The sequence below is a fragment of the Emys orbicularis genome, chromosome 1, assembly GCF_028017835.1.
Source record: "Emys orbicularis isolate rEmyOrb1 chromosome 1, rEmyOrb1.hap1, whole genome shotgun sequence".
Lineage (NCBI taxonomy): Eukaryota > Metazoa > Chordata > Testudines > Emydidae > Emys > Emys orbicularis.
In genome coordinates, this window is record NC_088683.1 from 137,408,652 (window position 1) to 137,985,367 (window position 576,716).

Genomic DNA, 576,716 nt, shown 5'->3' on the forward strand with positions numbered 1-576,716 from the left:
GTGTGGGTTGGTTGGGTCCCTGACCCCTTTTCTGCAACTGCCTACAGGCTTCCTGCCAAGAGTGCTGCTTGATGGAGCTCAAGAGAGGCAGAAATATTGACAACTTTAGCTGCTACCTGAAGCCCCAGCCCTAGTTGTATCCACAGCCAGTGGCCCCCTGCACCTCAAGAGAAGTTTGGTGCATCATTGCTGCCCCCCTCCCCATTTCACTGTATTCACACCGGCATGACAGATGTTCCCAGGTACCCGATACAATTGTCCTGTGTCCCATCCCCCTCCGCCCCCCGTCAGCCCCCCCCCCCCCGCTGACAAGCGCATCGCGGGCTGGGGAGGGACGTGACAGGGGTGTTCGTCCGTCATCTCCCGAGTCACGTGCTTTAGCTGGGCCCGCAGCGCTGCCCGGCAGGGAGGCGACGTGTCCCGCGCTACCCCGGCTGCGGGGGGCCCCAGGTGACACGAGCCTCACCCCACCGGCCTCGGAGGCGCCCAGGCGTCGACTGAACCCCGCCTTAGCGGGCCCCGCAGGCAGCGGCTGCCCGTCATCAGCAGACCGCGGCTGGGGAAACGGGGGGGAGGGGCTGTCCGCGCGCCCCAGGTACAGCCCGCCGCTTCCCTGGGCCCGCCAGCTCCAACCGGCTCAGAAGGCGCGCGGGACCGGGAGCCGCACTCGCAACCCCACGTGACCGGCAGGAGGCGGAGCAGCATGAAAGCCACATCCGGGTGAGACGCTGCTCTCCCGGTGCGTGACTAAGGGTGAGAGCGGCTCGCCCCCGTGAGAGGGAGGGAAGGTGGGCGCCGCAGCAGTAGCGTTACCTGCGGTGGCTGTGCGGAGTAGTGACGTACACACGCAGATACGTACGCCCGGCCCAGGACAGGGGGAGGGGGCGGGGCAACTGGATTGAACCACCCTCGGCGACAGGTAATAGAACGTTCGGAACGTTCTAAACACCAACGGTTTCAGCGGCCCCGGAGGTGGGGGACGGTTGTTTCTTAGGCGGACGGTTGGGCGGGGGTGAGGCCAGACTCTGCGTCTTGGCTGGGAACCTGTTGGCCCCCTGGGTTGGCTCTGATGAGTTCAGGTTGCCAGGCGCTTCACTGGGAGAGTCTAACAGCTCCCTGAACAGCCTGGCTGAGCCTGAAGGGGGTGTGAGGTACCCCAACTCCCTGGCCCCCTCCCTCTCCCACACCCGGGGCAGGGGTTGGGGAGACAGCTGCAGGGCAAGAGCCTAGCTGCTGTTGCAGGTGATGACCTCATAAGGGCTGGCCTTCTGTTCCTGTCCATTTCTATGACAGGATGCTGCACTCCTCACCTACTAGTGCTGCCAACGACCCCACGCCAGGGCATGCACGCCCCTGGTTCTCACAGACCACATGGAGGAAGGGAGGTTACCCAATGAGGTTGACAGTATTTCACTGGAACTGCAAAATCCTTCATCCCCTGTGCCTTAAAATTAATATTCCTCAGTGTGGCTGAGTGGTTACAGTGTTAGTCTGGGAGTCGGGAGACCTGGGTTTAATTTCCTGCTCTGCCACAGTCTTTCCTGTGTGACCCGGTATGAGTCCCTTTGTCTTTCCGTGCCTGTGTTCCCTCTCTGTAAAGTGGGGATAATTGTATGTACTTCACAGACGTATTGCGAGGATACATGTTAAAGGCTGTGAGGTGCTCAGATACTGTGGTAATGGGCCCTTCTTCCTCCCCACTCAGATTACTGATGGCTGGCAATGTGTCTGTTTCCTTGAAATATTATTTCAGTGGCCTAGAGGCATCAGTTTCCCTATTGGTGGAACGGGTGGGGCTAAATGAGTGAAAAATCTACTTTGGCAAATAGGGAACTTCCCTGCCACATGGTGAGTAGGATGGGAGGTGCTAAAGCCATCAATTTATGAAGACTTTGTGTGTGTTAAAGAAGTAGATTTCTAGAGCGTAAGGTAGAGAACCATAACTTGCCAAGGTGTCTGCTGACAGATGTTTATAATACCCCAGTCCATAGCAGCAAAGTGCAGCTAACAAGATCCTGGTCAGTTTTGCTCCTGTTCACAATAGCAGTGAAACTGCCAGTGATCATGTCGATTTCACTTTGTTGCTAGTTAGCACTGCTACCAGTAGCAGAGAGCTTCCCTAAAGATTGCAAGCAGTGGCAAACGGGGCCTATGGGAGTGGCAGAATAATCAGGAGGTTCTGGTTGAGGAAGATGAAGTCAATTCTATGTAATGCTTCAGCTGACCAGTATTTTCACTTCTGAGTGTTGGCTTCCTAATGAAGTGAATCTCAACAGACTGGTGATGATTTTTGGTCCCTAAAGGCAGAATTTGCCAGTCCTTTACTTACATTTACGTATCAATGTCTGACCTTAACTGCTGCCCTTGGAATTTCCCTCTCACTTCTATTTTACTCTGGCCGTGGCTACACTCGAAACTCCAAAGCGCTGCCGCAGGAGCGCTCCCGCAGCAGTGCTTTGAAGTGCGAGTGTGGTCGTGCGCCAGCGCTCTCCCAGCGCTGCAGGTACTCCACCTCCACGAGAGGATTAGCTTACAGCCCTGGGAGCACGGCTTACACTGGCGCTTTACAGCGCTGTAACTTGCTGCGCTCAGAGGGGTGTTTTTTCACACCCCTGAGCGAGAAAGTTGCAGCGCTGTAAAGCGGCAGTGTAGCCACAGCCTCTGTCTTCAGTCATGGCTCGTCTCTGTGGACTACTTTGCTTGCCTTGTGGGTATTCTTTACAGTGTCTCTGTCATCCAGTCCGGTCCAGATTAATAATATATTGTTTGGCAATTTGCCTCAATGCTTCAGTGTGGTTTTGGTCGGCACCCATATTTCAGTGCTTTTGTGCCCAGTTTTCAGCACTTCAGTTCTTGTCTTTGTGCTTCAGCGCCTATTTTTGAGCACTTTGGTGCCTGTCTCCATGGTTATTTCAGAGTATTTTGATGCCAGTTTTTCCCCAGATGTTTTGCACTCAGGTCCTTGTATTGTTGATGTTTCCATTGTTGGCTTCATCACATCCGTGCCTGTGGGTAAGTACTTAAACACCAGTTGGCACAAGTGGCTTTGGTATTTGGTTGCATTGCTTTTACTAAACGGTTTCCTCAACCATTAAGGCAGAAAGAAGACTATTTAGCAGGTTCAAAGGATATCTGAATGGTAGAACCAGATCAGTAGTGAATGAGTATGACTGCTGTGTTGCACGTACAGTCTAACCAGCAAGTACAGAGGTGTTCAGTGTGCAAGCATCTGCCTCTTTGGTAATGAGGAGACATGGGGAACATCTTCTTTTCAAGGCATCGTAGGGAAACTCCCCAAAGTCTGGCACAAAATCATCTTAGACTGCTTCAAAAGGGAAGCTGCTGAGTACAGTGTGTGTGTACCCTCTGCATCAACACAAACCTAGCTTCCTCCTGATATGTTCTTGGGAGTAAAAAAGCCCTGTGCTGTTACTCTTATATGCCAGAATTTTGAGACTTCAGGTCTCAGTGTTGAAATCTTTGATGCTGAGTTCTCATGTACCTCATGAGGTGGATCCTTGACACAAGAGATTTAGGTAGGGGGTATTGAAAGAGAACCCACTACTTTCTTCTGACACATTGCAATCTTATCCCTGTAATCCAGTCAGTTCCACTTCTGGAATTCCTGCTGATGCATATTCTCAGCTTGGGGCTAAAAACTGATTCATGATATTACTATATGCTAGGAGGCTGACATTTTTCCAATAACAGCTTTGAGGCATTCCTCTTATCCGCCACTTGTCTGGAGCGCTCAGAGCAGTTTGAATCCTTTTTGTATGAAAGTTGATACCTGCTCCCTTGAAGTTTCCTCCTTGGCACATAAAGCTCTGGCTTTGATGCCAGCCCCTTTGTGCCTCTTATGTAGGAATTCCGGCACAATGACTGCTAGAACTTCATGAAGCCTTTGTGATGTTCCAGGTCCTTCCATTGAGTAGACAATTTCAGATGCTTGTGTGGTGTAAGTTGAGGTTCAGGAGGAAAATGTAATTAGATGGAGTCATAAGTGCCAGAGGATTGCATTGATGCTACATGTAAACCAAGGCAGAGAAGCAACTGGATAACAATCTGCCGGGCATGATCCAGCATTCTCCCAACTTTTACAGAAGCTGCTAAGACATCTAAGTTTGGTGTGTCTGAGGAGTTTGTTGATTCCCACAGGCTTTGTGAAAGTCATCTACCAGAAGGACTTAAAACAGCAACTGGAAAAAGTTTGTGGTGTGGTGCAGACAAACCCCCATCAACCTCCAAACTTATATTGCATACAAATTTCTTGACACATTCTTCAACCGAGTCTATCCAAATTTATTTGACAGCTATTTCAGCCTATTGTGCACTGGTAGATAAGTGTTTCTGTAGACTTTTATTGTCAGATTCTTCATGCAGGGCTTGATCCTTTTTCAAATACCTATATTAAAAAGCTCTTTCTGTCATTGAGTATTAATGTGGTGCTGATGAAACTCCTTTTGAACTTGTTTCTTACATGAAGAGTCTTATTCCTGGTGCGTGAGAATGAGCTTAATCCACTTTGTCATACATTTGTTTCTTTTAGAATAGCTAAATTTATGGATGTTTTGTATTTGCTTGCCTCTTTCAGGCATCGTGCATAACATCTAGAATTGTGGAGGAAGTATCTTCTCCCTCCACTGTGTTTGCAAAATAAATACAGAAAAGCTTATTGGCATTGGCCGTATTGTTTCTGCTTCTTGGAGTTTTATTTTCATTTGGTTTTTCTCTTGGACATCACTCGAGCCATGCACCTGATCCCCAGAATTGAGAATCTTTGAGGGATGTTATTTTTATCTTCTCTTAAGATATCATTCCAATAGGCTTTCTGTTCACCTGCTCACTACCCTCAGAGTTTGGGAGTAATCACTCTAGAAAATGATGCTTTTGTGGTTTTTCTTGAAGCAATAGTTTTTGTTTTGTTTTGTTTCCAATGTTTTGTTTTAATTTAGTGGCTTATTTAGGGAGACTGTGCCTCCAGCTCAGTAAGAAACTGACTTGGAAGAGAAATGGTTAAACTCGGAGAGTTGCATGGGCAGGAGAGCCATCAGAAGTTGGGTGCTGGCTTAGATTCCATCCTGCTACTGCTTGCCTTATGGACCAAAAGTTGTTAAGACCTTGAGGAGTTCTGCATATCTCATCCTAGGGAATTAAGATTTAGGAGTGTGAATCTCATTGGAATGGTATCTTCAGAGAAGCCGACTTAAATATCTATAACTTTCCCTTCCAGCAACCAGAGCAGTCATTTTGAATTTTGGCTTCATAATTTATTACGTCTACTTGCTAGAAGCTTATTAAACAGATGAAGTTCCTAGGCAATGTTTAGGGAAAGCCCTCTGGTAGAATTTCTAGCACTCTACAGTTTCCCAGCAGTTGTGGGAGCTGCTTACCAGGACCTTGCTTGTAGGTCTGACAGTAATCTTTCATATTGGCCTCAGGTTAGTGAGTGTCATTTAGTAAATTTTTCAAGCCATGGAAACAGGGTTAATAATAATGACTTATGGAACTGATGAGCCCTAATATTAATAAATCTCTTTGGGAGTGGTATATAGAAGTGAGAAGTATTATTTAGATTACTATTGTTATCTGTTTCTTTGAGATGGACTTTCAGATCATCATAATGGCACTATATATGCTAAGTGATATAAGTTGCAACTTAATTCTAAAAGTCAGGCTGACATTCCCTCAGAAAAAAGTCAAGCTAAGCTTAAGAGAATATTTTTGTTCTTAGTCTATGAAAGTGATTAAAACGTTGAGGAAAATCAGCACAGGAAGGATAACAATCTTTCTTTCCCCCAGATGATTCAGTTGTCTCTAGGTTATTGACGGAGACAGCCTGGAAAAAGTGGCTAATAGCTGTTAATTTCTTGACAGTACAAATATAGCTAACAGAAAACACATTGTAGATATGCATTTTCAGGTTTTATGTGATTTTTTTTTTAAAGTATGAAAATCTTTTTTGTTTTAATCTGAGGTATCTTCAAGCATACCCACATTATTGTGACAATTGGGAATCTAAAATCCAAAATCTTATGACAGTCATGCAAAACTAACTTTCCACTGATACTATACAATCTTTGATTTCTCAGTCTAGAAGGATTAAAAATCTGACTTTGAGGTCCTAAATAAAATCCAGAGGTTGTAAAACTATTGTTATAGAATGCTGATGATGTGTTTAGTGCTGAACAAGGAGACAAGGTTTGAGACCTTTTAGTCCACTAGTTCTCAACCAGGAGTACACTTACCCCTGGGGGTACTCGGAGGTCTTCCAGGGGATACAACAACTCATCTAGATATTTGCCTGGTTTTACAGCAAGCTACATAAAAAGCACTAACACAGTCAGTACAAATTAAAATTTCCTACAGACAATTACTTGTTTACGGGGTGGATTTGATTTAAATCATGATTTAGATCACTAGTCAGGAAGACTCAATTTAATCATGGATTTCTATATAAAAGTGCATTCTTGTTGGTTGTTATAACCTTAATACATATTCCTCACAACTCAGAGATGTAGGTTTCATTTTTAGAAGACACACACTATACATTTTTAAAGTGATTTATTTTGAAAACTTTTCAGATTAGTTTTACAGCTATATCAGAAAATGAATGATTGTTTGGTTATTTCATTTACCAAAGGTAATTGAAGCAGATAGTTCACCTGCCAATGACTTCATAAATATCACCAATTCAACAGGTTAATCATTAATATTTGGAGGATTTTCTTGCCATGCTGTATTAAGAGAACATTGGGGGAGGGATAGCTCAGTGGTTTGAGCATTGGCCTACTAAACCCAGGATTGTGAGTTCAATCCTTGAGGGGGCCACTTAGGGATCGGGGCAAAAATCAGTACTCGGTCCTGCTAGTGAAGGCAGGGGCTGGACTCGATGATCTTTCAGGGTCCCTTCCAGTTCTATGAGATAGGTATATCTCCATATATTTATTTATTTATTTAACATCACCAGACAGACATTTAAAATTGTTTTATTTAATTAAAACAACAACATTATGTATTCTGGATATTTTTCTTCAACAGCAAACATAATATTTTAACAAAACAAGCATATGAATTTTTGAATTTAAACATTCAAGTTTTTTTTAATCGTGTTTTTATTAAAATTGTTTATAATGAAATATTAAAAAACAACAACAAAAATTAAATCGACTATGTCAGCCAGGTCAACATGAGAAACTTTAAAATATTGGCTTCTGCAGTTAACTCAGTCGTCTTCACCTTAATTTTTCTGTTTGTTCATAATCTGGAAAAGAAAAACAAGCTTTCCTGCTTTTTCAGGACCCAAATGATTTCTCAATTTGGAATGAATTAGTCCAAAGGAAGAAAATATTCTTTCTACACTGGCAGAAGAAGCTACTACTGTTAAAAGTCAGATTATCACTTCAACAGTCTCTGAATCCAAGTGCTTAAGTGACTTCCACCAGTGTACTGGTCTCACTTTCTTTAAAACATCATCAACAAACATATATTTCTGGAATGGTTCTTATTCCCAAACTGGGTCTCTTTTACGGCCTGCTGCCATTATAGGTTTTCCCTTCTAGTGAGAGAATGGTTTGGTAGATCTCAAATCAAGGAAGGCTCCACTCAGAGAGACCTCAAGACTTCTGGAATATGCTGCTCAAACAGTTTTACTTTTGATTCTACTGCCTGTCCCTTCCTTCTCACATTTATCTCCAGACTTCTTCTCCTTGTCCAGATCTGTTCTGCCCCCAACAATCTTCTATTCATTGAACTTTTTGAAACTTTGCACTTTTAGAGAGAGGTAAGGGATTGACTCTGTGTACACAAATCTGCAGAAGGACAATAGGGTTGAGGTCTGTTATTTTCCACCTCTCTATATTATTTATTTATTTACTAAAAAAAAATTTTTTTGCTGTTAACAAGCATGTTATCTCTGGAGACACAAATACACAGTTTAAGAACTGCAAAAGTAAGCATCTCTGGTGGTATCTTCTAGACTGAGCCCTGAGTCCCATTGGGTAGTTAGAAAGATTAACCTAAATAATCTGTACAGAAGCCCCTGGAGCCCTATAAGATTGGGTCCCTAATCCATGAACTATTGGAACTCATTTACAAAACTTTTCTTAAACAGTACGTGAATATATGGTCTCTGTAGAAATAGAATTTATAATCCCTATTCCATGATGAGATATCTTTGAGCTATAATGTATCTTAATTAAAACTTTTTCCCTCAAAAAGAATTTTATCAAAAAAATCTCATTTAAATAAAAAAATTGGGATTTTTTTTGTTTTTATTTTTTTAAAATAATTGATTTTTATCCATCCTGTTGTTTATACTGCTCTATATACTGGAATGTAAGTACAATATTAATATTCCCATTGTTTTGTTTTATAATTGTATGGTAAAAATGAAAAAGTAAGCAATTTTTCAGTAATAGTGACACTTTTGGTAGTTTTATAAGCATTTTGTAAGCAAGTAGCTTTTAAGTGAGGTGAAACTTAGTACACAAGACAAATCGGACTCCTGAAAATAGTCTGGAAAGGTTGAGGCTACAACAATGACTCTATCTGTGTAAAGCGACTTTTCCAAGGATATGTGGCTTGATGACCCTTAAATTCCTAATAATGTAGTGTGATTTTAGGGCTAATCCATTCAGACTTTCAGGTGTAGTCAAATATAAGACAACTCATTCATGTTGCAGCCCACATCTTAATAGAGAACTTGTCGCCAAGATCACTACCTTTCTGAATTGCAATTCCATAATGTCACTGTGGCAAATATATCAGCTGCTTATACATGAAAGTAATATTAGGAAATTATTTTTAGGTGTCTTTAGTGCAATGTTGTGTTGTCCTTTATGAGAGAGTTAATCACACTGTCTACTCTTGCTCTTAATTTTGTTTCTTTCTGTCCCAAAATCTATTTTCTCTTTCCTTTTGTCCCCTGCCCATTCCTTCTGCCACCTGGATTTCTCTTCTCCCTCTGCATCCTTCTTTGTTGCTCAGGTCCCTTCTGTGAGCATGCCTGGTTGCCTTGTTTCTTTTTCCCATGGCCCATGGATATTCTTTTACCACTAGCTGGCATTTCCAGTTCCACAGGTGGCAATGGCTGCTATGATGGCTTCTGTTTCCTCTTTTTCCTTTTATACAACAGTAGCCCCAGTAGAAATGGAGAAGAGCCAGCATCATGTTATCAGCCAGCAAACTGCAGACCCTTAGTGGTCCATAGACCACAGTTTAGAAAAAAGGCAACAATATTAACAGTTTTATTCTCTTCATTGGAAACAAAGCATGTGTGCATATTGAGATGGGAAAGGATGCCCTAAAAGCAAACTCTTAGTTAGGAAAAGGATCGGGTCAGAAAAATACTAATTTTGAGAGCTGTGACATGTTATTGGGACCATTGCCTGTGCTTCCATTAGGTGTCAGTGGATTTATGTAGGGACTTTTCTTAATGTGTTGGGTGTGTTCATTTTGGAAAGCTGGCCCTCTGCGACATTGCAATAGGGAACATCTGTTTGAACATATTTACCCGAAGTATTTTACACTGATGCTTCATATCTCTCAAGACCCACTTTTGTCAAGATGCCTACAGGAAGTTACCCAACTAATTTTGGCTAGGGTGAGAGTCTCTTAAGGATTATTTATTTTCCTTATTTTTTAAAAAGTATGTGTGATTGTATGTTTTATTCCTCTCTTTCACTCTTTTGTATATTGCTTGGTTTCTTAGATTATGAACTTTTCAGGTTAGATTGTGTGGATGGCACTTAATTCAAGGTGGATACTACTGGAATAATGATGATTAGGTCACCAGGACTGAAGATAGCACTGTTGAGTTTATAGCTTCAACACTATTCCACATTAAGCCCCCCAAAACACTTATGGGCATGGTGAAGTGTAACCAAGTAATTCCTTTGCCTTCAGTTAAGCATGTCCATAAGTATTTGTAGGTTCTGGACCAAAACCTTTTTTTTTTTTTTTGGGGGGGGGGGTGGGGAAGGGGAGGGTTTCCACATGGCAGTTTCTTCTGTCTGTTGCTTTCTGTACTGGCTTAGCTTAGTTTTTTGTCACCATTAAATGGCATTTACTGGTCTAGTCCTTTAAAATGCCCAAGTCCCTTTGAAATCGAGTCACCTTGGTTATATGTTCAATTTTTTGTATTTGATACCATTGTCTTTGTACTCTGATTAGAAAGCAATATATTCCAGAAAGCATTTATTCAGCTCTTCTAGTATGTACTAGACAAGTCATAACAAGCTGTTCTCTCAGTAACGTAGGTAAAAGGAGAATATTTAAATTTTCTGTCCTCCTCTATGCTTTCATGTATAGATAGATGTATGGAAAGTAATGCAATCAAACCTTCAGACAGTTAGGATATTTCATTTTGCTTTGTGGTCTCATTAACTCAACAGTATAAATTTTATGAAATAACAGACACCGGGTTTATAAATTTTTAAGATTGTCTGTAGTTAAATAGCTTTTAAGAAGTTTCGATCCTGCCTTTTACACAGTACTGTGTTACTCACATACTGACATGTACTGCTGTTCACTCTTGACGCTTGTCATCATTGCATTGTTAGCTCAAGCTATAAACTTGAGTTTTACTATTAACCTGACTCCTGTCCCCACACACATTGCTAGCTCAAATTAAGTGGCATTGTAAACTTGAACTAGGTAAAGGGGGTATGAAGTGCTGCTGATGCTGGAGCTAATAATGCAGTGGGGATATAGCAGCTCAAGTTGTGACTAAATCTCAGTAATTAACTGATTTTTCAGTTTGGTGGCCTAACTGAAAAATCAAAACGTTCAGTTTTAAGATGGAACCAGAACAGAAACTTGTCAGATTTCTCATTGAAACAAAAGTTGAAAAATTTGTTTGGGGTTGAACAAAATGTTTTGGGTGGTTAAATGGGTTTTTTTTTCTTCTTCTTTTTTCTTTTTTTTAAGAAAAGTAAGGGAATTCCAAAATGAAACTTCTTTCCAAAACAAAAACATTAAAAATGAACCAGTTTGACATTCAATTTTTTTATTTGATGGAAACAATTTGCCAAAATCGACCTGAATTTGCAAATTGTTTGGTCGTGCAGAATCTGCGTTTTTTCCGTGAAAAAACTATTTGCACTAAAAAATTCACCCTATTCTAGTTACAGCTCCCTATTGGCTGCTAATCCAATCACTCTGTGCTTCTAATTCAATCATTCTGTGTAGCTCCAATGTTGTTTCACAATGTGGTTACTCTCACTTGAGCTAAGCTCCAGTGTACTAACTTGAGGTAACTGTTGCAGTGAAGGTAAGTCCTTAGACATAAGTTTTCCATTTGTTGTATTAGGACTAATGCTTTTGTTACAGAGACTTCCTGCTCAGTAGAAGTCCAATTCTTTCACTAGCGTTAGAGCACATATGGTCCTTAGGAATTTTTTTGTTTCCTATGATGCTGTTATTACCAGCATGTAAATGAAAGCTAATCTTAAAATTTTAGTTGGTGGTCTCAGAATCAGAAGCAGTCACTGTTGAATGATTAACCATATTATAAGATGAACAGCTGGATAAAATGTGAATGCAAATAGCTCTGTTGTTTGATTCAATGTCACTCTAGTAAAATTACCAAAAATTTATAAATATGCCAAGTATGAAATATGAAAACAAAAAAGCAGCCCTCAATCAAAATAAAATAGATGAATCCTTAGATTTAAAACAAAACAGACAAATCCACACTGATATTGTCAAAGGTATTGTTGACTCTAATCTGATACTCTTAAATGTGGATCCTGCAAACACTTCTGCATTTGTTTAAACTTGTTATCATGAGTGGTCTCATTGAAGCCAGTGGGACAGCTCATGGTAGTAAAGTGAAACATGCATACAAGTTTGTGTAGGATTCAGGCCTACTCTAAGAACATTGCCTTTAAAAAGATCAGGAAGTTGAGACAGCAGCTGCGGCCAGCTCTTTCTGTCCTGAGTCCTGTTGTGTCTCCCCCCTGCTCTATATGGAGAAGGGGTAAGCGGGGGGTGGGGGCAGGAGTAGGGGAGAGGGGGACACCCTGACTTTAGCCCCCTTCTTCGCCCCCCCCGCACAGCAAGCAGGAGGCTCCCGGGAGCAGCTCCAAGGCAGAAGGTAGGAGCAGCACATGGCAGTGGGGGGAGAGACAGCTGAACTGCTGGCAATTGGTAGTCTGCTGGGCAGCTGCTGCACAGGGAACTTAGGGGGGCTGCCGGTCCACCCTGGTTCCAAGCCCCCACCAGCTAGCTGCAACGGGCTGCTCTTTCTGCAAGCAGTGGACAAAGCAGGCGGCTGCCAAACAATGTTATAAGGGAGCATTGCGCAACTTTAAATGAGCATGTTCCCTAATTGATCAACAACATAACAACGAAACAACGTTAACAGGACGACTTTAAGTGAGGAGTTACTGTAGTCTTGTAAATATGGAATCATAGAAATGGTAGTGCTGGATGGGCTTCAAGAAGTCAAGTCCAGTCTGTTGTGCTGTGACAGGACCAAGTAAACATTCCTGACAGGTGTTTGTCCAGCGTGTTTTTAAAAGTTTCCAATGATGGCGACTTCACAGCCTGCCTTGAAAGCCAGAGCTTAACTACCCTTATACACCGCTACCTCGATATAACGCCACCCGATATAACACGAATTCGGCTATAACGCGGTAAAGCAGTGCTCCGGGGGGGCGGGGCTGCGCACTCCGGTGGATCAAAGTAAGTTCAATATAACGCGGTTTCACCTATAACACGGTAAGATTTTTTGGCTCCCAAGGACAGCGTTATATTGAGGTAGAGGTGTAGTTAGACAATTTTTCCTGATATCTAACCTAAATCTTCTTTACTGCAGATTAAACCCAATTACTTCTTGTCCTACCTTCAGTGGACCTGGAGAACAATTGATCACCGTCCTTTTTATAACAACCCTTAACATATTGGAAGACTTATCAGTCCCCTCTGTCTTCTTTACTCAAAATTAAACAGGACCTGTTTTTTTTTAACCTTTCTTTAAAGGTCAAGTTTTCTAAATCTTTTATCATTTTTGTGGCTCTACTTAGGACTCCTACCCATTTGTTCACATCCTTTCTAAATTGTGGTGCCCAGAATTGTACACAGTACTCCAGTTGAGGCCTCACCAGTTGTCCTTGTGCATCAATGGGTCATAGCTGAGAATGCTAGATTCAGGACAAACTGCTGAGAAATAGGGCAGACTCACTGGTGGTTATTCTATCATAAGATTATACCAAGCCAGTAACAAAAGTAAACTTCTGTTTCACCAAACTGGTTAACAAGAAGTCGGAAAAGCAGTCTCCTTAGGCATCCCAGCCCTTATCTCAGCATCCAGACACTGGACCTTCTAATCTCAAGAGATCAGCCATTTAGCCAGGTCAATATATAACTCAGACCTTACCCAATAATCATGCTGCTGCCAATCCTTTAGTAACTAAAATGTAAAGGTTTATTAATAAAATAAAGGAAGAAGAGAGTTAAAAATGGTTAATAGATCATATACATACAATAATGGCAGTGTTCTTATATCAGGTTTGTAGTAGTGAAGTTATAGAGACTGCTGGCTTGTAAAGTCTTTGGTAACTTCCAAAAGATTGGAAGGTCCTCAGTCCATAGTCCAGTATGCTCCTTTTAGTTGTAAATCCACAATCCAGAGAATCAGAGGAGGAAAAAGGCAAAATGTAGTTATTCTAGGGGTCTTTTATGCCCTTTGCCATGTGCCTGGACATTTTTTGTTTCAAATAAACCTCACAGTCCAGTCTGAAAAGTTACAAGCACAAGATGGAGTCCAGGGTCACATGAGCATATCACATGTCCTTACATGGCTTGATGCCTCACAGGGAGTAGCCATTGTCCCCTGGGAGGCTGAGGCATCAGCAGGAAGAGATAATGGGGGGTGGGTGGGGGGAAATGACTTCTCAAGCTCGAAAAGTCCATTCACAATGTGCTGGCTAGACTGGATGTAAACTACCTTGTGGCTGTTGAACAAACAATGGTGATATAGGTATATAGGCCATTTTTATAATTTCAGTCACAAAAATGATTCCTGCATATAAACAGGACAATCTCTTATTTAGGAAATCACAACTTTTCCATTGACACCTTACATTACATACTTTATACCAGATTTGTTGCAATTGTCTAACAGTGCAATATTATTGATATAAATGGTCATATTTCAATCATACAGCATTAACCAGTGCCGAGTAGAGCAGGACAACTATCTCCTGTGTCTTACATACTACACTCCTTTTGTTAACTCCAGAGTCATATTAGCCTTTCTTTGCATCTGCATCACATTGATCACTCATACTAAGTTTGTGGTCCACTATAACGCAGAGATCCTTTTTAGCAGTACTACCACCTAGCCAGTGATTTCTCATTTTGTAGTTTTGCATAGGATTCCTTCCTAAGCAAAGTGTACTTTGCATTTGTCTTTATTGAAGTTCATCTTGTTGAATTCACACCAATTCTCCAATTTGCCATTGTTATTTTGAATTTTAAACCTGTCCTCCAAAGTGCTTGCGACCCCTCTCAGCTTGGTGTCATCTGCAGATTTTATAAGCATACTCTCTACTCCATTATCCAAGTCGTCAATGAAAATATTGAATAGTATCAGACCCAGAATTAATCCTGCAGGGTCCCATTAAATATATTTCTCCCAATTTGACAGCAAACCATTGATAGTTACTGTTTGAGTATGGTCTTTCAACCAGTTGTGCACCCACCTTATAATAATTTCATCTAGATCACACTTCCCTAGTTTGCTTATGAAAGTGTAATGCAGAACTGTGTCAAAAGCCTTACTAAAACCAAGGTATATCACATCTACTACTTCCCCACCCCCCCATCCACTAGGTCAGTAATTCTATCAAAGAAGGAAATTAAGTTGGTTTGACATGACTTATTCTTGACAAATTCATACTGACTATGCGTTATAACTGTGTTTTCCTCCAGATGCTTACAAACTGATTGTTTAATAATTTTCTCCAGTATCTTTTCAAGTATTGAAGTTAGGCTGACTGGTCTATAATTTCCCAGGTCTGTCTTGTTTCCCTTTTTAAAGATAGGTACTATGTTTTCCCTTCTCCTGTCTTCTGGGACCTCTCCTATCCTCCAGGTGTTCTGAGATAATTTCTAATGGTTCTGAGGTTGCTTCAGCTAGCTCTTTAAGTACCCTAGGATGAATTTCATCGGGCCCTGTTGTCTTGAATACATCTAATTTACCTAAATATTCTTTAACTCATTCTTTTCCTTTTTGGCTTGCATTCCTTTCCCCGTTTGTCCATATTAATTGTGTTGAGTATCTGTCATAATTAACCCTTTTAGTGAAGACTGAAGCAACATAGGCATTAATCACCTCAGCTTTCTCGGTGTCATCAGTTTTAGCTCTCCTTCTCCGCTAAGTAGAGGACCTACACTTTCCTTCATCTCTTCATCTTGCTCCGAATGTATTTAAAGAATCTCTTCTTATTCCCTTTATGTCCCTTGCAAGGTGTAACTCATTTTGTGCCTTAGAATTTCTGATTTTGTCCCTACATACTTGTGCTGTTCTTTTGTACTCCTCCTTAACAGTTGTCCATGTTTCCACTTTTTATAGGATTCCTTTTTGATTTTCAGGTCATTTAAAAAGCTCCTGATGGGGCCATATTGGTTTCTTATTATTCTTCCTGTCTTGTCTTTGCATTGGAACAATTTGCATTTGTTCTTTTAATATTGTCTCCTGGAGGAACTGCCAGCAGTCGTGAACTCTTTTCCCTTAGATATATAACTGGATGTTTAAAATAAAAGGTAAGGCTGAAAGGTACAACTTAGTGGCCCTTTTTATATTTGAAAAATGAAAATGCCTTGTATAATTAATGAAAATTAAATGGACAATGTTCCCTTTTAATGTTATCTAAGTCTTTTTAGCTTTTCATTCTGTAATCTTCTATTAGAAACTAAAAATAGTGAGCATTGATATTTTTTTTCTTCCTCTTCATTCCCTTGTGTTTCTGGAGCTTTTATCCAGACAAAATTATAGATGGTTTTGTGGATTCTGCAAAGCCTCATGTATACTACCAGACTTCATAGACCTAATTCTCCACTGGTGTAGATCCACGGTTTGTCGCTATAGTGTGGATGACACTTAGGATTAAATGTCATGATGGTAAGAACATCAAGTCTTATCTATGCTACAGCTTCCAGTGTTACCACCACCAGTGGAGAACACTGATTATGAATTATACCTTTGGAAGTTGAGCAGAAGCTTGAAGATCAGCTGTATAATGGAGGGAGACATGAAATACGGACAATCTTATTTGGCTTGTGTATATACTGTATAAACAAAACAATTGTTGTTCTCCCTCCCTAATCTCTGTCTGTCTCAGACTGAGAGAACCTGGGACATTCTTTCCTTAAACTGCCTAGCCCATCATAGATGCTACCATAATCAAATTGTAAATCTGATAGAGGATGATCTGTCAAAGGCTAAAGAAGATAAAGTTCAACCCTTTGTTCCCTCAGATATGTTATCCAGACTTCCATCTTATCTAGGCAAAGGAAAAGCACCTGCAAAGAAGCTAGCCTACACTTCGGTATCTGTTTTCAAGAGTGCTCAGTATAAATAAGGACAGGATCCAACTTGCATTTACTTCAGTTGGAGGTGATTGGGACTTGAGACTGCAGTCTAGTACTCTCTTCGAACAGAAATCCAATGGTTCTAAACCTGCTAGTCTCTATGCACCTGGCAGGAGAGGAAAATTATGATCATGGACAGCCAGAAATAAGTGAATGGTTCCTGGCACAGAGGATAATGGATTAAAGCGGCTAAGTAGTTACAAAATATTGATCTGAGTTTATGCTTCTGAACAGCAAGCTGTTGGTGGTCTACGCAGGGAATTATGAAGAACTCTTTCTCCATGGGGGAGGGAAGCTCACTTGTGCCTTTCCAGCAAAATTTCTAAACAACCTAAGAGAGTTTGGTCCTAATAGCCATCTATTGGAGGAGGCTGATAAGGTTCTCAACTTTGCTAGTACTTTGCTAGCTGGTGGTGGCAGATTCTATCTGACTGAGATAGACACCTGATAACCCAGAACCAGGGCCCATATCTACATCACAATCTGGAGCAGTCTTCCTGTCAACATGAGAGAAATTTAAAAGTTTAGTGTGTTTTAGAAGTTGGCTGAAGTCTGTTTTGTCTCAAGGTTTGCTGTAGTGCCCATTACTAACTGTTTCACCATACTATTTAGAAGTCACTAAAAGAGCATATAAATTTGTTTGGTTTTAAATAGGCAAACTTGTGTGTGTGCGTGGATGTGATGTATAGATGCCATTGCTGAGTCAGGATTCAGGAAGCATTTGGTCCACTGTGGAGCCACTCCTCCATGGTTCTGTTGCAGAGGGCCTGTAGTATGGCTTATTTGTAGGTGTTTGAGCCAGAAGAACAGTAGATCATTAGAACATAAGAACAGTCATACTGGGTCAGACCAAAGGTCTATCTAGCCCAGTATCCTGTCTTCCGACAGTGGCCAATGCCAGGTACCCCAGAGAGAATGAACAGAAAAGGTAATCATCAAGTGATCCATTCCCTGTCACCCATTCTCAGTTTCTGGCAAACAGAGGCTAGGGATACCATCCCTGCCCATCCTGGCAAATAGCCATTGATGGACCTATCCTCCATGAACTTATCTAGTTCTTTTTTGTATCCTGTGATTCCCCATTGGCTGTGGGATTTTTGTGCAGTGCTTTGCCACAATTTAGTCTCTTGTAAAGAAAGTAAGTACAGTTTATTAAAGTCATTTTAGGGATAGGAAAATAACTGGTGAGGAATATGAGAATAACTAGGGAAAATACACCTCAAAACCCTGATTATAATGCTGATTTTGTTTTAAAATCTACCATTTGGTATAGTGAAGATGGTTTTTCTGTAAAAGACTTTTAATTATCTGAAAATCACATCTTTTTAACTAGTGTTTAGTTTATCACAGAATTGCGATATTAAAATATTTCTAGATATTACTGGGAAAAAGACACTTGGGGACTGATCCAAAGAATGGAAAAATACTCCCATTGATTTCAACGGGCTCCGAATCACTGTTGATTCTGAAGTAACTATGGCTAGTAAATAAGTACCACATAATGGTAGATGACAATAAACCCAGTTCTTATTTTTCCTTAGAATGTTTGAAAACAAAACAAAGAAATATATCATCACATTCTAGGAAACAATACAAAATTCCATATACTGTTATTGACACTTAGCCTCAGCATAATATTTTGAGGTGTTGAATTTTTCTCATGAAAGATATTACTAGTGATTGTTCCATTCAAAGGATGGATACATTGCTAGAACTGATTTCATTAATTTTAGAAAAGAAAATTAGAATAGTATTACCTGTGGATTTGTTTTAATATAGGTAAACTTTATATGGTAAATACTTAATTTCTCAGTTAAAATATCTGGTATTTACTGTAGGATACAGAATTGTGTGTGGTTTTTTTTTAAACTGATCAGGAACAGAGTCCTACAGTAAATTTCTTTGCTCTAGGTTTACTGTTACTGCAAAACTTTTTAACAACGCTTTCCTATGTTATAATTTTGGTTTTAGTACATGTGGTAGAGAGAAATAAACTGGAAATCCTGTCTCTGTGGGTTGGAATCTGGTGTAGTTTTTGAAGGAAAACAAAATATTTTAGCGTACACTTGCCAGTTAAGCTTTTAAATGGACTTTCCATAGGATGCAACTTCTAAAATGAAAATAATGCAGAGCTTCTAAAGCGGTTTCTGTGCTGATATACAGACCATGGTCTACTTGCATTTGGTTTTATAAGCTGCTGGTGGTAAAATGAGTATCCTGGCCCAAGATGACAAAAAAATAATAATCCAGTACATTAAAAAAACACAACAAAACAAAAAAAACCCAAACCCTAGCTTTTGGGCACTTCTGACAAGTTGGTGCAGAAAGCACTGAATTTTAGTCTCAGCTATTGGTTTCTGTGAAGTCTCATGCTTTGTCAAATGTATTGCCAATCTATTTACAGTTTTCTCAGATTTCTAACTGTTGCAGTGGAAACTTAAATTATTTTTCCTTTAGACAATATGTTACGCTACTTTGCAAGTATATTTTTGTTCTTTTTGGTTAAGATCAGGAATGTTACCCTGAATCAGAATTTAGAAGCACCTATGTAGATTTAATTACCATTAATTTGCAGTAAGGCTACTTAGTTAATATGGATATGTTTTCAAAAGGTGTAGGAGTATGTAAAGATCTTCATTTATAGGATATAATCACCTTAAGAATCACTTATGTTTTACCTACTTTCTATAAGTGACACCCAAGCTCCCACTCCTGCAAACACTTATAAATCAATTGATTTCAGTGTATTTTCAGGATCAAGATTTAAGATTACTGTTGGAGAAAAAAATATTTCTTTTGTGTTTTTTGGCTTTTTGACAGCACTTTGTGTGTATTCTTTGTCCCTGAATAGTTGCTTAGCCCCTGATCCTACAAAACCATGTAACTTTACTTATGTCAAAGTCTCATAAGATTCATTTGGGCTACTCACATAAGTAAAACTCCACGTATGCTTAAGTAACTGCAGGACTGGATCTTCACTTTCTGGTGTTGTTCATGTGAGTCTTTCAAATAGCAACAGGGGAAAGAGAGACTTTTTTAAATGGGTTAATATGATTGTAAAATTAAATAGGCAGGTGGGCAGATTCATAGGCAAGTGAAATAGCTGAATCTTCTTTAATTTTTTTAAATTACTAACTTTCAAGCTGACTGTTTCCATTTTAGATTTTAGAATATGTAGATCCCCTTTTGTTTTACTATCTTACAATAGCTATTCTGTAAGACCTGTTTATTGATTTTACTGTAATAAGTTTGTTTCCATGCTATAAACAAGCAGGTAAGTAAAGAAAATAATCTTTTCATAATTATCAACACTTACTAATGTCAGAATACGGAAAGTTCATGTAATGTACATGGTGAAATCTTGTACAAGTATGTTTTTATGATAAGATAAAGCTACTTAATTTCATTTAAAAAAAAAAAAAGAAAAAGGAAAAAAAAGAAATGCAGCTGAAAGATACCAGGTAGAGGGCACAAGAAAATGAAATGTTTTAATAGTTAAGAAGGGGTACAACATGTTCTACAGGCATAAAGATACTGCTATGCCGATATACTTTAAAATATTCTTGCGGTACTAAATCTAGGGAGGATTTAGAAGGTTAATTCAGACTGTTGCCTCCCTTTTGAGATTGGCAAAGAATTTGTGGATTGCAATTGTAGTTTTTGTCAGGAGGACATATTTTTATAATGTGAATACCTATTAGCGGAACTGAATGGACAGCACCAGCTTCATCTTCAGAAGCCTGAGTGGTCAAAAAATAGTAAGTATTTTGGTCACTACTGATCTACATGGGATATAAAACAGTGACCTAGAAATTAGGCATGGGACAAATTTTATGCTTTATCTCCTGAGCCATCCTTTTCTTAAAATAATTTAAAAAAAAGCAAGAAATCTACAAGATTGTTATAGAAGTAAAACTCATTTTTATATTAAAAGACCTTTATCGTGTAACAGCAATTCAACAGTCTACTTGACTTTTTCATAAACAGTAAGTATATTCATACCACAAAGTGAAATTACAGTTCCTGGTTTAAATTTCTTAGATAATTAATGGCAGTTTTTATTTTAAAAAGCTTGACAATATTTTTGATGTATGGAAGAATATTAGATCCTATGGAAGAATACACAAATCTATATTTAACCAGGTTAAACTGTAAATGATTATGAAACATCTGGAGTTAGTAAAACTGATGAAGGATAGAATGCTGGCATAACTTTATTGCAGTAGAGGTTACTGTGTAGCTCTTATTAATAGAGTCCTTGTTCCCTCATTAGGTTTGAGTTACAGAACCATAATAATAATTAATAGAGAGAAACCCAACAATGTGCATAGTTGAATTTAGCTTTAATCTTTTGGTAGACAGCTCCCATTCAGTACCCTGGTGACAGACATCCAGACTACAATATGAGCTGATCTTAAATGGGCTGGGCTTGAATTCCCTTTTCAAAAAGGGCAACATCTTAAAAAGAATTAACAGTTTGGGTATGGGGGAGAAGTGGTGTGTTTTTTGTTTTTTGTTTTGTTTGTTTTTTTAAATTTAGCAAGATGTTAATGACTTAGGTAATTTTTGCATGTATGGTAAATTGTGTAGTCAACAATATTTGTCCGTGGAAAGTAGTGGTTTGATTATGGAAACAGCTCATAGTATTACATATGATGATTGAAGGAAAGCAGTTGCGATCTGTTCAAAAAGTTAATAAAAAATCTGGTATTTTAGCAAATGAATGGATGTGTCAGTGTTGTCATTTTAAAAAATACATTTGTTAATTAAAGCCTCTACAGAAGAATCATGTATTTAATTTATATATGGTAATTGCATGCAACTGATTGTTATATGTAATGGCTTTTATTATTAGTATCAGGTGTAAATGAAGGGATATTAGTGCTTATTGTTGAAGAACTTAGGCTTTAATCTTGCAGTCTTTATTAAAGCAAAGCTTTCTTTGACTTCAATGGGAAGTTTGCCGAGTAAAGACTACAGAATTGCCCACAATTAACTTAGTGAGGATAGAAGATGTTGCTCTACTTGTAGTTATTCCCTGGACATTGAATGTTCTATCTATTTTTCACTGTTGCCAAGAGGGGATTACTTTCACTCTATAATTTTAGTGTAATTTCCAGTGGTTCTCTTTAAACAAAGTCTGGCTGTTTCAAAAGCTATACAACTCTGTTAAAGGGAATGACTTGTTAATTTACTTGTGAACTTCTGTGTTATTACATAACTCATATAAATAAACTTTTATATTACTGTTCACACATTTTTTCCTGTGTGTATATGAGGTTGGCTGCTGCCCCAAAATTCACCAGTGCCCACTGTGGGGGAATTCAATACAGCTCCTCTGGGATAAGGAGGCAGACGCAAACCTGAGAGAATATCTCAGTGGGGAGTAGGGCAGGTGCTTTACCTCGGCACTCACCCAGGCTAACCCCCTCTACCGACTCTGGGTGTGTTCCTTTCCCAAATTGGATTGTGCTGGATTTTGTCATGTTGAAGTTCATGATAGGCAATTGGCGACAGCATGGCTGGATCCTCCACAGTAGAGACATGCTGTGCTCCTTTTCCTCAGTGGTGACATTATGGCAGGTATATCAGCTGCATGGGTTTGTGTTCTGGGTCAGAGATGGGTACCTAAGACCAGTGGTCAGGTGGTGGCACAGATCCCTTCCTTTCCTTTCCACTGTTGGAGGCTGTTGCTGATGTTTCTGTGCTGAGGTTGACAAAAGCATCTAGGTTGGTTGGGGCATCCACATGAGCTATATCATTCTTAATGTCCTCATGTAGTCCCCACTGGAACTGGTAGAGCTGGGCCGCTTCATTCCACTTGATGCCAGAGACTAGTTTCTGAAAGTGAGCAGTGGTGGAGAAGGCCATTCCCTGCCCCTGCTGGAGTTGCTCAGGGCTGCCTCCATCAAGTGGGCATGGTGGGGGCCATTGAATATGGCGGAAAATGCCTGGAGGAAGGTATTCCAATCAGATAGATAGTGTTGGATTTCTCATTCAAGCGGGGAAGAAGTCCAATCCAACATGTTTCCTGTCAGGAGACTAATAACGAGTCCTACTTTTTCTTGATTGGTGGGATAGGACCGGGGACAGAACAGAAACAGCAGGAGACACTGGTTAAGAAACTCCCTGATTTTTGGTGGTCCTCATTAAAACATTCTGGGAGGGGGACTGGTGGCCATGGGTCTGGGTGTGTGGCTTCATGTGTGCCCGGAGCACAGTGTTGTCATCCCATAGCCGGGCCACTCGCGCTGGTTATCTTTGGCGTGCTATGCCAGTTGAGCCTGCAGTGCCACATTTTCAACATGGAGCTGTGTGGATTGTCTGTGCAGAGCTTAGTTCTCTGTTGTGAGCTGTGATGCTTGGGCTCGCAATGTAGGGAGTGCCTCATGGGACTGGTCAGCCCAGTAAGTACACTCTGGGGAATGCTGGTTAGGGAGTGGCCTGCTGTCTCCTTGCTCCCACAGGGTAGGCCTTCCCCTTGGGCTAGGGTTGTCCAGGCAAAATGTCAGAATACTGCAGAGTGCAGTTAGGACCAGTGATAAGAGCAGGGTCAACTTCCAGGCAGAGGTCGTCACCAAGAATCAGAGTCCTAGTCAGGTTTCAGGGTCGAGGTGAGGTCCAAATCGACATGAAGTCGAAGCCAGGAGCTCAAGAGAAGAAAGTAGGAATGACTGTGGCAGCTACAGAAGATCCATGATGTTGGCTGGATCCCTTCTGGAATGCCCTTTGCATTTATGTAGGGCAGGGAACCAATCAGGAGCCATGAAGCTACTGCCTGTTGAACCTTGCTGAGTGGCAGAGTGTGGAGGTTAGCTGTCTGGCAGCTCTGCAGGGCCCGGGTTTTAGACCTGCCGGGCCTTGCAATTGAGGGGTGTGTTGGCTAGAAATTCTTTCCGTCTCTAATGAAAGATATTTATAGTGATGGGATCTGCTGATACCCTGTCTTCTGGAATCTGGAAAGTGTTTGTTTCTTACTAAAGGCTTGGCAAGCCCCTATTAAATATATCAGTAGGGTTTTGCAATTGCAACCTCCTTCTCTGCTGAGGGCAGTAAAGGGATCCTCTTCTTTCCAACAAGGAGGCTCTGCAGACGCTGCTTCTCCCCTTCGCCCCCATATTCATCTGTCCACAAGATGGTGCTCTTGTGCCTGAAAAACCCAAGTGCAAGTTGACTCTGGACAGATGCGGGGAAGTACTAACAGTTTAAAGTGGAAGATCATCTTTCTCGTTCCAAATCCCCAAAAGTAGATTTTGCTGTTGCAGCCTGGACAAAGTCTGCTTCCATTCTTCTGGAAGTCAGCATTTGTTTTAAATAATGCCCTTTTCCAGAAAATTTAGGGAGTGGATTACTCTGATTTATGAGCTTTAGACCACAAACTTCAGTATGGCCACTTACAGCTTCAACGTTTCCACCTGAAGTCTGGATATTGGACCATAATAAACAGATGAAGAGACACAGTATCCTACAAAAAATTAGAAGAAACATATCCAGATGCTTTCTGGTCCTCAACACTATCAGTGACCTGCATCAGAACGTCATAAAACTGCAAACCAGCGTTAAATCTTGTTCAGACCAGGTGGGGGGTGCAATCTGATTATGCTTTGGAAGCAGAAACAGGGTGAATAAAAAAATCAAAGATTTAAAAAAAAAAATCAAATCGGATTTTTTATTTAAATCCAATTTTTTTTATAAAAGGTTTTTGCCTCAAAAAGCATATCTAAAGATTAGTTTTAATTAAGATACATTATAGCTCAAAGAGATCTCATCATGGAACAGGGATTATAAATTCTAATTCTATAGTATGAGACAATATATTCATGTAATGTTTAAGAAATGTTTTGTAAATGAGTTCCAATAGTTCATGGATTAGGGACCCAATTTTATGGGGATCCAGGGGGTTCTGTATAGATTATTTAGGTTAGTCTTTCTATCTACCTAATGGGACTCAGTGCTCAGTCTAGAAGATACCACCAGAGATGCTTACTTTTGCAGTTCTTAAACTGTGTATTTGTGTCTCCAGAGATAACATGCTTGTTAACAGCAAAAATGTTTTTAAATCAATAAATAAATAATATAGAGAGGTGGAAAATAACAGACCTCAACCCTATTGTCCCTCTGCAGATTTGTGTACACAGAGTCAATCCCTTACCTCTCGCTAAAAGTACAAAGTTTCAAAAAGTTCAATGAATAGAAGATTGTTGGGGGTGGAATAGATCTGGACAAGGAGAAGAAGTCTGGAGATAAATGAGAGGAGGGAGGGACAGGCAGTAGAAACAAAAGTGAAACTGTTCGAGCAGCATATTCCAGAAGTCTTGAGGTCTCTCTGAGTGGAGCCTTCCTTGATTTGAGATCTACCATGCCATTCTCTCACTAGAAGGGAAAACCTATAGTGGCAGCAGGCTGTAAAAGAGATCCAGTTTGGGAATATTTTAATGAAGTTCCTCTACCCGTGGGTAAAACAGGCATGCGTGCAAAATGCATGGCAACAAAGAAATGCAAGGCCTGGTTGCCCGAATGAAACAACATCATGAGAAGTGTTCCTTCTCAGGAGGAAGATGTGTTGAAGATGATTGAAAGGAACATGTCTGAACATGCAGGATCTTCAGGTTGGTAAACTCTCTTTTATTTCATACTTTCTTAAGGACCGCCTGTCTTTCTTCTGGACTATTCTTGAATTCTCATGTTTTGAGCAAAAAATATAGTTGTTACTCTATGGGACTATCATTTTACATGCAGTTGTGATAAAAAATAAATAGCTGAAATAGGCAGATTTTCTTTTTACAATTTCACCTTTAAAATAGTACTATAAGTGAATGCAATGAGTAATGCTAAATGAGAAGTATGGTAATAATAATTAAATAACTGCATTGACTTATTCTGTTTAGGAGAATCCATCCTCAACATACAGGATTCTGAAGACTATCCCCCTTCATGATCACCATCATTTTCTATGGTTTCAGAGTTATCTGCCAATGATAGTGTTTCAGTCACATCATGTATGTCACATAGCCACAGTATATCACCTGTAGCAAAAAAAACCAACAAACCAAACAAAAAAACCCTCCATCATCCAGAAACAACCATAGATAAGTTTGTGATAAGAAGTAGCAGATTACAAAAAGAGGTAATTGATGAAAAAATTGCCCGGTTTGTTTATGCAACAAACTCTCCTTTCCGTATGATTGAGAACCTACACTTCATTAACATGGTTCAGTCATTAAGACCAGGATACAGTCCACCCAAAAGAGCAGATGTGACAGGCAAATTGCTGGTAAAGTGTATGAAAGAGAAATTGAGCAGTGTGCAAAATGTCTAGAGGGTGGAGCAATGTCCACAATGATCCTGTTGTATGTGCTTGTGTGACAACAGAAGAAGGGAATGTCTTCCTTGCAGAAACAATTGATATATCAGGAAATGCACACACAGCAGAATACTTTCAAGAAGTAGCAGTAAAAGCTATAACAAACTGTGGGGAAAAAAAATCAAATGTCTAGTATGCAGCTTGGTCACAGACAATGCTGCAAATGTATGCAAGATGAGAAGAAATTATTTAGAAGAGAGTGAAGAGTGTCCCAAGCTAGTAACATATGGTTGCAGTGCTCGTTTGATGCACTTCCTAGCCAAAGACTCAGTGTTCCAGAAATAAAGGCTAATGTTGTTGAAATTGCAAAATACTTCCGTAACAACCACTTTGCAGCAGCTGCTCTGAAAAAAGTGGGAAGAACCAAGCTAACTCTCCCACAAGACGTGCGATGGAACTCAGTAGTGGACTGTTTTGAGCACTATATCAAGAACTGGCCTAATCTGATGACAGTTTGTGAACAAAATTGTGAAAAAATAGATGGCACTGTTACTGCCAAAGTTCTCAACATTGGGCTTAAGAGAAATGTTGAACACAAGCTGAATACCCTGAAACCTATTTCTGTAACCTTGAACAAAATGCAGGGAAATAGCTGTTTTGTTGCTGACGCTATTGAAATTTGGAAGGAACTGAGTGAGATCTTAAAAAGAGAAATATGCAATGACAGAGTTAAATTACAAGCATTAAAAAAATGAATGGGACAAGCACTATTTCCAGCTCATTTTCTTGCAAATATTCTCAATACTCGGTACCAGTGTTAAACCTAACTGCTGAAGAAGAAGAGTTGACTATGATATGGACATCCAGCAATCATCCCTCCATAATGCCAACTATAATAAACTTCAGAGCTAAGGGTGAACCATTCAAGAAATATATGTTTGCTGATGATGTTTTAAAGAAAGTCACACCAGTGAGCTGGTGAAAGTCACGAAAGCACTTGGATTCAGAGACTGTTGAAGTGATAATCTGACTTTTAACAGCAGTAGCTTCTTCTGCTGGTGTAGAAAGAATGTTTTCTTCCTTTGGACTAATTCATTCCAAACTGAGAAATCGTTTGGGACCTGAAAAAGCAGGAAAGCTTGTTTTTCTTTTCCAGAGTATGAAGAAACAGGAAAATGAAGGTGAAGAGGACTGAGTTAGCTGCAGAAGCCAATATTTTAAGTTTCTCATGTTGACCTCGCTGACATAGTCGATTTAATTAAAAAAAATATATTTAATTTAACTGTTCTAGTTAAAAACAATTTTAACAAAAACAAACCTGATTTTAAAAAACTTGAATGTTTAACTAAATTCAAAAATTCATATGCTTGTTTTGTTATAATATTATATGTTTGCTGTTGAAGAAAAAAATCCAGAATACATAACGTTGTTTTAGTTAAATAAAACAATTTAAATTTCTGTCTGTTGATGTTCTCCTCCTAATACAGCATGGCAAGAAAATCCTCCAAATATTCATGATTAACCTGTTGAATTGGAGATAGTTCACCTCCCAGTGACTTCATAAATATCTGCTTCAATTACCTTTTGGTAAATGAAATAACCAAACAATCATTCATTTTCTGATATAGCTGTAAAACTAATCTGAAAAGTTTTCAAAATAAATCACTTTTAAAATGTATAGTGTGTAGCTTCTAAAAATGAAACCTACATGTATCTCTGAGTTGTGAAGAATATGTATTAAGGTTATAACAACCAACAAGAATGCACTTTTATGTAGAAATCCATGATTAAATAGTCTTCTTGACTAATGATTTAAATCATGATTTTAATCAATTTGATTTAAATCAAATCCACCCTGAGCAGAAATATTCCTTGAAAAATTTTATAATGCTTATTTTTAAGATGCGTAAGGTATTTCTACTATTTCATTTTCCTCAGAGAACTTGGAGTAAATTGTTTGGTCCTTGACCAGAAATGGGACAGTTAAATGGGGACTTTAAAATCAGTTTTACCTTGGACTAGGGCAAGGGTTCTCAAACTGGTGGTCTTGATCCCTCAGGGGTATGCGAAGTTATTACTTGGGGGTCGCAAGCTGTCAGCCTCTACCCCCAAACCCTGTTTTGCCTCCAGCATTTATAATAGTTTAATATTAAAAAAAAGTGTTTTTAATTTATAAGGGGGGGGGGGGTCACACTGCTGTGTGAAAGGGGTCACCAATACAAAAGTTTGAGAATCCCTGGACTAGGGTGACTTTTTTTAAAAGCAACACTTGAGCTTGGGGATGTGTCTCTCCATATTTTAGTCACAAGAAACATATTGGTGATTCTATTGCTCTAAGAGCTTTGGAACTGTGAGCAATGCTTCCAGAATATTGAGAAGTATTTCTAAGTCATTGTTCTATCTTTCATCCTGGACACCAATAGATAATTTAAGAGAGTGATTGTGATGTCTGAGGCACTTTGGAGAGAAGTTAAACCCAATCTACACTGGCTCATCCAGGTTCCTTTAGAGCAGAACACAGTGAGAGTTGTCTATAGGTGCATGTAGACTGTTCAAGAACTGGGTCTAGTGATATTGTAGAAATGAACTCTACTGGAATAATGGATTCTCTCATCTTGGATCCTTTTATAGGTATAGAAAATAACAGTTACTGCCTTCTGAGAAGTGAATCTCTAAGGGCTGGTCCACACGGGCGGGGGATCGATATAGGAAACGCAACTTCAGCTACGAGAATAGCGTAGCTGAAGTCGACGTTTCCTATATCGAACTAAAAATACTTACTTCGGGTCCACGCGGCGCAGGCAGGCTCCCCCGTCGACAGCGCTTCCTCCTCTCGGCGAGCAGGAGTTCCGCAGTCGACGGGGGAGCGCTTCTGGGATCGATCTATCGCGTCCAGATGAGACGCGATAAATTGATCCCAGAAGATCGATCTCTACCCGCCGAATTAGGCGGGTAGTGTGGACCAGCCCTAAGACTGGACAGGCTGACAAGAGATCTGGGGCAGTTGAAGGAAGGGCATGACTTTTGTCAAGATTTAATCTTCTGGATTTAAATCCATCCGCACCCTTTTACAGTTGTTACTCCTGGCAGCAGATATTCCAGCAATCTGAAAACTTGGAACTTCCCAAACCAGGCCTTTTTCTCTTCATGGCTGAACAGATGAAACGTTCATAAAACTGCCACTATGGTAGCTCCAGAAGCTACTTTTATGCCGGATGTCAGCCTTTGAGTGTTAATGGTTACACGTGGAGTCCCACGTTGGTCAAGGTGTGCGGTCTGGCATGGGGAGAAAAGTGGCACGTGGTTGGGCTGAAGGTAGTTTAGATCAGGGGTTCTCAACCTTTTTCTTTCTGCCCCCCCGGACGTGCTATAAAAACTCCACAGCTCACCTGTGCCATAACAACAATTTTTCTGCATATCAAAGTTAAGGGTTAGCAAGCAGGGCAATTACCTGGGCCCCCATGAAGCTAAGTTGTTCAGGCTTCAGCTTCAGGCCTTGGATGGTGAGGTTTGGGGCCCCAGACTACAGTTCTGCACAGCAGGGCTTTGGATTTCTGTCCTGGGCCCTAGCAAGTTTAATGCAGGCCATGCCTGGTGGACCCCCTGAAACCTGCTCGTGGCACCACAGGGGCCCTGGACCCCTGGTTGAGAACCGCTGGTTTAGACTGCTTTTCTCTACAAGTTACAACTCTGCCTCAGGAAACATACTCCTAAGTCAAGCATAGCAGCAGCTACCTCTGTGAACTGCCAATACAACATGACTAGATGTTGACTCAGGATCCTTTCTTGTCTTCTAATGGGGCAGAAGAAAGCTATATTCTCTCTCTTTTGGTTCTCCATAGATTTTGATGAGAAAATGAAATATCTGCCTGGTTTACAGCGGTGATATTTGGGGGGTGGGGGTGGGGAAACAAGAAACACAATTCTACCTCTTCCTCATATCCCACATCTCTTCCTATGAGCTTTATCCCACGATATCCAATTTCTCTCTGCTCTCTTCTACCCCTCACTCACAGACAAGTATGCAAAGTTGCTCCAATGCGTGCACTAGTACTTGCCTCTTCAATTACACCTCATGCTCATGCTGTAGCTATGCCCTAGTTCCTGCCCTCAGCAGCACCTCCAGGACCAGCCAACACAGAAGGCAGGTTGCTATCTTCCTGAATCTTCTTTGGAGAACTCCCTGTTGTTAAATGCTTTTCCCTAGTGCTCAAATAGAGATGATATCCTCTCTTTCCTTGTCTTACAGAGGATGGCAGGGGAGCCAGTGTGTGTCCTAGAGGGAGTTATCAGAACCTCTTTCTCCCTTTGCTCAGGGGCGGAAGCAGAACTATTCCTTTTTCCTCTCCCCATGTGAGAAGCCAGGACAGGGGTGAGAGCAATGTTATTTGAGCTGGCAGAGTGGAATGGATTTACACTTTGTCGTCTGTTGGCCCTTGTGACAGGGTGTGCATACCCCACACTGGACAAGAGGGGGTTAACCCCACACTATGGACGGCGAAAGTTCTGCCCCTCAGACTGAGCTGGGCATGCTCCAGCTACTGCCTCAGTATAAAAGGGAGAAGGCCAGCTCATTCTAGGCTGACCGCCGGAGGGGAAGGACCTTGGGCGGAGGATCCAGCTGAAGAGCCATCACAGCCTTTGCCTGCAGGAACCGGAAACCTTGAGAGCCAGACCGGACGGCTGCGGCCGACGGAGCCGCAGGGAGTACCCGCGCTGAGGAGTCCGGGAACTCCAATGCTCAATGGACTATGACGCCTGGAAACGTGGTAGGAAGTGACTTAGGGAGAGTGCACGAGTGGTACCTCCCACCTGAGAGAGGTCAGCGTGTTTTGGTGGGAGTCCCCGCTGACCCAGTGGCGGACCACTCCGCCATTGTCAGGGGCTTCGGTCGAGGCCTGGTGGAGTTGCCTGGGCCCGGACCTCCCTACCCAGGCCGCCACCCCTAGGGATGGCCCCTTCATCCTCCCTGGATACTGGCCATTGGGCCTCACTCACTCCTGCACCCAGGCTCTGTGATAATGACTCCGGCCATTGGGTTGCACTGCCATGTACCCGAAGGCAGTTATATTGACAGTGGCCATTGGGCCTCACTGCCCTGTGCCTAGGGTCTGTGACATTGACTCCAGCCATTGGGCTGCATTACCTGTACCAGAGGGCTGTTATGTGGACCCTGGCCACTGGGGCATATTGCCCTGCGCCTGAGGGCGGTTATATTAACTCTAGCTGCTAGACCGTGTTGCCCTGTATGCAAGGGCTGCTGGAATTGACTCTGGCCACTAGGCTGCGCTGCCCTGAATGCAAGGGCTGCTGGAAGTGACTCTGGCGGCTTTTGGCCTAAAGGTGGTTGGGGAGACTGTAGCAGTGGTGGTATCACAACCCTGCCCCACCCTGAAAGGGGGACGGGGTGTGCATACCCCATGACATGTGGTGGTGAATGCAGGCAGCAATCAGGCCTTGCTTGAATGGCCCCGGGGGAGGAGATTATTATTAGAGTAACCCTCTGTCACCTGCCTACTCGTCGCTTTGCCCAGGATGGAGACTGAGAAGATTTTGAAATGGATGCTGGAAAGTCAGCAGCAGCAGGCAACCCAGCAACAGCAGGCCCAGCTGATGCAGCAGATCGCTAGTCAATACCAGCTCCAGATGACCTAGCATCAGGAGCAGCAGCAGCAGCTGCTTTGAGAGTTGGTTATCCAGCACCAGACCCAACAAGAATACTTAATCCGGCAAATGGCTGCGTTGATGCGCCGGACCGGTGCGCCGAACCCCATCCCAGTTGGACAGGACTGGGGGGCTCTTCCCCCAGGTTTGCCAATATGACTGTCAAAAATGGGACCTAGTGATGACCCCAAGGCGTTTTTGGTGACTTTCAAACAGGTAGCCACCACCACCAGGTGGTAACCAGAGCACTGGGCTACCCTATTAGTGCCCTACCTGATGGGGCCAGCCCAGGCAGTCTACCGGAGTTAGACCCGCAAGACGCCCTAGTATATGAGAGAGTGAAGGCCGCCATCCTGGACCAGACAGGAGTCAACCCCAACATGTACCGATGGCACTTCCGCCAACAAAAGTACCTGCAGGGGAATAGGCCCCGGGCGGTAGCCCGACATCTGAGGGACAAAGCCTGGCAATGGTTGGCGCCAGAGAAACAGTCGGGGCTCAAGTAGCGGAGCAGTTTATCCAGATCCTCCTGGGTGAAGGGAAGGAGTGGGTACAGCGGCACCGGCCGACGACGCTGGCAGAGGCCGTAGAACTAATGGAGGACTACTTGAAGGCTGATGGGCTGGAGACATGGCCGCGGAAGCCTGGGAATCCGAGAAGGAGGGACGGACTGGCTGCGGGGAGCTTTCGCAAAATAGACCCAGGGGAATCACGACTTCTCCCCTGACCACCAGCTAAGCCTCCAACCCTCGAATGCTGGTGCCTGATCAGCTGGACCCAGACTAACAGGGAAGAAGACCCTCAGGAGGGACAGAGTCCACTGAAGGCAGACCCCGGGACTTGGGGAACCCGTGACTGTTGCTGGGAGTGTGGCCAAGAGGGGCACTTTTGGCAAGACTGCCCCTATATGGATTGTAGTTATGGGCAGGTCTGCATAGCCAGTGCTCAGGCCAGGAGAAAGGGTCCAGAAAAACTCATAGTACCAGTTCGGGTGGAAGGAATCCCCACAGTAGCCTTAGTAGACTCGGGCTGTAGTCAGACAATTATTCAGGAGGGACTCATTCCCGATCTTGAACTCTCCGGGACAAGTATACAACTTCAGTGTATCCATGGCGATATACAGCCTTACCCCACCGCCTGGGTAAGACTTGAGATCTATGGCTGGGAAGAAACCCTCTAAGTTGGTGTGGCTCCCAGGTTAGCCTACCCTGTGGTGTTGGGATGAGAGTGGCTGGAATTTCGGGAAATCTTGCGAGGCCACAGCCAACAACCTCCAGGAGGAGGAGATGCAGGATCTACAACAGGGGAACTCTTCAGCCACTCCAGGAAACCTGACCCCAAAGAAGGACCATCTCAATCCCCTGAGCCACCCGCCGAGTCCCCCCCAGGTACAGAGCACCCTGTCGAAGATGCCCAGTGGGAATTGGAGCATAACGGGGACTTCATACAGGAACAGAGGGAAGACCCATCTTTGAGTCGTGCCTGGGAGCAGGCAGTGACCCCAGACAAAGAGAGATGATACACCTCACCCCTCACAAGAACCACGGTTTGAGATTCAAGGGGACTGCCTCTACTGATTTGTGCAGGACCCCCAAACACGGGAAGTCATCCAACAGCTCTTGGTGCCCCGGAGCCCGCGTTGGAGCCTTCTGCATTTGGCTCATGCAGTACCTTGGGTGGGACACTTGGGTAGAGAGAAGACTCTCCAGAGGATAGCCTGTCAGTGTTTCTGGCCTGGCATATACCAGGAGGTGAGGGATTACTGTGCTTAATGGCCTGAATTCCAGCGGGCCGGACCGAAAGGGGCCCTCCTCGTACCTCTCCCTGTGGTTGGCGTACCGTTTGAACGAATTGGCATGGATCTGGTGGAACCACTAGAAAAGAGTCAGACAGGGAATTGGTTCATCCTCGTACTGGTCTATTATGCAACATGCTATCCCAAGGCCATTCCCTTATGCACGGCTACGACCCCTAACATCACGACGGAGCTAGTGAAGGTTTTCGCTCTGGTCAGGATACTCAAGGAGATCCTAACTGATCAGAGCACCAATGTGTCCTCCAAACTGATAGCAGAGTTGTCGTCATGAACATTTGGATCCTTGGGACTTCGGTGTACCACCCAGAAACCGATGGGTTAGTCAAACGCTTTAATGGAACCCTCAAGTTAATGCTCCACAAGTTTATAGAAGATGATCCCTGATGTTGGGACGCCTTATTGCCGGCTCTACTGTTCGCTATATGGGAGACTGTTATATGGTTCCTCAGAAAAGGTTAATTATCATCCGGTATATTCCCTTCAATTTTGTGTAATCAGTTGTGTATTTCTGCTATAGCAGGGATAAACTGAATAGAAAACCCATGGGAAAGGATGAGCAAAACTACAAAAAGCTGCAAAATTCACTCATTTCTACTTCACCGACAGAGGGGATGAATTTATTATTTGCATTGATGTAACTGGACCACAGAAGACAAGGGCTAAGGGCTAGATTCTGATACCATCTCTCACAATGAATAGTCACACTGATTTCAATTGACACTGCTTGTGGAGTAAGGTAGGTGGGTAGGAGTATCTCAATGTGACCCTAAAAAGTTTTGTTTCCCTTTTCTTCTCCAAGAGTGGCAATGAATATAGAAAAATATTCCTGATGTAAAAGAGCAAAATGCAGCTGCTGCATTCTTAAGGTTGCCTCTTATACAGGTCCACAGTCACCTTCTACAGGAGTTGGCATGCACAGTCATAAAGCTATGAGATTAAGGAGCTTCAGTCAAAAAAGAGCTTGTAGTTGGAGCTTTATATATACTCTCCCCACTTAAAACCCCAGTCGAAAGTTCCTATCTGCCTTGTCAAAAAAGGAGTTCTAGACATCTTCAGCTCACTTAGGGCTGGTCCACACTAAGCCCCCAGTTCGAACTAAGATACGCAACTTCAGCTACATGAATAATATAGCTGAAGTCGAAGTATCTTAGTTCGAACTTAAAGGTACTTACCACGGGTCCACACGCGGCAGGCAGGCTCCCCTGTCGACTCCGCCTACTCCTCTCGCGGAGCAGGATTACCAGCGTCGATGGCGAGCACTTCCGGGATCTAGACAAGACGCGATAAATCGATCCCAGAAGATCGATTGCTTGCCGCCGAACCAGTGGGTAAGTATAGACGTACCCTTAGAGCAATGCTGATGCTACACACTATAGGCCACAGACCCCAGTAGTGCCAATAGATAAAAAGCAAGTGACCAAAACAGCAATTTAATTTTCTCTTTTCTTGCACATTTTAATGTGCAGTATTTGAATAATACCCTTTTGTGTAATGATTAAAAAAACCTTCTGAAACTTGAAGAGTTTCCAGGTCTAAATGCTCGTTGAGTAAGTCTCCAAAATGATAAAAAGCCTACGTTTATTCCTAAAGGGTTTTTACAATGTTTAGCTTTGGCTCTAGTCAGAAATGTTACAGGTATCTTATTCAAAAACTGTAGCTTATCCAATATTCATTAGTGAGGAGCACTCAACTTTAAGTACTATAGTTCTGAATAGTAGAAGAGTTTAGACTATCTCTCAGGAAATAATTATCCCCATTTCCTACCTCATACGTTCTATTTTGGCACAAACTCAGAAGTTGTTAATGGAGATTTTGTATAAATTCTGTGAAAGCAATTTTTGTAAAAGGTCACATAGAAGTATTATAATTAGTAATGTAGTCTCATTTTTCAAATCGAAAACAATACTAGTTTCCCCTCTTTTCCCCTGTACCCCTGATTTTGTGATGCTGACCTTTGGTGAACTTTATACCTTCCTAGGTGATAAATACTGAATAGTTAAACTTGAATTTTAGGCCTGGTCTACACTAGGCGTTTGTCGAATTTAGCGCCGTTACATCGAATTAACCCTGCACCCGTCCACACCACGAGGCTATTTAGTTCGACATAGAGGTCTCTTAAATTCGACTTCTGTACTCCTCCCCAACGAGGGGAGTAGCGCTAAATTCGACATGGCCATATCGAATTAGGCTTGGTGTGGATGGAAATCGACGCTAATAGCTCCGGGAGCTATCCCACAGTGCACCACTCTGTTGACGCTCTGGACAGCAGTCCGAGCTCGGATGCTCTGACCAGCCACACAGGAAAAGGCCCGGGAAAATTTGAATTCCTTTTCCTGTCTGGGCAGTTTGAATCTCATTTCCTGTTTGGACATCGTGGCGAGCTCAGCAGCACTGGCAACGATGCAGAGCTCTCCAGCAGAGATGGCCGTGCAATCCCAGAATAGAAAAAGGGCCCCAGCATGGACTGATCGGGAAGTCTTGGATCTGATCGCTGTGTGGGGCGATGAGTCCGTGCTTTCCGAGCTGCGCTCCAAAAGACGGAACGCAAAGATCTATGAGAAGATCTCTAAAGCCATGGCAGAGAGAGGATACAGCCGGGATGCAACGCAGTGCCGCGTGAAAATCAAGGAGCTGAGACAAGGCTACCAGAAGACCAAAGAGGCAAACGGACGATCCGGATCCCAGCCCCAGACATCCCGTTTCTACGAGGCACTGCATTCCATCCTAGGTGCGGCCGCCACCACTACCCCACCACTGACCGTGGACTCTGAGGATGGGATATTGTCCACGGCCGGTTCCTCGGACATGTTAGCGGACGGGGAAGATGAGGAAGGAGATGAGGAGGACGAGGCAGTCGACAGCGCTTACCAAGCTGATTTCCCCGACAGCCAGGAGCTCTTCATCACCCTTACAGAGATCCCCTACCAACCCTCCCCAGCATTTAACCCGGACACAGATTCAGGGGAAGGATCAAGCAGTAAGTGTTTTAAACATCTAAACATTTATTTTTAACAAAACTGGAATATTAAGAATAAGAACAATGTGTTCTTCATGATTTCTTTACCCTGGGCGCTTAAGTATTCAGTTCCAACTATTTAAAAAAAATCTAACAGTGTCCGGTTGTGCATGATTCTGCTGCCCAAGCTGCTCCACTCTTTAGTCCCTGCCAGTGCAGCTATATTAAAATGCGGTCTATATGTCCGGGGATAGAGCTGAAATCCTCCACGGACATCTCGAGGAAGCTCTCCTGGAGGTAATGGGAAAGCCTGTTCATCAGGTTCCTGGGGAGAGCGGCCTTATTGGGTCCTCCGAAGTAGGAGACGTTCCCGCGCCAGGAGATCCTCAAGTACTCCGGGATCATTGCCTTGCACAGCATGGCGGCATAGGGCCCTGGTCTTTGCAGGCTTTCCCGAAGCATCCTTTCCTTATCGCTGTCCGAGATCCTCATTATTGTTATGTCGCTCATGATGACCTGCTTTGAATTAGGTAGGGGACTGTTAGTATTGGGACTGCTTGCAAGTTCCTTTACAGAACTGTAACCGCTGGTTTACAGCCACGCGGTGGAGGCGGGAGAGGGGCAGCATACAGGGATCTTTCCCTGGGACATCCGCGAGGGGGTGGGACAGGGCCAGAGTTCATGCTTGGCCGATTGCTGGCAGCAGAGACTGGCATTGCTTTCAATGTGAAAGGAGGCCAGTGGTACTATTAAAGTTTTAAGCAGCCACAAGTCTACGGCTTACCATGTCTGCCTGCTACAGAAATTCCGGTGTCCTGCCCCGCTTCCCAGATCGGCAGTGCAAGACCCCAGGCACTGAAGGCGAGGTCCGAAAATTCGACCTTGTCCTGAGTGCGCATGTGATAGGTGCGGTGCATGGGCTTGTTCACAGAGAAAGACTATGTTCTTTGTTCACAACTACATTTATCTTTTCGGAGGAATTCACTACCTTTTTCTCATTCCCACAGCCACATCTGCGACTGTCTCCCAACCCAGCCTGGCATCACACTCCCAGAGGCTAGCGCACATTAGGCGGAGGAAGAAGACGACGCGAGAGGACATGTTCTCAGAACTAATGGGCTGCTCCCGAGCCCAGGCAGCACAGCAGAACCATTGGAGGGAGAATTTGTCCCAAATGCACCGGACACACACATGGAACGTGAGGAGAGGTGGCGGCAGGAAGACCAGCAGGTGACTCAAACGCTGCTTGGACTTCTGAGGGAGCAAACGGACACGCTCCGGCGCCTTGTTGATGTTCTGCAGGAACGGAGGCAGGAGGACAGAGCCCCGCTGCAGTCTATCAGTAACCGCACTCCCCCGCCACCAAGTCCTATACCCCCCTCGCCCAAAGTCCAAAGAAGGAGGGGCGGCAGAGTCCGTGAAAACTCTCACTCGACCCCTGCAGACTGCTCAAGCACCAGAAGGCTGTCATTCCGCAAAATTTGAAAAGTCCTTTCCTGCCCGCCTCACCCAAGCCCCCGTCCAAGTTTCACCCCCCAGTTTCATGTGTGGTTGTTAATAAAAAATACGTTTCTGTTCATTTCTGTTTCAATCATGTTCTTTTGTGGGAGAGTCTGTCTGAAGGGGGGGAAGGGGCTTGTTAATTGGACAGGACAGTCACCGTTAGCAGGGTACAGAGGCGGGGGCAGGTCCAGAAGCAGGGCACATACACAGTGCAGTGACTAGTTACCCTGGTCAGTCTGGGAGGTGGTTTTCATGTTCTGTGCGGGGGGGGGGGGTTGCTCTGTGACTTTGTGGCGGGGGAGGGCAGTTACAGATCTTATGCAGCGGTCCTTGTCCTGGATCACAGAGCCACGCAGCAGGGGATCTGTAACCCTCCTCCCCCTGCCATAAAGTCACATAGCCCCCACATACACGCAGTCCCGCTCAGGAGGGCTGGCAGGCTCCGTTGAAACAACCAGTCCGCCACTGCGAATCCTGTCATTCCTGGAGTTTAGAAGGATCATTTGCATCAGTACACTACACCCGCTCCCCACCACAGTCTGCATCCCAGGTTTAAAACATTCCCGCGAAAACAGTAATCAAGACAACGGTGTTCATTAACAAAATAAAACTGATTTTATTTTTTTGGAAGGGGGTGGAGGGGGTCTGTAACTGGAGAGGATAGTCAACATTAACTGGGTAAAGAAACTGGGGCAGGTTCAGCTTCTCTGTACAGAAACTTAAAAGTCACTGGTTACCCTGCTCACTGTGGAACCTAGCTTTCAAAGCCTCCCGGATGCACAGCGCGTCCCGCTGGGCTCTTCTAATCGCCCGGCTGTCTGGCTGGGCGTAATCAGATGCCAGGCTATTTGCCTCAACCTCCCACCCCGCCATAAAGGTCTCCCCCTTGCTCTCACAGAGATTGTGGAGCACACAGCAAGCTGCTATAACAATGGGGATATTGGTTTCGCTGAGATCACAGCGAGTCAGTAAGCTTCTCCATCTCCCCTTGAGATGGCCAAAAGCACACTCCACCACCATTCTGCACTTGCTCGGCCGGTAGTTGAACAGTTCTTTTTCAGTGTCCAGGGCGCCAGTATAGGTCTTCATGAGCCAGGGCATTAGCGGGTAGGCTGGGTCCCCAAGGATCACTGTAGGCATCTCCACATCCCCAAGAGTTATTTTGTGGTCCGGGAAGTAAATACCTTCCTGCAGCCGTCTAAACAGACCAGAGTTCCTGAAGACGCGAGACAGTCAGGGCTGCTCGCATCTGGGTGTCATTGCGCTTCAGGGCAGGGGACAGCAACTCACAAAGTTCAAGGAAAGTCCCCTTCCGCATGCGAAAGTTTCGCAGCCACTGGGATTCGTCCCAGACCTGCAGCACTATGCGGTCCCACCAGTCCGTGCTTGTTTCCCGTGCCCAGAATCGCCGTTCCACAACATCCACATGACCCATTGTCACCGTGATGTCCTCGGCGCTGGGTCCCGTGCTTTCTGACAGGCCTGTGCTACTCTCAGACTTCAGGCCCTCACCGCGGTGCCGTAGCCTCCTCGCCTGGTTTATCTGCATCTGCCTCTGGTAAAGGTGGATGATAACCTGCGAGGCGTTGACAACGGCCACAACTGCAGCGATGGTCGCAGCGGGATCCATGCTTGCAGTGCTGTGGCGTCCGCGCTGGCACTGACCGGAAAATTGCGCGAACTGATTTCCCGCCGGCGCTTTCAGGGAGGGAGGGAGGGCGGTAGTGACGGACGGATGACGACAATTACCCAAATGCACCCTCGACCCTTTTTTTTTTACCCAGAAGGCATTGGCGGCTCGACCCAGAATTCCAATGGGCAGCGGGGACTGCCGGAACTGTGGGATAGCTGCCCACAGTGCACCGCTTCCAATGTCGACGCTTTCCCCGTTAGTGTGGACTCACAAAGTCGAATTACTGTCCTTAGTGTGGACACACACGTTCGACTTTGCAATATCGATTCCACATATTCGATTTAAGAGAAATCGAACTACCCTCGTAGTGTAGACATAACCTTAGAAATGCAAAGAAGCTTTACTTTGAAAATCGACAGAGAACACTTTACTTTTCAAACAAGACTTTGAACCCTGCTCTTTTTGTAAAAAAACAAAACACAAAAGAAAATCTTAAATATTCTCTTTTTATCAGATCTTTTCATGTAAGTTTTACTGCACACTTTACTTAATTTTTTTAATGAACTTTGCATCACAAACATGAGACAATGTATATAACAGAATAAAATATTAGAGTTCAACTCTCCAGCAACTTCCTAGGTTGAGAGTCTCTACAATATATCATTGTATTCTTGTGGAGCTAAAATTAGTATGTCTCCACATTTTATGTCTCATTACATCCACCATTTTTAGAAGAGGAACTGGCAGATATGCCACCAGGAATCTCTAAACTCACTCCTAAAGGGAAATTAGAAATTAGAAAGGGAAATATGCAGTAATATCTGTCTTGCTTTTAGCATTCCTTAGTTTGTTTTTAATTATAGATTTTAATAACAAACTTCTATAAAGCGTCTTTCGTTCAATTGGATCCCAAATCGCTATAAATGTCAACTTTTATGTGAACTAGTGGTGTTCCCCAAGGGTCAGTCCAAGGACCAATCCTATTCAACTTATTCATAAATGATCTGGAGAAAGGGATAAAAAGTGAGGTGGCAAAGTTTGCAGATGATACTAAACTGCTCAAGATAGTTAAGACCAAAGCAGACTGTGAAGAACTTCAAAAAGATCTCACAAAACTAAGTGATTGGGCAACAAAATGGCAAATGAAATTTAATGTAAAGTAATGCAAATTGGAAAAAATAACCCCAACTATACATACAATAGTTAGCTACAACGAATCAGGAAAAAGATCGTGGAGTCATCATGGATAGTTCTCTGAAGACGTTCACGATGTGCGCAGCGGCGGTCAGAAAAGCAAACAGGATGTTAGGAATCATTAAAAAGGGGATAGAGAATAAGACGGAGAGTATCTTATTGCCCTTATATAAATGGACGGTATGCCCACTTCTTGAATACTGTGTACAGATGTGGTGTCCTCATCTCAAAAAAGATATACTGGCATTAGAAAAGGTTCAGAGAAGGGCAAATAAAATGATTAGGGGTTTGGAATGGGTCCCACATGAGGAGAGATTAAAGAGGCTAGGACTTTTCAGCTTGGAAAAGAGGAGACTAAGGGGGGATATGATAGAGGTATATAAAATCATGAGTGATGTGGAGAAAGTAAATAAGGAAAAGTTATTTACTTGTTCCCATAATACAGGAACTAGGGGCCACCAAATAAAATTAATGGGCAGCAGGTTTAAAACAAATAAAAGGAAGTTCTTCACACAGTGCACAGTCAACTTGTGGCACTCCTTGCCTGAGGAGTTGTGAAGGCCAGGACTATAACAAGGTTTAAAAGAGAACTGGATAAATTAATGGAGGTTAAGTCCATTAATGGCTATTAGCCAGGATGGGTAAGGAATGGTGTCCCTAGCCTCCGTTTGTCAGAGGGTGGAGATGGATGGCAGGAGAGAGATCACTTGATCATTACCTGTTAGGTTCACGCCCTCTGGGGCACCTGGCATTGGCCACTGTCAGTAGATAGGATACTGGGCTAGATGGACCTTTTGGTCTGACCCAGTACGGCCGTTCTTATGTTCTTATGTTAACTACTGCAAATTGATAGATCACTTGCAGCTCAAGTGACAAAGTTACATATTGTGACAAAGTTCCTCCTCTATCTTGGTGGGTCCTGCGCTTATTGGCGGATTTTCTTTCCTCAGAGATCCACCATGTGGGTTGGGGAACAGCCCAGAGACCTTCCCCTCTGGAAGAACCCACAGTCCAGGTCAATTGGGAGGTTTGGGGGGAACCCGGGCCCGTCCTCTACTCCGGGTTCCAGCCCAGGGCCCTGTGGACTGCAGCTTTTGAAAGGGCACATCCTCCATCATTTGGACTTCTCTGCAACACCGATCCCTGAAGCCAAGAGGCATGTCATATAACAGTCATCATTGCCAGTGACCTGGCAGCCATGGCCACTGCATCAAATGCTGCTTGTAGTCTCACTCTAGCCACTAAATGGCCCTCACTGACTAGCAACATAAATTCCTCATGAGCCTTGATTGGTCCATATGACCTTGTCACTGGTCATTCAGAATGGTAGGTTCAAAGAGTAGGTTATTCAGCCAAATAAATCCAGACTCTTTGGCACTCTCTCTCTCTCTCTTTTGTCGTGGGCCTGAAATTTGCCATTTCATTTGTCACTGTTGCCACAAGTTAAGATGGGGCAGGGTGCATGTAAAATAATTCCACTCTTTTGGAAGGCACTGGTTTGATTTTTATCTACTTTGCAAAAGTCAGGTGGTGCCATGGCCACAAAGTTTTGGAAGGGTATATAATTGCCTTCCAAGTTAATGAGACCATCTTTCCTGCAGAGGACTCCAGGAACATGCCCTCTTCAGTGGGAATTTGGAAGGTCTGACCTACTCTTTTTAATAGGTCTTGAAATCACTTGTAGTCATCCAACTGTGGGACCATTAGGAGGCACTACAGTCTCAAACTCATAGACTTTAAGGTCAGAAGGGACCATTATGATCATCTAGTCTGACCTCCTGCACAACACAGGCCACAGAATCTCACCCACCCACTCCTGTAACAAACCCCTAATCTATGTCTGAGTTATTGAAGTCCTCAAATCATGGTTTAAAGACCTCAAGGTGCAGAGAATCCTCCAGCAAGTGACCTGTGCCCCACGCTGCAGAGGAAGGCAAAAAACCTCAAGGGCCTCTGCCAATCTGCCCTGGAGGAAAATTCCTTCCCGACCCCAAATATGGTGATCAGCTAAACCCTGAGCATGTGGGCAAGACTCACCAGCCAGACACCCAGGAAAGAATTATCTGTAGTAACTCAGATCCCACCCCATCTAACATCCCATCACAGGTCATTGGGCATATTTACCGCTAATAATCAAAGATCAATTAATTTCCAAAATTAGGCTATCCCATCATACCATCCCCTCCATAAACTTATTAAGTTTAGTCTTGAAGCCAGATATGTCTTTTGACCCCACTACTCCCCTTGGAAGGCTGTTTCAGAACTTCACTCCTCTAATGGTTAGAAACGTTTGTCTAATTTCAAGTCTAAACTTTCTAATGTCCAGTTTATATACATTTGTTCTTGTGTCCACATTGGTACTGAGCTTAAATAATTCCTCTCCCTCCCTGATATTTATCCCTCTGATATATTTATAAAGAGCAATCATATCTCCCCTCAGCCTTCTTTTGGTTAGGCTAAACAAGCCAAGCTCTTTGAGTCTCCTTTCATAAGACAGGTTTTTCATTCCTCGGATCATCCTAGTAGCCCTTCTCTGTACCTGTCTAAACACATTATTTTAAACTTAACATCTATTTTAACAATACTAATACATAGGTGAGCTCGTCTGGTCTCCAGCTATTGGTGAGTGTTCAGTTGAGGCCTAGGAACCTTGGTATGAGTTGGCAGCAGGTTTGACAGCGTCACAAATCCCATCCCAGAGATAGGTGGTAAAATCTAAAGCTAAGGGTTGCAAAAGACAAGCAGTCAACTATAAAACATTAACTAAGAACTATTGATTAAAAGTAGAAAAGCTAACTATAAAAAATATCTAGTTAAGAAAGAGCTGGCAGTCTCTTGAACAGGCTCTGTTTCCAAGCAAGGAGACAATGAGAGGAACTGAATGGTGGTCAGCACACTTTGTCCTTCTATTTATATGCCCTTAATGCAGAGCACAAGGACTGAAGAATACATGTGCAATTTATGGATACTGCCGGCCAAAAGAGTCCAATCTCTGGCATGAGGCATGTGCGCACCATTATCAGAATGTGCATATGGACAAGTACTCCAAGGAAAATATGCAGTTTTAACACTGTTGAGATTACTCTTCAATAGTTGTCCTAAACCAGTTGTTTCTAAACTTTTTGTATTGGCGACCGCTTTCACACAGCAAGTCTCTGGGTGCAACCCCCCCCTTATAAATTAAAAATTGGGGGGGGGGGGTAATTTGATTTAAATTTAATTTTAATTTGATGGGGATTCAGGGCTGTCCTGCCCCCACTCATGGCAGAGCCTGGGGCGGACAGCTCTCTACTCCCACGTAACCACCTCATGGCCCCCTGAGGGGTCACAACCCCCAGTTTGAAAACCCCTGTCCTAACCTGTTTCACAGAATTGCTGTGCACTGTTAGGCCCAGATCCTGCAAAGATTTACACACATGCTTAAACTTCAATCCCATTGATTTAATGGAAGTACTCATAGCATGTAAAGTTAAGCATATTGTGACAGACCCAGACCAGTGGGGTACAGGAGTCTGGTAGAGGGCAAATATACTGGTCACTGGATGAGTAGTTTTCTGTTCCCTGAGTGACCAGAGCAGGGGCTGCACTAGAGTAATCAGGAACCTGCCAGAACCAGTTAAGGCAGGCAGGCTAATTAGGACACCTGGAGCCAATTAAGAAGAAGCTGCTAGAATCAATTAAGGCAGGCTAATCAGGGCACCTGGGTTTTAAAAGGAGCTCACTTCAGTTTGTGGTGCGAGTGTGAGGAGCTGGGAGCAAGAGGTGCAAGGAGCTGAGAGTGAGAGGGTGTGCTGCTGGAGGACTGAGGAGCACAAGCGTTATCAGACACCAGGAGGAAGGTCCTGTGGTGAGAATAAGGAAGGTGTTTGGAGGAGGCCATGGGGAAGTAGCCCAGGGAGTTGTAGCTATCATGCAGCTGTTACAGGAGGCACTATAGACAGCTGCAGTCCACAGGGCTGGAACCCGGAGTAGAGGACGGGCCCGGGTTCCCCCCAAACCTCCCAATTGACCTGGACTGTGGGTTCTTCCAGAGGGGAAGGTCTCTGGGCTGTTCCCCAACCCACATGGTGGATCTCTGAGGAAAGAAAATCCGCCAATAAGCGCAGGACCCACCAAGATAGAGGAGGAACTTTGTCACAATATGTATAAGTCTTTACAGGATCAGGGTCCTAAACAACTGTTATGTTGCACCCCAAAAGGTGTCTGCACTTGAGCTGCAAGTGATCTATCAATGTGCCCTTTCAAAAGGGCAGAACTATTCAGTTTCAAGTTGGATGAGACTTTCCATATTTTTGAAGATCTCATGAGTCATCCTGAGTTTTCTCAGAGCATACACACCAGCATCTAAAACTATGTATGCACATATAGAGAGCTGTGTAGGGTATACACCCTGGTGTTTAAGGCATTTAGGGCACTCTACTGTATCTGCCTATGCTGTGCTTCACAGTGAACCCTGCTGTTTATACCCTTGCTAGCTGGGTGTGCAATGTCTGTACTCTACACTCCACTGTAAGTGCAGACATACTTTAAGAGGAAACATATTAAACAGCCTTATCCTTTTCTGAGATCAGTTTCTCCACCTTCTATTATTAAAGGTCAACAGAACCACTTGGGGGAAATACCAGCATTTCCATCTCCATCCCATACCACCCAGCTCTGCCTGTCCCAGAAACATTCATTGGGATGGGGCATTCGAGAGATGTCTTGTAGCTCCATTGACTTCAGAATTCAAGACCTCCCTTTTGGGAAATCATTTAGCTCACTTCAGGCTAGATTGGTCCCTTGTCACCACTGACCATTGGGCCACAGACATAATATCATATGAATATTCCATTCACTTTTCTCCAGTGACTACACCCACCTCCCCTTCCCCTTCTCTCTTCAGGGACCCCTCTCTTCAGGATCTCTTAAATAAAGAGGTCCTCATGCTCCTTTCTCTCAGAGCAGTAGAAGTGGTACCTCTGCAATACAGTGTTCACCAAAAGTGTACACCAACATGCTATCTATTGTGGAAGAGGGTTGTCAGTGCAGAATATGACCGACAATATGACCACAGTGGTTTATATCAACAAACAAGGTGGTGTAGGCCTTTCTCACTCTGCTAAGAAGCTGTCAGGCTCTAGAATTGGCGCATCAAACATAAGATTTGCCTAACAGCTTTACACTTTCCCAAGTTGCAGAACTTGCTAGTGAACAACCTCAGCAGACACTTCCTTGCAAATTGGGTGTAGTAAATCAAAGACAAAATTCTGTCTGACATCTTTGGGGACTAGGGCAATCCCAAAATGGACCTGTTTGCCACTCAGCACAAGAAGTGGTGTCAGAAATTCTACTCAAGGGGAGGAATGAGTCCCTGGCCCATAGCAGATGTGTTCTTGAGACCTGATAATGCTTACCTCACAACCCTTGTGATTCCCAGGGCGTTCTGCAAACTCAAGCAGGACTCGACCATAGCTTCAGCATGACCAAGGCAGTTTTTGTTGTTGTTGTTGTTCACAAACTTTCTGAACTTGTTCATATCCTCAGCTCAAACCCTGCTTCTGTTCCCCCATGCTGGTACAAGGGACATATTCTGCATCGGAGCCCTGCATCTCACAACATGGTGGCTGGATGGATGTCATTGATAGAGCAGGCCTGCTCCTCTCCAGTTAGGGAAGTCCTGAAAAGCAGCAGAAAAGAATCAAGAAGATAAACTTGAAATGAAATGAACAAGATTTTCTTATTCATGCTACTGGTAATCAGTGATTCCACATCACTTCTTGATTCCTCAGATGCTTAACTATTTACTTGAACTGACACAGAATAGTCTATCTCTCAGTTTGGTCAAGGTGCCCATGTCCCTAATCCCAGCTCATTAGCTGCTGGTAGAGGACTACATCCTTTTTTTTCTCATCTAACGATAATTAGGTTCCTGGAAGGTCTAATCAAGATGTTCCTACCAATCAAGGAAACTGTTCCCCCATGGGATTTAAATTTGATACTCTCAGCCCTCCTGGGGCCACCCTTGGAGCCCATTGCCTCTAGTTCTCTATCACATCTATCAATGCAAATGACATTTTTGATTGCCATAACTTCTGCCAGAAGAGTGGGGGAGATCCCAGCACTTGTGGTTGTCCCACTGTACACTGTGTTATACCCAGACAAGGTGTCCATGAAAAGACACTTGAAATTTCTCTCCAAAGTAGTGACAGTATTCCACCTGAACCAGCAGATACTGCTACTGGTATTGTTCTGGAAACCTCATGCAGCTAGAACTGAGGCGATAATTACAGCCATTAGATGTCAGGAGAGGCATGGCTTATTACTTAAACAGAACAAAACCTTTTAGAACATCACCAAGAGTGTTTGTCTCCATTGTGGAGAGAATGAAAAGCTTTGCCATATCATCTCAAAGACTATTAAATTGGATTTCTGACTATTGGAACCTTCCATGAGGTAGTCAGCATAGATCTCCTGATCACACTTAAAGGTCATTCCACCAGAGCTCAAGGCATATCAACATTTCTATGAAATGTACCAGTATCTGACATTTGCAAAGTAGTCACCTGGGAATCAGTATGTACATGCATTTGGTAAAGCGGTTCTTCAGTTGTTATTTACTAACATGTTCTGAGCTCCCGCCTCCTTAACTGGGCCACTCCTTGGGAGTCACCATTAGTGGAATGTGCATATAGACAAGCACTTGAAGGAGAGAGAGAGAGAAGTTTGTACAGTCACTGGAGTTCAGGATGTGTTGTCCATACTCCTATTCCATGATCCATCTTTCCATTGCCTCTATCTTGGAATCTTTAACTTGGGATTCTACAGTGAGTAGGAACTGAATGGTCGTAGGGCAAAGCACACCATATATGCCCTTAGTGCGGAGAACAAGGACTGAAGCGCACATTCACGCCAAAAGACTGATCTCTGGCACATGAGATGTATGTGCATCCTTAGTGAAATGTGCATATGGACAACATATCTCAAAGAACTCCAGTTACAGTACATGGTAAGTAATTTCTTGTAGTATGAAAAAATGTAACCCAAGAACTTAGGTGCCAAAAAAGGAGCTAGTGCAGATTGGCATTAACATAAAAGTGAAACTTTACAAAAGTACAAGTCATAGAGTCATAGACTTTAAGGTCAGAAAGGACCAATATGATCGTCTAGTCTGACCTCCTGCACAAAGCAGGCTGCAGAATCTCACCCACCCACTCCTGCAACAAACCCCTAACCTATGTCTGAGCCATTGAAGTCCTCAAATCATGGTTTAAAGACTTCAAGGTGCAGAGAATCCTCCAGCAAGTGACCCGTGCCCCACGCTTCAGAGGAAGGTGAAAACCCCCCAGGGCCTTTGCCAATCTGCCCTGGAGGAAAATTCCTTCCCGACCCCAAATATGGTGATCAGCTAAACCCTGAGCATGTGGGAAAGACTCACCAGCCAGACACCCATTAAAGAATTATCTGTAGTAACTCAGATCCCACCCCATCTAACATCCCATCACAGGCCATTGGGCATATTTACCGCTAATAATCAAAGATCAATTAATTTCCAAAATTAGGCTATCCCATCATACCATCCCCTCCATAAACTTATCAAGTTTAGTCTTGAAGCCAGATATGTCTTTTGCCTCCCCTTGGAAGGCTGTTTCAGAAATTCACTCCTCTGATGGTTAGAAACGTTTGTCTAATTTCAAGTCTAAACTTCCTGATGGCCAGTTTATATCCATTTGTTTTTGTGTCCACATTGGTACTAAGCTTAAATAATTCCTCTCCCTCCCTGGTATTTAGCCCTCTGATATATTTATAGAGAGCATTCATATCTCCCCTCAGCCGCCTTTTGGTTAGGCTAAACAAGCAGAGCTCTTTGAGTCTCCTTTCATAAGACAGGAGACTCATTCCTCAGATCATCCTAGTAGCCCTTCTCCGTACCTGTTCCAGTTTTAATACATCCTTCTTAAACATGGGAGACCATAACTGCACACAGTATTCCAGATGAGGTCTCACCAGTGCCTTGTATAACGGTACTAACACCTCCTTATCTCTACTGGAAATACCTCACCTAATGCATCCCAAGACCGCATTAGCTTTTTTCATGGCCATATCACATTGGCGGCTCATAGTCATCCTGTGATCAACCAATACTCCAAAGTCCTTCTCCTGCTCTGTTACTTCTAACTGATGAGTCCATGGCTTATAACAAGAATTCTTGTTGTTAATCCCTAAATGCATGACCTTGCACTTTTCACTATTAAATTTCATCCTATTACTATTACTCCAGTTTACAAGGTCATCCAGATCTTCCTGTATGATATCCTGGTCCTTCTCTGTATTGGCAATACCTCTCCCAGCTTTGTGTCATTGGCTCCAAATATTTTTATTTAGTTCGGCATTTTTCTTTTAATAATTGTTACTTATATTTTGATTTGACACCAGAGCTGCTTCCTTAAAGCACAGTTCTGATTCTATAGGCAAGTGTGTGGTACCAGACAGTAGAACGTATATTCTTATCTGACATAATAGGAGTAAATCAATGCATATATATATATGTGTGTGTATAATTATTTATATATTGATAGATGTACGTATCCTGTAGTAACTCAGTACAATTTTTCCTGAATATAAATTATAAATATTTTTAAATTATTTCAGAAAATAGCATGACAGCTTATAAAATACAATAACTTGTCAGTCTAGGACAGAATATTGTCCATCCTGAAATTGAGTGTAATTCTGGAAGAAAATTCCACATTTGGGAGTGGAAAGAAAACTTTTTTGTAATAACGTTCCAGTTGTCGTGGTTGCTCGGAGATGTGAAGTGTTAAAAGTCGTATGGATTAATGGATTTGAGGGCCAAAGTACAGGTGAGGTGGTCAGGGATGTATGATATTGAAATTTATCAGAGGGATATCAGCACCACATAGGTGGTGGCATAAATAGATATTATTTTTGGTTGCTCATACCATATTTAGGGTAGGCTTTTTGGAGCCTGCAGTTTCAGCCAAAGATTTATTCTTTAAATAATGCGGTCTATGTTATGTCCGGTAAAGAAACAGCTAAGAATTCCGTCCTAGATTGAACAGATGGAATGAGTCATTTAGTAAGCAAAAACACATAAGTAGAAACGCATACGTTGTCATAGGTAGGGGCTAACCACTACTGTATTTGCCAGAAATACAAATATGGCAATGCCACCCACAGCCAGATCAACACATACAGTTCTGACAAAACAAACACAGCAATACACTGTGTAAGTTGTGCTTCTCTTAGAAGGCACACAATTCCACACTAAGGTAGTTGCTTGCTAGAATTGATAGAACAAGTTGGTTATAAAGCATGTGCTAGTATGTCTCTGACAAAAAGTGGGTTGTAAAATATGTCTTACTGCAGAAAACTTACAGTAACTGCTTTTAAATCCCAGTCAGCTAATAGACCAGGGCTTGAAAAAGATGTAGTGAGCATCTACTAGCCAGAGGTAAGATTAAAAAATGGATGAGGAGACCCCTAAAACAAGATTGGGGCAACACCAGATCAGAAGTTCAGTTCCCCTGACATTCTGAACTGCTGGAAAAGTACAGGATGCTGAGCTTTCTAGTAGGGATTTCACCCTGAACCTTGCTAGGATAGGGGTTCCATGTTCTAGCTAAAATGAGTCAGAAAAATCTGAATTTCCACCCCGTACTCCCAAACTGCTGGAAGGAAGAAGGCACTTTCTCTCTTTCCTTTCCCTTTTATGGTCTCCAGGTGTTTGCAATGGGAAAGGGACTCCATTACTCTGTGCCTCCTCCACCCTTCTTCTTCTTTTTTTTTTTTGGGGTATCTTTTTTTCTCTTTGAATAGCTAGCTTATAGTTACTCTTTGTTGAGGCAGAGGCAGGTCTTCAATGTAAAATTGACAGACTATCGTCACTGTCAGTATGCTCACAAAGTTCTGAATAGCTTTGTTAAAGGTGACCAGACTCTTACTAATTTCATGTTGTTTGGCAAAGCTATAAGCATCTACAAAAACACTAAACTGTCTGAAGACACAGGAAGGCAGCACTGCCTTGGTTTACAGTTGGTGTACACTGGAAGGCTATATTCTCAATTATAAGAGATAGAAACTTATTTTTTTATAATGAAAGCCTTAGAAATTGATGGCTTTGAGCCCCACAATCTGGGAAATTCTTCCTGCTTGACACTGAGATATTGGGGGTGTGGACTTCTCTAAACAATAACTTATTACAGGGCTTGAGAACAATCATATTTTGTAATTGGCTTGGACTAGGTGATATAAGAGATCTTTTCCATCCATAATTTCTATATTTTTATGAATCTATAATTTGAGGTCAACTACTTATCCAATTCTGTTACAATTATTTATTATCGAGTAACAGACATGTTGTATAGTCCATATGTAGTTAGGGTGAGACAAGTCTCCTAGTTACTCTTTGAAGACTAAGCAGTTAATTACTACTTCTGTCTAAGGAGCCACAAATAATGTTCTTGTTGTAAGGAGAGAAGAGCTTTTTGAGCCCTTTAGAATACATGTTTAATAAAAAACAAAACCAAAGCTGGAGAATATTGCTGGTTCAATGTAAAGGATGAGATTAATGATAGTATATATGTATGCTGCACAAGGTCTTCCATCTTATCAAAATATAAATCTTTTGGGAGTTTTAAATCATTTTATATTGGGTCACTTTTTTCATGTTAAGTAATTGTGGAAAGATGTATTCAAACCTTTTAAAAACTAAATGTATGTAGACTTGTTTAGGTTTGAAAGTATTTTTCACTGTCAGCAGGCTTGATTTCAATTCTTGAAAGGTGGGTGCCTAGTTAAGCTTTGATTATCTTCAGCGATGGTGCTTGTACATCTTCTCATGATAGTTTGCTATATTGCCTATTGTTCTAAAATTCTTCCTAATATTAAACATGCTTTTTTCGTACAGGAGTTTATGCCGATTACTGCTTGTTCTGTCCTTTATGATGAATGAAAATCCTTTTACATATTTTAGTCAGTTATCATGTTTCTTCTTAGGTTTTTTTTTCTTTAGAGAAATGGGCATGTCCAGTTTAAACTTTAGTTTCTCTTCCAAACCTGTTTTAGTTCCTTTTTCCATCTCTGAACTTGTTCCAATTTGTCTGCCTTGTTTAAAATCCTGTGCTCAAAACCGAGTGAGTGCAGTTCTCCAACTGAGATCTAACCAATGCTGAATAGAGTGGAATAAAAATTCCCTTTCTGGTTTTGGTGAATAAACTGCTTAATTCAGATTCTCAAACTGTAGTCCATGGACTGCCAGTGGTCCATGAAGGACTTTTTGTTCATCTTTGGAACCACAGGCCACATGGTGCTGGAGTTCCTTATTTCTAGTTGATATATCACATTAGACTGATAAACTACATTGCATGCTTTTCTGTTACTTTTCCACATAAGCAATTGCTGTAGATGGCACAATGATGCTATGGGGTTGTGAATGTGTAGGCATGGTGGACTGTATAATTGCGAATGAGAGAGGAGGGTTGTCCACAAGGTTTTTAACAAGATGCGGTCTACACTATGGCTACATCTACACTTGGAGCTGGAGGTGTGATTCCCAGCTTGAGTAGACATGCTTGCACTAGCTGTCATTGCGCTAGCATACTAAAAATAGTAGTGTAGCTGCCAAGTACAAACCTGCCCGCACCCCATGGGTGTGTACTTAGGGCAGCTACTGTGTGCCACCACCTGTGTTATGATGGCTGCTGCCTGTGCTATCATGACTACACCGCTGTTTTTAGTGTGTAGCTTGATCAGAGCTAGAGCAAATATGTCTGTCATGCCCAGGTCATGGGCGAGCAGACCTAGTAGTTGGAGTCAGAGTCCACAGTCATGAGACAGAGTTGTGTCGACTGGGCCAGGATACCGGGCGGGAGCTCAGAGGCAGGAGACAAACTGGAATTTGGGAACTGCAAATCAGATACCAGGAGTCAAACCAGGATGACATGACTGGAAATCAAGCCAGGGAAGCAGGAGCCAGGTAGTGGGTTGCATGAGCAGGAAGCACAAGGCATCCAGTTGAGAGCAAGGTGGAGTCCAGTTGTTTGGACAGCTTCCTGTTCCTGCTGCTGGCTTAAGTAGGACCAGTGGGACTGTGCCAGTTGGACCATATGGTGCAGCCTCACACTGGAGCTGGGCTTTTTGGGTCTCAGGTAAGCCATTGTCAGCTGCCTGCTAGATGTAGGGTGGTTGTGTGGCTGTTCCCATGAACCTTGCAGGCTCAGGTTTGAGATCTGCGAGTCATGACAGTGTCTGTTTCAGCTGGGAATCACACTCTCAGCTTCAAGTATTAATAGCCTAAGAAAGCATGAGAATCCTCACTATCCTTTGTAGAAATCACTAAATTATTCGTATGCTTCTGTTAGGTGTATATGCAAGAGTCTATGTATCAAATAGGTAAACTAAAAAAAGTACAGTGGTTATTTCAATAAGGCTTACAACAAATGCTATCAAGTGACTAAAGAGTGAGTTTAAAAGTATATGAAAGCAAAATAATTTATTTTATGGAGTAAATAGGTTAATTTAGGTACTACACTTAATTAAGCTGAAAATAATTTGATAATTGCTAGGTTTATTTTGTGTGTATGTATAAAGTTATAGTTGTTTAATTATCGGTATCTTTATTGCTCTTTAATGTAACTTTATTTTATTATTAAAAAAATTACATTAACATATTGACTTCCATTTTCTTTCAAATGTTCTTTATGGGTCTGTTCCAAAGCCTATAGTCAGTCGAAAGACTTACATTAACTTTAATGACCATTGAATCAGGCCCTAAAGTATTAACTTAGTTTGAACTTCTTTTCAAACTATCATAAGTTTCTGAAATATTTTTGAATGCTTTATGTAGCTGGATAGCCGTCCTTTATTTTTGGATACATGGTAATGATGTGCAATGATGATAGTGTTTCGTCACATGACTTATTTTGATTCCCTTTCCTTCAGTAATGCGTTCCTGTCTACATATTTTCTATATATATCGTTTCACATCACATTTCTGTGACAAGAAAACAACTCTTTATCACAATTTTCTTAAAAATGCTGTTTTATTTTTTATTTTTGGTGTAGTGTGTTTAAGCTATTAATGTTAATTGAGTGTGCAGGCATGAATGAAGGATTAGTGTTTGGTCACTTAAGGCTGGATTCATAGACCTGGCATCTGTGCTGCGAAAAATATCCATCTGGCATCTTGGCTGCAAAAAGCTGTGCGAACCTTGAGAATTTGATTTGTCTTTTTCAGGCTTATGTGGAAATTGGGCAACATTTTTTATTTAATTGAATTCATTTCTTATTAGGCATAACAATGCTCATTCAATTTAACGTTATCAGTAATAATTAATTAATAGCAAATTTGGTAAGCCCTGGAAGAGAGAGTTTTCTGTGTCGCTAATGATTTTCAGCAGCAGATCGACACTTGTGTCTGCCTCTAACTTTGGAGAAATTGCTCTTTTATAATGTTCTAATTCATTGGGATTTCTTGCAAACCACCTGCATCTTTTTATTTCTGTCCATATGTTACTGAAATCTTTGCAGCCAGCCATTTAGTTTAACTGGAAAATAATACATTTTATAAATTTCTTACCTTTTTGTTACATTTATTGAGATTTGTTGGTTCATCCTTACCCTTAGTCAAATATCAGGAGGAACTTTGGGGATATATTACTGGTTTAGCTGTATTCTTTCAGGAGCAACCATACATAGCTTGATTTACCTTCATTAGCTGAGTAACTTACTCCACGTGTTTCAAAAGAAACAAGACAGTTTTAGCTAAAAATATATCAAAATGCCACAGAAATCATGGCTGCAACTCAAAAATGCTGATCAGTTTTGAAAATCTAAATCAACGCCTGCCATGAAACCTAGGGAAGAACCTTTGTGGTGACAGAGAGACTTCCAGAAATTCACCACAGTCCTGTTCTGAGTTGAAGTTTGTGCTGATGTTGCCAGACAGCTAAGAGATGTGAAAAGCAGGAAATATTATTGAATTGAGCCACAGTGCCAATTTGGAAAAGAAACTTAAAATGTAAAAATATTTTTTCCATTCCTGGCAGATGAACATAACTTCAGAATATATAGCAGATGAAGAAATACAGAAAATTTTAATTCTGCTAGAAAGTGCTACTGGAAAGTAAAACAAACAAAATCTTAGCTTTTTTTTTTAATGAAAAAGTTGAACAGATCCTAGTTTTACTAGTAACAAGGAACCATTTTATTTTATTTAGATCAGAAATAATATGGTGTTCTATTATAAATCCAACCACTCAAATGTCAAATGAAGATATGATATAGAAACATTTGTTACTATAGGTGATCTCAAGTCATTTAGTGATGGCGTGATGTCCAAGAGACTAGGTAATTCGGCAGCCTTTAACACCATTGATTATGGGGTGCGGTGCGCTTCGCTGCTGTGTCTATTGGTAGACAGAATCACCTTTAAAATGGCTACTTTTAGTGAAGAGATCTTGAACAATATTGCTCTTCCTCACCAGGGGAGCTCCACTGTTGAGTCCCACATGACTTAATCTTGTAATTCTTCTTAATCAACATATAGGAAGCTCTAGAGAGATTTTGAAGCACTGTTGGCTACAGTGTGGTGGGGGAGTAGTAAGTCTCCAGTTCATCTGAATTGGATAGACCTGTTTCCTGTCTTTCTCAAATATCTTGTGGAGATAAGGACTATTATGAAAGCACAGTAGGCTTATGCTCACTCTGGATGAAAAGTCAGTGATAATAGCTGGGACTGAGAAGATAATTTGGATGAACTAGCAAAAGACTGTAATTTCTCTTGATTGAGTGAGTCTGCTTGTCTGATATCACTCATTGCTTTCAGATTCAGAGTCTGCTGTGGTTATCTATGCCTTTGTCTCCTTGAGTCTTGGCCACTGTAATGTGTTCTACTTGAGGCTATCTTTGAAGGCTGCTTGAAGCTTTTGCTGTACAGAATACATCTTCCCACCTTTGGGATACAGCAGACTGCAAAGAGCTTAGATTTTTGATCAATATTATTTTATACTGTCTTGTAGGTGCCAACAGGAAAATGGATGACGACGAATTTGGAGGCTTTGAGGTATGTCATGTTCCTGACCTTGAAAAATGGTTAGCTGTAGAAACTTTTGAAATTACATCATTTGGAGGGGCATGCTTTATTTTTTGATTAGTAATTGTACAGATGTTAACATGAAAATTGTGCCTAGTTGTCAACGTTAAAGCAAAATTTACTAACCAATACATTTAATAATCAAGCGAAATAATTTATTTTTCTCTCTAGATAGAACATAAATTAGGGATGGTCAGCATCTTTGGAAATCATGCCACTTAACTAAGTGTCTGTGTATTTAGATACCTAACATTCGGCATAAAATTGTAAAAACTTTGGCTTAGGTTTTAATATTTAGCCGGTGTTTTAATATTAGGTTTTAATATTTAGCCGGTGCCGGGCAGGTGTTCTTTTGTTTTGTTTTGGTCAAGTAATAAGTATAACACACTCCTCTGCACATTGCGTAAAAGTTGTTTTGTATTCAGTTTAACAATTGTGAAGTTAAATCAAAGATGTTACAGTGTGTTTGCATAGTTGTGCTTGTGATCATATCTGTATTTCATATCCAGTTTATTGAGGGCTTTTTCCTAAGTATACCTGTGCATTTTAGCCCCAACGAAGCAGCCAATCCTAAGCAAGTGCTTAACTACTTTGCTGACTAGTGATGCACTTAAATGATTTCTGTAGTGTTTTTTGTGTGTGTGGTGCATACTCATTACAGTTGGACAAATACAGTTAAAAAAAAAAGTTATTCCACTTGCGCTAGTGCAGTGCAGTATAGGTCAGTGTTAAAGGAATATATTTGAAATGCTTGATAAGTTGTGATGAATGTGATCATTAGAAAATGCCTCCTGGAAAATCTGTGCAAAAGTTTTTAGAAGTCTAACAAAACAGTATTTTCCATATTTCTAGGCAGCAGTGACCTTTGAAGGTGAAGATGGTGAAACACAAACTATTTCTCCTGCTATTCCTTGGGCAGCATTTCCTGCAGGTACTGTTAATTAACAATTATAATCAATCACAGTTCTTCTCTTCAGCATGTGGGACTGTCACTTCTCCTTCCTACCTATGCAACAGCTCTCTGGCACCTCCCAGATATTCCCAGTAAAGTTGTGGTTGCTTTCTTGTAGCAGCATGAGACTCGCTTTCAGAATGTTCTTGTATTGAGGAACTGTTTTGGGATGCTCCAAAATTTTCTTGAGAAATGGATGATTTTTAACTGTTCAAAAGACGAGTGGAATTTCATGAGACAGAGAAAAGGCTCTTCCCTTGTCTGAGTGTGTTCTTCTTGATGAATATCAAAGGTCTGTTTCAAACAATAGAAAGGTGCTGAGAAATTCCCAAAGAAAAGATTACAAAAAATCAGTTAAACAGTTTTTCTTGTGGCTATTTTTGCATCCCTTCATTTGTAAAGCTAGAGTTCTTTTCTAACGTAAGTCCTATTCTGCAGAGTTGTAAGGTACAGAAAAAAAAAATTGGAAACTTTAAAGTGACATTTATACAAAAAGTATTTTAGGAAATTTTTAAAAGTCTGATAGCTAATGATATTCTAGGGCCAGAAGCAATTGCCACCTGTCTCTTCAGAAAGCCTAAGTATCTTTCCTTTACAATGGTGCTATCTAGTTTTGTAGAGTTACAAGTTATAGACCTTAAACTTGACATGGATACAGTACTGAATATTGCTTGATCTAACCTCAGAACAGTATAATTTAGGGGGAAATGCCACATTTTCAGCTGAAAGAAGGAAACCTTTCTCTAGCAATGTGATTTTAAAAATGGTGGGAAGGGAAAGTGAATGTAGTTGTTCAGAGAAGTTCATGTCAGCATTTCCTGTAGGGATGGATTAGCTAGAGATTGCAGGAGACATGGGCAAAAGTACATAAGAAATGCAATGTATCACAGAGTATAACAATAATCAAAGAATCCTACGCTCGGATATCTAATTTTGATAAATTACAAAAATCCATACCAAAGTCTCAATGGATGGCTTAGATCCAGCCTACTCATTTACACAAGTATGAAACAGAATGTAAACTCAAAATTATGTGGTATAGAAGTGGTGCTAATGTGATTTAAGGAGGTTTATAATCTGTAAATGTTACCACCAACTTCCATATCTTCTAGCTCCATTGTAGGCTACCCTTACTTTTTAAAGCAACAACTAATATGCAGAACTGCGGATGTCTGTGGTTTGTGTCTCTTGGACAACCGTAAAATAATACTGTTGCCTGTACCAAAACACCCTCCTCTTCTCCCCCAGTTTACCAGCTTATGAGATTTGTACTGTTGTCTTGGTAAATGGTTGGGAATGAGTGGAGGAAGCAGGTCACATCTTGCAGCTTTGCTTCCCAGGCCAAAGATTCACAAAACAGAAAGGACAAAGGAGCCAGACCTATGGGTCTTTGCTGTTTTTATAGGACATATGAGAAGAATGAAGCTGTAGGATACAGTTTTCAAAAACGCATAGGTGATTTAGGTGCCCAAGTCCCACTGAAGGTGAATGGGACTTGGGTGCCTAATCATTTAGGTGGATTTGTAAATTTTACTTTTAGTTCTTTCTTCAGAGTTTTTTGAGTACATTAATTCTATATGTGTAACAGTGTGGACTGGATGAGATTTTTACCTTTTGGGGAGAAACTCTGACTGCACAAGAGATAAGCCGGGACCCCTATCATAACTACATCTTTGCCTCTTCTGTGTCTGGGACAGGAGATTCAGAAGGGTAGAGGGATAGGTTATAGGTATTTGTGTTGGAGGAGGAAATCTTGTGGTAGAGAAATCTAAAAACTCATTTGGTTTATGGTTGATCCTGTTTTGTTTTTTGGTCCCTTTAATATTAGTTCATGATCACTGTTTAATTTTTGTTATTTGTTAAAACTTTCCATTGACAAAGAGGATGTTATCTTCGTAGTTTGTCTCTCCAAATCTTTGGTCAAGACCTTTGTCAAGGCTGCTTCCCCACTCTGAACTTTAGGGTACAGATGTGGGGGCCTGCATGAAAACTTCTAAGCTTAACTACCAGCTTAGATCTGGTCCGCTGCCACCACTCCCAAAGTGCTAATTCCCTTCCCTGGGTAGCCTTGAGAGATTCTTCACTAATTCCCTGGTGAATACAGATCCAAACCCCTTGGATCTTAAAACAAGGAGAAATTAACCATCCCCCCTCCTTTCTCCCACCAACTCCTGGTGGATCAAGATCCAACCCCCTTGGATCTAAAAACAAGGAAAAATCAATCAGGTTCTTAAAAAGAAGGCTTTTAATTAAAGAAAAAGGTAAAAATCATCTCTGTAAAATCAGGATGGGAAATAACTTTACAGGGTAATCAAACTTAAAGAGCCCAGAGGGACCCCCCTCTAGCCTTAGGTTCAGAGTTACAGCAAACAGAGGTAAACACCCTAGTAAAAGGTACATTTACAAGTTGAGAAAACAAAGATAAAACTAACACGCCTTGCCTGGCTGTTTACTTACAAGTTTGAAATATGAGAGACTTGTTCAGAAAGATTTGGAGAGCCTGGATTGATGTCTGGTCCCTCTTAGTCCCAAGAGCGAACTCCCCCAAACAAAGAGCACAAACAAAAGCCTTCCCTCCACCAAGATTTGAAAGTATCATGTCCCCTTATTGGTCCTTTGGGTCAGGTGTCCGCCAGGTTACCTGAGTTTCTTAACTCTTTACAGGTAAAAGGATTTTGGAGTCTCTGGCCAGGAGGGATTTTATAGTATTGTACACAGGAGGGCTGTTACCCTTCCCTTTATAGTTATGACAACCTTGTGTTCTCACTTACCTCACATAGTTCCTCATGGGTACCGGATGTTGGCTGGGGCAGTGCATCAAGCAGTGTTCAAGTGATTGTCTACGCCAGCGATACTCAGACTGAGGCTTGGGAGCCACAAGTGGCTCTTTAATGTGTCTCCTGTAGCTCTTTGCAGCACATGATATTAAAACACTGTGTGATTTAATTAACCAGTCAGGATGCTTTTATACTGTGTTATTAACCAACTGTAGAATATTTGGTCAGTCATTGTATTGTGAGAATAATGTATTGTATAGTATACAGTAAATGAAACAATGCATTCACACTACTGTCACTCTTTCGGGTAATATTGATGGCTAAGTTGGCTCCTGAACCACTGAGGTCTGAGTATCACTAGTCTAAGCTCTCCACATTCCCATTTGGCATCATCATTCCTCAGCTTCTACTTCGTCATATTGTCACCAGTCTTTTGCCACCCCAGCTCTTGCTTGATTTAGAGTGTACCAATATTTTTGTCTGAAGGGTTATTGTTCTGAAGGAACTACTTTCTCCAGGATCATCAGCATTTCTTGCCATTTTGTTACTCTGTAGCTTTCCACAGTGGTATTTTTGGGTAAGGGATTTTAAGAGGAAAGGCTCTTTCTGGACTCAGGTGGTGGAATCTTTCTGGACTCAGGTGGTGTCTTGGATCATCCACCTGTTTTTTGTCTCTGTTTTACTGAAGGCATTCCGCTTCACTGATGGTGGTGCTATCCCTATGAGATAGCATAGCAACAGTGTGGGGGTCAGGTTCAGAGACCCTGTGTTGATCGTACAAGTTTGCTTGAGTTCAGTATCAATTTTGTGCGCTTCATTTGAACGTGACCATACTGGGGCATAATAGTCCTCAACTGAGTAACTCAATGTGAGACTAGTGCTTGGAGTGTTTTGGAGTTAGCTCCCATTTTGTATTGGCCAGATTCTATAGTATACAGTTCCTGGACTTCACTTTTTTCCACTGCTTGATGTGCTCTTTGTATGTCGGCATTCAATTTGTTACCCCAAGGAACACTGGATGTTCATAGTGCTCAAGAATTGTACCATTCCATGAAATCTGGAGATTTTGCTTGGCCAGATGAAGTTTCAGATGGAAGGTGTGCACTTATGTTTTGCTGGATTGACATTCAGGGACCTGTGATAGTATTCTCTAAATATGCTTAGGGAGTCTGTTAGAATGCACTTGATGTCCCTAGTTCTCTCCAGTTTGGTGGCAATGCAAAGGTCATTTGCAACAATGAATCTTCACATGGTGGGGAATTCTGATTGGTCATTTGTGTAGACATTATATCGCAAGGGTGCGGGCACTGAACTTTTAAGCAACCCATTTTGTTGAATTCTCTATCAAATTTTCTGGTGATAACCATTGATTCTCGAGCACCTACTGTAACACTATTTAATACTCGTGCACTCAGTGTTGGTGCACAATTCAATTTCTTGATGTTAGTACATTTCAGTTATTCTTAAAATTTAAAAAGTTTCTATAAGCTTAGAGGAAATGAATATTTTTATTTGAATATATATGACATGAATAAATACAGATCCTAGCGTGCAAATTTATTGTCATATATGACTGGGATAAATCATGCATGCAAATCGTGCATCAAAGTTGTGAAATAGACTACAAATGCAATAAAATAAGGTATTCAAAAGATTAACAAATGATGGGGGAGGGGGGCACTGAAGACGCTGCTCACCTGAGGCGCCATTTGGTCTAGGCCTGGCCTTGTCTAGGGATGTACCTTGGGGCAGTCTTCCACACTAGGGAGACACATACTCCATAGTGCTTGTATGTTGGAGTAATATTACAGGTGGATTCATTCATTTCCCCTTGCTCTTCTCTTGCTTCGGCAAGTGAATTAGCAGTGCCTTACACGCTGTACATAGTTAGTTTCCAGTAATTAGTATAGTTTAGTAGTTCTTTTATAAGTTTCAGTTACAGGGGGTTCCCCCTGTTGTCCCCCCCCCCATTTGTTGACAGTGCATGCCATGGCTTTAAGACTTGCCAGATTTGCGTGAAGCGCGTACCAAAATGTGACCCCCACATAGGGTGATCAGACAGCAAATGTGAAAAATTGAGACAGGGAGTGGGGGGTAATAGGAGCCTATATTTAAAAAAAAAACAAAAAAAGACCCCAAAATCAGGACTGTCCCGACTGTCTTCGTGGACATTGCAGCCTTTGGCACCGGTCCCAATCTCCGGCGCAGAGGGCCCATCTCGCTCACTGCACCCACCGGAGCATCTACTGCTCCCGTCCACCCCAGAGGCTTTCAACGTGGTGCAGGGCCTATTGAGGCTCACAGCGCCATTCTTGCCGCCGAGACAAGAGAGCGTCCCGAAACCACAGGTTCCGTCCCAGCACCCCATGCGGTCAAAGGGAAAGCTGGCAATGATGGCATGCCGATCCCCATAATTTTGGCACCCTTCTACTCCAGCACCGCCATCCAGGGAGCACAGTTGGTCCCCTGCTTCTCGACGCTCTACCTAGAGAGGAGCAGGGCCACCCTGGTCCTGCTACTCAGAGTCGGAGTCGGACTCATACCGCTCTGACTATAGCAGGAGCAGAAGATCCTCCTCACGGCACCATAGGTGGTCCCGACTGATGCAGTGGGCCCCTCAATGGCAAAATCCACTGCAGTAGCCCTTTTGGACTCTGTGGGCTTTCCATCAAGCCCAGGGTCCGAGTCAGGGGTCCCGCTCAGGTGCAGCATCAGTGGTGTCTGCGACCTTCGTTCCGCCACCGACTGCAGCACTGACATTGACTGCTTTGGCACCGGAGGCATTAGTGGCCCCGATTGCGGCTATGGCACATGACGGACCTTCGGTACCGATGACGGTACCGGCACTGACACCGCCTCAGTCATTGGCGTTGGCTGCGACGGTGCCTACGGGAACCCCGGAGCACATGCTGCACCAGGCGCCGGCACTGGTGTAGACCCCGATGATGGCACTGGGATCAGGCCAACTTACTGCAGTTCCCACAGGGTCAAGGGATCCCTCAGGTGGGGACGGTAGGGAGCAACCACTTCCCCTGGTGGTCTCCTTCTCACCAGATGAGGCCCTAGCAGGCACTTCAGTAGCCCCAGCTCTGGAAGACTCCAAGATATTGCAGCAGCTATTGCGCCGGGTCACCCAGGGTCTGGGCATTAAGCCGGAGGAAGTTGTGGATGATGCGGACCCTATGGTGGACATCCTGCCTCCCTCCGGCCCTGCTTGTTTTGCCTTACTGCTGATAAAGACCATCACAGACATGACCAAGACCCTTTGGCAAACCCTGGCCTCGCTGCCACCTACAGCCAAGCGCAATAAGTGCCGGTACTTCTTGCCATCCAAGGGCTATGAGCACCTCTATTTCCACCCTCAGCCTGATTCCCTGGTGGTGGACGCCGCTAACCAGCAAGAGGGGCAACAATTTCAAGGCCCTTTGCCCAAGAATAGGGACGCCAAAAAATTAGACCTTTTCGGGCAAAAGGTTTACTCCAACGGCGGGACTGCAACTCCAAATATCCAACCAGCAGGCCATCGTCAGCAGGTACTCCTAAAATGCCTGCTCGGTGATGGCTAAATTTATGGAGTTGCTCCCCTTGGAGTCGATCACGGTTGTCTTCAACATCCGAACCTCGAGTCGCTTCATCTCATGGCATGGAAGCTCCATGGTTGAATCCAATGGAGCTTTCCTGTTCAGACTAGGTTAGACAGGTCCTCCTTGGCAGCATAAAACCCTCTACGAAAACCACATACCTTGCCAAGTGGAAGAGCTATTCAATCTGGTTGGCGCAGTGCCAGTTGTCACTGACACTAGCATCAGTGCTGCTTATTCTGGACTACCTCCTGCATCTGAAGCAGCAGGGGCTTTTGTTATATTCGATAAGGGTGCACTTAGCCACCAGCTCGGCCTTTTACCTGGGTGAGGAGGGCCGCTCTGTGTTTGCTAACTCGATGGTCAGCCGGTTCTTAAAATGGCTCGACAGGCTATAACCTAACATCAGTCAGCCTGTCCTGGTCTGGGACTTAAACCTGGTCCTTTCTAGACTCATGGGACCACCTTTTGAGCTGTTGGCGACATGCTCCCTGCTCTGCCTCTCTTACAAGGTGGTGTTCCTGGTGGCAATAACCGCGGCCAGGAGAGTGTCTGAACGCAAGGCCCTAACCTCAGAGCCCCCTTATACCATGTTCTATAAGGACAAGGTGCAGCTCAGACGTCATCCTACTTTCCTCCCAAAGGTTGTATCACAGTTTCACATTAACCAGGACATCTTTCTCCTGGTGTTCTACCCTAAGCCGCATTCTAGTGGCAGGGAGCAGAGATTCCACTCACTAGATGTCCGCAGTGCGCTAGCTTTCTGTATTGAGAGAAAAAAGCCGTTCAGAAGTAGCCGTCAAGAAGGAACTGAAGGGGTGTAGGGTCGGCAGGGCTCTATAATGGGCGCTATGAAAGGCGCAACTCCAGGGGGTGCCCAGGCCGACCCTAGGGTTGCTACTAGGGGAAAAACCTTCCAGCTACTGTGCACGTGCGCATGCGCACACACTTGATTGGAATGGACGTGAAGAATGATAGTTACGAGAAGGTGAGTAACTGTTTTTTCTGTAGGTTCCTAGGGTTTCCTGAGTTGTAGCTTCTGTTGTTGCTTGCGCTGGTGTATGTTGCAATCTTGGGATTGGTGCCATGTCTCCCTTCTGAAGTTGCCTTTCATTTTCAGAGATGAGAGAGGCTAGGTCAGGGCTATACTCCTTGTTCCATTTTGCACTATGGAAGGTACGTTGGTCCTTGGTGGGGTCTGGGGAAGTTCATAGAGCAGGATCAGTTTCTTTTGCCATCTATTTCTCAACTTTTTTCCCCACTGTTTTCATTGTTGGGGTATCCCCATATGGTGGCCTGACTGTTGAAGTTGCCAGTGACCAGGCATGTTCTTTCTGGCAGTGTTTAGTCGGTTGGCCATGCAAGCTGCTCACCTGGTGGTTTGTAAAGAGACAACTGCTATCATGTTCAGCCATAAGTTCCATTGTACCATAGTGTTTCCCACTAGTCTTCTGTTGTATACAAGTATCACGCTGCCATAAACGTTGCTTTAGATGTTCGCAGCAATATGCATACCAGGGATGTTTCGTGCTGTTGTCTCTGTCTCTCTTACAGGCATGTGATGTCTACTTTCATGCCAGACAGAACATCAGCCTTCTCTTCAGAGAATTCCTCTACATTGGAACTGATCATTTTACGTGCCATCTTTGACTGAGGCCCTAGGAAGGGCTACTTATGTTGCATCTGTTGGGTCTGTCTTCTGTCCTGGTCTGTGTTGTCAACTTTGGATTCTCCCATGGTTTGTTGCAATGGGAGAATAACTGGTGATGACATGAAAATCTCCGACTCAGCCTCCACAGAGGATATTATTAAATAATAGAATTGGGCCTTATTTACACACAACTTGCACTTGTTTAATAGGTATGTGTATTTAAACTAATTTAGTTAACCAGTGCAAGTTTGTGTGTGAGTACTCTTAAAAATGTTTAAGAATGCTTTATTTAATTATGTAATCTGTTTATAATCAATTATGCTAAATAAATGACACTCTTAAACTGAAATAAGAAAAGCTACACACAAACTTGCATTAATTTAACTAAACTGTTTTAAAAATACACTTTTAGTTAAACCTGGTGCATCTTTGTGCGGATAAGATCTTAGATTTCAATTCATATCAGAAGGGGGAGGGTAGTTTGGTCGGTCTTTGTTTTTCCAATCTCTTCCACCTTTTTTTCCCCAATTTCGTCCTGGCCAAATTAAAAACAAACAAACAAATCCACCCACAGCAAATTGAGGGTTCCTCCTGGACCCTAAGAGTAGTTGCAGACTTTTTTTGTTTTTTGTATTTTATACATTGACAATATATGGGCAAAACTTTCAGTGATCTCTACAAGTTCCTGAAACTACAGGTCCGCTATTGTGACACAAAAAACAGATAATCCAATAGCCAACGGTGTCTTCAACAGTGACAGTAGCCTTTAGGATACTGGGACTGTTCCTCATTTGGGAGTGTCAGGAAGGTCTGAGTAACTTGACAATAGAAAACGTCAGGAATTCTGATTCTGTATTTCTTATGCAAAACTCTCATGGGTGTGTTGACTGAATAACGATTAAACTCATATTAAAACACTGTATGTACTGTTACACTTAACGTTAATGATAAAACTTTTCTTAAATCTGAGCACAGCACCCCACTGCAGCCACAGGGTTTCTCTGGCTATTTCACGGAAAACATATTATACTGTTTTTAGTAGTTTTTCTTTGAAAAAGTTCTTTAAGTCTCTGAGCATGTTACACGTCTTTTTTGTCAAAGGTGGAAGCTGAAATGTACTGTGGAGTTACCCTTTATTTGTATTTATGTGTTTGGCTGGTGACTGTTTGGATCCTTATTACTCTATATAAAATAGATCACAGGTAAAGATAAATAATCAGTATTACATTAGATTAAGGACACATTATGGTTTGGTGGTTATTTGGTTGTTGGGAGTGAGTTGGGTTTCCAGTGTAAGCCAAAATAATGCATCTTTTTCTATGTTTTTAAGAAAATGTAATCCTTATGTGAGAAACTAAAAATTTCCACCAATTATTATAGTATTTTACTGAATAAATCACATAAACTAATTATAGCTATAAAATCCCACGTAATGTTGGCATAGTTTTTGTGCCTATACAAAAGTTGCCCTCCTTAAACTTGCTTCCAACGTTGTGTTTACTTGTGTTACTCTATTGGCTTCCACTCAGTATATATTATAATTTGCTTTAGTTAAGTGTCATTGAAACCAAAATAAAATAATTAGGAAAACATATTTGACATGTTGTCTGGAATGGCTCCCAACCGAGCGTGCCAACCTCAGAGCAGACTGTCAAAAGCAGGGCAGACACCCCAAACTGGTGGTATGGTCTATAATTAGATTTCAACAACTCAGTAACAAATGTGAACTCCTGGATTGCTGTAACAGTCTTATCCTGGAGTCACAGACAGTCCTCTTGGGCACTCCTCTATCTTGCCACTCAGGCAAGCTGAACTTAGGATATCGTGTCATAAAGGGGGCTGCGTGCTCCCCCCACCCTCAGTTCCTTCTTGAAGGTAGTCGGAACTTGCTCCAGCCTTGGCTGCAGTGTTTATAGCCTTAGTGGCATCTAGTTCACTGAACATTTCCTTTGCTGAACTTTTCTTTCGTCAGTGCCTGGCTCGGGGCATGCCCCGTGGCCCAGGCTTCAAGTCACGCGACTCTTGTCGCAACTCCATGCCCAGAAGCGATCCACACTCAGTGTCTTCGCTGTCTGGGCGAGGCTCACATTAGTGAGCGCTGTAAGATTTGCCGCTCCTTCAAGCCTCGGACGAAGCGTGAGCGTGAGATCTGACTCCGTGCTTTGCTAATGGAGTCGCATTGGCCCCGGCACCGGCGCGTCGACCCGACTCCGCGCCCGGCACCACGTCGTCGGTGCGCAGCGAGGCACCATCGTCATCTTGGCACCGCTCCCCCAGTAAGAATCAAGGGAAGACTCAGCGGCGCCAAGAGAAGGAGAAGGGTGAGGCCAGACCCGAGTTGGGCAGCCCATGATCCCTGTCGGGACAGAGACCTCCGACTCGAGCTGAGCGGAGTAGTCCGGTCCCGTCCGTGCGAGCCTCGCCTGAAGTACTCATGCCTTCGACGCCAGAGGCAGCTCAGGCCGTGCGTGACATCCTAGCCCTTCTGGTGCCGGGAGCGCCACCTCAGTCCGGCCCCCGGTCCCGTGGAAAGCCGCCTTTGGGCGCCCATCAGCCCTCCCTGGAGGTATCGGAGGTTGAGGTACCTTCCCGGGTCGAGGTGCCGAGCAGAGGCCCGCGACGCACTTCGACTCCGCGTGCCGGCTCTTCTGTGAGCGAGTCCCACTCCTCCGGTCTTGGGCGCCGTAGAGGAGGTGACAAGAGGCGACGCCGTTCCTCCTCGAGTCAGTCTGACAGGAACAGTTCCCGATGCCGTCGGCACCGGCGCTCGTACTCTAGCGCCTGCCGTCAGAGACGCCGTGCTCGGAATGCGTCCCGAGAGTTCTCGGCACCGAGGCGCCGTGGCCACAGGTGCCGCGGGGAGTACAGAGACAGCTCCTCGGACATCTACCTGTCCACGTCATCCAGGTCCAAGTCTCGTGGCAGGAGCCGTCACGATAGAGACCGCTCCAGTCATTCCCATGGCACCGTGCGCTCCTCGAGGACTTCGGCGTCGGCGTGCAGCCGTCTCTCCCCGGGTCGCACCGCACCACGCCGCAGCAGCAACCAGTGCTGCCGGCGCTCCATGCATCTCAGTGCCAGGCTGTTCCTGGCAAGGACAATGGTGCCAGTTGGCACCGTGGCCTCAGGCACCTGCACAGCCGGGACCTCGCTCCGTGGCGGGAGCCTCTCAGGGCCACCCTGCGTCGCCTCCTCAGCACCGGGATCGGGCTGCGGGCGCCGAACCTCCGGCACCGACCCTGGGACAGGACCCGGACGTCGAGCCTACGATGCCGTCGGTTCCTGAAGGCACCGCACCATCTACCTCCTCGGCACCAGGCGATTCAGTCGCGGTACCACCTCCGGCCTCTCAGGAGGACTTTAAGGCGCACCAGGAGCTGCTTAGGAGGGTGGCAGCAAATCTCGAGCTCCAGGCCGAGGAGATGGAGGAGCCCTCTGACACATGGTTTAATGTCCTCGGCACCGGGGCGTGTGGCCCTCCCGTTCCATCAGGGAGTGGCCAACATCACCACCGGCCTGTGGCAGACCCTGGCCTCCCTTGGCCCCATTTCCAAGAAGGCCGAAAGGAAGTATTTTGTTCCCACAAGCGGTCACGAGTACCTATACACCCACCCAGCTCCAAACTCTTTGGTGGTAGAGTCAGTTCACCACCATGAGCGGAACAGCCAGCCTGCGCCCACACCAAAGGACAAGGACGCTCGGAGACTTAATTCCTTTGAACTTACAGCTCAGAGTGGCCAACCACCAGGCACTGCTGAGCCGTTATGATTTTAATCTCTGGGGTTCCCTCCCCAAGTTCGAACCCCTCCTTCAAGACAAGGACAAGAAGGAGTTCCGGGCTTTGGTCGACGAGGGTGCGGCTGCGGCCAAAGCAGCTCTCCAGGTGGCTTCGGATGCAGCGGACACAGCCGCTCGTTCGATGGCTTCGGCAGTCTCCATGCGAAGGGCGTCGTGGCTCTCGCTCTCGGGGCTGTCCATGGAGTCCCAGTCTATAATGCAGGACCTGCCATTTGATGGCAAAGCATTATTTGCTGACCAGACAGACACCCGTCTGCACGGGATGAAGGACTCCCGCACCACCCTGCAGATGCTAGGCCTGTACGTCCCACCCTCTAAGGACAAGCCCAGGCCTCAAACCTCTGCTCCTCCGGCTCGGGGCAGATACGAACCCCCGCCTAAGCGGCAGAGAGAGCAGAGGCGTTGGTCCCAACGCCAATCCCGTTCGGCCCCAAGACCTGGGCCTTCGAAGGCCAAGAGGCCAGGGAAACGGCGTTTTTGACTCGTTGAGGGGGGTCACGGGGCCTGCTGCCAGTGTACCCCCTCCCCCAGTTAATAAAGTTGTGTTTTATCAACCGTTTATCAGCCTTCCGGCTGCAATGGTCCCGTATAACGTCGGACCGATGGGTCCTCAGCACCATCTCCCAAGGGTACAGGTTGCAGTTCGTTTCAATTCCTCCCAACCATCCCCCGTCCCGGGAGCTGGCCGGGGACCCGGACCATGCCCTCCTCCTCCGTCTGGAGGTAGAGCACCTTCTCTCCTTGGGAGCTGTGGAAAGGGTACCTCGGGAATACCAGGGCAAGGGATTTTACTCCAGGTATTTCCTCATCCCAAAGGCGAAGGGCGGGTTTTGGCCCATCCCCGATCTGCGGAATCTCAACCAGTTCCTGGTGCGTTGCAAATTCCGCATGGTGTCCCTGGCCTCTATTATTCCATCCTTAGACCAGGGGGATTGGTTTGCGGCGCTGGACCTCCAGGATGCGTACTTCCACATCCACATTTTCGAGGGTCACAGGCGCTTCCTCTGTTTCCTGATAGGTCAGGACCACTTCCAGTTTATGGTCTTCCCCTTCGGCCTCTCTACTGCCCCCAGGGTATTTACAAAGTTCATGGCGGTGGTGGCGGCCCACCTCAGGAGGAAAGGGCTGCAGATCTTCCCCTACCTCGACGACTGGCTCCTCAAGGGCCGGTCTCGGTCTCTAGTGCAGCAGCAGATGAATTTCCTGCTGGACACCTGCGCAGCTCTAGGCCTACTGGTAAACGAGGAGAAATCCACGTTAATCCCGGTTCAGCGCATAAGCTTTATAGGGGCGCTGTTAGATTCCCGGGTGGCCACAGCCTCCCTCCCACGGGACAGATTCGAGACGCTCAAAGCGCTCATCGCCTCGGCCACGGCCTTTCCGGTCACCACGGCACGGGTGTTCCTCCAAATCCTAGGCCACATGGCAGCATGCACCTATGTGGTGCGACATGCCCGGCTTTGGATGAGGCCCCTTCAGCTTTGGCTGGCCTCCCGGTACTCCTAGGCCAGGGACGGCCTGGACAAGGTCATCACAGTGCCGCCAACGGTAGTGGCAGACCTCCAATGGTGGTCCCTCCCGAGCAACATGCTCCGGGGTATCCCCTTCCGAGAGCCCTCTCCCTCGCTAGATCTAGTGTCGGATGCCTCGGACCTGGGCTGGGGAGCCCGCGTGGGGGACTTCAGGACCCAGGGTATGTGGTCACCCGAGGAACTGACCCTGCACATAAACGTCAGGGAGCTCAGGGCCGTACGCCTGGCGTGCATGGCCTTTTGCCACCACATACAGGGGAAGGTGGTCAGAGTCCTCACAGACAAGACGACCGCCATGTATTATGTCAACAAGCAGGGGGGCACGCATTCTTGGGCTTTATGCCAGGAAGCCCAGCTCCTGTGGGAGTTCTGTATAGCCCACGACCTACTCCTGCGGGCCTTTTACCTGCCCGGCAAGAGCAACACGCTCGCGGACCGCCTGAGCAGGGTTTTCTCCCAACAGCACGAGTGGTCCTTGCACAAGGAGGTGGCCAGGTGGATCTTCCCCAGGTAGACTTGTTCGCCACCGCCCAGAATCGCCGGTGTCCCCGATTCTGTTCCAGGGCGGGAGAGGGCGACAGGGCGCTATCGGATGCGTTCCTGCTTCCATGGTCGGGGCCCCTGTTGTACGCCTTCCCGCCCTTCCCCCTAATAGGCAGGGTCCTACAGAAGGTTAAGTCAGACGGGACGCAGGTTAACCTCATAGCCCCGGACTGGGCCCGTCAACATTGGTACGGGACCCTACTGCAACTCTTAGCGGGCCCCCCTCGCAGGCTGCCACTCTGCCCAGACCTCCTCTCCCAGGAGGAAGGTCGTCTCCTCCACCCCAACCTCGCCCCGCTCCACCTGACAGCGTGGCTGCTCCATGGTTGAATGAAGAGGAGGGGAGGTGTTCTGAGGATGTTAGAAGGGTCCTGCTGGAAAGTAGGAAACCCTCCACGCATTGAACCTACCTGTCTAAGTGGTATATGTTCTCTATGTGGGCGAGGGATAGACGTTCCTCTCCCTCTTCCGCGTCTATCCAGCTTGTCCTCAATTACCTCCTCTCCCTTAGGACCCAAGGGCTGCCGCCCTCCTCCATCAGGGTGCACCTGGCAGACATTTCGGCTTTCCATCCCCCGGTGCAGGGCCTTTCGGTGTTTTCACATCACATGACGTCCCGGTTTCTAAATGGCTTAGATCAGGCATTCCCTTACGGCAGACTCCCGGTCCCACTCTGGAACCTGAACCTGGTTCTCTCCCGCCTCACAGGGCCTCCTTTTGAGCCCTTAGCCACATGTTCGTGGTCCCACTTTTCGTGCAAGGTGGCGTTCTTAGTGGCTATCACCTCAACCCGCTGGGTCTCCGAGCTCAGGCCCCTGATCTCTGAACTGCCGTATACGGTCTTCCATAAGGACAAGGTTCAGCTCCGCCCTCACCCCGCCTTTTTGCTGAAGGTAGTCTCTGCTTTTCACATGGATCTGGATATTTTCCTCCCGATCCTCTGTCCTAAGCCCTATTCCTCCAATGAAGAGTGCCGCCTGCACATGTTAGACGTGCGCAGAGCGCTGGCCTTTTACCTGGACAGAACCAGGTCATTTAGGAAGTCCCCCCAGCTTTTTATTGCTTCGGCCGAGCACATGAGGGGACGACCGGTTTCCACCCAGTGGATCTCCCACTGGATCACCTCGTGCATTCGCACCTGTTACGACCTGGCAGGGTTTCCCCCGCCTCCTATTGTGAAGACTCATTCGACGAGAGCCCAGGCCTCGTCAGTGGCCTATGTGGCTCATGTCCCTATTCAGGACATCTGTAGGGCTGCTACGTGGTCCTCTGTCCACACCTTCTCATCGCACTATGCGATCATCTCCCAAATGAGGGATGATGCCGGGTTTGGTAGGGCGGTGCTCCGCCCGGGTAACCCTTAAAACTTTACACTTAAACTCCTACCCGCCTCCATCAGGTATAGCTTGGAGTCACCTATAGTGGAATACACATGAGCAATCACTCGAAGAAGAAAGGACAGTTACCTGTTCCGTAACTGGCGTTCTTCGAGATGTGTTGCTCAGGTGTATTCCACGTCCCGCCCTCCTTCCCCTCTGTCGGAGTTGTCTGGCAAGAAGGAACTGAGGGTGGGGGGAGCACCGCTGCGACCCTTGGGGTGGTGCCGACATATCGCGCCATAAAGGGGCCTTACGGCGCGATATACCGGCGCCACTCCAGGGGTCGCAGCGGTGCTTCCCCACTACGGATACTGCTAAGGGAAAAACTTCCGGCACCGGTGCACGTGGCGAGCATGCACACCTATAGTGGAATACACCTGAGCAACACATCTCGAAGAACGCCAGTTACGGAACAGGTAACTGTCCTTTCTTGTACGTAGCACCTTCATGTGTGTCGGGCCATTAAACCAGCCTGTGTGTTGTGATGTCCCACGATGGCCCATTTAAACTAGATAGTTCTTCTGGATGGGCAGGGGAATCACTTTTCCTGCCTAGGTTTACAAGTTTAGAGTAGGCATTTTAACAATTACAAAGCAAAACTAACATATTATGTTATAGCATGGGATGCAAACATCACAAGTAAGATTAATGCATGCAGCAACTTACATGCATTTTATAGAGACTAAACACATTCTCACAAGTTTAATACCCATGTTGAACAATATTAACATACAGGTGAGCTGATCTGGTTTCCAGCTATGAATTTGTTAGTGAACACGTGACTCCTGTAGCCTTGGCAAAAGCTGACACCTGGTTTACTAGCGTCACGATATTTTCACAAATAATTTTACATCCATCATGTTATTCGTAGAGTTCTTCAAATCTATTTACTTGAATGCAAATCAGATGTGCTAGTGACTTTCACAAAATTAAAACTTTTTGGCTTACCTATATAGTATCTATTTTCTAAAGTCTGATTTAAGCCAAATGTTACATCCACATAATTAATTTTAAAGGGTATTTAAAAGTTTTGTATGACTTATAAGCAAGTCTGGTTTTTTTGTTTTTTGTTTTGTTTTGTTTTTTGCAGTGGTTTATATCCAGCTGTTTAAAAAAAAACAAAAAAAAAAAACAAAAAACCTCCCTATGTATTCAGGTATAAGATAATAAGCTTAAACTGGTAATACTGCTCATTCTGTTACTATTTCATACAGTTCCGGTGCACTTAAATCCTGGCAAATATTTCATGAATAAAGTGGTTTATTGCAACAAACAAGATTTTGTGGGACTGAGCCAATGTTTTATGAACATTGCCTTGTAAGTTACCTTTTGTTTATTGGGAAATTGTGGCTTTGCCTGGTCAAGGTTTTTGGATAGAACTATTTTTGCATCATCATCTTCACATTGAGCGATGGCAATCTCAAGTCTTTCTTTTGTTAAAGCTAAGCTACACTGTTTTGTTGAAATAGATTATTTTGGGGAGCATCATGTCCCCTGCAAAGAGTCCCAGTACATTTTCATTATTAGCCTTATACTGGATGAAGAACAGGTTGTTAAAGGTCCCATCAATTTCTTGAAAGTGTTACATTCATAAAATTTAAAGTTGACAAAGCAAAAAATTGGCCTATTCATTCTTCAATATTTAGGTTTAATACAGTATATCAAAAGTTAAGATGTCAGGATTTGGTTTTACATTCCTTTATAAAACTTACATTAAGGACTTTTGCTATTGATGATTCACTTGAACTTGCATCTTGGATCTGCACCATTTTTTCCTCAGGTATTTACAACATGAAAGGTTAGGCTTATGAATTACACAGTGCTTGATTAGAAGAATGAGTTCTCAAAATGGGGGTGTATGTTGATGGTAATGCTATGTTCCATGTTTCACTGTTGGTTCATATAAAAAAGAGAAAATGCAAAATTTTTATGGGGAGGATGCCCTTCAGACAGAGCTTTGGACTAATTTATCCATAAACTGGAAATGGACAAAAATATAAATAAGCATGATGGAGTTTTTTTGCTGGTATAAGGGAAAAAGACAAGATACAGTAGTCAAAGTATACACACTATTTTTCCACAAAATCTTCCTCCAGCAGCATGTAATGCTAAAGAAATACTTGTATTATGCAGACTGGTAGCAGGAGGTAGAACTGCTTTCTTTTTAAAATTACACTAATGTGTTCCTATCAGAATTAGGGACCCATTGTGTTAGGTACTGGGTAAGCACAGAATAAAAAGACAGAGCTGATGCTGCAAAGAGCTTGTACTCTTATTTAAGGGCAAGATGCAATAAAAGCAATATGAAGGAATGAATGCGGAAACACTAGGGAAAACAATAATAGTATGTATTTGCATAGGCCAGCAATGTACACAGCTGTATCTGTCTTTGCTGTTGCTACTGTTTATAATGTCTCAAAAACTGCTGACTCCTCATACACTACTTTTTCTGACTGTTTTATTGAGGGAGGCACAGGGAGTATTCTTCAATATAGTACCAGAATAAGAGTGATAGATTTCAGTTCCTTTCTCTGTTCCCTCTGTATCCATATAATGGAAATACTTATGTAAAAGCATCTGCTCTGTGCTCAATAACTGGACCTCAGAATAAATTTTCAAATGAAAGGAGGTAGGAATATGGTACAATATTTTTTTTATTATTATTATTTTTTTTTAGGTACCTTTTGAGGGATGTGCAGGGGAGCTACTTAAACATTGATAAATGATGGGCTTTACTATGTATTCAGTAGATGTTTGTAAAAGAGAACAGGAAGGAATTCTGAAGAAAAACCTATTTGTGCCTCAAGATTATTTAGGAAGAGTTCCTGTATGTGAAAATATGATCCCTGTAATACTACCAAGGTCAGTGAGACCTATGGTGAGCTATTACAGCTCAGCATATGTCTATTTCTTTGGTTTAAGTCTCAGACTTACAAAAAGTTGTGTAGTTTCTGCCTTTTAGCAGGATCTTGACAAAATCTGACATCCTTAAGTGCCCTGTGCTTGTATGTTGGCGCATGACTCTGGTTTTTCTTGTGCTCTTCTAAGGCTCAGAATGACATGCATCCTGATGGAAGATTGAGAATGAGTGACTCAGATTGGCAGGAGTTATATATGGGCTTCACCCTGGCACATGAATGCTTCATATTGGCAGGAGCTGCAATAGAGCTTTGGAAAGCAGGAGAATCTCACATGTTGGAGCAGCTGAAAAGGGAACTGTGTACATCCGTGCTGGCCAGGAGAGGACTCTTTGGCGATGACTAAGAAGAGCTGCATGATTCTGGCCTGCTGTAGGTTGCACTATCAGAGTAAAAACTGGATCTTTGAGAAATGCTGAGCAATAGATGCTGTCTCAATGAAATCCAAGTAGAAACTGCTGACTCTTGAATGTGAGAGTGAGGGTGCAGTCTGGGCAGGAATTGCTGATTCAAGCTGCATGGGTCAGGAACTGCTTTGTTTATAAGTGCTGGCCAAGACTAGATTCCTCCACTATGTATCTGACTAATGCAGGGCCTTGAGATAAGCTGTGAGGTTCTAGTGTCCAAAGGCATACCATAGGAACCATTACATAGCTGCTTTATACTGACTGCTTGTTGAATACATTGTTACTGTTCTTCATTCTGATGCATCAAGATTGAGACCGTTTTTAACTTGCTTCTTTTCCCTCTGGACAAACTGCTGTGTTAAGATTAGGATGGCATTCTCACTCTTCCAGTAAAGCTTGGGGAAATGGGACAACTTAAGTTACGTTCAAGGAGGAATTTGGGCTGACTCATAGCATCTTATTAAGTCAGTTCTTTTTAGTGATGGTTGGCCTTTTGTTCTCCAGAATCTAACCTATTTTAAACAAAAGGTCTCTAGTTGTAAAGAAAATCTTCAGTATGTGAACCAAGCATAAATTCATTCTGTAATGTCTGCCTCAGTCTTCAAACAGACTGAAACAGTTGCTCTGAGAAGTGTGAACTGCTTGTGTTCATCCAGTCGGATGTTGACACCTGCGTTAATGGCCCATCAAGAAGAATCCATTATCCCAGAGACTTCTTAGAGAGGACACATACAAAAAGGGGGCTGCTTGACCCTCACGTCACAGGATCTTTCTAGCAGCAGGAAGAAAGTATAAAAGAGAGACCGTGATGACATCACTTGGTGTCTCTCTCCCCCATCTTAACACTTGGAAGATCGCTTGGAAGTTCAAAAGACTTTGAACTAGGGAGATTGGTCCCAGGCTGGAAAGGAGTTCAGTCTTCATATAGAGGACTGTAAGCTGCCTGTAACATCCAATGGAGTGAGACTGATTCAAATCTTGCTTAGTCTGTTAAAGTTAGAATTTAGACTGTGTTTCTATTTTATTTCTTAGGTAACCAACTTTGATCTCTATACCTACTACTTATAGTCACTTAATATCTGTCTTTCTGTAGTTAATAAATCTGTTTTATATTTTATTTAAAACAGTGTGTTTTTGGTTGAAGTGCTTGGGGAATCTCAGCTCAGATTACAAAGGCTGATGCATGTCCATTTTCCTTTGTAAAAGTGGTGAACTAATTAAGGAGCTAGCACTGTCCAAGGGAGACTTGAGCAGTGTAAGATGGTATATTTCTGGGGTGCAAGGCTGGGGGCTGGGGTTATTGGCTGGTGCCTCTATCTGTATGATTCATGAGTGGCTCAGGGAACATTCATGCAATTTAGCTGGTTGTGTGGCTCCAAATGCTGATGGCTGAGTGATCACAGCTCCTGGAAGGGTTTTGCTGCTTATCGCTGGTATAGCACTGTGTGAGAGAGCTCAAATTGGAGAGTTAAGAGAGAATAGCGGTCCTACAGTTCCAGGTTGTACCCTGGGGATACCGTCACAGTGGGCCTCACTTTTTTGCCACTCTGCCAATATATCTATAGGATGTGGTACACTCTAATATTTTCGGATCTCTTTGGCTTATATGAATTTTTGACAAATGAATGTATTGAAGAATGAGATTCTCTTTTGTTCGTGTGATGTACAGATGAGTTGGAGATTTTTTTTAAGCTTCCGCTTATTGGCATCCTTCCAACACATGGATAGATCAAGGGATTCTCTCACTGCATTTATCTTTCTCTGTAGCCTTTCAGTCTTGACTGGTCTGGGGCTATTTTTTTTCCTGACATGTAGTTTCGGCATCTCTTGGTGCAAGGATATATCAGAGAAGCTCTTTGTTCATTTATTTTGATACTTTGAGAATCTTCCATGTGCTGTCTTTGCTTATTTCAGTGCACTTTCAACATGCTATACATGAAGGGACTTGGAAACTTATCTAGTGTGGATGCCCTTGGCATACCTGTAATGAGAATTTGGCAAAAATTTTTGATCAAGCCCAATACTGAGCATTTTCAATGCCTGCTCAAATTACAGAGCTCTCCAAACGCCTAGAGAAGAGTATTCTCCTTGTTGTTAGTTTTATTTTCTTTCATGCTGTGGAATGCAGAACTACAGTGGTAGGCAACCTATGGCACGCGTGCCAAAGGCAGCATGTGAGCTGATTTTCAGTGTTACTCACACTGCCTGGGTCCTGGCCACCGGTCCGGGGGGCTCTGCATTTTAATTTAATTTTAAATGAAGCTTCTTCAACATTTTAAAAACCTTATTTACTTTACATACAGCAATAGTTTAGTTATATATTATAGACTTATAGAAAGAGACCTTCTAAAAACGTTAAAATGTATTACTGGCACACGAAACCTTAAATTAGAGTGAAGAAATGAAGACACGGCATACCACTTCTGAAAGATTGCCGACCCCTGGAGTAGATGTTTTGAAGCTGGTGTGATAATTTGCAAATGACTGTTGCTTAACTTGAAAGAAACTTGCTCTTCTCAGTTGAAAAACACAACTTTTCCATATTTCCTATCAGTTTGTGAAAGATTTCAGGTGCTGATAAGCTCTGATGTTATGGCTCAGTACAACATTTTAAAGTATTTTTGCAGAGATCTAAGAGAACAGTCTGAATTGCTTCCATCCCTCTCTAGTTGCCGTGATTTGACAGACTTTCTGTTTTGATAAGTGTGTATAGCCCAGTGGTGTTCAACCTGTTTGTCATTGTGGGCTGCATATGCAGTTCTCTGTGTTATGTGGGCCGCATCTACACAATATGTCCATACTATCTGTATGGGCCAGAGGATGTCACATGGGCCACAGCTGTGTGCTGATTGGACCACAAGCGGGCTGAGGGTTGAGAACCACTGGTATAGTGTCTTGTAATTGGGGCATAGTCTTTATTTTCCATCTTAGTACTTTTTAAGTGTTTGGGACTGTACTTCAGAATTGGGTTATAAACACAATTCCTTGTATTTGCTAGTAGTCCAAAAGAGATGGCTAGTTACATGATGATGGCTCTTTTCATAGTTTGCACAAAGACAAGTAAAATACACTAAATATCTGATTAATTTTCCATCTAATAATTGCTTTAGTTCTGTGATTTTTAAATGGAAGATCACGTGACTTGTGAGTTGTTAAAGACAGTGGAGGGTAGTTCATGAAACAAATCTCTATTGAGATATGCACTCTAAGGAAAAAAAATGAAGACTTGGGATTTGTATACATCATACACGTATCATGGAATTATGTGAGAAATTGCAGAGCCATGTGATAGATAAATATATGCCATAGAAATGAGAGTATCTATATGGTAAATTTGAAAGGCATACCTGCCAATTCATGTTCCCAGGACTTTAACATTCTAACCCTTGAGCAATTTCAAACAGTTTTCATTTCTAGTTAAAAAGTTAACCCTCCACAGAAATGTTTAATCTTCCAGACAAATGTAGAATAACTCTCCAACACCAAAATAATACCTATCTGAGGCCTAGGATGGGCATGATCTAGTCTTGGGCCAGGGATAGCTTTTTTTATATGTAACACTGAGGATTTTAAAAAGCTAGGATTTATATGATTTGTAAAGGGGAGATTCCAAGCTTCTTCTTCAAGTGCTGTCCCAGTGGGTGCTCCACTTCAAGTGCCGGTGTGTCCTGGCGCCGTCGATCGGAGATTTATGGTAGCAGTGTCCGTGAGGGTCGCATCTGCGCAGTAGGCGTCTCACGGTGCCATTGCTGCCATGTCTAGCATGCGCATGACCTGAGCCCTCCAGTTCCTTCTCAACCTTCCTCAGCTGAAGAGGGAGCTCTGGGGCAATGTTCACCACTCTTCCCATATCTTTAGAAACAATAGTTTAGATAGTTAGCCAGTTAAAAAAAAAAAAAAAATCCACAAACATAACTTTCTAAGTTTTACTTCTCCCGGTTTTACCCTCCTCGTAAATTCCCTGCAGTGGGGTTGGTTAACCGTTCAAGATGCCTGGCTCCCTGGGCTTTAAATGATGCGGCTTTTGGTGCGAAGCAATGCCCGTTTCTGACAGGCACTCCTTTTGTGTCCAATGTCTCGGTGAGGCGCATATTCCACAAAAATACACCCACTGTAGCAACCTGAAGGCGAGAGCCCAGTGTGACTGGGATCTCTGCCTCAAAATGATCTTGATGGTGAAATCTCTCCAACCAGAGATGGATCAACGGACCTCCTCTCTGGACACCCCCGCCTTGAGGGGCAGGAGGCATGTCTTCCTCTAAAAGACTGAGGAAAAGGGCATAGCCGTCTCAGCAGAGAGCACCGCAAAAACATGGGCGGTCCCCTGCCAGGTCGCTACCCCCGATGCCGATATATGCTCGGGTGAACACCTATAACGCTCCGGGCACCTCCAGCACCGCTGAGACGGAGTCAAGGCACGGACGGAGACGCATCTCCTCCATGGCACTGGACTCGCCTGTAAAGGACTCTGTACTGAACGTCTCCTCAGTCACCATGCATCCACCTTGGCACTGGTAGAGAGAGCCAACTTGGCACCGACCGCCCCCACTAAATTGCCATCACATCTGAGGGCACCAGCGTTGGCATTGACAAGAATGCCCCCATCAGCACCAATGGTACCGACATCAAAAAAGCCACTGAACCTGCTGCAACAGAGAGACTTAGCTACCTTGTCCCCTTGCTTGGTACCGAGGACTCTCCTGAACACTGCAGCGGGGATCCCCATACTTCTCAGGCTCCTGTACATTTGTCCAGTGAAAATGATGTGCAGGGGCCATGCACCTTCTCAATGCATCACTCATCACCAAAAAAACCCAAAGACCACCCTGGACCCATATGGGGTCCAAACATCCTTATAATCAGATGAGTCAACCATGGTATGAATCACCGTGGATGTAACCACTGATAGCCTTCCCAATCCAATGGGCACATTGGGAACTCTGGGCAGCTTATAGGGGCCCTCACTCTAAACCACCCACAGCTCAGAGGAGAGCTGAGATCTCACCCTTGGTCCCCCACCCCGCAGCCAATGGAGGCTCAGGACATTGGGGAGGACACTGAGACAGACAGGAATCAGGAAGCAAATTCTCCTGCACACAACTCTTCCTCCTCACTGGAAGAAGCAATTATGCCTCCGCTGCCTATCTCGGTGGATGACTTCAGACAGTTCCAGGAACTGTTTAAGCGAGTCGCCCAGAGCCAAGACCTCCCGTTGGAGGAAGTTCAGATGAGCCAGCACAAACTGGTAAAAATTCTGCAACCTTCCTCCACTTCCAAGATCACTGTGCCCATTAACGATGCGATTCTGGAACTGGCAGAGACAGTCTGGTAGACACTGGCCTCAATACTGCCGACATGCAAAAGGGCAGATAGGAAGTATTACGTCCCCACCAAAGGGGTAGACTTCCTCTTTTCCTACCTGCCTCTCAACTCCTTGGTGGTTGATGCCGTCAATCAACACAGCAAACAACAACCGTTTAGATTGACCTCTCAAGATAAGGAACAAGATAAGAGGCTCGACCTCTTTGGACGAAAAGTTTACTCCTCGGCGACATTTCAGAGTCGCCAATTATTCTGCTCTGTTAGCAAAATATGATTATGATAACTATGGTAAATTGAGTTCTTTCACTGAGGAGCGTCCAGAGGAGAAACAAGCATAATTCAAGGCCTTTCTAAACGCAGGACAACTTGTGAAAACAGCCCTCCAGGCGCCTTTGGACGTCGTGCATACTGCAGCCAGAACCATGGTCATGGCTGTAGTGGACTTCATTTGAGGACTTACCTTTTGACCGAGAGAAGTTGTTCTCGATCAAGACGGACCAGGTGCTCCATTTGCTGAAAGATTCCCGAGCCACTCTGCGCACTTTGGGGATCTACACCCTACCTACAAAGAGAAGGAGGTACCAACCTTATCAGAGGCCCAGAGACGACGACTCTAATTGACAGCAGCAACACCCATACGAGAGCCAAAGACAACGTCAACGTTTGCAGTGACGGAGAGCACCTCAATCTCAACCATTGACTTCTCGATCGGCTCCGCGCAAACCACAATTTTGAAGTTTTGATGATGGGTCTGGACAACCTCCCTCACCAGGCAGTGCTTACACCCAATTTGTCCCCATGCTTTGGTCACCGCCTTCTCTCATTCTACCACCTCTGGGCATCAATAATCACTGACCAATGGGTGATGGGGATGGTATATCCCGATCGTACAATCTCTATTACCTCCCGAACACCTACCGTACCCCCCGACCCCATCCTCCTTCAGGGACCTTTCTCACGAGCACCTGTTACAACAAGAAGTCAATCATACCTTCGCACTACATGGGGAAAGGGTTCTACTCCCACTACTTCTTGACTCAGAAGAAGAATGAGGGATGGAGACCTATCTTGGATCTCAGGAAGCTCAACAAGTTCGTATGCATTCAAAAGTTCAGGATGGTCACACTGGGTACAGTACTTCCAGCGCTGCAAAAGGGGGACTGGTTTTCAGCCTTCAGCTTCCAAGATGCTTATTTTCATATTACTATACATCCTGCTCACAGGAAATTCCTGCGATTCACAGTAGGACATAAACACTTCCAATACAGAGTACTACCATTTGACCTATTCACTGCACCAAGAGTTTTCTCCAAAACCCTAGCGATAGTAGCGGCACATCTATCCACACAGGGAATAATGATTTTCCCTTAACTGGATGATTGCCTTCTCAAAGGCCGAACTCAACAAGAAGCACGGGACACAGTCCAGACGATCATACTGTTTAGGGATCTAGGGCTACAGATAAACGACTGAAAATCCACTCTAATCCCTGTCCAGCAACTGGACTACATCGGGGCACATCTCGATGCCATAAAAGCCAAGGTATCCCTGCCTTTGAACAGATTCACAACTCTGACAAACTTTATCGCAGAGGTAAGAGTCAGCCCCCAAACACTGGTTTGTACTGTCCTGCAGCTACTTGGAGACATGGCCGCCACAATGTTCGTGGTATGACACGCAAGACTACATATGCATTGCATACAGGGCTGGTTGAGCTTGGTATACATACCCAGCAAGCACAGCCTGCACAAATGACTTACAGTACCACCTCATGTCCTGGACTCTCTATAGTGGTGGACAAGACCAGAAAATATATGCGTGGGCATCCCATTCCAACAGGAACCCCCCCATCAGTAGTAATCATGACAGACGCCTTGCTGATAGACTGGGGTGCCCACGTGCATCAGCACACGGTTCAAGGAAAATGGTCTCTTGTGGAGATTCAGTTACACATCAATCTACTAGAGCTACGCGCAGTACACAATGCCTGCAGACACTTCCTACCTCACGTAAAGAACTAATCAATTCACATAACGACCAAAAACATTGCATGCATGTTTTACATCAGTTGCCAAGGGGGCGCTCAATCTCACTCACTATGCACCAAAGCCATGAAATTGTGGAACTGGTGTATACACCACAACATAAACATTTCAGCCTCCTACTTTCCAGGCTGTCAGAATGTTACGGCAGACACACTAAGCAGGTACTTCTTTCGAGACCACGTATGGGAAATGAACGAGGGAGTCCTGCTATCCATATTCCACCGGTGGAGCATTCCACTCATTGACCTGTTCTCATCCCTGATGAACCACAAATGTGCAATGTTCTTCTCGAGAATGGGAATGGGACTATGAGCACTGGAGGATGCCTTCCTCATCACATGGGATGCACAACTCATGTACACGTTCCCACGGATTTCCCTGATACCACCTGTGATGCACAAGATGCGCCTAGACGAGGCCAAGGTCATCCTCATATTCCCAACCTGGCCCAGGCAAGCATGGTACCCTTACCTGATGCGCATGGTGATATGCACCCCTCAAGCTCTCCCTCGCCATCTGGACCTTCTGTCTCAGAAAACAGTCACACTCTTTACCCCAATCAAATATGGCTCCTCCATGGTTCTAGTATGGTGAACTAGCCTGCTTGGAACAAGTCAAACACGTATGTGACCGGGGTCCCAGTGGGGGCCAGCTGAGGTCACTCAATTAGGGTGAACTGCAAAGAATGGGTCAGATAATCCCCAAAGCTGGTGGATATTTTCAATACTTAGATTTAGCAAGCCATCATAAAACAGCTTCTTTATTACCTGACTGGTTGTTCAGAAACCAACACCACAGTTCCCTTAAAGTAACCCAGCCTCAGGCCTCCATCCAGGTACCCAACTCAGATATGATCAAGATTTCTGAAAATCTTATTTCATCATATAAAAGAAAAGGTTGTACCAATCCCAAAGGATTGGACACATTACCTCCCAGGTTATTGAATAGTCCAGATCTTACCCAAATGCATGCTCAGAGCCAATTCTTATTAACTAAACAAAATTTTATTAAAAAAGAAAAAGGGAGAGAGTATGGTTAAAAGATCAATATTCATACAGATATGAGTTCAGTTCTTGAGGTTCAGATACGTAGCAGAGATGGTGAGCTTTGTAGTTGCAAAGAGTTTGTTTAGAATTTAGTTAATAGGTTATAGTACAATGTCCAATATCATATCCAGGGTGTACCAGCTTAAATGGGATCTCATCTTGCGACTCAAACTTCCCTTGATGAAACTTAAGCAGATCTGAGATAAAAAGGATCAGGACCCAAGCATCTTTTATACAATTTCATGTCTTCTCTGACAAGTTGGAGTCCCTCGGGGAACAATAGGCCCTTATTTCCTAAGCATCGTCGTTAATTATTCACACAGATTAATATAAGGCAATTTATCCATTAGGCAGTCTATCACCAGTACTTAGCTATGCGAATTAACATAAGACAATCACCTGTTCCTCCACCATTCACCGATGATTTGCTATACATTTCAAAGAGAGCTGAATACAGAGAGATCCCGTGTTTACACTTCATTGAAATGCTAGGATGTTCTTTTGATCTTTGAATTATCAGAATACAGCATAGACAGGGACTGTTGATTACATTGTTGACCACTACCCATACATATGTAAATAAACAAACGTTATCTCCCCACATGTCTTTGAGGGTTGAATTGAAGTCATTCATCCTGCAGGATGTTTAACCCTTTCTCGACATGCGTCACAACATATTACTAAACAGCAGGAAAGTGACCATGCATAATACTTACCTTCAAAAATGGAAGAGATTCTCCTCCTGGTGTTAAGAAAAACATGTGACGGCCTCCACAACACCACTACCATTAGTGCTGGAATACCTACTAGAGCTGAAACGGTCGGGTTTAGCAGCAAACTCGATCAAAGTTCACCTTGCGGCCATTACAGCATTCCATCATGAGACTGACAGGACCTCGATCTTCACACACCCCATCACTAAACGCTTCCTCGCGGGTCTCCAGAACATTTACCCAGAGGTTCGTCAGCCTACTCCGGCCTGGGACCTCAATCTGGTATTGAAATGCCTCACCAGAATGCCATATGAACCCCTACCCACCTGTTCCCTAGTACATTTATCCATGGAAGTGACCTTTTTGGTCGTTATTACTTCTGCCAGACAGGTGAGTGAGATGGGGCTCTCATGACCGATCCTCTCTACACCAGTGGTTCTCAAACTAGGGCCGCCGCTTGTTCAGGGAAAGCCTCTGGCGGGCCGGGCCAGTTTGTTTACCTGCCGCGTCCGCAGGTTCGGCCGATCGCAGTTCCCAGTGGCCGCTGTTCGCCGCTCCAGGACAATGGGAGCCGCAGGAAGCGGCGCGGGTCGAGGGACATACTGGCAGCCGCTTCCCGCAGCCCCCATTGGCCTGGAGCGGCAAACCCCGCGGCCACTGGGAGCTGCGATCGGCCGAACCTGCGGACGTGGCAGGTAAACAAACCGGCCCGGCCTGCCAGGGGCTTTCCCTGAACAAGCGGCGGCCCTAGTTTGAGAACTACTGCTCTACACAATATTCTTCAAAGACAAAGTCAGCATTTTTACCGAAGGTGGCATCATTCTTTCAGATGAACCAACAAATCCATCTTCTTACATTCTATCATAATCCTCATGAGACTCCAACAGACACCGTCTTGTATACATTGGACGTCAGGCGGATGTTAGCGTTTTACCTGGAAAGGACCAAACCTTTCTGGAAATCTCAGACTTTTCGTTTCTACTACTGAGCGTTCGAAAGGCTGTGCAATATCCGTTCAGAGATTGTCTGAATGATTCTTCGCATGCATTCAACATTTCTATCTTATTCGTAACGCGGACCCTCCTTCACACATCAGAGCGCATTCCACACGATCAGTTTCAATCTCTATAGTGTTCCTAACAATGTTCTGATATTAGAGATTTGCAAGGTGGCCACTTGGGTCTCTGTCCACACATTTACTGAGCACTATGCTGTAACTCAACTCTAGCTCTACCCACCCTCCTCTCCTCTACTTTGGAGTTTGCCATTAGGACTCTGCGGTAGAGAAGGAACTGGAGGGCTCAGGTTCTGCATGCTAGATGCGGTACCAACAGTACTGCAAGGTGCCTACTGCACATGTGCGACCTGCGCGGACACTGTTACCATAAATCTCCAATTGGTGGTGCCGGAACACACCGGCACCTGAAGTGGAGCACCCATAGGGACACACATCTCGAAGAACCTCAGTTACTGCACAAGGTGAATAACCTTCTCTTCCTATTGGACTTTTATTTTATGAAGAGCTCAAGAATAAAAAACTTTAAAATGGAGACATTTTTAGGCATAGGAAAGTTATTTTAAGTTATGTTAAGAGGTTTTTCATTACTCCTTCTGAGCTCCATTGTGGTTGGACTCAGTTACTGTTAGGGAGCCTGGCTTTATAGGATGAAAAATAGTCACAGGTGCCCCCCCCCCACTCTCTTTCACTACTATTTTAAACACTCGGCCCGTATGCTGAAGCAGGCCTACCTCATGTTCATATGTGGCCAAAATGGCATTTTCAGATTTTGCAGAATCTAAGCTTTCATTTAAAAAAAAAATATTTTGAATCCTTGTGGATGCAAAAATGTGTTTGGTTTATGTTCGGAAGGTTAACTGATGTAGAGATTTCTTCCTGAGTTTGCAGACAGCTTGAAACAAGGTTTCCATAGAAGTACTGATGGAAAAGGTTCTCCAAATCTTCAGTTAAGAGAGTCCAAAGGACTGTTACTCTTTTCACATGCACACATACTGTACTTTCTCTGGTACTTTAAAGGGATGCAAAATACACCTCAGAGAACAATGTTAGTGGAACAAGTGGATTATATCAATGCCTTTTCTGTTCTCTGGAATAGCAAGCTGAATTTTGAATGGTATCTAATACTAGTGGCACATGCCCTGAGAATTCAGGAAGACAGCTATGGTTCTGTCTTTCCTCAATGGCACATACCCCTCAATACCTGTTTTCCAGTCATGACTGCTATTCCACCATGTTTTCATTATTCCTATAATAATTGGTTTCAATTCCTTTACCAGTAGTTCTAGTTCCTCTATTTTGTCACGCAGGCTCCTTGCATTGGTGTACAAACATGTTGTTTCTGCTTGACCTCATCCAGATTCCTTGACAGATTAGATAGTCATTTTACTATCAGCATCACCTACCTGACTGTTACTGTCATTAGTATTGGCACTGTCCTTCCTCTTGTTGTCCATTCTTCTACCCTCTGCTGTTCCTGTCTCCATTGCTGTATCTCCTTTTATTTCATTTTCCTTCTGCTCAGTATTAGAATCAAGCATGGAGATTACATGAGCATCCCCCAACTGTCTCCCCCAAATTCTAATTTAAAGCTCTTTTAATGAGTTGTGCCAACCTTCATCCCAGATATCCCTTACCATCTCTACTCAGGTGGAGTCTATCCCATGAGACCAGTTCTCTGTCCAGAAATGCCTCCCAGTGGTTGAACATCCCAAAGCCTCCTTATAGCACCACTGCCTGAACCATCTGTTGATCATCATCATCTTGCCTTGCCTTCACTATCCTCCTTCAAGGACAGCTAGACTCCCACTGAAGATTGTCTGAGCCACCATTTCTTTAAGCATCTTCCCCAGCCTGGTGTAGTTTTCCCTGATGCATACCAGTGAGAATCTACCAGTATCATTTGTTCCCACATTGACAGTCAGTGGATTCTTTCATGCTCCCATTAGGATCCTCTTCAGCCTTGTGTCCACAATCTGTATCTTAGCATGTGACAGACAACACATCCTTCTGTTCTCCAGATCACCTCTGGTGACAGGTCTGACTGTTTTTCTCCCCATTCATGTAGAACTGCCTCTTCCTGGTGTTGGTGCAAGTCTCAGGCCTTTCCTCTTCTGTTTTTTGGCTGCAAGTCATCTTGTCTTCTGTTCTCACTTGCAGTCTTCTGTGAGTCTTCCTCTGTCCTCCTCAGACACTGAAGTCTGGCTATCTCTATTGTCTCTCACAACACACTGCCTCCCCTACCAGACTTTGCAAACTGAAAACAAACTAACACTCTCCAAGAACTCACTTACTGCCCCTAAGTAGCAGGGGCTTGCCTCCCTTCTCCTCCAACAGATCTCCACTCAACTTCACCTGTTTTCAGCTCAAAAGAAGGGCCTTGTTTGCAAGAGAGGTTCAGTTGTGGGATTTTATCTGTTGAACTGTGAAAATGACTAACATGAGCCCTTCTAAATAGTTAAACGGCCAATATTTTGTAACGCAAGACAGAAAATAAGTTTGTTTCAGGTTGCTACAATGTTTGCGGTGAGAGGATTTTTAAAGGGGTTACCTTCTCTTGGGATCTCTGACTGGGTTGAACATTTACACTCAAACAAAATGGTGCAAATTTTTTTTTTGGCCATCTTATTTTGTAATGGTAATTTGCACTACCATCAAAGATCCAAGAATGCTGTTTTAATAGGCTTTGTCTGTTACTAATGCCTCTGTCGAAGATATTTAAATAAAAACCTACTGAACAGCACACAATGTAGCTTCCCTCAGTTGTCTTTTAGAGGACTTCTTTACAGCTTGGTGCTAAGCAAAATTCTATTCGGTAATTATGGAATACAGTTCATAATACAAGCATTGTTCCATACACAAATATGGGCCATATTGTGACACCCTATGTGATCTGAGAATTATTTTATGACTAATTGCAGTGGATTTACTCCTGGAGTTGGGTACTACTCAGTGGAAGTAGGATTTTGGAATTTAGGCATCTATTAGACATTTTAGGTTGCACACTTAAACACACTAAAGTCAAGAAATGGTAAAGTTAAAGTTGCACATGCAGTCTAGGCATTCAGATTATTAGCATAGTACATGTGAATATCATAATCCTAGAACCATTTGGCTAGATGCCATTGTAATGCACCTTAGGATGTATTACAGAAGAGATCTTTTACTGTGACCCTTAGGACCTGCACAACCCTTAAGTTGCATTACAATGGAACTTCATCTTGTACACCTCTACCCAGATATAATGCGGCCCGATATAACATGAATTCAGATATAACGCGGTAAAGCAGCGCTCCAGGGGGGCTGCGCACTCCGGCGGATCGAAGCAAGTTCGATATAACGCGGTTTCACCTATAACGCAGTAAGATTTTTTTGGCACCCGAAGAAAGCATTATATCTGGATAGAGGTGTACTTCTTACAAGCAGCATTCCCTAACCTCTGTGTATTTTTCATGGCCCCCAGAGACTGAACCAAGGGCTCCTGCTGCTAGAGATATTTTCCTGCTGTTGGATAAAATCCTGGCTCCATTTAAATCAGTTAGTGTTTTTCCATTGACATAAATGGGGCCAGTATTTTACCTCTCAAGCCTACATTTTCCTTTTCTTAGTTTCATTCATTAATTTAAGCTGTTCCCCTTAGAATCATCCCAACATTGTTCTTTAGCCTTCTTGGTGTTTGTTTCCTTCAAATAATTGTAGGTATTTATCCTACCACAGTGAATCAGTGATATTATTTACAATATTTATTTAAAAACTGCAAGAAACCCATCCGGTTTATTTTGGTGGGGGGTAGTGGTGAGAAATTGGTAAAAACCAGCCTTGCAGAACTGGAGGTATGGTTCATCTGAGCTTTGTGCAACATCTACTATAGTACAGTGGAAGTCATGTGCATGTCTATTAATGTATCCATCAACACATACTTCGAACAATTTCAATATCTTATAATAAGCATCCTTTATATAGAGTTTCACTAAGCTGAAAACTGCAGTGAAGAGTTATAGGAAAAACTAACTCTATTTTGAATCACACATTAGCTGTTGCTATTTGTTTAGCTGGAAGAAAAGAGAATGGACTTTGAATAGATTCCATTTTTCTCCAATAAATTTTAAAAGATTTTTCCACTGGCAGTGGTTGATAGAGTTCATTGAGTGCTGGTGATTTTTTTGTTTTTTATTTATCTTTGTTCTGCTGTGTGCAAATTTTCTGTTTAGTTTATTCATTTGGGCCAATAACTATAATATTGTCTGTACTAAGTCTTTCACCATCTTTCTGTGTCTATAAGTAACTTTACAATTTTTAGGACTGTTTTTCCATGTCCTCCTTATTATTTTCTCTCCTTTCCCCCCTCCCCTTGACTATTCTCTTTTATTCCTCTTTCTTCATTCTGGGATTTTTCTGAGTGGAAGCACTTGTTGGTCGGTGGGATTGACTGAATAGAAACAGTTAAGATGGTAAACCTGTCTATGTTTCTCCATCTGTTCTGTGTTATACATTAGGCTCTTGAGTTGTGAAGGGTCATCCATTTGCTGGGCATGCTTCATTGATCGGTACCAACATGTGAAAGGAAAGAGTGGACTTGACTGCAACAAGCTACTGAAATAAAATTGTACTATAGAATTAATTGTTGATCTTGGTTCGAAGGATTATTCTAATGTCAATAATCCAATGGCTGAAAGTTGAAGCTAGTGAAAATAAGGTAAATATTTAGTAGTGAGGGTAATTAACAATTGGAACAATTTACCAGTGGTCATAGTGGATTCTCCATCACTACCATTTTAAAATCAAGATTGGATCTTTTTTCTAAAAGATAAACTCTAGGAATTATTTTGGGGAAGTTCTATGTCTTGTTTTATACAGGAGGTCAGACTAGTTGATTGCAATGGTCCCTTTTGGCCTTAGAATCTATTGATCTGTGAATCCTGACAAAAAGTTTATGGATCTAGGCAATGTCAAACTGGTAATACTGGATCCTGATTGTTTCTGTTAGTATTTACAAACCTATGCATTGCTTCTGCGGCTCAAAACAAAGACCACTCATATAGAGTGTGGTGCCATTTAAATTGTCAGTTCTAACCCAAGTGGTTTTGTTTAAGAATATGTGATCCCCTAGTGACTCTTAAATTATATTGTATTATTTCCATTTGGGAGTGAAAGAACTGTAGGATTTATTTTATTTGATTAATGAAGATGCCAAGATTGCAGCCTGGGGTGTCAGTCTCTAATTCTATTAATAGAATCTCTAATTCTGTGAATTTAATAACACTAGTTAGTCTCTAGTTCTTTTAGAAATGCATTTTAAATTAGGATTTTAACTTGTTTTGTGTGGCCCTCTGTAGACTATATGCTAGTAACCTGACCTTTTCTTCCCTCTACTGGAAAATCATATCTATGGCTGGTGTATCCTAGGGTACAGGCTTCCTAGGACCAATTTAAAAATGTTATTGATGCAATCTCACTGTTTTTTCCCCATGTGGTTTCTAAATTTATTATTATTATTATTTATTTAGTGTATTTTTGTTTATTCTCCTAAAAACTACCTATGTCACTGTAATGTAGAAATTACGATGACCCACATACAGGATCATAGCTCAAAATAGGAAACTCCTTCCTCTGGAATGTAATGACTATGGAAGAGATCCGTACATGCAACAATAATTATTACACCTGTGTATTGTTGGATATAGGGTCATTTTATTTGTTGTCTTTTCTTTGTTCACCATTGTAGATTTAATGTATAAAACGTGTTTAACACATGTAAAATTGCTTGTCTCCATGTTGCTTGGTGAGATGTTTATCTAAATGTCCTTATATAAAAGCTGTCTTTTCTTTCTTTTTTTAGATTTAAATAACAAAAATTACCCATCCAAAATGCCCTACGTGCCCTAACAATTGCATACCATTAGAAATGACTACCTAGTAGCAAAAAATAATCTCATATAAATAATGAATTATCTAAGGCAGTCAATAATTCAAAGAAGCAAAAGAGCCACTTTTAGTCCTCCTCCGCCATCTCTGCCACAAAAGAGCATATTCTCATCTGTTCCTGAAAACCTTGTCAAATAAATGGCTTTTGCAGTGTGTCTCAAAGGTTCTCAAGTTCAGGCAATTTCAGAGGAAGGGGCATATCACTAGCTGGTGATATCTTTGAGCACAAAGGTAAATCGTACAAGCATGGAGAGTATGTCAATAACATTATTCAAGATATAAAACTATGGCAGGCTTAACTTTTATAAAGTCAAGCCAAACTTACACTAGTGTAACGACAACATATTTTTATCTCTTTGTTTGTATTGTATGATGTTCCTTTAATAACAAAAATTATTTCTGTTAGGTTCACTAGATGTAGATTTCAGAAACATGCACATAATCTTCTAATATTGGAAATTTTTTCATGTCTTTTTTCTTGCATTAGTATCTGAAGTCCATGTACCACAAAATGTTTCTTCAGATGTTCTTCTGGAGCATTCTCTGTCTTCTGCTTGCCTTGTGCCTTCTGATTCATTCATCTTATCAGGTGATGATGTACTGACAGCTGTTCAAACAGCCAACAGTATTTTAAACCCAGCTGTTCTTAAAGAACAGGTAAGCACATAATCTTAATTTTATTACAGGAAGTTGATGTATTTTATCCCTTGCATTGTATTTTTTCTTATCAAATTAGAGATTTTTTTTTTTCTTAAGGGACAAAAGTTGACTCTTGAGTAGTTTCTACAGGTGTAATTTCAAAACAAAGATATCAGTTACCAGTCTCTGAATATTCATTGTGAAGATGAGTACCTTTGAATTCTTTGAGATGGCAGAATATAATTAAGCTACAAAGCAATGTATGTTTTAGCATGTATATATAATATTAGATAAAAATGTAGTTTAAATCCACAGTGAAATGCTTCTCAACCTCAAAACAGTAATTTCAGTATATAATTACTCTTTCTTAAATAAAAGATTTTTTTAAAGTAATTTGTGAGACATCACAATACTTTCATATGGTCCCCAATTAAGCTGCGTACATTAAAACGTGCTCAATTTTAAGCAATTTAATATGCTTAAATACTTTGCTAAACTGGTACCATAATGCTGAAATACGGGAGGCATTGGCAGGAATGTTCTTTGGAAAAAGTATTGCTGTTAAAGCTACCAAAAATTTCAGAAATACTCCCTGCTTAAAAATGTCTTTTCTAGCAGCTTTAGAATTAGACAGTTACCTTAAGATTTACAAGCTCCCTCACTCAAAATTAATAGTATCTTACTCTTCAAGTATTCCCATTAACTTCAGTGCGGCTACTCATGTGAAGTACAATCCAAAGTGAATTAGGGGTAACCATCTGGCTGTTGGCAAACTGTTATTTTAATGGTATTTCAGATGCAAATGTTTTGATGGTAGCGCTTCAGACACAGGTCTGCTAACCATTATGTAATGTATGTGTTTTGGCAAACTGGCATTTAAATCTTCTACTGAAAGTAAAAAGCAACAGAGAATCCTGTGGCACCTTTAAGACTAACAGATGTATTGGAGCATAAGCTTTCATGGGTGAATGCCCACTCATCCGACGAAGTGGGCATTCACCCACGAAAGCTTATGCTCCAATACATCTGTTAGTCTTAAAGGTGCCACAGGACTCTCTGTTGCTTTTTACAGATCCAGACTAACATGGCTACCCCTCTGATACTGAAAGTAAGGTTTTCATAGCTCTTATATGAAATATAATTTCAAAATGTCTGTCATATATTTATGATGAAATAATATAATTTGTCTCTCTTATGAATTAGGTTCAGTTATCAGCCAGTTCTTCCTTGGATATCTCAATTCCTTCTTTGAGTTTAACGGAAGGAAAACCTTCAGAAAATTCAACCATCCCTGTGGGTGACTCTGAGAAGCCGGGGATAAATGGATCAAAGAAGCATCTTCAAACAACAGTTGCAAGTCTAGAGATTAAACTTAAAGATGCTGAAGAAGAAAAATGTAGAATTAAAAAGGTATGGCTGCTCTTAAATGCACGCAGAACTTAATGGTAGCAGGAGCTGGCACTGGCACCCATAGCTAAGGTGTTTAATACTTTCCGTTACGAGACCTTGTTTTCAGTTACTTATAATTTTGTCAAACTTTAGCTATTCAGACTTAAATTTTCCATGTGGGGGTCTGCCTCAGGCTGTGTTTTTTTTTTTTTTTTTTTTTTTTTAGATTTAAGCAACAAATGGTTCAACTTATTCTAAGAATTTGGTTAGGGAAAAGTATTGTCTTTCCAGTGTGAAAATATACTTAGAATCATTTTGTTGAGACTTTTTAGCACCTCCTTGCTGTGGAACAGGGACTTGACATTTTGAAATTGGGGTTGCCCTGGGGTCAGACAGGTGCCTTTTGCTGTCTCTGTGGAAATCATGTTCAGTACAGCTTTGTAAGAGACTGGCAGTCAAATTCTTCTAATTACACATACAATGAATACACTACTGCCCAGGGCTGAGCAGTTCTTTCTTTGCAATTGCTTCTCCCAGCTATTGAGGGTACCAGGGCACTGGATATTGGAACTGAGTGGGCACACACTGGCTCCTGTGCTCTCAATGCCTTGCTGCCTGATGCCCAGGCAGTATGGACAAGAAGGAGGAATTTAGTTTTATTGGAATGTGGAGGTGTTAAGGAACAGAAGCAAGGACAGTGACAGACTAGGGGTGATAAGGGCTGAGGAGGACAGGGATAGGCTTGAAGGGCAATAGAAGCAGGTTGGCATAGACTGAGATGGAGACATGTTAGGCAACAGGTGCAGAAATACTGGGATAATGCCAGCTTACCTGACACCTCTTTAATTTGAGCCAGGGGATATTTTAGCTTCAGTAATCCCCCAGGATATGGGTGTGTGCTTTGGATTCCCCGTGAATCTAGCGCACAATTTTTTTAGATGTTGTTGTTCATTTTTGGGAGATGCTTAGTGTGACCCAGAGGCCTCTGTGCCAACTGGCAGAGGGGTGTATAATGGTTACAGGGATCCCCTAGGTCTGTGATCTGCATGGTAGTTTGCCAGTGTGTGGCATTTGGGGTCTCATGAGACCCCAAATGCTGTCTATTTTTGCATAATAGCAGGTGTCGTAAAACCATCAGTAGTATAGCTAGTTTGGAATGATTTCCTGAAGATTGTACTTTCACATTTAAAAATAAAAACAAAAATCTGTGTAACTTTTTCTATTGTTAGGAGTTAGAAGATTTGATGGAAAAGCATAGTATCCTGCAAACAGATTTCTTGAAAGAAAAGGAAGGTGAATTCATCTCACACCAAGATAGCTACAAAAAGCTGCAGGTAATTCTGCTTCTTTTTCGCTGCTTGTCCTTCTGGCAAAGATCATGTGTAATATATGTTTAATATTCCATAAGTCCTGCATCTATGTATCTGTGGGCCTGATCCACAGCCTGTTAAAGTCACTGAGAGAATTTTGGTTTATTTTTATGGCCTTTTTGGAGCAGTCTTGATATTCTTTACTGGCAGGGGCATGGACTTAATGACCAGACTTTTTTATCTTAAATTGTTACACATATGAATGATTATGCTTAAAAGTTGTTAGCTGACTTAAATAGGAAGTAAAATAGTTTGAGCATCACATCAGAAACATGTGGATCAAAAATAAGTGTAACTAGGTAATTGCCTGACAGCAGGATAAAAAACACTTTCATCACATCAACGTCAAGTCATTGCATTAGATACATGCCCAAATCCCTTGACACCAGAAAGAAAGGTTATTTAATTTCTTTTATTTAAAAAAGTTTTCAGTATCATTTAGTTACCTTGGAATGGACTTAAAAAACCAAAAACTCTCAAAGGTTTCTCCTGGGGCTCCAACATTGCTTGACTCTTGACATTCCTAAATGGTAATTGTGTTGTTTTCCATTACAATTAAGGTTGGCTGCAATAAAATATATCCTCCATCAGGTAGGAGTGAATTCTTGGCTGCTCTACCTTCAAGCCATATGGTGATATTTTTTTCTACCTCTCTATGCAACTAGCCTCTTGAAATCAGGAGTCTTTGCCTAATGACAGAACTGGATATAGTGGATCAGTTTGCTAACTACATTTTAAAAATAAAGTTCGCTTAAAATCCTTTCTTATTTACAAAGTCATAGTATATATCGATTATAAGGTTAATCACCACATTGTTCATAAACCCAGACATTTGAATTACCAGCTTTACTTTTTTAATACTTTGAGAGAGGCTTTCTTTTGGTGCATGAATAGAGTTTAAGAAAAGGGACTACTAATCAGGCTAACAAGCATTGGAGTGTCTGTATTGTACATTTTCACTGTCAGATTTTACGGCTTTCAAGAATGCCAAATGAAAGGGTCATAGCCTTTAACTTACTTTGAAGAAAGACTCATGTACTTCCTCCTTCCCTCTTCTGTTGTCTTCAGGGTATAGTCTGAATCAAATCAGAGAAGAGAAGTAGTCCTACTTCTAGGAGCCGACAGCTAAAATTACTTTCATGTAACTTGAATATTGGACTCTTTCTGTTAGTACAGCTATTAATGCCAATTCCTTTTGTCTTCCTCCTTTGGCTTCATAGCACTTAGGTCAACACCTGTGGCCACACACTGAGTAAACTTGGCTGCTGCAGAATACAGATGTCCGGCTTGCCAACAAATCTTTTTCCAGCAGAAACAGCTGCTTATTAGTCTGTTGACTTGAGTAGCTTAAGAATGGACTATATTAGAGACTGGAATATCCTTGGGAGTTCTCAGACTCAGCCTATGACTGATCCTGTCTTCCCAAACAATAATTTTCATTGATTTACCTCCTGTTATAAGAAGTTTGTTTATTCTAATGTTTGAATATAATAGCCAGTACAAATACATCTCAGGATCCTTATACAAGCTCATTTATGTGAAAATGCATTGTTTCAGATGGCCTTATATATTTGTTTTATAAAGCTACTCATGCTATCTATAATGACCACCCACATCTCAATGAGTAGATTCTTTTCATACCACTGAATACTACCATCCACAAATTTATGTGCTGTTTATAAAAAAAAAAAAAAAAAAGAGTTTTTATCCAACACTTGTAACATAAAGAATCCTCAAGATGACTCAACTTACTTTCAGTGGAGAACTAGTGATTTACAAAGTTGTTGGGAAGTAACAATAGATCCAAACTGCAGGCCAAATCTTGAAACAATGTAAAATTAAATGTTTTTTAGGCTAGGAAATATTTGAATAAGTAGACAGTTCCTTTACTGCCAGCAGCTACCTGTGTTGAGGCCTGAGAGGATGTCAGCAGTATGTAGACACATACATAGACATTGATAGGTACAGTATATAAATCCAAAGAATGAATAAATGATAAATCTCCTGTTTTACAAGGCATGCAGGAAAAGTAAAGAAGTGTAATGGAGATTCCTCTGTCTTGACACAGTTACTCATTTAAACAACCTTAATGATGGTACTCCTTTTGAACCAAAGGAAGTCACAAGTTTTAATCATTCCAGTTCCTTTTTCTGGTGGCAGTTGTTTGCCCTCCAGGTTTCTGAGATGATACCCATGCTTTTAAAGTCTTCTGTTTTCAGTTTTCCACAAAAACAAAATAGATCTACATATGGTTCCATCCACTGCTAACAAGTACCCCACTGAATATCTGATTCAAGATATTGTCCTTCGTGCTTTTCTTATGCACATCTCCCTCCAACAAGGATGACTGTTGTTTTTGTGCCTTAGTTGACAGTATTCAAATAGAATTTCATATGTATAAGCTTTTTAATTTTTTGTTTGTTCATTTAAATATATTGAAAGACTAAGGAAAGAGCATAAAGCAAATAAAATTGTGTTCTGTAAATGGATTAGTGTGTGTTACTGAGGTAAAAGCTGCTTAGGCTACCAGGACCCACAAAAAAGAACCCCCCACAACTGCAAAGCTGACGTGTGGTCTTATGAACACATACTGATGGAGAAGCTGAGACAGAGAGGTTACGGTATTGAGCCACAGAGATAATTATTGTTATAGCTGGGACTAGAATTCAGAGATTGTATGCTTTAATACCGGCACTTCACCTAACAGATGACAATACAGTGCTCTCTCACTCATCTGTATTATCTATAAAAGAGGGAAATAAAAATTTCTCAGACTAGTGTTTCTCTAAAAATTCAAGTATAAAAAGTCAAGTGTGAACATAGCATGTGGTATTCTCACATTCTTAATGTTTTTCTCACATATTTCTGCAACAACCATAAAAGGGCAGAGCAGAACATTCATAAATTGAGTGGACAAATTGCTCTTAATTGATATTATATACTTTATCCAATATTTAATGCGAATTTATGGTTGAGATTTCACATACACAAGCTAGTAAATTGAGTTATGATTCCCACATTCTCACTTGAGTATTTGTAATATTTTAAAATACAGAACAACATATTGTAACTTTAACTTCTTTGCATATGAAATGTGGCCAGGTTACAACTGCTGTGGGAACCATAACTTTGAATTTCCTGAGTTTTCTGTATGCAGCCTCTCAACCATAAAATTGCATTAATGCAGTTTTATCCATATAATTTCCTTGGTTACTTAAAGAGAAAGAAAGGAAGCAGGTGCCAGTATTTGTGTCTGATTTTCTGATCAGTCAAATGTATATTCATCTCAAATTTCTCATGCTCTGTCTCTCTATGCCCCTGAATGCCCTGTGCTGGACCTTTTCTAATGCTTTTTTTGTGGATACATATGTCTGTCTCTGCAAATGAAAGTTATCATTTTAAACTTGAGAAAATAAAACTATGGCATATTTTGTATTGATATTCTGTAGAACTGAATATTAACTAAATTTTGCAGATCTACACTCAGTGATAAGGAGCTATTTCTAATAAAGATAGATATTACAGTGATACTGAAGACAATTGTCCATTATTAATAGATGACATTCTCATATTAAAAGCAAAACAAACAGTTAATATTTAATTTGAGAAGGAGAAAACATTGCATTTCATGTGTTGCTGTAAAACTAGACTCCAAAACTATGAAGTGGAAACTAATTCTTTTGATACATTCTTTATCTGATATGACTTCTGATATTTGATCTGTTTGCAGACAACAGCATTAGATGGTTCACTAAAAAGTGGATAATTATTTTCCTCTGCCTTTTCTTTGATTTACCACACAGATTTATTTGAAGTGATATAGCCTCACTGTTGGAAAATTCTAATTGCAGCTATACAAATTTTCCCCGTCACCAACCCTTTTAGAAGTTGAGTAGGTCTTTTTTCCCCACAGAACAATGTAATTGATGTGGGATGATCTTTCCTTTGAAACACAGTTTCAAGATTTTTCTTTTGGCAGCCCTCTTTTGTTTTTAATTTAAAAAAAAAAAGCATATAGTTGTTTTGGAAGTCTTTTTTTTTTTTTTTTTTTTTTTTATTAATCCTTGTTCTCATTGTTTTTCCTTTTGTTTAGGGAATGTCTTTGCAACTTACTTACTTCCAAAGTTGATTTCATTCTGTCTGTTTAAGTTAACAATATTCCAATTGTGGTAATAGTCATGAGCAAAAATGATTTCATTTTGATGACATTTAGGCTGAAACAGCTATTGTTTTTCTCTTTGTATTCATAACAATAGTGTAAACTGGAGGGTAATCAGCAGGTCAAGTAGACTCCATGATATCAAAATGTTCTATAGATATAAGAATAAAAGGAAACTGGTGCTTCAGAGGGAAACATTTTCAATGCAATACATAATGAATGTTTGAGTTACACAAGGTCCGTTGTCATTAATGGGACTTGTATCTAATTTCCTGTGTACTTTATCAAACATTTAACATAAATTGGGATTGAATTGGGAGCCAACACTTCATGTAGGAATACTGTTCTTGTTGCTGTTAGATGACAAAATTCATATGTATTCTTACATTGCTGTGTTTGATATTATAGGGGATTCAAAGAGTGCCTGTTAAACTCACATTCTTCTTCGAGTGATTTCTTAGGTGTGCGTTCTTGCCCCGTGCACCGGTGCCGGAAGTTTTTCCCTTAGCAGTATCCATAGTGGGGGAGTACTGCTGCGACCCCTGGAGTGGCGCCGACATATTGCGCCATAAAGGGGGCTGCATGCACCCCCCACCCTCAGTTCCTTCTTGCCGCCAGTGAAGGTAGTCGGAACTTGCTCCAGCCTTGGCTGCAGCGTTTATAGCCTTAGTGGTATCTTGTTCACTGAACTGCTTCTTTGCTGAACTTTTCTTCGTTAATGCCTGGCTCGGGGCATGCCCCGTGGCCCAGGCTTCAAGTCGTGCGACACTTGTCGCAACTCTATGCCCAGAAGCGATCCACACACTCAGTGTCTTCGCTGTCTGGGCGAGGCTCACATTAGTGAGCGTTGTAAGATTTGCCGCTCCTTCAAGCCTCGGACGAAGCGGGAGCATGAGATCCGACTCCGTGCTTTGCTAATGGAGTCGCATTGGCCCCGGCACCGGCGCGTCGACCCGACTCCGCGCCCGGCACCGCGTCGTCAGTGCGCAGCGAGGCACCGTCCTCGACTCGGCACCGCGCTCCCAGTAAGAAGCAAGGGAAGACTCAGCGGCGCCAAGAGAAGGAGAGGGTGAGGCCAGACCAGAGTTGGGCAGCCCACGATCCCTGTCGGGACAGAGACCTCCGACTCACTCTGAGCGGAGTAGTCCGGTCCCGTCCGCGCGAGCCTCACTTGAAGTGCGCATGCCTTCAACGCCAGAGGCAGCTCAGGCCGTGCGTGACATCCTAGCCCTTCCGGTGCCGGGAGCGCCACCTCAGTCGGGCTCCCGGTCCCGTGGAAAGCTGCTTTTGGGCGCCCATCAGCCCTCCCCGGAAGTATCGGAGGTCGAGGTACCTTCCCGGGTCGAGGTGCCGAGCAGAGGCCCGCGTCGTACGTCAACTCCGCGTGCTGGCTCTTCTGCAAGTGAGTCCCACTCCTCTGGTCTCGGGCGCCGTAGAGGAGGTGACAAGAGGCGACGCCGTTCCTCCTCGAGTCAGTCTGACAGGAACAGTTCCCGACACCGTCGGCACCGGTGCTCGTACTCTAGCGCCCGCGGTCACAGAGGCCGTGCTCCGAGTCCATCCCGAGAGTCCCCGAAACCGAGGCACCGGGACCACAGGCGCCGTAGGGAATCCAGAGACAGCTTCTCAGACATCTACCTCTCGACTTCATCCAGGTCCAAGTCTCGGGGCAGGAGCCGTCATGATAGAGACCGCTCCAGTCGTTCCTACGGCACCGTGCGCTCCTCCAGGACTTCGGTGTCGGCGCGCTGCCGTCTCTCCCCGGGCCGCACTGCACCGCAGGAGCAGCCAGCTCTGCCGGCGCCCCAGGCGTCCCAGTTCCAGGCCTTGCCCTCCCATTCCATCACCACCGGCCTCTGGCAGACCCCGTCCTCTCTTGGCCCCATTTCCAAGAAGGCCGAAAGGAAGTATTTCGTCCCCGCAAGGGGTCACGAGTACCTATACACCCACCCAGCCCCGAACTCTTTGGTGGTAGAGTCGGTCCACCACCGTGAGTGGAACGGCCAGCCCGCGCCCACACCAAAGGACAAGGACGCTCGGAGACTTGACACCTTTGGTAAAAAGGTTTATTCGTCTGCCAGTTTCCAGCTCAAAGTGGCCAACCACCAGGCACTGCTGAGCCGATATGAGTTTAATCTCTGGGGATCCCTCCCCAAGTTTGAACCCCTTCTTCAAGATAAGGACAAGAAGGAGTTCCGGGTTCTGGTCGAAGAGGGAGCGGCGGCGGCCAAAGCAGCTCTCCAGGCAGCTTCGGACGCAGAAGACACCGCTGCTCAGTCAATGGCTTCGGTGGTCTCCATGCGAAGGGCGTCGTGGCTCTCGCTCTCGGGGCTGTCTGTGAAGTCCCAATCAATTAATGCAGGACCTTCCGTTTGATGGCAAAGCGTTATTTGCGGACCAGACAGATACCCATTTGCATGGGCTGAAGGACTCCCGCACCACCCTGCAGACGCTGGGCCTCTGTGTCCCGCCCTCTAAGGACAAGCCCAGGCCTCAAACCTCTGCTCCTCCGGCTCGGGACAGATACGAACCCCCGCCTAAGCGGCAGAGAGACCAAAGGCGTCGGTCCCAACGCCAATCCCGTTCGGCCTCAAGGCCCAGGCCCTCGAAGGCCAAGAGGCCGGGGAAATGGCGTTTTTGACTCGTTGAGAGGGGTCACCGTGCCAGTTGCCAGTGTACCCCTCCCCCAGTTGTTAAAGTTGCATTTTATCAACCGTTTATCAGCCTTCCGACTGCTCCAGGGCGGAACATGCCGATGGGCCGATATCGGACGCGTTCCTGATCCCGTGATAGAGGCCCCTGTTTTACGCCTTCCCGCCCTTCCCCCTAATAGGCAGGGTCCTACAGAAGGTGAAGTCAGACGGGGCGAGGATTATCCTCATAGCCCCGGATTGGGCCCATCAACATTGGTACCGGACTCTACTGCAGCTCTTAGCGGCCCCCCCTCGCAAGCTGCCGCTCCGCCCGGACCTCCTCTCCCAGGAGGAAGGTCGTCTCCTCCATCCCAACCTAGCCGCGCTCCACCTGAGAGCGTGGCTGGTGCATGGTTAAATGAGGAGGAAGGAAGGTGTTCTGAGGATGTGAGCAGGGTCCTGCTGGAGAGTAGGAAGCCCTCCACGCATCGAACCTACCTGTCTAAGTGGTATAGGTTCTCTAGGTGGGCGAGGGATAGAGGTTCCTCTCCCTCTTCCGCGTCTCTCCAGCTTGTCCTCGATTACCTCCTCTTCCTTAGGACCCAAGGGCTGGCGCCCTCCTCCATCAGGGTGCACCTGGCGGCCATTTCGGCTTTCCATCCCCCGGTGCAGGGCCTGTCTGTGTTTTCACATCACATGACGGCCCGGTTTCTGAAAGGGTTAGATTGGACATTCCCTTACGCCAGACCCCCGGTCCCGCTCTGGGACCTGAACCTAGTGCTTTCCCGCCTCACAGGGCCTCCCTTTGAGCCATTAGCCATGTGTTCGTGGTCCCACTTTTCGTGGAAGGTGGCGTTCTTAGTGGCTATCACCTCAGCCCCTCGGGTCTCCGAGCTCAGGGCCCTGACCTCTGAACCGCTGTATACGGTCTTCCATAAGGACAAGATTCAGCTCCACCCTCACCCCGCCTTTTTGCCGAAGGTAGTCTCGGCTTTTCATATGTATCAGGACATTTTCCTCCTGATCCTCTGCCCTAAGCCCAATTCCTCCAATGAGGAACGCCGCTTGCACATGTTAGACGTGCGCAGAGCGCTGTCCTTTTACCTGGACAGAACCAGGCCATTTAGAAAGTTCCCCCCAGCTTTTTATTGCTTCGGCCGAGCGCATGAGGGGACGACCGGTGTCCACCCAGCGGATTTCCTGCTGGATCACCTTGTGCATTCGCACGTGTTACGACCTGGCAGGGATTCCCCCACCTCCTATTGTGAAGGCCCATTCGACGAGAACCCAGGCCTAGTCAGCGGCCTATGTGGCTCATGTCCCTATTAAGGACATCTGTAGGGCTGCTACGTGGTCCTCTGTCCACACCTTCTCATCGCACTATGCGATCATCTCCCAAACGAGGGATGACGCCGGGTTTGGTAGGGCGGTGCTCCGCCCGGGTAACCCTTAAAACTTTACACTTAAACTCCTACCCGCCTCCATCAGGTATAGCTTGGAGTCACCTATAGTGGAATACACATGAGCAATCACTCAAAGAAGAAAGGACAGTTACCTGTTCCGTAATTGGCGTTCTTCGAGATGTGTTGCTCAGCTGTATTCCACGTCCCACCCTCCTTCCCCTCTGTCGGAGTTGTCTGTCAAGAAGGAACTGAGGGTGGGGGGAGCACCGCTGCGACCCTTGGGGTGGTGCCGACATATCGCGCCATAAAGGGGGCTGCGGTGCTCCCCCACTACGGATACTGCTAAGGGAAAAACTTCCGGCACCGGTGCACGTGGCGAGCATGCACAGCTATAGTGGAATACACCTGAGCAACACATCTCAAAGAACGCCAGTTACGGAACTGGTAACTGGCCTTTCTGGACATAGAGTGTGTAAAATTGTGAGAAGAGAAACACAGAATTGCTGTATCTGCATAAGTGCATTTGAAACAATATAACTGTAAATAATAAACTCTAAATTTTGTGGGGTGCAGTTCATGCCAATATAATCTTTGAGGCAAGTTGATGTGGTTATGTTTCTATTTTGATCAGTATCTGCTTGTTCCTTAATTTTGGGAGGTTATTTTTGTATATACATGATTGCAGTTAGTTATGGGTTTTGTGGCTGACTTTCTAAATTTTTTAATTTTTTGTATTTTTAAAAAAGAAATTAAACAATGGAAACATTTTCTGGATTTGTTAAAAATCAATCATCTGATTCTAATTTGACTTGTAGGGAATGGCACGCAATGCATTCCAAACAGAATAGTTTTCAGTAATTCATAATTTAAATATGCAATTTGGGAATGTTTATCATACTCTAAGAAGATAAGAATGGCCGTACTGGGTCAGACCAAAGGTCCATCCAGCCCAGTATCCTGTCTACCGACAGTGGCCAATGCCAGGTGCCCCAGAGGGAGTGAACCTAACAGGTAATGATCAAGTGATCGCTCTCCTGCCATCCATCTAGGGACACCATTCCTTACCCGTCCTGGCTAATAGCCATTAATGGACTTAACCTCCATGAATTTATCCAGTTCTCTTTTAAACCCTGTTATAGTCCTGGCCTTCACACCTCCTCAGGCAAGAAGTTCCACAAGTTGACTGTGCACTGTGTGAAGAAGAACTTCCTTTTATTTGTTTTAAACCTTCTGCCCATTAATTTCATTTGATTGCCCCTAGTTCTTATGTTATGGGAACAAGTAAATAACTTTCCCTTATTCACTCATGATTTTATATACCTCTATCATATCCCCCCTTAGTCTCCTCTTTTCCAAGCTGAAGAGTCCTAGCCTCTTTAATCTCTCTTCATATGGAACGCATTCCAAACCCCTACTCATTTTAGTTGCCCTTCTCTGAACCTTTTCTAGTGCCAGTATATCTTTTTTGAGATGAGGAGACCACATCTGTACGCAGTATTCAAGATGTGGGCGTACCATGGATTTATATAAGGGTAATACGATATTTTCCGTCTTATTCTCTATCCCCTTTTTAGTGATTCCTAACATCCTGTTTGCTTTCTTGACTGCCGCTGCACACTGCGTGGACATCTTCAGAGAACTATCCACAATGACACCAAGATCTTTTTCCTGATTTGTTGTAGCTAAATTAGCCCCCATCATATTGTATGTATAGTTAGGGTTATTTTTCCCAATGTACTTTACATTTATCCACATTAAATTTCATTTGCCATTTTGTTGCCCAATCACTTAGTTTTGTGAGATCTTTTTGAAGTTCTTCACAGTCTGCTTTGATCTGAACTATCTTGATCAGTTTAGTATCATCTGCAAACTTTGCCACCTCACGTTTTACCCCTTTCTCCAGATCATTTATGAATAAGTTGAATAGGATTGGTTCTAGGACTGACCCTTGGGGAACACCACTAGTTACCTCTCTCCATTCTGAAAATTTACCATTTATTCCTACCCTTTGTTCCCTGTCTTTTAACCAGTTCTCAATGCATGAAAGCATCTTCCCTCTTATCCCATGACAACTTAATTTATGTAAGAGTCTTTGGTGAATCTTTGGTGTCAAAGGCTTTCTGGAAATCTAAGTACTACTTCAGGCAAAATTTTACTTGTACTCTTAAATAGATGGTTAAGTTCCCTTGCTCTTAAGCTTGTCCTGTTGTTGTTGTTTTAATTATTATTTTTCCTCTTGTTCAGGAAGATAATCAGTTTTGTGCCTACAAATGTTATGTGTTTGCAGCTTGAGTCTTCCAGAGTGTGTTTTTTTTTTTTTTTGGTGTGCTCAAGTAATATACATTCTTTTAACATTTAGCTCTAGAGAACTGTCTTATCCAAAGAGAGACCCCTGCCTTTTCAGAGTTCAGCCTTTTCTTCTTTTATCTAAGATTCTGGTAATCTTTAATTTCATATTTAATCTAGGGAATTGGAACCAGAAAAGTACATAAAGATTGCAATTAAGAGTGACTGATCATCATTTCAGCAAAATGTCATTCAGGGTATGGAATAAATATACTACTGTATGTAATGCCAAAGTCCCATAAAACTTTAATATTTTGTTTATGAAACTAACCAGTGGGGAGCAACCTGTACATTAGAGAAATCTCTGTCATGCACATCTGGTTATGTGGTAAGGCTATTCCTTAGAATATCCTTGTTTACCTATTTGGTGATGGTTTTGACAGTCTTTCTCCTCTTCCCCTCCCACCCCCCCCCCCAAAAAAAAGGTTCACTGGTTTGTTTTGAAACTTTCTTATGGTAAAAAAATGCCAGCAGAGTAAAACAGGTATGGTGGTGTGGTTATACTGTAATGTCTTTTATAGGTGTTTTTATCAGCTACATGTGAATTTTTATTTCCCTTATGGATTCAAAATTTAGGAGTACAGAAATGCACTGATCTTTGGTTACTACCTGGCTTGTGTTGAATGAAGATCATTAAAAATGTCATGGTCACATGTCCAAGATATACATCTTATAGTAACTATAGACACTTGAAACACCAGTGAGCTATAGCATATGAAACGTTAACAATGAAGCCAAGGAAAAACTAACACGAATTTTTTAGGTTTCCCTTTTTTCCATCTAATGTAAATCAAATAAATCATGCATTCCTCAACGCATTCACATTTTAAATCAGTAAAACATAGCCTTGAGTTCGTCTGGGAGGATTTTATTGTGGGTGTGCAAGAGTATCCAAACTAAAAGGTCAAATCTCTGTAATGTAGCATTCTCAGCACGTTCAAGAAAAGAAAGTTTTGTACAAATTCCAACATTAGGTCATCAATCTTATTTCTACCCTGCAAGGTCATACAGCATGACCATGGATCCTCATTCTGCTCTGTATAGCACTACCCAGAATGAACTCTTGCAGGAGGTATTGTTATATTTCTTATCTGTTAGTAGCCAGAGGGAGACCTACTCTGATCTCCTATCAGATGAATTTATTTGAAGTTGGGCGATTTCTCTGACAAGGCCCAGTGTTGTACTTTTAATTCACACTGTCACAGCATTCATTTCTACATACATTCGTGAAATATTCCTTTTTTGGTTACCTATCAAAGTCCACTGCTTAAGAGCACAGACACTCTCAGGCCAGAGTAGTGATGTCTCCTGTATTAAGATCTGCCAGTTGGCCACATGGCCACCAGTGCATAAGTTCACTGAATTCTGCGTATTGGTCATCTAATCTTAGCCAATACTATGTCCTTTATTTTGGCAGAAGTCTTTCTCTGTGCCTTAGTGCTGGGGGGAAGACAGAGGAGTTACTTATGTATCATCTACCTCGTTTTGGATGTCCACATTTAAAGGATTATCCAGCTTCCTATGCTGGAAGCAACCTGTTATGAAAATCCCATTGTAATGAATTTGTGGATCTCAGAACAAAATACAGTAGGAAAATGCATCTGTGCTTACCTGAAAATTTCCTTTCTTTGAGTAGTAAAGTCCACAGATCCAGTCCATCATGGAGCCAAAAGAATAATCCAGAATGGAGATGGAAATGGACATCCAAGGATTTGGGTTATGGTGATTAGGTGGAATAAATAATGCTTTTGTCTTCAAAATATATTTAACACAGTCTGTAATTTAGGAAAGCAGATTTGAATTATCCTAGCTGCAGAAGTTATCTCAACCGAGGGGAACTTAAGGAGGTAGGGCAGGCATGGGCAAACTATGGCCCGCAGGCTGCATCCTGCCCACCAGCCATTTGAATCTGGCCTTTGAGCTCCCGCTGGGGAGCGAGGTCTGGGGCTTGCCTCACTCCGGCGCTCCAGCTGGGGAGCAGGTTTGGGGGCCACTCCGTGCAGCTCCTGGAAGCAGCGGCATGTCCCCCCTCCAGCTCCTACACGTAGGGGAAGCCAGGGGGCTCCACTCCGCACGCTGCCGCCGCCCCAAAAGCTGCCCCCGCAGCTCCCATTGGCTGGGAACTGCGACCAATGGGAGCTGCAGGAGTGGCGCCTGCAGACAGGGCAGCGCGCAGCAGAGCTTCCTGGCCGCACCTCCCCGTAGGAGCCGGAAGGGGGACATGCCGCTACTTCTGGGAGCCTCTTGAGGTAAGCGCCGTCCCGAGCCTGCATCTCTGAGCCACCCCCCCCCCATGCCCCTGCCCCAGCCCTGATCCCCCTCCCACCCTCGGTCCCAGCCCGGAGCACCATCCTGCACCCTAAGCCCTTCATCCCCAGCCCCACCCCATAGCCTGCACCCCCAGCCAGAGCCCTCCACCCCCCCATACCCCAACCCCAATTACATGAGCATTCATGGCCCCTCCATACAATTTATATACCCAGATGTGGCCTTCGGGCCAAAAAGTTTGTCCACCCCTGAGGTAGGGTATTCCCTTGTTCTAGTGACTGACAGGTCTAGTTTTTCTCCCGAACTATAAGTAGATTGAAGTACCCATTGTTAATGTTTCTGTGGACCTTATTTCTTGAAGAAAGCAAATGTATAAGAATGGATCATTTTTCCTAGTCTGTCAATCTAATCTTCTTGGTGGAAGAGTGGCTCTTAACTGATTCTCTAAATAGATGCAGAAACAAATAACAGAAATAAGAGAGTACTTGTTGTTTTATAACCGGTTTAGCAAAAGCAGTTCAGGCCAGGGGAGCCTGGTATATACTGTAGTTCCAACGGGTTTTAAAATTGATTCAGCTGAACTGTTTTAAAAATAGAATAGAATTTTTTGGGGAAATTTCTCGTAGACCCGGTTTGAGAGATCTGGTCCGAGAAACACCTGAGATACTGGTTCTCCTGTTAACTAGAAATTGGAATCTGAACCACAACTCCTCTGCCTCATCTGTCAGTGGGGACCTGGAGTTGAATGTAATTTTTGGGTCATAAACATGGGAAAGAAACGCCTACGTCTTCCATCCTTTAAGGAGTCCAAGGATGAGTCTAGGTCTGTACTATAGAATTGAACTGTGTGTATGTTAACTGGTTCAATAACAAATAGTTCTGTGTGTATACACTAGGGGTGCAGAATTGGTTTAAGAACAGTTACAGGTTTGCCCCACATTCAGTAGTAGAAATGTTTTAAACAGGTCTAATATATTTAAGCTGGGATTTTCAATTGGGTCTTGGTGTGTAACTCCCATAAGCTCCTTTTGAAAATCCCAGCCTTTTTTGTTTCTATTCTCTTCTCACCAGAAGCTGGAGGGTTATAGTAGTGGTAGCTCCTGCACTGAAGTGAATTGTATTCAGTGTGGTACAATGACTGAGTTGAATCACTTTATAGCATTCCGGGTGAAGTGCTTTTCATGCAGAAGCTCAATACTACTATAACTCTACAGCTGCTGGATCCCATTGTAAAGGGTATAACTGAAGGAAAAAGGTGTATTCCAGAAGGTTGGGCTAGCAGAATAGTCATGTGTGTTATCCTGGAGGTTGCAGTACTTTGTAATCCATTTATCACTTCCCTTTCATCCTAACTCTTAGTTTGAAAACTACTACTTAAAAAAACAACAACCCTGGAATAAAATAAGATGAAACATTTTGCTTCTTTCAGTACATGTAATGAATCTGAAAAAAAGTGTTTAAGGAGGATTGGAAGCCGGTCCTGGAGGTAGGTGCTGTTTGTGGCTAGAGTACTAGAAAATGTATGTTTTTTTACAAAACTAATATATGACTTACATCCTGTTAAATACCATCTTCTAACAAAATATTTAGGTTGGTTTTAGGTGCAGACATAGAGGAGACAGAATACTAATAATGAAAAATAGGTGTTTAAAAAAAATTGCCTACTATACCTGCAACTAAATTTATATACCAGATTCCAGGAACTTTCACAGGTCACAACACAGTGTGAAGTTTGTACAGTGTGAAAATTTCAGAATCCAAAAAGCACTTTCATAGTAGATACTAACCTGGCTTTTTGCTGAATGGTTAAATGTATTTATGTAGGTGGCTACAATCCCCTGTCCACCTCTTTCAAAATTGTGCCAGAGACCTCACATGTATTTCTTCACCTTTATTTTTTTTCATATTACTCTATGTACAGTTCCTCCTGACACGCATGTTTTGAAAGTCTATTATTCTTTTCACATTTGTTTACCTTTTGGCCTTTATATTTTTTCACTTTTGATGCCTTGTATCCTTTCTCTAAAATCATTTTATCATCATTATAAAACTCATTTTTTGTTTTAATTTTTATTTTTTTTTCTGTTTCAAGATGATTTCTTAAATACCATTACTGCCATGGCATAGAAACACTTAAAAATGCTAAGTTGGAAACAGGTCAGTTCTATACAATTGTTAGCTGTAAAAACAGCTACCTTGAGAAAAGGTTGATTGATTAAATGACCAAGATAGACAAGACACAATTACAGCTAATTTGGCATCCCACCACAATCCATGGTTACCATGTGATTTCAAGAACCTGATGAAGGGCAAGAAGGGGGTATGCAGTGTGTGTGGTGGGCTGGGGAGATGAAAGGTGAAAGTCAGCCCACCTCCTGTTGACCCATCTCTAAAAGCTTTTCTTGAATTAGCTATTACATCGTGTATGACTAAATTGTTTTACTGACTTGCATTTTTTTGCATGTGAATCATTTTGATTCAGTTTATATATGACCAAAGTGGTGCTGTAATAACTTTGTCCATTTACTGTTGTTGTTTTTAAAAAAAATATTTTGTAGCTGAGATTTATATAATTTTTTTTCCTTGGTAAATGTTTGCAAGCTCACAAAAATGATTAATTTGAAGATTTAAATCAAGGTTTGCTTGATTTAAACCAAGGGCTGTATGACATTTAAAATAATCATGTACTTAAACTATTAAGAACAATTTTTTAGTTTTCTTGGCTGAAGATAAGTTATGTCTGCATGCTGAGTTCATTTAGAGAAAACTGACACTAAACAAAACTAGAACATGTATTCTCAAAGTTGAAGGATATTGAGATAAATGAACTGCCCTTTCAAACAGACTTCCCTTGTATTACAGTACTTTAAATAACATACCTACAATTAATAATGCATGGAGTGTAGATTTAAATTACAAATTTAAGTATCCTCAAGCATAATACATTACTTAGGGTGAGCAGCCTTCATTGCCAGAACTAAATACCATAATGAGACTGTACTTAAAACCTCCGAACTGTGCTCAAAATAATGTTTTTAAAACATCTCTGTTCAGGATTTCATGATGGGAGAGTGCGAAAGAAATTTTGAATGTCATCGTGTTATAAATTTTGATTTAACCTAAAGAATGAGTTCAATGTAATTGGCTGTAGCTATTGTAACTGCAGTTACATATCTGTTTGGGCAGAGAAATCAAATTCACTCTGCTTTGCTTTGTGAAGGCTGGTCATAGTGCATGTTATAAGCTTTTAAATTCTTAAAGAAAGGAATGACAGTATCATTCAAAAGCACTCTTTCCTCATAGCTATAGGGTAAGGCAAATTGATAAGACAGAGCACATAACTAAAGAAAGGCTTAAAAAATAATGGTGGCTAGGAAGAAAGAATGGACCATTTTTTTTCTCAACCCCTTAAATTTAGCCAGTCTCACCCTTAAAAATAATTGAGGCGCAACTGAAGGAAATGGAAGAGCCCTTCTAATCAATCGGATTAAAAATAAATGTTCTCTTTCTCATATCTTCATTAACTAATAAAATAATGTATGTGAATGTTACACCTCAAGGGTTACTCATTTTTGTGGGGTTAATATTGTAAAGCGTTTTGGTAGGAGAAATGTATAGTATTTTGTTGACTGCTCCTTTGTTTTGACAATTTCATAAATCTAGCTTATAACATGGAGATATGTGAAATTGCTGTATGATGTCTTGCACCGTGATAGTTGAGCATCACTTCAAATTATAAAGCATACTCTTATTTTTACATAAGAATTGCCATACTGGATTAGATTAGTGTCCTATTTCTGACAGTGGGCAGTATCAAATGTTTGTTTTTAGGAAAATTAAACCTTCCTCATAGTTCCCTGCCATTAAGTCATTGTCCTTTGCTGAGACTGCCAACAAAGATGCTTATTGTGAAGGTATTTTATGTGATATGGACTTCTGTTCGCTTTGAGACCATTAAATGCTGGCTGGAAGTGGTAATTTTGTGATGTCATTAACAGGGTAACATTTGAACCAGCGATTTGGAAGGGAAATGCTCTCTCATATGAACAGAAAAAGCATATTTAAATCTATGTCATCATCTCAAAACCCCATTAAGGTGCTGGCATACATTTATATGTGCATAGTATTCTTCAAGTAACATATTTATGTAATTAATAAACCTGTCCATTTGTTAAGATACTTGGATTACATATCTTCACTGTAATAACCACACACAAATTAAAAACCATCAGGAAAACCCCACAGAACTAGAGTTTGTATTGACCAGCTGTGGCAAGATTCTAACCAATCCCCTAAATAGATACAGAAAAAGATGTCACCTTGTGCAAAATTATGGTTACACAAAATGAAGCACATTCAAAACATAATTTCTCCTTCGAGTGATTGTATACATACACATTTAACTCCAGATATGCATGCATTCAATTCAATTCACTCAAGTCAGAGACTTTTGCTAGCAGTACCAGTGGGCAGCACCTGCGCCCCTGCAATCCTCATGCTTGAAGCCAAGGGTGTAATGAGACCTGGCTGCCAACTTCCTTTGTTCCTTCTTACCACCCCGGGTGAAAGTTGGAGCACCCCACTGCTCTTTGAGCATAGGTTTTCCTATCTTGTCTAGCCAGCATTGTCTCATTCTGTACATAGTTCTTAGTGTTAAGTGTTTGTTAGGTTAGTGTAGTTTAGCTTAATTCTCCTAGGTTTCTCTCAAAATCAGGGATCTCCAATGTTTAAGCAGGGTTCAGCTTGCAGGGCAGTGATTCCAGCAAGTGATAAATACTTCATTTGCTAATTTTATTTTGGAGACGGGCATTTGAGGGATAAGTACTCTGCTTGCATGTTTTCCCCTAAAGGACAAAGAAACCTAGAGAGCCTCAGGGCCCCTTGCTAGAAAAAGCTATTTGTCCCTTTTCAGAACCTGACCCTGCTCATGAGACGGCAAAGAACTCACTGAACAAAAGGGCTACCCTAGCTACCTTGGCATCTAAAGCAAAAACTTGGGAGGAAAGGTGCTCTTCTCCTCCTGTGACTGCGTCTTCTTGAGGAACGGAGATAAGACCAATGAAGTCTGCATTCTTGACCCACAAAGATGATTAAGTCAAGTAAGACACATGCATCCCCCCGATCCTGATTGGAGTCCAAACAGAAGTGTCAATATTTGCCAGTACTATTAGAGGCAGAGTTTATGCTGGCACCTATGGGACCATCAAGACCAATGCCTTTGATGTCCAAGACATTGGCGGTACTGTCTTCATCCATGCTACCTAAGTAGACCCGCTCGAGGATTTCTACTCTGGCACCATAGGGACTGGTATGGGGTGTTTTAACTACTGATCTCTTACCTCCTGTCTTGATACTTTCTACATGTTTTTAAAGCATTTTTCACTACAAAGGACTTAATGCATCGTTCGGTACTGGATTCTCACATTCTGCATCATCTGGTATTGACACCTGGCAAGGTTTTAGCAATGGTACTGTCAGTGCAGTCTGTGGAACAGTCTGTTTCAGTCTGCTCTTTAGTCGTCTATACCAGCTTCTGCATCAGTACTGTCAGAGTCGCCATCGATGTAGAGGTTGGTATCACTGGTGCAACAGCATGCATCACTGGTACTGAGACGTTTTTAACTGCCATCCGAACTCCTCCACCCTTTCCTTAAGAAAGCTACACTTTTCTTCTTCTGATTCAGCGGGTAACAGGCCAGCTTCACCGTCCAAATTATTTGGTACACTTACTGTTTACTGCAGTCTCAATATGCTGCAAGGACCTGTGGTATTAAATAGAGGCATTACTTGTCTAAGGACATGTTCGCCACTATGGGCATTATGTAGGTTTGATTATCCACATTAGCCATGTTGGACCCCTTGGACTGGTTCAAGAGGCTGTAGATCTCAGTCAGCATCTCACTCAAGGTGGAAATCTTCATCACCAGTTACAGTTCTGCTCAGGGAAGAACCATTCCCTTTGCCTCAAGAACAATTGCCACCTCTAGACGTTACAGATGAGAACACATGGGAGGATGTCGTGGCTCAACCTTCTCAAATATCCTCAACTTTGCCAAATGAGGCTATTACCTCTGAATCTTCCTCTCCTGCACATGAGGTCTTTAAGATTTTCTAAGACCTAAAGAGGAGAGTAGCTGAACATTATGTATCCAGGCAAAAGTAGTTCAAGAAAATCCACATTAACTTTTGGATATTTTGCAGGCTGTGGCTCCAGAAAGGGTTGTCCTTCCAAGTGTCTGACCCTGACATCAATTCCTTCTAGTGCCTCAGCAGGAATTTTTTTTCATTACTCATCCTGCTCTGAACTTACTTGTAGCCACAGTGGCTAATGAGAGTTCAAGATAGTCTTGGTCCAAGTCTATCTTAAAAAAACAAGGAACACAAAAGACTCAGTCTATGGTAGAAAGGCTTATACTACAGTAAGTCTACAAATGAAAGTTGCAAATTATCAAGTTTAATGTCAATGTATGTTTCATAACTGGACATCCATTTTGGAGGTTGTAGATAAGCTGCAACCTTTATACGCTCTCTAAAGAACAAAAGAATTCATGGTTATAGGGGATGAGGGTCATCTTACAGCGAGAACATCTCTTCAAGCAGCCATTGACTTCTCAGATAGTGCTTCACATTTGATGACCAATGCAATCTCTATGAGGTTTTCCTTCTGGCTTAAGGCCTCAAGGATCCCAGAATAACTGCAAAACATGATTGAAGACCTTCCTTTTGAAAGATCAGAATTGTTTTCTGAAAAGACAAATGATGCTGTGCTCACATTGAAAGACTCTAGGGTGACTCTGCATTCTTTAGGAGTTTATGCATCTACCCAAAGAGAAAGCAATTCAAACCTCAATCACAACTCAGATTCTTATATTATCAATCTAGACTCCAGGCCACTACCAAAAGAAGGCTAAACCCCTAAGACCTTCAACTTCATCAGCTGTGAGATCCATTCAACAGACATTACCTCAGCAAAACAAGCTTTTTTTTTATGTTTTCATTGAGGGCAGTGCACCAGTTCTTTGAGACTCTGTACTTTCCTTTGGGAATAGTTTGTCCCGTTTTCACAGTGTGTGGGCCAATATATAACATCCGACAACAGATATGTCTTCCAGTTCAAATTTCCTTCCCTACCCTACCCACCTTTCCTGTCCCTATTCAGGGACTCATGGGATGAGAATGTTTTACTTCAGGAGACAGTCTCTTCCGGTCTTGGAAACTATAGTGGAAGTTCCCTCTCAACACAAAGAGAGAGGTTTTTATTCCTGATATTTCCTGATTCTCCTCCCCCCCCCCCCCCAAAAAAAAAACCAAAAAACAAAAACGTGGGTTATGACCCATTCTGAACTTGAGGAAACTGAACAAGTTTGTCAAGAAACTCAAATTCAGGATGGTTTCCCTTTCTTCAGTTATCCCTTCCTTGAAGGTTGGAGACTGGTACACTGCCCTTGACTTGTAGAACATTTATTTTCATGTGGCTATACATCCAGGCCACAGAAAATATTGGTGGTTTGTGGTTTGGCGTGTGCACTATCACTACATAGTACTACCCTTTGGCCTATCTTCAGCTCCAAAGATTTTTACCAAACGTATAGCAATGTAGCAGTCTAGCTATGTCATTCCAGCATTCAAATTTTTTCCTTACCAGCATGATTGCTTGGTCCAGGGGACTTCAAAAGAGCACATCCTGGACAGCATTATTCAAATCTTAGCATTGTTTGGTCATCTGGAACTGAAATTGCATATGGAGAAGTCCGTTTTGCTTCTGTTCCAACAAATAAACTGTATAGGTGCAGTTCTGAATGCCATGACAGCAGCTATCTACTTTCTGCAAGATAATTCCCTGACCGTAGTTAGCTTGTCTGAAAACCACAAAGCTGATCCAAGAACTACAGTTTGGTCTTTCCTCCAGCTCGTGGGACACATGATCTTGGCACATATGTGACTCAGCATGCCAGACTGTGCCTCGGGTGTTTTCAGGCATGGCTTCCTCTGCCATCCAAGCAGACATTCACTAGACATGCTGATTTGCATACCTGCATGAGTGTATGCATCCCTAGATTGGTGGATGAGTCCACAGAATGTTTGGAGTATGTAACCTGCCTACCCAACAATAACTCTTGTAACGGATGCCTACATCAAGGGTGTGCATCTCAGACAGGTCCAAGCTCCAGGCACTATGGACAAATCAAAAGGCTTCGCTACATATAAAAATCCTGAAGCTTCAGGACATTCATCATGCCTGTGAAGCATTTCTCAACATGATCAAGAATCAGGTTATTCAAGTATTTACTGACAACCACTGTCATATTTATTCTAAATAGGCAGGGTGGAATGAGTTTGACTCAGTTATCCCAGAAAGCGATTAATTTATGGAAATTTTCCATAAAGAACAAAATCTCTCTAAAGGCATTTCATCTGCCAGGAGTCAGAAATGCCATAGTAGACTCTCTCAGCAGAAGCTTCATTGATGATCATGACTGGTTTATGAAGTCTGAGTTTGCACCCAGTTTTTTTGCAAGTGAAGTACTCTCATAATACATCTTTTTGCAACAAAGCTGAACAACAAATGGTGGAAATTTTGTTCCGGGGTAGATGTCAGTCCAGACAGAATAACAGGTATTTTTCTCTTCTCCTGGTTGAGACAGCTCCTCTGTGCTTTCCCTTCAGTTCCCTTAATTCCAGGAGTAATCAGAAAACTGAAATAATGCAGAGCAACACTAATTGTCATAGCACCGACCTCTTTGAGGCAGTTTTGGTTTGTGGACCTTCACCAATGCTTGATATACTCTACAGCATTGGTTCTCAAACTTTTGTACTGGTGACCCCTTTCACATCACAAGCCTTTGAGTTCGACCCCCACCCTTGTAAATTAAAAACAATTTTTAATATATTTAACACCATTATAAATGCTGGAGGCAAAGCAGGGGTTGGGGTGGAGGCTAACAGCTCATGACCCCCCCTTGTAATAACATCATGACCCCCTCGGGTCCCGACCCCCAGTTTGAGAACCCCTGATCTACAATATTCTCTCAAAATCAAGGCAGAACTATGCATCCAAAGTTGCAAATCCTTCATCTCAGAGCTTGGATGGTCATTGACTGCTCTTGAAATGGGCTGTTCACAGGATGTTCAGGCCATCCTGGTGAACAGTAGAAAGGACTCAGCAAGAGCTAGGTATTCACAGAATTAAGACATATATTAGATTATTTAATTCCTAAAATCTGTAGATCTTTCTATTAGTTTGAGGGTTCATTTGATGGGCATTTCAGCCACTCATCCACCCATTGATGGGTCCTTTCCTAAGCCTCATGCAAGCAAAGCTGGAGAGAGAGAGAGACTTCATTCTTTGAACATCCAGAGGGCACTACTTTATTATTTAGATCAGACCAAACCTTTCCGAACATCTCCCATATGATTGGGATGTATGCTGAAAAGGGTTAAAGGACTATTAGTCTAACCTGAGAGATGACCTCACTGGATTTCTGAGTATACCAAATATTACTATGGCCTTGCTAAGATACCGCCTCCATTGACAATAACAGCCCATCCCACAAGGGCCCAAACTACATCATCACCCTTTCTATGGAACATACCTATTGTGGACATCTGCAGGCTATGCACACCTTCTCCAGGCATTATGCTGCTACCTATGCTTCCCATGCTGATGCGAATGTTGTCAAATTGGTATTATAGTCATTATTCAAGTAGCTCTGTGTCCCACCACTTGCAAGGGAAATGCTGGAGAATCGTGTAGAATGGAATGTATATGTGCACAGTCTCTCTAAGGAGGGAAAAATGGTTACTTACCTGCACAGTAACTGTTCTTCTAGATGTGTTGTATGCACATACACTTCACGACTCTCTCACCTTCCTCATTCCTTCGAAAACTTCTATGTTGGTGATAAGGAGTTGTTGGTGATGCCACTTTATACCCTCAGCTCTGAGCATGAAGATTGACAGAGCGCATATGTTGCCTATCGGCACTGCTGGCAGATGTCTCCAACTGAAGTTTGTTGGTCACATACACACCTAGAGTAGAATGTATATGTGCACAACATATCTCAAAGTACAACAGTTACTGTACAGGTAAGTACCTTTCTTTTTAGATATATGACAATGACACTTCAGGATATCCTTAACCATTTCTATTTTTTTTATAATCAAATAATTTGAGGCTAGATTCTGGACTGCTGTTGAGGAGTGCATAGAAGAGATTAGTAGTTGTCTATAAGCAAATTGGCCTTTAAAGCCACTTGTGTCCTCTCCTGGGACTGGGGCCATTTGGGTGCAAGTTTATTCCCTAGTGTAAAGGCCGCTCCCTTATTGGCCATGTCGTCCTCAGCTGCCCAAAGGATGGTGGCCATAAATGTAAATTGGGGGATATCATTCAGAGATTTTTGGGGCACTGCCAAAGATACAGAAGACTTCCCATGCACAAGGGGAAAGAAAGGAGACTTGACTATTACAAAAAAGCTTTCTCCATTGGGTCTAACAGCTCCTCATGTACCTCAGGAAGATACTTTGCTTAAACTCTCACATGGGTGAGACTCCACTAGCATGTGTGCCTTCTTTACTTCAAGATTATCTATCTTTACATGCACACTTTCTTTAGGAAAGGAAACTGAATTGTTAACATATTTAATGAATAAAAATAACAGGTCTTTACAGTGTGTTGTAATCCCTTAGATAGTATTTTGCAAACTTTCAACACATTCCCATTCTGTCACCACTGCTTACATTATTTTAGCAGATACTAATCACTGTTAGATTACAGTATAGAAGAAGATTTGGCAGGGGTAACTGATTAATCTTCCAATATACTATAGAAACCCAGTGCTACTGTTTTTTAAAAGAAAAAACATAGTTTTGTATTCAGCTTTTGAAATTCCATATTCTCAGGCTCTATTGCTTTCCCCAACTGCTTTTTAAATGTGACCTCCGAACTTGTATATTACTATGCAGCAGTTTACCAGATCTCAGACTACATCCACTTCAGGAAGGCTATATCCAGATCGTTTGATGTCTCTTTTTAAGAAGACCTTTAACTGAGTGTCCTGTCCCAATCCTTAACTGAGTGCCTATCTGAAGCATAAATCTAAATATTATTATTATTATTATTATTTGTATTAGCATAGCACCTAGGAGCTCCAGTCATGGACCAGAACCCAATTGTGTTCTATGCTCTATAAACACAGAACAAAAAGACATTCCCTTCCCTGTAAGAGTTTACAGTCTAAGAAAACCTTACTCACCATTGTAGGTTTGCCATCTGATGAGAGGCCCAATGCAATATAAAATATCAAAAAGCTTGAAACAATTGAAAAGTTAAAATAAAACTTTTCAGCCTAAACCCATCTCTATTACAACCATTTAAAACTATTTACAATTTGATTTATTTTTCTTTTACAACAGAGAGAGGTTGGTTCTGTGACTATTCCAGTTGTCTAAAGAGAGGAACTGAGGGTCCATTAGACCATTGGGGGGGGGGGAGGCAAATTTATGCTCTTGGTTTGTGGAATATAGGGTTTGAGGGAATTACATGCATCTCCAATCTGGAATTCTGTCATTGGTTCTCTGTACTTTTCTGCATCAAATTTAAATGCCTTCTGCTTACTTTCAAGGTTGTTTCTTCTTATTTCTGACCTTATATTGGAAAAGGAACATTATTTTAACTGCGGCATGTTGGGTAGCCTAAAGAGGGAAGAATCAGGAAAGCTGGAGAAAAGGAGATTACAAGCCACACTTCCAAGATGAGAACCAGAAGGAGTGGATTTTAGAAATGTTCTAATGGGAGAAAGGACAAGATTTGGAGAGAATCTGAGTGTTAGGAGAGAGAGAAAAGAAAGGGTCAACAATTACCTGAAGGTTGCATGTGTATGAGATTGGCAGGAAAGTGGCATTGTCAACAGTGACAGAGAATGAGGAGAGGAAAGTCTGTGTAAGAGGAAAGATGAAAAGTTAAATTTTATCTACGTACATTCTGTCTGTTTATGCCACTTAATCTCACTCCATGTCAGAAAAAGCATTTTCTATGCAGGTTCTTTCTCAGATCTTTCTTTCTACGTCTACTTGGAAAAGAGTTTACCAAGAAGGGGAAAAAATCATTCTTCAGATGTGCACCTTCAATTCAAGTGAGTTGAAGTTGCGCTCATACACATCTGAAGTCAGTTTGACCCTAAATGTTGGGGATTTTTTTGTAATATTGTTCTCTGTTTCCATGTTTTACCTTTCAACTACTGTTTTTCTTGCTCTTAAGGCCTAGTGACTCTAAAAGTACATTGCAAAGCGAAGGGCTTGTCTACACAAACAATTCAATTATGGCAAGCTGGGGTGTGAGTCTACCCTGTGCTACTAGCCTACTGAGGTCTAACTGGGTGCACCCTGATGACATGTTGTATCAGTTTGGTAGAACGCTTTGAGCTAGTCTTGTTAAAGTGCATCAACAGGGTGCACACAGAGAGACCACAGCAAACTGTATGAGTCACACCCCAGCTTGCTGCAATCTAATTTTCATATAGACAAGCCCTTAGTCATTTTTTTCCTCAAAATTTCACTTCTTTCTCATTTCCTGTTTATTTTTTGGAAGACTTTAGGTACTTTCCAGAAAAAAAAATATAAGGTGCTTTCCCTTCACTTCCTAAGCATGGACATTTATTTACTGTTGTTTCACTCGAAGTATGAATCTTGAAAAATATTAATGTATAATAGAAGCATGGATAAACTTGAGAATTACAGTATGGTTGAACACAAATATATTTTTGGTACTTTTTAAAGTAAATATTTAAAAGGACATTAACTTTGTGTTTTATTGTCATATCTCTTCCTTTAGTACATTTTTGAATTGACATGAAATTATATGATATGAAATCTTAAATATGAGGGAGTGAGTGGTGTGTCTAATTTATTATACTCTGGGAACTCGTTGCATTTTATTACAACCATTGACTGTCTGGAATCTGACTCGTGAATTTGCAATTTTTTTTCCATTGAAACTTTTGTATTTTGAAGATTAGCCTGTTTGAGTGTCTTTGCCATTACATCTCACAATTAGAACAGGATTACATTTTAAAACTGAGAAAAATGCAGGGTTTATTGATGATCTCTTTTAAAAAATGGTAGCAGATTTATGTTTATTTCAAAAATTTGCAACAAATTAAAAAGATTAAAAAAAACCAGAACAGCCTTAATAGTTTCCACTTAGCTACCAGTACTGGTGCTGAGTCTTATATCTAGCTGCTTGAAAATTGGTATGGGCATTTTGACTTATCTTTAATAAAATGTGATAAATGGTGTCTTAGAGTGCATTTAAATATATTAATTTCTCCCTTAATATTCCAGAAATTTGTCATTTATATATAACATGCTGTGGTGTAAATTAAAGATTGTCAACCCATTTGGACAAAATATTAAATGTTTAGATTTTGCTGGGATAGATTTGTTGGCTAAACATTGCTGCCTGCTCCAGATGCTTAAACAGATGTCTGTTTACACAGAGAGAAGAAACTAAAGATTGCCTGCTATTATGATCTTCACTTAATTGAGATTAGAGAAATCACCTGAAATAAGCTAGGGTGAAAGTCCTGACTCCATTGAAGTTGTGAAGTTTTTCCATTAACTTCAGTGGGGCCAGGATTTCATTCCTAAAGTATTAGGAACAACTCCTTTTGTCAGGCTTATATCTGACTTTTATTTTATTTTCCTTACAGATTGTTTTCATAATCTGTAAAAAAAATAATAATAATAATAATAATAATAATATATATATATATATATATATATATATATATATAAATCAAAAGGCCAACATTATCTCACCTAGGTTTGGCTTCTAAATCCACATTTAGGCACCTAAATTAAAAAGGGTCTTTTTTTCCCCCTTAGCACCTTTGAAAATCAAGTAATATTTATTTAACATAAATAAGGATTTAGGAGCTTCACTTTAGGCACTTAATTTTGACGGCTGTATGTTGTGGTTTAAAAAGGCAGAAAGAGAATCTTCCCTCAGATCTAAGTGTCGGACATCAGTTTATTATCAAGTAGAGAAATTATAGCCACCTCAAGGGTTGATTGTGGTAAAACAACCAACCAAACCACAGACTCCCACCCACCAAAGAAGACATAAATTGGATCATTTAATCTAATATTTTGGCCATTAATGGAGAAAAATAAATAGTCAACTCCCAGTCACTAGGGTCATAACTCAATGCATGGGATACTCCCATGAACTAGTTGGAATATTTTACTCTTGTCTGGCCTGATTAGCTGTTAGCAGAAACATATTAGCAATTTAGGGCAGGGCAGGAAAGATATGCTTGTACCAAAAATCTGATTCATACAGTATATGAAATATTATACTACTAAGAATATCGGTGGTTTTAAATTTGTCACAGCTGTACTGAATTGCTAAAGTTTTAGTGTTTTGAAATATATGTGCCCTGTAAGAACAAGAAGTCCTGCTGTGCAACATCTCTGTCTCCTGGATGAGTTTTAGTCATAATTAAAATGTAATCAGTTAGGTCACATTATTTTTTCTCTGTTTTGCTGTTATTGTTGCATGCATTTCTAAGCTGTCTCTAGCAATAGAATGTTGGTACATGTTATGTAAATCAGCAATACATCAAACATTCACTCCTCCCACCCACACAAACTGGATGCTGAAGATTAGTTTTAATTCTCAGCATATTTTTTTCATCATATCAGGAAACAAAAACTTAATTGGGATTTTTCTCCTATGTAAACACAAACAGATAAGGGCTCTAATTTAGAATATATGGCTGCATGCCAAGATAGGAACATGGAACAGTATTTAAAATTAAAACAAAAAACACACCACCATTACCCCCACTTTGGAACGACATGTCAGCATGCTGAATAAGGATGGTTTTGTCTGACCATGTACTAGAGTGAAGGTTGGAGTCAGTAACATTCTGCTTTAATACCAAATATATTGTTCCAAAACAAAGAGACCGCTTGTATATTTACTGCTTAAGCACCAACAGAGGGAGAGGACTTCATCAGACAATAGTCCATGTTTGCTTTTACATCTTTAACTGATACTTCTAATTCCCGAAAAGCTGCTGTCTCTGCCTCCTCTGTTGTTGGTCCCATGGCACACTCTGTACCTGCAGAAGCAATCCACTACAAATGTCTTCAAATCACGGTATTGGAAAGGTGTATTCAAAACTGCACTTGCAATCCTGTTGAAAGATTTATGCAGAGCCTTGCTACAGTTGGACAGTGTAGGTTTGGCAAAAACTTGTCACTGTTAACCAATTCTGTTGCCCAACTGATCTTACAACCATAAATGAACATGACAAACACTTTACCTCCTGTGATGGCATCATTCAGAAGTTCTTTGTTAGACATACTACTATTGACCAGCTAATTTTGAAGTGGTGTGTCTGATTCTGGATCTGTTTTATATTCCAAGTTATGTAATTGAAACTGAAATTTAAAAAAAAGGCAGAGTTGCTAGCAATGGAAACACTGAAGATTGCAACCATATTGATTTTAATATGCTCATTTGCTACTAGAGCATTATAGCAAGCCCCGCCAACCAAGGAAATAATTTGGGATTCTGGAATTAAGAGGGAAGTTCAAGTATATATTTTCTGTGAAGTCCACAGGTCAAATAAGGAAGGAATGTAGTTTGTTCCTTATATATTGGGGAATATTTTTCAGAAGCAGTTTCCTCTTGAGAAGAGGTTATTTCTGTAATGATGCCATGGTCAGTTAGCTAGAATCCTTCAAATTGAAATGGCTTGGGTTAAGATGCTTTTTATGTTTATCATACTTTCTCAAACTTTTACTATATTTTATATTTGTGAATTACTCTTTGTGCAGGCTGGGTAGATTTTTCTTTCTTTGCCTCTTTTTGACATTGTTTTACTCCACCCTACTAGAACATACTGGAAGAGTGTTCCATTGCACAAATAATTCATGTGGTTTTGGTGCAGTAAGTTATGTTGGAAAGATTTACTTGTGAATTCTTTGTGGAACTGTTTTTGTATTGCATGTTACAAAACTAGTGTTGGTAGGAAAAAACTGGACATGCATTTACCATGACAAAAAAAGTGCTGAAAATCACCCTGTCTTTTCTTCACCTCTTTTCTGTCCCACACCCTCTCCAGAAAAAAAAAGCCCAACATCATGTTTTTGTCAAAATAAACATTTTCTGAAATGTTTGATATGATAAAATAATGAGGAATTTAAATGTCTCATTTTATAATTGATACATTTATTTTGCCTTGACATAAACAATTAGGAGTTTAAAGACAGTATAGTGTTCTTTGAGCACAGTAATTACACTATCAGCTCTCTGGTCAAGTCTAGTTCAATGTTGGTTTCAGAAAATCAGGGTTTAAGAGAGGCATCTCTTGCCCTTCAATATTCTCCATGTCAAGTGCCCACACATGGTGTCATTTGCTTGGGAGAGACTCAGGCTCCAGACTGAAACTTAGTGTGCCAAGCCAGAGAGGATTGGCAGAGTACACTACAGGATTTCACTGAGAAGATCCGTGACCAGTTCTGAGAATTTTCAAGGTGGCAGCTTCATGCAGGGCTGTGATGAGGCATTCATTGGTTCCTAAGCTCTCTACTTCTGGCAAAGTAAGCACTTTGGTTCAGCATCACCATCACAGTCCAACCTTGGATCTGGTTCTGGGTAGGCTCTGGCACAGAAAATACTTTGAAATCTACACTGAAGTGGTAGTGGTGCTATGGTGCTATGAAGCCCTTGGTTCCAGAGCCTACTTCACCTTTGACGTTGACTACAGTCTCAGGTCCTGTTGAGTGCTAAGTACATAAGAGGTCCATACTTGTATAAAGGACTTGGGTTCATTTTCTTCCGTCTTTACATACAAAGGCAGAGTTGCCAACTTTCCCTAATTTTTTGCAATTCTCCTGATTTTTACATTCAATTACTAAATTACAAATTCAGGTCTTAAATCTAAAATTTTTGTATCACTCACTGCCACTCAAGTCTGACAAAATAAGCAATAGTGCCATCGCCACTGTGGATGGGGGTGTTCTTCACTGTCTCTTTGGCACATACATAGACTGTGCCATGATGATTTGAAATAGGCTTTGGGATCTTGGATTCATTGCCCAAGCCACAGGCTGTGTGTTCTTCTTTAACTGCCCTTTGTGGTCCCTGCTGGACTATGTTAATGTTGTCTAGGTACCTTTTATAGCACGCCAGCAGGGTCCACAGAAGGGCAGTTTGTGCAACACGCAGCCTGTGGCTTGGGTGATGAATATTGCACCCCAAAATCCATTCAGAATTTCCTATCAAACCCACACTGAGCTGTTTACAGGAGAGGAGAAGCCAGAGAGGCTGGAAGAGGTGGTGGTGGAGGAGGAGAGAGGGAACACCGTAGAAGAGGTAGATGAGGAGGATCATCATCCTGGTAAGGAGATACAGGCTCAGGATGGCAGCTTTCCTTGGAAGGTGAGGGATGCAACGTGTGTGTGTGTGGGGGGCAGCCTCCCCATAGCCATAGACCAAGAGGGAGGAAGGAGAGAGGTCAAGGTTATGCAAGGGGGGAATGCCATACACACGTACTTTCCTCTTCGGCTGCCTCCTTAGGAAAATTGTGGTATCATCCCTGGTGGGAATAGTGTAAAGGGGCCAGCGTGCATGATTTTTTTTACTGTGTCCCACTTGCCCCAGTGTTTACCAGCTTCCAATGTCGATCAAAATGGCTGATGCTGGTGATAAAAATGAGCCAAATATAAAAAAAAAAAAATACCAAAATGGTCTCAGAAGTTCAAAATATACTATACAACCAAATATAAAGTGATTAAACCATTGAGAGAGGTTGAAAATTATGCACACTGTGAACTACCTCACATGGATGTATCTGTTGGGCATGGTGGTCGTAATGATGTGTGTAGTGGGGTGGTCACCCGCTCCCTGTCCTGAAGGGCTTCAAATCAGCCCTGGGAGAGGGCTGAGACTGCGAGAGGGCTGCTGCTAGGAAAGCAGCAGGCCTCGGCTGATTGGGGAAACAGTCACAGCTGCGGCCATGTCCCAATCAGGCCCAGCTGGTCCCTATAAGAGGCTGCAAGCCAGAAGCCCAAAAGTCTCTCTCTGCTGGTAGAGAGAGAAGGGCTCGGCTGCTAGGGAGCCGAGCAGGGTACTGGGAGTGGAGCAGGGCTGGGGGAAGGCTAGAGGAGCTGGGGAGCTCCAGCCTGGAAAACCCTCAGGCTGCGGGCCTAGCAGAGGGCCTAAGGCAAGTACTGGGGTTGCAAAGGGGCAGCCCAGCAATAGGTGGAGGCAGCAGGTCCAGACCCAACCTTGCCTATGATGAATGGCTTACACTGCAGTCTGCCCCAGGGCGCGGGGGCGAGTTGGTGACTGGCAGTAGCCTACGACTGAGGTGAGGTGGGGGTAGTGGGTGGGGGTTCCCCTGAGTGGGGAGACCCGGAGAGACTGAGGGGTGTACGGCCAAGGGGCAGCACCCCAGATAACAGGGCACCGGGTCCGGGAGGGACACAGGAGCCACGCGGCAGTGGGACACAGGCCTGCAGAAGGCGCTCCGGAGGCTGGACGAGCTAATTCCCCGAGACAACCAGCAGGAGGCGCCGCAGGGGTGAGTCCCGCATCGCTACAATGTGAATGTTCACATCGGCATGAAAAAGCATGTTGAGGTTGCAAAAACAGCAACTAGGAGCATGCAAATAAAGCAGTTCTTCACCACAGATATCAAAAGTAACGTGATCCATGTGAAAGAGTTAGTAGTGGGATTAACTATGGAGCATAATTTGCCAATTGTGGCAAAAATCATATCTTGAAACTGCAGAAAACTGCTATTCCTGATTTGGAAGTCACCAGGAAATAAGTATGTCCATGCAGAAAGGTGACAGCCATTATAAAAGAGATGGAATGTGACAGCGTGAACCTTTTAGCAGAAAGCATGCGTCATTCATCATTTAGTCTAGCCACTGATGACAGCAATGATGTGAGCAACATCAGGCTGTTCCCGATAGTCGTTCAGCATTCTGATGACAGCAAAGGTGAAGCGATCACCTTGTTGCTATCGGTCCCAACGTGTACAGAAAGTGCCACTGGAGAGAATATTTTTCAGTTTCTGAATTCAAATATGGAGGCATGGAAAATTCCATGATCAAACTGGCTTTTGGAAGTGACACGGGACTTCTGTCACAATGGACTTTCACTAGCATGGACTTTCAACAAGTTGCAATTTTGGTGGACTGTCAGAGATCCCAGATACAATTGGATGCATTGTCACAATGTACTGCAGACGGGCCTGCCGACATCAGAGGACACGCATCCCCAGGGCGGCTTTGGCACGAACCCGTCATGTTTTCACCGAGGGGAGACAGCACCGACAAGGCATCTGTGGCTGAAAGTAAGGCAGGGGCTTTAACCCGGGTGCTGAGTACTAGGTTATTCATGGTCAAAAAAACAAGAGCGAATGATTATCCCGGGAAATACCTCATCCCACTGGGATGAGACAGAGGTGCAGTAACGCGACCCTTTTCCTGGTCTACCAGTACTGGCTTCACGCTGTGCAACCCGAGCCGTTGAGTCTCTCAGCAACTTCCTTCGCCTCAGGTAGCTAGGTGCAGATGCTGCCCTGCATCTTCATCACCTGTGTTAGCCATCGTTTTCAGGGTTCACGTTGGCTCTATCCGTCTCGCATAATGCCCAAGGCGATATTTTGGACAAGCCTTCATCTCTGATCGCATAGCTCCAACGAGCAATCCCCTACTTCAGATGTTACACCCCCTCCACCACGATGAGGTACAGGTCAGACTTGGGTGGGGGTAATTCTGCTAATTCTGCTCGTTACTATAATTTCAACCATTGTGCCTGGTACCAAAGTTAGGTTTATTGGCCTGTGATGTCTATCCATAGAGATTCTATGGTACTGTTTGATTTATTTAAGATGTTTACTATATTTGACACTCTATGCATTCTTTCACATATAGTGCCACTTTCCCACCAGGGCGACCTACTCTGTCATTCCTATATATTTTGCACCCTACTATTTCTGTCCCATTGATTATCATTTTTCGACGAACTCTCTGTGATGCCTGTTATATCAATATCCTCATTTAATACCAGGCACACAAGTTCACCCTTAGTATTTTTGACGTCTTGTATTTGCATACAAGCATTTATAAACATTTGTTCGTATTAAGTGTGTCTGCCTTCATGTGGTGTAATTGAATGGGCTCTTTTTCGTTTGACTTTCTCTTCAGTTCCTATCTGTACTTTTTTTAGAGTAGCAGCCGTGTTAGTCTGTATCCGCAAAAATAACAGGAGTACTTGTGGCACCTTAGAGACTAACAAATTTATTAGAGCATAAGCTTTCGTGGGCTACAACCCACTTCTTCGGATGCATATAGAGTGAAACATATATTGAGGAGATATATATACACACACATACAGAGAGCATGAACAGGTGGGAGTTGTCTTACCAAGTCTGAGAGGCCAATTAAGTAAGAGAAAAAAAACTTTTGAAGTGATAATCAAGATAGCCCAGTACAGACAGTTTGATAAGAAGCAAGTGTGAGAATACTTACAAGGGGAGATAGATTCAATGTTTGTAATGGCTCAGCCATTCCCTCGTCCCCTAACGCCCCTACTCTACTTGCGCTACATTGATGACATCTTCATCATCTGGACCCATGGAAAAGAAGCCCTTGAGGAATTCCACCATGATTTCAATAATTTCCATCCCACCATCAACCTCAGCCTAGATCAATCCACACAAGCGGTCCATTTCCTGGACACTACTGTGCTAATAAGCGATGGTCACATAAATACCACCCTGTACCGGAAACCTACTGACCGCTACACTTACCTACATGCCTCCAGCTTCCATCCAGGACACACCACACGATCCATTGTCTACAGCCAAGCTCTAAGATATAACCGCATTTGCTCCAATCCCTCAGATAGAGACAGGCACCTACAAGATCTCTATCAAGCATTCTTAAAACTACAATACCCACCTGCTGAAGTGAAAAAACAGATTGACAGAGCCAGACGAGTACCCAGAAGTCACCTCCTACAAGACAGGGCCAACAAAGAAAATAACAGAACACCACTAGCTGTCACCTTCAGCCCCCAACTAAAACCTCTCCAGCGCATCATCAGAGATCTACAACCTATCCTGAAAGATGATCCTTTACTCTCACAGATCTTGGGAGACAGACCTGTCCTCGCTTACAGACAACCCCCCAACCTAAAGCAAATACTCACCAGCAACCACACATCACTGAACAAAAACACTGACCCAGGAACCTATCCTTGTAACAAAGCCCGATGCCAACTCTGTCCACATATCTATTCAAGTGACACCATCATAGGGCCTAATCACATCAGCCATACCATCAGGGGCTCGTTCACCTGCACATCTACCAATGTGATATATGCCATCATGTGCCAGCAATGCCCCTCTGCCATGTACATTGGCCAAACCGGACAGTCTCTACGCAAAAGAATTAATGGACACAAATCTGACATCAGGAATCATAATACTCAAAAACCAGTGGGAGAACACTTTAACCTGTCTGACCATTCTTTGACAGACCTGCGGGTGGCTATCTTAAAACAGAAAAACTTCAAAAACAGACTCCAACGAGAGACTGCTGAGCTGGAATTGATATGCAAACTAGACACAATCAACTCAGGGCTAAATAGGGATTGGGAATGGCTGAGCCATTACAAACATTGAATCTATCTCCCCTTGTAAGTATTCTCACACTTGCTTCTTATCAAACTGTCTGTACTGGGCTATCTTGATTATCACTTCAAAAGTTTTTTTTCTCTTACTTAATTGGCCTCTCAGAGTTGGTAAGACAACTCCCACCTGTTCATGCTCTCTGTATGTGTGTGTGTATATATATCTCCTCAATATATGTTTCACTCTATATGCATCTGAAGAAGTGGGTTGTAGCCCACGAAAGCTTATGCTCTAATAAATTTGTTAGTCTCTAAGGTGCCACAAGTACTCCTGTTATCTGTACTTTATCAACTTCTCTCCTCTTTACTTGGATATAGAGTATCCCCATTAACAGATCCGCCCCTAAGGGATGTGTTTGTCCAAACCATGTGTTTCTCTGCACCTATCAGTTTTCCCCCAACCCTTGGTTTAAAATATCTTCTTCTACCTTTTTAATTTTACATGCCAGCAGTCTGGTTCCGTTTTGGTTTAGGTGGAGCGCATCCACCCTGTATAAGCTCCTCCTTTCCCAAAAGGTTCCTCAGTTCCAACTAAACTTAAATCCCTCCTCCGAACACCATTGACTCATCCACGCATTGAGGTCCTGCAGTTTTGCTTGTCTAACTGTTCCTGCACATGGAACTAGAAGTATTTCAGAGAATGTTAGCATTGAGGTCCTGGACTTTAACCTCTTACCTAGCAGCCTAAATTTTGCCTCCAGGACCTCTTTTCTACTTTACCATATGTCACTGTTACCTACATGTACCATGACCACTAGCTCCTCCCCAGCACTAAACATAAGTCTGTTTAGATGTCTCAAGAGATCTGAAATCTTGACACTCGGCAGGCAATTCACCATGCAGTTCTCCCGCTCATCACAAACCCAATTTTCTATATTTCTAGTAATCAAATCCCAGATTACTGTTACCTATTTCTTCCTAATAACAGGGGTCCAACCCCTGGAGAGGTATCCTCAGTGCGAGAAGATAGCATGATATCATCTGGAAGGAGGGACCCAACTAGGATCATTTCCTTCCGCTCCAGCTTGAAGTTTTCCTTCCCTGAGACTTTCATCCTCCTCAACAGCACAAAGACTATTAGACAGGATGGGACAACTCAACTATGTCCCAGAAAGTCTTGTGTATGTACCTCTCTGTCTCCCTTAGCTCTTCCAATTCAGCCACTCTGGTCTCAAAAGCCCATACAACTATCTTGAGCAGTTTAGTGTCATCTGCAAACTTTGCCACCTCACTGTTTACCCCTTTCTCCAGATCATTTATGAATAAGTTGAATAGGATTGGTCCTAGGACTGACCCTTGGGGAACACCACTAGTTACCCCTCTCCATTCTGAGAATTTACCATTAATTCCTACCCTTTGTTCCCTGTCTTTTAACCAGTTTTCAATCCATGAAAGGCCCTTCCCTTTTATCCCATGACAACTTAATTTACGTAAGAGCCTTTGGTGAGGGACCTTGTCAAAGGCTTTCTGGAAATCTAACTACACTATGTCCACTGGATCCCGCTTGTCCACATGTTTGTTGACCCCTTCAAAGAACTCTAATAGATTAGTAAGACACGATTTCCCTTTACAGAAACCAAGTTGACTTTTGCCCAATAATTTATGTTCTTCTATGTGTCTGACAATTTTATTCTTTACTAATTTGTCTGGTACCGATGTTAGACTTACCGGTCTGTAATTGCCGGGATCACCTCTAGAGCCCTTTTTAAATATTGGCGTTACATTAGCTATCTTCCAGTCGTTGGGTACAGAAGGACAGGTTACAAACCCTAGTTAATAGTTCCGCAATTTCACATTTGTGTTCTTTCAGGACTCTTGGGTGAATGCCATCTGGTCCCGGTGACTTGTTAATGTTAAGTTTATCAATTAATTTCAAAACCACCTCTAGTGACACTTCAATGTGTGACAGTTCCTCAGATTTGTCACCTACGAAAGCCGGCTCAGGTTTGGGAATCTCCCTAACATCCTCAGCCGTGAAGACTGAAGCAAAGAATTTGTTTAGTTTCTCCGCAATGACTTTATCGTCTTTAAGCGCTCCTTTTCTATCTCGATCATCGAGGGGCCCCACTGGTTGTTTAGCAGGCTTCCTGCTTCTGATGTACTTAAAAAAAACATTTTGTTATTACCTTTTGAGTTTTTGGCTAGCCGTTCTTCAAACTCCTCTTTGGCTTTTCTTATTACATTTTTACACTTAATTTGGCAGTGTTTATGCTCCTTTCTATTTACCTCGCTAGGATTTGACTTCCACTTTTTAAAGGAAGTCTTTTTATCTCTCACTGCTTCTTTTACATGGTTGTTAAGCCACGGTGGCTCTTTTTTAGTTCTTTTACTGTGTTTCTTAATTTGGGGTATACATTTAAGTTGGGCCTCTATTATAGTGTCTTTAAAAAGCGCCCATGCAGCTTGTAGGGATTTCACTTTAGTCACTGTACCTTTTAATTTCTGTTTAACTAACCCCCTCATTTTTGCATAGTTCCCCTTTTTGAAATTAAATGCCACAGTGTTGGCTGTTGAGATGTTCTTCCCACCACAGGGATGTTAAATGTTGTTATATTATGGTCACTATTTCCAAGCGGTCCTGTTATAGTTACCTCTTGGACCAGCTCCTGCGCTCTACTCAGGACTAAATCTAGAGTTGCCTCTCCCCTTGTGGGTTCCCGTACCAGCTGCTCCAAGAAGCAGTCATTTAAAGTATCGAGAAATTTTGTCTCTGCATTTCGTCCTGAGGTGACATGTTCCCAGTCAATATGGGGATAATTGAAATCCCCCACTATTATTGAGTTTTTAATTTTGATAGCCTCTCTAATTTCCCTTAGCATTTCATCATCACTATCACTGTCCTGGTCAGGTGGTCGATAATAGATCCCTAATGTTATATTCTTATTAGAGCATGAAATTACTAGTTCAGTTCCCAGGTGTGCCACAAGCTTCTTTTTTGGCTTTGGTTAAGTAATGTGTGCCTCAGTTACCCCTGTGTAAAAGGGATAATATTGCCTTACAAATCCAATAGGTCACACTATGGTGCTAGCAAAATATAAAGTAGTAGTAGTAATAATAAAACGTGTCCTTAGAGTTCTGTGCTGAAGGACAGGAGATGAGTTAACTCATCTCTTTCCTTTCTCTTCTGTGCTCTGCTTCTTCACTGGAGATACTCTGGATTCCCAGCACTGTACCGTATGTGGGAGTAGAATTCATCCATAGTCTTTTTGCATGTAATAGTTTAAGGGATTAATGCTCACACATTAGAGAGCCATATAATATACTACAAATGCTGAAGGGGTTGAGTTACTATGGCTGTGGGAATTAGAACCTTATATTTCCTTACTTTTGGGCATGTAAAATCTCCACCATAGCATTGCATTAACATAGTTTTTCACATTTAATCAATCATAATCTGTCCCAGCAGACTGGTACATTCACACTTGCTCAGCTCCAGCAGAAGTTGGAAGTGTCCTAACCAGTATATTAAGAAATTTCTCATGGAAGTCAATTCACTACCTTATTGACTTAATTATTCTTTGTAAAGTCAGCTATTGTAGTACACTATGAATACAAATAATGGTCTTTTTGGCTTACATTAAGAGCCAGAGCAATCCTTATAATTGGAAGAATTAGTAAAGACTGCTTCTGGGACACAGTGTGTGAACATTGTAAATTTTGTAATTAACATGAAGAAACATGATTTATTTATATTTATTTTTGCTGCTTTCTAGAGAAATATCTTTTCACCTTATTTTCCATGTTCTCTGTTGCATATTTCACAAATGCTACATACCTATCTCAACTGTTGGGGGAACTTGATGGGTCTGGCAGTGAAGGGGGGACAGCCCCAGCAGCGAGGGAAGGAGACACTTGCTGAGGGGGCACCAAGTAGCTCCTCCCTGCTTTTAGAGACTCTGGCACCCATTGGGCAGTTGTGGGGGAGCGGTGCTGATTAGCCTACATTCCCTGCTTTAGGGATTTAACCTGGAGCACAGGTGATGAGGAGCCTGTTTTGGCTCCGTTCCAGCAGCACAAAATGTTTGGTTTTCTTACAACCTGTTGATCTGAAGACACTCTTGTGCCCTAGCTCTTATAATAACAGAATATACATTCTATGATAAACAAAAATAGTTACCGGTACTTATCTGTATCTGGTATAATAGCATGCTCTAGTGCAGAGGTGGGCAAACTACGGCCCGTGGGACCATCCTGCCTGGCCCTTGAACTCCCGGCCAGGGAGACTAGCCCCCGGTCCCTCCCATGCACCCTTAGCTCGCTGTGCCACCAGCGTTCTGGGCGGCGGGGCTGTGAGCTCCTGCTGGGCAGCGCGGCGGCAAGAGCCGCCGGCCTGCCTCAGTACTCCTAGACTGCGCGGCAGTGTGGCTGGCTCCGGCCAGGCGGTGTGGCTGCCAGTCCTGGTGCTCTGAGTGGCATGGTAAGGGGGAGGGGAGTAGGGGGGGAGGTTGGATAAGGGGCAGGGAGGCGGTTAGGGGAGAGGGGGCGGTTGGACAGGCCTGGGAGTCCCAGGGGCCTGGGACCAACATGTAGCTGCCATTCTATGTGGTAACACTGATCTTTTCCCAGCCATTATAGAAACATGTATTGAGCTTATTATAACATGGATTTGGTTTAATATATTACTGACATGTTTTTAATATGTTTCATGACTAGTTTTATGTAAACAACATAGAATGTCAATTGTCCTGAGGGGGCCTAAGATGTTTCATTATGGATTATTACTACTCCATTATACACCTCTACCTCGATATAACGCTGTCCTCGGGAGCCAAAAAATCTTACCGCGTTATAGGTGAAACCGCGTTATATTGAACTTGCTTTGATCCACCGGAGTGCGCAGCCCCGCCCCCCCGGAGCACTGCTTTACTGCGTTATATCCGAATTTGTGTTATATCGAGTCGCGTTATATTGAGGTAGCGGTGTATTTTAATAATACCAGGCAATATTTTAAGGACTTTATCCTAATCAGTATTTTCTCCATCCATTATATTATTTCTCCCAAATAAGTGCAGCCTCATACTGATTGCTGCTGCAGATTTCCAAACTTTGTCCATTCTAACATTATTACTTTTCTGAATTCCTTTCCAAATGATGATTACTGATATTCTCATGAAAGATTTTTCCATCTTCCTTTAATTTCAGTTCTCTGCCTGATCACAAGAGCAGAATAGTTGGGAGACCAGGCCTCTTTCACCAGCTTAATGGCAGTATTATTAATTATTCCTTCATTTATGTAGTGCAGGATGTACTGAGTGCTCTGGATTTGTGTGTGTTGTTTGCACAGCCTAAGAGCTGGGATTGTAATATTATTGATGCATTCATTTTGGTGGGCTGATCGTTGTTGTTGTTGTTTGAAGGCTATTTTGAAATAAAACCTCGTTTCCCTTTTGAATTGGTATGTCTGGTCCCTTCATTGGTTGTGACAGTTGGTAACTGAATCTGCAATTCAGAAGGGCGGCCATTGGATGACATTCCCACAGGTTTCTATTTGGACTTGTCTGTGAGGCAGTTCAGGAAGTTCCCACTTGTTCATTCAGATTCCCTTTTTTCTTCAGATATGTTCATCGGTATCCTCCTTTCACTAAAATTTTCTTCTCCTGGTCCTTCCAGCTTTTCATGCTTCTATCTTTCTTCCATATGGAGTGCAAACCTAAACAAAGACAACAGCAGTCCATTGGCTGCAAAACTAAGGAGCAGTAGTTTTCCCATACTTACTGTATGTTCAAGGCATCCTACCCATAACCAGTGAGGGTACTCTAGTTGCCTTGTCTGCTCTTGGGTACAATAAAAGGAGTCAGCTTGAACTAGATGAAGAGGAAAAGTTCAGCTCAGTTGGTATCCTTTCTCCCTTGCCTACACACAATTCTGCCAGCTGCAATTACAAAGAACACTGTCTGGCTGTATGCCACGGGAAAAAATCTCTTTAGCACCAGTGGGTTCCACCATCCAAGGAAAGGTCCAGAGGATCAGTCTCATTATAAGGAAGGAGGAAAAAAGTCACAGTTCAGATAAAAGCTTTTAAAAACGTATACATTAAATTCTATGTTCTCCTTACAGAACTCCAGAGATCCCAAATCCTCCCAGTGTGCAATCCTCCTGTGATGAGGCACAAACATCACATTGTGCCAGATCATGAAGGGGTTGGCACTTTAATTTAAATCCCCATCTAAAAGACAGTCTCACCTCTAACACCTGCCCGGAGGAAGAGCCCTCCAACTTCAATATTGAGGAGGGAACAGAATAGAAAGGATAGGAGGCAAACTTCTGATGCAGCTGTACTAACTAGGCAACATACATCTCTAGAGGCTTAGTGGGAAACTGGGTTCACAGGCTTTTATGGACTTCCCTGGGAAGAGAAGGCTCAGTCAAGAAACTGTTTGACTACTTGGAAGTGGTAGAGATTGTGCAGGTTTCCTTGAGGGAAGAGAATACCTAGAAATGTGGATTAGAAATTTTCCCTACATGGAACTGACCACAGCCCATATATTGGTTCGATGTAAGGTACTTGTTAATTGTTTTGCTTGTTTTGAGGGGAAAAGCTATTTTTTGAATATTGCAATGAAAAGGATCTTCCTTTTAGGCCTCAGCTGCAGCCAGTTGGCATTCTGTTGACATGGCAACTGCACACTTTGTCACTGAGGATCAATATCTAGTTGCTGAGCATCTCTCTCTCTTTTCTAGCTAGCTTGGGAAAGGTCCACCTCCAGTCTATAGGTCCTCAACTGAAAGAACACATGACTAAATGGAAAAGAACACAATTAGACTGCTCTGTAAATTTAAGTATATCCTTATCTATTCAAAAGAGTGATAACCAGTGCCACAACAAGAGAGATTAATATTCATCTGTTTGATGTTCTTTTCAGTTCTTGAGAGTATGAGGGGGTCAGAACAGTGCTCAACCTAATGGCCCTGAATAAGCACATGAGAGAGCAGAAATTCAGCACTTTAGACACACATTCTATACTTACTTGAACAGGTATAATCTCAATAGATGTCTCAGAAGCCTGCTGCACATTCTGAAAAGATACAATATTGTTTCTCAAGCTGTGGGTCAGAACCCACCCAGCCCCTCCCAGGCACTCATGAAAGGCAAGCAAGGAGGTCATAAGGTATTGAAAATTTTATTGCAATCTAAAGAAAAAACAACAACACTTGTGCCCCCATTGCCCACACACATTTGGCCATCAAAGTCATGATTCTGTGTCAACTTCATGAAATAAACACAAAATCTATGTAGACTTATAATTGTTACATTCTTGTATTACTTTTGTAGTAAATATAAGGGGATCACTTTTTTTTTTTTTTTTTTTAACTTTGAACAAGGGGTCACTAAACTGAAAGGGCTGAGAAAGAGCCATTGTACAATAACTTCCTACAGTTTGCTTCTGTATGTTTTAACTTTCAGTACAAAATGCCTCCTCTTCAGGCTCTCAGTGGCACCCAGCGCATATACAAAGGTTCTAGTTAGAACATCATAACAAGCCTATGCCTTCACTTATTTATGAACATCTTGGTACGGGTCTCCAGCTGTGAGAGAGCAAAAAGAGTCACATGAGAGCATCCAGAAGACAGGTTTGTTTGTTAGTGACATTCTAAATCTCAGTCTTCCTTGGATCATTCCCTCCATTGAAGTAGTGATCAAATAAAGGAATGGAACAGCAAGAGTCTCATCAGAGGTTTGCCAAAACTTACAGAAATTGGTCCCCAAAGTCAGGCTGATCACACTTAAAGATCTTTCAGGAGGCAGAAAATATAAAACCACCTAAAATCCTCATATGCCTGAGATGAAACCTCAGAATTATTCTTGAGTCATTTTCAGACCCACTTTCCAATTTCCCTATATTTCCTTAAAATCAAATTAGTATTTCTGATACACACTGTGGATCAACATAAGTGCTATCTTCCCTAGGGGCAAATTCATATGAAAGAAAAAACCCTGTATTCCATTGATCACCAGATGTTTCCATTCCACCCTTCTGTCCACAACACACACAAAAACCAAACTACTTCGGCATAACTTGTTTGTTAGATGATCAGTCAAGATCTACCCTTCCAAAACTCAGAATTTCAGAAAGTGTAATTTCCTATTCCTCTGTTTTTCATCTGAAGTGGTGAGGTCAGAAGACACTAAAGAACACTGTATCCACGAGGATATTAAATTGTATTTGACAAGCCTAAAAAATAAAAGGCCTGCCACCATCAGAAGGAATTAAAGCACATTCTTACATATTTGCAGCCCATGTTGTGAGCTAAATCTAAAGTGTTGGTTGAAAAAATATGCGAGGTGGCACGCACTCACAAAGCATTACAAGCTTGACCTGCAGGGATGCCTGGATACAGCTTTTGTCTAGGAGGTACTCAGCTTTGTGGGTTCTACCTATTTTTGTCCCCATTATACTTGTATTCCTATTGTCCTTTCTTCTTCACCACTAGCATGTCCAGTGATCCATCTCTTCTTGATTTTTGTGAAAAAATTATTCATAATTTTTTTAAGTACCGTATATACTCGTTCATAAGCGGGGGTTGGCTTATAAATGGGTCTACACCAAAATTTGAATATTTTAAAACTCTATGGCAGTGGTTCTCAAAGCCGGTCCGCCGCTTGTTCAGGGAAATACCCTGGCAGGCCGGGCCAGTTTGTTTACCTGCCGCGTCCGCAGGTTTGGCCGATCGCGGCTCCCACTGGCCGCGGTTCGCCGCTCCAGGTCAATGGGGGCTGCGGGAAGGGCAGCCAGCACATCCCTTGGCCCGCGCCGCTGAATAATACATTGTTGTTGTTTTGTTTACCTGCAGCGTCTGCGGGCATGGAGCTCTTCAGCTCCTTGTGGCCGCAGTTAGCCGTTCCCAGCCAATGGGAGCTGCAGGAAGTGGCGCCACTTCCTGCAGCTCCCATTGGCTGGGAACGGCAAACCGCAGCCACTGGGAGCTGAGGGGCTCCGTGCCTGTGAACGCTCCAGGTAAACAAAACGTCCAGGCCCGCTAGCGGCTTACCCTAATGTAAGCCAGGAGCCAAAGTTTGCCAACCCCTGAAATATAGGGTCGTCTTATGAAAGGGTCATACAGTTTTTGCTATTTTTATCTATCCATTTTAGGGGGTCGGCTTATAAACGAACGGGCTAATGAACGAGTATATACGGTACTCATCTGCTTAATCTGGCATTTTCATATTACTATTTATAACCTAATCTGAATGTAATAATCCCATGGGCATGAGTTACTAGTTTAGATTTAGCATGTATTGCTTAGATGTGGGTATGAACAAGTTATTTTATATTAAAACTTGAAAGATTCACTATGAAGAGAAGTTTACAGGGCACACATGGTGGTCATCCTTCTGTTTTGCATTTTTCAGATGCCTCCATTCGAGCCGAAGAGGGGACCTGATCTTTTAAACTAAAATCAAATGTTCTCACAGTGAAACTAACATTTTTAATCCCATCAATCTTGGTATTGCTCACTTACATTTGAAATGATCTTTGAAAAAATATTTTCCTGTCTTGACCCTTTAACTATTTTTATTTTAAAGCTTTTTCAATTCATAACATTTTCTCTCCAATGCTGTTCTGCCAGAATTGTTACTGAAAATGATCTTTACCCGCAGTCCCCTTCTCCATATCTATGATCAAAGATATAGTGGCATGGAAATGCTTGCTTTCTGCACTTTCCCATGTTCACTTCTTACAGCTAACTTAATTTGCTAATGACTTGTGAAGTTTTGGATATTAAGCTCTGGACCATATTTTTCCCATACAGTAGATTCTATTCTTTTGTACTTAAAAAAGTTGCTAGTTCTCAGCATATCAAGTGTGGGTTTTTTTACAATGTCTGAGTTAGCATGTGGTGTCATTGATATGAGTTACATGATGTGACCTGACTTATACAACCAGATGTTAACATCACACGAGGACTATATCTAAACATAGTAGTGTATTTGCATATTAAAATCCTCCCCTGCCCCGGCCGCAATTAAATCTTCTGCTTTGAGTCTGATATTCAATATTGCTCCTAAAATTCTTACAGGTGATTACCTTCAAGTAGCCAAATACTTTTGCTGCATATAGATCAGGAGGTATGCCAATGTAAAAAGCTGTGATTCAGACTCATTGTTTATTGAAAAATCTAGAGATGTAGCAAACAATTAAAATGTTTAAATTTCATTAAATACTGCTTTCACTTACTATAATCTGTTATCACTTGGGTACATAAAGTATCTGTATTAAATTATATTTTAATTTCCATACTTATTACAGTTCTTTAATTTGAAAAATAGTTTGTTGTGTAGGATATTGTTCTGCAGTGGAAGAGGATGATGTGTGTTAGTTGGGCATTCATGATGTACTATCTAACTGATGAAATAAACATTTATTAGGCAATAAAATGTTTCATAAATTTAAAAATACATAAAATACATCCTATTCTAGGGTCTAGGGCCCAGGATTTCAAAGGTATTTATTTACCCATATGACTTCAATGGGAATTAGGTGCCTAGGCTCATTTGAAAATCGCACTTGACAACTATCTGCATTTTTAGGTACTTAAATATCTTTGAATATTAACCCTAGGTTCTTAAACAATTTCTACAATTACAATACAACTGGGAAATAAAAAATCAACAGTAGTTTTCACATCAAAAAAGTTTCTAACTAATTAAAATGAGCAAAACATCCCCATTCATCATCTTTCCAAAGATCACAACCCCACAAAAACATTCTAAGAAGGGAGATTCCAGAGTCAAGGTGGCACTGGGGAGAGTGATTGGCCAGTAGACCCTTTCTCTTAATGTATGAGGGCTCCCAATTAAATGCTTTTGCTAATAGCAACTGTGGCATATTGCACATAAGAAGATTTGGATCTCAAGTAAATATGTCTCAAAACATTTAGAACTTTATAAATTGAAACCAACTCTTCAAATTCTGCCCAGAAAGCAATAAGTAGCAGTGCAGGTCATGTAGCACAGGTTGTCGTGTACTCACTGCAAAATATCCTGCTTGACGAGTGTTCTTCTGCATTGGAGGTCAGGTTTTCAAATGGATTTAAAACGTGTCTTCAGGTACAACTGTGATGATTTGGAGAATCTGCATAATTTATATTCTGTGAGATTATGAACACTGTGTGCCAGACTGCAAACTCCATTTTGAGTGTAAACCAGGTGTTTGCTTTTGCAGTCTTTTACTTCTGTGATGGATAGAAGTTCCAAAGGACAGTAGTACAGGGCTGACAATAGACGGTTGTTAAACTTCAATGACCACCTATTCAAATTTAGCACCCTTAGACAAAGAGAGGGCTGTCACCCAGAGCTTTTCAAATCTGACCTCCAGGGGGAGGTAAGTAGGCAATGGATCATCTCGTCAGGGACTGTGGTCACATGTTGAGGCTGAATAGAATCAGCTAACAGAGGGGACTGCAAGGTTATAAAAAGGGAAGAATCTCCTCTATTTGTTGTCTCTCTTCAGCCATTTTTATTAGCTGAGAGGAACTGCATATACAAATTTGGGGAGCTTTGCCTTCCTGAACACAGATTACCCCCCCCACACACTTCAGAGGTGTAAAACCCTAATGGGAGCCCAACTGGATCTGTGAAACAGCACACTGTAATAGCTTAATCTCAAGAGTAGACCAGTGTAGCAAGACCCACATTTGGGGGTGGGGGAGAAAGGGTTTCAACCTCCTTAACAGGCACAGATGGAAAAAAATGCGTTGATCCCGGTTACTATCTCAAAAAGCAACAGAAGATCTAACAAGATGCCCAAATTGCAAACTCAGGTTACAGAGAGCTGACAGATGCTTTAGATACAGTGAACATTATACTGTTCCATTTATCTTCTAGTGCTTCCCCCAATTCACCAACATTTCTTTTTGTTAGAATTGTTAATGTATGAAGGGAATGCAGAAGGTGTAATATTTCTATGTGAGTAAAGTATTTGGTATGGTCTCTAAATTTTAATTGAAAATTAATTCAGATTGGCTTGGAGAACATCATGTGCTGAAAACTGGCAAAATAAGAAAAATAACAAAAAAACCCAATGTATTGAGTTGGGGAGAGGTGTGTACTAAGGGTTCAACATGGATTACAGACAGGTCTGTTTAATATTTTAATTTATGATATAGGAGTAGTAGTAAATAGCATGACAGTGAAATTTGAAAGTAATTGTGAACACCTGCCATTAGTGAGAAATAATGCAAAGTAACCCAGAGAATTCAGAACAATGTACAGAAAATAACAAAATAAGATTCAATTTAGAAAATTGCAAGCTAATGCAATAATGTGGTATATAATACTTCAGAATGTATAATTATTTAAAGGAAGAAAATTGGGAAGCAGTAATAGTAATATCTAGGGGTGATAGTGGACAGTAAACTAAATATGAATTCACTGAACATTATGGCACTTAAAAAAAATGTATTTTCGTGCCGTATAATAGTCCTTTGTGACTGGGTACCTGGATGGGCCACATTGATAATGCCTTACTCAGGGCAGACTGCAAGAAATGGGGCAGACAATCCGCAAAAACTGGTGGTTTATTTTATATTTAGATTCACCAAGCCAGTAACAAAACAGCTGCTCTGTAATACCACACTGGTTACCAAGAAGTCAAACACAGTCCCCTTTAGGCATCCCATATAGTGAGAGGTTACTGAAAATCTGATTCACCAATCCCAAAGGACTAGACACTTATCCCCAGGTCAATGAGTCTCAGATCTTACCCAATAATCACGCTGATGCCAATCCTTTAGTAACTAAAACTAAAGGTTTAATAATAAATGGAAAAAAGAGAGTTGCAAACAGTTAAAAGACATACATACATAAATATACATACAAGTGACTTCTAGTGTTCATAGTTCAGGATCACAGCAGTAATAGAATAAATAGATTCTCTGGAATCATCCCAACAAGTCAGAATTCAAAGGCAGCTTAGATGTAAAGTCTGTTAAGGTCTTTCCAAGCATTTTCCAGGTTACTCCAAATGAATGTTTGAAAGATCTCCATCTTACGACTTATACTTCCCCTGTTCAAAGTTTAAGCAGACTAGAGATGAAAGAATCAGGCCTGAAGCTTTCCTTTATAAGTCTTCTAGAAGGCTGACAAGACTCCTTACAGAAACTGTCATAGCAAGGCCTTTCCCTGAGTTAAAAAATAGGTAATAAAAATAGTCATGGGGTTTGAGGGATTAAATTGAGGTAAGTCATAAAGTTCTGATCCAGAGAGATACTGACCACCCCAACTCCTTTTAAGCCAAAAGAGAATCAAAATTTAAAACATCTTAGTCACGAAACTACAAAGGCATTAGGGTAATAGATATAATAATAACAACAACAAAAAAGACAATAGGTATACAGATATTTAAAGGGTATAAATATAAAGAATGGAGAAGTATTTAGTATGGCACAAAGAGAACTAATAGGAAGAAATGGAAAACTTAAGCTGAATATTAGGAATGACTTTTTAGCACTGAATTGAGGTGGGCAGGAAGATAGTATCTAAAGACAAGTGATAGAAACTCTGTTGCTTGAGACTTTTAAATCTAGTTTGCACAAAACATCAGAAAATATGAGGAACAATCTTGTACTAGGAAAGAGGTGTACTTGGTTGACTGGATGTTGCATCTCAATTTATGTGATTCTGTTAACCCCATGTAGTTATTGTATAATATTTGTAACATTTTTTTTTTTTTTTAAACAGGAGAAACACAAGCTTGAGTTAGAAGACATGAGGAAAGCTGGACATGAAGCCCTGACTATTATTGTGGAAGAATTTAAGGTGAATTGCCCCATCGGGACAGTTAATTTGATATTGTTTTTAGTTTCATATTTATATTTAGATAATTAGGACCTCACCCAGTAATTCCTTATTGTAGGTGGTGCTGGTAGTATTGCCTATTATTAAGGTTACACAACTCTTCCCATTATAAGACCCTGTTTAAGTTGCTTATAACTTTGCCAAACTTTGACCATTTTGTTGAAATTTTCCATGTCTGCCTCAGGCTGATTTATTTTTTAAACATTTCAGCCAAAATGGTTCAACCATTTCTGACCATGAGGCTAAAGAAAAATACCGTGTTTTGCCAATTGTTAAAAAAAATTCTGGAAACCCTTTTTTTTTTTTTTTTTTTTAAATAGCTCTAATGCACCTATGCTATGGAGCAGAGACTTGAAATGAGTGTGGCCTTTGTATCAGGGATGCATATGCCTTTTGCTGACTCATGAAAAATCTGCCCAAATTTGGCCAAGTTACAAGCTTTTGAAAAATTGTAGTTCTCATATGCTCAGTCGGGACTTCATTTGTAGCAGCTAAAATCTCTGAAGATTCTGCCTTCATTGACCAAGGTCGAGCTCTCCACTCCTAGTGCTGACGAGACTGCATATGTGCTATCTCCACAGAGCGACTGAGCATGATCTCTGCAGCTAGGTGAAGCTGGATTTTCCCTTTTAATGGCTACTCCCATTCAATTGCCACTCTAGGCCAGGGTGGATCCAGGCACTGGAACTAAGAGCCCCTCTCTTCTGTGTTGTCAATGACCCCTATGCTGGCTTCTAGGCAGCATGGAGGAGGATGCGGTCTTATTCAAATGCACAGGGGACAAAAGCTGTATAAGAGGGGAGGGAAAGGAATAAATTGGAACAAGTAATCTGGTGAAGGTGGGGAAGAAACTGGGACAGGTTGGGCAAGAAGACTGGTACTTAGGGGTGGGGAGTCTGGGACTGAGAGCTGTATTGAGGGAAATGAGACGGAGGGGCTGGCAGCCAATTGGCTGAGGGTGGGGAACCCTGGGATTGGAATTAGCAAAAAGAGGGGAAACTGGCACTGGTTAGATAAAGACACTAGGACTAGCAACCAGTGTGGGGGGAAATGGAGGTGGGGAGACAGATCTGACAAGGAGCTGGGATACAGGGGGGAAAAATGGGACTGGCTGAGCAAAGGGCTTGGGACAGTAAGCCACGGATGAGTGAGACTGAGGCGAAGTCTCAGTGGGGGGAGAAACTGAGTTTGGTTGAGGAGGCTGGGAAGGGAGACTAGGAATCGCTGTTGGTTGGGGGAGGGGAGAGACTGATTGGATGAGGAGCCAGGATGGGAGAATTGAGACTGGCTGGGCAAAGAGATTGAGATTGGATGTGGTGAGGGGGATAGAATGGGAATGGAGGAGAAATTGGGACTTGGACAGTGAGCCCAGTGGGGTGACACTAGGACTTGCTGGGCAAAGAAACTGTGACAAGGAACTAGGGGTGGGGAAGAGACAAGACTGGGACAATGCAGAAGGAGGTCAGGCTTGTGGGGAATGGGCAGAAGTTTTTACCCACTAGAGTACGCTTCTCTCCAGAGTCTGGAGTGGAATCCAAGATTACTGAGTCACAACATTCCTCTGATGTCATCAAATATCTGTGAAACCTACTGGCAAAGTGCGTGTCTCACCGCCTCTAATGCTGCTCCACATTAAGGATAACAATCTACTACTCACCATCAGTTGTTCTGTTAGCTCAAGTGCTAGAGGTGGTGAAGCTAAAGGGTCCAAACCTGCCGATGAACCATGTAGATGTTACTCTGGTGCCACATGATAGAATTTGTTTTATTAGTTATTTTTTCTAAAAACCTAGAAACATCTTTATACATGTGGTATTTTAAGCTGTTGAGCAGCAAGTAATTTTATTCTAAACATATATAATGTAGAGAAACAAAAAATGATAGTCCAAATCTTAATAATTCTCTCTTAATCCCAATTCAGGGATGTCACTCCCACTGTTTGTCACCTGGTTTTTTTTGCCTGGCCTTAGGGGACACCACAGTTAAGAACAAGTAAAATTATCACATCTATTAAGTCTTTCTTTCTTTCTTTCTTTCTTTCTTTCTTTCTTTCTTTCTTTCTTTCTTTCTTTCTTGTTGGGGAGGAGTGTTGGGCTAGTGGTTACTTCTTGATGCTATGTTGTTGCTCCTTTGTTCTTCTTGGGGTTGTCTGGTTGCTGCTGTTTTTTTTTTTTTTTTTTTTGCTTGTAGAGATGCTGAGCAGGCCGAGCTTAGGAGACTATTGTGAGGAGAGTGTTACTGCTTGCTTGTGCAGTTCAGATAGATTTATACTTTTCTCTTTCCATAATTTCACTAAAGAAGGAAGGCATGCCTCTTTCAGGGTTTGCTAGATTCAGATATCAGCCACTGCCTTTCATTGGCTAAACACCTTTATGGAATTGTCTTGGTAGTATCTCCAGCTCATGATTATGCAGTCTCCTAACATATATGCACCAGGAGTCTAATTACTTTTATCTTTGTGGCGGGAAATTCTCAGAACATCCTTAAAGTTAGTTTGAACTGTTTCTTTTATTTAGTCCATTTTCTGAAATATCCCTTTAGTTCCATCAGGGTTTAATAAGAGTTGAAATTTTGTCTCAAATGAGTCCAAAATCTCCTTATTTTCTCTGTAAAAGTCTTTCATCACTCAAAATAGTCTTTTTTTTTAAACATAAATAATTCTTAGAGAGTTTGTAAACTTTAATAGTTCTCAAATAAGTTATTGTCCTTTGTTCTTACCTTTCCTTGGAAAAGAAACTTTTGCTTTTGAGTTTGGTTAAGGAGTTAGTTATCTGGTAATGCTTAAGCAACTCCCAATTAATATAAATATTTCTGTACACAGATGGCTTCTTACATTAGTAATCGGTTATAGCATCAAATGATCTTGCTATGTTTGTACATATAAAAGTAGTAACATGTTTTAACAGTCTTATCAAGCAATTATATGAAGGCTTGCATTTAGATACAACACATTTGCAAGTATACATTTCCAGAGAAGGTTATTCCATCCTAAACATTTGAGGAACAACTGGGTTTTCACCTACAAGTGAAAATGAGTTAAAAGTAATTAATATCTGTTGTAAAAGATTTTCCAATCATAACTGTTCTTCCTTAACAATTGTAGAATGAAGACTTTAGAGTTCTTATTCTTATTAAAACTAATTTCTTTTATAATTCTAGAATCCTTTTGTGTGGGTTTAAACTGTCGACTTTTTTTTTTTTTGCAAGGGGGAGGGGTGAAAAGAACCCCACTTTAATGACTTAATTTATAGCTCAGATAACATCCTAAGCATCACTTCTTCGAGTGGTGTCCCTGTGGGTGCTCCACTCTAGCTGTCGGTGCGTCCCTGCGCCAGAGATTTCTCGCAGCAGTAGTTGGCCGGGGGAAGGGCGCGCACAGGAGTCGTCTCGTGCAGCTGTTCGCACCTCCTATAGTGCGCGCCCCCCACGACCATCCCCCCAGTTTCTTCTCAACCATCCTCTGCTGCAGACTGAGCTCTCTTTGATACTTTCTGAACAAACAAAACAAACAAAACAAACAAACAAAAAAACCCAACAAAGTTACAAAGGAACTTCTTTTTAGTCTATATTTAGTTACGTTGTTTAGTTAGTCTTAGTCTATACATAGTTACATAGTTTCCTTAGAGGTTTTTCTTTATTTAAAAAAAAAAAAAAAAAAAAAAGAAAGGGGGGAAAAAAAGAAAGAAAGAAACCGACTGGCGAAGAAGAAGGAGGAGGCTTTTTCTCCCCTTAACAGCCCAGTTTGGGAACAGTTTCTACAGTTTACCTTTACAATTAACTCCCACCCTTATCTCTTGAGAGGCGGTAGAGGCTTAACTGTAATCATGCCCGGCTCAACAGGATTTAAAAAGTGTGACTCCTGCTGTGAACTGATGCCGGTCTCTGACGGTCACACATCCTGCATTCGCTGTCTGAGAGAAACTCGTATCTCCCAGAAATGCTCACATTGCACCAACTTAACATCAAGGGCAAGATGTGACAGGGATCTCCCCTTGAAAATGCTTCTGCTGGAGAAATCCCTCCAACCTCCGCAAGAGACGTTCTCCGGGGAGTCTCAAAGACCGAGATCCCTGAGCTCTGATAAGGCCCCGACTTCCAAAACTGTCAGGAAACGAGCCTCGACCTCTCCAGCAAGGGTTTCTCAGAAAAAGAGAGCTTCCCCAGTGAGGTCTTTACCCTCAGTGCTGCACTCATCCAGAGTGAGCACTTACAAGGCACCGGGCTCCTCCGGCACCATTCCTCAGCGGACCCCTGCTGAGCCCCAATGCGCAGCACTGGAGTTGACACATCAAGTCTCCTCCATGGCACCGATGACTCCGGTGCAGAGCACGGCACAGGCAGCGGCACCGCGATCAATGCTGCCGCCACCAGCACCGACCCAAGACTTGATGCCGTCTAACAAGCCAAACCCAGCACCGGTCAGCGCTCCAACGGTCGACCACAACCCCAAGGCGGGACCAGCACAACTCCTGCGTCCTGCTGACATAGCAGTTTCTTCGTCACCGCAGTCACCACTGCTCGGCACCGAACATTCCCCGAGCTACCTAGCATAGTACCATCCTTCATCTCCTGCACCACCCTCCATGCATAGTGGCAAGGAAGGAGACATGCAGGACACCCGCTTCTCCTCTCAACATTCATTCCTGTCACAGTTGAGACCTACATGGAATGCTGTGAAGCCGAAGCCCCATCCCTCAGAGCATTCACAGCCCTGATATGCACAGCACTGGCCTTACCCATTACCACCTTACCTCATGCAATGGCCACAATGGGGTCCTTGGCCCACATACCAGAACCCCTATTCTGGTCCCCCTTCCCCAGCAACAAGAGGTTCCAGAGTACACCCATCATTACCACACAGAGAAACCTCTGACCCCCTGAGACCGAGATAGAAGAGGAAGAGATACTATCTCAGGCAGACCTGGATGATTCACCACCTGCCCCACACTCATCTTCTACACCAGACGAAGCAGTGACGCCGTCTACCCCTACGACACCAGATGACCTGGAACAGTTCCAAGAACTCTTCAAAAGAGTAGCAAACAACCAAGAAATTGCTTTACATGAGGTGCAGGAGAAACAACATAAGTTGTTAAAAATCTTACAACCGGCATCATCGACCAAGATTGCCCTTCCCATGGATGAGGCTATAACACTGCTCTACAGCCAAAATGCTTCTGAAATAAATGTAGTCAAACTTTAGTAATTCTGGGTCACTGAGAACGAAAATGATGCTTAAAATTGTTGATTGGCTCTAGTTTTCAAGATATGCTATTGGGTCAGTATATACGACCCTTGACTTGGGAATGGCAGAGGATAAGTGAGTTCTAAAGGGAAGGGATCTCAATTTAAACCAGAAATGACTAAAATACATCTTTGACTGGATCTATGAATAAATCTATGGCTGGGTTTGGACAGTACTTGCTTTTTAGGCAAAACAATGAATGATGCAATCTGAAGCTGGTATTGCGTCATACATGATATGAATTGCTTCATGTTATTCCTAGAAGTCATGGATGATGCAATCATAACGAAGCTTACATCACTCTGCTGAACAAATTGCCCTATATCAGCTCTAAAAATCATACAGTGTCATGCTCTCTTATTTGTCAGTGATTTTGCAAAGGGACACATTTCTGTTTAGCCAAAGTGAGCAGAGATGCCTCGTACTTGTGTGAACAGTGCAGATAACTTCTGCTATGTTTGTGGTGAAGTGACTTTTGCATCACAAAAGCGCAGTATAACCACTATGGTTAAGAAAGCCTATCACCTTTCTTTTGGCTGCAAAATTGGAGATCAGGACAAGAGGTGGGCCCCACACATATGCTGCAACACTTGTGCAACAAATCTTCGCCGGTGGTTGAACAGGAAAAGGAAATCTATGCCTTTTGCAGTGCCAATGATTTGGAGAGAGCCAACAGATCAGACCATCAATTGTTACTTCTGCATGGTGCCTCCAGTTGGGAAAGGTGTGTCAAAGAAGAAAAAGTGGACTGTGCATTATCCAAACATTCCATCAGCTATACGCCCAGTACCCCACGGAGAAGGACTGCCGGTTCCTGATGCACCAGAATCATTCTCACTTGAGTCAGACGAGGAAGAGGATGAAACTTCTGGTCCTGAACCATCAATGTCACAGGACCCACATTTTCTCCCATCCTCCTCCTCTGAACCACACCTCATAACACAAGGTGAACTGAATGACCTTGCCAGGGATTTGGAACTACCCAAGAGTAAGGCAGAGCTGTTGGGCTCCAGACTACAGCAGTGGAATCTCCTGGCAGGTGATGTTAGGGTTTCCATGTTCCGTGACCGTCAAAAGGATCTTGTCCCATTCTTCTTCATGGAAGGTGAACTTGTAGCCTGCAACAACATCGATGGTGTGATGGCAGCCCTCAACATCGTTCACGCTCCAGATGAGTGGAGACTGTTCATTGATTCATCGAAGATGAGTCTTAAAGCTGTTTTACTGCATAATGGCAATGTTTTGCCATCAATTCCAGTTGGTCATGCAGTCCATATGAAGGAAACCTAGGACAACATGAAACAACTTTTGAGGTGCATAAACTATGACCAACATCAGTGGCAGCTTTGTGGAGATTTGAAGGTTGTTGCTCTCTTGCTTGGTCTGCAGACTGGATACACAAAGTACTGCTGTTTTCTCTGCGAATGGGATAGTCGTGCAAGAGATTCCCACTACATCAAGAAAGATTGGCCACTCCGACAGTCATTGGAGCCTGGGAGGAAAAGTGTTCAGCATCCACCACTTGTTGAATCAAGGAAGATTTTGTTACCACCCTTACACATCAAGCTGGGTCTGATGAAGAACTTTGTCAAGGCCATTGACAAAACACAAGCAGCTTTCAAGTACCTCCGTGGAAAATTTCCAAGGTTAAGTGAAGCTAAGATAAAGGAAGGTGTCTGTGTTGGTCCTCAGATTCGTGAACTTCTTCGAGATGATGCATTTGACCATGCACTGCGTGGCAAGGAAAAGACGGTATGGAAAGCCTTCCAGCTAGTGGCAATAAATTTTCTTGGAAACAACAAGGCAGACAACTACAGGTTGTTGGTGGAAAACCTCCTCAAGGCATACAAAAGCCTTGGTTGCAACATGTCACTAAAGATACATTTTTTGCACTCTCATCTAGATTTTTTTCCACCGAACTGCGGAGCAGTGAGCGACGAGCACGGCGAGCGATTTCACCAGGACATTGCAACAATGGAGAAATGCTATCAGGACAAATGGAGCCCATCAATGCTTGCAGACTATTGCTGGACAGTGACAAGAGATGCTCCATTTAATGAATACAAGAGACAAGCCAAGAAGCGCCGAGTAGACACTGAATAGGACTAAACTATGTACATAATAATTTTTTGCCTTTTGTTTCATAATAAATTTTATTTATATAACCCTTTTGCTGATTTTTAAAGTGTTACATAAACAGGACAGGTGAAATATTATCATGTAAAGCAACCATAAACACATGAAAAGACCTAGGTTTACAATTTATGATTAAAACTCTACTATCTACACAATATACATAGACATAAAATGTAAAAACTTAAATATCTTAGAAACAGTAGCCAATCAGTTGTTTTAATTGTCATATTTGAATTCAGCACATCAAAATACATAATAAATAGCACATTTTATCACTGAAGCAGATGACTTCTCAAAAATTGTAGACCAGTGTAATAGAGCCTGCAGAGGTAATATGGCAAACACCATCATCGGTACCACCCACCAACAAAAGGGCTGATAGGAAATACTTCATTCCAGCCAAAGGCATAGAATTTTTGTTTTCACACCCTCAAGCCTGCTCTCTGGTAGTAGAGGCTGCTAATCAGCGCAGTAAACAGCCTCATTTCCACTCCTCACTGCAAGATATAAAGAACACAAGAGACTGGACCTCTTTGGGCGGAAAGTTTACTCGTCAGCCACCCTTCTGCTTAGAGTTGCCAACTATTCTGCTCTACTAGCAAATTACGACTACTCTAATTATAGTAAAATACAAGAGCTTGTGGAGGACCTCCCCGAGCATAAATGTCCTCAACTCACTGCCATTATCAACAAGGGTCAGTTAATAGCCCGCACAGCACTGCAAGCCTCAATGGATGTAGTGGACACAGCTGCCCGAATAACCGCAACAGCTGTGGTTATGAGGAGAACATCATGGTTGCAGGCTTCAGGAATTCCAAAAGAACTACATCTAAAAGTGGAGGACCTCCCTTTGATAGGCATAAACTATTCTTGTTGCAAACAGACGACGTACTCCATATCATGAAGGCCTCCCGAGCAACACTGCGTACACTAGGCATACACCCACCGTCTGACAAACGCCTTCGCTTTACACCATACCAGAGGTCACGAGACACCTCGTGTAACTGTCAACAACCACGATACTTCACTCAGAACAGACCCAAACAACGGGCTCAGAGACGACGAGCTCCACAGAACCAGGCCTCATCCACCCGTCCATCTACATCTAAGCCACAGTTTTGAAGTTTTGGTCGAGGGTATGCACAACCTCCCCACACCTCTAGCACCAACAGATACCCTATCCCACAATTTTGGTCACCGCCTATGCACATTTTACCATGCCTGGGCTGCGATAATCACAGGCCAAGAGGTTTTGGAGATCATACAATCTGGCTACACCCTTCCTTTCACAGCCATCCTCCCTACCTGCCCCGCTTCCCCGTCCCTCTTCAGGGACCCCTCTCATGAGCACCTTCTGCAACAGGAAGCAGACCACCTCCTACTGCTGGGTGCTATAGAACCAGTATTACATCAATACCAAAGGAGGGGGTTTTATTCCAAATATTTCTTGACAGAGAAGAAAGGAGGGGGATGGAGACCAATCTTAGATCTCCGAAAACTCAACTCAGGTTCGTACGCAACCACAGGTTCAAAATGGTCACTCTGGCCACAATAATCCCAGCGCTAGACGCGGGGGACTGGTTTGCAGCCCTCGACCTCCAAGAGGCATACTTCCGTATTACAATACATCCTGCCCACAGACGGTTCCTGAGGTTCACAGTAGGACCCAATCACTACCAATACAGGGTCCTTCCCTTCGGACTGTCCACTGCTCCCCCTGTATTCTCAAAAACGCTCGCGGTAGTAGCAGCACATTTACGATGCAATGGAGTCATAATCTTCCACTATTTGGACGATTGCCTTCTCCAGGGTGCCAACTGACAAGAAATGGCAGGCATGCTGAAGACCACAATAGACCTGTTTCACCAACTAGGTCTACAGATAAACGAAAAGAAATCCACCCTGTAACCAACCCAGCTATTGGAGTTTATCGGAGCCGACCTAGACTCCATACAAGCCAAGGCAATATTGCCAAACCACAGATTTACTACATTGACCAATCTTATTTCCACGGTGACCATTATCCCACAAACTTCATTGAGGACATATGGCAGCTACGACTTTCGTAGTAAAGTCTGTCAGACTCCATATGTGCTGTTGCAGCACTGGTTGAGCACGGTCTGTGCACCCAGCAAACACGCTCTCAACAGACGTGTGACACTACCACCAAGGATTATCCTCTCCCTATAATGGTGGATGCAGCCGGGACATGTATGCTCCGGGATTCCCTTTCAACAAGACCCCCCATCAGTGACTATTACAACAGATGTCTCCCTGACAGGTTGGGGCGCCCACTTGGGTCACCACAATGTACAAGGCAAGTGGTCTGCTATGGAAATCCGACTACATATCAATCTCCTGGAACTCCGCACGGTACATAATGCATGCCAACATTTCCTCCCACTCATACGAGAAACCTCAATCTCTATTCTCACCGACAATGTGGCATGCATGTTTTACATCAGTCGCCAAGGAGGAGCCAGGTCTCACTCGCTATGCGTAGAAGCCATGACTTTATGGAACTTCTGCATCCGCAACAATATAAACATCATAGCATCATACCTACCAGGGTGCCAAAACACTACAGCCGATAACCTCAGCAGGCACTTCTCACAGGAACACGAGTGGGAAATCAATGACAGTGTTCTCAACACAATTTTCCAAAAATGAGGTTACCCAGTAGTCGACCTTTTCACCTCAGTGACAAATCACAAATGTCCACTATTTTTCAGGGCAAGCCTGGCACCAGGATTATTAGGGGATGCCTTCCTCATCCCGTGGAACATCACTCATGTACGCCTTCCCGCCGATACTACTGATCCCACGGGTCAACCGCAAGATACAACTTGACAGAGCATACATCATTCTCATTGTTCCCAAATGGCCCAGACAGACTTGGTTTCTGTACCTCTCACGTCTAGCAGTCTGTGCCCCACAACCACTGCCTTTCCCGACGGACCTCCTGTCCCAGAACAAGGGCCTGACGCTCCATCCAGACCCAGCAAAACTCCATCTCAAAGTGTGGCTCCTCTCTGGTTCCAACATGGGGAATTGAATTGTTCAGAGAAAGTAAAACAGGTATTACTAAATAGCCGTCACCTCACCACTAGAAATACTTACCACCACAAGTGGAGAAGATTCTCCCTTTGGTGTCAGCAAAAACAGCTGGACGCGACCATGGCGCCTCTATCTATGATCCTAGACTACCTACTAGAACTGAAGGAAATGGGGTTAGCCATAAGTTTTATTAAAGTACACCTCGCTGCCATGACGGCCCTCCACGAACAGATAGAAGGGGCTTCAATATTCACTCACCTGATTACACGGCGCATTCTAGCAGGTATACAGAACATGTATCCAGAAGTACGCCAACCTGCACCACCATGGGATCTCAATCTTGTGCTCAAATGTCTCACAAGACCACCCTTTGAGCCTCTAGCAACCTGCTCACTCCTTCATATATCAATGAAGGTCGCATTCCTAGTGGCAAACATGTCTGCCAGATGTGTCAGCGAAATAGGAGCATTGATGGCTGAACCACCGTACACTGTATTTACCAAAAACAAAATCATGTTATGTTCCTCATCCAAAATTCTTGCCCAGAGTGGCTACAAATTTTCATATTAACCAAACCATACACTTACCTGCCTTCTCTCCCAAGCCACATAATGACTCCCGAGAAGCAACGTTGTACATGCTGGATGTCAGACGGGCTGTAGCCTTCTACTTGGCAGAACTAAACCATTTCACAAGTCACCAAGACTATTCATCTGTACAGCAGAGCACTCCAAGGGCTCTACAATATCAACCCAGAGACTCTCCAAATGGGTCTCTACCTGTATTCAAACTTGCTACCGCCTGCATCACAAAGAACCCCCCACCCCCGTGGGCATCAGATCCCACTCAACGCGAGCCATGGCGACATCGATTGCGTTCTTGAACAATGTCCCCTTAATAGATATTTGTAGAGCTGCAACCTGGACATCAGAGCACACTTTTGCAAAGCATTACGCTATCACCCAAGGCCTTGTCTCAGACTCTATCATTGGCCTTACAGTGCTCTCATCACACACCTATACATAACTCTGAACCCCTACCACCCCTGGTAGGGTACTGCTCTACAAGCACCTAGAGTGGAGCACCCACAGGGACACCACTTGATGAAGAAGAAGTTACTCACCTTGTGCAGTAATGATGGTTCTTCGAGATGTGTGTCCCTGTGGGTGCTCCACTCCCCACTCCCCTCCCCTCTAGTTCGGAGTTCACACAGCTGAGCTCTGCGGTAGAGAAGGAACGGAGGGGACGGTCGGGGGAGTGCGCGCTACAGGAGGTGCCAATGGCTACAGGAGACGACTCCTGTGCGCGCCCTTCCCCCGGCCGAGTACTGCTGCGAGAAATCTCCGGCGCAGAGACGCACCGATACCTAGAGTGAAGCACCCACAGGGACACACATCTCGAAGAACCATCGTTACTGCACAAGGTGAGTAACTTCTTCTTATCTTTGAATATCCTGAATGAAGAACATCCTTGCATTCTTTTACACAATCCGATCTTTTCCTAGTAACATAAAATATCTTAGATGGTTGTCTTGAGATAAGGATCATATCTATACCAAACTGGTACCTTATACAAGAGGGTGTGTCTCGGTCTTCGATAAGACACGCTTGTAGGTTTGTTTGCCTTTTGACTGAATTTACAACCTATCTTTTTGCATTTACAACCTGCAATTAGATTCCTGTCAAATATTCTATGTAAGGTAAATGTCACAATAACTAGTGCTGATTATACTATGTTTTGAAAGGTATACAAAGGAAAATCATATAGAATGTTAAAGCTAAATAGAAGCTATAAGGCTGCATTCCAGAGTTTGTGTGAATACACTTGGAAGTTTTATGCTGAGGTGTCATTTTTGATGCGTTTGGTCTGTCCCTGGTTGACAAAAAGCAGGTTCCTAGGAAGATTCCATATATTTAAATAACCAACTAAAACATAAGCATGTAAGCGATGATATTCTCTAAACATCATGTGAATTAAAATAATTGTATCCTAGAATTCAATAAGGGCTGTGGCAAGTTTGTAATAACCTAATGTTATAAGAACGAAGTATAATTATTTTCTTAATGACCTTTTGTGAATCTCATGTAAATGGGCAGATTGCAAGCACTGGAAACTGGAGGTTTCAGTCCACAGAGTAGTTACAGCATGGCCATTGGCACTGCCGGTTTCTCCAGACTTGCCCCACCAACGTACTTCAAGCCAGGTTTGGAGCAATGACCTTTGGGGGAGAGGAGTTGATTCTTTTTCCCCCACTTACTTCTTTCCATCTCTCTGGAGACTGTCAGAGAGGGTACAGTTATGATGGTAGTTTCTGTGGTGTCACTTGTCAACTAGGAACCTGACTGAGGCTACCTGCTCACTTTGCGTAGGCTATTGAAAACTATTGAAAATTTCCAGCATGAGCCAGATTTGAGCCACTGACCCAAGTGTGATAAAAGTTGTATCCCATAAGGCATCTGGTCATTTTAATTTAAAATTATACTTGTATGAATTAAGCAGATCTCAGTGTGTTTATCAAAGTGCACTGACTTGTTACAGCTAAATTTTATTCATTTTCATTTCTAAAAAAGGTTCTTTTGCAAAAATACAAGTTTTTTGTATGGGTTGTAGGAGATGTTTTGTAAACTACTGCCTTTGTTAATTTTCTGTATTTTGTACTTGATAATTGAAATTCCTTTGTTTGAGCTACAGTGTGTTTCCTATGATGAAAAGTATAGTTTTTTCCCCCTAAAAGATTTTCTCAAAATATGCACTATAAACTTAAAATTGCATGAGAACATGTCATTTTGTGATTCTTTGAAACCATTCTACTAAACAGCTGATGTGGAGATCTGTTAATCCATCCTCCCTTTAACTGATCTCACTAATTTGAATTTTTAGTTACTACTTCAGATCTATTTTAAAAGAGGAGTCAAACTTTCAGGTACTCTGATTTGGCACAAAACATTAGGGATCCAATCAAATAGTCTGCCCCTGCGTAATATTTATATTTAACATATCATTTCTTGTAGACTGTTTATGTTCAAGTCATATAAAGACATTCTTTTAGATCAGGGAGTCCTAGGATGAATACACCTCATACAAGTTTTCCTGTTGCCTCATTGGTTAGTTGCCACATTTTGGTCAATGAGATCACAGTACTCAGAGGAGGAATAACATCAGATATGCCAGCCTCCATTTAAAATACTGCAACCAACCTCTTCTACAAACATGCAGCGAGTCAATCTTCAAGGTAGCATGAGAAAAGCAAAAAATATTTTAGATAGAAAAAAAAAATTAGTCTTCTCCTATAGCTTTAATATCTTTTTAATATCCCTTTACCATGTGCAAAACAGGAGCAATTTTGGATTGCAGGGGACTCCAGTGAGGACAATACCCGTCTTGTGTGTGTGTTTTTTAAATTAATTTAATGTTAAAATATACATTAGTGGTTAATATTCCAGTATGGAACAAGTGTAAAGAATAACTTTCCCCTCAAATAAATAAGACAATGTGTATGTGATAATTGGTAAAGTATGTTCTACAGTTTTAAGATCATTTTCACTGCTCATTCATGTCTTTGGGAACTTACTTGATTATACTCTGCAGACATGTTAGCAGCAGTTCTGCTCAGTTAATAGCAACACAACCATGCAAGGAGTCAAAGTATAACATATTTGTTTAATGTAAAAAAGTAATGTACGTGTGATTATGGCTTTTGGTGAAATATAGAGTTGTCAAAGCAATTGAATCTCTTAATTCACTAATGTTTAGCCACTCTTAATGCTGTGTTGAAATATGTCTTCTCTAGATTTAAGACTTTGTAAAAATAAAAAAGTGTTTTCCATTTTCAGAGGACTTCACAAGCATTAACTAATTAAGGTAGGTAGATAAGTGTTTTTTCCCTCTATTTTAGAGATTGTGAAACTGAATCAGAAAGCTTAAGTGACTCACTGAAAGCCACAAAGAGAGGTTTCAGCTGTGAAATTAGAATTGAGGCATCCCTGACCATTAGACCTGTATTGGGACCATTAGATTGCTCTGAAATTGACTGGATTATGGCATGGGCAAGTTTATCCAGTATACGAGATTTAACCATAACTTCATTTCATGCTTGAAAATTGCACCTCCAATTTTGTGGTGCAATTAATTACAGCCATTTTATATAGCATGCTGCATCAGGACATCTTTCTATTTTTTTTTTAGGACGGATGTTCAAAAATTGGAGAAGGTTCAGAGAAGAAATCATTCCCTACAGTGAGAGCTTCTGAGCTCAGTCTGTGGAGTTTACCATAGCAAAGATTTAAGGGGTCATTTGATCACAGTGTATAAGTACCTATGTGAGCAACAGAAATTTGATAATAAAGGGATCTTCAGTCTAGCAGACAAAAGTATAACAAGAAGCAGTATCTGGAAACTAAAGCTAGCTGAATTCAGACTAAACATAAAGGTGCACATTTTTAACAGGCAACGTAATTAGTCACTGGAAAAATTTACCAAGGATTGTTGAGGATTCTCCATCACTGGAGATTTTTAAATCAACATTGGATATTTTTTTTCTGAAAGATGTGCTCTAATTCAATCACAGCTATTAGACTTGAAGCAGGAATTACTGTATATACTCGTTCATAAGCTGAATTGTTTTAGTAAAAAAGGGAAGCACCAGAGAAGGGGGTCGGCTTATGAATGGGTATAGAGAAGGAGAGGTGGGACACAGCCCCTCCCCCCAGCAGAGGGAGCAAGGAGCAGCAGCACAGCCAGAAGGGAAGAGGCGGGGCCAGAATCTCTCTGCTTCTGGCCACGCTGCTCTCCCCCTCAGCCTCCGAAGCAGCTGCAGCTCCGGGGCTGGCAGGCTGCAGCCGTGCCGCTCGGCCCTGCCCCACAGAGCAGGCTGTGGCCACGCCACCGGAGCATGCTGCGGCCGTGCCGCCTGGCCTAGCACACTGGAACATGCTGCGGCCGCGCCGCCCAGTCTGGCCCACCGGAGCAGGCTGCAGCCGCGCTGTCCAGCCTGCCGGAGCAGCTCCAGCCAGGTCAGAGACATCCTCCCCTGGCCCTCCCCAGATAAGTTGGGAAGGGATGGGATGAGGAGAGTGTGGGGGTCCTGGGCTAGGGGTGGGGTCATGTGGGGGATGGTCACGGGTTACTCCCCTGACTCCCAGCTTCTCCCCCCAAAAAAATTTCCCCACCAGTTGCTGTCCTGGCCCGTCAGGGTAAGCAGCTGGCATGCCAGGTCACTTTGTTTACTTAGGTTTACCTCTGTGCGTGCGGACGCTCGAGGTAAACAAACCATCTTGGCCCACCAGCAGCTTATCCTGATGGCCCGGGAGCCAAAGTTTGCTGACCCCTGAATTATAGGGTCAGCTTATGAACGGGTTATAAAAATTTTTCCATTTTTACTTATCCATCTTGCGGGGGGTCGTCTTATAAACGAACCAGTTTATGATCGAGTATATACGGTAATTCAGGGACGACCTGTGTGCTGTGTTATGCAGGAGATAAGACTAGATAACCAGAATGGTCCCACTGGCCTAAAATCTTTGAATCTATTAATTACCTTCATCACCTCTCATCTACACTGTTTTTACTGGCTTCACCCTTTTAACTGCAATATTGCATCCATACTACAATAATTACAGGTGCAAGTGTAAATGTATTAGTTTAGTAATCCTAATCTGCAAAAGCCTGTCACTATTCTGTTGTATTTTCCTGAAGACGTGAAGATAATTACAGATTTTTGGGGAGTGACAACAATTCTGTGATTTCTGATTAAGAATTCTACAGAATAATAAATATAATACCTCACTCTTATATAGCATTTTTCATCCCTAGATCTCAAAGAGCTTAGTAGCATTTTACAGATAGGGAAGGTGAGGCACAGAGAAGGGAAGTGTGACTTGCTCATGGTCACCCACAAGGCCAGTGACAGAATCAGGAATAGAACCCAGCCGTCTGAGCACCATTCCAGTGCTCTAGCTACTAGGCCACCTTCTTTCTCTCCCACTGCACACATTCAGCCTTAGAACATGTATAAGTATTTAGTGTGGACAATGAACATGTTAAAAAAAATCTTATCAGTAAGGACTGCATTCTTTATAACTCTAAAGCTATTGTAACTTCATAGCTTTCTTATGTCAGTATATTAAATGTGGAGTAAGGACTGTATTTGAATTGGTCTAATCTAAATAAATAAGGATATTTGAAATATGAAAGCAGAGTTTGCTAACAATGATTCAAGGCCATTGAACTACTAAACATACCTCATAACAGTAATTGGCTTAATAGCAATTTCAGACATGACTTTGACAAAACTAGTATACAATAGTGACTTATGCAGATGTCAAATCCTACTCCACAGATGACATATTCTGTGTATTTCTATTCTTGGGTCCATGCTACCAGTGCAGAAGGAGCTTAGAGCCTTAGCTCTTAAATTTTGGGACTTTGAGCTTCCATATCACTGTGCTTTGTTCATGCCTTAGTCAAGTACTTAGGCTTTCCCATGTGTTCCTTATTTGGTTCCTTTCCTGTGCAGTTAACGCAAGAGTTTCCGCAGGACTATTGTGCTTTTCTCCATGACACTTGATTGCTTTGCTGTTTCAGCCTCCTTTTTCCTATATATTTATATAGTACTTTTGTGATTATTGTCACATTTGAAGATTTTTGGTTTCTTCATCAATGATCCCCAGGATTACATTTTGCTGAGATGCTATCTTTGCCTTTGACGCCTCTGGATGTTGTGCCTGCATTTTTCCTTGCAGTATTACTTAACTTCAGCCATTGTGTCATGGATACATGCTGCTCTCTAATGCCTCTAAAGATACAACACTAGAGTTAACCCCGTACCAGTACCCACTATATTTTTTAATGGTTATTACAATTCTGTTTTTTCCAGAGCTGTTGGCCTGGCTCAGCTTTGTGTGCAGTCAACTTTCTCTGATGCTAGATTAGTTGTTTCTTTTTCTATTCTTGCTCATTGTAGGACTAGAGGAAGATGGTCAAATGACTTCTAGAAATGCTTGATTGTAACTGTATTAATGCCTTTTGCACAACATGACATTCATGACTAATGTACTATCTCTTTTGGGATGGGCCACAATAGTTTGTGTGCCACCTATTCTTGGATGTCATCCTGTGCCATTAGGCTCTGAAAAGAGCTCAGAAACCCTGTTATTCTCCTCCAGAAATTGCAGTAGTCTGGCATAGTATTTATCCAGGAACTTGAAATATAGACCAAGTTGAGCTCGCAAATGGAATGCTAAAGTTATATTCTCAATGCCTGCTTTGGCACAGGTGTGACAAAATTTCAGAGCATTGCTCAGTCTCTCTGTACCGACTTACACTATTTCATTGGTGCTGGACACCATCTTTTCCTCATCCAGTTAAGTATCACCAATTCAGATAATGGTCTGTCCAGTCTGTTCAAAGATGAGAACAGTTGTCTCCTGACTTCCAGTGACTCTGCCCTTGCAGCTTGACAGCCATTCCATGTGGAACCATGTGGAACTGCATAGTACCAGCGCAGGTGCCTGAAACTGTGAACTCCAAGAGGTAATATCCAAGAATATTTCCTGCTCTCATGACCAAGTTCAAAAAGATCACTTGGATTGTTTGACTGTTTGTACCACACTGAATAACTCAAAGCTCTTTCCTGATGTTTGGCCTAGTCTGAATTCTTGGTGTTGTGGAGCCAAAGTCTGCACCTTTGCTGGGATGTAGGTCCTTGACTCCATCATGTTTGATGAATTGGGCTTCAGTTCAAAGACAGTTATCTATTGGTGCTACCTGTGGTGGTAATTATGGCACAACTCATGTTGTATTCTTCAGCACCACTGGCTTTCCATATTGAGGCAGCATTCTGACACATCTTATCTGTATCATGAGTACACTGTTGGAATCAGCATGACACTTGGGACATGTTTGGAACAGAAGAGTACTGCTGATCAGGGGGATCAGCATGGGGGAGGTTGTATTTTGTACTCTGAAGAGACTGCTGATTCTTTGGAAGGCAAATATACATCCACAAGGTTAGATGACAAATTGAGTCATCCTGGGTGTGATGTGGTATATAAGCCCCACACTGGGGAACCAAGGGTTAACAAGCAGCTCTGGGCCCAAAAGGCCCCACCCAGTCATACCTGATGTCCATGCTCACAATAGAGGCAGAGCTCAAAAGGGAATGGCCCAGCTCAGTCAAGGTGGACAGAGCAGGGAGCAGTCCTATGCTGGTATATCTGGCGGAGAGGCCACAGGAGCACCGCACCACCTGGTCCAGACCCTGCTGCAGAGCTGCCAATGGCCCCCATTTAGACCAGAAACAGATGGCTGTGATTGAAGGAGAAGAGCCTCTAGATCACTGTCAATGAGAAACATCCCCTGTGAGGTTATAAGCTATAAGCCAACCCTTGTGACTTTGAAGGGGACTGAGAACATGATAGGAAGTGATCCAGGGAGCAGACTTGGTGGCGTCTTCCCCCGCACCCCCCCGCTGCATATCTGACCAGCCAGCCACAGGGCCCTGAGTTGGAACCTGCTGGAGCAGGAGGGGCCCAGGATCCCCTACTGCTGGCCGTACACTCTCACCACTGGGCAACACTGCTGGGCTTGGACACTGAACTCCCCAACATTTGGAGAACCCAGTTTTTTTCCAATTCTTAGAATGGATGACTAAAGTCACCAGCTTTTCTTTAGTCCCAGACTAGGAAACTCCAGTGACCCAAATTAGCAGGATCATGGACCACATTAATATTTCTAATAGAGCTGCAGCAGTTCTGTACAATCTCCTGGACCATTTGGTGGAGATGTGATGCCACCTTCATTCAACTCATGTTGTTGGTAAGGTGGTATAGTAGAAATATATCTTTTCTAATGTGTAGCTAGTGATTATTTTTATTTTCTACCCTTTCCATAAGTGTAATAAAGGAATCTGCTATCATCAGTGCTAAGACAAGAAAACGTGATACAGACCCACAGGCATGAATTGAGATGCCTGGTTGCATATATATATATATTAAAAAAAAAAAAAGACTTTCTAGTCTTCAGTTGTTGCCCCTTGTGTTCAAAATACTTGCTCTTCTCCCTTGACTGACCCTCCACATAGATTTCATTACTTGTGCATGTGAGCCTCATGTCAAAGATCAGATTCTTTTGTCCAGCGTCCTTTGGGGCCATGCTTGCACCCTGGATGCTCTCACACACCCTGAACCCTCCTGCACCTGAGGGCATAAAGGGCACTCTGGGTTCCTTCTTACCACCCATGGCAGTGAGATGGAACCTTTGGTAGTGTCCCCTTATCTGTGTGCTGTGCAACTTGATTCCATGTGTGTCTGTATGTGTGTGTAACTAGTTAGTAAATTTTAGTGTAGATATTATAGCTGTTAGTTAAAATAGTATAGTGCAGTGGTTCTCAACCAGAGGTCCGGGGCTCCCTGCGGGGATGCGAGCAGGTTTCAGGGGGTCCACCAAGCAGAGCCAGCGTTAGATTCCCTGAGGCCCAGGGCAGAAAGCCGAAGCCCCACGGCATGGGGTTGAAGCCCGGGGCCCTGAGCCTTGCCACCTGTGCCTGAAGCTGAAGCCTGAGCAATGTAGCTTTGTAGGGGTGCCTTAGGGTTGCCAACTTTCTAATTGCACAAAACCTAACACCCTTGCCCTGCGGCCCCACCCCTTTTCTAAGGTTCTCATAGAATCATAGAATATCAGGGTTGGAAAGGACCTCAGGAGATCATCTACTCCAACCCCCTGCTCAAAGCAGGACCAAAAGAGGCAGATTCTTCCTACACCAGGAGTCGAATCTGGGCCTCCTGGGTAAAAACCAGGAATCCTGACCGCTAGACCATGTTCTGCCCCTGCTCACTCCATCCCCGCTCCCTCTGTCACTCGCTCTCCCCCACCCTCACTCGCTCATTTTCACCGGGTTGGGGCAGCAGGTTGGAGTGCGGAAGGGGGTGAGAGCATCGGCTGGGGGTGTGGGCTCTGCGGTGGGGCCGGGGATGAGGGGTTTGGAGTGTGGGAGGAGGCAGCGGGGTGAGGCAGGGGGTTGGAGTGTGGGAGAGGGTATGGGTTCTGGGGGGGGTGAGGGGTTTGGGGTTTAGGAGGAGGCTCCAGGCTGGGGCAGAGGGGTTTGGCATGTGGGGGGGGGGGGCTCTGCACTGAGGCAGGAGGTTGAAGTGTGGGAGGTGGAGGGGAATGGGACATGGGCTCTAAGCTGGGGATGCGGGCTCTGGTGTGGGGCCAGAAATGAGGGGTTCAGAGTGTGGGAGGGGGGATCCGGGCTGGGCCAGAGGGTTGGGGTGCAGGGAGGTGAGGGCTCTGGCTGGGGGTGCAGGCTCTGGAGTGGGGCTGGGAATGAGGGGTTTGGGGTGCAGGCTCCAGAATGGGGCTGAGGGGTTTGGAGTGTGGGAGGGGGTTCCAAGGTGGGGCAAGGGATTGGGGCACAGGAGGGGGTTCAGGGTGCAGGCTCCGAAAGGGAGTTTGGGTGCATGAGGGGGCTCAGGGCTTGGTGTTGGGGCACAGAAGGGGGCTCGGGGTGTAGGCTGTGGGAGGGAGTGTGGCTGGGGCAGGGGGTTGGGGTGCAAGAAGGGTTTTGGGATGCAGGCTCTGGGCGGCAACCACCTTGGGCGGTTCCCTGCGAGCGGCAACATGTCCCTCGGTTCCCAGGCGGAGGCGCAGCCAGATGGCTCTGCATGGTGCCTCCGCCCCTGCAGCTCCCACTGGTTCCCAGCTAATGGGAGCTGTGGAGCTGGCGCTTGGGGAAGGGTGGGGGCAGCGCATGGAGCCCCTGTGGCCGTCCCTCTGCCTAGGAGCCAAGGGACATCACCAATTCCAGGGAGCTGCACAGAGCCAGGTAGGGAGCCTGCTGGACCCACCCCAACTGGACTTTTAGTGTCCCAGTCAGTGGTGCTGACTGGAGCTGCCAGGGTCCCTTGACGACTGGGTGTTCTGGTTGAAAACCGGACATCTGGCCACCATAGGGTGCCTGTGGCCCCAGGGAATTGCCCTGCTTGATACCTCCTAATACTGGCCCTGGCTTTTATATGCAGAAAAGTAGTTATTGTGGCACAAGTGGGGCGTGGAGTTTTTATAGTATGTTTGCGGGGGGGCTCAGAAAGAAAAAGATTGTGAACTCCAAGTATAATGTATAATATAGTGTGTAATATAGTATTATTTTACATCCTTTGGCTATCTCCCTGGCACTGGGATTTAGCTGAAATGCTGAATGAAATTCAGGATTCAAAACTTGCCCCTCTTATGATGCAGCTATTCCACTAAATGACAGGCACTTGAGGTGTCAATGACTGGGACGTGGGCAGTTGTGTCCAGTAGTTAGAGTAGGTGTTGGTAGTTAGGAATTGGAGTCCATGGTCATAACTGGCATCAGAAGTCAGGGATCAGAGCCAAATGTTAGGACCAGGTTACCTTGAATGAGACGAGGCAGGGGCAAGGCTGTTGACAAGCAGGCACAACAGCTATCATAGCCATGGGCAAATGTTTTGAGCAGCCACTGAACTGCTGCTGCTGGGCTTAAGGGCTGGTCTGCTGACTCTTCCAACCAATCAGTGGCTGTAGCCAATTAGGTAGCCTACTACAGGCCAGCTGCACTTGTAAGGTTGCCTGGAGACTGGCTGTGCTGCAGGCCTTGCTTCCAGACTGGCTCTGTTGGCGGTCCCAATTCCTGACAGTACCCTCACCCCAAGGTGCCCCCTGGGGGCCCAATTTCTCAGGATACTTCCAATGGAATTCTCACAGTAGGTCCAGGCATGGATGTTCTCTATTGGTACCCAAGATGGGTCGACTGAACCGTAACCTTCCCAGTCAACCGGAACTTGAGCCTTCCCCTAATTTGCCAAGAAATGAGGATTCGGTGGACCAAGTACTCCCCCTGTCCGCAGACTGTTATGGGTGGTAGTGATTTAGAGAAGTTTGGGTATAAGGTTCTGGATGTATAGCTTTAAAAGTGAGTTGTGTAAGATGGGGTGCATCTTCAAGGACACTGGCAGCTGTAATCTGAAAGCCATTGGGTTTACTGGTTCTGTGAACTTGAAAGGGTACAGGTATCGGCAGTCTGGTTTGGCAGATGGGCAGCTTGATTTAAGGTTTTGCTCCGAGTCACATCTTGTCACTTACAGCCAAATTAGGGGCAACCTCATGGTCTTGGTCCGCATGGTGTTCGTAGGCTTCTTTGGCAGAGGACAAGTGTTTCTTGAGCTCCTGGTGTACACTTGGTGCAGTTGGGAGGCTAAATCCACCATGGTCAGTACTGGCGAACTCATGAGTAAGTCTGAGCAGAAGAAAGGGTGAAAGTCATGGTGTTTGTGAAAAATGGGCTATATTGTGTCAAGGCATGGATTGCATTGCTATGTATGAATTAGGCATATCACAGCAAGGGAAGCCAGTTGTCTTGATGGTAATTCAAAAAGCTGTGAAGATACTGCTCCAAGATTTGATTTGACTCTCTCTGTTTGCCTATTAGTCTGCAGGTGATAGGCCGATGAGGTGAGGGGCTCGATGCCAAAGGGTCTGAAAAATTTCTTCCAGAATTGGGAGATGAACTGGGGCCCTGTAGCGGGGTTGGAAAAGCCCTGCCGAGGGCTGGGGCTGGGCAAAGTAAAACCCTGGCTGATTGGGGGAAGTGGCTGCAGCTGGGCCACACCCTAATCAGAGCCCAGATGGCCTGTATAAAGAGGCTGGGAGTCAGAAGCCCAACAGTCTTTCTCTGCTTTAGAGAGAGAAGGGCCTGGCTGCAGGGAGCTAGATACAGAGTACCTGAGTGGAGCAGGGCTGGGGAAAGGCTGAGGAGCTGGGGAGCTCCAGCCTGGAAAGCCCCAGGCTGCGGCCTAGTATTAGGCCAAGGGGTACTGGGGGTTGCAGAGGGCAGCCCAGGGCTAGGCCAAGGCAGCAGGTCCAAACCCCCCTTGCCAGTGATGAGTGGCTATACTGCAGTCTGCCCCAGGGAGCGGGGGCTAGTTGGTGACTGGCAGTGGCCTAGTGCTGAGGCAAGGTGGGGATAGTGGGTGGAGGTTCCCCAGGGTGGGGAGACCCAGATCTGTGGGGTACTGCCTGGGGGCAGCATCCCAGTAATAGGGGCACCGGGTCCTGGGAGGGACACAGGCGCCAGAAGAGGACAGGCGGATCACCGGCCTGCAGAGGGCGCTCCAGAGGCTGGTGAGCTAATTCCCTGGACGACCAGCAGGAGGCGCCGCAGGGGTGAGTCCGGAACCTGTACAGGCCCCTAGCCTGATACAATGCCTGTCGATAACCTGTGGTAGCAGAAGATGTTTTTCCAGTAATAGCCGAGCCGTTTCCCCTGTGGTAGGAACAGTACAGCATGGAATGAAGTGCACCATCTTTGTTAGGAGGTTGACGACGAGCAGGATTGCTGAGTGATACAAATGCTCATATTCATGTGCCTGTCATAATGGGGCACAGCAGATGCATGAGGGATCTCATAATGGAGAGAACCTTTTGCAGGTAAATAGTGGAGGATAGCCTGACAAAGAAGTCTTAAGGCAAACTTTTTATTCTTTTGGGTCTGTGGTACAGTCCTCCACCTTCCATAGAAGAAGGAAGGGGAAAGCACCAGCTAAGAAGCAAGCCAGCCTACAGCAATAAGAATAGAATCAAGAGTATCCATTTTCGATAGTCAGTGCATGTAGCATACAGCATGTATTACTCATCTCTTTGAAATTATCTTCCCATAATGTCCAGTTCCTTTCTCATACATATATACAACGTTGCAACAATGATTGCTGAACACTAAATGGGTCCCTCTAGTTTTGATAAGGGGGGAGGGATAGCTCAGTGGTTTGAGCATTGGCCTGCTAAACCCAGAGTTGTGAGTTCAATCCTTGAAGGGGCCACTTAGGGATCTGGAGCAAAATCAATACTTGGTCCTGCTAGTGAAGGCAGGGGGCTGGACTCGATGACCTTTCAAGGTCCCTTCCAGTTCTAGGAGATAGGATATCTCCATTAATTTAATTTTAATTTAATTTAATTGAGGTGCATAAACATTACACACATAATCATGTTGCAAAAATTGCCACTGTTTTATTATATTTTTCCTTTATGACCTACAATGGTTATCATTAACAGCATCAACATTAGAAAGTCCACATGCGGCATGAGTTTTTCCCCCTATGTTTAGAACAAGAAATAATGAGTATGAAGGATGTCACTGTAAGGGATTTTTATATCTTTTGAATCTCTTATGGCAGCTACTGTAAATGAGTAACCTCTCTACTGTGGTGACGTAAATATGTTGTTAATTTACTGGTTAAGTGACAAAGAAACATATTAGCCAGTTTTCACCATTTCAACATCTGCCTCACACTCATTTTGTGGTACAATGACTATCTTACTTGTGCGCAAACTGCTACATTTCCATTCCTGATATTGCCTGTCACAATCTAATGTTTTTATGAGAGTGTAATATGGGTTAATTTCTTCTCATTTTGAGGAATGATTCACTTAGGAAAGAGCATATTTTTCCAGCCTCCACAAAACTTTCCTTAATATATCAGTCACAGGCAGGTCGGGAACTTAAACATAAGAGTTAATGCATTTTATCGTATTACATTTGAAATTTCAGTTCCTGGATTAATTGTTAATTTAGCCTCTTTAAGGTGTCAACTCTGGAGAAATCAGAGTCTATGTAAAATGTCAGAATATTGTGTGATCTAATCCGGAGTACTTAAGTACATGTAAACCTTTAGTGGGATACCAGTCATCTTTGAAATTTAACTCATCAAGCAGGCTGGGAAATCTACTAGGGACAGACTGTTATACATTTTGTAGCTCAAAACCTCAGAAGATTTTGGCCATTTTTAGGAATCTGACATTCTCATGTTCATTTCAACAAATAAACAGTTTATAACACACTAGGGGGAAAAATGTGATATTTCTATTTAAAAGAATGAGAAAACAAATTAAAAATGAACCTAGTGTGCTATGTAAGCCAAGTTTCCCCTCTTATGTTTACGTAATTTAGTTTAATTTCTGTCTTTCAGGTCATATTTTTTTAAACTTTTATCCCTAATAATTAACTACAATAAAGAAAAGTAAATGTAGATCTTGGAAAGATTTTCATGGGATCATGCCACATTTTAAGATTATTTACTACAAGCAACATAAGGGTTTTTCCTTTGCTTGTTTAATCAGGCTTTTGTTCTGATATTGTCATAGTTCAGTAAATAGACCAGCTAAGATTTCTTAAGCTTTTTATTTGTATTTCTCCCTGTCTAAAGTATCCTCTAATTTAAACTTTAAAGAATATGAAATTACAGGCAGGTGTATTTATTTGATGATGTTTATTTGTCTGGATTATTTTACGCAATTATTAGCTCTGAAAGAAAGTTTGCATAAATCAGATGGATTTTTTCTTTCTATGGAGATCTGACTAAGATGATAAAGCTTCCAGACCTTTCTCCATTAAGGATCATGTCCGACAATCTTCACTATTGTGTATTTGAACTCCACCTTTTAACAGGAGACAGAACTGCAAGGTGAGGGATGTGAGATGGCTGTAGCAATACCCAGTCAGCTGTCTCAGAAATTTCTGCCTCATACAATGGATATATCAACAGAACAGCTACCCTTGTGGAACACAGTTCTGTGCATGTGAGGAGAAGAATTGAACTTAGATAAGATTTCAGTTCTTCTCTGAGATACATCACAGCTTAGGTTATTCCTTTTCCAAGATGACAGCCTCACTCAGAAAGGCCTCAACACATGTCTAGGAAATGTGAAGAATACTGCTTCAGGTTGGAGCCAGAAGAAAACTGAGAGTTGTGCAAGTCCTCCCCTCATTCAGACAGCAAGATAGGTATTATTGAGGAAAATTGCAATGATCAGTCTGTAGCCTCCTTCATGGTTTACCAAAACAATTCTGGTACACAGTAAGGGACAAATTCAGAGCTAAATCTCAGAGAGTCTGTCCCCCATCATCTTCTGTCCCCCTCAATGTGTCGATTACTCTAAGTATTGCACTCACTGATATGCAGCTTGCATGCCCTCATAAATTATCTGTGGATTGAGCCAGTGAGTCTAAAGTAATCTACATTAGTGTAATGTAGATTTGATGGGGCTGAAAGAGCAGCAGGAAAAGGCCTTGTTAAAGGAAGTCTGTGCTACAAAATCTGAGTCAGACCCCAGCCTGCCTTAGCTAGTGAAAGCAAATGAAGAGCATCCCGACTCCCCTTATCACTAATGCATCCCTCATGAAGGACATCTACTAGTATCCCTGAAGCCTATGATGATGAGACTTCTTAGCATATGCACAACATGCCTCAGATGGCACGTGACCAGGATTCATCACTGAATTTGGTCAGCTGGTTGGATCCTAGGCCAGACCGGGCCGGGTACTGACAGGGAGTGCAACGTGACCACTGATCCATGCTTCCCATGATGCTCAGAAATCCATTGATGGACCCCCAACAACATCACTAAGCTACTGTCTTGTCTTAAATCTTCTCATCCTGGACAAGTTGATCAAAAAGGTAGTTACAACCCCCATCCAGCAGCTCCTAACTTCTATCAGCATCCTGGCCCTCTCCCTGCTGGTTGGGACTTAGCAGTTGCAATGTCTGAGGAGAAGTATTATCTCTTTGATTCTGCCATGACTAAAGTGTAAGATTTTTGGATATTCTTGTGTTGAAATCTGTCTGCGTCTGCCTTAAATTTTTGCCATCAGTGTGCCAGTTTCCTTCCCTCCTGCTTGATCAGTCAACAGTTATCCAAGTGCTGAAATCCAACCTGGAAGGCCCTGGTATTCAGAGCTAATAAACATATAAACCAGAAGACCATGAAGAATCCCAATCCAAAAATATTTATTGTCTTGGGTCCTAACCTCCTTATATTTTTGGCTGACATCCTGGCTAGTCAAATAAGATTAGGAAAAAAATGATATACCGCTAAGTCTAAACACTAGTGCAGTTTACCATATGGTGTTCTACCATATGAAGTGTTTTTTGTTTTTTTTATAGATAGTATTTAAATACTGGTATAGAGTGAGGAACACACAACCAAATGTTGCAAAAATTCCTGTTATGCTAGTGATGTTGTCAATGTGTCTAGAAGTTGGCACGCTGTCATAGGCCAAGTACCATATTATGATAGTGGCATGTATCAAGGTTTTTAAAAACAGCTGCTCACCTAAATCTACTGTAGACCCACAGACCTCTCCACTAACAAACTTAATAGCCATAATTCACCAGTTGGGTAGCTGTGCAATCATGGAGACTGGTGCAGACAGTACTCAAATGATTTTTCCACTTGTCATTTAACACTGAGTTTCTACAGTTGCTACCACTGGTTGATTGCACTGATAGTCAGTTATGGCTATCAATACCACAAAAGTCCAACAAAAAACCTGAACATATTACTGACCAAAATCTGTCAGAATCCTCATTTGAACTGTTACAGATAGTGAACTTGATTTACCTCGGGGTACAAAAAGATAGAATTTCAACTACCTTGTGCCAGCAGAGAGTTTTAGGAAAGGAGTTTGTAATGCTGCCTCTCTACTTTAGGAGTTCTGCTAGGGGGGAAGCAGCCTTAAACCACATCAGCTGCTTTCTAGGAGCCTTGCTGACAGAAGCTTCTGAGAAGATGCACTGAATCAGTTATTTTCCAAAGCACCTTTGTTCTGTTGCCTCTTTGACCTGTCATATCCACATTTTGCTTTGGATGACAAGTTTTAGATTTGGAGTAGTGGGTCAGAATGGGGATAGAGTTATTGTGTATTCTGAAATCAGTGTAGGGGTGGTGTTCTGAAACTTATCTCAATCCTAACATTAAAATTTTGTAACTCTTCCACCGCTCTGGCCTTGTACCTAAAAAGAAAAGGAATGGTAAAAGATGGACATCAGGAGAACAGTGAAGAACTATAAAGAGAGGGCCAAATACTTTAGAAAATATTCAGCTTTATTTATATATTTTTTCCCCAAACATCAGAGGAAGTAAAGTATTAAAAGCATCTGTGGTTAAGAAAGAGTTTCTGTTAGTATAAAGAGTAAATGATATATCCTTCCCAGACTGTTGGAGAAATATCTTGATTAGTTTATAGTGATTTCCCCTCCCCCCCCCCTTTTTTGTTGTGTGTGTTTTTGGCTATGTGTATGTGAAGACGTTATTGAAGGAAAAAATGAGTAGAACAAATTGAGCTTTGCATTTTGCTCTGTAAATGATGCGATTTGTCGTCATTCTTATCGCTTGCAAAAGGGAGTTTCATAGTATAATCTGGGTTCAGTTCTGAGACTACTGTCTCCTGCACCTGACCTTCCTCTGTTTGTCGATATTTGCATTGTTCTGAAGGAACAGTAGGTGCCATGTGAGATCATGGTCACGGAAGGAGAGGTGATCTCTCAGGTAGCTAGTGTTTGGATGTTTTTCAGTATCAGGATGGAGACCTTGAATTTTCCTCTGAATTAAATGAGGACCAAAGCACTGTATTGCTAATAGGCAGCTTTGGTTTTGTACCAGTTGGAGCTCTTTCAGTGTGTGTAACTCTTTTGTTGATATAGGTTGCAGTACTCAAGCCTGGAGGTCACAAATTCAAGAATCACCATGGCCATGACTGTGTCTGATTAAAATGGGGAGCAATCTTCTGGCTGGTTTTAGACGGAAGTGGTCATTATTTCACACTGTGCCTATTTGGGCATTCAGTTACTCTGTGGAGTTACCAAAGGACCTCAGGGGTGTGGTCCAACTTATCAATATGAGGGCAGTTTTCTTCAATAGTGGGTACATGTTTATATAGGAGGCAAATTCTTCAAAATACTTGACTCTTGCTGCCAATATCACCTCAGCTTTTCCGAGTTTCAACTCTACCCAACTACTCTTCTCCCAGGTTCTGATTTTGGCTAGGCATTGGGAAAGCTGGGAGATAGTGCTGTTTATACTTGATATAAAGAAACTGTAGGCAGGATGTAATTCGCTGTATAAGGAGCTAAATATGAAAACAATACAAAGACTCTAACTTGCATAAAATGCAGCTTCCTGCTTACACCATAGGCACATCACACCTGTCATCTGGGTCCTCCACTCTCTTCCAGTCTGCTATTTCTGCCAGTTAATGGTTTTCAAAGTCACTAATGGATCAGGTTCCAGCATAGACAGAGATGTTGTTTCTGATGGAGAAACTGCCAAGATACTTGTGTTCTTGTGGATCAAAACAAAGCATATAGGGGTTTAGATGAGGCATTTCCTGGTCAACCATATGAAATGCTAGAGAAAGGTCTAGCAGGTGTATATGGATAAACAAACTTCCTTTTTTCTGTAGACAGGAGGAGAACATTCAACAGAAATATTAGTGCTGTCTCTATACCACGTCCTAGACTGCAACCTGACTCCAGGAAATTTAGCTACCAGGTGGCTTTAGAGACTGTCTTTTTTTTTTTTTTTTTTTTTTTTTTTTTTAAACTAGCTTTCTCAGTCCTGGTCTACATTGTAAACTTATGTCGGTATAACGACATTGCTCAGGGATGTGGGAAATCCACACCCCTGTGTGACATAGTTAGCACTGTCTACACCGGAGGTTAGATAGTTATATGTCAATGGCAGGGTTTATCCCATCGACATAACTACTGCCGCTTGGGGAGGTGGAGCACCTAACGCTGATGTGAGAAGCTCTCTTGTCGGTGTAGGTAGCATCTTCACTAAGTGCTACAGCAGTGCAGCTGCAGCGCTGTAAGTGTAGACAAACACTGATTAAAGGCAGGGTGGACACCAGGGATTAGGACTACAGCACCAGAAGAAAAACATACTCTCTTCCAAGTCTGCCACCACTTCTTGGGCTCTAATCACAGGCATCTTGAGGTGATCACTGCAAAGTTGCCACTTCCCTTAACACCAGTGTGCAATATCATGACACATTGCAATTTAGGCTTACCGTTGTCTTTATATTCAGTGTTTGGAAGATGGACTTTCCAAGCTGTGTACCCCAGTAGGAGTGCTGAGGTACACAGTATGCAGAATTCTTTTTCATATTAATTATTCTCCCCTGGTTATCATTTGCTACATCTCAATGATGAGCATTATTGATCATGAAGAAAGGAAAATTTGTTTTACTGATAACTTCCCTTTTATGAGAAGACGTACACAATTCTTTTTAAAAGCATACAGATTGTTGGTTATATATTTTCCTATTACAGTGTCTTTTGAACTCATCACACACAAGTTTATTGTTTGCTTTACATGTGAATCAATTTAAAACTCGTTAGCAGTTCAAGTTCCTCAGGTTGCTTTTTGCTTTTTATAATAATGGGAGGAGCAAGAATATGATTTTCTATTTTGCATTTACTGCGATTCTGTTGAAAGTCTATCTGGATTCTTTTAATGGCATCAATAATTGTAGTATCTGAGCACTTCTACAGAGTAAAAAATGGCAATAGTTATATTTATTTCTTCCTTCATTTGCCAGTAAGAAGTCGGTAGACTTTGGTATAGGTGTTGTTTAGCAGTGAACATAGGTGTGAAAATGATGACATAATTGAGGATGCTTTGATGGAAAAACTTGAGTGGGGGAGGGGTGGAACAGGAAGAATTTGAATGTGACAGGTGAATGTGACAGAGTGCTGGAAGTTAACAGATGATCATTTAGGCACCAATCGAACCCTAGAGAAGGTTGACTGGCTATATGCCGTTAAATAACTGATCAGGCTGGGAGTGCTCATAAACCAATTAGCCCATCACCTGAAGAAGACTGGAAGAAAGTGCAGGGGAGGACCTGGGCTAGTTGAGCCCTGTATGCTCAGAGATCTCAAGGAAGGGAGACCTCTATTCTTTCCAAGTTCCATGGGAAAGGGCTAAAAGGCAAGAAACACTGTTAAAACTTTGCTGCATGAGAGTGCGTTGGTGTTGGGAATGTAAATAAATTTACACAAAGTTGCAGCTTACTGGATGGAGTCTGAGAGGTTTCTGGGGCATCAGAGGATGGGGACAGAGGCTTGTCTAGGATTTTGTCTACCCCAGTCATGAAGGTTGAGAGACAGACGGGGAAGCTGCTGCAAGGATCTGGGTCTGGGTGAGGGAGTAGGCTCTGCAGTGGTTGGTGGAGCATCAGCAAGAACTGCAACAGACCATGCAGTTCTTCCAATAATCACACCAACTGGAGAGACAATCTCTGCTGGTGTGGTAGGAGGAGCAGCAGGAGAGCCTGCAAGAATTTATCAGGGGACAAATGCAAGTGCAGCAGCAGTTGGTTCAGAAACTGGTGAGACCTTGTACAGGGAACTGCAGTCTGACTCAGGAGGTAAAATGGGGCGTCGGATGCATTTCTAGTGACATTTGAAGGGGTAGCAATGGGAGCTGACTAGGACAGAGGAATGTGGGCCCTCCGGTTAGCATCTAATTTGGTGGGGAGGCTCAAGCGGCCTACATAGCCTTCAGCAATCAACAGGCCAGAGAATATGATGATGTTAAGGTGGTCAAAGCAGACTGAATGGCCTGCCTATAGAGAAGTACCTGCAGAAGTTTAGGCCGCTAGATGAGCTGGAGATGTACTGCCCAGGGCATTCCCCCACAGATGAATGGATTGGGCTACCTGATGGTTAAATTCAGATACACAGAGTGTGGCTGAAATTATGGATTCCATAATTCTAGAGCAATTTCTAAAAGGCCTCCCTGAGAACACCTATGTCTGGGTTAGGAGGCATCAACTCAAAATTCTAGAGTAGGTGGTCAAATTCAAAGAGGAGTTTGACAAAGCAGATTTTCCCCAAAAAGGGGATGCATCCTTTTAACAGACCCAAGCCAGGAAAGAAGGTTGGAGAATTGGCAGGGGTAAAGCCTGTAGAGAAGAAAAGGGAGGAGAGCAGAGGAACTATTTCATTGAAATGGGAAATTACCTGCTACCAATATGGGATACAGGAACATATAAGAAGAGACTGCCTCTATATGGACTGTGGAATGGCTGAATTTTGTCATTGGACTGGGATTGTGGGGGTGTGGTGGAGAAAAACATCAACCATCTCGGTAAAGGGTGAGGAGAAGATGGGAGAGCAACCTAGTGAACACTGTATCAGAGTGTTCAATGGCTAGGAAGGATGTGCTATTGGGAATGACAACATAGTTAGAAGTTCTGAGTAATGATGAAAATCCAAGTGAAGTTTTCTAAAAGAGTCATGATCTCTTATGTAGTTATCATGAAGATACTATATTGGATGAATGGTTTTGTATGCAGGAACTTGAGAAACCTCTTGATAGCCTCAAGAATACATTCCAGGTAAAGATAATATGTGAAACATAATGTTTAAATATCTATCTGAAAGCAGTTTGAGGGTTCTCTTGGAATTATATAATGATATGTGGGGGAGGAAGAAGGGGAAAAAAGCAATACTGGTAGGGTAGAAAGAGGCAGTAATAATTTCAATATGAAAACCAGGCAAACTGTCCACAAAAGTGGATGCCTATAGACCAATTGCCCTTACGTCCTGTCTAGGTAAAATTATGGAGGGAATGGTAAACGAAAGATTGGTTGCATATTTGGAAAACAATGGCATTATAGGTAAGGTGCAGAGTGGTTTTAGGAGAGGAAGATGCACCATTGATCACATTGTATTTCAGTTTCTAATTTAAGAAAAAAGTTTGAGTCACGAAGATTTCATGATGGCTGTCTTCATAGATATTCAAAAGACGTGTGACATGGTGTGTGGAGGGAAGGCTTGTTGTATAAAGTAGGTGTACTGGATGGAAAGTCACATGCCCATATGTGGATTTAGATATATTTTATAAATTTAAGGTGGGCGGAGGGAGGGGGGGGGCAAGGGAAGAGACAGTAGATCTTAAAAAAAGATGTGTACCAGTATATAGATGAAAAGTGGAGTTGGTTTTGTCAAATATATACAGATGGGTCCAAGAAAGGGGGGGGAGGGGTGGAACAGGAAGAGCATGGATGGCATATTGTATACCAAATTTGGGAATGAGTACATTTGAAAGAATATCCATTTATGTAGCTGTCATGACAGCTCAACTAGTAGCAATCATGCTAGCATTAAATTGGATCTGGGATGTACGCCCAGAAACGGTAGTCATTTTTTCAGATACAGTTTCAGGCATTATGGCAATAAAGGGTATTTTAGTATGTAAAAGTGATTTAATCAATTCAATTATATTTCTAATAAAAGAGTTAGTACAGATGGGGATATATGTAGCATTAACTTGGATCCAAGTGCATATTGGAATAAAAGGGAAGGAAATGGCAAACAAAGCAGTTAAAAACTCTGTAAGAAGTGGAAGGATTGATATAGTAATACCTTTGAGTAAACAGGAATTCAAAAGTTTAGTGCAGAAAACTTTAAAAGAGCAGTGGCAAAAAATTTGGATTAATGAAAAAAGAGAAGATTTTTTAAATTGTGCCCTAGAGTTGAGGATAACTATATAATTCAGAGCCTGTATAGGACTAATGAAGTACTTTTGTTTAGAATACTAACTGGCCATTGTCGCTTAAACAAACATCTTTTTTCAAATATATAGACACAAAAATGGACTATACGCGGCATGCACTCAGTAAGGTGGAAGAAATAATTGATCACCTTTTTATGGGTGTGTAAGGGCTTTGATAAAGAAAGGGAAAACCTTTATGAGGAATTAGAATATTGTAAGGTAGCAAAAATTACATTATTTAGTAAAAACATCAAGGAAATGGAATATTATTGAAAAGGTATTGTTACATTACCTGAAAGACATGGGGGAGGGTGAGAGAATATAAACTAAGTACTGGGGAATTATAATTGGCAGTAACTATTCAGTCAAGTCTACTTCGCTGTAAAAAGGAGAAAGAAAAGTGAGGGGGGGACTTGGGCTAACTGAGATCTCAGAGAAGGGAGACCTCCATTCCTCCCTGGCCCTGTGAGAAAGAGCTGAAGGTCAAGAATATACTTTGTCGCGTGAGACTGTATTGGTGCTTGTAATGAAAGTGTAAATACATGACATTGTAGAACCTAGAAGTTCCTGATAATTATGACAAAACTGATGACAGCTATAATATGAAACTGAAATTGTTTCATTAATGTGCAGTTTACAAAATAATTATTTTTTGTCATAATTATAGTCCTTTAAAACACCTGGCTGTACAATTTAGAGTACATACAGTTAAAATAAAAGCCAACGTTTAGTTCTTGTTAGGTTTTTAATTCCCTGATGCAAATAAAAATGGCTTTTCTTTTTGTCGTGAACAACTTCAGAGAAGAATTTTCCAAAGGAAATACTGATTGACTGAGTGTGTGAAAGTTCAAAGCAGGAACTTTGCTAAAGCTTTAGTGACATGCTATAACTGTGAGTGGAAAAAGTACCAGAAATTAACCTCAACATGTTGTTTCTATTTTATCTCAGTTAGAGCCCGCTTCATTAAAAATTCCAATGTGACCCAAATAGGAATAGAACTTTTTTTGTTTGTTTACAATTCTTGTTTAGCTGTACACAGAATCCCCTTTGTAATGGCACCTAAAAGGAGACATCTCATTTGTACTTCATAGAAGGCTTCCCCAACAAGGAACTTAATCTGAAAAATAGGCAGCTTCTATATCTGAAATACATAAAAAATACACATTTGAAAAAAGACAGTTATGAAATATTTTAATCTACATGGTGTTTAGTTTATTTGGAAATAGTTAATTTATGATAGGAGGTTAGTCAAATGATATGCTTCCTGGAATTAGTTGGTCAACTCTTGAGGCTGGGGAGGGAATCTTGACCTCTCCCTGTTTTATTATTGAAGAATTGGCTAGGCATGTTACTTAACACGTAACAACTAGCTACTGCTGGATACTGAATTAAATGGATCAATGTCTACTTGGGTACCAGTATAGCAATTCTGTTGCTGAAATCAGTGCTAAAATTCATTTATTTGTACATTTCAATCATTGTATAGCGAGTTGGGTAGACCTTATTCCATTTCAAAAGCTTTGTTTTGGCAGCATTGGCTTATAGCAATTTTGAAGTAAGTAGGGTGTTTGATGAGCTAATTTGTATATAATTGCCCAGGATGCTCTTTTAGCTACTTAAATATAATATGATATCTGAGCTATAGAAATAAACTACAAATTTGGTGTACTTTTGGATTCACAAAATTTTTTGTATGGTATATTTTTCAGTAACACCCATTAGTTAACATTCCAACTTGAGCATAATGTGGTATATACACTTACTGGTGTTTCGTGTGAATGTGTTATTTTTAATGTTTTCAGGAAATCTATATTCTCACAATTAAGAGACCGTTTTTCCCCAGAGTTGAGAATTATTTTTGTAACATTTCTCAGAAAAGGAAGGAGGTTGATAAACAGTGTTCTGTTCTCTTCCTTTTGTCTTGTTCTCTGACTGCTAATTAATTTGCTTTCCAAAAAGGAGGTGTATGTGAAATCTGGCAATGCTGCTGAATTGGCGTTCCACCATTTTTGCTCCTCCTAGGGAATGAAAATTAAAAAAAACACTACTTTTATTTAATTGAATGAGGGTTCTCATAAATTCCAGCTTTGGGGACACGTGATAAAACCTTTCCTAGGCAAACAGAACTGGTTCCCATTGTCAGTACAATTTAGTCTGACTGTGTGCTAGTAGTGTTGGGCAAACTGGTTTGTATTAGTGTGCTTGGGTGGTTGTGTTTTGGTTTTGGCAAATCCTTATTTATTATGTTTTGCCTTTCCAGAGACAAGAACAAACTTCAAAAAGTATAAATTGCTTTATATTCATATACTAGAGAAATACGGGATAGGTTTCTCCTCCTTACTTGTGGCACTGTTGTGACCAAAAGCACCTCTGTATTTACACCCTACAGATCTTTGTAATTTTGTGCTAAATATGCCTTGTGTGGTATCTTTTTAAAACTAACCCGCCGGTCAATAATATCATGGTGAAATGTATGCAGCCACATTATATGTAAAGTTACAAAATCCCCCTGTATGATGATGTTAGCACATGTTCAAAACCACATAGTCCTGCCTGGGCAAAAGTTGTTAAACAGGTCTATCCTAAACAAAGGAATATGTGTTTGCCTCAATTTGCATATAAGCAGTCAACTGTATCCTTGAGACAGCAGGGAAAGGAAATGGTAGGAGATAAAGCAAATTTGCATTTCAGCAAACACAGATGAGGAAAAAGAGCATGGAACCTCCTTCACCACCATACTCCATGTCACCTTCTTCATTGTTTGAATAAACTTTACTTTGAAGGGTAACCCTCAGAAGAACCCACTTCAAAGGTTCACTGAAATATAAATGAGTGAGGCAGAGAATCCCAAATTTTCTCTTTCACCTAAGAAGACATAGGCACCACAATGTTTGGACCTATGGGAGAGATCCTGACTAAGGAAAGGGTCACACTTGCATATACTAGTTCAAAATAAATTTTGCAGACACCAACATATAAAAAGGCTACATTTAAATTGACTCAGAGCCTTCTTCTGATCCTGCAAATGGACAGGGCCCTCTGTCCAAGGGGGGCCCCAACCTTTGCAGAAGGATTGGAAAGACTTTGGCCTAGTAAGCCCCATAAGATTTATGGGTGACCTCTGGTAAGCTTTTAGCATGCTCATAGGAACATGTGTGTGTGATTTTTTTTCCTCTGTAGTGCTTTTACCTGTAGAATAAATGTGCTTGTTTAGAAGGAGCAGCATGGTAACTTGAAAATGTTGGTAATATGCTAATCATGGTCCACTGAGAGAAAGCAAACCTAGTCTGAAAAGTTGATTGTCAGCTTCAACATTAGAAAAATTAGAATTAATTGATAAACCACAGCTAAACAACAACCCCCCCCCCCCCACCCGCAACTTGCTATAGTTCCCCATCTCCCGCAACCCAGGGGACATGTTACTTTGTGAGTATGCATTCCCTTCTCCATTTTGTTTTTCTGATGGTGGGTTGTATTTTTGTCAGTAACAGAGTATGTAGTTTTGTTCTTTGTTTGCTTCCCCATTGGTTATTTGAATCTTTTTTTTTTTAACCAAAAACCTAATTTATTTAGTGTATGTGCCAAGAAACATGGCATATAAACAACACTTGAGGTGCATTTTTAAAAGTCGAAAAGGAGGACATTTCATGGTTTCAGTAGCATGAGTTTAAAATGGTTGCATTACTCCTAAGCGGCAAAACCACAAGTAAATTAGGGAAATTGTCTCAAATGAATGCCAGAATTTACACAACACTATCAGATGTTTATGCCACTTATTTTTATGAAACTATTTTACAAGTGATTTAAAGCATTCTAACAACTTTCTACTATTTTTCATAGCCCTCAGCCTGTAAAGACAAGCTTCTTTAATCCCATGAATCCAACTATATAGGTCTTTGAAAGAGAAGAATTCTATCTAGCAAATTTTAGAAATTTCTAAAGACTAAGACTCAGTGTATCATGATCAAGGAGCAAATGCCCTACACCATTGAAAAGGGAGGTCAGGAGAACTCCTAATTCTCCAGTTGTATAAAGCTCTTGTTTTTTTAACACTAATGGCATGAGAGAGTTTGGAAATCTAAGTTTTGTCTTGTTGTTTTAGAGGGATCTAAAACCTCATGCATCCATCCATAATCCAGCCACTAACTAGTAGGGGTTAGCTTAAAAGTGAGTTATTCCACAATTGTTCATGACACGTTTCTGTATGGGCAATAAGACACCATGATACTGAACTTGATAGATCTGTAGTCTTATAAGGTTCAACAATTACTATATCTTTGACACTAGTCTGTGACCAAATATGGCCTATTCTGTACCTCCAGCCAGTGTAAATTTGGGGATCAATTAAATGTCTAGGGAAAACAAATATTTATGTGGCAAGCTGCCTTTTAAAATAAAACACTTCGTTTTGAAGTTGGTTTGTGGTTTGAATTGGTTTAGAAACCTCATTAGCGGGAGGAGACAGAGAGTAAGTAAGTGAGACTGTTAAAGTACATTACAAATAAATTTATCACATAGATATCTCCTCTATATCTGTGGTGTGTATGTATAATGCGTAGAGAAAGTGTATTTGTAAACTTAAATAGTGTTTGTGTACACTGCTCCAGTTCAATGCACTTTGACAATCAAGTGTTGTAGCTTCTATGTAAGTTTATTTGAAATATGTTTGTCACCTAAAGATGTAGGAGTCCAAGACAAAAAAAAAAAGTAAACAGATTATTCTCTTAGCAGTAGTGGAGATAAGTTTTGGATAGATAACAATATTACATATTTACATATATTATCAGAAAAGCCATCCATGCCACCTCAACTCTGCTCTTTATTATTCAAATCAGTTAACGTCTACTGTTACTGGTTCTAAAAAAGTTGCAAAATCCATAATCTTCATCTTTTACCCCTGAGCAGGTTTGGGTAAATACAGATCTAGAAGAGATGCCTTATCTTTTTTTATTTTTATATATATATATAGATATATAGATATATAGATAGATATATTTTTTAAACAAAAGGTGATTAAGCCACAAGAAATAAAGCAAAGACTGGGAACAAATTGTCTGCCACAAAACAACTAGCACAGTTAAAAGTGTTTTTTTGTTTTGTTTTGTTTTGTTTTTTTTAATTTGTAAACATACAAGATCTTTCAGCCCAGTCAGTGTGATTCTCATCTGAAAAGTGATTCTCAAATGGGATCTGAGGTTTCATTTTGATTGTTCCTGAATAATTTTTATCCCAATTTTGCTCAATTTATCAGAGCTCCTGGTGGTGGCGGCCATCATGGCCAACACTGGGGATTGAACTTGGGACCACCAGAGATAAAAGCATGAGTCGCTACAGTTTCAGCTTAAAAAAACAAACAGGCTCTGTAGCTGTAACTTATTCTCTGTAGTTTGGAAGGTTGGGGGTGACATATAACACACACTAAAATTGTGAGTTGTACATTTCCCCTGGACAGAGGAAGCTCATCTTGAGCATCTGTTGCTCACAGCAGTTGAATCTTGGATGAGACTAGATGACTCTTGCGGTCCCTTCTAACCTTATGATTCTATGAGCCTTGAGTTGTGTAACAGCCAACTTGACCAACACTGTAGACCTCCAGCTCTTGAAAGAGTGAGTGTCCACAGTCTGAGCTGAAGAGAACCAGGCTTTGTAGCTGGGCCCTGTGGACCAGACACAGAGGAGGATGCATAACACACACTGACCAGTGGATATCTCTTACTTTTCTTGTCTTTCTATCATGTGGTGTTTAACTGGAGAATGTTTGGTAATGTTCCAGTACAGGAGTTCTCAACCTTTTTTTAAATAGTTCATACCACCTTATAATAGAGAAGTGTGTCTTGTGGATCACTTCCCTTCCCATTCCTGATTGCACAGACACCCTGCCCCCAACTGACAATCAGTTAGCTTTCTTGTAGTAACTACAATAACATGGAAAAATAATATTTGAAAAGTAGGCAATATATTTTTGTTATTGTAATGCAATTTAGCAGCTGTAAGCAAGGAAGAGGACCAGCATTGTAAGACAAGCCAACTCTCCATGGACAGCTTTTAGTGGCCCGACTGCAATTGGGGGACCATAGCTCAAATGTATTTTGGAGTGCAGCATTGTGACTTATAAATAGATCAGAACATCCAGTTCTGGCAGACTGAAGCAGTTTGGCATGAGCAATGAGGGATGGAGATTATATACATTCTTAATTTATAAATGTACATGGCACAAAATATATTTACCCTGTGAGAAGGTTTTGGAGTTAACTCATTACTAGAATCCTTTGACAAGAAAGCCAGCAGTAACTCTTATCTCACTCTTACATACTTTCTTTGACTTCTAGATCCTCCTCCCTTAATAGCATTGTTACTGTAAATCAGGGGTAGGCAACCTATGGCACGCGAGCTGATTTTTCAGTGGCACTCACACTGCGTGGGTCCTGGCCACCAGTCTGGGGGGCTCTGCATTTTAATTTAATTTTAAATTAAGCTTCTTAAACATACAACAATAGTTTAGTTATATATTATAGACTTACAGAAAGAGACCTTCTAAAAATGTTAAAATGTATTACTGGCACGCGAAACCTTAAATTGGAGTGAATAAATGAAGACTCGGCACACCACTTCTGAAAGGTTGCCAACCCGTGCGGTAGATTATATTTAATTTCAATTTTTCGGATATACACCATAGTTCACCATATTTTCTTTTGAATTGGACTTCTGCACTGTAATTCAAACAGACGTTAAGGCAGAGGAGCAGAATAACTTAAAATGAGTGAGACATATGAGGAAAATTTTCAGTGCTCTCTCATTTAAATTAAAATTAAATAAAATTCCAATTCTTGGACATTTGGGTGAGTCCACATCCTGGGTCCCGAAGAGGATGGGACAAAAGGACTGGCTCCCTTTGGAGTTCATCAGTGCAGGAAATTGCATGTTGAGAAATATGAAACCTTAACGCTGTTGGAGCTTGTGTGTCTCAATCCTCACTATATAGGACAAAGTGTAGAAGGTGAGCAATAAGACTGAGTAATACCATAAAGGCACCCCATCTCTTACATATTAAAGGAAATATTTGTACTTTTAAAAATTTTAATTAATAGTTCAAAATAAATTTGTTTTGTTCTGAATCTTTTTCTTTCTGTTGTTTGTTCCCCCATTTTCTCCCCTTTATAATTTTTTCCACTATAAAAAGGTGTGTAAGGAGAATTATTTAAAAAGTTCAGAAAATAAGGGACAAAGGGGGGGGGGGGTTAGTTAATAGAAATTTCTGCAGGAAATTTCTATTTTTGTCAAAAAGCCCATTTTTATGTTGGTTTTTATCAATTTTTTTAACAAGTCTGGTAATGTGTAACACCTTGCATACTGCATCCCAAATTTATCTTAATTCATTGTTGCTATCCCCTCCCCCTCCATGGATGACTTTAAATTACAACTTTGTGTTCTATTTGAAATCCTACATAACAATCTTTCAACCCTTTTTTTCCTAAGATAGACCAATGGAAAGGCATCTCAGACAGCCAGTCTATTGTGTCCTTTCCCAAATGCACCAAATTAACTGCATTTTCTACCTCAGTTATAGCACTGGCATATTGATCAGAGGGTTTTGAGTGTGTGTTTTTTTTTTTTTAAATCAAACAACAAATCCAACTATCACTTTCTTTTTCTGATCTATAAGCCAACATAGCTATAGATTGAAGTCTGAGACTTAAAACTTGGCGAAATTGTATCTTTGATTAGCCAGCAAAGTTATTGAAGATTATGCCAAGTTGGAAACTAAGAGCTGTCTCATGAGCCAAATCTAGTCAGTTAAAATCAGTTTGGACATTAATTCTTAGTTTTCTCCGTCCTTATTTTTTTCCCAGTTTAGTCATGATAAAATGGAGCATTTGAATATAGTGGAAGAAGTAAATGTTACAAAGCCAAGTGTACAGGATATAGTTTAAGGAAGTATAGCTGATTGCCAATTAGTCGGTACTGAGATTTAATAGTTCTTGTTTTCAGGAATATGAGAAGATACAAATAAAGGCTTATTTTCATTTAATGCTAAGAATGAATATATTTTACACTGTCTCTACCCTAGAGAACCATACAGTTGCCTAATGAACTAGTGGGATTGCACCAGCACAAATAGTGGTGTAATTTTGTCAATGCTAGCTATTCTTTTCTGGGTCCATTTCTTCCCTATGTTCATGCATGGCTATCTCTTTTAAATGCAGGCACACTGCCCTTAGATACATAACCCACAGTCCTTTTCACAGTTCCCTGAAGCAGTGACTTGTGGGAGAGTTGGAAAAGATTTTAGGAGTCCGAGGGAATTATGAGAGAAAAAGAAAAGCTCTTATAACTCACTGGGAAGCTATTTCTGTACCATATTTTCCTAATGAAGACCAGGCTAAACGGCCAGAGTTCAGCTTTGGTTTAAAAAAAAAAAAAATCTACTAAAGGCACTTGAAGATTAGTTTTCAGGATCTCCTGCAGCCCAGGAGAGGTACTAGAAGGTGCTCTGACAATACATGTGGAGAGCCAGAAACTGAGACCAGTACTGCATGCTGCAGTTGTTTGTGGGGCTCCATTCTCCTCTACCCATGGCCTAACTGACTGTGAGCTATTGGAAGAAAAATATTACTAGTGGAGTGCCACTTTTACATCAAGACAGTGACAACAGATTGATGAAAAAGAGTTGTCCATGAGACTTGAGATGGGTCAAAGTGGAGGGCTGTCCTCACCATCAGTGTTAGGCCACCAGGATGAGAGCTTCGTCCATTGTGGAAAATGAGAGTTTAGACTATCAAAGCTGGCTACCCCAAATTATTTTTGGTCAATAGGGCACAAATTTGAGGTTGGTGCTGTTGTGCTGCAAGTATGCATTTAAATATATCAAGTAGGGCTTGATATCTATTAATTGCAGTTAACTCAACCGACTAACTCAAATAAATTAACCGTGATTAATTGCAGTTTTAATCACATTGTTAAACAATAGAATACCAATTGAAACTTATTAAATATTTTTGGATATTTTTCTACATTTTCAACTGTATTGATTTTAATTACAGCCCAGAATATAAAGTGTACAGTGCTCACTTGATATTATTTTTATTACAAATATTTGCACTGTAAAAATGATAAACAAAAGAAATAGTATGTATTTTTCAATTCACCTCATACAAGAACAGTAGTACGATCTCTTTATCGTGAAAGTGCAACTTACAAATTTAGATTTTTTTGTTTGTTACTTAACTGCACTCAAAAACAAAACAATCTAAAATTTTAGAGCCTACAAGTCCACTCAGTCCTACTTCTTGTTCAGCCAGTCACTAAGCCAAACAAGTTTGTTTACATTTACAGGATATAATGCTGCCCGATTCTTCTTTACAATGTCACCTGAAAGTGAGATCAGGCGTTCGCATGGCACTTTTGTATCAAGCATTGCAAGTTATTTACGTGCCAGATATAATAAACTTTTGTATGCCCCTTCATGCTTCGGCCACCATTCCAGAGGACATGCTTCCATGCTGATGACGCTTGTTTAAAAAAGTGTTAATGAATTTTGTGACTGAACTCCTTGGGAGAGAATTGTATGTCTCCTGCTCTGTTTTACCCGCATTCTGCCATATATTTCATGTTATAGCAGTCTTGGATGCAGGGCCGGTGCAAGGATATTTTGCGCCCGAGGCGAAACTTCCATCTTGTGCCTCCCATCCCCACCCCTCACCCCGGAGCATCGCTTATTATAAACTTTCAAAAAATGAATACTGCATAATACGGCATTGTTCATTAGAATGAATACATATTTGGCTTGAAAATTTATTAATTTAATTATTTAGACTATATATTTAATGAAAATAAATGAATAACCTGACAGGGTGTGGGGCTGGCTAGCTTGGGGCAGGGGTTGGCTGGAGATGGGGGGTGTGGGGTTGGCTGGCTTCGGGCAGGGCAGGGGATGCGGAGCTGGTTGGAGATGGGGGTGCGGGGTTGGCTGGAGACGGAGGGGCTGGCTGGCTTCGGGCACGGGGATGCGGCAGGGGTTGGCTGGAGACGGGGATGCAGGGCTGGCTGGCTTCGGGCAGGGCAAGGGGGATGCGGAGCTGGTTGGAGATGGGGTGTGGGGTTGGCTAGAGACGAGGGTGTGGGGCTGGCTGGCTTTGGGTACGGGGGTGCGGCAGGGGCTGGCTGGAGACGGGAGTGCGGGGCTGGCTGGTTTTGGGCAGGGCAGGGGATGCGGAGCTGGTTAGAGATGGGGTGTGGGGTTGGCTGGAGACGGGGGTGTGGGGCTGGCTGGTTTTGGGTACGGGGGTGCGGCAGGGGCTGGCTGGAGACGGTGGTGTGGGGCTGGCTGAGGGCAGGGTGGTGGGTACCAAGGCTGTTCCTAAATATTCTGGGGCCCTATGCCAGGCCTCCATGGGCATCCCAGACATTTTGGGCACCGCTTTTGGGCGCCCTCAAATCTTGGGACCCTAGGCGGCCACCTAGTTTGCCTAGTGGATGTACCGGCCCTGCTTGAATGATGACCCAGCACATGTTGTTCGTTTTAAGAACACTTTCAGTGCAGATTTGACAAAATGCAAAGAAGGTACCAAAGTGAAATTTTTAAAGATAGCTATAGCACTCGACCCAAGGTTTAAGAATCTGAAATGCCTTCCAAAATCTGAGAGGGACGAGTTGTGGAGCATGCTTTCAGAAGTCTTAAAAGAGCAACGCTCTGATGCGGAAACTACAGAACCGAACCACCAAAAAAGAAAATCAACCTTCTGCTTGTGGCCTCTGATCCAGATGATGAAAATGAACATGCATCGGTCCACACTGCTTTGGATTGTTATCGATCAGAACCCGTCATCAGCATGGATGTATGTCCTCTGGAATGGTGGTTGAAACATGAAAGGACATATGAATCTTTAGCGCATCTGGCACGTATATATCTTGTGACGCTGGCTACAACAATGCCATGCGAATGCCTGTTCTCGCTTTCAGGTGATATTGTAAACAAGAAGCAGGCAGCGATATCGCCTGCAAATGTAAACAAACTTGTTTGTTTGAGCGTTTGGCTGAACAAGAAGTAGGACTGAGTGGACTTGAAGGCTCTAAAGTTTTACATTTGTTTTATTTTTGAATGTAGTTTTTTTTGTATCTACATTTGTAAGTTCAACTTTTGTGATAAAGAGATTGCACTACAGTACTTAGGTGAATTGAAAAATACTATTTTTTTTTTGTTTTTTACAGTGCAAATATTTTCAATAAAAATAAATATAAAGTGAGCACTGTACACTTTGTATTGTGTGGTAATTTAAATCAATATATTTGAAAATGTAGAAAACATCCAAAAATATTTAAATAAATGGTATTCTATTATTGTTTAACAATGTGATTAATCGTGATTAATTTTTTAATTGTGTGATTAATCGCAATTACTTTTTTTTAATCACTTGACAGCTCTAATATCAAGTATTACTGTGGTTTATGATTGAATTGTGCTCGAGTTCTTTTAGCGATTTCAGGAAGTATAGCTGCATTAATGTGCTGAAGCTATAGACAGTTCTATATGTGCACTCTATATTCATCTCACCAAGCCAATGAATACCTTTAGTAGAAAAGGCTATCATTCCAAGATGATGCAAGCCTTAAAGGATCATTGTGGCACGTTTCTATATAATTACATAAGATGGTCAGGCAAAGAGTATGATGCCAAAATGTTTAAACTTTGGGCTTTTCAGGAGCATACAGAGGGGGCATATTCTTTCCACTTTGACACTATAGACAGTGAACACTGTAGTATCTGAGCGCCTACTATATCTATCTATCTGTCTGTCTCTGTCTGTAAACTAATATACGATGGGAAACATCTAATTTTTATAAAGTTTTAAGTCTCATCACAGAATTCATAGTATTTCCTGGCACTTTTTATCTTTATGAAACTTCTTTAACAGAGATAAATTACAAAGTAGAAGACTGCAATCTACATACTATGGGGAGGGATGTCTTACAACAGCCTATATCATTTGGGGGCAGGGCAAGATACAACTGTAGTATGTGGTATAATGCCATATTTCTGTGCCATCTTTTAAATTTAAATTAGAGTAGAATTAATATTTTATTGAATACACTTCCTTATTTACTGATACTAACAATTGTGATCATTCCCCACTAGGCTAAATTGAGTGTAATGTAATGCTAGTGTATTCTCTTATGAGTAGAACACATCCCCCAAAATCATTTTTCCAAATTATATTTAGAAATTATATTTTGACTCCTTGTATGTGTTTAAAATCACACTCTTGAGATTCTTGATAAAATCAGTCCTAAAAGAGACAAAGTTACTTTATTATCAGAACATACAATAACTTTCCATTGTGTAAAAAAAATATATATATATATATATGGTGGGTTGTTACTTTTTGCAGTCTAATACTTCTGGTTTTGTTTTCAATGACAGCTACTGAAAATAGACTTAGGCCACTGGTTAAATAATTTACACGGGAACTCTGTTAGCTCCTACATACTAAAGAGTATTCAGCTGAACCTGTACTAGAAGGCACGGTTTGGGGGTAAGGGAGGAACCTTATTTAGGACCACATCCTGCACTTGTTGAAGTCAATTGGGTCTTTCCTGTTGACTTCAGTTAGAGAAGAATTTGACCCTTTATATTTATCTTTGCTTTTATACCTTTCATGTTTTAATGTACTTCCTAAATTAATTCTAACAATTCTTATAACATTAGTCCAGAGGTTAAAAACGCAGAATGTTAGAACTGACATTCTGTTCCTGTAGTAAGCCCTTGAATAAGGTTTCTCATTGGTATATATCCATTTGAATGTATTCATTATGGGATTTTACCCCAAATAAAGTAGACTTTTGTGAGTTTTTCAGGCATAAATTGGAGTCTTGAGAAGTAAGTTTTTGTGATTGTCTGAATTTGTATCAATGCAGAAGATGAACAAACAATCTGCAAAACAACCTTTACATTTAAAGACAAGCATAAGCCAGTGGAAAAGCCAGTAAACTTATTCTTGCATTTTGATTAAACCTCATGTCGAGCACCATCTGTCACTTTTTTAATTTACAAGTATTTTTTTTCTTTTGCTTCAGTAAAACTGCTACTGAGTTACAGCAGTAGTCATCCTGAAGAACAGTAATGTTTGCAAAACAAAGCTAATTATTGGAAAATGTTGGAAGATAGACCAAAAGCTGTACAAATATTTTTGTCCCAGGGTTTTTTGCATTTATTCAACATCTTATTTAATGTGTATTGTTTCCCACCAAGCAAACTTATTTTCAAAACAAAACTTATCTAAATAATTTGGCCTTTTTTGCTTCTCTGCATATGTGTGCCAAAAATCTGTTTTCTATAAATTTTAAGTCTGTTTTAACTTACATTGTAATTGCAAGTAGTTTAATACACAGATTACTATTTAAAAATAGAATTTGCTGTTGTACTGTACTATTTATACTCACATATTCTAGAAAGAAGGGACATATAAATAGCATATACTATTGGAAACATGTATAGCACAGGAGTATGTGAAGTGAAGGTAAAAATACCAGCATCATCTTAAAGAAAGTAAGTGGATGTAATTCCTACAAATGGTGATTTGGCTACTCTTGTGATCTGTTTTAGTTTTTTCCCTTTGCATACAGATTCTTTAACCTTTGCACGGCTAAGATCAAATATCTGTATAATGTCCCTAATTTTATTATCTTTTTAATATTGTCTTGGCACTTTGACTTTTCCACACTTTGACTTCCACCTCTTCACATCAGAGTGTGAATTTCCTGGGGGGGCATTGCTTTTATGTTTTAAACTACTCAGAATTTCCATCTGCTTTTAGTTGAGTTGTGGTTGTGAAGATCATGCTTGGCCCATGGGATCTTACAGTGTGCCAAGAGGATGTGGAGTTTTGTCAGCCAGTGAAATATGTCTGGCTTTTTTTTTTTTTTTCTCAGCAGCTTTCATATGCTTCTCATCTTGTGTGGTCCCACTAAACTGAGTATGTTTAACAGGACTACTCACCCTCTCTATCTTCTTCTGTGAGTTGCCTTCTTTTATGCAAAAGGTGTGTGTAGGAAACATGAGAGCCAAAAAATATAATCCTGGCTAAAGAAAGATATATATCTAAAAATGAAAAGTAGTGTTATATAGAAAAGTACTTCAGTAGTTGCACATTTCTGTTCTGTGGGTGCAGCTGAATATCAGATTTCAGTTATATACAAAAGTTAGTTAATTTGCAGTGTGTCAAAAACATTCAAGTGTGTCTTCTGTTTTGAAATTGGTCTGCTGTATTTGTTTCCAGGCACTATTGCAGTCTACAGTTCAGAAGCAAGAAGAAGCCATTGAAAAACAATACGTAGCTGCAATTGAAAAACACTCATACAAGTGTGAGGAACTGCTGAATGCTCAGGTAATACAAGCACTTGTCCACACAGATACACATGTTCATAGACTATATGAATGTGTTTTGCGCTACAAAAAGCATTATGATTTTCATTCAGTTTCTGTTTTGTTTGTGTTGAAAAAAATCATCACAAAACATCAGTCTTCAGTATAATATCCTTGGGATAACAATTACAGACAAAAAGAGATGGGAACCTAACCATACCTCCTAACTCATTAGGGCCCAAATGTGCATTATGGCTTAACCAAGATCCCGGAGTGACACAGCACCAAAGAGAAGGAAGCTTGGAGTGTAAGATTTATTCCTTTATTAACTGTATAATTTTATATAGCTGAAAAGAAAAGATTCAATATTTCTTAAGCCTGAATTTTATTTACTATAATGGACTGCAAGCAAAGATCAGATTTCTATGGAACAGTCACAAATAAATGTGTGATGCAACTTATAAAATGATCATTCTAACAGCTACCGTCCAAATCTATTTTTATTTCAGTGAAATCACTGCAATTAATAGGACATCAATGATAAAAAGAAGATTATACAACAAGTATTTAAAGCTGCTGGTCCATGTTAATGGTCTAATGATTGTTTAAACTTTTGGAACTTGTTTTATTATTGGCAAAGTCTCGCTTGAGTTTATTTAAATTATTTACCAAATAAACTCTATACATAAGGTATAAATATAAAATTTTCTGTTGGCTAATCTTGAAAAGGCATTCTCAGGTTGTTTGTACTGCTAGGAACAATTCTTCTAAAATGACTAGTAGAAGTTTTTTGGTTTTTGTTTTTCATTTGTGTGTGATGGTAAATTAAAGACCTAAATATATGTAATGTACACTTGAAATATTATTTCACAGTAAATACAGAAAGGTAAAGATAATTGGATATTTAGTTGATTCATTTCAGCATTCTCTCAGGTATTTTACAACCGTCTCCCTGTTATGACCATATCAGCTGAAGAGTTTGCTACAAGCATGTAGTCATCTGTGTAAATAGTATAATGGAAAGGTACACAGCACTTTGGAAAAAGTAATTCATCCTTGGACAAGGGGCACATTGCACAGAACTACAGCGTTCTTGAATGCATGCCCTACAGCTCTGCCTAAAAATATACTAAAATGGATTCAACCTTTTTTATGAAATGTTTTGCCTTTTTCTGTCACAGTATCCACAATCGTTGCACTGCTGATTTAATATATTATTGTTGAATATTAGGGCTAGATGAACCTCAGAAAAGCTGGAAATTCTGTGAGAATAGGCTTTCTTGTAACATTGTTGACACTTCTTGATTCTAGTTGGGTCAGAAATATTGCTATCATATCTGATGTTTCCATCTCACACCAGGAAGTGGAAAGAAGCATCAAACCTTGGGGGACAGGAAGTTTTTTTGTGTGTGTTTTTTTGAACCTTAGAAAAGGATCACCTCTAGTTTGTTGTGGCAGTTCTCATCAGTTCTTATTTAATTCAAGCATGTTTTTACCATCCCTAATGGTAATAGTAGAGTGTGCAGAATAAGTACTAAAGTGAGGGGATGAAAGCAAACAAACACTGAAATTCTGTGATGGAAATTAGAAAACTTGTCTTAGAGCACCATTTCTCAAATGCAGCCCACAGGGGGTTTCCCCTGTGACCACCACAGCTTCCTGTGTGGTGATGTGTGTGGGGGGGTGGGGATGGCAAAGCGTCCGCCCCACCCTCTCCCTCCCTGTTGCTCCTGAATGCGCCACTCTGACCGTCTCTGGAGACAGGTGGGGCACAATGCTGAAGGAGCAAGGTGAGTTCTCTACCAGGTGCTGATCACTGTCCATGCGTTCCGACCCCAAGCGCCGACCCTGAGCTCCAGCAGCTGCCGGTTCTGGGTGCAGATCCCCGACGCTGGCCTTGAGCTCCAGTGGGCACTGGCTTTGGATGCCAACCCTTAGCCCTGACCATGCAGCAGCAGGCGCAGACCCCTAGTGCCAGCCCCAAGCCCCGGCGGCAACCAACCCCCAGCTGCACACTCCGACCACCAGCCCTGGCCACTGACCCCGGACACTGTTCCTGGATGTTTACCCTGGGTTCCGGCAGGTGCTGGCCATGGGTGCAGATCCCCAGCCCCAGGTGCCAGCCCTGGGTGCAGATCCCCACCCCCGGTCATGCAGCAGCGGGCACCAACCCCAGGTTCCGGCAGGTGCTGGCTCAGAACATGGACTCCTAGCCCCGGCTGTGCAGCAGCAGGCGCAGACCCCAAGCATCAATCCTGGGTGCCGACCCCCAGCCCCAGTCGCATAGCAGCAGGTGCCAGCTCTGGGTGCTGATCCCCGGCTGCATGGCAGTGGGTGCTGATCCCCAGCCCTGGCCACGCAACTGCAGGCACTGACCCTAAGCTCTCGTGGGTGCTGGCCCTGGGCACCAGTGCCAACACACATCTCTGACCACGTGGTGGCAGGCCCATCATCCATTGCCCCTGCCCTCTGCTGCCTCATCTCCCACCCCTCCATCCAGGTCTTAACTTGCCAGAACTTGCTGTGAAAAGTGATATTAACAAAAATACAAATATCACTTTTCACAGCATTATTTTTATTGAGCCCTACATAAATAAATTACAATGATCTGGGTGTGTATACATGCATATTTATTTGTTTTTCCTAAAGTTAGTTAAATATTTTAGGGGGAAAAGTGTCAGTGCGGCCACCAGCAAGTGTTGGTGGCCGCACTCTGAGGTCACCAAAAAATTGGTTGTGAGAACCCTTGCCTTAGAGTGATAGTCTCAAAGAACTCAGTCTATTTATCTTAACAAAGAAAAGCTTAATGGGTTATTTGATTTGTGTCTGTAAGTATCTACATGGGGAACAAATATTTAATAATGCACTCTGCAATCTGGCAGAGAAAGATGCAACAGAATCCAATGGCTGGAAGTTGAAGCTAGAATTCAAACTGGAAATAAGGCATAAATTTTTTAATGGTGAGCATAATTAACCGTTAGGATGTCTTAACAAGGGTCATCATGGATTCTCCATCACAGGCAATTTTTAAATCAAGATTGGATGTTTTTCTAAAAAATGCGCTCTAGGAATTATTTTGGGGGAGTTCTGTGGTCTCTGTTATGCAGGAGGACAGACTAGAGAATCATAGTGGTCTTTTCTGCCTTGGAATCTATTAAATGTTAGTTTTAGTAAAACAGCATTTACATTCACTAATGCTGTTGACTCATCAGTTTTTTTCAAGACCTGTGGGAGACATGAGTGTCTGTAGTTTCTATCCGTTATCAAGTTTATCCTCTACTTAGATATTTGTTTCAATTTTTTTTATTTTTGTGTATAGTATTTCCTGTACATGCGTTTGTGCCCAGCAAACATAATTAGCAGGACTACGTATTTATACAGCATGGTTATATTCTCTCAACGCATACAAGTTACATATGCATACAGAAAGGCCTGAAACAGCTCCAACTGAAGTCACTGGAAATTTTAACACTGACTTCAATAAGAGCAGGGGATTAGACTCTAAAAAAGAACATATCCCTTTTTCCCCTTAACTCTTTCAATTATATTTTATTTATATATATATGTGTGTGTGTGTGTGTGTGTGTATGTATGTATGTATGTATGTATGTATACATATTCATATATATATGAATTGTGACCTTGGGCAAGACACTTCACCTCCCTGTGTTTGTTTTTCCATCTGGCGATGATAATGGCAATAATAATGCTTACCCCCTTTGTAAAGAACTTTGTGATCTGTGGAACAAAAGTGCTATGTAAGATCTAATTATTATTTATTTATTTATAAAACAGCAACAGTGTGGTAGGAAGGTAGTGCCTCTGATAAACTGAAGGTTGTCTTAGAGTTGCTCCTTCCAAAATCCATTCATAAGGAACTAGATTGAGAACTGAATGTCAGATGGTTGTAACAAAAAGTTTTATAGGCTGATACTTTTACACTAATATCACTTAAGATGTTAGTGTTGTGGGGACGTTGGGGAAGAAAACGTAGGTTTAGCTGGAATGTTCCTGAATTTGTAAATGAGAGAACAAACTGTATTATGTTCTTGTTTGGAGAAGAGTGAGGGAAGGAAAAATGAGGGGGTGAGGAACATATATCATTACATAGAAATGATGACAAATATCCTTATTGTTTGTTACATTTTTATTTTTATTGCTGGTACAGTATATGTAATACTTCAGTGCATGTTTCTGATCTTGCTGAAATAATGGAATTATAAAAACACTGCATTGCAGCATGGTGGTGGGCAAACTAAAAGTTCAGTCTGGTTTTAAAGAGCTTACTTGTTCCATTAGACTCTCAATCTGTGAATGAAAATATTAAGTATTTAATAAAGTTGAGAAGGAAAGTGATAGAACATCATTTTTATTTTTATGCCTGTCAAGAAACAAATATATACCATCATCTGGAATCCTAGAAGGAAAGGGGAGTGGCTGGAATCCCTAATGATGGTGAAAGTTGCATAGCTAGTAAGTAGAATCGACTGTCATTGTGAGTTGAAAAGACAAGAGAGAGTGGAGTTGAAAATCAGTTTGCTAGAGTCTGGAAATTTCTGGAAAGCGGGAAGGGTATCTGATAATATGGTCCTATATAAAGCTGGTTAGCTCATCTTATTTTACAGTCTACAGTCTCAACTGTGTTAACGTTATTATTTCTCATTCCCTGCTGTAGAAAATGTGAGAACTGCTCATCATTACTGCTAAGTGATGGTTACTGTTTAATGTTACCAAACATCAGTGTATGAATATATTTCACTCAAAATGCTTAAAATTGAAAGCAGTGGTAGGAAATAAGTAATTGAATGACGTGAAATACTGGAAACAGATAAACTCCTTTGAGCAAAAGAACCCTATTGTTTGGTGTATTATGTGAAATGAATTTGTGTTAGGGTAGGTCCATATTACCCGCCCGATTCGGCGCATAGAGATCGATCTTCTGGGATCAATTTATCGCGTCTCATCTGGACGCGATAAATCGATCCCAGAAGCGCTCCCCCGTCGACTGCGGAACTCCTGCTCGCCGAGAGGAGGAAGCACTGTCGACGGGGGAGCTTGCCTGCGCCGCGTGGACCCGCAGTAAGTAAACTTAGTTCGATCTAGGAAACGTCGACTTCAGCTACGCTATTCTCGTAGCTGAAGTTGCGTTTCCTAGATCGATCCCCCGCCCCAGTGTGGACCAGCCCTTAGTCTAATTCCTGGTTGACACGTCTCTACAACACAACCCAATCCTCTAATTGACACTGTTTTGTGGTGTTAAAATATGTAATATTAATTTTATTAATGGTAGTTATGAATTATAGGCCTGAAAACCTGGTAAAGCATGCATACGTTGTTTTCTGTGCTTTGTAGATGATGATTTTAAAACTGAGAAAGAATCAAACTAATTGCTACAAATATCTATATTAATGGATGAAGATTTCTTTTTTCCTTTTTGATTTGGCTTACATTATAATATGTAAAGATAGTTATCATTCGATAGACTAATCAAGACTTAAGACATAAAAATCCCTTTTCATTGGAGATCTCATTTATATGAGGGAAAGGATTAGTATGAAAAACTGTATTGCATATAAAGATTATTGATAATACTTTGGCACCCATATATCTTGAATTACCTTATTACCGATCCTTTGTGAGGGGACCATAGTCACAAAATACATTTCTTATTTAAAATAAGAAATGTTAATTTAATTAACATCAGAGTTATCAAAGGTGTTTGTGTATTGTATCAAAAGCTGTAAAACATTTAAGTTGTGTTGAGAAGCTAAAGTGAAGTGATATCTTGAAGGCAAACATGACTAAAATATAAACCTGAATAGCCAAAAACTTAAGTGCTTGTTTAAAAGTGCACCAAGGCACACAACAAAAATAAGCACAAGCAATTCCAACCTCATAATTGAAGAAAGAATAAACAGGTGCTAATGTAGAGGTTAAAGATTTATACAGCTGTTTCATCCTTCTGGTGTTGAGCCAAGCTAAGACCGAAGGGGAACAGATAACTCAAGTAACATTTATATAGCTGTGTGATTGGCTGGATGATTGAATATATTTTAAAATATATCAGATAATGTGGAGAGATTTTTGCATGTAGCAAAGCAAATTACAAAATAGACATTTGAGTGGGGGGGAAAAAAAGTGGCTGATACAGAAATTTCAACCTGAGAAGAAATACCCATCTCTGTAAAGCTAACCAATGAGATTAACCAACGTTAACCTTCAGCAAACAGAAAGGTCTGTACAGAACCTTTAAAAAGAAACAAAACAAAAACAAAATCCAATCAAACTATGGATGTCAACACCAGAGACCCTAGAAAGATGTTCCAAACAGGTATATGTTGGTTGCTTTACACTGATATTTTGCAAGTGGAATTGGGATGTCCCAAGACATTTACACACACTTTTATAGGCTTTGGCTTCTGGAAACAAACCTCTAGTAATGATGTGCATTTTACAAGTAGGAAACCGTAGAAGAGAGACCCTGTTTTCTCTTTACAACACGGAAAAGATGTTGCATGAAGAACAGCTCCAAAAAATGGATTATAACCTGGTTGGTTCACATCACGTTTTTGAAAAGAAAACCAACCAATGGACTGTCCATCATAATTGAAAAGAATCTTCTTCCTTCAACAAAATATTTTCTACTTTTTTTCCCTCTGTTTGCATCTCCCTCTTTTCCTCCCAAAAGGGAACTCTCCCATCTCCCGGGGCAAGTTGAGAATCCCTGGAGCAGAAACTTAGCCTGGTTGCTGCAGAGTTGAGGGTGAAAGAGCACCAGGCCAGGATCCCCTACTAGCCTAATTTTTATTTTAAAATTTTGACTTGACTTAATGTTACTCCTGTTTCCCTATTCTGCCGAGGGAACAATAGTAAATAAAAGGGGTGCATCTAAACAGTTTGATAAATGTTCTTCTGCTTGGGTGTTAGTGAGGGGGAACCTATTATGATTATTGCCCTTAGCTTTTTCCATTTGGATATATTGCCTTTTTTAGGGAGTAAATAAAAACTTTCAAGGAACTAAATTGCAGTAATGAAGAACTAATTGAGACCCCTAAGCCTTTTAGCACCCATCAACCCTTAACCAGGGGGTGGGGCTACTCAGGGCTATTCAGGGAGACCAGGGCATTAAAAAGCCTGCTCCTAGGCGACCAGAGGAGCTAGCGAACAGGAGCAGCTAAGAGGGTAGTTTTGCAAGGGAGTTCTCCAGGTGAAGGAGTGATTACGTGACCCTTGGGGTAAGTTGGTTGTCTGTAGTGTGCTGTTTGCTTTGTTTGTTTGTGTCATAAACAGATAGTTAAGGGTTAATGCCTCTTTTACCTGTAAAGGGTTAAGAAGTTCACCTAGCCTAGCTGACACCTGACCAGAGGAACCAATGGGGGGATAAGATGGTTCAAAAGGAAGGAGGGAAGTTTCCTTTGTTTAGTTTCAGTTTAAGTTTTGACCGGACTGGGAAAGCTCCAGAATCCAGCCTCTTATCAAGTAGTGAGTATTAGTGAAGGAAATAAATAGGTTTATGTTTATTTCTTTGTAACTTGTCTTGGGCATTAGGGAATAATCAAATTGGGTATTTTTTGTGTAACTAAGTTTTTGCCCAGGGGAACATCCTCTGTGTTTTTAATCTGTTGTCTCTGAGATCAGCTGGTATGCTATCTCCCAGAGGGTTTTCTTTTACCTTTCTTTTCTTTAATTAAAAGTCTTATTTTTAAGAACCTGATTGATTTTTTCCTTGTGTTAAGATCCAAGGGAATTGGATCTGGACTCACCAGGAATTGGTGGGGGAAAGGAGGGGGGATGGTTAAATTCTCCTTATGTTAAGATCCAAGGGTTTGGATCGGTGTTAACCAGGAAATTGGTGAAGAAGTCTCTCAAGGCTACCCAGGGAAAGGAGTTAGAACTTGGGAGTGGTGGCAGCAAAACCAGATCTAAACTGGTAATTCAGTTTAGGGGTTCACATGCAGGTCCCCATATCTGTACTCTAAAGTTCAGAGTGGGGGTGAAACCTATGATTGTTTGTTTGTTTGTGGGACTGTGTGCTGACCGTGTGTGTGCTGAGCCTAGTGGCCTGCTAGGCAAGGCTGAGAGCTTCTTAATGAGGCTGTGATCCCTAAGCCTTTTAGCACCCATCAACCCTTAACCAGCAGGTGGGGCTACTCAGGGAGACCAGGGCTTTAAAAAGCCCGCTTCTAAGTGACCAGAAGAGTTAGCGAACAGGAGCAGCTAATGGGAGTTTTGCAGGGGAGTTTACAGGGGGAGTGTGAGCAGGGGCTAGAACTCAAGCAAGATTCTTTAAACTTAAAAACCAAAAACACCCCCTTGATATAAATAAAACAACAACAAAGGAACCAGCTGCAGGAGTAAAAAGAATGCAGACAGAAGTCCAGCAACAGAGTGGGGGTTACCCAGTTTATTGCACCCAATGCAGCATGTATGATTACCTTGCCCTATGGGTAGGTGGCGTATGTGTGCATTCGGTGCAAGGAGCTCCTGGCCCTCAGAGACCGTGTATGGGCTGTGGAGACCAGAGTGGCTGAACTGGAGGAGCTGAGGGAGACAGAGAGGTACATAGATGAGACTGTCCGAGACATAGTAGAACTGTCCCACCCCCGGTCTGACAGTCTCTGTGCTGTTGAGGAGGATGAAAGTCCCAGGGAAGGAGAGCATCTAACTGGAGCAGAGGGAAACAATCCCATAGTTGGGACCCTCCTTCTAGATGATGATGTAGTATCCTCTTGCACTGAGGATACGTCTCCAGGGAAGGGAACTCCAGCTATTAGAAAGAGACAGGTACTAGTAATGGGCGATTTGATCATTAGAAACATAGATAGCTGGGAGAACCGCATGGTGACTTGCCTGCCTAGTGCGAAGGTTTCAGATCTCTGGAGATATCTAGTTAGACTTATGTGTAGTGCTGGGGAGAAGCCGGTGGTCGTGGTACATGTAGGTACCAATGACATAGGGAAGGATAGAAGAGGACAAATTTAGGCTGCTAGGTAAGAGATTGAAGTACAGGACCTCCATGGTAGCATTCTCTGAGATGTTCCCAGTTCCACGCGCAGGGCCAGTTAGACAGGCAGAACTGCAGAGTCTCAATGCGTGGATGAAATGATGGTGTAGGGAGGAGGGGTTTAGATTTATTAGGAACTGGGGAAATATTTGGGAAAGGGGGAGCCTATACAGGAAGGATGGGCTCCACCTAAACCAAAATGGAACCAGATTGCTGGCACTTAACATTAAAAAGGTCGTAGAGCAGTTTTTAAACTAAGGGCTGGGGGAAAGCCGACAGGTGCGGAGGAGCACATGGTTTGGACATCCCTTAGGGAAGGATCTATTAATAGAGAATCTCTATGTCCTAGTGAGGCAAGAGGATGGAAAATGATAAAATACAGGCAGGGTCTGATCAGAAACAGTCAAATAAAAAAGAATCCCATTCCATTACATTGTGTAATGGCAGACAGCTAAAAGGAGACAAGTTTTTAAAGTGCTTATATACCAGTGCTAGAAGTCTAAATAATAAAATGGGTGAACCAGAGTGCCTCATATTAAATGAGGATATTGATATAATAGGCATCACAGAAACTTGGTGGAATGAGGATAATCAGTGGGATACAGTAATACCAGGGTACAACAGGTCGTGCTGGTGGGGGTGTGGCATTATATGCGAAAGAAAGCGTAGAATCAAATGAAGTAAAAATTGTAAATGACTCAAACTGTACTATAGAATCTCTCTGGACTGAAATTCCATGCTCTAATGATAAGAATATAGCGGTAGGGGTATGTTACTGACCACCTGACCAGGATGATGATAGTGACTGTGAAATGCTCAGGGAGATGAGAGAAGCTATTAAAATAAAAAACTCAATAATAATAATAATGGGAGATTTCAATTATCCCCATAATGACTGGATACATGTCACCTCAGGACAGGATGCAGAGATAGTTTCTTGACATCTTAAATGACTGTTTCTTGGAGTAGCTGGTCCTGGAACCCACCAGAGGAGAGGCAATTTTTGATTTAGTCCTAAGTGGAGCACAGGATCTGGTCCAAGAGGTGAATATAGCTGGACCGCTTGGACATAGTGACCATAATATAATTAAATTTAATATCCCTATGGCAGGAAAAACACCACAGTGGCCCAACACTGTAGCGTTAAATTTCATAAAGGGGAACTACACAAAAATGAGGAGGTTTGTTAAACAGAAATTAAAGGGTACAGTGCCAAAAGTGAAATCTCTGCAAGCTGCGTGGAAACTTTTTAAAGACACCGTAGTAGAGGCTCAACTTAAATGTATACCCCAAATTAAAAAACATAGTAAGAGAACCAAAAAAGAGCCACTGTGGCTAAACAACAAAGTAAAAGAAGCAGTGAGAGGCAAAAAGGCATCCTTTAAAAAGTGGAAGTTAAATCCTAGTGAGGAAAATAGAAAGGAGCATAAACACTGGCAAATGAAGTGTAAAAATACAATTAGACCAAAAAGGAATTTGAAGAACAGTTAGCCAAAGACTCAAAAAGTAATAACAATTTTTTTTAAGTACATCAGAAGCAGGAAGCCTGCTAAACAACCAGTGGGGCCATTGGACGATCGTGGTGCTAAAGGAGCACTCAAGGACGATAAAGCCATTGCAGAGAAACTAAATGAATTCTTTGCATCGGTCTTCACAGCTGAGGATGTGAGGGAGAGTCTCAAATCTGAGCCATTCTTTTTAAGTGACAGATCTGAGGAACTGTCCCAGATTGAAGTATCATTAGAGGAGGTTTTGAAACAAATTGATACATTAAACAGCGATAAGTCACCAGGACCAGATGGTATTCACCCAAGAGTTAGCAAGGAACTCAAATGTGAAATTGCAAAACTACTAACTGTAGTCTGTAGCCTATCATTTAAATCAGCTTCTGTAGCAGATGACTGGAGGATAGCTAATGTGACCCTAATTTTTAAAAAGGGCTCCAAAGGTGATCCCGGCAATTACAGGATGGTAAACCTGATTTCAGTACCAGGCAAACTGGTTGAAACTATAATAAAGAACAATATTGTCGGACATATAGATGAACATAATTTGTTGAGGAAGTGTCAACATGGTTTTAGTAAAGATTCTCACCAATCTGCTAGAATTCTTTGAGGGAGTCAACAAGCATGTGGACAAGGGGGATCCAGTGCATATAGTGTACTTAGATTTTCAGAAAGCCTTTGACAGGATCCCTCACCAAAGGCTCTTAAGCAAAGTAAGTTCCCACAGGATAAGAGGAAAGTTGCTCTCATGGATTGGTAACTGGTTAAAAGATAGGAAACACAAGGTAGGTATAAATGGTCAGTTTTCAGAAAGGAAAGGTAAATAGTGGTGTCCCCCGGGGTGTGTTCTGGGAGCAGTCCTATTCAACATATTCATAAATGATCTGGAAAAAGGGGTAAACAGTGAGGTGGCAACATTTGCAGATGATACAAAACTATTCAAGTCCCAAGTTAAGTCCCAAGCAGACTGCGAAGAGCTACAAAAGGATCTCTCAGAACTGGGTGACCTGGAAACAAAATGGCAGATGAAATTTAATGTTGATAAATGCAAAGTAATGCACATTGGAAAGCATAATCCCAACTATACATATAAAATGATGTGGTCTAAATTAGCTGTTACCACTCAAGAACGATCTTGGAGTCATTGTGGATAGTTCTCTGAAAACGTACACTCAATGTGCAGCAGCAGTCAAAAAAACGAACAGAATGCTGGGAATAATTAAGGAAGGGATAGATAATAGGACAGAAAATATCATGTTGCCTCTATATACAGTTGAATACTGTGTGCAGATATGGTCACTCCATCTGAAAAAAGATATATTGGAATTGGAAAAGGTTCAGAAAAGGGCAACAAAAATTATTAGGGGTATGGAACGGCTTCCGTATGAGGCGAGATTAATAAAACTGGGACTTTTCAGCTTGGAAAAGAGACAGATAAAGGGAGATATGATTGAGGTCTATAAAATCATGACTGGTGTAGAGAAAGTAGATAAGGCAGTGTTGTTTACTACTCCTCATAACACAAGAACTAGGGGTCACCAAATGAAATTAATAGGCAGCAGGTTTAAAACAAACAAAAGGAAGTATTTCTTCACACAATGCACAGTCAACCTGTGGAACTCCTTGCCAGAGGATGTTGTGAAGGGCAAGACCATAACAGGGTTCAAAAAAGAACTAGATAAATTCATGGCGGATAGGTCCATCAATGGCTATTAGCCAGGATGGGCAGGAATGGTTTGCCAGAAGCTGGGAATGAGTGACAGGGGATGAATCACTTGATGATTACCTGTTCTGTTCATTCCCTTTGGAGCACCTGGCACTGGCCACTGTTGGAAGACAGGATACTGGGCTAGATGGACCTTTGGTCTCACCCAGTAGGGCCATTCTTATGTTCTTATGAGATAACACAAATATGAAGGATAAATATTATTCTGAGGCTTGGTCTACACTAACCCCCCAAGTCAAACTAAGGTACGCAAATTCAGCTACGTGAATAACGTAGCTGAATTCGACATACCTTAGTTCGAACTTACCGCGGTTCAGACGCGGTCCACACGCGGCAGGCAGGCTCCCCGTCGACTCCGCGGTACTCCTCTCGCTGAGCTGGAGTACCGCAGTCGACGGCGAGCACTTCCTGGTTCGACTTATCGCGTCCAGACCAGACGCGATAAGTCGAACCCAGAACTTCGATCCCCAGCCGCCGAACTAGCGGCTGGGTGTAGACCAGCCCTAAGGATAACAACATAGATGGGAGTTCTTCAGGTAATTGTAAAATGATCAGTCACATTTATCATGTTTAGAGATAAATGGTCTGAATGTGTATTATATGGACACGAGGCCGTTGACTTCCCTACCCTTCTTTTTGTAGTTCTCATTATAGAATAGCAATTGCAATTTGCATTTACTCATGAATTCAGAATACTCTTTTCATTTCTAAGCATTCTCTTATGTCAAGGGTTTGCCTTTCCTCAGTTTTGAAGATTTTCCCTTCCCGGAGGGAAGGTCTAGGTTTAGGCCTTGTATTTATGACTTTCCATATGCTAGTTTTCAGTGCATTTCTCCTCTCCTAAAAAGTTGCATTTCTACATGCTGGAAACATACATGCAAGTTTTATTTGCTACTAAGACTTCCCCAATCTTAGATCTCGGTCATATGATTTTCTTGACCACTAATGTTTAGACCAGTCCACAGCCACAAACTGGTTAAGAGATGGTGTTGTAGTTGCTTCACTTTTTAGCATAAATGGGTTCAGCTAGGAATCTTTCAGAATCTGATCTGAGAATCTTATTCTTGGACAGTCACATTAGCTAAGTCAAATTAAACCTTTTCTGGATTTGCCAACCTCTGTTGGAAATAGCTCTTTGGCTTCTAGAGGTTCTATAGCAACCTTCCTCTTCAGTTTTATAACTTGTTATATGTGTATCTATATGATCTTACCTATCTAGTTATTCCTAATTTGCCCATCACAATAATATTATAACTTTCTTCTTTCCTATTCTTTTCTCACACAACCCTCAAGAACTCTATTACAAGTGGTGAGATTTTTCTCCTTTTGTGTTTTATGTTGCATTACTGAATAGTAGGCTTTTTATACTGCCCTTAATTTTCATTTTTTGTCTTGCCGCTTTACTGGTAAGTGGAGCCATAAGAACTTGGTTGTAGGGTGGGAGACAAGGAAAATTATTGCAAACAGAATTGCTGGTAGGTATTTTTTCGTTCTTTCCTAAAGAATTCCTTAACTCGTGTCTGCATCCATGAGTCCTCTAAGCCTTCCTGTAAACTCTCCCACATTGTATGTGTATATCTTTCTGAATTAGAATATAAGATCTGTGAAAACTGAGTCTGTCTTTGTGTATTCTGTAGAATATTGTGTACAGCTGGTGCTCTGCACATACGGCAACATTCAGCAAACTACTTTTAAGCATATGAGTAGTCCTATTAACATAGTCGAAACTACCATGATTCAAGTTACACACATGCCTAAGTAATTGCTGAATTGCAGTCTAAATGAGTATGTTAATTATTTTGTTACTCCAATTGTCATTTTGCTATGAATTCTCTTCCATTTAAATTTAATGAAGTGAGCTTTTATCGTTAGAGAAAACTTATACTGATTTTTTTTGTTTTGGAGTTTTCTCTGAGGGAGAAATCTTGCAGCCTTGGTTTAGAGGCCCCTCTGGCAATGGAGAAGGTGAACTTCAACTGTGCAGCAAGGGGTCATCATTTGAGGAATTTGCATAGGGTGGAAATGCTTACTTTTTAATAGAACCTACAGGAGCAAATTTTCTACCTTGCCCAAGTAGAACTGAAGTGTTGCAGAGGTGGGGGCAGAACAGGGAGTCAGTTGTAGTTCCCTGATCCTCAGTCACTTCATTCAGGCACATGTTGAAGTTGGCCAGGAGTCACTGTAACGTATCGGTGCAGGATTGGGCATACAGATACACCTATAAGGGAAAACGATAACTTATTTTAAGGTTAGAAAATTATCTTTCTCATAATAAGATTTGAATAGTGCACAAAAAGAGACCTATTTTCATAAATACAGTTCTACAATTGGTGAATTGCAATTAATTTGGTTTGGTATGTTTAGTATGACTGAAAAGTGAGTGTCCTGAAATGACCTAATTTATATTTAACCAGAGGGAGTCATCAGACCTGTAACTGTGTATTTTTATAATCTCAGTCAGTTCTCTCTGTAATAGGAATAATGAGGCTTTTCCCAGGACCTGTGTTATTTCCTCCTACAGTTGGATTCTTCTATGAAAAACTGAAATGAAAAGGAGAATTTCGTAAAGACACAAGAACACATTTTCATTAAAGAATCCTTGAAAAGTTGAGTCCAGTGGTATATTATTTCTGCTGATGAATGAAAGACTGGATTGTCAAGTACTGATGACCATTTCCATAAAACGTTTTTCCTGGGTCTTGTCAGGGGAAAGTGTAGGGTGTTTATATCTTTATTTCCGGGAAAAGTAGAGAATCTTAATTATCCACGGGTTAAAAAGAATAAATACTGCTGTGAATGAGTTTTCCTGGTCAGTTATTGAACCTGGTCCTTGAGATGAAGGCATTCAGCTGACTTATTACAGGGAAGGTTCGGTGATTCCCTACTGAAATGCCTAGTATTTAAATATCTTCGATTGTTGTATGCAGTGTTGTTGTGGCTGTGTTGGTCCCAGAATATTAGAGAAGGTGGGTGAGGTAATATCTTTCATTGGACCAACTTCTGTTGGAGGGAGAAACAAGCTTTCAAGCTACACAGTCTCCTCTTCAGGTCTGGGAAAAGTACTAGGAATGTCACAACTAAATACAAGATTGAACAGATGATTTAGCATAAGTAATTAGCGCACATTCCAAGGACTATTCAAGGTGAAGTGGCCTGTTTAACACGCCTGTAATCATAGGATGAAAAGGGGGGTTAGTGGATTATAGGTTGTCATAAGCCATAAATCCAGTGTCTTTATTAAGACCATGATTTTTTGTGTCTAGCATAGTTATGAATTTAAGCTCTCAGACTCATCTTTTGAAAGGGCTGTGTAGATTTCCTTTGAGGTATAGAGTCATTACTTTGTGAAAAGTGTTCACCCACCTCTTCAAAATGAGGCTTTTACTACATCTGTACTATTCATGGAGATATTGAGGCTTAATTCACGAGTGTTTGTAAAATGCTTCCTCAGATGGAATTGAAAAGTAGTCATCGATTAGTTACAACGAATCTATAAATAATTTAATATTTTGTTCTGTTGAGTTGGATAGCATGTGTATTAACTTTAGTGAATGTTGCAATTTTCATTGCAATTTTGTTCTTGAATGGGTTCTCCCACAGTTTACTATTCATACACCCCTCACATAGTCCAACATGGATGCATTGATTTTAATAGCTGTTATTCACTGATAATGTGAAGGTTAACTGTACTTAGACAAATACACCTCTACCCCGATATAACGCTGTCCTCTGGAGCCAAAAAATCTTACTGCGTTATAGGTGAAACTGCGTTATATTGAACTTGCTCTCCCATCGACTTACCTTACTCTTCCCGTTCTAGTGGAGTATCAGAATTGACCGGAGAGCACTCTGCCATCGATTTGGCGGGTCTTCACTAGACCCGCTAAATCGACACCCGCTGCATCGATTGCAGCAGCGCCGATCTACCAGTAAGTGTAGACATGGCCTTAGTTACAGAGTTGGTCTCCCATAGACAAAGAAGGCACAAGATATGGGCGTCAGGAGCTATTGTGCAAAACATTTCTACTACTACTTGTCCGGCCTTTTAAGTGAGCAAAAGTCAAGCTATTTATGTCTCATTACAGTTATGCCCTATGGAATGTTCTGAGTCCCAACCCAGAATCCTTGATTGAGAAACAGGAGGGGGCAATCCTGACCTTGTTCCCAAACTGTTGTATACTTGCTAAGCTGCTTACCAGTCAGCGCTGGTATCCAGATCTTTTGCAATTGACCAAAAAGATGCAGCAAGTAAGTTGTTTATCTCCAAACCTCCTGCGTCAACAGATAAGGACAGTTCTGCATTCCAACCTAGAGGCACTCCACCTTGCAGCATGGAGGAAGATAACCTGCTAACTAATGTGGACCATTTCTGCTCTGAGTGTTCAGTCCATCTTCCTCCAAACCAGTAGGAGCTCCTGCTGAACAAAAAATGGAAAAGTGTACTATCTGGACCACTGGTAAAGGACTCACTCCATCTCGACTTGGAGTCCTAAAGTACCTTCTACATTTTAAGAGACAGGGCTTAATCTTAGCCTGGCTAAAGATTCATATGAAAACAATATTTACTTATCATAATTACATTAAGGGCAAACTAATCTTCTTTCACCCTACAGTCTTCAGGTTCCTGGAGGGACTGGCAATTGCATTCCGTCCATTAGGAAGCTGCTGACGTGATGGAACCTAAGTCTTGTCTTAACAAACCTGATGAGCCCTCTTTATGTGGATCTTGCACAGGCCTTTCCAAAACATTTATCAATTATAAAGACTTTTGCAATACCAATTGCATCTGTTTAATACTTTGCTGGCCCCTCCACCTTTAAACTGTAAGTCCCTAAGGTCAAAGTCACCATGGGGCCCAATCCCAACTTGATACATAAGGTGATTTGAGATTTCCACCTATCCCAGTTTATTTCCCTCCCCATATGTTATTCCCCAGGCACCATTCCCACTCAGGGGAAGCATGCCTCTATAGCTTAGAGGTAAAGAGGATACCCATCCTGCTTTTATCTCAAAAAGACCAAGCCCTTTGTAGATGATCTAATAGGTTATTTGTAGCATATGTGAATAAATGCCAGGGAAAACTCATTAAACAGAGAATTTCACCCTGAATTAGTAAATGTTTGAAACACTGTTGCATATTAGTTAGGAAAGCAGTATCCCCTAGTTTAAAAATTCATCCCTCAAGTGCCACCGCAGCATCAGTGACATGCTCAAGGCCCTGGTGGAGATTTGCAAAGCAGTAATTTGGATTTAGGTGCACCCTTTCAATAATCACTACTACAGTAACTCCTCACTTAACATTTAGTTATGTTCCTGAAAAATGCGACTTTAAGCGAAACGATGTTATGCAAATCCAATGTCCCCATAAGAATTAATGTAAATAGCCGGGGTTAGGTTCCTTACTGCTAAATGATGAACAAGCAATCGGCTGAGCCCTCAAGGGTTAACATGTTGTTAATGTAGCCTCACACTCTACAAGGCAGCAGGAATGGAGGGAGGGGAGACAGCATGGCAGACAGACAGAGACAGAGACACACACCCTGTGTGAGAGAGAGAGATGTGCATCGCCCCTTTAAGTACGCTGACCCCACTCTAAGTACGTTGCCTTTTTAAGTAGATCAGCAAGTTGAGACAGCAGCTCCTGCCAGCAAGCACCCTCCGTCTTGAGCCCTGTCATGTCCATCCTTCCCCCCCCACCCGCTCTATGGAAATGGGGTAAGCGGGGTGCAGGAGCAGGGGGGACGGGGACTCCCTGACATTAGCCCTTCTCCCCTCCCCCCCACCCCCGCTTGCACAGCAAGCAGGAGGCTCCAGAGAACAGCTCTAAGGCAGAGGGCAGCACATGGCAATGGGGAGAAGGACAGCTGAACTGCCAGCAATTGATAGCCTGCTGGGCAGCTGCCACACAGGGAACTTAGGGGAACGGGAAGCTGATGGGGGGCTGTCAGTCCACCCTGGTTCCAAGCCCCCACCAGCTAGCTCCAACGGGCTGCTCTTCCTGCAAGCAGTGGACAAAGCAGGCGGCTGCCAAACGACGTTCTAAGGGAGCATTGCACAACTTTAAACGAGCATGTTCTCTAATTGATCAGCAACGAAACAACGTTAACCGGGACAACTTTAAGTGAGGAGTTACTGTACTTGTATTTAGCATTGCATTTTGATGGCCAGTTTTGGACAGCCATGCTACGCTCTATATTTAGCTAAGAACTCCTTGCTCACTGTCCTTCTGGTAGAGCTCTGCTTACTAATCTTCTAAGGATAGGAATGCAAAGAAGAAAGAGAGGTTACTTACCAGGAACTGATCTTTGAGCATCACTTCTATGTATTCACACCACCCACCCACCATCCCCTAGATCTTTGAGTTCTATATAGTATCAGGATGTTGTGCTTTGGGGAAAAAAGAACCGAGGTGGTTGGGAGATACGCTCCTTTTTATAGAGTAGGGCAGGGGTGGCCAACCTGTGGCTCCATAGCCACATGCGGCTCTTCATAGGTTAATATGCAGCTCCTTGCATAGGCACTGACTCTGGGGCTGGAGCTATAGATGCAAACTTTCCAGTGTGCCAGGGAGTGCTCAGTACTCAACCCCCTGCTCTGCCCCAGGCCCTGCCCCCACTCCACCCCTTCCCCCGAGCCTGCCATGCCCTCGCTCTTCCCCCCTCCCCACCAGAGCCTCCTGTACACCGCATAACAGCTGATCGCGACAGGCGGAAGGCGTGGGGAGGGAGCGGGAGGCACTGATTGGTGTGGCTGCCAGCGGGCAGGAGGCGCTGCAGGTTTGAGTGGGTGGAGCTAATGGGCTGTTAACATATTAGTGTGGCTCTTTGTCAATGTACATTGGTGAATTCTGGCTCCTTCTCAGGCTACGTCTTCACTACAGGGGGGGGTCGATTTAAGATACGCAAATTCAGCTACGCGAATAGCGTAGCTGAATTCGACGTATCGCAGCCGACTTACCTCGCTGTATGGACGGTGGCAAAATCGACCTCTGCGGCTTCCTGTCGACGGCGCTTACTCCCACCTTCGCTGGTGGAGTAAGAGCGTCGATTCGGGGATCGATTGTCGCGTCCCAACGGGACGCGATAAATCGATCCCCGAGAGGTCGATTTCTACCCGCCGATTCAGGCGGGTAGTGTAGACCTAGCCTCAGGTTGGCCACCCCTGGAGTAGGGTAACAACATCACCCTTGCATGACAGCTTTCTTGTACCTCCCAGCAGACACAGCTTTCAAGGCAGTTCCACAGTTTGACACCTGTGGTGACATATTCCCCTAAAGTGAAGACATGAAGGTGACTCTCAAAGAAGAATAGTTATTGTTAGTAATCTCTCTCCTTAATTCCATTAAATCTGTTATATTGATCCTCTTTATTATATACACCCTCATTTATGAAATATAAGCTCTGTGGCCTCAAGACCTACTTCAGAGAAAGAGACTATGCTGTATTTTATTCTGCAAACCCTTTCCCAATTACTTATTTCTCTTCAAATAATTTATGTAATTTAATAGCTGAAAATTCTCTCTACCCTGAAAAAGAAAACTAGTTGGCTGAGTGTAAACATTGAAGCCAAATAAACAGTTCTGCAAGGTATTTCTCTAAGGTATTTCTCTAGCTCTAATACAAGAGAATGTGCTTTCCTGGGTTGTATGGACAGCTGTTGCAACATTTGTGATGATCTATGAACTTCTGGAAGTTCAGATATGAAGGTAGCCTTTTATGGAAGGATTATTCCACATGAATAAACATTTACATTATAATAGGAAAGGATGTGCTAAGTTACTCACAAGAAGCTTCTGGCTTTGGCGAAGTTATGATATATTTCTCATGTAAATATTTTGGGATTTTTAAAAAATATTCTATTTATAATGTATTGGATAAAGTCTGAATGAAATCTGTCCATCATTAATCTGCATTTTGAATGAATGCCAAGTACATACAGAAAAGTAATGTGTTTTCCAATATATAGCCAAGTTAATGTACAAAATGATCCCCACAGTGTTATATTCACAAAAGATTGATAATGATTTTTTTTAAAGTGTTTTATACATGGAGAGAAAAATAATGTTCAACATAAAAAGCCCCCAAAGCTTACCAACTTTACAGGAATTCTATAGAATTATACGAATATAAGAATGGCCACACTGGGTCAGACCAGTGGTCCATCTAGCCCAATATGCTGTCTTCCAACAGTGGCCAGTGCCAGATGCTTCAGAGGGAATGAACAGAATAGGACAAATATAGAATGATCCAACCGTGTTGTCCAGTCCCAGCTACTGGCAGACAGTTACAGTAATCAAAGATTTTAAGTCATGTGAGCAATAGCTTTTTACATACATGGTTTAATCTCTCTTACTTATTAGGTAGATTGCTATTCTTTATTTACAAGGCTTTGTTTAGACTGGCTGCTAATATTTTCTTTCTTTGTTTTGCTACATCTGAATAGAATTGGTGGAATTTGGTAAATCTGTGTGGGTATTTTTAAACCACCTGTCACTGTAGTAGCCAATCACTAGCAATTCAGTGTAGTAACAAACTGAACACTCTAGGGATTAAGTTTGCACTGTCTTTTGTGGGGGGAAAAGTTGTTAGTTTTCAGAGATCATCTCAAGGATCAGTATCTTGCAAGTTGCTCTTATGATAGAGATCTATTCTTATTTTCTTTTTTGGTATCTTGCATGATTGTAATCTTGGAACTGTTTTCTGAACAATAAATTCCAATTCTCATGCAGTGAATTGAATCAATGCATACTTCAGTATCATTTCAAAGGAATGATTTATTTATTTTTTAACATTCTATGTATTTGGGTCCAGTCTGATGCTGTTAGAAAAACCTGTGGTATTTCTGTATTTGAAACATGACAGTTGGTGCCAAACAGTAACTGTCTTAGATTTTAATGCTGTCCTAGAGATTATCATCTAGAAGAATGAATTTTGTCATTCTATATACAGTAGATATTATATGAATCAGAGGTGGTTTCCTCAGTTGACTACTGTATCCAAGAAAATCTTCTATATGGATCTGATCAGAAGCTCACTGAAGTCAATAAGGGTCTTTCCGTTGACTTCAGTGGGCTTTGATTCATGCCCTATATTTGAGTCAGATGTTCTTTTAAATGAACTCAGACTAACAGAAGTTCATTTTGGGCGGGGGGGGGGGGCATAAAAAAGACTTGTTTTCAGCCCCACTGTAGTCAATTAAGGAAGCATAAAGCAGATTGTCAAATGGTCTTTGCTTGTGGGGCAGTCTATCCAGGGGCATATGCACTTGGACTTGCAGAAGGGGGCTTTTGGTAGAGGAGCGCAGGCCCTCCCACTACACCGGGCTCCATCCCAGGGCCCTGTTAGAGTGACAAAAGGGTCTGGCACCCAGGAGTGCCTTAAGGCTGCCTTCCCTGGGCCACTTCCCACCACCCTGCCATAGTTCAAATCTCGCAGTCTATACCAGAAAAGAGTGGAGGGGATCAGCTCACCACTTGGCATTTTTTTGTGGCTGGGCATGGTGTGCTCTCTCCACCTACGGGTGGTAGCTGCATCCTCTCAGGCCTGGGCCTTCCATCTAGGTCAGTTCCAACTCTGTCCCCTTCAGGGGTAATCTATAAACAAAACTTGGGGAATCAACACAAATAAACTGGGTGGAAAGGGAAAATGCCTTCCTCTTTGGGTCTATCAGAAGCAGGTCCTACTTTCCCTCAGAGAGGGACCTTCAGATAGTCGCTGATGGGGAAGATCTTGCTCTCCCTCAGGCCTTTCCTCAGCAGCTGCAAGGTAAAGATCCTATCTTTTCCCTGGCCTTCCCACAAGTGAGCTGTTCTACTCCCTTTTACTCCTCCTCTTATCTGTACGTCTCTTGCAGGTGTGGCAGGGCAGTGCTGTCTGAGCCCAGAGCAGCTCCTTAACCCCTTGTCACCCAGGCTGGAGTTTGTATACACCATCACACTAATAAACAACATCTACTTATTGTTTCATTTTGAATACTGAGCATTTGTTATTGGAAAAAATAAAAAGTAATATTTTTAAGATAGCCTGGCGATAATATCTGAAAATATGACCCTGCAGTGAAAGTTAGAATACATATCATAAATCTATAAATTACATAGGGAGGTTGTGGAATTTCTGTCATTGGCGGTTTTAAAGAACAGGTTAGAAAAATACCTCTCAGGGATGGTCCAGATAGTATGTAATCCTGTCTCTGTGCAGATGACTGGACAAGATGACCATTTGAGTCCCTTCTGGTCCTACATTTTTATAATTCTATAAATTAAATATAATCTTTGTGAATTTCACTGCTGGGACAGGTGTTTCCCATTTAAATATGTCTGCTTCACTCAGAACTGTTTTAAGTAAGTTGACAAAGAAATGCCTTCTTGAATGTTTGTGCTGTAGAAATTGCATTTTATTTTGTTTTATAAAGCAGTCAACATTTTTGTATTCTCTTCTCCAGATATAAAAATGTCTCATAATACCATTGCAGTTTGAAAATAGATTTCATGTTGATATTAGAGAAATTCATAAATAAAGGATAGTAGTTTTCATGCTGTAGAATAATACATTTTAGTATATGTAGTCAAAAGGACTATTCATGCTTAAAGGTAAGCATGTGTTTATGTATTTGCAAGGTGGGGGCTTTATAGTCTATATATTTTAACTAGTATATTGTTATAAATTTATTTCATGTATTTGTTTTTGATCTTATGAAATGTTATTTTTTACTGATACTGTACATGTGATTTCAAGTTACTATAATCATCACTTAAACAGCATGTGCTAAGGTTTACTGATTTGCTAGCCAGTTGTCTTGACAAATACACATGGCATCAATACTTTCCATTAATAACTTTTAGATTCCCATCACAGCTCAGACTTTTTAAAAGGCAAACCGCATCTTGTGCATGCTTTACTTGGTTTCTTGGGAAAAAAAAGAGATGAAAGGATTATAATTAGAAACAGTGATGACAGATTATATAAGCAGACATAAACTACTTGGTCACTTATTGTCAGCATTCACTGTCTCCTTGAAAAATGTTTTAAATTACAAGAAAATTGGAATAAAGCAGCAATTTTTGCTCTCATCTTCTGACCTTAAAACTGTATGGTGTCTAAATTGGTTGTATAGATATGAGTATTTATATTTACTCTTTCACATAGATTTATATTCAAATTAAAGTTAGTACATCCACACTTCGTTAAATTCCACATATGTATTTAAATGAATACTCGTTAAGTAATTTTGCCATGGCTATGTTCATAGGTTTTGTAAGAATAATGATTATCTGGGTGGCATAACCCAACTTATTAATATATTTTTTATTTTATTTTTTGTACATTAGATTGAGGAAAAAAATAATAGAAAATTATTAATTTATCAGATATATCTCATGTTACTTGCAGTGCCCTTCATTGCTGCTGGTATTAAGGAACGAATCTGTATGTAGTTTAACCAATTCTAGTTTTTCCATTGGTCATATAAGCAAAATTCATGTCTAGTTAACAGTGTTTCACCAACTTCTTTTCCTTGTGGTACTACGAGGCTATAGTTGCAATAATACGATTATTTTCTCTTATAGCATCAGAGACTTCTTGACATGCTGGATACAGAGAAAGAAGTGTTAGCACAAAAAGTAGAAGCAGCCTTGATGCAACAATCACAAAAACATAAGGTAATGCGTTGAGTACATCAAGTGCTTGATCCTATACTACTGAAGTCAATAGGAGCTTTGCCATTTCATTTAATGGGAGTGGGGTCAAGTTCTAAATATTTTGAGTGTTTGAACCAAATTCTACCCACTCCTCATATGTTGTGTTACAACTTTATTTTACATATTATTTGCAGGAAGCCCTGGAAAAATGTTTGGAGGAACAAGAGAATAGAAGTAAAGAGGCTTTAGCAGCTGCTGCTAAGGTAATTCTAGTTAAATAGTAGATATACAACATAAATACCATGCATTTCATTCAGGAGTGTCATGTTCAGGAATTTGGCTCTGATTCAAAAACTAGATCCATGAAAGTCCAGTTCCACTAAATATATATCATTTCAACTATGTTTAAAAGGGGTCATAATTATACAAATCATGAGGACTCCTACGAGATTTAGAGGCTATCATGGAAATCTGCTAACTGCTGATGCAAAATGTAATTTCTTATATTCTACTAATGAAAATAGCACCAGTATTAATTTGCCTTTTTCATGATGTTGAGTCCTTGGGTTATTACAGTGTAGTTATTTGTGGTATCTAAACAAAACAATCTGTTTTCATAGTCTCCAGCTGACCGCACTGGTGTTTTGTTTTTTATTTCAAGAACAGATACCAGAGTTGTCATTGCATTTGTCGAGACACTTAACATTGTGTTTTATTTAATATTTTACAACAGAAAGGTCATTTCCAGAAGAAAAACCTAAGTATGTGTGAGTTAATACTCTAATACATATTATATATCCTTAGTAGAAAATTTGTAAAAGTATTGACAAAATATTTCATTCAATTAAATTTAATCAATTTAAACTGTCCTAAGTGATTCAATATAGATTGTTTTTAATAAAAAGTTTAAATTTCACCTTTTCTGTCTGATTTGTTTAGTGCTTTTCATTCATGAATGCCTTGGACTCAGTAAAATTATTATTCGATAAGGGAATTAGGTGATAATTTCTAGGCTATATTTGCATATCAAATCTTGGTATATAATCCAGCACAAAAGTCAGGTAATATTATGTACAGAATAATTACCGTACCTATCTTTTAAGACTCTGGGAAAATCTGTAACACCATATGTCAAGAAACAAACAGGCACAATTGATTTGGCCCCACTCTATTACAGGATCAAAAACATCTGGTTTTCTCCAATGAAAACTGTGATCCATATATGTAATTTGCCTTCTGGTTGATAGTGGTATATCTGTGGCTAGTTGTCAACTTTCTTGAATCTCAAGGCTGTGGAGCTTAATGTTTGGGTCTGGGAGGTTAATAAGACGCTCTTGAACGCCTGTGCCTTTATCCCACTATTAGGCCACTTCTTTTTCTTCATACTTAAAATAAATATATCTTTCCCTATATCTTTAAATTATTTTTAAGTTAATAATTGGAAAAGACTGAAGTGTTATATTTAACCAGAGAACAAACATGCATATGCAAGCTTCTTCCACATTGCCCTACTAATATGCCTCAACCCTGGCCTGGAGACACCGCCTCTGGGGTTGAGAGGCTTGTTTAGTCCCCATTCTTCTTTGAGTAGTATCCCTATGGGTGCTTCACTGTAAGTGTCTCTATGCTTGCTCCACGGTAAGTGTGTGTGTCCATCCCTCTGCTGCTGATTGGAGAAATTTGGTAGCAGGGTCCATCCAGCCTGTGCATGCGCTGTTCCCCGGGCTGTGCCACGAGATTAGTCAGCGTGCGTGGGCGAACCCTCCTCAGTTCATTCTCAATCACTCCTGGTTAGAGACAGTGCTTTACCTGTTCGTTAGCAGATTGTTAACCTCTTTAGAATTGTTACCCGTTAGCTACGTTTGAAGCTTCTTTTTTCTTTTCTTCTTCGTTTATCTTTTATTTGGCTGTTGCCTTTTAAAAAAAAAAAAAAAAAAAAAAAAAGGGAAGGAAAGGAGAAAAGGACTTGGTTCTTTCTTCAACCCCCGTCAGGAGACACCACCCCACCCCACCCCCGGACAGGGCCCGGCTCCCTGGGCTTCGAGAAGTGTCTCAGTTGCAAGGAATCTATCCCAGTGACTGATGGACACTCAGTGTTACCGCTGGCTGGGAGAGAAACACATCCAACAGAAGTGTGGTTTGGTCCAGCAACTGAAGCCCAGATCCAGAAAAGACAGAGAACTGAGGTTCAAAGTCCTACTCATGGAGGCAGCCCTTCAGCGGTCCCCTGGAGAGTGAGAAACCTCACCACAACCTTCTACTTCAAAGGGAGGTGAGCCCAAGTAGATGTCCATGAGCCACTCACGTAAGGCCTCTAAGAAAAGGGCCATGAGTCCCCACAGTGAGCCCTGATCAAGCTGAAAATGATCTCCGGCTCAATCAGTATCATCAGTACAGATGGCACCAAAGCCATCTAAATCCAGAACCCAAGGCTCTCGCATTACTGTCCCAATAGAGCATTCTGGGTTGCTTAAGGAACCAATGGGAACAGGAAAGGAACTCTCAGGGGAAGGCTCCTGCAGCACAGACATTGACATTGGTATTGCTTGTGGCACACCAGGCACCAACAATCTGCATACTATCAGGTCCACATCACCGACTCCTTCGGAACAGGCACCTCAGCACCGACTACCACCACTGGTATTGACACCTTCCAGTACACGACAGATCTTCCAATGTCTGACACATCGTATTCGCCTCTGCTCAGTACTTGGGACCCGGTACCGAGTTCACTCGGAACTTTTGACTCTCCGACGACCTGTTGTCATGCACCACCCTTTTCATCCTCAGATTCAGAAAGTGAGCAAGAGGACGCAGTCTCCTGTTGCTCTTCTCACCCGCCGTATGGTGCCCACATTCACTGTGATGGGTTCCCCCTGGGGTGCCACCTGGAAATGGGGTACCACTGAGCCCCCCTTAACCCACCAGACTGTGCTCCCTTTACACTGTACTGCTGTGACCAGCCTGCCAAGCCTTCTCCCAGGCTCCAGCACACATACAGGTAAGGACACACCCAGCTGCAGTACATACAAACTGCTGTGATCAGCTCTGCACGAGGCGGTTACAGCTAAGGAACTGCCCAGCTGCTCAAGTGCACCCCCCCTCTGGAGTGTAAACCCAAAATTATACCATCTTATGCTGCAAAGAGATCTGTACAGTGTAAGCTCATGACATTTGCCCCCTCCGTCAATGTGGAGAGGAAATATACAACAGCTTTTTGTCCCAAGTTATGACTCCCACACACTGGTTTCTGATAAAACAAAAACAAATATATTAACTACAAAAGATTAAGTGATTATAAGGGATACAAACAGATCAAAGCAGATTACCTAGCGAATCAACAAAAACACAATCTAAGCTTAATATACTAAAGAGATTGGATATGAGTATCAGATTCTCACCCTAAATGATGATTCAAGCAGGCCTCAGAGATTCTTAAGTGGCCAGCTGCGCTTGCTAACAGCTTAAAAACCCCAGGTGTTCCTTTCACAGATTAAAAAACTCGTTTAGCCTGGGTCCAGCACTTCCACACCCAGTTCAGTCTTTGTTCCTCAGATGTTTCCCAGAGTCTCTTTGGGTGGGGAGTTAGTGAAGAACCACAGTGATGTCGCTCTCCTGCCTTAAATAGCTTTTGCATATGGTGGCAGCCCTTTGTCTCCAAGTTTTGTTCCCATGCCAGTCAGTGGAAAACATTGGTATTCCAAGATGGAGTCCAGTAACAGGTGACTTGGTCACCTGACCCCATAGTGTCATAGCAGCCCTGAGTCAGAGGCTGTTTACTGTGTCCTCAGGAAGACCTCCCCAGGTGGGAGATAAGATCCTTCTAAGGCCTGTTGTTCTCCCTAATGATTCATTAACTTGAATGGGCCCTTCCCAGCCAGCCATCTAGACTGACAGTCTTTTGCTAGTGGGCGTTCCCCAGGTGTAAATATATTTGTAATACAGATACATTGTCAATATTCCTAACTTCAGATACAAAAATTATACATGCATACAAATAGGATAATCATATTCAGTAAATCATAACCCTTCCAATGATATCTCACATGATCTATCTTGCATAAAATACATCAGAATTATCCCATAATCACATCATCATATTATCACTGTGAAGACTATGGGGTGCAGTGTCACACTCCCTATTAACAAGGCACTCTTGAACCCAGCCAAATCATATGGCAGACCCCCATGTCTGTCCCACCAACATGTAAACGGGCTGAGGAAAAAGTATTGCATGCTGGTGAAAGACATGGAGTTTCTCTTCTCCCACCCACCTCCCAGTTGATCCTAGTGGATGCAGTCAACTCAAAGGGCCGCCAACACCAATTTAAATTCACCCCCTATGACTGGAACTGGAAGGTCGGGATCTTTTTGGCAGGAAAACATGCTCCTTAACCGCTCTCCAGTTCTGCATTGCAAACTGTGAAGCCTTACTGGCAAAATACAATTATCAGAATTACTTAAAACTGAACTCCTTTATTGAGCAGTTCCCAGATTCTCATAAGGAACAATTGAAGGCCAATGTCGATGAAATCCAACTGGTGGCTAAAGCATCTCTCCAGTCTGCACTTGATGCAGCTGACCCAGTGGCATGTTTCATCTTGACTGCCATTGTGATGAAACGAGATTCTTGGTTTCACCTATCCAGCTTCCCAAATGAGGTTCAAACGACTGAACAGGTCCTTCCTTTTAAAGGGACAAAGCTGTTTGTGGAAAAGACTGACACCTCCCTCCACACCTTAAAAGACTCCAGGGCTACTCTTCAATCCCTCAGGATCTTCACACCTGGGTTTAAGAGAAAATATAGCCTTCAGCCATCATTTAAACCCCACTCATCACAATATCCATCTCAGAGGTCATATGAACCTCAGAGGAAGAAGTCCAGGTTCCCTAGGTGGAAACCATTGTGTTCGCAACCCACTTCCTCTCAACCTTCCACCTCAAAGCAACAGTTTTGACAGGTTGGTCGAAGTGCCCATAGAACATTCTCCTCAACATCACCTGATCCTGGAAAACCTCACCCCTCCCTTTGGATGCTGTCTCGCCCCATTCCGCAACACCTGAGAGTGGATAACCTCCAACAAGTGGTTGTTGGAGATCATTCGAGATAGGTACTCCATCCATTTCACCTTCCCCGTCCTTCTTCAGAGACCCTTCTCACGAGAGCCTATTAGGAGAGGAGCTATAGAGCCAGTGCACACACATCTAAGAGGCATATCTATTCTTCCTACTTCCCGATACCTAAGAAAAAAGGAGATTGGAGACCCATCCTAAATCTCAAAGTACTCAACAAATTTGTCAAGGCTCAGAAGTTCAAGATGGTTACAATAGCAATAATTATTCCAGCGTTAGAAAAAGGAGACTGGTTCTCAGCCCTTGACCTTCAAGATGCATATTTCCACATCTCAATCATACTGAGTCACAGATGATAACTCAGGTTTCCATTAGACCAAGACCCCTACTAGTGCTCCCTTTTGGCCTCTCATTGGTCCCCAGAGTATTCTCCAAGGTCCTTGCAGTAGTGGTGGCCCATTTACACTCCCAGGGCATTATGATTTATCCTGACCTGGATGATTGTCTTCTCAGAGCATGTTCCTTTGCCAAAGCCCAACAAATCACCATTCCACACTGGATCCATTCTAGAATCTGGGCCTTCAAATCAATGCATGAAAATCAACATTAACTCTTGTACAGAGGCTAGAATTTAATGCGAGGGCACTCCTCCCACATCACAGATTCCTCAGCCTCTCCATGCTTCTAGAGACAGTGCAATCCAGCCCACAAATTTCAACCAGACACTGCCTCCAACTTCTGGGGCATATGGCTGTGGGCACATTGGCTATAGCTCATGCCAGACTGCACATGAGATGCCTTCAACCATGGTTCAGTTTACAGACCAAACAGAGACAACATAAACAAACTACTATTGATGCCCATCAAGGTCAAACAATCCTTGGATTGGTGGAAAGACCCAAAAACAACTGCATGGGAATCCCATTTGTTCGGCTTTCCCCATCGTTACTCCTGACCACCAATGCATCCCTCGTAGGATGGGGCATACATCTCGACGGTCTCACACTACAGGGCAAATGGTCTCCATCAGAGATGTGCCTTCACATCAATCTACTCGAACTGCGAGTGGCCAGAAATGTGTGTGCTCACTGTCTCCCGCTGATCAAAGGTGCACATACAAAATTCATGATGGACAATATGGCCTGCATATATTACATAAACCGACAAGGAGGCAACAGATCACCCTCTCCGGGCGTGGAAGCACTAAAGCTATGGAACTGGTGCATTTCCCACAATGTCACAATATCAGCGGCCTATGTACCGGGAGCGCACAACATGCCAGTGGATAGTTTAGCCACAAATTACCACATGACCACAAATGGGAGATTTGATGATACTCCACGACACATTCTGACAATGTGGGCCACAGACAATAAGCTTGTTAGCCACTTACCAGAACAAAAAATGTCCACAGTACTGTTCCAGAGCAGGGATCGGATGCACATCATGGAAGACATTCTCTTCCTCTCGTGGGACAAGGGCTTTCTTCACACCTTTCCCCCTTTCCCTCTATTACTGAAAGTTCTCTTGAAAATAAAGAAAAAGCAAACATCATACTGATTGCTCTCACCTGTCCCAGACAGACATGGTATCTTTACCTGTCACAACTGGAGCTATGTCCACCAATGACTCTTCCAATCACTCCTTATCTTCTATCGCAGAATGAGAGGTGCACTCTCCATCCCAACCTGAGAATACTGCACATCTGAGGACGTTCAGAAAGTGTTACTACATAGTAGAAAAGTAGCTACCTGTTGTACCCACCTACCAGACGGAGACTAGATTTTGAATCTGGTGCCAGCCCTAAGGTATCACCCTAGATATAGCCCCTCTACCTGTAATCCTAGATTATCTGTTGACTCTCAAGAAATCGGGACTCTCTATTTACTTGCTGAAAGTACACTTAGCAGCAGTTGTGACCTTCTACCAGCAGATAGAAGGGTACTCAATTTTTCCCACCCGACTACAAAGAGGTTTCTCAAGGCATAGTGAATGTGTTTCCTCAACCCAGGCATCCTACCCCCACAATGGGATCTCAACCTAGTGTTAAAAGGACTGACCAGATTGCCATTTGAACCCATGGCCTCTTGTTCTTTAACTCACCTTTCCATGAGAACTGCATTCCTGATTGCCATCACCTCTGCAAGAAGGAAAGAGGAGATAGCGGCTCTGACAGAGCATTCCCCCTTCACAGTGTTTTTCCCTGACAAAGTCGCGCTTAGACTACATCCGAAGTTCACTCCCAAGCTGACTTTCATATTTCACATGAACCAAATCATTCACCTTCCGACCGTTTATCTCAAACTTCATCAGGATAATAGGGAAGCCATCCTCCATACACTCGATGTGAGGACAGGACAAGAATTTTTAGAAAACCTCTGAGACTCTCCATTGCAGATAGGTTAAAAGGCACATTGATTTCAGCTCAAAGACTCTCCAAATGGGTATCTAACCGTATCAAACTATGTTACACAATTCACAGCACAACACTCCCATCTTCAATGTGCACTCATTCTATGAGATAGGTCTCCTCGGCAGTCGCCTTCTCCAACGGTATTCCTATATCAGAAATCTACAGAGCAGCTACCTGGGCATCTGCGCATACCTTCACAGAACACTATGCCATCCTGGGGGACTCTACAATAGATGACAGTTTCAGTACTATCATCTATGACAGACTCAACTCCGAAGCCCCAACCTCCGGTGGGGAGCACTGCTCAGGAGTCACCTACAGCGGAACACCTATAGGGACACTACTCAAAGAAGAGGAAGTTACTCACCTTGTGCAGTAATGATGGTTCTTCGAGATGCTCCTCCCCATCCTCCTCCCCTCTATTTCTGAGTTTCTTGTTATTGACTCTGTGGTAGAGAAGGAACTGAGGAGGGTTCACCCGTGCACGCTGGCTAGCTTCATGGCAGAGCACGGGAGCAGCGCATGTGCAGGCTGAACGGACACTGCTACCAAAGTTCTCTAATCAGCAACTCATTTTTTATTAACTAACAAATAGCCATGGTAATATTTTGGGGGGCATTACCATCCTGGGTCCAGATATGCACTAGTGATATAGAAGTGAAAATATCTGTTGTTCTTATATCGCGTAAGCCTGCCAATCCTTCTAAATGAAGTGATTCTAACGATTCAGGCATTCAGTATTTTTTGTCATTCACTTTTGCTTTATTTGTTTCAAAGATTGAAAAAGAAGTAATGCAAGAGGCCATTTTAAAAGCAGTCGAAGAGGAAAGGAGAAACATGGAGAAAATTCATGCAAAAGAAGTAGAAATATGGCAGGCCGAATGTGTCAAAGACAAAGAAAAGATTGCTCAGGCTCTGCAGGAGGCTGTGCAAGAGCAAAGAAAAACCAGTCAAGTAAGTACATTTTACCTTTTCATAGAGCTGTTCGTGTTCTTTATTGTTTCAAAAGCCATGTTTAAACTCCTCTGAATGACTACATAATGTTTAGTTAGATCCTTTAAAAATGTAAACATTAAGTTTTTATCAAAACATGTAAAGGGTTCTAGGCACTTTAACAGCATATTAATTACCATAAATATGTCTGTCTTTTGTATTCTCAGGACATGAAGTATCTTTTATTTATACTTAAAATTCAACATCAAATTTCTTTCTTTTACAATGGGTTAGAATTCCAGTGTCTCGTTATTTATACACCAATTATTCTAAGATACCATATAGAATGAAGACCGAGAAAGCAATGGAGATTGGATGGATGAAAAAAACAGTGAATAGTGAAACTTTTCTAGAGAAATTCTTAAGCAATATTAATGCTCCGATGAGGGTTGAGTGTGCGTTAGTTATACAAGTTGAAACAGAGTCTTTCCCAACCATGCTTTAAAGGAGATAATAGCAACTACAAATTAAATATGTTGCAATAATGGTTATACGTTCTTCCAAAAAACATGTTGTCTCGTCCATTATAACAACCTCTTTTTTTCAGTAAGCAGCCAAGAAATATACTGGATTTTTGGCATCCTATTTTAATATTGGTCCAAAATGTCCAAAGAATAACTTTGAGCAATTCAGATGTTGAATTTCTAACTTTTTACCATGATTTTGTAAACCCTACATAAGCAAAAACAAAAACATTAGCTTTTAAAGTGTGATAGACATACGTAGCAAGTTACAGCAAGTCTACAGAACATATGTTAAGAAACAGGCTGCATTTTCCCTACATACATTCTCCTCTTTCAGTTTAACTAAATACCGTATTCTTCTTCATCTCCTGCCCTAAAGTTGTGCAAAATTATGTGCTATGTTATTAAATAAGCTGGTAAATAAAGTGATTCCTGTAGTATATGTACATAATTTGTATGTGTTTGGATAAACAACACTAGTAAATAAGATCACTATAATAAAATTCTGGAAGTCAAACGAAAACATTTTTCCTGCTGAACTAATCTGGGTGTGTCACACATAAATTGACAGTTTATAATCAGTAGATGTTAGATGGAGCTTTAGTTTATCATATTGGTCAACTGAAAGTCAAGTGGTAGATCTGGCACATCTTGCAGATTACCTACTAGGACAGGCAATTAGTCTGCTAACATTATGTGTCTGAGTACAGGCTTCGGAACCAGAACCGTATTTGACATTCAAATTATTCCATCATTATGCTTTATTTTTTCGGCAGATACAAGCTAAATTTTATTTTCTTGCAATTGCTGTTTACAAAGGATAACCACACTTAAGTCCTTTCAAAGATAGTAAAACATATAAACAATCTGTGAGCACCTAGATCAGAGGGCAAACTACATCCGGCCTGCCCCCTGAGCTCCTGGCCCGGGAGGCTAGCCCCTGGCCCCTGCCCCGTTGCTCCCCCTCCCCTGCAGCCTCAGCTCACTGTGCTGCTGGCGCAATGCTCTGGGTGGCCAGGCAGCGCAGCTGCAGAGGCGCGGCCTGACCCAGTGCTCGGGGCGGCGCTCCAGGCAGCGCGGTAAGAGGGCGGGGGAGTTCGGGGTGGTGGTCAGGGGGTGGGGGTGTGAATGGGGGGGTCAGAGGGCGGGGAACATTAGTGGTTGAATGGGGGCAGAGGTCCTGGGGGGGCAGTCAGGAAGGAGAGGGGGGTTGGATGGGCTGGGGGGGGCAGTGGGGGGGGTCTGGGGGTGGACAGGGGACAGGGAGCAGGCCGTGATGTATGGGGTAGGCGTCCCAGGGGGGCTGTCAGGGGGCGAGAAGCAGCGGGGGTCGGATAGGGGTCGGGGGCCAGGCCACGCCACGCCTGGCTGTTTGGGGAGGCACAGCCTTCCCTAACCGGCCCTCCATTCAATTTTGGAAACCCGATGTGGCCCTCACGCCAAAAAGTTTGCCCGCCCCTGACCTAGATAAAGAAATGATGACAACTGGCATATGATTTAATTGTTTACACTCTGTTATAAAGTAAGGGCATCCTTAAATCTTTTCAATACAGAGAGAATATTTATGTTGAATGTTGCTTCATGTGCATCCGTCCTCATTGGTTCGGGGTCATCACCTCCAGGCTTGTTTTTATTATTATGCTTTGTATCCTGGAAAGAAACTGCTGAGCTTGATAAAATAAACAAAAAACATCACCTCTATTTGGTTACAGGCTGCTCAGAGTATAGTACCAAAGCACTCTGCCTCTTTTCATTCCTAATTAATACTGGGTCAAATTCAAAGTTTTAGTCCTTCTCTTCAAAGCCTACCAAGGATTCATCTAAGTTACCTTAGATACTACCTCACTTGGTGTGATGTTGACTTCTGCCAGGAGCTACCTTCCTTTGGAACAATGGAACTGTCCGCCTCAAGAGTGAGACTTGTAAGTGGAGGAGACAGAACTTTCTCTGTGACTGGCACATATATCTAGAACTCAATACTAGGAAAAATCAGCAGGAATATCACTGACAAACCCACTTCTTTTGCTTAGCTTTCTGAAATTAACAGCAAGGGAAAGAAATAACCTAACCTATCTGTTGGGAAATACAAATATATTTGAGTACACTTTTTCATAAATTTGGAAGGTGTTCAAATATCCTGGTGGTAAATGCGATATGAAAAACCTAGATATATATAGACATAGAGATTTTTGTGTTATAATTTAATATGAATAAATGGTCCAAACTGCAAACTACAAGGAAGAGAAATGAAGCATGCCAGTTAAGGAGGTGGAGCATTTCTGCTCTAGCACAATAGTCTGCAAAAATAGAAGAAAAAGAGCCACTATAGACATCTCCTGTATTTAAGTTGAGTAGCAATGAGACTGTATGGCAGGGGTCTCAAACACGCGTCCCGCGGGCCACATGCGGCCCGCAGGATGATTTTCTGCGGCCCGCGAGCCCCTCGCAGCCCCCCCGCCCTCCCCCAGTGTTTACCAGAGCTGCGGACGGACGTGCACCGGGGGCAGGGCAGGCTCCCTGCCTGCCTGTCTGCCCTGCCCCCGCAAGAGTCTGGAACGTGGGGAAGGGGGGGCGGAGGGGCTGTGTGTGGCTGTTTCTTTAGGCAGCGCCCCCAGCAGCTCCCATTGGCCGGGAACGGGGAACCGCGGACAAGGGGAGCTGCTGGAGGAGGTGCCTCAAGCAACAGAAACACACAGCCCCTCCGTCCCCCCTTCCCCACGTTCCACCCTCTTGCGGGGGCAGGGCAGACAGACAGGCAGGCAGGGAGCCTGCCCTGCCCCCGGTACGCGCCAGGCCAGATCCTGCCCCCCGAACCCCTCCTGCAGCCAAACCCCCTGCCCTGAGTCCCCTGCTGCACCCCAATCCACTGCCCTGAGCCCCCTGCCGCACCCTGCACCCTGACCCCCCGCCTCACCCCGCACCCCTCCTGCATCCCAACCCACTGCCCTGAGCCCCATGCCGCACCCTTCCTGCACCCCAACCCCCTGCCATACCCTGCACTCCTCCTGCACCCTGAGCCCTGCTCTGAGCCTCCTGCCGCACCCTGCACCCCGACCCCCTGCCCTGAACCCCCTGCCGCACCCCGTACTCCTCTTGCACCCCAACCCACTGCCCTGATCCCCCTGCTGCACCCCTCTTGCACCCCGACCCCCTGCCATACCCTGCACCCCGACCACCCCGCACCCCTCCTGCATCCCAACCCACTGCCGTACCCTGCACCCCTCGTGCACCCTGACCCCTGCCCTGAGCCCCCTGCCGTACCCTGCACCCCGACCCCCTGCCCTGAATCCCCTGCCACACCCTGCACTCCTCTTGCAGCCCAACCCACTGCCCTGAGCCCCCTGCCACACCCCACACTCCTCTTGCACCCCAACTCCCTGCCCTGAGTCCCCACCACACCCTGCACCCCTCTTGCACCCTCTGGGGGTAGGGAGGGGGCAGAGCTGGGGTGGGGATTTCGGGGAAGGGGTGGGAAGAGGCGGGGCAGGGGCGGGGCCTCATGGAAGGGGTGGAGTGGGGGCGGGGCCGAGGACGGCGGTAGGGGGGGAAGATGTCAGTAATGCGGCCCTCGGGCCAATGTACTAGTCCTCATGTGGCCCTCATGGTCATTTGAGTTTGAGACCCCTGCTCTATGGCATGGAAGCATGATCCTAGCAGTGATGACTGAAAACAACACAAGAAGCTGAAGACATTTGTAAATCTCCCAAACTTCCCATGGGATAAAAATCCACCTAGAAGTAGAGGATGGCTGAAACAAATTTTGGTGTCATAAAGTTAACCCAGAGCAAGACAATAGAAGCAAAAACCCAGAAAAATCCACAACTAGCCATGAAGACCAAGGAGATTGTGCAGTTGGGTGTAGACACAGGATTAACAGTGGAAAAACAGGAATTCAGTTTTATCTTAAAACTGCCAAGGACCAAGAAAAAGAACTTCAGTCAGTGCCAGGCAAGTTAAAAGCTGAGAAGATATATACAAATGTGAAATGCTTAGAAGCAAAAATAGATTAACTAGAATGTCTGGCAAAGGAAAAGACCCTTGTCATAAGACATTTCTGAAACATGTTTGAATGCTCCAAAAATCAATGGGATATTGTAGTACTGGAGTAGAAACTATATAAGAAAGATGTATTAGATTGTATATGAGGGGGAGTAGCTCTATGCAGTACACCTCTACCCTGATATAACGCGACCCGATATAACATGAATTCGGATATAACGCGGTAAAGCAGCGCTCCGGGGGGGCGGGGCTGTGCAATCCGGCAGATCAAAGCAAGTTTGATATAACATGGTTTCACCTATAACACGGTAAGATTTTTTGGCTCCTGAGGACAGCATTATATCGAGGTAGAGGTGTATCTGTAAAATTCCAGAAAATCTAATGAAGTAAAATTTGAGTGGTGAGGATCATCCAGTATGGGTATAAACCTCAAGTCCAACTATGTTGGTAAGGTTGTACTATTGGTTTCAGGAAAAAATATACCAAGGCCCTGGATCCTTGTATCTGTCTGTCTTTGTTTTGAATGGGGAACTGAAGATTAAATAGTTTATTACATAGGAAATCAAAAAGTTGTTATATTTAAAGTGTGTGAAGTATTGTATTCAGAGAATTCAGAGGAAATTGCAAAAGTTCAAAGAATTCATAGAAAACCTAAAATAAAGTCAGTCAGTTACTGTATTTATTCAAACTGCTAATTTTCACTTAAAGAAGAGCTCTGTCTAGCTCGAAAGCTTGTCCCTTCCACCAGCAGCAGTAGGTCCAATACAAGATATTGCATCACCCACCTACCTTGTCTCTCTCATATCCTAAAACCAAACTCAGCTACAACGTCACTGCAGTTTTCACATAATAATAAAGCACTTAGGATTCCAGTTCTGCTGAACTCAAGATAGTTATGTCCAAAGCTGACTGTGAAGAGTTACAAAGGGATCTCACAAAATGGGGTGAATTGGCAACAGAATGGCAGATGAAATTCAATGCTGATAAGTGCAAAGTAATGCACATTGGAAAACATAATCCCAACTATAGATACAAAATGATGGGGTCTAAATTAGCTGTTACCACTCAAGAAAGAGATCTTGGAGTCATTGTGGATAGTTCTCTGAAAGAAATCTGCTCAATATCCATTGGCAGTCAAAAAAGCTAACAATGTTAGACACCATTAGAAAGGGGATATATAATATAACAGAAAATATCAAAATGTCATTATATAAATCCATGGTATGCCCAAACTTGAATATTGTATGCAGTTCTGGTGGCCACATTTTAAAAAAGATATATTAGAATTGGGAATAAAAAGTACAGAAAAAGGCAACAAAAATTATTAGGTGTATGGAACAGTTCCATGTTAGGACTGATTTAAAAGACTGGGATTGTTCAGTTTAGAAAAGACATGACGAAGGTGGGATATCATAGAGGTCTGTAAAACCGTAAATGGAGTGGGGAAAGTGAATAGTGAAATGTTGTTTACCCCTTCATGTAACACAAGAATGAGGGTTCACTCAATGAAATTAATAGGCAGCAAGTTTAAAACAAACATAAAGAAGTACTTCTTCCCACAAGCAGAGTCAACCTGTGGAACTTATTGCCATGGTATGTTGTGGAGGCCAAAATATAACTGGGTTCAAAAACGAATTAGGTAAATTTGTGGAGGATGGGTCCATCAATGTCTATTAGCCAGGATGGTCAGGCAGCTGACCCCATGCACTGGGTGTCTGTAAACCTCAGACTTCCAGAAAGTGGGGCTGGACAACAGGATGGATCATTCAATAATGGCTCTGTTCTGTTTATTCCCTCTGAAGCATCTGGAAACCAGATCCTGTCGGAGGACAGGATGCTGGTCTAAATGGACCATTAATCTGACCCAGTATGATCATTCTTATGTTCTTATGCTGCATCATCTAGTATGAATTCTCACGTTAGTTTCTAAGCAGGTTACCTAAAAGAAAACAAAAGTGTACATAAATGGTAATGACAGAAAGGGACATAGGACTGACAGGGACTTCATCAAGACCAGTCCCCTGCTATCCCAGGCAACACCATCAAATGATCCATTAATAATGTAATCTTTTTGTAGATTCATAAAGAAAGTTTTGTGTGGGTTTTTAAATAATTTTACGCAAATTAAACACCCATTGAATAAAAGCAAATTTATTTAACACAACTCACTCATATTAAATTGTTACTCTCCATGTTTCAGACCTCGAGAGAGGTGTAGAGTCTGTAGTTGAAATCAGAGTCTGCTTCTCAGTTTACATGGTGTTTTTTTTTATTTATGTATTCTTGTCAGCTAATAGCTCTGACAACAGTCTCGGAAGCTGGTTGGGGTGACCAGCATCATTTGGTGTCCAAATAAAAAATAGTAAATTAAAGTAAAAGTTCTCCACAATTAAGTCAACTATTAAAATGTAACCTGGTTTCAGCATGATAAAGGACCTTTCTGGGGAGGGGGGTACCATTAAAACATTATCAACACTCGCTTTGTTTTCATGAACATATTCACTTGGGCAACTGAGATTTTTATATTAAACTGGAGATACTGTACCTTGAGGCCTCATAAGTCTGACAGGGATAAATGAGATATATTACATCACCAAGGGAATGTCAGGCTTTTTCTGTAACAGTATCTCAAGAGGATGTAAGGTATTAGTAAGTCCAAGAGACTGTTTGTTTCCTTTTAGTAAAGTATCCTGAGATTTTCAGTTTTCAAACATGTGTTATCCAGGTGGATAATCAAATTTATAAAAGAGGACCTGTTTTATTCAGGAGAGAGTTTCTCTGTATTCTTCTTTTTATTTTTGGAATGCAGTATGGGAAGAAGACGCTCTACTTCCTAAAATAAGTAGAGTCTTGATTACAGAGATACTGTAGTGTTTGCACAGTGGCCTCATGGTCTTTGTACCACACATTGAAATGTCATTATGGGTGAGGAAGTCATATGCTCAGTAGGCTAGATGTATGCTGGCATAACTCCAGTATTTTTGTTCTATTTTTGGTACACTGTATGCATCTTACACTGGCAACTTCCATGCAAACAAAAGAAAATATGGGGACATAGGATGAGGCTATCCAAAATATTTTAGATAAAGTACGGAGGGTGTGACAGTCTTTTAGCAGCGTAGTTGGTAATATAAGCAAAGTAATGCCATGAATTTACAAATTTGCAAACCTAATTACAAGCAAGGTGGACATAGAAACTTCAGATATTAAGACTTGGAAAACATAAGAGAAATAGATGAAACAATTGAGCAAAATTTTTCTTACACCAATAAAAGACAGTAGTGAATTAAAATTAAAGTTGAAGCCCTGGAAAGTCAGGTCTACGTTATAGTTTGAGTTTCGTAGCCCTCCCAGAGAGCTGAAGGCAAAGTATCTCCTCCTATCATTTTCTAAAATTTTAAGGTCAAATTTGTGATACTGCATTGTGGATGATTCACAGTAGTTTACCCTGAATATTAAGGGAAAGAACCCAAATCTGCCACAACTATATTCCTCACAGCAGGTAATTTAGGGACGAGAAGAGAGTTTTGATGTCTGCAAATAACTAAAAGAACCAACATAAAATCTGCTTCCTCTTGGACATGAGCAAAAGGACCAAAATGCAAAGATCATAGCACTGGGAAAGTATTTCAGGAAAATTGAGGCTGCAGTACTTCACTCAGCCAAGCCACAAGTGAGATATACTGAGATATACGAAGAAAATATATTTTGGAACACGTTTAGCCAAATAACTTATGGAAAAAATGTGAACTTCTCTGTAGTCTCTCCCCAGTAAACCTCTGAGCAATCAAGACAACTGAATATGTTCAAATTATTGAGCGTTCATGTAGTGTAGCTCCTTGCAGAACTATGATTATAATTTATTATTTTGGAAAGTCCCATGTAATTTTATTGGCAAACCAGTAAATGTCTTAATGGTTGAAACAACTTGATTAATTAGAAATTCTTAAGATGGTACTCCCTGTGCTTGAAAGTATTTCATCAGTTTATGAATACCAGTGTGATATTGTTGCTCAGAAGGTAAAACTAAATGGCTAGGACATACAGTACTTAGTCCTGGAAAATGAGTGGCTACCTCCCTGCTGCTAAATGTTTTTTGTTTTGTTTTTTAAATTGGTATTTATACTTGTGCTTGAGGGAGTGCTTCTTTCAATAGACTTGGCAAGCCTGAATCAATTTTGGACTGAATCTCTGGAAGGACCTCTACTCCCCTCCCCAACACTGCATCCAATATAAATGAATGAAGGCTATATAGTGAAATGCATAAGGAACTAAACATGGATTAAAAGAGCACTTTTTTTTCCTTTTTGTTGTTTAAGTCTGCTGTAAATGTCTCAACTGAATGGTAATATTAGTCTTGTCATATTTTTCCTCATTGCCCTACCTGTGGTTTAAAACACAATAAATTAAAAGTTTGTCCAAAAATTATTATGGATTTATTAATCAAATTTCCAGTCTTGTTTATTACAAACACAGTGGCCTTTTCTGATCCCTAGATTTAAAATAGCTCAATTTCACCCATCTCTTCCCATTTTCTTTATTGCTCAGGATCAGTAGGTTTCTATAGGAGATTAAGGAAGCTAATATGAGGGAGAGGAAAATGTGTGGGTGTCGCTCTTTTCTTTTTTTATTGCCAAAAATAACTGCTCTAGCAGATAGTTCTCCATCGAGAAGTGCTTCTGCACAGCCCCCCACTCTTGGGAGTTCATTAGTTGGCACCATAGTTCCCAAAAGCATTACGAAATCAGCAACTATTGGGTCCAAGTGCACTCACTCTCTCTCAGATCTTGTCATTTGGTATGAATTTCACACTGTAAAACCATGGAAGTCTGCTCTCACTTCCTTTCATTTTGGTGCAGGCAGCAGTTTTTTGAACCATCATCGCATCTTTTTATACCCCTCTCCACAGTATTTGTTAGATGCAGTAGGTTTTCAGTAGTCACTCTTTAGTTAATTTTAAGCTTTTTTGAAAAAAATAGTCAAGTATATAGCATTGTTTTATGATAGGCCTGCATCATTGTGGTGTCTTATTGTTCAAGTCCACAATCATATGGATCCAGACAAGTAGTTCTGGCTTTTGGCAGCGTTTCCTAGCAAAATGGGATGTCAGTGATAGACCACTACTCACTTCATAAAGTGCTTGAGAAGAACTCACTCTTCAAGGGACATCTCCACTTTCTACTGGCTTTAAACTTTAGCCCACTTTGACTGAAACATCAACTAATAGAGGATGTCTTACAAATCCATCCAGCGTTTATTACACTGCAGTCTTTAGTTACATCCTGTCTGGACCTGAAGTACTCCAAACTGGTTCCTCCACTGTATTTTTAATCTTTAACTATTCCTGAGTCCTCATCTAAGGTTTGTTACTGCCATTCTGCCTTCCAGGATTGGGCCGCTGCAGAGATGATTCCCAATGGAGAAGGAAAAATTACTCACTTGAAATTGAAGTTGTCAAAGTACACTGCCTCTACAGATCCACACTCACTGCCTTCCTCCATTGTTTGTTTTGTTTTGTTCATGATTCTTGGATTGTATTTTAAAAAAAACATAAAAATTAACTGAAGGCTTTGACCTAAATATAGTTTTACAACAAATGTTCAGAGCCTGGAGGAAATTTGGACGTGGCTGCAATAGATACTGTCTTCTAGATAGATCTAGAGCTTACAACAGCAGTGTGTATGCAGAGGCAACATACTATTTTCCGGTGAATAAGCTGCCCAGCCTTCTTTCTTCTTTCTTATCTTTTTCCAATCCATTGGTTCTTGCTGCTCAAAAAAGGAAGAAGCATAAAGAGAGGAAAAGCAGATTAAATGGCATAGGCTTTTGAACTGTATCCCAGATGAGGGGACAAATATACTCTCCATCATATCAGTTGGACTTTTACTATAGGTTTCTAAGGACACAGAACTGGGCCCTTCATATGGTGTTCTTGGTAGACTTTTTGTGAACTCTTTGATAATTATCTATCAGAGAGATTTGCACTGGATGGAAACAAAACTCCACTATTACCATGCTTTTCTTATTATAATTGCAGGCCAAATCCTGAGGTGGTTACACTTTTTATTTTCTACTCCTTCTTCTAGTCAAATTCTCATGGAGGTCAATGGGAGTTTGGTGCGAGAAATAACTAAGTATAAGTTGACCTACAACTTCAAAATAGCTGCATGCAGAGATCACTAATAGGAGAGTTTTGGAGATCATAACTGCAGACTCTGTGCTTAGAGATAGTGGGACTCGGTGAGTGGTGTGTTTGGGCCATCTTTGGTTGTTTCTTTGACTGCTTGCTCTCTGTGTACATGTGCCCCTGAGTAAGCAGCTAAGACAGGTCTGTTGTTGGTGCCTTGGTAAAGACTATGAGGTTGTGACCCATTAGAGCTTTGATCAGCCCTGCCATTAGAAGTCTCTGGGTGGTTAATTGCTCTCTGGTGGGGAGGGCTGGAGCTGAGCTGAGTTTAGCAGGGAGACTTGGTATAAAAAGTCACTTGCTAGGTGAACTCAAGTTTGGAGAGAGTGTGAGAGGCTTTCCTTCCAGATTCAGCCAGTGTTGAAACAGTGGAGGTGACTGCAACAGATGTATCATGTTTTCTGTCCTGTGTGAAACTAGAAGGGACTTCCTGTGCATGAAGTGCAAGGTGGTGGCTTTGATGGAGTAAAAAGATTCTTGGACTGGAGGTACAAGTAGAGAGGCTGCTGAGAATCAAGAAGCTGAGGAGTTCTTTGACAGGTTAAGGGAACACCAGTACCCCAGGTTAAAAGAAGAAAGGAGCTGACCACCAAGGAAACAGAGAGACAGGAAGTCAGAGAAGAGATCTAGCAGTTCATAACCACCAAAGGCAAGAAATCATACTGGCATTCTTCAAGGCTGAAGACAGATGAGGTTGGGTAGGCTGTGGCCACCAGAGAGAAGAGGACCAGGAGGAATTCCACACAGCTAGAATTTTCCCATTGATACCAGGTCTTCAACTCTGAAATTGTGGAAGATACTTCTAAAGATCCAGCTGGTTCAAGTGAACAGAGAGATGCCATGGATGGCAGCTCAGTCCAACCTGTAAGAAAAGCAAGCTTGCACATAGAGTTCTCCAGCCATCCAAGGAAAACACAGTCCTTGCAGGGGATTCATATTGACACTAATGACACTACATTGTTGGAGATTTCACAGGTAATAAATTACTTCAGGGAACTCGAAGCATGCAGAAGAGGAATGTCCAAGCAATCTTCTCTGAGATCCTTCCTGTCCTGCGAGCAAAGGAAAGGCAGAAGCTTCTGGAAGTCAACTGACGGCTAAGTAAGGGGCTAGGGTTTTGTGGAACATTGGTCCACCTTCTATGGGGAAAGAGGGTAGTAGAATTTGGATGGCCTACACCTCAGTAGGAAGGGGACAAATCTTTTCTGGGACAGACTGGCCAGAGTAATCAGGAGGACATTAAACTAATAACAAAAAGGAGGGCAAAAAGAGGAAAGATCTGAGCACTCATTTAGCATAGAATCAAGATGTTGAGAACAAAATGAATCAAGGAAGCAAATGACATGAAGAGAAGAAGGGAATCTTGAGTAGGAGTAGAAAGGTGATTTTTGTATTATATTTGGCACTGGTGCAATCCCTGTGGAATATTGTGTCCAGTTCTGGTGCCCACAGTTCAGAAAGGATGCTGATAAATTGGAGATGGGTTAGAGAAGAGCCAACAGAGTGAACAAACGAGTAGAAAACCTGCCTTAAGTATAAGGGGTGACTTGATTCAGCCTCTAAGTACCTGCATGGGGAACAAATATTTGATAATGGGATCCTCAGTCTAGTAGAGAAAGGTATAACATGATCCAGTGGCTGGAAGTTGAAGCTAGACAAATTCAGACTGGCAATAAGGTGTAAATTTTGAACAGTGATGGTAATTAACCAGTGGAACAGTTTATCAAGGGTTCTGGTGGATTCTTCTTCACTGGCAATTTTTAAATCAAGACTGGATATTTTTCTAAAATATACACTGTAGAAATTATTTTGAAGAAATTCTATGGGCTGTATTATACAGGAGTCAGGCTAGATGATCACAATGGTACTTTTTGGCCTTGGAATCTAGGAATTCTGCCCTAAATTATTCATTTATTTTAGGTGTTCAGATAAGTTGATGATGAACACCATAGAAATGCTGATAAGTAAATAATTAAAGATAAATATTGATGGCATAATCACACTTCCAAACTTAGTTGCTAAGAGTTAGGTACCTAAATCTATATGTAGGTACCAAGTAACTTGATGAATAGATAACTATCCCTACTCAGGTACCTAAATACAATTTTGGGTGCTGAACGTTTGCCAACCAGATTTAAAAATTTGACCTAAGTTGTTATATAAAATGTAGTAGTGGGGGAGTGATTCTTAGATTACTTTAAGTGATTAATTTGGCCTTTAGCTATGTAGATAATAAATAAACTTGTAATATTTGGTGTGTATGGAGGGGTGTGGGTGCGGGGAAGTGTTATATAGCACTAGAGATTTACTGTACAGAAAGCTTGGAATATCAGTAGGAAAATACAAAGAAAAAAGTAGGAAAGAAACAGGACATATTTGAAAAATATTAAGATTAACTTTTTTTCCAGAAACCTTATATTGCATATGATTAACAAGTGAGTCTTAGGAGTCCGTAAGTACGTTGATGGGCATATTGCATTTATCTGATGTTCTATGAATGATGAATGCGTAAGAAAGAAAAGTGCTGATCTTACTGACACTTGGTCAGAAGAGATGCCTATCACTAGATAAGTTTATTTTTGCTGTACTGGCAAAGTTATGGAAAAGTAGTATTCCATTGCATACAGGCTTTAACCACGTCTGATCTTGGAAGCACTTTGTAATAGTTTACCACCACAAACATTATAATTTGAGGATTACTTTTTCTGAATAACCACAAACATTACAGTCAGGGGTTGCTTTTTTTTTTCTTTTTTCTTTTTTTCTTTTTACATAAAATTTACTATTGCCACCTGATCCTTTCAGGGAAACAAAGAATTTTCCTGTGAAGCTGCAAAGTATGGTATGGTTTATGGTTTTCTTTTTAGATTATTAGCCAGAATGTTCCAGTACATAAAGTATTGTATGTTTTGCCTTCTGTCCTCCGTGTGTGTGTGTGTGTGTGTGTGTGTGTGTGTGTGTGTGTGTGTGTATTCGTTTGTAATTTACTTATCCAGAATTCTCCTTATTTTTGTTTGAAAATGGCTTAATGCTTCACTGGAGTGGGGTTTGTCAATCAGGGTTTAACGTATTATTTTTCTCTTAGTTTATCATCTTAGCCTTTTAAATGATGTCGGGTGAGTGTTTTTGCTGAGATCGTAATGGTCAGAAGTTTTCAGTAGCCCTTCCTATAAACAGGGCTACCTTCTGTTCATGGCTGAGTCTTTTTTCCCCCTCAACTGATGTCCCTGATGATGACTGTAAGGAGAAGTTGCTCTTCTCAGATGCAACGTGTGGCTCGTTTCTTCCTCAGACTTTGTTTGCCTTGTCAGTTTTCTCAAATAATAATTATTTTTTTTTATTACAGCAGCACCTGGGGCATCAACAGAACCAGGTCCCTGTTTAACTAGACACAGAAGAGGGGACAGTTCTTAGAGCAGTGAGCTCACAATCTAATTTAGGACTAAGTCTAATAGAGGGTATAACAAACATTAGCAAGGGGTTAAAGAGGGAGACGGGAGGGAAGATAAGAGCATGCACTGACATAAGACATACATACAGCTAAAGTTTGATTGATTGATTTTTATACACTAGGATATAAACACCTTAATATCACAAGTCCCTTCTAGTCTTCATCCAAACCATTATCAATTGGTAATTTAGTGTGGTAATTAATTGTGGCTGAAGTTGGTCTTGAAGAGAGGGTAGTGTTTTCATGAGTAGTCAAAGGACAATGTTACGTGCAGAATGGGCAATATGGAAGAAAGCATGAAGATGCTTGTGGGATAAAGAAGGAATAGAAGTTAGCATCCTTATAGGCATAAAAGGAGCAGGAGTGCACATATGATACAAGAGTAGAAAAGTAGGGAGGGGGTTGGATTGTATATTTGCTGACATGTATGGCCTACATCAGCTGATTTTCAGTGGCACTCACACTGCCCGGGTCCTGGCCACCGGTCCGGGGGACTCTGCATTTTAATTTAATTTTAAATGAAGCTTCTTAAACATTTTAAAACCTTATTTACTTTACATACAATAGTTTAGGTATATATTATAGACTTATAGAAAGAGACCTTCTAAAAACGTTAAAATGTATTACTGGCACGCGAAACCTTAAATTAGAGTGAATAAATGAAGACTCGGCACACCACTTCTGAAAGGTTGATGACCCCTGGCCTACATATTATCTCAGAGTAGTTCATATTTGCTCTGGGGTCCATCTTAGGCCTCAATTTTTGGAGAACAGCTACACAGTAGTGCTTCTGTCAGGGTAGTGATGGGAGATGCTGCTGCCTTATTGGATGATGGCCTACTTGTGCACCCCACCACCTGCTGTCAGTTCAGGAGTATGGTAGGTGGTAAACTCCAGAGAGAGGTAGGGTTACTTCCTTACTGTTGGCACCTCAAAGTGAACCTTATTTTCAGGAAGCATTGTAATTCTCTTATATAAAGGCCTCAACTCCCAATGTCCATCCACTGTTTGATTCTTTTCCTGCCCCTGTTACCTGGCATGTCACTTCCATCAAGCAGGACCTCACTAGCAGTGCAAGCTGTCTCATTGAAGCCTGTTACTCTGGCATAGGTGTCTTTGGATAACCTCTGACCCCTTGCAGTTTGCTGAAGAATGACTGGAGAGATGAAACAGGCTACATCTCTCAACTCTGACAGTACAGCAAAACTATCTCCTGACAGCCTAGCTTAGGCTACTAGAAGACAGACCTTTTCCAGTGCAAATGATGAGCATATGGACTACCCAGATGAAATCAGTTATATCTCTCTCCAAACTGCTAATGACAGTCTTCTGCAGCCTAATACTGGTTAGAAAAATGAGTGCGTTCTGGTATCCCTTGTTTGGAGTGTCTCTGAACTCTAAATTTAGAGGTGAGATTCTTTAAGTTTAATTGAAAACTATACATTCAAAGTTTTGAGCAGTTAGGGCCATGTTTTCAGGACAGTTCTTTGGAAAGTACCTGATACAGTTGGTCCTCTGATAAGAAAGAAAAACTCTAAAACAGGACCATAAATCTGGTAAATGGGACACTCTGAATGAAACCCAGCTAAGAATCAAAGTGCTGCCTGTAAGCCAAGGTACACATAAGTGTGCCAAGGTATCACACGTGATGGCTAGATGACCACACTGTGACATTAGAGTCATGGCAGAGCATGAAGGGTCATGCTGTTTTCATGTCATTAAATATTACCTTGGATAATGAACTCCATCATAGTTAAGGTTCTAGCTAGAGTTCCATTAGGAGCCCTATATTAGTTCCCTTTATAATTCTGTGAAGGAGAATGTTTATATTATTACGTTCAGTGTACACAAGTACTTTCATTGGATAACTGGAAGGCAGTTAACAAAACAAGTATAAGTTATGGATGCTTACAAATTAAACTTTTAAAACTTTTACTCGGGGTCCTCTACCTTAAAAAAAATTGTAAACTTTCATAGTGTTAAAATCTATGGCAAAGGCTATTTAAAAAAAGCTAAAAAACCACATGTACAAAACTGGTTTTATCATCATTTAGCATAGCATTTTGTGTTTTATTAGAGTTTGTGTAGTCCATTGTGCACATTATTTGAAGTCTGTTTAGGGACAAAGATAAACTTATGATGAATGGAAATGAATGAAAGACCTGTAACTCTACAAGGTAGAAGTATCTTGGAGGAACCAGCAGCCTTTGAGTGCTGAGAACATTGTGAGCCAGTGGGCTCCAGGGTCTCTGTAGAAAACCTAAGCTGTACATTTTAAGGTGAGGCAGAGGGGCCAGATATACTTCTGACTTCCTAAGACTTACATTTCAGGAGGTGCTAGGACAGCTGAGGATCCTTTGGAATTGAAGAGCTACTAGCGGGCCCCATTTAAAGACACACCTACACATGGAAATTTACAAAAAACTTTTACTTGACGGTATGGTTGCTTCTATGTAACTGTACCATAGAGAATTAGAGAGGGGAAATAAATATTAAAAATAAGGAAATTAAAGCCTTTAAAAGCATGGAAATGAACAGTGGAAAATAATTTGTAATTTTTTGTTTTGTTGGGGCAAATCAGATATGAATATACAAAGCTAGGAAATAATGTTTGTTTTAGCAGCAGCCCTTGGGGGGGGGGGGGCGGAATTGAGCAGTGTTCAAACGTCTTGATAATGCAGAGTAAAACTCCAGCACGTCTATGCTATGGCATTAATTGAGTTATGTACTTAAATCCTCCCCATATAAGTGGGATATTATACCACTTAACTTTGCCAACATTTATTCTTTCTTTCTTTCTTAGACAAGGTAAAGAAAATTAATGCAGTTCTTAATGGTTTTTTTCAGTGACAATGCAAAACAGTTCCTCACCCTACTTTTTTTTCTGTTGTGATCATAATTTTACAAAAACAGCTTTTCATAAATATAGTTCTCAGTTTTTTGTGTTAATGTGTGTGAACTCTATAGAAACATGGTTGAATTTCATTGGTCTATGCCTTCATTCTTTACTTGTCTAGCTTGCTTTTTAAAGTATGCAATAACATGGCACCAAGATACTTAAGTTCATTCTCGAATGGAGTCTTCTGTACATCCTTTAGTGTTTGCAAACAATTGATCAATGCAGCATTTTTTGCATCTTCAAGACAATGCTGCCGTGCCACATCTGTGTTCTGTTTTAAAGAATTTATTATGGAGTTTGATCAGCTTTCTTTCCATTATAATGCAAAACATGGTATTTTGGTCTTTTCACAAATTAAATTGGCATGTGAATATAGTTATGTGAGCAGCATATTTCTATAATGTGTAACTTTCTGCTACATCTGTGGTTAGTCTTGCCAGGGCTCCCTAGTCAAAGAGACCTTTGTCTCAGGGTTTGCTCCCTGGTAAACTAAATTAAAATAGAATAAAATAGTAATCATCCTTCACAACTAAGATGTTCATATTTGCTAGGCTCCAGAACTGAGAAGATTGTGGAGATGGGCGTTGTGAATTTGTGATTATGGAGTTTTTCTGTTACTTCTGCTATGTAAATAATAAAAATGGCATCATTTTGCAAAGGTTACTTCGTGATGTTTGAGAAGTAACTAATTTGCTTACAGGAGAGGGGAAAAGAATATCCTATTGAAATCCATGGAAAAACTCCCATTGACGTTTAATAGAATCAGGATTTGGCCCAAGAAGACACAATTTTTTGCTTCATCAATATTTTACATTATGGAGGTGTGCTAGTCCCACTATACTTGAGGATGCAGTATGATCTAATTCTATCTAATATTTTGTGCTCCTGGAGTCTTAAAATTCCACCTGTCCAACAGGGTGAACTCCATTTAATAGCACTGAGTTCCCTTAAAAATATTTCCTGCAGGACAGTTGGAATTTTAGGGCTTTGAGACTTTGTAAGTAGGTGGGAAGTGTGAGATACTGTTCTTAAAGAAAAGATCACTGTATAGTTGAAAAATGTTGTTAGCATTACAAAACACTTGCTTAAATTTGTAGTCAAACAAAGCAAGCAAATGTTTAGAGGTGGCCATGAACAGAGCTCACAAAAAGCTTTAGAACTGAATTATCTCTCCTTATATTGATTCTTTTGTCTTCATTCATATATGAATAACCAGTGTGCTTTAAATGAATACATTTTAAGTACTACAATAAAGTGTGTGGGTTTTTTTCTTTTTTGCCTGACAATATTCAGCACACAATTTAGTGGTGTTCCCTCTGGCATTATTTGATTCTAATTTTAGAAACATAATTCTGTACGATTGTGAAAAGGGAAAAAATATTTACATCTTGAATGATTTCCAGAAGAAGGCTGGAGTTTTTCTTAACTTTGAATAACTTAGTTTTTCAGTACTTTTGGGATATAGATGGATCATTCATATCACCCATACCATTTCAAAATAGATTTATTTTTCTGGAGGAAAGATCTATTGTTTAGTCAGTTTGTAATGAGATAATGGCCACGTATCTCATAAAGAGATAGTTATATTTATTTCTCGTATGCAATCAAGTTATGTTGTGGCTTATAACCCACAGGCAAATGGTGGTTTGCTTCAGATTTTTGTTTCTCATAAACAGTTTAGCTGCAATAGCATGTTTACTCTATATTACAAAAAATAGGAGTGGTGAAACAATAACTAACTTTAGGCTCTTCAGTGGTTTTCTAGTCTTTCGATTAAAATACAACGTGAGTTTAGCAAATTGACTTAAGAGTCGTAGTGTATCACTTTCAGAACTGGTGGTTTCCCGTTATTGTCCCATCGCCCTGATGCAGGGAGGCATTTAAACACGTTTAAAGCCCATTCAAGTCAAGATGGGATTTAAGCAAGTGCCTCAGTGCTTTCCTCAGTAGGGATGAAGTTAAGCATGTGCTTTAAATGGTTTTCTATATTGGGACCTATTTGAATGGCTTTCTGAATATATCAGCCATGAGTATTTTTCTACCTTGAATGGTATCAGAGATTTTACAGTGGAGAGAGGATTCAGACGAGAGATCTCTCCAATACTTAAATCCAATTACAATACTTAAAAGAAGAGAATCAGAGATATCTGAATTGCCCGGTCATCCCTTTAGGTGATCCTTCCAGAGCAGGGTTGAGAGACACTGGCAAGATAGTGTGGGGATATTGTCACTACTGCTGTGACACTGTGCCTGTTTTGTGGCTAAATAGAGAACTTCTGTCTCCAACACACGCAATCTGGCACCTTTCGTTATCATTACATTTGTATGAGGTTATAAAAAAGTCTACTACAAATTACTCGTTACTGCAGGTGTGTCAAACTTATTTTGTGATGAAGGCTGAATTATATTTTTAATTAGTCTTCAAAATAAGAGGCCTCTGTTTACTGTGGACCTCCCATGTTCAGGGTAAAATATAGCCAAGTTCAAGGGTAGAGTATAGCCCTTGTGTAATGATTTTATGTTGTAGTTAGTAAGTTTAAACTGTTGCATTTATCATCACTCAGTGGAAAATATTGTGTGAATCACCATTAGGACCACCACTGTTTCTGCCCTCACAGTTCTCTCTCAGCCTTTCTCTGCTTGTCTCTCCCAGAGTCTCTGCTGCTTGGAGGTATTAATGCAGCCATCACAGTAATTTAAGATTGCACTTATATTTGGTCCTGCCAGCCAGAGTAACTGAAACAGTGCTCCAGTGAGTTGGCTGCAAAGGGAAAACGACTAGAATGGTGTGATTCTAGTCAGTTTCCCTTTCAGCCAACTCTGTGTGTAAAGAACTTCTGCACTTGCTGAAACTATAAACACAGAATATAGTTAGTTTGCCTTTGAATCTAGCTCTTTATACATAGAGCCAGCCAAAAAGGGAAACTGTCAATGATCTTAGGATCCTCCTTAGTAGATGGCATGCTGAAGTGTTGTGTCTGTAGCTACAAATGAAGCCTAATTGCAAGGCAATCCTAAATTGATTTGAGAGCCAGGTGAATACATCCATTGTGACATGAGTCCAGAAACCATGGATAACTTCATCTGAAAAAATAATTAGTTACCTATTCGTGATTCTTTTCTGATAGAAGTGACAAATGTGTTCTTTACTTCTAGATTATTTTTGCTTGTGCATGCAAGTTGCACAATGCATATTGAATCTGTCTTGAATGGATGCCATGAATGTTCTGATTTCATGATCAGAGTAGGAATGGCAAGAGAAGTAACAGAAAATAATCCATCACTTTTCAGTCTGAAAAACTAATTGGTTTGCTCCTCAGGTTTATATTTTAAAATAACAAATTTCTCAGATTATTTTAGAAGTTACTTTAAAATATAATGCTTATATATAAAGCATTACTGTAGCTACTTCAACAGCCTTGGGAAGTCCCCCCAAAACTAAATATTATCCTAACTTTTTTGCATCCATGCCCTCAGCAACACTAAGTGATTGTGATTCTCTACCAAAATCAAGCACTGCCCCTTGCTATGCATTATCCAGTAACCTAAAATAAACGGGCACTATGAAGCCATGTGCCTCAGGATACATTTTTTCATATTTTTTCCTCTGCCATAAGATTCTTTTAAATAATTCACTGTTATATTTTTCAGCAGAATTTCAAGGCAAATACATTTCAACAGAGCAGCTAGAGGGACAATGTCTATATGGCAGTTAATATGAAATGTTGCTCACAGGATGAGGTAATTTCAAGGTCTCAGGTACAGAAATGACTTCTCAGCTTCCGCTTAGAAATTCTGCACTTCTGCCTTTACATTCGTCTTCAAATGCACTGCATGGATTATAATGGGGGAAATTTTCAAAGGAAGAAGTAGCAGTAGGTGCCTAACTCCCATTGACTTTCACTCTGTTGTGTCTGTGTCCATGGGCAGAGAGAGAGAGAGACTGGCCAAGATTTTCAAAAATAGATGCATAAAAGGCTCCTAAATTCATATTTAGGCACCTAATTAAGTGTCTGTTTTTCAAAAGTGCAGGCACTTGCATTTCCCTTTGTCTTCATTGGGAGCTTCTGGGTGTTTAGCAGATTTGAAAATCCAGACTTTTATTTAGGTGCTTCATGGGAGATGTAATCTGGCCAGGAAAGCTAGCCCATAGAAGAGAATGGAGGAATAAGGCACCCAAACTACAGCTCTCATTAGGTACTGCAGTGGCATTTCTGAATCAAAATTTTTGGTTTTCAACCCAAAGATTTTGGTGTGGATTTTTTGTTTGTTTTTATTTTTTTGGGGGGGGGAGTATTTGTTTGGTTTTTTTTCTTCTTTCAAAAAAGTCAAAATTTTCCCCAGGAAAAGCAATATTTTCAACCAGCTCTCTTGTTAGTACACTCATTTTTATATTCTCTTTTTGTAAGGGATGTCCTGTAAGAAGTTTGTGACATAGTTTGCTCCTTACATTACTGGGTCCTCTTTAGAGTAAAGTACAAAATATAGGGTCAGATTCACCAAGGTGGTTCTTAGAGATCAAATTGCACCTTCCTGCTCCAACTAGCTCCCTTGTGCCTAAGTAGAAATTCACCTTAAAGGAGCACATGTGGTACTTCTGTTGCCTTTTTCCTTTGGGTTTTTGCCAGGAAAGACGTAGGAGAGGGTATCTTTAGTTCATGGAGAGAGCCCTGTGTCTCTCTCTTCCAAGACCTCCTTTTCACAGTGTGCACTACCCAGTTTTTGAGCTGTGATGACATGTAAAGCTGCTTCTGATCAATGCACTCTCCTCATGATGGACTTTCATCTTCCAGGGCCCTATACTAGGCCTTACACTGCTTAAAATCTGGCTGAACCGAGTCCATAACTTTTTATAACACGCTTGTGTTCAGTGGATAATATACTGTGAGTTTATCTGTAGCTTTGTCTGGCCAGTTGCTTAACAGATGCACAGTACTAGATATTTAGTTTGTTCCAAATCCTAAAACATAGTTCAGCATTACATCTAGTGAACCTTATTATATAGTTTTGTAATAAAGTCAAAAAGTACAAATCCAAAATTACTCTTTTGCTAGCATTTCTTTCTTCTCCATATAAGGTACTGTACAGTACATCCTTGTGCTCCTGAACTGCTGTTAACCAGAACTCCTGTCCAACTGAGTTTCACTATTAGAAATTTTATGGTTGACTCCGTTGGGTTGGGATGTAACCCGTGTGTTTTGAGTGAAGAGAGAGAAAGCTTGGGCTAATGTACTGCTGCCTAAGCCTGTAACCTGTACACAGAAGATGTATTAGAAAGGAAAGATGTGTTTGAAAAGGCTGCCCATGGCTTTATACACAGTAGTACATTTGCAGTGGTGTATCAGAGTTGATCCAGGGTCATACAATTTTCCCCAAAACCCAACTTCAATTCTACTACTTCTTCCTTTGCAATCTTCTGGAATACTCGAGCACACCACAGGGCTTGGAAACTAGTTCCTGATTTTTGGTCTTATACACATGATTGTGTCAGAACATCCCTAGTTCTAAGTTCTGGGTCCCAGACTTCAGTCCAAGCCCAAATGTCTCCACTGCATTTTTATAGCCCTGCAATCTGAGCCCCACAAGCCTGAGTCAGCTGACATGGGCCAGATGAAGGTGCTTAACTGCAGTGTAGCCATACCCTAATTGACCTCAGTAGGAAGCAGTGTACTCCTACTTGTTGTTGAAATTTAATGCCTGAAAATTGCTTCATTATACTTTCCTTTTGCTGACAGGTGAGAAACTTACTTCTACAAATGCAGCTTTAGATTAGTTCTAGCTCTCTCCTTTGCATAATGTAGGGATTAGAATATTGAATGTATTGTTAGGCATATGTATAGATATTTATATTGGAGATAACCATGATTGTAGGAAGAGTGCACTCAGCTAACCAACTCTTCGGGAGAAAGAATGGGATGAATTCTGAGAGACTTTTCCCTGTGCCCCTGAAATACCTGAAATATAGATACGTACATGTATACAATTTACTGTTATCAGATTTACTTTTCTGTTACAGGAAGTTGTTAAGGCAGCAATAATGGAAGAACAGAAACGAAGTGAAAAGGCTGTGGAAGAAGCTGTGAAAAGAACAAGAGAGGAATTGATGGAATATATCAAAGAACAGAAGAGGGTAAGTGTCACTCTTATATAATAGTGGCTGAAGGTTTAAATTCATGTGGCTAGAATTATATTAATTAAGTTTATTAAGCATGAAAATCAGTTTTAAATTGTAATGTTATCAGTTCAATTTTTATACCTGTGATTTTGCACATCTACTTTGGATAATTTGTCTGGCATAGTACTATATCCAATTATGCACATCTGCAAAATTTCAGTTCTATCAGAAGCCAAGGAGAAGTACAGAAATGAATATCTTGGTTAAAATATGTAGTATTTCTTATTACAAAAATTATAAAGTTTGGACAAAAATGCAGACAATCATATCCCACTGTTGGCAGTTGAGTTCAGTTCATTAGTGAGTTCAATAGGTGTAGCATATTCCATTTTATCTCTATATATAAAATCATTGTTCTGCAGACTGTGTATGCAACACATTCTCTAACTGTTGAGTTACTTACTCTCTTGTGTACACACTAATAAATGTCAGGTATTATGTCCAAATTGTCAGACACCATTCTGAAAAGGTAATATTTTATCTTGTTCAGTAAGTTGATGTACCAAGACTGCAAACATTTAAAGGCCTGCTCCTATTGAAGTCACTGTGAGTTTGCCATTGATTTCAATAGGAGCAAAATTAGGACCCAACTGGACAGAAGTCCATTCTAGAATGGTATATACTCACTTGATTCACTTCTGGGGGAGGCAGATATTTGCACCACCACTCTCCCCCAGGGGGTACCAGTTAGGAAAGACAGTTTTGAGTTACGATGGTGGCTCAGAGGAACCATGCCAGCAGAAGCTACCCATTGGATGTCCAGAGGCAATGTGTCCTCTGGCCACACCCCTTCCCACTCAGCACAGTCCAGTTTTAGGGTTTTGCTTGATATCTGCAAGCCATTTGGGGACCTAGCATAATCTGATGCTCCACCTGAATCAAACCCAGTAATTTTAGAGCTCTGAAAATATAAATATAACATTATGCTTGAACATAACTGGTAACAAAGTCATATTGTCTTGTGAAAGAAAGCATGTGTTTGGTCTCTTACTTCCCTGGCCATCAGAGGCTGGGAGTAGTGTGGGAATTCAGTGAGATTCATTTAACTTCAAAAGTATTACTTGCTGATCAGTCCAAGAGCAGTATTGGATGAGTTATCTGTCATTATCTTATGGCTGGAGGTTAGTTTTAGCAATATTGGGTTTGTTGACAGGGAAGGTGAGACCGATGCCCGGGGAAAACATGTTTGAGCTCATCTGTATCTTGACTAAGTTGATCAATCACAAAAGGCCAATTACGGAATAAATGATACCACATAAAATATCAGTCTCTGTTAAAATAATTCACATCTCAGATAAACAAACTGCCTGGACCACCAACTAAGCTGTCTAGTGCAAAATCCTCACTGTCAGCAACAGTTGTTGGTTGTTTAGAAAATATGGCCTTCCCAAAACAAATGTAGTCAAAGCTGTATCCAGCAGAAAAATTTGGAAATTAGCATAAAATATTTGAATGTCTGGATCAAAAGTGAAAGTCTACTAAAGATCTCACATATGTCTTCTATTGAGTTCTCATGATGTTTCCTTGTTCTACATGAAGAGACTCAAGGGCTCCATTTCCATCTCATTTGCAGGTGCATTTCCCCCCATCTCTTTCAAAAACAGTTATTTTGTCACAGGTACATTACTTTATTTTAAAATTATTGAGATAAGTATCTGGCCAAAAATTTGGCTACCAAAATAATCGTAATAGTTGCCTAGACACCAAGAGTACCATGGTTTTCATTGTTCATCCACAGATCTTCATTTCCATCTGGAAAATACAAAAAGCAATATAAATAAAATCAGATGGTTCCTCCATCCAATCAAACCTTCAAGATGATGACTTGGCTGCTTAGAAAAGGATATTTAAAATAATAACTTTCCCCAGTAGTCATAAGCACCATCTTAGCTACCAGAATGGATTCCACAAATTCTGTTTACTACATCTGTGCAAAAGATTTGCTACAGTACTTTTGCAAGAAGTAAACACAATGTAATTCTCATCAGCCATCATAGTGTTGTGCTCATTCAGTACTAAAATCTTTTTTTACACTGAGGTTTACAAGTAAATATTGTAAGAATCCATGTAGTAGTATCAGCAATTTTCCCACTTTACAAAAAACAGAATATTAATCAATTAACTACATCCTTTACAAAAGGCTCAAAAGATGTTGACCCAATAATAAACCGTTGTCAATTTAGTATTTATTGCTTGCGTTAACATTTACTGTGCACTCGCTATGATCAGTGAAGACATCAAACTTAAAAACCTAGGCTGTTTTTTCAGGGTGTTAGCCATAACATCTGCAAAACTCTGTGTGCTTCAAACATCATTTATTACTCTTCCTTTCTTCACATTTTTAAGATCTAAACTGCCTTCTGAACTTTATTTTCCATAAGTCATTAAAAAGTTTCATGTGAAAAGTATTATTACATTTTTATTTGGAAGCTAGTCACCACAAAAGATATTTAGAATGAAGAAAAGGTTTTGGCAAACTAACACATCCCTTGAATTTTTTTATCTGGCAAATCTAAAACAGCTCATCTCCATTTCATCCCTTGGTATATGGATTTCCATTTACATCAGAAAGAATGGATTTTTCCCCCCAAAAAATAATTTATAGACATAGTTGCTTCATGGAGATCTCTTCCCATTGTTTTATTGTCTTACTACTATAAAGCTATCTCACCTCTTGTGAGACTTACAGAAATTAGTATAAAATTCATATTAAAATCTTGGGCCAAATATCGCAGCCTCCCCCCTCCCTCCCGTGCCTCCTGCCTGCGGCAATCAGCAGTTTTTTGGCGGTCAGGAGGCTGAGGGGAGGGGGCAGGGCATGTGCCACGTCCTCGCTCCTCCACCCAGCCTCCTGAATACCGCAAGACAGCTGATTGCCGCGGGCAGGAGGCGGGAGGAGCAGGGGGAAGGCGCTGATCCGCGGGGTCTGCCGACGGGCGGGAAGCACTGGGTGGGATGTAGGGGACCTGATGGGGGGCTGCCAACCTGTTTAATACCTATATTAAATTGCTTGTTTAAAATTGTTTAAAATGTATATAATGCCTTTTGTCTGGCAAAAAAAAAATTCCCTGGAACCTAGCCCCCACCCCCCAATTTACATTAATTCTTATGGGGAAATTGGATTCGCTTAACATCCTTTCGCTTAAAGTCACATTTTTCAGGAACAGAACTACAACGTTAAATGAGGAGTTACTGTAATTTCACATCATATTACATTTAGATGAAATGAGAAAGATGATATTTATTATATCAACTAAAAGTAGCTGGGCAATAGTGTCTCTGAATCAAAACAGAGTTTTAAGTATAAGACAAGAAAATTCAAATGCATCTAATCCTTGAAATACTTATCAAGGAGACACTGAAAATAATATCCTTGACAGAATCAATCTTTCCTTCAATTTATCTTGTAAGAGTGGAGTTTTCATTCATTCCATAATCAATTCCAGTCTTGAATGTCAAAATGCTGAATACAAGTGGGGTTTTTTGTTTTACTTATTGATCAGTTGCCTCACATGCCTGTACAGAAAGGATACAGCTGAGGAGGGCTAGCTATTCCTGGTGCAAGATTTGTGAAGTCTGTGTGCATTGCCATTCAAATTGGAAAATGTGTATAACCCCAAATCATTTGGCAAAAGTAGCTTTTGAGATGGCTACATCAGAGGCAGTGTGAACGGATCTCTGGTCAAGGCTGGAGCACCTGTCAGAATGAGAAATATACCTTATTAACTATACTAAATGGCAATAACTTTGGGAGGGATTCCTAGACGGACCCTCAGAGAAAGCACAGGTTTTACTTCCATTTACTGGCTGAAGTTCAGAGAGATCATATTGCCATTTTTCTTCGAATATCAGAGGAAGATCCGGTTCCACCCACTAATGGGTAGCATACAGTGTGTAAGAGTACACTTCCTTGCTGTTTATAAAAATGTTTAAAGTCCTTCGAAGCAGAGGACGTGGGCAGAGCAGTATTTCCACTTGGTTAGCAATGATTAAGTGCTTCAGGAAAAGATCCATAAACAGAATCTTGTTCAGAAGCGTCAGTTTATTTTGAAATTGTATAAAATACATTTCTTTCCTTACAATAAACTTTCTGTATAACCAATGTTCAAAGTAACTTATAACTCACTGCTGGACATACTGATTAAATGATTTTTTAAATTTTTGTTTCAGTCTAATATCTGTTTTATCAACTTGTGTAGTTTGTGATAAACCGCTAAAAAATCTAACATTTACAGATATCCTCATACATGGATTCTTGAAAAAGTTTCTGTGTCTGCTATTACTACAACGTGGTAGTAATAGCAACCCAGAATTGTGTGTCAACTTGAAGTTTTAATGTTCCAAAATAATTTTTGCTAGTAAGTAAAACTGAGGAAGGCTTAATTTATTCTGCACTTAATTCTCAGTGACAGCTTGTCTAGAGATCTTGAAAATCCCAACATAATATTCATTACCCAAAAAAGGAAAAGAAAGTAGGTATGACAGAAAAACCAGAAAGAAAAGTAGTCTTTTGTTATGATTATCAAAATGTTACAACTTATTGAAAAGTCATAAATCTGGTTCTAATTTAGAATAATATTAAGAATCCTTTATATGTTAAATTTTTATAGTAATATACAATATTAAGAACTGTTACATCTGTCCTCACTCACTTTCAGATTACTCTATATAATCACCCTTTTTAAAAAGAGACCTGTCTCTTTTTAAAATTTTATCATCTAGAATCTTTCCAAATGCCTATGGAATCTATATAAGACACCAATTTTAACTGCTTTAAAAATGAAAAAATAAAATCCTGAAAATAACTTCCTTTTCATATGTATAGCCAGTGTAATATCACATATAACATGCTGAAATTAATAAAAGATACCTCAAGCTTTGAGGCTTTTAGAAAAAGGAGACAGGAAAGACCACATCCCCTGACATATCCCTGAGGGAGGAAGAGTTTTTGGTTTATAAAGACCTATGGCCTTGGATTAGAAAATAGTGTTTTCCAACCCATCCCACAAATGAGACCATTACACATGAGCAGGCTATGAAGAAGGAAGGAAGCATCCAAGAAGCAACAAATGCTCGCATCCAAGGAATGATTTCTAAAACCAAGTGTAATAAGTTTTTTTTTGTTTTGTTTTTTTGTTTTTTAATAAATCTCAAGAATTATTCTTCTGCATTGGGACCCAGATTCTAAAGGACACTCACTTTTGTACATTAAAAGGCAATGGGCTAGTGTGCTGGAAAGTTGTCTTCAAAATTAAGTTTTATAGAAACAATCAGAGTTAAAGGAAGCCACTTGCTGCAGAAATCCTCCTTCCTTGTGGTTGAATTATAAATTCTACAAAAATTGTATACATGCCATTATCAACATAACCATATGTGCTTATTTTAATCGAAGTAGTAACTTAAATTTAAACAATAATTACAATTGTTAAAAAATTCTTATTTGATGGCTCTAAGTTAGAATATCCTGAATATGAATGGGCCCGTTCCTTTAAAAAGTAGATTAGCCTGGTAATATTTTATTAATAATTCATATAGTACTAATCACGTCAGTATAACGAGTAAACAATAAACAAATAATACACAATAAAACAATCCTAAAATTAAATAGTAAAGGAGAACTCTTGGGTACAGCAAGCATACAGATGTTCTTTTTTACCCGTTAGACAAAGGTGTGGATATGCTAATCAGAGCCACATCCTTCAGGTCCTCACAACACAGAAAATCTTGTTATTTCCCCAAGATTATAGATTTGTAATGAATGCAGGGGAACTGGAACAATTTGTATAGTGGGGGTGCTGAGAGCCATTGACCCAAACTGTAAACCCTGTATATGATGGAAACAACTTCAAGCCAAGGGGTGCTTCAAGCCAGCACCCTTAGTTCCAGCACCTATGAATTAATGTACAGAACAGATTTCTGATCCCTTCAGAGACTGTGATCATTTACGGGTACAGATAGTCATAGTTGTCTCCTTAACCACAGTCAGTAGCTAGTCTTCTATGTAGAAGAAAAATCATTGTTTCAAATCCTGTTTTCCAAAATAGCTCAGAACCAGTTGTCATCTATTCATTGTTGATTGTAACTACTGGAATTTCTAGACTCCTTGCACAGAACTAATCCCAGGCAAACTTCAGAGATTCCTGCTACATTCACGGAACTATTCCGAGAGGTAATTGGGTGCGGGGCTAGGGAGTGAAAATATTAACCCAAGTGGTTGATTTGCTTCATTGGTAGACAAAAGAAGCCTATGGATTCCCTGTCCAACTCAAATCTCAATGTTCTTCTTCAAGTTTTTGTTCACACAGTTCTCACTGTAAGTGTGTATGTGTCCCATGCATGCAAGCTAGGATTGTTTTGGTCAGCCGTGTCCATTGGGGTCATGCATGTGCCCTGCATGACCTTATGTGCTTGCTCCCCATTCCCCCAGGTCATAACGGATGGTACAGCACTCAATTCCATCTTACTACCCATAACAGGTGGATTTCCTATAGTGCCAAGTTGCTTCCCAGTAGCCTTTCCTATAATAGATTTAGTGTTTTAATAGTTACTTTTCTCAGGTTCTTATTTTAAAACCTGCCCTGCCTGTGAGGCAGCTATTCCTTTAAATTATGAATATATAAGTGCCTCTTTTGTCTAGGGGAAAGTCACATCCCAGACAAATATTCAATAGATATTTTTCCAAATGCATGCAAAAAAGCCTATGGTGCCCCTTTCACGTTCTTTTAATGAAGACATCCATGAGGAGTGCTTCTGACCCTGAGGTCCCTTCTCAAAAGAAATTCCATCCACAGTACCAGCTAAGAAAAAGTCAGTGTCATTCATTCTTCTGACTTGTCCAAGCCTGTCCCTGCTAAATCTGACTGGTACCGTGATATTTGGTAGCAGCTGACTCACACTTTTCTGGTCTGGTACTACATTGTCAATCCTCAGCAACCAGTGCCTCTGCCTCAGTACCAGTAATATTGATACCATTTGTCTCATAATATTTGGAACCACACCGAGATAATAGACTTCCATCTGCTGAGGTTTCTTCATCACTACCATTGTGCCTAGTACCATCTTCATTGGTACAGACTTCCTCAGTACAGGTATCTTCAGCTCTGGCTACCATTACAGCTTATGCTGATTAAATAGTTACTCCAAAGCCAGTATCTTGTCCTTGGTGTTTCACTGTTGTCTGCAGTACCCAAGTCTTTTCCGGTATTAGAACCAAGGTAGCAATAATGAAAAAATATCTTTGCATCCATCCCCCAAGGTTTGTGTCTGGTTCTTCTCAGCTTCAGCTTCCCAAAGATCTGCATCTTCCCTCGGAAGAGCTGTATTCATCTGCATCCTCCTCATCAAGTGGCAGACTTTCTTCAGGAGGTCTAGACTTAGACTTTGAACTGTGCACCATTTACTTAAGTCATAAGAGTAAAGAGCATAATATTGATATAGTTACACAATGGAACCACTCCCTTCATGGTTCTTCAGGGCAGCACGCCTATAGGCATATCTGTCTTTCCTACCTGTCATCTGAATATGGCGCTACAACCCCTTGTAGATCTCCCCTTTGAGGCATTGACATCAGTCTCTTTAAATTCCCCATATTTGTATCCAAACATGCTGCTTAGCAGTATTTCACTATCAAGGTGAGGCTCAGAGACTTTGCCCTAGAAAGACACAAACCCTACTTGCATATTTCATAAGGGCAAGATTGTGCATTGTACTCCCAAATCATTCCTATCTAAAGTTGAGTTTTCCATATCTCCAAGAGGGATAATATGCTGTTTTTCCAAAAGCCACAAGGTCAGAAAGACAGAGCACAGCATAAGCTTCTTGTGACAAGGGCAGTAAAGGTATCTCTAAAGTGAACAGACCAAGTTATGAAATCATTCTCATTGTTTGTTGTTTTCATCCAAAATGTCTTTATCCTAAGACATCTAGATTCTCTGTAACAAGTACTGCATCACAGAGGGTAACCTATTCCACTGTGAATCAGATCCAACTCAACGTGACCTGTGGCTGCTTTCTGGGGGGAAAGAGCAGCATCCATGAAAGAAGAAATCTGCAAACATGCCACCTGAACTTCCATGAATGTTTGTATCAAATACTACTGTGGTGAACTACAGTGCTCCAGAGAAAAACTCTTTGCAGGAAGGTGCTGCCACCAGTGATCCCTGGGTAATCAGTTGCTTAGCTGTAGAGAAAGGAAAACACTTTTTAAAATCACTTCCTCTCTACTACATTTTCCTCACTGCTTGCAGCCTTACTGCTTCCACAGATAGCCTTGATTGGAGGAGAGATTGCATCACAATGAAACATTTATTACCTAAATAGATTTCCTGTTGGACACTAACCCATTTCCCATACCCTGCCTCACATTGGATAAGTTCTCAAGGGATTACTTCAAATGAGCTCAGATCCTGAGTCATGTGTAGAGTCCACAGCAGTTATAGATAAAAGATTGTAATTACAAGTTTAAATTAGTCTATTAAGTTTTCAGTGATTTAATATCACGTTGGAGGTTCTTTTCTATTGGGTCAGTGGGTGGAAGGGCCATGAGTAAGCTTCAGAGCCTTGGGTCATGTATGAGCTGCCTCTGGCAGTTGCACAAAGCCACAGTCCAAATAGTCTGGGCAAAGAGAGAGGTCAGCCCAGAAAGGAAATAATCAGGTAACAAATGTTCTGTTTAAGAGAAAAATAGATGAAACTTCTCTTTACAAGTGGCATCAGAAGCCCTGGGTGCATTTTATGTTTAAGGGATTAGCCAAGTCTCATTATCTACATCAGTTCCTGGTTGCTGTACTCAGGAAAACTCATCGCTTCATTTTTCCATGAGAATTTAGAATCAGCAAATGGTGTAGAATGATTTCTGTACAACTGTTTCCGTCTGGTGTAGACATTATAATATAGACTTCATAGTTACTGGAGAAGTGAATATCAGAAATAGTAAATCATTCATTATTCAAGATAAGCATAACATAGAGAGCCAGTGGACAAGTTGAGTTAATCATTTAGTTCTTCAGATTTGATTTACAGTAACACCTCACTTAACTTCGTAGTTATGTTCTTGAAAAATGCGACTTTACGTGAAACAATGTTATGCAAATCCAATTTCCCCATAAGAATTAATGTAAACGGGGGGGTTAGGTTCCAGAGAATTTTTTTTCGCCAGACAAAAGACATTATATACATACACAGTATACGTTTCAAACACGTTCTAATCAGAGGATTGTCTGGGGACGTGCTCATGAGCTCCCTGAGCTTCTCCTAAAGCAACTGTGTTGATATCAGGTGGGATATTTCCCAGAGAATGCCTTGCTGCTAAATGATGAACTAGCACTCGGCTGAGCCCTCAAGGGTTAACACGTTATTGTTAATGTAGCCTCACACTCTACAAGGCAGCACTGAGGGAGGCAGGAGGGAGGAGCCACAGTAGATGCACAGCAGCAGCTACAAACACTTCCCTGCAGAAACGGAACGTGATGATGAACCCATGCTATCCCGCTGGAGCGCACCACTCCCTCTTTCGGACGGCGCATGCACGGCTGCACAGGTGCCGGCTTTCCAAAGTGCCAGGGGGTGCTCAACCCCCCGGCTCTGCCCCAGGCTCGCCCCCCCCCCCACAGCATGCTGCGTCCTCGCTCCTCCCCCTTTCCCCCCCGAACCTCCTGAACACCGCGAAACAGCTCATTGCTGCGGGCAGGAGGCGCGGGGAGGGATGTGGGGGTTGCTGACTGCGGGGCCCACCGGCAGGTGGGAGGCGTGGAGGGAGCTGATATGGGGGCTGCTGACCCACCCTGGTTCCAAGCCCCTAGCCGCTAGCAGGCGGCGGCCAAACAACGTTATAAGCAAACATTGTGCAACTTTAAACTAGTATGTTCTCTAATAGATCAGCGATATAATAACAAAACAACATTAACCGGGATGATGTTAAGTGAGGAGTTACCGTATCTAAAAGAAGTTTACAAATTAAAGTACAAAGGAACTAGAATATATTAGTAATATAATATGGGTGTTTGCATAAAGTAACTGAAAGATGGCGAATGGATTATGGATGTGTCTTTTGAGATTTCAGTTCACATTAAATATTCTTAAATACATTCTGTTTATCATAGAAACGTCCTCAGCTGGTTTGTTACATGCATAGTCCCATATCCATTAGTAAAAACATTGTAATTAAGACTACAAAAGATAGTGTTTTATAGTGGAATGAATAACATCTTAAAAAATCTGGATATTTAAGATGTACAAGAAATCCCCCGGCATTAATATGTTTGGTCCTTTATACCTTGTATACAATATGTCTGTCCTCACATGTACTTGGGAACTGATCTTAATGAATATGGCTGTCTGATCTGCTTTGAACTGTCATCTTAGAGCCATTAAGCTTTGAAGGAAGCACCTGAAAACCCTCACAGAGACATCCCTAAAGGACTCTCATAAATCCAGTGAGAAAACTGGCTCATAGTATCTCAGAGAATTTGTCTTTGAACCAGAAGTCTTAGTCAAATTATTACACTGGAAGCCCTGACTTGGTGCTCTGTGCTTGCTGCATGTGCACAAGAACTGCTGCCTGTTAGGCCCAGAAAATTAGCTTCACAATGTATGCAGATATCAAAGCTGAAGTCCCCAAAGTCATATTGCCATTCACGCAATATGAAAGTAAGTATTCCACATTTGTGTTAGTGGAACAGCATTGACTTTGTTTTCATTCTTGCCTTTTGAGCTGGCATTAGCAGCTTGGGAAATTATAAAATGGTTGTCAAGATCCATGATACACTTCCATCATGTGAAAGTAGATGTGTTTCCCTATTGGGATGATTGACCAATCAAAGACCTCACAAGGTAGAAATTGAAGAATCACTCTCTGTCTCCAATTGGATGGTACAGTCACTGTGATTCATAATAAACTTTCTAAATTCCTATATTGTCCGGAGAGACTATTGTGATACATAGGTTTGGCACACAGCTTGAAATGTCTCAGCTCAAAACTTTCCAGTCCCAGATCAAGCTTCAGGGCAGAAGTCTAGTGAAGAGGATTTTTCAGAGCCAGACCATATTACAAATATTTGGTTTGATGTTGAAACAATATTTGTAGTAACCTACCTTTGGAAGAAATTGAAAGCCGATGTCTTTGCCACTCACTTGAAGAAGCAAATACTGATGGTATGCCTTTAGCACTGGGAAAAGACAACTGTAGCAAGTGTTCATCTTCTCCATCTGCTTGGAAGAAAAGTTCCTGTGTACCTATTCTGTATTATTTCTGGTAACAAACATCTTGACCAAAGTGGGGTAGCGTTCAATAAAGTTAATAGCATCTGAATGGCCTAGAAAGGTTCTCCCTCCTACTTCAGATGTTGGTGGCCAGTCTCATTAAATTTAACATCCCTGTGGTGGGGGAAACACTGTGGCAGCCCAACACTGTAGCATTACATTTCAGAAAGGGGAACTACACAAAAATGAGGAAGTTAGTTAAACAGAAATTAAAGGGTACAGTGCCAAAAGTGAAATCCCTGCAAGCTGCATGGAAACTTTTTAAAGACACCATAATAGAGGCTCAACTTAAATGTATACCCCAAATTAAAAACATAGTAAAAGAACCAAAAAAGTGCCACCATGTCTAAACAACAAAGTAAAAGAAGCAGTGAGAGGCAAAAAGGCATCCTTTAAAAAGTGGATGTTAAATCCTAGTGAGAAAAATAGAAAAGAGCATAACCTCTGGCAAGTAAAATGTAAAAATATAATTAGGAAGGCCAAAAAGGAATTTGAAGAACAGCTAGCCAGAACTCAAAAATAATAGCAAAAAAACCCTAAGTACATCAGAAGTAGGAAGCCTGCTAAACAACCAGCGGGGCCACTAGATCATCAAGATGCTAAAGGAGCACTCGACGATAAGGCCATTGTGGAAAATGAATTCTTTGCATCGGTCTTCACGGCTGAGGATGTGAGGGAGATTCCCAAACCTGAACCATTCTTTTTAGACGACAGATCTGTGGAACTGTCCCACATTGAGATATCATTAAAGGAGGTTTTGGAACAAATAGATAAAGTAAACAGTAATAAGTCACCAGGACCAGATGGTATTGACCCAAGAATTCTAAAGGAACTCAAATGTAAAATTGCAGAACTACTAACTGTAGTTTGTAACCTATCATTTAAATCAGCTTCTGTACCAAATAACTGGAGAATAACTAATGTGATGCTAATTTTTAAAAAGGGCTCCAGAGGTGATCCCAGCAATTACAGGCCGGTGAGGCTGACTTCAGTACCAGACAAACTGGTTGAAACTATAGTAAAGAACAAAATTGTCAGACACATAGATGAACATAATTTGTTGGGGAAGAGAGTCTACATGGTTTTTGTAAAGGGAAATCATGCCTCACCAATCTACTAGAATTCTTTGAGGGGGTCAACAAGCATGTGGACAAGGGGGATCCAGTGGATATAGTGTACTTAAGATTTTCAGAAAGCCTTTGACAGGTTCCCTCACCAAAGGCTCTTAAGCAAAGTAAGGTGTCATGGGATAAGAGGGAAGATCCTCTCATGGATTGGTAACTGGTTAAAAGATAGGAAACAAAGGGTAGGAGTAAATGGTCAATTTTCAGAATGGAGAGAGGTAAATAGTGGTGTCCCCCAGGGGTCTGTACTGGGCCCAGTCCTATTCAACATATTCATAAATGATCTGGAAAAGGTGGTAAACAGTGAGGTGGCAAAATTTGCAGATGATACAAAACTATTCAAGATAGTTAAGTCCCAAGCAGACTGCAAAGTGCTACAAAAGGATCTCACAAAACTGGGTGACTGAGCAACAAATTGGCAGATGAAATTCAGTGTTGATAAATGCAAAGTAATGCACATTGGAAAACATAATCCCAACTATACATATAAAATGATGGGGTCTAAATTAGCTGTTACCACTCATGAAAGAAATCTTGGGGTCACTGTGGATAGTTCTCTGAAAACATCCACTCAGTGTGCACAGCAGTCAAAAAGGCGAACAGAATGTTGGGAATCATTAAGAAAGGGATAGAAAATATCATATTGCCTCTCTAGAAATCCATGGTATGCCCACATCTTGAATACCGCATGCAGATGTGGTCACCCCATCTCAAAAAAGATATATTGGAATTGGGAAAGGTGTAGAGAAGGGAACAGAAATGATTAGGGGTATGGAACAGCTTCCGTATGAGGAGAGATTAATAAGACTGGGACTTTTCAGCTTGGAAAAGAGACGACTAAGGGAAGATATGATAGAGATCTATAAAATCATGACTGGTGTGGAGACAGTAAATAAGGAAGTGTTATTTACTCCTCATAACACAAGAACTAGGGGGTCACCAAATGAAATTAATAGACGGTAGGTTTAAAACAAACAAAAGGAAGTATTTATTTTTTCACACAACGCACAGTCAACCTGTTGAACTCCTTGCCAGAGGATGTTGTGAAGGCCAAGATTAAAACAGGGTTCAAAAAGAACTAGATACGTTCATGGAGCATGGGCAGGAATGGAAACTGCTAGAAACTGGGAATAGATGGCAGAGCATGGATCACTTGATGATTACCTGTTCTGTTCATTCCCTCTGGGGCACCTGGCATTGGCCACTGTTGGAAGATACCGGGCTAGATGGACCATTGGTCTGACACAGTATGGCCGTCCATATGTTCTTATCACTGGTCACAGATGATCATTCAGAACCTCCAAAGGCAGGAGCTTCTCCCTGACAGCCTAGTTCCAGAGACATGGTGTTCCTTCTTTCTTCTTGGAAGGAATCTACAAAAAGAAGTCATCATTGCAAATGGAAATGTTTGTGGCTTGATGCAAACAAGCCCACAGGAATCTTTTGCAGTGTCCACACAAAAACTGTTAAAATACCGCTGTGATAAATGTGGAAATTTTGGTAATATTTTTATGATCCATATGCATGTGTCAGTTTCCCAGTGTGCTTTGTAATGCTATATATTTAGTGTATAAGGGAATGAGGGATGTCACGATGCCAAGTAAGCCATCTGGTTGGAGACAAGATACATAAACATGAACTGAAAGGAATCTACAAACATGAATGGAAGACCCTGTGTTGACAATGCAAGAGCCAAGAACTGGACCATTAACACTGGGCTACTGGGACAGCCAAGAAGAGGTGACTTCCTCTAACACTATGTAGAGAAGCAGAGTGAAAAGACCACAGTTGGCAACAAAGGGAGGACAGGTATGAGCAGGCTGCTCCTAAGGTTGAATAAACGGGGGTCTTACAGGTATACACATGGGAAGAGAGCTAGGAGGGATCTCAGCGAATCATGGCATGGCAAAGCCATTACTTCTGCCAATGTGGATTCTATCTTAAGCTGACCTTTTTTCCATGCTAACCTGAGGACTTTTGCATAGTGTATTCCATGTGATTAATAAATGTTAACTTGTTTTGAAAAGGCTGTACTGTTTCATGGCAAATACTCTGCTGGTTGCAGTGCTCCCTAGAAGATAAAGCTTTTCTCATATGTCTGCTCTCAGTTGGACTTGTTGAGAGCCATGGAAAGAAATGGATGCGCAAGCCAGAAGGCTCAGTATAGGAGTCATTGAGGCTGGGTGGTCTGCTCTTGTGGAAAAGTGTGGACCCTTGGGGTCTGGCACACTAAAGAAGTTACTCCCAGGAGACTGTTTAAAGACCCGGGCATAGCACAGATTCTGTATATCCATGACAACTACTTTTCTTATTTGTATGAATTGAGTTTAAAGACTAGCTCCAGTCCAATTTATTTGGCAGCTCTTTGTCTCCCATGAATCAGCTGAATTTAGACTGTTGTCTCTGCAGTCCTTTGTCATCATGTTTGTGTGAGGCTTGACACACTTGGCCCTATCCTCAATTTGACCCTATTCTCAATGTCATGAAAGTTAATATGGTCTTGATAAAGCTGACGAAAATCTGCTATGATTTTAAATTCAACTTCTAGAAAAGAGTTCCAGTTTGGTCACTGAGCAGACTGGGTTTCTGCAATAGGGATCCCCAAACTAAGGTTTGTTTCTCTTTTGGATGAGTTTTATTTGACTTAGCCAGTTTTTGAAAGGTTTTTTTGAGGGTAAGTCCTTTTGAAGATCTGTTTATGGAGGTATCACATTGCTCTTTTTTATACAGTCAAACCCCACAATAAGGCACCCCGCCATAACACGAAATCGCATATAACATGATCACAATTTGGCCCCCCTTTAAGACACACAGTAATACAGTACTGTATGTACTGTACCAGTGGTCCCCAACGCCATGATGGCTGCCGGGACATTGATGTGCCCCCGCCTAGTGCCAGGAAGGGGAGAGAAGCTGCGGTCCCGCACCTGCCGGGGACAGTGAGCACCAGCACCGGCAGCCCTGTTGTTCTCTGTCCCGGGCAGGTGCCGGGCCGCGGCTCCTCTCTGGCTTCAAGAGGAGTCGCGGCTCTGCGCCTGCCGGGGACAGAGAGCTCCAGGGCTGCGGCGCCGGTGCTCTCTGTCCCTGGCAGGTGCAGGGCCGCGGCTCCTCTTCGGCTTCAAGAGAAGCCACGGCCCCACGCCTGCCGGGGACAGAGAGCTCCAGGGCTGCGGACGCCGGTGCTCTCTGTCCCCGGCAGGCGCGGGGCCGTGGCTCCTCTCCGGCTTCAAGAGGAGCCGCGGCCCCACGCCTGCCGGGGACAGAGAGCACCGGCGTCCGCAGCCCTGGAGCTCTCTGTCCCCGGCAGGCGCGGGGCCGCGGCTCCTCTTGAAGCCGGAGAGAAGCCGTGGCCCAGCACCTGCCCGGGACAGAGAACAACAGGGCTGCCCGCGCCGGTGCTCACTGTCCCCGGCAGGTGCGGGGCCGCAGCTTCTCTCCCCTGATGAGCACTAGGCACTAGGGGCACTAGGCGGCGCACATCAATGCACCGCCTTTGGGACCACTGACGGGCTTGAAACCCCGCTATACCGCGACCCCGCATTTAGCGCGATGTAATTTTTTGGACCCCAAACATCGCGGTATAGCGGGGTTTCACTGTATTTATAAAAACAGAATCAAGCTGCTTCTTCGAGTGATTGCTCATGTGTATTCCACTATAGGTGTGCGTGCTCGCCATGTGCACCAGTGCCGGAAGTTTTTCCCTTAGCAGTATCCGTAGTGGGGGAGCACCGCTGCGACCCCTGGAGTGGCGCTGGTATATCGCGCCATAAAGGGGGCTGCTTGCTCCCCCAACCCTCAGTTCCTTCTTGCCGCCAGTGAAGGTAGTCGGAACTTGCTCCAGCTTAGTGTAGCTGCAGCGTATCTAGCCTAATGGTATCCAGTTCACTGATCTCTCTCTGTTATTGAACTTTCTTTTGTGAGTGCCTGGCTCGGGGCATGCCCCGTGGCCCAGGCTTCAAGTTGTGCGACTCCTGTCGCAACTCTATGCCCAGAAGCGATCCCCACAATCAGTGTCTTCGCTGTCTGGGCGAGTCTCACGTTAGTGAGAAGTGCAAGATCTGCCGCTCCTTCAAGCCGCGAACGAAGAAGGAGCGTGAGATCCGACTCCAGGCTCTTTTAATGGAGTCGGCATTGGCCCCGGCACCGGCGCGTCGAGCTGACACCACGCCGGGCTCCACGTCGTCGGCACGTGATGAAGCGCCTCTGGTGCGCCGTTCCGAATCGGCACCCAGCACCGCGTACTTGGTGCGCAGCGAAGCACCGTCGACATCACGGCACCGCTCCCCAGCTAAGAAGCCAGGGAAGTCTCAGCAGTGCTGGGAGAAGAACAGGAGGGAGGCCAGACCCGAGTTGGGCAACCCGCGATCCCCACCGGGCCAGACCTCCGACTCGCACTGAGCGGAGTAGTCCAGTCTTGTCCGCGCGAGCGTCACCGGAGGTACACATGCCTTCAACGCTGGAGGCAGCTCAAGCCGCACGCGATATACTGACACTTCCGGTACTGGGAGCGCCGCCGCAGTTGGGCCCCCGGTCCCGTGGAAAGCCGCCCTTGCGCGCCCATCAGCACTCCCCAGAGGTGTCAGAGGCCGAGGCACCTTCCCGGGTCGAGGTGCCGATTAGAGCCCCGCGTCGCCTCCGTGCCTGGACTCCTCCAAAAGCAGATCCCACTCCTCTGGCCTTGAGCGCCGTCGAGGAGGAGGCAAGAGACAGCACCGTTCCTCTTCCAGTGAGTCCGAGAGGGACAGGTCTCGACGCCATCGGCACCGACGCTCCTACTTGGGCGCCCGCCGTCACAGACGCCGTGCTCGTGGCACTTCCCGAGAGTCCCCGGCACCGTGGCCACAGGCGCCACAATGAATCCAGAGACAGCTCCTCGGACATATATGTCTCGACCTCCTCTAGGTCAAAGTCTCGGGGAAGGAGTCGTCACGATTGGGACCGCTCCAGCCGTTCTTACAGCACCGTGCGCTCCTCCTGGACCTCGGCGTTGGCGCGCAGCCGTCTCTTCCAGGGCCACACCGCACCGCAGGACCAGCCTGCCCTGCCGGCGCCCAATGTGCCTCTGCTCCAGGCCGTGCCCTGGCAGGGACAGTGGTGCCAGTGGGCACCGTGGCCTCAGGCACCTGCGCAGCCAGGCCCTCGCTCCGTGGCTGGAGCTTCTCAGTGCCAACCCGCGTCACCTTCACGGCACCAAGATCAACACGCCGAACCCCTGGCACCGACTCCGGCACTGAACCCGGATGTGGAGCCCATGGTGCCATTAGCCACTGAAGGCGCTGCGCCGTCCACCTCTTCGGCGCAGGGTGATTCGGTTGCGGTACCGCCTCCCTCTTCCCAGGAGGACTGTAAAGCCCACCAAGAGCTGCTTCGGAGGGTGGCAGCCAACCTCGAGCTCTGGGCCGAGGAGATGGAGGAGCCCTCCGACACCCTCTTCAATGTCCTCGGCTCCTCGGTACCAGGGCGTGTGGCGCTCCCTTTCCATCAGGGAGTTGCCAACATCACCACTGGCCTTTGGCAGACCCCGGCCTCTCTCAGGCCTATTTCCAAGAAGGCCGAAAAGAAGTACTTCGTCCCCGCGAGGGGTCTGGAGTACCTCTACACCCACCCAGCTCCAAACTCCCTGGTGGTTGAATCGGTCCACCACCACGAGCGGAACGGCCAGCCCACGCCAAAGGACAAGGATGCTCGTAGACTTGATGCCTTTGGTAAAAAGGTTTATTCGTCAACGAGTTTCCAGCTGAGTCTCCAATCATCAGGCGCTTCTGAGCCGCTACGAGTTTAACCTGTGGGGATCCCTCCCCAAATTTGAGCCCCTCATTCCTGACAAGGAGGTGAAGGAGTTCAGGGTGTTGGTTGAGGAGGGTGCGACCGCCGCCAAAGCGGCTCTCCAGGCGGCTTCGGACATGGCAGACACAGCCGCTTGTTCAATGGCTACCGCTGTCTCCATGCGAGGGGCGGCGTGGCTCTCGCTTTCGGGGCTGTCATCAGAATCCCAGTCCATAATGCAGGACCTGCCGTTTGCACGGGATGAAGGACTCCCGTACCACCCTGCAGACTCTAGGCCTCTACGTCCCGCCTGCTAAGGACAAACCCAGGCCTCAACCCTCTGCTCTGCAAGCTAGGGGCAGATATGAACCCCCGCCTAAGCGGCAGAGGGATCAAAGACATCGGTCCCAATGCCAATCCCGCTTGGCCTCACGGCCTGGTGCCTCGAAGGCCAAACGGCAGGGAAAATGGCGTTTTTGACTTGTTGAGGGGGGTCACCGGACCTGTTGCCAGTGTACCCCCCACCCAGTTAATAAAGTTACCTTTTCTACACCATTTATCGGACTTCCAACTGCGGTGGTCCCGTATCACATCGGACCAATGGGTCCTCGGTACCATCTCCCAATGGTACAAGCTGCAGTTTGTTTCAGCCTCTCCCACTTGTCCCCCGTCCGGGCGGCCGGACAGGTCCCTTGAGCATGCCCTACTCCTCTACCAGGAAGTAGAGTGCCTCCTCTCTCTGGGAGCGGTGGAACAGGTACCTCGGGAATACCAGGGCAAAGGTTTTTACTCTAGGTATTTCCTCATCCCCAAGGCGAAGGGCGGGCTTCGGCCCATCCTCGACCTACGGAACCTCAACCAGTTTCTGGTGTGTTGCAAATTCCGCATGGTGTCCCTGGCCTCTATTATTCCATCCCTAGACCAGGGGGATTGGTTTACTGCGCTGGACCTCCAGGATGCGTACTTTCACATCCACATTTTCGAGGGTCACAGGCGCTACCTCCGTTTCCTGGTGGGTCAGGACCACTTCCAATTTACAGTCCTCCCCTTTGGCCTTTCTACTGCCCCCAGGGTATTTACAAAGTGTATGGCGGTAGTGGCGGCCCACCTCAGGAGGCAAGGGCTGCAGATCTTCCCCTACCTTGACAACTGGCTGCTCAAGGGCTGGTCTCGCGCTCTGGTGCAGCAGCAGACGAAGTTCCTGCTAGATACCTGCGCGGCTCTCGGCCTCCTGGTAAACGAGGAGAAATCCACGTTACTTCCAGTTCAGCGCATAGAATTCATAGGGGCGCTGCTAGATTCCAGAGTAGCCACAGCCTCCCTCCCACGGGACAGGTTCGAGACGCTCAAGGCTCTCATCGCCTCAGTCACGGCTTTTCCGATAACCACGGCACGCGTGTGCCTTCAAATACTAGGCCACGTGGCAGCATGCACCTACGTGGTGTGACATGCCAGGCTTCGGATGAGGCCCCTCCAGCTTTGGCTGGCCTCCCGCTACTCCCAGGCCAGGGATGGCCTGGACAAGGTTGTCATAGTGCCGCCTAGGGTGGTGGCAGACCTCCAATGGTGGTCCCTCCCGAGCAACATGCTCCGGGGTATCCCCTTCCGAGAGCCTCATCCCTCACTAGATCTAGTGTCGGACGCCTCGGACCTGGGCTGGGGAGCCCACGTGGGGGATTTCAGGACCCAGGGTATGTGGTCGCCCGAGGAACTAACCCTCCACATAAATGTCAGGGAGCTCAGGGCCGTACGCCTGGCGTGTGTGGCATTTCGCCAGCACATACAAGGGAAGGTGGTCAGAGTCCTCACGGACAACACGACCACCATGTACTACATCAACAAACAGGGGGGCACGCGATCCTGGGCCTTATGCCAGGAAGCCCAGCTCCTGTGGGAGTTTTGTATAGCCCACAGTATACTCCTTCAGGCCTTTTACCTGCCCGGCAAGAGCAACACGCTTGCGGACCGCCTGAGCAGGGTATTCTCCCAGCAACACGAGTGGTCCCTGCACAAGGAGGTGACCAGGTGGATCTTCCTACAGTGGGGTGCTCCCCAGGTAGACCTGTTCGCCACCGCCCAGAATCGACAGTCGTCAATTCTGCTCCAGAGCGGGAGAGGGCGAAGGGGGTATATCGGATGCGTTCCTGCTCCCATGGTCGGGGCCGCTCTTGTACACCTTCCCGCCCTTCCCCTTAATAGACAGGTCCTACAGAAGGTGAAGTCAGACGGAGCGAGGATGATCCTCATAGCCCCGGATTGGGCCCGTCAGCATTGGTACGGGTCCCTGCTGCAACTCTCAGCGGCCCCACCTCCTCTCACAGGAGAAAGGTCGCCTCCTCCATCCCAGCCTAGCCGCGCTCCATCTGACAGCGTGGCTGCTTCGTGGTTGAATGAGGAGGAGGGGAGGTGTTCTGAGAATGTGAGAAGGGTCCTGCTGGAAAGTAGGAAACCCTCCACGCGGCGAACCTACCTAAGTGGTATAGGTTCTCTATGTGGGCGAGGGATAGAGGTTTCTCTCCCTCTTCAGCCCCATCCAGCTTTTCCTCGATTACCTCCTGTCCCTTCGGACCCAAGGCCTAACGCCCTCCTCCATCAGGATGCACCTGGCGGCCATTTTGGCCTTCCATCCCCCGGTGCAGGGCCTGTCTGTGTTCTCCCATCACATGACGGCCCGGTTTCTGAAAGGGCGAGATAGGGCATTCCCTTACGCCAGACCCCCGGTCCCGCTCTGGGATCTAAACCTGGTACTCTCCCACCTCTCAGGGCCTCCCTTTGAGCCGTTAGCCACGTGTTCGTGGTCCCACCTGTCGTGGAAGGTGGCGTTCTTAGTGGCTATCACCTGAGCCCGCCGGGTCTCCGAGCTCAGGGCCCTGACCTCTGAACCGCCCTATACGGTCTTTCATAAAGACAAGGTTCAGCTCTGCCCTCACCCTGCCTTTTTGCCAAAGGTGGTCTTGGCTTTCCATATGGATCAGGATATTTTCCTCCCGATTCTCTGTCCTAAGCCCCATTCCTCCAATGAGGAACGCCGCCTGCACATGTTAGACATGCGCAGAGTGCTGGCCTTTTACCTAGACAGAACCAGGCCATTTAGAAGGTCGCCCCAGCTTTTCATTGCTTCGGCCGCACGCATGAAGGGGCGACCGGTCTCCACCCAGCGGATCTCCCGCTGGATCACTTCGTGCATTCGCACCTGTTATGACCTGGCAGGGGTTCCCCCACCTCCTATAGTGAAGGCTCATTCAATGAGAGCCCAGGCCTCGTCCGCGGCCTGTGTGGCTCATGTCCCTATTCAGGACATCTGTAGGGCTGCTACGTGAGCCTCTGTCCACACTTTCTCATCACACTATGCGATCGTCTCCCAGACAAGGGATGACGCCGGGTTTGGTAGGGCAGTGCTCCGCCCGGGTAACCCCTAAAAATTGTTTACACTTAAAACTCCTACCCGCCTCCATCAGGGATAGCTTGGAGTCACCTATAGTGGAATACACATGAGCAATCACTCGAAGAAGAAAGGACAGTTACCTGTTCCGTAACTGGCGTTCTTCGAGATGTGTTGCTCAGGTGTATTCCACGTCCCGCCCTCCTTCCCCTCTGTCGGAGTTGTCTGGCAAGAAAGGAACTGAGGGTGGGGGGAGCACGCAGCCCCCTTTATGGCGCGATATACCGGCGCCACTCCAGGGGTCGCAGCAGTGCTCCCCCACTACGGATACTGCTAAGGGAAAAACTTCCGGCATCGCTGCACGTGGCGAGCACACACACCTATAGTGGAATACACCTGAGCAACACATCTCGAAGAAAGCCAGTTACGGAACAGGTAACTGTCCTTTTCCTATTTATTAATGTTGGGCATTGGTCTATCTTTATGCAATGCCTGTTGCAGTAATAGTTCTGCTTTTTATTTTGAGATGTCCCTTGAGCTGATCATCAAAGAATGTGAGAACTTCGTGAGAATGAATGTATGAGAAAGAACAAAGGGAAAATGGTATATGTATAATTTTGTGTCTTTGAACACATCATCTCACAGTTTTCTCATCCGCTAGCTGCAGAGCTTGGGGATTTCTCTTAGAGGTGGTAAGTTTTGTCTATTTAAGTATATTTTGTCTGTCTTGAGGGAGAGTTCATTTTGGAAATTGTAACTATTTTCTTGTGCTTTTTTTCTATAGTTTTAGTAGCTTTTTGGAGTAATTCTTTCCTCCCATTTTAAAACAAACTGGATGGAAAGTCCTGGGGCTTTAAGGTATCAACAGCTGGAGCAAGCACATAAGAGTAGTGGGCTCATGCACACCCTACTGGAACCTCAGTAGCCAAAACACTTATAGGTACAGGAGTTTCCTTTTATTGTGCTACAAAAACATAGATCCTAAGAACATAAGTCCTGTAGGATGTGATATTCTCAAAGAAGCAGAATTGCAAGTAATTTGTCCTAATCAAACAATAGTAAAAATTGCACCAATAATCCCAATCAGCTAGTTAACACCAGAAATTGTAACCTACAGTATAATAATAAAGAAAATGAATTGGCAAACAACCTTGCTCTATATCTATCTCCTCCTTCCAAAAATCTTCAACTTGAATGATTTTGGAATTAGTGCAATTTTCTATCAGCAAAGAGACAAATTGCAGCTGTCATTAACGCTGTATGTCCACCAAAAATCAAAATAACAGTAATGAGTCAGTCACTTGAATCTCTTAAGACACATCACAGACAGGTCATTATTTCAAACAACTTTTTATGTGACAAATAAAAATGAGTCACCATCACATCATTTGCAATTCAAAAGTCTCTTCCTCATCATTAAATGGTAAAATTGGATTTGATGGACAATGTTTTTCCCTTTAAAAGAGTAGCCAACTTCAATTCTTTTAACCTCCTTAAGACAGATGTCTGAGGCATCTGCCATTATCACTAATACAGCATGATTAATATGTGAAATCTTTGGAATTCCAAACACCTGACACTGATAGATTAATACCAGCAACAAGCTTTGTTAACAAGCAAAGCTGTATTGGTTTCTAATATCTGGACAGACAAGCAAAATAACCAGACACTGATTTGGGTATTAAGCAAGCCTGCACAATATTATATTCTACATATCATTCTTCTGCTTTCACTAGGTCTTAGATTTATAGGCCTAATCTCAGAGGGAATTGGGATTTCTAATGTCTGCTTAAAAACACAAGACTTCATTGAGGTTACATGTGAAAGAGAGAGTAGATTTTGTCCCAGAACATGTAAATCATGTTTGATTTTTCAAAAATACGATTTTAAATCTGACTGCATTCCTTTAAAGTCTTTTTTTAACTTACCCTGTTTTTATAAACATTAACTCTTTTAAAATTTAAAAATGAAGTTTGTTTCTAAATTGAAGATGTGGGGATTTTTAGGGATTTTTGTTTTGTTATTTTTCTGTTTGTGAAAATGGAGATTCACATTGATATGCATGTTCAATTTTGTTGTGTGGTAATATCATCATGCTGAGTCAATGTCTAAAAATCAGTGAGACAGAAAATATGGTCTAGTGGATAAGGCACTGGGACTCGGGAGTCCTGAGTTCTATTCCCAGCTCAGACACAGGTTCCCTCTGTGACCTTGGTCAAATCACTGCATGTACCTTTTGCTTCCATTTACCATCTGTAAAATGGGGATAATACTTCCCTACAACACAGTGGATTTGTGAGTGTAACCCCATTAATGATTGTGAGATTCTGAGACATTACAGTGATGAGGGCCATATACATATGTAGATAAACATAGAGAAATATATGTGCATTCTTTCCCTTACGCTCTTTATTTATTTAATATGGTTACAGTATGGTTTGAATATCTGTCATTAAAAGCACTGATAATGTCACACTGAGAAAGCTTGTAATACTCTGATGCTTCTGCAAAACAATGATGTGTTTAAAAATTTGTAGCTAAGTATTGGGAGATGATCAGCTACATGTGCCCATTCTGAGTGCTAGAGGGGGGCATTTGGATCTTCAATGGCTCACTTTGATTACTGGCACAGAAGGATGGTGTAGAGGCTATGGCACAAAGGTGACTTCAGTTCCTGAATACTACAGGTTTCCTGTATGATGACCTTGGGCAAATCGCTTAATCTTGTTGTGGTTCAGTTCTCCATCTGTGAAAAGGAGATACTTCCCTATGTCTAGCATGGATGTTTTGAGGATAAATTTGAGTGATGGAAGTCACCAACATGATAGTCTTGTTCATTCCACTGCATGCTGTATATGTGTGTATGCTGCAAAGGTGACCCTGGAAAAAATGTATTTGTTTTTAAATTAATCTTTCTTTTTCTCACAAAGAACTTGTAGAAATATTAGTTTTCAGGTGGCTTTATACATTTGGACCTAAATAATAGGAAAGTTGCCATGGTGAATGATCCTGCAAAAAAAGCCATATTCTTACCAGTAAATTGTTTTATTTATTTCTCTGCTTTTGAAGGAAAGCTCTCTAAAGCATGTAATCTTCTCTGCTGAGTTTTAAAACTCTGATGCTATTGAGAGTTGGAGGAGCTTCCCATCGTCCCCCTGTAGATCTTCCTGATGGTCTGGGAGAATTAAATGCTCTGAGACAAACTCAATATAAGTGTCTTGATGCTGACAGATCTGCTGCAGTTTAGGGGTTGGTTTGAAGAATTCACTGATCCAAGTTGAGGCTACCTTGTCTAGCTGTGTTCTCCCCTTACCTATTCCCAACAGGACAGTAGCATCCAGTTCTTGCCTTCCCTAGATCAAAACACTATTAGCACTCCCCTCAGTTTTACCAGCTTGGCCTCTCAGGCGTGGTCTGAAAAGTCAAGTTTATTTGAAGTCTTTACTGGATATGTGAAATATGTTTCCATGGCTCCAAGATGCAGTTTTGCCAACCTCAAGAGATCAAAAATCATGAGTCGGATGCTAAAATATCATATGACTGGTCCCATAAACATGAGATTTTTACAAAAATCATCAAACCATGTTTTAACTCTCCTCTTCTCTTCTGGCAATACTTGCGATAATTTCAGGTTGAAAAGCAAATGTTTAATGCACATATGTCTCTCCCTGGCTGCTCATATGGAGACTTGGTGTATGCTAGCAGTACACAAACATATTTAAGGAAAATTAGACTGTAGAAGATGAAAAATGGTTTAATTTGGGCTAGTCCTTAGTGGCAAGGGACTCATTTCAATATAATTGTTATGCTTCTGTTAATAGTATCTCATTACTAGCATGGATGTCCCCTCAAAAGTATCCCTTCAGAAGTAGGGAGATGAGTGGAAGGAAATAATCCATGCTGGTGGGGAAAAAGGGCGAGTATTTATACTTAAGTTCTTGTATACAAGTATAGCATAAGTATTCAGTGGAGAGCATTATAGTCTGAAAAAGTTAAAATATGATGAAAAACCTAATTCACACATTTAGAAATAAACTATATAGAGCCTATAAAATGAAACTGGAAAATGAACAGTGTCTATCCAAGAAAGACAAAGCACTCTCTCTATGTATCAAGTTTTTCAACAAAAGTTTATCTGACCTGCAAAGATCTTTACATTCCAGAATATCTTGACATGAGCAACCTTTCAGAGCTTTCTATTTTTTCAGTGCAGTAATTATATTTGCAAAAAGAACAGGAGTACTTGTGGCACCTTAGAGACTAACAAATTTATTTCAGCATAAGCTTTCGTGGGCTTCTGAAGAAGTGAGCTGTAGCCCACGAAAGCTTATGCTTATGCTGAAATAAATTTGTTAGTCTCTAAGGTGCCACAAGTACTCCTGTTCTTTTTGCGGATACAGACTAACACGGCTGCTACTTTGAAACCTGTAATTATATTTGTAATCCCTAAATATTTTTAAATAATCAATTCAGTCACAAAGTATTTAAAAGTAGTTTAACATTTTTCTTTGTATATTTTTGATTATTACACCTCATAATTAATTGTCCAAACAGCTAAAATAATTTTTGTTTTATTCTTCCCTCTTGTAGCCTCCCTTCTCCACATCCCTAAATCTGGCAGCCCTCTAAACCAAACCCCACCATCAGTTTAGCCCCCTGCCCCTGCCTCACCTCTGTTCCTCCTAGGGTTCTTAACCCCACCTCCCAGACTTAGGGGGCTGCAGCCGGATCTCCTCTCCCGCTTTCCCAGGCAGGGAGGAAAGGGCAGCTCCAGGGGTTCTAGACCATTGCTGAAGTGTCTGTAATGAGAGACACTGATGGTTGGGGTCTTAAGAATGAGATTCCCATGCACCTTCTCAACGGGTCTAGCCACCAATTGAGGAAGGCAATCACTGACAGGGGAACCATGATAACTGTATCCAAATGGTGTCAGTTTCATGAGAATACAGATACCAGCTGCGCCTGGATAGGTCTGAGTCAAAGTCTCGCATGATGCACCACATAGGTGGATGAGGCCACATGGCGCAGGAGCTTCAAGCAGTTCCTTACTGTCATGATGGGGTGATCCCTGAGGTTCTCTGTAAGCATCACTGTTGCTTGGAATTGCATTTCTGGGAGGAAGGTTCTGGCTTGGACACAGTTGAGGATCACCCCTATAAACTCTATCCTTTGAACTGGGGAGAGGGCAGACTTCTGCACGTTTATTAGCAGACCCAAGTCCTGGAATGTTGACTGGATTAGCTTTATAGCGGACTCCACCTGGGCCTTGTCCTACTTCTGACCAGCCAGTCATCAAGGTAAGGGTAGATCTGAATCCCTTGCCTTCTCAGCAAGGCTGTAATGACTGCCATGCACTTTGTGAACACCCAAAGGGCTGCTGACAGGCTGAACAGCAGAACCACAAATTGGTAGTGTACGTGGTTCACGATGAACCCAACCTTCTGTGTTCCTGAAAGATCAAGATATGGAAGTAAGCACCCTTCAAATTGAGGGCAGCATACCAGTCCCCTGGATCCAGGGAGGGGATGAATGAAGACAGACACCCTGGGGAACTTGTTTCTTCATGTATCTGTTGAGCTTTCGCAGTTCCAGAATTAGTCTCAGACCACCGTTGGCTTTCGGGATTAGGAAATATTGGTAGTTGAACCTTTGTCCCCTTAACTCCAGTGGAACCTCTTCAAGAGCTTCCACCCTTAGGAGCCACTGCACCTCTGGGGCTAGAAATTGCTCATGAGAAGAGTCCCTGAAGAGGGTTGAGGAGGGGGTGGGAGGAAGGGGAACAACTGAACTGAAGGGTGTAGCCCAGTGCTATTGTGCTTAGCACCCAATGGTCTGTTGTAATACGGGACCACGCCTGATAGAAATGGGATAAACGGTCTACAAAAACTGGAGAGGTTGGATCCGAAATCTGTTCTGGTACATTGTCCCCAAGCGTCCTATCAAAAGGTCTGCTTGGTTCCACTAGAGTGTCTGGGAGGAGCAGGCATGGACTCGGACGAGGATTGGGGTGGAGGTTTTCTCCTGAAGCCCTTGTTCCTTTTCCTGTGGTAGTTCTGCTGGGCAGGCAGCATGAAGAATTGAGTAGCCGGCTGAGGCTTATAATGTGTCCTCATGGGTGTCGGTGTATAAAGTCCTAGGGACTCCCAGTTGGCTCTTGAATCCTTCAGGCTGTGTAGTTTGGAGTCTTTCTGCTCAGAAAAAAATAGTGTACCCTCGAAAGGAAGGTCCTGCAAGGTTTGTTGGACCTCATGCGGCAAGCCTGAGGATTGAATCCATGAGCTTCTATACTTTGCCACCGCTGAGGCCGTAGATCGGGATGCAGAGTCCGCCACATCCAAGGCTGTCTTCAGGGACACCTTCGCCACTGATTTGCCTTCCTCCACAAAAGCTGCAAATTCTCTTCTGGATACTTGTGGTAACAACTCCTTACATTTCAGCACAGAGTCCCAGGAATTAAAATCGTACCTGCTCAGGAGTACTTACTGGTTCACGATCCTGAGCTAGAGGCCACCAACTGAGTAGCACTTTCTACCAAAAAGCTCTAATATTTTGGCATCCTTGACCTTCGAGATTGGCCTCCGTAACCCCTGTCATTCCTGCTCATTGCCTGCTGACACAATCAAAGATTCTTGTGGTAGATGTGTATAGAGCAATTCATAACCCTTAGCCAAGACAAAGTACTTCTCAATTTTCTTTGTCGGCGGCTGAAGGGATGCTGGGGTCTGCCATAATTCATTGGTGGGGTCCATAATGGCCTCATTCAGGAGCAGTGCCACTCTTGAAGGGCCTGTTGCCATTAGAATGTCTATTAAGGCATGGTAGGACTCCCTGATTTCCTCCACCTGGATCCCTAGGTTTTGAGCTACTCTCTTGAGGCGCTCCTGATGCACTTTATCCTGAGAGGGTGCTATCTCTGTTCCCAGAACAGCCTCATGAGGAGAAGAAGCAGCCGCCTGTATTGGTAGGGGGCACTGTTCTTCTCCCTCAGCACCGGATGGGTCTCAGGGTGCAGGCTCTTGGTATTCGCCACCGGCCTCAGTACCAGAGCCTGCTCTGAGCGGAGCGATAGAAGTGCTGTGGACTCAGATGCCATAGAACATCACCTTCTGGGTTGCGATCCCTGCATTGGTGGAAAGGCCCAGGAGTTCCAAAATGGCCATTGTACTGGCCTCTGCCACTGTCCTAGGGGCCATGCTGTGGATGGGATGCCTTGGCTTGGGTCCATGGCAGGATAAGGACGACTGGAGAGACAATGTCTGCTCTGGTGGATCTGATCTCTACCTCTGAGTCCATCTCTGACAGTTCTCCTCCTGGGAACCAGGGAGGAACAGTGCCAACCAGTGTGGGTGATCGGTGTAGAAAGAGAGGAGACCAGGGGTGGGCCATCATGGCCAGTTTCTCCTTTGAAGGCAACCAGTAAATGTAACCCAATGTAAATGAGTCATCAGTTCTAATATGTTGGTTCTGGTTATTCAGTCAAAAGCAAAATCCACTATTTTTGGAGTATGGGTGTATTTTATCAGTGCATGAGGAATTGTCCAGATTCTTTGTTCTGTGACCATTGAAGAGATTTTATTATCCTTTTTGTATATGGAGCCTGATCCATTGCCAGGGAAGTCAATGGCAAAGCTCCCACTGACTCAGGGAGAATAAGATTGGCCCCATAATGTTGTTATCCTGGAACAGAGAACTTTTAATTAAATTTTCCTTGTTATTTTACAGGAGTTATTAAAATCTTTAATTATATTCATCTGGGGTCTTTGAATGTGGGGACATTGACATTTTAAATAATGTAATTACTTGTTTTCTTTTCTTTTATATTTATGGATACTTGTTCACACGTGATTCTGTATAAGATGTTTATACACTAAGTGCTTTCCCTTTGTGCTTAATTTATACTCCATTCCTGTGGTTCTGTTTTTACTTTTACATGCGGCCCATCATGTGGAGTAAATAATTGAAGTGGGTTTTGAGAGTTTGACTTCACAATATTTAGCACAGAACAGTATTTCCACTTGTTGAAATAATTTCTTAGTGCAAAAACTTTGTCTTCTTTACAAAGGGGTCTTTCCCATTGTATCTGCCTATACAATATATATTATGACTTCTCTTTATCTTCTGTCAGAGCAATAGAGCTTACTTATATGTGTTTTACATATAGCCAAAGCAGTGAAAAACTCAGTGGAAAAAAAAAATCAGTGTCTGAATTAAGACTGTGTAGGGTTGGATTCTCTGGTCCCCCAAGTTTACCTTGCACGACTTATGAAGGCATAAAGTGAAACTAAAGCTGCCACGGATTTGCTTTGGATAATTCCAAATGCGTAGAGGGAATCTCTGCAGGTGTAAAGTTCTGCTGGATCCAGAGCCTCCTGCACTGGAAACCACCCTGCAACTGGCATAAGGATAAATTGGAGCAAGGAGGTGGGCCATGGCAGAGTGAGGCTCCACTATGCTCACTTCTCCACTGGCAGGGAGTCATGATTGTGTCCCTGTCATCGACCATGCTGAACTGCATTTGAGCTCTGTTTATGAGTAGTTGAGAATCAAGCCAATAATTTTTATTTCTTCTTAGAATTGAGAAATCTTGATTATTTTTCTCCAGGTTTATTACAAATAGATAAGTATGTTAGCAGAGAGGACGTGTCTGACACTGTCATGTCTTCTGCTAAAGGTAATTCAGAGAATTATATTCATCCTCTTGTATTTTATGAAGTATTCTTCCATTTTGAGTACTTTTGTATAGAAAGGTATTTTGTCTTATTTCCAGTTTTCATTTGAACAGAAAGAGACAACTGGGGATTATACCATTCTACAGACTGTTTTGGGTCACATGACCTGTTAAATGCTGAGAGTTCTAAATTCTTTCTGCTTGCTAGCCAGTTTCTGAATCTCTTACCTGAGGCTTAAAATGCAAGTATGTATATAATCCACATCTTTTAACCAAGAACTGTTAGTTCAAGTCCTGTAAAACAAGAAAGTTACTATGTGCTAACGTAACAATGAAAAGTATTCAGTATAGTCAAAACAAAGCTTAAAAATATCAACAGACCCTACTCACTAAACTCATATATCCCTACCAAACTTAGAGTCCAATTAAATGGACAAAGCTGCTTTTCAGAGAATTTACCAGAATAGAAAATTATTTAAACTATGTTTTGGCAATAATGTTAATAAAGATAATCAATTAAGTGCAGGACTCAGATTCTGACCACCTATTCTCCTCACCCCCACATCAAGGTTGTACCGATACACCTAAATAGTTTTAGCACTCTTGAAAAGATAGGTTTGTTTGTTTCTTTGAATGCTGTTTGTATGTATCTTACCACTACTGGTACAGGAATGTCTTGATTCAGCTGCAGAAGCTATCTTACATATTCAGCCTCAATTTGCTTTCTTTTGGATGCCTGGGGTGTCATTTGAGTTAATACGGCCAACAGCAAAGGAAACAAGATGGGCTTGGAGGGGAACCACACAAGCTAGAGTTTGCTCCTTTTTTGCAAAGTGAAAAGTGTAAAGGGTTTTTTAAATGTTGGGCAAAATACATAAGTAGTGAAAAATAATGTTTTAAGACTTTTAAAAAAAAATCTAAGCTGATGTTTGTTACAAAGTCCAAATATTTTTATTAAATTACTTTTAACTGAACAGGTGAGTGGTGCAAACCTGTGTGTTGGGGTGACTGTCCATTGTGGAAGGGGGCTCTCCGTCTAACAAATTGGCACTTACAGAGGTTTGAGGCAGGGAGAGTACATAGGATGCACTATTACACGAGTCCAGTGGTCTGTAAAAGGGTACGGAACATGTGGGATGCCACTCAGTAGCGTGATTGTTACTTAATCTGTCTATAGTTTGGGGATACGAACTTTTACTTCCGCTTATTATCTCAGACAATCTCTGATCAGTTGGGCTTTGTGTATGTGAGAGGACTTCACCCAGAAGGAAGAATAAGTGTCTCCTCAGGAGGAGCTGCAAATAGAAAATTTAAAATGTAAAAGAAAGACTTAAGCTATTTTTAATTAATTGTGAATTGTATTTAGCCTTCTAAAGAGAGACTGTTATGAACTGAATGAGCCTCAAGTTGGTATCTACCTGTTCTAGGACTCCGATCTCCTAGACGGATTTACATTTGCTCAAAGCTGATTGACTCACTAATGTCCTCCAATAAACCTACAGTAGCAGTGGTGAAATATCAATGTGTGCCTACTACTATAAATGGATATGCTGATTGAAAGCCTCAGTAAGAGGGACCATGCATGGAATGAGTCCTGGAGACTAAACTATCCTCTTTCCCTTTAAGATGATCTTCACAGTTCAGAGCTGAGACACAATGATTGGGTCGTGTAGAGCTATCTCACATTGATGCTGCCAATGCTGTACTTGTTGCTGGATTAATAGAAGGCTTCAGTTTCCAGGGCTGGCACTTTGATACTTTTCATCAGATCAGGATTCACTTTTATTTATTTATTTTTAAATCCCATATTGTCACTATAATATAGTATGGTATGGTTTTCTGATCCTTTTTTCTCTTAATTATATTCAGAGATCTCTGGAGACAGATTTTCTTTAGGAACATCTGAGCAATAAAGTAGCTACAGGACTTATAAATTGCCTCTAACTTTCCAATGATAGTTTAAAACTTTCTAACTCTCTTCAAAGGAAAGTCACTTTTGATAAGCTTGTGTCTCTCTCCACTGAGTTTACCACAACAAAAGAATGTGTATTTGGATGAGGAATTGTCCAGATGATCAGGTTTAGTTAAGATCCATTAAAATAGACAGTTATACTGTGTCCAAGTGTTGTATATGCAACAATACATACTTTTGCTTGGCATTAATTAAGTGAGTATAATATTTTAAACCAAAAATAAAGATATGCATATGGAATTTTTGTAAAACTTAATTTTGGTTGAGCAGAAAAAACATTCAGTTACATAAATTATGCACGTTTTTACACGTAATTGATATATGTTGCATGCTGCTGCTGTTGGAGGGAGAAGGGATTAGTGTTCAGGGGACAACTTGAGAATCAGAGGTGACTATTTAGTTGAATATCAAAAGTAGCGAACTAAAAAAACTAACTAACTAAAGAAAATGTATGCTGAGCTTTATGGGCAAATGCTTTCAATGCTGGTCTTGTATTAGGCCAGACACAGATTTGTGTGCAGTTTGGTTACAGGCTCTGCAACAAGAATGAATAAAACTGAGATTATACAAAAAATGCAATTCTCCTTTGACTGCGTGCCTGGTGATCCCAGTCTCTGGGATGCCCCTTCTCATTGGTTGATGGAAGCAGGATTGGCAAAAGCCCAAAAGGTAGTATTTTGTGGTCCTGAAGAAGCTGGAGTAATCAGAGTGGTCTTATACAATAAGCCCCCCAACAAATTTATAAGATTTTGAAAGTTCAGGATGAATCCTCCCTATCTAGCATACACCAAGGGGATGTAGCTCTTAAAGAATTGTATCTCACATTCCTGTCGTGCAAAGTGAATGGAAATTTTTCAGATTAGTTTTGGACCCTCTTGGTACAGATATTAGGTTCTCCTGTTAGGCTGTCAGCGGTGCCATGGATATTAATAAATGTTCCTATCACCTTGATAGAGATAATCTACAACAAAGGAGTTGAGTTATAACTATTTTTGATAATATTCTGGTTTGGAACATCAATTGCCAGAAATTCCAATCAAACTCTCCATGGAGATAACAGTAAAACTCCCAGAAACTTGGTTTTATCATCAACTCTCAAAAGAGCAAACTGGCAGCCTCACAAGAAAGGAATAAGACCAAGGGTACAAGCTTCAGGCAGCCATCAGCAAGGTATTTTCAAAGGGACCAGCCAAAATCAGGGACTTACTACGTTTTTTTGGCAGAGATGTTGAGCAATATAGATCCACTGTTGATCCAAGTGGCAAGTGCAGGAAATTCAATGTTTCAACTTCACTGAGTTGCAACGGAGTCAATATCCTATGGAGATACCGTATGGATACAATCCTGGACTCCCTCCAGTCATGAATGTTGGAAGAGAGGTTTTACTACGAGGTGCCACTCCAAATATCACACAAGGCAATTCTCACAATGGAACATATTCTGGAAACCAGAAAAATGAAAATGACAGCAATACCAGCCTCTCCTGGAGCTTCAGGCAATGAAACTGGAACTTCACCTACATATTATAAAATATTTTTATCATCATCCCTCCCTGGAGAATCATCACATTCTCTTACAATTACATAAGCAGCAAGACACAGAGCAACCACTCACCAAAAAAAAAATAAAAAGAATATATTTCTGTTTGAGGGGAAGCACACCTGTTGTTACTCCAGATCATTCACATAAACGATCATTCAGTCTGGGAAATGGTCGATTGAACCCAGTGACGTTCAGTTAGGATAACCTTAGTTTGACTGGTTTGCATCAGTGGCAAATAACAAAGTTCAGACATAATGTCCAAAGAAAACTACCAGTTAGTACCAAAGGTCCGCATACCTGGTCAATCCATACTGCACTGTTTTACATCCAGACCTGGTCATGACAACATTAGCTGTTGACCGGCTAAGTAACTTGGACTGTAATTGTTTCTTGTGGGCATATCCAATCCTTTTACACTAACAGGCTTAATAAGGGATTTGGAGAAAGTAGTAGGATGATATAAATTAAACATTAATAATCTGTGGTCTAATTCTAAAAGATTCAGCTCTCGTTGGCTTCGGTACACTTGGAGAATCAGGCTCTTAATAAATGCATTGTAATTTGATCACAAAGTAACAAACAGATGAACTTCATTCCTTTAGTCCATTAATAATGGATGCATTTTAATTATAGTTTATGAAATTACAACCTGATACTTAAAAGTAAAAAGCCATTTTAAAAGCATATTCCTTCTACATGTCACATATCTGCCAAAATAGAATGTTATTTTTAAGCATTTCTATAAATGTTTTTGGATTAAAACAAACAACTTAATAAGTTTTTAACATGTTGACAGCCTGCTTTTTAAATTATGTTTTTCCTGAATTTATCATGAAGTAGAGTATATCTGGTCATGCAATCCATTATTAATGAGCTTTGCACACAGCACACCAACTTCTGAACATCATTCTGAATCTATTCAGTGCCATTGCCCATAAATCTTTATTATAAGTTGAAATGTTAGTCTACCATCTATATTTTTACAGTACAAGTAGCTGTCTGACATATTATACCACACTTTCTTCACTTTCATTGGAAAATACTGAGGTGAATAATTTTTAATCTATAAACAACCATTTCAGAAAATAAACTCTTAGGAGTCTATTCAGGAAAATGTCTACAGTTTTCTGGGATGCACAAAGGCCAGCCTATCCACTGAAAAGGGCAAGATGCTGCATAGACCCTTCTGGGGACAGAAAATCATTTGGCAACTCTTCTATAAAGACCACAGTGGAGAGAAGACTGTCTCCCTGTACAAAGTCATATGCTCCGAATATATTCTATCTGGGGAGCACTCTCTTCCACCCAACCACCATAAAAATTCATTGTGGAGTTTGAGTGAAGAATCTTCTGGTTTCCATGACTCTTCTTTTGAAAGAGAATTGCTTCAGGCTAGACTGCCCTCTGAATTTCTTCTCTAGCTAAGTGACATTGTTTAAAAGAACCCGTTCCTCCAGTTTCATGCCTTAGAACATCAGAAGAGATGCTAAGTATTCACTCTTACCCAGATGCCGTATATAGCTATTAAGCTTGTTGGAGTTTGTGACCCTTGGAAAGATGGCAATTTGGTATTAATGTGTAATGTTGACTTTGGCATTTGTGTCCACTTGTCAACGGGTGACACCCATTCAGGACAGTATCACCAATGCAGGGTGTTTTGCTCTCAGTAAAGCCTTAAAGGGACATTGACAACTTGAATATTTTGAATTGATTAGTTTAAAAAAATCAAGTATAAATAGTATATGTGGAATTTAATATATATTGCTTATCTGCTGATGTTTATAAGTGTCTTTTGCAATGATGAAAAGTGGTTAGGTCCAAGAGTGACACCATGCCTCCTACCTCTGTGTCCATGTCTGTCTTCCACTTGCTGTGACAGAATCAGCAGCATTCAGGATAAGGTCTCCCAACTTCTATACTCTCATTGCCCTGAGCTACATGTATGGGGCTGAGGAGGGAAAAGCAGGTACCAGGATCCTGCAGCTTTCTGTCACTCCCTGGTCCCATGGTGGATCCAGGAAAAGAAAGAAAGTACCCACTTTCCAGGCTCCCATTGTTCCCATCCTCATGTAGGGTTATAGAGAATGAAGAAGGGAAAGCCTTCCTGGGTGCCTCCTGCTCTCAGCTCTGTGCAGGGGTCCCCAAACTCGGAAACATAAATTGTGCTGCTGCTTTTATTAATAGTAAATGCTTTGGGGAAGAGGGTGCTCATCTGCTTGCCACAGACCAAGTAATATAAACATGCTACTTCATGAAGAGACAAGTGCAAGTGACCAACAAAACAGTGAATTTTATGTAAAGTGCTGTCCATATGCACAAAGTAAACAAACTGGGGGCAAAATGTGTTTTGCTAGCAACCTTCAATTTTAATAACATTAGGGGTTTCTTGTAACTAAAGTAGGTATATGAAATTTTCAGACATAAATATGATTTTTCATGTTGATGGTGTCCTTGTAAATTGTCCAGAAACTGACTCAGGCTAAACTCAATAAAAATAAAAACAAAATGTTTCCAAATGTCTTATAAAAACCCTAATCACCAAAGCAATTAATTGGTCACTAAAGCACTTGAAACTAAGAACTGCTTCCAGTTTTTTGTCATTAATCAAGGTCAGTGCAATTCTGTTTTCTAGTTCATATTTTTAAAGCTTGAAATCCACTATGTTCAAGCCTCTACTACACAAGCTGTGCATTTTTTGTTGATTAAAATAAGTTTTGCCTTCTCTTAAAAATTAGACATTTTGAACTCCTAAGAGAACAAAGAGTGGGAAAGCTTCAGGAAATGAAGATATGTAAATTATTGTCCTGTCAAGTTCCAATCACTGTGTCATCAATAGAGCTAATTATCTGAGAACCAGTCAGATGTCTAACTGCCTATTGTTACGAAAGCATCATAAAATATATATTCTACATAGAAGCAGGTTTTATAGCAAACAAAGAATCCAGTGCTAGATCTTACATAGCATACATTTTTCTAGCCATATATCACATAGTACATGTTACACACTTTTTGAACTTCTGTGGGCATTAGAAGTACATAGAAAAGGGGATTACTAGTGGGGAGAGCTGGCACATGCAGAAATAAAATGGAGCTACCAAAGATTCAATTTTCTACCAAATAAATCTTCTCATGCTGAGTAGGCTATTTAAACAAATCTTCTGAATGACAGATAATTTACTCTGTAAGGGAAATGCTCCACAGTAACCATTTCTTATGGTCTCATATTTCAGGACCCAGAACATACAGCCAACAAACTTAAGTTTTCCCTGTTGACTTTGACATTTGGCTTCCTTTAAAAAAATTTACTGCCTGTTTCCTGACAACAAAATGAATTTCAATAAACAGAGTCAAATTCTCTCCTGATATGCATGTGCAACTCCCATTGACTTCAGAGGGCATAATTTGGCCTACAAAGTGAGAAACAAAATGCCTAGTCAAGACTGAGTAATCATTAAATTGCATAAAAGTCTCTTACTTATTCTGTCCCCACTTCTCTGACAGACACACCCTTGTCATACATCCACACCATCTAGATTTAAACGACAAAAGCTGGGAACAAGGACGTGTCCATTGTAAGCAGAATTCACTGTACTAATTTGTGCTCCCATATGATTTGTGCAGCTGTGCCTCATAACCTTTACTGGAGAACATAACCAAACATTGTCTCTATCTGACTAATATTTGCCAAAGTAAAAATGCGCACTTCAAAAGTATGAATGTCCAGAGGACTTATTTTTTTGATTTTGGTATTTAATAGATAATTTTTTCCAGTATTATAGCAAGTGAAGGACACATTTTTCAAAAAAATATTTATTTTTAAGAGTGTCTGTAATCTGGCATTAACCATGTCTTTCATGTTGTAAACTGAAGAACTTTGACTCAAGATAAGAGTTTCTTCCAGTCATAAGTAGAGGAATGACTTCTTTAGTTCTGTGACAAGGTGCTTTTTCTGGGAAATTAGAAGGTCTCATTCCACCATCATTTCAATAAATGAATGGCTTTATGCACGGTGCTATTTATCTAGAGAGGGGTGTGTAGGAATACATATTGATGTCTGGTATATGCTACTACAATAAGATTCATTTTATATTATGTAAATCTAAGAATTGTGATTATGTCCTCTTATATTTTAAATTAGCACATTTGGAAAAATTCACAATTTGCCATCCTAACAAGCATCTCTATAGGACACATTCTTCCATCTTTACTCATATGGAGTAGTAACTTAGTGTACAAACAGTCCCATTTCTGATTTCAATGGAATTACTTGGAGAGGAAGTAAGGTACTGATTAACATGGACATGGGTGGCAGAATCACACCTTTAGTTCTTTACAAACATATCTTCCATAGTGTTGTGATTATAAATTAATTCATGAGAACACAAAGATTGTGATTTGCTCAAGGCTACAGAGAGTATCTGCCAGATGCAGGTTTAGAACTCAGGATGTCAGGGCTCCCAGTTCTGTGACCCCTCTCTCATATTAGTGTAACTTTTTCATGACTTAACTTTTACCAGGTGGTTTTTTCCTTTTGGGGTTGCGGGGAGTTAAGGCCCTTTATCCATTACAGAAAGTGCTTGTTGTTCTTGTTTTTGGATCTTATGTCATCTTACATTCCAATTTGCTTGAAAGCTCTTCCAACTATATGTACACAATTGAACCTTGCAATCTTAGATTTGACTACCATTACCACAGTTCTAGTATTTATCATTTTCTTTGTGCCTTTGTTATTCTAGATCAACTCCAGTCCATATAAAATATAACCTGTCTTTGAGATTCTGCTTGCCAATAAATTTCTCTTGAGGCCCATATTATATCTTGTCATTTCCCCCCCCCCCCATCTAGATCTTTTCCTTCCTTTGGGAACAGGGTTGTTGTTTTTTTGTTTGTTTGTTTGTTTTAATACAGTATTCAGTAAAGAATCTCTTTATCTATTGTAACTCTTTCAAAATCCAACCCTATGATATGCTGATTATCCTGAAAAGTTCTGTGCATTCTCTGCTGCCATTCACTCTTATAGTATATCAGTTGAGTAACATGTTTATATTGAAAAGAAATATAGTTCGGCAATAGTTTTTTCAGTTAAACACTGTTGTTTTGTGCTAGAGTACGTCTGTCACCAAAACCATTTATTTCTGGCAAATGGGAGAAATCTTAATGTGCTCTCAGTTCTAGAGGAGTTTTATGTCTAATATTTTGGGGGGGGAAATCTAATTGATTTTTGCATAAATTATTCGCCATTAGTAATGAGTCAACAAATCATAAGACCACTTGAGACTTTTCAAGTTTCATTGCAAACTCAATATTCAATCCACATTATTTAATATTCATCTTGTGCTTAGAACTTCATACCAGCAAATATCTGTCCAAGTCTGATTCCAACATTCCTCAAACCTACTTTTTAACATATACCTTTCTCCAATAAATAAGTGATGGACTAACAATGAGGAAGAGGAGAAAGGAAAAAAGAGAAGTGGGGTTTCTTTAAAGAAAACCAAAAAGGAAACCAACTAAATACCAGTGGCCAAATCATAGAGTTGGGAGAGGAAGCTCAGTCCCTAAAGATAAATTATTATGTATTTATTGCCTAGGCCAAGATATTCAGAAGTGGGGTGATTTGGATGCTCAGCTTCAGAGCCTTTTAAAGAGATTGATTTTCATTAAGTGCTGAGTATGCAAAACAGAAAACTAGTCCCCTTTAAAAAATGTCTCAAGTTGGACTCTTAAAAATTGAGTCACGCAGAATATTAGTCACTTTTGAAAAATTGGCCTACTATGATGAGGGATTCTCAAAAATTACCTAGAAATAAAGATAAAAAAGTTCAGAGCCAGATTTTGATATCTTTACACTGAACGTCACCTTACTCCACACTTGTCCATTGACTTCAATGGGAGTACTTAAAGTAATTTAGTATTTGGTATGAGCAAGGACATCGGAACACAGTCCTTAATAAGTTTCATGAAGCTTTCAAACAAACCTGGACCAATTTGTATTTGTGTATTCAAACTATGTAAAACTTGTGGATTTGAATATTTTAATATGAAATAAGATTTAACTTTGTGTTTCCAAATGTGTTTACCTTTGCATTTTGGCCTTCATTTGAATCTAAAACTGAGGAGTCTCAACCCTACAATCTGTTCTGCAATAGGTCTGTTTGCATAATAAAGATTCAGTTGCAGAATCAGTCCAGGGGTTCTAAACTCACATGAACTCAGAGGGTAAAAAAAGAATTGGATTGCCAGAAGTATGCAACCTGAAGCCACCAAGTTTTTCACTGCTGTCTTTTAAGTGTCCCTAAGTGAATTATTGAACAGATTGTGCATTAAGCATTTTTAAGAATGTTGTTTCACAGCCCCCTCACCAGGGTGTATCCAGGTTTAGGATCTTCCACCTTGTTGTTTAGATCTGGTTTTTCTCTCTCTCTCTCTCGACCTCTTCAGAATTACCCTCTCCATGCCTATCACTTTCTTTTACTTCTTAGGCCCATTCCCTCCCCCTCATTTTCTGCCTTTATGGGCAAAGCTGGGTGATAGTGAATTTTGTGCTCTATCCATATCTTCCTGTTGACTCTGTTTGCTATTGTCTTGTCCAGTAGTTCTGTTGAAGCCAGTGTGAGAATAGCATTGGAGATTGTGCAAAGCCAGGATAGATGTCACTCTGGATGTTGATCCTCTTTAGGGGGATGTGAGGTTGTACCCTTGTTTTGTACTTTACTTGGAGTACTAGCATTAGAGTGTTCTAGAAAAATTCAGCTTTTTCTACTTATTCTGAATTGCAAAGCCTTACAGCTTCATGGAGAATACAGGAGGCTTTAGCACTTGACAGAAGCCTTGGAGTATTGTTCAAGGCCCCAATTCTGCAAGGAGTTCTGCATAGGTGAGAGGTTGCAGGATTCAGGTCTCATTTATAAAGTGGGTGTATGGAATTTCAGAAAGATCTATTCATATTTACAGTGAAAATCTTGTTGTAAAGCATGGTTATCACACAGGCTAAAGTATTGTGGCAGACTGTTGGTTTTAATTCATATACAATACTTGCAAATTTATGGCATTTAGAGGATTATTTTCACATAATTCAGATGTGAATAGACCTGTTCTTTAAAAGCTACATATTCAACCTATTGATTTTTGTCAAGTCAGTTTCTCACTGCTAAGCTTTATTTCTCAATCTCTTCCTTTTGGGGGGATCATATATATATATATATATATATATGGATTGTTCTACATTTTTGATATACTGCATACTTAATATAATAAACAGGCAAACATGAATTATGCATAATAGAAATACCGGGAATCAACTATCATGAATTAGTTATTTTTTCCTCAGAATGAAGTGAAATAATATATAAGAAAGAAAAGGAGGAGTAAATTATTGCAGGGCTGAAAACAAATTTTTGAAATAAAGAAAAGCATTCATTTCCTCTAATGTTAACCAAAAGATAACTTCTATATAAATAATTCCTAAAGGAAGCCCCAAGGGAGGTATATATAAATGTTTATTCATTCTTCATTCATAAATTAGATTTTCAGATTTAGTTATAGCGTATCTCAGTCCATGTTCCCTGGGGAGGAGTGGGTCTTCCTATCTGTACATAATGCTAATGTTAGCATAGAGCAAGATTGGTTAGGAAGTATTTTTATGTGCTGTGAATTGTAAGTCTTCTGGAATGATGCTCATCAGTGAAAGTGCCACATCACAGTTAATGAAAATGCCAGTTTTCTGGTATGATATCCAAAACCTTTCCTTAAAGAGATAATTTTGCTAGACAGGGGAGAGAGACTGTTGCCACACTTATCTACAGGTTATATCATTCTTTAATATTTTGAGAGATTTTTAAATGGAGTATAGTGTCTTTGATTTTGAATCAGTAAGGATGAAGATTGGGAGACTGCTTGAAAGAGAAACAGAACTCAGAGAAAGTCTTTTTTTTATTCCATTTATCCTCCCTCTTGAGGAGAGGCAGCAAATTCCATCTGGTTGCTGAAATTGTCTGAGGAACCAAATGTAATTCACTCATAAAGGTCGGCCAAATTAGAAGATATCCGTACCCTTACATAGCTGCATTGCTATTCTTCCATCTAAATCATTAGAAAAGGAGGTCAATAAAGTCTCTTAAACAAATCTGACGACAAGTTCTCTCTTACTTTTATTATTATAGTAGGCATATTTTTTCAGTTCTTTAATTTCTGATATTGGCAGGAGTATTGGGAAGTTCCTTAATGTACAATAGATCATCATCTGCATAAGCACATTCTAGTTTGAAAACCCTTTTATGTTTAGGCTTATATCAAATTTATGGAGAAAAAATGGCTCAGGAAAAGGAAAACAAAAGATGTCTGTCTGCCAGCTAAGACTGGCTATAGCTATATAATGTACTTGTAAAACAAGATAATGATCAAAAAACCTATTCAAACATCACCTTAATAGGAGTTGAAAGTTGCTTGTTGGCCCTAAATATCATTTATATTTTGTTCTCACTGTTCCTTTTAGTAGCACTCAGATTCTCTATTTCAGAAGTTATTTTATAATCCCTTTTATCTTCCAAAAAAACCCTCTAAATTTCATGTTTGGTGAATCTCGTACATAGGGAAAGTTACTAGGTTGGAACCATATTAATCACACTCATACTTAAGCCTTCAAATTTGTTATCCATAGTTTTGGCACATTGTGATTAGGTGATTTTAAATCCCTACTGGCTTTCTAACTAAATAAGGTTTGACATAAAGTTCAGCTGTTGCAAACCTGATTTGCACGGAAATTATCTACATTTCATCTGTTCTGAAATCATGAAATTGGCTGCCCACTAGATAACTTACTCTACTTGAAATTTTTTATTTTTATCCTGATAGGCATTTCTTGACTGATTATCAACTGTACCTTTACTTTTCTTTATACTTTACTTTCTATGTTCCTGGCCATTACAGATCATCCTTTGAGATAAATCTGTTTGTGCACAAATGTGGTGAAAAGCATCGAGTAAAATCTATTTCTTGAGTTCTAATGCTACTGTGTGTTTAATATTCATGGATTTAAAGTATGCAGGGCTCCGACTGTGGTGTGGGCGTGCTTAAATTTAGGTTGTACATTTTGTTGTTTAATTTTGACTTCTTGATAGACTTCTTGATCTGCTTAATCTGTCTTTATTACTACTTAGTTAAACCTTGCAAAATTATTATAAAAAATTACCAGCCCAAGCACAAAACCTTCTTGCTTGCTCATTAGCATGATGCTGATCAGATTATTGATAATGAAAAAAGCTAAAGATATTTTGCTGATTTCAAAAATTACTCCGTATAATAAGGAACTAGAATTTTGCAAGCCTGATAAATAGTTACTAATGTATTAATATGAATAGTAAATTTCTGTTAGCATAGGGCTATAAAAATTAGTAAAATAACTTTTTAAGGGCTAAACTGCATGTGCACTCTGCCCTGTGTAAGACCTATAACTACACTGCCCTGAGAGAAGTGCAGACATGATTCCTTCCCTACAACTTCTTTGCCCCAGGGTGGGTAAAAATTTTCTCTGAGTCCTGATCAGCTTTGCTGACCAGTGCAGTGTTGGGCAGTGCTCTGGATCCTATGCCCTCTGCTCATCTGCTTGCTGGAGGGAGGGAGTAGCAGGCATGTCGCATCTGTTTATCCCATAGGCCCAAGCCAAAGTTCTGGGGAGTCAGCAAATCGGAGTGAAGGGCCACTCCATGGCCATGTAGGCTCGGTCACAACCTGGCCTTTAGTTATTTGACAGCACTTAAACTTACATATGCTTTTAAGGTCTACTCCTGGAAGTAGAAAACTAATGATCAAGAGAAATGGTCAGTCACATGAAGTATGTAGGAATAAGCAGTATAGAGTTTGTTATATTATCCTGTTCTTTGAGTGGTCTTTGCACCATAGGTGTATAACCCTGATGGTGGAATGTTTCAAAGCAGTGCCTGTTGGAGTGCTCTCTCACCCTCTCCTGTCTCTTCCCTCACTGTTATTGGACATTCTGAGGGCGAGACTATAAAAGTGGGTGTGGTGAGTCAGCTGCCTCAGTTCCTCACAACTGTGGCAGCAGACAAACTAACCTCTTTGAAGACTCAGTGCTTTAGATAGTTTTCTTAGGTGGTGGGATTAGTGTTATAAATTTTCTTATTTTCTTTATAGAAGTATTTTATTTGTTTTTATTATTATTCTAGTTTTTGGCCCTATGGGTGCTCCACTTTATTGTGTGCACCCACCCGTGTTCCTTCATGCTTCTGGAGATTTTTCTTCAGCAGTGTTGGAGAGTCCATCCCTGCACCCTACACATCCTCATGCTCCAGACCAGGGGTATATAGGGAGAGGCAGACCTGCCGCTGCTCTGGTTCCTTCTCAACTGCCTGCAACCGGAGAGTTGCGATGCCCACTAGCTTATCTTCTAGCTATCAGTGCTTCTTTGTTCATGTATTTTTTTTATCTTATTTTATCTTAGTATTCTTTAAAGTTTGTGCCTTTATTCCCCCACATTCCTTCTTTTTTGGGTGGATGTGGCTAGGGCCTCGTTACCTTTAGGCTTTCCTCAGCTGTGGACTTTCCCCTGCTGATTATGCCCAAAATCCCAGGCTTCAATCCCTGCTAGACCTGCCGCAGGTCTTTTCCCCTCCAGCTGCCTGCACTGCCTCGGAGAGTCCCACATCCCATCAAAGTGCAAGGTCTGCACCAGGTACAAGAGCAGTCTGAAGAAGCTGAGGGAGGATAGACTTAAGGTGGTCCTTATGGAGTGCTCACAGAAACCTGCAGAATATGACTTCTGCCCACTTATTCCCTCCTCCCCCCGCCTGTACATTGGCCTCAGCCTCTGAGTCTTCCAGTGAGCAATGCTGCTTTGGCTCAGGCTCCAGTGTGCAAAGACCAAGGGACAACTTAAGAGGCCTCCCAGCACACTCAGAAGAAGAGATCTCAGTCACCTGAAAAATAATCCAAGTGCTAGGATCAAATCTTCCCAGAGACCAGTGTCTAAGGAGACCTCACCTCCCATTCCGAGTACCAGTGAGGCTCCTACTTCTTCCAGCACTGAGGACCCATTACAGCCAAAAAGGCCTTCTAACACTCAGCATAGTGAGAAGTTTGTCTTTCAGCAAACAACCCCACTTGCCACCGGCCTCAATACCTCTTGAGTTTTCTAGCCACAGGGACTCTTCCAATAAACCATCTGCCCCAGCTTTAGCATCCTCAGAATGTCACAGGCATAAGAAGCATACAGACCACTCATCCACTATTAACAGTACCTCATGACTCACCTTAGCTTGAGATTGCTGCACTCAATTGCTGGAACCACCATCATTCCTCTCCCATGAGGACTTCCCTATGGCAGAGGAACCTGATTCCCCTCTTCTGAGAGGCTCAGAGAGGATGCCTTTCTGGGTGCCCACCTGCACCTACTTACCAGTAGGTCCTACCATATCTCCTTACAAAAACTGGGCAACTGGTACAAACTTGGAGACCAACTCCCACTTGGCTGTAGGCACCTATTTGACTGCCAGTACAGACACCTCTAACCCCTCCATTGAGCACATATGATGATACATCTTTAGAGTTGGACATCCCTGTCCAGGATTCAGCTATCTTTACCTTCCAGTCTCCATCCTCTCAATGTATCCTGTTGAGGAAACTACGGGAATTAGTCATCACCCTCCCTGCCTACCTAGACAGGAACACCCCTTCGATCCTGCTCCCTTTCCATATGCCCCACCACATTGGGTATTCTGAAACCCTGGGGTCCCCTGAGAAGACCAGTTTTAAAGAGTGCCTTTATATTAGAAAGGCCCACTAAGATGAGCAGACTCTAATATCCAGGGAACATCCTCTCCAGAAAGCTTCATCTTCTCAGGGATACTTTGCAGAGGATCAGGAGCCAAGAACTGAGTGGTAAGCACTCCCTTCCAATAAATCCTCATTGTCCCCAGATGACGAAGTCATGCACCCTCTACCATCCTCTTTGGATGACTTTAAAGTTTTCAGGATCTAATGAAGAGTGTGGCAGAGACCCTACAAATTCCCCTTGAAGAGGTTCATGAGCTCCAGCATTCCCTTCTGGGTATTCTCCACACTTCATCTCAAAGCAAGCTAGCACTGCCTATTAATGGTGCCCTCTTGTCTCCAGCCCATACCATCTGGAAGACATCTGCCACCATTCCACCCATGTGCAAGAGGGCTGACGAAAAGTACGATGTTCTGGCCAAGGGATCCAAATATCTTTTTCCTATTCCACCATAGACTCCTTGATGGTCTATGCAGTCAATGAAAATAATAGGCAATACTGGCAGATATCTACTCCTTATGACAAACAGCTCAAGTGCCTAGATCTTTAGGCCACAAGAGCTACTCCTTGGCCACATTACAATTCGGAGTATCCAGCTATCATTCTCTGTTGCCAAAATATGATATTTACACCAACTACTCAAGATTTTCACAATGTATTGAACCTCTGCCACAAGACCAGAAGAATCGATTTCAAGATCTTATCTCCAAGGGACAGACCAACACAACAGTATCTTTGAAAGCCTCTCTCATTGCAGCTGACACAACAGTTTGTTCTATGGCTATCCCCATAGTTATATGTTTACTTCATGGCTGCAGTCCTCCACTCTTCTCCATGAAGTGCAGAATACCATAGAAGGCACTAAGCTCTTCAGCAATGCAACAGCCAAGTCCCTGCACTCTCTCAAGGACTCCAGAGTGATCCTGCATTCCTTGGGTATTTATGTCCCAAGTAAATTATTGTATATAAATATAGTAAAGTATAATATAGTACATAAATATAAATAAAAGAAAATCAATTATAGTATAGTATATACATATAGTAAGTTGTAGACACCCTGCTCAATTTTTCATGTCTTCTATTGCCACTACCCAGTCAGCAACCTCATCCAAGCCGCCATTTTGACCCTTTGCTCGAGGGCCACGAATCATATCATTCTTGGATCCTGTGCTACACCTGGCTGTCCACCATCCATCATATGAGGATCGTCTCTGCCATTTCACACCTTCCTGGATGGATATTGGAAATAATTTAATCAAACTTCATCATTCCCTTCAACTCTCTCACTCACCCTCCCTGTCCCTCTTCAGTGACTCTTCTCATGAAGGTCTCTTGAGGCAGGAAGTCCATTCTCTCCTGCTTCGGGGGACTGTAGTGAGGCTGAGTGGCCTCCCTCCGAGCAGGAGAGTGAGGCACCATTACACACCCCTTGGAGGACGGGGCCTAGATCGCCCCACCCCCCTCGCCGGAAGGACTGGGGCGGAGCTGGAAGTATAAAAGGCCGGCCCTGTAGCTCAGTTGCGGGAGAGCTTGCCCCGGAGGACGACGCTTGGCCTGTTCTCCAGAGGCCCTGATAGGAACCTGCGCCTGACTGTTCCCGATCCCCAGACGTGGATGATGACTGGCCCAGGGTACCTGCTGCGGTTTACCCTGAAGAGCCAGAAGAGGCCTGGAGGCCACAGGTACCAACCCCGGGGAGGCAGGAAGTAGCCCAGGGGCAGCCACGGAGCAGCCAGCTGCAGAGCCCGGCGTGGCTCAATCGGCATGTTGTGGCTGTATCCCCGCTGACACAGGGGCAGCCAATCCTGCCCCTGCCAGGGCCCTGGGCTGGGATGCGGTGGAGTAGGGTGGGTCCATGTTCCCCTGCCACCCCATCCCAGGTGGCTGACCCCCTACACGGTGCAACAAGGCTCTAGCCCAGGACAGGAGCGCCCTTACCACTCACCTTTAAAGACTGTGTGTTTGCTGACTGCCTGAGCCCCGCCCAGGCCAAAGCCAGCTCTGATAGACTGTGTTTCAGGGCTGCCTACTGGAGCTACTTAAGCACAGGCTAAAGCCTGGTAGGGACTGTTAATTGCGCAGCCCTATTGGGAGGCTCTTGCCGGTCGGACAGACTCCGGCCCCGACCCGACAGGACGGGCCTGAGTGGCCTCCCTCCGAGCAGGAGAGCGAGGCACCATTACAGGGACCATTGAACTGGTTCCTTCCAAATTCACTGGAAGAGGGTTCTACTCCAGGTACTTCCTGGTTCCCAAGAAAAAAGGGAGATGGAGGCTGATCCTGAATCTCAAGACTCTGAACATTCTCATCTTGATTCAGGATCTCTTACAGTGATTATAAAACATCATTATATCCAGGAGACTGTTTAGTGTCCCTCGACTTCCAGGCTGCAAACTTGCATATAGCTATGCATTCTACTCACAGACACTTCCCATGCTTTATTTTTGGAGATGACCACTACCAATATTGGGTCCTCCCTTTCAGTCTCTCAACCACACTGAGAGTCTTTACAAAAGTTCTGTAGGTGGTTACCTCCCATCTCCACCAGATGGAAATAGTCATCTTCCCATACCTGGATGATTGGCTTGTCAAGGACAGCTCCTTCTCCAAGGCCTTGGCTCTTTTTCATTCCTTGGGCCTCCACCTCAGTGCAGAGAAATCTAACCTATTACCTGCTCAACTGACTTAATCAGAGCCACACTGGACTTCATAATTGACAGTGGATACCTACCCACAGAGAGGTTCAACATGATGTCTACTCTCTTATCTACTGTGCAGCAGAGTCCTGAGACTACAGTGAGGTCCTGCCTACAACTCCTCGACCATGTAGCAGTTTGCACATTTGTAACACACCATATTAGGCTTCACTCAAGATGTCTCTAACTCTGTCTCAGAACGGTTTATAAATCCGTCAGTGTCCATTTCCCAGAAGGTCTTCAACTCTCAACTGATGGAAGAACGTCTTCAGGCTCTTCCTCAGGATCTCTTATTTGCATCTACCTCCCACAAGGATTATCCCCACAGAAGTATCCATATTAGTTTAGGGAGCTCATCTTCAGGACTTCACAGCACTGGGCAAGTGGACCCCCCCCCTCCCCCCAGGAATCATTGCTCCACATCAACATTCTTGAACTATGGGTAGCCCACTCTGCATGCCATCAATTTTTACCCAAGATCAAGGGTCACGCCATAAGGATTGTGACTGACAACAGGGTGGTAATGTACTACATCAACAGCCAAGAGGGAGCAAAATCCCCATCCTTATGCACAGAAACAATTAAGCTCTGGAATTTGTGTTTACCCCATCAAATTGACATATCTGTGGCATACCTACCAGCTATGCAGAACACCATGGCAGATGCTCTGAGGGGGTATTTCCATCAGGATCATGAATGGGAACTGAATTCTTTTGGAAGATCTGCCTCACCTAGGGTACCCCCAAAATTTTCTTGACACCATCCAAAATGAAATGCCATCACTTCCGCTTGAGGGGCAGGCTGCTAGACACCTACCCTCCAATGCCTCTGTTTTTCAAAGTCCTAAACCTGCTGAAACAGGAAAAGGCAATGGTTATCCTTATAGCTCCAACATGGTTGAGGCCAGTATGGTTTCAACAACTGATTCATCTAGCATTGAGATCATTTCTTTTTTTCTCTTTGGCAGCAGACCTGACCTCAGGCCATATAACCCACCCCAATTTCTCATCGCTATACCTCCAGGCATGGTTCCTCGATGGCTCTTGAGCCTATAACAGTACTGTTGTCCTGAGATGTAGTCTGTGCTGCTGAACAATAGGAAGCCTGTCCTAAGAAAATCCTACCTGCAGAAGTGGAAGCATTTCCAGCTTTGGTGCACACAGCAGTTGTTGTCTCCATCTGAGTCTTCTTTCTCTTTACTGTACTGGACTATCTGTTGAATTAAAAAACCCTGGGATTATCTTTCAGCTCTATCCAGGTCCACCTGGCTGCCATTACAGCCTTCCACCAACCATTGGAGAGGTTTTCAGTTTTCACTCACTCTACCACTACAAGATTCCTGAAGGGTTTAACCAACCTCTTTCCTCACGTAAGACAGCCCACTCTACTGTGGAATGTTAATTTTGTCCTCAGAACTTTGAGAAAAAACATCATTTGATCCCATGGGGAGTTCCTCTCTTCTCCCCTTGTCCCTTAAAACTGCATTCCTCCTTATCTGAGTCATAAGAATGAGCAAACTGGGTCTCCTGTAGCTGATCCACCTTACACGGTGTTCTACCAAAACAAGGTGACTCTTTATCCCCATCCTTGCTTTCTTCCTAAAGTCTCCACAGGCTTCCACATCAGTTAGGGCATCCAACTACTATTTATCCCACACCTAATGCTTCAAGGGAAAAGGGCAGTCTGCATACTCGAGTTGATTGACGAGCCCTCACTTTCTCTCTTGACAGAACTAAAACTTTTTGATCCTCTCTCTTTGCTTCCATTGCTAACTCGTCTTTCCTCACAAAGACTATCTAAATGAGTCTCAGGTTGCATCCTAATGTTATGAAACTTCTAGGGTGCACCCTCCACCTCGTGTGGCTGTTCATTCCACCAGAGCTCAGTCCACCTCTGTAGCTCTGTTTAAGAACATATCTGTTGCAGACATCTGCAGAGGTGTCACTTGGTCATTAGTGCATGCTTCAACTTCCAACCATTGGATATTGTTATACCTTTGTCTTCTAGATTGAAGAGCCCTCTGATATCAACTTTCTGTTTCCCATGTAAGGTACCTATAGATTTTGATCAAGTCACCCCTTCACCTTGTCTTTGTTAAGCTAAGCAGATGGAGCTCCATACCAGGAGTCTTTCACTATAAGGCATGTTTTCTAATCCTTTAGTCATTCTTGTGGCTCTTTACTGAACACTCTCCAGTTTATCCTTCTTGAATTATGGACATCAGAACTGGACATAGATCAGTAGTGGTTGCACTAGTGCCAAACACAGAGATAATATAACCTCCATACTCCTACTTGATATTGGCCTGTTTATACATCCAAGTATTGCATTGGCCCTTTTCGACACAGCGTTGCACTGGGAACTCATGTGCAGCTATTATCTACTATAACCCCCAAATCCTTTTCAGAGTCACTGCTTCCCAAGATAGAGCCCTGCATCCTGTGAGTATAGCACTGAGGATTAGTGAGGGGAGGGAGGGCAGAAGGGGGTGCAAGCACTCCATTGGACATTCCTATGAAACATACCACCAACGGCTGCTCTGTTTCTACATCCCACGAGGATGAATGCACAGAGTTCATCTCAAAGAACTACAGTTACAGGTGAGTAACTTTCATTTATTGATCCACAGGTGGATCAATTAAGTTAATGATGTTTGCCCCTCCCTGAAATCCCTGGTGGATATTGATCGTGTCTTTGTACTGTATACAAAATTAATCTTGTAAATGCAATCCTCGTGAGTTACACGATAATAGTTATTGTAAGATTTATATTCTTTAAGCAAAAAATCATATATCAGAAACAACTATGTAAATTAAGTGATTTCAGTGTGTCTTGAGATATAATCCATACTGTTCAGTATCATTCATTGATCATCAGTTTCACTTGACACTAGAAACCCTTTGTTGTTCATAAGTGTGTTTTTGATTTCAAGAATTCAGTACTATTTTCTTTTGATAATTTATTATTTAAAGGGAAGTGGGAGAGGCGTAGAAAATCAGATTAATTATTTAAAAAACCCTCAAAATCAGTATTTTCTTGTATTTTGTTTTGCTTTACTTTACATGTTTTAAGGTGACTTAGAACAAAATAGGGTGTCATTACCATTCTTGTTCCCAAATGTTTGGTTTGGCATTTAATCCAAGGCCTCAATTGCAGACTGAAGTGCCAGCAGCTGAAGCTGAAAACAAGACTGTGGTGGGCAAACTCAAGATTTAATTTCAGAAAGAGTGTTTATATTTTCCCAGGGGCCACATTAATGAGAGTCCAAGCCCTAAATGTTACCACCAACACATTTTAAAGGACCAGTTTCCCAGTTTTTAAAGTGTGGTGTCACCTTGAGTATTTTTTTTAATTTTTTTTCTCTCTCCTGACTTTAAAAGAAAAGCAATAAAGTTGTATCATTTTTGGCTGAATACACTGCCATATACGGGGGAAACACTTTTCACAAAGATACGTGTAATCTGTCTGTGCCACAAAGATGCATTTAAGACTGCTCAGTCACATCTATTATTTCCGTATCAACAGTGTTTTGATCATTCAGCTTTGAGGTAACAATATGAAACATGGTGCTATACAAAAAATTGCTATTAGCCAATATGTACACATGAGTGAAAAGGGCCCAGTAACTGGGGTGCTGAAACCGGACTATGCTACATCACCCAAGCCCTGGTCAGGGTGAACTTCTGACCAATAGGTTAGTGCCAAGAGTGACAGTGGTGACGGGGTCACTGAGAGTTCTTTAGCTCAGTTTCCTGCTCATTCAGCTGGGCCTGTTTTGTGGCTTTAATAGGATTAAAGAAACATTTACATTGAGGCTTTAGGAGCATTTTCACACTGCTCCTTTACCCAGCTCAAAGAGCAATATAAACCCAAAGCATTAAGTAGGGGATTTATGTAACGTTGTAGTGTAAAATGAGTTGGTGCACCTGGCTCTCCCAGCTTTCTCCCCATTGAACAAGGCATGCTGAAGCAGTGTGCTGTGTATGCATGTATGATAGAGAAATTAGCTTAAGATTTTCCATGCTTAGGAAATGCCTTCTAGTCCATAAAACTTTTGATATTATCATGATCATTTTCAAATATTAAATTGAAATTGATGGCTCTCATAATGTAGGGAGAGTACAGTATTCCAGTTGCTCGGCCCTGCTAGGTGGAGACATATTTCAGCATATACAGCTGCTAACTTGAGCATCTGTTTGTGGGCTTCTCTTTCATTTCATTATCTGCCACAGTTTCATACCATATCATAAATCTCCAAGCTGTACTACTGGATCTTTTTTTTATTTTTTATTTTATTTTATTTTTTTAAATCAAAAAGCAAGCGGGCAGGAACATGGCCAAATTGCAAGCCTCTGGCAGGCACGGAATTTGCCCTCCCCCCCCAATGTGCGGCCCCATTGGCCTGACTGGAGCTGCGCCCCCTCCCCCAATATAGAAGTCAAACTATGCCTATGGGCAGGAAAAATACATTAATTCTGTACACTTTGTTTTTGTTTATTATAAAACATGACAGGAATGACTAAATACACAATTATTTTAATTTTTTACTACATAATGTGGTGAAAATCATGCCGACTTGAGTAATTTAGTTGAAACTATATGAGAAAACCTAAGTGTATGTGTGTTTTTGTCTGTGTGTGTGTGTGTGGTGTGTGTGTGTGTGTATATATATATATATATATATATATATATTACAACTGCCCTATAATAAAGTTACAAGAATATGAAATTCTGTCCTTAAAACAAGTAAAAGCTGTTCCATTATTCTTTTGTGTGTCTCTCCACAGTATTAATCTACAAAGAATTAGTCTGATTTTGTACTCATTATTGGGCTAAACTCTGATTGAAAGTGAGTTTTTGCTAAGGAAAAGACTGCAGAATCAATCAAAATGGGGGGGGAAGGGAATGGCAGACTAAATTGCAACCTTCAGTAGTAAGATGACTGTTGGATATTATGGTGTGTCAAAGCTATGTTCATTGTGATGTAGCTGTGTTGTATTTATAACCTTTAAATGCATCAAGAAAATTACTGTGATAGATCCACAAACTGTGGATTTAGGACTGCCAACCCGAAATCATGTAACATGTACTGGTGTAAACTGTTCATATGAATAAGAGTTTTCAGGTTATGTTCCTCCACTGCCTTTCACCCATATTTCAGTGCGGGGGGGATTGTTTATCAGACTAGTATGGGGTAGGCAGCCCCTTGCATCGGGGAAAGAAGGGGTAAGCCGAGCAGCTCTGGAGCCTTGTTTCTTCTGGCTACCTTCCTTCCCCTTCAACCAGAATGCACATGGAGACTGTGCCTGGGTTGAAAGGGGAGAGATAAGGGAATGGAAGAGGTTACCTCACCACCACCCCATTGTCCATTTACCAGGCCATGTGGGGAGGAGAGACCTAATGGGCTCTTCTGCCCTTCTCCACTTCTGTATGTAAAGCCATTATGGGCAAATAGCAGCCATTTTCCTGCCATTGTTTCCCCACCCTGCCTGCCCTGTGACTGCGATATACTTTGAACTATGTTTCTCATACGCTGTGGGTCTGACCAGTTTGTTTTTTTGGGAGATCACGAAGGAATTTTTCCCTCAAGGCAGGATTGACATGGTGTCTGGCAGGGGGGAGGTTTCCCCTCACATCATCCTGGAAGCCCATTTTTAGGTTAATAAAGATGTAGGCAAACATTTAAAGGTGTAAATTTAGTAAGAGGAATTAGTAATTTTCTCACAACTTGTGGCTGTTGTGCAATGCAGCTCTCAGAGGCATACGTGAGTAAGAGATGTCAGGGTTGATGGAAACTAAGTCTTTGCAAACTGAGGAACCCCTCATGAGTACCCTCATTCCCCCTTGCACAATGAGGACAAGAGCATTAAGAGGTGGGCTGAATCCACCTATAACTATTGGTTATATAGCATGAGGCCAGTTAGCACTTCACTGGACTCAAGTTAAATGCCTGCTATTGGGGGGTAGGGTGGTGAGAATTAGATGCTCCCCTTTGCTATTAAAGTAAATATTAGTAAAGTTGAAGGCTTCCACTTTAAATCTATTTCTGTGGTTTTTGTTCTCTTGCATATCCTGATCAGTAATGTATTCCAGCAATTCATATAATTCAAAGTAAACCATTGACATTCCTTCACTCAGATTTTATTTTGAGTACATAAAATTAGATATATTGGCAGGTATGACAGTAATTGTAAAATGTTTTATTTAATGTGATGTAATCCACATTACTGTATAAATCATTTCAAAGTTTAATCAGTCCAACATGATCAACTTGGATTAATTACTTTTGCGTAAACCGTCTATAGTTTTCTCTTTTCTCAGTCATAGGGCAGATCCTCTTTTTAAGTTCTGTTTGCATCATCCAGTGGCACGGAGGGGATTTAAAAGTTGAGCTAAAGCTGCATCTGAGGATTTCCTTAGCAAATGGGGAATCCTCCATCTGATTTTACCCGCTCCGCCCCAGCCCCTGGACATAATGAGTGATTGGAGGCAGGGAGGGTATGTGTCAGGCATAACTGGAGACCAACATAAAGCTACCTATGTATCCCCCCAACCCACACACACACATCAAGCACTACTCTGGCATATCTGGGGATCTGTCCATTATGTGTATCTTTGTAACAGATGGTCTCTTTATACTAACTTGTTTGCTGTATGACTCCAAAATTGTGTGATTTTTTTCTACAGCAGAAAACATGAGCCTTACAAAGATATTATAAAAAGCATATTCATCTGAATTTCACTGAAAGCTATGGGAGTTACTCTTTCAAAAGCCAATTTCATTTACGTATTTCCAAAAAAAAAAAGTTTCTAGTTACCAAAATAGTTAAAATAAATACTTCCACAACATTTGTCTTATTTATGCAATAAAATATCTCTATCCTTTACTTGAAGAGGATGGGGTTGGATGGCCTAGAGAAGGGATTATGAGAGGGTATTTAACTTTTTGAGGGTTGGACCGTTGAGTCTATGAATAAAATCCTCTCTTTCCTTAATCATCATACAAGCACCCAAAAAGGTTGGAATTGGGTTCATTTTCATATATTTAAAATGAAAAAAAAAAGTTTTACTGTGTTGTTTTTTTCCCCTCTGCTCACTAGTGGTCCCTTGTGATTTATGAATCATAAGGCTATTCCATTCCTATTAGAGTAGTCAGCTAATAAAGGGACTTCTGTACAGAACATAAATTGTATGACATCTTTACACCTTATACTAAAGATTACTTATTTATTGGTTATATTTGGTGTAAAGGTAAAGTGTAATCCTCTTTCTATCTTTTTGAGTTCCTTGATTTTGTTTTATTGTTGATATTTAGTTATAAGTTATCAGTTACAGGAGATGGATCACTCAATAATTGCCCTGTTCTGTTCATTCCCTCTGGAGCATCTGGCATTTGGTCACTGTCGGAAGACAGGATACTGGGGGCTAGATGGACCACTGGTCTGACCCAGTATAACCATTCTTGTGCTCTTAATTTATCACTCATGTCCAAAGTACAGTTATGTTCACTTGTATCTAAAGCTATACTCAACTTACCAGCTATAGATTTTTTTTTCTGTTTTAAGTTATTGTTTGCTTGCTAGGTACACTATAAAAATTAGTTTTATAAATTGAATTGAGTCCAGAAGTAACTCATACTGCTGTATGTCGTTCCATTGAATAGAAATAAATAGGCATTTTCTGTGATCAGATGTAGGATTTCAATGCGAGTACATTTAGTAGTAAGTGCTTGCAAGATTGGACCCAAAGAGGCAAATCCAGTCACTTCCTCTACAGGTGCAGAGGAGCCCCTTATAAGTGGAAATGCTACATTTCCACCACTTGGTGGGGGAGTCAGATGTACTGAGCCAGGCAGAGGTTCACCCAGCTGCACAGCACAGAGCCTTGCTTTGTGGAGTTTCCTATAAACCAGGGTACAGGACTGAGTATGGATGGGCTAGGAGTGGGATCAGAAGATCCACTACTATAGAGATCCTGCACCTGCAGAGAAGGAGGTGTAAAGGTCACCGTAGCTACGTAGAGTTGCCAACCCTCCAGGATTGTCCTGGAGTCTCCAGGAATCAAAGATTAATCTTTAAATAAGGATTATGTCATGTGATGAAACCTCCAAGAATATGTCCAACCCAAATTGGCAGCTTGGAGGCTAAAGAAGGGTGGGGTTTTTTTTTCATCTTCTCTCATCTGCTGCACAACTACCTAGCACATAGCCCTGTGCACAGGCTTCACACTCGAGGAGAGAATTTAGGCCAAAATCTATTGTTCGGTGTTCTTGTACATTCAGACTCATGAGCCTTATTTTTGTGTATACAACGCCCCTTTACAGGGCCACATAACTTTCACCTCAGTATTGTCAACTATTTAAATTTCTTATTATTTTCTCAACTTTGACAGTTAGAAAAATAGCTTACCTTTCACCTACTTTTCCATGTTTGACAAAGCTTTATTTGAGAGCTATGTCCTAGCTGATCAACTTTGAACAAGTGAAAGCAAAGAAGCATTTTATAACTCTTTTTACTTGCAAATTTTGAAATAAATTTCTAATCAAATCTTTTTGGTTCATGGACGATATCTTCCAATTATTTTTATTCTTTTTACTCTTCTGTTGCCCTGTTATTTAAAAATGGAAATGGAAAGTGTACCTCAGCCAGATATGTTCTAATTTATTTTTCCTCCTCTTATTTCCTGCAATAGGATGCTGCTCACGTGAAGTCCATGGGAGCAGGAACAGAGGCTTTATCAAGCTCGCTTTAAAACTAAAGAGAGCTGTTGTATTTAAAAATGTATATACCTTTTTAAAAAGCAAATGTCTTTACCTGCATCAATAATAGTATTAAATAGATGATTAAACTGCACATTTTTAAAAATCTTATATCCTTTTCACTATTTATGCTGCTTATTTACTTTTTGTACTTGACTCTTCAAAAACTAGTTGGTTTCTTTCCAATTAAGCACTTAGCTTAATGCTTGAGTGTCTTGATATTATGATTCATTAAATCTTTTTTTTTTTACACCATTTAATTTCTGACCTAAAGTACCTGACAGAGCACTCTAAATTCCAAGGGTATTTTTTTCCTTAGCTGGATTTTTTTTTTCTATGGAAAACTACTTCAAACATGATACTTCATCCAGGTAAAGAACTGTCTTCCATTTGAGGATGAATGTCACCTGGTGGTGTTGCTTTGAGTCCAAGCTGATTCTTGGCAAGGTGCAGGTTTGATCAGTCTAATAATACCAAGGGAAAGCTTTCTCTGAGAATATGCTATAGTTGCGTAGTTCAGGAGTCTTTGCTGGCTGGCATCCTCAGAAGCAATTTGATTAGAGTCCTTATAGTCTAAAGCCTGTAGATTATTATTTTTTGCTTATGGATCTTTCCTCCTGCTCTAGAAACCTCTCCTGTGGTGTCATGAATGATGACCTGCTGAGAGCCACAGGCACTCTATCTGTTTATGTTTTAAAACTAGGAGGTCTTTTCTTTGATGACATTGTTGCAGCTGCAGCTTTATAGAGTGCTTCCCCCACAGCTGTACTGAACTTCGTTTCACTTTGGCATGAAATACTCCCAATCTTGCTTTTTCAATAAAAAGTAAATATTACAATAAAAATGGTGCTGGTTTTGCTTGTGGCTACAGTCTCACCAGTGCTGAGAGAGGAATTCAAAGCTCAAAGTGATCTCAAAAATACAAATGTCTCATAGATGAATAATAGAATTTATTTTGCTGTTATCCAAATTTTAGGGCTCGGACATCTTGTTTTAATACACATGCAATTCCCCCTTTGCAAAGGCTGGCTGACCATAGATTCACTGCAGCAATGAGATTTTGTTTTCTTGGCCGAGCCTGGAACCCAATGTGAACCCAACCCACTCTTATTCTTTGAAGGGATCTAATATGTAAAGAGATGGTTTAGGCATTTTCTGTGGTCTCATGCAATCCTGTGCCTTCAAGTATACTATCTTGTTCTATGATCCTTTCAGATCTTACAAGCTAAGCATGGTCATTCCAAAGTCCATAGGAAACACCTAACTGTCAAAGTGATGCTGTTGATTTAGGAATTCTTCCCTCTAAGTTAGATCAGTACTGAAACAATGCCCCAATATGGTGTTAGGGGTCACTTTGCTGTTTGTTTTTTGGTACGACATAACATCTACTTGGCACTGGTGAGGCCTCAACTGGAATACGGTGTCCAGTTCTCTGCCACATACTTTTAGAAAGATGTGGACAAATTGGAGAGAGTCCAGAGGAGAGCCATACATATGATAAAAGCTTTAGGAAAACCGGCCCTGTGAGGAATGGTTGAAAAAACTGGGCATATTTAGTATTGAGAAAACTGAAGGGGCACCCGATAAGTTTACAAATATAAGTGCGGTTATAAAGAGGACAGTTATCAGTTGTTCTCCATGTCCACTGAAGGTAAGACCAGAAGTAACAGGGTTAACCTGCAGCAAGGGAGATTTTGGTTAGATACGAGGAAAAACTTTGAGTATAAGGACACTGGACTAGGCTTCCAAAGGAGGTCATGGACTGGCCATCATGGGAGGGTTTTAAGTACAGGTTAGACAATCACTGTCAAAGATGCTCTAGATATGCCTCAGCCCAGAGGTCTGGCCTAGATAACCTCTCAAGGGGCCTTCCACCCCTGTTTTTCTATGATAATGTGGTCAAGTGAAGATGCCATGACACTTTTTGTGAAAGCAGGGTGTTAACACCAATGTTATGGCTGTATGCTGACTTAGGTAACTAAATTCATAGAATCATAGAAATGTAGAACTGGAAGGGACCTTGAAAGGTCATTGAGTCCAGTCCACTGCCTTCACAGCAGGACCAAATACCGTTCCTAACAGATTATTTTGCCCCAGATCCCTAAATGGTCCCCTCAAGGATTGAACTCACAACCCTGGGTTTAGCAGGCCAATGCTCAAACCACTGAGCTATCCCTCCCCCAAAAATTAAATTAAGCAACTAGAAATATGGAGGAGAGCTAGTGCCATTTCACTTACATGGAGCACAGTTTGAGAACTGCTGATATACTTGTATCATGTTTCATATAAGCTTCATAGAATCATAGAATACCAGGGTTGGAAGGGACCTCGGGAGGTCATCTAGTCCAATCCCCTGCTCAAAGCAGGACCAATCCCCAAATTATGCCACCTAAAATCATCCTTACAGTTTCAGTTCAATATAACATTTTTCCTCACTTCACTTCCTAACTGAAACTGATTATGCTGTTTTGCTGTGAAACGGTTAACACCTGCCACATTTTATCTCCAAGACAGGTGAACTGTGAGCACAATAAATACCTTATGTACATCGGAGGGTTAATGTAATTTTTAGATAATACTTGTAAACCAGTTTGAGACCAGGTGATTAATGCAAAGGAGTAGTAGTATTGTACAAGGGTTATATGATTTATGTTGTGATTGCCAAATCCTGGATGATATTTCATGGTTCCTTTACTTAATATATAGCTCCATTGGAAGCAAATAATATAACTATAAAGTAATTTGTACCTTTTAGCTTAGCGTATTTCCTGATAATTCTCATTTACACAATAATAAAATAAATCATTATAAATCTTTCTTTGCTTTTCAGTCAGGAATAGTGATTCCTATTATTTAAATAAGATGATGTCATTATGCCAGTAGAATTATTGTAACACATCTGTGTGAGCATGACTCACTGTCAGCCAGTCAGATTACTCGATTTCTCCATTTCATTTGCTAATGTAATTTATTTGTTTAAATATACTAAAGGAAAATGCAGATGCAGTACCCTGAATGCATTATCCTGGCCTGACTATATTTGGATTGTAAATTGACACTGATCAACAGAGCAATAAAAGCCTTCAGGAGGTTTTGCAGCTGATTTAGCACCCAATCCTGCAAGGTGCTGAGAACACTCAAGTCCCATTAAATGCCTCAATAGTTCAGGGCCCTCACTATTTTGTAGGAAGGATGCTCCAGAGACGTCCTCTGTGACCTTGGGTAAGTCACTTAGCCTTCCTAAGCCTCAGTTCCTTATCTGTACAATGGAGTTAATAGCACTGCCCTATCTCACAGGGGTGCTGTGAGGATAAATACATTAGGCAGTGTGAGGAGCTCAGATACTATAGTGATTGGGGCTATATACAGGGCCAACTCCAGGCACCAGCTGAGCAAGCAGGTGCTTGGGGCGGCCAAGGGGAAGGAGCGGCACGTCGGGCTCTTCGGCGGCAATTCAGCGGAGGGTCCATGTCCCTCTCAGAGGGAAGGACCTGCCGCCGAATTGCCGCTGAAGAAGAAAGCGGCGCAGTGGAGCTGCCGCCGATCGCGATCGCAGCTTTTTTTTTTTTTTTTTTTTCTTCGCCGCTTAGGGCGGCAAAAACCCTGGAGCCGGCCCTGGCTATATAAGTGCCTAAGATAAATAGATAGACAGGAGATGTTAATCCCCTTAATTTGTGCCTAGACAGGAGATGTTAATCCCCTTAATTTGTGCCTGTCGCAATATACAATATATAACACGTAATGCAATTCTGAACTGGCAACGATGGGTTTTTTATACATTTCTGTTCATTTTGAAATGTATTTTATTGTGGTTGTAAATGACCATTGCAACTTTATTGACATGTGTCCAAAAGAAAAAAAATATGAATTAGTTTTACTAGGACTAAAGTGTGAGAAGTCATTTTTACTGGAACTTGTATAATCTAGGTAGTGTTATTCTTAATAGTCTATTACTAGTATTTGTGTTTTTCTTCTTCTTCTTCTTGAAGTGGGAAGGAAGCAGGAAATATTGAAATGACACTGAGGGTGCAGAGGAGGGTGTTTTAAGGCTACGATGATTGGTCCTGGTAGAAATCCAACGCTGCCAGTTCCAGCCCTGTTTGGAGTACCTATGAAGAAACCGGAACTTTTACCTGTTCTAGTTCAGCAGCTTTTGTGTCAATATATTTTTAAAATATCATCTCATGTGCCAACTCAGAAAATCCCATGCTCTAAAAACTCATCCTATGAACATGGTTGACAGGTCAGTTGCTACACTTTAGGATCATACTCCCCATATAACAGAGAGAAGGGAAGGGCCAGCCAGTTCTCTGCGCAGTGTTCCCTTCCCTGCCACCCTTGCTCTAGGGATGGCCATATGGGGTAAAATCGTGGCATCATTGAAGCCAATGGCAAAATTCCCATTAACTTCAATGGCCCCAGGATTTCAGCTATAGAGTGTGGGTTGCGCTCTTAAATGCTGACACTGAAACATCATGATGTAAATTCACAATTGTCATTATATTGCAGTTACGGTAGCCTGACCAGAAATACTTCTGGTTTTCCAACTCTTAATAGATATATGGCTGGATTGTGCTTTGCATGCATACGTGTAAATGGTGTGCAGTAGAGTATAAAATGTTGAATATGGTTACAACTCTCTTCATTAATACATTGTCACCCCCACATGTGTCTACATGCATATTCATTACAGTAAAGGTGCACATCAGGACATACATACCTCAATGCTGCCCTCCATTGCTGAGAACAAGCTGCTGTATATCTTGGAAAGTTCGCTATTGTGTATACACAGCAGAGTAGCTAATTTTCCAGAATATACAATATCGGAGGGTACAACTATACACAAAGGATGAAGTCCTGAATCCATTTAAGTTGATCAGAGCTTTGCCATTGACTTAAATGGGGCCAGGATACACTCACAGGATCTACTACAAACTGTTCAGAAGTAATAAAATAATTGAGTGTTCATGCCTGCTCTGTGCTTTTATTATATCATAAGAATATGGTGGACATTAGAATCATAGGACTGGAAGGGACCTCGACCAATCCCCTGCACTCAAGACAGAATGAAGTATTATCTGGACCATCCCTGACAGGTGTTTATCTAACCTGCTCTTTAAAACCTCCAATGATAGAGATTCCACAACCTCCCTAGGAAATTTATTCTATTTTTTAAGCACTGTGAAAGTTAGGAAGTTTTTCCTAATGTCCAACCTAAATTTCCTTTGCTGCAATTTAAGCCCCTTTGCTTCTTGCCCTATCCTCAGGGTTTGATGAGAACAATTTTTCTCCCTCCTCCTTTTAGCAACCATTTATGTACTTGAAAACTGTTAAAATGTCCCCACTCAGCCTTCTCTTCTCCAGACTAAACAAACCAACTTCTTCAATTCTTCTCTCATAGGTCATGTTTTCTAGACCTTTAATCATTTTTGTTATTCTTCTCTGGATTTTCTCCAGTTTGTCCACATCTTTCCTGAAATGTGGCATCCAGAACTGGACACAATACTCCAGTTGAGGCCTAATCAGCGCGGAGTAGAGCAGAAAAATTACTTCTCGTGTCTTGCTTACAATACTCCTGCTAATACATCCCAGAACAATATTTGCTTTTTTTGCAACAGTGTTACACTATTGACTCATATTTAGCTTGTGATCCACTATGACCCCCAGATCTCTTTCCACAGTACTCCTTCCGGTTCTGTTCAATATTTTCATCAGTGATTTAGATAATGGCATAGAGAATACACTTATAAAGTTTGCGGACGATACCAAGCTGGGAGGGGTTGCAAGTGCTTTGGAGGATAGGATTAAAATTCAAAATGATCTGGACAAACTGGAAAAATGGTCTGAAGTAAATAGGATGAAATTCAATAAGGACAAATGCAAAGTATTCCACTTAGGAAGGAACAGTCAGTTGCACACATACAAAATGGGAAATGACTGCCTAGGAAGGAGTACTGCGGAAAGGGATCTGGGGGTCATAGTGGACTAGTCTGTAATTCCCTGGATTGTCCTCATTCCCCTTTTTTATAGATGGGCACTATATTTACCCTTTTCCAGCCCTCTAGAATCTCTCCCATCTCCCGTGACTTTTTGAAGATAATTGTTAATGGATCAGATATCACCTCAGTCAGCTCCTTGAGTATTCTAGGATGTGTGTCATCAGGCCATCATATTGTTCACATGTTTCCTTTTTGCTCCATTTACCTTACAGAAAATGTGTTCCACTGCAGCAATATCTAAAGATAATATTATAGAGTGAGTGTTCTCTATTTGTTGCTTTCCATCTTTACCTTATGTTTTATGACTCAAATAATTGAGGAGGCAGGGTGAGTGGTATGTTTCTACCACTTGGTTTTGCTATTTTCAGTATAAATTACAATAATGACGTCCCTGTCTTTCTTGTGCCATCCCCCAAAACACCTGAATATCCAAGGATGGTCTATCTCTGAAAGCTTGAGAATACTGTAGATCGTTGTATGAACCCTGCTTTTTAGAAGTTACACAAATGTCTTGTATAGACATAAAATAGAATTTCCCTATGTATATGTAAAAATTACAGTATGTATAACTTCCTATGCACAGGAACTCTATCTTTGCCAATGCTTGTTGGATCACATTTTCAAGGATTATGAAAGGCCTGATCCTATCCCCTTGAAGTCAATGTCAAAGCTCCCATTGACTTCAGTGGTGTAGGATCAGGGCCCTAGAGAATAATATTTTCTCAGAAAAGTCACAGTCAAACTAAATGATTCTGTTTATATATCATAGGAGGCTGAAAAAACACTTCGGTGCTGTCATATATTGTAGAGAAAATTGGCTGGATTTGCAACATTGATAAAAGAAAGGATAGATAAGAATTTGAATAACAACTGGAAAGGAAAGTACATTGACCTATTAAAAAACCAATGTGTTGCTTCTGATTTGTAGCAACAAAAACTCTTAAAATGCATGGTCGTTTCTTTCTTCTATGTTAATTTACCTCATGGAATCAGAGCTTTAATGTCTGATTTAAAATTCAGGGACTGTGTAGACTTGACATTAAAGAAAATTGATGTAAGATCATGCTACTTTTGGTCAACATTTTCATGTGTGGTAAGGTTGCCAACTTTCTAATTGCACAAAACCGAACACCTTTGCCACATCCCCTTCCGAGGCCCTGCTCGTGCTCCACCCCTTCTCCGAGGCCCCGCCCCCACTCACACCATCCCCTCTCCCTCCGTTGCTTGCTCTCCTCCACCCGCACTCACTTTCACCAGGCTGGGTAAGGGGCTGGGGTACAGGAGGGGGGTGAGGGCTCCAGCTGGGGGTGCGGGCTCTGGGGTGGGGCTGGGGATGAGGGGTTTGGGGTGCAGGAGGGGGCTCTGCGGTGGGGGGGTTGGGGTTCAGGAGGGGCTGTGGGATGCAGGCTCCAGGAGGGAGTTTTGGTGCGGGATGGGGCTCAGGTGGTGCAAGAGGGTGCGGGGTCTGGGAAGGAGTTACAGTGTGGGATGGCTGGGGCAGTGGTTGGGGTGCTGGCTCCGTCTGGGCGGCGCTTACCTCAGGCAGCTCCTGGTCAGCAGTGCAGTGGGGCTAAGGCAGGATCCCTGCCCGACCTGGGTCCGTGCGGTTCCCGGAAGCGGCTGGCATGTCCCTACACCCACTAGGCAAGGGGCCAGGGGGCTCTGTGTGCTGCCTGCGCCCCCAGGCACCATCTCAGCAGCTCCCATTGGCTGCAGTTCCTGGCCAATGGGAGCTGCAGAACCGGTATTCGGGGCGGGGGCAGCACGCAGAGTCCCCATGGCTGTTCCTGCACCTAGGAGCCAGACATGCCGGCCGCTTCCGGGAGCCGTGCAGAACCAGGGCAGGCAGGGAGCCTGCCTTAACTCTGCTGCACCGCCAGCCGGACTTTTAACGGAGCCACCAGGGTCCCTTTTCAACTGGGCGTTCCGGTCGAAAACTGGATACCTAGCAACTCTACGTGTTGGACATTAGACCATGATCCTGTAAAAACCAACAGTGGGGCACACACTGCAGTTTTATAGTATAGGTATTACTGGTTCTAGTGGTATTTCCTGTTTTAAGGTATAGGGACTGTCAAAAATCTGTGAACTTTTTAAGTGTTCACTTTACACACGTTAGTAACTTTAATCAGGTGAATAGTCCCTTTTGATTATGAGTGAATTTGCATGCATGTGTAAATGTTTGCAGGGTCAAGGCCTTAATTTGTAAGGAAATGCTTTTCACCCGTGGGCTAACATTTTTTTCACAAAGCGTTCATTTCATATCTGATCTTTCAGTATTAGTCCTCAAAGGAAACCTGCACAGCACCTTCAAAAGGCAAGCTTAGCAGCGTAAATTCATAATGCTGATAAACGCTAAAAATCATTGATTCATCAGGAACACTGGTTTCTTAGCTCATTACAACATTTTGTAACACACACCTGCCTGCTAACCCTCAATGGCCCACTTTAAACCCCTTTTGCATAACAATCTAACTCTTATAGTCCATTTCATTTCAAGTGGACTCCTACAACATCCCTTAGCTCTTATGCTTCACAGTCTGTCCCAATTCATTTAGCTCAGACACTGCTTCCATCCCCACACCTGAAGAAGAGCTCTCTGTAGTTCAAAAGCTTGTAACTTCCACCAACAGAAGTTGGTTCAGTAAAAGATATTACCTCACCTGCCTTGTCACTCTTATAAATAGAATGTCAGAGATGCCTAAATATTAATGTTCTGTTTATTATTTTTATGTTTCTTTTTATAACCAGATCAGTTTATTAAAATAAACTATGGTAACTCTTCCAAATTGCACCCTACAAAACCCAAGTTGCTAAGGCCTGGTCTACACTAGGCGTTTATGTCGAATTTAGCGCCGTTACATCGAATTAACCCTGCACCCGTCCACACCACGAGGCTATTTAGTTCGACATAGAGGTCTCTTAAATTCGACTTCTGTACTCCTCCCCAACGAGGGGAGTAGCGCTAAATTCGACATGGCCATATCGAATTAGGCTTGGTGTGGATGGAAATCGACGCTAATAGCTCCGGGAGCTATCCCACAGTGCACCACTCTGTTGACGCTCTGGACAGCAGTCCGAGCTCGGATGCTCTGACCAGCCACACAGGAAAAGGCCCGGGAAAATTTGAATTCCTTTTCCTGTCTGGGCAGTTTGAATCTCATTTCCTGTTTGGACATCGTGGCGAGCTCAGCAGCACTGGCAACGATGCAGAGTTCTCCAGCAGAGATGGCCGTGCAATCCCAGAATAGAAAGAGGGCCCCAGCATGGACTGATCGGGAAGTCTTGGATCTGATCTCTGTGTGGGGCGATGAGTCCGTGCTTTCCGAGCTGCGCTCCAAAAGACGGAACGCAAAGATCTATGAGAAGATCTCTAAAGCCATGGCAGAGAGAGGATACAGCCGGGATGCAACGCAGTGCCGCGTGAAAATCAAGGAGCTGAGACAAGGCTACCAGAAGACCAAAGAGGCAAACGGACGATCCGGATCCCAGCCCCACACATCCCGTTTCTACGAGGCACTGCATTCCATCCTAGGTGCGGCCGCCACCACTACCCCACCACTGACCGTGGATTCTGAGGATGGGATATTGTCCACGGCCGGTTCCTCGGACATGTTAGCGGACGGGGAAGATGAGGAAGGAGATGAGGAGGACGAGGCAGTCGACTGCACTTACCAAGCTGATTTCCCCGACAGCCAGGATCTCTTCATCACCCTTACAGAGATCCCCTACCAACCGTCCCCAGCATTTAACCCGGACACAGATTCAGGGGAAGGATCAAGCAGTAAGTGTTTTAAACATCTAAACATTTATTTTTAACAGAACTGGAATATTAACAATAAGAACAATGTGTTTTTCATGATTTGTTTGCCCTAGGCGCTTAACTATTCAGTCCCAACTATTTAAAAAAAATCTAACAGTGTCCGGTTGTGCATGATTCTGCTGCCCAAGCCGCTCCACTCTTTAGTCCCTGCCAGTGCAGCTATATTAAAATGCGGTCTATATGTCCGGGGATAGAGCTGAAATCCTCCAGGGACATCTCGAGGAAGCTCTCCTGGAGGTAATTGGAAAGCCTGTTCATCAGGTTCCTGGGGAGAGCGGCCTTATTGGGTCCTCCGAAGTAGGAGACGTTTCCGCGCCAGGAGATCCTCAAGTACTCCGGGATCATAGCCTTGCACAGCATGGCGGCATACGGCCCTGGTCTTTGCAGGCTTTCCCGAAGCATCCTTTCTTTATCGCTGTCTGAGATCCTCATGATTGTGATGTCGCTCATGATGACCTGCTTTGAATTAGGTAGGGGACTGTTAGTATTGGGACTGCTTGCCCGTTCCTTTACAGAACTGTAACCGCCGGTTTACAGCCACGCGGTGGAGGCGGGAGAGGGGCAGCATACAGGGATCTTTCCCTGGGACAGCCGCGAGGGGGTGGGACAGGGGCAGAGTTCATGCTTGGCCGATTGCTGGCAGCAGAGACTGGCATTGCTTTCAGTGTGAAAGGAGGCCAGTGCTACTATTAAAGTTTTAAGCAGCCACAAGTCTACGGCTTACCATGTCTGCCTGCTACAGAAATTCCGGTGTCCTGCCCCGCTTCCCAGATCGGCAGTGCAAGACCCCAGGCACTGAAGGCGAGGTCCGAAAATTCGACCTTGTCCTGAGTGCGCATGTGATAGGTGCAGTGCATGGTCTTGTTCACAGAGAAAGACTATGTTCTTTGTTCACAACTACATTTATCTTTCGGAGGAATTCACTACCTTTTTCTCTTTCCCACAGCCACATCTGCGACTGTCTCCCAACCCAGCCTGGCATCACACTCCCAGAGGCTAGCGCACATTAGGCGGAGGAAGAAGAAGACGCGAGAGGACATGTTCTCAGAACTAATGGGCTGCTCCCGAGCCCAGGCAGCACAGCAGAACCAGTGGAGGGAGAATTTGTCCCAAATGCACCGGACACACATGGAACGTGAGGAGAGGTGGCGGCAGGAAGACCAGCAGGCGACTCAAACGCTGCTTGGACTTATGAGGGAGCAAACGGACACGCTCCGGCGCCTTGTTGATGTTCTGCAGGAACGGAGGCAGGAGGACAGAGCCCCGCTGCAGTCTATCAGTAACCGCCCTCCCCCGCCACCAAGTCCCATACCCCCCTCGCCCAAAGTCCAAAGAAGGAGGGGCGGCAGAGTCCGTGAAAACTCTCACTCCACCCCTGCAGACTGCTCAAGCACCAGAAGGCTGTCATTCCCCAAAATTTGAAAAGTCCTTTCCTTCCTGCCTCACCCAAGCCCCCGTCCAAGTTTCACCCCCCAGTTTCATGTGTGGTTGTTAATAAAAAATACGTTTCTGTTCATTACTGTTTCCATCATGTTCTTTTGGAGGAGAGTCTGTCTGAAGGGGGGGAAGGGGCTTGGTAATTGGACAGGACAGTCACCTTTAGCAGGGTACAGAGGCGGGGGCAGGTCCAGCAGGAGGGCACATACACAGTGCAGTGACTAGTTACCCTGGTCATTCTGGGAGGTGGTTTTCATGTTATGTGGGGGGGGGGGTTGCTCTGTGACTTTGTGGAGGGGGAGGGCAGTTACAGATCTTATGCAGCGGTCCTTTTCCTGGATCACAGAGCCACGCAGCAGGGGATCTGTAACCCTCCTCCCCCTGCCATAAAGTCACATAGCCCCCACATACACGCAGTCCCGCTCAGGAGGGCTGGCAGGCTCCGTTGAAACAACCAGTCCACCACTGCGAATCCTGTCATTCCTGGAGTTTAGAAGCATCATTTGCATCAGTACACTACACCCGCTCCCCACCACAGTCTGCGTCCCAGGTTTAAAACATTCCCGCGAAAACAGTAATAAAGACAACGGTGTTCATTAAGAAAATAAAACTGATTTTATTTTTTTGGAAGGGGGTGAAGGGGGTATGTAACTGGAGAGGATAGTCAACATTAACTGGGTAAAGAAACGGGGGCAGGTTCAGCTTCTCTGTACACAAACTGAAAAGTCACTGATAACCGTGCTCACTCTGGAACCTAGCTTTCAAAGCCTCCCGGATGCACAGCGCGTCCCGCTGGGCTCTTCTAATCGCCCGGTTGTCTGGCTGGGCGTAATCAGAAGCCAGGCTATTTGCCTCAACCTCCCACCCCGCCATAAAGGTCTCCCCCTTGCTCTCACAGAGATTGTGGAGCACACAGCAAGCTGCTATAACAATGGGGATATTGGTTTCGCTGAGATCACAGCGAGTCAGTAAGCTTCTCCATCTCCCCTTGAGACGGCCAAAAGCACACTCCACCACCATTCTGCACTTGCTCAGCCGGTAGTTGAACAGTTCTTTTTCAGTGTCCAGGGCGCCAGTATAGGGCTTCATGAGCCAGGGCATTAGCGGGTAGGCTGGGTCCCCGAGGATCACTGTAGGCATCTCCACATCCCCAAGAGTTATTTTGTGGTCCGGGAAGTAAATACCTTCCTGCAGCCGTCTAAACAGACCAGAGTTCCTGAAGACGCGAGCGTCATGAACCTTGCCTGGCCATCCGACTTTGATGTTGGTAAAACGTCCCCTGTGGTCCACCAGTGCTTGCAGCACCATTGAAAAGTAGCCCTTTCGGTTGATATACTGGCTGGCCTGGTGCTCCAGTCCCAGGATAGGGATGTGAGTTCCATCTATAGCCCCACCGCAGTTTGGGAATCCCATCGCGTCGAAGCCATCTATGATGACCTCCACGTTTCCCAGGGTCACTACCTTTGAGAGCAGTACCTTAACGATTGCGTTGGCTACTTGCATCACAACAACCCCCACGGTAGATTTGCCCACGCCAAAGTGGTTCGCGACTGACCGGTAGCTGTCTGGCGTTGCAAGCTTCCAGAGGGCTATGGCCACTCGCTTCTGGACAGTCAGGGCTGCTCGCATCCGGGTGTCATTGCGCTTCAGGGCAGGGGACAGCAACTCACAAAGTTCAAGGAAAGTCCCCTTCCGCATGCGAAAGTTTCGCAGCCACTGGGATTCATCCCAGACCTGCAGCACTATGCGGTCCCACCAGTCCGTGCTTGTTTCCCGTGCCCAGAATCGCCGTTCCACAACATCCACATGACCCATTGTCACCGTGATGTCCTCGGCGCTGGGTCCCGTGCTTTCTGACAGGCCTGTGCTACTCTCAGACTTCAGGCCCTCACCGCGGTGCCGTAGCCTCCTCGCCTGGTTTATCTGCATCTGCCTCTGGTAAAGGTGGATGATAAGCTGGGAGGCGTTGACAACGGCCACAACTGCAGCGATGGTCGCAGCGGGATCCATGCTCGCAGTGCTGTGGCGTCCGCGCTGTCACTGACCAGAAAAGTGCGCGAACTGATTTCCCGCCGGCGCTTTCAGGGAGGGAGGGAGGGCGGTAGTGACGGACGGATGACGACAATTACCCAAAAGCACCCTCAACACATTTTTTTTACCCAGAAGGCATTGGCGGCTCGACCCAGAATTCCAATGGGCAGCGGGGACTGCGGGAACTGTGGGATAGCTGCCCACAGTGCACCGCTTCCAATGTCGACGCTTTCCCCGTTAGTGTGGACTCACAAAGTCGAATTACTGTCCTTAGTGTGGACACACACGTTCGACTTTGCAATATCGATTCCACATATTCGATTTAAGTGAAATCGAACTACCCTCGTAGTGTAGACATACCCTAAGTCAGAAATCTTGCCTCATCTGTAGAATGCCCATGTTCCTGAACTAGTGTCTAGAAAATAAAAGATAGTTGTGTCAGTTAAAGTATTATGCATGGAAAATAAAAAGGTTGCCCCACGGCTAGCTAATATGTTTCCCCGACTAGATTGCTTGGATATTTTTGTTTATTTTTGTAAATCCCATTCTTCTCTTTTTGCAATATTCTGGGCAGGGTTGTTACCATTTTTAGTTCATTTGTGCACCCAATATAGCTTCCTTCATTGAAAGCAAATTTTCCTCTTTATATGAGGAAGGAAAATTAGTGTTTTCTTACATTCCTGTGTTCAACTAGGAGAGAGAAACGTTTCTGAGAGGGTTGACACAGGGTGTTTTCCCACCACCTTCACAGTCTAGGCAAATCTGTTTTAAAGATGTCTCCAACATATGGTATTATTTTTAATGGCCTCCCTGATCAAGTGTAGAGCATAAAATCCTTAAGGTTTAGAAGTTGCAGCATTATTTATTTAAGGAGAAAGAAACATTTTCATATGGCAATATAATTTGTTAAACATAATTTTTTTTCCAAGCAGTTCAGTCCTGAACACTGATGGTTTTCTAATGTGTAGCAGATACAGTATGAATTACAGCCATGAAGAACCTTGTTTTTATATACTTAGAAAGTGTTATCAATAGTGGAAATTCACAGGTGGACAGACAAAAATGTCCTGTTCTGGGATTAACTGCAAAGTAAACTCTGCTACACACATGTGCCATCTGGATCTATTTTCGTTTTTGCACATTATAGAAAAGGGAGGAAGTAGTCCATTGTTTTCTCATCCAACTCATAGATTTGCAGGTTCCTCAAGGTAGTAATTTTTCATATGCTCTATTTAATGTGCTAGGTTGTTGGGTTTTATTTAAAAGCCCTTCTGTTGAATCAGTGGGGAGCAGTTCAAATGTTAATGCAGTGGGAAAGCTTTCTGAGCCCACAATTTTAGTAGAGAATATAATTATATGGTTGAACTTTTCCAACTACAGGGCTTTTCAGCACCATAACAGACTCATTCACTAGTGTGGGATAGTGATGAAAAACTGTACAATTATAAAAATTGTACCAAGCTCCTCAACTATAATTGATTTTGTAGTTAAGGAATGATACCTCCAACTCAAAATATGAAAAGGTGCTTATAAATCCACAGTTACAGTATAGTGTTCTGCTGAACTGTTTGGCATCTATAGCCAATTCACAGTACAGTACATGCAAAGTCTCTTAAGCAGTAAGATGCAGCAGACAGTGCATTTCCAAGGGATTACTGCACACTTTGTGAATTGTGAGGCACAAGGCTGAAGGGCAAAGACTTCAACCACCCAAGAAGAATCATCATGTCTCAGAAATGCACTGCCTGGATTTTATTGCTATTCAAATAATGGAAACTACAAAGCAAATAAGGAAAATTGATTTAAAAATTGCAACTTTTAAAAAATTAACAGCAATGTGTAGGTAGCAGAGAGGTTGAAAAATATATTTTAGATAAAAGCCAAATATTACTGTTATGATGGATGAATTCATACAAAACTGTACAATCAAAATATGGCATTACTTACAATAAAGAAGGCTTGTCCATATTACAATAAAATAGATAAAATTCAATAAACAAAGATTATAACAGTTTAATAACACCATCCTGTGTGCAATCCAAAACCCACTGAAGTCAAAAGATTTCAGTGCCTATGTTTGTCCTCACCCACAACTATTTCAGATTTGGGGACAATTTTATACCTTCAAGTCAGCGGGATTGCTATGGGTACCCGCATGGCCCCTCATTATGCCAACATTTTTATGGCTGACTTAGAACAACGCTTCCTCAGCTCTCGTCCCCTTACGCCCCTACTCTGCTTGCGCTACATTGATGACATCTTCATCATCTGGACCCATGGGAAGGAGGCCCTTGAGGAATTCAACCAAGATTTCAACGATTTCCACCCTACCATCAACCTCAACCTGGACCAGTCCACACAAGAGGTCCACTTCCTAGACACTACAGTGCTAATAAGCGATGGTCACATAAACACCACCCTATGCCGGAAACCTACTGACCGCTATACTTACCTACATGCCTCCAGCTTTCATCCAGACCACATCACAGGATTCATTGTCTACAGCCAAGTTCTAAGATTCAACCTTTGCTGTGATCCCTCAGACAGAGACAAACACCTAGAGAATCTCTGTCAAGCGTCCTTAAAACTGCAATACCCACATGGTGAAGTGAAGAAACAGATTGACAGAGCCAGAAGGATACCGAGAAGTTACCTACTACAAGACAGGCCCAACAAAGAAAGTAACAGAACGCTACTAGCCATCACCTACAGCCCCCAACTAAAACCTCTCCAGCGCATCATCAAGAATCTACAACCTATCCTGAAGGACGATCCCTCACTCTCACAAACCTTGGGAGACAGGCCAATCCTTGCTTACAGGCAGCCCCCCAACCTGAAGCAAATATTCACCAGCAACCACATCACACAACAAAAACACTAAGCCAGGAACCTATCTTTGCAACAAACCCCGTTGCAACTCTGTCCACATATCTATTCAAGGGACACCGTCATAGGACCTAATCACATCAGCCACACCATCAGGGGCTCATTCACCTGCACATGTACCAATGTGATATATGCCATCATGTGCCAGCAATGCCCCTCTGCCATGTACATTGGCCAAACTGGACTGTCTCTATGCAAAAGAATAAATGGACACAAATCAGACGTCAAGAATTATAACATTCAAAAACCAGTCGGAGAACACTTCAACCTCCCTGGACACTCAATTACAGACCTAAAAGTGGCAATTCTTCGACAAAAAACTTCAAAAATAGACTCCAATGAGAAACTGCAGACTGGATACCATCAAATTGGATTTGCAAACTGGATACTATCAAATTAGGCCTGAATAAAGACCGGGAGTGGATGGGTCATTACACAAACTAAAAACTATTTCCCCATGCTAATTTTCCCCCTACTGTTACTCACACCTTCTTGTCAACTGTTTGAAATGGACCATCCTGAATACCACTACAAAAGTTTTTTTTCCTCTTGCTGATAATAGCCCACCTTAATTGATTTGTCTCGTTAGAGTTGGTATGGCAACCCCCATCTTTTCATGTTCTCTCTCTCTCTCTCTCTCTCTCTCTCTCTCTCTGTATATATATATCTTCCTACTGTATTTTCCACTCCATGAAAGCTTATGCCCAAATACATTTGTTAGATCTCTTAGGTTATGTTTGAAGACTATCACAGTGATTGTATGCAAAAGATAGAGTTAAGGAGACACATGCTACCTTAACTTTGCATTTATTGACCATTGAGGGTGAAATCCTGTCCCCATTGACTTCAATGGGGCCAGAATTTCACCTGTAATCTTTGGTTCAGGCTTAACATTTTATTTTGCATTTGATATATATAACCTATTACAAACACACAACATGTATGTGCTGTAATAGTTGCTTATTCCTGTTTTTTAGTAATCTGAAATTCTTAATCAGGTAGGGAGGCCTTCAATAGAGAAAGCAATGGAGAATATTTCCTGTCAGGAACTGTATTAAAGGGTGAGGAGGATCGTAGCATTGAAAGTATGCATGTTCTGTGATTTTTATGTAAAGCAGTAGAAAGTATTTTCATCCTGGGACATCAGCCATGTGGATTTTCACACAGTTTTATGGTAAATTTGAAATGAATGACAAGCAGATACACTAAGAAGAATTTTGTGCTAAGAATAATTTTAGAGTTTGGTTTAAGCTATGTATTTTAAGTGATGCAAAATAGTAAGATGGATCAACACCAAATAAAATAGAGCAGCTGGAGCCAGAACAATCACTTAGTGGCAGTATTATATGCTGCCATCTGTGGGCCCCAGGTTTGATTTCCCATTCAATTGCTTGGTTCCAAGGCCAGGATTTCTGCCGAGGCATCATGCTCATCCTCTGGGCATGCCTCGCATTGCTCAAAAGCAAACTCTTGTGTGTGGTCAAAGAGTGATGTAGATGTCTCCACAGGGAGTTCCATCCAGTCATCTTTGGCCAGCAGGCTGTGGAATCATATTGGGGCCTCAAAGTTGGGGTGAAGGTTAAAACAGAAGGAAAAAACAGCAGCTGAATGTTTTTGGAATGTGCTATTAGAGTCAGCTAATTTTTGGAAACTGAAGGGCTGTGGTTTGTTGTGGAAACTCCAATGGCAAATGGCACCTGATGAGTCAGGAAACAATGTTGCTATGGCTATTAACAATTACAGCCAAATTCTCAAAGAGTGCCACGTTTGCACATCAGAGAGAAGAATTTAGCTCTTAAGTGATTGTCTCATAGTCACAGAAGTTCAAGAAAAAAGAACTTTATACAATTAAAATGGTGCTGGTGACTGTCAAAAAAAAAAAAGTGCTCAGACAAAACAATAATGCAAGGAGTGTGAGAGAGATTTTGTGAAAACAGTACCTAATAGCTCTATGTTAAAAGAAGGCAGCACTGTACAGAACCAGGAGACTTTGTGCCTGATAGTTTTCAGTTGTAAGCAGAAGATAAAATGTTCCTCAGTATTAACCATGGTGGCAATGGGTGGAAAAATCTCTCCAAGCTGTTGTAGTTCCAGATCATCAAGCTCATGTGTTTTTCAGTTTCTGCAGAATTAGAACTCTGGGGCTTTCTTGGGTGGGTGAATGCTCAAGCCCAAATAGGTGTTATTCATACTGATCATATTTGCATATGAGTCACATTCAGTCTGTGAATTTGCCAGATGTCCATTTATTTTTATTTAAATAATGAGATCATTCCATGAAGTGAACATAATCTAAAAATATAGAGGAAAGACTATTTAGAAAAACAACATTCAAAATGATCTACTTACATATTTTCACATTTCATATATATTTCGTTAGCAGAGGCGCAGTGATGTTGAAAGCACTATTTATTAAAATTTGTTTGACTGTGGATAACATTTCATTAAGCAATATATTGCGTAACAAAGCTGCTTGGTTTTTTTTCTTCCTGGCCTATTTCTACATTAAAGGAAATATTCTCCTCTTGAATGTACTTGAAATATATACCATTTTCAAAGCCAGAGTCATTTCATTATGCTTCTCATGTTATAAGAGGAAGCTAAGTGTTTATACACAGTGCTTTGTCATTTACTGTAGCATGAAAGAGTTTAAAAATATAATGTTTAATGGGAAGGCAAAGCTAACACATAAAATGAGCAGACAGGAGACAACTGAGGTTCTGATCTCTTATTTTACTCAGTTTACATAAACTTTAAAACTTTTAACAAGCAATAAACTTTCCTTATGAAAAATGGTGAATATCTAACCAATTGAACCCAACAAAAAAAATCTCCAAACATATGGCTAATCCACCTGAGACTCTTAAAATCAAAGCCTCTATCTCAAAAGCCAAAGAATTCTGAGTTTGTTCAGATACACCCAAACCACCCCATGCAGGAAGTATTTACATCAATACTTTGTGAAATAAATACATTTTCAAGTACACAGTTTGAGATTGCTGCCTTGGATAAGAAAGGTAACACCATTGTGTCACAGATCACACATCTGGAGGGCTGCTTTGGTTTACATGAAACAGAATCTGCACAATCAGGCTGAAAGAAAAGATGGGGAGGGAGTTTAGCTGAATACCTTATTAAAGGATAGGCCATAAGTGGAGTAAAGGAAAAACTGTTAAAAATGAGTTTCATGCTAAGCTTATCTAACTGATATGTCTACCAGAGGGAGCAGAATATGAGGACCTAGTGATATTTCTAGAGAAATGGGTCCCAAATGTTCTTTGCTATCCATACCAGATGATCCTACGTAAGTTGAGCTATATCTCCCCTTCCTATGGAGAAACCAAGGGAGAAGATAAGAGGCACAGAAAACTACTGCAAGTTTCCCCATGAAGAGAGCTCTACAAATCTTCTTCTTGAAGGCTTCAGGGAGGCTTCAGAAGGGGGCGGGGGGGGGCAAGACGTTCCAACTATAGAGACTACCAAAAGGACACCTCCAGATCCACAGAGGAATGAGCTGTGAGAGCTCTTGCCTTCATATTGCTCCCTGGTCTACCCTGCCCCCACTAACCACTGCTGCTTTGGGGATTATGTTGCTCTGGGCTCGGCCCACCCACCCACCCACATGCACACCTCCGATGGCTTGTCTGTAACAGGTGTTATCAAACTATATAAAATATGAGCTAAATTCAGATCTGGCAGTGTGTGGCGCAATGGCATCTGCACTACTAGTGAGAATGGCAAAAAGTTCCTTTGTAGCTAGAGACGTGCATGATGCAGCCAAATGAGAGGAATTACGTAGAAGCTGTTGTACAATACTGGTGGAGAGACTGAGGAGGGCGTAGATTCTAGGAAAAAGGGATGTAGTTTGGGTGGGCTATGAGAGACATTGAGAGCTGCTGAAAGTCACACTGTGTGAAACAGTATTTCAGCAAGAGTCTTGTTTGCATTGCAAGAGATTAGAAGGAATATCAGTGAAGAGATTCATGACAACCTGTATATTTATCATAGTTTATTCAGTCAAAATTGTAACTAAATCATAAAGGCATTTTTCAAAGACAAGTTAGGCGGTACCATTGGGCTGGCATAGCACTATGTATTAAAATAGAAAAGCTGTTATCTATTAGAATATAGCACTCATGCAAACATTTGTGATAGCATTATGGCAACTTATGGGTAGCAAACTGTCTAAATACATAGTCTGAAACATACCACAGGATCTGAGGTTTTTGTTGAAAGCTATAATTAAATCCATGAATGCTAGATGTGTGGTGCATATAATATATTTTCATAAACCGTGGCCATTTGCAGATGCTAACCACTTAAGGCCTGCCAGGGCCACATGGCCTCATATTGGTATTTTGCTAGTATTACAGCTGTATGAGCAATCTGCATGACTGTTAGAAAGCTGATTACAGTTCAAAACCTTGCTTACTCACTGGTGCACCACAGTTTGCCAGATGTGGTACAAAATTAGATTTCTTCTGAATTTCATTACCTACTTCTCTTGAGTGGCATAACTTTACACGTCTCATTAGACTTATACCACTACTTCTCACTCTAGCCCCAGGAGTTTATTATACATAAATTCAATTGAAATATGGCTGCCCAAAAGAAGGTTGTGTTGAAAGCATTGCTCTGCTATTATATTAGTTGCTTCATATTAAAAAAAATTAAGATATAAATGATAGGGCTTCTGCTATTCATTTTGTTCACTAATAATATAACATTCAGAAGTTCCAAAAATATTTATGTAAACCATGTTACTGTGTCATTCATTTATGTCCTGGCAAATGCAACACTGTGGGGCAAATCCTGTCACTTTGCTCCACCCTCTTTATCACAGCGGGCCCTGCCCTCAGTGGAATGAATTATTGAGTTCCCCACAGCCTGGATGGAGGGGAATCCAGCAATATGCAGAATAGAGACAGTGAGTGAATAAAAAATGTTTAGTACCTCTTTTGCTGTGTTGACCAACAAAAATACATCATCAAATTCAAAGTGAAGTGTTTGCAGGTGGTTTCAGTTGCATTTAGATGTAGTGTTCAATTTGTTGTAGAAGTGGTGTCTTTTATATCAAAACCAGTGGGAATTTTCAAAGACTCTGGGATCATTAGAACAAGCCTTTCATCTTTAAGAAACTGTGTAGTTGTTGCTGGGTCAAGTGGTTTTAACCGTCAAACCCAGATCAGCAGTTTGGATATTGTCTGGAATGTCCTTCACCTCTTTGCAATAACTATAAAGAAATTATTTTACACAAACAACCCAAATAATAATTTTAGTGGATTCGGTAAGTAGAATGGCTAAAACTGTATATTAAGGGGAAAATTATACAGTGATATAAATGGTGATGCTTTATTTCACATCTTTCTGTTAGTTCCTGCTCCTCCCACCCTTTTCTTCTCCTTTAACTATAGGTGAAACCCCGTTATATCGGGGTACTGGCGGCAGGGCTCCAGCGGTGATTTAAAGAGCTCCGGGCTCCGGCCGCTGCAGGGAGCCCGGGCCCTTTAAATCGCCAGCTGAGCCCCGCCGCCGCAGCCCCGGGGTTAGCAGCGGCAGGGCTCTAGCGGTGATTTAAAGGGTCCGGCCCTCCCCGCAGCAGCCGGAGCCCCGGGCCCTATAAATTGCCGGCCGAGCCCCGCTGCCGCAGCCCCGGGGTAGCAGCGGCAGGGCTCCAGCGGTGATTTAAAGAGCCCCGGGCTCCGGCCGCTGCGGAGAGCCCGGACCCTTTAAATCGCCGCCCGAGCCCCGCTGTCGGAGCCCCGGGGGTAGCAGCAGCTGGAATATCAGAACTATTTGGTTGTAGTTTTGTAACCCCTGTTTCTTTCAGAATTCATTCAGGGTGCAATAAACTTTCATAACACTTTTACAGATTGTTTAAGCAGTATTTAATATTTAAAATTATCTGACTACTGTACTGTAAAAAATATCTTTACTGTCATGTAATTTGGCTGGAATTTGGTTGTTCTTTTGGAGGAAATACTGACTAGTCACTTCAGAGAATGCATCATTGATTATTATCTTTTTAAGAACTGCTAACAGTGCATGGGAAAAGGAAAAAAGTGATGTGTTGGAGGTCTGTCAAAGACGGGATGTTCTATTACAAGGGACTAAACCCAGTAATATTGTTGTGTTTACCCTGTGGATAGGCTGACAACTTAAAAGTGCCCAGACCAAGACACTAACCATCTAGCATTTACAGTACTATGTTTGTGTAAGATTCCCCAAAGTATTTAATAATCTGGACATTTTAATATTATCTAACAAACACCGACAGCTGTTGAATAACTATGGGTAGCCATTTATTCATTTTAGTTAGAGGAAAATCAGATATATGGACATGTGATTAAATTTCATTGTATCATTAAAATCCTGCATGTACTCAATGCATTTAATTTCAAAATGGTTTTATTTACAATTTGGTATTTATTTCTTGTTTTTTTGCTAATTAATTTTTTCTTGTTTTTCCAACAGCTCGATCAAGTTGTCCGCCAACGTAGCCTGTGTAGTTTGGAACTATTCCTCTCATGTGCACAGAAGCAATTAAGCACTTTATTAAAAGAAGAACCAATCACTTCAGAGCAAGAGAGAGAAACTGAAAATCTAAACGGCAATGAAAACATGTGATTCGTGATGCTACAAATCTGTATGCTGCAAATTACAAAATCTCTCTTCTTTTTAAAATATGGGACTCTATCATTTGTCAAGACTGATCTAAAACAATGTTTAGTAGAAACTATCCGCAGGTGACTTCATTTGATTTTTTAAAATTATTATTACTGGTTTGCAATATTAGAAATAAGAAAATAATTGGAAGAAATTCTCAATATTAAACTGTGCACATGTTGTCATCTTTAAAGCCTTCAGTGGCCTATTAGTGATATCGTAGGCAAATGCAGTGGTGATAATAACATTGCCTTGTTATGGCTGTTTACAAGAGATGTCAGCATGTGTCCATATAATTTATTAGTATTTTTGACACAGAAAAAGGCTGTGATTTGGCCCCTGATTCAGCAAGGCATTTAACCGCATATGAAAGTCTATCCATATCCCCCTGGTACATGATCAATGCATTGCTGCCCTGGGGGCCGTAGAATCTTATCATCACATGTGTCTTATTTATCACTACTGTCAATACTGAGTCATAAGAATGCTGCTCAACATTTTTAAAAAAATTGTTTCTGAAGATTATTCTCCAGCATTGGAAGAGGAATGTTTTTTCTTAAAAAAAAAAAAAAAAACCCCAAACACCACATCTTTTTACACTGAGACAAAAAAGTCTAGAAGTCACTTGTATTGTAAAAACTCATCTGTGGTGAATATTTCTCATTTCTGTTCTTGAAAGATACTGTGATTCCAAAAATCACTTTTTCTCATTAAAGTGGATCTTCGGTAATTGACTTCAATTATAGGAAAGGATACATTTAAATATTTAGGGTGAAGTGCTGCACTTCTTACTCTGGTAGAATTCCCACTGACCACAGTGGAAGCCCTACCTGAGTAGGGAATGCAAGACGGTGCCCTTAAAGCGCCTGATTCAAAGCCTATTTGAAGTCAATGAAAATTTGCCCATAGACTTCAGTTTGCTTTGGATCAGGCCTTTAGGCTCTGACCCTGCAGTGGAGAGCATGAAGGTGGACTGCTGTACCTGTGCACTATTGATTGTAGAATTGGGGCCTTAGTTTGTAAGATTTCAGAATCAATTAACAAAAAATGAGAATGTTGCTCATAATTATGAATGTAAATAAATGATGAGTGATATCTCACATAACAAGTTAGTGCCTCGGTGGGGAATCTTGGACATTTATTCAGTGCAATTTTAATTGTAAGTAGACCTATTTTGCCATTGAAATTAATTAATTTGACTTTACTATAAGTAGAGCTGAGTGTGAACCGAAAAATCCAAAAATAATTTCATTCCAAGTTCACCTGAAGTGGAAAAAATTCGTTTGTTTGAAACAAATAAAAAGGGGGAAAAACAAGTTTCAGATTGAACAAAATATTTTGTTTGGCCCCAAATTATTTCTTTTTTCATTTTGCTTAGTTTTGGGGGTGTTTTTTACCTATTGTTTTTGTTTTTAAATAAATCTAGCTAAACTTTATTTTATCTCTGTACTTGGCACTGGTGCAACTGCTGCTGGAATATTGTGTCCAGTCCTGGTGCCCGTGATTTAAGAAAGATGTTGATAAATTGGAGAGGATTCGTAGAAGAGCCACAAGAATGATTAAATGATTTTAGAAAACATTCCTTTGAACTCCATGAGTCTATCACAATATCTATTTAGCTTAACAAAAACAAAGTTAAGGGGTGACTTGATTACAGTTTATAAGTACCTTATGGGGAACAAATATTTAATAATGGGGTTTTCTGTCTAGCAGAGAAAGGTGTAACTCGATCCAATGGCTAGAAGTTGAAGCTAGACAAATTCAAACTGGAAATAAGGTGTACATTTTGAACAGTGAGAGTAATTAACTGTTGGAACTACTTACCAAGGATCATGATGGATTCTCCATCACTGGTGCTGAGTTACAGATTCTAGTGGGTCAAAATAATGCTGGTTAGCTAGTGGAAATAGTCAAAAGGAATGGTGTAGATGAAACTGGCTCATTCAGTTTTGACTGTCTGCCCACTTTTGTTACTCAGGTCACAATACAGGGTTTTTTTCTGAGTCATCAGAAGGATTCAGTAGCCTCAGTGGTTGGAGCACTTTTTACCACCTGTGCCAAGTCAACAGTCTTCTTAGCGTATTCACAACATGTCTTGTGACCAGGATTCATCACTGAATTTGGTCCGCTGGTTGGATCATTAGCTAGCCTATGCCAGGCCGGGTATTGACAGGGAATGCGACACGAATGCTGATCCCTGCCCTCCAGGTCAACAGTTTACAATCTTCTTCTTTGCATATGGCCCCCCAGACACAGTAATTCATGTATTTGTTAGCTCCAATTTGGATTCCATGGGGCTACATCTTAATCGTTTGGAAAGTACAGTTATACAAAGTACAACTGCTTACTTTTTTAGTGCCATTTCTCACAGACAGCACATTTCACCTGTCCTCATGATCTGCATAGGCTCTTTCCCGTGCACTTAACATATTAGTTTTCCCCTACAGAGTTGTAAATGGATTATTATTATTCATTTGTACAGTAGATGTTACAATAGCTCCAATCAGGATCGGAGGCCCATTGCTTTAGAAACATGGTCCCAGTCCCAAAGAGTTTACATTCTAATTTGAAGCAAGATGCAAAAAGTGAGCATAACAAACAATAGGAGGGAAGAAGGGATGAAGGTAACAGTAAGATCATCATTTGGTGTTCATAGACTAGTGATGTGCACAACTTACATTTATCCTGACTTTACCCAATGTAACATGCCGTTAGTGGCATGGAGTCTTGTAGGTACTGCAGGTATTGCAGCAGAGGTGGGTCTGAATGAGGGATTTGGAAGGGTAGTGACCTTACTAATTAGTTCCAGGAGGGCACTTTTTCCATGCATAAGGAGGCAGAATGGAAGAAAGTGACGAAGTGTTTGTTGGAGAAGTTTACAATGCAAAGATTTCACTGGCAACCACTGTATGCTCTTTCCATCGGTTGTAACCATCATCTGCTCTTTAATCTCAACACTTGAATATTATGATTATCTCAGACAGCTGCAGGTACTTTCACCTTTGACCGATTTAGTCCTTTTAATCTCCCTCTCCAGTCTCCAAGCAAAACTGCTGAATTAATGTCTGCTACTGCAAGTGGTGACAAATACAAATCAGAATGAGACCACAGTCATGTAAAATCAGATTGAGGATTTGGATTGCATTCAAAACCCAAGTCTTGGGGGAGAAACTATGTTATCTTGCAGAAAAAGAGCCACCCAACATGCAAACTCTGCAGCATGTAACTATAGTAAACCCCTGCCTGCTGTAGGGGTTTTTTTTTAATTATTATTTTTCATCACTTCTGTGTAACTGCAGTAGAACAGAGTGGTCTATAGTGGCATTTCATTTTTCTTTTTTTGCCAACTCTAGGCATGGGAGATCACAATCCTTTTTTTGTTCTGACATACTGAAGAATGGCAAGTGCTGTGTAAATATAAAATAGATTAAAGGCTTGCTGGGTGGAACTTTGTCTGCCTCTTTGAGAAACTGCCATCATCTTAATACAATGGACACTTTTATGGTCAGGCCAAAACTCTAATATTTTTAATATTGCAGATGGTTATGTACAGTAATTTTGGCAATCAACCATTGAAAAACAGGATGTTAACCGGACTCTTAAGAGTGGCACAGGGAACTAAAATCTCCATCTCAGTGAGTTTCCAGCTTAAAACATTGATTTGTTTATCATTTTTATTGCTAATAATCTGTAATACTTGTTAACATTGTAAGTGTTAAGAACGCTCTCATGTGTAACGAAAACTGGCTAAACGACCATAAGCAAAGGCTAATGTTAAACTGGAGTGTATCTAGTTGGGTACTGCAAGGGATCAGTGTTAGGCCAATCCTCATTTAACACCTTCGTTAATGATCTAAAAAGAGGGAGTAAACAGCACACTAATGAAATCTTAGTGCATGAATTTAATTAATCTTTTCATTAATTAGATGTTAGTGTTAGGTATCATGCTGTGCTACTTAAACTCAGTTAATTTTCATAGCTCATTTACATAATGTTTATGTGCATACTGCTACCCCCACCCCACCCAGGATCCCAATGCAAGTTTCTAGATCAGCCACTGGATCTTGCATATAGAAGCCTCTCGCAAAGGGTCACGTCCAGACAAGATTATATTTTCCACGGGCATTTTGTATGCTATTTCCAACTACAGTAACAATGAGAAAAAGTTTGAATATAGTTCTGCTCTGGGAGTTTAGCGTGGCATTTAGATTCTATCACTGTTTTTTGAAGCAGTTCCAAACAGAGAGAACATGTTGGTTACTTTCAGAGGATAAAGATAATGTTAATTGTTTTGAGACTTTGATGTCCTGATTCTCACTTACTTTACTGCTCCTTTATATCACCCTAAGCTCCCCCTAGTGTTCACTTTGACCTGCTGACATGAAAACTGTCAAGCACTTTGTCCACATTAGCACCACATGCTGAAAAATACACCTCTTTTACTAGTGTAGATGCACCATGAGACTGTAAAGTGTCCTTAAAGTGGGCATAAACAAAATTTACTCCCACTTTATGGCCACTTTATGCTGCTAGAGCAGTGTCAAGTAGCCCTAGTGTAAATGAGAAGTAAGCCCTTAAAGTCTTTAAGAAGGAAGAGGACAGCATGGCAGTAATGAAAATTGATCAGATAATTATAATGACTTCAGCATTCTTTTTTCACGAGGAATTCAGTATGGTTTATAGCAGTGCTACAGAATATTACACAGTCTGGGAGGCATTTTTCCCTGTGTATAACTATAGCCTTTAGTATTCAGTGCACTTATAGGAATAGGATTAATAATGTTTCCTCTCCTTTGATTAGGCCAGGAGTATTGGTCTAAGGCTCCAAGAAAGAGCGGTCTGTACATTAATAAAGCTAGAGCACAGATTACAAGAAAATTGCCAGTACTGCTGAATAGCGATTTTAAGCCATATTCAGACATGGTATAACTTCATTGAAGTCAGTGGAGTTGCACCCACATACACCAACTCTGAGTTTGCCCTTAGAGTGTGTATACTTCATTACCTAAAGGAAGGAGGTGTGTAGACTTTGTTGTAGACATTACCTAACCAGTTCATTTGCCATGATGATGCAGTATCTAAAAATAAATAAATAAAATGCCCTCACCATCTCACTATTATGTGGCGCAAAAGGCCAGTCTTGTTTTATACCATTTGCCACATATACACATGGTATGTTTTTATGATTACTACATTTCTAAGGGAAGAATCACTAACATTACTTTATAAAGGCGTACAGTAGCTTCCTGAGAGCACCGACACTCAGCTGAAGGTGCTAGTGACATTGTGGTATTTGGCAACCCAAAATAGAGATGATTCATTTTTTCTTTTGATCTTGTCTGTTCCAGGGTGGGTATTTTAAACTTGCTGCATAATTTTTCAGAAGAATCATTTCCTGTGATATATGTGGTATCTGTATTTTTTTAATGTCTTACATAATGCCTGTGAAATTATAGCTATTTTAATATGCGTCAGAGATTCATATTGGTTTACATAGTCTATAATTTTTCACATTTCTGACTAACTTATAAAACCAGCATTTTTTAGATTCTTTCCATTGTCCTTCGTGATTAATCTGATACACAAAGGAAGCATGAATGAATAAACACTTGTGCTATTCCATTTTTTTCCAATCATATTTTTAAACAGTTTGACAGTTAATCCTAGTAAAAAGGTAAAAAAAGTTTTATAATGAACATTTCTCAGCATTTCATTGATAATTGTTTGCTATAATTTTTTCTCATATTTGTTCCAAGCTTCCAGTGTTACTTTATCTGTAGTTTGCCTTCAAATCCCACATCAGTGACTCTCCCTATCTTTTCCTAGAGTTATTAAAATATTTCCCCTTCTCCCCACACATATAAAGGGCCATATCATACCCTTCTGCATCTCCCTACAATAATTTGTTCAGAACTTCTGAACAAATGAAAAGCAAAGATTTGTGTTTTCTGATTTCACTCTCAGCGAGGTTTCCAGAGTGCCATGCCGCTACCAAATAAGGCCATCTGTCAAGTAATTTTTAAAAACAGTCTATCTGGCTGTCTGCCTATATAGCTTTTTGTAAGATTGTCATCACAGTGTCACTATCCCCTTTAAGGGGAGTTGGGGCCGGGCACACCTAACAATCATTAATTAGCTGCTTCCCAGCCTGAGGGCACAGGACTAAAGAAGGTCAGGTGATACCTTAATGGACACTTGGACCTAATGAAAGAACTAAAAGTGAGTTCAGTCTGGACTTGGAACCACAGGGAGCAGGCAGCCTAGAGCAGAAAAAGAGAGTCTTAAAGGTAGCCCAGAAAGGGGCTGTGAACCGGGCTCAGAGGGTGGTCTGCAGAGAAATCCCAAAGGGCAGAAGAACCTTTTTATTTGTTTGAGAAGTTTGCTACCCCAAACGGGGTTATGTTTGTCTGTAACTTGGCTGGAGGGCTAAGCCACATCTCCAGCAAAGGCCGGTGTCTGGAAAGCTGAGAAAACCAACCTCAGGGAGGAAATCTGAGGCAGGGATTGCTGGCTATGCTATCTTCTACCAACAGGGGGCGCTGTGGAGCAGCCACACGCTATGACAGCTGCCTGTCACTGTGATATGAGAGTCTATTTTTGTGGACATAATTTCATAAATGCCAGCACATAGACCTTTTACCAGCTGATTGTGCCCACAGATAGCATGTTGAGACCATTTATGGTGAAATCCAGGCGCCAATGAAGTCAATTAAAGTTTTACCTTTGACTTCAGTGGAGCCAGGATTTTACCCCTAAGTGGTTAGCACTTGTACCTACAGTTAAACATGGAAAATTTTTTGTGGATGTAAATATATTTGGAGGGTGGGGGAAGAGGCTGGGTTGAGGTCCTTTGAAGATCAGGCCCTATGTTAAGCTCTTTGGAACAGGAACTGTCATTTGTACAGTGGCTAGCATAATCAGGCCCCCACCTGGTTGAGGCCTCCAGGCACTACTGCAATATAAATGTTTCATTAATAATAATGATGGGGATATGCTTGCACTTTCTTGTTGAAATAAGCTTCTGCTCCTCCAGTATGTTGTAACTGATGCCAGCTCTGTGGCATTCCCTGCTAGAAGATTGGAAATCCCATTCACAACCTCAAAATCATTGTCTTCCAAAAGGAGATGGTATCACAAGACATATGATCAACTCCATCCTAGTAAAGAGCATGATGATGATAGAAAGTGCATGTAGAAAAAACATAAAGTACGGCAGTTAGTTATCTATCCCATCCTGATTAACAATCTCACCAGGCAAATACTATTGTGAGGTTCTCTTACACGTACGTCATGTGTTGAATTTTCCCACAAAAATGACCAAATCTGTAAAGTTTGTAGATAGGTGGATTGAACAGTGTCTGCAAACAACTTCTTGGATCAAACCTACCTCTTAGTTAAACCACAGTGTCCCCTATTGAGTTAATCAGTGTCACAGAGATGAAATGAGAGCAGAAATGCTCTTGTGTGCTCAATGGATTATGAGGTAGAATGGGTCAAATTGGCTTCAATGGGAGTTCCATCCTATTGCCGCAGGACTAAATTTGGTCCATTGACATTGAAAATGTTGGTGCTGGGAGCTTGTTTGGAGGAGTATTGCATGGACAGCTTGCTAGTGATACATAAAAATAGTGCTATGTTATAATGATGGACACATTCTTCTTTTTCAGTAGTTGTATGTGAGTAAAAACCTTGATCTGCTTGAAAGAGAAATGGATACTGATGTCTGCTGATCCTAATATTGTATCACAGTTGACATATGACCAGTTCATCTCCACAGGAACAAAAAAGTCTAATGGCTAAGGACAGAATAACTTTCCATGTTACTATCTGTATGTCTACACCCAGCCACTAGTTCGGCGGCTGGGAATCGAAGTTCTGGGTTCGACTTATCGCGTCTTGTCTGGACGCGATAAGTCGAACCAGGAAGTGATCGCCGTCGACTGCGGTACTCCAGCTAGACGAGAGGAGTGCCGCGGCGTTGACAGGGGAACCGCGGCGTCGACGGGGGAGCCTGCCTGCCGCGTGTGGACCGAGGTAAGTTCGAACTAAGGTACTTCGAACTTCAGCTACGTTATTCACGTAGCTGAAGTTGCGTACCTTAGTTCGAATTGGGGGGTAAGTGTAGACCAAGCCTGAGTAACTGAAACTCTGCTATCAGCAATGACTAATGTGAGCAATAGCAGGTGAGAAAGTTTACGAAGCACAAGTATTCATACAATTCTCTAGTGACATGTAGAGCGTCTAAAGAGCACTAATAGCTGCAGCCAGGATCAACATTAACTTTCACTCAGTGTGATTATATATGTAGGCATATACGTTTTTCTGAACATTGTAAAACCTTTCTTAAACAAATTCTCCCACAGTATCTCAAATGACACAATGTAAGTTAGGGGGACAGCTCAGCAATGTTACAGAACATCCAGTTTAGCAAGGACCCAAACAATGGTTGTTTTGTCTGTTGCAGATCTAAGGCCAAATGTTTATTCCATTGATGTAACAGAACCAGGATTTCTAACTTTATCTTAAAATTTACACAATCTTCATACAGAACAGATGGAGCAAACCAGTTCCCAACCTGCTTAGTTTAACAGTTTAAAAAAAATGTTTTTAAATGAAAATGTTTTGTTTAAATATTACTTGATAGTTAACCATTATAAAAGCAAGTTGGAATCTGGTTTATAGTCTTTCACTTGGCTCTGCCAGTGTCATAAATGACTTCATTACAGCTGCTTCCAGCACTAGGCTCAGAAATGTCAATTAAAAACTTAAAAATAGATTTCATAGATTGCTCATGATGGGACCTGATTCTGACATTGTGGACTTTTCCTTGATGTGCTGAGCAAAATAGGTGCTGTTCTCCTTTAAATAAGACAAAATTGGAGACCTAAACAGGGTTCTTTCTTATAACAAAAATGGTCTAGCTCTCTGTCTGTCTAATTTGGTTGCTCTTCTATGAAAAATGACTCTCAATAAAATGGCTGCATCTAACCCAGCAGATCTGTTTCCTGCTGACTTTGAAGACATAAAGATTTTACTGCTTTTTACTCCTGCAGAGCTCAGACAGAGTGAGCTGGATTCTATTCTGGCTCACGCATCATCAACAGAATTATTAAGATCAACATCACCCTCTCATGTGGCAAACCCAAAGGAAGGGACTAAGGAGGGGAAAATCTATACAACATTCTCCTTGCAGTGATTTCTCTTTGTTAATATTGTTGGGAGAGGAGGGATTTCCCCTCCCTCACCCCATCATTACAGTATTTTGGCCTGACTCCCAAACTGTACAGATCCCCAGGGTTCTACATGGATCCCAAGGCATCAGCAGGAGGCCAGGACTATCCACATTGGGAGGCTCTGGATGGAATGCTGGCTCTATTGAAATCATGTGCGTTTTTTGTTATTGACCTCAATGGGGCCAGGATGTCATCATGTGTTTCCAAGCCCTCCTAATACTGTGGCTGTAGTAGCCTTCCCTGGCATAGGTCTCTCCAAAGAGCATCTTTGGGCTGTGCCGGAGACTACCTTTTAAGGAAGAGCCCCATCACAAAGGGGGAACCAGAGAAAGACACTGCAGCCTGGAGTCAGAGTAGGTTAATGTCCTTCCCACCACAACCCCCAATCCTGTTCACTCCTCCAACTTCCCCTATTCAACAGCCTATTCAAGGATTGCATGGAGTTCCACCACACACATCCAATCACAAGGATTAAGGCAGCGGTTCACAAACTGTGGGGTGGGACCCCAACGTGGGTCGCAACCCAATTTTAATGGAGTTGCCAGGCCCAGCATTAGACTTGCTGGGACCCAGGGCTGAAGCTGAAGCCCTAGTTCCACTGCTACCCAGGACACCGGGGCTAGGGCTCTGCCCCCCCTCTCTCCCAACCCGGGGTGGCAGGGCTGGGCTCCAGCTTCCTCTCCCCCGGGGGGTCATGTAGTAATTTGTTGCCATAAGGAGACTGCAGTGCAATGAAGTTTGAGAACCGCTGGGTTAAGGGATGCAAGAGACCTTATGGGATTGTTTGCCCCATGAGTGAAATTCATCCTTTCTACCCTAAGACACAGGCTTTTAGTCATTTCTTAGCATATTTTATTTTTATCTTGGTCTATTAATATTGGATTTTACATAACTATCCTTTTACATACTGTGTCAAAGTAGCTGCTCATATCATAATATTATATTGAGGGGAAAGTGCTATACAGAAAGACTTTAAATGATCACTTTTTATTTCGTTAGTGAGAACAACTGCTTTTATGATCCTGCCATGGGGAAAATGGCTAATAAAATAGGACTTTCTGTATTTTTTTTTTTTTATCATACAGCTATTGTTGCTTCTCGCTCTGCACTTTTAAGAAAGAGATTGGTATCCTAAACACCTAGAGTTGGTTGATGAGTCTAAATCAGGGGTTCTCAAACTGGGGGTCGGGACCCCTCAGGGTGTCGTGAGATTATTACATGGAGGTCATGAGCTGTCAGCCTCCATCCCAAACCCCGCTTTGCATCCAGCATTTATAATGGTGTTAAATATATAAAAAAGTGTTTTTAACTTATAAGGGGGGTCGCCCTCACAGGCTTGCTATTTGAAAGGGTTCACCAGTACAAAAGTTTGAGAACCATTGGTCTGAATTATACAAAAGAATGACTTTCATCATACCCCTCAATTTAGGGATTTTTTTTGGTTTCAAAAACTAGGTTAATTAGCTCTGGGGAATCCTAAGCAATTATTCATTAATAATTACAAATAGGAAACTCCAAAAACAACCGCTCAGGGTTCTCAGATGGAAGAACATGAAACAGACTCACATTCATTGATGGGTGTTCTAGGGGACAGGTTCTGCCAAGCCCATAGGGGAAAAGGAGCCGTTCACCCATGTTTGTACAGTACCTGCGCCATGGGCCTGCTTCTCCCTTTGAGCTGGCTCAAACATGTGAGGGCAGGATACACCCCAAAAGCAAGTGTGTAGTAGTGGGCAAGTCAGGGAGTCCAGGAAGACCTTATAGCTCCCAGGGCTCCCTTCATGGGGTGAGGCTCTGTATTGTCCCTGCAGGCTGTGTCTAATAGGCCTGTTTGAGTTCTTAATTAGAAGGAACGCTGCTGTATTCAAGACCTCCTCCTTGAGCCTTGGGAATCTCTGCTCTGATGCGCTTGCATGCCCTTTAGGGGTCCCGTCATTGCAGCTTAGTTTGATGGGTGAGTGATCCTTTGCTGTGATGGCCCCTATGGCATGGAAGTCCATCCACTTGGGCCCACCCTTCCTCACTTTAAAAAGCTATTGGAAACATTTTTAGAGCTATTCTCTATTGGTATTGGTCTAGGCCTGTGAGGTCCCCCCCTCCTCCCACACCTCCCACCTTTTTTAATGACCTTCTTTGCCTGATCAGCATTTTATTTAGTTATGTAGCTTAGGATGTCTTATCTGTATTTCTTCAAGACAATACGTGCAGGATCCATGTGACTTCAATAGGAGCTGGTGGATGCTCAGCTTTCTTGAAAACCAGGACACATATACAGATAGGTGCTTCAATATGGACTTAATAGTTTAATGTTAAACACCCATGGCTGAGTTTCCCTCAGCATGTTATCTCTGAATTTCAGCACGTCTCCCCACAGAATTGCTGAGCATGCTCCACTCTCCGTCCCTGCGCTGCAGCGGCTGAGCTGGACTTTCGTGGCAGTCGCTGCTTCCATCTGCCAGGAGTTGCTGTGGTGCCAGCTACAGGAACTGAGAGCAGGGAGACTCTCTCTTGTGCCCATGTGCTTCCACTGCTGGCCCCCAGGCAGTATGGAGGTGGAGCAGAAGCCAGACTGGAATGCAGAGGTGTGAGAACTGAGGAGACGGAGACTAGGAGCAGATGGGAGGAAGCAGAAAATGTCAGGGCTGTCTCAGGGGGACAGGGTACTGGCAGAGCATAATGACATGTCTTGGTTATGGCAGGGATGAAGAGGCTTCCTTGGGTGGGAGAGGGAGAAGGAGGTGGGGAAGGCAGCAGGCCTGTAGCATCTCAATGGGATTTCTCTGGGTTTCAAAAGGATCCAGTGTAATCTGTGCTCTAGTCTGTGACCTCCCCCCTACTTTGTTTCGGACTATCAGGCTCTGCTCTGTGTTGCAATTACTGATCTGAGAAACAATGGCAAAGTCAGAGACCGCATCTGCACCTCAAGCTGGGGGTGCGATTCCCAGCTCCAGGAGACAGACGCACGCTAGCTCTCATTGAGCTAGAGCACCAAAAATAGAATGTAGCCGCAGCAGCGTGCATGGTGGGAGGGGCTAGTCACCCCGTGTACGTACCGCTGAGACAACGGTTTGTTTTGCATATTTGTAGGAAAATCGCAATAGGGTGAGCCACATCCCGAGGGCTCCTGCCATCAACAGTGTCACTGTGTCCTTACAACATACAAGTGTTGCATCTGATAAGTGGCGTATGGAGGTTTCCTTCTTCATCAGGCCTGTATGTTGATATTGAGCTGGGTGGGAGGGGAGGTCAATACAGGGCAGTCCAGTTTCCAGGGCTTGGGATCAGCCTTAGGGTTAACCTCAAGGGTAATTCGGTGTGTCCCTAGCCCCTGTTCTGGGGGGTATTTGAGGTGTAATAGAACAGCCTCCTTCCCAAGCACTATGTGATGGGCAATGGGAATATCCTCGTTTTCCTTCACTCTCCTAGGAAATGTTCTGTAGTAACAAGTAACTGTTGCGTGGCTGCATGTACCATGCAGAGGGGGAGAATATGAAGGGTACAGTAGAGCAGTTCCATTATCAAGTTCTGGGGTAACTTGAGAGACAAATCAGTCCATCCCCATTAGTTGTACTGGACACTGTTAGAGGTGCAGTACAGTGCAGCCCCCTTCTCAAGCCCAGGGAATGTAATGGATAATGGCCTCATCCTCATCACACTTAGAGGCGATTTCACTGTACCATGGCTTCATATCCACTGTAGTCTCATCTGTCCTCTCCTTTTCCCTACACAGGATACATTTTTGTGGAGCTGCCTTAACTTGATCAAGCTGCATCAGGAAAGAACTTTGTTCTGGGATCCAAAGCTCACAATAATTCGGAGGCCCCCAAAGTACAGGAGTTCCTGCCAGAGCCCGCACTCCCTGGTGGATGGCAAGTATCCAGTAATGAAGGCTGTAGCCATTCCCATCAGTTAAGGAAACAGACCTTGATTTTCTTCTGCAAATTCCACTGTGGCCTTTCCTCAGCATTCTGCCCTTCTCCTTCCAGCATCACAAATGATCCCCTTACCTCTTTGAATTATGATTTCCTGACTTATAAGGGGTTGGGCTCAAAGCTTCTACATAATACATAAGGGGAATCCCAGCAGCTGTTCCAACAGGAATCCCTCTCAAGCAATATCATCATGGTGTCCTCTGGAAACCTGCCTGCTCAGTCGCTCCCTGTCATGGAGCTCTTTAGCTGGTTCCATTCCCTCAGGGCTATAGGGAAAGCTCCACTGTATAGGGGACAGGCTGTAATGTTAGTAGTTCCCACTGGGACATGACAGTCTCACTTCGTCTTTTCTCTGCCTAAGGCATGGTTCTTGCAGCTCTGAGTGAGATCCATTGGGAATGGCTGATGGGAATCTGGGTGAATGTATTTCTCTGTGTCAAGCGCAGGTGGTGTGGTGTGGGTGGTGGTGGGGGAGGATTCAGGTAGAAGAGGAAGGAGTAGCTGAGTGGCTTGTTTCTGGGGAGACCCAGAGGGTCCAAGTGGTGTCATAGACAGCTGGAGAAGCAGCCTGGAGGGTCTGTAGATTATCTCGCTATGCATTGATAAGCTACAATTTGAATTGTGCTCTGGTTTGTGACCTATCTTTCGTCTTAATTTCAGCATTTCGGGCTCCTCTCCAATTCCAAACACCTGTGTCATACTAAGGAGACCAAGAAATGCACCTACAAGCAAACACCAATAATGATTTCATTGGCTACGTTTGATTGAGTAATTGCATAAGAACTCAGTGCCTTTTCCTCCAATGCTGCTTGGACTAGAATATCTTCATCACTATGAAGACAGAACTAGCACCTATTTCCAGGCAAGTTAAGTCAATTCAAATCCCACAGAATAACTTCCAGACCACCAAATATTAATTCCAATCATTTTTATCTAGCATATAGAAGTCATATCAGACAGGCAAGGCACCGTCTGTCATTCAACCTTGAGCTGTCAGCGGTATAAAAATCACTCTCTCCATTCACTCTTGTGACATTTTTACAGTTGATTAGCAAGAAGAAGTGGGAAAATTCAGGTCTAAAATCCCATTAAAATATGGCAAATGTAACGCAGTTCTGCAATAGAAAACACTGTGAATGTAAAAGGAAATTAAAAGGAAGGGTGGTTTTTTTTCCAAGTTAAAAACTGAAAGAACTGCCACATTATTAGTTCCCTCCCCTTCTCTCATTCTGCATGATTAGTGAATTCACTTTATCTCTTCCCTTTAATTACTATTGGTACTTCAAATCCACATGATACCTGTCTCCTTCCCTACTGTGTTTTTGCCCATCTCTTCATTCTGGGATGCCCTTGCTATCTTTTGGTCTGCCTCCATCATACTAATGCCCTCTCTATAAGCTTGGCAGTATTACCAACCCCAGGCGTTCAAAAATAATGAAATTGGCCTAAAAATCAGGAGATTTAATAACTGGGCTGCTGCTTTTTGCTTTCTCGTATTTGAACCTTTAGGATTTGTGTTTTCCTGTGTAACAACGAAAGCAGGAAACTTACTTTTTTTGTTAAAAGATTTTCATGGGATTCCAGGAGATGGGGCTTTAAGAAAAACACCAAAAAGCACAAGACTCTTGATAAAATCATCCTCAAAACACTGGCTTGGATCAGTGGCTCATCTGACAGAGAATGACACACTGCAGAAAGTTAGGGCTGTCTGTCTGTGTCACTATGCTATTGACTTCAGTGGAACAAAGAATTGGCCCACAGAGAATAAGAACTTGGTTCTGATCTCATGCCAGTTTTACCTTGGTATTGGCTTCCAGTGACTTACTTCTGATCTTACCCTGATGTTACTAGCTGTGAAGTTACTTCTGATTGATGTGAGTGCAAAGTGAAGCTTGATGTGCAGATTTTCCTGCCTTAGGAGCTTTAACTTCTGGAAGAGAGAGATGGTTTTTAGCATTATTCAGGAGTGTGTGCCTCTTTCTCACACATGCAGTCCACTGCACTATGATACAGCTGGGAAACAGAGGGATTATAGTCCTGTTTCAAGTGTTCATCTCTGCAATCTTAACTAGAAAGTGGCTTACTGATACCTCTGGATTCACTGTGCAGCCCAGATATCAAGAAGTGCAGTCGCCTCTGCCTTTAAACAGTGCATAATTCTCACCAGTTCCTGTAAAAAACAGGCAACCCCCATTAATCATTTTTCCCCATCTTTCAGATAATTTGAAGATGCAGACCTCTTGAATAGTGAAGTGGCCGGTGATTAGACAGCTCAGACACAGATAAGACAAAAATGTGGAAAACAAGTACTGCACACAGCGTGCCAAAATATTATTGACGATCCTGTTTATGTAAAGGATTCTTCATACTAGGAAGTCCAAGCCTTACATATTTGTAGTTCACATCAATACACAAGAGAAATGTCTAGAGATGATATGACCAAACCGAGAAGAAAATATTTGTGGTAACTGTCTTGTAAAATTTGGCAGGATTAGTTAACATGAGATTTCTAATGACCTTAGCAGAGCACTTGGCATTTGGGTTCAATAGAGAAATGCCATTTTGCTATTTCTTTAGATTAAGTGGACTGCAGATATACTTGCAAATCTAATAACTAACAAAGGTTAAACATCAAACACACATAATTAACTAATACTTAATAGTGGTCATTAACATGGTGAGTAGTTTATTAGGGTGGTAGACAGCTGTGCTATGGGAAGGTGGAGCCTATCCAGGGTTTCCTCTGGACTAAGGATGATATGCTGAACTTCAGTGCCACCCACATGTTTTTGTGAAATGGAAACTATACTGTAGGATCACTCAAGAGGTTAATGTGGATGTGACATACATTGGTAGGGATGCCATTGTCTTTCAACAACCACTAGGCCCCAATCCTACAAGTTGTTACGAGTCCGCATGCATGGAGCAGCTTGCCTTATTAAGGCCATAAACAGTGATAATATGAAAACATGAGGATCCAGTTCTATTAACAGATTATAAATATACACAATAATAATCTTGCTGGGCTGTCAAACCACCAAAAGATAAATTGTTTATAAAAACAGTCTGTTTTGGGCCATTCTTTATTCTCTTTCTGTCACCTCCCTTTCTTCTTTTCCACCATTTCATTCCATTCCTATCTGTTATACCCTTTGCCTCCTCCCATTCACTCTCTACAGGCCAGCCGGGCTAGTCTCCCCAGAACAGCTGTAACATACTTGTTTTTACAATGGAGCAGTTCTGATTCACTGATCCACTCTTGTGGATTAAGGTGCTATTTGGTTTGAGTAAGGTCATCAGAATTTGGTCAAAAGATCTGACCGTTATTTTAGGGAGAAGAGTGTATAAAGGAGAGAAATCTTTTGAAATAAGAGAAGCATCCCCCCCCCCCCATTTCTGCTTTTTCTTTTTAATCATTTTCTCTTTCAGAAATTTCACAGACCCATTTTCATTGCTCCCCCCACCTTCTGTTCCATATACATTTTCTTCTGTCTCAGCTGAAGAGGTTGAGGCACTGAGGCAGTATCTTGATTGCTGGCAAAATTCAAGGAACCAACCAGAGTAGAGTGACCAGAGTAGAAAGTTTTGCATACTCACAGTATGCTTACATAGGTGTAACAATTTACTTGCATGGAAATAGATGTTACATCCAGATTGCTGTGCTTTCATGGGCGGATGTCCAATTTATCCAATCAGCATACAGGGATTCCCAGACTGTGCAGCTAATAATAAACAACTATTTAGTGATTATGCAAAACAGGCACCTACAATCAAAAAAAGATCTGTGAGGAAACCAATGGAAAAGGGAAAGATCTATGCAGTTATGTATCAGTAACTATATAACTGCACTTTGATTGGCTGAAATATTCCAAATTAAGAAATGCTGTTCAATGAAATGCTGAAGCAAAATTTAGAGTTTTGCTAACCATGGAGCCCGTTTACTACAACACCATGAATGTTATTCCTAATGGTAAAATAAAATACAACTTACAACACTTAAAAAAAAAAAACCAAACATTTGTCTTGCCCTTTGAGAGTCTGAAAGCTCAACTCTGCTTTCAAATGTTCCCTTAAGCAAGTGGCATTGCAGAGAAACCATAGGCGGTGAAACCTTCCACAACTATACAAGTTGCAGGCCCAATGGTGTTGGACATCTACAATATATTCCAGTAGGAACACAAAGGGAACTGCAAACTATTAGACCAATCCATTCAGAAAAGTCAAGAATACAGAGATTCACAAAGATTTTCTCTTGGGAAAGGGACAATTTCTTCACAAGAAATTAGCTGCCAGGTGAGACCATTGACCATTTGTTTCAGGCCTATGTGATAAAGCTAAGTCATGTGAATTTGAACAGCTATCAGATGGACTCCAAATCATTTGTGTATGATGTAGTTGGTAACCAAGACAAAAACCAGGTTGTTGCCTGACGTGGGCTTGACTTCACAGAGAGCTGTAGATATTAGTGGGGCAAGTGAAAACTGTGCTTCCCAAATGAAAGTGCTGTCATGCAGTGAAATAAATGAAGTGTTTCCAATTAAAAATGTACACTGAGGTACAAAAATAGAATACAAAGGTAAATAAATGGCAGAGTCCAGAGTTTGCAATAGAAGTGAAGGTAATACCAAGACTATGCAAAAGGTGGCCAGCCCAAGATATGCACTGTCATGCTTTCAATGAAAGCAACTATTTTGCAGTTGTATTGCTGTCATGACAAATTGCAAAGAAGAACATTTAATGAACACAGAGGTGGAGGGCAAAAACCACTGCTGGTGATACAGAAACAAAGTGAATTTCCAGACAGATACTGGAGCTAGAAATGTCATCACTGTAAGTGCATACAAACTGATTAGTGACCTTTTACCATTGAAATTAGAGAGACAATGCCTGAATATGTTTCAGTGGATACTGATCCCACTCACGTGGGTTGGGCCAGAAAATTAATGTCAGTCTCTTACTAATAGTCATAACTTTGTGTCATAACTTTATTACAATCAGCCGGCGTTGAAAGCATAAGACTAAATGAACAAAGAGAAATAACGTTGTTTAGAAATGGAAAGCGAGAGAGAGAAGTGATGAAAGGATGCATTTAATATGGAGGAAGTGGGATTAGCTCATGGACTTCTGTGGTGGGGTTGCTCTACTCATCGCTGAATGGCGCTGCCTCCTGGCAGTTCTGGGGATTAGCTTGGTCAGGCCGATGCCCCTTCCAGTGGTTACACCCTGTCAGTTTCTCCTCTGCAGCCCTTCTCTCACTTCAGGAACTGCAGCGGCCTCTTCGTAACTCAGCTGGCTCGGTCACTATTGTGGTCTCCCCTTCCAGGGGAAGTGTATCAAGGTTCCTGCTCTCCGGCCGTCTGAGTCAGTCTTCTGCTTCAGCAGTGGCTGGCAGGAAATCCCAGATCCACCTTTACTCCAGGTTCCGGCTCAGGGACCCTCTACACAGCAACCAAGGCCCATTCCCTGCACCTTGCTGCCTTTCCCTGAGCCACTTCCATATCTCCTGGCCCTCCCCGCTTCTCTGGGTTTGCCAGGCTCTTCACTGCCTCCTCCCAGGGAGTAACTTTAGGCAACTCAGCTCTGCAGCCACCCAAACACTCCTCCCAGGGAGTGACTGCAGGCTTCTGCCTGCCACCTTCTCTGCTTCCAATTTCCTGTCTTTTGGAGAAGCCCTGCCTGTCCCTTGCAGGTGAGTTTCTCTCTAATTAGCTGCCTCCAACCTAAAGCAGTGTGTGGCAGGGGAGAACTGGTGTAGGTGTTCAACTACTAAAGTTATGAGCATAGTATAAATGCTTAGATGGATAGAAGGGACAACAGAATTGTAGGAAAGGAGAGGCTAGCTTTGGAAGCAGATGCTATGAAAGTCAGTGAAAGTGGGAGCGTTACGAGTAGCAGTGAAGTAAGAAAGGTTGATTGAATGGAGATCACAAAAGGAGAGAGGAGTGGGAAAGCGGGATAAAAGAAAACAAAATGGTGGTCATGGTCAGCAAGGGGAAATTCCGAGGCAGATCAGAAAGAGAACATAGTGGTCACTCAGGCAGAGAGAGAACAGAGAGACCAAAAAGATGAGCTTCTATGTAACAGTCACTTTCACCAGCAGAAGATGGTTCCATTTTATTAAACTTGAAGAGAGAGGTCATTCAAATAAGACTGAAAAGGAATTGATTTCCAAGGCTTCTTTTAATGATTCCATGATGTTCTACATGCATCTGTCACCTCAATAATGTTAATTTATTAGAAATTGGCTGAGGAGGCAGGGTTTGGGTCCGTGTTCATCCAGTCTATTGTTCAGGATTTGGGTTAAGAGTAAGGCTGGTTAGAATTGTTTTTGGATAGAAAACTGAGGTTTCAATTAAATAAATTACTGTGTAAGAAGTGTCTGCTTTCCAGGGAAATTGTTGCGTTTTCATTGAAAACTTTTTGGCTGAAAACTTTTAGTTTTAGGTTGAAAATCTTTTTTTTTTTTTTTTTTGGACAAATAGTTGAAATTTTCCATGGAAAATTATACTGTTTCCTGACCAGCTCTAGTTCTGGCCCGAATCAAGTTTAAGATTCTAGTTCAGGATTGATGGGATCAAAATCTCACAAGCTCCTCTCTAGGTATTGTGGCCCAGTTATGATTGCCATATTTCTTCCATCCAGAATTGCTTCTTGTTTTGAATCTCCCTCATAACCAATACCTGGAGGTGTATTTGGATCATGGGATTAAACTCTTTATGGTTGTTTTCCTCCTTCCCATCCACCCAAAAAACTTAGATTTTTGGCTTCAGTTTTGATTGGTGTCTATATGTGATTAAAACCCTCCCGACTTTGCCTCAGTCTTATGACCTGATGTCCCTTTGGGGTTGTGGTGGAGAAGAGGTTAGTGTCCTTATGTAGTCTCTTCAGCAGAAGTTATATTTTTCTTTTACTTTTGCATCTTTTTCTGGCCACTGTCAGACACAGGATATTGGACTAGATGGATATTGGGTCTGATCCAGTATGGCAATTCTTATGTTCCTAAATATGCACTGCTAGCTTCTTTTTCCTTTTTTGGATTGCCATTGCGAAATCATCTCAACCATAAATAATATTGTTTGATTCTAATCCAGTGTCACAGCTGTTCACAAGGTACCCACATGTTTAACGACAGGAAGAATGTGTATATTTACATCAGAGGCTTTATGGCATTCAGCTAACCACGCAATCTAACTGGGAGACTGTGCTGTCTAATGCAGGAGGATTAGGAGTTCCAGGAGCCTGAGGTTTGTTCCAGCGTCACTCTGCCAGTGAGTCAATGTGTGACTGCTTAAAACCATTTTGTGACTCAGTTTACCTATCTGTAAAAAGCACATACATTATCCACTGTACCTCCCAAGAGTGTTTTGAGGTTGAAATGGTGTTTTGAGAACACACTGTGGTGCTTACTCAGTCAAATACTATCGATAAGCAGCATTTCCAGGCTGTCTGCCAGAGAAGTAAACAAAATGGGGTTTTTAAGGCTGCCACCCACATGAATAGTATGCTTGCAACACTCCTCCTTCTCTATCGTCTGTTGGGTTTATTCATAGTCACACCAAATGAGTGTGGAGTGAAATAACTTGATAATGAGTATAATTAAGACAGGTATAAATACATAAACCTTTTTAGAAAACCTTTTTCCCCCATCAAAATTTTGACCGGGGGGGGAGAAGAGTGGGCGGCAGGGCAGGGTATTTTTTTTTGGTGCACCATATGTGGATGTAGTGAGTAAATGTTAGCTTTGTCTTTTTTTTTTGGTCCGTTAGGAGTTATGCACCATAGCGATGTATAAACAAGAGGTGACCATTTATGCACGGCAAAAAGAGGTTTCGTGAATGATAGGAAAACAGTAAATGATGTGGAAAACCCCATTTCACATTCTGGTAGGGATAGAATCACTACCTGAGAAATCCAGATTACCATGCACTGATTATTTTTAGTGAGCAGGTTGAATGGGGTGAGTGCTGAGCTAGTATTCTGAAGAGTTGCAACAAAGCCCTCTAATATTTTTCAGGAGAAAGAACTTTAACTGCTTGCTCCAGTGTGGCTCATTGAAGTGAGTGCCAAGTGCATAAACAAAGCCCTGGAAGAACTGGCAAGCGTACAGAAGGTCAAACCCCAAAGTGCTTGTTGTTTGTGAGTAGCAGCTCTAGCAGAAGACTGGGCCGGGGTCGTAAATGGTGCTGTGCACTGCAGGTGTTGAGCAAAGGACGAAATAACTATTTGCAGCATAATAGACTGATAGTAAGCGACGCAGCACATCTGTGCTGTAGTAATCGTGCTTCGGTGGTGCGCTGCAATCAGATCTGTGTGGGCAGAACCTTGCACCCATCTGGAGTCCCATTGACTTCAATAGGGCTGAAAGGTCTGCCCACCACAGATATGATCACAGGATTGGCAGCTAATGCTTTTAGGGAGTACGTAAGCTTCTTTTCTTTTGTTTTCAAGAAATAGCCTTCAGGAACAACTGGAGCTGGCTTGTGCTGGTGTTGTACTCCCATCTACATTGCCCAGCACCTGTGCAGATCCAATAGCTCTGTATTTGTATGTATAATTTCTAGTTCATAATAGCACTTCAGACCTTATGGCACTTCTCAAGTGGTTAAATTCACTTGGCTTTCAGATATCTTCCTTGTATAACACTAGGTGAGACATGGTGATCACCAAGAAAAGCACTTCCTGCCTGGTGTATCTTGTCACCCAGTAATGTCTAGGGAGCATTGTCTGATAAGAATTTCACCTGGTGCCTGTAATACAATGGAGCTCGTGGTTCTGAATTTCTGAATTAATGGTTCTGAATTAATGAAGCATAAATGTTCCAGTGGGGGACTGCAACAATGCTCATCTATTAGCATATAGAATGGAATGGATTTGGAATATGGAAGTTTTGAGTCTCATCAGTTAGCATGACGCGAGCTGGAGAAATCGAATGATTTGATTTTTAATAAGAATTTCAAGAGAAATCTCCGTAGTAAAACAAAAATCATTGAAGTTGGAGGAACCTAGTAGTAAAATACTTATGTGCATGTGTCCAGGCATGCACAAAAGTAGGTGTGATAGCGAGAAAGTTGCATATCCGTATGTTCTATGATCCAGTGCACAGAGCCTGATTTCTCACCACCTTACATGCTAGTGAGTCATCTAAAACTGTGTCAAATGGATATAAAGTGAGATCTCCAGTGTGATTACACAAAGTGCAAGGCAGTGGAAAATCAGGCCCATGATGTAAATAATGGTCACTCCTTTGAGCTGGGAGCCAATGATGGGAAGAAGAAAGATAGGGGTTGGCTTATACTAGATAGGAGGAGCCCAGAATGCTAAAAATATCCCTTACGTTAGTGGTGCCAGCGGCTATGTCGTGTCACAGTTTGGAGGAAAAGGAGCTGAGATGCCCATTTGCCCCCATTATGCTTTTTGTTCATTATCATCATTCATCAGGTGCTGTGTCGCATATAGCATTTTCCATCCCTTTTTGGCCATGTGGTCTGGTACTGCTCAACAGCAGCAATCTGTTGATTCTGGACCGCTGACTACTACTGGCTGGCACACTAGGCTGCAGGGTGACTTAACTGTGGCAGACAGACGGAATTGTTTCCAATGTACACCTAAGGAGGCCCTCAGTAAAGCAAACATTGATTTTGGAGGGGTGGTTTTTTTTTCTACCTACCTGCTGCCAGAAGGCTGTAAATAAGATCCCTATATTTTTTCCCTATTAATATGAACCCATATTGAAACTCTGAGACCTGGCTGAGCATTTCTGGAAGTCTGCACAGTACTAAAAAAAGCAGGTCCACACCAGTTGTTATGGACCAGGTAGAATGAGCTCAGGCATTGGAGGCAAAGCTGAAGTCCATGGGTGGCCTATTACTCCTGGTTCACTGGGTTCATCCTGCCTTGATGGACTAACTCCCACTATTATAAATCATATAGATGTGATTTTCTTCCTGAAGTAACTTGTTTGCTTTATTTATTTGGAAAATGTCAGTAACTGCACTCTCGACAGCCTCTGCAGTTGAACTTGCCATAACTGAAGCTTACTCAAGAATGTTTAGTCTTAACAGTGTGTGGTTTCCTTTAGTGACTTCTGAACCACATTCTGAAGAGAGACGTGCTGGTACTGAAGTATGGTAAATATACTTCCAGATAAGCCACTGGTATCTCAGAAATAACCCTCTTCTCTCAAATAAAGGCAAGCCACACAGTTGAGGTGCCCTGTCTCCTAGAAGACAGACAGATAGACACAGTCTCTCTTTCTCTCTCTCTTTCTCTCTCTCTCTCGATCTAGGGATTGGTTTAGAACAGAGAAACTATTTTTAGAACAATCAGACAGCTTATTCACAGTATTATTTATATTTAAACTAAAAATAATATTTATAATTTCACTGAACCAAAAAAAATCAATGTTACTGGGGAAAAACGGTGCTTACAATAAATAAGACAGTTTATTTGAAGCTGGCACTAAACATCCATAGGAAACAATGGCTCTTCCCTTTAAAAACAGAGAAATAGCAAAGCAAACTAGACAGCTATTCAAAAGTGGCTGCCTGTGAATGGCTCTCAGAAGTCAACTATATTCTGTGTTGTGCAGCAATAGCTAAGGGATTGCTTGGGATGAGTGAAATACCCAAAGGTGCCTGTTTGGAACTTTTTTCTTTGAGTCACTTTATTTGCAATATGATAGATGGCTGTAACTGTGCTTACTCTCTAGCTAAATGCCTCTGTGGTATTCCAAACTATAGACTCTGTAGGGGTGTCCCAAGAGAGAGAGACTGACTGTTCATGTCTCTCATTTTTAAGAAGGAGTAATTGTTACTATGTTTTTATTCATATGTAGCGATTGTCAGAATCAATATGGCGCTTCAATCAATCTAAATTTTCAGTGCATGCTTTTCCACTGTGCACTTAGGGCCTGAATCAAAAACCATTGAAGTGAACGGAAAGACACTCATTAGCTTCGGTGGGCTTTGGATAAGCCCTAAGCTTGCCTTTAACACCCTGTGCTTCATAAGTATTCTAATATTTTGTTTGTAATGGATATGTGTATGGGAATGTGTAGGGCTGTGTGCTTCATCTGTTCCTTTTCAGACTGATTCCACTTTCCCAACTAAGCTGTAATCTCGCAGAGAATAGCGGAGAGTGGAGGCTCATGGGAGCAGGAAAACTGCCAAAAAATATTTTGCATCACCCTTATTTCAGTTCATTAAATCTATCAATCTAAGGTCAGAAGGGACCATTAGATCATCTAGTTTGATCTTCTGTATAACACAGGCCATTGCATTTCACCCAGTTACCCCTGAATTGAGCCCAATAATTTATGTTTGACTAAAACATATCTTCCAGAAAGGCATCCAGTCTTGATTTGAAGACTCAGAGATGGAGAATCACCCCTTTCCTTGGTGGTTTGTTCCATGACCACTGTTAACCTCACTGTTAAAATTTGTGCCTTATCTCTAAATTGAATTTGTCTGGCTTTAACTTCCAGTCATTGGTTCTTGGCATTTACTTCAGGCCTCAAATCATTTTTGTGACTCTTCTTGCACCTCTCCAGTTTTTTAACTTTCTTTTTAAAAACCTGGACAGCAGAACTATACACAGTATTCCAGGATTAGTGTCGCCAGCAGTAAAATCACCTCCCATCTCCTACTCACTATTGGGCAAAAGCAAATGCAGAACTGGCTACAGCATCAAGGCCAAGATCAGAAACATATGAGGGGAGGGAGCGATGGGAGGAAACTCAAAAAACAAACCAAAAAAAAAAAAAAAAAACCCCACCTCACAAGGTATTTACAATAGCCATAAGGACATATTTTAGATGTAGACTATAATTAACCTTTAGATTGCCAAACAATATTAAAACTAATACATCTGGAAAGAGATTTGCTTCCATGACTAACAATGACACCTGTTGTACTAGCTAGGGTAAAAATTGCAAGTGCATCAGCTGATCACCAGCAGGGCTCAGAGAGAATTAGCGTTATTAGGCCCATGAAGTAATAGTGGCTGGATACATTATGAGTTTGTTTCACCTTCCTCTGAAACACCAACTAGAAGCCAGGCTATTGAACTACATGACCATGGTCTTTTTCAGTATGGCAACCCTCACTGCATATTTTTTAAAACTGGCTACTCTTTTGACCAAAATGATTGCAATGTGATGCCAAAATAAAATAAGAATGATTTGGCAGGAGACAAAAAGCCCACAGATAAGTCCAAAAACATGGAGACTTGGGTGCAGAGTCAGAATCTGGGGGGAACATGTGAAATCATTGCATGGACAAAGAAGAGACGAGGGAATATAGAGGGGAAATCTAACAAACATCTTAGCTGTTTGTATACTAATGCAAGGAGTATGGGGAATAAACAGCAAGAACTAGAAATACTAGTGAATAATCACAAATATGACATAGTTGGCATTACAGAAATTTGTGGAATAATTCACATGACTGGAATATTGGTATAGAAGGGTACAGCTTGTTCAGGAGGGACAGGCAGAGAAAAAGGGGGGAAGTGTTGCTTTGTATATCAAAGATGTATGCACTTGGACTTAGGTTGAGATGGAAGTGGGTGGCAGACCTGCAGAAAGTCTCTGGTTAAGGATAAAAGGGGTAAAAAGCAAGGGTGATGTCGTGATAGGGGTCTACTATAGACCATGCAATCAGGAAGAAGATGTGGATGAGACTTTTTTAAAACAACTAACAAAATCATCCAAAACACAGGACTTGGTAGTGATGGGGGACATGGTCAGGCTACCTGTTATTGTCTGCTGCCTATTGCAATTTGCTGGGCTGCGACACAGAGCACCTGTGTTGGGGCTGAGGGGGAGGAGCCGTACCTTGGAAGGAAAGTTACTGCGGAGAGACAGGCACCTTCCCACCCAATCATGGCCTCAGCAGGTCTCCAGATCTTGGGCATGGTGCTCTCGGTGGTGGGATGGCTGGGCTCCATCATCACCTGTGCCCTGCCCATGTGGAAGGTGATGGCCTTCATTGGCAACAACATTGTGGTGGCGCAGAACATCTGGGAGGGGCTGTGGATGAATTGCCTTGTGCAGAGCACAGGCCAGATGCAGTGCAAGGTTTATGACTCCATGCTGGTGCTGCCCCAGGACCTGCAGGCTGCCCATGCCATGATGGTCATCTTGGTGCTGGTGTTGCTGGTGAGCGTTGTGGGCACCAAGTGCATGAACTGCATGGAGGACGAAGGCTCCAAGGCGTGAATCATGATGATCTCTGGAGCCATCTTTCTGGTCTCCAGCATCCTCTGCCTCATCCCAATATGCTGGTTGGCCAACACGATCATCCAGAACTTCTACAACCCGCCAGTGTCCGAAGCTCAGAAGAGGAAGCTGGGGGCCTCGCTCTACATCGGCTGGGCTGCCGTGGCCCTGCTGGTTCTGGGGGGCGGCCTCCTCTACTGCACCTATCCCGAGAAGAGCACCAACTACAGCGCCTGTTACACTGCCGCCGTCTCCGAGTCCCGCAGTGACTATCCCAGCAAAAACTATGTCTGAGGGGCAGGCAGCCTGGGGTTTCTCAGTGGGGGTGGGTGGAGGGCGGAGCCCCCTCTCCACATGAGACTCCCTGTTGCAAAGCTGGCTGGTTTGGGGGTGGTGTCCTTTCATGTTGGACCAATGGTACTGGCTCCTTTGCTGGTAGAGTTTAACAATTACGCCTTTTTGGAGAAAAGGGTGATGATTGCTTTAAAGGAAGCATGTGTCTGGCATCAGTTCAAAAATCCATCTCTTGACACGGGCAGTCTATGCAACCGTTGACCTGTATTTAATCTGCCTTTGGTGGTTAAGAGTATTTAAAGGGTTGTGACAACTCTTGCCATATATCGATGTCTAGGACTTCCTTGATCCTTGAAAATCAGGGTTATAACCAAGGTATGACACAGAGAGTCTGCTCTGTGTGTTGGGTCTGTCGATGATCTCTTCCTGGTGATGGCTGACGATCAGGGGTCCTTTCTGATGATGTTATATCGATCAACTGCTTGCATTACGGTGGGCCATGAGATGTTGTTGGTTCAGTTGTGGTCCCTGGTGAGAGTGAACAGAGTTGCCCACAGGAGGCTCCATTCCTTTCTGGTGGAGAGATCCCAGAAGGCATTGTTGGGTATATATATCTGATCTCCTCTGAAAGCACAGAGTTCTTTGTTGTCATTTCCATTCCTCCGTGTGTATGTGATGCTCTTGGATGTAGCATCTGAAGTGGTCTCATGTTGGAGGGACTACTTCAAAAGGTGAGGGGAAGTTAAATCTCCAGGCTCAGTCAACCCTTGTCTTCTCAGCTTAAATGGCTAGCAAGGATGGTGGTGGTTTTTGTGTTGTTTTCCCTTTTGAACTTGAAATTGGACAGAGATCAATACCTAATTTGAGATAGACCAATACATTTCACCTGAGGTGAATTCAGCCTAGTGACCTTCCGGTGAATATCTCCATATCATATTAGCTCTCCCCTCCCCCTCTGCCCCCACTTACTTCTCTTTATAAACAAACAAAAACAAAATCAATAAAAAGCTGTGTGCCAAGTAATCCTGCAGTTTAGAAACATCTCTAACAGTTCCTGCTGAACATGTATCCCTTGACAGCTTTGGGGATAATATTTGGGTCTGAACTAGAGTTTAAAATGGCAACATGTAATTGCTAACTGCCAGGGACGGACACACACAGACTGTTTAAGAATAACCTGTTTTTCAGTGCAAGGAATCCGGAGCTATTTTGACATGTTGATGTCTTGTAATTGAATTATTAGATGGGCAGTGAGAAGTCATATTATTTCTTAAAAACTATGATTTTTGTTTACATACCCAGATGAAGTTTAGCATTGTGCAGTGTCCTACTCATCTTTTCCTTTCCGCAACTTTGTCTCATTTCTGTGTTGCTTACATTCTGGTTAATTTTGACTAGCAGAATGTCCAAGACAATTACCTCATTGTCTCTTTTGTCTAGAAGTGAAGGTATGGAATAAATAATAGTTTTATTAATGAAAAGATGCTACTAAAGCTTCCAAGAGTCATTAGCAGGCAGGATGAAATGCTCATCCTACGCATGCTACAGTGCATTTATCAGCTTGTGCATATTTTGAAATAAATGAATATAAGTAAAAAATTGCTTCAAGCATTTAAAACATAAATCTGATGTTTTGGAAAAATAAGATAGGGAGATAACAACCCTGGGTCTGGCTGAGCTTTGCTTGTGGCATGGACTTGGATTGCTGGGGTGGGTGGAAGGTGGCTTTAAGCCACCTTTATGCTTCCCTGATCCTTGGCCTGACTGGGGATCAAGTAGTCCCTAGGTGAAATTTAGAGCAGCCTAAAGGCTGCCCCAAGTTACTCTGGCTAGTGGGGGGCCCTTGGTATTGCTCAGTTGGCTGAGGATCACCAGAGTGCAATGTACTTCGGCTGCCTCCTCCCACCTCTAGCCATGTTCTCGTCTTGCCTCTCCTCATCCACAAGACTCCTCCTATGCAGAGGGTAGAGAAGGGGAAGCATAAAATCACCTATGCTGGGTTTACACCAGAGGAATCCCTGGCATTCCTGCTAATATAGTTCTCTTGTATAAATATATTTTCAGCTTCTGTGCTCAGGCTGTTAGCAGCAAACACAATTGTTCAGGCTGTAGAACACTTTCTGTTGTAACCCTCTATTTCACTGGATCTATGTCTGTAACTTTCTGAAAACTTCACCTTTGGAGCTAAATACTTTTCTTGGTCTGCTTGAAGATGCAATTTTTTTTGGCAAGTGGAAGTAAAATCTCAGCAGCGATTGTTGAATAATGGCTGTGTTTAGAATCCCCTTCCCCGCAATAACCATGGCTTTTTTTTTAACATGGCTGCAGAAAGAATGACAGAACTGTGAAGCTTGGCATAGTCCTCATTGAGGACTAACATCTTTGCTTAGTGTGATTAAAACTGGGTTTGATTTAACAAAGTTATGGCCCTTTGAAGACTGCAGGTATGTGCAATTAAAACCATATGTACTGGACATGTATGCACATCCTGAAATTATATCACTGCAAACACTCAGGTCAAAAGTACATAGATAGTTAAGTGCACACTGGTTGGTTTGAAGAACTAAAGAGCTCAAATTCAAAGAGATTACACAAGCCTTATTTTTATCTCTTCTAAAAAATATAGGAAATCCCATGCAAAATAATAGTATAAATGCAGTGTTCAGCTTTCAAAGTTAAAACAAAAATAGGCAATGTAAAAGGTTTCAAATGGCAAGTTTAACTCACTCCAGGTGGGTAAATGGAACGAGATTCAACCAGGCAGCCACTGGGTGGTGTAAATTACACTGCCTCCCTAGCAATCCTGGATTCTTACCCTGAAGGAGGTCAGGCAATGTTAGCATGGCTTTTCCTTTTTCTTAGTTTATTTCAAGGGAAGCAAGTGGGATCTTTAGGAGCGCTTACCAGGGGATGCTCTAGAGATCAGTATAGCCCCAGTTGCCCTGGCCAGACTTATCGCCAGAGGTGGAAAAAACCTGAAGTGCTAATTTCTCTGCCTGCCGAGGAAAAATTTCTCCCTAAAGTAGATTGTTCAGTGCCTTTTCCAGTTCAGTTTTAAATCTCTCAAGCAATGGGGTTTCCCTATCTGCCTTTAAACAGCTCAGTAATGCAGTACTAGAAAGCAGAGTAATCGGCATGCTCACTCCTAGAGCGCTAGCTGCTTGAGAGAAGAAGGATCTGGCTTGGGAATAGAAAGCAAAAATCTATGACTATGTATCAGCGAGGCAGGGGTCACCCCAGACAGGTCTGAGTTAGGGTCAAAAGTTTGGAGGGAAATCAGGGCTCCAGAGCTTGAAAGAAAAATAGAAAAGAGTGTTTCATATTATAAAAGCACAGAACGCTGTGTTAAATGGGAAAGGGCTTTTCTCCCTTTACTGCACATAGCTTTCTCTATAGCAATGGTGCACTGGGTACCCACACTTTACCGAGCGACATCTGTCTAGGCACATGAATATTCTACCTGCCAATCCCTTTACATGACAATGACTTTCCAGTAATTTACCTGTCTGATTCAGGGTGATTGGAGGCCAGGATACCTCTAGATCCAAATTTCATAGGGCCTGATTTAAAAACCCCATTCAAGTGAATGGAAAGACTCCCACTGACTTTAATGGGGGTTGGATCCAGGCCCACAATCTCCCTGACATCTGTTGTCTATACCCAGGTAAGCCCCATTTCCGCAGAGCTCTGGACACTCTAACATCTAGGAACCTTCCTAGGCAACCCCCTTTCTGATGTCTATCATTTGATATAAGTTTTTAAATAGATAAAAAAGCAACTGGATCCTCATTTGCTGGGTTCATTCAACTTCTGTTGCAAATCCTCCATCAGAAGTCTCATGTATTCCAGACCCTACTCTAATGCTGAAAAGCTAGGACAAATTGCACAAGAAAGGGGAAAGAGTGGGGAGCAGGGAAATAAAGGGAGATGGCAAGGTTATCTGCCTGTGGCTTATCTCTTTGTATGTATGAAAGAAAAGAGCAGGTACTGGATCAATGCACCTGACTCTCACAAAAGAGTTAAGATGTTTTGCTTAACGTAACTGGGGTGAGTCACTGTGGGCTTTAGTCCTTTTGATACTGTGCTTACAAGTTGAAATCAACTATGGAAATAGGAAACCACCACTTTTTGCCCACAAAAGCCTGACCACACATGCTCACAGCTGGAAGTTACAGGGATTGTCTTTCAGCAAAGTAGCAGGCGCTGCCTTCTTGCAAGAGCAGCCACAGTTGTGGTGGTGACAGGAAAAGAAATCTAAATCACTACAGTGAGCTCTCAGATTGAAACAGCCCTGCATGCTGGCACTCTCAGTGGAGCATCTCCCCCATGTTAAGGATGAAGGCAGGTGCTGACTGCGGGGTACATTCCATGTGCCACCTCTGACGTGCAAGCTACTCTTGAGCCACCCAGGAACTGCACATCAGAGAAGGGTTGTTTAACGTCTGTCTCTCAGAAGTGGTGTACTGGGTTACATTGCCTGTTGTAAGAAGCTACTGGTTTTTTGGGACTGTACTAAACTGAGTAGTCAAGTAAAAGCAATAGAGGATATCACATATAAACAATGAGGATACGTTCGATTCCCCCATGCTTTCCCCCAGGATTTTACTATCCTTTAATTCACTCCATCGCAGTGCATCAGTATAAGGCCCCTCTATACAATCTGAATCTATAAGGTAGGATGTGAAAGGTTTGTAGGGTCTTGCTCTGGTTCTGTACACACTGGGGTGAATTTCATCCTTCTTGATTTTGTTTCTGAAACTTTTCATAACATCTTCTCCCATGTGGCAGCTAAGGCCAGTAGGTGGTAATATGAGTCAGTCAGAATAGAGGGGTGTGTGCGTGCAAACAGAGGGGATCAATTCTCAATGGGTTGGGCCTGTTGTTCTAGAACCAGCAGTTGTTGAATTGAGGACGTCATGTGTATTATTATTTTGCCTCAGTTTACGTGTTCGATATCATCCTGCTTGACTGTAAGGAGTTAAATCAAAGTTGGGGCGGGGAGGAAGAAACTGGAAACAACAATGGCAAAGATAAGGTACAGTCCAAGAGAATTCCAGAGGTCCTTGAGGAAACAATGGGGAAGCTATTATTTGGAGAATGCCCCCTGGCTGGCTCTAGCAAGGCTGGCAAGGTTTATTCTTCTCAGGCCTGAACCTAGGATCAAAGGGAATACTGAACCTTAAAGGTGCACACCTACAGAAAAGGAGGAGTTAAGTGAGTGGTCAGCAGCTGCCAAGGGTGAGACATGGGCAGAGACAACACCACAGAGGACGAGAGAATGCAGCAGGATAGACTGCACCTCCCACCCCAGAGATGGAGATAACTGGGCTGAAGGGAATTCACAAAAGCTTGCAGGGAAAGTTAAGGTTTAGGTAAGGGGAAATAGGTGTGTAGAGGCCTTTAGTGTTTTTTTTTTTCTTTGTTCTGTGTACTACGTACCTTTGGGGGAATAAACAATGCTTTGTTTTGAAGAAGCTGTTTCAAGTCACCTTTAATCAGCCTTTGTCACTGGTCCACTGAGGAAAACAGTTTACAGGTGGGAAACATGGCTAGGCCTGTCAGGTTAATATGGTTGGGAAACAGGGGCTCCACCCATTGAGGGAGGTGCAGGAATCCACACTCGTTGCGTCCAGGGTACACTTGAGAGGGACTAACAGTGGTCTAAAGTGCAGCTCACCCTGTAACAGTGACATGACCTAAAACTTCAACCTGTTGTAATGCAGACCTCACATACATGCAACTACTTCTCACTCCCCCAAACTGCTCACCTCTCTGCCCTTTCCCAGATACAGGGGGACCAGCCCTTGGCACTTATTGCTACACTACCCATCTGGAATGTTCTCTATGGTGATTCAGTGACTCATTCTCTTTAAGGACCTGATTTTGAAAGGGTGTCAACCTGGCCTTTGTTTTTGCAGATACAATTTTGAGACTATAATTAATTGTGCCTGCATTTTTGCACTTACAATTAATTGCACATTTAAATCTTACCCTTTGGAAAGCTTAATGCCTGATCTGTGGGTACTTGCGTGTCTCGGTGGTAGGATTTGTGTACACAAAATTGTGTCTGCAATGAAGGAGGCCAGCACCAAAATTCTGTCCCTAAGTATTTATTTAAGCAGAGATTTGCACACAGGCAAACCAGAATTAAGAGAACATTTTTCTAGGACCAGGATTCTCTTATGTTTTGCAGTTGATGTTATTGAAGGGTTTTGTTGTTGCTTTTTAAACAAGTTCTCTGCTGTTTGCTGCCTAGCTTCCCCTTCTGCTTCAGCCTGCAGGGAAATCATAGTGTTGTGTTTATAATGACATAGACTTGGTGCTGTGGAAAGGATCTTAGTGTCATGAATTCAGCATTGTGACCAGAGAGATGAGCCTGAACTGAACTTCCACATTCAAACACTCCCAAATCACATGGAAGTTTGACTCCATACCTGAACTTTGTGACTGGTGCTTTTTCTGTAATGGGCTGAGCCCAAACCCTGCTTTCTAAACCTCCCCACCCGCCCCAATTTTTGTTTTTTGTTTTTAAATATGGATCTGGATTTCATGGCTCAAATCCATCTCTCAGCCCTTGCCTACAGTGGTGATAGTGTGTAGCATATGCATAGTTATATGCCCCAGTGAAAAGCAGGCTGCGTCCACACTGCAGTATGTAGCTCCACACAGCAGTGAAAAGTTCTGGCTGGGGGAGGCAGTGGGGAAAGGCTCCTGCAGGGTAGAGGCAGCCGGATGCTATGCTGCTAAAAAATAGAAATGGGCATTGCTTGAGCATGTAGAGAGCCGTGTAGGGTACGTACCTTCTTAAGATTCTGGTTTGTTTTACTCTACTCACCTAAGCAGTGCCTCACTGTTTACACTGCTGTTTATACCTGTGGCGGGGGGCATGCAGTGTCTGTGCTGCACATGCGGCCATAAGTGTACACATAGCCTATGCATGATTTCTCCGCCAGAGCAAATGGAGAGGAAAAGACAGGCTATACAGAGATAAAGAATGCCAGAAACTGGCAAAAATGGTAAGAAAAATGATGAAACAAGCAATGAAAGTAAAACTTTTAGGCTTATTCTGCATCACTTAAAATACTCCCACTGTGACGTTCTTTAAAGCCTTCCTTTCCTCTTTAGCTTATATCTGCTTATATGGTTCCCACAACCACAGTGTCCAAGCATCTCACAAACATTAATGACTTTATCCCCACAACGCCCCTGTGAGGAAGGGAAGTGCTATAAACCCTCATTTTATAGATGGGGAAACTGAGGAACAGAATGCTGATGTGACTGATCCAAGGTCACACTGGAAGTCAGTGGCAGAGGATGGGATTGAACCCAGGTCTCCTGAGTCTACGCAATGCCTTAACTACAAAACCATCCTTTAGCTCCCATTGTTTCTCATTGTAACAAGACCAAATTTAATTCCAAGTAGGACAAGTTACTGCTTGGAGTTCTATAGCATTAGGGGGCCTTGTGTAGCCCCAGCAATGTGCAGTTTCCAGTCACCCACGCCTTTTTTTTTTTTTTTTTTAGAAGAGAGATTAGATCCTGATTCAACAAATCATTTAAGCACATGCCTAAATCCATCCTTATTCATCAAAGCACTTAACCATGTGTACAAGTCCCATTAAATTCAATGGGACTTTCAAACAGCCTTAAAGTTAAACACATGTTCAAGTGCTTTGCTGAATCAGGGATGTAGAGAGTACAGAGGTGGCATGATTCTTATTTCAGTTTTTAAAGGAAAATAGCAATTGCCATGTACCAATCAGACCAGTGGGACCATCTAGCCCAATATCCTGTCTTTCACAATGATCTGTACCAGATGGATCTTAGAACGGTGCAGAAAATTCCATACTGGATAATTATGAAATAATCTGTCCATGGGGGAAATTTCTTCCTACTCATAGGAAGTTAGAGGTTGGTTTATGACTTGAAGCTTTACTATCTATATCCAAAATATTTATAGATATACATTTATCTTACCTAATGTAACTGGATGTTCCCATTATTCATATGAATAATCTAATCCTTTTTTGACTTCTGCTAAGCTCTTGGCTTTAGTGATCTTGTGGCACTCAAGGTTAATTGTATTATTTTTAAAAGGTTGCCTTTAAATTTCCTTGAATGCCTCCTTGTTCCCGTTTTATGAGAGAGGGTAAACAAGAGCACACAATATAACTTCTCTAAACCATTCATTACTTTGTATAGCCCCACTCTTTTTAATCTCTCCTCATATGAAGGTCTGTCCATGCCTCTAATCAGTTACATTACCTATCTCTGGATCCGTTCTGTTTCTGCTGTATCATTTTTGAGACAGCACTGAACACTGTCTTTCCCTCTGCCCCAGCAGACTGGCACAGCGCAGATCATAAGCACCAAACTGAAATGCATTTGTAATATATACTGTGTATGAAGGGTGTTGCATGCTTACACAAATTATTACATGTGCCTTTTGAGCTGACTTTGGATCACGTTCATTCCTCCCATGAAGTTTTGTCTTTCCAACCAGGGTACATTGTAGTACAGGAGGTCATCCTGTAGTCCTTAGCTAAACTAATGATTATTTGTGCTTAAGGAAGGCCGTAATAGAGAGACCTTGTGTATTCCCTCCTCCAGTACTTCTCTCCCAAACCCAAATGATTTCCCTCCAGCCGGGATGTTATCAACAATATTATCTTATGTCTATGAAGACATTAATCCCAACATGCTGATAGAGCTGGGACAGTGGGAACATCTATGCTGCCTGCACCAAGGTCACTTCTGTATCATACCTACTGCTTCAAGGCAAGGATATAGAGTTTGATTCTTGTTTACACTAATGCTGCTTTACACCACTCTGACAGTGAAAAAGGGTCTTAAAGTGGGTATAAATATAATTTGCTCCCACGTTAAGGCCCTTTCACACTATCAAATAGTATACAGTGGTCTTAGCATAAATAAGAATCCGATCCCTACTCTTTACACCGTGTCCCACTTTCCCTACCCCCCTGCTCTGTGTAGTATTTTCTTAATTTGTGGATTTAGGGGAGGGTTAAGGCAGGGGCCGATTTAGCAAATAACTCTATTCTAACAACTTTCATGTTGCTTCAGCTTTAAATTTCCCCCTTCCCTTCTCCCCAGCCCCCTTTTTGTTTATTTAAAAGATGTAATCCACATAGGAAAGTGACTTTTTGTTTATTTGGGCTAATTTTTTCTGTAAAACATCACACACATTTCTGGTTTACTCAACTGTTGGTATAAAAGTAGGTGATATATTCTGGTGTCCCTGGCATGTTACATAAGTTCCAGATCTGAGCACAAAGACCCTATTTTGCGAAAATAAATGCATTCTCTCTCAACTCACGTCCGTAGGATATCCCAAATGTACTGTACTGTGTTTACCGTGAAATAATATAATGCATATCTGTGCAACTCATGGCCATATTAGAAAAGCATTCATGTTTAACACACGTCGTTGATGCATCAATTAACTTCATTAGAGTTGGCCCCTCGAACGATTGTGAGTGCTTCCTTGTACAGAATGTTCCATGCCTGCGTTTGGGAAGGGAGGCCAGCCAGAGGAACTTGCTGTTTATTTTTGAGCCAATGTAAAAGTAGACCGTGAGCAGACACCGCCTGCTGCAGACTAGACCTGACAAAGAGGTCATCTTTGTTGCACATGGCTGACAAATCGCGTCCCCTGCTGATGATCAGCGCTATTTTTAGCACAGGCTAAAACTCTTCATTCTTGACATTATTTTAATTTCATCAGAAGAGTCAAACTGCATGGGTAGAGAGAGGAAAAAATATTAAAAATCCAGGAGGCAGTGGGGCTAATATGAGCCGTGGGTCTATGTAAAAAGAAACTTGATGAAATTGCTTCTGCTGGTGCTGACAACTTTGTCCTGGCTGCACCAATGCGCTAATAGCTATAGGTTGAAAAAGGACCATTTCCAAAGAGCAGTTCATAATGATAATGTAAATTTCACTTAAGTATATATGATTACAGTAAATTGCACAGAATTGCAACAGACACTGTGCTGCACTGTTTATGGAGCAGTATAGGTTTACCAGTTCCATTTTTCTACAGTAAATGGAACCCTGGAAGGGGGGAAAAGGTGGCCTTTTGGCGCAGCTGGTACGTAACTGTCTATGGGATCATTTTAAAACACATGAAAACTTTGTTTGAGTCTGCCACAGATACAGCGAGTGTAAACAGTCCTGGGGGGGGGACCCTCTCTCTCAGTTGGCCAATCTGCACCTCTTTTTTCTATCTGTGGTGACTCGCTGTTGCAAATCATGATTTAGTGCATGAGCCTATCCCCTCTGAGGGGACACAGATAAAAACCCTTGTTTTAACCACAAGCAAAATGAGTTTAATGAGTTTTTCATATATTCATATATTTTGAGATTGGAAGGGATCATTGTGATCAACTAGTCTGACCTCCTGCATAAACAAGCCACAGGACCTCACCCTGTAGTTCCTGCATCAAGCCATTACTTCTGTTTGATCAATAGCACACCTTTTAAAAAGACATCCAGGCTTGACTTCAAGACGTCACGTGATAGAAAACCCATCACCGCCCCTAGGTAAGTTGTTCCAATGGTTAATTTTTCTCACTGCTAAAATAGCGTGTCTTATTTCTAGTCTGAATTTGTCTAGCATCACCTTCCAAATATTGGATCTCATTATCCCTTTTTCTGCTAGATTAAAGAGCCATCTACCATCATGTAGGTATGTGTAGCCTGTGATTAAGTGACTTCTTAACTTTCTCTTGGATAAACTGAAGAGATTAAGTTTCTGTCATCTCGCCGTATAAGACGTGTTTTCCAGACTGCAAATCATTCTTTTTCCAATTATTCACGTCCTTTTTGAAGTTTGTGTAATGCTCTAACCAATGCCATATACAGCAGTAATACCATGTTCCCACTCCCACTCCTGTTCATGCATCCAAGGATCACTTTCATTCTCTTAGCTACAGCATCACACACTGGGAGTTTATGTTCAACTGGTTATCCCACCATGATCCCTAAGTCCTTTTCAGAGCCATTGCTTTCCAGGATACAAAATCCCCTACCCCCCACATATTACAAGTGTGACCTTCATTCTTTGTTCCTAGACTTGTGACCTTGCATTTGGCTGTGTTATAAGGTATGTTGCTCAAATGAGCCCACCTTATCAAGTGATTCAGGTTGGTCTATATAGCTGTTCTCCCCCCCGCCCCCCGTCATTATTTATCACTGTAACAATTTTGTTACATCTGCAAATGTTAGTAGCAATCATGTATTATTTTCTTCCAGAAAAAGGTACTGAATAGCATAGGGTCAAATGCACATCCCTGTGGGATTCTAGTAGAAACACCCCCATTGTGTGACAATTCCCCATTCACAATTACTTTTTGTGGTCTACAGTTAACTAATTTATAATCCATTTAACTTGGCCTACATTGATTTTGCGTAGTGCTAATTTTCTTTTCTTATCAGAACTTCATGTGGAACTAAATGAAATGTCAGACTGAAATACGAGTATATTATGGCGAAATATTTACCTTTATCGTCAAACTTGTCATCTCATAAAAACAAGAAGTTCAAAGAAGCAGCATGACCTAATGGATAGAGTACTCTACTGGCACTCTGGAATCCTGCATTCTATTCCCAGCTCTGCCACTGGCCATCTGGGTGACCTTGCCCAGAGTTCCCTATGTCTTAGCTTCCCTACCTGTAAAATGGGGATAATGTCACTGACTTCTTTTGTTAAATGCTGTGATCTGCTGATGAAAAGCTCTATATAAGAGCTAGGTATTATTATTATTTGTTTGACAAGACCTGTTTTCCATAAAACCATGTTGATTGTCTTAATTATGCTACCATCTTTTAATTCTTTACTGATTGGATCCCAAACCAGCCTACTGTGACAAACTGACAGTATCCTGAATGTACTTTATTGAATTAAGTTTAACATCTTTGGGATCCATTGTATTAATAATGCAATTGTGTACGTGTTACTGTGGAATTGTATCTAGGCATCTTCTTTAGGAGATTGACTAATGCAATTTCTGGAAGGCATTAGGAACTTCAACGGACTTTTTGGAACAATACCCATGAAAGTACCAGAGAAATGAAAATGACCGACTTTGAATCCACCCTTATTGAGGCTATGGCCTGGGGAGGTAAACTCATTGTTGACTAATTACCTGCTCCTGGAAACTCCAGATCAAAGACCCCTGACCTCTATAAAGGGTGAACTAAACGTGCTATGAAGGTGCTAGTTCTGAGTTGAGACTGTGATGAACTTGTGACCACAAAGGAAATCCCGGGGACTGGGGATTGAAGGACTGCTCCTGCCAGAGCCCAGGATAGAATTAAGATGATATCTGGGAAGCTTATTAGCATACATGTGGGTTCTATTATTGTTTTTAATGCTTTCTCTGTAATGCTTTTTATCTTAGGAGTCTAGCAGGCTTGCATAGGAAGTGCTGTGTGGTAATTTATAACAGTAGCAATACACTTAACTGTCTCTGAAGAGAAAGCAAACAGGTGTGCTTGAGCAGTGAACACTGGGAACTCTGCAGCCTGGAAATACCCCAGTCAGGTTTCCACCCACAAAGGAAATGGCTGGGGAGCTAGAAGCTAGCTAGGCCACTGAGAGAAAATACAGGGGTAGTTGCCCTGAACATTTTGCCTGGGATTAGTGTCAGGCTAACATGCCTATAGTTAGCCAGGTCACCTCATTGACCTTTTCAAATATTAACACAATGTTAGCTTCTTTCCCAATCCTCTGGAATGTCCGCTGTATTCCCAGACTTGCTAAAAATCAATATTAGTAGTTCAGAGAGCTTCTGGGCCAATTGTTTTAAAACTCTTGAGAGCTAGTTATTTGGTCCTGCAGATTTAAATTTCAATAGTTGGCATTTAACATCTTCCCTGGCTACTGATGGAATAGAAAGTATGTTGTTGCTGTAAAATATGAAAACATGACATTGCTTCTTTCTGAATACAGAAGAGAAATATTTATTGAATACTTTTGCCTTTTCTGCACCATGACTGATAATTTACCATCCTTGTTTAGTATCAGAAATATTTGAAGGCTTCAGTTTAATCTCTGAACTACTCTCCACACTGGAAAAACAAATACACCTCTACCTCGATATAACGCTGTCCTCGGGAGCCAAAAGATCTTACTGCGTTATAGGTGAAACCGCGTTATATCGAACTTGCTTTGATCCACCGGAGTGTGCAGCCCCGCCCCGCCGGAGCACTGCTTTACCGCGTTATATCCGAATTCGTGTTATATCGGGTCGCGTTATATCGAGGTAGATGTGTAATTGGATGCAATTTGCTCAAGAATGGCCCAGGGATAGGAAGTGCTCTGATAAAATTGCCCAAGACTGACAATTTTGTCCAGCAGTAGGTGCCTGATAGAAAAAGGTAGAGAGCCTGGTTCAGGGAGGGGCTGCAAGTCAGGCTTGAGGTATATTGGTAGAACTGTATAGTAGTCCAAGGCCTGGAATGGCAGTAATGCCTGTAGTTGAAGATTCAGGTGCATTGTGGAATTGAAAGAAGGCTCAAGACTGGAGGATCAAAGGATTCTGCAGATCATGGGTGAGCTGCATTGACACAGCTATGTGGAGGACCCACCCACAAACACCACATGACTCTAACCAGTTATTTTATCCTATCACTTCCATGGGCATCATGAACATTAAAAATAATATCCACACATTCTCAATGTTGCTCCTATTTCTGTTTTGGTTATTGACTGAGTCCTGCCCAATGGCACAGCTTCAGCTCTTGTACTGCCAACTGGGAAACCTGAGGCCAGAGCACATGCTGGGTCCATTGGCCTGGCAGAGGTTGAGCACGTCAGAGAGTCTCTGACAGCTACTGCAGCTGATCAAACTCCAACATCCGCATCAGCCCCATTGGGCGGTAAAGGAAGAGATCAGAGGCTATAGGCAAGGTAAATGATAGGGGGAAAGAGGTCTTAGTGGGCACAGGAATATTATGAAAAAAAGAACTGATAGGCAGGGAAGCCTTCACAAGTATGCATATAATGCACTATATTCCTGGGCCCACATAACAATATAGTTATTCCATAATTCCCGTAAGCTTTTCTGTACTCTCTGGCAATTAGTCTTGGAGAGTCAAATTCACCTTTATACATTTTCAGTGCTGCTACCCTGGGATGAATTTGACCTGGAGTCCCTATGAAAACCTGGGAACTTTCCAGGCAGTGTCCTAGCAGGGATGAGGTGATGGGTGGCACATGACCAAAATGGAATTCTGGTTTTGCAGCACTTAAGCTTTTAGCATAACAAGTATGATCAATCAATTATGTTTGTTATATATTTGAATAATCATAGAATCAGAGAAGATCAGGGGTAGAAGAGACCTCAGGAGGTCATCTAGTCCAACCCCCTGCTCAAAGCAGGACCAACCCCAACTAAATCATCCCAGCCAGGGCTTTGTCAAGCCGGGCCTTAAAAACCTCTAAGGATGGAGATTCCACCACCTCCCTAGGAAACCCATTCCAGTGCTTCACCACCCTCCTAGTGTTTCCTAATATCCAACCTAGACCTCCCCCACTGCAACTTGAGACCATTGCTTCTCGTTCTGTCATCTGCCACCACTGAGAACAGCCAAGCTCCATCCTCTTTGGAACCCCCTTCAGGTAGTTGAATATCACTAATTCTATTATACTGATTACACTGCTCTACAGCCAAAATGCTTCTGAAATAAATGTAGTCAAACTTTACTAATTCTGGGTCACTGAGAACGAAAATGATGCTTAAAATTGTTGATTGGCTCTAGTTTTCAAGATATGCTATTGGGTCAGTATATACGACCCTTGACTTGGGAATGGCGGGGGATAAGTGAGTTCTAAAGGGAAGGGATCTCAATTTAAACCAGAAATGACTAAAATACATCTTTGACTGGATCTATGAATAAATCTATGACTGGGTTTGGACAGTACTTGCTTTTTAGGCAAAACAATGAATGATGCAATCTGAAGCTGGTATTGCGTCATACATGGATATGAATTGCATCATGTTATTCCTAGAAGTCATGGATGATGCAATCATAACGAAGCTTACATCACTCTGCTGAACAAATTGCCCTATATCAGCTCTAGAAATCATACAGTGTCGTGCTCTCTTATTTGTCAGTGTTTGATTTTGCAAAGGGACACATTTCTGTTTAGCCAAAGTGAGCAGAGATGCCTCGTACTTGTGTGAACAGTGCAGATAACTTCTGCTATGTTTGTGGTGAAGTGACTTTTGCATCACAAAAGCGCAGTATAACCACTATGGTTAAGAAAGCCTATCACCTTTATTTTGGCTGCAAAATTGGAGATCAGGACAAGAGGTGGGCCCCACACATATGCTGCAACACTTGTGCAACAAATCTTTGCCAGTGGTTGAACAGGAAAAGGAAATCTATGCCTTTTGCAGTGCCAATGATTTGGAGAGAGCCAACAGATCATACCAGCAATTGTTACTTCTGCATGGTGCCTCCAGTTGGGAAAGGTGTGTCAAAGAAGAAAAAGTGGACTGTGCATTATCCAAACATTCCATCAGCTATACACCCAGTACCCCACGGAGAAGGACTGCCAGTTCCTGATGCACCAGAATCATTCTCACTTGAGTCAGACGAGGAAGAGGATGAAACTTCTGGTCCTGAACCATCAATGTCACAGGACCCACATTTTCTCCCATCCTCCTCCTCTGAACCACACCTCATAACACAAGGTGAACTGAATGACCTTGTCAGGGATTTGGAACTACCCAAGAGTAAGGCAGAGCTGTTGGGCTCCGGACTACAGCAGTGGAATCTCCTGGCAGGTGATGTTAGGGTTTCCATGTTCCGTGACCGTCAAAAGGATCTTGTCCCATTCTTCTTCATGGAAGGTGATCTTGTAGCCTGCAACAACATCGATGGTGTGATGGCAGCCCTCAACATCGTTCACGCTCCAGATGAGTGGAGACTGTTCATTGATTCATCGAAGACGAGTCTTAAAGCTGTTTTACTGCATAATGGCAATGTTTTGCCATCAATTCCAGTTGGTCATGCAGTCCATATGAAGGAAACCTAGGACAACATGAAACAACTTTTGAGGTGCATAAACTATGACCAACATCAGTGACAGCTTTGTGGCGATTTGAAGGTTGTTGCTCTCTTGCTTGGTCTGCAGACTGGATACACAAAGTACTGCTGTTTTCTCTGCGAATGGGATAGTCGTGCAAGAGATTCCCACTACATCAAGAAAGATTGGCCACTCTGACAGTCATTGGAGCCTGGGAGGAAAAGTGTTCAGCATCCACCACTTGTTGAATCAAGGAAGATTTTGTTACCACCCTTACACATCAAGCTGGGTCTGATGAAGAACTTTGTCAAGGCCATTGACAAAACACAAGCAGCTTTCAAGTACCTCCGTGGAAAATTTCCAAGGTTAAGTGAAGCTAAGATAAAGGAAGGTGTCTTTGTTGGTCCTCAGATTCGTGAACTTCTTCGAGATGATGCATTTGACCATGCACTGCGTGGCAAGGAAAAGACGGCATGGAAAGCCTTCCAGTTAGTGGCAATAAATTTTCTCGGAAACAACAAGGCAGACAACTACAGGTTGTTGGTGGAAAACCTCCTCAAGGCATACAAAAGCCTTGGTTGCAACATGTCACTAAAGATACATTTTTTGCACTCTCATCTAGATTTTTTTCCACCGAACTGCGGAGCAGTGAGCGACGAGCACGGCGAGCGATTTCACCAGGACATTGCAACAATGGAGAAACGCTATCAGGACAAATGGAGCCCATCAATGCTTGCAGACTATTGCTGGACAGTGACAAGAGATGCTCCATTTAATGAATACAAGAGACAAGCCAAGAAGCGCCGAGTAGACACTGAATAGGACTAAACTATGTACATAATAGTTTTTTGCCTTTTGTTTCATAATAAATTTTATTTATATAACCCTTTTGCTGATTTTTAAAGTGTTACATAAACAGGACAGGTGAAATATTATCATGTAAAGCAACCATAAACACATGAAAAGACCTAGGTTTACAATTTATGATTAAAACTCTACTATCTACACAATATACATAGACATAAAATGTAAAAACTTAAATATCTTAGAAACAGTAGCCAATCAATTGTTTTAATTGTCATATTTGAATTCAGCACATCAAAATACATAATAAATAGCACATTTTATCTCTGAAGCAGACGACTTCTCAAAAATTGTAGACCAGTGTTAACATACATAAGTGATTTTCAGTTTAGAAAACTTTTTTTTCCACAGTCACACACATTCAGAGCCTGATTCTCCCCCCCATTTATGCCACTTCTATATCAGTATAGTGCTCGTGACTTGAGTGGAGTTAACCCTGATTGACACCAGGCAAATGAGAGAAGACTCCAGTCCCTTATTTCCATGTTGTTGTTGTTCATTACTTGTATTATGATGGCACCTAAGGACCCCAAAAAATATCAAGGCACAATTGTGCTAGGCACTGTACAAATATTCTCCTCTCTGACCTTACTATGGGAAAAGATCCTTAAGTGAAAGTTGCACCAAACGAGCAATTAACAAGAGATCAAGTCAGGTGACGGTTCAAAAGATTTTATGTAAAGTAAATGAAAACATTTAGTTATTCATCCTAACTCCATTCTTCTAAGCCAAGCACAGCCAATTGATGCTTCTTTATCTGGTACCTAGTTCTGTTCACTTCTGCTAGCTGCCTATCTCCCTGGAGCTCCCCATCCAGCAAACCTCTTGGTGATAATGTTCTGATGGGCCAGCAACACCCAGTTGTTTTATGCACCATGGCAAATCATAGCAACTATAGAAAAAAGCCAGGCTGTATTGTCCCTCTCTTCTCAGATTGTCTGGTCTGAAAGAGATCAGCTGCATTTCTAAGCTGGTCAGCAGAAGCAGGTGGCCTTTGTTACTGTGATCAAAGGATACGCAAGGCTGGTCTTTTATCAGTAAAGGAAGAAAGTGAAAAGCAGGAGCACCTGAGGGGCAGAGGCTTCACAAAACTCAGGCTTCTCAGGAAGGGGACTGGTCTGAGTGTAGGTCGAAGTGGTTTATTGTTTTATCTGATTTTGTTGGGCACTTTGCTGTTGTATGAGAAAACTGAAGATGTCTCATCTTCATCTGAGTTGCAGAAATCCTGATTAAATACTAGATCCAGGAAGAGGCATTTGTTTTACAAAATTTTTTTAGTCACCTGCCTGTTCTCTGCGCCCATTTGCAGATCTCACCTATTAGATGCAGTTGAATCAAAAGCCTTGTGACTGGAGCTGCCCAAGGTGGAGGAAAAGGTCACTGGTGCTTGGAAGGGAGGGAGAAAATCATGCACCATAGTGCATGTGTTCATGAGAACAGTAATGAAAATGAGGAAATGTGAAAGCTGAGTAGAAAAAATTTACTATAATTACTATGCTATGCAACCAATGCTTATTCTGTATGGTGCTTTGTCCCCTTCTAGTGGCTGAGCCACAGATAGTAGCTGATAAGTCTGCTACATCTTTGGTCAACTGAGTAGTGTCTTTTAGCTCAGGGTCTAGAAGCTCATGGTTTTAGATCCAGAGGTCCTGTGTTTGATCCTCACTGTTGGTGCCACACCACAGCATCATGTTGCAAATATACTTCCTGGTATTCAATAATGGTAAATAGGATCAGCCAGACATTTAGTTGGTGTAAATCAGTGTAACTACATTAACTGCAATGGGGCATATAGAGTAGTACTTCCTGAGCAGTGCACAGGCTTGAAGAATGATGGTATCCCTTGTCTGGTGCACATCGCAGGATATACACAAAATACCTCTATTTATACAGATTCTAATTTTTTTAAAGCGTGAAAATTCCCAAGGATCACAGAAGAACGATGGAAAGGAATAATCTAGCCCTATAATCCATGCCCCACCTAGTGCTGCAGGTTTTTTACATTATATGCTGTAGTGCTTTGTTCAGTGCAGTTCTAAATGGCCCAACACTATTCAAGAGTATAGATCTTTGAGTCAGAAAAGAATTCCAACTATCAAGCCTAAATTATTCCTTTTCTGAATCCTAGTTACCCTCCCTCATAGCACCTTAAATAATTCTACTCCACCATGGCTATATACTGCCTTCCTTAAGCAGTTATGTCCCCTCTTTGTCTTTATTTAGCCTTACTGCAAACAGTTTGTTTCTTCAGAAATCAGTCCCGCCAGTCCCTTAATAATATTGATGATCTTCTTTGAATTTCCTCAAATGATGCTGTATCTTAAAGGCCTTGATGTAGCAAAGCACCTAACCACATACTTACCTTAAGCATATAGCAATTCCATTGGCTTCAATGAGACTACTGTCATACTTATAGTCAAGCATATGTTTAAAAGCTTTTTTCTGATCAGAGCCTAAGGGATGAGGTGTTTCTAGTGTGGTCATATGAGAACTAAATGGACAGGGACTAGAGCACACCCACTAACAGTTCTGCATATACAGCACAACATTGCAATGGCCTTTTAGTCTGTGATGTCATATTGCAGGGGTGCCCAAACTTACTGACCCTCTGAGCCACATACAACAATCTTCAGAAGTTTGAGAGCCAGGGTGCACCTGCCGGGGCTTGGGGCTTCAGTCCCACAGAAGGTGCCTGTCAGGGCTCTGAAACCCTTAGCCCCAGCAGGTGAGCCCCACAATGCAGAAGCCCCGAGACCCTCCCTCCCCACTGGGCAGAAGCCCCAAGGCCCCCCTCCCCCTGGGCTGAAGCCCCTACCCCACCACCCAGCTGCAAGGCAGAGCTCCCAAGCTCCCTCCACTCCTCCTCAGTCTGGTAGATGGAGAATGGGGGTGGGATGTGGGGGTCTCCGTGAGCCATGCTTTAACTGTAAAAAGGCTGCATGTGGCTCGCGAGCCACAGTTTGACCTCCCCTGTCATATTGTAATCTCATGTGAATTAATGCTCACCCTTTGGGGCCTCTCAATATTTCTGCTTTCCAAATATCTCCCTTCCCATTGGATTCTCCCCTCCAAAATGTACTGGTTTACAGTTTTCTAATTGAATCTCATTTTTTTCTTTTCTACCTTGACATCTTTAGGTTCCTATGTATGATGAGTCTTCATTCCCTCCATCTAAGATTGGGAAAAGCCCTGATATGGATTTCAGGTTAAAGTTTTCAAGGCAATACAGTGGAACCTCAGAGTTACAAACACCAGCGTTACAAACTGACCAGTCAATGACACATGTCATTTGGAACTGGAAGTACACAATCAGGCACATCAATACTGTGTGAAATGTCAACTACTAAAATATAAAGGGAAAGTTTTAAAGAAAAGATTTGACAAGGTAAGGAAACTGTTTCTGTGCTTGTTTAATTTAAATTAAGATGGTTAAAAGCAGCATTTTTCTTCTGCACAATAAAGTTTCAAAGGCTGTATTAAGTCCATGTTCAGTTGTAAACTTTTGAAAGAACAACCATAACATTTTGTTCAGAGATACAAACATTTCAGAGATACGAAAAACCTCCATTCCCGAGATATTCGTAACTCTGAGGTTCTACCGTATTTAGAGCTGTAGATAAGTTAAAATATGTTTGGAAAACAATCTGATTATTAAGATAGTCAATGTTCTTTCATACAAATATGTTCAGGGTAAATCTAGCTGTCACCTAATAGGGTGATAGGATCCTCCCCTCTACCACCAAATGTGAACAGGTAATGTAGTTTTACCTCTGAAATGCTTGACCATATATACAGCTCTCCATTATTCCCTTGGACATTGCTGTCCATATTCATACTCAAGATAGTGAAGTCCAAAGTAGACTGTGAAAAGTTACAAAGGGATCTCACAAAATTGGGTGGCTGGGCAACAAAAGAAGAGCTCTGTGTTGCTCAAAAACTTGTCTCTCACCAACAGAAGTTGCTCCAATAAAAGATATTACCTCATCCAGCACCTATGAATGTGAGGTGCTCAGATACTATGGTAATGGGGCTAAGTACCTAAATAGAATTTTCTTTATAAACTCTTAGAATACAATAGAATAGAATAGAATAGAATAATCAGGGTTGGAAGGGACCTCAGGAGGTCATCTAATCCAACCCCCTGCTCAAAGCAGGACCAATCCCCAACTAAATCATCCCAGCCAGGGCTTTGTCAAGCCTGACCTTAAAAACCTCTAAGGAAGGAGATTCCATCACCTCCCTAGGTAACCCATTCCAGTGCTTCACCACCCTCCTAGTGAAAAAGTTTTTCCTAATATCCAACCTAAACCTCCCCTACTACAACTTGAGACCATTACTCCTTGTTCTGTCATCTGCTACCACTGAGAACAGTCTAGATCCATCCTCTTTGGAACCCCCTTTCAGGTAGTTGAAAGCAGCTATCAAATCCTCCCTCAGTCTTTTCTTTTGCAGACTAAACAATCCGAGTTCCCTCAGCCTCTCCTCATAAGTGATGTGCTCCAGCCCCCTAATCATTTTTGTTGCCCTCCGCTGGACTCTTTCCAATTTTTCCACATCCTTCTTGTAGTGTGGGGCCAAAACTGGACACAGTACTCCAGATGAGGCCTCACCAATGTCGAATAGAGGGGAATGATCACATCCCTCAATCTGCTGGCAATGCCCCTACTTATACAGCCCAAAATGCCATTAGCCTTCTTGGCAACAAGGGCACACTGTTGACTCATATCCAGCTTCTCGTCCACTGTAACCCCTAGGTCCTTTTCTGCAGAACTGCTGCCTAGCCATTCGGTCCCTAGTCTGTAGCAGTGCATGGGATTCTTCCGTCCTAAGTGCAGGACTCTGCACTTGTCCTTGTTGAACCTCACCAGATTTCTTTTGGCCCAATCCTCTAATTTGTCTAGGTCCCTCTGTATGCTATCCCTACCCTCCAGCGTATCTACCACTCCTCCCAGTTTAGTGTCATCTGCAAACTTGCTGTGGGTGCAGTCCACGCCATCCTCCAGATCATTAATGAAGATATTGAACAAAACCGGCCCCAGGACCGACCGTTGGGGCACTCTGCTTGATACCGGCTGCCAACTAGACATGGAGCCATTGATCACTACCCGTTGAGCCCGACGATCTAGTCAGCTTTCTATCCACCTTATAGTCCATTCATCCAGCCCATACTTCTTTAACTTGCTGGCAAGAATACTGTGGGAGACCGTATCAAAAGCTTTGCTAAAGTCAAGGAATAACACATTCACTGCTTTCCCCTCATCCACAGAGCCAGTTATCTCATCATAGAAGGCAATTAGGTTAGTCAGACATGACTTGCCCTTGGTGAATCCATGCTGACTGTTCCTGATCACTTTCCTCTCCTCTAAGTGCTTCAGAATTGATTCCTTGAGGACCTGCTCCATGATTTTTCCAGGGACTGAAGTGAGGCTGACTGGTCTGTAGTTCCCCGGATCCTCCTCCTTCCCTTTTTTAAAGATGGGCAGTACATTAGCCTTTTTTCAGTCATCCAGGCCCTCCCCCGATCACCATGAGTTTTCAAAGATAATGGCCAATGGCTCTGCAATCACATCTGCCAACTCCTTTAGCACCCTTGAATGCAGCGCATCCGGCCCCATGGACTTGTGCTCGTCCAGCTTTTCTAAATAGTCCCGAACCACTTCTTTCTCCACAGAGGGCTGGTCACCTCCTCCCCGTGCTGCGCTGCCCGGTGCAGTAATTGACTCTTTCAAAATACATTTATTTCACTTTGACATACAGACAAAAAAGATGCCTACCCCAAACTCTAGGTGTCTTTGACAATTGTTTAAAAGCACTGATGAACATAACCCCCCAGCAGCAATTTCCACCATATGCCATAGCAACCAGTCACTCCTTTTAGCAAAAGAAAAGTGAGGGGGAAAAGGTAGACTCCCCTAAAATATATCCCTCAGCTAACATGTTCGTCCTCCTCCCCAAAAGCCTCACTAACAAGATGGACTTCCAGTAAGTCCAGTAGGTCAAAGAGGCGTCATCGTGGAGAGCACTCTGACTCCAGTACCCTCTCTTCTCTGTGGAGGAAGCCCAGTTCAGTCATTTATGTGGGTCTCAACAGCAGCAGTATATCACAGGGAGAGGTGGTCTCTCAAATGGCCAGATCCCAGGCCATTTAGGGCTGAGTAAGTCACAACTAGCATATTAAACACTGCCAGAAACCCTGGGATAGGTCCCTGGTGGCCAGCTGGACACCAAAACCAGTCCCATTCCCACTTTATCCCAAGACACACATATAAGATGGGAAGCCAGTGTATAGAGCGGAGGACAGGTTTGATGTGCTCACAGTAGGCCATGTTGCTGAGGAGACTCACTGTAGCATTCTGTAGTAGTCATCAGGTCTATTAATTTGTAAAGAATTGGGATCCTTTGGGATGAAAGGTACTATTTTACCAAGACCACTGCCTGCAACACCTAGATGTTCGTTGGCCAAATACCAACGCAGACCACCCTGGCTGCATAGTTCTGAAAGTGGTCGCAGCTCTAGGTGGTACATATGAAACCAAAAAGATTGTGTCGTTCCTAGCATCTCTATCAAAGTGTTACCTCAGTAGAGATCTAGGGAAAATTTCTTAGCTGTCCACTGACAAGGTAAAGAGACATGGTGCCCATCAATCGCAGGTCTAACAGTTAGCAAGGGCTAACAGTCAGCATCCTTCAAAAAAGTGGTATTCTCGTTAAGCTTTATTCCTGCTAGCTTTTCAAATGCACTTGCTCTGACTCTGCCAAAAATGAAACCTAAATCTCCCTGTTCCTGCTTCTTTTACCTGTTAGACATCTGTATTAATCTGGGGTTGGGATTCAGGGCTGGTGCAGAGGGGCTTATTCCTACTGCAATGACTGGTTCTTCCTGTGTCTTTTTTGACATTGCTTGGGGCATTCTGTTTCAATGCAGGAAAATCTACTTGCTAAAAAGGCTGCTGCTGAGAGATGTGTTTATTCATAATGACCAACACATGGCTTAGACTGCCTCAGTGTTATATATCTGTACATTTCACAGGGATATATTGTTTAGGGTAAGTTTTGTCACTTCTTTACTTGAAGCAAGGAGAGTTTCCTGACTCGAATACCTTTGTTCACAAGGGGATCTCATGAGTGACAGGTGGCTCATGGCCGTACCTCGCAACGTTGTTTGTCCCAGGGATTGAATCAACTCTGATTTTGTGGTTTGATGGCTATGGGGCACTTTTTGTGATCTCGACCTTTATCCTAGAGAGGCTTTCAAGGGCTCACTGTTGTAAATCAGCACTTCCCCAGCTATGGGTCTGTGGAGCATTTGTTGGTGCTCCATAGCGAGCTGGTTTTTGACATGGTGTTGGCTCCTCTGCCTTGCTTCTGGCTGTATGAAAAGGGGCTGAAATGCATGGAATATTTCCCTAACTTTAACTTTTCATGCAAGCTACTGCTAAAATTGACACAAGATTGTCTTGCGAACAGGGGTGCTGGAACAATTTATATAGTGGGGGTGCTGAGAGTCATTGAACCAAACTGTAAACCCTGTATATGATGGAAACCACTTCAAGCCAGGGGGTGCTGCTGCACCTCCAGCACCCCTAGTTCCAGCACCTATGCTTACGAATGTGATCAGAAATGGAGGAGGTCAACATGTCCAAGGAAAGGTGTCCACAAGATTCTCTCTCTATTAAGATGTGGCCCAGACTATGACAAGCTTGGAGAATCCCTTTTCTAAATAAAAGTTACAGATTCTACATACATTTCACAAATAAGCAAGCAAACAAAAAAGGAGCTGTCTTAAAATTAGTTGGTCTCCAGATGTTCCCTTGACTTAAAACACCTCACCCCACTCTTGTTTATCTGCTGTAATGCTTTGCATTGGTTCAAGAAAAATGTGGTTTTCAAAATAGCATGCAAAATAGGACAGCCAAGGGGTTTCAGCATTTGATTAATGTCAGGGTCAAGTTATCTCCTTTTGGTCTTTGTATGCTAGAATGTAAACAAAACGGTGACAAGGAAGATCTAGAATGTGGGATAGTGATTTTGACCAATTCAGTAGATTGCATGTGTTTTGCAGAACCCATGGACCATTGTGAAGGATCATTTAAAAAAGAAATGAAAATCGTCATGTCCTTTAAAACACTGAGCACTCCGTTAAGGAGTTATCAGCCAAGGTAGGGGGATTGGTGAGGTCGAAGGGGGAAAACGGAGAAGCTTTGTAAGTGGCAATGTGCATCCTGAACCAAAGTAACATGAAGTCCCTTCATAAGTCTAGGAAGAAAAACCTTCAATGAAATGAATATTATTGGTAGAATTTAGTGAGTATAGAATGGTTAAAAGTGGGGGAAGCTTTACTCCTCTGGGTTGTCAGGTCTGTTTTGAGAAGGTGTTAAGAAGGTATCATTCTAAATTACTTGGCAGCTGTCAAAAGTATTCTTGAATAATTTGGACTGGCGTCTAAAAGGGAGTGTTTCATTCTGTGTAGGTAAGAGTGGAAAAATAAATGAAAAACTTAACAGTGATACCACAGAGTATATCTCCAAGCCCACATCAGAGGGGAGAAAGAACTGCTAATATGGGGAAAAAATCCACTATGGATGTTGCTGACTGTGATTTTTGTAATGTGTTTGAATGGCTTAGAGATGTAGAACAAGGCTGCAGTTGTCAGGATATGAGGTCCTGCTGCTTCAGAGGTGTCAAATTATTACTCCTCAGCTTTAAGAAACAGTGCTCCAGTGCCAGGAGCCTGTGGACTTTGGCACATGTCTTATCCACTGCTGGCACGTGTGGGCTGCGCGGTGAGGGGATAATTTTTTGTTGTTCTAAATCTTTAAAAAAATGATTTAAAGAGGGGAGCAAGTTGTTGATACTGCTCTTATCAAAAGGGTTTAAAACACCATCAGAATGGGACCGTACGTCTCTTGGCACTGATTGTGGAGTATGGAAACCCCCCAGTTCAAACCCAGCCCAGATAGGGAGTGACAGAAAGTTATTTCCATATCATGACCAATTTGTTGGCCAACTCTGTGTGAAATGACTTGGTCATTTCAGCTCATTTGCTAGTTTACCCTCCTCCACATGCCAAAAGCTAACACAGTGCTTAGGACTCATGGGCCCCTTTGGCCTAGCGACCGAGTGGACGTGTAGACCTACCTCCTTCTTCTTCCAGTTCAGGATGTAAGGCATATAGGGTGTGAGGGATCTTGAACTGGTGTTATAACTGTGATGTCAGTTCTGCGATTAAAAAAAGCGGATGTCACACTCCAGGGTTTTCAAACTGACACCTTTCACTAGCACTGAGCGTTCTGGAAAAAATAATGAAATATGAAAAACAAACAAACAAAATCTAATTTAGGAAATCTGAACTTGGGGAAAATGTACCTTTTAACTGGCCATAAAGTGATGCAATCCTGGACTTCCAAATGGCTCTGCATTTCACGTCTGTTAACTCCATTCCATTCCATATATACTAGGCCAAACTCTGCTCTCAGTATTATATCTCTGCAACCCTATTTACAGCAATAAGATTGCATGGGTGTGAATGATAGTAGAGTTTGGCCCAGGGTCTTTCATGTGCATAGGGTCTCTCAAGGCTTTACAAAGTAAAGAGTTAAATATTGGCAGTGCGGCACCAGCGCAGGCAAACAGCCCTGCCCTTTTGTTTTCTATGGTAGCTCGTATGCAGATTGGACACTGTTTGATTGAGAGAGGGAATTGTTATCCTCTACTGTGTTTCAAAATGTTCCCTATGGTCAGCAACCAGAAATGGTCCAAAAGTGCTTAAATGTCTCACCTGAAGGCTGGTGCCTTTAATAGTGCAGCATCACTTCTACTCTACGGTAGTCTTGGGCAAGAAATAGAGTCCCAGAAGTTGATTTTCTTCTCCCTTGCACCAGTTTTACTCTGGTATAATTCCAGTGGAGTCACTACTGATTTACACAGGTGATTATGAGAGGTGAATCATGGTCCCTAGTGTGGGAACAGAACACTGAGCCTTCTAACCCAGAGATATGCAAATGAGTGTCACACTGATGCCTGTGATATGCAGGAAGGCCAACTTTTAGAGATAAGTGCACCTTGGGACACCTCATAAAAGGTAAGGCTCCCGAATTTGAACGAAAGTATTGCCCCTTTCGTCAGTGCAGTGTGGTGAACAGTCAAATGGAAAGAGGCTCTTTTCTCAGAGCAAAACGTGTCAACATTGCCCCCAAATTGTTGTAAAATAAAGATATTTATATTGCAAATTGTCCTTTCTGCGCCAACTCTTGGTGCTGTCTCCATCCTGCTTAGCAGTGATAATACTTAGGGCACCAGCGCTGCACAAGACTCTGAAGCAGTTTCCAGCCTATTACTGGATTCACCAGCAGAAGAACCTCTGCCTAAGCTAATGTAGGTATTTATACAGCACTCATCACTAAGGTATCTGAGCAGCTTAACCTGATAGCTTAGTGTTGAAAGCTGTGAAGAGCAAGCCACCCAAGAGTTGAGGCCTGCTTCTGATGAGCACCCAACCATTGAGGTGCTTAATCAAAAGCTTTTATGAACCTCCCAGGTCTAAGAATATGTCTGGAAACCCCACGAGAACTTCCTGTCTGGAGGGCAAATTTATGGTACTGTTTGTTTCTGGCTGGGTTGAAAATACTGTAAAGATCCTCTGGAGAAGGGCTTTCTCAGGGAGTTTTGGCACTTTGGCTTCCTGCTGGAGCCAGGAAATGCAGAGGCACCACAGAAATATTTAGTTTGAATATTAGGCAAAGGTTCAAGTCAATTCCTCTGTTAACCAAACTAGTTCACACGTCTCCAAATGAAACCAATCAATTAAGACTGTTGCACTAAGTAAAACAAGGCTGCTTTCTTTAAACCAAATCTTGGAGCCAATTGGCTGTCCCCTGTGTCAATCAGACTTTTATGGTGCCAACACCATTAAGGCTGTTCTGTCATTGCAGCTGCAATGAAGGGAAGGGAATTTTCCATTGCAACATGTGGGTTATGCTGCAGATACTGCAGCAAGGCAGATTAATTAAAGCTTCCTGAGTGGTACAGGTCTATTAGGTGTTACAGAATCTGCTGCTGATGTCTCTATCATGCTTCTATGAAATCTGTGCATCAGCTTTACTTTTGGTGCCTTCTCCTCTCCCCACTATCATTGTTAAAGGCCTTGGAGGCAAAATTCCAACACTGAGTTCCTGCCTGAATGAAGTCAAAGGGGGTTTTACTGTGGACATCACAGGAGCCAAGATTTCACCCTGAGTGTTCCACGTTCCTAGCCTTGCACTCTAAGCTGTTTTGCAGCTAAGCATTTTGTCCCTGTTTGCTTATTGCATCTCTTTTCTCTGGCTTCCATTCTTAACAGTATTTAGGTCTCCAAAACAGGTGCTCAGAGCTCCCCACTGCCAGATCCAAATTCTCAATTTCTGACACAGCCGTGAACTGCACCATTCGTCCCAACTCAGGAAATTCCTCACTGCTCCCATTCGTCTGTCTCTGTCTGAAAACCAGCTGGGGGACCCCTGATTGTTTTAGTTATTGGCATTCCACAAATAAATGGCAGACTAGCGTGTTAATAATAAAAGCAAAGGGCTTTCACATCCTGCCCTTTTCTTGTGGATTGCCTGTGCCAGCACCGTTTCATGCTCAGAATAAGCCATAAACTCAGAAAGGAAACCTTTTTTTAGATGATAACCAACTGTGTTTTGTATTTTCTCGGAAATACTTTATTACCTCGGAAACTGGAGTTGGAGAAATGCAGATAGTGGAGGCAGTGTTTTAATTGAAGTTACACAGAGCACAGCTTCTAAAGCGCCAGGTGATAGACTTATGGCCGTTGAAGTGACATTAATAAATAAAACAACATGGGCAGGGTGAGGCTTATTAAAAATTACATCTTCCACTGTCTAAACATGAGTTTAATATGAGTCAAAGGTGTTTTCACAGCTTGGTTCATAGCTTGGCCATGGTGGTGGTCCATTAAGGAAAGATATAAATAATTAACATGTCCCTCTAGATTGCAAAAATAAGGTCTGCTTTGTGTCATGCCCTAGCTTCGTGGCCAAGAAAAGAGACCCGGTATACAGTGCACTGTGAACAGGAGCATCTAGCAATGCTCCCTCGTCAGCCTGCAGGGCTGGCTCCTTTGTCCATAACAAATGACTAATTTAGGAAAACTCCGAAGAAATTCTATGTTGGATTTACAGCCAATACATTAAAAAAAATCCAAACACAACAAACAAAACACAGAACTGAACCAAAACAAGGTCTGAATTCATTATTCATATTCGGCCAAATTTGATTTTAAGTATGTATCTCGCTGCCATATTGAATTGGCTAGTAGCTTGGCAAGGCAATGGGTCAGATTTAAACCATTTTGTTTCTTGAGAGCAATTAAACTGAAAGTGAGATCGAGGAGGATGGCTCCAGGAATAATCTGCATTTCTCCAAATGCATAAATAAAACTGTTGGGCAGAGTGCTGATGGCTCTAGATTGAGGGTGGGTTGCTCAAGGAAAGCATGAGTGAAGAGTGAACCAGAGTGAGCACCTGAGGGGCTGACTTCTGTCATCTAAACATCTAATTTGAGATAAAGAGTTTTGCTGAACAAATCAGTGTGAATCCCAGCTGGGCTGACTCAGCCCTTCATCATTTACACAGAGAAAAAAAATTAGTTCCATGCAGTTTACTGCATGTTTTGAATAAATCTGAGGCCTCTTCTGCTCTATATGGACAGTAAAGATCCCCAAATCACTGCGTATAGGCATTAAAGATCCCAAGGCATTTGCTCCTGTTTCTGTTTCAGTGGTCAAATGATTGTTGCATGTATATCGTTTAGGATAAGGAGATTTCTCAGACAAGACCTTTACAGTTTCTTTAAATTTGAACATCATTCATCAATATGAGTACCAAGCCGCCTGCAGGGGTTGGGAGTTCTGAGATGGCAAAGCACTCAGGCCCAGATCCTCAAAGGTATTTAGGTACCTAACGCCCATTGAAATCAATGGGAATTAGATGCCTAAACACCTTTGAGGATCTGGGCCTCAGTGCCTGCAGGGAGGCATGCCTTGTGTTACTCAACAGGGGGCTCTCCAGCTGATTGAGGTATGGCACTGCCAGGATCTAGAGAAGAGTTAAGTCCAGCTCTCTTTTGCTGAAGGGAGGGATGCTTTAAGGATCCAGAAAGGGAGCGATGGGTGGAATTGTTTATCCCCTCATTATTTTGTCCACCAATTAGATCTAATATCCTACACACCAATTTTGGTTAATTAATTTCCAATGCCATGTCTTCTGTTTTTACCAAGCATGATTTCAACAGTCCTTGAACCATATCAGTAAGCACTTTTTATTTGGACTGATCCAGTTTTTCTGCTGGTTTTCTTGCAACTATTTATATCATAAATTATTGAAAACAACTTGACCTATTTTCCATTAATATTTGTTGTTATAGGTTATTGTATCGTCTTATCAACTTTCACATATTTTTTACAACTGAATTAAGAGTAAATATGTTGGGTCAATTATCACATCAGTACTCTAATTATCTGAGACAAAAACTAAGTCAAGAGAGAATCAAGATTGAGATCACATATCAGTAATTTAGGGAAACATACATTACACAGATATTGTAATTATCCAGACCTAAAAATTATAAAACCAGGAAATTCACAGTTAAGGTTAAACTTAAAAGAAAGCCAAACTTGTCAAATTACAGAAATACCCAGTTAAGGAATTTAAACAAACTTAACTCTGCCTTATGATGACACCACACAATAACCGGTCTCTTCCACCAGCAGAAGTTGGTCAAATAAAATATATTATGTCACTGACCTTGTCTCTCTCATATCCTAGGTCCAACATGGTTACAACAACACTGCAAACAACTATGAGGCATTTTTAGTGTTTGTGGTCCCAGATTTGATTAAATTGATTTTTAAAGAAATGTTAGGTTATTTCATGATGTCACTGCAGGACAGAGTTAAGGTTGTTTGCGTGCCCTGGCTGTGTTTCCAGACCTGAGCATGTTTAGATTTATTTTAAATTTAATCTTAACTCTTAATATTTTCTAGTTAAAACTTAATGTGATGGGTTGGGTCACAGAAACCCCCTTGGGACTGTCACTTGATGTGCTGAGACTACCTCTGAGCCCATTTTTCCTGCCAGCTTGAGACTTCAGTACCCTGTCTTGTTGAGCCAGACATGCTAGCCTGCTGCAAACACAGACCCAGGTCTGAACCATGTCCCCCCACAAGCTGCAGACTAAACTGAAAACAGCTTAAGAAGTGCTCCTGTCTCTAGAACCCAGACACCCAGCTTCCAATGGGATCCAAACCCCAAATAAATCCGTTTTACTCTGTATAAAGCGTATACAGGGTAAACTCATAAATTCTCTGCCCTCTATAACAGTGATAGAGAGATATGCACAGCTGTTTGCTCCCCCAGGTATTAGACACTAACTCTGGGTTCAATAATAAGCAAAAGTGATTTTATTAAATATAAAAAGTAGGATTTAAGTGGTTCCAAGTAATAACAGACAGAACAAAGTAAGTTACCAAGCAAAATAAAACAAAAAACATGCAAGTCTAAGCCTAATACATTAAGAAACTGATTACAGATAAATCTCACCCTCAGAGATGTTCCAATAAGCTTCTTTCACAGGCTAGACTCCTTTCTAGTCTGGACCCAATCCTTTCCCCCTTGTTCCAGATCAGGTTGTAACTAGGGGATTTCTCATGACTGCAGCCCCTTTGGTCTGTTCCACCCCCTTATATAGGTTTTGCACAAGGCGGGAGTCTTTTGTCTCTCTGGGTTCCCACCCCTCCTTCTAAATGGAAAAGCACCAGGTTTACGATGGATTCCAGTACCAGGTGACATGATCACATGTCCTGGGAGACCCCAAGCCTTCATTCTTCCTGGCCTGACTCACAGGAAGGCTTGCAAGTAAACAGAGCTATTTACAACCAATTGTCCTAGTTGATGGAAGCCATCAAGATTCCAAACCACCATTAATGGCCCACACTTTGCATAATTAAATAGGACCTTAGAGTTATATTTCATATGCCTAGTTTCCGATACAAGAATGATACATTTATACAAATTGGATGACCACACTCAGTAGATTATAAGCTTTGTAATGATACCTTACAAGAGACCTTTTGCATGAAGCATATTCCAGTTACATTATAGTCACACTCATTAGCATATATTCAAAAAATCATATGGAGTGCAACGTCACACTTAAGTTTAATATTAAGTTTCTCATATTGGATAAAACACTCTTTCTGTTCCACTTTACCACCTACATATCCTTCCAAGGATACCTAAACCCTCTATGAGATTACTAACATCTGGAAGAGGGAAGCCCTGCTTTGATGGACTTCACAAAATATGTTAGGTTCTGCAGGAGAGGAGCTCCATCTGCCAATCTGATTTAACCTTTTGGCACTAAAAGCGATGGGAAAGTTTCTCCTCCTCCTCTTCCTTTCCTGAGCTTCTAGGGAACTTGAGTCTCCCAGAGCGCTCCCTCCTCCTGGCTCTTCAGTGGCTGGTGGACTTATTAGGCAGGAGAGTCTGAGGCAGGAGCAAGCATGTCAAAAGAAATTTGGGGCCCTGGTACATTATGTGCATTGGGGCTCCATCCCATCCCATTTCACTTTATTTGCACAGAGGTTTTGGGTGGGGAACCCTTAGTGCGGGGCCCTGGTACAATTGTCCCCACTTCCCCCCCTCTCGTCAGCCCTGGGCAGGAGTAGCAGGAGGAGATGGTGATGCCCAGCTGGGGAGTTTATAGGGCTCCAAGCTTTCTTGCCAGTAGGTGGAGCTACACGAGAAGATGCAATGTCCCTTCAACACATGACATTACCACCCATGGCGACACAGCCACCAGCATTAGTGAGCTTCCCTCTCCTATTCTCAGGATGACCAACCCCAAACATTCAAAATCATGAGTCACCCCCCGCCCCCAAGTTATAAGATTGATTTTGAAAATTGTGATATTTTAAAAATAATTCAGTGGTCTTTTAATTTGCTTTCTAGTTCTTGATCTTTTAGGGTTCAAGTGTTCAAGCTTCAACCATGAGGGCTTAAAAATAAACCCTGAGATTCTCATATTATTGTCAGAGCTGAGCCTTTAAGAAAAATCTTGTGAACTCATGATAAAATCGGTACCACATTCTGATCTAACTTGATCACTCATTAAAAATATGAACTTGCAAGGTCTGTTTACATTGACCTACAACACGATGTAATTCATGCACTGTATAAGACCAAGCAGATCAGTAGTTCCATTTCTTTTCATAAAAACGATTCTAATGCTCTACCATCACATTACACTGAGGAAAATATATAGAAATGTGACAACCGTAACCCAGTGGACCCAGGGATCATATTGCTTTTCAAAGCTGTACCTTAATTTGAATAGGCATTATATAAAATCAGCAGTATGTATCCAGCAACATATTTCCATTCCAGAAGAGAATGAGAGACATTGCTAAATTTGGATGGGTAGTATAAGTCAAGTGAGTGATAGTGAGACTGCCTCCTGTTTGTGTACAGTGCCTTGCACAAAGGGGCTCTGATTGTGTTCTACTATAATATAAATATTTACTACTACTACTAAGAAATTAAGAAGGGGAATCTATGTCTTGCTGGATCCCTTAATTGTTCATTTCCAGACTTTTTAACATTCAGGTGGGTTGGGGTTTTTTTATTTTTAAAGCTGTAATTTTTTTTGCTGTTTAAAGAAAATTAATTTGGGGGGAATTATTTGCTGGACTCCAAGGTCACACAATAAATTTTCAGCTAACTTGACTGATCCTGGAGGTTGACTTCTTTCTACTCTTTTTCCCAATGCCAGCTAAGGCAGGGATAAGGGATGCAGTGAAAACCCCAAATTGGATCCACTAACATGGTCCATGGAGGCCTATCACCGCTGGGAAGCTTGACTATGGATTACTTGGTTGAGTGTATGAAATATTTCCCCCCCTTTTAACCTCCCCTCCCTGTCCTATTGCCTCCTTCCCCACTTCTGTCAGCCTATTTTTTTAAAATGGTTTTTATGACACTGCCCCTGTCATTAGCTCATTCCCTTGAGAGTAAAGCAGATTTTTCACTCCCATTTCCTGGCTCCTCTTCCTTCTTTTCCAAGGGTTATGGACCATATGCAGTTACATCATCCAGAGCAACAAGGAACTAGCCAATCAGTGAACCCTGTAACGGTATTCACAGTCAGAAAGTTACTGGCTGCAATAGGGGCCTGGCTAGAAAATGCATTCATCCTAACCTGACTCTTGGTTCTTCCTCTATCTGCTCCACTGCTTCAAAGCCCCAACACCACACCAACGCCGCTTATATCCTCATCGGCTGAGGCAGGATTTTTATTGACAAAGGGGCAGGAACTGCAGGCGGAACCCTTACAACTCCCCTTTGGGGCAAGGTCATGGCCACTCTAAGCCTTCCTCGGGTTCTAAACAGGCCTTTTGAAGATGCGCCTGAGGATGGCACACCTGCCACACCACCGGATCCTTTCTCATGTTTTCAGAATCATCTATCCCACTTCTACCGTGCTTGGTCCCAAATAACATCAGACCGCTGGGTCCTTCGCACAGTAGAAGTGGAATATTCTCTCCAATTCTGCTCCTCCCCTCCCTCCCATCCACCCCCCCTTCCCTGTCCCTCTTCAGGGACCCTTCTTAGGAGCAACTCCTTATCCAGGAGGTGCAATCACTCCTCGCCATAGGGGCAGTGGAGGAGGTTCCTCAGGAGCTAAGGGGCAAGGGTTTCTATTCCCGTTATTTCCTAATCCCCAAGGCAAAGGGGAGGGGGTGTCTCAGACCCATTTTAGACCTGTGAGGACTCAACCAGTTAATGGTGAAGTTGAAGTTCTGCATGGTCTCCCTGAGCACTATTATCCTTTCCCTGGATCCAGGAGACAGATATGCTGCCCTCGACGTGAAAGACGCAAACTTTCACATTGCCATTCGGCCTGCGCACAGATGTTTTCTCTGGTTTGCGCTCAACCACAAACGCTATCAGTTCACGTCCTCCCATTTGGTCTGTCGACAGCCCCCCGAGTATACACTAAGTGCATGTCAGTCGTAGCAGCCTTTCTCCGGAGGACGCAGGTGCAGGTATACTCATATCTAGACGACTGGCTGCTCAGGGGCCTTACCCGGGAGCAGGTAGATTGGTCAGGTCCACTTTTCAGAGATTGGGACTCCTCCTCAATGTGAACAAGTCAGCCTTATCACAGACCCAAAGAATAGAATTCATTGGAGCGGTGCTGGACTCGGTACAGGACAGGGCGTTCCTGCCAGAAACCCATTTCCAGGCCATGACAGACATTATTCAAAGCCTCAGATGGTACCTGACCACTACCGCAAGGGGATGCCTGAGTCTCCTGGGACACATGGCGGCCTGCATGTACATAGTCAGGAATGCCAGAATGAGGCTCAGACCCCTTCAAGTGTGGCTCGCCCAGATATACCGACAGGGGCATGACAGGCTGGACTCGGTAATGACGGTACCAGGACACATACTCGAGTCCCTACAGTGGTGGCTCAACCCTCAGATGGTATGCGAAGGTGTCCCCTTCAACAGCACACCGCCCTCCTTGTCCTAGTAACAGATGCATCAGATCTGGGTTGGGGGCACACCTGGGAGATCTCCAAACACAGGGCCTGTGGTTGTGGAACGAGCTCTCCCTTCATATCAATATCAGGGAGTTCAGAGTAGTGCGACCGGCATGCCAAACTTTCCAATCCCGGCTACAAGGCCAAAGCGTGGCAGTGATGACAGACAACACCACTGCTATGTTCTACATCAACAAACAGGGTGGAGCCCATTCTTCGCCTCTATGTCGAGAAGCCCTCCAGCTATGGGAATTCTGCATAGCCCACTCTATTCACTTGGAGGTGTCCTATCTCCCAGGAGCACAGAACGAGCTGGCGGATCACATCAGCAGATCATTCTGCAACCACGAATGGTCTGTCTGTCCAGATGTTCTTCATCCCATCTTCCAAAGGTAGGGATTTCCCCAGGTCGACCTATTTGCCACCCGGAGCAACAGGAAGTGCCCAATGTTTTGCTCCTTCCAGAAACAAAGCCTGGGTTCAATCATGGATGCTTTTCTGCTACCTTTGGGATGCCGCCTCATGTATGCCTTCCCACCGGTCCCACTTGTACTCAAGGTGCTGCTCAAGATCCTCAGGGACAAAGCAGAGGTGATTCTTCTGGCCCCAGCATGGCCCTGTCAACATTGGTACACCACACTTCTGGAGCTGTCAGTGGACACCCTGATCGTGCTACCACTCTGGCCCGATCTGATCACTCAAGACCATGGTCGCCTCCACCGTCCAGACCTCCAGTCCCTCCGCCTCACAGCCTGGAAGCTTCATGGTTAAACCCCATGGAGCTTCTATGTTCGGAGCCGGTAAGGGAGGTTCTACTCGGCAGCAGGAAACCTTCTAGCAGGGCCACTTATCTAGCCAAGTGGAAGAGATTCACTTGCTGGTGTGCCCAGCAACACACACCTCCACTCTAGGTGTCTATACCACTCATCCTGGAGTACCTTTTGCATCTCAAACAGCAGGGCCTAGCTGCGACATCCGTCAAGGTGCACCTTGCTGCTATCTCAGCCTTCCACCCAGGAATGTCTGGACACTCCGTGTTTGCTAGCCCCATGGTAGGACATTTCCTCAAGGGCTTGGAACGCCCATATCCACAGATTAGGCGACTGGTTCCCACATGGGACCTTAACCTGGTCCTCTCCAGGCTCATGGGACCCCCTTTTGAGCCATTGTGACTTGCTCCCTGCTTTATTTGTCATGGAAGGTGTCCTTCCTGCTAGCCATCACATCAGCCAGGCGGGTGTCCAAATTAAAGGCTCTGACCTCTGGCCCACCCTACACCATCTTTCACAAGGACAAGGTGCAGCTCAGGCCTCACCCAGCCTTCCTCCCTGAAGTGGTGTCACAATTCCACACTGGTCAAGACATTTTTCTACCTGTCTTCTATCCTAAACCTCACACCAGTACCCAAGAGCAGAGTCTGCACTCACTGGATGTTTGGAGAGCTAGCATTCTATATTGAGTGCACAAAGCCATTCAGGAAGTCGAACCAACTGTTCGTGGCAGTAGCAGACCAGATGAAAAGACTCCTGGTCTCATCTCAAAGAATATCTTCCTGGATCACATCCTGGCACATGTTAAGAGTTAGCCAAGGTCCCAGCCCCAGCTCTTATGGCACATTCCACAAGGGTACAAGCCTCGTCAGCTGCGTTCCTGGCCCAGGTCCCAATACAAGAGATCTGCAGGGCAGCAACTTCGTCATCGGTGCATATGTTTACCTCTCACAATGCTATCAGCCAACACACCAGAGATGATGCAGCATTCGGCAGGGTGGTGCTCCAATCAGCGATTCCTTAACTCTGACCACACCTCCGGGATAGAGCTTGGGAGTCACCTGACTGGAATCAACGTGAACAAGCACTCGAAGAAGAAAAAATGGTTACTCACCTTCTCGTAACTTTTGTTCTTTGAGATGTGTTGTTCACGTCTATTCCAATACCCAACCTCCTTCCCCTCTGTTGGAGTAGCCGGCAAGAAGGAACTGAAGGGAGGTCGGGTTGGCAGGGTCATATATTGAGTACCATGAAGGTGCCATACAGGGGGCTCCACAGCCGACCCAACGGGCGCTGCTAAGGGAAAACTTTCCGATGACCATGCACCCGCCGTGTTTCTGGAAAGAGCAGAACATTGGGTACTTCTTGTTGCTTCGGGTGATGAATAGGTCAACCTTGGGAAATCCCCACCTTTGGAAGATGGGATGATTGGAATGGATGTGAATAACACATCTTAAAGAACAACAATTATGAGAAGTAACCGTTTTTTTCTGCAGAGCCCTTGTCTCACAGTGTATAGAATGGATGAGGCAGAATCCCTTGCCTCTTTCACTGTAGGAGTTAGTGTGCAATGAATCATGCAGGAAATCAGACTATTTTTATTTTGCTTCCTAAGTATGAATAATAATATAATTGCCTAACTTCAGGCAACCTGGCTTGAAAATGTTGTCTTAACCTAATGCCTCCACAGGCTTTTCTTTACCTTACCTGACATGGAGGCTGTGATATTTAATTAATTAATGTTTATGAAGAACTTTGGAATCCTTGGATGAAATGAAGCAATGGACAGAAATACAAAATTTTATGTATATGCTAGGCAACTCTTGGTATTGTGAACTGCCCAAAATAGGAGGTGCTGGAAATCTCATGAGAGCTTGTGTCTCACAAGATTTGCAACCAGTGTTATAGATTATAGTCCTTTGAATATGTTAGTTGAGGGATTGGGAAGGGTCAGAGAGGTTTCTATAAGAATTGACAGTATTCAAAAGGGTTTTGAGTTTGAATTTGTTTCAGATATACCTCCAAAAATTCAGATGCTAATCAGAATATCTTGAGTCTGCAAAATTGGGCTGCAAATCATGGTGCCTAGACATTAAGGGCATGCTCCTGTTCCCATTAACTTTCATGGCCCCCCCAAAATGCTTCATCTGTCTCTTCTACTGGTGCTTTTGGGTAGAGATGCAGTGAGATAAATCTTTTCTTGGCATTTCAGTACTTCTAGTTCCAGCTGGAAAGTGAAAGTGAAAAAACATTTATGCAAAAATTTCAGGCCCTCAGAAAAAGGAAGAGGATTAGTTTGATTTTGAGAATTGTTGATGGTTCTGTGGGTTCTTTATCTAGCCCAACCCTAAGAATTATCTAAACTAAACTGAATATATTGTGGTTCACCCAGCACTAAAAGGAGGTGGCTTGTATTCATAATAGGAACATTAAGTGAAATCTGGCTAGTGTCAGTAGAAACTACATTGACCAAAGGCTCTGACTTTTATTTTTCCCCAGGAGTGCTCCACCCCCGCTCCACCCTGAGGCCCCACCCCCACTTCACACCTCCCCCGAGGCCCTGCCATCGCTCCACCTCTTCCCACCCCACTCTGCCCCCTTCCCAGAGACCCTGCCTTAGCTCCGCCTCTTCCTGTCCCCTCCCTGAGGCCCCCGCCCACTGCTCTCCACCCTCCCTCAAGCCTATGCCTAGCTGCCAAACAGCTCATTGGTGGCTCTGCCAATCAGTTGTTCGGGCGGGGCCCTGCCAATCATTGGTGGTTGGTGGATGCCTGGGGACACTTATGGAGTTGACACCTATGACATTGAGTGCAGTGATGCCTTTCTATTCCTGAACACAACATGTTGGTCTGATGGGCAGTTTTTCACAATAATGGATTTCTGAGTACATTCAATTTTTCCTCTTGGTGAGACGTCTTTTCCCATAGTTCCATTCACCTGGTGTAGACAAGTAAATCCCGGTATCTTCTCTGTTTTTCCAGAAACAAAGAAAAGGAGTGACACTCCCCATGAATTGTTGGTAATTAATAGCTAGTGCTAAGAAAAGGCCAAGGAAGCTATTTTCTTTGCCCAACAGACAGGACTACAGAAAAGAGAAGTCAGACCAGCTGAGCTGAGCCTTCCTCTCTCTTCCAAGCTCTCAAAAGCTACCTCTGTGTAGAGTGGGTAGTGCCTTGTGACATACATTCTTCAGCATCTTCATGTGAGCCTTTTGCTCCATTTTCAGTAAGGTCAACTTAATTTTTGTGTAAACACGATATGGTCCAGCTCCAGATCCAGCACTCTTTTAAAAAGTAAATACAAACACAAATGTAAAACTTAAATAAATAAAATTCTTCATCAAGAACAAGAGTCTCATTGTCTGGGCTGGCAAATTTACCTGAAGCTATTTTTTTTTATCCTTAATTGAAAAATTGAGCCTCCAGTGGCCAAAACATACACTGAAATACTAAAAGACATTTGGACATTGGCATCTTCAGGAACCTGGCAGTGGTGGCTCCAGCAGTGAGTTTTTTCGCTGAAAGTCTGCTTTTGATTTATTTCCATAATAAAGTGTGAATAGGTGTAGCATCATCAGGGTTTGAGATTTGTTCCCAGTTTACAGGCCTCTGGTGGCCTCATAAACTTATTACGGCAGCACATGTTAGGAAAATGGAACCTGCCTGACAGGATACTACTTTTCTCAGTCCCTGCATAGCTCTTGCAGGGGGTACGAAACATGCTTTCACCCCCTCCAAAAAATAAATCACTCTGGCACGGCTCTCCCTCTCTCTATATCTACAAACTTATAACTTTCCATAGCCCTCACTCCTTTTCCCTCCACTTACGACGACAAGCATAAGAGTTCCAGAAGTTTTCCTTTGGCAGCGCCCTGCTAATACCAGTCAGAAAAGTCATGTTGGCCTGAGACAACTCTATGGGAGGCTGGATAGGGGAGGGTGGGCGGCGAGGGAAGATTCAACTGCCCTCCCAAGAAGCAACCAATCTAATGAGTAACTGTGAAAGACTCCCTGGCCTGGCATGTTAATGCTTAGAAATATACCATGGAAAATCAACACTCTGTCTCTCCCCAGAGCAGTAATATTTCAGCCCTGGGCTTGTGGAGTCGCTGTGCCAGCTCCCAGTTCAGAGGCATAAATTCATTTTATCTGAAATACATTTTTTTACATATTAGTTCAGCTATTTCTAAGAACTGGTCATACTTGTCAAAAAAGAAACTGAAGTTACATAAGAGTCTTCATGCCTTACTCTGTGTCAGCACAACTGAGAACAGCAGGCTTAAACACATGCAGGACAGCTGAACTCTGCTTTGGACCCAAGCACCTCTGAGAGGAACATCACTTAATCCATGTATATTCTTCCTCCCTTAACTCCTCCCCCCAGACCTTATTCCATTTACTAGTTCATATAGATCAAGCTCCAGAAATGTATTTCGGGTCCTCTTCTCAATACACTCCTGTTTATTAGTGCTTCCAATCTATCGAGGGAGACAGTGTGGTCAGGAGGAAAGCACACAGGGTGGGGAGTCAGAAAGTCAGGAGTTTCATATGCTGGCTCAGCCACTGATTCGCAGTGTAGAATGGGGCAAGTGCCTTCACTTCTCTGCTTTAGTTTCCCTACCTTTGGGCTGGTCCACACTAACCCCCCAGTTCGAACTAAGATACACAACTTCAGCTACGTGAATAACGTAGCTGAAGTCGAAGTACCTTAGTTCGAACTTAAAGGTACTTACCAAAGGTCCACACGCGGCAGGCAGGCTCCCCCGTCGACTCCGCCTACTCCTCTCGTGGAGCAGGAGTACCGGCGTCGACGATGAGCACTTCCGGGATCGATCCGGGATCGATTTATCGCGTCTAAACAAGACGCGATAAATCGATCCCAGAAGATCGATTGCTTACCGCCGAACCCGGAGGTAAGTATAGACGTACCCTTTGAAATGGAGATAATACTTTTTTTGTATCACATCTTCCTCAGAGGTGTGCTGTGAGGATTGATTAATGGTTGTACAACAGTTTGAACATGTAGGGCCAGACGCTAAGCTGGTGTAAAGCAGCATAGCTCCGTTGACATCAGGAGGAGAATCCAGCAGAGCACATGATTGTATTTTGAGCACCTGCATAATTTACTATGAGTAGTGATTTAAGCAGGTGGCATTTGTTTGTGGGTGGAGCTTTGGAGAGTGCTTCCCTATCTTTGTTTTTCCCTGCTCAAGCCTCGGTGCTTACATTTGTCTGAACCAGTTCATTCAACCTGTGACTTGCTGTTGTTGTTACTAACTGTTCATATTTTATCAGGGCTGAACAAAAAATTCATAACAAACTAATTTAGCTTATTTTCTAGTTGCAACTTTTTATACACAATTCATGATTTTCTTGAATGTATTTGTTTAATTACTCATAGAATAATTCCTGTGAAACATTTTTGTTGATCTGCAGATGATCTGCAAGCAGCTCTTTGTAAACAATTGAAATCTGAGTTGTACTTGTTGGTTGTGGTTGGAGACCTGGGTCACATGATATTGTTTCTGATCCTGATGGGATTAATACCACCAACATTAAGACTCAGGTGTCTGTTGTGAATGTTTGCATTTCTGTATTAGTGTCTTTGAATATTCCATAATAGTCACTTAAAATTCACATGCAGGTGTTCCTGACAGCCAATGTGTTCATAAGAATATTTGTGGAAAATGAACACGATCACATCCAAAACATGTTTTTTTAGAAATTTGCCTGTCTCCAATCATAATAATTATTTATTTTATTACTATTTTATTATTATAATTTGAGTACCCACATGCCCATTTCAATGAAACCGTAAGTGATGATGTGATCCCTGCCCTAGGGAGCATGCAATCTAAGGCCCTGGTTCTTCAGCGAAAGAGACATGGTCAAAGTCTACTTGTGCTGCTCTGTCTGTGTGCTCTTTACTTATAGGGCTGTGCTTTTTATTAACTATTATTATTTATTACAATCATGAAGCTTTCAGCTAGAAATTTCCCTGATGTCAAAAAAGCAATCGCATATTAACACTGCAGTATGGTGTTAATATGCAATTGCTTTTTGACATCAGGGAAATTTCTTCAGCTTTTAAAATAAAGCCATGGGTCAGCCTATTTCTGGGGCTTACTTCATCTTTTAAAAACCCATCGGAACTATATGTGGGGAAATAGAGCAGGGTGGCCTTCTTTCCGATCACCAAGATCCTGGGCCTGAAGACCCTGAAACATCTCCCCTAGAAATCTGCCATACTGAGGACTTTCATGGGTAATGGGGTAGGCCTAAAAGCCTGAACCAAACTGCTCAAATCAGTTTGTAAGGCTAGGCCCAGTCAAAAGCAGCAACAGAGGAGGGAAAAATACAGAGTTAGTTTAAGGGCTAAAAGCTAAAGAAACCGCAAGGCTTTAGAAATATGATAACCGCAAGCTACGGAAATAACGTAATATGCTCGATATTAAGAAATTGTTTTGCAGACAGTTAATCATCCTTGCTGCTATAACTATTTGAAAAATTTTCCATAGTCCAGCTATCTGCAAACTAGCCCCCCCGCTTAAGCCTTTACTGAAATCCCCCGGAAAATGACATAGTCCGAGTCTTGAGAAATGTACCCAAGCTAGGGCCGAGCACCACCCCTGCGGAAACCACCAAGCGCCCTTCTACCCAAACAAACACCCACTCCTCGGAAATTAAGTCAGAGGGTAGGGAGGGGGGTGAGAAGACTGACCCCAACCCCTGCTTCCTAGCTCGTGATCAGCTCATGTGCAACCCCTGCTCAGCTTGTGATTTGCCCCCAATGATTTAATTCATGACGTATTGTTTGTACCCTGCTTGTGGTTTAATGGAATAAAAGCAGCCTGTGAGCTGTTGCTAGGGGTGCCAGTTTGAAAAACTGCACCCCAACGCGTTGGTATGTATTGCAATAAAGGCCTCAGGCTCTGAGTCTGTGAACTAAAATCACTGCGTGGGTGATTCTTTACACGACATATATAAGGAGCCTGCTGAAAAGTATGGAAGGGATTGTTAGTCTAAGGGTTGGCTGGTCCCTTCTCTTATTAAGATTAAAGGTGTAGATTAGGTTTGGTATTTTTCATGTCTGAATGTTACAATTGATGATTACACTGTGGGCATGGGAAGGAATCCGGGATACCTTGACACCCACCTGGAGGGACTCAGAACTGCTAGTGTTGCAAAAAGAAAGATGATTTAATTGTTTTAGGCAGGAAAGTGGACACGACCTGGTGTATTATAACATCAGATAATTTTGCAGTAGGGGACAGAGGGTGCAATCCAAGCCCCTGTTAATATGGCACCCCTACTTTGAGGACTTTTAAAGAAAAAACCCCCAAAACGATACAATACAATCAGGTTTCAGCCTAGCCAGAGAACTCTCCTGCCTCGGGGGAATCTCTAGGTGGGACTGTCACTCCAAGTGTTCTTGAGAGCACCCGGGAAATGAGCATACTGTACCATCAATTAAGGTCACAAAGCACCTCACACGCATTTACCAAGTATCATGATTTACAACATCCCTGTGGGGTAGATAATTATTATTGCAGTTGTTTTAGAGGTGAGCAAATGAGGCCCGGAGATTTAATGGCCTGATTGTCAGAGGTGCTGAGCACCCAAACTTTCCCACTGATTTCAGCGAGTATCGCTGGTGCTCAGCATCTCGGATAGTCGGAATGTATGTGACTTGTTTAAAAGTCAGTGTTCGGAATGGATCCCCCAGAAGTCCTGGTTTAGAACCCAGAGTCCTAAATCTCATCCTTTAAATTGCTGGACCACACCTTGCCCAAATAACTTTTTCTTTTTAAAAAATAATTAGAAAACTAGTAAATGATATACCCCCAAACTTCACTTCACTTTCAGGTTGTGCCACAATCCTACAAAACCCAGGAAATTCAGAGTTAAGGCTGATATGCCACCCTTCAAATCATTCTGTTGTCCATAAAAAAAAAAAGAAGACACAAAGTTGTGATGGACAGACAGTCAGCCTTAAAAGGAATTTCCTCTTTTTTGTTGCTTTGTGTCACAACCTTAATGTTATTTAAATGTAAAGGTTTTGGTTTTTTCCATATTGTACAGAACAGAGTTTTGATTGTCAGGCTTTCCATGTCAGTGTTCTGAACTTGGAAAAAATGTGTTCCTCATTCTGCCAGGCTTGTAAAGAAGAGGGATTAGGTGATGAGTACTATATATTTGTTGGCAACATATCTCCAGAATATTAAATGAAACTTTACCACTTTTTCTGACTTTTTTGCCTTTAGCACATACAGCCAGTCTGTCCAAATGTAGGGATATTAGAAGGTGCTCCGTCGGGTTCAGCACGGCTGTTAAAAGTGGTATCACGCTACGACCAAATTTCTGAGTCAACTCCACTAATGAAATCAAACCACACAGCCCAAAGTGAGCACGTTTGTCAATCTTATGCACTGTAAGCATCATTTGTAACCAAATATTTTTGGTATCAGTACGTCAGGGTAATTAAGGTTAATTATCCTCAACTACAGAGCTCCACTATTGGCACAACAATCTGCTTCCATGACAACTTGAAATGTGTTTGATCTTTTCATGTTTTGAAAGCATGGGTAATTTAGCGTTTCTTGTGCCCAGATCCAGTGGAGGAAAAGGTTTTACAGTGTTTAATTTAAAAAAATGTGAATACCTGATGGACTTATTTATGAAATATTGTATGTGGACCACTGCTGCTCAAAAAACTTCCGTAGATGGTAATATTATTATTATTGTTTCTCATTGTGAGAAATTCTGTGGGTTTCCTGTTATTCTGCAGACCCAGTAATTAACTCCACTTGACTCAGGGGAGGAATAACAGTGGATCTTTGGGATCTTGGCCAGGCACTCAGAAGGAGCCCAGTACCCGGCCAGGTGCAGAGACTAGCAATGAGGCAGAGCAGAGCGGTCTTAAATTGCAAGGGCTGGCCATGCGCATATCGGTGCTCTAAGCAAAACACATTTGGCTCCTCTCAAGGTCAGAGGGGGAAATATAAAAGAGGGTCTATAATAAACCTGTTTTATAGAAAAAAATGTATAAATCACCCATTAAGACCTTTCCCCGAGATACTGGCCAAAATGGACTAAGGTGACCAAGGGCTTGCCTACACTTAAAAGGCTGCAGCGGCTCAGTTGCAGTGCTTTAGTGAAGACTCTATCTATGCGTCTCCCTTCAGCATAGGTTATCCACTGTTGACAAAGCGCTGTCTACACCTGGAATTAGGTTGGTATAACTGTCACACTCGGGTGACGTAGTTATAGTGACATAAGTTGCTAGTGTAGACCGAGTCTGAGAGAAATAGTTACTCTAATGTTGAGTGTAGTTTATTGCTTTTTCTTTCCCTTTTCCCATTTTGTTATCCCCTCTTATTGCCCATGTTCACTCTTTTCTCTTATCTGCACTGTTTCCTTTGTACTTTCTCCTATTGTTTCCCTGTGTCTGTCTTTCCCCACATCCCCCCTTCTCTTTGCATTTGGCTGCCATGCTTTCTTCCTCTCCTACAGTTTCTCCCTACATTTCTTCCCTCACCATCTGTATCCTTTCCCTGGATCTCCCTCCAGCAATCTCTTCCTTCCCTAGTTCATCTTCTCATTACGTCTTTCTCCACAGACTTCTCTCTTTGCTCTTCCTTTGCATATCCCCAGTACCATGACTGAGAGAGAACCATACAAAGACTCTGGAAATCATACAAGGCCATCCACCAGCTGACGTGAAGGGAATTGCATATCTGGTAGTGTGGGGATGGGAATTATTGCATGATCAAGCATCGGTAACTGTACAGCATCTCTGCATTATGACTGGCTGTGTGACTTCCATTTCAGTATAATTGATGCTTCATTTTCTGATTTCTCTCCTGTGAATTGCTCAATAAACATGTATTTTTGTTGAATCTAGCTGAATTTATGTAGACAGTTCTATCTTGGGAGGAAATACTACTTGATTTGTTTGGAGGAAATTTATCTTTCTCATCTCAAGGGATGTATGCAGTGTTGTTGTAGCTGTTTTAATCCCAGGATATTAGAGATATTAGGCCCAGACTTGAAGAAGAGCTCTGTGTAGCTTGAAAGCATGTCTCTCTCACCAGCAGAAGTTGGTCCAATAAAAGATATTACCTCACCCACCTTGTCCTCTCACCTCAAGGGAGGCAGTGACAGCCCATGTATGGGTAAAGAGCACAAAAGAGGCATCAATTTTTCCTCTGGAGCATTGCCATAGAAGGACCTGTGAGTACTATTGTATTGAATGACCTGAAGGCACGAGGCACATTGGCAGAATGTACTGTACTGTACAGTACAGCTCCTTAAGGTTGATTAGCTCTGGCCACAGAACAATAAACATTCTGGGTGCCCATAGTTTCAACTGAAGTGACACAAACTTTGAACAACTGCAAGTATTCCAAGAGCTCATTAGAGGAAATGATATTATGGTAATAAACAAAACATATCAGTGCCATTCTCCTCATTATAACAATAGCTACAGTACAGGACATGAGCCAGATCACCTCAGAGTCACATAACTACCCGCCAGTTACAGTCACTTTAGAAGTGGAGTCCTCTGCTGCCATTTTGCACACACAGTTCCCACAGACAGAGAGCGTGACAACATTTTTAAAATTTGGGTGCCCACATCCATAGGAAAGCATGTAAATTTAGATACCTAACTTTAGGCACCTAAATTTGAACATGGTGGCCTCAGTTCTTAAGTGATGCTGTATTCATTGGAAACATCCAGATTTTAAGTGTAGAGAAGCCTGATGGTCTTGTTGTCTGGAAATGGCCATGCTATCTTGGTTTTTATACAAAAATTTGGTTAAGTTCAAACAAGAAAGGTTAGAGTCCCATCCCATTTGCCTCACAGATATCCCATCCCATTTGCCTCACAAATAAAATATTAAGCGTCATATGGCAAAATTTTATGCTTGGATGAATGTGTAAGTGCCACTGAAGTCAATGTGAACTGCATGAATGTATCACAGGCAGGATTTCACCCATGACATATGTAGATGTATTTCTATATAGTTACAGTCAAAAGCAAGAGATTTATTTTTAAAAACAAACTCTCCAATAAGGAGTAATAAGCTTGTTCTAATCTGCCGGTAAGACTGGTTGTTAGCTTGTAGTAAATTAAATCGAATAATATCTATTGGGAAAAAAAAACATGGACCCTCAGCACTGGTGATATTTTCTAATTGTACAAGCTCAGAAAATCTTGCTGTCTCCTGATGCCTGGTGCTCTTGTTGGCTGGAAATGGCAAGGACTCTGAGACTGTGTGCGCCATGTGGTGGGGTCCCACAATGTGGGCTGTGCTAACATACCGTCTTCCACCCGTGGTATTCTGGAGGTAGATTCACAAATCGTAAAGTACTCTTGTCTGGCTCCACAGGAAACAGATGGTCTTCTGAAGCCTGCATTCTGGGCAAGGTGTCCCAGAAAGGAGGCCATTCTGGACTAACTATTTCCAAATGCAGCCAGTCCTCTCCTGCCACCTTGGCTCTGGGGATAGTTTCCCAGGGTGTTGTGTGTTATGACATTGTGAAACTTATATTGCAGCATGAAATTATGATGTGGTAATTCAACAACGTAAGGTTACGAACACCACCTCTACTGAAGCTGCACAATTTTGATTCACTTCAGCAGACTTAAATGTCTCTAGTTTGGCAAAGTTTGTATTTCCATACAACATCAAATAAATATTTCAATAGCGTTCCACATGGAGGCAGGAGCCCAGTTGCATGGATTTGCTAGCAGGTTTAGGGCCTTGAATCCCAGTCCTGTAAATCCTGACTCACATGAAGAGTACCATTTATTTGAGACTGGTTATGCAAGTAAGGGCTACTCACCTGAGCAAGTTTGCAGGATCTGTTCCTTCCATGTAGTAATCTCTAAAGGACAGGACTTCCCATTTTATTTGCCACTGACGTGTGATGTATACCTATAATGCTGTATTAATAAGATAACACCGATCCTTGTACCCAATGGGTTCCCCAGACCTTTCCTTGAAACTTTGACTTTATCTATCTCTCAAAAGGCATGACAGTCTGATGGATAATAAACTTCAATAAGAAATTCTTTGCCAATGAGGTCCCCATCATGTTCTCAACTATATATTATAGTGGTTCTGTCCTTGATGTAGATCTAAGGGTACTCCCTCTAATTTAGTGGTTTTCAACCTGTGGTTCACGGACCCCTGGCAGTCTGCAGGCTATGTCTAAGAGTTCCGCAAAAGATTGTCGTTACCAGACAACAGTGGTTTTCAACCTGTGGTCTGCAGATCCCTGGAGGTCTGTGATTTCCAAAGGGGTCTGCACCTCCATTCGAAATTTTTTTTGGAGTCCACAAATGAAAAAAGTTTGAAAACCCCTGCTCCAATTCAAATCCAAGTGAATCTCCAGGGCAGCTATTCTGGAAAATGACAAATTAACCACAGAACTGAAGGAGAAGTCCTGAAAATCCATTTTATTTAATTAAAAAATTAAAAGCGTATTGCTTTTACGCCCTTGAATCTAAAAAATAAGCCCTTTGTTCCATTGCTTACAGAAATTGTAGTAGTTATTCAGCAAGGATTATTGTTTTTTTATATTGATGCATCTGGAACATGAGAAGTTTTTTATTCCAGATTGGAAAATTAGGCCAGTGTGATCAGGTAAGCTTCTTAGTACTTTATAAAGATAAAAGAAAATTACCAAGCCTTAAGAGCTCAGAGCAAATGCACATGGTTTGTGTGCATTGTTCCTTGCAGGTTTTAAAGTGATTTTGTTACACAGAGTTGTACAAAACCTGGAACCCCTTGAAACTCAAGTGCTTTCAGCACACAAATTTCAAACGAGCCAGGTTTTGGGTGAGCTATTTCCAGACCTGCAAGCATTATCTCAGAATTTGAGAATGAAATTTCTCACACCCTCTGAAGCTTAGTTTTGCTGCTTGTTTTAGGTTTGTAATGGGGAAAAGGCTCCCATACTGTTGATGATTGGTGGAAGAGAGCCTAGCAGATTGACGGAGCTCTGTTAATAAAGTTGTACCTTGTGTGTATGGATTTACCAGCAATTAGGAGCATATAGGGATCTGTTCAGATTCATTGCAACTTGGTCTTACAGATCCTTTATGATGTACTGCTAAATGCATATGAGCATATGCCTGATAGTGGCTGGTCTTTCATGTACTTTTAAAAACATGATAGATTAGATCCTCAGTTGGTGTAAATCAGTGCAACTCCATTGAAGTCATTGGAGTTATGCCAATTTATACCAGCAAAGGATCTGACCCAACACAGGAAAGATTTATCAGATGTCAAATGCAAAGAAAGCCCTTGTAACGGATGCTGTGGGATCCCCTTCACAGGAGATACTGGAGGCTAGACTAGACACCCACTTGTTGGGAGTAATTTTGGCATTCTGGGCCCAATTTCAGCTTTGTCCTGCACTTTGTGTAGTCATTAAACATCAGTGCAAAATTAGTGTCAAACACCACCAGATCAGAATGTTGGCATTTTACATCTGCTTTGCACTGATGTAAATGATTGAAGAATAGACAGGGCAACAGTGAATCAGATACAGTGAAATCAGTGCTGGCATGATGTAGAAGGATGGAGTAGATGACAAAGAAGAAGGCTCATCCAATCCAAATGATTCATATATTTATTAGAGATGGGTGAACCAGTTCAGAAAAGTGTTTATAATCAGCTAAAATTCCCACACGGTTCTGAACCGACTACACAAACGTCCAAGCTTGTCCTTTCCTGGGATTTGGCTTTGTTGATAGCTGCAATGAGAAAACATAAACCCTATTATTTATTATTGCTATTTTTTCATGTGCTTCTATATTCCTGGTTTGAAAAAAGTGCCAAAATTCTCATAGATCTGTTCTCATGCGATTCCCAATCTTCATCTCTGATCTCAAGGAATTCCCTGTCCAATTTTGCATATTGAAGTGGTTCAGATAGTTCAGATAGTTAGATAAGAACACAGACTCCAACTCCAAATCACTTGATATTCATCAACCCCTAGCATTTACAGTGTATATTTACTGGAATCAGGTGAATAATGCAAAAAGAAAAAAAAATCTCCCTTATAGATATTTATTCAAATTTGAAAACATATTTCAATTCAACCATACATGTGACTCTTCCTTGTTCACTTTCTATGAACATTTAAGCTCTTAAGCTTTGCTAGCATGAATATGCATGAAAAGCTTTTATTTTTTTCCACCTGAATGCTCAACTATTTGCCAAAGGCAAAATCTTGAATTGCATATAGTGATTAACCTACAACAGTGTGAATTTAGAATATGACGTTTAAATGTGTGATATGGAGTCTGTGCTGTTGCTACATAGGTTTTCCAGTTAGGGAACAGAAGCAATTCTATATGTGCAATTTATGCAGCTCTGCAGAGCAATAATAATTTGCTGAAGAAATTCATGAATCATTTTGAATAAAAAATGAATCTGAGAATTTTGTAATTTGTTCATGGAAAGTCTGAAAAACAGAAAGAAGCAAAATGTATTGACTAAATTATTCACTGCAAATTATTTACCCTCAAATGTATTTAGGTACCTAACTTCCTTGGGCTTGAGTGACCTGGGATCCTAAGTCCCATTTTCAAAAGTGACTTTGGAGCCTTGAAAATCAATGAGATTTAGGTTCCTAAGTGCCCAAGTCACTTTTGCAAATGGGACTTAGGATGCTAAATCACTTAGGTGTTTTTGAAAATGTTGTCCCAACTCTATTTAAGCTCTGTGATAAAATTAGCAGTATACTTACACAGGATCAGAGTCTGACACCTCTTCTCATGTTGAATAGCACCTTACTTCACAAATAATGGCACTGAAGTAAATAAGGCTGCTTGTGGAGGTAAGTAGTTTTCAGTGTAAGCGTATCAGGATCTAAGCCAGCACGTTCCATTTCTGTAACCGAATAGGTTCAGTTCATTCTAAGTATAAATAAGTTCAACTCCATTGTTAAACCTAGTTATATCAGCTCCTATTTTTTTTTTTTTTTGCTAACGAGACAATACTTTCAGCCTGACCCAGCTCCCACTGAAGTCAATGGCAAAATTCCCATTGACTTTGACTTTGACTTTAACAGAGTAGGAAGAGGCCTTTTGATCACAAGTTCTCACCTCGTTGACCAAGGTCCACCAGTGTCCTCTTATCTACGCCTTGCCTGCAGAGTCATGAGTGATATAGTGACCTCACCTAACAGATGATCCTTGCTCAGGTCCCCAGAGAATAGGTGAAACTGACCCTAGGGCATATGCCAACATGCTGTGGAGAGATAAGGTGGGAGGGAGGGGCTCCTTTTTTTATTCAAAATATTAACTGTGTGTGTATGAGAAGAAATTGCCCTGGTAGGTATCCAATCCGACAGCCTGAGAGATCACTAATGTCTGAATAATTGTCCTTTGCCACTTGAATCTCATTAATGTTCATTCCTTTAGGGTGACAGAATTTCATACACTCTAGGGCGGTAAAGAGCTGATGAGATAAAATACTCTGCAATGTGTTCATAGCAGTGTGGGCTAATGGAGTGGAACAGATTAGACGTCAGAAGCCCCGAAGTCCTGGGTTGTTATCTATTGAGTCCATTGCAGCATTTTAGTTTCTTAACGGAAAGTTGTGGGGGGAGGGGGAATTTTCTTAGGGGCTTCCTTAGCAATTTGTGTTGGTTTCTATGCCTTCCATAGTTAAAAACCAAGTGTCACTGATCTTGTAGCATTTTTCCATGTGAAAAGAATAAAGAAAATCATTCATCTCTCTCTCTCAAAGAAAGAGGGTGTAATCAATGGGGAATGTGCCAGTTCCCCCGTTGCAAGATATAACATTCCTGTTTGTGATGGCAGGAGAGACACAAAAAATCTTCACTGACCCTGGCACACCTTCCGTGCGGGTCTGGCATCTGGGGCACTGCCATTTCACCCAGAAAACTGTCTTCTGTTTCAGCATGGTGACCATGTACACTAGTCAGGAATGATTTTGGAATAGATCCTTATTTTTAGAAAGAGAAACCTTTTATTGTTTTGGTAAAATTAAATAAAGGCTATCTACTGATTCCCAGGGTAAATCCTTTCAGAAGCACAACGTTCTAATTGTTGGGGTGGAAAATCAACTATTTAATAAATGTTAAAAAACACTTTTTTTTTTAATTTCAAGTTTGAAACAGAGTGGCTCTCTGAGCCAGGACACACAAATTTTAGCTTACCTTCTAGGGTTTGGCACCTCACTTATCCTGGCAATTAGTTTGGCCCGTACAGTAGAATTCTGAAGCGAGGGCCTGAGTTTGATTAACTGAGCATTTATGAATAACATCCTCAGAGAATTTAAGGCCATAGCCAGGATCAGGCCACAACGGCAGTGGAGTAATATGCTCTATGGCTAAGCTGTTCCATAAAACAGGAGATTCAGGCAGTTCATAACTCTTCAGACCTATGGCAGTCATCACCCTCCTTTCACTACTTGCTAAGCCCAGTCTGAAATTCCTGACATTTTCGTTATACTGATTCCTAAGTAGATTTGCCAGTTTCAGTGGAAAACACCAGGCAGCCCTGACACGATGGTACATTTATGAATACGATGCTATTGACATGATGAACAGATCACAGGTTTTCGTAGAGGGGTAGGTGAGATCAACCCATTTAATACCCATTTTTAAAGGATATTTATCCACTTAGGGCCAAATCCTGCAGGCCTTACTCCCCCTGATGCCCTCCTGCCCCCCACAAACCCCTCCTATTGTAAGCAAATCTTGGTCCCAAAGCCAATATGAATAACCAGTGCTGTTTTGTAGCCCCTCACAGAGTGGTTGCTCAGAGGGGCTGCAGGCCACTGATCTGGTGAAATTGACAACAGGCTGGCTGAGCACACCTGTGCCTCAAGGATCTCACCTTACCAGGCCTCTCACACGTTAACACCCTGCCAGAGTTTCCAGTGAGACCCCTCCTCACTACCCCCCGCCCCCATACACACACTGAACAAGCCCTTGAACAAGTCCTACGTAGAGCACAGCAGTAGATGAGAGCAGGGGAAGCAGGCTTGCTTGGCTTGGGAGAGAGAAGATAGGGTACCCTTTTCTTTCATCCTTTCATTCACACAATCTGCTGATGCCCAGCAAAACCAGCATCGCCATCCTGCACGTCTGAGCTCCACCTCCTCCTGTAACAGGCATCCTATTTTTTTGTTTAGAAATCCTGCTCACTCAACGCACGGGCCATGTCTTTCAGAGAGGCTTTAGCTGAGATGCCATTTATTCCCTTTCACTTCTCCCTTCCAGTGGGTGAATCGTGCCTGCCTCAGAGGTGAGTGAATACTTCTCAGATACTAACTGTTGGCTGAGTTCTAGGCTACTGCTATTAATCTATGCACTATATAACTGCAAAAGGAACAGGAGTACTTGTGGCACCTTAGAGACTAACAAATTGATTTGAGCATAAGCTTTCTTAGGCTACAACCCACTTCATCGGCTGCATAGAATGGAACATACAGCAAGAAGATATTTTTACATACAGAGAACATGAAAAGGTGGGAGTAGCCATACCAACTGTAAGAGGCCAATCAATTGAGATGAGCTATCATCAGCAGGAGAAAAAGAGCTTTTGAAGTGTAATGAACAGAGACTGGGAATGGTTGGGTCATTCCACTAATTGAATCTATTTCCCCATGTTAAGTATCCTCACACCTTCTATGGGCCATCTTGATTATCACTTCAAAAGTTTTTTTTCTCCTGCTGATGATAGCTCATCTCAATTGATTGGCCTCTTACAGTTGGTATGGCTACTTCCACCTTTTCATGTTCTCTGTATGTATAAATATCTTCTTGCTGTATGTTCCATTCTATGCATCCGATAAAGTGGGCTGTAGCCCAAGAAAGCTTATGCTCTAATAAATTTGTTAGTCTCTAAGGTGCCACAAGTACTCCTGTTCTTTTTGCGGATACAGACTAACATGGCTGCTACTCTGAAACTATATAACTGATGTCCTTATACTCCTATGGATCAGATTTATTCAGGGCCTGCACTGTCAAAAGGCAGAGCAGACCCTGATAATAGCCTTTAACAGCAGAAAAGCAGAGGAGTTGAGATCATGCAAGAGATCCACTGAGGCTAGGGGTGGAGCTTCACACAGCTAATATAGCTAAGGTAAGGGTGAGTCCACTTTCTCTCCACTGGGGTTAGGGGTGGAGCTTCAAACAGCTAATATAGGGCAGTCTGGGCTAGGGAAGGGGTATGGGCAAGTCAGCCAGGGATGTGCTAATTCAGTGTATTCATTCTGTAGCCTCTGCTGGCTGGAGCCACCTGCAGAGATTAAAACTGCCCTTCTCTCTCAAAGGACACCACCTGTTCTCCCTGCAGTGAATCCAGCGCTTAATTTGTAATGAAAGAGGTGCCTGGGCTCAAGCAATTTTGTAACTTTCATAACTGATGCGGCAACCCCAGAGGTGCCGGGGCTATGAACTGCCAAGCCCAGAGGTGCCAGGGCTCAGCCCTGGCACAAATTAAGCACTGAGTGAATCCCCAATTTGCACCACCCTGTACCCCTAGGAATCAGTCTAGCCCAAGGCTTTCTAATCTTCTAAGCTATCTTGTCTGCTGGTACTTAGTATGGGCTACGGAGCTCCGCCTAGCTGTACTGTCACATATCCTAGTGCTTCAAGGCAAGTTGGCTTTTGTTGTTTTTAATTGTCTGTACAGATATTCACAGCAGTTTATTATTCTGAGGGATCTCTTATGTGCTTTATCTGGGGCAGGTTGCAGGGTTTTGTCTACAAGAAAGTGCACTTGTTTGCCCAAGGACATTGTCTCGTTAGTTTAGTAGCAGGAGCATACTCCCTCCCTATCCTGCAGGTACTTTGTACATTTAAAGTAGTACAAAGGAGGAGATGTGGGAGGAGAATTAATAAAGTGACCCTATAAAAATAACAAGGATTTAAAGAGATTTCTTTCTAGCATTCACTAGCTCGGGGGGGGGGGGGGGGGGGGGAGGATAGACAGCATGTCGGACAGAACAGTGTGTACTAATAAACAGTGTTCAAGTGCTGAAAGACCGCCATAATAATGTTATGTCATCTAACATGCAGATGGCTCATTTTAGTCTAATCAACAATATTAACCAATTGGTCAAAAATGATTCTCCGAGTCACTGGTGAGATTTTAAGCCTAATATATTCTTGTCCATTCTACAACCTACGTTGTGGTTGCTGCCTTCCTTTTAACATCATTTCATACCCTTGTCCGTAGCCTAGTAGCACAAGAGATAGTTACAGATATGCAACTTACATCCTGGCAGCTCCCACGATGCCAGTTGGCCCAGTTTATAGCTGCCTTTCACCACTCTGCAGAACTGAAAGAGCACCTCTCCTGCAGCAAATGGGAGGATGGGGGATTGTCCCTGAGTTTGCCAATGCCTTATAATACCATAGTAGCAGCTCTCTCCTAGATGCTCCTCTTTCTAGCACATCCTATCAGTTATTACCATTCAGACAAGAAACCCTACAGCATTCTAGGAGCCACTAGAGGAAAGCAAGGAGAAGGCTTTTTCTCTGCCTGACTGAAGATATGGCAGCCCAGGAAGGGGGCAGGGTTAGGATGGATACTATGGGTAGAACGAGCCAGAAGTGAGGGGCATTTTGAAGTTGTCTAGGGTCCCCACTCTGAGGTAGTGCTTGGCATGGGGCCCCCATCCGCAAGTCATTACTTGACTGACCATAGAAGAATCAACATTTCCTAATCCCTGTGCTCAACAGGGAACAACAACACCCTTGTATTCTACAAAACTGGCTAGGCTGATTCTCCAAGAAAGACCATCCCACGTTGCCTTGAAATCATAAGTAGGGAGAAGGGGGGAGAGATGGGGAACTCTTAGTACAAATGGTTTATTATATACAATGGGACAACACCCTTCCCAGACTGGATAATACACAGCTCTGTGCATCACAAAAGGAATGTTCCAAATACAGAGGGAATGGTTGAAACATGCGAGAATGAAGTCTGTGTGGCTGACACTATCACTCGTATGCTTTCATCTCCTATTTAGCTTTGGCTCCCATGTAATTCATTGCATTACTAGATATGAAATCATGTGCCAGTAAAAAGCTGCCCTAAGCAGTCTAGATAAAAGAATTTTATCCTTTTTAGGAGACACACAATATACATAGTCAGTTAAATCAGCCTGGCAATTAGTTGGCTTAATTATTTCCCCCTCTTCAGCTTAAAGAAGAGCTTTAATGTAAACACTTAAAGAAAAAAATCACATATCTGTATCCTAGTTCTGTCTAGTCAAATGTCCTCTAAAATACTGATTGTTCTGTGTGACGTGCTTCCCTCTGATTTTTATTATCTTCTGTCTTGTCTTGCACATCCAATCAGGCTGTAATAGTGTTTCATTTATTATAGGGCTTTTTTCTATACCTGAAAGTTAATTCAGGTGAAGGTAGGACAATTGCTATTCCCAAATAACTCCATGTGTGGACACTTTTATTTCAGAATAAGTGTGTCTGCATATAGATTTATTCAGGAATAGTTATTCTGGAATAGCTCCATGTATAAACAAGCCCTAAACATACAGATATCCACACGGAAACAACTTGCAATATCCCACACACAACACAAGGAGCTGTCCCTGCAGAGATAACCAGGACTGGAGTAAGATTTCAGTTTGAGTCTTTCAAAGCCACTTTATTTAGATGCACAACTTTCATTAATAGTAATATTAATTGTGTGCCTAAACCTCCCAGGCAGCTTTGAAAAACTCAGCCTAGGTTTTACATGCACATTTGTTCACAATATGTAAGTTGGAAAAGATTTTCAAGAAATGCTGTAGGATTCCCTGCATTCTTTTATGACTTCTTTTGTTTTAAGGAGGCTGTTCAATGTAGAAAATCTTTGGAAGGTCATAGGTATGCTTGTTACCATCCATAAAACCTGGGACTGATTTGAAAACAAATCCGTCATTTCAATTGAAGAAGAAAATTCCTCTTATTGTTAAACTCAATCATAGAATCATAGGACTGGAAGGGACCACGAGAGGTCATCTAGTCCAGTCTCCTGCACTCATGGCAGTACTAAGTATTATCTAGACCATCCCTGACAGGTGTTTGTCTAACCTGCTCTTAAAAATCTCCAGTGATGGAGATTCCACCACCTCCCTAGGCAATTTATTCCAGTGCTTAACCAGTCTGACAGTTAGGAAGTTTTTCCTAATGTCCAACCTAAACCGCCCCTGCTGCAATTTAAGGCTATTGCTTCTTGTCCTATCCTCAGAGGTTAAGAAAAACAATTTTTCTCCCTCCTCCTTGTAACAACCTTTTACGTAAGTGAAAACTGTTATCAAGTCCACCCTCAGTCTTCTCTTTTCCAGACTAAACAAACCCAATGTTTTCAATCTTCCCTCACAGGTCATGTTTTCTAGACCTTTAATCATTTTTGTTGCTCTTCTCTGGACTCTCTCTCTCCAATTTTCCACATCCTTCCTGAAATGTGGTGCCCAGAACTGGACACAATACTCCAGTTGAGGCCTAATCAGCGTGGAGTAGAGCGGAAGAATTACTTCTCATGTCTTGCTTACAACACTCCTGCTAATACTTCCCAGAATGATGTTCGCTTTTTTTGCAACAGCTTTACACTGTTGACTCATACTTAGCTTGTGGTTCACTATGACCCCCAGATCCCTTTCCGCAATACTCCTTCCTAGGCAGTCATTTCCCATTTTGTATGTGTGCAACTGATTGTTCCTTCCTGAATGGAGTACTTTGCATTTGTCCTTATTGAATTTCATCCTATTTACTTCAGACCATTTCTCCAGTTCATCCAGATCATTTTGAATTTTAATCCTATCCACCAAAGCACTTGCAACCCCTCCCAGCTTGGTATCATCTGCAAACTTTATAAGTGTACTTTCTATGCCATTATCTAAATCATTGATGAAGATATTGAACAGAACCGGGCCCAGAACTGATCCTTGCGGGATCCCACTCATTATGTCCTTCCAGCATGACTGTGAACCACTGATAACTACTCTCTGGGAATGGTTTTCCAACCAGATTTGTACCCACCTTATAGTAGCTCCATCTAGGTTGCATTTCCCTAGTTTGTTTATGAGAAGGTCATTCGAGACAGTTATCAAAAGCTTTACTAAAGTCAAGATATACCACGTCTACTGCTTCCCCTCATCCACAAGGCTTGTTACCTTGTCAAAGAAAGCTATCAGGTTCTTGACAAATCCATGCTGACTGTTACTTATCACCTTATTATCTTCTAGATGTTTGCAAATTGATTGCTTAATTACTTGCTCCATTATCTTTCCGGGTACAGAAGTTAAGCTGGCTGGTCTGTAATTCCCTGGGTTGTCCTTATTTCCCTTTTTATAGATTGGCACTATATTTGCCCCTTTCTTGTCTTCTGGAATCTTTCCCGTCTTCCATGACTTTTCAAAGATAATCACTAATTGCTCAGATATCTCCTTAGTCGCCTCCTTGAGTAGTCTAGGTTGCATTTCATCAGGCCCTGGTGACTTGAAGACATCTAATTTGTCTAAGTAATATTTAACTTGTTCTTTCCCTATTTTAGCCTCTTCTGATCCTACCTCATTTTCACTGGTATTCACTATGTTAGACGTCCAATCACCACCAACCTTCTTGGTGAAAACTGAAACAAAGTCATTAAGTACCTCTGCCATTTCCAGATTTTCTGTTATTGTTTCCCCCCTACCCCCATTGAGTAACAGGCCTTCCCTGTCCTTGGTCTTCCTCTTGCTTCTAATGTATGTGTAGAATGTTTTCTTGTTACCTTTTATGTCTCTAGCTAGTTTGATCTCGTTTTGTGCCTGGGTCTTTCTAATTTTGTCCCTACATACTTGTGTTATTTGTTTATATTCATCACTTGTAATTTGACCTAGTTTCCACTTTTTGTAGGATTCTTTTTTGATTTTTAGATCACTGAAGATTTCCTGGTTAAGCTAGGGTAGTCTATTGCCATACTTCCTATCTTTCCTATGCAGTGGGATAGTTTGCTCTTGTGCCTTTAATAATGTCTCTTTGAAAAATTGCCACGTCTCTTCAATTATTTTTCCCCTGAGACTTGCTTCCCATGGGAACTTACCTACCAAATCCCTGAGTTTGCTAAAGTCTGCCGTCTTGAAATCCATTATCTTTATTTTGCTGTTCTCCTTCCTATCATTCCTTAGAATCATGAACTCTACCATTTCATGATCACTTTCATCCAAGCTGCCTTCAACTTTCAAATTCTCAACCAGTTCCTCCCTATTTGTCAAAATCAAATCTAGAACACCCTCTCCCCTAGTAGCTTTCTCCACCTTCTGAAATAAAAAATTGTCTCCCATACATTCCAAGAACTTGTTGGATAATCTGTGCCCTGCTGTTATTTTTCCAACAGATGTCTGAGTAGTTGAAGTCCCTCATCACCACCAAGTCTTGTGCTTTAGATTATTTTGTTAGTTGTTTTTTAAAAAAAGCCTCATCCCCATCTTTTTCCTGGTTAAGTGGTCTATAGTAGACCCCTACCATGACATCATCCTTGTTTTTTACCCCTTTTATACTGTGGAAGCAGTTGCGTAGAGAGGGAGAGAGCTAAACAGGTTTTTTAACAGGTAAACAATTACAGCAAGCATTTATACTTTTTGTTACAGACAATAATGAGCAACAGCTGCATTTTGTTTATACATAGGTTATTTTGATATTTTGTTTTGCTTACTAATGTAGACTTTTAGTCTACATTCCATATTATTTACACATTATTTACATAAGGTTGCAACAACTTTTTACACAGTTTTTTTTTACTTGCTTTACACATTTTTTGCTTTTACAAATTTTGCGTTATTAGGGTTACAGTTACCCTGACTTTATTGCATTAAGTCTTGGAATTTAGTATTTTATTTTAGATGCTTTAACTGTAGGGGTTTTGATTGGATGTAATGACAATGCATGATGAGCATGGACATGAAAGGTATTACTATTATTACATCCTTTACAACAACAATAACCTAATTTTAAGCTAACTAACACCAACACAAACAATAATATTTCCATAGCAATAATATGATGGGGTTGTTGTACAGTTTTAGTCATAAAACACAATACATCATATTTAGTACATAAGGTGGACACTTTATAAGCTGTATGAAAGGCATACTTTTTAACTTGATATATATTTTGAAGCATGTGAATTTGCCCTTGTACTTTAGAGATTTTTTGAACCTTTGGTAACAGTAAATACTTACCCAGAGACTTTCAACAAGTCTGTCTCCTATTTCCATCTCAACCTCAGTCCAAGTGTATACATTTTTAATATATAAGGCAACACCTCCTCTCTTTTTCCCCCTGCCAGTGCTTCCTGAGCAAGCTGTACCCTTCTATATTAATATTCCAGTCATGTGTATTATCCTACCAGGGCTCTGTGATGCCAACTATATCATAGTTGTGTTTATTTACTAGCATTTGAAGTTCTTCCTGCTTTTTCCCCCATATTTCTCACATTAGTATACAGACATCTAAGATACTGATTTGATTCCCCCCTGCAGTTCTGTCTTGTCTCTCCTTTATCCTTGCTGTAACAGCCCGTGCTCTCCCCAAATTCCGAACCTTCTCCCAAGTCTCCATGTTCTTGACTTACTTATGGGCTTTGGTCACCTGCCCCCTTCAAACCTAGTTTAAAGCTCTCCTCACTAGGTTAGCCAGTCTGTATCCAAATATGCTCTTCCCCTTCCTCAATAGGTGGACCCCATCTCTGTTTAGCAGTCCTTCTTCCTGGTACAGCATCCTGTGGTCAAGAAAGCCGAAGCCCTCCTGGCGACATCATCTTTGCAGCCAGGCATTCATCTCATACAGCAAGCTACAAGTTGTTCTGTACGTAACCAGAGTCACAGTTATGTCTTTTAGCCCTTAAAACCAGAGCAGGTTAAAAAAATTTCATCTGCACATTTATTTGATGAAAAATGACTTTTCAATGGGAATTTTTAAATTTTGGTTGAAATTTCCTGCGTTTTGATGAGAAAAAAAAAAGTTTTGTTTTCAGTATTTTTTTTAATGAAACCTGTGTTCTAAAACTTAAGTTGGGGAGTGGGGGTGGGCTGTTGGATTGGTTTTTCAATGAAACAAAAGTGGGAAAGGATTTTTTAAAATTTCCCATGAAAAATAATTGGCATTTTTTGACCGGTCCTACTGGAGAGTGTCTTAGAGGCTGACACCTGGAAACTAGCTGGCTGCGTTTATACGTTTTGGAAGACTTAGGGAGAGGCACTAATCACTGAGTATTTGTGGTAGCTAGGGGGGATACTCCATCTCTCCTTTACCTGCTGGTATGTACTTTTTATGTGACCCACCTCCCCAGGTGTTGAATCTGGAATTTGCATCTGGGAGCAGAGGGGAGGCAGAATAAAAGCAAATGTGAGGAGGCATGGTGGGAGCAGTGGTTTGTCAGAGAGTTTTATGCAGATAATTTACAATAGAGAAGTGTGTGAAGTAGAGGACTACCTGACACAGAAACCATCAAGTTGTCCGTGTTGCTAACCTAGGTAACCATGTGATAGCATTGTTATTAATACCTTTCCTCCACCATTCCCTTTATGTATAACTCTCATATTGTGTGTTACTCTCGTTTTGTTCACCTTGTCATTAGATTGCAAGCTCTTCAGGGGAAGGGGATGAATATTGCCAGTTCTTGCAAGAGTATCACTAGTCTCATGATATTGTGGTGGTCTTAAAGTCCCAGTTCCTGGAGTCATGTGATTTTATGAGAATCTCAGCTTTCCTTTTTTAAAAAAAAGAGTAAGTTCTAGTCCTTATGAGTAAGGCTCCGTGTCTGTTACGGAAGCTGCAGATTCTGTGACCTCCGTGTCTTCTGCAACGACCCGTGTGGCTGGCCCAGGAGCTGCCTGAGCAGCTCGGGCAGCCCCTGGGCTTGTCGAACTGGCTGCTGCTGGGGAAATCTTCCCCACCACCCTCCAACAGCAGGAGTTTGGGTGGGGGGGGGGCTCAGGGCTGGGGATTGAAGTGCAGGGCGGTGCTTACCTGAAGGGGGGGCTCCCCGGAAGGGTGACAGGAACTCTCCTCCCTCAGCTCTGAGCTCCATGTGCTGCCTCCGTCCCTGCAGTTCCCATTGGCTGCGGTTCCAGTCCACAGGAACTGCAGAACCGGGGCTTGGGATGGAGCAGAGGCAGCATGTGGAGCTAGGAGATGGAGGTTGCCGCTTCCCAGGAGCTGGGTAGGGAATCTGCCCCAGTCCTGCCAACCCCCCACCAGCACCCATGGTGCCCCCCCAGGCCATGCCCCACCTGAGCACCTGCCACGCCCCCCCCGGGCCACACCCCCACCGTGTACCTGCAGTGTCCCCAGAGCTGCTCCCCTGAGCCGTCCCCTGCCAAGTTTTAGTCAGGGGTATATAGTAAAAGTCATGGACAGGTCATGGGCCATGAATTCTTGTTTACTGCTTGTGACTTGTCCATGACTTTTACTAAAAATACCCGTGACTAAAACATAGCCTTACTTATGAGTCAGAAAATATCTTGAAAACATGAACTCCAATGGCTCAAACACCAAAGGCAATAATATCACCTCCCTCAATTTTTTTAATCTTATGATTTTAAGCCAATTTCATGACTTGGGGTGGGGGGGAGCAGCTGACTAATGATTTTTGAGTGCTTGGGGTTGGCAACAGTGGGACTGTTTTTTCTTTGTACAGTGACTAGCACAATTAGTGTTGTGATTAGCATAACAGGACCCTGATCCTGAATATAAATCAGTTGTTAGGAATTGTAGAAAATTGATAAGGAAAGCAAAGGGACACAAGACGAAATCTATGGCCAGCAGGGTTAAGGCCAATAAGGAGGAGCTTTTTAAATTTATTAGGAACAACAACAACAAAAATCATAACAATAGTGTGATCCATTACTAGATGAAAATGGTAGAATTATTAATAATGCAGTAACCACAGAAGTGCTCAATAAATATTTGTGTTCTGTATTTGGGGAAAAACAGATGATGTAATCTTATTATATGATGATGATAATATTTCTATTCTACTGGTATATCAGGAGGATGTTAAATAGCAGTTACTAAAGTTAGACATTTTAAAATAAGCAGGTCCATATAACTTGTATCCAAGAGTTTAAAAACAGCTGGCTGAGGAACTTGCTGGACTGTGAATGTTGATTTTCAATAAGTCTTGGAATACTGAGTGAGTTCCAGAAGACTGAATTAAAACAAATGTTTTACCAATATTTTAAAAAGGTGAATGGGATGACCTGAGTAATTATAGACCTGTCAGTCTGACGTCAATCCCTGGAAAGATAATGGAGTGGCTGATATGGGACTCAATTAATAGAGAATTAAAGGAGGGTAATATAATTAATACCAATCAACAGGAGTTTGTGGATAATAGATCCTGTCAAATTAACTTGATATCTTTCTCTGGTGCTTAGTCTTGTATCTTGTCTCTGACAGTGACCTGATGCCTCAGCACCAGATGCCTCAGTGGAAGATGCAAGAATCCTGCATGTGGTTTACTATCTCTTCAAAATTTTGTTAGCATTAACTATTATACTCATAGATATTATTGACATCCATATGTGTCTAATCCCTATTTAAATCTCGCTAAATTGTTGGTCTCCAGCACATGCTTTCGTAATGAGTTCTGTAGTCTAATTACACATTGTGTGAAAAAGTCCTTCCTTTTATCAGATTTGAATAGCCTACCTTTTAATTTCATTGAATATCCCCTTGTTCTTGTATTATGAGGCAGGGAGAACAGAAGCTCCCAATCTACCGTCTCTAGACCATTAGTTATCGTGCAGATTTTTATCCTGTCTCCTCTTATTTGTGTTCTTTCTAAGATAACAATCCCAGTCTTTTCATTCTCTCTTCAAATAAGAGTTTTTACATGCCCTTGATCATTCTTGTCAGTCTTCTCTGAACCCCCTTCTAATGAAGTAATATCCTTTTTGAAATGGGGCTACGCACACATTCTAGATGATTTGCTCCATCAGTTTATGAAGGCATTATAATATTTTCCGCATTATACTCCATGCTGAGAACCTCGCAGAATTGAGACCCTAATTCAAACTGGTGTAGCTCTATTGACTTCAGTGTAGTTGTGCTGATATACATCAGCTGAAGATCTGGTCCAACATCCTCTTCTTTCACTGCTTCTTCATTCCATCAACCATCTCCTAAAACAAAAGCACCTACCCTACAAAGCACAGTTCTTTTATGTGAGAAGGATGCACTCCTCTAGGTCCCTTCCTTCCATTACAAAATAAAATGTTCCCTGTTCCTTGTTCCATTACACTGGCATTTACTTTTTCTGTGGGAGCTGGAGGGGAAAAGAGCTTTGCCAAATATATACTGCTTTTCTGAATGCATGTCATCTTGAATCAATGAGAGATGACCTATGCCCAAACACGATTAAAATCCCTCTATGTTAAGTCATTTTGAGCTGACTGCATGTTATAAAAGCCGCTCTGAGTCAATGACAATTTTACAGTCGTAGTTTTGTGTGGTCCTTGCTTGGAGAGCATTAGGCACAAAGTTGTCTGACTGGAGTCCTAGTGGGTGTGATTTATGGGACTTACTGCCTAGTGAGAATGAAGTCATGTAGTGTATCAGGATTGCCCTGCAAATGAAGCAATTAAACTTTGCCATCTTTCCTCCAAAGGTGTCTTCTGAAAAAAAGCAAGGCACGGGGGAAAGTAAAATAAGAGAGATGGGAGTAATTTATACGATATATTGATAAATGCTTACGACACTATTTTTTTTTTAATCTCTAATTGAATTTCATTTGCTGAAGCCTGGTGCCACGTCTGGAGGCTACAGTATATCTGTTACTTGCCAGTTCTATTTATATGCCTGTGAAGTAGATCATTGTAATGAATACAGATGGGCAATAACTACAAAGTTATTGCATAATTTTTCAAAATTTTATGATTGCCTTTCCTACTTCCTCTTAAAATAATGACTCCTCTGTGCAGTCTGCAGACCATTCACTATATCTTTCGTACGTTTTACCACTTCAGCAAATTTTAATTTATTGGAGACACACTAGAAGTGGTGGGTAAACAATCCACAGAACGAAACCGATTTATAAGACATGGAAGACTTGAATCGGTATTAAGTTGCTTTGAAGATCATTTGGTAAATGTGAGCATACACGATTTTTCTTCCCTCTGACTTGGCAGTGAAAGGGAGTGTGAGTGTATGTGCGGAGGAAGTAAACTGAAAGCCACCCACCACCAGCCCTTAGAATATAGAACAGGTTTGTGATAGGATGTCTAGCAAGATGGAAAGTTTTCTGCACAATTTGTGGGTTTAAACCTGGTTTAGGAAAAATTTCAGACCTGCTGTAAGAAACCCAATCCTCTTTCACAGGATGAAGTGTGCTAACTTGTACCACCCTGGCACTAGCTGGATTAGTCTTTGACTGGTGACTCTCTTTCTGTCTCCTCCTCCACCCAGTCCCATCCCTTCTCTTCCGCATCTGAACTAATGACAACCAGTGCTTTTTCCAGTGGATGAATATGAGTGCTGACATTCAGTGCTGTGAATATGAGAAAACAAATCTCTCTCTCAGGACATGATCCAACTCCCACTAAATTCAATGGGAGTCTTTTCATTGACTTGAGCATTGATCTAGCCCTAAAACTGCTGGGCTGAAATCATGTCCACATTGGAGTCAACAGCAAAACTCTCATAGTGGAGCCAGGATTTCACTCCTGGTGTCTTTGCATCAGCTGATGCTGGCAAAGGGTTGCCCAAAGGCCACTTCCACCTGGACACAGAGCGAATTGCTTTTAAGACACTTGTGGACTGCCTCAAGACAGCTTTAAAAGAATTTCTTCTCTCTAGTGTGTAATCCTTGGGGCCATCAGAATCTATGAATATAAGTTAGTCTAACCTTTGAACTGTTGTTTGAGATTGGGTCAGGTTTACACAATTCACTATCAGAAAACAAAGACCTTTGGCCTAAGTATTCAAAAGTGACTAGTGTTTTTGGGTGCCCCTCTGGAGACATCTTCAATGGCCTTGATTTTCAGAAAGTTATGAGTCCCCATCCTCGAAAATCAGGCCTCTTCAAGATGTCTCATGCTGTGCAGCCAAAAATCACTAGTCATTTTTGAAAACTGAAGGATCTTGTATCCATGATGCTGTGCAATATGACAGCAATAATGCAAGCCTGTACCAATATTTCTCACCTCTGACCTGGAAGAGCATGCTCTAGGGATGATGGAATTGCTGAGATTCCATTGATCATTCATTGCTTGACCTCCTAACTGAAACTTCCAGAAACAGTGATAAGTGTTGTGTTGGCTTCAGGAACTTCAGAGCGGACAGGGGGCTGCAGACAGGGGAGTTTGAGAGGGAGTTTGACAGAGGGAGGCTTACGATGGTTAGGAAGACTCACAACACCTGTGCCAGCCCTGCTTCTGTCTCCTCCACCTGCGCCTGTAGCCAGACAGAGCGCCTGAGCATGGATGCTTCTACCCAGATCCTGGTGTGGTTTTGCAGAGGCTGTAACTTGCAATTTCCACTTACTGATATCCAGGCTGGGGGAGGCATCCAATGTGAAAGGTGCCTGCTGGTGGAATCTCTCAGGCAGCAGGTTGGAGAGCTACAGGAGGAGGTGGCTAGGTTGAGGAGCATCCGAATCCACGAGCAGTTCCTGGACAGTGTCCATGTGGAGACAGCTGAGGTAGCTGTCCCAGTACATAGGACTGCTGACACACAACTGGTGGAGGAGGAGATGGTTCAGGGTGCACACTGGCAGCTGGTTACTTCTGGCAGCAGGCAGTGCTCCACCCCTGTTCAGAACCCTCCTGCCGTGGTAATAGGTAAACGTTATGCTCTTCTTGATACAGGAGAGAAGGAATCACCCCCTACAGTAAAGGAAGAGAAGCCTCATACCCCTAAGGCTGGGAGGTCTGCTGCCACCACTGCGAATAGGAAACATAGGGTAGTGGTGGTCGGAGACTCTCTGCTGAGGGGGACGGAGGCGCCCATCTGTCGCCCTGACATTTCATCTCGGGAGATATGCTGCCTGCTGGGGGCCCATATCCGAAATGTTACAGAGGCATTGTGGAGGATTATCCAGCCCTCTGACTACTACCCCATGCTACTCATCCATGTGGGCACAAATGATACTGCGAGGTGGGACACTGAGCGGATCAAGAGTGACTACAGGGCTCTGGGAGTACGGGTGAAGGAGTTTGGAGCGCAGGTGGTATTCTCTTTGATTCTTCCTGTCAAAGGTAGCGGCCTGGGCAGAGACAGATGCATCATGGAGGTGAATGCCTGGCTGCGAAGATGGTGTCGCCAGGAGGGCTTTGGCTTCCTCGACCATGGGATGCTATTTGAGGAAGGACTGCTAGGCAGAGATGGCGTTCACCTTTTGAGGAGGGGAAAGACCCTATTTGGACACAGACTGGCTAACCTAGTGAGGAGGGCTTTAAACTAGGTTCGACGGGGACAGGTGAGCAAAGCCCACAGGTAAGTGGGGAACATGGAGACCTGGGATATGGGTTGGAAACAAGAGGAAGCGTGGGCTATAATGGCAGAGAGAAAGGAGGGTCAGGGCAAAACTGGGAGGCAAGATCAAACCAGTATCTTAGGGCAGATCTTCACTACGGGGGGGGGTCGATTTAAGATACGCAAATTCAGCTATGCGAATAGCGTAGCTGAATTCGGCGTATCGGAGCTGACTTACCCCGCTGTGAGGACGGCGGCAAAATCGACCTCCGCGGCTCCCCGTCGACGGCGCTTACTCCTACCTCCGCTGGTGGAGTAAGCGCATCGATTCGGGGATCGATTGTTGCGTCCCGACGAGACGCGATAATTCAATCCCCGAGAGATCGATTTCTACCCGCCGATTCAGGCGGGTAGTGTATACCTAGCCTTAGATGCCTATATACAAATGCGAGAAGTATGGGTAATAAGCAGGAAGAACTGGAAGTGCTAATAAATAAATACAACTATGACATTGTTGGCATCACTGAAACTTGGTGGGATAATACACATGATTGGAATGTTGGTGTGGATGGGTACAGCTTGCTCAGCAAGGATAGACAGGGGGAAAAGGGAGGAGGTGTTGCTTTATATATTAAAAATGTACACAGTTGGACTGAGGTGGAGATGGACATAGGAGACGGAAGTGTTGAGAGTCTCTGGGTTATGCTAAAAGGGGTAAAAAACAAGGGTGATGTCATGCTAGGAGTCTACTACAGGCCACCTAACCATGTGGAAGAGGTGGATGAGGCTTTTTTTAAACAACTAACAAAATCATCCAAAGCCCAAGATTTGGTGGTGATGGGGGACTTCAACTATCCAGATATATGTTGGGAAAATAACACAGCGGGGCACAGACTATCCAATAAGTTCTTGGACTGCATTGCAGACAACTTTTTATTTCAGAAGGTTGAAAAAGCTACTGGGGGGAAGCTGTTCTAGACTTGATTTTAACAAATAGGGAGGAACTCATTGAGAATTTGAAAGTAGAAGGCAGCTTGCGTGAAAGTGATCATGAAATCATAGAGTTTGCAATTCTAAGGAAGGGTAGAAGGGAGAACAGCAAAATAGAGACAATGGATTTCAGGAAGGCGGATTTTGGTAAGCTCAGAGAGCTGATAGGTAAGGTCCCATGGGAATCAAGACTGAGGGGAAAAACAACTGAGGAGAGTTGGCAGTTTTTCAAAGGGACACTATTAAGGGCCCAAAAGCAAGCTATTCTGCTGGGTAGGAAAGATAGAAAATGTGGCAAAAGACCACCTTGGCTTAACCACGAGATCTTGCATGATCTAAAAAATAAAAAGGAGTCATATAAAAAAAAGAAACTAGGACAGATTACGAAGGATGAATATAGGCAAACAACACAGGAATGCAGGGGCAAGATTAGAAAGGCAAAGGCACAAAATGAGCTCAAACTAGCTACGGGAATAAAGGGAAACAAGAAGACTTTTTATCAATACATTAGAAGCAAGAGGATGACCAAGGACAGGGTAGGCCCACTGCTCAGTGAGGAGGGAGAAACAGTAACAGGAAACTTGGAAATGGCAGAGATGCTTAATGACTTCTTTGTTTCGGTCTTCACGGAGAAGACTGAAGGAATGCCTAACATAGTGAATGGTAATGGGAAGGGGGTAGGTTTAGAAGATAAAATAAAAAAAGAACAAGTTAAAAATCACTTAGAAAAGTTAGAAGTCTGCAAGTCACCAGGGCCTGATGAAATGCATCCTAGAATACTCAAGGAGCTAATAGAGGAGGTATCTGAGCCTCTAGCTATTATCTTTGGAAAATCATGGGAGACGGGAGAGATTCCAGAAGACTGGAAAAGGGCAAATATAGTGCCCATCTATAAAAAGGGAAATAAAAACAACCCAGGAAACTACAAACCAGTTAGTTTAACTTCTGTGCCAGGGAAGATAATGGAGCAAGTAATTAAGGAAATCATCTGCAAACACTTGGAAGGTGGTAAGGTGATAGGGAATAGCCAGCATGGATTTGTAAAGAACAAATCATGTCAAACCAATCTGATAGCTTTCTTTGATAGGATAATGAGTCTTGTGGATGTGGTATACCTAGACTTTAGTAAGGCATTTGATACGGTCTTGCATGATATTCTTATCGATAAACTAGGCAAATACAATTTAGATGGGGCTACTATAAGGTGGGTGCATAACTGGCTGGACAACCATACTCAGAGAGTAGTTATTAATGGTTTCCAATCCTGCTGGAAAGGTATAACAAGTGGGGTTCCGCAGGGGTCTGTTTTGGGACCGGCTCTGTTCAATATCTTCATCAACGACTTAGATATTGGCATAGAAAGTACACTTATTAAGTTTGCAGATGATACCAAACTGAGAGGGATTGCAACTGCTTTGGAGGACAGGGTCATAATTCAAAATGATCTGGACAAATTCGAGAAATGGTCAGAGGTAAACAGGATGAAGTTTAACAAAGACAAATGCAAAGTGCTCCACTTAGGAAGGAACAATCAGTTTCACACATACAGAATGGGAAGAGACTGTCTAGGAAGGAGTACAGCAGAAAGGGATCTAGGGGTTATAGTGGACCACAAGCTAAATATGAGTCAACAGTGTGATGCTGTTGCAAAAAAAGCAAACATGATTCTGGGATGCATTAACAGGTGTGTTGTGAGCAAGACACGAGAAGTCATTCTTCCACTCTACTTGGCGCTGGTTAGGCCTCAACTGAAGTATTGTGTCCAGTTCTGGGTGCCACATTTCAGGAAAGATGTGGAGAAATTGGAGAGGGTCCAGAGAAGAGCAACAAGAATGATTAAAGGTCTAGAGAACATGACCTATGAAGGAAGGCTGAAAGAATTGGGTTTGTTTAGTTTGGAAAAGAGAAGACTAAGAGGGGACATGATAGCAGTTTTCAGGTATCTAAAAGGGTGTCATAAGGAGGAGGGAGAAAACTTGTTCACCTTAGCCTCTAAGGATAGAACAAGAAGCAATGGGCTTAAACTGCTGCAAGGGAGGTTTAGATTGGACATTAGGAAAAAGTTCCTAACTGTCAGGGTGGTTAAACACTGGAATAAATTGCCTAGGGAGGTTGTGGAATCTCCATTTCTGGAGATATTTAAGAGTAGGTTAGATAAATGTCTATCAGGGATGGTCTAGACCAGTGGTTCCCAAACTGGGGTTCCTGAACCCCTGGGGGTTCACGAAATGTTACAGGGGGTTCTCGGGGAAAAAACTCTCTAATGGCGGACAGAGCTGTCCCTAGAGACCCCAGGCAGCACAGGGCCAGCTGCCCGAAGCCCCTGAACGTTCAAGAGCTAAGAAGATCAAAGCAAGCATTTCTATCACACTGAGGAGATTTAAACGTCAAGATTCCTTATAAGAAATGGAAAGGGAGGTGGATTTTTTTTGCTGTTTTTAAAATTAAATAGGCAGCTAGTATGGTTTTTTAAATTATTATGAAGAACAAGTTTAAGCTTTGTTGTAACATGCGTTATTTGCCTGGACTGCTCAAGACCTGAATGCTTGTATAGGAGGAACTCTTTGAGTTGTCTTCTTAAATACCTTCATGCTGTTTCACATCTGATACTCCTTGATGAAACATAGGAGCCTTGTCTTATAACAGGCTTATTCAAAGTGATACAAGCTACGAAAGTGAGATCTTGGAAGAGTGTTGCCATTTTCATAATGTAATACAAATTCTGTAATGATAAATAATAATTAATAATTAATAGTGTGTAATAAGCATGTCATAAAAACACATTTTATATTTCCAAGATCACTGCTTTTATAATTTATACTCAGGTAAAGGAGAAAATCCCTGGAAATATTCATTTTTAGGAGGGGGTTCACGAGACTTGACATTTTATTGAAAGGGGTTCACAAGTTATTAAAGTTTGGGAACCACTGGTCTAGACAGTATTTGGTCCTGCCATGCGGGCAGGGGACTGGACTCAATGACCTCTCGAGGTCCCTTCCAGTCCTAGAATCTATGAATCTATAACTAAGGTAACCAGTACATAGGCCACCAAACACCCATCAAACAGTAATTAATTTTGATTAATGTTTATCTGCATTGGATCGAAACTAGTGAGATGAAAGACTGTTTCCCATTGCCTGTCCTGTAACTATGTAATACTTCATGTATTCACTAACACTGTAACAAGTCTGACCCTTGTTTACTGCTTATATTATGGGGGTTTGTGGTTTGGTTTGGTTTTGTTTTACCTTCCTCTGAAGCATGAGGATACTAGACTTGGTGGGCAAATGGTCTGAGCCTGAGCCATAACCCTTCCTTATTCCCTCTCTCCATCTATTTTGTAATGCCATCGAGAAAGAAGCATCAAGTAAAAGACTTTTACGTGATTCTATAACTCTAAGATAGTTGTTAAAATTAGAAGCACAACTGACACCAGCTCCTTTCTAACATGTCAGAGCCCTCCTATCCCTAAGTGGAATTCTGCCTGCAGCCTTCAACCTGCATCTCTTTCAGAATGGACGCTAGAGAATTTTTGTACCTCCATGCATTTCCTATCCTCATTCACCCCAAGCACTGAAACCTTTATTATTAATATTCCAAATCACAGTCCCCTTTAACACATAGAGGAACATTTCTTTAATATAAGACAGCCTACAACAGGTTCTCAATCATCTCAAAAACTGAACTCTTTTTCTTTTTTTATACTTTGGCACACTAACCTCTTTCACCATATGGAACCACTTCTACCTCCTTATCCCCTGCACACACTTTCCCACTCAACATGATGACATGTGACCACTCAACTCATAAATAGGAGTTAGGGAAACAGAGGTTAAACCACGGCACCAAGAGTGGTTTTGAGTATGCAAATGTGGAAAAAGTGGGATAATCCACAAGCATGTGGTTTGTTACCATCTGCCTCATGCTCTGAATGTATAAGCACATTCACCCAGCGTTTACAATTGAAGGGATACAATGTTTTTTTTCCTGGTAAAATATTGTGCATTTTGGCTTGGAAAGCATGCCTGCTTCCAATCCAGTGGTCAGATTACAGGTGCTACACACTGCTATTATGGTTGATTTTTTTTAAAAATAAAGATTCCTCATAGGCCAGGATACCAAACAAGCAAATCTGTCTTATTGTGGTAAATTCCCTGTGTTCCCTACTACAGTATCTTCCTCCTATAGCCCCATCTAGTGGCTCAGGGGTACCTCTCTCCTGTATATTTACATATATATGTGAGTAATATGTAAATTATATATGAAACATGCAAATGAAAATATGTCTACACACAGAGAGAGTGAGAAATAGTATGGGCTAGATTTTCAAAAGCATTCTACATAATCTGGCCCTTATTTAGGCTGACCTCTTGAAGGTAATGCACCCAATATGTTGTGAGTGGCTAAGTAGTTAAATTTGTGTTGAGATGTGAAATTATAATAGGGATTAAGTCCTAAAGTATGAAAGTCAGTATGAATCCTCACCAAATTTGTCACCTACACCAGTGCAAAACCAAACCAAACGAACCCACCACACTAATGAATGAGAGTGGTAAAATTTTACCCTCTCTCTAGCTCCCCATGATCCCAGCTTGGCCCTGATCTCTGGCTTCAGCTCTTTCAACCAGCTCCTGCTCTTCTGATTCAGGCCTCTATCCATCCCTTGATTTCTAGGTACAACTCAAGTTCTAAATCCTGGGCCTCAGTCTCACTACCCAGTTTTGATGTGCGTTGTTCCTTTCCCTGGCTCCCCTGGTCTTTGCATTGAGGCAGTTCAAAGAGGCTGTTAGAATCAAGACTGCAGAAGGGGCAGTGAAGGGTAACAAGACTGGGTAAACCAGAGAAAGGAGATGGGGTCTGGTGGGGAGTGGGATTGGTTCTGGTAATCTGGAGCTCTTGAATATGGCTGGGGCCTGGGGGCTTGGAGCAGGATCTGAAGACTTGCTGAAAGGGCTGAGGCATGAAGCTGATGGGGAAGCTGGGAAAATAATCATACTATATGAGTTCCCTTTTAAAAACTTTACTCCTCTGGCAGAAGGCATTTTAACCAGCACAGTAGATATTTAGATTCCTTTCATGCTGCCAGGGTTCCTGCTGCCTTAAGTGAAAAGTTTTCTCTGCTAACTGTATAACATTTTAAATGGGGGCCCATAAAGTTATAGGAGCAGCTCTCTATGCTAATTCCCAGCGCCACAGCGCCTGGATCACAGCGAACCCTTTGATTAAGAGCAGTTCTGATGTATCACTTTAATGGTTCAAGGGTTACTAGAGAGATAAGGTGGGTGAGGTAATATCTTTTATTGAACCAACTTCTGTTGGAGAGAAAGACAAGCTTTTGAGCCACATGGGACCAACCTGGCTACAACTACACTGTACACAAGGAGTTAACAGGAAGACAGAAAAGGGAATGGAAAGTGAGAATCATGTGAGAGAGCTGAAACAGGTAGAGCAATTTCAGAGACAAATTAAAACAAAAAAAATTGCTACTGGGAGTAGAAAATAAGAACAGATGTAACTGCCCTGCTCAATTGTTAAATTTCTTACCCAGGATGTTAGCAAGAGTCCAGCCATGGAGAGCTCACTGCAGAATCAGAGCCAAAGTTAACTATTTTAGAGGCTATTGCTCCAACCCACTTGCCTGGAGCTGCTCCAGGTGTGGGGGAAGCATAACAAGAGAATTCTCCTATAGCACAATGGGGTGAGTCACTTCTCTTGTGGCCTCAGTGCTGCATTTGGATTTTGCATGTAACACAAAAACCAGTTTCTGTGTTTGAAGTGTAAGATTTCACATATTCATCCCATTTCCCCCCAAAACCCACCCCCATTCGCCATCACTTTTGAGAATTTCATCACTTATAAAACAAGGAAATAGTGAGCCAAGATTCCTGGGTTTTGCTCCCAGGTCTGACCGTGCCTGACCTTGACCAAGTCATGTAACTTCTTTGGGCCAGGGTTTCATCATCTGTAAAACAGTGTAAATAATACTGAGCTGTCTCACAGAGATATCAACCCCTAATTAATAGCTTGCAAAGCACTTTGAAATGCTCAGAGGAAATATACAAAGGACAGTTAACATCATGTATTTATTTTGCAACCTTTTGTTGCCAGGCACAATCTCTCTTAAATTCCCCTTGCAATATCTGTTTACACTGCTCTGTTAAAAAACAAAGCTGTTCAGCCAGTGTGTTTTCTGTGGGGGGATTTTAGCCACATGAATCAGATGGCTGAAACCTTACTAACGAGACTGCCAAGTCTTCTTTTATCATGGGGTTGGCTCTACCGTACGTGTGGATCCAATGGTCAGTGGGATAGTAGGATCTTTAGAATCAGTCTGTCTCCACATAGGTTTTTATACTTGACCATCCCAATAGTACCTGAGCACCAGTGTGTGATGGACAGCGAAGTAGGAGGCGCAGATGAGACTAGGAAAGCAAGAACCTTCGAGCTGGTGCCGATTGCCTCTTGCCACAGTGAACCTTTGGCCAGCAAGAAGCATAGGGAATTCAGTTATATATTGCAAGCTTATCCCAAGGAAACAATGATCTCATTATTAGGTTGCAATCTTCATTTATGCAATACTCACGGTACAAGCAAAACAAGGTGAGGCACATCCTTAAGACGAGCGTAAACCTCAACAACAAATAAGCTAGTGACTGGGAAAAACCTATATTAGCCGGGAGTGCGTGTCAGTTTCTGATTTGCTGGCATCCCTGACGTGTTGGAGAAAATGCTAAGAATGAAGTTGGGAATGAATAAGAAATCATTTGAAATAAAAAGATGCCTATTTTTGGATAGGGCTGCACAAACTAAAGAAAGCTGCTTGCTGGCCACATATTGATCTAACTCGGATCTTTAAAAGAAAGTATTTATTGCGAGGGTGAATAGCCGACATCCTTACAAACAGCAGGAGCCATCCCTGCTGCTCCCTCTGTATTGTTTAGCTCTTCATTGCTGGTGTGAGACTAGGAGAAAATTCTCGAACAGTCCCTATAACCATTTTCCGGTGTCATATGTGAGTAATGGAGGAGCAGGGGAAAGGCAATTTGAGACAGAAGCCAGACAGGTAGTGTAGTGATAGTCTTGGAATAAAGAGGAGTATCTTCTTAATACTGAAGATTGCGATCCAGGTGCAGGTTAAGATTCTGTTGCACAGCTCAGAGGAAGTGGGGGACAAAAGTGGATTTAAACCAGATTTGTACCCCTGGGATTCTGAGCTGCTCTGGGAGCTGAAATGGACCTCACTATAAATTATTACAGTCCTGGAGGCACTCTAACTTATGGCAGCCTCCTGAGGTTTGCCTACAGGCTGCCACATGGTCTGGAGCAGCTCATAATCTCTGTAGCACTGTGAACTATGGAGATCCTCCCCCCTTTCTTGCCTGTAACTTCAGCTTTGCCCCCAATATATCCTTTGCATGGGGGCTTATGAGGGGGATAGTGTAGGACCTGTGCTATGCTGCTCCTGCCAGGAGAATTCTTTCCCACCTAACTGTGGCACATTTATGGCCCCTATAGACCAAAGTGGCCCATCATGGACAATGTAACAGACATTTGGACTCCTGCCCAGGCTTTAGACCATCACTTAACATAACCAAAGCCACTCTGGGGCTTAGGCGGGGAGATAGGGGTCCGGATGCCTAGAGTGAGGTGGCAGTGCCCAGAGGCAGAAATCTACAGAACTTTTACCATGAAAACTTAGGTGCCAAATACATTTGTTGGTGCTGACAGGGTTCGGCAGGAAATTTTGTGGATCTCAGTGGAGCCAAAACTGCGACCGAGGCAACTGTCTGGATATTGGCTAGAGACGCTCAGTGATTCACGTTAGGAAGTTTGTAGGGGAGCCAGGAATTAAATGCAGGTTTCCTGGGGTCTGAGGCTAGCACCCTAACCACTAGATCATTCTGCTTCAGGAGACTTGAGCTGCCACCCTTACTTACAATGAGTAATGCCTTACTCCAGGGTCAGTCCCAGCGAAACCAATGGGGCTAACTGCAGGAGGAAGTACCAATCAATATAAGGTTGGGAGAACTGCACTCAGAATGTCTCAAAAAGAAGAGCAATTCAACTGGTTTATAAGCCCTCTGTCTCTTTCTCCACGTTAAGCTTGTCACAATGCAGAAGTGCCCTCTAATGTTACTTGTCGAAAGGAAAGGCTGCACATTCAAGCAAAGCTCCTGATAGCTGCAGGTGTATTTTTCTTGGGAAGCAAGATTGCTAGAGAAACAAAAGTTTTGGTTAGTTTAGGTTGGCAAGTCAAAAATGCAGTCCTAGGGGAAGACTTTATTTAGAAACTTTATTTTTCCCCTGTTAACTTGGATATTTCATGGAAAAAAAGTTTAAAGGTTCAAAAGTTCACAATTTTTTTTGGTTGTATTTTAAATAATAATAATAATAATAATAATAAAATCAATTCCCCAGATTGGCAGGCCATTCTGTAGATTAATTTGATGCAATGGAACTCACTAAACATAAAAGCAACATTTCTTCAGTTTTAGTGATATAGTTTTAAATCATTTTCTGCATAGCTCACTTGTCTCATATAAGATTCTGTAGTCACAGTGCATATGGGGTTTAGCTTCTAATAGAAACTGTGAATTAATTCTACCAGTGATGCAAGCGTTTGCTCTTTTCCTTACAGAAATGAGGCCTTGGGATTTTAATTACAGACATTTCCTTGTTCTTATAAGGAAACACTCCTGGCTAGTAGAGGCTTAATCATGACATGACTTATATCTCTCCAGACAACGGCAGGAATGTTCAGCAAGCCTCAAGGTCAGTTACCTGGTGACAGTCAGCTCTCACAACAAAGAAGCAAAAATAGTCTAGATTTTTCATACATGCTGATGGGCAATGAATTTGTAGAATGCTTTTGGGAGGGAAGATGTGGGAGTCATTGTGGAGCGAGAGATTAATCTGGCTGCCTTTTGTGCACAGCTTCAATTCACAAAAGCAAACAGGATGCTTGTGTGCATTTAAAAATAAAAATGTATAATATCCTGAAAACTGGACGCCCCCATCTGAAGCCATATGTCCCACTTTGGCTACCTCACCTTACGAAAGATACAGTAGAGACAGTAATGCTTCAGAGGAGGCTAATCAATGTATGGCCCATCTGATCTCCAGCATCAGGACAGAAGAGCTCATCTCAAAGAAATGAGATTGGCTGCATTCTCAGGAAGATACTGTGGTCATCTGACTACAGGGGCTGAATCAAAAGGGCAGAGATGGAGAGTAGTACGATAGATATAAAGTTATGCCAGTATGGGTCACTGAGCAGAGAACCCCAGTGTGTGCCTGAAGCTCCAAGAAGTAATTCAGGGAGTCAGTGGACATTGCACTGGCTTGGATGGATGCACATATGAAACAAAGGAAAACAGCCCCACATAGGCTCCCCCCCCATAGTTGAGCTTCTTCCTCCTGGACCTTACAATGACCAATGGCCAGGTCCAGGTTTACAAGGAATTCCCTGAACACAGTGGATTGTGGACAGGGTAGTCAAAAATAAATAGACATGGGGAAAGGTGCAGTCAGAACCTCGGTAGGAGGTTCTGGAAGAAGCAGAACAGGAGCTCCAAAATGGCACATTGGTGACAGGATGTGCCAAGGGGCAATTGTTAGGGGAATTGGTGAAGGACATCAATAAGATGCTGGAGCGCATGGCCTTATGGGGAGCTACCAATCTGTGTCTCCAGCAGGTCACAGAGCAGGTCTTCCCCGGGGAACTGTTTCCCTTGGATTGCTTTCGGGTGGTCCAATGATAATATTTCATCTGAGGATACTGAAGAACTTCAAGCAGCTAAAGTGAAATTAGACAACCACTCAGGCCCTTACAGCTTGCAATTCCCATTTTGCAGCAAGTGAAGCAATAACAAATATTCAGTGAAGACATTTAATTTATATCCAGAGCACTTTAATAAATTACAACTAAATAAATCTGCTCCAGTCCTTTGGTTTGCCAGCTTGTGATTAGCATTTTTAAGAGCAATATAATACTCACTGCAAAGTAATGAGGTATTAAAAAAAAACATCTGAACAGGAATTTCAAATGAGGAAGGGATGCAATTGTAAGGGTGAAAAGTTTGATTAAAGGTCAGTAGACACTTGGCTCCTCACTGCTGGTGCAGTATTTCCTCTTCAGGGAAGAGTGGAGGGTTATGGAATAGAGGTAGCCATGCCATATTTATCAGCGAAACTAGTTTCCCATTTCAAACCTGATTTTCACACAATTCCTCCAACAGAAAACCAATATTCCAGAAATTCCACACGACATTTCTCACCCCAAGGTAGACTTTTTCTGGGCAGTTTGGTTAAATGCAGAAAAGACTTTTAAAGTTAGTTTGGATTTGAATATTTACCTGAGGTTCACTTTTGAACAGTTTTGGATATGTTTTTTTGGGCGGTGTGTGTGTGTGGGGGTGAAGGACTCATAATATTTCTTAAATAGTTTGGTCCCAAAACTTCTAATTTGTTTTGTTTTGTTGGCTTCATTGAGTATGTTGCCTTTTAGTTCCTTTGAGAGAGTTAAGAGGGGAAATTACCAAAATGTATAATAAAAACATAAAAGTCCATATTGTGAGAGACGTCTGTATACAGGTAAATACTTAATAGATCGGTGCCAGTAGATGGGACTCAGGAATATGGAACACTGTTCCCAAATGTTGTAAGACCAATAAAACTTGTTGGTATGCACTGCAAATAGTTTCTAGTGTGTAGCGCTTGAAATAGACCTCTTAGCAGCCCATACTAAGGGAGGCAGGGAAGGGGTTAACTTGGGAGGGCATTAAAGCAGTGCTATAAGCGTTGCCAGTGCAAAGCTAAGGGAGAGCTTGTTCAGCCATGCTATGCGTTCAGGACAGGAAGTAAGGTGGGACCGAGAAACAGGAAACAGACGTTTCAAAGGGACTTTATACATTAAATTGTGATCTTGATTCTCTGCGTTCTCTGAACTCTGCCTGGGTGGAGTGGAGAAAAGAGGGCTACTGGGGGCTGTTCAGAGGAAAGTGGCTTAGTGAACTTGTAAATTTACCCATATATGTCTCTTCCTTCTGTTTTGTTTATTGAGTGTTTTTTGCACCAGGCTGAAGAAACTCCTTCCCTGATTCATTGTACATCAGACTGTGGTGGAGCAATATCTGTGCAATGGTGTATGTTTCTTAATGTAGCAGGATGTGGCATTTTGTTTCTTATTTCTTTGTTTTTCCTCTTCTCTGTTGCCTGCAGTTACAGCTTTGGCCACACTTGTACAGCATTGTCTTCGTGTTTACACAAAGCAAGGTATAAATTGGGTGGGGTGAGAGTGAGCGATGAAGGGTTACATAACTGTGGGGGAAAAGGGTGGATTGCTTAAATGTTTATTTGCAGTCTTTCTAAAGAGTGCTTTTGTTTTGTTTTTTAAAGGTGTAGAACGTTTGTAAAAAGTGCAGTATTATTTTGTGCTTGTTACCTGGATTCCAGTGAAACACACTTTCAACTTGAACTTTCAACTTGAACTTGAACAAAGTTAATTTTGGTTGTTTCTTTGGGGGCTGGGCAATGCTATTGCTTAGTGAATAATGGGTGATACCAGTTCCAGGTAGCTATTTTTCCTGACTCCTCTTTAGAAGTTTCTTTTTCTTGGACCAGGAAGCTTTAATGACTTGCGGTGAACAGTCCAAAGAAGAGCAGTGACTTTGTATACTTCCTTAACATTCACATGGCTAGGGCAGTTCTAGAAGCCAGTAGGTCCCTCTTGGGGACTCTGAAACTCAGATTTTCTGTATACTTAATAGACATTTTGGGCAGGTGACAAACTCCTCATTTTCCCTCAAAATCTTCCCTTCCACCTCCTTTTTCCATTAGCGTTGACAGCTCCTGTTGCAACAGTTCACAACCTTGCTATTTTTTCACTCCTTCTCCACACTCCGCATTGAAGCTGTCATATTGCCAGTTTTCTTATTAAAACATCTCTCAAATCTGTCCTCTCCTCTCATCAGCAAAACTCTTGCCCAAGCCTTGACAAATTCACAGTACAAATACTGCATCTTTCTCCTATGCAGCCTCCCTAACTCTCACCTCTTCCTCTAACCTATCAGAAACTCAGCTGCCAAAATTATCAACCAATGGTCAGACCATGTTTATCCCTTCAAATCTCTTCATTGCCTCTCACGCCAAATTAAAGATCCTAGTGCTCGCCTGCAAGGTCCTGAGCAACTTAGCTCCTTCCCTCTGAGTGGAGCAGCTATCATTGTTGTGTAAAGATATGAGGTGTAGCTGCAGAGACCAAAGGTCATCCTCCATTTTGGGCTACAGGGACAGATCAGCCTGAACAGCAGGAACTGGTTACTATGTTCTACTGTGTTTAAATGAAAATAATAGAATTGTTAAAGCTCTCCCTACCTGAATGCAAAGAACAATGTACTTTCCACTATGCTCTCATCTCCTCCCAATATAAGTATTGCCAAACATCCTCCTCCCCTTCCCCCCCCCCCCAGCTCTTTCCCCACTCGGTGTAAACATTAGGATTTAGGTCCTCCCCAAAGTTTTGAGATTGTTTTAAAAATCATGATTTTTTTTAACAAAACCGCACACATTTTGAGTTATCTTTCAGTTTTGGGGCCTTTAAGAGAACACACAGGTTATATTTTCCAAGTTTTCGCTGTAACCATGAGGTCTAGAAAGTTACTTTTTTAATGAAAGTTGAGATTATCATATCATCAGAGGTCTCCAGGAGCTGGGGATTCAAGTAAAACACCAGCTCTCGTGACACCTGCAACAAAATTGCAAGAGTTGGCAACATTACAGTGGTTGCTTTGCTCAGCCCAAGCTACTCACCTGGTCACCTCCTTCATCCACGCTCCCCAATACATCCCCTATGAGATTAACCCTCAGCCTGACCCAATCAGCCATACCTCCACACTCTCCTATTTTGAATCCCTCCTCAAAATACACTTCTTCAGAGAGGGCTTGTAAACCATAGCTTTCCCCTTTTATAATAATAACTAGACATAAAAACAATTTAACCCCCCTTATAAATCTCTTCAAACACGTGTGTCACATACCAAAATGACCATAGTTTTAATACGGTCATTCAGGCTCTCCTCCTTCAGCCCCACTTGCTGTGTTTACCACGTCCTGCCTTCACTCTAAATGGTAACCTCTGCTGGGCAAGGATTAACACGAGCTGGACACAGTTGCAAACACGGGCTGATAGGTGAGGTAGGAAGCAACCTATGACAGGGAAAGGACACGGATCAGTTTAAGCATAGCTGACAAAAGCTAAATATGTATATTGGAGGGGGAATTATCTTCTCTCTGCAAATTATTCTAATGCAGATGTGTGGGAATACTAAAGCAGTATCTGGTGAAGATAAAGATTTACTTTGGCTGAGCTGGCGTATCAGTAGATAGAGATCCGGCTTTGAACTAGATCTCAGTTTGTAGCCTGCTGCTGCCTTGGGATTAATTTCAGAGTTTCTGTTTGTTTTTAATATTGAGAAATTGCTTCCAGCTGATTTTTAAAGGTCTTCATATTCTTCAAACAAGCAACATACTAAAAAGGGGAGGGGGGCAGAAAATGACAGTAATTTTAGATGACATCCACTGCTCCTTAATCCTTCCTAGAAACACTGGGTGAACCTCTGACCCTAGTGTAGTTAACAGGAATTTCACTATTGATTTCACTGGGTGAGGGATTTCACCCATGGTTCCTGGGCATGCTCCTCCAGTGGTAGCAATGCCATCTGTCATCCTGGAAAGATATTGGCACTGCAAAATGGGAGATTCCCTGCTGCCTGTGCGATTGCTATGAGAGTATACAGAACAGGTATATTTTCAGCCTACTTGCCACTATTGATGTCGTTTGGCAGCTGCCCTCCACTTCTGATTGTAAGTCCTTCGGGATGCTGAGTCTGTCTGTCTGGCATGCTCTAACAGGCAGTACCGAGCACGTGCACAGTGCAGTATAAACACATAATGCTCAGCTGAAGCTGTAGAGTTCTGCCATGCTGTGTTACCTTGGATCTTTGGAGGTGTCAGTTTCCAACAGTGACATGGGAAGGGAAGGGTAGGCAATGGCGGAAACATCATGGTAGAATGAAAGATGGTCAGAGAAGGGGAGTAACTGAACTTCGCTGTCACAGGCAGAACATCCAGTGGTAGCTTAAGAAAGAATCAAATGGATCGATGTATTTTGGTTAAATACCTCAAAAGGGCTCTGGGAAAGGCTGATCCAAATCCTGTACTTCCAAACTTCTGCCCCCACCCCCGGCTGCTCTCCCAACTCCTCTGCTCTGATGTAAGCAACATAATTTGAGCTAGCAGCAAATGAGAATGATCTACTGTGCACAAGGGATGGGAGGACGTGATATCTCCATATCTTTACTGCATAGATAGTACTTCCAACTTCAAGGTATTTTACTTTTGTGAACACAAGCCAAAGTTTCCCAAGTGGCTCGTTCTGGACATTCTCTTTTATGTGCATTCGCCATTCCACTTTTCACTGGCTGAATTTCAGAAGTAGGTCACGTGATATACGTTGTAGAGCAGCGTGGGACCCCTCAGAAGGCAAGCCATTGCATGAAAGATGTCATAGACATGTAGGACTGGAAGGGATATTGATAGGTCATCTAGTCCGGTCCCCTGCACTGAGGCAGAACTAAATATTGCCTAGACCATCCCTGACAGGTCTTTGTCTGCCCCGGTCTTAAAAACCTCCACTGACAGAGATTCCACCGCCTCCCTAGGCAGCTTGTTCCAGTGCTTAACTACCCTGACAGTTAGGAAGTGTTTCCTAATGTCCAACCTAAACCCCCCTTGCTGCAATTTAAACCTATTGCTTCTTGTCCTATCCTCAGTGGTTAAGGAGAACAACTGATCACCCTTCTCTTTAGAACAACCATTTATGTCCTTGAAGACTATTATTGTCCCCCCTCAGTCTTCTCTTTTCCAGACTAAACAAACCCAATGTTTTCAATCTTCCCTCACAGGTCAAGTTTTCTAGACCTTTAATCATTTTTGTTGCTCTTCTCTGAACTTTCTCCAGTTTGTCCACATCTTTCTTCAAGTGTGGTGCCCAGAACTGGACACAATACTCCAGTTGTGGCCTTATCTGTACTGAGTAGAATGGAAGAATTACTTCTTGTGTCTTGCTTACAGCACTCCTGATAATACATCCCAGAATGATGTTCATTTTTTTTGCAACAGTCTTACATAATTGACCCATATTTAGTTTGTGATCCACTATAACCCCCAGATCCTTTTCTGAAGTACTCCTTCCTAGGCAGTCATTTCCCAATTTGTATGTGTGCAACTGATTGTTCCTTCCTAAGTATAGTACTTTGCATTTCTCCTTATTGAATTTTATCCTGTTTAATTCAGACCACTTCTCCAGTTTGTCCAGATCATTTTGAATTTTAATCCTGTCCTCCAAAGCATTTGCAACCCCTCCCAGCTTGGTATCGTCTGCAAACTTTATGAGTGTACTCTTTATGCTATTATCTAAATCATTGATGAAGATATTGAATAGAACCAGACCCAGGACACATTCCTGCAGGACCCCACTTGATATGCCCTTCCAGCTCAATTGTGAGCCATTGATAACTACTCTCTGAGTATGTTTTTCCAGCCAGTTGTGCACAAACTTACAGTATGTGCATCTAGGATATATTTCTCTAGTCTGTTTATGAGAAAGTCATGTGAGACAGTATCAAAAGCCTTATTAAACTCGAGCGAACCGTCCAATGACCACAAGATCCATTAAGGGACGAAGGCATCCAGCCAGGTTTACTGTCGACGAAGCATGGCAATAGCACCTGGCAGACTCTACGAGGATAGTAGGACATGTATGCCCATGACAATGGATGCAGCTCAGTCAGTGGTGAGACTTTCCACTGCCTCCTAGGCTGGCCAAAGATACTCCCTCTGAGATGCATCTTTACCCTGATATGAACAAGTTACATATGGTCATCCTGACCTTATCTTTTAGGAGAGGTCAGTGTGTTTCTGTTATCCTTGGGAAATGTTTTTGTATCATCCTTGATATCGGGATGTTCTAGTACAGGGGCAGGCAACGTTTGGGGGCCGCAATCGGCCGAACCTGCCGTGCCAGCAGGTAAATAAAACTGGCCCGGACCGCCAGGGTGCTTACCCTGGCGAGCCGCGTGCCAAACGTTGCCGACCCTTGTTCTAGTACTACTTGTATTGGGATGTATTTACGTGAGTACTGTACTTAGCACTTCTTAGAAATGTGTATTTCTGCAATATCATCCCTGTCCTTGCCAGATTCTGTGAGCAGGTCCTGCCTCATACCAGGCTTCTAATACAAGGGCTTATGTCTCCGGCTCTCTTCCTAGTACAGTCCTTATTCGTCTTTTCATAGATAGGTTCTACATTTACCCTTTTCCAGTCCTCAGATCTCTCTCCCATCCTCCACAAGTTCTCAAAGATAACACTGGTCTACAATTTTTGAGAAGTCGTCTGCTTCAGAGATAAAATGTGCTATTTATTATGTATTTTGATGTGCTGAATTCAAATATGACAATTAAAACAACTGATTGGCTACTGTTTCTAAGATATTTCAGTTTTTACATTTTATGTCTATGTATATTGTGTAGATAGTAGAGTTTTAATCATAAATTGTAAACCTAGGTCTTTTCATGTGTTTATGGCTGCTTTACATGATAATATTTCACCTGTCCTGTTTATGTAACACTTTAAAAATCAGCAAAAGGGTTATATAAATAAAATTTATTATGAAACAAAAGGCAAAAATCTATTCTGTACATAGTTTAGTCCTATTCAGTGTCTACTCGGCGCTTCTTGGCTTATCTCTTGTATTCATTAAATGGAGCATCTCTTGTCACTGTCCAACAATAGTCTGCAAGCATTGATGGGCTCCATTTGCCCTGATAGCGTTTCTCCATTGTTGCAATGTCCTGGTGAAATCGCTCGCCGTGCTCGTCGCTCACTGCTCTGCAGTTCGGTGGAAAAAAATCTAGATGAGAGTGCAAAAAATGTATCTTTAGTGACATGTTGCAACCAAGGCTTTTGTATGCCTTGAGGAGGTTTTCCACCAACAACCTGTAGTTGTCTGCCTTGTTGTTTCCGAGAAAATTTATTGCCACTAACTGGAAGGCTTTCCGTGCTGTCTTTTCCTTGCCACGCAGTGCATGGTCAAATGCATCATCTCGAAGAAGTTCACGAATCTGAGGACCAACAAAAACACCTTCCTTTATCTTAGCTTCACTTAACCTTGGAAATTTTCCACGGAGGTACTTGAAAGCTGCTTGTGTTTTGTCAATGGCCTTGACAAAGTTCTTCATCAGACCCAGCTTGATGTGTAAGGGTGGTAACAAAATCTTCCTTGATTCAACAAGTGGTGGATGCTGAACACTTTTCCTCCCAGGCTCCAATGACTGTCGGAGTGGCCAATCTTTCTTGATGTAGTGGGAATCTCTTGCACGACTATCCCATTCGCAGAGAAAACAGCAGTACTTTGTGTATCCAGTCTGCAGACCAAGCAAGAGAGCAACAACCTTCAAATCGCCACAAAGCTGCCACTGATGTTGGTCATAGTTTATGCACCTCAAAAGTTGTTTCATGTTGTCCTAGGTTTCCTTCATATGGACTGCATGACCAACTGGAATTGATGGCAAAACATTGCCATTATGCAGTAAAACAGCTTTAAGACTCGTCTTCGATGAATCAATGAACAGTCTCCACTCATCTGGATCGTGAACGATGTTGAGGGCTGCCATCACACCATCGATGATGTTGCAGGCTACAAGATCACCTTCCATGAAGAAGAATGGGACAAGATCCTTTTGATGGTCACGGAACATGGAAACCCTAACATCACCTGCCAGGAGATTCCACTGCTGTAGTCCGGAGCCCAACAGCTCTGCCTTACTCTTGGGTAGTTCCAAATCCCTGACAAGGTCATTCAGTTCACCTTGTGTTATGAGGTGTGGTTCAGAGGAGGAGGATGGGAGAAAATGTGGGTCCTGTGACATTGATGGTTCAGGACCAGAAGTTTCATCCTCTTCCTCTTCCTCATCTGACTCAAGTGAGAATGATTCTGGTGCATCAGGAACCGGCAGTCCTTCTCCGTGGGGTACTGGGCGTATAGCTGATGGAATGTTTGGATAATGCACAGTCCACTTTTTCTTCTTTGACACACCTTTCCCAACTGGAGGCACCATGCAGAAGTAACAATTGCTGGTATGATCTGTTGGCTCTCTCCAAATCATTGGCACTGCAAAAGGCATAGATTTCCTTTTCCTGTTCAACCACTGGCCAAGATTTGTTGCACAAGTGTTGCAGCATATGTGTGGGGCCCACCTCTTGTCCTGATCTCCAATTTTGCAGCCAAAATAAAGGTGATAGGCTTTCTTAACCACAGTGGTTATACTGCGCTTTTGTGATGCAAAAGTCACTTCACCACAAACATAGCAGAAGTTATCTGCACTGTTCACACAAGTACGAGGCATCTCTGCTCACTTTGGCTAAACAGAAATGTGTCCCTTTGCAAAATCAAACACTGACAAATAAGAGAGCACGACACTGTATGATTTCTAGAGCTGATATAGGGCAATTTGTTCAGCAGAGTGATGTAAGCTTCGTTATGATTGCATCATCCATGACTTCTAGGAATAACATGATGCAATTCATATCATGTATGACGCAATACCAGCTTCAGATTGCATCATTCATTGTATTGCCTAAAAAGCAAGTACTGTCCAAACCCAGTCATAGATTTATTCATAGATCCAGTCAAAGATGTATTTTAGTCATTTCTGGTTTAAATTGAGATCCCTTCCCTTTAGAACTCACTTATCCTCCGCCATTCCCAAGTCAAGGGTCGTATATACTGACCCAATAGCATATCTTGAAAACTAGAGCCAATCAACAATTTTAAGCATCATTTTCGTTCTCAGTGATCCAGAATTAGTAAAGTTTGACTACATTTATTTCAGAAGCATTTTGGCTGTAGAGCAGTGTAATCGCTAATGGCTCAGAGATCTCTTCAGCCAGTTTCTTAAGTATTCCAGGATGTAATTCATCAGGCCCTGCTGCTTGAAGACATCTAACTGTCTAAGTAATTCTCAACTTGTTCTTTTCCTATTTTAGCCTCAGATCTTACCCCACTTACACTGATGTTCTCTATAATAGTCATCCAATCACTGCTACTTTTTTTTGGTGAAAACTGTTAAATGCCTTTTTTGTTTCACTTCAGCCATTGCTGCATTTTCTGTTATTGTCTTTCCCTCTTCGTTTAGTAATGGGCCTACCCGGTCCCTGGTCTTCCTCTTGCTTCTCATGTATTTTTAAAATGCTTTCTTGTTAGCGTATATATTCCTAGCTAGTTTACTCTTGTTTTGTGCCTTGGCCTTTCTAATTTTGTCCCTACATGCTTGTGTTGTTTGTTTATATTTATCCTTTATAATGTGACCTAGTTTCCCCTTTTTGAAGGACTCTTTTTTGAGTTTCAGATCATTGAAGATCTCCTGGTTAAGCCAGGATGGTCTCTTGCCATACTACCTCTCTTTCCTATGCAGTAGGATAGTTTGCTCTTGTGCCCTTAATGATGTTTCCTTGAAAAACTGCCAACTTTCTTGAACTGTTTTTCCCCTTAAACTTGCTTCCTATGGGATCTTACCTACCAACTTCCTGAGTTTGCTAAAGTCTGCCTTCTTGAAAACTGTGCTGTTTTCCCTCCTACCACTCCTTAGAACCGTGAACTCTATCATTCCATGATCACTTTCACCCAAGCTGCTCCTCCCTGTTTGACAGAATCAAATCCAGCATAGCCTCTCTCCTAGTCGCTTTCTCCACCTTCTGTAATAAAAAGATGTCTCTGATGCATTCCAAGAATTGTTGGATAATCTGTGCCCTGCTGTGTTCTTTTGCCAACAGATGTCTGGGTAGTTGAAGTCCCCCATCACCACCAAGTCCCTGTGCTTTGGATGATTTTGTTAGTTGTTCAAAAAAAAAAAAAGTCTCATCCACCTCTTCTTTCTGGCTAGATGGTCTACAGGTTCCTCCCTGTTTCCTCCTAACCTGGAGGTGCCACAGCAGTCCTCTTGAGCTGGATTTCTTCCTCAAACTTAGACGTCTCCTTATGCATGCTTTCAATGAATTCCCCCTGTGCATGGATATGCCTCAGCCTAGCCACCTCCTCATATAGCTCACCCATCTGCCTCCTGAGAGATTCTACCAGCAGGCATCTCTCATAGTGGATGGTCCCCAGAGTCTCTTTTCCTATGACAAGGAAATGCAAGTCACAGTCTTTGCAAATCCACATCAGGACCTGGGTAGTGGCATCCATGATCAAAGTCCCTGTCTGGACACAGATGTGGATGGAAGAGACAGGAGCAATGTTGGTATTGACAACTCACCCTTTCTGAACCATGCTGATTTTACTCTTTTTCCTTCCTGCAATCTCCCTCTTAAATTCCTGTACGCTGCCTCCTGTTAACTTGCTCTCCTTGGTTGCTTAGCATCTGCCTTTTAAGCCCTTCTCTCCTAATACAGCCCTGCCGCCTCTTTACACACAGGGGAAGAGGGTGATCACAAGGTCAAAGGAGCAATGGATAGAGGGCAAGAGCCTCGCTAGCACCCACTCAACTGGTAATTAGGCCTCTGGCCCCCACTCCCAAACAGTCTCCAAGCAAACACACAATCCCCAACAGGCCACACGTGTAAACTTTAAGCAAACTAAAAGGAAAAAACCAACCAACCAAACAAGCTCGCCCACTCACCATAAGAGTTAGTGCTTTCTCCTTCTTACACAGGGGATCTCCCTCTCAGACTCCCATTTACTGCCCTCTGTGCGCTAGCCAGAGTTGTGGGGTGTGGCTTTTTTTCAACCTTTTTCACTCATTCCCCACAATTCCCTATTCAAAGATAAATTAAGTGATCTGTGAAGCCAACATATTCACTGGAATATTTAAAGGAACAAACAATCATGTTTTCCTCCTGAAAAATGCATCAATCATCCTACATTTCTACAAGCAACATAGAATAGGCTTGTAATGCCTTTTGCTACCTCCTGATGGTCTTCTGATTGCTGAGTCTCTGTGAGCCAAAACTGACTTGTGTGACATCGCTTATTTGAAATACTCACAAGGAGGGCAGTACATAGTTTCTACTCCAGGTGTCTGACTGCTTGGAGAGAACAAATGAGACATGAACAGTTCGCTTACACCTTCCTATTTAGTTGCATCAGCCTCAAATAATAGAGACAGTGAAGACATGCACTGTTCCAGTCCAACGTAGTCTCCTCACCTATAACCCAACCCATGGGACTCAAACATTGTATACAAGCTGCAGCACGTTGCAGTCAGATTAATCAGTGGCATAATGGAGACCAGCAGATTACCACAGTGCTGCAGAGTTTTTCACTCTGGCTGCCCGCTTCAAATCCAGTCTAGATTGGTAGTGGCCAAAGTCATTGCCAATCTGAAGACTGTTTGGCCTATGTGAAATTGATTGATGATCTCAATCTGGTTGCAAATTGACAAAGGTACATGTCCCAAAACCACCATTGTGTCTGGCATTAATTGGCATGCTAATCAGAAGACTCAGAAAAGTGACCAAAGACTGAATGAGCAGAGACTGAAGTCCCCCCTCCTCGCCCCTGAAGAACTCATGGCAGATCAGGGTTGAGGCACATTGAGAGTGGTGCATGTGCAAAGCCAGCTTTTGGGATCTGCACAGCCAGTGGCTGAGAGGATCCCTAATTTGTGTGATAGGCCCAAATATAATGACGGTGTCTGCAATCTACTGCTGTCTGAACACACTTGCTCAGGGGACAGGGAAAGGAAAGTAAGAGATTAAGGTGATTCATGAAGCAGACATGAGAGGGATCCTCCTCAAAATCATAAAGTTAGCCCTAGGTGAGAGAGAACTGCCTCAGCCTGTCCCGTGTCTGTTCTGTGGATGAATTGAGGTGCCTGGTGCTCTTAGTCTGGCACCTCTAATCAGCAGTAAATTAACTTTTAAAGAGACATCAAAGAAATAATCTTGTCGATAATAAAAATAATAGATGTTATATTATGTATTGAATTTATACAGCACCATCGATCTGCTCGTAGCACTGTACAGACAAGCAAGAAAATGGCCACGGTTATGGAATTTAGGGTGGGAGGGATTGTTCTGCTGCTTTGAATTCTTGGTTGCTGTGTTGCTCAGGGATTATTCCCATATGGACTCTGACTCTAATTTATTGTCAGGGAGTCTAGAGCGGAGTATAGGGGTTTTATTTAATCTGTTTGTATTTAAATCTAAATAACTATAGTCTATAACCTTTTAAAAGAAAATCTCTATGGCAAATATCCAAAGTGACTGAGTGGTTAAAGCAGCCTCATCTTGAACTTGAAAATCACAGTAGTTTATCATTTAAAAAACAAAACAAAAAACACCCAAGGGCACTAATAATTTTACATTTTCATTTTCACTCCTAAAGTGTTGAATCCATTTCAATCACATTTGACGATAAGGGCAGCCAACAACAACACTCCTCCTGGTGTGAGACCTTTTTATGTCCTCTTTTGGGCTGTAGCAAATGTTTATGACCAAATTATGACCCCTTTGAAAATGTCAAACTTTTGCCTGTAGACATTGGCCAAGACTTTCAAAAGTAGGGGTTGGTCTACACTGGAAACTTACATTGACATAGCTCTGTCTCTCAGGGGTGTGAAAAATCCACTGATGCTGACCTAATCCCGGGTGTAGACAGCAACAGGTCAATGGAAGAATTCGTCTGTCGACCTAGCTACTACCTCTCAGGGGGAGGGGTAACTCCAACAATGGGAGAACCCCTCCTGTTGCTGTAGGTAGTGTCTACATTGAAGTCCTATAGTGGAGCAGCTGCAGTGCTACAGCTGTGCTGCTGTAGACTCTAGGAGCCTAGAGTTAGATTCCAAAGTCCTTCCCAAAACACCTGCCTGATTTACCAATGTGCTGAGCACCCAACCAAACCCATTGAACTCACTCAGAGCAATTGGGTGCTTGGCACTTTTGAAAACCAGACAGGTGGCAGATACCTAGATTTAGTAGCTTAACTTTAGCCTCCTGTTCTTTGAAAATGTTGGCCCAGGAGTCCTAAAATTCCACCTGTCTTACTGGAAGGGCAGCCTGGATCCACAAAAGGACTTACGTGTCGCAACGCCCAACTTTTAGGTGCCTTGAAAATCACTGGAATCCACAAACCTTGGGTTAGATACCTAGGCTTCCTGTACAATACGTGGAGTGAGATAAGTGTCTAAGAATGGGATCCAGAAACGTCAACACAGAAACAGGTGGCCAATGGGACATGCTGATGAGAGGGGTGTGTCTTCAGCACTGTTCCTTTCATAGAGTTGGGTGCCCAAGTCCAGACAGCAGTGAGATACCTATTTCTGCTTTCAGTTCCCCACTGGGAACTCCTGTCTTGAAGGGATGGCAGTTCAGGCACCTAAGCCATTTCTTGCAAGTACAGCTTAGGTGCCTGCGTAACACCACAGAAAAGGGCTGGAGGAAAGGACTGTGTGGAGGAGGAGGTGGCTTTCCTTATAACCTTTAGTCTATTGTTGGGGCACTCACCCAGGATTTGGGAGACCCCAGTTTCTATTTCCCCCTCTAGTTGATGAGGAGAGAGAATGAGAATTCGAGCAGGGATTTCCCACCACCCAGGTGAGAGCCCTAACACTGAGCTATGGGATATTCTGATGTCTCTCTCAATGTCTCTTGTTGAAGCTATTCCACTCTGTATACATAATTAAATATGAATTTGTCCAGAGAGAGAGTGAGACTGTCTCTGTGGCTAGGGTACTCTCTGAGAGGTGGGAGAACTCTGTTCTCATCAGGCAGAGGGGGAAGTTGAATTGGGATCTCCCACATGCCAGGTGAGTACCCTGACCACTAAGCTGAAAGTTACAAGGGAGTAGTCATCTTCCCCCACTCTCCTCCTCCCCCATTTTGCGTGGAGTTAGGCATGCTGGAGCTTTAGTGTGAGATTGATGCCCAGCTGCCTAGAGTGCCTTGAGCCACATTCCCAGAAGCAGAAACTTTGAATCCTAGGAGATGTTTACAACAAAAAATTAGGTGCTGGGTTTAGGCCCCTGCAGGGTTACATGGCAGCTGAGTGTGGGTCTTGTGGGTCACAATAGCACCTAAATCTTGGGTTTAGATCTCTAAGTCCCTTGGTAGATCTGGCCCAGAGTGCCTTTTTAATAAGAACTCCACGTTTTTCAATGGAATTCACCATATAGAACAGATGGAATTTTAAGATTGAAAGACTGTATATAGGGTGCTTAGTATTAATGGGCTCTAGCCCTTCTGTGCACTTTCCCAATACCTGTCCTACAAAAGGCTTGTGTGTTGCGCGAATAATACTTGAAATCATCTCAAAAGGAAAGTGTTTTGTACCACAGAAGCTCAAGGGAAATGCCTTATTCCTTGCTGAGTTTGTACTCTATTGTTTTTCATTGAGCCATTAGTATCCATTTCCTTCTAATCTGATACATAGGTAGGGAATAGTTATGGGTGAGCTAGAAAAGATTCTGAGGTATGGTTGAAATGGGCACTAAAACTCTTATTCAAACTATCCAGCCTTCCTGGTTCTGCAAAAGTGGGCTGGATGGCATATGAGAATAAGCTCTCTGTAACTTTCCTATTTTGGTTATGCCCAAAACATCTTCAGAATGGCTCTTCTCTTTTATGTCACCATTTCCCACCCAGAACCAGGATGTTCAGAGGAACAAGAAAGTGGGCAGGAGGAGGGATTTGACTCAAACCACATCAAAATTCAAGAAAAATTGAGTTCGGTTTTGATTCAGTTTTTCTTTGATTGATAGTGTGTATTACCATGTATCTACTATAGTTAGTTATGAGGGTGCTTCTGTACAACCAGAAACTGAATTATATTTCCAAAAATGTACACTTAAATCTGAAAAATACACACTTAAATATGAAACTGAAAAGCTGTGCCCCATGTAAATTGTTTTTATTTTGACTGGGGTTGCACGTTAGTCTGTCACCGAAAGGTGAGTGGGTCACAGTGGGTATGCTGCTGAAGGGTTGCATGCTGGTTGGCTCTCGTGAAATTATTCCTGGGTGTTGGGATGTGAACACTGGTTCATTATAGGGGCTGGTTATGAGTGTTGTGCCATACATCGTAATTCTTAAAAGGGCTTAAAAAAATTTTTGTAGCAGTGTCTCAAGGGCTTAGGGAACTGATTAGGAATTACGGAAAGTTTGTAAGCTAACGTGAGAAAAAAATCCTGCATATCCAATATAGGGCTAGCTGTAGAGCAGGGGTCGGCAACGTTTGGCACGCAGCTCGCCAGGGTAAGCGCCCTGGTGGGCCGGGCCAGTTTATTTACCTGCTGACACAGCAGGTTCAGCCAATCGCGGCCCCCACTCGCCGCGATTCGCCGTCCCAGGCCAATGGGGGCGGCGGGAAGCCGCGGCCAGCACATCCCTCACCTGTGCCGCTTCTTGCCGCCCCCATTGGCCCGGGACGGTGAACCGCGGCCAGTGGGGGCTGCGATCAGCCGAACCTGCCGTGTCAGCAGGTAAATAAACTGGCCCGGCCCGCCAGGGTGCTTACCCTGGCGAGCCGCGTGCCGAACGTTGCCGATCCCTGCTGTAGAGACTAGTTCGTTCCAAGGGATTGGAATTTTCACCAGAATTACACTCAGATAAGTTAGTGACTAGAAGTTATCAACGTCTGATAGCTGTTCAATGAACTAGCTGAAATGAGTAATCTCATTACATGTCCTTATAGAGAGGCTTCCTCCTTATCAGGAAGAGTACTAGTACAATTTGTAATAATTGACACCATGGGTGGTGGGCTCAGCAGAGAGGCCAAAGTCTAGATGGGCCACGGATATTTAGCTATGCTCTTACCACTGGAGGTAGCCCTCTGTGGGTCACTGGTCAGCCACAATGGCTCCAGGTGCACCTCAAGGTTCAGGGGACAACGTTTGCAGCAGCACTATGATAAATTGCTCCATTGGCTAAATAGAACATCTGTTTCTGGGGCCATCCATCCAACATCTTTCACAAATGCTAAATTCACATCTTAAAAAAGTGATTTAAATAAAATTGAGGTCACTCAGCTTTGACCGTAACCCTTCCTTGAGTGTGAATTGCATTTCTCTGCATTTTCTGTCTATTCTGTGCAGCTGCACACACACCCCTATTCGTTTCACCTGTAGGATGCCATCAACTTTGGGCCACTTTGGTCACAGTGATATGGATAGAATAAGGCAAAAGCGTTGCTGAAATGTTACCATTATCTCCAACACAGTTACAGGGCAGCCACAACCTTGTACAGCAAGGTGACTATATCACATGTTGTAGTTCATGGGAAACATCCTGTATCCTTACAGCAGTGTAATGAAATCCCAGCAAAGCAAAATGCAACACAGGTAGAACTGTAGGAAGACCACAGTTGGAAGACCCTGGCATACTACCTTCCTGGGTCTATGAGCCAACACACACACAGTAAATACCTTTTAGGAAATACTTATGAATACTTGGGCACAGCTCATTAAGGGAACTCGTTTTATTATTTCCATCCCACCCCAACATTTTTAATTCCTGTTCTCAAAATGGCATTCTGAGCCTCCTTCTAATATTAAAAGCTAGTTCTGGTTGAAAACAAACATGAATAAACAAGGTCCCTTTATGATAGAATCAGAATCACTTGTAGATTATTCAAGGACTTTTGTTGCCGGCTATACTTTCGTTCAGAAAGTGATGCAAGAACTCATCAACTCCTCACCAGCTCACTCTCTGGTTGAAGCTGTAAAGTTGTCCCATGCTAGACTGAGTCAGCCCAGTCTAAAATCAATGCATGTGCTGAAGGGAAGCTACAGACATAGAAGTAAAAATCCCACCAACAGTGAGTGCAGGTTGATTATTTCAAAGCTCTTCTATCTTTCTCCCCCAAAAATCTAGTATGAACAAACATGGGTTTGAATTCTATGGGTTAGAATTGGGGGTCTTACAGTAAGGAGAGCTGTTGAGCACTCATCAGTGGGGGCTGTTGGAATTCCTGTCTCACAGTACCGTGCCCTAATTCTAGCCCAAAGTAACGCTTAACAAATATTTTCTACTTTAATGCTCAGTCCTCTATCTTTGGGTTGAGCCAAGTTATGCCACCTTGTGCTTCTCGGATCCCCATGGCTTCCAGGGACTGAACAGTCCCTAATTTAAAGTAGAGCCACCTCAGACTCCTAGAGGCCATTTGACAGCTGGAATTTGCTGGAGCTCTTTGACCAAACCACCATCCCTCTGCCAACATCCCTTTAGCAACCCCATGTACTGCAGGCTGTGCGGGGCATGACATAAGGTCAGTGGGGGTTACAGGAAATGTATTCCATGCTGGACCTAATTGCAGGATTGGGGCCTTAGTTTGTTACTTGTAAAATCCTTCATCTAAACCAAAATTCAGTAGTCAAATTCCTTTTCTCCTAATCTGTAGCTGATTCACTGAGCATTCATCATCCTTTTTATGGCACTATTTCTGTATGTCATTCTCTTATATTACTTACGATCATGTCAAGTGGGAAAGAAAATAGTACTTCAGGGAAGATGTGTATCACTGTAAATGACATATCAAATAACAGTGGTATCCAGTGCAAGCTGCACTGTGCCTGTCTATAAGTGTTCAGCTGTTACTAAGCTTTATATGATACACTGCAGCTCTACGTGGCACCAAATTTTATTCAGCTTTAGGCCACGATCCAGCAATGCCACTCCTCTAAGGTATAGCCAATGCCATCAGCAAAGGGAAGGGGCACTGGGAATGATCTTTAACCTTTGCTGCCTTTCCAAAAAACAACAACCCCCAAAGGGGGAGGGATAGCTCAGTGCTTTGAGCATTGGCCTGCTAAACCCAGTGTTGTGAGTTCAATCCTTGAGGGGGCAACTTAGGGATCTGGGACAAAATCAGTACTTGGTCCTGCTAGTGAAGACAGGGGGCTGGACTCAATGACCTTTCATGGTCCCTTCCAGTTCTAGGAGATAGGATATCTCCATTTATTTATTCAAACAAATTCATTGCAAAAAAAAAGAAAAGCTTCAGTTCTTTGTCACTGGATTCGAAATATATCCCTGACTTAGACAGCAGAGGGATCCACATAATACATTCCAGTTCCACTCAGCATGCAGTGGACATCTCGATGCAGAATGCGAAGAGGTATATGTGTCAGAATTGTTCCTATTAAGCTCCTACTTCTTGTCATTAGCCATCTAAAACCTGCTGGAGAAATAGGATTCTGCTAAAAACTCCAAAGAATTTACCCAGAACTGAAGACCCCTCTCCTTTACATTTTTGCAGGTGGATTCAGGGCTGGTGAAAGGCATGTCATAGTTTATGAATTAATTAGAGGTTGTTGTTTTTTGGAACCCATGGTCATTGCCAAACTATTTAAGGGCCTTTTCTCATGGTTACCGGGTTTATCTATATGGGAAGTTAGTGCTCAGCAAGCTGGGGTGTGAATTTACAGTGCACTGGCTACGCCTCACTAACTCCCCATGTGGGCACTCTGGGGCTATGTCTACACTTGGAGCTAGGAGTGTGATAAAAGAGAAGCCAGCAGAAGGGAAAAGGAGAGGATTTAAAAAAAAGTGCTACTTCTTTGATGTGTTGGTAAGTGGGTGATCGTTGTTGTCAGCTTCAGGCTGAAATCATGGATATTTCCTTGGACAGGCAGAGTCCTTGGCCCATCTGAGGTCAGGTTGGAAGGCTGGATCAATGGCCCAGTCAGTGGCTGATGAAGGTTTCCTCTCTCTTCCATTAACAGGAAGCAGGAGAAGCAGTGTTGGATGGGCGAAGACCTAATCTAGGCCTCTCATAGGGTATGTTATTAAACCTGAGAAATACCATGGCCCTGAGGCTCAATAGTCTTGACACCCATTAGACTTGTCTCTTTCAGCAGAAAGTAAAGAAACGTGACAGATACAGAGAGAAAAACCACACCCAACCAAAAACAAAGCTAGGCATCTCCTCCCTCCCACCTTTACCAGATTACAGGATTACTCTGGGTATTATACTTCCTAGTCCATAGAAAAATACCTGGCTGTACATGGTGGTCTTTTTTCAGAGTTTGCGAGCACTCCTTTAAAGCCAAATGATTTCAACTCACAAACAAGGCAAGAATATCTTCAGTGTTAAAAGTCCCAGAATACTAATTGTTCCAAAAGCTACAGTTTTATTGATATGGTTTCAGACTTTTTTAGCAAAGTTCAACAAAATTCCCAGCATGCATCAGACTCTTATTAGAATTACTTTGGTCATGGGATGTTTTGTTTTCCCCCCGCCAAAGTTACAGGCCTAAAATCTATTACAGGTTCCCTCCTAGTGGTAGGTTAACTCAGCTGAGCCCACTGTCCCAACAGGTGCCAGACTAACAGCTCTAAAGGCTTTATGTCCTTTATCTATAGAACAAATACTGCCTAAACAGCAGCAGGGCATCTTTCCCCACATTGTCCCCCCATCCCCAAATAGGAATAGTCCCACCAAGCCTAAGTAGGTGAGGGGGCAGTTCAGTGCTTTTGTGACAAGGATGCCAGCTGTGCTTCTTTTTGATGTTGTCGTCATCTTGTCCCACAATAAACTTCTCAGGCCATGAAGTCTGGTGTTAAAGCCTGTTCCCTACACACCTTGCAGAATGGATAGATCTTGATCCCATCTCTGTTGATTGTCTTTCCTGCAATGTGCTCTCTCTACCATCTCACAATAGTGGATGTTCTTTTCTGAGATGCTTTTGATAGCTATAAGAGGATTTTTAATCTTTTGACCATTTCAGCTAATATTTTCCTTCATAGGGCATCAATATCCTTGACTATTGTCATTCCTACATGAGTTTCTGATCTTCCAACTTTGGCCAGAACATCAATTACCTCACTCCTGTATATATTAACATGTGGTGGAATCCACTGAAAAGTCAATGTATTGCCTTGCTGTCTGATCCTCTGAGCTGCCTTATGAACTGCATTCATGATAGTGATCTGGTTTCTTCTAAAGGAGCCAAAGAGCACCACCCCTGAGGCAAACATCACAACATCCACCTCTACTTCTGCCTTGCAGTGCAATCAGAACAGCTTTCATTTCAGCCATATAATTTGAGTTGATAGAGCATTAGTTTGGAATATTTCTTTTAAATTTTCCATTAGGCCACTGGATGAAGACACCATAATCACCATTCTTGAAGTATTTGTCTGATGTGCCATCAGTGTACACATTCATTTGTTTATCTTGTGACTGATACTGTTGGATGGTTGTTTCTGCAGTTTGCCTTATTATAGCCAAGTCTGTGTATTCCTTTGAGCAAGGTTCCAAAAGGGAGAGACATTTGCTAATGTACATAGGTTCATGTCAGGGAATTACTGGGCTTATAAGCTTCTTCATATACACTACCTTCCTAACATCATCAAATGCTTTCAGTTTCTCAGTAACCTTCACACGCTTTTTGAAACAAGATGATCATTTCGACCTTGATCTCCTCTTCCAATTCCTGAACAGACCAAACAGTGACGACATTCAGGTAGGAAACAAAGACAATGTCCACACCCAATTAGCTGTTGTTTTCTACAATATGCAAGAGGTTGAACATCAGACTGTTATACACACTTTGCTGTTGGAGTGGATCTTACAGCCCCAGTTATGATGAGAACTGAGACGGACTGCACAACATTGGTCTTGGCAAGATTAATGGGAGCAGTATGTGACCAGACAGGTGAGATATAGTCAACCCTTGGGTGAGCTATCGAGCAGTATGTTTTCAGTGTCCTAACACATGAACCCCAATTGGCACCGGCAATACATCATAGACGATTCAGTCTCTTCTTTGCTTTGGCTGTCATCTTTCTCTTGTGGTCCAAGTTCTTAGCTCTGTATCCAATGTCACTCTACAATATACGGGTTCCTCTCAGAAGCAATACCTTCTCCATCCAATGTCAATTTCAGACTGTAGTTGAACCTCTTATAGTTTGTGGTAAAGTAGGTTGACTCTGTTTTTGCTGGATTCAGATGAAATTTATGTTCCTTTGCCCATCTAGTTACAATTTCCAAGTCCTTATTCAATTCATTCTCAAATACATCTGTTTCACATGATACAAAGCACATCATCATGTGCATATGAGTATACAGATAGATGACTTAAGATGCCCTGACAGTACAGAGGAGTACAGCAGGAAAAGAAGAGGACTTAAACCTGATCCCTGAGGAACTCCTTCCCTGAATGACATTGTCGTTTAAAAAAGTACCATTTAGTCTTGCTGTTATTTTCCTGCAGGAAATCTCTTGTCCAGGGGTATATTTTGCCACAGATTCCCACCTCACTGAGTTTCACTAACGGCCTACTATGTTGGATTCTATCAAATGCTGAGATCCAAAACCATTCTTACTGATGACAATGGTGACTTTTATTAGAATCCATCAATAATAGGCTGACACAAGGGCACCAGTATGTGCAAGGGCCTGTCTGCCATTTTGGGTAGGTTCTATCTTCCCTTCTTCTAGAAGACACCATAGAAACCTTGATTTGTATTGTTCTTCCCATTATCTTACAAAGGTTACTGGTTAAAGATACAGACTGATAGCTTCCCAGAAAAGAGGGATCCTTTTCAGTCTTAAGAAGAGGAACAATAACTGCTGACTTCCATGATTTAGGTACCTTTCATGTTGTCCATGATTCTTTTATGATGTCCAGCAACCTGGCTTTAGCCTTCTTCCCAAAGTGCTTTATCACGTGGTCATAAATGAGGTCCAGTCTAGGTGATGTATTTGGTTCAAACTTCTCTATTGCACCTTCTAGATTATGTATGAGAAAAAGCTTTCTGAAGCCAGACTACTCAGTGCACGTTTTTAGATTTTCTTTGTCTTTCCTCTTGAATAGTCCATTTTGTGTATTTTATAAAGGCTCTAGCCTCATCATTATATGTGAGCATGCTAGTTTTGGCATAATGTCCGACCTGCATATTTGCAGACTCTGTCATCCAGTGCCTCTCTACCTTCATTTTTCAGGATATTGGTGTTCTGTAGATTGCAAGCCTTACTCTGTTTATTCTTGATTCGCTTCAATATCATCCATAATTTTTTTTCCCCTCTGAGGATCCATAGTTGGGGTTGTGGTTTCTGTGATGTGGGCACCAAGCCACTAGGAACTGGACTGAGACCACCAACTATTCCACACAGGCCACCTGATGATAACATTCAGTCATTCATTTTCCTTTTAATGTGAGTGTTTGAAAGGCCACATTTCTTCCATGTTATTGGGTTTTTACCTGCTGCCAGATAGACAGCATGGGATAGAAATATGCTTCATGCCAGACATAATTCTAAATTTATTAACTTGCCATTCTCTTTGCTCTTGATGGGATTTGACAGACCGGCAGACAAGCACCTAAATTAAGTTAGTTCTTAACCAGTCTCGAGACAGGCCAAGAAAAACAAAGATAAATGGGGGAGGGCGAAAGGGCACGCGAGAGGGAGAAAAAATGCACTTTGGATTGGAGACGTTAAAAAAATTATTCTAAGTATAACAACATGAGATGAGACTGCCAAAAGAGTCTCGTCTGAGAGAGGAGGGTTAGTGTATGTGCAGTGAGAAAATCCCAGACGCTGTTGCACTAGGATAACATGGATTTAAATGTAAACTGACTTCATAAAGGAAAATGCATGTAGTGACCTCAGCTCAGGTCACTAGAGAGTAGTAGCCCACCGCATTACAAAACCACCGCTTGAATTAGGCACATTTGGCAGCATGAGCATTTGGGAGAGGCCCAAGGATGAGCAAGTATGAGGATTTGATTTCATTTCTTAAGAGGGTGGTCTTTCCAGTTCAGGGTCACCAACAGGACAGTGCAGTGGGTGTAGAGGTGGAAAGGGAAGCACATAATTTGGCTGACTGTCATGACCTCTGGATAATTGTAGATTTAATTTTCCATGTCTCGACACTCCCTTAATCTTCCAATATAAGCTTAGTCTCTCTCTCTCTCACACACACACACACACACACACACACACACACACACACACACACACACACACACACACACAGCCTTGATGGAGGAAGGTACACAATAGCTGGTCTGCATTATGACATTGCTCTTCATGAGCTACCCTGTCATAACAGACATCAGTTATTAAAGTCTCTAATATAAGCACTTTTTGTTTTTGCTTTTTAGGACTGAAGCTATAATAGATGACATGTCAGACTGGAAGTACTTGGAATGTGTGGGAAGAGAAGGTAGTGAATATTGGTTCAACTTTTAATAAACAGTGAGTTATGTCTGCAACAGAGGGGTGCGTGCATATACACACGTACCCGATGATACAACTTATGTTTCAGATAAGTCCCATTTTCATTTGCAATGCAATTATTGTGATTTCATTCTTTGTCCTTTTATGAGACACCGTAAGGCAAAATTAATTGCCTATGGATAACTGTAGTGTACACGTCTACCTTTAAAAACATGTTTCTAAAGGTTGATAGAATGAATCACATGCGATGAGAAACTTCCCAACCCTCACAAATGTTAAACAACCAAGTTTGAACCTGGTATGAAATGTGGTGATTCCGTACTGTTTTGTTTGCAGTACAAAAATATATTTTGGTAAAGCAGCTAGAAAAAGAAATAGACTTAAAATATAGATATAAAATGGAGGGAAAGGAGCTGATTTTTTACAAAGGATCAGGAAAAAAATAGTCCCACCCAAGGCTTATAACATTGTGGTGTTTGCAGGAATCTTATAAAGTACTGCCACTTTAAATGTTTTCTCAGGAGAAGTAAATATTTAACATTAGACTTAAATATCCTAAGTAATTACCCAGCTTCCTTTAAAAAGAGTCCCAGAGGGGTGTCTTGAGACTGTCTCTTTCTGATAGACAGTAGTGCTGCATAGAGGCACCACATGCTGACATCCTGTTTCTGACTCTGCCAGTGAATTGACAGGCGGGGTGAGATTGCTACAGCAACAGCACGTCCAGCTGCAGATGTGCATGCTACCGTTGGTTTAAACAGGGGACATATAGGTAGATAGAAATACCTGTATTGGTAAATTACGCATGAAGAAATAAGTGACCTCCTTCCTGCGGATGCTGCCGAACCTAGTTAATCTATTCCAGTAGCATATCTGGGATGTAATACGTAGAGTGGCAAAGAATTTGCCAGTGGAGGGCAAGGTACTTGGTCTTGTTTAAACCTGCACCCATGGAGGAAATGCTAAGATAGTTTGCTGTGTTTTGTCCATGTGTAGTGCTCTAGAACTATGAATACTGATGCTAGCATAAAAATGGAGCTGGCTGAAAATTGGAATTTCTCCTGGAGAAAATTTCAGTTTTGCAGAAACTGAATCTTCTGTGGAAATTTTTTTTAAATTTCTTCAGGAAATTCTTGACCCCCTTTATGCAAAACTGATTACAAACTGATGCAGGATGTTCTGACCCTAAAAAGCTACCAATGATACCCCAGCTGGAGTGGCAGAATGTAATTAATATGTGGCATATCCCCTATCCTATCCCAATATGGACATACCTCTGAACTCTGATGCCAACCAATATTACAATGTTTGTATGAATAGATATTTCCTATTCTAAGTGTAATGTTCTGGATATATCACATAATTTGTGACTGGGACCTTGAAACAGCCAAATTAGTGTTTGCATCCCAAAATAATTCATCTTGGGTTTATTGTTAATTAAGTTCAATGCATGCTGGGATAGGACTTTGGAAGTTTAGTTGGTGTTATATGAAAATTGATGCAGTGCATGCATGATTACTGATGCTCATAATGATGTACCCACTATTGAATGTCTGAGCTTTGATTTAAGAATCTCTGAATAATTTGGGACGTATAACTATGGGGGAAATAGTGGTATCTCGGATACCATTGTGTAGTAATTGTTGGCTAACATTGACTTGTAAAGGCAATAATTTTAGTTAATGCATTCGGGTATGGAGGTAGGACATCAATAAATTATCTTTGTTTTGGAAGTTTAACCAACAAATACCAAGGCCAAGACGCAATGCCTGGCGATTCCTCTTTGACTATTATAGAGGAGACTTTAATAAGGGCGCTACTTCATTTGGTATACTTTACTGTTTTTGCTTCTGTAAAGACGGTGTCTCATATAATGGTGGCTTACTCAGCTCATGAAATAGCAGACCTGAAAAAGTGGTAAATGTGGCTTTATGACACATTGGTATTCCAGGAAGGAAGCCTCACTAATCTACTTGGCTACCTCTTACTTGCTCAATTTACCCCTTTGAGAAAGATTTAAGAGGGCGAGCACTCTCTGTCTCACTCAGAAAACAGCTAGTGGGTCATACATGTCTACATATCACAGTGCAATGGGAAGATGTTGGGGTCAGATTCTTGACTGTATCTGAGCTCTGCTTGGATGGGATGGGGGGTAATAAAGGAGCCAGTTGCTGCTCTCTGATCCTAGGTGCAAAGTGGACTTGGCTGACCAGATTATCCAACCATAAGATTTCTTATCAGGGAGAGCCACCAATATAGTCCAGCAACAGTGTTTTGCATGGGTCCAATTTTTCCACAAGTGTTTTGTCAGGAAGTCTTAGGCCCTGATTGATATTACTTGTATCATGGTATCACCCAAAATATGTGTGGTACTGTACAAATAGGAAGACAGTCCCTTTCCCCATAGAGCTTCCAGTCTGAATCCATTTATGCTCAGAATAGAGCTGTGTTAGAAAATGATTCAACATGGTTTTCAAACAGATTTTGAGCAGCCAGTGTAGACAGAGCCAGCCCATATTAGTTTTGATCATTGTTTTAATTTGCATTGGCCCACTCCATAGTAGCTGTCCAGATGGGCTAATACATGTTTTAACAGGAGCATGTTTGAGTGAGCCGATAGGTATACAGGCTGCATGCTGCCTCCTCAGCTTTTCAGTAGGAGTAGCAGGTGAAGCAACAGCACAATGGCCCTGTATCAAACTATGGGGGTGGGAAGGATTCCTTCCTTAACCTTCGTCTTGATCATCTGCAAAGTCTTTTTTTGTGTGCAGGGGTGGAGGGCTAGCCCATTAGTAATTGCGTAGCCAAGATGTGGACAAATGGTTGGTTGAATCCCTGAAGCAAGTTATGACAGAAATGCATAACAATAATGCACGTACACACACCCACAACCGCCCAGAGCATAGACAGGATGCAGTCAGGGCTCAGCAATTACTGCTTCAGATCTGACACATAATAACTTGCTCTGACCTAGCTGGGAGCACCTGATAATCCTAGAAGTTTCAAGTCTTTTAAAAAAAAAAAACACAACCATAAACAGACTACGATGACACACATCCAGATCATATGAAATCATGCAAAAGGCTTTTAAAAATACAAAAATTCATTTCTAGTGTAAATCTTTGAATTCAGGGAGTTATGACAGGGACAGATTTGCTCCAATTCTGCTCCTGAATTCCAATATTCTGAGCAAGTTTTTATACATTGATTTATTTTGCCTTTTAGGCAGGCTGTGTCTACACTATGAGTGAGGGATGTGATTCCCCTGCTCGTACACATCTACTCCTGCTAGCGCTTATGGAGCTAGCTCAAATATAAATAGCGGCGCAGCCACCATAGCACTGGTAGCAGACACACAGTTTAGCTGTATTGAGTAAAACGTTCCCATCTGTTTTAAGCTGGTTTGTACTCTGCTGCCACTACCAGTGCTACTGAAGCCATGCTGCTATTTCTCTTTGCACTAGCTTGATGAGTCTGTGTACACAAGCAGGGGACTAACACCCCTAGCTCATAGTGTAGACATCGCCTCAGAGGCAATATGAAACAAATGCCAACAAAAAGGAAGCTGTTCCAATGATTGAGGGATGCTGGAGACCTGCATTCAATTCCCTGCTCTTCCCCAGACTTTCTGTGTGACCTTAAGTGAGCCACTTAAGGCTAGATTTTTAAAAGTATTTTTATGCCTAAAGATGCAGATTAGCACTACTGAGATTTTCAAAAGCGCCTAGGCACCTAACTCCCTAGGCACCTAAAGACTAGGTGCTTTTGAAAATCCCATTAGGTGACAATCTGCCTCTTCAGGTGGCTAAATACCTTTAAAAATGTGGACCTTAGTCTCGTGGGGACTCTGTCCTGGATACTAGTGCTTCCTTGCCTCATTGGGGCATTGTGTGGATAAAGGCATTAAAGATTGTTAGGCTTGGCAAAATTCAATTTTTATTTTTTATCATTTTGATGGATAATATATATGTTTTAAAGCATTTTTAGAGTTTTATCCATTTACATTATGGGAAGTTATGGGGTGGGCAGACCATTATTTAATGATAGTAAAGGCTGAAATTGAAAAAGTTAAAACTTTGTAAAATACAAAATTGTCAACATCACATGTCAAAATATACAAATGTTGTATGCAATGTAGTTTATGTACGCACACACAAAGTAAATATCCTTAAATAAACAAATCATACCTGTTTTTACTCTTCATTCGGTAATCCATTTGCAACAAGCTTAATTCAAAAGTCTAAATCATTGGATTTTAACTCTAATAAGTTCTCAGGCAGCATACTTTGCCTACCTGTAAATTTCAATGGAAATATTATTTAATTGGTTTGTGTGTGTATGGAGAAAACAACATTTGCTGATAAAAATCTAAATCTAAGCCAAAAGCTTGTGAAGTGCTCAGACACTATGGTAAGGGGGCCACGTAAGTATTGAAGATGGACAGTTAGCACTGAGAAATCAGAGAGCTTGCATGAAAGGAGGAGCAGCTTCTGAGGATGGAGAGGTAAGGAAAGCTTTTACATAAAGTGAAACACCTCTAGGTTCTTTCTGCGTTGGGTGATCCCAATCATTCCTCCAGGCAGAGAGGTGGGATGTGTGGAGGCAACCTACACTCCACAGAGCTTTGTTTGTTTCTGAACCTAGTTCACCTCAATTCCACACAGACAGGAGTTCCCCGTCAACCCTCTCTCTGGCACTGATGGTTTGAGTCTCAGGCTTCTTGCCGTAGTTTAGCTCAGCCACCCGTCCTTCTTTTCCTCCTTCAAACAGGATTTTCTCCTCAGCTCTCTTCCTCGAGCCTCTTGTTTTGGGATAGCAAGGCAGTTGACTTCTCCTGTCAGTGTCTGCCCAGCCTCAGAGGGAGGAGGCAGCCTTTATGTTGATCCCCTTCTCCCATTTCATCCTCCAGCTGGGAGGGAAAGAGAAGCCTTGCCCTGCCCACTCTGCCAGGCCCCAGGGCACAGGCTTTAAAGAAACAGTGCCTATATTTCTCCCAACCACTACTTACTCCTGGAACCACTTCTTCTCTATTCCCTGTTCCTTCTTAGGTCCTTGTATATCTTTGCTGGGCCTTTCAAAATCCTTAAAGGGCCATGCCAGATGGTGGGGTCGGGTGACCACTAGGCACTGCTTCCCTTAAGAACAGGCCATCCCAGCACACCATCCTTTCCATTTCAGGTAGGAGTCTCCAAACTGAATTGGAAAGCTCAATTCTATTACTGAGAACATCCCTTCTTCTTGTGCTTTGCCTGAGTCCTATCTACACTGTGGGGGAAATGCATGTTAATTGACCCTGTTTATATACAATCAGGTTCAGCTCAGATGGCTAAAGCACACTGTCCCGGACGACTGTTCACAGAATCACAGCACATTAAAATGGCTGGATTATGTCCTTAGTTAGGGTTGCACCTCCAGCTCTAGACTAGAAAACAGCTTTCTGAAATGGAATGAATTCGTTTTGGACACCTCCATGCTGCCCATGGAAAATGTCTTTAATCCATTTCAGTATAAAGCCATTTTTTATCAAATGGATTCAGCTAACTTTTATTTTCTCCTGGTAAAGATAAGCCCTACATTGCTAGCAAATCCATACAACCAACAATAGCAAAAACTGTAGGCAGCCTGAATCACAACTGTTGTTAAATTAATCCTCTTTTGGAAAAACTCTAAAGAGGAGCTGTATATACAGAAGGCTGTGAATTCCTTCCCTGCAGCTATCTATAGACAATTTTTAGTATCTCCTTTGAAAAGATTTCAGCTCCTTGGCCATGAACAGAGATCACTTTATATTGTCACTACGTATTTGCTTTTCTTTTCATTGCACATCTTTTTCATAAGGGTCTGGACAAACTGGTTTCAACAATCCAGCTAGAACACTGCACTCAAGAAAGGCGGGTGGTGATGTGATAAATTCAGGCCAAAGGAAACCTAGTTTAAACTATGGAAATTTACACTGGTGTAAGTACATTCATTTAGTTACCCTTCTGCAAACACACTGCACCGCACACTTGCACTGGTAAGTGGAACTTACCAGTGCAAGCCATTTAGCTATATCAGAGCAAAAAAAAAAAAAAAAAATAGTAGAGGGGCTCTTGAGAAGTGATTTATTTTCCTGTGAAAAAAAAAGTTGATGGAAAAGAAATTATTTTCATTTTCATTTTCATCTACATCTTTGGGTTTTCATCAAAACATTACAAAGCTTTCAGTTTTTGATTGCCATTTCAACAAAAACCCAAACATTTTTCAGAAAAATTGAATTTTTGGTGAAAATTTTCATTTAGCTGAAAAGCCCCAGTAAGAAATTTGCATCCCTCCTGTTCTCCACAACACACTGTAAATCTTGTGTTTTTAACATCCCCCCCATCCTTTCTCCATCCTCACACCTTTGTTTTCTGCATCAGGACAGGCGAGTGTCCCACACACCTCCCAGAAAACATCCTATGTAAAAATAATTCTTTCATATTCTGTATTGTCTGGGCTTTGCCTCATTTCTCAAGGACATCTGCATGAAAAAAGGATCTTTGTTCCTTGGAAGTTTAGTCAATCCTGTTGCTTATTCCAATCAGAAGTCTGTGCTGTGGCTTTGCAACCATCTCTACAACCATTAGTGAGATCACAAAAAAGGAATTATGACTTCAAGGTTGGAATAAGAAGCAGATTTTTCTAAGCATCAACGATCTCATCTTTATTCAACTCTCCTTAGAAATCACCAGCCCCAAAGAAGTCAAGAGTGACACTGAAAATATGAGGCATGGACAGATTGTCTAAACAGTGAAATCCTTATGTCATTGAAGTTGGTGGGAATTTTGCCATTGACTTCAGTCAAAATTTCACCCGATGTATTTACAATTTTCCATGAGGCTTCAGTGGGTTATTATAGATGTTGTTTTATTCAAAGCACAAGAAATGCCTTGAGCTATGAAGCCTCCTTCTGACTTCCATTGGCTATGCCAGTATTTAGTACCTCCCTGATTCCTATTCCATCCAAATGCCTTACAGGCACAGAATAGCCTCTGCATGGAGCCAACAAGTAAATACGCCTAACAAAACAAAATTCATTTAAAAAAATGAAATATTGTAGCTGGTGAGGGGACTGTCTGCTGTAGTTATCTTTAAAACTTAAATTCCCTTCTAACACCCTTTTTCACTTGCCAAGTTTGAAGAAAATAATTTCAGTTGTTTTCAAGTTATGAGCATTTAAAGACAGCATGTCTATCCATTTTTTTAAAATGGGTTTGGTAGGGATACACTTCTCAAGGACACAACAAGCATCATATGGGTGAGGTCTTGTTGACTTTATTTTTTCATAATTCTAAAGCTACTAAGCCTATTTTCATCAAATTCTGTGATTTCTAAGGCTATGTCTAAACTTAAATTGCTACAGCAACACAGCTGCCGTGCTGCTGCAGCAGTTCAGAGTAGACACTCACTACAGAGACAGGAGGGGCTCCCCTGTCGCTGTAGTTAATCCATCTCCCTGTGAGGCGGTGGCTAGGTTAACGGAAGAATTATTTCATCGACTTAGCACTGTCTGCACCAGGCGTTAGGTCGGAATAGCTACGTCTCTCAGGGGTGTGGATTTTTCACACCCGAGCAACGTGGCTGGGTCGATCTAACTTTTTAGCATAGACCTGGCCTACGTCTCAATGACATCTATAAAATAGCCACACTGTAAGTGTCTAGATTCAGCTGGTTTTGAGTTTACCACTCTGCGTTAAGGAAGGCAGGGTTCAGGAGCCGACCATAAGATAGACCCAACTATAGTCATTGCCCGAACCCACGATTCTACCCAAGTGCTTTGGTGTATGAACTGGCCCCAAAACCTCATTCTAGCCCAACCCCACTAATTATCACAAATCTGAGCCCAGGCCTATATTCTGCCCCTCACAAAACTGGGTGACTTGGCAACAAAATGATAGATGAAATTCAATGTTGATAAATATAAAGTAATGCACATGGGAAAACATAATCCAAACTATACATAAATTTGCTGTTACCACTCAAGAAACAGATCTTGTAGTCACCATGGATAGATAACTGTATTTAAAAAGGAATTAGATAAGTTCATGGAGGAGAGGTCCCTCAATGGCTATTAGCCAAGATGATCAAGGATGCAGCCCCATGCTCTGGGTGTTCCTAAGCCTCTAACCGTCGAATCACCCCGATATCTACTGGGAGAGCAATACAGCAGTGCACAGACAATCCAGGAAGTTTTTGGAAAGTGTAGGGGACAATTTCTTGGTGCAAGTGCTGGAGGAACCAACTAGGGGCAGAGCTCTTCTTGACCTGCTGCTCACAAACAGGGAAGAATTAGTAGGGGAAGCAAAAGTGGATGGGAACCTGGGAGGCAGTGACCATGAGTCGGTCGAGTTCAGGATCCTGACAAAAGGAAGAAAGGAGAGCAGCAGAATATGGACCCTGGACTTCAGAAAAGACTTTGGGCAGGATCCCCTGGGAGAATAATATGAGGGGGAAAGGAGTCCAGGAGAGCTGGCTGTATTTTAAAGAATCCTTATTGAGGTTGCAGGAACAAACCATCCCGATGTGTAGAAAGAATAGTAAAAATGGCAGGTGACCAGCTTGGCTTAACAGTGAAATTCTTGCTGATCTTAAACACAAAAAAGAAGCTTACAAGAAGTGGAAGATTGGACAAATGACCAGGGAGGAGTATAAAAATATTGCTCAGGCATGCAGGAGTGAAATCAGGAAGGCCAAATCACAATTGGAGTTGCAGCTAGCAAGGGATGTTAAGAGTAACAAGAAGGGTTTCTACAGGTATGTTAGCAACAAGAAGAAGGTCAGGCAAAGTGTGCGCTCCTTACTGAATGGGGGAGGCAACCTAGTGACAGAGGATGTGGAAAAAGCTAATGTACTCAATGCTTTTTTTGCCTCTGTCTTCACGAACAAGGTCAGCTCCCAGACTACTGCACTGGGCAGCACAGTATGGGGAGGAGGTGACCAGCCCTCTGTGGAGAAAGAAGTGGTTCAGGACTATTTAGAAAAGCTGGACGAGCACAAGTCCATAGGGCCGGATGCACTGTATCCGAGGGTGCTAAAGGAGTTGGCTGATGTGATTGCAGAGCCATTGGTCATTATCTTTGAAAACTCATGGCAATTGGGGGAGGTCCCAGATGACTGGAAAAAGGCTAATGTAGTGCCCATCTTTAAAAAAGGAAAGAAGGAGGATCTGGGGAACTACAGACCAGTCAGCTTCACCTCAGACCCTGGAAAAATCATGGAGCACGTCCTCAAGGAATCAATTTTGAAGCACTTAGAGGAGAGGAAAGTGATCAGGAACAGTCAGCATGGATTCACCAAGGGCAAGTCATGCCTGACTAACCTAATTGCCTTCTATGAGGAGATAACTGGCTCTGTGGATGAGGGGAAAGCAGTGGATGTGTTATTCCTTGACTTTAGGAAAGCTTTTGATACGGTCTCCCACAGTATTCTTTCCAGCAAGTTAAAGAAGTATGGGCTGGATGAATGGACTATAAGGTGGATAGAAATCTGGCTAGATCATCGGGCTCAACGGGTAGTGATCAATGGCTCCATATCTAGCTGGCAGCCGGTATCAAGCGGAATGCCCCAAGAACTTTAACTGGCTGAGCAAGTAGACTGTAGACAAGGAGCTGGGGTGGGAGAAGGGAACTGGGACTGGGCAGGCCAGGAGACTGGGACTGGGTGTGAGGAACGGGAGATGGGGATTTGGGCAGTGAGCCTGGAGGAGTAGACTAGGAATGGCTGGATTAATAGAACTGGACTGGGTGCAGAAGCCTGAGGAGTGGGGACTGGGACTGGGACATAACTCAGACAGGGTCACGTTGGAATGGATAGGGCAGAAGAGGCCAAGCATGGAAAGAATGATCAGAAGAGGCTTTCCTAATTAGTGTGAACTCTCCTCAAGAGGCTGGAATGGAATCCGAGATGCCCAGAGTCTCACCATTCTTCTGCTGTCAGCAAATATCTGTGAAATCCAAAGATAAATTGGGAGTCTGTGCAACCTTAATTTGTCACCTTATGAGAGTATCCTTTACGATATAGTCTTTAATTACATGCTAATATTTCTATAGGACACTTGCCTCATTTAGTGCACAGAATGGACCTGCTCTGGAGATGAACCAGGAGGCTACTGTTTGTAGGACTTCTGCCTCCCCAGACAGTGTGCCTCAATCTGCTTCTTTCCCTTCCCCCTTGTCCAGCTTCTGTCCTCTCTGCATTTGAATCAGACAGCTTCCTCCTCCATGCTGCTTGGGTGATGGGGGATGCATGGGTGTCTTTGAGAGCACAGGAGATAGGCTCCCTGACCTCAGACGGTGCCTGACCCCAGACGGGAGTAGTCATTACAGGAAAAGTCTGGCTTCATCCCAGTAGCCCTGGTCTGAAGGGGGCATGCTCAGTCAATCTGTGGCGATAGCACATGCACAGTCTGATGAGCATTTGGAGCTGAGAGAGGCTCAAGCACGCTCAGTGAGGATGGAATTTTCAGAGATATTAGCTGCTAAAATCAAAGAAGTCTCTACTGAGCATATGCGAATTGTGATGTTTAAAATGCTTGTAACTTGGCCAAAATTGTCACAGGAAAAGAAAAAGGCATATCCCTGACATACACAAAAAGTCCCACGGCCCCCGACTCCTGCCAAATTTCAAGTTTCTGCTCCAAAGCATGGAGATATTAGAGCTCTTCAAAGAAAAGGTCACCAGAATTTTTTAACATGGGCAAAACATTGTATTGTTCCCTACCCTTGTTCTCAGGTGTGGCTGAACTGTTTTGGCTGAAAAATTACAACAAAATTCAGCCTGAGGCAGGCACCCGACAAGGAAAATTTCTCCCAGATGGTTAAAGATTGTCAATGTTATGAGCAACTGAAAACAGGGTTATATTGTGGGAAAGCTTGGGTAACCTTATAATAGGTAGGACTACCAGCACTGCCTAATACAGATAGATCTCTTTGCAAGGGACTACCAATGAGGGGATAAATATAGGTCATTCTTCATACCATTCATTTGAGGGCTTCATGGTTCTATCTTCCAGGAAAGGAGCTGATTAGGGCCAAGTGAAATGACCATTTTTAGTAGTGTGCTTGCTGTGCAAGGAAGTAATTCTGATCATCAAGGGAGTTATCCATAGCTGATTGAAGTCAATCTAAAGATTCCCATTGACTTCAGTGGGCTTCAAATCAGGGCCTACTTCTCACTGTAGAGAAATCACTGAGCAGACAGCTATCAGCTGACAATGATTTAGGATTGGGTCACAAAGGGACATAGATAGCTAAATCCCAGATTTAGGGAAGTCCCAGTGTGAGGCACCACTGCACTCCACAAAACCCCCACTTAGCTACAGACCAACCCTGTAAGCACCAAACATTTTGCTGTAACAGTCCCCTACGCAACAAAGTTTCTGTCTCTGGGCATGTGCACTGTTGCCTGAGACAGGTTTCTGGATGCCTGTCTCCTGCCTAAGCCACAGAGCAACCCTCAAACCTGGGCAAGATAGGTACCTTTCTCACCTCTGGGACCCAATCTGGTAGGCATGCTCAGAGCAATACATAAGTCTCTTTGTGACTCTGGGCCTTCGTCACTGTCAAGTTGAGATGGATTTCAACCAGGGACTTGAAAGTGAAAGTCTCCTGTTACACTTTTAAAACCATCTGAACTGGTTTATACATTGGTAGGTTCATCAAAGAGACCCTATATTGTATGAAGAGCAGTCAACATTTTTTAATAAGCAATAGGGTGGTAATACATGCCTTAATCTAATTGGCTTTCTTTCACACAGAGAAAAAATGAGAGATAGTAAATGTTTTTAGAGTGCATTATGAGGGCTTCTTTTGTTTTGTTCGTTTGGTTTTGATTTTAATGTTAAGAGCAAGATAAGGGTTTAAATATGTAATTTAAACAGCTTCCAGGAAGAAGTGGAACCCTCCAATGATGTTTGGAATGGCAACTCTTTCTTCATGCAATAGTGGCCTGGTGGTAATGGAAAATCTGCCTCAGCAGGAAAAGAAAGAGGCTTGTCGTTAAAGGTGTGGCAAAAGGTTTAGTAAATTAAAGCATAAATCAGTCAACTTTTACTTTAATTAGCTCAGCCAAAACTACTTATATGAAAATTTAAAAAATTGTTTCAGAACTTAAGCCTTAAGGTAAGCCATAAATCATTACCTAATCACAAATTTTAGTAAGTTGGATAAGATTTCCCCTCCCAGTAATGCCCACTATGCTGGCATGTCTGTGGAGGTAATGGGGAAATTGCTTTTTTTGTATTTTGCAGGGAAAGCTGTGGGGCTCTTGAACCTGGTCGCAGAATTCAGGTGATGTAAGGCAGCTTACGTTGACCTAACTCTGTGAGTGTCTACACTACAATGTTGCTTCCACCAGCGTAAGTCACCCACTACATTGATTTAATAACTCCACCTCCATGAGAGGCATAGTACCTAGGTTGATATACTTAGGTGGATGCTGTATTGACTGTTCCGGCTGTCAGCCACCCGACGCTGACAGCCAGAGCCCCGCTACCTGGGCTGATGGCCAGAGCCTCGCTGCCCCGGGGCTGACAGCCAGAGCCCTGCTAGGCTGATGCACAGGACAGGAGCCCCACCATCCACCTCCATCTGTCAGCCGCTGGCAGTGGGGTTGGGGTATCAGTGCCACACAATGCCTCACCACTGGTGAGGATGCGCACCACCGACAGAAGGTGCTAGAGTGGACATACAAAACCAATTTAATTACTGTGGTGGCTGTACGTGCATGTAACTTCAGTTGATTTAATTTTGTAATATAGACATGCCCTTCCTGTTTATGTTAAGAGGCATTAGAGACCTGGATTATAAATCTTACCCATGACCTCTAGCTCCAGTTAACCAATGTATTTTATGTAGGTTCTTGCCTTCAGGGGAGATACTGTTTGTATTAGCCTATGGTCCCTAGGTGGGCATGCCCAGTAGTATCTGTTACCTCAATGACAAGTGTAAAAACTAATTACTGAACAAATCTGATCTAGTGCTTTAATTAAGGCATTATGTCTGGTTTTTGTACTTGACACTATGTCTTGTTACACAGGCTTTAACATATACCGTAGGGCAGTGGTTCTCAAGCTTTTTTTTTTTCGCGGACCACTTGAAAATTGCTGAGGGTCTCGGCGGACCACTTAATGATCTTTCCAAATGTTGTTTGTACCATTAGCTAACTATTGTAAAGCGCTTTGGATAAAAGTGCTATATAAAAAAAACTTAATAATAATTAATGTTTTTTGTTCTACAAATAAAAGCACACAACTCATATTTTAATATCAGTAGCCTTACCTTTCTAATGCAATGGATGTGCCCTCTCTCACCTGCCACGGCAGCCCCTGAGTTGGGACTGGGAAGGAGGGAGGGTCTCTCCCCGGCCACAGCAGCCCCAGATCTGAGGCTGGGAAGGAGGGCCGTCTCCCCCCGGCAGCCACAGCCCTGGAGCTGGGGAAAGTTGCCTCTTTCTCTGGCAGCCGCACATCCCAAATTTACCCCACCCCCTCTTCCGACCCCACTGCCCCCTCCCACCTACCCTCTATTCCCCCCAAGGCCACTACCTCACCTTACACGTGCACCTTCTCCTGGGTCCAGGCACCTAATTGTGGAGCCCCGCCTGCACGGCTCCACTAATTAGATGAGTGGCCCTTCATTCTCTTGTGTGCGGCTGCCCAGGTATGCACCTTAGAGGGAACTGTCCACGGACCACCTGAATGGAACTCTCAGACCACTGGTGGTCCACGGACCACAGTTTGAGAACCTCTGCTGTAGAGGATTTATAGAACAAGTCAAGATATTATGGCACCCAGCAGACTGAAATGTCATTGCACATTATGTACCTAAAACTAAGAAATAAGAATTCTTTCCAGGTTGTGGCATTGTTGTGGATAGCAGGCACCAAACTTGTGCATTTGTTTCAGAATAAAATTGACAGCCCACTTCTCAAAGAAAATCACCCACATCTGAGGTGGCCTGTAGGAAACCCAGGAGCCGTACAACAGGTGTATGCCCAGTAACCTTCCCTTTTTGAATTCAGCCAATTCACCTGACAGGAAATTTTAGAAGTACTGCATAAAATCTCAGAGGGGTAGCTGTGTTAGTCTGGATCTGTAAAAAGCAACAGAGAGTCCTGTGGCACCTTTAAGACTAACCGATGTATTGGAGCATAAGCTTTCGTGGGTGAATGCCCACTTCGTCGGATGCATGTAAACCATTCTCTGATTCATGCTCTTGGCTAGTGACAGAGAGCCGAGAGAAACTGGGATCCATGCTAATTGTGAATGTGAACACCTCCTTAGAAGGAAACCTACTACAAATCCCCCGAACAACAATCATATGGCCTTCCCAAGCCACTGCTAAATGCAAATGACCTCTCTAACTACCATCTAGTATCTGATCTGCCATTCCTGAGGAAATTATTGAGACGCTCGACAAAGATTGCCTCCAACTGCAACCTAATACAGCCGGTATCCTAGAACCCATCCCCCAATCAGGGTTCTGCAGAGATGGCACAAAGTGGTGACCTCCTCTTAGCTGTGGTCAAGAGCCTCACATCTATATCCATGCTGCTGAATCTCTTCTCAGTGTCTGATGCAGTTGATCTGCTGTCCTGCCTCTGAGAAGTAGCACGGTTTAATTTATCATGCTGAAAAATGGCTTCAGTTTTTCCTCTCAGGCTGCACTCGGAGTTGTGATAGGCTCCTCTGCCCCCAAGGCCCTCATCTGATGAGTCCCACAGAGATCCATTTTGTCCTTCATTGTGTTCTACGGTTACATGGAACCACTAGGAGAGACTATAAAACAGCACGGACTTGAAAATGCCACTAATATGCAGAAGACACTCAGGTCTATATCACCTTCAGACCAGGCCTAAACAGCATGATCTCCCAGCTGTTTAAGGCTTTAGCCGAGACCAGCAACTGGATGAAGGACAGCTGATTAAGCTAAATCTTGGAAAGGCTGAGTTGAATTGGGTGGGAAGAAGGAAGTAGTTCAAAGAACTCTCCTCCACTATAATAATATCTTCCACTGAAGGCATCTGGTCTCAGCATGTTTAGACAGCCTTCCACCCTGATAGTCTGCTGGATTGATAGTTATCACCACAAAAAATATCCCTTTCCATCTACAGCTGGGAAAAAAGACTGAGTCAATCCTGTCAGATTCAGGCTTACCCATTGTGATTTGCTTATTCATTAGTTGATTATCGTAACTTTCTATAGTGATTATGAAACTCTTGACCTTAAAAAAAGCGATGGTTGGTTGAGAATATAGCAAATCTGAGGTTTCAGTTTTTGAGATATGGGCATGATGCAGGAATTACTGGGTGGGATCCCATGCCCTGTGTTACACAGAGGTCAGCCAAGATGACTGTAATGGTCCCTTCTGGCCTTAAAAATGTATGAATCTTTAAAGCCCTCCCTGTTGAGCCTTGCTATACATCTGTAACACCGACAAACCCCAGTCATCGGCAAGCAGGATCAAACCTGGGACCTCTAGAACTTAAAGCATGAGCCTCTACCACATGAGCTAGAAGGCAACTGGCTCTTAGCTAAAGCTGTAGAGCAGACTCACTTTATCTCTCTCTAAGTGGTCTCTGTGCCACTAGAAAGGACAACAAAGAGTCCTGTGACACTTTATAGACTAACAAATGTATTGGAGCTCCAATACATTTGTTAGTCTATACGGTGCCACAGGACTCTTTGTTGCTTTTTACAGATCCAGACTAACACGGCTACCCCTCTGATACTAGATAGGACAGAACACCACACCCAGAAGGTGTATGGGTTACACATCCATATGAAAAGAACGAGGAGTACTTGTGGCACCTTAGAGACTAACACATTTATTTGAGCTGCTCAAATAAATGTGTTAGTCTCTAAGGTGCCACAAGTACTCCTCCTTCTTTTTGCTGATACAGACTAACACGGCTGCTACTCTGAAACCTACATCCATATGAGAATGGAACTTCCATTGTGGTCACTGCAAGGTCTGTGCTGGGGGTGGGAGAAAGATTGCAGGATCAGGCCCTGTTTTTTCATCTGGATTTTGTTTTTCTTTCCCTTGCTCTTTGTTTTCTTTTGAATATAGACAGTTTTCCTCATTCAGTCCCTCTTTTGTTTTAACTTAGTTTTGTTGTTGTTGTTAATTACTCAGCCTAACTGTCTCCAGCTTTCTTTTCCTTTCCCCCTCTTATAGTGTTTGCGGCCCATTTCAAAAGGAACTTCAAAATTAAAACGTATGGATTCTCTTTTCTCTTGCAAATCTTTTCTACTGCTGCTGCAGCTGCAGGTCCAGCTCACCCCAGCACTGGTTTTTCTCAGACAGCTGGCTTTCTTTCATAGTGTGTTTTTAAAATTTTTATAGGCTTTAACTTTTTATTCTTTATGATGACTTGAAAGTGAATTTGGTGCTAATGAAAGGTACTAGACCATGATAGAACTGGAGACTGAAGTCTTCTCTATCCACTGCCCATGCGGAACCTGTTCTAATAATACAGCACTTAGCACTTATATGATGCATTCCATCTTCAAAGCATGCTACAAACATTAACTAATCTTTCCACACTGACAAAAGGGAAAGGATCTTTTAATCAAGGTTTAATTTAAGGATTGTGCAAAGATCATGCCTATAATTAAGGATTATTATGTATATTCCATCATGGTCCTTAACGTTTTGCTGATATGTGGCTCAGTATCCTTTTGAGGGAGGAAGGGCAGCATTATTATCCCCTTACTTTTGCAGATAGAAGAAACTGAGGCAGGGAAGTAAAGTAACTTTCCCAATGCAACAGAGGGGGAGTCAGTGTCATAACTCAGATGTGCAGTCAGGAGATTCCTTTTATTTTTCTATTCCTGTGCTGTGGCCGCAATTCTCTCTCTCTTGGGAATAAATAGAGGGCTTCATCCTTCAGAGCTGTCAATGAAGCACCTTTCACCAACAATAAATTGACCGAGACCTCTTTTCTTTTTAAACGAACTTAATATTGTGCAAGTCGGGGTATCTGTCCCTGCTCTGCAATATACTAACTGGTAGGGAGCACATACAAGGATGGGTCTGAGCCCTGCCAGCACAAAAACAGATACACTTCATTGTTTTGTATGTCCAGTGAGATCCCATTGCAGATTTGGAGTGGTTCTTCCCCTTCTGAAGAAGGTTTCTAAGTTCTTTGGGTAGCGTTTTGACACCATATCGTGTGTGTGTGTGTGTGTGTGTGTGTGTGTGTAGGTACTCGGATATTATAATAACCAGCGCAGTATAAGAACCTATACAGAACAACTTGTAAGGAGAAACTCCTCCCCTCTCTGTCCCCGCACCATGTGGAAATAAATATCCAAGAGTGAGGCTAAAGCAAGAGAGATTAAGGAAGTGAACAAACTTTCCTTCTGATTATGCTCAGCATCTAAAAAGCACTGCATCACAGCTGCCAGTAAGTATTTCTCTCAAAAGCTAACTGCTTATATGCATTTAGTTAAACAGAGCTTCCAAAAGCATTTGAAAAAGAGCCATCTAATGAATCACAATAATGTTACAGGTGTTGCTGGTCAGCAGCAAAATCTTGTTTTCCTGGATTTCTGAAATAGTTTCATTTCACTGGCAAAAAAGAAGTGTTTTCACAGGCAGAGACAGGCTATATTATTTACAAAAAGCTGTTTAATTTTATTAAATGGTACGTTTCTATTGGGGGAGCATTCAGAGTTTATCACTGGATGGGGACTAAAGTTTGTTATTTTCATTACAAAAGGCAAATATGACTGTATTGGTACAAATGGAGAAATTGCAACACACAGGACTAAGGGAAACAGGATAATTTCAGCCAACTCTTCTAACTGCTGATTTGTAGAGCTGAAGAAAGTTTCTGCTCCGATATGATCTTAAAAGCCTGATGTAAAGAGCTATGAAAAATGGGGAGGGGGAACTGGAGGAGAAAACAACAAAGAGAAAAGAGCTGTGATCAGGTTAACTTAATGTGTTAGTTTGTGGGGGGGACTTCAAAGTATTATACTCACCGGTATACATTCTGTTTACCTTGTGTGTCATTTCTGAGCAAAAAGACACTTGCTTTCAGGGGCCTGAGACCACCCAAGTTAATGTGAAAATCTCCTGAGACGGGTGGTCACCTCAGGTGGGCCTGCTGAGCATGAGTTTCCCTGCTTCTGATGGGCATTGGATTCATATGCATAAAAGGGTCCCATGACATCTGACCTGGACACCCAAGATGGAGAAACACCTTTTACAGAAGCTTCTTGGGACTCAGTTGCATAGTTCAAGTTCTTGCTTATATACTGCTGGCTAGAGTAAAGAGTTTTTGTTAGATTTTCCCTGTGTGGGTTTAGGTAATAAAAACTACTGGTCTACCTTGAAGGCCCTCTAATTGATTTGCTAATCCTGCCAGTGAATCCCTATAATCCTGTGCTCTGCCTACTTGAAAGTCTGCAGTGGATCTGAGCGTCACAGAGCTTTCCAAGTCTGTGCGGTCGCCCCATTCATTGCTCATGAAAGAGACGCAAGTCCCAAATCTCAGTGGACCCTCTCATCTTTACTTTACTCTGTTTGTTTATTTGGCCACAGCTCATGGTGCAGGCCAGGGAGTTTCAGACGAGACCTCTACTCTCATGACCAGGCTTTTCTAGAAAGAGCATTCAACTCTCGGGTTGCCACTGGACTAGTTTTTGAACTGGCTTAGCCAAGATTCCCCTACCGCCCACTGTCTTCTTACCACGGTGGGAGCAAAGTAAAAGCCTTTCTGTTTGTTTGTTTAACACATAAAAATAACAATAATACTGTATATAAGGAAAGGTACTTCCTGTAAATTTCTGAAGGCTTCTGAAAATAGTCCCAAGTCTCAGCCAAAGTTAATACAGATATATAGCTAGAATTTCCATGAAAGCATCTGTACCTGGGTGTCTGTACCAGTAAAATAGTGCAAATAGTTACAGCCCCTTTCTTAGCCAAAGTTCTGCTGCCTCACAACTGGTGGACACATTTTTTTTTATTGGAAAGGGTGGTAGCATGCTTCAGTTCCTGAGCGATTTTAGAATTAGTACCCTATAAAGAAAAGCATGTTGTTTCTTTAAAAGGTCTATCATTGTCACAGCCTGTTCAGCACTGTAGCCAGCATGCTGCCCTTTGTTATCCAATGTACAATAAGCTCTCAGAGCCACAAAACTATCTTTTCTTTTGTTACACAAAATGTATCTTTCCTCATTATTAAGTATTTGGATTATAGGAGCACCTATAATGTAATTAATGTAAATTGAGTCTATCATCCCTAAAACTCCAGCATTTACAGTCTGCTTTTGTCTCCTTGTTGGGCTCTCAGAGGCAGCTGTGGAAAAAATCTAGCCAGCCCTATTAGCTTAAGCCTTAAATTGACATAGGCCCGCCCTGCAGGCCACAAACCTGAACCAAGCTAAGTGTTGTCCTTCCTGACAGGGACAGTCAAGGGTTATGACCAGAGGAGGGGGGGCCGGGGAGGGAAAGATGGAAAGCCCCAGCAGCAGCCGTAATAATAGCATATGTGTTTATGCCTAGTGAAATAAAATAACCGCCTGTGTGGCTGGCGAAATATAATAACCGCTTGTGTGAAGCAATAAGTAAGGTTGTAGCTAATTAAACTGACTAATCATATCTCCCCATTTGGATGCCCTTAACCCCCCTTCTCCAAGTGCATGAACTCCCTTCCCGTAAACTGCACCCTGACTGGAACAGTTGCATAATAGGCACCCCAAATAAGGCAAGATGATGCCAGTATCGGAAACCACCAAGAAGCCCTCCTCCCAATTTGCACCCTATTCTGGGAAGATTACAACAGGGGTGCCGGGAAGGGCGGAAAGACCCTAACTCTCCTATTCCTATCAATGACGTGTAACGTGTAATATGTTTGCGGTTTTCGGCTTTAAAAAGGCAAAGCGTACTCCAATCGGGGGAGTGGTTTCTAACTGCTACCCCCAATGCGTTGGTATGTATTGCAATAAACGGGCCTCAGGCTTGAGTCTCTGATCAAAATGATGCATGGGTGACTTTTTCCACGACACAGCCCAGCATGGGGCTGTTGCCCCTCTGCTATCCCAGGCCTTTCTGCCCCCCTTTCCCTCTTTGTTCTCCTTCCTTATTTTCTTTCTTGGTCACAGCTGTGGGTGCATGTCTCCATGATCGGCAGTTCTGGCAGCTGCATGGGGATGTGATCGACCTGACTGCCGGTAAGCAGGGAAGAATCTTCTCTCCCTTCTGCCTGTGCTCATTATGGGGTTTGTAAATCCCAGTACATATCCCCCATCCCCAAGGCTGAGGTCTGGCCTGGGCTGGCAAAGGTTACTTCTCTTGACAAAATATCGGCATTGCAATGCAAACATCCTGTGTGGTGGTATGTCTGGAAGGCATATGATTGTAGTGATAGGTACCATCTCATGATCCTTGGGATTGTCTCTTTCATTACATTCAGCCAGCCCAATGGGGCATGATCGGTAACTAATGTGAATTCATCCCCGAGGAGGTAGTACCATACGCTCTCTATTGCCTAGTTGGCAGCCAAGCATTCCTTCTCTATCATTAAGTATATCCTCTTGAGAGGAAAGAGTTTCTGGCTGATGTCCACTATCGGATGTTCTACTCCCTCTTCTTCTTGAGAAAGGACTGTCTCTAGCCCTACCTCTGATGCATCTGTTTGCAATATGAATTCCGTCTTGAAGTTTGGACTATACAATGCTGGGTGTCTGCAGAGTATACACTTGAGCTCTTGAAAGGTCCTTTCACAGGTGGGAGTCCACAACACCCATCTTAGGGCTGTCTCTCTAGTTAGGTCAGTTAGCAGGGCTGCTATGGTGGAGAAATGTGGTATGAACCAGTGATAGTAGCTGGCTAGGCCTAGGAAGGCACGCACTTGCCTTTTGGTGGTTGGAATCTTGTATGCCTGTAAGGCATGGACTTTATCTACAAGGGGTAGATTTGCCCTCTACTCCCTGTGTGGCCCAGGTAACAGGCTTCCTCTTTTCTTATCATGCATTTAGCACAATTTGCCATTACCCAGCTTCCCCCAGTGATTGGCGAATGGTAGCTAATTTATCCCAATCCTTGCTATAGATGACTGCATCACCCAAGTATGCCGCCACATATTGATTATGCTCCTGGAGTTATCAGTCCATTAAATGTTGAAAAGTAGCTGCCACCCTGTGTCACCCGAGAGGCATAACCTTGAAATGAAATAGGCCGAGTGACATAGAAAAAGTTGTCTTCTCTTGGGAATCTGGTGTTAAGGGGATCTGTCAGAATTCCTTCATCAAATCCAAAGTGGCTTCTCCCAACTATTCTAAGAGTTCATCCACCTGCAACATGGGGTAGGCATTAAATTTTGAAATTGAGTTCACCTTTCCGGAGTCTATACAGAAACACAGTGAGCCAGTCGGGTTTGGAACCAGCACTATAGAATTCTTCCAGTCGCTTTGGCATTCCCCTATTACCCCAAGTTCTAACATGGTCCTGAGCTGTTTCTCAATGGTCCCCCTCAATTTGTTGCAGATTGGTCAGAGCCCGTCTCATATTATTTTACTGAATTCTGTATTAATGTGATGGTGGGCCAAGGACGTCTTCCTGGGGAAAGCTGAGAATACCTTTGGAAAAGTGGCCACTAGTTGGAGTGCCTATTGCTTTTGTTTCTCGTTTAGGTTCTCTCCAAGGGGCACTGAGCTCTGTTTCAGGTAGTCATTAATTTGGGGTCCCAGTTCTGGTTCCTCAGGATACGGCATTATGAAGAAGCTTTCCCTCACTTTCCAGGGCTTCAGCAAATAGATATGATAATTTGTTGGGTATTTTTCATGATTGATTAAGAAGTCCACAGTTCCTACTTTCTTTACCACCTCATAAGAGCCTTCCTACTAGGTCATTAGCTTTGATTCAGAGCTTGGAAGAAGTAGTATAAATCTGTCACCCGGATGGAAGACACATATTCTTGCCCCTTTAGTATAACATCTTTGTTGTTGTTCCTGTGCTTTTCTGAGGTTTTTTCTAGCATATGTCCCCATAGCCTGAGCCTCCAGTCTATCATGTAACTTTAAAACACATTGTACTATGTTTTCAGCTTTTGGCGCCTGGCTTTCCCATGTTTCCCATACCAGGTCTAGTATGTCTCTTGGCTGAAACCCATATAGCAGTTCAAATGGTGAAAAATCTATTGAGGCTTGCGATACTTCTCTGGTGGTGGAGAGTAGGGACGGGAGTAGTTGGTCCCAATGTCGATAGTCCTGGGTAATGATTTGCTTGAGCATTCTCTTGAGTGTCTGATTGAATCTTTCCACTACGCCATGCATCTGCGGATGTTACATGAATGTGCATAACACTTTGACTTTCAATAGTTGCCAGACCTTTCTCATCAGATGCAATGTGAAATTTATTCCCTGGTCTGTGAGGATCAGTTTGGGAATCCCTACGCAAGTGATGACCTTCAGCAGCTCATTAGCAATAGCCTCAGCATTTGTAGACCAGAGTGGTATGGCTTCTGGGCATTGGGTGGCATAGTTCACAATAACAAGTATATGCTGGTGTCTGGAGGAGCTCTCTCTAGGGGGCCTATAAGGTCAATTCCTATTCATTCAAAGGGGTCTCCACCAAGGTAAGGGGTACTAGTGGGGTTGTAACAGGGTGCTGGCCAGGAGATCTGAGCCAGGCCCCTGTTAGCCCAGCTCCAATTAAGGAGTATTAATTGGGGCTGGCTGGGTGTGGCTTGCCTAAGGGTTTAAGGAAAAACACCTGCGGGCGTTATTAGCCAGGAGACTATATAGAGCTGGCAGGAAGGAAGCAAGGGGGAAGAGGAACAGGAAAGGGAGGAGCCTGTGGCTGTAGTTCCCAGCTAGCTGAAGAGACTAGCTGTCCCCCAGGGAGCTGGCTCTATTGAATGAACTGTATATAGATGGTGGTGGGAACAAACACTGCAAATAAAAGGGCACAGGTGCTTGCACAGAAGCGGTCTCCGGCTGTTTTTTGAGAGGAGCGGTGAAGGGCACCATTACGGGGCCTATGCAACTTATTTAGGGGCTACTAATTGGCAATCAGGGCATGATGCACAGAAATTCTTGACTTCTTTAAGGTGTTGGTATTGGCCAGGAACCTAGGCTGTGTCTTGTCCTTCCCAAAATGCCCTGCACATGGGATTACATGTGCTAGATGTAGGAACTCACGATGATATACCCAGGGTACTAGTAGTTGTGACTGTACCTCTTGTGTCTGCTTGTCCTGGTCTATGTGATATAGTAAGTCCATCTTAAGGGCAAAATGGGGGTATTGTCATGTCCTGTGTAGACATGGGGAGTGGGGCTGGTGGGGTGCTTCCAGTCATGGGCCTGCTGTCTCAGGGAAATCTTACCCAGGGACTGTGAGGTGGCCGCCTGTCACCTATCCTGCCTGCCGGCCAGTCAGCTGCATGTGTTCTCTTGGGGTTTACCACTTCCCTTGGATACCTGTCTGTTTCCTTCTCCAGTGTATATGGAGCAGTTACTTCCATAGCAGAGGGTCCCTGGATGGCTTGAACAGCCATATAGTCCTCCATGAGGCAGGTGGCATCAACTAGGCTTACTGGTCAATGTTGCAAACCCAGTCTCAGCCTGAAGATGGTGGTTCTGCTTTGGGGGTTTACACTCATGGTGAAAGCATTGATGATAGGTTTCTTCATCCAGACTAAGCTGGTCCAATGTGGCCACCTTCACTTGTTCATAGTCCTGGGCTGCATCATCAAGTCCCTGGTTTGCTGCCTGGGCTTCCCCAGTGAGGAGTGGAGCAAGGTGGATTGCCCATTGGGCTGGAGGCCATTGAGAGGCCTAGCCACCCTTTCAAAAGTTACCAAGAATGACTCTGGGTCATCATCTGTTGTTATCTTGGGAAGCATCAGGGTCAGAGTGGTTCCCTGAATGATGACAGACTCATTCCTCCTAGGAGTGGGACCCAGAGGAGTAGCAGCCAGTAACAGTTCTGCCATCCATTGTAACAGCTGTTGCTGACGTGATGCCATCTATTCGAACAGTTGTGCTGTTGTGCTTGTGTGTCAGCCTGCCATTGCAGGAGCTGATTCACTTCTGTAGCTCTCTTGTGTATATATGAAAGAGAATAAAAAAGTGGTGTTTTTTAAAGCTTCCCTTTTCTGCACGGACAGTTAAATTCCACCCCATTTCTGGTCCTACACTGTCAACTGCTCTTGGTGCAATCTCTCTAAGGCAGTGGTGGGCAACCTGCAGCCCATGGGCCGCACGTGGCCCGTCAGGGTAATCCACTGGTGGGCTGCAAGACAGTTTGTTTACATTGACCGTCTGCAGGCACGGCCGCCCACAGCTCCCCAGGGCCGGATTAACTTTTTGTGGGCCCAGCACCAAACATATTTGTGGCCCCCCCTGGGGAATGAAGGGGCCAGGGGCAAGAGTACAGTGGGCAGAGTGGATTTGATTTAAATCATGATTTAAATCACTAGTCAGGAAGACTCGATTTAATCATGGTTTTCTACATAAAAGCGCATTCTTGTTGGTTGTTATAACCTTAATACATATTCTTCGCAACTCAGAGATAAATGTAGGTATACATTTTTAAGCAGTGATTTATTTTGAAAACTTTTCAGCTGAGTTTTACAGCTATATCAGAAAATGAATGATTGTTTGGTTATTCCATTTACCAAAGATAATAGAAGCAGATATTTATGAAGTCATTGGGAGGTGAACTATCTCCAATTCAACAGGTTAATCATTAATATTTGGAGGATTTTCTTGCCAGGCTGTATTAGGAGGAGAACATCACCAGACAGACATTTAAATTGTTTTATTTCGCTAAAACAACAATGTTAAGTATTCTGGATTTTTTTTCTTCAACAGCAAACATAATATTTTAACAAAAAAGCATATGTCCCTCGCTTCTCACATTTATCTCCAGACTTCTTCTCCTTGTCCAGATCTATTCCACCCCCAACAATCTTCTATTCATTGAACTTTTTGAAACTTTTCACTTTTAGAGAGAGGTAAGGGATAGACTCTGTGTACACAATTTGCAGAGGGACAATAGAGTTGAGGTCTGTTATTTCTCACCTCTATATATTATTTATTTATTTAAAACATTTTTGCTGTTAACCAGCATGTTATCTCTGGAGACACAAATCCACAGTTTGAGAACTGCAAAACTAAACATCTCTGATGGTATTTTCTAGACTGAGCACTGAGTCCTATTGGGTAGATAGAAAGATTAACCTAAATAATCTGTACAGAAGCCTGTGGAACCCCATAAGATTGGGTCCCTAATCCATGAACTATTGGAACTCATTTACAAACCTTTTCTTAAACATTATGTGAATATATTGTCTCATACTAGAGAATTAGAATTTATAATCCCTATTACATTATATCTCATCATGGATCTTAAAACTATCTTTAAATAGATTTTTTCCCCTCAAAAATCCGATTTAAATAAAAAAAATCCGATTTTTTTTAAAGTAATTGATTTTTATCCACCCTGACAGAGGGGCATGGTGGGGGGGAAGGACTGGTCCCCAGCTGGAGCGAGACAGGGGCCAGGGGCAAGATGAGCACAGTGGGGCATGGGGAGAGGATTAGTCCCTGCTGATTGGAGCAAGGCAGTGGCTGAGGGCAAAAGCACAGTGGGGCGGGAGCTAGGGTTGGTCCCTGGAGCAAGGGAGGGGCTGGGGGTAAACTGCAAGCACAACAGAGCTGGGGATGGGGTAAACAGGATGCCCCCCTGACCACATAGAGCGAGTACCTACCTTCTCCCTGGTTCTAGCCCATTCTCTTAGTCTCTCTCTGCACTGAGCTGAGGGTGGGGGTGCAGGGTCTGGGAGGGAGTTAGGGTGAAGGAGCAGGCTGGGTATTGGGGTGCAGGGTCTGGCCAGGAGCTGGAATGAGGGAGGGGGCTCAGGGTTGGGGCAGGAGGTTGGGGTGTGGAGCGCTTACCTGGGTCGGCTCCCGTTTGGTGCGAGGGGTGCAGGTGGGAATTTGGGGGGGGGGGCAGGAGCTCCTGTTTGGTGCTCAGGAGGGGGTGGGGATGTGGGAGGGGTGCAGGAGTCAGGGCATGGGGTGTGGGGGGGCTGGATATGTGTGGGGGGTGCAGGAGTTAGGGCTGGGGTCATGGGTGTGTGTGTGGGGTGCAGGAGTCAGGGCAGAGGGTGTGGGGGGCTGGGTATGTGTGGGGGCTGCAGGAGTCAGGGCAGAGGGCTGGGAGGTGTGAGGGGGGTGCAAGAGTCAGGGCAGGGGGCTGGGGTTGGGTGGGATGGGGTCATGGGGTGCTCCCAGGCCCCTGCCCTGAGCGGCTCACAGCAGGGAGCTGGAAGGAGTATGCCCTGATTTCACCCCGTTCCCCAAGGCCCCGCCCCACCTTTTCTCTGCCTCCTCCCCCTCCCTCGCGCCGGCAAACAGCTGATCAGCGGCAGGAAGAGGAAGTGAGAGGGGGAGGAGCGGGAACACAGCACGCTGGGGGAAGAGGCCAGGGAATGGGGAGCTTGGCTTCTGTTCGCGCCTGCCCTGCTGCAGCAGCACAGAGCCCCAGGAGCCAGCAGCACCAAGCTTCTGCCCCTGCAGCAGAGGGTGGAGGGCAGAGAAGAGCGGCAGGGCCGGGACGCCTTTGGAGCATGGGCCCGTCGCAGCGCCATGGTACATCCAGTACTGCAGCTCCCAGTGGCCGTGGTTCCCCGTTCCCAGCCAATGGGAGCTGCAGGAAGCAGCGCGGGCCGCAGGGACTACTCTCTCCGGTAGGATCTGAACTCTGGCTCCCCACCTAATGCTCTACCTTCTAACACACAAAATAGTTGGAGACTATCCTTTCTGCAAGTAGGGCTGCTCATCAATGCTGGGCTGTGCATGCTAGTTTGTTGCAGCTCACAAGTAGTGGCCTGCACATAGTGATTGGTTATTGTACGTTTTTTAGCAGGGTTGATCTACAGACAACTTAGGGTTGCTTGTGAATTTTGGCCAGCTGGCATTAATGTTCTGTTTTGGTTCCTCCATTGGTTTTGCATAATATTTTAAAATAAGGACGTCATCCTTTTGTCACCAAGATGGCCACCACTGCATCCCGGCTCCCACACATGTGCTGTCATGCCCCGTCCCAGTTAAAGAGGTTTATTCTTTTATGACAAAGGATAAACAAACAACCGGAATGCAGTCTTAAGTCAGTACAGTAGCTCCTCACTTAAAGTCATCCCGGTTAACATTGTTACGTTGCTGATCAATTAGGGAACATGCTCGTTTAAAGTTGCGCAATGCTCCAGTCTAACATCGTTTGGCAGCCGCCTGCTTTGTCTACTGCTTGCAGGAAGAGCAGCCCGTTGCAGCTAGCTGGTGGGGGCTTGGAACCAGGGTGGACCGGCAGCCCCCCTATCAGCTCCCCCTAAGTTCCCTGTGCTGCAGCCACCCAGCAGGCTATCAATTGCAGCTGCCCTCCCCCCACTGCCATGTTCTACTCCTGCCCTCCGCCTTGGAGCTGCTTCCCGAGACTCCTGCTTGCTGTGCGGGGGGGAGGGAAGGAAGAGGAGGGCTAATGTCAGGGTGTCCCCCTCCCCCATGCTCCTGCACCCCACTTACCCCATCTTCCATAGAGCAGGCGGGACACACCAGGGCTCAGGACAGAGGGAGCTTGCAGCAGCTGGTCTCAGCAAGCTGATCTAATTAACAAGGCAGTGTACTTAAAGGGGAAATGTGCATATCTCCCTCCATTCCTGCTGCCTTGTAGAGTGAGAGAGTTAACCCTTGAGGGCTCAGCCAACTGCTAGTTCATCATTTAGCAGTAAGGGAAATATCCCACCCTCTAACTCCTCCACATCAACCAAGCTTCACAATCATCATCACTGTGTACCGGTATTAAATTGTTTGTTTAAAACTTATACTCTGTGGGTGTATATATATATATATATATATATATATATATATATATATATATATATATATATATATATATATATATATATATATATATATATATATATATATATATATAGTCTTTTGTCTGGTGAAAAACATTTCCCTGGAACCTAACCCCCTCATTTACATTAATTCTTATGGGGAAATTGGATTCGCTTAGCATCCTTTCACTTAAAATCGCATTTTTCAAGAACAGAACTACAACGTTAAGTGAGGAGTTACTGTACTTGACCCCCAGGCTTTGGGGCCACCCCTCCCTGGGTCTCTGACACCAGCTCCTGGCAGGTTCCTAGTCTCAGCCAACCCTGCTCCCCCCCTTGCAGCAGCAGCCACAGGCTTGCTTCCCTGAGTCCCTCTTGCTCCAGGGAGTCACCACAGGAGTTAGCTTCCCTCCTGTGTGCCCTTTGCTGCCCAGGGCTCAGCTTGTCCCAGTCCTTCCTCCCAGAACTCAGCCTGCCACTGTTCTTCCTCCCAGCTGCCTATTAGCAGCCCTTTTTAGACCCAGGTGTAGCCCAGCCCCTTTTAATTAGCTGGATTCAGCTCACCTGCTCCAGTCCAGGGGAGCTGGGCTCAGTCTGTCCACAGAGACCAGTTATCCGGGGCACCTTTCCATTAACAAAATGTGCCTAGCCTCAATGTCCATGTGCATTTAGAATTTTTTTTAAAATGTATCATTAGCTAATATGGGGCTACACTTTAAGCCCAACTGGAATCCTAATTTGGTACAATTTTTCTCAGTGGAAGCACATGACTCTAGGGCACCGTGATCTTCACTGGCTGTCTTTCAGTTCCTGGATGGAGCTTATGGTGTTAGTTTTGGTGTTAGTTTTGACCTAGAAAGTGACTCAAGACCTGCCTACTTCCTCATGCCATAATTGTTGACTTTGTGATCAGTGCAGGCATCTGAACTAGGGTGACCAGATGGGATGAAGAAAATATCAGGACACATGGGGGGGGGGGAATCCCGCCGGCGGAGGGGAAAAAAAAAAAAAGCGGAGTCCCGCCGGCATAGCAAAAAAAAAGGGCAGAGTCCCAGAGTCCCACCAGCAGAAAGACAAAAAAAAAAAGGAGTCCCGGAGTCCCGCCGGCAGAGGGGGGAAAAAAGCGGAGTCCCGCCGGCGGAACAAAACAAAACAACAAACAAACAAAAAAGCAGGAGTGCGACCAAACATCGATCGGGACGCGGGACAAACGCCTAAAAATCGGGACAGTCCCAATTTTATTGGGACGTCTGGTCACCCTAATCTGAACTGGAGTCTGACTGATTTAAAAGAGGGGGCTTAAGGTAAAGCATTATCTGAGGAGGTCCCTGAGCTCCAGCATCTACTCCTTCCTGTGGTCCTAAATACCCCTTTTAGTGACCTTCCAGATGTATTGCAAGGGGTGTATTTTTACTCAGGCTCTTGAGGAGGGAGAGGGTTGGTGGTGGGGATGCGGTTTGTGTGTGGGGGCTTTGTTTAATTGGGAGTTATTGGGAGGGTATCAAGTTTTGTAAGCTCTTAGTACTGTCATTGGAGTTGCTGGTTGTTACTTACTGGGTTTAGATGAATAATGTTTTGTTAACTTTGTTTTGTTAACTTTTTAATCTATTTTGTACATAATTTTAATAAAATATGAACAAATCAATAATGTAAACAAAATAACTCCAATACCAAAGTAAGCCATCCCCCACACTCCACCCAATCTAGTCCCTCATAAAAAGCCTAGGTAAACATAGGGGCCTTCCAGCATGCCTGGAGTGTGGCTTCCGTTGTACTGCAGGCAGTGCTTCTCTATAATCCAGGCAGCTTTCACATCTTTGAAGTACAAAATACAGCACCTAATGTAAATCTCCAGGGGAGCAGTGAAGACGCACAGTCCACTCCAACCTAGAAGCTGGGCTAACTTCTCTCCCTCTGGATGGTTTACAGAAAGAAGCCCCCTCCTCTCCCTCTCTTTCTGCATCTTCAAGGTTATGCACATCCGGCGGCACTCACTCTCCAGGAATATGCAGCCATGTCCATAATGATCAAAGACGATTGCTGCTTCCACCCAGCTGAGAGATCAACAGCTTCTTGTGCAGCGCTGTCGTCCTTGCTTTACCACACAAGAAGCAAAAGCGAATATTATAATAACAACCCTCCCAAAGACTTTAGACCTCCTTTCCTGAGGATCAGACCTCTCATGACTCACTTTCCTGGGAGCGTGATGTAGGCTCACCAGCTTGGATTTTGGAAAGCACCACGCTGTAGCATGTTGTTTCAATTTGTCATCTGCCATCAGAAAGGTGGCCACAGTTCCTGATGGAGTTTCCTCACTTAAACATTTCTCTGCATATAAAAAATGTCCATGCAGTTATCCTGCCAAGATCTGCATATTTAGAATAACATACATTGGCCAGAAACTTAGGGAGAAAAAATTATGTTACATATAAAGTACACCATTGAAAAGAGGGAAAACCGGTGAGTGGAGAAAGAAACAGGGGGATTCTTTTCTTTTCCCTGGTTAAATCCTGTCTTTCTTCAGATCTGTGTCTAATGTACAGGCCTCCAATGTTTTCTGCTAAAGGAGTGATCCCATCACTATCTTCTAAAGGAAATGCAGTTGTTGGGAAGGTGCAACATAATGTTCTGTAACTTCACAGGTTTAATACCTTTACCCACTCTCAGGGCTGAAGTGTACCATTCCAACTGATGTAGAAATTCACCACCTTTTAACACTGAAAGGATCATATCAGTCTGGTCCACTACTGAGGGTGGTAAAATCGGTACCCTACAAGGAGATGAATAAAAAATGATTATAAAATGATTCTCAGTTCATGTGAAATTTACAAAAATGAGGGTACGATGTAAGGGGTCTTATCCACAGGGGAGTGATCAGAACTAGACAAGTAACAAAAAGTGTGGCTACGGTGACTGAGAGAAAGTCTCAAATGTACCGTACCAAACCAAACCAAACCTGGAGATGAACCGATACTGTACATCTGATTTATATAACACTTCTGCCTATCATACCAAGTGTGTTAACAACCTGACCCACAACAGCATTTAAAGTAGTACCACCAACCAAAGAGGAAACATTCTGATATTAAGTTTTTTTTCCAGTTCACCATTCTGATGTTGAAACGTTATGTAAGAAGTTACTCACTCGAGGAGACCATACTTCTAGAAATGGTGGTCATATGAGAAATGTGGCATGCAGGGTCTCTTAGGGAATCCAATTAATGGTAACTATCCATTGATGGCCACCATTGAGCCAAATATGCCATTGAAAAGATAATTATCTGGCAGTAAAAATTGTGACAGTAAAAAAAGGCGAGTGGATTATAATCGTTCACTGAACTCCTAGGCAAACGGGATATGTTCTGAACAGGAGCTGTGCTTGCAGAACCAGAGCATTCCATTTGCCCATCTGCCTTGGTGTTTCTCTGTTTTATCCTAGCTGGGCTCTGCTGACAGTAGCTCAGTGTGATGCTTCAGGAAACTCCCATAATGAATCTGGCCACATATGCATTGCTTTTTTATTGAGCAAGAATGAAGAGGGATGGGCTGGCTTCCTTCTTAATTTCCCCCTCCCCTCAATTGTCACCCCATAGCAGTAAATTTATGCCATGAGGGAAGATGGCTGACATTCCTGGTACTTTTTGGCCTAGTTAGCGTAGTAAATAAATAAAACCAGCTGATCCAATATTCTCTGTAAGAATTTTTAAGCCATCTTATTAAACTACCTTTTCCGTGTTGATTGCCATATGAACTGACCTACCATGAATCCATGATTACGCTGTCTGAACATGGGAACAGATGAGTTGTCTTACTGAGACAGATTATTTGTCCACCTAGTTTTGGTATCCTGGCTCTGGTGATGCTCTGCCTCTAAAGCTAAAGAGAGGATAATATATTTATCTGGCATGGCATTTTTTAACTGTTCCCTGGTGCTGTTACTCTGGAAGGAGGAAGAGAAGTTCGGTCTATTCTCATATGGATGCGGGAAAATAGCCTTTAATGTTAATGCAGCCATAGATGGCACAATAGAGGTGGTTTTTTTGTTTTGTTTGGGTTTTTTTTTCTTTGATTGCTGGTGAAAGGTGCTGGATTGTCTGTCCTAAAGACTTCAGTCCTCTGTTTTAGGCACATAGTTATAGTGTGGGTTAAGTTTCTGTTTCACTAAACACAGGTATGTCACTGGAAATTACTGTATTTAAAAAGGGAGGAAAAAGGGAGCTGTACTGTAGGATTAATTAAAAGGCACAGCATGACTAGAAGAGAAATTGTTAGAGAGAACTAGTAAGGAATTCCCACCTGAGGGCTGAGAAATCCTAGCAGCCGGAGTGTGTTTATCGAATGCTAATACAGATAGCAGGGTAAGCCACTCTGAAAACTGCAGACGAACCATGATTGAAAGGGGAGTAGGGCACAGAGTAAGCTTTGGGGATTTTCAGAAGAGCAGCTTGTTTTGGTAGAACTAAGCAAGGCATGGGGGATTTTTAAAGCATCAGTGATTTCACCTGGGTTGGTGGGAAAGCGAGGCTACTTTCTGGCCATGTTCGGTACTGTACATTTCAAATCTTGTTTTGACAGAGAAACAGTTACATGCGAGACAGGCTGCTTCTTGGAGCTGGGTTACAAATGATTAATTGTATCAAGAAAAAGAAACAGTGTCTCCTTGCTAAGCTTTGTAACGGGCTTCATATAAATTTGCGTGAAATATTATGTGGGATTAGTGCAGCCAGCCTGGAGTTCAGCTGCAGGAGCCAAGAGAAGAATGGGAATCTAGCCAACAGGAGAAGCAGGAGATGAAGTGGATGATGTTTGCCAAGTCCAGGAGGAGAGCCAAACCATAGCTACAGTAGCATAGTAATGAGAAATGGGAATGACATTCAGCATTTGTGTTTATTATTTATTATTATTATTATTATTATTATTGTTTTGAATCTAATTCTTTATCCCATTCCCACCTCAGTGCTCAGCAAAATGTAAGATAGGGAACATAAAAGATATGTATTTAAATGTAAACCTGTGGGGGCCCAGGCTGGTATTGCATAAATCCCCCACCCACCAGGACAGGCAAGGGCTGCAGTAACAGAAACTCTCTCTTTACCTGGGGGAACATCAAATGCTGCTTTCCAGCAACTTCACCCACTGAAATGATTCAGTAGCAGCATGTTGACTCAGGAGGATTAAGGAGAATTGGAGCCTCAGGGCAGCATTTGTTTCACCCTTCTTTCCCCTAAATTTGTGTGGTCAGTGCCCCTTCAGTTTTCATCTTGTTATAGGTGGGGAAGGGAAAATAAATGCAGTGATCCAAAGCTATGGAGATTTTCTATAGATGTATATTTTTTTCATGTCTGCTCCCAGCAACTGAGGAGTTCCTGAGTACTGCTCCAATGCAAGCGGGGATTATTATTTTAAGCAAAGAGAGGCCTGAACCAGAATTTCAAATCCAAGAACCTTCCAGCTGTGAGGAAATTTGAACATCACCTCTGACTCTTATCTCCAGAATGGAGCAGATTAAAGTCCCAGATCTGAACACCCTTCAGAAGCTTGGATCTGGGTCGGAATTTAGCAGCTGGCCCCTAACTCCATAAGGGCCCGAAAACAACATCTTCATACACAGAGGAAATTTGGATCCAGAACCAAACTTTGCATCTCAGGACATCTCTACTATTAAGTCCAAGAGCTCTGGTTATGTGTAAAAATGCCTTGGCCCTGGTGTGGCTGTCATTAGAATGCACTTACTGCATGTGCACGTTGCGCCAGTTGAGATGCACAACAAGGTGATCTGCAGGCAACAACTTTAGCCAGTGAGTCAAAACCAGGAGTAACCTTCCACCTGGCCTAGCTGGTAGGAGTCACACTAATCTTGCCTCTGCTGGAAATCACTCTTTGCCTGCCTTACAGCCCTTATAGGTATATGGGTGCACTAACTGATCCATGAGATTGAGCCCATATTAATACATCCTTTTCCTGAAGAGGGGCAGGGAGATGTGTGCATATGCGCGAACACACACTAATATGAAATAATATCATATTCTATCCCTTGGTGGCAGATGAGTTCTCTCCCCCTCCTCCCCCCGCCCATGTGTGTGGAACCTCCAAGATCAATCTGACTGAGAAAAGGGTGACTTTTTCCCCCTAGTTTTCCCTCCAGCTGGAGTGAAACACACAATCTTCTCGTAAACACAAACTAAGAGATTCTTGTTTTCTGGAAGGAGACAGGGTAAAAACCTAGACTTCAGCCCTGAGCCAGAGTTGAGGGAGTTTCCCTCCTGGAGAAGGAAAGCTTGCCAGCATCACTGGGTGTCACAGAGCGCCCAGAAAAGCATAGTGCCAACACGGAACTCCAGGTGTCAGTGGCTGTGGACTCATCCATTTGCCCTCCAATGACATCCTCTCACATCTCATCACCTGTCCAATGCAGCATCTGTCTCTTCCTTGGCTCACTGAAAAAGCAAGACACGGCCTTCCCTGTTTCTTCTGACAAAGCTAGCCTGGATAGCTGTGGGTGGTATATGCGCCCCCGCTATTTTGAAACAGCAGGGGTGAGGGGTTCAAAGCTGCAGAAGGGACAATGTCTAGTTTTTCTTAATATCTGATCATGGGAGCTTAATGATTTTTTTCAGGTCTTGGTCTGCATCCCAAGCTAGGTTCCAGTGGGGACATAAATGAAAGCTTCTAGGAAAGAAATCTTCTACCACTGAGGAAACATTTCAAATGAGATCAAAACACAATAGTGAACAATTCCAGGTAGCATAGAGGGCATCATGAAAACCTAGAATGTGCACAAGAGGAATATTATTTTGTTTTCATTTCATTTTGTGGTCTCTGTGCATTTTAACAAGTGTATGTGGATGATGGAGGCTGATGTTACCTGTACATTTAACTCTTATGCAGAATTTACTGCTTTGGGACTCTTCTCTTGCAGGGTCCAAACAAAAACTGAACTCTGAGCAGAAATGCAGAGTCTCCTGGGTAGAGATTTTGTTTTTGGTTGGTTTCTTTTTAGATCTCCACTGATAAGAAATATTTCTTCACTTTGCCTGTACTGGGACAGGAAACAATGCAGATGGTTTGTTTTATCCTGTGTCTAAGCCCAGGTTTCTGGTTAGTATGTGATATCCCCTTTTTCAAAAGTTCAGATGACTTAATAGGTTTGTGTGATATTTATTCTGAATTGAGTGCAAAGGACCCTTCAACCCATAGTCTCTGTTTTGCTAACTGTAACACAGATCTTGCTCTGCTTCTTGTAATCATCTCATTTTTCTCTATGCTCCTTAGGAAAAGCTATATGCAACAACAGGGCACATGGAGTACATTCCATTTCCTGTATTTGTCCATTTAAAAAAAAAGTCGTCTTTCTGCTCTGCCAAGGACCCTTTGTAAGTAGCCTCTCTGCCCCGCCACCACCCACCTGCCTGCCTGCCTACCTTCTCTTTTCCCACTTAAACTTTCTCTTTTAGCAACTAAGCATGTGATATCTGTGATATACATCTCCACCATCACCCCCACCTTCATTCTGCCTGAATTTGTCTCTGAACTCTGCCTTCCGAGAATGCAGTGCACTTTGCAATCAGGCAGGACAGTCTCCATTGAATGTGACAGGCCCCCTCCATCTTTTTTTTTCCAAGAAGAAGCATTTTCCCCTATGATGCTGCTCCTATCTTTGACTACAAAAGCAAGACTCTTATTGTAATGATATATATTTCCCTGAGGACCCTTTCTCCACCCACACTCCCAGTGTGACCTTTTGTGTAAAGAGCTGTGTATAAACTGTAGTAGCTCCAAGACTCTTTATGACTTGTACACTTGGGAACTATAAGTAGAAGGCAACAGCTGGCTACTGGGAAACGAAGTAGCTGAAGGAGAAAGAGAGATTTTATGAATTACAGTAGAAGCAACAATATTGCAGCTTCACAATGAATGAATAGGATTACGAAGCCGTTGGAGCTAAAAGATCAGAAAGGAGGAAGTTTGTTTGAGGTCCTCCATGAAAGAACTGTTGCTGGTGTAGTCCAAGGTCCAGTGTGCTTCAACAGCAGCCGTGGGAACTACAAGATGTGGACTACAAATGGCGGCATGTTGGGAGAACTTCCTGGTTCCTGCCAGGATGTACCCTCTGCTCCCCAGCACGTAGCAGGCAAGAAGAGAGGAGGCTGCTGGACTGTAATCCTGTTCTATGTTCTTTACAGAATAAAGTTTTGTTCCAGGTGGTTTGTCTGAGTGGGTCTGGTCTGAGGAGAACACACACTGACACACAACACAGAGCACACAAAGGAGCCTCAGGCCCAGTTTCCCAGTGTTGTGTAAAAAGTCACAAGGCAGGCTTCCCCTATCTTGAACAACCTCATACTGGGCCAGTGAACAGGAGGGGGGCTACATTTTTTTAGTTATTGGTGCTGTGACTCGGGTAGGAGAAGTTTAATTTTTTTTTTTTTTTGCCCACAGTAGGGAAGCTGCCACACAAGAGAACCAGAACAGCATAGATTCACAGTTTGGCCTGACCCTGGTTTGATGTCAGTGAAAATAGAGACCCCCCAAATGGGTGTTGTAGCCAGGAGACTCCTGCTACTAAGGGTGAAGGTATTGGGGGGGGGGGGAATCTTGGGGAGGAATATAGTAATGCCATACCTCCCTCCACAGCACCAAATCTGTGGGGTTCCTGTGTTCAGTGGTGGTGCAGATTGCAGGGTAGACATAGAGGACTGGATAAAAGATATACAGTACCTGCTAGCAGCCACTGGAATTCCTGAGCCTTTGACGTTCCCCACCCTCGTCAGATACCTGAATGGGGGGGCCCATAAATTAGTTCTTAATCTGCCACCTCAGGAGCAATTTCCAGCCTGAGATATTGAAGAGCTCAGAGCAGAGTACAGTGACTGCCATTTATCACTGGACCCCATGGCAGACTTTTATGAGAGACGCCAATGCCCTAGAGAGATGGCCTCATCCTATGCCAAGAGCTAGAGGCCCTACCTCGGGTAGTAGAGGAGAATCTCTGAGAGGGCCTTCCTTTCCCTGATTGGGACTATAAAATGACACAGCAGTTCATGCAGGGCATCTGGGAGTGAGAAGTGCGGGGCAGGTTGGCACCTATGCAGCCTTGCTACATGACATTCCGACAGCTGCAAGGAGAACTGCGTCAGCTAGCCCGTGAGAGGAACATAGAGCGTAGAATGGATATGCCAGCCCAGAGGATAAACAGAATGCAACAAGCTGCCCTGTCAGATGGCGCTGTGCAGGCTGCTCCCAAGATGCCTCCACCCAGCACAACCCCAGATCATGTGATGCTGGAGGCAGTGAAGGGCCTAACTTGGCTAGTCCAAGAACTGACTGTCCTCCAGAGACAAAATCATGAGAAAATGGGACAACTGGAAACACAAGTACTGCGGCAGGGTGCAGTAGCAAGGATGACTCCCCAAAATTCTAGATGGGGAAATGGTCAAGTGTCCAGGGACGTTGAAGTGTTCTCCGACTGGTTTTTTAATGTTATAATTCTTGATGTCTGATTTGTGTCCATTTATTCTTTTGCGTAGAGCCTGTCTGGTTTGGCCAATGTACATGGCAGAGGGGCATTGCTGGCACATGATGGCATATATCACATTGGTAGATGTGCAGGTCAACAAACTTGGGAGACAGGCCAGTCCTCGCTTACAGACAGCTCCCAAACCTGAAGCAAATACTCACCAGCAACCACACACCACACAACAAAAACACTAATCCAGGAACCTATCCTTGCAACAAAGCCCGTTGCCAACTCTGTCCACATATCTATTCAAGGGACACCATCATAATCTCATCAGCCACACCATCCGGGGCTCATTCACCTGCATATCTATCAATGTGATATATGCCATCATGTGCCCGCAATGCCCCTCTGCCATGTACATTGGCCAAACCGGACAGTCTCTACGCAAAAGAATAAATGGACACAAATCAGACGTCAAGAATTATAACATTCAAAAACCAGTCGGAGAACACTTCAACCTCCTTGGACACTCAATTACAGACGTAAAAGTCGCAATTCTTCAACAAAAAAACTTCAAAAACAGACTGCAATGATAAACTGCAGAACTGGAATTAATTTGCAAATTGGACACCATTAAATTAGGCTTGAATAAAGACTGGGAGTGGATGGGTCATTACACAAACTAAAAACTATTTCCCCATGTTTATTTCCCGCCCCCTACAGTTCCACACACCTTCTTGTCAACTGTTTGAAAAGGGCCATCTTGATTATCACTACAAACGTTTTTTTCTCCTGCTGATAATAGCCCACCTTAATTGATTCGTCTCGTTAGAGTTGGTATGGCAACCCCCATTTTTTCATGTCCTCTGTATATATATAGATCTTCCTACTGTATTTTCCACTGCATGCATCTGATGAAGTGGGTTTTAGCCCACAAAAGCTTATGCCCAAATAAATTCGTTAGTCTCTAAGGTGCCACAAGTACTCATTCTTTTTAGGTTTACAGAATGCACCTTCCAGAGGCTGATGATGCATGTCTTGGGAGATTTAAAATTTTCAGCAGTACTCATTTACCTTGATGATGTCATAATATTCTCCCATACTTTTGAGAAGCAACTGCAGTGCCTGGTGATGGTTTTTGATAGACTCCATCAATACGAAGCCCAGGAAGTGTCTCTTGCTATGAGAAAAGGTAGGATACCTTGGGCACATAGTGTCTGCCCAAGGCATTGCAACAGATCCAAATAAGATACAGCAGGTGAGGGATTGGAAGACCCCTTCTAACAGGAAGGAAGTGTTGCAGTTTCTTGGGTTCACTGGCTATTACAGGAGATACATCAAAGGCTACTTCAAACTGGCAGCCCCATTATTCAGATTAACTGCAGATGAAGCCCAGATCAGAAGGAGAAATCAGAGGGGATCCACTAAGATACCCAGTTTTGTTTGGACAGAGGAATGTGACCAGGCTTTTACAGAGCTGAAGACAAAGCTGACTAGTGCACCAATATTGGGATATGCTGATTACAGCTTACCATTCAGACTCCAGACAGACACATCCACAGAGGGGCTAGGAGCTGTACTGGCTCAGAATCAGTCAGGGAAGGAAAAGGTCATAGCTTATGCCAGCACGGGCTTAACTCCCTCAGAAAAAAAATATTTCCTGCCATAAACTGGAGTTCTTGGTGTTAAAATGGGCAGCTACAGATAAATTTAGAGACTATCTACTAGGACACCAATTTACAGTGTTGACTGACAACAATCCACTGACCTATGTTACTACTGCTGCTAAAATGGACGCAACCAGTCAAAGGTGGATGGCAAAGCTGGCAGAATTCAACTTCGACATAAATAACAGGCCAGGAGAAGTAATGCCAGTGCTGACGGCCTGTCTCAGTTACTCCAGGAGGAGGTGGCTACAGTTCTGAATGCTGGATGAATGTGACTTCCATAGCAACCCAGGGTGAATGCTAGAGGACTGCAATGGAAAGAGCTGAGCCGCTCCACAGGCCAGGCACAGAATTAATCCCAGGCCTGCCTAAGGAAGAATGGAGGAGGCTTCAGGAAAAGGATACCGTAATCTCCCAAGTAAGGACCTACCTTCCCAGGCAACGGGCACCCAGTGCCGGGGAGAGGCAGAAGGAAGAAACACCAGAGCAGACATTACTGAATCAATGGAAGCAATTGCAGCTGGTAGAGGGGATCCTTTACAGGAGGACAACAATCCCAGAAGAGGGACACATCCAACTGGTGGCGCTGCCAGAGAAACTCCAGAGAGAGAGATTCGAAGCTGTGCACACAGACATGGGGCACATGGGCATTGGCCATACGGTGGATCTCGTGTGCACTCGCTTTATTGGCCAGGCATGCAGTCCACCATCCAGGGATGGTGCCTCGCTTGCAAAAGGTGCTGCCTAAGAAAGAGAGACATCTAGAGCTCCACTTACCTCAATCCATACCAGTAGACCCATGAAGCTAGTGTGCCTCGACTTTCTCACCCTGGAACCATCCCATGGGGGCATCGTGAATGTCCTTGTAGTCACTGACCACTTGACTCACTATGCTCAGGCATACCCTACTTATGACCAGTGGGCATCTACTGTGGCCAAGGTGATGTGGAAACAGTTCTTCTGCCACGCTGGCATCCCTGAAAGGATACATACAGACCAGGGGAGAAAATTTCAAAGTAATCTCCTGGTCCAGCTTTGGAAACTGTTGGGGACTTCAATGAGGTTTTTGACTAAGGAAAGGGATGGGGTCACCCTTTCAATAAGTGGGGGAAGGGTGTAGCCCAAGGACCAGGATGCTTCAACAGCAGCTGTGGGAACTACAAGATGTGGACTACAAATGGCGGCATGTTGGGAGAACTTCCTGGTTCCTGGCAGGAGGAGGTCTCAGCACTGACTGAGCTGACAGCATGTAGCAGGCAAGCAGAGAGGAGGCTGCTGGACTGTAATCCTGTTCTATGTTCTTTACAGAATAAAGTCTTGTTCCTGGTGGTTTGTCTGAGTCGGTCTGGTCTGAGGAGAACACACACTGACACACAACGCAGCACACACAAAGGAGCCTCAGGCCCAGTTTCCCAATGTTGTGTAAAAAGTCACAAGGCAGGCTTCCCCTATCTTGAACAACCTCATACTGGGCCAGTGAACAGGAGGGGGGCTACATTTTTGACACATACGCAACCTAACAGCACTTGAAGGGGTTAATATACCTTGAAGGGAGTTTTAAAATGCACTCTTTTTCCTCTTGGCCTCAGCATAAGGCAGTGCTCTATTAGATTTGACCTTTCTTAATACGAATTAGCAGCTCGGTGGAACAGGATCCAGAACTTAGAGTCCCTTCCCTTTTCACATCCATGCATTAATGTAACAAAAGCAAAAAGGTGTCAGCAAGGCTAAGAATATCCGAACAGATCTTGTGCCAGTTTGGAATAAAATATAGGACCCTCCAGACATCGGAAGTAGCTGGTTCCTTCTGAACTCTAGGTAGGGCAGGTATTTTAAATTCACCCCCTCCAAACCACAGAAATGAAAGCATGGACAAATTCAGATACTGAATTAAAAAAAAGTTCTTCATTTAGGTAGGACAAATTAAAGTGAATGCCAAATTATCTCTTAGAATCTAAATTACCTCTTCCCTCTAGAAATACAGTTTTGCTCAATTTGCTTAAAGGAATCCTTTCTTCCATCCCTCCTGCCAGTCCTCCCTGATTCTTGCTTGAAACCTCTGAGCAGTCTTGTCACCTCAGGTCCTATCCTGTCTCATGAGATGATTGATGAATCCTAACTAGACACAAGGATGTGCCATCCAGGAAACCAGACCAAAACTGGTTGTGTTTAAAAACATGTTTGAAGAAAGCACAGGATGATGGGGGAAGGGGATGTTTTTCAGCCAATCCTTCCCCTCCGCCCCTGCAAACAGATACACTTCTTTCTGCAGCCCACCGAAAGATTTTTGGATGGGGGGGTTGAGAGGTGGGGGGTGGGAGGCATGTGATAACCAGACTTTCATGTTACATCTGGTTTTAGGTACTTGCAAGAGCTACAGCTGTGTAAAGTGGGGGGAAGGGAAAAGGGGCTTCAGCTCCAACTTTCTAGAGATGAAGTTATTTTAAGCAATGTCTCTGAAACAAAAAAACATGTGTTCTCAGGTCTGTAAAGCATTGGGCAAGGCTTAAACACCAGGGCTGGGTTGCCCAGGGTCGTAGACCCCGCCAAAAATAATAGAGAGCTCTGAGGTGGGTCTGAGGCAGGTTGGTCACTGGTGAGGGAGCGGTGACACAGCCAAGTCCTGAAGTAGCGTGCTCTGATTGGTAAACAGGGAGTGCAGTGTTGACTACCCCGTAGGTATTTTCCTTTAAGCTTGCTGCTCTTTTTCAGACTATGCTGCTACTAGCCAATGTGCCACAATGCGTGTGTGAAGGACGGGGGCTTGGACCCTGGGAATGAGCTTTGTGTGCAATTCAGATTAGAATTTACTTTCATTTGTTGTCCAAATTTTGATTTTTCTGGGGTTGATAAAACTGCTACTTGCCAGTGACGGGATCAGCAACACATCAAACCCTGCCATGATGTCACACTGGCTAGCCTCTATGTGGCCTGATACAGTCACATAGCACCTCCCTGGCTAATAATTCACACCCTCTCACCTTGCTACTCATTCTGCACCTACCGTCTAGAATAAAAGCCCAATTCCCTACACCCTCAAAGGGGGTACAAGCCACAAAGTCCAAATCTGGATATGAAATTCCTCAAAGCTGGAACATTTTCAGAGGTGGGGCTGTGGCTCAGTCCCATTCCCCAAATCAAGGTACTGTTATAAATATAAACAAGCTTTCCCAGCCCTGAAATGTATTAGGAAGTGACAAACCAGCTGCTTTTTTGAGAACACTTCAAATGCTGCCATTAGAAGCATTGTTGTTTTTGACTAAATGAAAAATAATGTTACAGAACTCCACTCTTCTCCCCAACCCGCCCACCAAGAGGCAAGTGCACAGGCCCTGATGCTGGCATAACCCCATTGATTTTGAAACCGAATCTTCTCCCCCAGGTTTACTTGTGTGTGTTGACCTGCTGATCCCATTTTTTGAAATTCAGTGAAGCAAGCAGGAGGGAGATTGATGTCTGAGGTTGTCATAGAAATCTGGGAAAGTAGCTGCACTCGTACAGAGACCTCGCCTGTATTTCCTTGGTGGCCCTGCTGCAGATGTGCACAAGCACATTTTCCTCTGGGGAGGACAATCTGATAGGGAGAAAAATAAATATCCTATAGGTTGTTTTAGGCTGCTATCCTGCACATGCTATGCATGTGCTTATCGTGATCCATGGCTCTTGACCCAGGTCTGCAGGCATCATCCTGCACCACCCCTCAACCTGACAGCTTACTAGCACCAGTTAGAACCAGAACTCCTTGAAGCCCAGGTCAGATAGAAGTCTCCACTCCCAAACCCTGATTGGTGGAACACTGGAGCTCCTGATTGGCCTACTTGCCCTACTTAAGCCAGAAGGAGGAACAGAAAGTCATCTACACAAGGGGGCTTCACCATGTTTTGAGCTGTTCTCCCAGTGCTACCTATGCCTGTCTCCTGATCTTGGTTTCCTGACTCAGTCTAATTCCTGGTATCTGACTTGTGGTTCCCGATCTCAGCTCCTGACCTCCTGGTTCTGAACACTGACTGGTGTGGGGACCTGGCCTCCCACCCTGTGGTAACCACTGGGCCTGGCTGCTCGCGTCCCAGCCCTGACAATACTTAACGATATTACCATGAGTAGTATCCCACTGAAATCAGTGAAACTACTCATAATGCTAAGCATGTGCGGGAGTATTTGTAGGATTGAGGCCTAAGGTTTCGTAACAAAGTATGACATTGGCACCTCTTCTGTAAACTATATGATGACATGGTTCCTGCATTGCTGAGTACCCACAACTCCAACTGAAGTTGCTGGAAGCAGAGAGTACTCAGCACTCCTGAGAATTAGCCTCATGATGTATAAAGATTGTACTAAGGATCCTTATCACTTCTGGCTAGTTTTGAGGCTCTTTAACGTTTGACACTATATATATTATAGTATTTTTCTCTTATATGGGTGTGTGTAGGGGTGGTGATGTTGGAATGTACTTTAGAAAGCACCTCAAATACAACCTCTTGTTTTCACAGGATATTTGTTTATATAGAGGTTTTTTACTGGCACTCATCACCATAGAATCTGAGTGCCTCACCTACATTAAGGAATTTACCCTCAGAACGCCCCTGTGAGGAAGGTTGCTATTTTCCCTATATTACAGGAGGGAATTAACCCCTAATTAGACCAAGGTTACACAAGGAGTCTGAGGAAGAGCCGGAAAAAGAACCCAAATCTCTCTGATTTTCAGTTGTGTGCCTTAACAACAAGACTAAAGCTAGCTGAGATTTGTTTGACTAATAGTTCATTCATCTAAAAATGCAGTTTGGGGTTGACCGAACTATTCACAAATTTGACACATTCGCTGCATAGTTTTGGAGAAAACAAAAGTGTTAGGGCTGAGTTCACAAGGAGACTTAGGTATTATTCACAAGACCACCACAGGTAGTGCCACCCAGTGGCCCAACTACTCACCTGGGATGTGGGAGAACCAAGTTCTACTCCCCACTTTGTCTGATTCAGTACCGTCTGATTCAGTACAGGGATCTGAACAGGAGTCTCCCACATCTCACATGAATACCTGCACTACTGGGCTATGGGGTATTATGAGTGGGATCACTCTCAATCTCTTCCTGTAGAAGATATTTCACTTCTGTATAAACTACTGAAATAGTCACCAGAGCAGGAACTGTAACCCAGGCCTGGTCCACACTAACCCCCCACTTCGAACTAAGGTACGCAAATTCAGCTATGTTAATAACGTAGCTGAATTCGAAGTACCTTAGTTCGAACTTACCGCGGGTCCAGACGCGGCAGGCAGGCTCCCCCGTCGATGCCGCGTACTCCTCTCACTGAGCTGGAGTACCGGCGTCGACGACGAGCACTTCCGGGATCGATTTATCACGTCTAGACAAGACGCGATAAATCGATCCCAGAAGATCGATTGCTTATGGCCGGACCAGGAAGTAAGTGTAGACCTGCCCCCAGGTGTTCCTGCTCCCAAGGTGAGTCCCCAAACAGGCTATAGAGTCATTCTCAGTTGCTTCTTCTGGCCCAATGAATACTTATTGTCTAAAAGCAGGGTCGCATCAGTGCCACCTCCTCCTTTGATGGTTTTGTGACTGAGGTTTCAGAATTTTATTTGTTTTTGATTGTAGTGAGGTGGGGTGGCCTCCTGAGGACCCGGAGTGGGAGGGCCCCCGCACTGAGCACTGGTGGGCAGAGCCAGGGCCTAGTTGCCCCTCCCCAAGGCCAGCGAAGAAGGACACCATGAACCAGAGGAAGAGGAACAGGGAGAAGAAAACCCCGATGAGTCCCGGACCCAAACCCAGCCCCCAGATCCAGTGGGGGAAGGTCTTGCAAGAACCTCCCTGTCCAACTTCCCTCAAGACCAGCGGGACGACCCCACCCTTGAGCATGCCTATAATCAAGTGTCCCGCATCAATGGGACCATAGTAGACCCCCCCCCCCCGCCAGAGAGCACTGAACTGGCTGCGGTTTGAACTTACAGCCGATCGCCTCTATTGGGTAGAGCAGGACCCCCAGACCCAGGAGGTCCGGACCCAGCTGGTTGTTCCTGGATGCCATCGGAGAAGTGTTCTGAAACTCACTCACGACATCCCTGCAGCCAGCCACCTGGGACAAGAAAAGACCCTGGCTCGGGTCTTATCCCGCTTCTATTGGCCAGGAGTTCACCGGAAGGTAAGGAACTATTGCAGCTCATGCCCCAACTGCCAGTTGGCTGCCGACCCTGGGGTGTCGAAGGCGCTGTTAGTTCCCTTGCCAGTGGTGGGAGTGCCCTTTGAGCGAGTCACCATGGACCTGATCGGGCCTCTCCCCAAGAGCAAGGCTGGGTTCAGGCATGTACTCGTCCTACTAGACTATGCCACCTGTTTCCCTGAGGCCATCCCACTGCGGAACACCAGCGCCCACACCATCACGGCTGAACTGGTGAAGGTTTTTGCCCAGTGGGGCTTCCCCGAGAGCTCCTTACCGACCAGGGGACCAATTTCACATCCCAGTTACTCCATCAAGTGTGCACCCTGCTCGACATTCGGAAGCTGCAAACGTCCGTATGCCACCCCCGGATGGACGGGCTCGTCGAGCGCTTTAATAGAAAGCTCAAGACAATGCTGAGGAAATTTCCTCAAGAACTGCAACAGGGGAACCAGCTACTTCTGCCGTTGCTCCTGGCCATCTGCGAGGTACCCCAGTTGTCCACTAAGTTCTCCCCCTTTGAACTCTTGTATGGACGCCAGCCCCACGGGGTACTGGATTTGATGAGAGAGGCCTGGGAATACACCCCCTCAACCTCCCAGGGGCTCCTCCAATATGTACTGCAATCTTCAGGCGGCCCAAGGGATCCAGGAGCAGTGCTATAACCACGGGGCCCAAACAAGAAGCTTTGCGCCCAGGGACCGGGTACTTCTACTCCTCCCATCAGAAGAGTCAAAGCTCCTGGCTCGGTGGCAAGGCCTGTATGAAATTGTCTGTCAGATGGGGCTTGTCACCTATGAGGTTCACCAGCCCGACTGGAGGAAGAAGAAACAGGTGTATCATGTGAACCTCTTGAAATCCTGGCATGCCCAGGAAGGATTGCTAATCACCCCCTACCCACTCGAACCAGCCCTAGGGTCCCAAGTGCCTGAGTTGGACAAGACGGAGGAGCCTCAATTGGGCAACACGCTGCCGGCTGATCAGCGGAAACAAGCTCAGTGCCTTCTGGAAGCCTTCCGAAAGACTTTCACCACATGCCCTGGCCAGTCCACCGTCATACACCACACAATCCAGACAACCCCGGGACAGGTGGTCCGAGAAGTGACCCGCCCTCTCCCACGGCAGATGCAAGAGATGGTGGAAAAGGAGATTCAAATGATGGTAGAACTGAGAATCATTGAGCGGTCACGAAGCGAATGGCGCAGCCCCATTGTACTGGTCCCAAAACCTGATGGGAGCCATCGCTTCTGTATTGACTTTCGAAAGGTAAAGACGATGTCGAAGTTTGACACCTATCCGATGCCCCGGATTGATGAGCTCCTCGACCGTCTTGGAACTGCCAATTACATCACCACACTGATCTCACAAAAAGGGTATTGGCAGATCCCCCTGGACCCGCGTTCCAGAGAGAAGACGGCGTTCGCCACTCCGGGGCTGTATCAATTTGTCCGGATGCCTTTCAGCCTCCATGGGGCCCCGGCTACCTTTCAGCGCATGATGGATCACTTCCTGAGTCCGCATATCGCCTACACAGCTGCTTACCTAGATGACATTGTTATCTATAGTCACCATTGGGAAGAACACTTACTCTGGATAGCGGTGGTCCTGCGGACGATTCGGAAAGCAGGCCTCACGGCCAACCTGAAGAAATGTCGGATTGGATGGTAGGAAACTACCGACCTGGGATATAGGGCGAGGCCTTGTACAGCCCCTCATAGGAAAGGTCCAAGCCCTGCAGGCCTGCCCAGTGCCAACTACAAAGCGGCAGGTACAGCAGTTTTTTGGCATAGCAGGATACTATCGACGCTTCATCCCCCAGTTCGCATCCATCGCGGCTCCCCTTGCAGCTCTTTTAACTAAGGACAGCCCATGTCGAGTACAATGGTCGGCGGAATGCGAAGAGGCATTCCAAACCCTCAAGGAGAGCCTGTGTCAGGAACCTGTACTATTCAGCCCCGATTTTGACCAAGAGTTCCTGGTCCAGACGGATGCTTCAGAGGTGGGGCTAAGGGCAGTCTTGTCCCAGGAGGTGGATGGGGAAGAGCACCCTGTTCTCTACATTAGCCGGAAGCTCTTCCCCAGAGGATGCCACTGTGCAGTTATAGAAAAGGAGGCCCTCGCCATCAAATGGGTGATTGAGGCCCTCAGATACTACCTTTTTGGGAAACCCTTCATTCTGATAACCAATCATGAGCTCCTAAAGTGGTTGGGTTCCATGAAAACCACCAACGCTCGGCTGATGAGATGGTACCTCACCTTGCAGCAGTATGCTTTCACTATCTGACACCATGCAGGGAAACAGAATGCTAATGCAGACTTTCTGTCCTGCCTAGGGGAAAGCCAAGAGCCCAGCCCTGAAGATTGGGAGCTCGACTTAAGGGGTGGGGTTGTATATGAGGTGGGGTGGCCTCCCGAGGACCCAGAGTGGGAGGGCCCCTGCACTGAGCCCTGGTGGGCGGAGCCAAGGCCTAGTTGCCCCTCCCCCAGGAAGTGGGTGGGAGGTGCAGGAAGTATAAAAGGTGGCCCAGAAAGCTCAGTAGGGAGGCAACCACCGGAGAGACCAGACGCCTCCTGTGGCCTCCTGAGCTGGGAAGCAGCAGAGGGTACCAAGGGAGCAGAGGACTGGCCTGGCCTGGACCACTGGGGCGCTAGCTGATTCAGACCTGAAGGAAGCAATCAACTGGCCCAGACCATCAACGGACCAGACCCCGAAAGACTTGCTCGTGGTCCTGGAAGCCGCCGTCAACCTCGACGCCTCCTCACAGCAACAGGTACACCAAGAAGGGGAGCGTGGAAGTGGCCCAGGAGTAGCAGACCCATGTCTGGCCGCAACACTGACAGAGGATGAGTCAGCGTGTTGCGGCGTGCATCCCCACTGACCCAGTGACAAAGCGCTTTGTTACTGCTAGGGCCCTGGGCCGGGACGCAGTGGAGTGGGTGGGCCTGCGTCCCCCCCTGCACCCCAACCTGGGAGTGTCAGTCTCCCCTTCCCCAGGCCAGAAGCCTGAGTCTCGGACTCTTTGCTGCCCCGTCTTGATCCAGGGCCTGGGCTAATTGACTGTTTATTTGCCGCTCAGCCTGAGCACAGGCCTGGATCCCAGCTGCGAGTGGAGACCGCTTCGTTCCCCACGGCAGCCGATGTATCAGTGACATAGTGAGGTGGAATGGCCTCCCGAGGACCTGGAGTGGGAGGGCCCCTGCATTGAGCCACTACATTGATTTAAAAAAAACCCAGTTAAGTTAAAATGCACCCAAATGAAACAAAATGTGTTGTGCTACACAAATATTTTTTTTTGTTTTGCCCAATAACAAAAACAAAAAAAGTTTGTTTTGGATCAACCCAAAATGATTCCCCTCCTCCCGCACCAGTTCCTCAGTTTGGTCAGCAAACCAAAAAATTATTCACACGGCTCTTCACAAAATCATCCTTCCTTTCCAAGGTCTTCCTTTTTGCCCAGTTCTCTAGCTTGGTCAGGTGATGCCAAGTGACCTATCCCAAGATCAAAATTATGAGCATAGCACAGTTGGGATTAAATAGAGGATTTGCCTTACTTCTCTGCTGGAACTATTAAACACTACAGACCCATCTGTGGATGCAGCCTAGGAGCTTGTTTGTGGTCTGCTAAAACCACCAAGGATCATAAAGAGCCAAAAGATGGAAGAACTATACCTATGAGGTATGAGATTCCATTGAGAGGTCTGAGAGGGATTAAATTCTGAATGGACCTTGACCACTTGAAGCAATAGATCTTGTCTGAGGTGACATTCACACAAAGGGATGCTAATGGCTTCTCCCCTCACCACCAGAAATGTACATGGAGTTGATGAAAAGCAGTTGGTTTAATTCTCATACTATCTTTTTAGGGTAAAATGCTGCAGTACAAACATACAAAGACCTACCATGTTATTTCTTCAACAAACTCTGCAACTACCTATTTTACTTTGAGTCTGATCCAAAGCCCACTGAAATCAACAGGACTTTCCCTTTTAATTTCATTGGGCTTTAGAACAGGAGCTTCATCTTTGCCTCTAATTTGTTTTCTTAATTATTCCTTGCTGGTGGTGGTGTTTGTTTGTTTGTTTTTTTAACAAGACAAGATTTCAAGTGATCCTAGTACTTATGAGAGTCAGCAACTAATTCTCTGGCTAATGCCAATGCAAGCAAGAGCTGCACAAGCTTCCCCATTCACATCTTCCAGCACCTCATTCCTGTCCTGCAACACTCTTAGTATTCCAGTCCTTAGTGTTTTTTGAGCAGACGCTGTCAGTGTGCTAAGGTGTGCTAGTGGTCCATATGCTTTGTGATAGACGTGGGTCAACATTAACTATAATAAGGCTGCCAAATTCCTTACGATCGACAATTTAGATTTGAACCTAGGATTGCAAATGGTGGTTACTTCAGTCACTGTGCCACCTTCCTTACCCTCCAGCACTCTACCCCTCTGACCAAATTCAGTGCTTGTTTTTCTTGTGTCTCTTGAACAACATACATGCACCAAACCACATAAATGTTTTAAGCTCTTTAGCTAGAGGAAAAAAAGCCTGCCCCACCCTTGAGTCCTAAATAGCATTCAGACTTATTGTTAAACATTGGTCTCAAGTAAACTCTCAGCTCCTGATGTTGTGAAACCACGCAAATTGCAATGCTGTGCAGCAAAGCATACACATGCTGGGAAAAGCGTCCTTGGCAAGATGGCAGGAATTCTCTTTTGGTCTTGAGGGAAAAGCTGCAACATGTCTTAGAGAAAATCCGTTGTCATGAATACACAGAAGCCATTTCCTCCTCCCTTGTTAATACAGTGCTGATGTAAGCTATTTGCATAATGGCCACAAAATAATGGGTAGTGTTTTGCAATAATGTAACTTTAGTGGAATCTCCTTAGTGGCTGACGGCCATCTCGTTGATGTGAGTTTGGCAAAGGTGACTGCTGGCTGAGACACATTCCTGCTTGCTCACTCTCTTGGTTCATCTGGGAAATGAGCTGACTTTAGCCCCACAAGTGTCCTGATTTCAGCCTTGACTTCAGGAAGCACACTCAGTATAGCTGCCATCCCGTGGAGTGGGGTCTGCTAATTCATTGGTTAATTTTGTCTTAGCGTCTGCATTAGATTGGAAGAGAACATTAACCACTGCCACTCTAGCTGCTATTACTCCCTGGCTATGAGTAGCCACAGTGGATTTGCCATTGAAGGCAAAGTGCTAATGAAAGCCTACGTCAAAACCAGTGAAGTCTAATTAAAGAGTTTCGCCCCGCCCTTGAACATGCTTAGCAATAAGGCCAGGATAGGCCTACAAGCGGGAAAGTAACACGTACTAAAATGCAAAAGCATGCTATCAAAAGGCCTTGGGTGTCTTAATAGATAATGCACAGCTTATTATATAAAGACAAGTGCCAGTTTTAGCCTGCCCACAAAGGAGCTAGTTGATTTCAGCTGAATCCATCAGGCTTTGAGTAATAAGACATCTGACTGTGAATGACCAAGAAGGCTGGAGAGATGGTGGGCTTTGGGCTCACGGTGCCCATGCTTGCTGTCAGTGCCACTCAAACAAGAACTAACTAGGAGCTCTCATCCTGATGCTTATTGTCCAAGAGTCCAGCACAGAATATTCCATGTAATTAAAAACAAAAACCCACGAGTCGCAATGATCGGCGAGGAGTCTGAAGGAAGCAGGTAATACTGTCCTCCAGCAGGAACGGTTCATGCATAGTTAGCAGGATTGGAAAAATAGAGCATAATGAGTTTTTTGTGTCAGTGTGGATAATGAATGCTTTTTTAATGTCTACAGGACTTTTACAGGTGAAATTCGAGCCAGTGAACTGGCACCATGCCAAGCCCAGTTTAGCTCCCCTCCCAAATTGGCTGCAGGGCACAATTATATTCTCTGTTCCTTCTCCCTCCTTTATCTCTTAAAAGGGTAATTCCTGAAAATTTACATTAACAGGCAGCTTTTGGGGGGTGTCTCTCTTTCCTCCTGGCAAGTGCTTAACTTCAGGTCTTCTGTCTCCTGTCAGGAATAATTTAGATCCCATTTACCTGATTAAGGGAAGTGGGAAACCAAATAGTCTGCCTTGTAAAGTATACCTTCCCTACTCTTCAATCTTTCAAAACAAGCCCTGATGCAGTGCACCCCCCACCCCCATGCTCCCCTTTCTAAGAATCAGAGCTCTGTTCTATACATTACTGCCCACTAGGTTCTGAGCGGAGGCCATCACAATCACTTCCCATGTGACCAAGAACCACAATTAAAGCCATATGTGTAAAGGTTGGAGAGGAAGGGATATTCCTTTTGGCTTGTTAGCTTACGATCAGTCAGTGCCATCATGTTACATTATCAGCGTTCACTGGTGAGGCTGTGCTGTCCGCTCGTGTTGCCCAACCGGAACAGAAACAATGCCTTTTTTTGTTTTAAGAGAGGGTTGAGGAGAATGTGAGATTACTCTGGTCATTAAGTAGCATTGGAAGGCCCTGGAGTAGTGATGGGCTAGCACACGTCACCCCTGGAGAGCATAGCTAAAAGAAATAGAAAACACCTTGTCAACTCATTTGTACTAGAAACGGCAAAAGGCATGCTCTCCTTTCCCAAGCCTTCACCAAAGTCTGGGGACAAGAGCTGCAGCATGTGTGTCTTTTAAGGTGAGGCCAGTGTAGTGCTGCTACATAGAGGACTGAAGCTCTGTTCTTGACTCTCGTCCTAGATGAGAAGAGGGGCTGGAGAATTATGGAGGCTGCATGTTCAGGTGATTTACGGGGAAATGAAGGAAGCAGTTACATTATTCCTGTGTGACATCCACACTTGACAAACCAGGACTACTACCTAGTAGTAGCAGTGGTAGTAAATATGTATAGTACAACAAAGATTACTCTGCTAATAGAATTGGTTGGTCTAATGGGGTTCCCTGCTTGAGGTAGGTTCAGATTGACAGTGGCTCAATTGGTAGCATTATGTATTTCTTGGGAGAAGGTGCAGCTTTGCTGTTTCATCCCTTTGGTGGTCATGCAGGTTGTGTAGCTAGAGACAGCCTTTTCCTTTCCTTTGGGAAGGACAATCAGTGCCACAGACTGCACAGAACACAATGCTGGGGGCTGGTTTTACTGTGAAGCCTCATAGAAAACAGCCCACTTCTGGTCTTCCACAGAACATGCATGGAAGGTGGCCAGGTTGGAATCTACACTGTGAAAGAAAACTGATGGCATAAGTGATTTTTACAGTTTCACTCGATATTTTTTCTGAATCCATGACCTTTTGGTACTTCAACATAGTGGTAACCTACCATCAGTCAGGATATATATTGGGAGTCCATATAAACAAAACCAGTTGTGTTAAATAGGTTTATTTCTATTGTGCTGACATATTGGGTGCTTGGGGACTCCCTCCCTAAATTCAGTCTGAGCTCACACTCTGCAGCTCCGGAGGTTTTATTTTCCAAAGGCTTTGAACTATGAAGCCAAGGGGTTTTCATTTGTATCATCATCTTTGATCACCACCATAAATATGGTGCAGTGGGTAACTACTAGAGCTGTGCAGATAATGATTTCTTATTTTGCTGGTAACTTAAAAAAAGTTTTCAGGTTGGACTGAAAACCATTTTTTAATTTTTTTTTTCCAAATGTAAAAAAAAATCAGGTAGGGTCAAATGACACATTTTGCTTCAACAAAACTGAAATGTTTTGTTTCAATTTCAACCATTTAAAAATGTCTTTATTGTTTTTATAGCAAAACGAAGAAATTTTTAAACAAACGTTTCAAAACAAAAAATTTAAGGATTTCATTTAGAAAATATCAAAATGAAATGTTTTGATGTTTTTTTTAATTTTTTTTTCTTACCCAAACAATTTGGTGAAACCAAGATGAATTTGCAAGCATTTTGCTGTCATCATATATGCTTCTTTCCCTGGAAAAAAATTTCTGCCAAAAAACGTTGCTCATCTCTGGTGACTATATTGTGTTTTCACTGCAGGGGACATGGCCTCAAATCTTACCTCAAGTCACAAGTAAAACTGAGTATGTTGGTCTCATCTTAATTCCTAGTGGATTTTTGTCCACCATATGAACCAAGCTAATTGGCAATCTCTGCATAGGAGAGGTCAGCTTAGAACAGCAGAAGAGGCTATACCTCAAGGCTTCTGATGCATTGGCAAAGGAGACTGTGTGAGTAGACATGGGCCATCCTAGCACTAGGCCTGGCTCTTGCCTCTGCTATTAATCCTCCATTAATATTAAAAATCATATAACCCTTGTTTGTGATTTTCATGGACAGGATATCAAGGCTCAGCCGAGCTGCGGAATGCATCCGGTATGGGGACTCGGAGGTGGCATCTCTGTTGTTTGCAGATGATATCCTCCTTCTTGCTTCTTCAGACTGTGCTCTAAGATGTGCACATGAACATTTCACTGCTGAGTGTGAAGCATCTGGGATGAGAATCAGCATCTCCAAATCAGAGGTCATGGTCCTCTCCTGGAAGAAAGTGAACTGCTCTCTCCAGGTGAGGGGGGAGCAGCTGCCCTGAGTGGAAGAGTTCAAGTATATAGGGGTCTTGTTCACAAGTGATGGCAAGCGGGAGCGGGAGATCGACTGGTGGATTGGTGCAGCGGTGGCAGTGATGCAGGCGCTGTCCCGATTGGTGTTGGTGAAGCGGGAGCTGAGTTCTCGGACGAAGCTCTCAGTTTACAGGTTGCTCTGTGTCCCCATCCTCACTAATGGTCATGAACTTTGGATAATGACCGAAAGAATGAGATCACAGGTACGAGCGGCAGAAATGAGGTTTCTCTGCAGGGTGGCTGGGCTTACTGTCTGAGATAGGGTGAGAAGCTCGGCTATACGGGAGGGTCTTGGAGTAGAACCACTACTCCTCCAGATCGAGAGGAGCCAGCTGAGATGGTTTGGACACCTGATAATGATGCCTCCTGGGAGGGTTCCATTGGAACTCTACTGGGCAGTCCCACTGGGCAGAGGCCCTGAGGCCGACCCAGGACGCGCTGGAGGGATTATATCTCCTGGCTGGCCTGGGAACCCTGGGAAATACCCCAGGAGGAGCTGGAACCTGTTGGGGGTGGAAAGGGAGGTCTGGTCCCCCCTACTCTCCATGCTGCCACCATGGCCCTCACCAGGCAAAGCAGCATAAAGGAAAAAGAAGAAGACGATCATAACTCTTGTGATGTCCAACTATGTGCAGGATGTTCCCTTGTGTGCTGAATGCTAGTCAGCTAGCTACTTGGCTATGGAAGGATTTGACACAGATGGAAGTTTCACCCCTTTACCCTATCAACCTGTCTCAGGAAGCAGAAGCTATTTGTGAGTTCAGATCTCCCACTGACTACCAGCTCAGGGATTATGGCATGTTATTATCTAAAAAATCCTATGACAGATGTTTGTTTAACATTGTTCAGTTTTGACCTCTCTGTATCTCCCAACTTACATCATATGATTTTTCTTCCCAAAGTAACCAAGAGAAATATAACAAATAAAGGAACCAGGAGAATATACAAACAGAAATATCTGCTCACCAAGTGGCTCACCATTTCCTGAGAGCAAAGGACAACATAGAAACAAGAGATGGAAAAGCCCCATTAAGTCATTTTATCCATCCCCCTGCTAAGTCAGTCCAAGTATGGCATGTTATGAGCCAAGTTGCTCTTCAGTTTCCAAGCCTGCCTTTTAAGTGTGTAGATTGTTATCTATACTGGATGCTGCTGCAGGGGAATGATCTAATGATCTAAAAGATGAAACATTTGTTTGGTTCCCAAGAGCCTTGTTGGCTCTGTTCAGTAGATGATGAGACTGCAGCTGATGAGCACTACCCTTGTCAATAGGTGTTGCCCTAATCAGCGGTAATTACCAACGTGAATTTTGCAGATAACTGGCTTACCATGAAAGGTAAAAAAAAACTAACAAAAACAAGACCCAATCTTATGAAGTCAGAAATGGCAAAAGAGGAAGCAAACAGAACTTTATGAGTTGGTGGAAAGCCAAGAGCGATGCCATGAAGACTTGTTTATCTTATGTCAATTAATCTCTGGGTTAAATCACATCAGCAATTGAAGTCATACAAGCAGCATGAGGGAAACTTGTGTGTCTAATTAACTACCAAAGAAAAGCAAATCTGGCTTCAAAAGGTAGGGGCATTCACTCAGCATCCTGGTTTTACTCTGTTTTCTTCAGCTTTGTTTCATTTCTTGCATGCATCAGTAGGGTTCAGGCTTCTATTCATCTTTTAAAACTGAACTTAATGCTGTTGAAAAGTGCTGGATTCACATCACTAGAGTCTGGGGTTCTCTGTAGCTCTACAGGATATCTACAGTCTAGGCAGCAGCAGTGCAAGCTTCCTTACATTACACTGCCAATATGCCTCAGCTCTGACTTAGACTGAGAGGAGAATGCAGAATCCATTCCCACTGAATTCTCAAGCCTCTAAGGCAATGGGACACTTACTAGATTCATGGTTTATAAGGCTGGAAGATAGGGCTAGATTCACAAAAGGATTAAGGTGCCGAACTTCCCTGTTAGGTGCCTTATTCTGGGATTTAGGCTCCACTGGGATTCACAAAACATCTACTCAGCTGCCACTAAGCTCACTCAGGACCTAAGTTGTTGAAGTAACAAGTTCCCTAGGTGCCTTTGTTTCTGCCTTTGGACACGTGCACTGCAGCCCCACTTTAGGTCCAGTTGTCTCTCTCCCACCTAAGCCCCAGTGCAATGCACAAACCAGGGGAAGTTAGGCATTCCTTCTCCTGCAGGGCCTGATCCAGTAAGCATGCTCAGAGCTCACCTACCAGAATGAGGCCTGTATGTGAACTCTCACAAAACAGCCATGAGGGGGAGGAGACGGACCTCACATACAGGCCTCAATCTGGTAGGTGAGCTCTGAGCATGCTTACTGGATGAGTGGTTTGGGTACTTACCTGGGATGAGAGAGCCTTCCTACTTCAAGTACCCCTTCCACCTCAGGGGGAGAAGAGATTTGAACAGGGATCTGCCATCTCTCAGGAGAGTGCTCCAACCTTTGGGATATGGGATAGTTTGATGTGAGGAATCCCTCCTGTTGAACCTGTTCCAATAAACAATGAGTGAGAGAGAAAAAGTGACTCTATAGCCTGCTTAGAGCACTCACCTGGGATTTGGGAAACCCAGGATCCAGTCCCCCTGCTCCAGTGTCATTCTAAATTATTTAACCACAATGGAACAGCTTCAAAAAAAGAGATTGGGGGATTCCCCATTTCAAAATATCCTATACGCCAAAGGCACTCACCTTAGAGGTGGCAGATCCTTGTTCAAATCCTTTCTCCCCCTCAGTTGGAGGGAGGATTTGAACTAGAGGTCTCCCACATCCCAGGTATGTACCCTCTCCATTGAGCTAAAAGCTATTATGAGGAAGCGTCTTCCCTTCACAGCTGTGTTGTATGAGTTTGCAGATGGGCCCCAATCCGGTAGGTGAGCTCTGAGCATTCTTACCGAAACAGGCCCTGCAAGTAAAGGAACACCCATCTTCCCCTGGTTCTTGCGTTCCACTGGGAGAGAGGCACCTGCACCCCTAGAGTGGGGCTGTAGTGCACATGCCCAGAGACAGAAACATAGGTGCTATAGCAAAGAGGCGTGGCCTCCCACAGAGATTGACAGTGAGGGATGGCCATGCATGCCTACAGGTGCCTGGGAACTTCATTGTAAACACTGAGGTGCTAAGTGAATTTAAGCACCTACAGCATTCAGCATTAGCTGTGAGATGGGGGTGGGAGGTTGTGAATCCAAGAGGGGCCTGATTCTGCTATTTGTGTACCAAAAGTGGCAGTTGGGCAACAAAATCTTTTTGAGATTCTAGCCCCTAGGAAGGAAAACAGAACATTTAAAATTCAGTTACAGAACTCATCAAAAGCTCAGCACTTTTTGTTCATTCTGAGATCAGTTTACCTCCCATTATACCATGGTCTCGCTCTATCTCTTATCCAGGCATTGTCTCAACTCTCTCTTCCCTCTCCTCCCTTTGGTCTTTTAGCTGAAGGTAGTTGCCTACTTAAATGCAACTTGATTAAAAAAATATACTGAAATGGATAAGCCAGAGTGCATCATGGGCTGAACACAAACTGTCAGCACAGTTTAGGGAGGTGAGAGCTTCTTGAAGGTAACCGATATTCATAGCTGATCACAAACTTTGAACCAAATAAGCTATCATGAATATTAACCTCTGTGCCCAAAGCTGATGAACATACAGTAGACAGCAGCCCAAAGCTATGGGCAATGTACTGGACTGTGGTAGTGAATAGTACAACATGGAGAACGTGGCACAGCCCGCTAAACCTCATGAGGCATTCCTAATTTGTGAAAGTTCCAGCAAAGGATGTTTGGCCTAAGGAGCAAAGCTGAAGCTGTGGAACAGTGTCTCCAGGATCTCCAGGGTGGAATTACAGCCTGATACAGTGAGTGGATTTTATTATTAAAAATTCATGGTAAATTATAGATCCCATATGCTCCTGATTTCACTGATTTTAAAAATAGAAAGTGAAAATTCCCAGCTGGGGGCACAGCTGCTGCTAAGCGCTAGGAAAAACCACGGCCAGGAGAATCGGTTGTAAATGCGGCAGCCTGCAACTGAAGTGGAGAGAGAGGAGATTTCCTTCTTCCTATCTCCAGCTGGATCTTGCCAAAGAGGGTTCCCTCCTCTGCCTGAAGGGTCAACTGTCTCTAAGCAGATGCAAGCAAATTTAACTACAAAGATCCCAAATGTGGACAGTGCTCAGCCCCACTGTACTTCAAGGAGCCCGTCAAAATGGTGTTATGAGAATTGTTGGGATGCCGTCCTCTTTTACAGTCATTCAGGCTTGAGCACTCTTAAAACACAATGCAATCGGTAGTGATGGATTTAGGATACCACCTTGGTCACACTGCCGTTTGCCTGGGAAGTAGGGTAGGTAACAAGTGATGCAACTTCTAACAACCTAAAGGACTAATGAAAAGAAGAACTAAAATCTTTCCAAATATACAAAACCCATGTCAAGTGGCCATGTGATACCTGACATTAAAGGACAAAAACTGAACACAGTGATAGCATGCTGGATGGGTGAAGGCTTCCACCGAACTGGGCTTTGTAGGGTCTGTTGGGGACAGTCTGACCTTGTGCCAGCAGACCCTGTCGTCATTACCTTCCTGATAAAGTAGAAATCCCTGCCCTAGGTGTGGTTTTTGTTTGTTTGTTTTTTGTGTGAAAGTTTTGTAACAATTGGGTTGGGTTTATCTTTACAATCCACCACAGAAACACTTTTTTTGTGTGGTATAAATAGACTTTAAAATGCAAATGCTCCTTTCCCCTTGTCCTTGAAAAGAAACTGTGAAAAGTAGTATTAATCCATTTGCTGAGGCTCAGAGCAGGGTCTGTGTAATGAGAGATTCCAAGGAGAACAGTTTTTTGCACAGCTGCTGTTTCTTGATCTTAAATGTCTACAGTGATTCCGACTCGTAGATCAGGAAAAAATAAGAAATGCTATCTTGTTGAACCACACTGTCTCTTACCTGGCTTAGCATTTAGGTTGCCGGACTGGACCACCTAACTTGAAGACTTGCTTTAAAGGAAATACTTTGATAGCGAGACATGGGATTCAGGGATTTTTGAAACAAGAGCACCCTCTAATGGAAACAAAGAGGAAACAGCAGTTACGCCATAAAAAGGCAAATTGGACACAATGCTGAACATAAAGAATAGGAGTACTTGTGGCTCCTTAGAGACTAACAAATTTATTTATTTGTCTCGAAGGTGCCACAAGTACTCCTGTTCTTTTTGCAGATACAGACTAACACGGCTGCTACTCTGAATGCTGAACATGTATGTTCTCTCATCTATCCACTACTGCTAGAGGTAACTCATGTTAGACCCAGTTCATTTCCACCTCTTACATTCACTATGGGTGAGCTCACTTTTATTGTAAATGATTTATATATCAAAATATCAAACAGGAACCAGAGCTTGTGAAAAATAACACTTTGCATTGGGATAGTCCCATTCAGCCCAGAATTAAAAAGCACTTTACAAATATCAAGGGATAGATTTTGCCTTTAGGCACAGCCCTGAACAAGGGGTAGGGCAAAAAGTGCATTGGCCCAGGAAGCACCGTGACCCAGAGACACCCCTCTGAGGCATAATCCCATCTCTGAGAAGCTAGTAACTTTACTGCTGGGCTCTGTCAGCAACAAATTGTGACATGCTCTGTGCTGGGACAGTTGCTGGGGGGGGAAGAGAAATTGGCATGTAGTATGCACTTCATGCTGCACAACTGGACCGTAGTTGGAGCGTGGCCACAAGGAGTGTTCTTATTCCTTCACGTGAGTGCATAGCTCAAGTCACAATCTAGCCTTAATTCAGCCTAGATATACATATGAGCATTAGGCATTATTACACACATTTTGCAGATAGGGGGAGGAAACCAGGGCACAGAATGTCAGTGATTTGCCTAAGATGCTGCTGCAAGTCACGGCTTGTCTGTAAGAACACTTAGTTTGTGGCAAGCTGCAGTGTAACTCTACCCCACGTTAGCCTTCTGAATGCAAAATGTCCATGTGGAACCTGCTGCCAAGCACTAACCTTTCTCTAGTGTACTTCAAGCTACTCCACTTTCAAAGTGGGGTAGATCAAACCACGTTTGGTGTGCAGCAGCAGGGTCCACATGGGCACTTGGTACTCATCAGCCTAATGTGGGATAGACTTTCACAGCAGCTTGCCACAAATTCAGTGTTTTGTATAGACAAGCCCTGAATTACAGGCTGGGAATAGAACTCAGATCTTCTAGTTCCTGGTCCAATGTTCTGACCTAGATGACCCGGTTGTCCCTCCTGGAGAATGTAATTTGTGTAATGGTGTTCTTTAAAGAAATGAATTTTACCCACATCTACTTAAGCTTTCTGCACTGCAGTTTTTTGTGTTCGTTATGTCTTTCTCACATTGTGTCCCACAATTTGGCTACAGTAGGCTGATAACTGTGAAAACAAAGTTCATCATCAGGGGCCTGATGATGAATAGATACAGTATTTACAGTACAAGAGATTTCCATTTTATCTGTGCAGTGCCAGCACATGTGCTCACCATTTAATATTTAGCCAATTTAATTTTGCCCTGAGCACGAGCAGGGCCCTCTTGGTGATGCAATGGAAGGATGTGCAAGTCCAAAAGAAGCCACATCAAACAACATAGGTGTGCCATGTTCAGGCATGCCAATTGCATCTATTGAAAGAACCACTCAAACATTTCCCTAAAGACTGGGGTGTAGGTTAAATCAGCCCAGAGGCATGTCTTGACTCTGGGGTTTTTCCATGTCTTTCTGTGTTGCTGGTCAATAATTAAGACTGTGTGAAAACAACAAGGAGTCTGGTGGCACCTTAAAGACTAACAGATTTATTTGGGCATAAGCTTTCGTGGGTAAAAACCTCACTTCTTCAGACTGTGTGGACTCACACATAAATAAACACAACACACATATCAGGCCTTTGCTTGGTAGCAAATACAATATTGTAGTTAAGGTTGCAAAACAGTTTCTGCTATAAATCAATGTTTTCACTTGCTCATAGCTCTCTGAAAGGTTCTACTTTCTAGGCTGAAATTTTCCATCATTGGTCTCAGCCAAAATGTGAATTTTATGGGAAAGTTTGAGGGGAAAATCCATTCAGCTGTTTTTGAGTTCTGCAAAGCTGGGAAAAAATATTTTAGTTCTCTTATAAACAACTTAAAATATATTAAGATACACATCCAATAAAGAAAACAAGAATAGAAAACACAAATGTGTACATCAGGACTGTTTATGTAGCTGTCTAGGAATCTTAACTTGTACAGTTAACTTTTATTTTAAAGACCTCATACTACTCAGATTTATATTGGTATAATTTCACTGCTTTCACTAGAATCAGTGCACATCAAGTGAGATCAGAATTAGGCTCCAACTGTACAAGTTTGCAATTGCATTTACTTTTTTAAAAATTTAATGTGCATTAACTTTAAGCAATTTACATGTATGTATATAGAATCAGTATGTAAAACCATTAATCTCGATGTACAGTTTATGCCACTTAACACTGTGCTGTAAGAAACTGGAATTGTCATATTTTGTCAGACCATGAATCTACCAAATAGCATCCTACCTCTGGCCTTGGCCAATACCTGAAGCTCCACAAAAGGATGGGGGGGGGGGGGGGAAACAAACACCAATAATTCACCTAGGGTGAAATTTATCCCTATGCAGAGGGCAAAGACAGACCTCTATTACTAGTGAGAAAGAGACACATAAGTGATACATACTCCTTGTGCTAGTCAGCTGTACAGGGTGAATTTCATTCCGAGGTAATTGAGCTATGATGCACATGAGAGATGGGCTGACCACAGGGAGGCTCAGTTTACACCCTGAAGCATGAGGTTTGTTTGGTTAATATAACTAGAAATCTCACTAACCTTTCAGGGGTGGGAAGTGGGTCCATGTGAATGCACTTCTGAACTGTGTGTCTTTGCTGACTAAGGACAACCAACTGTGAGTGAGGTGTTGTGACGGGAAGGGGGAATGATGTGTTAAAGAGATGGTTGTCTGGAGTTTCACATCCCAAGGTGGGGAAATGGCACTGTCCAACATATTGTGTAGTGGGTGTTTGCTTATGGTGACCTGCTCTTGAATGTTGTTGTGGTGTTCTCCTAAATGAATGCTGGGTTCCCTGTCCCTTTTTTAATAAAAGTTTTTTCTTTTGTAGTATACAGATTCAGTGCTCACAAGGTGGGGGGGGGGGGAGTATTGCTTCTTAGAGGTGCCCTGGGGTCATGTTTAGTTTTTTCTGGGTTACTGAGGCTAGAGCTAGTTCTGTTTTGTATTGTTAAGAGGAACCCCTAGAAATTGTACCCAGCCCATCTGTGTAAGTTTGAAAGCTTGTCTCGCTCACCAACAGAAGTTGGTGCAATAAAATATATTATCTCACCCATCTTGTCTCTCTAATCTCACTAATAGTCATATACCTACTTGCGTCTTATTAAAATGCTACCACAGTACTTGAGGATGAGCTGACATTTAATACTCAAAATGCCCTAGGCATAAGTGCATGGATTTTCCCACGCTCCATTTACTGTAGCAAAAGAGTCCTGTGGCACCTTATAGACTAACAGATGTATTGGAGCATGAGCTTTCGGGGTGAATACCCACTTCGTCGGATGCATGTGAAGTGGGTATTCACCCACGAAAGCTCATGCTCCAATACGTCTGTTAGTCTATAAGGTGCCACAGGACTCTTTGCTGCTTTTACAGATCCAGACTAACACGGCTACCCCTCTGATACTTGTAGCAAAAGAGTCTCTGAGGTTAGCCACAAATCTCTGCAAGACAGTGACCAGTATATATAATTTACTACCATGAATGCCCGGGGTCAGATCTTCAGCTGATGTAAATCAGTGAAGTCTCATTGATTTGAATGGGGCTATGATGACTTATACCCGCTCACTGATGTATTGGGAAACTAGGTGTCTGATGTGACTAATGCATTACAATGGTTCTCAGGTTTGATGCTGAACATCCTGAGGAAATGCTGATCTCAGATCTCGTGTGTGTGAATGAGAAGGGAAGTGGGTGTGGGTGGGGGTGGGAGGGTTAGGGGATTCCTAATCCTTAAGACTTGGAAAAAGCCATAACTCAGTACTGAACTTTCATTAATAAATAGAACTTCTTTTGCCCTTTGTCCTCCAGCCCTTCACCCATTTCTGAAAAAGAATAATGGGTCTCATCTAATGAGAATATTTAATTTTTCTGTGCTTAGGTGGGGAAACCCTTTTTGTCAAATCTTGTGCTCACCTTCACAGTGGGCAACTTGAATCAGAAGCCTAGATGTGGTCACCAGAGAAAATGAGTTAGGTTGCCCCATTCTAGTCCCCATTGTCCATATCATTAAAACTGTCATGTAGCTTGTCAGGAGTGGTAATTTCTCCTTCAAACAGGTTTAAGACTAGAAAAGCAAGTGAAGGCTGTAGGTCAGGACTCAGGTGCAATGAGAAACCTGGTATGGGGTGCAGGGGGGTCCCTAGCACATTGATTGTCTAGAGTGGCCGCTATGTCTGTCTTAAACCTATGCTCTTAATCCCTTCATAAACATTGCACTAATGTACACAGTTTTAAGGGGGGGGGGGAATTCAAACCTCTTGCAAATATTACCCAAATACACACACTTTCACATCTGTAAAGCTTACACCAGAGAGCCCTCCAGTGGCAATGTTTTAAAACTGTTTTCAGCTGAGATACGAACAGGTAGAGACTTGTTAAAATCCAAATACATGGAATTTTTTTATATATATTATGATTACATGGTATTAAAGACTGTCGCTAAAGGATAAAGCAAGTGGAAATTGCTTGTATTGGGTGGACAGATTACAAAATTTAAGTTGATAACCCTTGTGTGGGTTCAGCAAGTATTTGATCTAGATGTTGGGTATGCTTTAATCCTTGCAAATCTGACATGATGATCGGAAGCATATGCATTGTGACTCTGTTTATCTAGAGACTGATATGTTCTCAGGATACATGGAGTTGCTCTTTGACAAGTTTGCAAGCCAACCAGTTTGGTAAAGGCTGAACACTGCAAGATAAATTGACCCCTGTGCAGAGGGCTAGCACATAGGTTATGCACAGTGAAGCTCACCTTAGAGGGGTTACTTGTTACTTTAGCCTTGATTAGGAAGTCTGCACAGAGATTAATTTCACCCATAGTTCAAACTGGGTCTTCACAATCAAATATACAAGCTGAATTTCATTTTCAGTAACCAATCTAGCATAAAGTTCCCTTCTCTTCATATATATGTTGGTAATACTTGAGCACTTCTATGTTCACAGAAGCAAAGTCCAAGAGGAATACAATCAAATAGAATTTCACTTTTGAAGTCATAGTTTTTCCACTACAGACTCAGGTCTAGTCAGATTTAACAATGATCTAATAATCTTCCAAAGTGTGCAGATGTAATCTGCTGGTCAGTGTGTTATCCATCCCCTTCTGTGCCTGATTCACAGAGGCTGTGAGTTTGTTATAACTCCCAGCTGCAGCACCTTGTTCTTTAGTTACATGCTGTTAAACATAATATTCTTCAAAGAAGCAACTGTTTACTAATTAGCATTCACTAAAAGGGAGATTTATAAAACCAGTTCCCTGAGAGTCAGAAAAGACAGGCTGTGTTAGGCTAGGTCTACACTGCAGCGGGGGTCCGACCTAAGATACGCAACTTCAGCTACGTGAATACCGTAGCTGAAGTTGCGTATTTTAGGTCGGCTTACCTAGCGGTGAGGACGCGGGAAAGTCGACCGCTGCCGCGCTGCCGTCGACTCCGCTGCCGCCTCCTGCCGAGGTGGATTTCCGGAGTCGACGGCAGAGCGATCAGGGATCGATTTTACCGCGTCTTCACTAGACGCGGTAAGTCGATCCCCGAAAAACCGATTGCTACCCGCCGGATCGGCGGGTAGTGAAGACAAAGCCTTAGACTTAGGGAAATAGTGCGCACAATCACAAACATGTTAGGGGAGTGTGGGCCTCTTGTTTACTGGAATGAAAATCCTTTTGCTCTGAGAGAGCTCTTCCGTTGGATTTCATTTGGGCCATATAGAACCTGATCCTGCAGTCACTTTAGCAGGGGCTTAAATTTAAGTATGTGAGTAGTCCCACTGAAGTCAATTGGACTATTCACATCTTCAGGGCTGTCCTTAAGATTTATGGGGCCCTATGCATTATTATTAAACTCGTGCCCCTACGCTGGTGCATTCGGCTCTGTGAATACTAGTGCCCCTAGGCCAGCGCATTCGGCTCTGTGAATAGGGCTTCTTCCTAGTAAGGAGACTGCAGCATGCGTGCTGGGTGTGCGAGAGCCAACCCGTTCTTACCTGCTGTCCCGGTCATAGGTGCGGACTCCAGGAATGGGTGCTCCAGGGCTGGAGCACCCACTGGGAAAATTTAGTGGGTGCAGAGCACACACCAGTGCCAAGCTTCCCGCTCCCCCCCCCCCGCACCTCTCGCGTGCTGGTGGCCCCGCACTTACCAACTCCTCCCTCTCCCTCCCAGTGTTTCTGGGGTGCCGCGAACAGCTGATTCGTGGCATTTAAGCTCTGGGAGGGAGGGGGAGGAGCGGGGACAGGGCACGCTCAGGGCAGGAGGTGGGGAAGAGGCAGGGTGGGGGCGGCACAGGGGCAGGAAGAGGCAGGGCAGGGGCTTGGAGGAAGGGATGGAGTGGGGGCAGGGCCTAGAGCGGAGTGGGGGTGTCAAGCACCCCCCCAGCAAGATGAGAAGTCGGTGCCTATGGTCCCGGTGGTGCTCCAAATTTTTGGATGCCTTACGAAGCCGCATACGCTGCGTATGCCTAAGGACAGCCCTGCACATGCTTAAGGTTAAGAACACGTGTATGTGTTTGAAGGATTGGGGCCATATTCTTAATCCACACCCGGTTAAACAAGAGTTTAGTTAAGTACGGTTGCTGCATATAAAGCAGTAGTTTCCAAACTTTAACAACCTGTGAACCCCTTTCACTAAAATGTCAAGTCTCACGAACCGCCTCTTAAAAATGAATATTTCCAGGGATTTTCTGCTTTTCCTGAGTATAAATTATAAAAGCAGTGATTTTGGAAATATAAATTTGTTTTTATGACATGCTTATTACACACTTATTAATTATTATTATTACAGTATTTTTATTACATTATGAAAATGGCAACACTCTTCTAAGATCTCACTTTCGTAGCTTGTATCACTTTGAATAAGCCTGTTATGAGACAAGGCTCCTATGTTTCATCAAGGAGTAGCAGATGTGAAACAGCAAGAAGGTATTTAAGAAGCCAACTCAAAGAGTTCCTCCTACACAAACATTCAGGTCTTGAGCAGTCCAGGCAAACAACGCACGTTACAACAAAGCTTAAACTTGTTCTTCATAATAATTTTAAAAACAATACTAGCTGCCTATTTAATTTTAAAAACAGCAAAAAATATCCACCTCCCTTTCCATTTCTTATGAGAAGTCTTGAAGTCTAAATTTCCTCAGTGTGATAGATATGCTTGCTTTGATCTGCTTAGCTCTTGGAAGTCCAGGGGCTCCAGGCTGCTGGCCCCGTGCTGCCCGGGGTCCCTAGGGACAGCTCTATCTGCCATTAGGGCATTTTTCCCTGGAAACCCTCTGTAACATTTCACGAACCCCAGTTTGGGAACCACTGATGTAGAGGGTTGAGTTTCCGTGATTTTTTTGTCATAAAGATAGTTTGTGTCCAGAAATTTTAATGTCAAGCATCTATTTTCATGACAGAGGCCCCAATCCTGCAAAGAATTATGCCCTTGCTTAAAAATCAATGGGACTACTCATGTGAATGAAGATCTGCATTTCCATGACTGGAGCCATAGATGATCATTATTTTGCTACTGAGCACATTTTAATTTTTTTAATGTATTCATGCAACTGGACAGGCTCTTTATGGTGCCTCAATTTAGTGCTTTAATTTCCCATCAGTTTTTGTGGTAGTGGAATTTCATTATAATTCCTTTATTTCTAGTAGGGTGTGGGTTCTCTCCCCCCCCCCAATTGATGTGATCATACTCTAATTCTACTACTTTACTAAAGGGGAGATGAAAAAGATATGGAATGAACCCAGCACTGCACTTGTACTAAAAAAAATCACATTAGAAATAAAAATAAAAAAGTCACTTAATGACCCGATCTCTGGGGAAAAAAGACTCTTTGTAGAAAAGGGGTCACCCGTGAAATGATTAAATTAAACATGAAACAATGATCACTAACTTATATCCCTTTCTCCAAATCAGCACTACCTTATGAGGGTAGAAATGGCCTGGAAATGGAATTTCCATCCTTGTGAAACATTCTGCAATGTTCCCAACTTCCCCACTGGGCTGGCTGCCCTAGGGGGCGGCAGGAAGGCAGGCTGGCCAGCAGAGGGTGTTCTTGCATGGATCAACTGCTTTGTATTCCACTTCCTTTCCCTGAAAGTGAGAGTCACTCTTTTATGTAGGCTTCAGTGACATAAGAACTTCCTTTTGTTTCTATGCCAGCACCCACTATTTATAATAACTAGGGTAGAACAACTTTTCTAATTGAAACCTCTATATGAAGAAGTTTGAATTATATTCAGCCATAAAATAAAATTGGATAAGAGAATTTTTTCTCTCTGGGTGAAAACCTGACTCCAATAAAGTTAGTGGCAAAACTCCCATTGACTTTAATAAAGCCAGCATTTCACCCTCTGTGGGTAATAATTGTTTTTTGTTTTTGTTTGAAATCTGTTGTCAGTTTTAAGATGGGGAGAAAATAGCAGAAATGAATATTTTTCAGGAGTGCTTTTTTTTTTTTTAAACTCAAGCCCCTTTTGATCTCGTTTTCTCATGTGATCGGTTTTTAAAGGGTGAATTTCACCTCAGAGCGCACACAGCCTGATGTTCTATGTTCAGAGATCTCTGTGGAATGTAAGTGATGCATTGCCCTCCTGAGGACCTGCTGCACTGGAGGGTGTTTCGCCCACAGTGAACTAATATGGTAGGTCTTGGAATTTAGAGTCTGGCAAACATCTGGCACATTAACTGTCACCCACTATGTCAGCACCGTATTTTTTTTTTCCGAAGCTAAATTTCACATCGTTTCCTAATCCGAATTCACACATACTAATAACACAATTGCATATCTTATTTGTCACTGTAGCCTAATTATAGAGTATAATGGTCCTCTTCTAATTGCATAGCCAAGATTTGTAATTACAAAATTGGGATGTGTGACTTTGTAGTCCAAGAACAATTTTATATCACAAATTAGAGAGAGAGAGAGAGATGCATACAAATGCAGTAAATTAATGGGGAATAATGTTCCAAACAGTGTGGATGCAAATTGGTGCACTGTCAGGGACCTATTCTGTACTCCTCATCTAAGCAAAATTCCTGCAGAAAATGACTTTTACCCTAGGAAATGCTTTAAAAGATCTAAAATGTTGTCATTGTTTTGTCCTGTGTTTTTCATATCATTTAAAATCAGTTTTGCTAAACAAATGATCAAATATCAGGGCCAAATCTCAAGCTCCTGCAAATCAACAAAGTTCTATTGAGTCCAGTGGAGCTGCTCTAATTTATACCAGAGGGGGATCTTTCCTACTGTGTTTAAATTCAACCATTGTTGGCTTCCCCCTTAACCCACCTCTCATGGTGAGCTCTGCAGTGACGTTATAACATTGAATTTGTGACATCGTTCCTCTGTAACAGGGTGGCTGGACCCATTGGCGGGAGAGCCTGCAGTTAAGCCAACCCTGATTACAGGATGAGTCCCACCTGAGAGGAATCAGATGTTTTCAGTACAAAGGGAGAAAGAAGGGGGAAATTCAAGAAACTACCACCAAGTTTGTAAGCACTGGGGGAGTAAGAGGGTGCCTGCAGAGCCCAGAGTGGGTAGGTGGGATGCTTAGGAAGCTACAGTTGTGCCTGTAGACCTTGTAGGGAGTATTAAGAAGGCTTCTGCAGGGTCCAGAGTCAATAGGATGAAGACAACAGCTGAAGGAGGCCGAGGAGAAGGGCAAACTCTAGGCATGAGGGTTGGGGAAGTGGAAAGGCAATCCCTCAGTGGGGAGGCAATGTGCCCAGCTGAAACTGTTCTAGGGAGTGCATGTGTTTGTGTTCTACTTGAAAGACTTTGTTATTGTGAACTAGAGAGCTGCTGTATGGGCTGGGGCCTAGGTGCTAGTTTGTATCTGAGGACTTGATGAATTTGACCCCCTGGAGGGGATTGTTTGACCTACCTTTGAACTGAATGAGTTTTTAAGGGGCCCTGAAAGGGGGGATGGGTGGGAGGAAACAGGCAGGTTGCCTTCAGTATAGCTGCATGGGAGGCAGCTGGCCTAGTTATGCGTTCCTATGGCAAGACTGTGATTTCACAAACAGAGGCTGATCGTGACCTTGTTGACTAAAGGATTAAACAGAATGGTGAGAATCAGAGCTTCTTCTCCCAGAATCCAGATTTCCCTAAGTATTTTTAATAATATTTATTTAGCAATGTACTGGCAAAGAAAAATGTTTAAGCCTAAATGCTTTCATTTCTTCTTGTTTGTCCCAATATGAAAGTCCCTCTCTAATTACTTGCTACAGTAGCTGTCTGCCAGAAATGGAAGGGAGAGAGCTATTTTAAGGAATAAGGAAAAGTTTTCAGGACTCTCTTCCTTTTTGACATCCTTGAGAGAGTGGTTTTTTTTTTTTTTTTTTTTTTTTTTTTTAAGGTGTGAACAGCTTTCTGTCTTCTTCTGTGTGAGTTGAATATTGAGTGTGTGTCTGTTTGCATGTAGCAAACACCAGAGCATAGGCAGAGATTGCACAGCCCCATCGGTAGTTTGTCTGTAAACTTGGCAAGGGTTTTTTTTTTTCATCCCATATAGCACTTCATTCCCAGTGAATAGCTGAATAGCCGCCTTCTAAAGTGTGCATTAAATTGATCTTGGGGTGGCAGATGCAGGAAAGCCTCTGTGCTCAAGTGAGTTGGGGTTGTGCGGATGATAATTTTAGGAACTGCCTGTTCGCTTTGGAGTAGTTTTGACAGGCTATATGTTGCATGGCTTTTTTTTTTTTTTTTTTTTTTTGGTACAACCTGTACTTTGCAGAAGTATTAAGCAAAAAGAACAGGAGTACTTGTGGCACCTTAGAGACTAACACATTTATTTGAGCATAAGCTTTCGTGGGCTACAGCCCACTTCTTCGGATGCATAGAATGGAACATATATTGAGGAGATTATATATACACATACAGAGAGCATGAAAAGGTGGGAGTTGTCTTACCAACTCTGAGAGGCCAATTAAGTAAGAAAAAAACTTTTGAAGTGATAATCAAGATGGCCCAGTACAGACAGTTTGATAAGAAGTGTGAGAATACTTACAAGGGGAAATAGATTCAATGTTTGTAATGGCTCAGCCATTCCCAGTCTCTGTTCAAGCCTAAGTTGATTGAATCTAGTTTGCATATCAATTCTAGCTCAGCAGTTTCTCATTGGAGTCTGTTTTTAAGTTTTTCTGTTGCAAAATTGCCACCCCCAGGTCTGTTATTGAATGACCAGACAGGTTAAAGTGTTCTCCTACTGGTTTTTGAGTGTTGTGATTCCTGATGTCAGATTTGTGTCCATTAATTCTTTTGCGTAGAGACTGTCCGGTTTGGCCAATGTACATGGCAGAGGGGCATTGCTGGCACATGATGGCATATATCACATTGATAGATGCGCAGGTGAACGAGCCCCTGATGGTATGGCTGATGTGATTAGGTCCTATGATGATGTCACTTGAATAGATATGTGGACAGAGTTGGCATCGGGCTTTGTTGCAAGGATAGGTTCCTGGGTTAGTGTTTTTGTTCAGTGATGTGTGGTTGCTGGAAGTATTAAGGTTTTTGTGGGTGTCTGGTCCCAGCATTACAAAATTCTAGCCAGAATGTAAACAAAATTCAGTTCTTCAGTAGGATTCAATAAATATAGGCCAATATAAATCTGTGAAATTATACTGTGCCAAGCAATGTTAAACCTTGTGAACTGCTGAAATTCCTCATCTCAACTCTTTTTGAAAAGTACCAGAAACAGTATTATCTAATATACATATATCCATAGTATGTACTAAGGTTACATACTGAAGCCAATAATCATATTTGTTGCATATTTTAGGGAACTATTTTTAAATCTGATTATAAATAATAATAAAAAAAAAAAAACCAGTTTATAAAATCCAAATCTATTGAAAATGTTATCTTTGGAAAATAAATGGTTTTGGTTGAATTAATATATATATAATATTTTTAATGTGTAGCAATTTAGTAGTCTGGGCCTGTTCCATAGATTCAAAGGTTAGACTCAGTGCTAAACTCCTTGAAAGCTATAGTAGATTCTAGTCCATCTGACTCTATAAACATTAGGCTCTGAGCTCCTAGAATGACAGAGGTTAGAATAATAGTAAACGCTACCCAAAGAAATATACAGCCTATTTAAATATTAGAATCTGTCATCTTTTATTTGTACAGCACCGACAGTTGGCTGGTCACTGTGGGGGCAGCTAGTGTCTAGGGTCTTTGATGCAACTATAGAAGAATGGTGAAAAACATGGCTCAGAGGATCCATGAGTGACAACGTTCTAGGCAATGGACAAATGTTGAGTTCAGTGGGACAAGCAAAAGGGAATAAAATATCCCAGCAACACTGATGGTAGTTCTTTCATCCAGTTCAAGTGACCTCTTTCCAAGAGCCATGCTTGGCCTGGGGAATCACACCATTGCAACATGTACGGACTGGTGGTGTGACTGAGCTGTTGCAGTTGTGCAGTGTGTCCCCACTTTATATTCTGTTTGGGGTGCTGTTATGGGGCCTATTAAGTCATCTCTATCTCCTGCTGGGGGCCTCAGCCCCCTGACACTCCCTTGCTTACGGAAAACTGACTCAGGGCAGGCTATAAATGAGACAAGGTTCTCAAGAGGCCTGATGAGCCAGGAGGAGCCACTGACCAATAGGGATCCAGGAGGCTAGTTAAGAAGGCTTGCCTGCTTCCTTGGAAGGTGTAACGATGCGGTTCTGGCGGAACCCAACTGAGAGTGCCCATTCAGGACAAATTGCTTAAAACAGGGCAGTTACAGCCCAAGGCTGGGGTTTTTCCACCTCTAAGGCAAACCAAACCAGCCAGACTAAGAGGACTTTGGTCTTACCCCGCTGGCTAACCACAAGTCACACAAGCAATTCCCTTAGCCACTCCAGTTTCCCAGTATCGCCACCAGTGCCACTCGTTATGGGGACAAATGGTTATGAAAACCAATACCCCAATAAAAGAAAAAAGGTTCTCTCGATCCCAAAGGACCAAACCCCAGACCCAGGTCAATATACAAATCAGATCTTACTCACAAATCACGCTGTTGCCAATCCTTTAGAATCTAAAGGTTTATTCATAAAAGGAAAAAGATATAGATGAGAGCTAAAATTGGTTAAATGGAATCAATTACATACAGTAATGGCAAAGTTCTTGGTGCAGGCTTGTAGCAGTGATAGAAACTGCAGGTTCAAATCAAGTCTCTGGAATACATCCCCAGCTGGGATGGGTCCTCAGTCCTTTGTTCAGAGCTTCAGTTTGTAGCAAAGTCCCTCCAGAGGTATGAAGCAGGATTGAAGACAAGATGGAGGAGAGACCTTCGCCTTTTATAGTCTTTTCCAGGTGTAAGAACATCCCTTTGTCCTTACTGTGGAAAATTACAGCAAAATGGAGTCTGGAGTCACATGGGCCAGTCCCTGCATACTTTGGTGAGTTGCAAGGCATATTTGCCTTCTCTCAATGGGTCAATTGTATAGCTGATGGTCCTTAATGGGTCATCCAGCAGGCTAGGCAGAGCTAACACCAACTTGTCTGGGATGTTTCCCAGAAGCATAGCATAAGTTTGAAATACAGACAGTATAGAGCCAATATTCAAAACTTCAACTACAAAATTGATACACACATATAGACAGCATAATTATAACCAGCAAACCATAACCTTGTCTTAGACACCTCATTTGATCCCCTTTATACAAGATTTGGTGCCACTACAGGACTTTGATTGCAACCATGTTCTATATGGTCCCAGTTCAAATCAATAGCGTGACAGAAGGACAATGCTGAGTGGGTGTGGCAAAGGAGAAGAGTTCTCCAGAACTGGCCTAGGACTCCAGGGCCAGGTTGGGTGCTTTGTTTAAATACTGTGACTGAGCAGTCACCTTTTGTGTTTGTTTATTAGTTTAAAGGTGCAGGCCGCTAAATCTTGGGTTATAATTAAATACACCTCTACCCCGCTATAACGCGGTCGTGGGGAGCCAAAAATCCCTACCGCGTTATAGCTGAAACCCCGTTATATCGGGGTAGGGGCGGCAGGGCTCCGGCGGTGATTTAAAGGGCCCTGGGCTCCCCGCAGCAGCCAGAGCCCCGGACACTTTAAAGCGCCGCCGGAGCCCCGCTGCTACCGCACTATATGCGAACCCGTGTTATATCGGGTCACGTTATAGTGGGGTAGAGGTGTATTTAAGAGCGATGTTAAGGTCACTGTATGGGCCCTTCTTCTCTAGCCTGGCTGCCACAGGTGCACACAATGCCTTACCTCCAGGGCCTCCAGAGAGTTGCGCTTATCCCACCGTTCCTGACACATCTCCCTGGAGCAGGTGCGTACTGTCTATAGTGTACAACTGTGCACGTTCTCTCTTTGTTCCAATGGATGCTTTGAATGGCTTTGTCCTGCTTGAGGAGCTGCACATTTATCAAATCGGGCACAGATAGGGTTGCCAACCCTCCAGGCTCCAGGAATTAAAAGTTCATCTTTAATGAAAGATTATGTCATGTGATGAAACCTTCAGGAAAACGTCCAACCCAAATTGGTAACCTTAGGCACAGGCTAGGCCCTGTAGCACCTTCACACTTGTAGCTGCTATGCACCAGTCTCCCACCAACCCCAAACTGCAGCTGGATTACCTCTCAGTCTAGTTACCTGGGGTCCATTCTGATGAGTGCTACCATCTTTTGGAAAGTGGTGCTGGAGGAGATTAGGAGCTCGATGTTTGTTCTTTTCATTTCCTCAATCATTTTTACCATTTTAATTTTGTTGCATTGAGATTTTCTTCTTTCTTTTGGTTTGTGTTTTGCATTTTAGCTGAACTAACATTTTCCTTCTCACGTTTCCACCTAGGATCCAGGATGGGAATGGCTCAGGCCCAGGCGGGAATTCTTCCAGTGCCCTAATGCCAAATCAGCCTACCCAACCCTCTTCCCTCATCTAACTCAGCAGGGATCCAGGTGGAAGTACTGCTCCTCGTGAGTGAGGAGATGAGCAGGTGTTGGAGAACCATGGTGGGAGGTAAGTAGATTTACTTAGGAGCATGCAGCTGCAGGGGTGGACTTGCTGTGTAACCTTCAGCTACCTTTTTCTGTTATGGTTTTGGGGTACAGAGCAGGGTCAAGAACAGCCAGATACTACATTGAATGCTTGTGGTCCTGCCCTGAGTGGGATGGTGGGACCAAGCCAAGCCAAGAGCAGTCAAGTACTACTTCAGTTACTCTCAGGCCTGCATGCAGCCAGTGGGTGGTTTGATAAGTGACTACGCTGGTGCTCTGAGCCATCAAGGCTGCTGCTAAAGGTTGGGCTGCAGCAACATGGGTTGAACAGGAAAGAGCCCTTTACCGATAGCTCAGGGCTATACAATATTGCCCTTAGTTTTGATCAAAGAAGGTGAGTTATAATTGGCTGATGAGCCATGTGCTGCTGAAAGTGGAGGTGGTCGTCTGGGGTAGTCAATGTGGGATGGAAGGAGTCCAGATAGCGTAGAAGAGAGAATAGGTATGAAAATGTAACAATTAGTAAAATATGTTGAGGATTGTACAGGAAAGTCACTTGCACCTTTTCTCTGCATTTTCTCTGATCATTTTACAAATGAAAGGATACATTGCACAATCCCCTGCAAATGTCACTCCATGGCGTGTATTGTAGGTTATCAGAGCACATTCTTGTGTGGCGAAGGCAATTCAATAAAATGCATCTAAGGGTGGAATTCAGCCCTGCACAGGGGCTCAACACAAGGACTTGTGTATTATTTAATCCCCATTTTGGGGTCTTAAGTGAGACTTCAGTGGTGTGTAGGCCTTGGTGATCCTCTGCACGGGGGTGAATTTAACACCATCACACACCCTCTTGTGGCTTATTGATCTACTGGCTCATCTTACCTTCAGGGCAAGACACTGTTTGTGGCTTCTCGTGGAAGAAGTAGCGTTGTACAAACTAGTCCATCCATGGGTGTTACTTATACAGCATCACTGTGTCATCCAATGATCAGGCAGTTGCTTTGTTTGCTATAAGTTACTTTGCAAGAGCAACGAGACAATTAACAGATGCTGCCACGTAGTTCTTTGTATATCACAGACAATGATTCCAAGGACTTTGGTTATGAATAATAACAAAAAGGAACTTGAGAGAGGACAGAATGAGGCTGTATTTTAAGGGCTAATGAGACTATTGATCAATGTCTTCCCAAGCCATGTCCTCAATGCTGTCTGCTTGAAGTACAAAGCAGGAGTTTTTAGTATTCTTTTACTGCATCTTCCTCTGAACACGGTGTACTAAATCAAAGACCAGAAATAATGTCATTGTTTTAAAAGCTATGGGTCAGATTCTCACCTGGTGTAAATCATTGTAGCACTCCAATGGTAACGCCCATATAAAACAGTTGAATGTCTGGCCCATAAAATTCTGTATTAGGGTAGTGAACAAAAGTGACAAAGTGATTCTTGTGAGGTCTTATTAAACTCAATGACAGCAATGACCATTTTCATTGGACATGATTCATTACTGGCTATTACAAATGCTGTTCATATTCTCCCATTATTCTCCTTTCCCTTGACTTGAGTTTGCTGTAGCTCTTTGTATCACACTAAATTATAGAAGTCAGATTCAGGACTCTTTGTTATAAGGATAAGTGAAGATTTCTGTGGGGTGTGTATCCTGCTATTGATCAATGGGGTCTGTTCAGTAGGGGTGAAATTCACGCATATGGCCAGTACAAGGCATATGCGTCACTTTAGTCCCACTTAAACCTTGCAATGAGGAGTTAAATGAGTCTCAAGTGTTACATAAACTGTGCTGGCCTTCTACACTGGGGGGAATTTCACCATAAGAATGGCCATGCTGAGTCAGACCAATGGTCCGTCACAGTCTAGCCCAGTATCCTGTCTTCCGACAGTGGCCAATGCCAGGTGCTTCAGAGGGAATGACCAGAACAGGCAATCGTGTGATCCATCCCCTGTCATCCACTCCCAGCTTCTGGCAATCAGAGGCTAGGGACATTCAGAGCATGAGGTTGCATCCCCAACCATCTTGGCTAATATCAAAGGTGTGGGCATACCATGGATTTATATAGTGGCATTGTGATATTTCCTGTCTTATTGTCTATCCCTTTCCACCAACCATGCATAGCTACCATTTGTATTTAATATAAACTGCATAACCCCCCTCTCCATTGTAGCTGAACAGACCTTTGTTCCATCTGTGCCTCAGCTTTTCCCTGTGTAAAATGGGGAAAGGCACTTTAGAAGTGCAAAGTGCTTTATAATAAAGTTCCATCAGTCTAAGAATCTCAATTGTTTTTTCTTAGCTTTATTAGTTACTGTTAGAGAGGAGGGATAGTCCAGTGGTTAGCATGCTGGTCGTCTGTGATTTGAGAGACCTGAGTACCAGTCCCTGTTCTGCCACAGACTTTTTGTGATCTTTTGTAAAACAATGCCTCAGTTTCCAATCTGTAAAATGCGGATAATAGTGCTTCCCTTCCTCACAGGATAATTACATTAAAAGATTGAGATACTATGGTAATGGGAGCAATACAACAACCTTTGGTGGATTTTTAATTTAATATTGAAACTTCCTAGTTTGTAGACTGCCAGCAAATGTCCCTATTGCCAAAGGCAAAAATAAATATGGTTGGTGCAATTGAGGTTTTGGGGCCTAGTCACCATTTTGTTACTCAGTGAAACTAGAGTAACACAGTAGTGAGTCAGGCCCAGTATTTTTACTATGATTTATCTCAGTGAGGTGTATGTATTTTAACTGCAGAAAATCGTGAAGCAAAATATGGTGAATAGTAAACACTGATTTATTTTTTTTAACCACACTTCCTGTATTGTACCTATGTTTTTATCAGTTTGGTAACATACATTGCATAAATATAGTATATGCCTAAGTATATGTTTCATGTGAATGTATTATATGTGTGGATTATGATTGATCAAACAGAGAAAAGTACAAGGAATATGTAGTACAGTGGCTGCCATTGAAAACTCAAAGTTTACCCCTTCCTAATGATTGTGGTGTCTCCTGATCTCATTATAAGTAGTTATTTGGATTGCAATTTCTTTGGGGTAAGGATCCTTCATACATGTTTATACACCTCTTATCAAAATGGGGGCCCCATGTATGACTGCGGCCTTTGGATGCTGCCATAATATAAATATTAAAGAGTAGTAGCACTGTATGTCCCTATGGATGCGTGGAGTGATGGGGAGGATGGTAGTGCTGGATGCTGAAAATCATTCTGTATAATGTCTTCTGGTAGAAAAGAAAGAACACTAGAAATGATGACTTAACTGAAGAGCAGAGAGAAGAGGGTCACTTATAGACATGCGTAGTGCAACTTTTGACATCTAGATACCTCAATGATGGGTGTACTAGATATGCATTGATGTGGTAAGTAGAGAAGTAGGTTCAGTTATGTCCAGTGAAGTGAGTGAGCCAGACAGGTTTTTTTTGCCAACCTTCCTGTTGCTATACTTGAGCTCCATTATTTAGGTTGCTAGAGATTTATAGCACCTACAAGACAATATATCAGTTACAAAGAATACCCGAAAGCCTGCTGCCATGTTTACAAGCAATTAGTGCGTACAATACCTTGGATTCTTAGCTGGCAGGCTGGCTTCAAGCAATAGAGATGAAATGATCTCATAATGTGCGTCACATCACATAAATTTTTCTTCAAGACTTGAAAACTAGCAACATCTGTAATGAAGTATGCATAGCAGATATGTTGGACTGAGTGCTGTTTGCTTTGTCTTTCTCTGAGTAAATTTAAAGTGCTTATGCAAAAACTGTTCATCGGGTGACTTTCATATGCACAGGGTACAATTAATCAAAGTGTGGAAAAGTGTTCTCAGGGATCTACACTTGGCAGTGTTTGGATTATTGCAAGAATAAGTAATGTAATCTATTTGTTTAGCAAATTAAACAACATCAGCAGCAATGTCGTCTCAAAGTTGGCAATGACACTGAGCGCCACATCTTTTTAGTCATCTCTCTCCCATCCAGGGAGCACTCCTACCTCCATGTAGGTTCTGTGTTTTTGTTCATGATATAGCTGGTACACTGTATTTCTGGGGATAGCTCAGTGGTTTGAGCATTGGCCTGCTAAACCCAGGGTTGTGATCCTTGAGGGGGCCACTTAGGGATCTGGGGCAAAATCAGTACTTGGTCCTGCTAGTGAAGACAGGGGGCTGGACTCGATGACCTTTCAGGGTCCCTTCCAGTTCTGTGAGATAGGTATATCTCCATATATTTATTTAAAGATGTGGAAATAAATTTCATAAACCAATGTAGACAAATACCATAAAGCATTTCCAGTAACAGAAGAGCTATTGAGAGATTTGCCCCGGATTATAAATTTCTCAGCCAATTCTTCTCAAAGTCAAAAGTGAATCAATAAGAATGACATCCTAAAAAAAAAAAAAAAAAGTCATATGGCTCAGCTAGTGCCAATAGCAGTGTTCATTGATGTGGGTGCACTACTGCCCTCTGCTGCTTGGAATATGTCTTTCACAGCATTGCAGAACGCACACATGCCAAAAACCAAGCCAGTGTCTGTTTTCCCCAGAGTTAAATCAGGCCTTCCTGGGGCATCTGGGGGGTCAGAATCTGGCTCATTCTCTGCAGTGATATTTTTTAAATTGAATTTTCTCATTTTAAGCTCTTCAAGGCAACAGCTGTGTCAGTATAGTGCCTAGTGCAGTGGGAACCTGATCAGTGCCTCTGGTTGCTACCATAATAATTAATACCGCTCTATTTCTCCATTTCCATTTTGTTTTTAACCCAAAATGAAAATGTCATTTTTAATCAGAATGTGAATGTTTCCAATTTCCCATGTAATTTTTGGTTGGAATCAACATTTTCCCACAAAACAAATTATTTTAGGTAGACAGTGCATTTCAGTGGTTTTCAGCCTGTGGTCTGCAAATTCCTGGGGGATCTGTAGACTGTGTCTTAGGGGTCCACGAAAGGTCACTAGAAAAATAAAGTTTCAGATCCCAGAAAAGACATTCCATTTTTCTGATCAATCAAAAGTATTTGAATACGCCCACCTACAGGTCAAAACCTAGAAATGTTGTTACCATAGGAGCTCACAGTTTAGCGCCCTTTCTCATGCTGCATCAAATGCTGTGTCGAGCGCATGCAACATTTATAGTTGAATTCGGTTCAGTCAGTTTTCAGTCTAAGACTTTTGATAGGGGACCACAAGTTGTCTTTCTAAAGGGGTTCACACCTCTGTTCAGATTTTTTTTAGGGGTCCACACGTGAAAAAAGGTTGAAAACCACTGATGTATTTCAATGGGGAAACTTTCTGTGCAAAAAATGTTAACCAGCTCTAATAATTAATATTTTGCCTGTATAAGCATCCCTCGTGGATTAGTTCAGAAGTCAGAATGAGTCATGAGGGGTATTTTTTTTTTTTTAATACAAGAGATACCAGAGCTCACCTGAAGGTTGTTAGAAAAGAGCCAGATGTGAGAGAGTTTGAGGCTATAGGTGAGAGAAGGAATGTAACAGTGAGGATGTATGGGGCTGGGTTTCCAGGTTAGGAGAGCCAATGTTAAGAAAGAAGCCTCAGTGTATATGACTGGGATGAAAAGGCTTAGATGTTCGGTCGGGAGGAAGAAGTTTACAAGGGATGGGCTGGTGAGGGAAGGATGGGGGTGAAGATTCTTGCAAGATTGTGTCAATTTTCTCCCTGAAACATATCTACCTTTGGTAGAGCGAGGAGTTGGGAAGAATCACTTGTAAAGAAAAGCTGCTGCTAGATCCACGCTAATAATCATTCCATGTAGTATAGGAGGAGTCATCTTGCACAAGGGGAAATATTAAATGTAAAACCAAGAGATAGTGAATGGAAGTAATTGATGTTCTCCAAGCTCTTGGGTGACCTGTGTCAATAGAGTGAACATGTCTTAAAAATTAAACAGCTATTGATGAAGTACTTGTCTGATTTTAATGGGCACTTACCATTCCGATGCACCCGACAGAGGGAGAATCAATATAATCCTTCTTTTTTTTCAGTCTATTCATCTTCTATTAAGTTATGGTGTCTCCATTTAGAGTGACCAGATAGCAAATATGAAAAACTGGGACAAGGGTGGGGAGGTAATAGGCTTCTATATAAGACAAAGCCCAAAATATCATGACTAAAATTGGGACATCTAGTCATCCTATTCCATTGTACTTATTAACTGATCTATGGTTAACTCGTATGTAGATATTAACCAATTTGCCAGCTCATTTAGTGATCTTTCAATTGTATTTTTAAGAAAAATCAGCTTACAACATAATAAAGCATATTCTACATATATGAATAAACCTCTATACGCTGTGTATTGTAATGCATTAGTAGCTTGATATAACAGAGCAAATACTGTATATATCACCTAATCTATCTGTGCCATGGATTATCAAACAAACCTAAAAGGTAGACATATAAAACCAGAACTGAACAAATGGAAAGATGGCTTTTTGAGACAGACCAGACAAAATATTAAAGGGATTAATCATGTTTTTCATTTGGGAGTATGATACTAAAACATGTGTTGGCTAATGAGTAAGGCTACGTTTTAGTTGTGGGTATTTTTAGTAAAAGCCATGGACAGGTCACAGGCCGTGAATTTTTGTTTACTGCCCGTGATCTGTCAATGACTTTTACTAAAAATACTGGTGACTAAAAGTTCGGGGGGGGGGGGGAGAGGGGGCTGCCCGGGAACCCCTCTGGGGTGTGTGTGGACAGGGCTGGCAGGCTTCTTACCTGGCTCCGTTCCTCCCCTCTTCTCCCCCCACCCAACCCCACAAGCAGCAGCAGCAGAGTTTGGGAGGAGGCAGGGAGTTGGGGCACAGGACAGGGTGAGGCGGGCTCTGGGTGGCGCTTACCTGGGGGCTCCCTGGAAGCGGCGACATCCGCCTCGCTCAGCTGCTAGGTAGGGGCATGGCCAGGCACTCTGCATGCTGCCTCCACCCAGAGCGCTCGCTTCACAGCTCCCATTGGCTGGGAATCATGGCCAACGGGAGCTGCGGGGGCGGTGCCTGCAGGCGGAGGCAGCATGCAGAGCTGCCTGGCCATGTCTCCACCTAGCAGCTGAGTGAGGGGAATGTTGCTGTTTCCGGGGAGCCCCCAGGTAAGTGCTGCCCAGAGCCTGCCTCACCGTGTCCCATGCCCCAACCCCTGCCCCCTCCCACACCCAAACTCTTCTGGGGAGGGGGCCGCGCAGTGGCCCAAGACTGCCCCAGCAGAGGCTGGTACAACTAGCCCAGGGGCTGCCGGAGCTGCCCCTGAGCCAGGCGTACCAGCCGCTGCAGAAGTCACATAGGTCACAGAAAGTCACAGAATCCGTGACCTCTGTGACAAACTCGCAGCCTTACTAATGAGTTATTAGAGCACACCAGAGCTCCCATCTTTCATCTAGAAATCAGCAGTGTTTAAAATGTGGTTAATGGCCCTAGAATAAAGCAATCTGTATATACTTCAGTCAGTGGTTCCGACATCTGCCTGTGTATATATATTGATTCATTCTCCTATGTACAATATGTGAAACCTTTCTCAGATTTTGCAGTCTCCAATAGTTCATTGGTCTTTTGCAGTATGTTCAGAAGGAATCTTATTTAGTGATCTTGATCAAGATGTTGTCTGAGCTGCTGGTTAGTGTGAGGGCTATTGCGTTCCATTCTTGTCTCTGCTGCTGTGTGTGACCGTGGACACCTCAGTTATACTTCCTGTGCCTCCATTTCCCAGTCTCTGAAATACTTATACAAAAACTGTGTGAACAGCCAATTTTTCTGATTTGGTCGCTGAACCAAAAAAAAAAAAAAAATTGGTTCAGGTTGACCTGAAACAGAAAAGCTTTTAACTTTTCTAGCAAAATGAAAAAGTCAAAACAACTTAATTGTGGGTTGAACAAAACATTTAATTTCTGAGGGTTTTTACCTTTTAGAATTTTTTTTTAATAAAGTTGAGTGAAATTCGAAAACAAAAATTTCTTTCCAAAATAAGTACTTTAAACATTCTGTTTTGAAAGTGCCAAAATGAATCCTTTTGATATTTGTAATTTATTTTTTTTATTCAACCCAAACCATGACAGCAACCTGAATTTATGAATTGTTTCAGCTTATCTAGATATGTGACTTTTGGCAAATTAATGATTCGCACAAAAATTTTCACCCAGCTCTAGTTTATAGTAATTTCCTATCTATCTCTTTGTTATAACTAACCAATGGCTTTATGTTGGCAGGGAGAGCTGTTAAATAGGTTTTGTTCATAGTTTACATTTTGATCAACTGCAATCACTAGGGACCAATAGATGGGAGTTTGCTCTCATTTGTTCTATGGCTTGCTCAGCTGTAGAAATCCCCGTAGAAGTCGAAGAATGATTGTGGCATAGTGGGTTGGCAAGGTGGGGGAATGCTGGCATGACACACAAAGCAAGTCAGAGGGAATTGCATCCAGCAGTGATCTGTAGTTGTGGAGTTGCTGAGGCAGGAGAGGGCCCCTGAGGAACTCTCATAAGTTAGTTCCTGGCTTCCTACTCTAAAGTATCCCTAAACATAATTATTCTTCTTTCCTCTATGCTATGAGTTGTGCTGAACCTAGTATTGCACTGCAGTGTCAGATCTGGGGATTAACCTAGTCCTGGTGGTGGTTGCACAGAGTTAGGTAAATATAGCTCATACTCATAGCTGATGGGCAAGATTGAGGTTAGTTGCTTCTCTATGTCAACCAAGAAGTCCTTGATACGGCTAGGCTATCATGGGGTAGGAGTTCCATAGCCGAGAACTCCCATTAATGAATAATCTCCTACAAGTCCCCTCCTGGGTAAACCAGAGGATGTTAGCTTGAGTTTGAGGATGTCACAGAGGGAGTGAGTTAATTTAGAACATAAGAACGGCCATACTGGGTCAGACCAAAGGTCCATCTAACCCAGTATCCTGTCTTCTGACAGTGACCAATGGCAGGTGCCCCAGAGGGAATGAACAGAATAGGTAATCCTCAAGTGATCTATTCCCTGTCGCCCTCCCCAGCATCTGGCAAACAGAGGCTAGGGACACCATCCCTGTCCATCCTGGTTAATAGCCATTGATGAACCTATCCTCCATGAACTTATCTAGTTCTTTTTTGAACCCCGTTATAGTCTTGGCCTTCACAACATCCTCTGGCAAAGAGTTCCACAGACTGACTGTACGTTGTGAGGAAAAAATACTTCCTTTTATTTGTTTTAAACCTGCTGCCTATTAATTTCATTTGGTGACCTCTAGCTCTTGTGTTATGAGAAGGAGTAAATAACACTTTCTTATTTACTTTCTCCATACCTGTCATGATTTTATAGACCTCAATCATATCTCCCCCCCCCCCGCCCCTTAGTCATCTCTTTTCCAAGCTGAAAAGTCCCTGTCTTTTCCATTCTCTCTTCCAAATCTCTCTTCATACGGACACCATTCCATACCCATAATCATTTCTGTTGCCCTTTTCTGTACCTTTTTCAATTGCAATATATCTTTTTTGAGATGGGGCAACCACATCTGCACAAAGTATTCAAGATGTGGGCAAACCATGGATTTATAAAGAGGCAACATATTTTCTGTTCTATTATCTATCCCTTTCTTAATGATTCCCAACATTCTGTTTGCTTTTTTGACTGTCACTTCACATTGAGTGGATGTTTTCAGAGAACTATCCACAATGACTCCAAGATGTTTCTTGAGTCGTAACAGCTAATTTAGACACCATCATTTTATATGTATAGTTGGGGTTATGTTTTACAATGTGCATTACTTTGCATTTCTCCCATTGAATTTCATCTGCTATTTTGTTGCCCAGTCATCCAGTTTTGAGAGATCCTTTTGTAGCTCTTCGCAGTCTGCCTGGGACTCCATATTTTAATGACAAAGTGAGGGACCAGTGATGTCTTTTTGTTATGTCTGTACAGCATCTAGCGCAATGGGGTCCTTGCCCATGACAGGGGCTCCCAGGTGCTACTGTAATACAAATAATTCATCATAATACACACTGGCATGCAACAGAGTCTGAGATCTTGATCCCAGAGTGGTGGATTGTGAGAGTCTAGGGGAACATAGAGTTTACTTTACTCTACTATACGGAATCAGAACTGCTTAAGTGTGTGTCCTATGCCCTGTACTGCTACCTGCTCCAGAAGATTTCTTTAGCGCAATTCAATGCTTTGGGTACAGGAGCACCTATGTTCCATCCCTGTTGCTTCCAAAAAGTTCCAAGTCGGTATTAAGTGCAGCATAAATACAACTGTGAAGCCCCTGATGAGCAAGGATGTCTTGCAATAACTACTTTTAAATATAGAGACTTTCTCATGTTATTTTGCTAATAAAGATTCTCAGATCTGGACTGAGGTGTCAGTATCAATGGTGAAAGGTAAGTGGCTAGGTTGTCTGTGGCTGTGTTTTGGCCAGCATGGTTCACTGAAATTCTGGATGCGCTTGGGGAGTATTAGTCTCTTAGTGGAATCTGATACAAAACTACTCAAAATAGTTAAGGCCCATGCTGGCCGTCATGGGCAAGGACCCCATTGCACTAGCTGCTGTACAGACATAACAAAAAGACATCACTGGGCCCTCACTTTGTCATTAGAATATGGAGTGGAGTCCTGCAATATGTGGGGAGGGGAGGCCAGCTGTCTATTATGTTGAAAGCCAGAACAAAATCCTGTTCCCAGTATAACTGACTGGGGTTCCTTTGCCAAAGTGGGGTGTTCTCGGTGAATCCTAGAAATAAGAGACAGGACATCCACCAGTACTAGCAAAAGAGGTATCTGTTGAATAATGCAAAGTCTCTCTTTCAGTGAGCTGAGCACAGTCTGCAATACTCTGTACTAGATTGGAGATTGAATGATGAGGACCAAAAGGACTTGTGATATTTAAACATTAAAATAAATAATGTTTTTTAAAAAGTATCAAACACTAATCTCTTACTTATAAGTAATAAGCACAGCTACTGAGCTGGTTCCTCCAAAGTGCTTTGATTGCGATGCTAAAAGGCTAGAAAATCTCATGCTTAATATGTGAATTCTGTTTCTTTTAATGCTCCTTGCTGTCTTCCCTTTTGCTTTGCCCCTTATTCTAGTCCTTTGCCCTTCATTTCAAAAGGCTAGCTATGCTCCCTTTGGTTGTATCAGTACAGTGACGGCCAGTCCCAAAATGACATCAATTTCCACCATTGCTATCCATTAATAAACAACTGATCTACTGGCATACACAGAGGCACCAGTCAGGATCAGGGCCCCATATAAGAGGTCGTCTCTGGCCAGGGGATTACAGTCTAGAGCCGTTCACGCTTAAACTAGAATTTCCATTTTTTTCCAGGAAATGAACTAGAGTCACCTAATACTTTGTACGTCCAGCAACTCGCAGCACCCTAGTTATTTACAGTCCTTGGGGATTTAATGTTCCATTTCCAATGTTAGGATTAGTATTTGAATAAACTGTCTCTGAATGCCACTGGCTGGGAAACAGTGAGATGGTTTTATGGGGAAGAGGATAATTGAAGCAGAAAAGTGCCTTCACGTCACATCACATTCAGATGAAGACATTAGTTTCCCCCTCAGCAAAACTTCCCTTTGCCCTTTCCTCCTTTAAAGCTTGGGGGATTTGTGGTCAAACAAGCAACAGATTTAAGTGATTTGGGGTGAATGTTGTTGCCTTAGGGCTTGCTTCAGCTTGTAAGTATGGGCATGATCTTGCAGCGTGATAAGCACGAGCTGGCACTCTCAACTTCCATTGAAGCTGAGTTGAAAGCACTTGGCGGGACTAGCCCCTCTATCTTAATTCACGCGTTAATACACAGAAAAGGGTAAGCACATTGTCACTTGTTTAATAAAAAAGGTTTCATTTTCAGAGCATTTTACTCTTGATTATTGCAGGCTGTTGCACCAGTGTTTATCCCAAGCCTTGCTGCTTGTGTATTGTTAAATGTTTAGCTCTTCATTATGTTTCTGAAAAGTTGTGATATTGCTGACACTCTAATTACTTGTCAGGTTTCTTTCTGTAAAAATCCTTTTAATTTGGGCTATTACTGTCAGTGATGAAATGTTAAAATTAGATGTCGGAGGAATCGGGTTGGTTGGATCATCCATTATGAGAATAGAACTAAGAAGGCCTTTTCCTGTTTTTGTTTTTTCCTTTCCCTTGTTTTACACATACCAAGGAGAGTCAAGTATTTATCACCAGCAGCTCGAGCTACCTTTTTAATGACCCAAGAAAAATTGCCCAGGAGATAAAGAATGGAAACTTCTAAAAATAGTTCTAATGAGTCCAAGATTTGCCTTTTATTTTCCAATGCCCACGAGTGTGATGTTTGCCTACATATTATCTGGTGATATTCTTTCAGTACGTCTACAAATGTAATGGGAGAAATTTAAAATGTCTTCTACTGATTATTTCCATCTAAAAACTTTAGCTTTGCTCACACCTCCTGTAGAACTTGGAAAAAACAATCTCTTTAGAAACAAGACTGGTTATAGCTCTATTCCCCCTCTCCCCTCCCCCCCGCCCCTCCTTTCTTTTTAGTGGACACATTCAAACTAGAAATTAGGCACTAATTTTTAACAGTAAGGGTGATTACCCATTGGAAGAAACTACCAAAGGATTAGGTGGATTTTTCGTATCTTGATGTCTTCATGTCAAGACTGGATGTCTTTCTGGAAGATCTCCTTTAGTCAAAATACAAGTTACTGGGCTCAATGCAGGGGTGAAATTTTATGGCCTGTGATATGTAGGAGTTTAAACTAGAGATTTTAGTGTCCCTTCCGGGCTTAAACTCTATGCATGAGGATCTGCTGGTCTGGGACCTGGGTCTGCTGCTGGTCCCTGGGGGGTGGCCACAGCCATCCTGCCACCCAAAGGCTGAGGCAGAACAGTGATCTGCAGGCTGTGAGCCTTGTGGGCCCAAGACCCACAGGATGCGCTGCCCACAAAGGGCCTGACTGGCAGGGCTCTTGTGGTCCCTGCTGGGTCCAAGCCTGAGACACCAGGAAGTTGTCTGTGTGCAACTGAGTGGATCCCCAGGTAGCTGCTATGGTAGACAATTCTTCTTTGCCTTTCTCTGGTTCCTGACTTCCAACTCCAGCTCTGACCATCGGCTCTGGTTCCTGGCTCTAGCTCTGATCCTTGACTCTGGTCCTGGGCCCCTGACTCTGGCTCCATCCACTAGGCCTGACCACCCGTGCCCTGGCCATGACACTATGATTCTATCAATATGATTTTTTGTTCTTAATCAGATTTAAGCTTTTTGGCGTAGGGGCTGTCTTGTTCTTCTGTGTTTGCACAACACTTAGTGCAGTAGAGCACTGGTCTATGACAAGGGCTCCTAGCCACTGCTACAATATAAATTAATAATAATATATATATTTTTAATAATTAGGTGTTTAGTGGCTGTTGCTTATTCCCTGTCTGCCCTCATATTCTTCTCTTCCATTGTGAAAATGTTTCCATTGGCTTCAGTGGGCTTTGGAGGAGACCTATTCTGACTTGATGCATGCCTCTCCGCAGTAACCCTTTGTGATGTCACAGTGTATTATCACTTCAGGTGACAGATCAGAAACAAACTTTTGGTAAAAAGCAAACATCCTGTTTTCATAAAATGCCCCTGGTAATAAAGCGAAGGAAGAGATGAAGTGAAAAAACAAAAAGGTCCCCCAAAGAGTTCTGCAAGTCTGATTTTTATCTGAGAGAGAAATGAGGAAGGATTCCAGAGTGACTTCAAAGCGGAAAAATGCCAGAATAGTTGCTGTCTCACCTTGTCTCAGTAGAGAAGTGTTGGGTTCTTGGCAATCCTGCGAAGTCAAGTGACCCAATAAACAGTTATTTATCCATAAGATGCTTTTGCTTTGGATTTGGGATGGATCTTAAGAAAGAAGAAATGTAGTATATGGTATGAAACAGCTAGCTGGCCCTTTTGTCATGCTTCCCTCCTGATTTTCTTATTCTTTAGGACTGAGAAGATCAATCCTAGAATAATAGTTGTCATTTTCTCTAACCGAAAAAAGTAATATACTATATTTTGAATATCACTTGAGTAGCAATATCACTCTACATTAGATAGGTAATTTGTCTCAAATATCCCTTAATAATTCACTAATTTATATTGCTATGCATGGATCATGTCTCACTGAAAAGTAGCCGCCTCTGAGATGGAATGTAACAGCTATTTAACAGCACGTGCCAACCTTACAGTCTTAAACACTACATTTCATTCATCCTATTGGGCTCACAGAATAAGCCAGGGTTGTCATACAGTGGTGGTCTTACATGCTGCATGTGCTGCAAACCTTAAGCACAGCGGAGTGAAAGATCCTTTTGTCTGCTGGTTGCAGGTAGTTTTACTTGAGTGGCTTATTGTGATCTCATTGTTGGGGCTGGTACTTGGCACAGTGCAGACAAGGCAGGCCCCTTGTCGTCTTCTTTTCTTTATGGCCCCTTGATTCTCTTAGGTGATCGGCCCACAATGGTAATTCTCAGGCTCCATGCTCAGATTGAGCTGGTACGACTCAGTAGTCAGTACACTGCCCCAGCCCTTCTGAAGTAGCCCCTTCAGTTTCTGCAAAATTTAAACTTTCTTGCCAAAAAATAGATTTCCTGTGGTCCTTATGTGTGACTGTGACCCAATGCTGTGTTGTCTTCATGAGTTTGCAGAGAGACTGAAACAATAACTCTGAGGTGCAGCCTACCTTCACTCATCTCAATGGATATTCACTCTGAGGCCTAATGATTACAAAGTATGAATTTTGACATCTGACTTCTTGCAATATATTTCAGTGGAGACATGTTTCAGTTATATACTATAGGGATCTTAATTTACAAATTCTAACTCTAGGTGTATACAGGTAAACCAATTTGGAGAAGTTTCTTGTTTGTTATGTTGCCACAGTTCAGCCAATTTACAGAAGTCAAACTGTTCCCTGTCTGTAGACATGGACTTTCCTGGGCCAGTCATGGAGGCAACAGAATTTTCTCCTTTCAGCCATACTCTGCTGACCCAGCCGTGGTGAAGAAGTTGGCCTCCTCCTGCCACCTGCATACGGAGGATGAGCTGGCAGACTAGGTGATCTGCTGGGCTGGTGACCCAATATTAGAGTGATAGATCTGACAAACCAAGATTAAGTGTTCAGATTTGAGTCTGTTGAATCAAATTTGACTGGTTTGGACAGGACTGTCTTTTCATCTAAACAATTCCTGCTGTAGTAATGCTGGCAAAACATACCCAGTGAGATCAGTCACACAAGATGAAACTCCCTTGAATTTCACCACTGAAATGTCATAAGATGGCAAGATTCATTCTGAGAATCATGTATTCCTCCCATACACACAAGGACAATGCTGCCCAGTTTAGCAGCAGATGTCACCTTATTCTGTTCTACTTGGTCCGGACTTCTTTCTTGCTAGAATGTCCAGAAGACAGAGGAGTTTAGCAGGAAATGGATATCACCACCACAGTCCAATGGCCACTTATCATGGGGATGAGAGGATGAATGATAGTGCATGATTGAGCTGGAATTGAATCTTCTCAGTGCTATTTGCTTCAGGCTTTCTTCCTGGGATGAACTATATGTCAATGCTCATAAATGTTACTGGTCATGAAAAGAAATGCAAGCAGGGTTCTGTTAGCAGGAAGACAATAGTCAGTAATACTTTTGATTGATAGCAGCTGAAAGGAAACCAAAAGGAAAAACTGGATGCATCCCACTATTGTGTAGTTTCAAGAGTCCTCCTCAGTGAATATCTTCCTCCTTTTGGTCTGCTTGACTGATTAGGAATATTCAAATTCCCTTCTGTTTGTTTATCTTCTCTCTTCTGCTGCTTGCAGCTACATCTTCTTGGTGCCCTTGAGCTGCCCTAAGCATCCCTGAGGATTTTAGTTCCCCAGTAACCTGTTTGCAAAGGATCATTAATTACGGTACTATGCACACCATATAGGAAATATTACATGTGTTAGCTATAATGAGAACTGGACCGCTGAGTTGTCCCCATAGAGTTACTGTCTTGAACCTCAATTCAGACTCCATGTAAAAGCAGCTATATGTGAAGTCATTATGTAACCTTTTGGGGCTGTGGCTGACAGTCGCTTGCTCAATAATGACTCTGGGATTTCTCATTGGTATTACTTGTACTGAAGGCCAAATGCCAGGTGGGTTATTATGTATATTATGATTCTTGAAAGGTTAACAAGATATGCAGCGGAATAAGATTATATCTCTTTATTCCAGGAAGGATGATATTTTCAACAAGAGATGTACAACAAGTATTGTAGAGATGGCAAACAGCACCCAACACCTATTTAATAAATAAAAGGTGTGTTGAGACAGGGAGGGATTTAAGAGGCTAAATCTTGTCTATTCTTCTATTTGATCATATGCTAAAAAAATTCATAGCTAACAGGTGCAGCATGAGCTGCCTGGCTCTTTTAAAAAATAAATAAATACTTTGAGGAAATACAGTGATCCAGTAATGGAAGATTTTAACTAATATCTGCAGGCTGTAAATCCTATGCAGTCTTTAGTGAAACCTGCCTTTGATAAGCTGTACAGCAGCAAGATACTCAGCAGGAAAGCAAAGATAAGCCACCTGTTTGGTCTCTATTATAGCTGGCAGTGAACTTCACAGTAACTAGAGGTGGTTGTCAGGAGAAAAAAGGGAGACAATATTTTGCAAATTTCTCCCCCTCAAATTTGAAATTTCAACCAGCTATATAGAACTGGTTGAAAACCAGGAAAAAAAAACAAGATTATCAGAAAGCATAAAAAAGCATATAAAGCAGAAAAAAACAAGATTATCAAAACTTCAACTCTACAACATTTCAAGCAGTTCTAACAACAGCATACTCAGAAATTGATACCCACAAGTAGCTGGAGAGAGGCTGCAGTACATTAAGAACTGGACACAAGTTTTTTAAAAAAAACCCACACTCATCCCAGGGAAACTGCAAAAATTCTTTATCATTTGTAGTTAGAGTACTTTAGCCACCATAAGAGTAACCAAATCCCATAGTTCAGGGCATAAATTGATAGCTTCAGTAGTCAGAGAACAAGTTTCTATTGCATAATATATTTTGTTCATTAAGAGGGTGGGGCTATATGTTGTTTTCTCCTTCTTCTTAATCCCCTTTAACTTTGGAATTGGCCCCTGATAGCTGCAGGATGCTAGAATTAAAGGGGCAATAGTTGGGTCCAATTTGGTAAATTTTGTGTAGGTTAGGCAGTGCTTATTTTCACAGTCTCTTGCCCCACTGGCCAGCAGGATCTGCAAACAAGGAAGAATGCTAATTTGGAGGAGAACCTGAAATCTGGTGGAGGGTATGCAAAAGCTACATGTGAATTGTAGAGTCACTGTGCACCCAGCCCAAAGTCATCCCCTCCCAGAGTTAGGAGTTACCTTTTTGTAATGAAACTAAACACAGGCGCTGGCTTCCTACTTTCCCCCGGGGGTGCTCAACCCCTGCTCAGCCCCAGGCCCTAAACTCACCCCACCCCTTCCCCCAAGGCCACGCTCCACTCCACCCCCACCCGCCTCTTTCCTGCCTCATTCCATCCCCTCCCCTGAGCGCACCCTGTCTCCACTCCTTCCCCTCCCTCCACTGCCTCCTGCACACTGCAGAACAGCTGATCGCAGCGGGCAGGAGGTCCTGGGAGGGAGGAGGAGTTGTTGGTTGGTGGTGCCACCGGCAGGTGAGAGGCACGAGGAGGGGGGGGACGCGCGGGTGGCTGCTGGTAGGTGCTAAGCATCCACTAATTTTTTTCTGTGGGTGTTCCAACGCCTATGCTCCTAAATAATAAACTACATGAACCTCAGCTTAAATCTTCTCCCCAGACTTGTCTGCTCCTAGGGGTCCTTCCCTTATCACTGTCCCCACTTGCCTTTTGTTAGAGTGGAGTCTGAGTCACTTCTGCTCAAGTGAGTCAGCAGTAATTAACTTGCAGCTCCCTCTCAAAATCGAACATCTGCTACATAGGTGAATCCTGCCTCCTCCCTGTTACACCACACATCTCTCTCTAAAGGGAGTAGGAAGCTAGGAAGAAGCTGTAATGATCTATAAGTGCCCACCTACAAGGAAAACCGGCCACTCTGAGTGTTCTTTAAAAATCACTGATGGTAACACTGGAGAAGAGGAGCCCATGTGAAATAGATGACACCGAGAAATAGTAGGTGTAGAAAGGCTCACCTTCGACTGGCTTACTACTTGCATGGGAGTCTTAAGGACTTATTGGGTGTTAGCATGAGCTCTATAATACATAAAGCGTCAGATTTTCCATTGTCCTGTACCTGGTGTTGTCGTTTATACTGGTCTGAAGTGGATGTAAAATGCTACCATTCTGATTGGATACACCACTTTGCAGTGGTGTAAATGACTGTGCAAGGGCAATTGAGAATTAGGTACACAATTTTTAAGAACTAAAAGGAAGATCAAAATGGAGCTAAGGCATCATGGGGTTATAGAAGCTGGAATGGAGAATATCAGTAACAGAGAATATTCCACATAATTACACAGACTTTCACTGTGGAATGAATACTGAAGATTAGTCTTTATTTTTCTGTACAGCAATGCTTACCTCTCAGTAATCAGCAGAACCATCCCTAGTACGTGTATGTACAGCACTTTGAAGATGGAAAAACATTATGTAGATACTAAGTATCAAGCCACCACCCTCACTTTGTTGAAATTGCTCCTAAAAACTCCTCTCCCATCTCTTGCCTGTGAGAAGTGAGGGGGAGGAAAGGCAATAACAAAACAAAGAAAACCCTGGAAACTTCAAGATACGTACATGACTGTGTTCTCGTCATCTGCATTTGTCGTCATTCCCCAGTTTTATCTCATAGAACATTACTTGGGTCATGTTGAATTTAGATTAAGTTCTTTGGAAGTAGGACTGGTGGGGTTTTTTGCTTGGTTGTTTTTGGCTGGTCAATTACTTAGCACAATTTTAGGCTCTCAAAAAATACTGGATAGTTTTATTTATTTTGGAGTTGAGGTATCCTTGGATTACTCAGGAAGGGTCACGGCATTGTGTCTGCTATACTTTGGTGGGAAATACTGTAGAAAACTTCTGAACTTGAAAATAAGATTTTTCCCAGTCTTTGGCAAAATATATTTTTCTTTCTTTTTCTGTTTACTCTCTCACATCTTTCATCTTATCCCACTGAAAGAAAACCCAGTGCATATATTTAATTTAGTTGCCAATGTGCCATTTATTTTCTTTCAAGCTTCCCTTTCGTAGGGGCCAAAATTTCTCTTATTCACCCCTGTTTCCCTGACAATATCCCTAGCCCTATTCAGGCAATCGCCATGCACTGCAGCTATTTCAAAATATGCTAGTCTAAGTCTAGGTATAATGTAAGCACCATTCATGATTTAATTAAGTTCAGGCTCCTGATTTCAGTGCCATACCAAGGGTGCTCCAGGCCCAGATTGAATACTCCTTCTCCCCCATACAAATCACACACCCCCATCACCACTAATTACTTTTACAAAAGGACCTTCCTAGTCTTCTCTGAAGCAATCTCGTTAATTAGCTCATCCCACTCTATCCACCTTGCTTCCGCGTTCTCTATAGAAATAATTGCCAGATCGCGTAACCTTTCTTACCCTGTGGATGTTCTTAGAGAGGTTCTTGATTAATTTTAGCTTGCTGAAACTCCTTTTTGTTAGCAACCCTAGTATGACAGGGTATATAAACCTCGCACTAGAACTGAAGGGACTAAGGAGAAACTGTAGGTTCAGGCATCCCTGCCCAGCTGCACTTGCCGAGCATGCTCCAACTGGAGGTGGAGTTCAGAAGGGGCCTGACAAGGGAGGGAGAAGGACCTGCCCTGAGGGCTCCTGAGGAAGAACACTGCACAAATCTTCTCCAGTCGAGGAAGAGCCTGCTTACTGAGCCTGGGGAAAGGGAGGGGGGCTGAAGATTCAATTGGCACCTTTTCGTTTACGACTTTGCAACAAACTACAAGACTTTGACAAGAGAGCGACCCAGGGAGGCAGCCTTAAGGTTGTCCTGCATACTAGGCACTTACAGGGCCGGAGCCAAGTGAAGTGGGAGGGCCCAGGTTCCCCTACCAACCTCCCACCTCATCAAAAAGGCTATGAAAACCCTCATGTTTTAAACTACCCCTGAAGGGAGGGAAGAAAAGGATTAATACCTTTTGCAACTCCCAGCTGCAATTGGACACTCAGGGGAGAGAGGGGCCAATAGCCAAACCTCATCTCTCTCTAGAAACCCCACCACACTGGAGGGAGATAGGACTGAGTGGTATACTGACCGGAGGGTCAAGTCAACCTCCAGTAAAAGACAGACTAACCCCAGGTGTGAAGGTAGTCTGGGGGGGGGGGAGGGGTGGAGAGTGGCCACTGGACAGGAACACAGCAAAAAATATGCTGTGCTATTTCTGTGTTAGGGAACCTCACAGTTAAAGAAGTTCTGAGAATGAAGCTAAGGAAATCAGTGGGTGCTTTCATTTCCAAGTCAGCCTTAAATATTAACTTGCAATAACAGCTGAAGAGTTCAATCTCATTCTCAGAACTCTCAGTTTAAATCCTCAGGGTTGTTGCTTGCCAAGTTTTGAGCGTATCTCATTAGGTCTTTACTGTTGAGCTTTTCAGTTTCTCACCAGTCAAAAAAGCAAAACTTTCTCTGATTCTATCATACTTCTTTTCTTGTGCTGTATATTTATGCCTGCCCATACAGGCATAATATGTAATTTTCACTCCATACATCTGAAGAAGTGGGTCATAGCCCACGAAAGCTTATGCTCTAATAAATGTGTTAGTCTTTAAGGTGCCACAAGACTCCTCATTGTTAAAGCAATAAATGGGGCCCCAAATGGTCCATTCAGGGAACTCAGTAGGCTAGGACCCCATGACAGAAGAGCAAGTCTAAATAAAAAACAATGAACCTAACCAAACAAAAAAAAAAAAGGGGGGGGGGAGGCTTTACAGGACCCTGACTGGCCTTGGCCATTTGAACCCCCTTTTCACAGCCCTGCCTACTTTTGCAAGCATAATGGAAATCTGGCTGGTAATACTGCGGTTTTAATTGTTAGCCTGGATCACCCGTAGCTGTTCACATGCTGGATCTTGTTTTTGAGGGGGGATTGCAGTTAAAGAGGGATGAAATGTTAAAGGAAATATACAATACAGCTACTGCTGTTCTGGCATTTAAAAATAAATTACTGACTCATTAACTTGCTTTCCCTCCTTTTTGAAAAAAAAGTCATTTGAATGACAAAGGCATTGTATAAGAAAACAGTATAAATTGGACTCAAGTATAAGACATCCCACTAATTCCAAGGCATTTTTTGCATCAAATGGAGCAGAAACGGAGAGGGAGCAATGTATATTGACATTGTATTTCCAGCTGTGAGAGCCAATAATCTGGTCCAGAAGAATGAAGATGGTGGATGAAAACCAAACTGAAGATGTAAATAAAGGAAAATATAAACCCATTAAAAATAGACTAAGAAGGCATGAGTAATTGGTAGAGGGCTATGGAACTTCTGAGAAACCAGTTCAAATCCTGCCCATGATTTTAGTCAGAGCTGGTAAAAAAAAAAATATTTTATTTATTTATTTATTTATTTTAAAAACAAATTGCCTTGGAAAAAATGGCCTTTTTTCAAAATCAGAAACTTTCTCCCCAAAAGTTTGTTTCCAAATGTTTCATATATTCTTGGACAAAACTGAAAAATGAAAAAAATAGGGTTTTTTCCTCCTCCTCCCCTCCCTCAATCATTGCCTCCCCTCCCATTTTTTTTCCTTTTCACTGCCTTCTTCAGTGGCAAAATGGAGAAAGGAAAAAAAAGTGGGGAAGGATAATTGAAAAGTCCCAAAATTGTAAAATAAAAACAAGCATATAAAAGCTAGAAATTTGTTAATTTTCATTTAAAAAATTCAAAACAAACAAACTTCCTTTTCAAAACCTATGGAATGAAAATTGCTGTGGAAACATTTTGCAAACCACTTTCCATTTTTCAACCAGTTCTATTTGAAGTGATTTGAAAGTCACTGCCTTCTGTGCACTTATCTAAACAGGGATACAGGAGAAATCATGGACAGTGAAAAGGATCATTTTAGATGATGATACCTTGTGTGGCATGTTGCCTTTATGTGCTTAGGGAGAGGAGTGTTGATGTGGGGTAGCTGATTTCTGTTTTTTCCCCCTCATTAAGCTGCAAGAAGATGGCTGTGCAATCCAGAGACTGATGCCTTCATTTTTTAAAATCATAACTCTATTTTGTGTGTGTTTGACTTCACACACACACACACACACACTTTTTGCTGTATTACCACTTGTGCAAACAAATGACAGATTATACACATTCAGAACCCTTTTATACTTTAATCAGTTTTTTATTGCTCAGTGACAGAGATATGGATATTTTAAAACTGATATTTAGATTCCGTGACCTCCATGACAAAATTGTAGCCATAGTCACAATATGACAATATAATAAGGAAAAGTTTCAGTTTTGCTGAACTTTCACCCAAAACACAGGCAGATTTGCATTGGAACCCTGCCTGATTTTCCTGCCAGATCCCCGGCCCTCATGAGCTACTGGGGAGTACTGGCTTCCAGGGTCTGCAGCCCCAAGGCAGCCCCACCATGCATATTGTTCCAGAGCTGGGGACCCAGAGGTGCCAGGGCAGCTTTGCTGTGCAGACTGTCTCAGGGCTTAGAGGTTCCCTGATTCAGAGCCTGGATGCCCTGGGAACCCTGGGTTGAGGTAGTACTCTCATAGCGTCTAGGCTTCCCACCTACAGGGGGAGTAGCTTGGGGAGTCCTGCAGTGTAGGGGCATCTCGCTAGTCCATTTTGTTTTTAAACAAAAAACACCTGATCACATTTGATTTTTCTGCAGCAATTGGGGTTGTTGTTTTTTTTAATTTCTTTTGGGACATTTTGAAATTTCTGATCAGAATAAAAAATTCTTGAAACATTGGAATGTCCCTTGAAATGAAAATTCTAAGTCTTGACCAGCTTTACTCACGTGTCATGGCTCCTTAGTCCTATGCTGTAACCACGTGCCATGAAATGCACGGTTATCACTTCACTGCAGAACTGAATAGTAAGAACAAATGGACCACGAGGGAGCTTTTGTTTGGATGCCAAAAGCTCTTGAAATGACTAGAAAACATACTCCTGTTTATGGCAGGCGTATCAGAGTTAAATAGATTTGTTTTATGTGATACACTTGACGTTTTCCATTCCTAAAAAGGTCTTTGTGATATGTGAGCACTTAAAACTCATGTCATGGCGGTAATGATCTAGATTAGAATCCCTGACTCCAATAGTTAAGAAAAGACTGTTCAACAATTGTCCAATAGAGTTCATGAAGCTATTTGAAGGGTTGTGTGCAAGAAATGAACTAACTCAAGCAGACACTAATCTGACATTTAAAACAGAGCAGATGAAGCATTGTACTTTTTATTTTATTTATATGTATTTCCTTCCCCGACTCCACTTGGAATGGATAAATGAATGACTCACGAAGGCTCAGCTTCAAGGCAATCTGACTCATGGCAGCACAGCCAAGACAAAGCAACAGCAACCAAGCAAAAAACAAGCAAACAAAAAGGATGTTAAAATGCTCATCTGTAGCAGCAAAATGCTTTCCTGACTGACGCATGAAAATAGGTCTCAGTGCTCAGAGAGGGAAAAGGAAAGGCCAAAGCCAAAGATATAAATCGAGCCATCAAAGCTCACTGCAGCTGGTGTGGGTGAAGGATGCAACAGGAAAAGTGAAGTTACACTATATTAGAGCTGGGCAAAGATTTGTGCTAAATCTTTCTTTGCCAAAAAAAATAAATAAATGTAGATTTGGGTCCAATGAAACAATTTAAGAATTTGAGTCAGTTTTGGTAAGTTGTTTTGATCGGGGGAAAACAAACACATACACATTTTAGAAATGTCAAAACAGTTTTAGCATTTCCAAAAGAAAATGGGTTGACTTGTTTCAGAAAGAAGTTTTTCCTTGGAATTTCACTCAATTTTTTTTTTTTTTTTAATTAGTTTCTTTCATGGTGTTTTAAAAAAAACTTCGAAATCAAAATGAAACCTTTAGTTTCAGGTTGAGCAAAACATTTTGGTCTACCTGAAATGAACCTTTTTTCGATATTTAAATTTTTCAGCAAAATGAAAACCTGTTAGTTGTGGGTTGACCTGAATTTTTTTTCAATGTGGCACCAAACCACAAAGTATTTTTTTGCACAGCTTTTATGCTATTTGTGCACGTTTAACCACAATGTCTGGCCATGGAGTTTTAAACTAATCCCAATTTTGCTCCCATTGACTTTCAATAGGAGCTAGATGGAACCTTTATTTAGGAATTTGTCCTGGGACTCATAGCCAAGTGACTTGGGTAGCTTACATGCAAATCCTGACAGAAAGGACAACCCAGCCATGGTTGTGGGGTTTTTTGTTTTTTGGTTTTTTTTCAGTGGCAGTGTGTGGAGTGAGAGGATAATTCTCATCACCAACCCCTTGGAGCAGCACTTGGAAGTGAACAGATAATCACTGAAAGTTTTGGGGCGCTAGGTTTGTGCTCATCTCACTCAAGAGGCAAGCTGCTGCATTCTGCATTGACTCGAGCTTCAGAACCTTCTTAGGCAGTGTCTGCATTAGCCTATATTTCTAAATTTTCTCACCGTTGGTGTCACCAGTGCATCTCCGTTGTTAGGGAGCACTAATATAGATTGGCCAGCAGCATTTTAACCACCATGTCATCTAACATTGCACAGAGGAGTTCTGGGCAACATGGTGGTTGAACTCAAGCACCGGGTCTACATTAGCTCTCCTACCTGCTGCTACTCAGTAGTAGGGCTGTATCTCTGGTAATGATGGTGGGACAATTTTGAGGAAAGGGTTAATGCCGATGAAGCCTTAGCGCAGTGGTTCTCAAACATTTTTTCACGGACTACTTGAAGATTGCTGAGGGTCTTGGCGGACCACTTAATGATCTTTCTAAATGTTGTTTGTACCGTTAGCTAACTATTGTAAAGCCCTTTGGATAAAAGCGGTATATAAAAAAACCCTGAATAATAAAAAAATTTTGTTCTACAAATAAAAGCACACAACTGATATTTTAACATCAGTAGCCTTACCTTTCTAATGCGATGGATGTGCCCTCTCTCCCCTGCCGCAGCAGCCACAGAGCTGAGGCTGGAAAGGAGGATCATTTCTCCCCAGCAGACGCAGCCCTGGAGCTGGGGAAAATCACCTCTTTCTCTGGCCACCGCAGCCCTGCACGTACCAAATTCCCCTCCACCCCCTCTTCTCACTCCACTACCCCCTCCCACCTATCCCCAATTCCCCCCCAAGGCCACCACCTCACCTTACATGTGTGCTTTCTCCATGGTCCAGGCACCTAATTAGTGGTCTGTTTGGCTCCACTAATTAGGTGGGTGGCCCTTCATTCTCTCATGTGCGGCTGCCCAGGCGCACCTTAGAAGGAACTATCCATGGGCCACCTGAATGGAGCTGGTGGACCACTGGTGGTCCAAGGACTACAGTTTGAGAACCTCTGCCTTAGAGGATAGCCTCAAAGGGTACATTTACACAGCAAGCTGGATCCCATGGCAGCGAGTCTCAGACCCTGGGTCTACAGACCTGGGCTTGCACTACAGTGCTAAAAATAGCCCGAGCCCGAATGTCTACACAGCTATTTTTAGCACCGTAGTGTGAGCTCAATTCTGTAAAGTGGGCTTGGAGACTCAAAGCTGCAGGATCCTGCTTCCTGTGTAGATGTACCCAAATGGAGCATATTGTAGGACTCTGATCATGAGGTTTGTGAAGACCTGGATCACTTGCAACATTCGCAGCAGAGAGGAGTGGACACAGCTCCTCACTAACCATAGATGGAAAAAAGGCCACTGGTATCACTTGAGAAACTGGGGTCAGTGATATATCCAAAATAACACAACACACATGTACCTCATGCTTACTCAGTGTGGCTCTCCGACACCCTCTAGGGGTTGGCACAGCGAGCTTTATGAGTCTGTACAGACTTTGAGCTGGCAGAGCTGAGTCTTTTAGCTCAGGCAGTGATGATTCATACTTTTCGATCCAGAGGTCCTGGGTTCAATCCCTGCTATGACAATTTATTTGGCAGCAATGCAAGGCACATCCAAACCATATTGGTAAAGAGTAGACAAATAATACAGAATGCACCCACAGCCACCACCCATTCTTTTAGCTATTTCCTCATAGCTACCAATATCTTTCTATCACTAGGGCACTTTTAGTGCATCCAGCAGGATCTGCATAGGCCAGTTAGTGCAAAACATTGGTGTGCTTCAGAATTCACACCCCTCTAGTGAACATTGCTGCACTGGGTAGAAAACCCTTAGATTGAAAGCTCTTTGGAGCAAGGATTATGTATGGTGTGTGTGTGTGTGTGTGTGTGTGTATATATATATATATATATATATATATATATATATTCCCTAGCATAATGGGGCCCCTGATTAATAGAAAGACAACAGGAGCAAAAAGGAACTTCAACCCTTCATTGGAGTTATGCCTCATTATACCAATGTAAATGAGATAAGAATCAGGCCTTGTTTTTTAGACTGATGCTCTGAGGACTGGAGCTGACTTATTAAATTTAGAGCAAATACAGTAACTTCAGTTAAGTTGTCTAAACTCAAAAGCCAATTTCTGTGTGTCCTTTCTTTCTTCAAGATTTTTCCAGGCCCTCACTATTCATGATAAATGGCTGGCTCAGTAAATAGCCTAGGGTATTATATAAGCTCTGTTCCAAACATTTGGAATCTCCCTCACTGAATATCTGTAGCCAAGCAATTCCCTTCCTATTTGCAAAGCCCATTTTGTCTGTACTACTTGTACCTAATTTAACTGTGGTGAGAGAGTGATTCTCTGTTGTTGTTTTCTATATTATGACACCGTGTTACAACAGAAAAAGTTTTGGGAACCCACTGCCCCTCATATACACACATGTCCCATTCCATCCCATCTAGCCTTTGATTGCAACCCCCTGACACCTGATTGTGACTCCCTGGGATCATGACCCCCAGCTTGAGAACTAATGCACTAACAGAACCTAACTAATTCATGCTACCTTAGGAGGGGCTGTGGTCCCCTCTGATCTTGCAAACTAAGCAGTACTGGGTCAGTATTTGGATGAGAGGCCTCTAAGGACCACACAGGTGCTGAGGGAAGTGATGGTGATAAAGGAGGTGGTGTTTTCTCTTCTGAGTTGGTACCAAACCCATGCCACAGCATGATATTAAGGGTCACTGTGCTAGCCAACTAAGTGACCAACACAGGTGGCAGTAGAATCAGGAATGGTGAGGGTTGGAAGGGACCTCAGGAGGTCATCTAGTCTAACCCCCTGCTCAAAGCAGGACCAATCCCCCACTAAATCCCCATATCTCTAAATGCCCCCCTCAAGGATTGAACTCACAACCCTGGGTGTAGCAGGCCAATGCTCAAATCACTATTACAAACCATTGCTTAGTCTTCAGTTTAGGCACATTCATATCTTGGTGGGTCTCTTAAGAACATAAGAATGGCCATACTGGGTCAGACCAAAGGTCCATCTAGCCCAGTATCCTGTCTTCTGACAGTGGCCAAAACCAGATGCCCCAGAGTTTTTGTTTTGTTTTGAAATATTGTGGAGGAAATGAGTAGCTAAATCCCCAATATAGTTTCAAGAGGGAAAGTTAAAGTATTCTTCACTTTCTGTCTTAAACTGGGGCTTATGGATAATTTTGCTATTAAGCAGTTTCTGAGTCTTACCTCCGAGAAGGCTGCGTTTTAGTAACAGTTGAAGTGACTATTTGCATATTTTGTCTATTTGAATCCCCCTGATCAGTTTAAGTCCTGACCCTGCAAACACTTATGCACATGAGTAACTTTACTGATATGAATAATCCCTCTGAAGTCAAAGGACCTGACTCTAAGACCCCTTTACATCCCTCTAGCAGTGTAAAGGGACCATACAGTGGGAATAAATTACACACACAATTTACAGCCTCTTTACACTGCCAGAATGGTGTAAAGGGGCTTTAGCGTAAATAAGAACCTGGCCCAAATACTTTACTCCCATCAGTCGTCCTGTTGTAGCACTTGCATATGTCAGGCAGAACACAGCACATCTGTTCCCTTGGGGAATACATGTGGATTGTTTGTTTTCTTACAGACTAGTGATGATCTACATTTGTATCACAACTTTTATCCAGGAAAATCCAAAACATTTTACAAACTTGGGTCTCGCAAGCACTTATTTACTCACGTGAGTGGTTCTACTGACTTCAACACCTGCTCAGTTGTGCTTAGCGGTGAATACATTTGCAAAGGTTTGAATATTTTTCTGTGTGTTTGGCAGGAAGAGCACATGGAAGAAAAATGTCTGGAAGTCTTTAAATATGTTTATACACTGTTCCCAAAAGGGCTGTAACACTGGTAAGGCCAGCTATGAAAATAAACACTGAGATACTGTACACATATGTTGGGAGTATTTTTAGAATTTTCCTTCTACTGTAAATAAGAAGAAAAGTAAAGGTCTCTTTATTAGAGCAGGAGCAACATGTGTCAAAATGGCAGGCAGACAGGTGACACAAGAAAAGAGTCAGTTATTTATAGAAGCAGATGAAACAATTTTAACAATCCTCTTATTCTTTGTACTGGTATGGCCCATTTCATCTGAGGATCTTTAAAAAGATTAATTGATTTTAATCCTCATGTTCCACCTGTGAGACAGGTAGGGTGAAAGCCACAAGAACTTAGGTGCCAAACTTCCATGTTGGGTGCCTCAAGCCATTGACAATCACAAAAATCTCTGCTCAGCTGTGTAACCCTGTAGCTGCCTAAAATCTCTATGTGCCTAAGTTTCTACCCTGAGGTTCCCAAATTTTCATGCCAGAGCACGTGCACAGCTGTCTAATTCCTGACACCAACCAGCAGCTCAGCTCATAACTCTCAATGGGATTCACAAACTAGGCGTTCCTCTGCCTATCTGTCCCTCAGGGCCCAATCAGTAGGTATACTCTGCTCACATCTAAATTTGTCGGAGGAGGAGGGCCAGAGAGCATATGAGAATGACTTTTTATAGCCTGTTGGTTAGGGTAGTACTGTGGGAGGGCCAGGTTCTACTCCCCCTGCTCCAAGGAATATTTTAATTAGTTAAGCAAAGTGGAACAGCTTCATCAGAGGAGATTGAGTGTCCCATTCTAGAATACCCAATAGCCCAGTGGTTATGGGGGGGTAGGGGACTGAGATGGGAGACCTAAGTTTAAGTCCCTGCTCCACATCAGATAGAGTGGGGCTTTGAAGCCAGGTCTCCCACATTCCATGTGAGTGCTCTCACCACTGGGTTAAAGGTTGGGAGCAGGGAAGCTTCTCCTCCTTTTTATTTTTATTTTTAAACAGGGGAATAACTCCAGAAGAGTTGTGATTGGGGGGTGGGGCACATGACTTATGAGGAGAGGATGCGGGAACTGGGCTTGTTTAGTCTGCAGAAGAGAAAAGTGAGGGGGGATTTGATAGCAGTCTTCAACTACCTGAAGAGGGGTCCCAAAGAGGATGGAGCTCGGCTGTTCTCAGTGGTGGCAGATGACAGAACAAGGAGCAATGGTCTCAAGTTGCAGTGGACGAGGTCTCGGTTGGATATTAGGAAAAACTATCTCACTAGGAGGGTGGTGAAGCACTGGAATGGGTTACCTAGGGAGGTGTTGGAATCTCCATCCTTAGAGGTTTTTAAGACCTGGATTGACAAATCCCTGGCTGGGAAGATTTAGTTGGGGTTGGTCCTGCTTTGAGGTCTCTTCCAACCCTAATCTTCTATGATTTAAGTATATCAGAAGCAGGAAGCCTGCTAAACAACCAGTGGGGCCCCTTGATGATCGAGAGACAAAAGGAGCGCTTAAAGACGATAAAGTCATTGCGGAGAAACTAAATGGATTCTTTGCTTCAGTCTTCACGGCTGAGGATGTTAGGGAGATTCCCAAACCTGAGCCGGCTTTTGTAGGGGACGAATCTGAGGAACTGTCACAGATTGAAGTGTCACTAGAGGAGGTTTTGGAATTAATTGATAAACTTAACATTAACAAGTCACCGGGACCAGATGGCATTCACCCAAGAGTTCTGAAAGAACTCAAATGTGAAGTTGCGGAACTATTAACTAAGGTTTGTAACCTGTCCTTTAAATTGGCTTCTGTACCCAATGACTGGAAGTTAGCTAATGTAACGCCAATATTTAAAAAGGGGTCTAGAGGTGATCCTGGCAATTACAGACTGGTAAGTCTAATGTCGGTACCAGGCAAATTAGTCGAAACAATAGTTAAGAATAAAATTGTCAGACACATAGAAAAACATAAACTGTTGAGCAATAGTCAACATGGTTTCTGTAAAGGGAAATCGTGTCTTACTAATCTATTAGAGTTCTTTGAAGGGGTCAACAAACATGTGGACGAGGGGGATCCAGTGGACATAGTGTAGTTAGATTTCCAGAAAGCCTTTGACAAGGTCCCTCACAAAAGGCTCTTATGTAAATTAAGTTGTCAAGAGATAAAAGGGACGGTCCTTTCATGGACTGAGAACTGGTTAAAAGACCGGGAACAAAGGGTAGGAATTAATGGTAAATTCTCAGAATGGAGTGGGGTAACTAGCGGTGTTCCCCAAGGGTCAGTCCTCGGACCAATCCTATTCAACTTATTTATAAATGATCTGGAGAAGGGGGTAAACAGTGAGGTGGCAAAGTTTGCAGATGATACTAAACTGCTCAACATAGTTAAGACCAAAGCAGACCGTGATGAACTTCAAAAGATCTCACAAAACTAAGTGATTGGGCAACAAAATGGCAAATGAAATTTAATGTGGATAAATGTAAAGTAATGCACATTGGAAAAAATAACCCCAACTATACATACAATATGATGGGGGCTAATTTAGCTACAACAAGTCAGGAAAAAGATCTTGGAGTCATCGTGGATAGTTCTCTGAAGATGTCTGCGCAGTGTGCAGAGGCGGTCAAAAAACAAACAGGATGTTAGGGATCATTAAAAAGGGGATAGAGAATAAGACTGAGAATATATTATTGCCCTTATATAAATCGATGGTACGCCCACATCTCGAATACTGCGTACAGATGTGGTCTCCTCATCTAAAAAAAGATATACTGGCACTAGAAAAGGTTCAGAAAAGGGCAACTAAAATGATTAGGGTTTGGAACGGGTCCCATATGAGGAGAGATTAAAGAGGCTAGGACTCTTCAGCTTGGAAAAGAGGAGACTAAGGGGGGATATGATAGAGGTATATAAAATTATTAGTGATGTGGAGAAAGTGGATAAGGAAAAGTTATTTACTTATTCCCATAATACAAGAACTAGGGGTCACCAAATGAAATTAATAGGCAGCAGGTTTAAAACAAATAAAAGGAAGTTCTTCTTCACGCAGCGCACAGTCAACTTGTGGAACTCCTTACCTGAGGAGGTTGTGAAGGCTAGGACTATAACAGCGTTTAAAAGAGAACTGGATAAATTCATGGTGGTTAAGTCCATGAATGGCTATTAGCCAGGATGGGTAAGGAATGGTGTCCCTAGCCTCTGTTTGTCAGAGGATGGAGATGGATGGCAGGAGAGAGATCACTTTATCAGTGCCTGTTGGTCCACTCCCTCTGGGGCACCTGGCATTGGCCACTGTCGGTAGACAGGATACTGGGCTAGATGGACCTTTGGTCTGACCCAGTACGGCCGTTCTTAAGTTCTTATGATTCTATGAGTGGAGAAGGTTCATGGCTGTGAATCCTGAGTGGAGATAGGCAGGGGTGAAAGTAAATTTGAAAACGTATTGGTACAGGGGCTGGCTCTGGCCCCCCGGAAGGGGCGGGGCCTCGGGCGGAAGGGGTGGTGCTGGGGGTCAGCGTCCCCCAGCCAGCCCTTCCAGGCTGCCTGGCCCACATGCCCAGGGCTCCAGCGGCGATTTAAAGGGCCCAGGGCTCTCGCAGCAGCAGCCGGAGCCCCGGACCCTTTTACATCGCCGGCCCCAGGATAGCTGCTCCTTTTGCCCCCCTTCCCATTGGCAGCCTGGGGGGGCAAAAGGGGCATGGACAATAAAGTGCTGCTGCGGCAGCGCTTTAAGCAGGGTCTTTGCCGTGGCAGGGCCACCGACGGTGGGCGCAAAAGCGGCAGCAACGTTAAAGTGCTGCCACAGCAGTGCTTTAAGCAGGGTACTTAAAGCGCTGCTGCGGCAGCGCTTTAAAGTAAGGCAGTAGGGGCTGGTACCGGCGGCCACTTTTTATCGGTGCACCGTACTGGCCCGTACTGCCTTATTTTCAGCCCTGGAGATAGGCACCTCCCTCTGGCCTAGAGTAGGTGCCTACCTAACTCCTTTTGAAGGGCAAGGCTTAGGCCACACCCCTCTTTTCAATATTTCCTGTTGGCTAACATGGCTCCCCGCTCAGGGTGCTGGCTTTTGTGAATCCCTTTTTTAGGTGCCTCACTTTCCATACATTGTACAGGGAGTCTCGTTGCCTAATTCAGAGTTCTGAATTCTGCTAGGTGGCAGAGCACCTAAGTCCTCTTGTGAATCTCACCCATAAGCTTTATTATCTCCATTTTGCAGAGAAGTAAACTGAGGTATAGATAACATGAAGTGACTTTAGATCATTACAGTGAAATAAGGGAAGAGTCTAGACTTCCAGTCCTCTTCTCTAATCACAAAACTGCACTTCCTTCTCCTAGAGTAAAATTATTGAAATACATATATTTTAAATATAGAAAAATTCTGTCTAATAGATTGTGGCATGTGGTAACCCCTTCATTATGCAAACATGTTGAGCAGAGTTTTTTACATGCTAAAGAGAATATGATTATTGTTGGAGCCTCCTGTTAAAACTTTGGCAGGACATCACTGCAGGAATGCAAGAACTGCCACTTTGAAAACAGTAGTAGAGTTTTGAAACATGCACCTATTTAATGAATTGATTTTAGGATAACCCTTGGGCCCCCATCCCCCAATTCTGCAACACAAATTACCTAAATAACATAAAAATAAACGTACAAACAACTATGATGCACTTGTCCTTACTTTTTTTCCTATTTTATTGCGAAATGTTGTCTCTTTTTCTTTAAAGATGACATGCAAAGGATTTTTTAAATTTGGGTTTTACACACACATGCATATACACACCTATATTAAATTGTGTTTTATATCTATCGATAGATAGATAGATATAAGGCCTGAATGGTTTTAGTTTTTTAAGGCATTGGTAGGGAGTATTCTGCTTGTTTTTTGACCTTAGAAAAAGGATTTAGACATCTCATGTGTGTATTTTGAGCACTCATACTTTAACTGAAGGGGTAGGGATACTGAACCTTTAATAAATAGATCCTTTCACCCAAATATTGATTAGGCATTGGAGTTTAACAGGTGTTAAGAATAACAAACACAGTATTAAACATTCTAACAATTCCTCCCACACTCAATGCTTAGCTTTCACTTTCTTGATTCTTGTGATGTCAACATTTTGCTAGTTCTCCAGTTGCAATAGATAGTATTTAATATATTGTAAACTAAGAGAGTATTTCTGTGTAATATTTAAAGGTAAACAAAACCAAAATTTCTAATGTTTGGGGTTTTGTTTTTTAGGGTTTATTTTGGCTGACAAAAACCTTTCACCTAGCTCACTAGCTCAGTTTGTTTTCCTTTGCTGGTCACCTTTAAGAAAACTTTAATAATGTTAATTTAAAAAAAGTAAAAAGCTCTCTCCCCCCCCCCCAATACACTTTTTAAGAAAGTCCCATTAATGCCTTGCTAGAAAATCTGTGAATAATGAAGACTTGCTGATGCTTTAAAACAGATGGCAGAGTATTGAGGGGGTGTGAGAAGGAGGCCAAGAAGAGAGCGGGCTGTGATAAAGTAGTTTTCCTTTTGGTAATGGAAAATTGCTATTTTGCTTCCAGAAAGACTTCCTTTCCATTCTGTGGTAATGAAGATTTGCATGCATACAATGCCTTTCAGGACTTCTGAGGTCCAGTAAATTCAAGATGTGTTTGTACATATCCCAAAGACCCACATCCCATGTTTTTTATTTATTTATTTTTCATTGGAACATCAGATAATTCAGAGGGGACTCAACAGCCCTTCACTTTTGCCAGTTAGTTCAGCTTCTTTGCCTCCAGGCCCAGGTTTCAAACAGGAAAACTGAGTCACAGCAATATTTTTTTTCCTTCTCAGCTGCAGGCAATTATCTTCACATGCTTTTTTGGAAGCTGAGTTATGACCAACCCTACTTTCCACATATGAACCTCAGAAAAAACGTTTTAAGGAAGGAGAATTATCAGCACTTAATACTCAAGTCCAGACTATTCGGGGAAAATCTGCAGAGGTACAAAGAGAAGGTAGCTCCCATCAACTTTCAATTTCAGTTTACAAACTATCCTTTGTGTCTTTGAAAATCTCCTCTTCATTCATTAGCAGGAACTCTACTCTCATGAGTTCAGCCTTTTTAAAAACCCACCTATTTAATTTTATTCTTGTATTTTAACAAAACCTTCCAACTAACTCCCATTAGGAGCTGTTGGGTGCTCAACGCTTTTGTAAATCAGGCAGATGCCTACATATGGATTTAGAAACCTAGTTTTAGGATCCAACTCTTGCTATGGTTTATATTATTTTCTGCTACCATTAAAGACTAAGATTTTCAGAAGTCTTTGGAATACCCTGTTTCATCAGAAAATGCCAGTTCATTGAACCTGAAATGTTTTGTGGAAACATATCTGATTTGATGAACTTCTGATGAAACACAGGTTTCCTGTCAGCACACCCGGCAGGCTTCTGGGGACTCCAGGGCTTCCAGGGTTCATGGCTCCAGGGCAAACCCATCATGCTCAAGATGGGGCTATCAGGTCTTCTAGGTTCCCCACTCCACTGCAGGGATCCTGGAAGCCCTAGCTGGATCAGGGGCTTTCAGGGCTTCTAGACTCCCCACTCCTTGATAGAGGACTCCCCTAACTCTGGGGGGAGTTGGAGGCAGCCCAGGGAGTCCTCTAGAGTTGAGGGGAGTTTGACTGCTCCATTTCATTTCAGTAAAATCGAATGAAAGCTGCTCAGTGTTTCCAAAATGAAATTTTTCTACTTTTCTTTTCCGTGGGAAATTTTGCAGTGTTTTACTTTTTGTTCCAAAATGGAATCAAAACTTCTTTGAAAGATCAGAATTTCCTGTGGAACAGAAATTCCAAGTTTTGAACCTTTCCTGACAACCTCCTAGGAATTATAATGGCATAAGAAATCATAGGTAGGGCTACGATTTTGTCATCGTGCTCACAGAAGCTGTGAATTTGAATAAAGTCTGTGACATGCCCCCAAACACAGTAGCGTTGTGACCTGACACACAGAATTGCTATAAATAAATTATAATATACTCTGTTTTTACTAGGGCACACTTGTACATTTAAAAATCCCCAATGATGGAGATTCCACAACCTCCCTAGGCAATTTATTCCAGTGCTTAACCAGTCTGACAGTTAGGAAGTTTTTCCTAATGTCCAACCTAAACCGCCCTTGCTGCAATTTAAGCCTATTGCTTCTTGTCCTATCCTCAGAGGTTAAGAAGAACAATTTTTCTCCCTCCTCCTTGTAACAACCTTTTATGTACTTAAACTGTTATCATGTCCCTTCTCAGTTGTCTTTTCTCCAGACTAAACAAACCCAATTTTTTCAATCTTCGCTTATAGGTCATGTTTTCTAGACCTTTAATCATTTTTGCTGCTCTTCTGTGGACTTTCTCCAATTTGTCCACATCTTTCCTGAAATGTGGCGCCCAGAACTGGACAAAATATTCCAGTTGAGGCCTAATCAGTGCGGAGTAGAGCAGAAGAATTACTTCTTGTGTCTTGCTTACAATACTCCTGCTAATACATCCCAGAATGATGTTCCCTTTTTTTTTTTTTTGCAACAGCGTTACACTGTTGACTCATATTTAGCTTGTGATCCGCTATGATCCCCAGATCCCTTTCGGCAGTACTCCTTCCTAGGCAGTCATTTCCCATTTTGTATGTGTGCATGCTAAAGGACACAAAAAATTTAGATTCTCCTCTAAATGTGACTGTTAAAAATGGCATTGAGCAGTCTCTTGGTGGCTTTCATATACAGTTAGCTCCATTTACAAGTGAAAGAATTTTTTTTTTCTGGAGCTAGTCAAAAAATGGAAAAACAACTTTGCAAAGAATGTAAATAATCTTTGAAGCTGTTTCTACTTGCAGGGTTCAAAATGGAACCCATTTCTCAAAAATTTTCACTAAATATATTTTGAAAAAATGTGAATTTTCAAAATTTCAGATTTTTTTTCTTCTTGCCTTTTTGCCACTGAGTGCAGTAAAATGAATAATGACCAGGTTTGGGTTTTTGTTTTTGTTTCCTTTTGCCTGTTCCACTCTGTAAATTATCAAACCTGGGTTCTATTCCCAGTTCTGCCCCTGGCCTGCTGGGTGACCTTTGGAAAGTCACTTCCCATCTCTGTGCCTCCATTTCCCTTTTATAAAATGGGATTGTAGTGAGGCGGCCTGGCTCCCAGCCACCCCTGTGAGGGACGAGCCAGAACAGCTGCCAGAGTGGGTGGAGTCACCGCCTCCTGTCCCCGCCCCCCGGAAGTCAAGGGGCGGGATAGGAAGTATAAAGGCCAAGCCACAACGCTCAGTTGCTGGCCGGCAGCGGGAGAGGACAGACGCTGGTGCCCGAGCTCCTGCTGGCCTGAGCCTGCCCAGAGCCCGGTATCCTGAGGAGGACTGGCCAAGCCGGCCCGGAACCCGGTATCCTGAGGAGGACTGGCCGAGCCTGCCCAGAGCCCGGTATCCTGAGGAGGACTGGCCGAGCTGACCCCGAGCCCGGTATCCTGAGCAGCGGCCCGAGCTTCCCCCCACCGAGGGTCCGGAGGGACCGACCAACCTACACAGCGCTCGGTGCCCGGAGGAGCCCATGGTCTGGGACACGGCAGACGAGGCTCAGGATGTGCAGGTACCCATGGAGGAGGAGATGGGAAGTGGCCCGGGGATAGCAGACCCCGAACCCATGTAAGTGTGTTGCGGTCAGGATCCCCACTGACCCAGCAGCAGACCGACTGCTGCTGATAGGGCCCCGGGCTGGAACACAGTGGAGTGGGTGGGCCTGTGTTCCCCCCTGCCACCCCACGCCGGGTGGCAGTCTCTCCTCCTCCCTGCCTAAGGGCCTGAGTCCTGAGCTATTATTTGTTTGCTCAGCCCCTGCCTGAGGGCCTGAGCCCTGAGCTATTATTTGTTTGCTCAGCCCCTGCCTAAGGGCCTGAGCCCTGAACTATTATCTGTTTGCTCAGCCCCTGCCTAAGGGCCTGAGCCTTGAGCTATTATTTGTTTGCTCAGCCCCTGCCTAAGGGCTTGAGCCTTGAATTATTATTTGTTTGCTCAGCCCCTGCCTGAGGGCCTGAGCCCTGAGCTATTATTTGTTTACTCAACCCCTGCCTGAGGGCCTGAGCCCTGAACTATTATTTGTTTACTCAGCCCCTGCCTAAGGGCCTGAGCCTTCAACTATTATTGGTTTGCTCAACCCCTGCCTGAGGGCCTGAGCCCTGTACTACGGTTGGCTGCCCGCCCGACCTAGGCCCGGGAGTGCAAGACTGAACTGCTTCCCAGCCTTGTGTAGTGAGGCGGCCTGGCTCCCAGCCGCCCCTGTGAGGGACAAGCCTCACCCCGGAACGTCTACAGGGATTAATGGCACTGACCCCTTTGTAAAGCACTTGGAGATCCACTGTTGAAATGCAGGTATTATTTATTATTACATGGATAGAGATAGGGGTATGCAGCCATTGTAACCAATCACAAAATAATTTGATAACTTGTTTCATCTGCACGTGAAATGCAGACTGACAGAAGAACTGAAATGCTGTATGTTTCCTTTGAGTTGGGCATGGAAGTAGTTTTTTAATACAATGGTATATAACCAAATGAAATGCCCCAAAATTCTCAGTGACTATGTCATTTAAAGGCTAGATGGCAGAATCTGACCTCAACCTCTCCAGTTGTCACACAGCAATATTGCCAAACCCACACACACCATTGCAAGTACCAGGATATCATGTCCTGAAAGAACAGGAAGGTTATAGGAAAGTACCAGAAGGTAGGCATTGTTCATGCTGCACTCCTTTTTTGCCAAGGAAGGAGTGTGACAGACATGGTAATTCCTGCAATATCCTTGAAAGATGATGTTGTATTAAGTTCATGTATTATTGTGGGCCAGGATTGTAAGTAACCTCTCTAGCGGGGGAGTTGTGACAGATGTAAGACCTGGGAGTTCAAAAGACTATATTGAAAATGTGCCAGGTAGGTATGGACTTTTGGGACAGTAAATGTTAAGTGGATTTCTTACGGAATCCGTAGGGAAAGGTTCATACAAATTCCTCAACTCTGGTTAGACAAAAACCCAGACTTCTTAAGCTGCACCCTGAGGGTCAGGGTCGTTGTCTGCTGATTACCTGTTACAGAAAGACAAGAACATAAGAACATCCATACTGGGTCAAACAAATGTTCCATCTAGCCCAGTAAGCTTTCTTCTGACAGTGGCCAGTGCCAAATGCTACAGAGGGTATGAACAGAACAGAGCAATTTCAAATGATCCATCCCCTGTCGTTCAGTTCCAACTTTTGGCAGTCCAAATTAATTAATTTCCAATTAGAATATATCTTCTTTGATTAGGTAAGCCAAACTGTATGCAGTATTTTGACTTCATATTGAGCAGATGTTTTCGGAGAACTATCCAGGGTGACTCTAAGATCTCTTTCTTGAGTAATAGCTAATTTGACCTCATCATTTTGTATGTATAGTTGGGATTCTTTTTTTCCCAATGTACATCAAAGGCCTGAGGTATATTAACAAACAGCTGATCTGGGCTCTGGTTCTGGTTCTAAAATGGATGGCCTTGTAATCACAGGGAAAACCCAGCGGTGGGTTTTGAACAACTAAAACCTACCAAACCCCTAGGCTGGAGTTGGGGGTGACCTCTGGTAAGCTTTTCAGCATGTGTGTAGGTTTTTATTGTTTTGATACGTTTTCACTGTAATGCTTTCACTTTCAGAATAAATGTGCTTGCTTAGAAGGAGCTGTGTGGTAATTTATAACTGTGGGCAATACACGGGTTATAGCTTTCAGAGAGAAAGCAAAACACAAGCACTGGCCTGTTTAGGCAGACTGGTTTGCTGCGGTATCGCATTGAAAGGCAAGGAGTTGTGCAGCCTTAAAGTCCCTGATAAGGAAGGAGTGAGACATGGGTCTAAGCCCAAGAGAGGATGGAAACTTGTATGTGGGTGTGCTCGAACAGAGGCGATGCATGGTAGGGGGGGCAGTGGGCATGCAGGATCACATCCCCTCCACCCCCTGGATTTCTGCCTTCCATTTAGCAACAGCTAAATGTTACGAGAGGACCCATCCAAAGGGGCCTTTCCAGACTCTGCCCCACAGGGCAGTGGGGAAGGGCAAGGCCATGGGCTGCCTTTCACCAGGACGCCCAGTAGCGAGGAGGCAGCAGCTCCCCCTGAAGGTGGCACACACTGTGTGTGTGTGCAGTGTGGGGAGGGAGGAAGCAGCAGGGTGCCTGGCTGCAGGCTGAGTCCCCCACCCCCTGCTACATGCGGCTGCTTCTCCGTCCCTGCTGCTGAAGTGCTTTGCAGACCACCTTGGGACAAATGCCCCGTACCTGTTCCCAGGGCAGAGGCCGCTCTCCCACTTCCTATAGCAGGGGCTCTGCCCAGGGGAAACTGCTCCCCTTGCACTGCAGCGGGGCTTGCCCTACCATCCATTTAGAAACAGCTTCTAAGGTGAATCAGGAGTGGAGATGGCGCTCCCTCCCTGAGCCCCAACACGTGGAGTTGGCCTGAGCTGCCTGGCATCACCGGCCCAAGCCGCCTGGCGTCGCTGCTTGACCTCCCCCCGCCCCGAACGTTCCTCCACACCCGTGCCCCACAGTTTGAAAACCTCTGTGCTAGATCCAGAGGCGATGCATGTGGCAGTCATGTGCTCCCCCCCCCAACTTTAAATTGTGCCCCCTGCACTACCAATGGTTACATGTCACCTCTGTGCTCGAGGGACCACTGAGGTGGAAATACAGGTGCAGTTACGCTGAAACTGTGACAAGGAGAACATCTTAATACTTGTCTATGTCACTATCTACTCCAGGGATCAGCAACCTTTCAGAAGTGGTGTGCCGAGTCTTCATTTATTCACTCTAATTTAAGGTTTCACGTGCCATTAATACATTTTAACGTTTTAAGAAGGTCTCTTTCTATAAGTCTATAATGTATAACTAAACTATTGTTGTATGTAAAGTAAATAAGGTTTTTAAAATGTTTAAGAAGCTTCATTTAAAATTAAATTAAAATGCAGAGCTCCCAGGACCGGTGGCCAGGACCCAGGCAGTGTGAGTGCCACTGAAAATCAGTTCGCGTGCCGTCCTTGGCATGCATGCCATAGGTTGCCTACCCCTGATCTACTCCCTAACAATCAGGGTGTCTCTCATCCATTTCAGGGATCTTTATTTGTTTTGGTCTTGCCTGGAACCCAGTCTGCTGTAAGCCTTTGTGTCTGTTGCTTTAAGCCTAAATACCTTCTAGTAGTTAGAGGCAGAATGGAATCTGGTCCTTTGATTCATAAATCTGACACTGGAAGGACTTCAACAGCCAGACTCATTTATAATTTAGGCACTGGAATTAGTTTTAAAGCAAACAGCTCACATTTTATTCTGGTCTCATGCTTTGATAAACCGTCCCTCTTTACTCCTAATAAATAATTGTACCCTTTCCATTTACCCTTTCCCTTTCAAGCATGGTATCTGGAATGATAGGGCTTAATTAAGATCACATAAATATAAAAAAATAACCTTTAAATATAAATAACCCAAATTTTGAGAATCCACCTTGAAAAACAACTTCCAAAGACCTGCCTGATACCTTTCTCTTTTTGTTATTTAATCCATACAACTTTAAATGAAGCTTCAAACCTAAAATCAAGATCTTTCATGGCTTTATAATAAATGGTTCCACATTTCAGTAACTGGCTACAGTGCTGTAAAAAGCAATAAAGTGTCTGATTTAGAATGACTGTTTCAGTCCTCCAGCTTTGTATGCTGGCAATTAATCCTTTTAAAGCAAAAATAATATCAACGGATGCGACTGCAAAAGTTGCTACTGAGCTCATCTTATTGTCCTTAAGAACGCAAGCAGTCTTGGCTATTGAAATCTGTAATACTCATAAAATAGTTAACAAAACAAACAAACAAAACCCACCAAGGTATATGTGGGAGGGAACAGTTGCTAAATACAGTTGTCATCCAGTGCTATTCAGCTGGAAGGATGGTGGCTGTGAAATGGCATGTGGAGGGTGGGATTAAAATAGGGTAGTGGGCTGGGGATGTAAGGATCCTCAAGTCTCATTCTGAGTGACAGAAGACTCCTAGAAAGGAAGAAGAAACAGACCTATTCACATGAGTGATAGTGTTGAAAAGCACACTCGTGAGTGGAGCCAAGTGAGAGAGGACTTTGTCATGCATCAGTGGAAGTACATTGGAGTGCTGCCATTGACTGTAATAGGTGCAGGATTAGGCTGAAAAAGAGCACCACAGCCACTAATTATTTGGCCCCAGATTTAAAGGAGGGTCTGTGTGTTCTCCCCAAACAAATATTTGTACTCTCTAGTGATTTTGCATAGATCTGAAGACTTTAGTATTACAGTTAAAACTCATTTTGACAGATATTCTGTTTGTTATTATGGAGAAATTGATGGCAGTGTAACAAGCCTGACCCCTAGGGTATGGAGACAGAGGCTGCAGGAAGAACTCCAGCTTGTACGCAGAAAGGCCCAGAGCGGACAAAGGGTGTGGCTGACTGTGGCAATCAGAGTGGGAGGAGTTTCCCCCTGTAGAGGCCTTGGCCCTGGTTGGCCAAACTGAACTGTTTTTCAATTGCTGGCTCTGGAGGATGAGGAAGAGAGGCAGTGGCCATTAGCAGTGGTAACAAGAGGGAAAGGCTGCAGGATAAGAGAGGGAAGGGGGCGGCCAGGGCTTCCTTCAGCAGGGCACTTGCCACGCGGCCCCTCCCGCCGCGCCACCTGCTGGGAGGGCTCCGCGCCGCTCCGGTCAGCGGGGAGGGAAGGACGCAGGCTGTCCTGCTGGGCTTGCTACAGACCTGGCACCAGCTGGGGCAGATGGAGCGCGCAGCCCGCTCCTAGCAGGGCGCTCCCCTCCTCCGCGACGCCGCCCCCTACAGGGCGGCCAGAGCGGCGAACCAAAAAGAAAAAAGAAAAAAACCTGCGGGGGTGGCCAAAGCGGCGAAGCAAAAAAAAAAGGATTCGAGGGAATGCCGCCCCTTAGAATCTGCTGCCCCAAGCACGAGCTTGCTCGGCTGGTGCCTGGAGCCAGCCCTGGATGAGGAGACCACATCTGTACTCAGTATTCAAGATGTGGGCGTACCATGGATTTATATAAGGGCAATGAGATATTCTCCATCTTATTCTCTATCCCTTTTTTAATGATTCCTAACATCCTGTTTGCTTTTTTGACTGCCGCTGCACACTGCGTGGACGTCTTCAGAGAACTATCCACAATGACTCCAAGATCTCTTTCCTGATTTGTTGTAGCTAAATTAGCCCCCATCATATTGTATGCATAGTTGGGGTTATTTTTTCCAATGTGAATTACTTTACATTTATCCACATTAAATTTCATTTGCCATTTTGTTGCCCAATAACTTAGTTTTGTGAGATCTTTTTGAAGTTCTTCACAGTCTGCTTTGGTCTTAACTATCTTGAGCAGTTTAGTATCATCTGCAAACTTTGCCACCTCACTATTTGCCCCTTTTTCCAGATCATTTATGAATAAGTTGAATAGGATTGGTCCTAGGACTGACCCTTGGGGAACACCACTAGTTACCCCTCTCCATTCTGAGAATTTACCATTTATTCCTATCCTTTGTTTCCTGTCTTTTAACCAGTTCTCAATCCATGAAAGGATCTTCCCTCTTATCCCATGACAACTTAATTTACGTAAGTGCCTTTGGTGATGGACCTTGTCAAAGGCTTTCTGGAAATCTAAGTACACTATGTCCACTGGATCCCCCTCGTCCACATGTTTGTTGACCCCTTCAAAGAACTCAAATCGATTAGTAAGACATGATTTCCCTTTACAGAAACCACGTTGACTTTTACCCAACAATTTATGTTCTTCTATGTGTCTGACCATTTTATTCTTTACTATTGTTTCAACTAATTTGCCCGGTACTGATGTTAGACTTACAGGTCTGTAATTGCCGGGATCACCTCTAGAGCCCTTTTTAAATATTGGCGTTACATTAGCTAACTTCGAGTCATTGGGTACAGAAGCTGATTTAAAGGACAGGTTACAAACCATAGTTAATAGTTCTGCAATTTCACATTTGAGTTCTTTCAGAACTCTTGGGTGAATGCCATCTGGTCCCGGTGACTTGTTACTGTTAAGTTTATCAATTAATTCCAACACCTCCTCTAGTGACACTTCAATCTGTGACAATTCCTCAGATTTGTCACCTACAAAGGGCGGCTCAGGTTTGGGAATCTCCCTAACATCCTCAGCCATGAAGACCGAAGCAAAGAATTCATTTAGTTTCTCCGCAATGACTTTATTGTCTTTAAGTGCTCCTTTTGTATCTCGATCGTCCAGGGGCCACACTGGTTGTTTAGCAGGCTTCCTGGTTCTGATGTACTTAAAAAACATGTTATTTCCTTTTGAGTTTTTGGCTAGCTGTTCTTCAAACTCCTTTTTGGCTCTTCTTATTACATCTTTACACTTAATTTGGCAGTGTTTATGCTCCTTTCTATTTACCTCACTAGGATTTGACTTCCACTTTTTAAAAGATGCCTTTTTATCTCTTACTGCTTCTTTTACATGGTTGTTAAGGCTCCTTTTTAGTTCTTTTACTGTGTTTTTTAATTTGGGGTATACATTTAAGTTTGGCCTCTATTATGGTGTCTTTGAAAAGTGTCCATCCAGCTTGCAGGGATTTCACTCTAGTCACTGTACCTTTTCATTTCTATTTAACTAACCTCCTCGTTTTTGCATAGTTCCCCCTTTTGAAATTAAATGCCACAGTGTTGGGCTGCTGAGGTGTTCTTCCCACCACAGGAATGTTAAATGTTGTTATATTACGGTCACTATTTCCAAGCGGTCCTGTTATAGTTACCTCTTGGACCAGATCCTGTGCTCCACTCAGGATTAAATCGAGAATTGCCTTTCCCCTTGTGAGTTCCTGTACTAGCTGCTCCAAGAAGCAGTCATTTAAAGTATCGAGAAATTTTGTCCCTGCATTTCGTCCTGAGGTGACATGTACCCAGTAAATATGGGGATAATTGAAATCCCCCACTATTACTGAGTTCTTTATTGTGATAGCCTCTCTAATCTCCCTTAGCATTTCATCGTCACTATTACTGTACTGGTCAGGTGGTCAATAATAGATCCCTACTGTTATATTCTTATTAGAGCATGGAATTACTATCCATAGAGATTCTACGGAACATGTGGATTCATTTAAGATTTTTACTTCATTTGAGTCTACATTTTCTTTCACATATAGTGCCACTCCCTGCCCCCCTCCCCGCACAACCTGTTCTGTCCTTCTGATATATTTTGTACCCCGGAATGATTGTATCCCATTGATTGTCCTCACTCCACCAGGTTTCTGTGATGCCTATTATATCAATATCCTCCTTTATCATGAGGCACTCTAGTCTAGTTCACCCATCTTATTATTTAGACTTCTAGCATTTGTGTACAAGCAATTTAAAAACTTGTCACTGTTTATTTGTCTGCCCTTTTCTGATGTGTCAGATTCTTTTTTATGTGAATGTTTCTCGTCTGATCTGGCCCATATTTTATCCTCTTCCATCCTCTCCTCCAGACTAAAACTTAGAGAATCTCTATCAATAGACTCTCCTCTAAGAGAAGTCTCTGTCCGATCCACGTGCTCCTCTGCAGCAATCGGCTTTCAAAAAAGATTCAATTTACTCAGGCTGCACTGGAGGGAAAGATTTTATTCAGCCAGCCGGAGATAGACTGTTGAATCAGCAGCTACAAAGCATTCAGGCTGATCGGGGAGGCTAGCAACAAGACGTTAAATCTAAATTTATTCTAGAAGATAACGAAGATCCAAATAAACTTAGCTGATCTTCAACTGGCAAACAGAATTGAACTGGAAAAGGGATTGAGAGAACTGGAAAGGAGATTTCTGGACTTGCAGCCTACCCTAGAATCCAGCATTTTGGATGAAAGGTGAGTAGACATCCAGGTAAACCAGAACCTTTCAAAAACATTTGCATTCCCATCTCCCTTCATAGAGGGAAAGAACCAAGCCGTCCCTGCAAGGATAATGTGGAAGTCCATTGTATTTGAGAGGAAAACTCCTTGGAAAGCTTACTTAAAACAGTTCGACATAATATGCCAAATGAATGGCTGGGGAGAAGCAGATAGTGGAAGTTTTCTGGCAACTAACCTGGGTGGGCTGGCCCTTACAGTGCTGCAGATTTTGCCCCAGGATAAGAGACAGAGCTATAAAGATTTGTTGCAAACTTTGGACATATGAGTGGAGCTAATCACCGGTCAGAGTTGGCCAGGGCTCAGCTGCAGGCCAGATGGGGGGGGGGGGCAAAAGGGAGACCCCATTTGAGTTGGCAGAGGACCTGCAGAGGCTGGTTTCACTGGCTTATCCCTGTACCAGTCCAGAAACCCAGGACCAGCTGATGATGGAGCATTTCCGATGCCCAGCTGGTTACAGACGTGCCCCTGAAACTTGGCAAGAGGAGACCTGGCTTACTCCATACAGAGTGGAAATCCTCACTGAGCTTGAGAGCTTCCTTGCTGCAGTTCAGCAGAGAGGACGGCCACCATTTGTGAGGAAGGAGGAAGTTGAGTCCTATGAGAGCCCATCTGCATCCAATACCAGTGGAGGAAAAGGGGAGTTTAATCAGGTGACTGAACTTGTAGAGCAGTTAGGAAAGTGCTAAGTCTGGCTGATAAAACGTGACCTTTTAGCAATGGTGGGGAAAATAAAGAGACTGTCTCACTTAAATGCTGGCATTACGGCAAAATTGACCAAGTCAGTAGAGAGAGTCACGCGAGCTTAGGGAGGTTCCCTCACACAGTTCAGGAAATGAAGCTAAAGTGGCAAATCTTAAGGTGCATGTCACATCCCCACTGTGCTTGTGCAAATCTGGGCAATTGAGTAACCACGGAGGAAGTTTGGCAATTACATGTGAAGTGGGGAGTGTAAAAATGCAGAGGGATTATAGATACTGGTTCAGATGTAACTGTAATTAGACCAGACTTGCTGAGAAGGCCAGGGATTGGGGGTTCCAAAAATAAACAGCTTAATTGGTGAACTGAAGATAGTAACTGGGGACCAAGCACCAGTCCCAAAATGGGGGACATTGGTCTTAAAAGTTAGCCCCCTAAAGCTTGAACAACAGGTCTGTGTAGCAGAAATAGAGGATGAGTTTATCCTTGGGTTAGAATTTGTTGCATCTAATAAACCAGTTACTAATGCCAACGGAGGTGTTCTGCAGATGTGATCAGTGGCAATTCCCTTTCCAGATATAATTCATTCAAGAACAATGCCTTGCAGGAGGTTGGTGCACTGTAAACAAGTTGTCTTAACTCCAGGAACTGAAATTATTGTGCCAACTAAATGTGTGGGAGACATCCCCGCAAGTGAGATATGGGGAAATATTGAGACTTGCTTGGGCAAGATTAGTCAAAGAAGGTTTCTCACTGCTAAGCTCTAGTTGATCTGAGTCAGGGTTTTTTTCCCTGTCAGATTAATGAATGTCTCATATAAACCTCAGGTCAATAAAAGGAGTACTACAATAGCACAGTTTGGTAGCATTTGGTGCAGAAAAGGAGTCTGTGGAAGGAGGGAGTGAAATAGAGTTCCTAGAATTCTTTCAGTGCAATGCTGTACATTTAAAGGTGAAACAGTAGCAAAGGCGCCGACTCTGTGGGTGCTCCAAGGCTGAAGCACCGACGGGGAAAAATTAGTGGGTGCTCTGCACCTACCGGCAGCCAAGCTCCCTTCCCTCCCGCCCCACCTCTTCCTCCCCACCCGAGAGCACCGCGTCCCCGCTCCTCCACCTACCTCCCAGCGCTTCCCACCTGGCTGCCGCCAAACAGCTGTTTGGCAGCGTAAGCACACTCCGGGAGGTGGGGGAGGAGCGGGAACGTGGCACGCTCAGGGGAAGAGGCGGCGCCGAGGTGGGGATTTGGGGAAGGAGTTGGAATATTGGCTGGGAGGGGGTGGAGTTGGGGCGGGGACTTTGGGGAAGGGGTTGAAATGGGGGTGGGGAAGGGGTGGGAAGAGGTGGGGAGGGGAGGGGCCTCATGGAAGGAGTGGAGTGGGGGCAGGGCCAGGGGCAGAGAGGGGGTCGATCACCCACGTGAAAGAGGGGAAGTTGGCGCCTATGAACAGTAGGGAAGTTTGAAATAATTTCTGCAGGA

General features: G+C 42.6%; 2 protein-coding genes across 2 annotated transcripts; both read left to right on the forward strand.

Moving 5' to 3' along the window:
• The first annotated feature begins 845 nt into the window (after positions 1-845).
• On the forward strand, positions 846-326,524 carry CCDC91 (coiled-coil domain containing 91). Its single transcript, XM_065420717.1, has 13 exons — positions 846-919; positions 55,690-55,733; positions 56,616-56,694; positions 91,855-92,024; positions 93,210-93,416; positions 94,625-94,729; positions 142,974-143,051; positions 191,157-191,264; positions 215,041-215,133; positions 215,307-215,375; positions 223,376-223,552; positions 246,608-246,721; positions 326,372-326,524. Exons 2-13 carry the CDS (start codon positions 55,704-55,706, stop codon positions 326,522-326,524), a joined length of 1,383 nt encoding a protein of 460 aa, XP_065276789.1. The 5' UTR covers positions 846-919; positions 55,690-55,703.
• A 26,084-nt stretch (positions 326,525-352,608) lies between these two features.
• LOC135892365 (claudin-6-like) lies at positions 352,609-353,238 on the forward strand. Its single transcript, XM_065420103.1, is given in 1 exon segment — positions 352,609-353,238. A coding segment is annotated over 1 exon segment (630 nt).
• Positions 353,239-576,716: the final 223,478 nt, after the last annotated feature.

Coding starts and splice junctions, on each gene's coding strand:
- CCDC91 (XM_065420717.1), top strand. CDS start 55,704: ATGGATGACGACGAATTTGGAGGCTTTGAG. Junction 93,417..94,624: donor AAAAATGTAGAATTAAAAAG/GTATGGCTGCTC, acceptor TTCTATTGTTAG/GAGTTAGAAGATTTGATGGA. Junction 215,134..215,306: donor AACAATCACAAAAACATAAG/GTAATGCGTTGA, acceptor TATTATTTGCAG/GAAGCCCTGGAAAAATGTTT.